This window comes from Gymnogyps californianus, chromosome 7, assembly GCF_018139145.2.
Source record: "Gymnogyps californianus isolate 813 chromosome 7, ASM1813914v2, whole genome shotgun sequence".
Taxonomy (NCBI): domain Eukaryota; kingdom Metazoa; phylum Chordata; class Aves; order Accipitriformes; family Cathartidae; genus Gymnogyps; species Gymnogyps californianus.
Genome location: NC_059477.1, coordinates 7378322 through 7924301, shown reverse-complemented (window position 1 = coordinate 7924301; position 545980 = coordinate 7378322). Strand labels below are relative to the sequence as shown.

At 36.9% G+C, this 545980-nt stretch overlaps 4 protein-coding genes and 4 long non-coding RNA genes across 10 annotated transcripts; 5 read left to right on the top strand and 3 right to left on the bottom strand.

The window, feature by feature from the left end:
* Nucleotides 1-49905: 49905 nt before the first annotated feature.
* Nucleotides 49906-59153, top strand: ZSWIM2 (zinc finger SWIM-type containing 2). The gene is given in 10 exon segments (XM_050899975.1): nucleotides 49906-50189; nucleotides 51060-51100; nucleotides 53335-53551; nucleotides 53826-54077; nucleotides 54408-54464; nucleotides 54466-54490; nucleotides 55560-55681; nucleotides 57149-57248; nucleotides 58846-58951; nucleotides 58954-59153. Coding segments are annotated over 10 exon segments (1404 nt in total).
* A 9044-nt stretch (nucleotides 59154-68197) lies between these two features.
* On the bottom strand, nucleotides 68198-78057 carry FAM171B (family with sequence similarity 171 member B). Its single transcript, XM_050900396.1, has 7 exons — nucleotides 77977-78057; nucleotides 77127-77219; nucleotides 76674-76832; nucleotides 74647-74814; nucleotides 70745-70861; nucleotides 69809-69932; nucleotides 68198-69533 (listed from the first exon to the last, which is right to left on the bottom strand). The coding sequence occupies exons 1-7, from the start codon at nucleotides 78014-78016 to the stop codon at nucleotides 68198-68200; spliced, it is 2037 nt and encodes a 678-aa protein (XP_050756353.1). The 5' UTR covers nucleotides 78017-78057.
* A 22623-nt stretch (nucleotides 78058-100680) lies between these two features.
* LOC127018593 (uncharacterized) lies at nucleotides 100681-102053 on the top strand. The gene is made up of 3 exons (XR_007766772.1): nucleotides 100681-100825; nucleotides 100934-101086; nucleotides 101963-102053. It is a non-coding gene; the product is annotated as an uncharacterized LOC127018593 (long non-coding RNA).
* A 2679-nt stretch (nucleotides 102054-104732) lies between these two features.
* ITGAV (integrin subunit alpha V) lies at nucleotides 104733-156121 on the bottom strand. 2 transcript variants are annotated; one of them, XM_050899571.1, is made up of 30 exons: nucleotides 155881-156121; nucleotides 151087-151214; nucleotides 138894-138985; nucleotides 138273-138387; nucleotides 136896-136957; nucleotides 135225-135270; nucleotides 133544-133669; nucleotides 132780-132824; nucleotides 132547-132590; nucleotides 132403-132459; nucleotides 131876-131928; nucleotides 131256-131458; nucleotides 128972-129163; nucleotides 128814-128859; nucleotides 128119-128220; nucleotides 127307-127365; nucleotides 126108-126262; nucleotides 124414-124551; nucleotides 123612-123679; nucleotides 122269-122416; nucleotides 120978-121070; nucleotides 119862-119941; nucleotides 117580-117660; nucleotides 116436-116541; nucleotides 115355-115513; nucleotides 113808-113921; nucleotides 112077-112190; nucleotides 111875-111982; nucleotides 110732-110854; nucleotides 104733-110356 (listed from the first exon to the last, which is right to left on the bottom strand). In XM_050899571.1, exons 1-30 carry the CDS (start codon nucleotides 156030-156032, stop codon nucleotides 110261-110263), a joined length of 3105 nt encoding a protein of 1034 aa, XP_050755528.1. In that variant the 5' UTR covers nucleotides 156033-156121; the 3' UTR covers nucleotides 104733-110260. The 2 variants fall into 2 exon arrangements, with proteins under 2 accessions (XP_050755528.1, XP_050755529.1); XM_050899572.1 differs by lacking the exons at nucleotides 135225-135270; nucleotides 136896-136957.
* A 12905-nt stretch (nucleotides 156122-169026) lies between these two features.
* Nucleotides 169027-182338, bottom strand: ZC3H15 (zinc finger CCCH-type containing 15). The gene is made up of 10 exons (XM_050900321.1): nucleotides 182144-182338; nucleotides 179672-179773; nucleotides 177164-177275; nucleotides 175274-175426; nucleotides 174087-174178; nucleotides 172820-173002; nucleotides 171976-172122; nucleotides 171703-171807; nucleotides 171339-171465; nucleotides 169027-170607 (listed from the first exon to the last, which is right to left on the bottom strand). Exons 1-10 carry the CDS (start codon nucleotides 182219-182221, stop codon nucleotides 170414-170416), a joined length of 1293 nt encoding a protein of 430 aa, XP_050756278.1. The 5' UTR covers nucleotides 182222-182338; the 3' UTR covers nucleotides 169027-170413.
* Nucleotides 182339-190825: 8487 nt separating this feature from the next.
* On the top strand, nucleotides 190826-461943 carry LOC127018705 (uncharacterized). Of its 2 annotated transcripts, none has more exons than XR_007766811.1 (5): nucleotides 190826-190926; nucleotides 259838-259937; nucleotides 340284-340357; nucleotides 456121-456171; nucleotides 461748-461943. It is a non-coding gene; the product is annotated as an uncharacterized LOC127018705 (long non-coding RNA). The 2 variants fall into 2 exon arrangements; XR_007766810.1 differs by lacking the exon at nucleotides 461748-461943 and adding an exon at nucleotides 456700-456837.
* A 5444-nt stretch (nucleotides 461944-467387) lies between these two features.
* LOC127018707 (uncharacterized) lies at nucleotides 467388-474481 on the top strand. Its single transcript, XR_007766813.1, has 3 exons — nucleotides 467388-467539; nucleotides 473302-473431; nucleotides 474367-474481. It is a non-coding gene; the product is annotated as an uncharacterized LOC127018707 (long non-coding RNA).
* A 29582-nt stretch (nucleotides 474482-504063) lies between these two features.
* On the top strand, nucleotides 504064-524510 carry LOC127018706 (uncharacterized). Its single transcript, XR_007766812.1, has 3 exons — nucleotides 504064-504162; nucleotides 507031-507119; nucleotides 524207-524510. It is a non-coding gene; the product is annotated as an uncharacterized LOC127018706 (long non-coding RNA).
* Nucleotides 524511-545980: the final 21470 nt, after the last annotated feature.

Below are 545980 nucleotides of genomic sequence, written 5' to 3'. Positions count from 1 at the left end.
TACGGAACCACTAGCTATTTTAATATGTTTAATATATTGACACAGAGGTGGAAATTTCAGTGGTTTTTATCACTGACTTCAGTGGGGGCAAAATATCCTGAAGCAGGTATTACGATTGATAATGAATTTCTTGGGGGGAAGAAGTTACTCCATACTCACAAGACCAAAAAGAACGATTACTAGCCAAGTCTAAACTGTACATGCATAAGGCAAGTCAAAATATCATGTAAGAATAATTAGGTTATGCTAAACATAAATTATTGCAAAACAATTCCTTGGGCTTATGATGCCCACTACTTACAGCCTTAGCACGTAAATTACAGTTTGTAAAAGATGCAGTGACCATTTTTAGAAATGGACAGCCAAGCACTGTGATGAGCAATTTTACTTAAAAATTGATTTTATTTTGAAATCATAGGGCAGATCCTAAAAGCATTTGTATGGTTCCTTTTCATGTAAAAGAAATAAAATAATCTGTTTTCATGGTAAGCTTAAAGTTTATCATACGAAGCCAAAAGGATATTAACACTGACAAAAAGGAATCAGTTACAGGCCTTGTCCTACAGTGAACTACAAAATCTTATGATGAAATATATCTTAATAATGCATAGTTGATAGCCATATAATGTTCTTTTACTTTTTTCTGATTCTAATTTCTACATGTAATTCAACAAATGTTAGTCTAGAATCCATCCAGGCTCTACACAAGGTTAATTTTGTGAATGTAATTAGGGGCAGGCAAACTGGCTTGGAAAAAATACGTCTCTAATGTCCCTCAGTTTTTCACCCTGCATTCACCCTCATTCAAATCTTAGATGTTGCCAAATTTTACAAAATATTTTTCCATTTTATCACACAAATGGTAAACATCAGGGGTTTTTTGTTAGTTATTTTTGTTTTGCTTTTGTATTGTTTTAGTTAATTGCATTCAATAAACAAAATTAAATTCCCATGCTTTTCCTGTGAAAGCTGCCTATGTAAATCCCATTATCTATGATTTTTCAACTGTTAGTCTAGAATAGTGCTGCTCTTTATATCTAACAAGATGTTCAGCCAACACAGTAGCATCAGAGTGGCTTTCTGAAATTCATTAAACTTTATCTACACACCATCCCAGCAAGGTCAGAATATACTATCCCTATTTTCAAAGTGGAAAACTGACATCCTGAGTAAACTGAATTATAGGGAGGCCTAGAATCGAGCATAAGATTGCCAAACTGCTCTGCCATTATGCTGCTAGACTAGTGAAGGCAAATCTTTTTCGTGCTATGTGTTATTTTCCACCTTCTGCCCTCTTCAACTCTGTTCCTTACATATTTGGGCCCCATTCACATACTGCTGGCCATGTGCTTATTCTGGCACACGTGCCAGAGATCTTTCACTATGCTAGATCATTCTTCCCATGCTTTATAGTTTGTTATTTTATGCAGCTACAACGGATATTGCTTAGCTCTAGTCATCTGTGCCTTTATTAAGCAAAGAATTACAAAAAACCTTATAAATATTACTTTTGCTTTTCTGTACCCTCTCACTGTCTAGTTCTTTTTTTGAGTCAGAACTGTGATGTATTATGGGAAAGGCTCAAAACTTCCAGTAATTCTAAAAGCAGGAAATACTAATGAAAACCTGTTTCTCAGGGGATGCCCAACCTGAACATGTGGATCTAAAAAATTTAGGGAGAGTCAAACAAGCACCTATTGCTTGGGTGTTCAGCTATACAGGGATTTTGGAGCACAGTTGTGCCATATATTTGATATCTTGTTATGGTCAGGTCCAGAAGTGGCTTAGACGATCCCTTCAGAATGTCTATTAAAATATAAAGTATCTACATTACACATTATGATAAGCAAGATGGTTGCATACTACTGGTTATAGCTCTTCAGAAGGGCTGCCCACCTGCATCCAAAAGGGAGATGGGGTTGACTATGACAGCTCTTGGAAGATGTTTAATCCTTATTGGTGACAGCACAGATTACTTTTAACATGTAAACTGGATAGAAGTGGGCTAATGGATTAATCTACATTCACATTACATATTACTTTTCATGAATTAAAGTCTGGAGTGACACTGAGGCTTTTCTCTCAAGTGGGACATTATTCTATTTACCCTGAACTTCAGGATTACCTTAAGTAGTCTGGGCTTCAGATCTCAGGAGCAACATCTTAACTGTTATTTCTCCAATAACAATACTCCAGTAAAAAAAAAAAAAAAAAAAATTTAGTGCAGAAATGTAAAACAAAACTTACTCTTATGGTGTCCAAGAATGCTTTATATTTCAGAGATGCCTTTTCCTACAAGAGGCATTTTACTTTTCCATCTAACTCATCTAGCGTATCTTAATTTTCATCTGCTCATTTTCTCAATTGTATTTTCTTTACTGGCTGGTGGAGGTGTATAATAGAAAGCTTAATTTGTAGTTGATCATAGAAGCAGACATTCAGACTCTACTGTGTAGTAATGGAATTCCTAGATTACAATGATATTCATAACTTCTACATTCTTGCTAAAGTGATATATTTACTGTTCAGAAGTAGGCAATAAAAGTTGATTTTTCAGTGAAACACTGGAAACATAACCAGAAGAAAGCATAACATAATAGGAGATCAAAACTACAAGATGGTCCTGAACTGATTTCTCTTTTTGATAAAGCCACTTAAGGCTACTCCACCTTTATCAGAAGATACACCTGCAAGTCAGGCATCCTCCAGTTTTTACTGCTAAATTAAATAGTAAAAGATTAACAATAAATATGACATATTTTGAACTGCAATCAGTCTCAACTCTTTCCTCCAGAAATAACTCCTCTGACTACAGTAAATTGTAGAAAATTAATTCCGTGCATCAAAATGAGAAATTCACAACACAACAATTATCAATTACCAGCTGCTTCCATAACTGAGAATATGTTTTTCGTCGGCCATTCAAGCCTGGACATTTGCTGTGTCCATACAGATAACTGTCTTTCAAATAGATAAGTTTGCTAGGAAGGAACTTATTAACAATTTACTCTGATTGAAATGCTTTTCCTTTCCATTGCTCCACCCAAAAAAAGCTACAACACGTAAAAAGCTTTTATTTTTTTTACTGTGCACTGTAGAAACAGAGAACGTTTTCCTCCGCTGATTCAATACAGCATTTAAAGCCACATTATATTTCAGAATTAAAGAGCAAGGATGGAACAATGGCTCTTCTTGAATGTATCCAAATGGATGACTAGTACAATCATGTTAAAGTAAAGAAATATGTTTCAAATAACTATTTAAAATCTACTGAAATCGTGTACATTTTGCTTTATACCATCCAAGTGTGTTTCAAGAACTCATGCTGTAGCTTTGCACATGAACTCTCTCCTAGATAACATCTAACTTGTCTCTCTTTTAAGTATTCAGGCAATATTCTTTTCCATCAGATGCTTCCATAGGATTCATTTTTTGACCAATATTTATCGTTTATGTAATTCCATCAACTCCTCCTTGAAAGTCTTACCTTTTAAAACTCCTACACTTCTTCCAAATCAATTAGTCCCTCAACATCTGTTTCTTATTTATCCATCACTTGGATAAATAATTCATATTTAGTAATTCAATAATTCACTTGGATCCACATTAGCAATGGACAATAAAAACCCGTTGTCTTGAATCTGAGAGGACAATGCCTCACCGCTATGTACTACTTGGCCTATCTGCTCCCAACAGTGGCAGTCAAAAGCTAGATGTGAACTTTATTTTTTAGTTTTTTCAGTTTAAAGTCAACTTCTACCCATTCACATTGGACAGTTATGAAGCCAATAGTCAATGACAAAGCATAAATAAAGCGACAATTTGATAATTTTGAACCTATAATCTTCCTCTTTGGTTTTTTTTTTTTTTTTTTAGAAGGAGCAGCAAAGTGCCAGAGTACACATTATCTATAGATGCTAAATAGCTTAAGACAAACTCCTGACATCTAAAAAAAGCAGTTATACTCAAGATCTTATTAACTACAAATACATCATTTTAATTATTGCATGGACCTTCTGCCATCAGGAATGAGCGGACACTCACATGTCCTTTCCTCTGTATTCTGTTAACGTCTATTCCCCATGGCATTGCAGCCCCTTTCTTGAGTCCAAGAGAAGCTCCCACTGGTTTTTGTAGAGACCAACCCAGTATGTCTGTCACTCTTTCATTAGTGCAGTTTCTTGAGATTACTCCAAATGAGGCACTCTTTCCTTTCATTTCCTTTCTACCTCCCTCGAGAACAACATGTGAAAAATATTTCTATATTCAGGCCAAAGATTAAAAACTAAGTAGTCTTTACTCACCCTTGTTTAGGCATAAAGGGATAAAAAGGGAAAACTTTTCAAAGAGAAAGATCTATGTAAAAGAGCTGAGAATTAAGATGTAACACTCATTCAGTTAGCGTTTGTCTCCAAGGAGGACTGTAGTTATTCTAATAAGAGTATGATACAGCTAGTTTCATGTTTTCTTTGAATTAATCATTTCTAGTTAATATAACTTCTGCCTACACTAATAACAATTCCAGATGTGACCTTTTGCCACTTTTTATCTAGAACTCCTTCTTGCATAGAGGATAAGGAGGGTGATGGACCAGAAACTCTAAAGGCATTATGATTTTTTTTTTTTAAAGGCAGACATAGCTTTTTTATAATGTGTAAAACAAAAAAAAAAAGCATAACTGGAAAAAAAAAAAGGAATAACTTTTCTCTGAGAGTGATGGGAGTCTCTCCACTGCCTTTGACAGAAATGGGATTTGTCTCTAAAAGAAAGACACGTCAATACATAAGGTGCAACCTCATACTGATATACTTAAAATTCTACTAAAAACTACGGAAAATTTTGTGTTTCTATAGAAGATATTGGCCTAAACAATTCTGCAGATGTCATCCAAGTGACAACAAAGCGGACAAGCGGGGTCCAAGTAGCAAGACAAGATCTGGGAGCCCCAAACAAATGAAGCTAAGCAAGATGATACATCAACCTTTCTTAAGAGCAAAATGCAAAGATTAGAGCTGGCTTAAATCACTAAATTGTCATAGTTGGCACTGGCAGGAATGGATTTTACTGTTTATTAGGCAATGGTTTATATTACAGAGGTTTTACCGACTACTATCTATAGGAAGCTATTGCAGATTCCATCAGCAGGCGTTGACACAGAGCCAGCCTCCAATATTACACTGTTTGCCAGAAGAGACATTCAACACCTACTGACAAACAGCAATTTGCTCTCTGGAAGCTATGATACATTTAAACTTGCGCATGTGTCTGAGATGGTTTATCTATTTTGGAAGTATAAGAGACATCTATGGCTCTTCAAAACAGTATTTAAAAAATTCTAGCAACGCTATTTGCATTTCAGTCTAGATTACTATATTTGTGTTAAGAATACAAGCTGGTGATCAACAATAGTTCCTGTATGTACTTATTTCATTCAAATTCACAGAGATACCTTGTTTGTGCATGATTGAGAAAGCAATTAAGTATTGGACCTCATAATAATAGCAGAAAGAATGGAATTCTTTCCTCAAAGAGGACTTCCCGTCACCAGGAAATTAAATGTTTCGTCTGGCAGACAGTAAAGTACACACAGAAATAAAAATTAATCTGTAGGCTTACACTTACATGCTTTCTCAAAGTTAATTAAGAGAGAAGGTTACCCAAGGTTCAATGAATGAGGCAATACCAACTCAGGAAATGATCTTACAGGATATGAAAAATAAATAATTTTATTTGTTGAGCAGATTAATATATATAATAGATTCTTCTACTGTCTTTTGCTAAGTTCTCTGATTTTTTGAAAGTGTGACTCTTTCAAGTCCTATATGAAGACATGCAGGGTTTACACTAGAGGAACATATTCTCAAAAATGAAAAAAAAGTTACAAAAGATTGGATCATTAACACAGAACCTGGATAGGTTCTGCCTGCTTAACAGCTGGACTTGCCTAGATATCAAGAACACACGGGGGAAAACATGGCCCCAGTTCACGTAATGGCAATTCAAGAACTGAACTACATACGTGCAAAAGTTTCCCAAGTTTTCATGTGAGTGAAGATAAAAAATTAGATTCATTTGTTTAAGACTATCAGTGGTGGGAAAAAAAGGTTCTAATATAATTTCCGGGGTGACAGAAGTTTCTCCACCATCCTGTAATTAGCGACTTTGTCAAGGACTTTTGTTTGGATGTGTTTTACCTTTTTTCTTGTCATTTTAGCCCCAAGATGAAACTTAGAAGGACTGACAGTACAAATCTAGTAGCAGATGCTACTTAATTTAAAGGAAGGGCAAGAAAGTAAAGACTTTAGAAATTTTTTTTGCAACAGTCATTCTAACTGTCTGCACTATTATGCTTTGATCTTCAAATTAAATCCAAAACAACACGTTTATCTGCTCTGTGCAATCCCATGTTTGCTGAAGCTACATTGATACTTGGAGAAGTGAAGAACTACCTTCTCAATGATAGCTTGGACTACGCATCTTAGAAGTTGGCAGTACACAAAGAATTTACATCCTGGGAATGAATCTAATTAGGAAATCAGGACTAATGAAATCCTAGAGACTCAAAATACCTGGGATGTAGCACTTAGCTCTTCTGAGAAGAGCGTGACAAAAGGCCATATTGGGGCACTCAGATTCTGTCATACAAATGTAGCCAGAATAAAGATTCTTCAGTATAACATTTACAGTCCTGCTTCAGTTAAGGTGTTTTCCAGATGACAAGAAACACACAAATTCTCATTTTCAAAGATGTCTCTGTCACAATACGAAACATTGGTTTAGGAAAAGCATTTTAAATACATATATTAATTCCACTAAGCAATGACTAGAAAAGAGGAGCATACACATTCTGGGAAATCTACATTAAAATTATCTTTGAATATCATACATTCTCAAAAATCTAGGATAAAATATTCTAATAGATCACCAATTATATTTTAGGGTACTTTTTATGATGTTCACATACTTTGGATACTCTATAATTAAGTACCAACCATGTAGAGAGACAGACAAACAGTTCATCACTTTCAAATCTATAGTTAGGGTCCCAGCTAGGCAGGGAAACCTTTATAGGCCCTTTTGAAGATTGCAGCCCCGGGATCAGGACTGATTTTGCTGTTAAGCAAATATCTTAAAAACTGTACTGGCATCGATTCATGAGAGAGTTGCACAGCTCATTCGTAGATTTATTTTCTCTTATGTTTTTGTGTAATGGTTAGGCTCTAAAATACCACGTAAAACCTGAAAAGCACAAAGCTAGCTAGTCTTTTTGGTAGGACAAATAATTTTTGTGATACACTAACAAAAAGGTTTGTGCATGAGGTAGCAACATGAAATAGATTTGCTTTACTGTAATAGACTTTGTTGTTTTATTCTGACCTTTTAAAATGTTTAGATAAGGTCAAAGTAAAATTAACAGGCAGTAATCACCCTCTCCAACACAGTAAATCTAAGTAAATCCGTACTGCTGCTCCATTCAGAACGGAATAGGTCACTGCATACAAGTTTAGGAATCCCAGTGGGTCACCGAATTGCTTGCTAGCTGCAAAAATCAGTTTGGAGCCACTATTATCAAATGCCAGGGAGAAGGAGAGAAATCCTTCATGTTTACTCCATGCTGCTCTGGCTAGGAGCCAACAATAGCAAAGGAACTTAGAACTGCAGGACTAAATCCCCATTCGTCTCACCCTTATAGTCATAAAGCTGTTTATGCAGATAAAAGGACTGACAGAATTGTATCAAGTGCTGTGCACTGAGTTACTAAAAGCTTCCAAACACCCTTTTTTTAAAGAACCTTAAAGGGTTGATAGATCAGTTTCTTAACATACAGCATGCAAATTTATGCCACTAGTAAAATACGTTGTGTTTGTTGTCGTTCTGCGGCAGGGTATGCTTCTGTCGTATTTCGCACAAGAAATACAATCTCAGAGAGTTACCAGCCTTATTTTACACAAGGAGAAATATAATCCAGAAGACTTACAGTGTTTGTACCAAGAAAAAAGAAATTATGTATGCAATGTGGAGGAAAAAAAATAAGAATGACAGGTGGTAGATTTAAAACTGTTTTAACACTTCAGTTCTATAGTTAAAGCAAATACCAACCGTTGTGGGAAAGGCTAAAACAAGCAGGGAATAGAAATGTGAGTTTAACTATTACACTGTTTACTTTTGTAAGCAATGCAACACCAGTCACGTGTAACACATCAGACTAAGTAAAAGCAAAAAGGTTTAAAAAGCTAAGTTAGAAGCCCTTCTCTTTCACATGCTTTGATAGCTGCTCTCTACACTGTGACCTTGCTGTCTTGAATTAGATTTTCAGAGAGGACTACTATCATTTAAGAGCTTAAGTGGTGACACCAAATTTCCTAAAATTATCAGAATGCAAAAGGTCCCATTTTTCTCCTTTAAGTGTCTACATGAAAGTTATTTCAAAAGTTTAGGTATTCAAGTATTAGTCACATTTTACTTCTTGCCTTCATGTCAGTATACCACGACATAAAGTGAATCACATGCACTAATATCATCACACCCACCTATGATTCTATGATCTTGATACATATTTTGAAATTTTCTTCCAAACTGACCATGCTTCTTTTCAGAAAAAGCTTTAAATTCTCACTAAATATTTATTTCACCTTTCTCTCTACTAAAAGTATTAGCTCCATTTTAAATTGACCATCAAAGAAGATTTACTAAGGCAAACCCACAGAGCTTTGATCAGTTCTTCACATTTCTTCTAAACAGAGGTTTTTCTCACATCAGAAATATTAGTAAGAATCTATAAGTGATATCTAACATGGTCTTCCCATGTGCAGCATACAATAAATGCTTCCATGGTTAATGTGGTGCATTCCAGATACATGGTTTCACAATAGGAAACAGTGGGAAAATCATCACAAGGTATTCCTGCTCTCCACACACACACACACACACTTTAAGCCAGTTCATTTCAATGCAAGCACTGGCACACCATGTAACAGAGGAAGCAGCAAGGGCAGAGCTGGAAGATAGAGAGAATACCCTAAACTGGTACTAGGACTAAATGTTTTAAAATTAAAGACTCATGCACCCAGCAAGTAGGTAGTTGAAATGCTGGCTTCAGTAGCCTTCCCTGATGCTCACAGTCTTCCCACATTCACCCCATTATCTTTCTCCTTCTCATTTATGCCAGAACAACTAGTATAATTAAAAGCCTAAACTGATACAGGGTTACAAAAATGAAAGTCCTCTTTCTTGATGTGTTGCTTTCACCCTGAATTAATTCAGACATTCAGTTTGCAAAGTTCTACAAAAACAATTGCTCTGGCAGACCAGAAGCTAGGGGAACTGTGATCACAAAACTTTTAAGACAGCCTTGCTGTGAGAAAGGCATCTCATGGAACTAAACAGAACATGTGAGAGAAAACAAGTCCTGCATTATGGCGTTGTTACTCTGCACAGCTGGTGACATTTCCCACAGAAGCCGCTACTTAATATCAATAAAATGACACAACACAGAATAAACAAAAGATAATTTACATATGTCATTTGACATGGGTCATACCTCAGGTGACAATGCTTCAAGTATCAGTGTAACAGCAAAATAATAACAATAAACTTGGAAGAGGTAAAATAGAGAAGAAAAGAAGTCTTTAACTCCCAGGAACATTCATAACATCCATAGGATTTTGTCAAGGATCTTCAGCTGCCAGTAGTCTGAAAAAAGTCAAGATTCGAAATACAGATTTAGAAATCTTACTAGAGAATGGAATAAGTAAATACACCAGTGTTGAACAACTCTTAAAAGTTTAAAGACTGCAAAGTGTATACACGGGCCTTAAGAGCATCACCCCTCCTGGAGGCTTGCCTGCCTGGGCTCAGGGCCAAGTTAGAGAGTGCAGCTGCCGGCTGTCCCCCTTCCTTCGCTGACCATGCAGAGGGGCTCCCAGGCAGCACCACAGCCCAGGGTCAAACCACCCCCTTCCCATGGGATCTGCTTTTAAGCTGAGCCTCTACTGTTTGCCCCCTGCCTGAGCTACACCTCCTGGTGTGATGCAGCCGAGCCTGTGCCTCGTCATGGGCCCTGTTGATCCAGCCCACCTGTGGGCTGATATCCTGGCCTGGCCTCAGTTTGTCTTGGTGTCCCTGCCTGGCCATCCCAGGGCTGTGTCCGACCCTGGTTCCCCTCACTGGACCTGCCTTGCTTACCTCACTTGGGTACTGCTGTCTGTGTTGCCATGCTCAGCTCCTGACTCACCTTCTCTGGTGGAGCAGCCAGCCCCCACTACTCCATGACTGTCTAACCTTATGTTTTCTCTCAAATATTCATGAGGGAATATAAATGATAGAACATGATTTATAATGGTCTAATTACAACTGAAATAACTCTTATCCAGCTAGCTTGAGAAAATAAAGCCAAGAGGAAGTATAGATTAAAACATTTTTTAGGTCACACTGACATTTGTTACAGACAAATATTCCTTATGAAAATTAGACGCTGTGGTCACATGATCTCAAAATGAATATGGAAAAGAAGACATCTGTCATCACTGACATGACTGCTAACATAACAGGAAAACTTCAGCTGTGCCTAGAAAGTGACATAACTGGCTGGCAATGCATATATATGGATAAACTTTTGACTCAACTGTGATGGAACAAGAGGATATAAATGAAAACTGTGAAGCTTAAAGGGAGAGGATTCTTTCCAACAGCTATAAACTTTATAAACATCAAAATAACTTGATAATTGTGAAGACTTAAAACGCTGGGATGAGTGTTAGACTAATCTGGACAGCCTTCAGGGGAAATGTATTGTTGCTTTGGCAGTTCTACTCATAGATTGTTCAAACCTATTCAAGTCATATAGCTCTTCCTCAAGATATTCCGTCAAGTGACAGGCCTGCACTCACTGTTTCAATTTTCTTGTTTAAAGCCTTTAGAATGGGACCACTTACAGTACATTGGTAGATGCAGTTCCAACAGTTAGAAATGAAAAACCAAGAGCTTCCATGGGATTATATTCCACAGAATCTTTGTTCTGCTGTCAAGTTATATTTAACATACTACATTTCTTAAAAGTTCCTTGTCGTCAGGGACATAGTTCATTTCACACAGTTCTCCAGAATTGCAATATTATCTTTTCCATCAATACAAGTTACATGTGCTAGAAAGAATCAACCTCTTTAACTAATAGTTACTTAAAAACCAGACAAAAAGCAAAAGAATAAAACAACCTAGTACTTGGCCTGACACAAACCTTCCAAACCCGGCAACTATTGTTGGAGTCAGGGAATAGGAAAGAAGCTCATATTTACAGTACATCAGAAATTAACCTTCCACTGAGTATCATTTCATGCATATCCCTAATCTGAGGAAAGTCTTATCTCCCTTCATCACAGAAGGAATTACATATATCAAGGGCCAGGCTATCTGCTGGAGCTAATAACTACTGGGGTAACCAGAGACATGGGGTTAGCACAGAACTGTTCTAAACTACTGGTATCGGGCTCGTTTTCTGACAAAGCCACATTTCTCATAAACTACGCTGGCAGCCAGCAGTGCTGGATCCATATACCAGCACGAATCATAGGAAAGCAATGCCACAGCTGTAACTTGTTCTTCCATTAAAAGCAACTGGGACTCTGGAAAGCTGATCCTGAGCTTTTGCAGGGAGTCAGCACATGTTATCACATTAGCAGGGTTCTGATGTAGATAACCATCCACACCAAGTTACAGCAGGAGAAACCAGAGCATGAGGTAAAACGACAGTGAAGAAATGCAACTCTTCTAAGGTTGCTCAGTTCTGCAGTAAGACAGAAAAGGTGGTAAGTAACCAAGTACAGGTACAAATAAAGAGAAAAAAGAAGGGTGGGAATATTAAAGTGATTAGGAAACAGAACACAAAAGAAAAATGGTATAAGAGAAAGAAAGAGAGAGAGAGAAAACAAGTTCATGGAGCAAAGACAGAAAGAAATGGAACAACCTAAGTGTACACCAACATTAATTACAGAGAATTCAGATTACTTCAGCTCCGGACTTTTATTAGCAGTAATAACACTGATTGATTCAGTTACAGGTATTAAAAAGGAGTTGAGAACTAATCTGATAAACTCAGACAAAACTAACAAATTCCTGCAGTGTGACTGAACTGGGATGAGGTTATATAGCTGGTGATCAATTTGGCCCTCAAAACTTTCATTGCTAAACACCTGCAAGAACAACTAGCTCGACAACTTAGGGGTGATCCATGACCAGCTTGACTGTTATTCCTTATTTAAATTGACTAACACAAGTGGATATTAAAATATCTGCAGCTTGATAAGTGAAATATGTAGTTTTACATAAAGCTTTCAGGTGATTCAGAAAACATGTGATTGTTGCCAATAAAGTATGCGTTTCATATAGCACCACTATTTGCAATCTTTTGAACCCACAGTAGAATGCATTTAAGGCTACACACAGGACATCAGTTCAGCAGGCACAATTTCTTAAACACGTAAAACACGCAGTGGGTTTAATTTTTGCAGTAACAAACAGGATTTACCTTTGGTTCAGCTAAGGAAAAATAGCAAACAAAGTCTCTTGCTAAAGCTAAGCTGGGAAACTCTTACAAAGACAAAAAAATAAAATAAACAGTTAACTCTTAATCCAATGGCTTTGGCAGTACAAAGGGGAATGATCTGCAGATATGGGCCAGGTTCACAAGCTCTAACTAGCATCTCCTATTTGCCACTCATAGAGAAAAAGTACTGGCCTAGACAGACCACAGGCCTGACACAGATGCATTCTATATGTCCTTATCAACTCACCTTCATAACTACTTTCTAACTCAGAGACCAGAAAAATGACCATCTGCACAACTTCTCACAATTATACCCTCATCTTAGGACCCCACTACTAAAAATGCTGGGTAACCATAAAGTAACAGAATAGTAGAGCTAGAGAGGTCCTGCAGCACTGTGCTTTTATTACCTTATCTTTACTGCTTTTTAGTCCATGCAGATTATTGCTGTTCCACAAAAAGCCTGCCAAAAACATACTGCACACATTCTCCTTCATGCAAGCAAACAAACAAAATATGAAGAAATAGAGGTAATAAGAAAACTTCAAAGCTTAGCCCAGTTTTAATTGGGCTAGAAATGAAAACCATTGTGGCAAATTACACAAGAGAGGTTTGTATATTGTTTTTCTCCAAACAAAAAAAGGCTGAGGAATGGTAAGTTTCTAATCACATCTCTCAGGGTTAGTATGTCCTCACACAAACAGTACTATTTGAATGTGTAAGTTCAATACCCAAAGGTTCATCTGCCTGAAAAGCAAGATTAATTTACTGTTTCTGAGCTCTTCCTCATCTTTTCACCATTATGCAACTACACTCCTCACTGTTGTATCCTCAAGAATTTTATGAGAAATACTAACAATAATAGCACTAGTCTTGCCATTTATGGAAGTATATACACAGTCATCTAGACAGAAAGGCAAAGATGGCTGCATCTGAAAATTTTTGGGCTGAGCTTTAAGTAAGAATTTACCTTTAAATACTTTACATTTCCTTCTTAAAAAGGAAGACTTTCTTTCTAATGGAAGGTAGGCAAAATTACACATTTAAGTTTTTCCAAAGGTTCATTTCACTCATTTTTACTTCTGCAAAATTTGAAGGGGAAGGGAATATAGGGGAAAAAAATTTGTCAAGTTTTGATAACATATGGAGAACTCACTGAAACCTTCCAATCTCTCTTTTGAAAAATATGTAAAATAATTGTATCAGCTTGTCAAATGATGTTATTTTAGAATATTTCTATTTATACCAGTGCACACACATACAACACTGATTTGTGGAAAAATCTTACTCTGTTGAGATATGAACACTTGAACAAAAGCTTTGGTATCCCATCCCAAGCATTTAGCTCAAGTTTTTAATCTCCTTACCAGTGATATCAGTTCACAGATACAGGTACTTTTCTTCTTTTTCTGCCCAGCCCAGCCCAGCTATTCCCCAGCTCGTCCTCCAACAGTGATTAGTGCTCTTCTCACAGCAGGTAATTTGCTGTGAGGGCTAATTTCCAGTGAGATGGAAAACACCTGAGTGGGAAGGACAGCTCTGGGCCTGACAGCAGAACAAAAGGTTCTGGTCTCACCCCACACAGTCAGGGTTCAAATGACAATGTCCCAAGAGTCCTGCACTACCTTGGGAAAAACTGTAAAATTCTTATGTGAGGCAGGGCTTAGTGTGTCATGATGTTCCCTCACCTTGTTGCCAGGCAGCCTCTTCCATCTTCAGCCTCTTATCTGAGGACTACACCTTCTCTCTGTCGAAGGAGGGGAGGGGAAGAGCAAAGAGGGTCTCAGCAGGAGGACATCCCTCTGTCCGGCTCGTTCACGTGCCCTCTTCCATATTCCTCAGCACTTTACTCTTTTCCATCTGTAATAAATCTGTTGGGGGAAAAAGTGGTATTGAGAGACTGAGTCAAATGATTTCGATGTGTTCAGGAGAAAATGCAAAACTTAAAACCTAAATTATAAGAACCATATTGGAAAATAAAGAAAACTGCTCTCTGTTTTGGGAAAATGACCAGCCAACACCTCCTGACCTCAGTAGTGTAACATTACAGTCAATACTTGTGTCTCTAACATACTGATTTTTGAATGTTTATTCAGTTTATTTTGGAAAGTTCATGACAAAAAGCAAATTCAGTTCTCTTGCATGTGGCTCGGACAAAATGTGCTTTACTGCAACACAGGCACTACGGGTAACCTGGAAAACTTCAATAATCCTGATGATGAAGGAAATGGTACTGGATCATAATTCTGACTAAAAAATTCCAAGAATTTATTTCTGTCCCCTCACAAATTAAAACTAGAAAATAATCTAAATATAATGCAAAAAGGTCTATTTAAATTACTTTAAAGTGCTCAGACGTCTATATTTAGTTTTAATGTATGAATTTAATAAATACCACATTGTATGTATTTTTCTTGCATTCTTTTGTCACATCAGTACCATCCTTTGTAAATTTAAATGATCAGCAAAGATGAGGAAAAAACAGTGATAAAATATAACTTACAGCCAAAAGTAACTCCCAATTCAATACTAACTATAACCTTAGGGTTCCAAGAACAATTTTATTTCTTAATACTGAATTTATTCCACCTTGAGTAGTTAGATCTTCATTCCTTGAAGCTAAATATGAATCTAAGAAACCTGCATTACTGCCTAGGTTCTGTAAAAAGAATGGAAGGAATTCCATTGTATATTAAGTCTCAGTCTATGTCAAAGTGCCATAAGTATTTTTATCTTCCTTATGAAAAAAGTGACATCAGAAATTCTAATTGACTATTTAATTTCTTACTACTCTGATTTCTTACTACTCTGATTTTTGTATTTCTTTGCACTAACGATTTACACATAAAATATTCTTGAATTTCTCTATTTTTAAACTATGCAAGGTAAGAAGACTTGGAGAAACAGATTGGATTTAGCACTTCAAAACTATCAGTATAATCTCTTCCTTCTAGAAACTAGCATATAGATGAGAAACCAGCCTACTGGCTATTTTAAAGTGAAACTGGTAATATTTAAAGACTTCCAGAGAAACAGATGGGTAAAAGGTTTAGTGAGGAAATATTTAATCAGCAGAGATTTGGCAAATTAATCTGTAAATGAATCCTTGCATGTGTGCTCCTTTCATTACAGCAAAGGAATATCCCCACTGCCAATCATTTCCCAGCATTTTCAGTGCCGAACTGCACCTTACAACACATTGCCCCAACAAACTTAACTGTTTTAGCCTCCTATACTTACAGGCCAGATAATACAACCTTTTACATAAACCCCCCCCCCCCAGATTTCCTATTTTGACCCCCCTCTGAGGATCCCAGAGGAAGGTTCTACTTCTGGAGATTGTCAGTTGGACAAATCCAGAAATGGAATAATATGGGTACCTAAGCAGGGACTTGGAGTGTGACTTTGATGTTCCAGAGATGAATGATTTGGGGCTACGGGTCTAATCTTGCAATTCAGTGAAGTGAGCAAGGAAAAGAAATAAATGTCAGCTTTTCACTGACCCTATTGTTTTCCAAAAAAACCCACCAAACTGGTTTTCTCAAACCAGTTCTGTAATATCCTAAATTCACATAATAGCAATACCTTACAAGCCCTCACCATAATGTTAGCTTTTGAGTATTTATAGCTCCCACTTTTTATATCACAGGAAAAGTATGCAGGGTCTTATACTCTGGAGAGCAGAGATCACAGTGTCAGGAAACTCAATAGTCACTGTTATAATGCAGTAGCTCCAACAAATAATAAAACATAAGCCTTAAAAAGGCAAAGCATCTAGTGTGTGAAACCTTTTAATCTATTTTAGAAGAATTATACAACTAAGAGGTAATAAGTTCACATTGGCAACTCTTTTTTATCGGTTTCCAGGCACAGTCACAATTTATACATAATTCTTAATAGAAATCTATGCCGAAATGACTGCTTGAAACCCTAGACAGCTTTTCTTTCCAGCCCTTACTGAGCTTATAAAATGCAACAGGTGTTACAATAACTGTACTTGTTCCTTTCCCCTTGAGGTAACCATATGCCACAAAGAAATTGAGAAGCTCTTGCCAGCATTTTTCCAAGCATATTAAAGGAGGCTTTATTGTGTACATATTTGTTAGAAATAATAACAATAATTTACTTCCATTTACCATAGCTGCCTTCCATCTACTTCACATCAAACCATAATTATCCCTATGATCTCCCTTTAGGGAAGCCTCCACTCACCATACCTATAGCATTAAAATAACAAATAGATTTGGGGAAGTTACAACATAACTATACCAAAGACTAGCAGGTGGTTAATATGTCTAAGACAGGATACTGCATTTTACATTATTTGTTACATAGATAACCTAAAAGAACAAGTCCAGGCAACTGAATACCCCGTAGTAACAGATATGTGATCTTACACAGCCTAGAAATGTGGAAAAAAACAACTATCAAAATGAGTAAACATGTTGATCCTTGCTCATGCCTTTGCCAGCTTCAAACAACCTGAATAGAAATGGTGTACTTGTGATTACACTCAGCAACACATCGAAATGCTTGGACTTTACAGTGGTTTCCACCCAGATGACTGCCAAAATAACAAAATGAAATTCATATATATTTGAGGAAAGTAGATTTTTATACTGATGTGTGAGTTCACTGGAGTCCACAGGTCTCTGCTACAAATTACGCTAGAAATTATTTCATGAAATTATAGCAGATGAAGCAGCCAGCTTCAGTTCTGACAGCAAATGCAATGTCTCACCAACTCTGGCTCATGATACAAGGGCAATGCATTGGCTTCTACCTGTACATCAATTTAGGAAAAAAATAATTAATGTTGGTTTATGTTCGCAAAGCTAATAAAGAATTGTGTACGTTATGAGAATGTGTATATTCTAATATTTTTTATGTTACAATGCCTACAGAAATTAGCTCTAAGGTGTTGAATGTTGGCTGTTCTATAGAGCAAGATGCTGTGATTATTCAAGACACAAAAGTCAGGTTTCCATGTAACTTTTGAACACTTCATTGTGGCAGTTGCATTTCATTATTTGTGAGGACTACATGAAGAAGGAGTTTGTCCAGTTTACAGAGCTCTGCAGGGGGTTATGAAAAAAAAAAAAGTATATTCTTTCTCAGACTTCCAGCTCTTTAGGGAGGATGCCTTTTCTGCCTCTAAAGAATATAATGTAATTATTAAAAATCTTATTAGGATCTGTCTACACTACTATAAAATTTGGTATGTTACATACTCCAAGCCTGGTATGACTTTAAATATATTAATTTTATTTTTTAATCCCAACTTTAAAGGAAAACTTCAGTCCTGAAAATGGTAAGCACTGAAATGTGTTGGTGTACACTTCAAAAAAAGAAAAACATTGTTTCTTCATTTGCCAGTATAGTTGCTGTACTTTCCCCCCCAAAATTATACCTTATCTCTGATATAAATGTAAATGCATGTTAGTGGTGAAGGAGAACAACTACCATCTATGCATGTTCCTGGTACATGAAGGCTACCAGAGACATTGCAAACTCGCTGCCAGTTTATCCTCAGACTCTTCAGAGAAAGCGAAATATGTAGATCCTCAGCTGGTACGAATCGTCAAATGTACAGGAGTGAATGATATTAATATCATTCACATCAGCCTTTATTCCTGTCCCTCTAGGATCCTTATCACTAGCTTTTTTATTATTAAATTATGATTGCTCTTTAAAGTTGAAGTATGTTCAATGAAGTATTATTATTATTAAAAAAATCATTATACCTGCAACCCCCAGATATAGTCCCTAAAATAACAAAGCACAGAGCCAAACAGGTGTAAAAATAAACAGTGCTTAATCTGTCTGAATAGAGTTCGAGTGCATACACATTCTGGAATTATCTGTTCTTAGCTCTTCTAGAGTATTCTTATTAGATGAAACTAGGAAACTTTGAAGTATTGGTATATTTACTTTAAAATCCAAGACCCTGAGCAGCTATGAATCACAGTTCTCCATACTATGGCCAGCTATGGGCTAATCATTTATACGTTAACCTCAGTTTGACTTGCTATACTGACAGCAATGTGGAAATACATGATTTATGACGTAAAGAAAGTTTAATCCATTAGAAGAAAAATACTAAGTCAAGCACACCACACTACGGGCTAAAAAATAAAAGGCTCTTTCCCACTAGATTTTCATCTCTCTCTGGATCGAACCTTTCTGGCCACCAGCTGCCCACCCACAAAGATCATAAGGGATTGTGTCAGCCTAAATCTTGATGCAAGTTTAAGACAGAAAATGGGATGTTTTATGCTAGCTTCTGCATAAGGGCAAATTTCACCCAGAATCTAAATCAGATTTTTTGTATGACTCAGTTTGTTTCAGGCTATTACCTAATAATTTCTACTGCTGTCAGAAAGATTGTGGAACAAACAGATTTTGTCAGGGGGATAGCCTAAATGATTTCTTGAGGCCCCTTCCAACCCTATTTTTCTACACTCCTATAATTTTGGAAAGATGCTAAAATTTTCATACTGTAGCTGGAATCTGAACCAGAGTATTGCTTCACTACTCTGAATGGCAAAAGTGGGGCCTGAACACCAGAGCATCAAAGCTGACCATTAAACTCCATGACATACAACAGAGGAAATGTTCCATCCAACTCCCCTGCGTCCAGACTGGAATTCTTGAAAATCTTGGCATTGTTTCCTTTTTCAGATAATCCTGTTAATACTAGGAAACCACAAAAGCCCAAAGAACCACACAGCAATATGATTAGCAGTATACTTTGCACCCTGCACAGTGAGTAAAGAAAACAGGACATAGTAAAAGCAATATTCTAGTATGTATGTCCTTAGGCACAGACAGAGGAGAGGGAACTGAACTCCCTGGATTCCTGGGGTAACTTTGGGCAAATCACTCAAGTTAGGTCTAAAATGCTAATTTTATTATTTTGGAGTGCTTCTGTGCTCTTAGTCAATATGCTTTCCTCCTCCATGTTCCAAATCCATATCAAAGCAAAGTTCACACCCTCTATGCCTTGATCTTTCATGGAACGACAGCCACTAGGAGTATCACTGCTCATACTTTCAGGACAGCACTGTCCAGAGACATTCAAATTCCAAACCTGGAGGTATAATAGATATCTTAATTTGAGAAACAGTGCTAATTAGTCCTATTGTGGTGCTGTAACAACACAACTGTATCATTTCCAGGACCCCAGATAGTGTTTCTAATGGTTTTATGCTGCATATTTCCACAAGACAATTTAGTAGAGCTATCTGGGGATCTCAGGATTGTTCTGCACTGTGTAACGTAAATAGATCCTTTACAGTCTAGTTCTCCATCAAACATGAGACTAGTACTCTCTACTTCACAAAAATGCAACTGCAGTAAATATTCACTAAAAATATTGCAGCATTCAGGTACTAAATTATTGGGAATGTAGAGAGATACCCTAGAATGAGAAAACTGGGATAGAGTCATTAAAAAAATACACTGTTATTGTGAATGGGATAATGGTAGCCATTCTGATATGTTTCTACAGAACAAAACAAAACTAGACCCCAGTAACCACAGGAACTCCATAACACTAGATATGAGAGACAGGAGTTCTCTACAAAAGTATTAGGAATGCCTTCATCAACAGAAGATAAAATGATCACAGAGGGGAGACTGATGTTATAATATCAAAGGAAATATCACTCACCATAGCCTTTGGTTAGCCAGTCATTGTTCTTTTAGTGCAGCAAAGCTGTGTTTAGTCTACCTTCTGCCTCAGACTCTGGAAAAAAGAGGTGATATTTTCATTCCAGGCTCATGTTTTACCTCTAGGCAAAAAAAGAATGCAGAAAAGTTTCTAAAGTTGAGCAAATCTAGAAAACAGCAAATCTAGAAAATGCAACATTTTGATCAAACTAGGCTCCCTCTAACCATTGCCAAAGCCACATGAATTTAAAAAAAATCTAAGAGCAAAAGAGAGAAAATGCTAATGAAAGAAGGGGACAGGACTTCATACTAATCCATATGCGTCTAGGATAAGATGTAATGTTCATCTCTGTCTTCCAATACTTCGTAATGCAATATTAAAACTGTAGGGTTGTGAACAGATCGATACAGCTCTGCTGGGATCGATTATGCTGTGTAAATACACTGAAATATATCAGAACCTCCTTGCACTTCAAGATGCATTTCTCTGCAGTGTAGACAGCTCTACTAAGTAAAGCAGCCCATCCCAATTGACATACTTCAGTGATTCTAAACCACAATTATCCTTTTGTGTTATCATTAAGTGCATAAAGAATCTTTTTATAAAACTGTTGCAAGACACAAAATACTTCTTCCCAGAAGGGAAACTGTATAGTCAGAACATCTCATTGCTTTTAGAAAGAAGATGATTATGAATAATATGATGGGAACTTTTAGAACATACTGCATCAATCAAGTTCTGCATGAGTAATTATAATAATGTTTTATAACATCATTAATTTTGTCTGCAGAACATGTCATGTCTCAGATTTCTGAAATACAAGATTTCTTCCCCAAAGGACATTAGCCCTCAGCATAAGTTCTTGGTAAATTACTATGACTCTGCTGAGAACATCTGAGTAGTAAAGAAACATTTGTTTTCTGGACTAGGATTTGGATGTTGAGGTCACAGAAGGTATTGTCTGCAAGCTGGCTATTTTCCTTCTGTGGCAATTGTTTTGAAAGATTTTACAAATGTGTACAAGCTGTTAGGTGTAGGAAGGCTTATGTCAGTAAGCATTAAAATTCTGCTTCCTTCCAGTGGGAAGCCAGCTCACTTCTTTCTCTTTATAGCTACTCGAATGAGAATCTATCAATTTCTTATGGCTATATCTTCAGATTTCAAGGGGGTTTTTCTATTTTTAATGTAAATATCATAAAGAAAGTAATTAATAATTTCTCCGCAGAAGTCAACCGGTTGAGAATAGCTTTACTGTTATAAAAAACAAGATTAATTATAAGTAAGTCTTACTTTCAAAGGGCAGAAATAGGAAAAATGAGGCAAATAACTAGTTTGTTACAGATCACATAAACTTACAGTAGATTCAGAAATTATTACAGAGGTTCATATAAGCAATGATCCCTTAAGCATTTCATAATAATAGTGAGAAGAAAAAGATAAACTTTAAAGAAAGGCCAGAAGTTGCACACATAAGACATATAGAGGAAAACAGATGCAGAACCGAAATGGGGAAGAGAGGACTAGAAAGGGGATAAGGAACTAATTACTTGAACTGACAACAGGCCATCCATGGGGAGATACCAGAATTGTGAGACTATTGTCAGTAACAATATAACCCTAAGATATGTTTTAAGCAAGACAGTCATACAATGAAGCCCTCCGTTTTCTGAAACAAAGCTGCTTCTGCTTACTTTATGCGGGTCTGCCTTACCACACAAGAAGTATGGTCAGGCTGACTACTAGGCATTCAGGATACTTGTGAAATTAAATTCCTTTTTAATGAGGAGTCAAATTAAGTCTTTTGTAAATTATACCATTTTCAGTTAAACCAGCTCTGAATTAACAATTTCACCAGAGTTAACAAACAACACTTTACGAACCAAGAAACTTTTTTTCTTATTTTTCATAAGGCACTGATCTGATTTGAATGCAAAACAAGACAGATCAGATGGCAAGAATGAGACTTAGCCAGACCTGTTGGCAAGGAATTCAGTTCAAATATAGTATTTTCTCCGTTGCAAGAAAAGAAAGTAATGTACAGGATTATTCTTTTCCTCAAATTTGTATTATTTACTTCCCTTCCCATCCATTCATACTTGTTTCCTTGTTTCTCCCCTACCATTGCAATACATCTCAAAGATATACCATGGTGTACACATTTAATTGGTAGTGCATTAGTATGAGAGTGAAAATTTTGATACATTTTTAACTTTATTCATTTCAGCCATAAATTTTGCTGATGGCCAGCCTGATGATTTATTAGGCATTTCTCTACTAACTGTGATTTCTATTGCTATCTTTCTACTTGCTGCGTTTCACAGTAGTCCACATTTTTCTTGAGAAACTATTAAAATACTCAGGGGACAATGAAGAAAAGCATCCTTCCATTCTGTATTTCTTCAATCCCTCTATGTATCACAGAAAATTAAGAAAATAAGGCTCCTATGCAGATGTATAACAAATAGATTCTTCACAGAACAGCATGTCCTAATAAATGCCAGTGACATGAAACCTGTTTCTGATGACATGTAAGTCTCCTATATTCCGTGTTCATAAGGAGTTCAGCTGTCTGCCTTTCTCATGTACGTTTAAGTTGTATGATACTAGTGCAATGTTTTAAAATATTGTAAAGGTGCTCTCCTGAATGCAGTCAGCCTCCATAATTCATAATGCCCTTCAATTGCTCTCACTTGGAAAAATGGAATCAATAAATGCAGTCAATTTTATAGCATTTAGATGCCTCTAACTATTATTCTTCTCTTGTGCTGTGTATCATTGATCAACTTACACCAAAATAAGCTATTTTACTCAAATATTTAGACATCAATGAAAGATAAAAATCTCGTAAATGTTCAGTTTTCAGGTTTTCCATGTCACAGCTGGCCCCTAAGATTACACACGGAGGAAAATGTATTTTTATTTCTGCAAGTCACAACCTTTTCACATTGTTTATCTGCTATATCTAAGCGTGCATAGATTTGGCATATCTAAAACATGCAGGTGTACTTGTACCACTGTACTGCCCAGCTTTCTGATCACAATCTCTACAAGCATGCAATTTGCGTATAAAATAGTTCCCCTAGAATACAAACTGGAAGGCTATACCAAGAGATTCAAGTGATACTCATTAGATGTAGGCCTAGCGTTTTCCTTAAGATAATATAAGGCTGAAAAATCCTTTCCTAGATAAGGTGAGCCCCAATCTGATGGAACAAGCTGAATACGAGCCTCAGAACATTTACTTCTCACTATTAGCCCCCAATAAAAATTTCCTTAGGATAAAAGAAATCAGAATATTTTTTCAGGATTCTTTTCTATTTTTGGTATGTTACCTAGATTTTGACTGAAAAAGTGCCACATTAAGTTTTTAAGATTAAAAATTTAGAAAAACCCTGTCATTTGCAGCAATTCCAGTGATAATCTACACTTCAGTATGTAAGCACCTCTTGCAGTAGTTTGACGGCAGTTGCCTATGAAACACCTTATGAATGAGAAATATTTGCCCATGTTGTATGACTATTACCAGAATAATTTAAGGAGAAATAACTGAGATTTCCAAAAAGAGTAAAATTTCATATGCTCCTCACCCTTTAGCCTTGAAGATACAGTCTCTGAGACTTGTATGCAAAACACAATAAAATATTTAATCTTATAAAAAAAATGAGAGTGAAATTTTTTTATGCTGATGATTTTTGGGTGCCTCATTTTTATAAAATTAATTGGAGGGCTTTTTTTTATCTCTAAAGCAGCTCATAAATCTAAGCAAAGACATAAGAAATAATAAAGGTAAACAGTCATAGGTTTAGGAGGTTTAAGTTTGTAAAATACAACTCACCAGTGGAGGGGGTATGCTGTCTCTCAAACAAAGCAGTCAGACGTCTAAACATTGCAAGCAACCCTGGTGTTTCTTAGAAAGAAGGTTCCTCTGTTCCCATTTAGTTCATTGGAGTTACAGAAGAAAAAGGCATCATGAGCCCTTTTGGTGAAGTCTGACAAAGTTTCCATAAACCCACATCAGTAGTCCACTAAGGCTGCATGACAATGAAGTGGTAGCCGTAGGGTCAGGCCTGGGATGGGTACTGTGGATAACATCAGTGACCTCAAAATTCATGAGCCTGCAGACGGCAAAGGCAACCCCCAACACACTATTTGAAGGAAAAAGATGTGAAGGATGACCTCAGAGACTTGATCACTTTAGCCCATAGTGGACTTGGCCATCCCATCTGGTTAGGCACTGACTAGGCTACTCTCCTGAGCACAGAACCATAGAAAAGCCTAGAGTGGGAGGGATGTCTGGAAATCATCTGGTTCAACCTTCTGTTGAAAATGGGGCTTTAGATTACGTTATCCAGGGCTCTGGGCAGCTAAGTCTTAAATATTTCCTGTGAGAGACAGTCCACCAGTTCTCTGGGTAACCTGTTCCAATGTCTAGTTGTTCTCATGTTGAAGAGTGACAAGAGAACCTCCGTCTTGTCTATAAATACCTTCCAGTATTGCAAGGCTGCAATTAGATTCCCCTGAGCATTCTTTTCTTTAGGCTGAACAAACCAACTTCCTTTGATCTTTGTTCATTTTTCAAGTTCTAGAACTCTCTAATCATCTTGGCAGTTCCTTCCCAGCTTCTCAATGTCTCTTGAAGTGGGGAGACCAAAACTGGTCACAATGTTCCATGCGTGGCCTAACAAGTGGTTGAGTATAATAATCACATTCCTTGATACGCTTGTTATACTTTTGCTGATACAACCCAGGCCATGGATGTGTGGATGTGTACTCCAAAGACTTAATGTGAAGACATGACGCAAGATCATGCAACAGGACATAAGCAATGCTAGTCATCCCAAATATCATATGTGGTTCCACCACTGAACTTCTCCTCTGGGCCCAGACCATCTGGCTGACCACAGCCTAGAGGGTTGCAGCAGGAAGGATTCCCAGACAGACGTTCTGCCTCTGTTCTGCCTCAGCAAATGGAAGATCCAGGACAACAGGCAGCTGTTCATTCAAGGTGTCTCCTCAGCACAGTAACACAATCTTCAGATCTAATGATCCTAAGCCTAATTTCTGCATTCTGCCTAAGATAATAGGACGGAAAACATTTGCCAAATTGTAAATCATCCCACAGATAAACAAAAGCCAACCACACAGCTTATAATGATATTCATTCTTTTCTAGGTTACTTTAAAAGAATATTAGTCTGACACTTAAAATTACATATAACTATGTTTACATATATAAAATTTCCAGAAATGGTACCTTGACGTTCCCAGTCTGGCTTATTCCTTACTTCGTCTATGGAAAGCACTTCTATTTTTTTGGTCTCCATGGCAATTCAGGTTGTTTTTAATTACAAGGTTGTTACAGTATTTCCAGCCTGAAGCGTGCAATAGAAAAGGAAATCAACTTTGAAAATAGAAAATGGCTTATGGTGAGTAGATTAAACAAATAGTTCTTATTTACAAAAAATAATGTTCTCCCTGTCCTCATTTATAGTTGCTCTCATTCTACTGGTAAGTTACTCTATATGAATTTTAGCTCTCAGTTTTGTAGGCAAACCACAAAGCAAATTACATCAATACATCTATCCACTGCATATCGAAAAACTTACCCAGGGTTTGAATAAAACGTATCCACAAAGTCAGGGGGAAAGGTTTTCATCCTTTTAGAACTACTTAGTTTTGAATCACTTGTAAGCAATAAACCAATGTTAATTTCACAAATTACACTGGGAAGTGAGGGAATAGGCCACAGTGTCCTATTTCCAAAGGAGTATTAGCGCTACCATGGTAGTCCTAAGTCATTGTCATTCACACTCAGTGATTAGTTACTGACGTTGTACAAAATGGAACTGCAGCAGTAAAGAAAGTATAGGAGACTTAGACCAGAATTCCGTCCAGGATGATTGTTAGGATATTAAATCAGAAGGTGATCACAACTGGAATTTCTAGTAATCTCTTAGACTAACCGATCTATAGAAATCTGTTGTCAGCCTAGTAACATTGAGAAAAGAAATCACTTCACACAGTACAGTTAAAAGTATGTACAATTGTGTCCTTGGAACATGCAATCCTTTCAATTTCAGTACATCCTGAAGCAGATGGAAGGTCTCCTGATGAGACTTTTCCTTCCTCTGCGTAGGAGTCCCTCACATTAAAATAGAGTTGCTTCTTTCCTGTCACTCATTGTTCCAATCCTGCGGGGTTAGGACATCATTTTGCCTAGCAGGGCATCTCTTTAATTAAAGATATCCTCTTAGGAGATAGCTCTACAGCATCTTCACAAGGGCTAGACTGGGTGGGGTTTGATCAGATATGGCTGATTTTAAAGAGGCATTTCCCCTTCAGAACAGCACTATGGCATGTAAAAGGAATGTATTTCAAGCTATTGCAGCTTTTGTAGGCATGTGATTATTAAAACTACTGACTTGTGAAAGTTTTATTTTGCTGATATTCATACAAAAGTTTACTGTAAGTCATACACTTTGACAGGAGGAACCCATGGCATGCACTTAAAGATCTGGATTTAAATAAACACAAAAACTGGAACTGTAAATCTAATAAAAACTCTATAGTTAATAGAGATGTCTTTTTAAGTACTTGCTCAATCTTTCCCTTTAATATTTGTGCCTAAACCTGCATTCCACAATTTCCTAACCATGTCTTCTTCCTATAAATAATTAACAGATTTCCTTTTAAATTTTTTAACGTTAAATAGAAGGTAAATTCTATTCATTCACTGGTTTACACTCTTCTGAATTTAAGTCACTGGTTTAAAAAACAGCTGTCTCAGCTGCAGAAACAGGTCAAACAGAACTTTAACATGTACCGCAAGAGACTGATTTTTTTGGTGACTTTACTGGAGCTTCTCTGAATAGTTGGTCAAATTCATAATATCAATATGTTTCCATATTTAAAAGTTTCTTTTTGCTGGAGTTTGATGCAGAATCATGAATTACTCATGTATTACTCAAAAGACTTCTCACATTCCAAGAAATCTGCTTTTGAATTTTGTGCCTATATAAAAAAAACCCAAACCAAAGCAAAAGTCAGCCAACTTTGGTTGTGGTTCCAAGTATTTTGCAAAGCTGCATTATTTAATTAGGAAACTTAATCAGAAAAAGATTGTGTGGCTTAATATCTAGTTGTGCAATAAATAGTACAGCCCATTTTTTGTATTATGTTTTAACATAAAGTGGCTTGAAAGTGCTGAAGTTTTGCTGAACAACCTTATTTCGTGCCTTTAATAGAGTATGCTAGCTTTATAACATAGGTCCTCAGGACAAAACCTGTCTTGAAAAAGAAAAGTATTCTTGTCCTTTATTGAAAATGCTTATCTGCCATGTAAGGAATCTGCACAGGACTTAACGTTTAAAAGAGTGACATCTAATATTTGACACAGTGAAATACACTGACAGCCACATTTGAAAAGCAGGATGCTATTATAGAAATGATAGACATTATCAAGATAAAATGAGGAAAAAAGTTTAAAAAATTCTGATTCCATTAACTGTCAGGCATAATCTTAAATGTAACAAGAGAGAGAAGGCAGTGGAGAACTTACTGGTGAAAAAGCAAAATGCAGATGGCTGTCATTTAGGTCAAAGATAATTCTTCATTGACTGGCTTTCACAAGCAGTATAATCATATATAGCTAAATAATACTACACAGTTCAGTATGAATGACATTTAAAATTGGCTGTTGTGTGTTAAATATATAATCCTGATAACCTTGGTGATGGCTTTGCATGTCTAGCTTTGATTTTAAAACACAACTGTGCCTCAAAAAAGCTGGGGTGGGGGGGAGCGGGGAACTACCTGGCGTTAGTGCTACCAGAACAAATCATTTCAATGACCAACACAAATACACTGAAATAATAATGGCCAAAGAGCAAGCAGAGACCAGTACTTGAGCAAGACTATAACCTTTTCTATCTGCAATTATTTCACATACAGATGCAGTTATTTTCTTTGGATCAGCTGAGAGTCAGTTCTCAGTGTACTCCTGTCTCTCAGTCATTTCAGAAGTGCTCATACTATTTTTCTTTCTCCCAGGAGAGTGCAAAGAAAAAGCCTATATATTCTTGTTTCAGTCACAACAGTAAATCACATACTTGCTGTGAGTCCTTATTAATGCCTTGGTGAAAATGAAAGCAAAATGGCAGCACTACACAATAATGAGAACATACACACAACGTTCTCATAGAAACTAGCATTCTGGATATACGGCCAAAGAGGGGTGTAAGGAGAAGAGACTGACGAAGAGCCCCATTCTGAACCAGTCAGCCATGCAGGACCAAATTCTTGGAACTGTAAAACAGGGTATGTACCCAGAGGCTACCAAGGGATTTTGAAGACTCAAACACTTCAAAGACTGGCATTCACAGCTTGCAGAACTGCACTCCAAATGCACCACTCCTTTCAGAATTCTCTGAAAGAACAGACCCGGAAAATCCCTTTATTATGGTTCTAACTTTGCAAATTGCATTTTACTGAACAATGGTTCCAAACCATGGAGGATCAATGGTGCCATTTTCAATCTCTAATTTAGAAAAAATAAATCTCCAGGACACAGAATCGAAAGGTAAGTATGATGATCCATAACAATGACTTTGCTACATGTTATTGTGCATTTGGTACAAATATTATAAGGTTGCTTAAAAACTGCAGGCCAAAAACCACTACAAAGGTTTCCAGTATTAACATTAGACATAATCTCTTAACTTCAAATTGTAGCAGATTTTTTTAAACACTCCAAATGTGCATCTGTCTGCAGGGAAGAAAAGAGGAGCAAACACAATCTATGCCCTTTTTTTGATCCTAGAATATCACAATAAAAATGAACATTAAGAAAACAGTGCATGTGTCTGGATTATTTCAAAATGTAATTAACCGAGCTTGACTCTCATGGGGGTATATTTTCAAATCTCTTTGAAAAATAAACCAAAGGCTTTAGCGGATGCTGTTAAAAACAACCAACAGCTAATGAGAACAACATTTTTGTTCCATTCATAAAGCTCCTCAAACTCATAAATTAGAATACAGGAATAAATTATTCCTTATGTATTGGTTTAGAGAAACTATAGTTGTTACCTCCTGTAAACTTTACATGATAAGCATTATTTTAACATAAATTGTTATTATCTTCCTGGAAATGCCACAAGGTGTATATTTTCTCTCTAGTTTAAGAGAAGGTACTAAGGAGACCGAAGAGAAAATAGATATAATATTAAGTTAATTAACTGTTACAGATATACTCTCCTTTAAGGTATTACAGAGATGCATTTTTATATGGCACATTAGGGAATTAAAGGGACACTTTGGGGTACTTAGTGATATCAATGTGTAAACTTTACATCGGTAGAGAAAAACTGAAATAAATTAACCAATACAATTATATAATTATTACACATAGTTGATATAATTACTTATAGGCATGGTTCATTAATCAAGGAACTTGAAATATTAGCAGCTATATTGTCAAGAAGGAAAACAAACCACCAGAAGCAATGCCTTTGAGCGACATTCACCAAACTTACATTGCACTGTATTTGATTCAGAGGCAGAAGGTCTCCATTGGTGCCGATAAATATAACATTTGAAACACAGGTGTCCTGGTTTCAGCTGGGATAGAGTTAATTTTCTTCCTAGCAGCTGGTACAGTGCTGTGTTTTGGATTTAGTGTGAGAACAATGTTGATAACACACTGATGTTTTAGTTGTTGCTAAGGAGCGCTTATCTTAAGCCAAGGACTTTTCAGTTTCCCATGCTCTGCCAGCAAGCAGGGAGCTTGCAAGAAGCTGGGAGGGAGCATAGCCAGGGCAGCTGACCCCAACTAGCCAAAGGGGTATTCCATACCATGGAACATCATGCCCAGTATATAAACAAGGGGGAGTTGGCTGGGAGGGGTGGATCACTGCTCGGGCATTGGTCAGTGGGTGGTGAGCAATTGCATTGTGCATCGCTTGTCTTTTCTTGGGTGTTATTTCTTTTTTTTGTTATATTCCTTTTCATTACAATTATTTTTATTCTTAGTTAGTAGTGTATTTTATTGTACTTTAGTTATTAAACTGTTCTTATATCAACCCATGAGTTTTACTTTTTTTTCTTCCTCCCCACCCCACTGGAAGTGGGAAGGGGGAAGCGGCTGCATGGTGCTTACTTGCTGGCTGGGGTTAAACCATGACAACAGGATAGACACTTTCTGCACTTTTCTAAAGCAAAATAATTCTTTTCAGAAGCCAGCACTTTCTCAGACCATTACTGGCTCCTGGCACATCTAGCTGCAGTTAAAAGCAAAAGGTGAGTACTCCGGAGCATTTATGCTCCACAGGGCTCCTGGAGTCCCACACAAGGCATGAACAACGTGCTCAAGACTCTGGAGAGCCTTCAAGGTAAACCCTGACTACAGTCCTAAGCCAGCAACAGCAAACAAGTTTGGGGGGAAGAGGACAGAGAGTCAATTTCGCGTGTGCACAGGTCACTGCATAAGCCCATGTATAGTAAGCACCTTTTATCCCAGAATTCATAATGCAACTCAACACAAGTCAGTCTGCTGACGCTGTTGTTTCCTCTGCCCTACACATCCTTTTCATGCAAAACCATACTTTAATAAGTTAGGTGGGTTTGGGTTTTTTTCAATCATTTTGAATCACCAACGAAGATAAATCACTCATTACTTTCAAAGAGATGTTTGAGACTATGCAGGATGTGTATTGAAAAACCTTATATTACCTATTCAGCCATCTTCAATATTTCTACTCAATATGCTGAGGACCAATAAAGAAAAAGGCGCTGGTCTAGGGAGAACACAAGAGCAGGCAAGTGTGGTATCAACATCTCTGTTCTGCCTGGACAGATGTGCTGATAGGCACAAGTGGCTTTCCAGCAGCAGGAATACTATGCTTGCTTGTATCCACTGGAGATAACATGCTAGCTACAAAACCTAATCGTGTGTGAGATCTAATGGCCATTATATACAATACTCTTAATTTATGGAAGTATATTATTTATCCCATTAAAAAATCTGAAATGATTTGCCTGCCTTGTAGAATTAGCTAGCTTTGAGGAAAATTCATACAAGCCAGTGGAAAAGAATTCCATCATACACACCACAAATCAGCTAGCTGAACCACTGTTTGGCTGATTCTGAGGCAGCTTTTAACCTGCTGTAGTAGCTCTTGAACAAGAATAACGAGTGGATGTTTGCCTTTTCTTTTTTTTTTTTTCTTACTACAGTATATCAGTGTATTCTTATGATACTTGTGTTCCCTTTGTGGACTGCTCTTTCTATTACTTAGTGGTCTAATGAAAAACGATTAGAATGAAGAGCTGCTAGCAATCAGCATATTACAGATTTCTATATCTAGTATTATAATTCAAATGTGGTATTATGAACAAAAGGCTTAATGAAAAAATCTGTTTAGAACTTAATGTTTTGCAGTTGTGCCTCAAGATCAATTAAAAAAAAATGCACATGTAGAATAATGAAAAATGGCAGTTTAGAAATTATGTTCATATGTTGACAATCAATAGCTTGTTCTTAAATCAGCTTTAAAAGTTCCTTGAACCTCTTAAAAAGTATAATGCATAACTTTATGTGAAAGACACACAAATTCATGTGGTCCAACTGGCTTCCATCCAGATTTCTGACTTTTCCCCAGGGAACATCAGGAACAGCTGCTTGAGCAATGAAAGCTCTTCCAAAAGTCAAAAGCCTCCTCTTGTGCCTTCCGTAGCCTAATGCAAACAGTTGCTGCCAGCTGTAGTTGCTGGAGGGAGAAGACAGTCACTGAAAGGAGCAGGTGCTGGTGTGAGAGTGAGATGTTGAGTCCTCCTTCAGAACAATATGTGGAAGGAAGGAAAACATGTCCCAAGGAGATGGGAGCAACATCTAGATTTGCCTTTCACTGTGTGAGATGCAAGCACCTTTGTCTAAATGGTTGCAGGGTTGGTCGTATGAATGTTTAGTCTGAAAAGAACTTCTGAAGTGTCTCTCATGACTGTATCCCAGATTCCAGTTTTGCATCATGTATTATGCCAGGCATCACAGTCTTCTTACAGAAAAGTGAACAATACTAGTGAGGGCACAAACCTAAAAAAATTATTCCATAATACTCTTTATTCCATGTTTCCAGGAGAGAGATTAAACTGAATCTAATAATTATTCATATGGCTCTCATCTGTTATATAATTTCTTGAAAATTTACAGCAAGTTGTCTATCTTAAGAGAAACTGTTATTGATCTTTGCTTAAGTTTGCATTGTAGGCAAAGTAGAGGCCTTATAACACCCACAAATTGTAACTGTACTAATCAGGATATAATTAATATTCGCTTGCCTTGGACCCAAATATCAGTATACTGAAACAGTGTAACTAACAACAGTATCTAAGGATTTTCTAATACTGTGATGGCATAACTGGACACAATGTACAAAAATTTTATACAAATATGTAACCAATATGACCACCAAACAGGCAAAGACAGGTGAGTGAGTACATGTACCAGGCATTCAAGTAACCAAAGTTGTCAGACAAGATAAGCAGAACAACCTCCTTACTACACAAGAAGGATGACCAGCAAAGCCATAAACAAGATGAGCAGCACTGTGACACCCCTTTTGGGAGGGAGTGGGCAATAGCATAAGAGCATCACACACAGTCAAGGAAAATCTGAGAAGTGATCTCCTTGATCTCAGAGACTAAGAACCTCCAAGGATTTTATCATCAGTCCTAACTATATAGCATCAGCTCTATAGTATTGTATGCTCAGTGCTAATATAAATGTTATAAACCAACAATTTTGTATGATTAATAAAGTGTAAGAATTAATCATTATCAAGAAGTGTGTTGTTGATGAATTATTTTAGTAAGGTTAATCTTCTAAATACTCATTACAGCAATCTGTAATTCCCTATTCTCTATCTACATATATTCACCTGCAACAGCATTATAATAAAGATGCATTAGGCGAGATTACAGAATACATTGGCTAGTCTTCAGTAAATCACTTAAGAGCACATCAAGTTGTAAATAACATGACTAGTCCCAGTAAATGCAACAGAATGACTTATTTTAACAGGTGCAGCTTTAGGAAGTTTTGCTTATCATGGGAAGTTTTGATGTCAGATCTTAAATTCTAACTTTTTAATGTTTTGAATAATCAGAAAAGAATTCACTAGGACCACAGAATCATAACAGTGACATAGCAAAATTCCACCACGGACCCACCTTTCCATCAGTAAAAATGAATTAACTCTACCCAGTAGAGAAAGCAGCTATAGGACCTATTAATTATATTATCCTGGATAACTCATGCTACCATGATCTGTGATAGTATACTTTGATGTCTCAGAAGTCTCATAACTGTAGAAGATTTATTCAAAATATCAAGATAAGGATTAAGGAACCCATTCCCAAAATTTATAAGCAAGCTTTCTGCCCAATCCCTTGAGAATACTTTTTCATCTTAGATTATCTCTTGCAACATAATTTTTGGAACAGTGTCTTGTTCTAAGCAGGGCCAGCATCATGAACTGATTTGAAGACGAAGTAGGCCATGAACAGGCAAGAGCAAAAGTTATGGTAGCAACAGAGCGAAAACCACCAAGCCCTATACAATCCACTCTGCACAGGTCACAGTCTTCTTTAGAATTGGGAAGGTAAGTAAGGAGAGTGGAGACTACAGCTGGCTGCATGTATTTCCTTTCTCAGTTGTCAGGCCTGTTCTTTAGGTAAGCTCGACATAGGCACTCAATATTAAAAAGAGTTGGGGGACAGGGGCTGAAAAGGCATGAACAGAGAGAGTCACTAACTACAGCCTTAAATATTTCTCAGTCTACAGTAGCTGCAAAATATCAAAATGATAACAGTGTGATTTTGCGAGAAAGTTGAAACAGTAGTTGTGTTCTAAGAATTTAGGGCAGAGAAAATTAAAGACGTTATTTTGATTTCTATTTCTTGCTGCTTTGCTTTTTTTGGAAATTCTCCCAGGACATTTCGGGTTGGTCTCTTTACACTTCCTCAATTGGTCTATGGGGATTTCTAAAATCCAAGCTACAAATGAAGATGTGTATTTTATGATCACATCTAACACTGGGCACCATTAATAAAGGAAAATTTGATGTGCTTGTATTAGTCAGAATCACATAATTTACAGAGGCAGGCATAGCAGTTCGGGTGGACTGAAAAACTGTAGTCACTGTAGACAGTACATAGATTAAAACACTGAACACTTCTCACATCCTTTCATAGTAGTAGGCAGAGGTCTGACTTCATGATTTGAAGACTAAGCAGCAAACTCAATAAAAACTGCACTCATTCCTTCATATTCCCTCATGCTGTAGTTAAACAGAGAACACGAAACTGGTAAGAAATCACACGAAGTCATCTAGCTTATTGTTGGCTGGCCATGAGAAACTGTTTAAGTGATTGGATTTTAAAATAAGTTATTTGTTTCACCAAAATGCTGAAGCTTAACAGTTTTCTGTTTTCTGTTCCTGGGAAAATGGGATAAAAGACACTCTAGGGTTCGAGAGCAAGTTTCTTTATATGTACTTCTACAGGATTTTTTCATCTGTCATCTTGACCATTTAATTAATTCCTCGTCTGTCCGTATCTGTCTTATCTCTTCTTTTACATGTAGATTACAAACTTTCTAATGCAGGGCCAATCACTTGTAGTGTATGCTCCCCTGCGGGGACCAAGAACCGAGTTCCTAAACACTACAATAATACCATGAAATACCACTGACAGTCATCAGTTAAGCTGTATCTCATTGATGAACATGCTATATCAATTTAGCTTATAACAAACGACAGAACACAGTCAAATTGAAGAATACAGCCCACCTTCAGTGTAGTGCTTTGGGCCTTGATTTAAAAGCTGTGTTGGATTCCAGTATTTTAATGAAGCAGAGCAACTATATACAGGTTTTAGCAGCTTCGCTCTTACTGAAAATCCATTTACAGACTGAGTAACCGTATTTTAATTGTGTGGTTCCCCATCAAGAGAAGCATCTTTCAGAAGCTTCCTTAGCCAGAATCACAAACTAGCATCATATATCCTACAGTTGGAGGAGTAGGCAGGAAGGAGAAAGCCCTTTCCTTTCTCTGTCTGGTAATTAAAATGTAAAGCCTTTAGAGCCAGCTCAGCCTTTTCAATATGCATTCAGACAGTGCCCAGCACTATGAGCCCCTGAGTCCCCAATTAAAGTGTCTATGCTCCATCACAACAGAAACGAATATGTATTGAATATATTAGACATTAATTCATCAAATAGCTTAGGGTGATTTTTCTGTTTCCTAAAGAACGAGGAGGGCTTGCAAGGAAGTCACTCAGGCTGTAAACAGGAGTTTATCATATTCCACTTCCTTCTGAATTGTGTAATGATTTTTCTTTTTATGGTTACCTGATTTATGGCACCATACAAATCTCAGCTGCTAACTAAAAGTGAATCTCAGCAGCACCAGAGGCTCCTCTCCTAGATTTTAACTCCGTTCTCACTATGCCCCACAGTGTCCACATAGCAAATGTTTGCAGAAAGCAAACTGGTCTATAGATCAAATAAAGATAATCACACCACTCAAGTCTGCATTCAGGAGAAAGACATTCGCTTCCCACATTCTGAGGGTGTGCCTTCGCAATGAAACAGGAACAAACTACAGAAGCAGCACCTCTAATCCTTTTCTCACTCAAATTCTATGGTAGGAAGGAAGATATGGCTTATGCCAGTGTATCTAACATCTGAACTTTAAACTCACACCGACGTTAAGGCACCTCTAGCCTGATCATCTGTATTTTTGTCAGATAATAAGAACAGATGGTGATATTTGATACAAAATAATCAGCAACTTAGCAAAGAGTTGGGTATACATTCTCATAACAAGGCATTTGATGAGGCTGATAAATAAAACTTCCCATGGGAACAGAATACTGGAAATAACACCCCTATAATAGAAAAATATAAATAATTCAAAAAAGAGCAAGTGAAGGTACACTTAATTATAGAAACCACAGGGCTTACAACCTTTATGGTACCGGCATTACATTTGCAAAATATAATTGCGAAAAGGTGACTTTCCCACAGCCAATAAATGCCAGCAGACAAACTGCTCTCGAGTGTCCTGTTCTTTACCTAGATAATCGTTTTGCAGTAATACAGGTATTATCAAGTAAAATAATTGGAACTAAAGCTGGTCAGGAATTTTTTATCAAGTGCTCTTCTTCAGAAAATATTAATTTTTATTACCATTAATACTGAAATTTTGGCAGAGAAGTCTTGACTGATTTCCCAAAAAAATTTTCCTGAAGTGTCCATTTTCTATGACATTTTTCACAAAGAAAATTAACTCATTTTTTCATTACTTTTTGATGTCAGAAGAACAGTAATCTAAATAGCTTCAGGCTAACAATAGTGAGCTTTGCTTGCTGACTTTTCTTTATTCATTTTCGAACTAAAATATATTACAGAAATAATTTTCACCCTGCCTGTAGAATGTATTTTTACTTAGGAAAAGTATTATAGCTATTATAATGGCATCTCAGCTGTGCTGAAAATGAGGAAAGTAGTTTATTTAACAGAACAGGATACAACAAAACTTGCTTTGTTTTGTCTGATGTCTTGTGTATGAGAAAATACCCATTATTGACAATGGGTCAACAATGAGTTCAGCTATAAATTGAGTTAGCTGCTAGCTCTGCACACCTCAGAAAACTAAGCCTTTCTCTGTGCAGTCTTTAAACGGGCTTTCTCAAATACATGGTATAGTCTGTGTGATTCATATTATATGTGCTATTCATACTGTATTCCAAAACAGTTTAGACTGTTCTTACCACAGGATAGTCAAGATCATGGGATAACATTGCTTTGGTGTTAATGCAAATTCATTGGATTTTGGTATTCCAGAGCTGAACACTTTATTGTGCCACTATCGCTCTATTTGGTTCATTGCTCAGATTGTACACAAATTTCACCTGAGATTAACAGGATTCTACGATGGAAGAGCTCTGTCTGTATGCAGACCACCAAAAGGCAACATGTAAACAATAACTACGTTATAGGAGCAACAGCTGATGGGCCCATCTGGTCTTTTATCAGGCTTATCTGTCTAGGATAAATGGACATATCATATCATAGAGTAACTGTTGCCAGCATAGAATAATAAAGTCATTCAGGCTGGAAGGAACTTAGGGTTGTTGTGTAGGCCAACCTCTTGCTCAAAGCAGGGTCAATGGAGAAATAATGATATTGGTCAAATATACATTTGTCTTAAAAGATATACAAATATAGTAAGTTTCCCTGTTAACTTTCACCCTTGTAAGTTCTTTAAAACTTGGTATCTTTAATATTAAAGACAATAAGTAAAACTAACAGCATCAGTAGAAAGGTCTTCCAAACAAAATGCTATTCTGCTTGGTAGTGTAGTGTAACACCTGTTTCTTTGGGCTTATGTACTAATTTCTCAGCAGGAAGACAAGAAGCAGAGCTATGTTTATTTGAACAGCTGAAGAACAGTGCAAAGAGTTTATGATGGGAAGACCGTGACCTACAAGAATCTTCTCCATTACTAGCTGTTTTTAAAACCTGTATAAATTTGAAACTCTATCACATATAACAAAGAACTAGGAATTTCTTACTTAGTAAAGTGAAAGATCCAAAGTCTTTACCTGATGTTTCAAACAGAAATTATAAAAACAAAAAAATACATTTTTTTTCTTTTGTCTCTCTGTGTCTTGGTCTTAGAGATAGTAATCTCTGCCAAAATAATAAGGTTTTGTTAGTCTTCTCCACATTTTTCAGCTGGCACCAAGGTCAGAACAAAGAATAAGCTAGGAGGAGGTAAATGGGGTGCAGCCTACAATTCATGGTCGACAGGCAGTGCCTACCCTCACATTTTGAATTCTTGGTCACAAGAAAGTAGTGTTGAAGAAAACGTGCATGCTCAGGCTGCATTCTAAAGAAAAACCACTGTTGGGAAAAGAAAGGAAAAAAAAATTCTGAAAAATTCTTCAGTGTAAAATCAATTGCAAATGTAAGGAAAAGCATTTCTGACTTGAAAACAAGAGGAGGAAAGAGGGAGAGAGTCCTCATTTTACTGACAGAAACAGGACAGAATTAATGACGATATCTCATAGAACTCCAGTTATGAATTTGCATCATATTTGGGTTCAAAAATATGTGTCACATCTTAAATATAAAACACCATGATGGTCATAAGCAAGCACTATATAGATTCATTCAAGTGTGGGAAAAAGAAAAGTGTGGGAAAATGCAAATGGGAGGGGTAATGAAACTTGTGCTGACCTTTGTTCAAAGTTCCCAAGAGTAAATACAAAGCAAATTGTAGCTCATATTGTGGCAAGTTTTTATGATGCCCTACATTTGGTTTGTGAACTCGGCTGTACTCAATAACAAGAGTAGAAGAGCGAGGATATAATCCCTCTTTAATTCTTCAGTAATTCTAAGACAAACCCCACAGTATAATCAGTTTATTGCTGCATGGTGAAATTTTCTAGAGAAAGGCCCAGCCCTCATGATGCTTACAGGCAGTTAATGTAGACTATACAACACAACAGAAACACAGAATGTGGCTAATGTAGATATGAGTGAAAAAGTTTTTCTAACAGTTAAGGGCATATAAACAAATACTTCAAAGAGAAATTACTAAGTTCTTCCCAGAATTAGAAAGAACAAGGAGGTTTAGGTTTCCCCACAGCCAGAAACAGGATTTCTGCATTATCTTTCTTGCATTATAATAATTCATTACCAATCGAAACAAAGTCTTTGCAATCATTTACCATTTGAGACAGCTCTTTTCTTCTCTAAACCTGGAGAATAAACCTTTCCAAACTTTTTCTTCACCAAACGTGAAAGACACTATCTCCTCAGTCACATCATCCTATTCCATTAAGAAAAGTGGAGGCTTTTCCCAAGCATTTCCAAGAATGCACCACTCCTCCTCAATCTGCATGCTTAGAAGTGAATGAATGAGCCAAGGATGTATAGAATCCCCTAACCTGTCAGATTCTTCAGAGATTATCCAGAAAAAAACCTGACCTAGAGTTCTATTATTACTTTTTCCAAAACCTGTTCACAGTGAGGATTTTGAAATAGGGCAATGATATTTGTCACTCTACCACAAAACAGGAGAAGAGCCTTTATACAGGATGCTGGCATCCTACAAATACCAGCATAAGCAGGGATAGTGTCTCAGGTGGACAAAGCATCATTATTTCATTTACTTCAGCCTAGTTAGCTGACGTCTTGGATTCACCTTGTGATGGTTCCCTAAAGGAATGAAGTTTCTCACAGAGATTTCCTCCCAACTCTTATTCTGTGAATTTCACTGCTTAACAGTATGACCATGCCCAAGAATGCTTTTTAGATCACAATTTTTACAATTATATATTTGCCATCGAAGTACAAAATAAAAAACAGTATGGAAAAATTGTTTTCTTACTAATTGCCCATTATTTTGACCTAAGCTTTTCAACAATTTTATAGTCTATTATTTAAAAACAGTACAATCCAACAATAAGCCCATAATGAGAAGAACTTCTTTTATCCTCACAAAAAAGAAAAACCCAACCAAAACACCCTCTCCTAGTTAAAGCGGAACATCAGCTTTTACAAATTGCAAAGAACTCCGACCCCCTCTTGTGACAAACGATCAGAAAACAAGCACAGTTTCACCATGTGATACTGCGCAATTTGAAGCAGCTTCCATTCAAATAAAATTCCTTTAGAAAGATCGTAAGACTGGAATTAAATAACTTAGATTGAATTAATTTTTGCTGATTTCTTCCCAACATCAGAACAGATGTCACATGAAGAAAAGCATCATAGTACAGTGACAGTATTCTGTTCCTGCTTGCTATCTGGGTAACAGTTATTTGGCTTCCTTTAGTCATTATTCTCTCTGTTTTAACTTAGATAGAAAGGTAGCCATTGGCATCAGATAAAATTGCTTAAGATAAGAAGCAGCAGCATTTACCAGTCAGTATGAATTCCTTCTACCTCTGTCACTTAAGGACTGTTTGTACGCCTACTATACCTCAAGCAGAGAATACAAAAAAAAGCTCCACTGGCTTTATGCCATCTAGGAATTTTTCCATGCCATGGAAATACTCAGGTATAATCCAAATGACTCATGGATATAAAAAGCAATTTTGTTATAATTTCTTGTTCCAGTGGTGCATAATAAACATAGCTTTCAGGACTACCATAATATAGCAACTTGTCTTTAATCAGAGCACTTTTAGCATAAATTCTTTATGAATATGATTTGCAGAAGGGCAAGGGACTAAAAATGGAGGAACATATGTGGCAAAATGCCCATTAAAATTCGACCTGGCCTGACATATCTCTGTATCTGCATCCACCTAGACCCATATATGAAACTACTCATAGACTTCGTATCTCAGAAATTACATTTCAATAGTGAACAGAATACCAGCTCATACTACACTGGCTTACTGACTCTACAAAAGGATAAATTCAGTGCCTATGTAATAGTGGTGTATTGGGAAACCACCAGCACTAATTTTCATTGCTGTTAATTGAAATTCTTCAGAGACCTATTTAGCATATGAGAAAGCGAATGACTTTCAGAACTAAGGCAGGATCCCAAGCAGAGGGTAAATTATCATGGTTCAAAAGGATTAGATTGACTGTTCCTTCCTATATAATTTCTAATCCAGAATTTTACCCACAGATAGGTAAAATACATTGTAGATGTTTTGAGTATGCAATCCCTGTACAATGTAATTTCATCCAGCTTATTGTTCACTCCTTCCCTCTTGTTGCTTGGTTTTGAAAACCAGCACAGTAGGACACAATTGCCAGTCCAAATTACTCACAGCCTATTTTTCATCCCTTGACATTTAGCTCTCAGTTGAGGGGAGCTGTTGTCTGGTAGCATCTCCTCTCAGCTCCTTAGCAGTCTGACTTTATCTCTTGGTATGGTGTCCCTCCTTCAGTTGATAATCCTAGCAGCAGACTCACCCTTGTCTCAGCAAGTGCGACCATTTTAGAACAAATCCTGGAAGTGGTTTGTTTCTGCTATGGAGACTGAAGAAGCATTTGGGATCCAGAACATGATCAGAGTTCAGAGCTCTGACGGGCTGACAACTCTGTACAGACATACTGGTTCAAGCTAACAAGCCTTCTACTGAGCATAACTGGGAAAGAGCCTAATGCTTCCAACATGCACAGCAACATTTAAAGTGCCTGTGCAAACCACTTGCTGAAAATTTTCAAGATACAAATGCTCTGAACTACCCCCTCATGCGTTGATGGTACTCCAAAGTTAAAAAGAAAAAGAAAAGCTCTCTTATTCGTTTCCTAAAATGGATAGTTAGGAAAGTGCAGAGTCATCAGATGTGTTTGAAACCTTTTTTTCTTCAGAGCATCTCCAATACCTCCAGTTTGCATGTATATACAGTTCAGAGTTTCACTGGAGGGTATAGACATCTGTATTAAGCAACACAAAGCTTTGAACAGTATTGTTAAGAATCAGCCTTCTAGAATATCAGAACTAGAAGTGTTTAATGCCATTTCTATGAACTGCAGATAGACAAAGACCAAAAGGTTCAGGGTAAGACGATCAATTGTACTTTCAAACAGCTCACCCATTCAGACTTTATCTAAACCAAATTACTGGATCTCAGCAGTTCAACTCAAATTAGTCCATTGACTGTCTTTGCTCAAAAGACTGAGCACTCAAAAAAATTCAAAGATTGCAGAAGAAAAATAATACCAGTCATATTTCCTGTAGAACCACAAGTATAGTCCTCCAAGTATCTCTTCTTTGAGTGGGCCACCTGCTCTGAATAAGCAGTTCAAATGCCAACTGAATAAAAGGTCTCCCTCAGCCTCATCTCCTCCTTCTCTAGTTTCACTATATGTCTCATTCTGTACATTTCCTCACTGACACCTTTTATCTTTGAATCTATCAGTAAGCGTAGGTTTTTTGGCATTTGGATTTTAGCTAACAAGAAGGGATGCCAAGTATGACTTACTGATTGCCATAGTGATGAATATCTCAGTTTGAAATCATGGAAATGTATATTGTTTTTAGCCAAGCTTAAAGCAGATGTATAATGATATGGCCATACTCTTGGCTAAAACCATAACTCTCATTTAATTTTTCATTCAATATCCTATCTTCCATTCTGTTGCCTGCCCTTGTTCCTACCTTTAGCCATGCTCGTCACTACTACAGGTACGTACCCACTCATTCTGTCTACACAGGCATGAGCTCTGTCATGTCATGTGGTCACACATCTCTTTTCCAGCTGGTAGATAATATTTTACTGTTAACAATTCACTTCCTCTCCCTCTTCTATCCCCGCAGCAAAATCCTGACAAACTTTTCTGATATATTGTAAAATCAGACATTTACATGTGCACAAATGAAGTCTGCAGTAATGATAAAGAACATAATATAAAATCATGTGAAATTGTTCAAGCACTTTCACTCATAAGTAAAACAGAAGAGACTGATAGGATCATAGCAGGATGGTGAGTAGAGGCCAGCTGTTTATATTTACAGCAGCAACTCTATAGTGGAACAGCAACAGTTACTTGCCATGATGGTCTATTTCTCATAGGTCATGACTGAAAGCTCGAGTAAGTATTATTGCTACCCTTATTCTCCATCTCAGGGCAGTGACCTAAAGTAGTGCTTAATGCCAGTAGGGACAACATCTGACCCCAGCTGGTGCCATCCCTTGGGTTAGATGAAAAGCTTTACCGTGGTCTCTGAGCTTCAGTTGCTGTGAATGCACCATTTCTTGCTCTTAGTGTCCCCTGCTAGACATACAGGCAGACTAGGAACCCAGAAGTTTGGGTCTGAGTCGTGACATGGTGCTATTTACTCATCTATCACACCTCTTGACAAGACTTTCATATCTGCTTACTGTTTCCATTCACACAGCACTCCAAAGTGGCAGGACACTGGCACTCGATGCTGGATCTATACTTCTGGATGGCTAAAGCTCAAGTGCTGGTTTCACATTTAAAGTAATCTAGTGATCTCAATAGAGGAAGCAAACCATTTTAAGGCCCTTGTGAAAGTATATTAAGCTCTTGGCATAGCCACTGAAGGTGTGAAAACACAGGTATAACAAGTAGAGAGATGGGACAAATTGCAGTAAGACAGTTTACTGATGCAGTGCTGCACTCACTGTCACTAGAATAAAGACCCCATTTCTCACCTTCCTGAATGTATGGGCAAGTAGTGGGCTTAACTCTACTTCTGTAGTCCTCTATTGCCACGGATATCTGTATGTGTTATTTATGGTGTGGCCTAGAACTTCCAGGTAGTAGCAGTACATTGTAGTAGAGCTTCAACTGGTCCTTAGAGACAGGAGCTGGGACTCAGTGTGCCTGACCTGATTTGTTCTGTGCTGAGCGAAAGCCAGAGGATAGGAACTAGTATAATGTATTGGGAAGACTTTCCTGAAGCAGTAAACAATGTACCGGAAGCAGAAGACAAGCTGCAAATAGATCCAAATTTAGCACTAACGAACATGGTTCCAAAATACTGGCTATCAGTGCTGAAAACATAAAGGTCCCATTAAGCTGATTTCACATTCCAAAATTAGAGAAGTGGAAAACCCACTTTTACCAACACTAAGATGTCATGACCCACAGCATTTCATTATATGAGCTTGCTAATATATTGTACATCATTTTAATCTTGATATACAACATACTGTATGTTAAAATGAGGGAATCTAGAACAAATTTAAGGCAACTCACATCCCGTTTGTTAATTGGCAGTATGAAATTGTACCTGTTCAGATGAACTTCATGTTCAATTCATTATCACTTAATCCCACTGCAGCTTTGCTCTTTACTGAATAAGTAATTATTCTTTTAACGTTATGCAGCCCCACCTCAGGAGATGATACCACCTGTAAAAGGTTTTAAACTGATACCTGTACTTAGGCTATAGTAATATTAAACCAATCAACAATAGATAACCACCCTTGCCTCATACTGAAACATACACAGCATATAGAATAGTATTATCGGGTTATAGTATTATTAGCTATATACTATCTTAGCAGAGCTCCATCAGCTTTTAACTAACCTGACGCTCTTCCTGTATTTGTACTTTGTTGAACACAAGCAGGCTCACAGCTTCCTGTGTGATGGTGATAACATATGTCTGACTTTGTTGTTGGCAGCTGGAGTGAAGGGGAAGACAATGCCCTTTGACCTGTGAAAAGCAGTATAAAGCTTATCAGATCCTCTCCAGATATCACTGAAGGAAATGGGCTGGAAGAGTTGGCCCCACATAGGAAATATATATAAAAAACTGTCAGTACTAATCTGTTTGTAATGTCATTAAAAACATGCTTTTGCAAATCTGAGTCCCTGCTAGACAATGTCATTTGTACAAACTGAACTGAAGTAAAAGTGGAGAGGAAGAATTATATACCACACATTAAACTTAGGCTCATATCACTTGAAATGACTCAGTAGTATCAAGACTGCTTCACTTTATGGTGCCAAAATAAATTTTTCTTAGTGATTATTTCTCTGCTCCACTTCTGAAGTAGACCTTTAAAGGTCATGTATTGTATAAAACATTATACACAACTTTTCCCACTAAACAGTTCATTTGGGGGTTTTGTTTATCTGCAAGGCCTCCTAGATGAACTGTGGTAAAGTAAGATCATGGACTGACCCCCACAAAAAACCCATACCTAATGAAAAATATATTTGCAGGTTAGTGTTAGGATAATGTCCTTACTGCCCTGCCAGATATTGTAGGCAGCATTGGTATATTAAGCTTTTTAACAAGAATCACACTCTCTTAAATTGGTAAAACACCTATCTGATCTACCTTGCACTATATAGTTACAAAACCAGTTAAACAGCACCAACACAAAAGTTTAAAAAAAAAAAAAAATTCATTTGGACTTTTTTTTAAATGATTGTTGGAAAAAAAAAAAACCAAACCCAAACAAAACAGTGACAACAAACACAAGGTTGAAAAGATTACGAGCAGAGATTCAGGAAACCAAATTCTTCCTTTTGATGTGCTCACTTTGTAGATATGACAACACCAGTTAAAAAGTAATTTTTCAGCATCCCCACTGGCATAACAGGGAACATTTCTAGTCATTTCAACTGGAGATGGATGCAAGGAAAAAAAAAAGAAAAAATATAATTCATCATCCTCACATTGGGTAACTGAAAGAAAAAAAACCAAATCTGCAGTTGTCAGGTGCAGAAAGAAAAAAAAAACAAATCAGCAACTGCAGCGCTTCAAAATCTTTTCATGGAAAAGATGGGTTGTTGGGTCTTTTTGTTGCCCCTATACCAACACTAATACACAGTAGTATATAATAAAGTTTTGTGTTTCACACTCAGAACCCTAGTCCTCTTAAACAACGGTATATTAACAATAGTTAAATCATTTAGGAGTCAGGAAATCACACTGGAGATCATGCTGATGGTGCCATTATAAGAATGTAAGCAAGAGTAAATATTATTCCCATATTATTTAAAAATATATTTTAAAATAACACCCAGGCAAGATTATTGGCAAGACCAAACACACAATGTTCCACTGCAGATCTGCCCCACTTTATCAATGCTGTGCTTTGTTCCAGGTATCTGTCAGAACCTGGGCTTCATACTTCTGGTAGAGAGGAAGAGGGGAAGTAGGTTTTTCTGATTCGGGGTCTTTGTTGTTTTTTCTTATATTTATAGCTTCTGAAATTATGTGGAAAGAACATAGCTAGCTGATGTCTGCCAGAGATCAGTATCTGTGTGGCTTCACCCAGAAACTACTGTTCAGTTCTGGGAGCTCACAGAAGTCAGTGTTCTATTGAACAAATTCAAACCCCAAACTTATGATCATTGCTTAATGATTATTAGTAAAGCAGAAAGTAGCTGATCAGGACTCTACTGTGTCACTGTCAATATATACTGAGAGAACTCACTCAATATATACCAACAGCCCTGAACTCCCCCTTCTTAAGAGGGGGGGATCAGTCTAAACAGACAAGGCAGGGAAGAGGAGAAAGAAAATATTCCTGATAGAAAACTGAGGCACTGAGTGATTTTGCTCAAGGTCACTTAGGAAGTCTATAAAAGAACCAGGATGATTAGATTCTCCTCAGTCCTGAGGAGAATCTCCATTAAGCCACAAGGTCATCCTACTTTTTAAGTCTTACAATACCTAGGTTTTTTACCACTAAGTTACTATCTCTGACAGGAGATAGATCTTCTATTTTCGTGATTTGCAGGAGATTTCAGAAATCTAATAATTATTTTTGATTCCCAGAATCTTTCATCCTATGTTTCAGTCTTTTTTTTTTTTTTTAAGAGCGTCTTTGGAATAAAATTTCTTATTGTCCTGCTCCACGGTATTTAGAGGTTCTTGGGATAAAGCAGTTGTGAAACACACTTTGGAAATAGATATAATTAATTGTCAAGGAAGGCAGGGAGCATCTGTCAGACTTAACTCCACAAGAAAAGAAATATTTATCCTGTGAATCTTGTGGGCTTAAGCACAACGTTGGTATGTATGTATAGAACAGGACCAAGGCATATAAAAGAGAATACCTAAACTCAAGGTGGGCACAGAAACCCTCTTGTCCCCAGAAATGGGAAGGTCAGTACTTCACAGTGAGTTTCAAGGGGATGAAGGGGGAAAGGGAGTAGTGGTAGAGGCATTCTCCACCCTCTGTATCCAACAGCTACCAGCACATGGAGAAGAAGAAAAATCTGCTTGGAGAACATAATGAATAAAGCATAAAATTTATAATTAGGACGCTTACCTGGAAGAGGAAATATTTAAGATTACATATCTGTCTTCTACTTGCTCGTATTTTGTTCAATGGTGTTTAATACAGAGAGATTATCCAAAAAACTTGTGCACAGACCACTATGTAAACTAGCAAGATAAAAAGTTACCTTTCTGCTCTCTGGCCCAATAAATCTTGACTTACAACAGCACAATTTCAGGGGCAGAGTTCCCTTTCCCGTATGATTTCACATAGCTTAAATTCTGGAAATCAGAGACTTCCCAAGTAGACAGAAAATGGACATTTGACCTTCCACAGAGGTGGGAACTGAAGTTTTCTTCAACTTTGCACTTCAAAATTAAATTCAGAACTGGGCTCCAGCAGTATTCAAAATTGCATCCCATAAGGGCAAAACAATGCACTGTTGTCTGGACAGTTCATGGTAACAGTTTAGAGAGATGAAGACAGATGGATGATGCCACCTATCTGTACCTCTTACAAAGTCAACAAAACTTAGGAGTTCAGGAAGGTTTTATGCACCGACATTAAAGATAGAGCTCTCATTACCTTAAAATACAATAAAACAAATCAAGAGACACATGTCGTCTCAAAGAACATTAGAAAAAATGCACTGTTACACAACAGTTATTTCTAAACACCATTAATACAGTTGGATCCTGCCACATAGCATGAGGGTTCTCATACTAGGAATATGCTATTCAAGCTGCAAGGCATGCTGGTAAAGATCTGTACTGGCTGATCTCCTTTGATGGTGAAGAAAACAGTGTCATTTTGCATTCTTAACATTTCAAAAGGATAAGGATTAAGAACGCTTGTACTCTGAGGCTAGTAAGCCAGACAGAACGAAAGGTGAATAAATACGAGACCAGCTCTAGAACAAGAATAGTTCAAAAAGCAATCAATTTCTAAGAGCAAAATGACATATCTTGTGTCATTTCATGGAACAGTTTGTAACTGCAAATGGCAACGGTCTGTCAAGTGTTATATATAATAACCAAATACAACAATATTGCCCATTTGCTCACTAGAAGGACTCCCTACACCATGACTTGGGAAAACTGTGCCTCTGAAATATGCACAATGTAGCTGATAATCCGTAACATTCACTGAATGGTTTCTTTTCAGAAGCTCTTTCTCTGAAGAAGTTCAACAAAATCTGAAGTTTAGTCCTTTACATATGTTTCTAATCCTATCCTTCAAAAGTTTAGCAAGGTACATACATTGCTAGGTACCTTTCTCAAACCTAGCACTGAGAATTGTATAAATCACGAGACCACGGATTGGTCTTAGCTATTCTTAAAATTCCTCTTCCCTCAGAGCAGATACTATACATTTCTATATGGCTGTTAATGCTATGACATCTTACGTCTAGTGGGAAAGAAAAACAAAAAAAGTGAAATATAATTTTTTATTTCCTAAAACATCATTCAGGAGAGATGACAGTGGTGAAGACAAGGAAAAGGACATAACAAGCTGGTCCAGGAGATTTTACAAAAAGCCTGTGATACCTAGCTAAAAATGACACCCTGAGGACTTTGCTTAAGAACGTTGCACCAAGGAACTTTGTCTATTGATCCTCTTCCAGCTCCTTACCCTTTAGCCTCAGCCTGCTGGCAGGGGCTTTATGAATTGGTTGAAAGAATAAACTCTGAGGATTATTTGACACACCACTTAGTTAAAAACACCCACTTCCATCCTTCCAGTTTGACTTGTCCACTTGAGTTGACTCAAGTCACACTTGTGACCAACTCACCTGAGTCGCTGTATCATGTCACTATATCAAGTCGCTATGTAGTTAGTGCCTTCCACGCTACTTGACAGTTCTTTCCAACCCAGGTGCCAGGGTCCCCAGCTGTTTCTTTCATGAACCTCGCATTCAGAAAACCTTTCTGTTTAACCTTGTTCTCACCTCTGCACTGATCTGGATCAGAGTCCTGCAGCTAGATCAGCTTTTCTTCATCAACACTTTTCGTCCACCATCTGGCATGGGGGGGGGCATCCATTTTGACGTGGCACAGCGCCAGGCCCCAGATTCCTGCTACCTTCCCATAACCTCATCTCAACTCCTCCAGCATCGCCGGGGGCCCCTCTGCTCACTCTTCCTGCCTTTCTAGGAGCTCTGCCCCATCTTTGTCTCTTCCCAGCAGGGCTTAGTCACTTCTGAAATAAAAAGGCACTTCAGAGAAGCCTAGCACAGGACAAAAAGACTTTCTTATGCCTTTAAAAAACATGTATGGGAATTAGACCCCCATTACCACATTGTATCTGTTTATATTCCCGTAAAGACTACACAAATGACTTTTATATTATCAAAAGACTCGTAACTATCAATTGTTTGAAGAATTGATACAAATATTTAACATAAAGTGAAAATAAACACATTTTTACAGACTATAGGGAGTGCAACAGTTCCCCCTAGCGACTACGACACAAAACAGAAACCCGCCCACCTTTCTGGTAAATGTTTTCAGAACTGTTTTGCCTTACAAAAAGCACGTAATAAAATCCGTGTATTTCAAGTGCGTTAAAAAAGAACCGAGGAGTGCCGAGGGAAGAAAACAAAACTAGGTGAGGGGGCGACCCTCCACTTTCTGAAAAGATCCTACCGATAAGGGAAAGTAACAATACCAGCCATACAGCGCGCACGTTCATGGCTTTATAAGGCCAACACTGCGACACGCTGCAGGCAGCCGGCGGGAGCAACGGCGAGGCTCGCCGGAGCCTGGGCTGGGCACAGCGACCGCGGCAGAGACCGCCTCAAGGAGCGGCGGGCACGGGCCGCGGCTGCCCCGGGTCGGCTGTGCCCGGCAACCCGCCGGCTGCGCCCCTGAAGCGGGCGGGAATCCGGGGAGCTCGGCCTGCGGGGCGGGACGCCGCGGCGAGGCGCGTCCGCTGAGGTGCCTCCGGTAATGGCGGCCGTGCCGTTGCCATGGGGACCGGCCGGCGAGGCGGTTGCGGCCGTTGGCCGCGCGCTGCCCGCAGCCGTTGGCCGCGCCCGCCGCTGCGGGTGCGGGGGGACGCCGCGAGGCAGCTTGCCCGGCGGGGCCTTTTCCTCGCCGGGGCCGAGGGGCCGCGGCCAGGCCGCTCTTCCAGAGCCTGGCAGTGCCGCTTCGTCTTCCAGGGGCGCTTCTCGCCGCCTGTGGCAGGTGCTGCGGGGAGCGCCGCACTCGTGCACCCGCGCGCACCTCGGCTGGTGAGGCGCGGCGGGCGGCGGGGCCCGGCTGCCACGCTCCCCTGTCGGCTTGCCGGCGGCGTGGAGGTGGTCAGGGCTGAAGACCTCAGCGCCCGCTTACACGGTCCAACTTCAACATGAGGGGCAGCAGTTAGGTCTGCAAAGGAAAACCGAGACTGACAGCCGGGCAATGTATACCAGTTTCTCCTTCACAGCGTACTGGAGTTACCTACACAGAGCTCTTTGTTTTAGTACCGGGGGGGGGGGGGGGGGGGGAGTAAATATGTTTGTATATCAGAGCAGGTGTATTTATGTCAGAGCAAAGATAAACCTGGTGTCAAAAAGTCACACACGATCCATTTCAGACTTCACAAGAAACCCATACAGCTTCCACCAAAGCCCCTGATGCACTCCCAATGGAGTCACAAACCACTGCCCTAACACGAAGTGTCACACAGAAATCAATGAAATGGTTTCCTGCTGCCACAGTAGTTCTCCCATCCTCTCTTCGCTGTTAGGGATGTATTACTTGTCCTGGGATTCGATAGGCTGAATCAAAACCCACTAAATCAACAGAAAATTACTATTTTTGGCTAGGCTAGGTTTTTTGGCAGTCTAGAGAGTGGAACCAGGTCACTGAAGAAATCAGTGACAGGAATATAAGCAAGGGGTGGGACTACGCCCTTGATTTAAATTCATTTTTAAAAATTGATTTAAATTTATTAAACTGAATTTACTACAGTAAAATTACTCAGCTTCTCTCATCTAATCACACAATTAATACTTTCTCTGTAAGACTGTGTAAGACTCTTACAAGGCTGCTCCATTTAAATCATAAACTAACTTTACATTGATGGTTTTACGTATCAGTATTTTGATTATAAATTGTAGGATACTGCTGAAAAAGTATCAATTACCAAGAGATCATGAATGTAAGTATTAGCCTCTCTTTTATGGTTTGCATGTAGAGCTTATGAACTTGAAATGCATGAAGCAATGTCCTCTGGAGTTTTGATAAAATTTCTTTATAGATCAGTGTCTTGTTCCTCCTCTCCCTCTTTGTCCTGGTTTCAGCTGGGACAGAGTTAATTTTCTTCCTAGCAGCTGGTACAGTGCTGTGTTTTGGATTTAGTGTGAGAACAATGTTGATAGCACACTGATGTTTTAGTTGTTGCTAAGGAGCGCTTATCCTAAATCAAGGACTTTTCAGTTTCCCATGCTCTGCCAGCAAGCAGGTGTGCAAGAAGCTGGGAGGGAGCGCAGCCGGGGCAGCTGACCTGAACTAGCCAAAGGGGTATTCCATACCATGGAACGTCATGCTCAGTATATAAACTGGGGGGGAATTTGGCCGGTAGGGGTGGATCACTGCTCAGGCATCGGTCAGCGGGTGGTGAGCAATTGCATTGTGCATCACTTGTCTTTCTTCGGTTTTATCTCTCTTTTTGTTACCTTCCTTTTCATTACTATTATTATATTTTATTTCCATTATTAAACTGTTCTTATCTCAACCCACAGGTTTCATTTTTTTTTTCGCCGATTCTCCTCCCCATCCCACAGGGCGGGGGAGGAGTGAGCGAGTGGCTGCATGGTGCTTAGTTGCCAGTTGGGGTATAAACCACGACACTCTTCAGGCATTTCCCAATTTGTTTCATTTTTTCTGATACAGAACACTTTGTGTTATATCATTGACTACAACTGCAGTTTCAAGAAAGATGAAAATGCAGAAAAAGCAACAATTTCAAATATATACAGTAAGAGCTATTTGTTTATAAAAACACCTTGTACCAAAGTTAATCTAGTGCTCTCAAGATATTCTTAGTGGGTAGACACTGACAAATTTGCTGCTTCATTTAATAAGAAATCAGCTATAGAACTACAGTTCATCTTTTATCACTTTTGTGTAGCAAGTACAGGTATAAGAAGAAAGTAAGCTGTGCAAAATGTAATCCTTTACTGATTTTGACAATTGTGGCTTTCTGTCACCAAAACAACAAAGGTTTCTAATCCAGAGAGTATAATCTATATAGCCAGGTTAGCTTTCTGACATGAGTCAGCATTTTAGGCTCTTATGAGCCAGATTCTCAACTGGTTTGTTAGATTTCCTTTCCTAGAACTTTAGGAACTCAAATAACACAAATAGTGTAAACATCCCACAAAATAATTAGTCTAAAGATCTTTTCCCAAGTAGTAACAAAGCCGCTAAACACAAACCAACCTTAAAGAATGGCCACCATTCTAGAAGTTACTTTGTAAAAATATTTACATACAAAACCAAACATCTTGTACATAATCAGAACCTAGCTTGTATTTTTCTATCTGAACCAGATTTTAGAACATTTTACTTTCTGAAGTTTCAGAGAACAGATTAATTTGCCAAAGCTGGCTGTTAGCAGAGGAATTTCCTACCTTGCATCATTTTCTCCTTGTGAAAATAAGGAAACTTCAAGGAAGGCCCTTCAGTGTTTTACTGAAGTGTCAGCATTTGGTTACGAGATTAGCCTCTTGAATCTTGAATGAGAAGCAAAATACATTCAATTCACAAGCATCATGAATTATACTAAGGAAATAATGTTTACTACTTTACTGAAAGTAAAGTTTACTACTGTTTACTACTTTACTTTTTTGAAACTGTTTGTTTCAAAAGATGGTGCAAGGCTTAATTCTTTGGTTTGAAAAGCATTTTTAGGGTTTTTTTTGAACAGAGGTCACTAGAGAGAAAAACACTATGCTGTTTATTTTTCCAAGAAATAATATTTCTAGAAAATCCTCCATAGTTGCTCATTTCCAGTACTTAGAAGCAAAAACTTTTTTACTCTGACTTAAACAGATCTATAAAGGCCTTTTGGGATGAAATGCTGCTTTGATCAATACATCTAGTAAATGAAATTTAACTTACTGAAAAATTACTGAAAACTTCACAGTTTAGAAACATTTTTGATTCATTTTCGCCTTGGACACCATTTTAGATAAGAATTTCCATAAGCAATATTGTTAAGGGTTTCTGTGCAAGTTATAAAAAACAATTCACAACATTTTTGGGGGCTGAAACATTCTGCATATATTTGACAGAGTACCTACTGCATTTCATAGATGGAGAACTATTACAAGTGATGTAAGTGCAGAGTTCTGCCAAAATGCTTTTAATTTTTGCGTTTACTTTTGCTAGATGCTTTTACGTTGGGTCTTCTGGAAAGAGAAATTGACCATGTACTTCAGCAATTGCATCAAGCACAAACACAAAATCCGGAGGAAACTCTTTTCTCACAAACATTACACCAGGAGAATGATAGATGCATTGATCAGAAAGAAATTGATGAAGAGGATGTTTGTCCCTTTTGTCAGGAGGAGTTACTGAAGGAAATGCTTCCCATCACTTATCGCAGGTTAAGTATACAATTTGTTCTTTGTCTTGCTACATTTCTAATTGTAGAATAAATGTTACAAGATATGCTAATATAGCTAGCTTCAATACATGAGGAAAAATACCTGACAGTTGTTACAGCCCTTTGCCAATCTGGAAAATTCGGCAATCCTACAAGTTAAAATATGGGTGGAGGGGAATGAGGAAAAGAAAAGGGAAGACTACTTAGTATTGCTATGTGATTTTTCTTATATGCTTCTGGAAAGATTACAGAAATTGGTATTTGTTTTCTGTAGATACAGCTGTGGTAACAATGTTCACATAAAAGGTATGAAAATTTGTGCTGATCACCAAGATGAACTGGAGAATGACTCTGTAGTGAAGTGTTCACTTTGCAGAGAAAAATTTGCACCTCTAAGACTCATTCTAGAATTTAGAAACTCTAAATAACTTGTGACTGCAACAGAGAAAACAAGACTGGATAGGCACCTTGGAATCCCTTGTAATAACTGCAGAGTATTTCCAATTGTAGGAAAGTGCTACAATAAGTATTTTTAAATCAAGATTTTGACCGTGCTATGGCTTTGAGTATATCTCATAGCTTGTCGCTTATTTCTCTGCGTTTATTGTAAGTAACTGATTTCACCTACAGAGTAGACAATATGTGCTTTCTAAACAAATAAACACCCATGGTAAACAAAGCAATGGTTTCTATTTTTAAACTTGCTTTCAGTGCAGTAGATCTCCAAACAATTCTGTAGTATGTATCTGGGATTGTCCTTTTCCAAATAATAAATTTAGCTGCTACTTTATGACAAAGTGTTAACTGCTTGTTAACCTAGCTCCTTCTGTTGATGTGTTTTTGTTTTTCCTTTTAGGTGTACTGAGTGTGTTGAGTATCACCTATGTCATGAATGTTTCACTGGCTTTTGCCATTCTCCATGTTTTTATTTTTAGACAGGTACCAAACAGCTTTTCTTTTTTGTATCCTGCCCTGACCTATATATTATTAATTGATCTCAATTCCCCTTATACAAATCATGCAGACCTTGCACTGAATTAGACTTACTTAGCTACAAGCTAAGTAGCTACAGAGAGATACTGAGATAAGCAAAAATAACACCATAAACTAAGAGAGCTTGATCATCCTCTGCCTGTATACTTTGCACCACGGCACCCTCATAAAGACAGCAGATGCAAACACATCCTAGCTTAACTAACCTATGTTTCTTGTTTCTTTATGTAGATAAGCCCTTGCAGTTGACAATGTGATGCAAAAAAAGGGCCATAGTAACCAACATAAAATGAGAGGATTTTGGAGGTTCTTTGAACTCTACTTGTCCAGGGCATAGGCATAACAGATCAGTGCCAGAATCTTCCCCAATTAAACCTAACTGTACCTTATTAACTTCTCAATTTTATTATCCAGGATACCAATCACCTTCTGTAAGAGGTGTACCTGAGACTATTACAGGCTGGGGGAAGTTCTGTCAGCACATTTTTTTCCAAATAAGTGCCACAAGAAATTTGCAAAGAGTCCAGGCCTAGAACTAGAGCACAGAAACCACAAAATTAAGGAGGCTGAAAATGAATATGCGCAGTTCTACAGATAGCTGGTTCTTTTATACCATTAATTCACTATGTAGACTCAAAGCAGTGAAAAAAAAAAATCAGTGAATTCAGATTACTCTAACAACCATAAATGGATATACTTATGCCTTAGAAGTTAATTTTGCTGCCACTTTGTCTCTAGATTTCCAGAAATATCAGCATTTCAAGTTTGAGAGAGTTGTCTTACCAACTAGTCTCCAAGTCCTAGTTGAAGACTTCAAGTAGACATTCTTTGTTCCAGGCTTTGCAAAAGGGAGTAAGAGATTTCACTTAAGATGGTTAATTGTATTTGCCACACCAAAAATAGTTAGGAAACAGATTTGTTGAGTTGTTCTCAGCCTCTCTTTTCATCATTTACAAGAGTGTTTATCCTCTCTATCTTGAGTTCAATTTTTCTCAATTACTTTTGCACGTTACAGAAGAGAAATAAGAAATGAAGAGCTCTTCAACAGCTTTCAGAATTATCAGCCCAAGGAGGAACATTTAAAAGCTTTAACCCAGGAAATAATTCTAAAGAAGAGCTATTATATCTTCAGGAGAAGTAAGATGCTTGTCTTTTTCCATACTATCTATTATGACAAACATGAAATATTCTTTTAACAGTTTCTTTACTTTAACAGTATCTGAAGAAAGGGCAATAAAAATCTTTTGAATAAGAAGACACAGTAATTAATACTTCTAATAAAGCAACAAGTCATCTTAACATAGTTAAAATTAAATATACCTAGAAAACTAAGTCATTCTCCTCATGTAGTTTAGAAACTCATAGTAAAAATACTGAAACAATATTTTAAATTTTCATAGCGAAAATATGCTGTGGTTAACAGTATTTTAAAAAATGCTATCAGTTTTTCACTCATAAATATCTGACATAACAAATACGATTATCAAAACTTAACTCACAGCTTTATTGTACAGAAATAAAACAAATGATACAGAGAAACAAAAGCTTTTGCTCATCTTTGTATCTGTCACGTCACTGCACAAGGATTCTCATCAGAAAAACAGCACTACCTGATGTAGGTACTACATGCATAAGAGATCAGCATCTAAAAAACTTTCAGAAAGGATTACAGGTTCACATTCCAGGATCATCTCAGAAATGAACTGGTACTATCCAAAGCAAAGACTTAAGATATTTCTGTACCCATTTACTATGAACATCTGTTTATAATACAGATAATGATAAGGTAGTCAATTCTTCTATACCATATAAAAACATCACCACTATTAGCTGATCACGCTTTTATCCTTACCTTATGCTTTTATCAAAAAGAAAAAAAGAAAAATAAAAAAGGAAGGCAGGAAAGAGAAAAAGGAAGGAAAGAAAAAGGAAAAAAGAAAAAAAGGAAAAAAAGAAAAAGAAAAAAGCTACTGGAAAGAATGACTGAGATACTTATTCAAACATCAATCACTTCTAATTAAAAACTAGAAGAATATTAATTACTACCCCAAACAGACTACAGGATTATGTTTAGAGTCTATAATCCAACGTTGAGCAAGATACGATCCCACATAATTTCAAAACTAAGGTAGCTTTGCAAAAGATGACAATATTTGGGTTATGAATTCTGAGCTTGGTTTTCAAAAGGTCATGAAAACTTTTGTAGCTTTTGTTTAGAGAAATTGATGTAGAAATTGTTGCGTAAAATTCAATGGCTTACATTATGCAACTGTTCAGGCTAAATGAACATACTAGGTTTATTTTTCTGGGAGGTGTGTGTGTCTGTTTATGACTGTCACAGTAAGATCAACATCACTGGAATGACTTTCACAGCAGCTCTGGTTTAACAGACTGGTTAGCCCATTGAATAATTTAAGGTACTATCGAAGAGAAACTTCTGTCAAAAGACAACTTATCATTCCGAAGCATTCAGCTTTAATCGCTGTTTCTCTGAATTTACTGGGTTTTGTTTGTTTTCTTTTAGGACTAGTTGTACCCCAAAGAACGCTGTAAAATCTTTACCCATCATTTTAGTTAGTAAACATAGTAATTCATTTTAGTTAGTAAACATAGTAATTTACTTGCCCTGGGTATTCAGTGTAGACTTTGTTTGAAGAGCTTTCAACTTGGTCAGCGTGTAAGACTCCTACCATGCAATTACAAGGTAAGAGAAAAAAAGTGTTCTAAACATTAAAGAGCCAAATCTTCACACAGCCTGTTAACTTGTAGCACATTTGACTTTCTGATGCTGACACCCTCCAGCACATGGTGTATTGGAACCCTTAAGGCACCCAGTGATAAGAGTGTTCACATCACTCGTCTGAAAGTTCACATCCTTGCTTAACTGTATGCCTCAGTCTTAACATCTGCTTTAAGGCACAGGAAGCATAATGGTTAGAAACGGCAGCTAAAATAATTTTTTTACAAACCAATGGCAAGGAGCAGCATAATGAAATGGTCTGATACACAATTCTTTGCTAGTAATGAATCAGATTGTTCCTATAGTCTGCATTCTTATTCTTGGAGCTTAGACAAGGTAAACAACATTAGAAACAAAAGTTGCATCAGGGATAGGTATGTTTGTTTTATGGCCATTAGTGACAATTCAAATACTCTTCTCCATTACCTACTGTTACTGATGTTTACTTCTCTACAGAACAAATTCTGAATAATGTGGTACTTTTCTTTAGGAGCCTGGTTCACTATTCGTATTCTTCCAATTCTGATACATTCTGCAAGAACTCAGTAGCATCTCTTTGATTAGATCACCTTGAACAAACTTAAATTTTTAAAAAATTTAAACCAGATTATTTTGCAAATATTTAGACCCTCTGGGATATTGAAATGCTGAAATATTGCCTGTTCAGGTTTGCTAGTTTATCAGCTGAAGCCACAATAACAAGATGCTTTCTGTGCTTCTTAATCAGTGTCAGTCAGCACCTTCCCAGTATTTGAGAGGGAGTTTTTTACATTTTACATTTACATCCTCTGAGCAGTTTATAATTTTAAACACTTAGCAGTGGAGCTTTGATCTGTCTCAGTATACTTTTTGCAAAAAGGAGCCGAGTTTGCCTGAAAGCTGGGGAGCCTTTTGCAAGCCTGCAGCAAGTTTCATGATTTGGAAATACATATTACTCAGCCAGCCTATGAAGTTCATCTTTGCTAGTTTGTACCAGCACCCTTAACCAGGTTCACAGAAGATAGCCCTTTTCAGATTTATTTAACTCAAGCTAGCTTACCTGATCAGCAGTATTTCTTCACTGATGACACGACAGTAGTAATATAAATTCAAACTCCTTGCTCACTTGTAGGATCTTGGTTACCATCTCAGTAGTTACTGCCCTTTAAGTCCAGAATTGATACAGAACAGAATCAAAATGGGAATTAAGCTGAAAGGGAAGGCTAGCAGAGTCATCACTGATTACTTATAGTAGCAAATATATGTGTAATTATATTATCTGTTACAGTTAAGTAACTTGATATTTGCAGCACCTTTAAAAATGGGATTTAAATATCCAGTTTACAGCAGTCAGTAAAATTTTAACTAACTTTCTTTAGCTTGCCTGTGCCCAAAATTTAGCATCTATTCATTCTATAGATAAGCAACATAGCCCCCTAGCGATCAGTGAAGTTCCTGTGGGTTTGTACACGTAACATCGGAGAAGAGGCTTCTTTGAATTACTGTTATATGCAAGAACAATTGATTAGTCCATCTTTAGCTAAGAAATACTATGCAACAGCTGACCTTTCTATCTTTTAAGTTTCATAGGGAACGTATTGACAGTTGGCTACTGCAGCAAAGAAACACATGTCCTATTGATGAATATGTTGTATACAATCCTCTGACTCGGAAGGATACGCCAGCCAAACATGGAAACTTCCCAACAGGTTGGCAATTCATGCAAATCTTAGCAAACTTGCAAAGCAAGTGGAACCACAAATCTGTGTATCTGGAAATGGATTATTTCTCAAGCAAATATCATCTGAACATGCATCAGAAATGAAGCTTCTCAAAATAGCTTCAGAAAACTTTCTAACAAAGATGTGCCAAAGTCCCAAAAGGATTTAAGATTTTTTAGCAACCTCCATTTAGGAGAATCTGATCAGAACAGCAGTAGAAATCTAAGTGAGTTTTCCAGGCATAGTAAGGATTACTCTCTAAGCTCTTTTGAAACAGCATTTTCTGGGAAGTCCAGTACCATTAGAAAGGATGACATTCATAATGCTTTGAGAAGCCAGCATCAGTTTGACTGTGGCAATACAAACAAAGCAGTCACTTTAAAAAAAAAAATGGCTGTAATAGTTCCACAATTCTAAGACATCCCAGGGAGCTGAATTTTGAAATCAATTTGTGCACTGCAAGCCATTCCTCGAAAAAGGACAATAAGGATGTGGGAAACGCCAGCCATCAACAGAGGCTCCTAACAAGACCACCACCTAAACATAACCATCTGAACTTTAAAACAAGAAAAACAGATTTATTATTGGAAGGAATTCCACTGCATACCAGCTCATGATTGTCTTGTTTTAGATAACATAGCTATATTCTTACTTTTATACTCCACACACGGGATTTCTTAGAGACCAAGAAACAAATTAATAAGTGAATAATCAGATGTCATGAACTGTAAGTACTACAAAAATTAACTCAGTGCTGCTCAACGCTGTGAGAAATGTTCACATTACATCTTCTCAAATAAACAGAGGAACTGATTTGGCTGGTGTAGATGTATTTCAGAAGATAGCCATATACTTGTAAAATTGTCACTATTTCTTATTTGCAAGTTTTTAACCTTCAATCAAGTAAACTACTCAAATGTAAAATGCAGAAAGCTTTTATATTTTTGAAAGACCAGTTAGGTAATGATTCTTATTCAGAGGTGTAATAAATTAAGCCAGACTCATTTTAACATTATTACTGAAAGAAATATCAAACGTGCTATTTTCAAATGCGCAATACTAAAAGCAAGATGGAAAAAAACCCTATTTATAGTATCAGGTACATTCTGTAAGATCTGCTATGGTTTCCTGATAGTTAATGCTCAAAAGGGGAGCTAAGCCTCCAAATAGTACATAGGAACCACCCACTTAGCCGTTTTCAATCATGTACAGATGGCCAAGCCAAAGAATTCCTAAGTCTAATAATTATTTCCTAAATGGTAATAAATAAATTTTAGTAATTTTAGTTTAAGGTCTAGATTCCCAATAAGTGTAATGAAGATTTACTCAATATCTGCAATAAATGTAAATATAAAGCCTGATTGAATGAGAAATATTTTCTTTCAACCCAGTTGCCAGCTGTTGATTAAACAGAACAAAAAGATGTGCAATAAGAACCTGCCATTTTTGAAGTTTTATTCCGAGAATCTAAGAAAAATGGGAACATTTTGTTGAAGCTTAGCCAGATTTGCGACTTGACTTTTTCCAATTATCTCTCCTTATGCTTTAATAGAAATCAAAATGGGATGGCATGTCTAACAACTTATTTAGAACAAACCAACCAGTATCAGCTACTCACACATACTTTAACTCTTATTTAAATGAGTAGTCTGTATAGTGTGGATTTTGTGTTTTCTGTGATTACATAGAACAAGTTGAACTTCAGTCAATTTTGATATAAGTATTTGCATTTACAGATCAGCTGATGAGCCAGATATCTACTTTTTACACAGAAGTGAAATAGGACAGAAAATGCCATTCTCTTTTGTTGAATTGGAGATAAAACTACTGAGATTTCTTTAGCTTCCTGTAGGGAGAAAGTTCACTTCATCTATTTTAAAGTATCTAATGGATTTGCAATGGTTAAAAAAAAAAAATTTGCTTCTCGGGAAGGTTGAGAATAAAAAAGTTATTCTGTGCGAGTAAGAAGAAAACCAGTAGTTTACTAGAAGACCGTAGCTTCTCAGAGCATTAAGGGAGTGATCATACAGCACATGCAAGTGCCCCCCATGGTAGGAAAACCTTTGCAATGTGCTTGCCCGCAGTCTTGTGGGGTTTCTGAACAACGGTGAAAATACTGAAATGTGGCTTTTGTGAAGCTTAGAAAAGAAAAAGGCTTGAGAAATACTAGTGTTAGATACAATTAAGAATAGGATATTACACCCTGAAGTTCAGCTTAAGCTCTTCTATATCACAATATTGTCTTGTTGTTCTACCTGGATTTAAGTACTCTGAGCTTATTCATAGCTGGAATTGATGCCTCTGTCTTATACGCTGTGCAGACTTTTTATTTGTTCTCAGAGACACAGAAAGTCTCTAAATGAAAGAATGGAGAAGAGAGAGATTAGACATAAGAACAAAACCTGAAATAATACTGTGCTCTGGGTACACCTTTCCAATTGCAACAAAATCAATTTACACAAGGAAAAATCTTAGCTGCACTAACCAAGACACAGGAATCAGATTTAACGTGGATCTAGAAGCCTTTCTTCAGTAGAAATGGAAGAGAGAATGTGACTGAATTAGAACTGGTAAACTTAAGGATAACAACATTCTTTTGTCATTGGAATTACGGTGATGACAGAAATACACATTTTCAGTGATATTTTGTAGAAAAGTGTTAAACGAGAGAAGCACGTTCCTAAACAAAGCATGACTTCAAAGACATTCAAATAAAAGTTAAGGCACTGATGACTTTTTAAAACTTTTATTATATTGCATAAGCTATAACATTTTACAAATCTTAGTGACATTTTCAGCAACAGATACACTGACACTGTAGTAAATGCAGAGATGAAAAGACACCTCTGACAAAAATATAAAAAGGTAGAAATACTTAAAACCAGGATGCTGAATATCAAGAATGTTTTACATGAACAATATCCATACTAGGGTGTTTTTGAAAATGATTGCCAAGGTAATGAAGTGTTTGCTGAATATAAGGCTCCAACGTGCAAGGTGGTGAGCACAGTCAGTGCCATCAGTTCACCTACCTTTCAGCATCTCAGAGCCAGGCTTTTTATGAACTCCACGCTCTAACAAGCACTAAAAAGTGCCTTCCTACACAATACGATGTTGTAAAAATATTACTGTTCTAACATGGACTGAAGTGCAACAAGTGCTTCAAAGGAACTGAATCAGTTAACTGGGGAATAAAGTACCAGTACATTTTGGGGAGGGGGAATATAGGAATGTTCAATAAGTCTTAAACTGACTGAAAAAAAACCTCATTTGGTAAAATAATTTTCAAGCTGAGAGTGCTAATACTAAAAATAATGACAGTTTTCCCCTGCCAGTCTTAAAAGAAAAATCTGAAGCCACTTTTTTTTTTGGTAATCACATCACACTGAATACTGCTTTTAAAAGAAAATGAAGCTCAGATTGAAGTAATTTAAACGACCTTTCATATAAATTCTTTAACACAAATGTAGCTGCCTACTGTTAGAAGTGTGGCACAAATTAGTGCAAACTACATTAAAAAAATGCTCATTTTTAACTCCGTAGGCATAGTACTGTGTTTTGCATAATTCCACTGAATTAAAAAAAATTTAAAAAGCAGAAACTTGGGTTTAGAAACAATGCAGGTTAGGCTCCAATTTGAGATAAAAATTGGTTCTAGAAAATAAGAATTAAGTATCTATCTCCATACATTTTCTGCTTCTACTGGCAAGGAAGGTGAGCAGCTGAAAAAAGGATTTTTATCATTATAATAGTTTTTATATATAAACATATATTAATTTCATTTTTGAAGTTAAAATCACAGTTTCATACCTGTAAATCCAATGACTTCAAGACGCTTACTCTTGACTTATGAAGTGGAATCAGATCCCATATGTGCATTTTTAAAAGATACTACTGTTCAGCTTGCTAAAGATATATTTTTTTAATTTCTTTTCAAACATAAAATACAAAATAACAGGGTTTACAACTATTACCATCATCATCAACATGCAGGAGTCAGTATTCCAACATAAAAAACACTAGATCTGCCTTTTAAAATATTATAAAAGCTACATAATTGTAAGTATGAGTTGAGGTCTTTTTGGCTAACAGAAAAAAAACCCCATAATGTGCTTTTCAGATAGTCAGGTGTCCCACTGATAAAATAAGTCTGATGAAAAAGAAAGGCACTTCAGCAGGCTAATTTATCTTCAGATTTTCCTAATACGCAGTACTAGACAACAGATATTGTATACTGCCTTTTAATTTGCACAGTGTTAAATCCGTAATATTGTTAACCTGTTTCACTTTTTAACTAATGAGAAGAGTTTAGACTGGTGCCCATTCATTTCATCCTCTTTGGTACAAATTACTGCATAAAAACAAAGCAGATAGCTAAACATTCCTACAGCCTGGATTATTTGTTGTGCATCAGCTTGTGCTGGTTTTGGCTGGGACAGCAAATCCAAAACATAGCCCATACTAGCAACTGTGAACAACATCAACTCTATCCCAGCCAAAACCAGCACACAGCTCTAGCTCTACATTGGTAAATCGTGTCCCTAACAGTTTTGCTTTCAGGTTTGTAAGATACCAAAGTTTTTATTTTCTGACAGTACTATAAAGATTTTTCCTGTTAATCAAATGGAATTTTTAAGTGATCCCCCACCTTTTTTTAAATTTCTATAATACGTGGCATTTGGTAACAATCTGAAAATTACTGTCAATTAGCTTATTCTAGGTAACATATCCAGATTAATGTGCACACAGCTGCACACTATTTAGCCTGATCACTTCCCTGAATTTATGATACATCAAAGCACTGACCTAAGCCATATGAATTAAGCTGCAGAAACAAGCCTTGGCTAACTCCATTAACCACCTTATCAAAAACAGGTAAGACCTGGAACTGGTATATCCTTCTGCAAGAAGAATCTCAACATCATGTATTGCAACCATGGCAGGGAAACTGTCCTGAAGTTTATTAACTGCCTTTCACCTTAAATATATGACAAAATTTGGTCTTGAGTGTTCTGTATCTACCTAACACCTTTCACTTAAAACTGTATATAGATGTTTGTGGGGTTTTTTGCAAAAGCTGACAGCTCAAGAAGCGTCTTGTGAAGAACTGAGACATAATTCTTGCAAACATTTGTGTTCTTCAAAAAGAATCGATTCTACCGAAGCACAAATACATACCCGTTTGGAAACGGGCATCACAAAGAAGCTATATCCTTTCCAATTTTCCCACTCATTCCCCTCTCCTTAGAGGGGGCTTACTTTAAAGGCGCTTCAGGCATGGCCCACTTTTATTCTCAAGGTAATCAACCTCCAGATTCAAAGAAGTCAAAACCTCTGAATGTTTCCCCGGCCTTTCCAAGAGCAGTGTGCCACGAATCCTTACTACTTTTTGTATAGACCTAATTTTAGCACTAGCATTTTAGCACTCTGTTAGTGCTGCAATACTGAGCCAACAGAAAAAAATCTTAAAAAATAAATTCAGTGATTCCTGTAAATTCATATGTTGAAATCACATCTAGAAATCTAGAAAAGCATTAGTTTGACCACAAAGACAAATTTCATGATCACTTTTTGTCTTTTCCACATACTTTATTCATCATGTACGGTTATCTCTGGAATTAAAATTTTTAGAACTCAGTGTAGTCAAACTCCTTTTTTTAATGATCTAAAACCAAAAAGAATTCTAGTTGCTAATAGGTAATACAGGTTTCCAGTGCATAAATTCCAACATACAGCTGGAACATGAAGACTCAGATAATATATTCTGTAAATATTGAATATAAATATGAAGTATAATTCTAATAATTTTAGAGTTATATAAAGTTTTTAAAATCCAAGTTTTAATGGTCATGATAGGGCCAAGGAAGAATTCCCTGTCATTGTGTGCTTAGGGGCATCAGCTTTTTTTCATGTAGCATTTATCTTTGCAGATACAACTGCAGCAATAATTTCTCTCTACAGAATAGTTTTCTCATATTCTGACACAGAAAACGAGTTATGTATTTATTTTTAATATAAAACTCGACTTTAGAAAAGCCTTTTCAAGTGTAACCAGCAGCATAAGACATTATGTGATAAACGCTAGCAAGTTACACACAGAAAAGTTGGCGTATGGGATCTACAAAGCTAGCAAAGACAGCTGTTGCTTGACTGGCATGGATAGAAGCAACAGCTAAAGACACCCTTGGAAATGGTATTACCAGAACTGCAGCATGCGCACTCCAGAAAAGAATTTAAATACTCCACTAAAAGAAACGTCCACATCCTCATTAAGCAGGGGAAGAGCTACTATCTAGCAGAGATACCAATCCTACATATGATGAGATGCCTGTTTTTCAGAAAACTTTTTTCTATCTTTCTTCATACTACTGAGAAGCCTAGCAGCAAGAAACTCTTGCAAGAAGATCTGTTCCACTCTGACCTGCTTTGTTGGCTAAAAGCTGAAGTGCATCACTGACGCACAGCCTTTAAAGGGGCTATTTTGCACTACCATATTGCAGGGTAAAATTGTGACTAATCCAGACAGCCAAAAGCTCCTTTAGAATGATGGTACAGAACTGAACTCCGCTCTTTGCTCTTGATCAGCTAGCAGAGCAGGTGAGAATCTGCACTACATCAGTACATCTTCTGGCACCGTTACTTTGAAGTCTCAAAGTTACAACTGATCTTTTCAACGTTTCTAATCCTTTTTCTTTGGTGATCAGATACCTACTCTGACGCAGAACAAGAACACTGGAGTGCAAAACTTTGTTCCTTTGAACTCACATAAATAAAGCCATTTACGGTAGTCTGTTGTTTTTTAATGATACAAGTAAGTTTGAGGAATTAGGTCTTTTTGGTATATACAATGAAAAAATCCATTGAAAAAACCTGCAATCTATTTAAGTTACTGTAGGTGAACAAAATTTCAAGTAGAGACTTATCAGTTTAATATTAACACCTCAAAACCATTAGCTCATCAGCGATTCTCTGTTATGTTCAACAGAATAAATAACATTCTCTTTTTCAAAAGGGAGCCATCAGAACTGATGCAACTCTAAGAGCAGGGCAATATTAAACCTCAAAAGTCAAAGCAGCTTTCAGAAGAAACGTGCATCTATACAAAATATATAATTGATTTCTACTAATGTATATAACAAAACAAAGGATGAAAATATCAGTATTTGGGGCTAGAGAGTTAGTCATGCACAAAATCCAGTGGAACTGCATGTAGAAAAAAAAAGTATCGTGAAAATGTATTCGGTACAGGAAAACTGAATTACAGTTAGCTAAAAAGAGTACCAATGGCATGCTAATATGACAAGCCATCTTCACCTCTGAAGTAGATGAATCGTATAATTAAAACAGATTCTTTTGGCCAATTTAATTATAGACTTATTCGCACACCTATCTCAAAATTATTTTGCATTTTCATACTTGTGAACTCAACAGAAACATCATATTTTGTTCATGAAGCAACTGCACACCAGAAGAAGTTGGATGGATATATTGCTAGTACCATTCCAGTTACCTTGCATATTCTTCTAGAAACAGGACCAGACAACTGACAATCCCAACATAACAGACATATTTCACAGTAATGTTTCCTGAGTAAATATTCCCAGAAGCCCAGCTGCACAGGATATTTCCCAACTCTTGAGTGTACTACAGGGCAGATAACCAAGTGCACCTCACCTCACAATTCAGATACAGGCATTGTATGTTTGGGTCTTGGTATAGAACCTTAACCAAGCTCTAAGGGAAATATTTATAAAGCTTTTTTAGGATGATTTATAATCAAACTGCCAAAGCCCAAATGCTGGAACTTATTTCATCAGGGAAACAGCTTCAAAGCCACAGAAAGACGTTCTATATACTACATGAAGCACATTAAGGGATGCATCTACTTTTCTGTTAGCCAAAGTTGAAACGATCACTTTGACAAGATGAACATTAAAAATAAAGAATATTCCAATGGCCTTTTCCTTCCTCTATACATATCTTAGTTACATTTCATGCATTCATGACTTTTGGTAAATTTAACTCTAAGATGAGTCATAAGTAGTATTTATATTGCATTATAGACCAAATTTTGCTATGTGCTCTCTCATGCTCCTAAAAAACCCCAACTTTTAAAGCCTGTTTAACCCCTCTGCGATGCACAACCTAGACAAAAACAGCTCACACTGGCAAAATGTAGGCACATAAACCTCCGATGATCTTCCATTTTTTTAAATATAAAATAAAAAGCAACAGTGCCAAACTTTCCTGCTAAAGGAAACTATTTCAAAGGCATAATTTGTCTAAACTTGCATACTTTTTCATTATGGGCCGAACTCTAACTTAGAAGTATGCAGGGATTCAAGACTATGTTGTGGAGCACAACTGGCCCAACAGCATGCAGAAGAGAAGATTTTAACTGACAACAAAGCCAAAACAAGACACTGGGATCAGTAGTAGCAGCAGCTTCGAATCCTACCAGAACCAGTCCTTTTCTGCTGGACGTGGACGCTTCGTAGCAGATGTCAGTCTTCAACGTCCACAGTTCGTAACAAAGCAGATGGGCAACATCTTAAGACAGCGGGGACCATGAACTGCAGCAGCCACAGAGCTTGTACGCTTCCCCCTTCTGCCACTGCTACATGGAATGGCAACCTTTTGCACATGGATGGGCACACAGGGAGGGCAGTAATGCTATAGAGCTCCGCTGATAAACCCGACAGAGCTCATCTGCTGGTGTCGTGGGACCAACTGATGAAACATTTTACATTATACAAAGAAGTAGTAACAGATCCCTAGAAAAGTTCACATATAAAATACTGTACAGATGGTCACATTGATTAGGAACAAGGCTGAGGAATGGCTTTAACTAGTCTACCAACACATTAGCAACAAGTATGAAAAAATTAAAAAATGTGCCTACATTTCTCACCATGCATTCCCAGAGGTGCATCCAAGAATGACAGGCCAATTAAAATGTGGGCCTTCCCTATACTGCCAGCAAAATTAGGAACTGGAAAATTTTAATAGTAGCATTTCCCTGTTTTCAATTCACATTGAATATCAATTGCCCAGTTGAAGTTTAGTAACTCAATCTGTATATTAAAAAAATGTAATTTTTCTTGATACTAGAAAACAATTATTTCCCTTGTAAACCCAACACTGCAGAATTACAGAAGCAGCCAAGAGGTCAATAACCAGCAGGGAGAGCAACAACACAAAGCACATTGTGTTTTAATTTATAGGAATAAGTGGCCTCTCCTCTCTTTTCTTCCAGATATTGGTTTTGCTGTCTCTTTTTGTGATAGACGGTCTATCCCTTTTTTTAGCAGAAGGGATACCAGATTCATGACTTCCTGATACAGTTTTTCTTCTTAGACCTTCTTCATCATGCTGTTCTACAACTGGCCCGTTCCCTCCATCCAGAATGTGCCTCACAGCCTGGTCCTCTGGAGTGCAAACAGTGGTCCCACTTTCACTGCTACTCAGATCCAGATCTTCCAAGTAAAGGATCTTAGAATGTGGCATATTTTTTATGAAAGTTTTCTCTCTCTCCAGTTTCCTACTAGGATGATGCTCATTCATGTCCACACCAGAGTCCAGACTGGTATCATTACTCTCTGTTTTTCTGCCCTTTTTCAGATCTATGAAAGAATGCCTCACTTGAGCGATTGGCTTTCCATCCAAGGACACAAACCATGCTCGAGGGTGCGGAGATGGTTTTCCTTTAGAGAGTTCCAGTAGTGTTTGTTCTGAAATACCTTGAAGTTCAGATGAAAATGGAGTCATTACAACTGCTTCATTCAATGTCCCAGGAACAGAGACTGATTCCAGTAAGCTATTAGTATACCGGCCCCAGTTTGACGTTTGAGAAGGTAAGCCCTCTTCACTATCTAATGTACTGTTTTCATCTCTGCAGACAGAAGGCTGTGGATGAGAGTGCACTGGCATTTTCGGTAATGTTTGCATGTAACTGTCGCGATTCATGGGTTCCATCATGGGGCTATATACTAACTGCCCTTTTCTTGGCAAAGTTGCTGATTTAGCAGGATGCAATTGTTCTGGGGAGTGGAAAAGGTCAGAGGTTTGAAGAATGGCAATAGGTTGACTGTAAATATGCATTAGATGTTCTGGGATATGGGAAAGCCCATACATCTCCTCTTTCAGTGAAAGGTATCCGTTTTGGTCTTGAATGTCCCTAGGAGCCTGGGAAATAGTAGTGTTACTATGCTTTGGCTGCTGCAAATGCCTAACTCCAGCATTAGGCTCCAATGAATGGGCTGAATTCCTTGACTGACCCATCTGACAGGATGACTGATAAGAAGCATCCTCTGCGTAGATTTTAAAATTATCTCGTGATTTTCCATCTTCCATGTCTACGGACATCCTTCTTTGAGGGCTGTATGAAGAAATCTTCGGTGTATATAACTGTGACTTATCCTCCAACTTTAAAGACCCTTTGATAGCATTGATGTGATTTATGTGAGTTGTTGATGTTGTCTGGTCTTTTTTTATGACCTCCAGCTTAGTTGTATTTTTCTCCTTCTTTTGTGTCCGACCACATTTATCCCTATGCAAAAGAGATGCAAGGTGACTGTAGAGCATACTAGGAAATACTAGACTGCTGACTACCAGAGCTGAAGATTAGATTTTGGTTAAGAAGTTATAGTGTAATGTGATGTCACAAACTTAAAATGAAGTTCTGTAATAACTGTAATTTTTGAAGAAATATTAGACTACATATTATAGTTTAGCTAAGGAAACAAGTCTCAGCTTCAAAAGACTATTTTATCAACCTTAAATGCCATTCATGCTGAGCTTACTAGAGCCTCTCTTTTTGCTTACCTGCAGTAACAAAGAAGAACAGCAAAAAATCCAATGATAATGACAACAGTACCTCCCAGTATGGCCGTAAGGAACACTGTGTGATAGGCTGTTATGTCCTTGGAAACCGCACTAATAATGGATTCTACATTGTCAAACAAAACCAGACAAGAATTAGTTCTCAAAAACAAATAATTCCACTTGATATGCAGAGCTGTAGCTAATAAATTAAACTGTACTTTTCCAGTGATTTTGTGTTCCTATGGCACTACGTTCATCCTTCCCTTTTCACCTTGCTATTTCAGCAAACTAGAAAATAGACAAACAGTGGTTACAATATAATGAAGCTTAAAGGGTCATCTCAAGTACTAAAGCCTTACCGTGACACCTACTCAATTCCCGTCAAATTACACTGGTATTAGTAGTCCAAACTGACTCAGAAGCCTGGTCTACATTTTCTACTTAGTGCTTCTGTCAGAAAGTGCTGTTTTTAAATTTTGATGTCATATTTCTCCAATAAGATTCCCTTCATATGAATTTGCAAAACATGCAACAAGTCTACATAAAACAGAATCCCCTGGGACCATTCTACCCAAGACTAATTTTCTTGTTGTATTTCCTCCTGTCATACATGATCCTCAACAGTAAGGGATACAGTCCTGCTGATTTTTAGATCCCCATAGTTATAGGTCCCCTGCAGGCTTCTTCCAAAAGATGGCAACAGTATAAACATATAAGTTCAAATACAATCTGGACTTTTCCCCCTACAGCATTTGAAGTTCTAGGAAATGGTTATATGCACAAAGGCACACTATCAGGATTCAAACAAAAGTTATCCAGCTGTTGAAATTGCATGTCTTTTTTCCCCTGTTGTTAAATAAAGCAATCAAACTGACAGCCTTATGATACATTGTTACTTGGGTTACTCAGTAATTTCTTTGCCAGTTGTTGCAATACCTCTTGTTCCAGGCAGTGGAGCTGCTATCCAGTAGCCTAAGTGTTGAGCAGTATATGTCCATACTAATTGACCATCTGCTTCCTTTACCATTCCTAACCCACGGCTTACCCAAGCACCTGAAAAAAAACCAGGACAAAAATATTGCACATGCCATGCAGGATTCTGCTATACCTCAAACTATTAGCAATTAAGCTATTACCAAAAATACACAAGGTCACAAGAAAAACTGAAACTTCTGACCTATACGCTATTTATTACACAGCTTTAGCTAAACATACTAACTTTCTCTCTTGACAATTTCATTGCAAATATCCCTGTGTGGACATTTACTTTGAAACAAAGCATCAACATTACTTACCAGAATTAATTTAATATAATTCATTTTCTATTAACAAATATCTTTCATAGATAGGCACACAAATAATTTGAAAAATCCTATTATATGAGTTTAAGCATGTATGAAGGCCAAGACTAAAAATTCAAGGAGCAGGTAATTTAAGCATATGAATACAAGTTTAACATTAGCTAGCAGCACTTAGTGAGAAAGCATTTTAATCTAATAAGCTACTATAGGATAAACAATGTCTTGAATGTGTCTCTCCTCCTCCCTGCCGCAAGGCAGAAACAGTTCAGTTAGCCCAAGGAAGGTCTATTGTTAGGACACAAATTCCACACCATCTGTTTGGCAACGCAGAGGACAGGTATTATGGTATGCCAGCTTCTATGGTTAATAAAGCATGTAGTAGAAGAGACAGAATTATACTTAGCGCGCTTGAACACATTTATTGTGGGCCATCTGTGAAATTCTAAGGACAGAAAACAACCTCATATAAACAACCTTACATTTTCAAACTGCAAATACTGAGAAGGAGAGAGAACCACCAGCTTTTTTAAAACAATAACCAAAGAATGCAAAAAGTATAATTCATATAAGCCCTATAATTTCAATTTTCCTCCAGGACCCTTTTTTTAGCAAAGCAAAAGGAAATATCAACCAGACAGGAGGTAAAGATGAGAACTGACACATGCCACATACGCGTGCATGCACAGACACACACACACAAAGTATCACTCGGCAGTAAAACTTGCAGCCTTCTCCTGGTACTTGTGATGGCTGGCAGAGGGGAATAGCAGCAGCAGCCACCTAGAGCCCTGAAAGAGATGGTTTCTCAGTTACCTGGAAAAATCTCTTGTCCAGACTCGGGAGCAAGACCAGCCAGAAGAGTCTGCCATCCCTAACTCTCATATTGAGGCAACAACAACAACAGATCCTCAAATTCTCTGTCCTCTCAACTCTAAGGCAAGATGTCACTATACTGCAAAACTACTATTTTACAAGTGTAGAGGGTGGGCTGCTTACAGGCAGGTAAAACACAACACAAAACACCACATATAAAAGGCAAAAAAAATTCTAGGTCTCCAGAAGTTCTATCTTGACTGAACAGATCTATAAGAGCCTATATAATCTCTGTTGTCCTCTTCAGCAAATTATATCTCCCTCCCAATATACTCCATAGGAAATAGTACGTATTAAGAAAAACACTGAAATGTGATGAGTAAGCACATATTCTCTATGATTTACTGCCATTCAAACAGAATGATATCGTTCTCAACGTAATGTTGCAATGCAAGCTTTCTTTTTTTTTTTTTGTAAGTCTATTAAAATCCACAAAGTACTTTTAGTACTAATGAGGCAAAATATTTCGTAAGAAAGAAGCCACATTCAATATACATCAACAAATTCTGCGTTTACAGCAGCTGGAATATAATTACAAAAGCTCATTTTCCAGGAACAGTCTCAGTACTATTACACTTCGAGTAACCCCAGGGAATACTGCACGAGCAGACATGTGAAAGCAGTTTCTATCTTTTTTCTGGTGCATATAGATCAGTCTACACAACATCAAACACAGATCTGTTCCCTTACCACTATCAATACTGACATGGAAGCTCTGATTACCATTATGACATATTACGCAAGGACTTCAGAGTTTAAAAGTGTGCATCAACATCTTGCTGGGGACATCCCGCATGCAACATCTTGGATGCCAGAGCCTCATTATTCAGTGCAGTGGTAGCTCTCTATTCAGCTCAGATGGAGGCCTACTGCTACTTATGGACGCTCTTGAATGCTTGCTGGAGAGCTGAGGTGTTCAGCTGTCCTCAGCCACCAGAACCTTGACTAAGGAATGCCTTGCTATTACTCAGTTACCTTAGAAAAAAGTCATTTTGCATGTCAGATCAAACGTAAAAATAAAAGAAACATATTTAAGAATAAACATCCAGAACAGTGAATACAGTTGCAAGTTTTCACTGTAGAGAAGAGATGAGGAAGTGAAAGAAAAATTGTAAGTTAAGAGTTATGCCCAAAAAGTCTCTCTTCTTGTCCACAGTCCTCCTTGTCCTCTCCTCAGCAAGCAGCAGTGAAGGCTCCATGCAAACACTACACCTCAGTGAGCACCCATCACAAACAATCTACCTTTACGGAATCTCTATCAGAGTACACCCCATCTGAGAGGAAAAACACAACTGTTTTAATTGGTTTTACTGGGTCAGCATGCCATGCTCCTGCTCTTGCTCTGCCCCCAAGGTCAACATGCCTAAGTAGGCATGTTGAGTAGGCCCCTCAACACCGACATACACACCTTACGCTTGTTTATACTCTAACCTGACCCTGTGCCAAGCTGCTTTAGCTCTGTCAACTTTTTGTTTTAATAACATTGTTGACCTAGTTTTCTGTTTAGTGAGTTAAAACAGCTCAGCATAGGTACAGATGAGCACAGGAGCTGGTAAAAGTGGCTGTGGCAGGAAGAAATTAAAACCCCTTGTGCTATTTTACAATGTCAGATGAAAACCCTTTCTTTGATGAAGAACGCTATCTCTTACACCAGTTACCCCGCTGAAGTTTTCTAGGTGTATAGACAGACTTAATCTTCTATGCCAAAACCTATTCTATTCACTCTTTTCCCAGGAGACAACCTAGTCAATTTTTTATTAGCATGTTCTTAATTCAAATTAATGTTCTTTGGTTGTTCTTCATTAAGATGATCAGTTTCTTTCCTGAACATGTAAACAATGCTTTGTTAGAGTTGGTGTCCTCTCCTGTACTTCCAACAGCTGAAAAATAGCTTTTTGCCTTAATAAGGAGTAAGACACCTACCTCTTCACTCACTTGCCCATTTCAAGACGAAGTGTGAAGGCAAGTATAAGGTACAACGTAAGACAATCAGTACCCTAATGCACACTCACCTAACACAGGACATCTAAATGGGATAAGTGTATGTAGCTCATTACTCACTCTTGACTAAAATCAGACATGACGGGATGACAAAAGGTTTAGAATGTCTAATCCCCAGCCTCCTCTTCCCATGCACACTGTAAGAACTATGTTGTTCCCTTTGATAACTCTTATTTCCCCTTCATTTCACTTTCTGAATTGCTTTTGTTAACTGAAGTAGTATCTATTCCAGTTTTAGTGCCAAAGGATCTTTAGAGCTATACCCTAGGAAACAAAGCATCCAAATTTCCAATTCTGATTTGTTTTCTCTTAAGAAGGCATTCACAAAATTACCAGGCTTAAAATTTAACATCACCTAAAATGTATGTTCCCTGAATCCTTAGCCTCCCATAAAAATAAAAATCCATTACATTAAAAATTTGTTCAATAGGAATGCTAATGAATTTTACCAAAGCTTTTTGAACTAATGAAAGCAGGGAAATTCCTTTGAACAATTCAAGCTAGTCAATCAAAAAACAATACAGAATCCCTAACAAAATATGTGACTATTTACCACCACCTCATATATTAGTGCCATCACTGTTCCATGACATACAGTGTCATGTGCCCAAAACTATATACATGTGCTAAAAGGTAGAATAACAAATAACTTAGCCCACTTACCAGTTTTCATATCGAATGTCCATGCAGGTATAGCATCTCCTGATTTTACAGTACTTGTGGGAAGAGGAAGTGTAATCTGAATGGGACCATTTACTTTCAGTTCTTTCCCAGTCAAAAGAACATTTACGCATATTGCAGCAAGAGGAGCTAATTCCATGCTTTTGAAACCTGAATGTGAGAAATATCTTGTCTGTAATTCTCCATTCGTAGTGTATTTTTAAAAAAAAAATATTTAGAATTAAGAATCTATCCTCATTATAACTAAAGGCAAGCCCTCATTCACATCCAGCTACACAGTCAGCTGTCACCAACTTGGTCAAATAAAAATCAACATTTCTTCTCTTCTGGACTTTTAAAATAAACCAGTCATTTCTATACCAAATCTGTAAAAGAGAAACAGACTGTTGACGTATAGGTTCAATGCTGACTGTAGAACCAACAATTAGACAAAACTTGGCTTGGGGGAAGAAAGGTTTTTCCCCTCAGATAATTTGATTACAAAATAGCTAAGCTATGTGAAATATAGATAATATAAGAATTTTAGTATAATTGCAATATACATAACATCGAATCAAAGTGAAGACATATGCAAATATATGACTGCTGCATTTCTCCTTAGTTGAACAGTCCTCTTAAACTTTCCTGTAAGGATTAACTTTCTAATTTGGCAGTTACAATTAACTGAATAGTTAATCATGAGGCTTGTCAAAGCACTCAAAGGAAATGTTGCATATACAAAACTTTACAATGCAGGCTGAAAGTTTGTTTCCTTTGTTTTCCTTACACTAATTTGCAAATAATTCAGAATGCACAATATGACAGGACAGTGAAAGAAGCTGAAACAGAATTAGTGAGTACCAGAATAATGTCAAATCTAAGCAAGCTGTTAGAAGCTGGTTGTGAGAAAACTCCTGGTGCATCAGATACCAATTAGCTTCCACCTGCCCTAAAAGGAAGCCTATTCCTTTAGGAGTATATGAATAATTTAAAACACATGCCAGACAGATTGGAAAGAAAACTCGAAGGCGATAAACACTGCTTATTCTCTTATGCTTTACATTTACAGAGATGAAATATAGATAAAAAAGGTTTTAAAATATGTAAGTCAAGATATCGATATATATGATGATTTTAATTCAATGAAAATTAAAGAAGAGAGCACGACAAGTTCAAGCAAGCCATGTAGTGGCCTCCCCATGTGCTGCAATAAATTTAAGAGCCTCATGGCTTCAGGTCCACTGGGAATAGAAAGAAAAGAACAAAAGAAAGATTGAACTGCACACCGTACAATCTACCAGAGATTACTGTATTTATGCAAATAAAAAAATATCTGATAGAATGACAAATACCAAAAAAGATACAACTGCATATCAGCAGAGTTACAATGACTCATGAAACCACTTACTGCTTCTCCAGTGAAAGAGATGCACAGAAAACAGTATTACAATTGTGCTCTGTATACATAATGACTACTTGGTTTCAGACAGGCTTATGCAGATTAACTGTCTGTGAGCCAAACTAGAGCTTCCATACAATTTTTATGCTAGGTGTAAAGCTCCTAGAGCCAACCATTCTAGTGAAAATGCAGAAAACCTCACAGCTGAAGTCAACTGCTGCAGTTTCACTGATTTCTTTAGGTTCACCTAGTTTACACTCTGGCCATAACCATGTTTTTAAGGTGTTTAATAAACCAGTTCCACAGTCTCATAAAATCCTGAACATACAAATATACACACACACACACAGAGATATATATAAAAAGCAGACTCTGAAGGACTATTTCAGTGTAGTAAGATATGTTATGTTCTTATACTACATGGAACAAGATAAAGAGTGACATCAATTACTCACCTGATGTGTTTATAGCTTACTCCTATAGAACAAAGCTTTGTGATGTAATGCAATGGAAACAGGTTCAGGCCCTTTTAATTTGAGCGTATGTTTTTGTGAAACCCTGTGCACTCATACGCATTACAATTTGAAGATTTCTTCTTTTAAAAAAATTCTTAAACAACATATTTACATACCTGATTTATTTAGAAGAATTCCTGTTGCATAGAGAAAGCTGTCCACTTTCAAAAATTGCTCTGGCACTGTCAGATAGGCTGTAACATTTGTAATATGGTGATTTGTTGGAAGCTTGATTAAAAATTTTGGAAACTGAACACTTGGTTGAGATTTGGCATCTGTAAAAGAGTAATATTTTGTCTTAGCAATGCTAAAACATAAAAACTGTTTTTAATACTGTTCAGAAATCCATTTAGCATAACAACCTGTTTTCACCCATTTTCTCCACAGTTTGTGTATTTCTAGTCTAGCACTTACCACAGCCACACACACAGCTACACAATTAACTGAAAATCTGGTTTTGAGTACATAGGTATTATATGAGAATACGAACATGCTTAATTTTTTTCTTGTATGTGTACAGATGGTTATCACAAAGTGTTCAGACTATGGTCTGCATACACTGAACTTACCAGACAGTTTTCCAGTAATTAAGACAGTATCTTCAAACAGCCATACATTAGCTTGACTTTGTGGGAATAATGAAAGCGTCACAGATGAGTATACTGTGGAAAGCAATAATATCTGTTACACTGGGCAACCGAAAAAAATCCTGTAAGATCTCCAATTCTGAAGCAATAGTGAATAGAGCAGTTAAAAAAAGAGAGTATATGAAGACTGGATAAATAAATTACTCCTGTTGTCCAGAGCAGGAATTTTAGTGGTTACGCAGGAAGACCTCTCTTGTAGGTTTGCTACTACTGTCTTATGCCTTCTATGGATAAACAAGTGGCTAGAATTCTTAAGAGTCCATCTCTTAAAAAAAAAAAAACCAAAACAAAAAACCCATATAACTTTAAGAGCATGCAATAGTTAAAACAGGAAAACTTGTGAGGAAACACTGCTGAAAGGAAGTTAACACAACAGGTTATACCTGTTATACAGGACTCAAAGCATTGGCACTCCAGGAATCACTGAAGACAACATGATTTTTGTCAAAACACATTTTGTCAAAACACATTCTTGTCAAAACACAACCCTTTGCTAAGTCTAGGTAAACAATTTCTCAGAATACACTAACAGCATCGCAATATAACCTACTTAAGAGTTAAAAAGGGCTATTTTCTGTTTTACAATAATAAGAATTTTGACAAGTCTAACAGATCATTCACCCTTACACCTGCATTGACATGCACCACCTCCCTTGACTGACTTCATTCGGTCATTTTCAGTTGACAGTAACTACCCAGACTGCTGAAGAAGAGAGAAATTTAATTACCGACAGATACAGTTCAATAATAGGACTGTAAGACGCTTACGTACTTGGCATTCTCCCAGTCTTCCAAGGCAAAGGTGTTAACATGTAGCCATCCTTGTACGATAGGATAGTTAAGCTTAATCCTAATTTGTAGGGAACTTTTATTAATACTGCTCCATTGTTTCCAGTAAGAGTAGAATTTGTCTTCGTGTAGTTAACAAACACTTCTACAACCGCTTGTCGCAGGTACTGATGACTGATGATGTCATTTACTTGAACTTTTAGCGTAAAAACAGATCCTATTAACAGAAAGAAAAAACAGGAGGTCATAATACATCATAACTAAGGACCATAACTTAAATTTGTAAGGAAGTCCTCGAGTTTATGCCTTAGCTATTCATCCACTTTACAGTGGATCTCTATCTCAACAGAGGGTAAACTCTGGCCAAAGGGACGGGTAAATTGTACAAGTATATACCACAGAGAAGAAGGAAGCAAAAAAACTTGAGATGGGGCACAAAGATGCCAAAAAGTGTTTACCAAACTCAGCAAATATAATACCTAACCAATTAAAAAAAAGATACGTTATTATCATAAATTATCATAAATTTAAGAAGTTATTATCATAACTTAAAATATCTATGAACCACTGTTAAAAATATTTCAAATAACATCAATATTCCGGTATTTTGGTTACAGGCATAGTGCTACTCAACACCATTGCACTACTTTATACCCAAATATTTTCAAACACATTAATTATGAACATGCATTTCTATTTAGGTCAAATGTCAGGCTAAGTTTGTTTGAAATTTATCTACATAAAATTGCAGTTCAATTTCATTACGTTATCTCCTCTATAACTGAGATTGACATTGCATCATGAGATTACTACCATTGACCTTGATTTAAATGAAAAGGCCTTGAGAAGCCGAGCGTAATCCATAAACAGTATGTAGTAAAGATATCCAAGTTAGGCCTCTCTGAAATAAGTATTTATTTAGATCTATTGTATGTATGGAGCATACCATATATTCAAACAAAAAATGACCTGCACGCAACAAAAGCTACATTGGACTCAATTTATTACTATTTATCGCATACACAGCAAAAACTTACCAGCCACGCCAGTTTGATTCTCTACAGTGTCATAGAAAAATCTACATCTCCTTGTGCAAATTAATATATACTTTCAAAAAAAGAAAAAAGATCCCAGTGGCACTTGAACATATTTGACTAAAACAGAAAATGCACGATAATCTTAGAACAATGTCATTTGTCTTCTTTTCCTTATGCATGATATTTCAACAACAAAATTGCTTTTAAATTCCTGTTGCTTGAGGGTTTTTAAATCAGATAATGATCAAAAAAAAAAATTATGTAATGTAAGCGAATTATGGCTACTAAACACATCTTCCAAGCATTGATCCCGTTACAGATATACTAGCATGACTCCAGTGGTTTCCAAAACTTGGAAGACAGGTCATTTGACCTTGGCCAACAACTATTTAAAAGGCTACTAAATAGGGAAAGCAGACTGTGTACAATATTCTGATCCTGTAATCACTTGCAAGCCAGGAGTACCTCATGAAATGGTATTTAAAATACAAGAAATTCAGTAGTACAAAATTCAAGCTCATGCCGGTAGGAACCAATACCAGAAATGCCTGGTATAAACTAGTACTTTAACAGCTGGAATCAAGTCAGGAGAAAAAGAGCCTAGTATTAACAGCTGAAATAAGTCACAAAAAAAATGAAAACCTTGAATGTACTCAGAGAGACACTGTCTTTCAATCATTTCACACTTTTAATGTGTATTTTTCCATTTCCTGCTAACAAAAAGCCTAATGAAAACACAGGGGTGGGGGAATCGCTACATTCCTCCTCCACTATTAGTAAATTCAAAGGTTATTTTGTGCATAAATAGTTCTTCCTCTCATTTCCTTCAGTTACAGCCATATTAAAACCCACTTTTTTTAGAAGCTTTTGCTTGAAAAAAAAAATAGACTGCAAAAATGTAGAAAGCTATACTATTTTCACTCTTCCTCATAATGAACTGACAAACATCATTGGCTGCTTTTAGCCATGCTCAACTTTCATTACTTCTTTCTCCTATGGGTTCAGAAATTGCCACAGCATTTTTCAAAACCGATACTCTGCCTGAAATGGTGTTGAGAAGATGCAGAAGCGTGGTTGTAAATGCAGACTGAAATCCTGGGGGGGTTACTGAGACAAAGGTCTCCCATGTGAAAACAGACAGTCTTATACGATGCAAACTCTGGAAGAGTAATTACCTGCATATTACTGTCATATGTAAGTAGCAGTTATTCAAGTGAAAAATGCTCACTTCATACCCGCTAATATTAAGACAAAGATTAAAGGAGACTCGATCCCTAGCTCTCATTGCTTTTGACTTTATCTTTTGTGCTAACACAACAGTCTTCCTGACAAGAGAAAGCATGCCAATGGGCTGGGAGTTGTTCCCTCCCTGCAAGTAATATATACGAAAAAATCATTTAGATTTTCTAATATCAACCAGAATATACTCTGCCAACAAGTCACTTGAAGTTTGTGTGCAATGATTTTGCTTTTTTTTTTTTAAATCTTTCCATTCCTCAATAGTAACAGTGCAGAAGACACAAGCTCACAATATTATGCCAGTGAATCCCAATGCTAGTGAAATGACAATATATAAAAAAATCCCAGTTAAAAAAGCCAGAATCCAACAGTAACAACAATTTTCCTCCTCGACAGCCACGTTTCACTATTGTTTTGTATAAAACAGAGTGTACCACAGCATCCTACAGCAGGCCAGCTGTAACAGCCTAGTTAAAAGCAAAATAATCATAAGGTCCTAAAAGATCAGACTGTGTGTGCAGTAGTGGTCCAACACCTATGACAGATCTGTATCTTTCCAAACTTGATATCCTTTGACCAACTCCCTTACATGCCTTGCATGCATTTAATGTGCAAATTTATCAGATGTATTTAATGGCATTGAGTTATTAACAATGTCATATTAACACTGATGACATCTAATTTGCAAAGAGTATTCTGCCTTTTTGTCTTTTTGTAAAGATCTTAATGCAAAAGTCCTTAAGGAGACTTAAGTCTCACATATGATGCAGACTGCGGTAGGATTTTTTAAGCACAATAAAATGTACTGAAAAACATTTCAGATGCAAAAATGAACTGTTGGTTAACTGTTTAACAAAACCAAAGCTGATAATTAAACAATAGATGAAACTTGTGCTTTTTTCTGGTCACTAACACTTGCCAAACACAAGTGGGTCAGCTGTATCTCAATATTAAACATATGTGACAGAACTCCTACAATTAGAAGAAAGAACTCAGTCTTAGCTAATTTGATTTGCACTGCCTCAGAGGAAGGGAGATTTCTCTCTTGGCAAGTCCACTGGAAATGCCAGCTTCTACGACATTTAAACATTTGCTGATAAATGTTCGTACAAATGCAGCAGTTATTTAGACAAAGGGAAACAAGGCCTACTGCCACATTTAGCTACTTCAGAAACGTCACAGACAGTAAAATGACACCTCATTTCTTCGAGCAACAACATCTAATGCCTGGAATTTGACTTCACATCACTGTCCTAACTCAGAAATCATATCACAGAATTAAGCCAAACTGCTTGGATTTGCAAGCCAGGTACAAAACATATGTCCTGGTTTTGGCTGGGATAGAGTTAATTTTCTTCTTCGTAGCTGGTATAATGCTGTGTTTTGGACTTAGTATGAACATAACATTGCAAAAAAATCTCTCTTTGTAATACCCCTATGTAATTTGTTCTTAACTGTTTACCTGCAGATAAGCGTGTCATCTGATTACTATATTTACCTGAGATTTAATTAACATGGTCAGGGTCAGAGACCTTCCAGGCACCAATATATTCCAAACTACGCGTATCATTAACTGTGAGATACAGCAGTGAACACACACATGCAGGGCGCTGCCCGGGAAGTATTCCTACTCTTTCTGCAACCCAGTCATAAGTCCCTTTTCCTATTTATCACTAAGGCGATATCACTATAGCAAAAGAGGTTCTACACTTTGAAGGAGGCAGTTACTCTTCTGAAGCACACAGACAACTACCCAATTAAGCAATTATCTTATGGAGTGGAGGGAACAGTAACTACAATTAAATTATTCATTAGTTCCTTCCTTCGGAGGAGACTTTTCTCATCCTTGCCTAGAGATGTTTAAACCCATGCCAGAAAAGGCACGTGCTTACATGCATTTTATGGAAACTGCCTACACTGTATTACCATGCTCCCAGCTAACCAGACAGATAAAACGTGTGCTGTGCAATTTGCTTGGTCGTAGCTGACTGAACAATCATTTTTCCATCTTTGACATTCACAGAACACCATATTTTTTGGCTTAATATAATTAGGGATATGAAAGGTGCACTGATCTGGTAAAGAAGAAATCACATGTTCTAAGAATACGTGGGTTTACTACACATGCAGTATTGCAATGGATATCACCATGGGGGGGGAGGGAATAAATGAAATACATAATCTACACAGTCAACACACACCTGGCTTTAGTAACAAGAGGTCATATAAAAGCAATCCTCCTGCCCACAGAAAACAATCATTACTTCTTAAAATTTCCTTAAAACTACAGTAATGCCAGTGACAAACTACAAAAGCATATCTATAAAAAGTAAAAGCCTATTATATCTTTAAAGCTCATTAAAAATCCATGTACACGAAGGTGAGTTGTGGCGGCCACTAACTGACAGAGGGTTGATTTAATGCTGAAGTAAGCCCTCCTCACCACAGCATACCATCAGTCTGCGGTTACCTTTTGTTCTTTATTAAGGTACAATGCATTGACACAGTACAGATTTTTCTGCCTTGCATAATGCATTGAAACGACATAATAGGTGACCCCTAAACTCCAGTAGCTATTTTATGGCCATATTCTGACAGTTATTGTCAGATACTAGGATAAGCTCTCTGACCAGTTTTCAATTATGCTTCTCATAGCTATCAAATAACCTGCAAATCTCATTAATAACCCTTACATCCTAACGTAGTCTTCATTTGCTAGCTATCAGTGTTCTTTTATGCTGTCTTACTGCACACAGTCATTTATACACCCTACATACAGATGGGCATGTACATGTATAAAGACATTTCTAACTCTACAGAAATAATTCTATATATTCCAAATTGGTAACAGAATATCTCATTTAAAAACTAATTATGTGATTCTTTATAAAGATGTTTATATGCTATTTATATGCTGCTCCTCTGATTCAAAATAATAGCATAAAATAAATGCAGAAAATTATTTTTCCACCCTAAAATGACACAGGAATACTACTAAAATACAAAACACACTTCAAATGTTTCACCCTGTGCAATTTTAACTTTGTCTTTACTAATTAGTTACAAGTACAATCGCACATTTTATTTTCAATGTATTGTAACTGACCTGAGAAGCAAAGAACCTCACACAGCTCAAAAAAGGTCTGAGGAAATTCAGCAAACAAATACCTAACCAGCTGTAAAAATCAATTTCTCTGGAAAAGAGAACGTTAGATTTAGATAAGAACAAGACACACATAGGGTAATAAACAATCATTCTACCTGGCTGAAAAGAGAAAACACTTGAAAGTTGACAACTAGCTGACACAGTTTCATTATTGCACTTAGCACAAGGTTAAAAGTTGTACCACCCCTCTCCAGAATCACTCTGGGAGTTAAAACTTTCATCTAGTTAGCAAACAGCCATGTAACTAACTATAACCATGACCAGTAAAGAACACTGTTGCATAAGGACAGACAGGTTACAGCGATAGCTAAAACTTGCCCTTGTTTAGGTTGATCTTCAGGCAAAATGCCAGCATGATTACTCCAATTTTAAAGCAAGTATGGACTGCTCCTTGAAATGCACTTTGGAAAAAGAAGATATTGACATTTTACTGCCATGTCAGGGGTGCTGTTCAATAGTGTTCAACTAGAGAGACTTACAGAGAAATGCTTTTAGGCAATGCAAAGATACTGTAAAAAATTAAATATTAAATAAATTGGAGCCCAGAGCTAATCAACGTTTGCTCCATTTGTTTCTGAACAGCCAATCCTGTGGAGGCAATACCACTACAAAATCTATACAGTATAGTTCTGTAGCTTAGTACTCCCTTAAAATATTTTAATGCAAAATTGAACATTAAGATGTATATTTAAAAGAACAGCTTTGGCAAAAATTTCTGCAGTGGCACAGAATACGTTACTGACTTCCAGGGACAAAGCAGCAAAACGGGGTCTGGGAAAGTAGGACAGCACACTATTCCCATTGCCCTATTTTTGGTCAACCAATTTCCACAGAAGCCATCAACAAAATCCCAATTATGAAGGAGCTAAGGGTAGATCCTGAGGGGGACAAGCAGTGCCTTTTACAGATAGAAAGGCTGTTACAGTCATTTTACAGGAGACAGTTTAACCCAATCTAGTCAAATCTAGATGTCTCCACCAAGCACTTGCTTCATATTCAAGAGAAACTGTAACAAATTAGAAATTAGAAAAAATTTGAACACACTAATACCTAAGTGGTATTAGCTCACCCATCAGGCTACTCTGGTGAGCTTTTGCTGGGGGGCGGGGGGGGGTGGCGGGGGGCTGAATTATATTCTGAGAGCTTTTCAAACATTTTCTTTGACATTTGCTTCAAATAAAACATTATTTCAGATACAGAGAAACACTTCCTTACTTCAATAGCATATACTGTGATAGGCACACACAGACCACAGCGCCAGAGTCCTTAAGTATCTGTACGTTGGTAAGAAAAAAATGGAAATTATTTACTAGAAGCTCATTCATGTTGATACATGCATTATTCCAGCACATACTAGAGTCTTCAGGTGGCCCTTCTTCCCACCTTACTGGGAAAAAACAAAAACAGTACTTCACAAAACATTTCACACACTATCCTGATTCCTTAGTTCCAAATCAAGACTAGGCCGCTTCTCTTGAAACAACTGGATACGTTTGCTTTTAAGAGCTGAACAAAACAGCTATGTAGGAAAGATGTAAACTCAACAATCTACTGTAATCTCAAATAAAAACATCTCATCCTTGCTCCCATCACTTTCTGCTCATTCATTGCTTTCTGAAAACTATCTTTCCCAGTTCCTATTTCTCCATGCCTTTCACACTGTCCTCTTTTCTTGGTGGAGCTCTGCTCAGCATTCATCCTCCTTTCTCCCAGCATTCATCCCACCCTGGAGTAATCTCTGTGATGATGACTCCCTGTAATATTTTAGCCCATGAGATCGCTATCATGAAGAAAGATCAATACTTTTCTGAAGATAAGGTTTTTTGCAAGCTTCATAAACTAAAAAAAAAGAGTGATAAACGCATTACATAAAATTAAATGCATTGAATCAAGCTCATCAGGATGTGCACTTTAAATGGAGACTTCAAATCTAGCAGACTGAAAAACTACAGGGGATTGCCTGTGGCAAATTAGCACATGATCCAGAGCAAACTTCAAGGTTCTAAGTAAATTAGTAGGTCAAAGACTAATTATTCATTTAGTTCAAAACAGATCCAAAATCCAGTTTCGTGTTATAATAAGACCGTATCAGACAGTATGGAGAAGCTGACCATCTACTGAAATACTGGAAAAAGTGTTACATATTTTACAGAGAAGAACAAGGCCTCTTTCCCTTCTAAAAGGGATTTTGGTAGCAAAGAGAAGTAAATTAAAAAATCACACTACTTTAGAAATAGACTGTTTTTCTCAGTTATACATTCTAGGGTTTTTCCCAGCAAAAATGTTTATAGACTCAGCACCATTTCTTTACATATAATTAACACTGAATTTTCATTTATGCTTTTACAAAAAAAGTTGTTCATTGAATTCATTTGCTTACAACAATTTTGTTTCACTTAAACAGAATAACTATTTTCCTTTTATACCAACATATTTCAAGGTTTTCTATTTTGTATGGATGTGTGTGCACATATAAACACAAATCTTAAGCAAACAAGAAGAAAGGAAGGTTTGTTTGTTTTTTAAAGAGGGAGGTAAAGAAAATTACAAAACATTCTTAATAGAAATCTTGCCCTCAAATATTAGTTTAAATTTATGCCTCATTACTACTTAGGTATTAAAATAATTTCCAAAGTAGTGAACAGTCGTTAGGTCAGTGTAAATCAATAAACTGATTTCCCCACAACTTTTGGAATTGGTTCCTCCAAATCCAGGAGCAACTAAAAAGAAAGATTAAATTTATCAGGACTAAGTATGGCCAACATTCAACACTGGCAAACTTTAGCTATCACATTTTGATAGAGGATGTACTTGCCTAGCGTGAGTTAATTCTTCAGAGAAGTGAGAGAGTTTAGAAACTCCTAGTGTTTTTCAAATAGACATTACATAACATTCCAGCTATCTACTTCCATGACACACTTGTACAGATACAGACTGCAGCTCTACCTTGGGTTCATATTTTTAAAAAAATTACCACACTTCACAAACATGCAAACTTTTAGTGCTTGTAATAATTTTATTGGATTTGGATTATTTTATGATCTGGACAGCCTTAGAGTTCGAAATCTGTACTATTGCATAGGTAAATTAACATTTCAGCTTTTTCAATTTTAAGATCTGTTGTATATGAGTGGACTGATTTAATGAGTTATTTAAATAAATAAAAACAACAAAAAACCCAACCCTCTTCTACAACCAACAGCTGAGTAATACCATTGTAAGTGGTTACACTTCCAACCAAGATCTCAGACCAGATGCATAAAGAAACTGAGTAAACATGATATTCATTCCACAAATGTTGACACGACCCAAACATTGATGAAATTAAGGTCCTGCAAAATCAATAAAATAAAACAGATCATTATAGGCTGTATCCTTCATGATTACTACTGCATAATCAATAAACACCTTCCTGGAATGATCATGCTTGTAAGAACTATGCAAGATGTCATCAGGCTAATCCATAAAGCTGCTAACAACTCACTCACCTATCTAGTGGAACATACCCCCAAAACTCTTTCAAGTGCATCTAGTAAGACATAAAATAGAAAAAAACCAAGCATTCCCCTTTAAATATTTTTATGGGCTACCTAAGCAAGAGCTATAAAATTTAGAAATGAAAGCAGCTATGAAATTTAGATGGGATTTTTTTTCCTGTATTCCTTTAACACTGCGTGGTACACATATGTCATTAAAAAAAAATCCACTGGAATATTTTTAAGTGCATATCACTGCTGTAAGTACTGCTGTAAGTACTGCTGTAAGGTACTCATTTGGTAAGTAGTTGCATGATGTTTTTTCACTATTAGATGCCTTCTGCATTCTACTCACATATTAAAATCAGAACGTTTCACCATCCAAGACAGAACACGAGAACTCACAGGATACAATAAACCAGAATTTTCATTACAGAATTACATTTCACATGTCTTGCTGTACTGGTATATTGGCATAAATAATAAGAATTTCAATAAAATTCAAAATTGACACCTGCTAGTGAAGCTATGACAATTGCAATTACCATAGCAACTTTGCATTTTTATTTGCTGCTATTTTGTTGCATCAGCCAGCCTGGTTCTCAGAACTCTGGTTACTATGGAAGATGGAAGCTGAGAAATTCACCTTCCTGGGGCAAGGGAGATACGCAGCAGACAAGACAAAATGCTGCAGTCTACAGAGCTTCACTTATTTAGGATTCATTTATTTTGAATATCATCTTCTGTAGTCTTAGATGAGATAAATGATTAATATTACGAGACCAAAAATCTTAAATAAAACTTTTATATCAAATAAAGATAAATTTGCAAGTAAAAGAGATTTAAATGAGCAAGTAAATACTAGCAATAGAGCTCCTGAAGCCTACAAAATAGAACACCTTTGCCCAGGCATTTCAGAGGCCATTATAAGATTATTTTTTTCATCTCAGTTTACTCACTGGCTAATATTAAATCTGTAATGCTGCTCTTTCATTTTTTTTAAATTACTGCCTGTATCATTCTACCTTGCATCAGAGTTGAGGGAATGAAAAAATGCGTATTAAAAATTCCCCCTTTGTTATAGAATACTGGGAAAAAAGTACACAAGGGAAACATCAAAATCTGCATAATATTCTATTTTAAATATACTATCTTAAATACCCACATTTATTATATACCCTCAAGAAAAATGGGCAAGTGCCTATTGGGTGATAAGCAAACAACATGCATTTCCCACTTATGAACTCTACAATCAAACATTCATTATGTAAACAGAAAGAAAAAAAAAAATCATTCAGCATCATCTCCTTGACAAAATGAGACCGTTTCTTACAGAGAATTTCTAATGATTTGTCAAACCTACCCTTTAACAGTCAATATACTTGGACTGAGGAAGAATATTCCAGTAACCCTGTAGCATGAATCATCTCTTTTTAACCTAATGGGTTAGGTACAGGATTTGTCTCATGTAATTCTTAGTGGTGGCTAGTGAGTGGAACTAGCCGAAAAAAATCTGTGCAAGTTCAAACATTCCCTTAATTTGGCAGAGTGGGGAAAAAAAAAAAACAACAACAAACCACAGGAAAACAAATCAGTACCCTCCTCAAACATGACATTTAATGTCCTGAAGGTTTTAACCTTAAGACAGATATGCCTATATAAACTCACAGTGGCATAATATAACCTACAAACTATTAATTCAAACGTCAGTGCATGTTACTCGCTAATCACAAAGGAAAACTATTGATGCATTCAGTGACATTATTCAGTAACATGCTGGTCACTATTCTTTGCTGAAAATACTTTTCTTCCCCAAAAGCTGCAAAATCTCATACTACTGCTTAAAGAAAGATATTTGCAATGTTCCAGCAATGTTTATCTTTCACTTATAGGAAAAGATCCTCTAACCCCTTGGAAGAAGGCCAGTGTGTAAAGATATACATGGAGAAAGACAATTGAAAGTTCACAGGCCAACATTTCCTAACTGTAGTCCTGTACATGCAGGACAGGAATTTTTTAGTGCACTAGTTAGGAAATCCATATTGCAGCAACACAATAAGAGCACCCAACAAGCTACTATCTTTTTCATATATTGCAGATTCCTACTGATTTTAATTAAGTAAAATTCCACAGATGCCACAAAAAGAGTTTAAAAAAGAGAAGGACCTGTCAAATCAGATTACAGGATAAAGCAAAACAACTGAATCAAGACTGCTCCCACAATAATATAACTCTTCTGCATACATGGATGCCATCAAGGTAAGTGGCAATACTGAATGTAGTAATGATTCAGCCATTGCCACTTTGAATCATTATTGCCTCTCTACAGCTCAGCACAGGACAAAGTGCTCCAGGATCCAGCTAAAGGACAGTTGTTAGAGATGAACATGCTGCCCACCAACTGTGTCTCCAACACAAACACCACCAACACAGACACACAAGTTCTCCCTTCACAGCAACTGGCCAAATTCCTGTAGGGAATAATTGGAAAACAACCTAGCACCATGGAAACCTTTCTAGGATGGTGGAAATATTTTTATTGACACCAAGACTAAAAATGGGACAGTAAACACTGGTTTTTTTCCCCCCAAAATACTCAGATTCATTCAGCACCTCTGATATTGTGCCAACTGGACTGGGGGGAAACAAATGCATTTAAGTATTTCTGAGACAATCTGTTCCATGAAACACTGAAGAATCCAGGAGACAGAATCGTAGAGGGACAGGTTTTCTATACTGTGCTTAGGAAAAAAAACAAAAGGGGGAAAAGAAAAAGGAACCTGACAACTAATTAAGAGGCAAACAGCCGTGACAGATTCTTCTGCCCAACGCTGCACCAAAACTATGCAGTATCTCACAAATGTTTTCTGGGTCTCTATTCCAGTCAACTTAATTAGAGGATTTTCTCAACATCAGTGGTCCATAATCCAAAGAAAATCTCTCCTTCAGCCCAGTGAGAGTAAGGTTTCTCCCTTGCTCTCACAAACAACGAAATAAGCTCCTGTGATATTTATCACAGGGCATAATTCATGTTATTAACAGCTTTTATTGTTCCAAACACACGCTCTACTGATGTCCTGCATTAACCCAACATAAAACTCCTCATTTCTCCTGTTCAGTCACTTAATGAAAGGCTTCAGAACAGAGCAAAAATATTTTCCACTATGACCTGAAAATGCTTTTTATAATTCCATTAGTGTCTATAATAAGGAGGTGCTTGCCCCCTCCAAGTCATTCCAGCAAAACGGCCTATATTTTCAAATATCGTGACATCATTGACCTTTTTTCTAGTTTAGCTCCCATTAGTACAGACAAATTATCAACCAGATTTGCCACCTCATAGAAAATAACTTATACGAGAATGTTCCAATCAGTTTCATTTGGGAGCCTTGCCCATATAAAGTCATTAATAACAAATAATTAATAATAAATAAATTTGGTGTCTTGCCAAAAGTCCATGCTATGCACTAGTATCTATTTCAATAGACTGAGCCAACTGTATACATTGTATTTATAAAACAGCCCCAAATCTGCAGCAGAGGATCTAATTCCACTTGCTTCTAATTTATATGCATTAGAGGAAAATAGTCTACCCAAAATGAAATACAGAAGTTTCAAGAGAAACATTAGCAGCTGACACACCCCATAGTCATGTACCAGTCCAAGTCAGCGATTTGAGGAGGAGACAAAATGCACCCTCAAAGTCTGCAGATGGTAACGAGCTGAGGATGCAGTCAATATGCTCCAAGGGACCTAGACAGAGATATGGGCCAACAAGAACCTCATGAAAGTCAACAGGGACAAATACAAAATGGTGCATCTGACCCCTTCCAGCAGTACCTGCAAGAGATTGACTGGCAGAGCAGTAGCTCTGCTGAAAACATTAGGGAGTCCTGGTGAGCAATAAGCTAAACATGTCAGGAGTGCACCCTGGAAGCAATGAAGGCTAACAGCACACTGCACTGCATCAACAGAAGCACAGCAAACAGAGGAGAAGGAATTAATCCTTCTCACTTAGCACTCGCTAGACTGCATCCGGAAACTGCATTCAGTTTGGGACCCACAGAAAGAAATGAGCCTTGTTTAACCTTGCAAAGGAAAGGCCTTGGAGGATCTAAACAACAGCCTTCCAATACCCATGAGTTTACGAAGAAGACAGAGCCAAGTTCTCTGTCAAGATGTATGGCAGGATAACAAAAGGCAACAGTCACAAATTGCAGGCAAGGATCTGACTGGACATGAGGAAACTTTTTTTCCTCTCTGAGGATAAACAGTCATTGGAATAGGTTGTCCAGAGAGGTCCTCTGTTATTGGAGGCTTTCATGGCCTGACAGGAAAGAGCTCCCAGGTCTGAATTCAGTGTCAATCCTGCTTCAAGCAAGTTGGACTAGAGTGCTCCAGCCTGAATACCTCCACGATCCCAGATCCTCATAGTTACTTTCAAATCACAGAAAACACTTAAAAAAAAAAACCCACAAAGAACAAACATCATCTTCACTTGACTGTGGTTTATTTGAGCTGCTAATTTTAATACACTTAGCAAATCTGGCTGGATGTTTTAGTAGGAGTACAGCATCCTATGGTAATTTGGGGCTCACAACCTGACGCAAATTCTATGCTTTATTAAGGAAATGGGATGAAAAGATATACTTTATCTTGCATGGCCTTACTCGATAACACTTGCAGTCAATGAAAACAGAAACACTGATGATTCTGAAAGTAAAATCAGTTTGACTAATGAAAAGGTTGCTTGGACCTGCAACTAAAATAACCTACAACATGAAACCTGAAAGCTACGTGCACACTCCAGTGGGAAAGCTCGATCGTTGAATACAGGTAAAAGATTGCTGAGAAATAAAGAAGTAAAACTATGTCGACCAGAAGAAAACATTTCAGAAGAGGCAGACGAACTATTAATGACCATCTAGAAACTAAAAAAACCCCTAAATTCAGCTCTTTCCTCCAAAATAAACTGCATGATAATGGGTCAGTGCTCCAATTTATCTGCCTATAACTACACTGTGTTTAGTAAAAGCGCTCAAGCTAACACTCAGTTGTACAGGCTAAAGCACTCATTAATTGAACGACACTCTACAGACCTTAGAGCACTTTTGGGGTGCAGTGGTCGTGTCAATAATGCATTTCAACGACAGTATGCTGGGGACATGTTGAAGCAGTTCTGAGATTCTCTGTATTTTGCTGCTTCGTGACCTCGTAATGCACATGGCTCAATATGTGCCTCGCACTCATACCTATAACCACTGCATCATATTCAACACAACAAACCCACTCCACATCACAGCTATTCAGCCACCATTTGCAGGTTAACCTGCTATAGCTGTCGGTAGTTCAGATAAGACCCATACCAAAATCATCCAATTTTTCAAAATGGGACAAGGAAAACCAGAAGGTAGAAGGCCAAGATTTTTTTTGCTCTCTAACCCACCAAGAGCCACTACTTATTTCTATGTAATCTCAATGAGAGGCTACCTCTTGCCTCTTCCACTGGTAGGACTGCACTGTAGGTACCTGACACCATCAACAGTAAATGCAGAATGCGGAAGCAAGAAGGCTCATGTGGAAAGTCCGGCAGGAGGATCTGCCCCTGTAATCCATCTCCTTCAACTGTCTCATTTCCACATTGTAAGGGTAACAATTGTGCCCTGAAGTCTGACTTACGTCTTTCAGTCAGTGGAGACTCTCTTCAGGCCCACATGATGAAGCATAATCACAGCCTCAGGGAAGAGAAAGGACAAGAAATTGAGGGGGAAAGAATAAGGATAGCATGGGAACCTGACAGGATTCATGCCTGCACTTGGCGAGCCTTAGGGGGCTTATGCATGCACAGACAGGAAAGAACATCACTCCCTAGCCCTGTCAATCCCAGCAGGTCACACAGGATGGCTCCCAGGAGCTACATCAGACAAGAACACACATCACCAGGGTCATGCCATGCATGTACCATAAACTGCAGACCTGTCAGTATTTTGTTTACAAGAATGCATAATATGCTTACAGTCAGAGGGCAAGCAGAATCATTTGGAAAGTTACGGCAGCTGGTCCAACTGAGATGGGAGAAGGAGATTTTCTTCACATCATCTACAGACAGCTGAGAACTGCTTGTGAAATTCATAGCATACGATACAATTTTTCACTTGACAGAACTGCTGGTGCCACACGTTGATTTTGTGTTCTGCCTGAGAAGCTGCGTTTAAGGTAACTGGTGCCTTTGGAGTGTCCTCCACACACACTGGACTATGCCTGTTGATGTTTATCTCCTAGTCATAAGAACCTGCTCACACTACAGTATACGTGTGCTCTCTCATATGGAAGGTCTAAACATCATTCCCGATCTACGTACCTCCCAAAATGACAGGGCAATACATTCACCAAAGGTGACCCTCTGCACAGACTGTCTCTTCTGTAGATATGAAAGGTAGATGTGGTGGAGCTGTACGAGCATATGCTATCTCTGTGCTGCAGCCTCAGACGTAGTTTGGAAGGACTGCCCTTTCCCAGGCACCCAGCTGCTCTGCTGGATGGATCTGGAGTGCCTATTCCAGCTGAAAAGATGAGTTACAGCTTGAGTGAAATCTCCCCTACTAAACACCTGGCTTAGGGACAGAGGGCACTCCTAAAGATTAATTCATTCTCTTGAGCTTTCTAACCTTAAGTTCCCTAGCACACATTGTTTCAGCAAATACACTTTCATATTGCTGATTGTAAAGCTGTGCACACTCACGTCCTCCCCTCAAGCATGTGCTAGCATGAAATCGCTTTCAAGCTTCATGTTTTCTCTACAACAACTAGTGCCAGAAAAGCAAAGCAAGAAATGCAATAGCTGCTTTGCAGCCTGCTGAATAGTTTCTTGTAGACATGTGTGGAAGATGACAGTTCAGGAGCACACATGAGGTGTGCTGGAACACCTCTGGCAAGCTATGCTTAGGTAGGAGAAGCTAGATCTCGTAGTTTCATCCTACTGAACACAGTAGCATTATTCAAGAGTACACTAACCCCTACGGTGCAATGGAAATTCTTGATCATGGGATCTGGGTGCACCTACAGCACACCAGATTGCTAGATCTATGAATTAGGAATTAAACGCAGTATGAGGAGTAATACAGAGGACTCATCTGCTCTACCACATCGTGCCTCAAATCCCCATTCATTACAGAAGGATATAGTGAATATAAAAATATGCAACTTTCAAGACAACAAAGTAACCTGCACTATTTTTCTAAGTTTGACATGCCAAAAATTAAGTTTATTTTGAATAAGCTTTCCTCTCAGATCTTTGCCCCTGTCTTCAAAGACTTCATCTACTGAGCTAGTTCACAGAGAAAGCATGCTAGAGATCCCCAGTGACCCAGATAGCAGTTGCATTCCAAATCCTGAAACTGCCTTTTTCTCAGCCTGACAGCAATTCTGTGAATGTTTTTACATATCAATTGGCCTTTGATGATGTATTGTCTGCCAACAGATTGACAAGAATTAATGAAACTTTAACAAAACAAATAAGAACTGCAAAAACTACCACCTTGCAATAGGTAGCTTCCTGCCACTTCTGACCGTGTAACTGTGGGTCCCATTTCTGTGAATGCTAAAACACATTTCTGCCCTTGTCTGTCTCAGTTCTTTATAATGAAAGCTACTGTCAACGCAAGTTTCTTGAAATCAAGTTTTCTGAAGTATAGAGCACGATGCTGTATAATATATTACAAGCTTCAATAAAAGCAAGCTTTCAGCTCAGGAGAGCTGCCTACCTCTTCAGAACTCCTCAGTACCTTTTTGTTTATATCTATTCTCTTCCCGAAAAATAAAAAAGTACATATTTTTTCATTTGTGCTCTACCATGGAAAACCGCAAACTCCTCTTTTTCTTGTACTGAGTGACCTAAATCATAGAACACATGGACACATAAATGAAATTATCTGTGAATATTTCTTTTTCATTATTCATTTCTGTCTCAAACTGCAGGTGCTTTATCACCTCTCAGTGTCCTAATGCCCTTCCTGATATTTTGTTGCACTACTGAGCCTTAGATCAGCACAGAAAGCTAAGTCACTTAAGAACATCAGCTCCAATAAATCAGGACAAGTCTTAAGTCCTACATTCTTTCTCTACTTTCTCAACAAGCTGAGAAACCATTATTGCAAATCCCAGAGGCTGAGAATGCTGAGAAAACTGAAGAGCAAATCAAAGGACATTTTCTGAGCTTATTTCCATAGGTGGGGTTAGTTGCTTGCATTAAAGCATTTTGCTGGGGTGTGCATGTAATACTTCTGGAGCCTTGTTTCATAATGAAAGAATTATTTTTCACCAGATCAAAAGCCAGCTTTCCAAAGTTTCATTAAGATTCTTCATATAAGAAACACATAGATTCCCAACAAATGTTTACATTTGATGTATCTAAAACAAATCAAGTGTCTTATTTTAAAGACTGCAAACCATCACCTCCATGTCCAACTAGAAAACAATTACTACAATTTAACCTATAAGCTCTGACAACTTAAAAATAAACCTTTCACCTGACACTGATTATATTCCAAAACCTACTGGATGAGAAGGTTGTGTTGCTGATTGCACAAAAAAAATTAACCCCAGTGCTGATCAGAAGTCCCTAGTTAGACAGCCCTGACTTCTTGAGCAGGAACTGTATCCTACATAACCACTCAGTCATTAAAATTACTGAATTTCCTTCTTTATAGGAATGCTACAGAATCTTCTACACAGCTGTTAACTCCTCACTCATTTTCTTGGGATCTGTATCTGACTGTGACAGAAGCTCCAGAACAGAACTGGATTTACTGCTGCTGTACTAATCCCCTATCCAGTGACTATAGAGACGGTAAACCATAAAGGTTGTTCCATCAAGCGACAAACAAGCCAGTCACACAGCACTACATATTTTTTTTTAAAAAGTGCATCATTATGTATTATCGCTCAAATTCAAACCCAGATGAACAGAACAAGCTATCAAACCCAAATGCTCCTCTAAATACCTAAGTACCACCTACACACCAACATACAAGTCATTAGGAAAAATATTTCACTACTAGAAACATTGAAAACAAAGATTAGAAAAGCAGTAAGTCACACAAGGATGCGTCAGAGAAATATTTCTGTTCCAGTATCTCAAATAAAAAGGAAGCACAAGAAAGTTATCTCCTCCTTGAATGATCGGGAAGAATAAGACAACGTACAAAAGAGTTTAGAAAAATCTTAACTAGATATCTCTTGTCTAGAACACTGCTTCGGATTAGATAGCAACTCATCGTCACATGCAAGCAGATAGTATTGAGAAATGGACACAGAATCCAATTCCACAGGCAGCATCCAGACAGTGTAATTGTCTCCAACAGGTACAAAAGTAATTTCTTATTTTCTTCTGGGTTTGCCAACAATCACATATTTACCTCATCAGTCTCAACAAACAGAACTAACTGCATAAATATGCACCGCGATTCCAATTCTCTCCTCTCTTTTGTTCAGGACCACTATTAGCTGCTACTGCTTTTTAATTTCACCCTACAAAAATCAAGCTAATCTTCCCATCGTACGCAAAGCCACCTGCCTAAAAACAAAATAAATTTCTTTTTCCCTGAATTCTGGAATGTGAGGCAGATTGGGAACGGTCTATAATAAACATGATGGCAAATCTTTTGTTGTTTATGCTGGGATTACAAAAGGTATGGAGAGTACCCACAGCATAGAACATGCAGTTATATGACAGAAACTCGAAGAAATAACACCTATTTTAAAACATACTTCAAGTCTAATTTAAGGTCTCAACGTGGAAAAAAATTCCAACATTAAGATGGTGTATGTCATCCTATGTGCTGTCTATACACAATGTGACAGCTTCTATTCACACAACTGCTGTTTTTTCCAGAATAATCTTGTTCATTCCGTATACATCAGATCTGCCATGGAACTCATGCAGTTAAGGATCACTTATTTAATCGGTGGTCTCTGCTCTGTTTATTGCCCAATATCTGCACTATAAAGAGAATAACAATGCACCGCATCCAGAATATCCCAAGCATTGTGAACATTAAAGAACACAACCCTACCTCCTGTAAAGAATGCATCTCAATAAACAAAAGGGAACAAGGAAAACAAAACAGATTTGCCTGGATCAAAGTCAGGACTATAATTTACTGAATTCTGTGCTCAAGCCCGCTGACCTCAATGCTGAGTATTCAAAGCTCCCAGAGACTTCTCTTCAATTGCTTCTGCACACCAGAGTCCAGATTTCTGAACTGCCACACAGAAAATGGAAAAACTCACTAAGAATAATAAGGTACCAAGACAGGTTCTCCACTTCAGCAATCACCACCCTAACCAGAGAGACTTGTCTCTCCCCGAAAATTTTTTTCCTAAAATTTGGAAGAATAGCTACATCCATTAGGTAACACGAGTCAGAGTAACTCCATGAACTGAGTCCCTCTTGTGCACATCTTCTCTGCCTTGTCTTTAGAATTATTTGTTTTGGCAGTGTTAAGTTTTTTGTTGTTTTTAAGAGAGAAGAAAGAAGGGATGAACAAAAAAACCTATTCAGTCATGATACGACTACCTTCTCACTGCTACATTTACATGTCAGCAGTAGAGTCTACACCCCAAACCTTTGTACACAGCTGTGCTGACTTTAGCATCTCTTCTCAGACAGCATAATAATTACACTGGGCAGAAGTCTGTTAATCCAGGAGGGAATTGATCTGTAAAACTGTATAATTAGCTTCGACAGAACAGGGACATCGATACAGGAACGTCAAATGAGAAAAGGTTGCGAACTCCAACCTTAGCTCTACACCTTCCTTATTTTAGGAAGATAAGGCTCCTTTGCTCTAGCAACACTGGGGTCACGAACACACAGCATAAATCCAAATTCAGCCAGACTCCTCCTTACTTCCAGAAGCCACTGCCTGCCTGGCAGTTCCCAGCACAGGACCTGCAGCTGCTGCAGGAGTGGCCTCTTCAGAGCATTCCCCTTAGGGATTACTCTGCTGCCAGTCTTCTGCTGGAAAGGCAACAGCCATTTATCCTGCCTACCTTTCGGCTATAAAACATCAAAAGACAATTTCATGGAAAAATACATGAGTATCAAATATATATTTGGAGTCAGGCTCTTGCTTTTTAAAATTCCAAAAATTTCGATACAGCAAAAATTACTTACATGCTTTACTGAAAGGAAATACCACACAAAACCCCAAAGGTGCTTAGCAGCTTCTTCAGAATAATGAAAGTTCCGTAGCAGCGATTAGCTTGTCTTTTTAAAAGATAAATCACTACTGGCTTTTTTTCAATTTTTTATGAAAGAAAAAATTAATCAAGATCATTTAGAAAGCCAGCCAACAAGTGAAATAAAGCTTTAACTGTATTTAAACATAATATAAAAAAATGCTGAGGATCAGCTCAAATGATAATTTTTAACATTCATAAACTGGGATTGATCATGAAAGCTGCGTACTATAAGACGCTTTCTAGACTTTCATACCTCAAAACCCATGAAGCATAATAAGCAAATAAAAGAAAGCAACAGCAACTAGGCACGTGGGTCTGCAACAACAACAACAGCAAACCAGTAGCATGAGCATCAAATTGTTTGGTACCAACAAAGATTTTGGCCAGGGCTGAAGGCGATATGCTAATAAAAAGAAATCAATACCTGAAACCCAAGAGGATCACTGAATTACAAAATCTGTCCCTTTTTTTTGCCACTCAATTTTTAATGAGCAAAATCTTCACTGCACAAGTTAGAAATGCTGCCAATGCCTTTTAAGTGGGGTTTGCTGGTGATTAATGGTATATTCCTCTAAAAACATGATAAGAAACAAAATAATGAAGAATCATCAGCTCAAAAGGAAAAACAAGAACCAAGCTGTTCATCAAATACCCTTCTTTAAAGTCCTATACTTTAAACGTTTGGGAAAGAAAAAAACCAACCAAACAAAAAAACCCAAACCCACACAAGAAAGAAACCAAAAAGCAAATCAAAGCATTTTAAGAGTGTATCAGGAGAATTTAAGAGTGTGTTCATATTCTACCAAATCTAGTTTCTTGTTCTATATCTTTAAGAAGTTACAAATAAAGACCATAATTCAAGATCTTTGCTTGTGTTTCCTAATTAACATACATACTTTGGCAGCTTTGTAAATTGGCTTCATTCCATCAAAATATTAACCATACGCCTGAAACTAAGAACATTTTATAGCTTCTTGAAGTCAACTGGAAATAGAAACATGCATATATGTTTAAAATGAAACATACGCTCTAGTGATACGCCCAAATGGAACGTTGCTGCTAAAAGGTCTTAAATAATTAATGTTTGAAACCATTTTGAAATTCTTCGGTGAAAGGCAGTATGTCAAGAAAAATACTGGTTTTATCCCAATTTAAGCCACTAAGACTTCAGAATATACACATATTTTTTAAACTAAATGATAGAACAAACACCTTATCACTTGCCCCAGTTCTGCAAAGCGGTAACTTCACACATTTGACTGTAATACCAAGGCCTAATACTGAAATACGCACATTATTTTCATACTCTCAGCTGTTGGATAAACGACGTATTTCCTCATTCTGCAGAGGAGATGCAAAAACTAATGAGCTCATCAGCCCCATCACTCATCTGATAGGTTTAAGACACTTGCACATGTACCAGCTGTTTTTTATTTATTTTTATATTGATATAAATATATATAGAAATAAATATATGTATATTATATATATTTTTATATTCTATATATACACATATCTTGCTCTGGCGACTCCTGCCAGCAAATAGGAATTCATAGAGCCACGCTTCCCCCGAGACCATTTGCCTGGCACTTGAGGGAGCATCTCCAGCTAGGTCAGAAACAGGCTACACGATTACCGGGTTGTATTTTTCACCACGCCAGTGACACGCTACAGCAGCTGCATACAGATCTTGTGATATTAAAGATGGATCCTGCTCGCCCCGTAGCAGCCGCCACGGCTCCGCTACCTGCTTCATTAAAAACGCAGAGGCTTTTTTTTTTTTTTTTCTTCGGGAATGCCGCCCGTCCCTCGCACGGGAGCACAACACCCTGGTTTCACAGACTAGCAGCGACAACGCAGCACCGGGTTCAACCGACGCGCCCCTCTGCAGCCCGGCGGAGAGAAGCCGAGGAGGACGCCGACCCCCCACCCCGGGAGGAGAGGGACGCGGCGGGGCTGAGGGGGGCCCCGACGGTGCGGCCCCAGGGAGGAGAGAGGAGAAATCTCCACAGGGAAGGCGGGAAATAGGAGTCTCTGCCCGGCGGCGGAAGAGGGGGAGATCGGTACCTGAGGCCGCCGCGGCGGCGGGGGCGCCCCCCGGCAGCGCCGCCCGCTGCTGCTGCGGGTGGGTGGCGGCGGCTGCGGCGTCGACGGGAGGCGGCCGCCCCATCAGCAGCAGCAGAAGCAGCATCGCGGCCGCCAGCCCCAGGAGCAGGGAGGAGAGGCGCCCGCAGATCCCCGGCATGGCGAGCAGCCCGAGGGCAGCGGAGACATATTGCGGGCGGGAAGCCAAGACCACCGGCTCCGGTGGCGCCGGGACTGAGGCGGCGAGCGGCCGCCCCCACGCGCGGCAACAGCCTCCCGGCCAGCCGTTCGCCCGCCCCGCCCTCCGCACGTGACGGGGGCGGGCCCTGAGTGCCGGGCGGGGCCACGGTCTCGCTGAGGCGCGGGCCGGGCCGGGGGTAGCGGGAGGGCCCTGGGGCGGCCCGCCGTCCGTGGCGGTGAGCGAACACCCCGGCGGGGGATTCCCGTCACCTGTGGTCCGGCCTCGAGGCCCTGCGGAGGGGGTGTAGGTGCGGGCTAACTGCTTTCCTAAGGACCTTCGCCGCTAACGTCTGACGGTGACGGTTGAGGTGTGCCGCGCGCCCCGCGGCCGGCCGTCTGGCAGAGGTGAGGGAGAGCCAGGCCGGTGAGGGGAGGGCGCGGGGCCTGCCGGTGCTGCGGCCTTAAACTGAGTTACCGAGGAAATTAAACCGCGCCGTGTTCGCTTTCTTTCAGCCCTCCGAACGGGCAGCATTTAAATCAATTCTAACGCTTGTTGCCGAGCCTATTAAAGCGCATTTGACAACCCCTGTGCAGCGTGTCATGTTACGGGGCAGACACTTAAGATTGCCTTGTGTCAACTCGAAAATCGCCTTCACTCAGGCGCTGGTAAGTGGCAGTCATTGTGGCAATCATCGTAACTATATTAGTAGTATCTCCTAAAGCTTTGTTTATACACACAGGCATGTCTTTGCCTTATTTACGTGTTTATTCACATTAACGGTGCTGATAACAAACATTACACATTTTTTAGAATTAAGGATACACATTAACATAGGTAAAATTGGAATGCATGTATAGACACAACCTAGGGTGGGATCACGGAAAAATTACTGCAGTTGTTCACAGCAGGTAAGACTGCTACACCTGAGCAAAGGCAGCACATCTGGACAAATGAAACTCACCCACAGCATGCAGCCATCTGCATGGCTGAGAGCTAAACAAATATTGGGGCCACCTCACAGTGAATTTCACGCTAGTGTTGGTGAGTGTGCCCATGCCACGATTTCAGTGAGGCAAACATTCAGTGTAAGGACATTCAGAACTGGATGATACTACATTTTCAATGTATGTTTGAGCAGTGAATATAAATTTCTTTGAAAAGTATAAAATCACTTTATTTGCCTTTTAATAAAATAAAGATTAGCCAAATAAAAATCTTTATTTTAGATATAATGACATATTAGGCCAAATTCTGTAAGTTTTCAGATCTCAGAAAATTTCTTTAATGCAGGGGAAAAAGGAGGGGAATAGCGTTACGAATTACAGAGGAGTAGAAATTTTCCCATACTGAAAGGAGGAACTGCCAGGTTACAGGGCATATTTTCTTTAGATCTCTTAAAAAATCTAAAGAAAATCTAATATATTTTTCTGTATTATTTAATGTCATTCTATACAGTACAATGTAATTAATTCATTGCCATTAACAATGAATTCAAATAGACTTGGGATTGGCATAGAAAATACAATTTACTTTTATTGCAGTTGCTGATAGGTTGTTGGCACCTTTTGGGACTGCCGAAGAATGGACTGACTTCACCCACTCGTGCATTATGAACGATCACTACCTGCAGAGTAATGCTGCAGTGGGAAATGTACATCCTCCTCAGCAGGTACTCTTCAATACTTTTCTTTAGAATAGTTTGAGTATGTCAGTCTCCCTTTTCTTCATTAGCACCAAAAAAATCCCGTGCCATGAAAACTTTATTTCATTTGACAGGACCTTTCTTTTAAGTAAGCAAAAGAGCACAAAACCCAGACAAATAAAACAATAATTTACTTGATGTGGAACTTTCCTCCAGCAGCTCACAGCTCACAAGGAGGAGAGATTCTCTCTTTTGTTTAGAAAACATTTGTTCAGTGCCTGCTTGCCTACTTAACATCCTCTCACCCAGCTTCGTATTTCAGCCTTTATCTGGGCACTGCAAAGAAAAAGAGGCTGCTTCTGCACAGCCTCTGTTAGAGTTGAATTCATTTTGGAATCCCTGCAACATTGCGTGTTCTCAGGTGGAAGAAAGGGGTCTACAGAAAGGTAGCTAATGCTTTGAGCAATTTGCTTCCTTTGTTAATGAATTTGTCTGATGAATGAGTATGTGGTATTGAGAAAGTGTGGATCACATACATGTTCATTTCCAAATGTTTGAAGACTTGGGCTTTTAAGTTTATTTGGGGAGGAATAGTTGAGCCAGTTTGGCAGCTGCAACGTTTTAAATTGATGTTGATGATGTAAATATGCACAATTATTCATTTATAAAGTTCTGAAACAAATTGTTAAATGTGTGATAAAAGTTTTATTGAAAATGGCTCCAAAAGGGGAATAACGTGTGTGGAAATTTATTGTTTGTACTGCATTTAGATAAAATACTGAGAAGGGATTAGAGTACACAATAACACCCATTTCAGAAAAAAAAAAAAATTATAATCAAGATTGTTTTCTTAGCCAAATTTTCTTTGAAAAGAGATGAAAACTGATCGTAAGTAATTTATTTCAACTCCCTGAATATTTACTTGAGGAATGCATCCAGCAGTAACTCCTGCAATCTTTAAAGGTTGCTCACACACTCTTCAAACTTTAAACAAATTACAAACATCGTCATCAACCACTGAAGGGATGTAGCATGGCATCTGATATTTTGTCAGGGACTGAAAAGCCTGTACACAAATGACACAGAAATGTAAATGTAGATAGATTCTGCAAAACTCTCTGAAAAACAATAACACACAGACGTGGTCTGCATGTGAAATTGTAAAGACTAGTAATGTGGTATTTTACTGTCTGGGGTTTTTTTGCTTCTCGCATTTGGAAGGTCTGTGTCGTGCATTTGTGTCCTGCAAGCTTAGTCTTAGCATGTCCTGTATGTCTGTCAAGAGAGGTAATGATTCAGCACCAAACTTTTAGAAGGTTTATCAGAAAGATGCAGTAAACCAGACTGATTGTGGAATACCTTGTGAGAAAACGGGCTGCTGACAGCACTAACCCTAATTCTTTATGTATATGAGACAATATATTGATGAGATGTTCATACAAATACTTTTTTAAAAAAAAGGCAGTCTTTTCAATTTTTCACCATGTTCTTAAAATTACTTGAACTGGCAATTTAAAAATATATTAATGTACTAATGTAATAAAGTATTAATGTATTAGTAATTAATTTACAAACTCACTAATGATAAAAGCATACAATAAAATATCATACCTGTATGCAAAGAGTCAGAAACCTAGACAATGTAAAGCAGCATAACTCAAGTAGAGGCAGTGGAGTTGTGTTGCTGTAAATGACCTCAAGACATGGACCATCACTTTGTTTAAGGTGGTTATGGCATAAGATGGGAATTTGAAAAACCACTCTGTTGCCTTGTTGCTGTAATGAGACAGCTGTTGTCACTAATTTCTCAATAATGCATTAATTTGGAACTGCTACGCAGATGCATGATCACTGCTGATAACTAACTGAAGGTATCTTAAAAACTAGGCCTGTGTCGGCTGCAGTGTGTATTGAACAAATGGTAAGGGTCATGTTTTGACTACTACTGTGATGTTTCTTATGCACATTAGGTGTAGCTATTGTGAAGTCACTGGAAGCTGTTAATTAAAACAAATACCATTTTTTCATCTTTTCAGTGTCCTTTTTTTATTATTTTCTTTAGGTTAACAAATTCTCTACTAGCAATCCAGGGAACTCACTAGTTTGGAGTTTTTCTAAAGGGTTCACAAGCACCAACATTTATTTCTAAATAAGTGTTCTACCAGTGTAAAATAAACATGTATGCCCTTATTGTGACACAAAATATTTACTGTCACCCCACTCACAAAGATGACTATGATTGTTAATCAGAAAGAATGTAATACTAAGATAAAATTAGTCTAATAATACAACAAGAAAAGAAACGCCACCTCTCTGAGAATTTTCCTAACCAAAGGACAATAATTCACCATTTTCTACAGTGATGTGAAAGCTATAAAATCTGAAATACTTATTTTTGGTATACAAAAATTTTTGTAGGACATCAGTTTTCTGGTGACAGAATGTAATTTGTGACTAGATCCTCTTTCTTGCTTGGAATTACAAAATCTTTTGACTCAAGGTTAATATGTGCCACTTTAGCCGAGAATGTAGAAGTTGTGTAAATGTGACCTTTTTGTATTCAGTAGATAACTGTGGATTACAAACATATACTATGAAATATTTTCAGGTGAATTAAATGCATTTTAAAAAATACGTCTAGGATAAAAAAAACAAACAGAATTCCTGTTAATTAAGAGGTATTTTATTCCAAAATTCTAAATATCAGAATCAACTCAATACTTACATTTTTCAGTTTATCCAATCATAATATTTTGAAATTGTGTATATATATGTATAAAAATACAACCTAATAAAATCAATCAAATTTGAATTAGGATGAAAAGAATGAGTTGAAAAGAAAACCATAGCTTAACAGCTATATATTTGCTATCAGTACAAAATTACTGTGCCACAATACCCACTTTTTTTGCAAGATTTATAATTTAATAAAAATAAGGTGACTTCAAATGTATATTGCTCTCCTTAAATGTACCGAAGACCTTTGCAACAAGTTTCTCATTACTGAAAATATTCCCATTTGTTACAAGTATTTACTACATGACTAAGAAACCCAAAATGTAGCACTCTCGTTAGTATGTTAATTTTCTGCTTGTGCAAACAATGCTCTACTGATTTAATGCCCAAGCAAAAACAAAAAAGGCAAAAAAATTCTGTTACGAAGAAATAAAATGTTACATTTTCAACATATTTGTATCATAGCAAATACAGGTTTCCTTCATGGACTAGAAAGGGCCACCTAAACCTGTAAAAGTTTTTTGAACATTCAAATGCTACATTAAGTCTTCATTTACTTTGCAAAAGCCAAGGGTCAAGTTATTCAACCTTAATGCAGTGTATTTGGAGAAGGTCATTGCATGAAAGGTTAGACTTCCTGTGTTACATTAAAATTCTACACACTGGAAAAAAATAGACCGAAATACTAAATACCATAATCACATGAAACAGTAGTAGCACTACAGACTCAAACCCATTATTGTATAGTCTCTAGTCAAATTTTCCACAGTGGACTTAAAGAATATTGTACCAATTCTCAATAACTCAAGAGTTAGTAATGGATACACTTTAGAATATACATCATGTTTCACCCAATGTGGGTGATGAAAAGCTTTCTATACCATTCATTTATCACCTCAATTTAACACACTGGTTCCATTAATGTCTTTAAAAATATTGACCGCTGCAAGTCAACAAATGCTACATCCCTTCTTAGGCAAACAAAAATAAACAGACGACTTGGCAGTGAACTAGATCTGATCACGTTATATTGCACTTGGGAATTAGAAGCTAGAGATTCAGTACCAAAGAGTTCAGATCCCACTCAAGTCAATGAGAGTTATTAGAGCTCAGCATATAATCACAATCCAAACTGTGGGATTTGTTTGTTATAGGAGGCCACTGCCAACAGAGAACTAATGCGTTCTTCCCATCTCAGAAACAGACAAACAAACAAACAAAATCATCTCTTTGCTGTAAGGCTCATCTGTGGTCTGCCACCACCTTTTTATTTTTTGGATTTCCACTTTCCTTTTATGAAATCCTATTTATTTTTTTTTTTCCCATTAACAGCCAGTAGCATTGAACACAAAGGGTCACGTTCAAAGCCAGTTGCAATGAATGTCAGGTTTCCTGTGACTTCATTAGACTGTGGAATAGGTCTTAGTCTGGACCGAAGACAAAAACTGACTGGATTTTCACCAGGGTACTGCTGCTCTGTGACTATTTGTGAGGGTGTAGGAAAAAATACTACAGGGCCTATGCCAGGGTAACTAACCGCAAATCCGCATGTTGCAAAAATCTAAGTGCAACATGAATCCTTCAAATCACCAAGAACACGCTGATTATAACTGAAATATTTTCAAAATACCCGTGAGTTTACCTTAAAGACTATTTAAGCATGGACACAAGTTTAGAAACAACTAAATATTAAAAATCTTTGCTTGGAATAAATGTTTTATAAAGAAAGAGCATATATAATAAAGTTTCTTAAAGTTTCCACAAGCATTATGTGACTCAAAGATCAACGTGTAAATCAAAAATTAAAACAGAAAATGGGACAAATAAAATTATAAACTTGATACTGATATCTGCAAACATTTCCTCAAAGATTTCAACTTATGTTGATAAATGTATCCCATATTTGACTTTGCAGTCATGCTTAAACAAAAGCTATCTCCACAATTTGGTAGTTTCTTGAAAGAAATGTAAACCTATAAATTAGGTTCCTTGCTTGACGTTTTCTAAATATTGTCAAATATAGTAATAGATAATATGCATTTTGTAATACAAATCACTTTTTAATATTGATCATGAGATGCTGCAATAATTGCAAACTGGAGTACTTACAGAATTTCCTATTTCATTATAAAAGATATAGCTCTTTTAAAATGTTTTCATTGTCTAAATAATTACATAGCTGTTGATTTTATTTTCATAAAAAATATGCTTCTGCAACATAACTCTCAAAAGAGGACTAATGCTCTGTTCCTGTACTTGTATTGTTTTAATGCTTGTAGTATGCATCTTATGCACATCAATTTTGACTCAAGGGCATTAATTTCATTCCAAAATACATTTTTTATGAAGTTTCTTTAAAAGTTGTAACATCATTCTACAATATTTGCTATAAGAATACATCAGTGCCTGTAAGTCAGTATGAAATTTATACTGACACAAGTACATATATAGTCTGTAATCTTATTGCTGAATCTAGAATGTGATATCAAATGTTTCCTGCACCCCCATTCAGGAAAACATCCTGTTCAGAATCCTGAAACACAAATGTAACTTTAAACTGAATCTGGGGTGTTAAATCTATGTTCACTAAGTAACCTGTGTACTCCATTTACATATGCTACTGGGGTTTTTTTAACCAAACTGGAAATCAGTGGACATGAGAGAAGCAACTATTTGCTTTTATTCTCCAGTAGAATGCAAGAAAATAAAAATCACTTAAATAAGTCTTACTTTATGTAATTTCAATAAATGGAAGAAACTTTCCATAACTTCAGTAGTTCTACCAATAAAATGTACCTTTTTATCCTGAAAATCAGCAAAATAAGTGTTTCCAGTTGCCACAGTAAAATTAAGATGCAGTTAGCACTGATATTAATAACGCTACAGTATCCCTTTCATGTGAGCTGAAGAGACCTTGATCGTGCCTTCTTTTTTTTATTTTCATCTCCTTATAATGCCTAGACATGCAAGTAGTCTAATAAATTTCAAGTCAACACGGTGTGTACATGTAATGAAAGCACACATGTAAGAATTAGAGCTATAATCTGTCTGACAGTCTCTTAAACCTCTTAACCTACTGAGATTAAGACTGGGTAAAAACAATCTCCTTGCATATAGATAATCAGTTGACAAACTGTGTGAACTAGAAGCCTATGTAAGTAACTGAAATTGTGTTTTATAAAAGTCACATTTTGAGGCCAGGATCAAAGCCTGACTCCTAATTCTTTACTATATTACTAGTAACAATACTAGAAGTAAAGACAAAAATAAAACATTGGCCACACTGAAGACCTTGAAAATTCAGTGAAAACTGAATTATGCCCTATACCCTCTCATATAAACTGATTATTTCTAAACAAATTGTCTAAAACAAAAACATGTAAATGGATAAATATGCAAGCCTATATCCGATATACATACTGGCCCCCACAGACCTTATGATGTCTCTCTTAATGACTCAAATGCCATCACGGTTCAGTGAGTAAGAATGCACTTAACAAAAGCCATTTGTGGATTTTAAATCTCAGAAAGGACGCAGAAATGAGAGTTGAATCAAACTGTTGATTTCAGATAATTCTGGGTTTACTGGGCATTGCAGTATTTGTGGGGGAGATGCAGCTTTGAACAAAAACCCCAAGATACAAAACCAAACCAAACCAGAGTTTTTGTCCTTTTAAGACCTTGTCTTCTACATAGAAATCTCACTGGTATAATTACAGTAGAAGTCTTCCTTTCTGTATGTGGCTGCATACAGGGAGTTTATAATGTAATTTATTCCCTTTTTGGAATAGAGAATAAACAAATCTCATATAAGGCACCTTTGTAATAGTTTAAGTACATCCACTCTTAAGATTTGTGCAACACAGCTACGCATGGTTGCAAGCCAAACAACCTCCTGATCTGCAGTTACATGTCTACTGAAATGCATATAGACAATGTTTTTGTGTTCTCTCCTAAGTATAAGCAGCTTCGTTTTACCACACCAATGCTGAGGGAAATAAGCTAAGAATGACGTAAACTCATGGCTTTAAACCACTGAACTTCTGGTATGTTTAAAAAACAACAATGAAACAAAATATTTAGTGTCTTTTCTGGTAATGAAATGTATCGAACATAATGAAATGTCTTGTGCAGTGAAATGTCTTTTGTGCAATGAAATGTACAATGAATGAAACAATGAAACGAAACAAGCCAAATCAACCTTCTCTTTTCAAACCCTTTCGCATTGCCAGCTATACTCTGCTTCATTTGACAAGCTCACTGTTCTCTCAGGGCAGGTGGCAAGACAGGCGTGAGTGTGGCTAAAGTACTGATGTAATCTAGATACATTTGGCTGGCAGATCATCTAGTTTAAACAGTCCCTATATTACTCCATCCTGCACTTGGACATGGTCAACCACAGAATCTGAGATTTAACAACAGCTTCCTTACAGTGCATCAGGTAACCTGTCACAAAGTATTCCCTCCATTGTTTTGCCAGAAGCTGAAATTCAACCTGAGTGATGTACAGACTTCAAACCCTGTGGAGGTTTGACTTGTGAACGTAAAGTCTATGGGTTTTCTCATCAGACATGTCTGTTGGCAGCCACAGTCCAACATCTTGTCCCTGGCAGTACCTGAATGGATCCATGCTGCCAAGAATTCTGTGGAACACCTGGATCCTGCTCTGTGGAAACACACAGCAGAGTGTCTGGATCTTGCCCTGAATCTTTTCACTAGGTCCCATAGAAAGTACATCATCCCCAGCTTTCTACCGCTCACTTCTGTTTCTGTATGCTCAGTCCCTACAGTAAGAGACCTAGGACCTGGAGAACAAATATTTGTAAAGTCTAGGGGGAAACCACAAGACAGATGACTGAGCAGGAAGGGGAACAGGCATGCAGAATAGGTATCAGATGTGCATGATTCCACTGAATAATCTCTCTCGTATTTTTTGAGCAGGAGGAAAATCATCAGCAGAGTTAATGGGTCAAAGAATATTCTTCAGTTTTGTAAAACAAGCTATGTTCATTTTTTTGTGCAACTAGCTTTCAAGAGCTAGGAAATGAAATGTAGTGTACTCCAACAAAAATCAATCAAAACTAAACGTGTAATCCAGAAAGTATCTATGGAAGCTGTTGGCTTCAAGAGCAAATGGAGAATCTGTGTAGTAATTCATGTAAAGTTGGTCCGTGAATCAAAAAAGATGTCTCCTACATCCCAATAAGCAAAATCGTAACACTACATATTACTTAATTTTTTTCACACTCAAATCAGTGCAGATGCATTAGTCACCTATATGAACATAATTAATACAAAAAGGAGGATTTAAATATATTGCTCTTATTTTGTACATGCTGATACCTTCCAAGACCAGCAGCTTTGCAGTCATGAGTGTTTTTTCCTTAAGGGGGAAACCAATATTCGTAACCAAGATGTAGGCATTTTAAAATTCCAGAATGTCTTACAGATAAAACTCTGCTTAAGCTTCTGATGTTCCTTCCCCATTCTCATGTGGTTGCAGTTGTTCTCTCTCTTGTTCTTCCTGAGGTGGTCTCACACGTTTGAAAAAGCCCATCTGTGATTCAGAGAACAATAAATTGCATTGTGATTTTCAAACGATACATACATCCTTTCTCCTTCTTTCTTGATCAGATCTTAACTGATTAGTTATTTGATTTTTTTCCCTTCCTACTCTCTTTTTCCTTATTTTTGACGTCCAAAGCCAATAAATATCAGCTGAAAAACTGAGTAATTCAGCACAATCACAGACATCCTCTTTTATTCATCTTCTTCCTGACAAAGCTGAAAAGTTTTTACAGTTATCCAAAAACTTAACTGATTCAGATGATTAGGGGACCAAGATATTTCTCCAAGCTTCTGGTACTATTTTAAGTAATACATCACTAGAAGGGAAAAGAAAACAATACAAAAAACCAAATATAGTACTTACCCTGTACATAACGAACACTAGAACAGCCAAGAGCAATAATCCTGCTAGGACAGCCAAAATTATAACCCACACTGGCACAGGCATAGGCTGTGGTTGAATGCCCCATGTAATATTTGTAGTAACCTAATAGAAAAACACAATAAATCACACTTTGCACAGCAGTGACATGCTGAGTTCATTCATGCAGTTTAAGTCTTATATATCTTTATTCTATAGTGTTGAAAATAATCCAGCATAAATTACTTTTTCTCTCCAATGTGAGTAAACAGCTATAGATTAATAGTGATATAAAGTCTTCACTGACCCATATTTAATAGGATTTTAAAATTAAATAAAAAGAGGGGAGTGGGGGTTTTGTTTGGTTTTTTTGTTTGGTTTTCATTTTTTGCAATCAGTGATACCATGGCAACATGCTTGATGATTTTCAGTAAAACTATAGGAATCTGGAAATACTTGGGAACTAGAGAAAAATAATTCAGGGCTTTTCCTTTTTTCTTAAAAGGCAGTATTCCTTGAAACAAAAATCAACTCCACAAGGCTTAGGAGAGAAAAAACAGTTAATAATAGGCATTAGAAACCATTTTCAAAAATAAATCAATCCCAATCCTTTTCAACCCCTTTCTTAAGATCTTTTATGCTATAGTGCCTACCAAAAACTTCTAATTTGGCAGCCCAAATAAATGGCCTATATCTTACTTTCTGTTTGCACCCTGTGTCCTTTCTCTTTGAAACCCTCTAGGGCACAGATGGTCTTTTTGTTCTACATACACATAGTACTTCATATAATATAATAAAGGTCCATTATTCAAGCTCTAAGTGCTACTACAGTAGAAGACAATTTTCAAGTAAAATATTTCTCTAACAACAATGGCATTAACAAGAACATTAGGACTGTTCACCATAATTTTTTGTCATTTTCAGTTAAGTCTTTAAAGCTACAAATATTGTTAACTCTAGCTTTAGGACAAAAATTTTTGTTTTACCCTCAATTGTATGTGTATAACTGAAATTAATATATGAATCAAATATTTGATAAAATTACAGTTATACCAAGCCACAAAAAAGCTACCCAACAATCATTGGTTTTGTATTAATTTTGAAGTAATTATGTACGGTAACTCAAGCTGGATGTAAATGACTTACTACTGTAGAATTGTGGATATCTTCAAAGGAAAGGTTCTTATAAGGGAACTCTATAACATTGAAAGAAGCAGATGATTTGAGAGAATAGGAGTGATTCTGATTTTCTTTCTGTGTAAGAAAAAACAAAATCAGTATTGCATGTGGATACAAAAATCACTTTTTATCTTTCAGAAGCAGGGACAGAATATTCACAGTCACTCACATTCATGAAAGTTTGGGTCCAAAGGCGTGATTTTAAATACAATATTGCACTCTTTCCTCTTTCCAGGTGGCCAACTTGACAGACTATCTTTAAACAATCAGCAGTTCCACAGCCCTGCATATAAAAATAGGAAGGATATTCCAAATATGAAAATATTTGAAGAGTTGTTAATGGCATTACTTTACCCATACACATGCTTTATTGTCCTCTTTTCCTGGCAAAGCACCATAAACTATTCAAATATATTAAATAACACCCAATATTGAGTAATTACTTATAGTGTCCTATAAGTTTGCATTCAGAAAAATATTATGGGAGCCACTTGGATCCCAAAGGTGAAACAGCTGGCAGTAGCTTTAAGGTATGTACTTTATCTACATACGCAGGAAAAAATGTCAGAGGGTGGGGGGGTGGTTTCTGGTCAATTCACATTGCCATCCTCCACATGTTTTTTGATAGGAAAACTCATGGCAATTAACTGCACTTGGTGCCAACAAAATGCTTTGTTGCATTCAGTGAAAGTCTTCAAACTTGACTGACTGACCTTATCTATAAGCCATACTTAGGACTACAGAAGTTTAACTGGCCTTTCTCAACCACATTTCCATTAAAATCCATCAGATAATATTGATGCTAAACCATCAGTATTTCAAGAAGAAAGCAGAGCAAAACAAGGCTTCATTTTATAATTGTGATTTTAGCTGTACTATAGATAAAAGCATTGTACAGTGTGGGTACATCTGCCAGTGTAAATGCAATTCAGTGAAATTATTATGAATACTGGATATTAGTCTCTGAGGTGAAATCCTGCTAAGTCATTGGGAAGATCTGGCAAAAACCAAGCCCTTTAAAAACAAACCAAACCAAACAAACAAAACCCCACAAAAACCCAAACTTTAGAACTGCATTTATAGATAATGAAGAATATTTGTAGCTTATATCTAAAAAAATAAAGTAACTTTTCTCACCATAAAATAAGAAGTTAATTCCTATTTTCACTTTCTTTGCTCACCCCTTTTTTTGTCCTCTCCAAAGCCTAAACATTTCTGGAATCAGGGTTATACTGCCTTAGTCCCATTGGTCCCCCCCTAAACTCCCAAGCATTTCTCTCAGCTGCCTGCCTGGCTTGCCTTGCCCAAAGCAGGGATAGGTTCATGTCTGCAACCGCAGTTACAAAGACAGTGATACAGTAATATTTTCACTTCATATTACAGATTATTTCCAATTGTGTTAAGAAAGGACAGGTCCTCCGTGTGTCTGATCGCAGAACGTCCACTGATCAGCTAGGAAACGTGTTGTGAAATCAACTGTAATTTGTAGCAAAGATGATGACTGCAGCACTCGCCTGCTTCCTCTCAGTTACCCTATTTTACCAGCCTTCCTCCTATGAAGTACTGATTTTCAAATTCAGAGAACAGGACAATATAGAAGACTGACACTGAATGAAGTGCCCAACTTGACCTTTGTTTTTAAGGACTTGAAACATAACAGCACAAAAACGTAGGCATATGCCTCATTAGCTGACTACCCTGAGGAAAACTGATGCACATTGGGGGGCGGGGGGGGCCCAAACCAAAACAGCTCCAGAGCATATGACTTTTTTGTCTGTTAACCATTTAAATACAGAACATGGATTTTCTGAAATGATTCTTCATCTCATGGAGCTTTCATCTCCATCTTCATTTAAAAAAACCCAAAAATATTATCAACATATCAATGCTGAGAGCTTACCAAAGTATGCACGTCTCCTTCAATGGCAGTTATATCTCTTCGACTGATACGATGATCACGATTATCTTCCCTGCTAAGTGTTTCATTCTTATCATCATCTTTAGAAGCAGAAATCTAGGATACACCAAGGAAACCCAAATAATAAATAATTCTTACATTTAGATATTTGCAGACTTCAAAGTTAAGGTCAAGAAAATACATAACTGATCAGGTTTCTCTCTTTCTATCCTAGCTATTCTTCAGAACCTGGCTTTACCTACAGCTGTAATTAAAATGTTACTCCTGCCTTTTCTAGATCACTGATGCAAATTTCTACTAAGAACTAACACAGAGCCTTGAGTATCTTAATTCTTCTTCAACTCAAAACTTTTCATGTCTAGAAAAAAAAATACTTAGACTGCAATAAATAATTCAATTTTGCAATCTTTTATTAAAGGTTTTTCCTAAACATTTCAGTTTTTAACTCTGAAAAAATAGCACTAGTATGGTACTAATGTACCACATACTACTGTACATGTGTACACATGTCCAGACATACACAAAAACTTTTTTAGGAGGGGCTTGAAAAAGTATACAGTAGGTTTAATAAATTATTTCAGTAATCCCTTGGAAATTCCCAATGTAAAATTGCAAATTTACATATGGGACTAGGCAGAGCCATGCTACTTGTCCTCTACATCACAAATTTATATGAGAAAACTTACAAGACAGTTGTAAAAAATATATTATTACAAATGGTATGCAGAAGGCCAGGAAATTTGTATTTATATAGTCACTAAAGTTGCTTTCTGATTATCAAAGATACATGAGTATTCTTTGTTGTTCTATACATTGAATATCTTCCTGTAGACTTTTTATACATATGTTTGCTTAAATTCTTCTAGAACTAATATAGTGATTTTTACTACTTGTTCTAAATTGTCTTAGAATTCAGCTCTCTACTCTTAATCCAACTTGCTGGTTTTTATCTGGTGTTTCTTTGTCTAGTTCAACCTAGGAAAAAGGAGTTTCTTCTGCTCTGTGCTCTGAAAACTGCATGTTTCGCTGGCAGTGATAGCATACTTTTAAGCCCCACTGAAACACCCCTATTGACCTCTGTGGCATTTGGATGAAGGCCTAGATAAATAAGCTAGTAATAGAAAAAATAGCGCTATTTTCTTCCCAGAAATAAAACCCATAAAATTTACATAAACAGCCCAGAAGCATCTGGAATGTTTTTGTTCACGACCACATTCAATATAATTCCATTGCTTTGGACTTAGAACGCATATAGTACCATCTTGAAGAAAAAAAAAAAAAAACAAAAACCACAACAAAAAGAAACAAGACAAATTTATCTTTGGGTTGACAATCTATTGTCTACCTTTTATTTCAACTGCTATATACATTGACAAGTACTATCACACAGTGCAGTCTTGTCCCTCAGCAACAGATGAAAACTTAACTCAGACAGTGTTAGATATTCTCAGGGATTTGGGTATTTTGAGTGTTTCCAAAACAAACAAACATACTTCATTCCACTCAAACAAAAGGAAAGTCCTGCTTACCTTAATTTTCAATGGATTGATTTCCATATCAGAAGTGCAGTTCATGGGACCATCAATTTCATACTGAACAATATACAACAGTGTGTAGTTTTTGTATTTGTAAGGCCACTGCAGAGTCATCATCACCTTGCTGAATGCACTTGGACCATTGTTTCTCAGCTGATTATGACAATAAAGTTGACAGATGTAAAAAAAACCCCAATGCCGCCTTCTTTGTTAATGTGCATGTAGTTGTTATTTAATATTTGAGCCATAAATGATACTGCTGCTAGCCCTACCCCCAACAACTTATGGCAATAGCATCAACAACTTTACCTAAAAATGGTAGCTAAACTTCAGTCCCCCAACAGGCAAAACTTAAAATTACTTCTGTAATTTGAATAAAAATTACTTCGAAGAAAAGCTATACGGCATTAGGGTTTTTGCCGTGAAGAAATGTAATTTTTGTTCCTTGAAAAAATGGGGGTTTTTTTGTAGTCTGTTGCATGAATCACAGCCACTGTACATGTCTCAGCAAAGATACTCTGAACACAGATACATACACCCATAAGTTTCGTTAGATAAATGGGCTCTTAAGTTCTAGAACAGCCTTTAACTATGCGTATTCACACAGCTCTCAGTAAGTTTTGTTTAATTAAACAATCTAGATTAAAGCTGTGATCATTCTTTTAAGGAAATTTTAAACACTTAAAATTTTTCAAGGCAAAAGACTTTACAATAATGATGCAGAACAGTTGGAATACAAATGAGGATACTGAATAATTTACAGCCATGAGTCATCTTCTGAGTCCAAGTTACTTCAAATGTTTTATCTAGATTTCAAAGAGCTAGAAAATACATGTAATGATGTAAAAAATAAGCCTCTTCTATTTGGCTACTCCTGTTACACTAATTGCAGGCATTCTAACCCTTCTTGCAGATACCAATTATTGACCCAGCATTAAAAAAATAAAATCTTTGTTTCCATGCAAGAACAAAATGGAGAAAAAAAAAAAATTATAATTTAATCCAGAGAAAAGCTACACCAAAAGATTTCATTTATCACAGAACTGTGTAGCTGAAATTAGTAGTAATTGCGTACCTCATAGATATGCTGAACTAGAGGCCCAATATCATCTTCTGTTTCCGGATTCTCCTTCGGCTGCCAATTTGCAATAGGAAGGAATATGTGATCAGGAGACGACACACTAAACGGTGGAGCAAACAAGTCGTTATTATGAAGTATGAAACAATAAATGTAATTCTCTAGAACCTCTCAAAAAAATCAACATGCTTAAAATACAATCTCCAATTCTTCATCCTCTGTATATAAAAACAGAAAGAACAGAGGTTGAGTGGCTTGCACATTAAATGTTGAGTTTTCTTCTCTACATGAAAAGATGAACCTTGTATTTAGAAACATTTTTTTTCCTGTCCTAAAGTTTGGATTCATCCTACAACATCTAGTAAACCATTAATAGAATTAAGATACATACATGTCGTCCAAAAAAACAAAGTGTGAAATACTTCGATAACGAGAAATATTGATGATGTAGAGACTTATCAGTACAGTCATAAGAATAATTCAGCATGCACTGAAAACAGTGAAGCTAGCAATAATGCTTTTGAGTTGTGCCATCCCTCCACCTCTCAGATATTAACAAAATTAGATCACAATAATGAATGTAGTGGAAATTTTTAAAAATTATGACTCAGGAATCTGAGTTAACTGGCTAAGCAAGAGGATTGTATAGCTTTTAGGTGTGAAGTATAGATTTCTGGTAAGCAGAAGTAACCGAGGTAATGGATTATTACAATATTAATACTATGCTTAAGACTGAAGAAGGTGAGGGCATTGCAAATTTATCTTCAATAGGATTTTCAACTTTGGTTTTAGAAAAGGTTTCAGGGGTTTCCAGTCAGTTTGTGGAGGAGGAAAGTGACCTGGAGAAATGTGTGCAACTGCAAAAATGAGGGGCGATTTTTTTTTCTTCTTCTAAAAAAACCCTCTAGTAATAGAGGCACAACATTCCTTTTTGGAATTCATTTTGTAATTATTTAGAATTATTTCAGATCTGAAAGTCCAAAGGGTGGCTAGAGAGAACCATATTGTCTTCATGATTAAAAATTCCCTAAGGCTTCCTGAAAACTTATGCAGACCTGAAAGAAAGTTCATTGAACATAAAGAAGCAAACATGCAAAGCTCATTTGAGAAAGACGTTTATTAAAAGAGTATCAATGCTTACCCTCTAATTTCAACAGCTGCTAAAATAGCAAGGTCAGCCTGATAGAATGCTACTGGACTTAGATTGTCATACAGGTTGGAACTGCAGAGAAAATAAAAGTTAATTTCTTAAATTAAATAAGCTAAGTATTTAAAAAAAACCACCTTAAAATCATTGTATGTAACATCATAACATGACTCCTGAGCCACTGCAGGAAACCACAATTACTAAAAACTAAGGAGCAGATTCCAGCAAGTTCTCACTTAAATGCATGACAGTCCCACCCTCAGTGCAGTTTGGAGGTCCCTCAGCAGGGAAAAGTCGATAAAGGACACAAAGCTAATGCTGACTCTGTTCCCTAGCTGCCACATATAAGAAAATTCAAATGCCAGCGTGTGGGGTAACATCAACTATATAGCTAGCAGAGCCTTAAGTTCCACTTTAGGACATCTGTTTTGCTCAGGGACTTGTTGGCGTCAAACTAGTCCCAGGGCAGAAAAGTATGCTAGGGCTACTTTTGCCTACCCCTCTTCACAGTGTTTAAACCAGTAAATGAATACAGTTAACATCCGATCCTTACACTTCAGATACACCAAGAGATGACAGATATTAAGGCATACAGAGTCATTCATACATAAAATTTCTTCGGACTTTCTTTGTAAACAGAGAAAAAGAAATACAGAGACTACTCCTATTCCCCTCAAAGTGGAGCTAGGAACAGAATCCTCATCTCCTTAGACACATCTGATTATTCTGTCTACCTAACCAACCAATTTCCTTTAGAAAGACCTTCTTAAATCCTCTAATTATTCTTCACTGCTGCTGTAATCAAAAAATACGTGCAACGGTGTTTTCCTCCTGACCTGTAAATACCTCATTCTTTCAGAGACTAGAGTTGTTCTGCTAGGAAGTGTGCCAGCTTCGGAAATCGAGCTTTGTGAATTTACGACAACTAATGTGATCTTTGAAACCTCTTCAAGATAATACCTTGATAATGCCTGTCACTGTGAACTGTGATTACCATGTTCAATTGCACTGTTCTTGCATTCAGAAGTCATGTAAGGAAATTCCTTCCATAAAAGGTGTAAAATGTTACAGGAACTTCCTTACTCTTCCATCAGAAGAGAAGCATGACTTAAGCAACCTCACTGACTGTTTTTTCTCCCAGTGAAACATAGTTAGTGACCGCTGTTAGCCCAAGGAAGACAACAGACGCCCCAGAAAAGATCACTTTCTGCAAAGAAGAACTGGAGTCGCATGCCACTGGCACAGCTTACTAGCTGATGGAGAAGAGGGAAAAAAATTGAACAGACAGAAATGTGAGATCAAAGAGATATTTAATGCTGCCAAAGCCTTCGATCAGTGTGGCAAACCACTGTATCATTAAAATAGAATGGCAGGTTTAAACTTATTTAACTGCTGTAGACGAAAAATGCATATGTGGATGAGAATAATTTATTCACTACATTAAAAAAAAATTGAAGCCCTTAAATGGAAAAAAAAAAAAGCTTTTTGTCCACCATGGGGAAAAAAAAGCAGCTGTATTTGTACTGTCCATTAAGCAACATGAAACTGTATTGGGTAAAGAGATTCCTATTGATGACATCTCCAAATCTTACATATCATCTCCAGTAGGTATAAATTCAGATTTATATACCATATTTATATGAAAGCGCTGTGCTTATCTTATAATTGACAGGAACACTACTGTTTTGTCCCATTTAATTTTTAGACTGTCTTATGCTGGCTATTGTAAAACACTTAAAATGGTTCACTGCATGTTGCTTCTGCTCAGACCATCACATGCATTGATTGCCTTTTCTGAAAGACTTGTACCTCTCATCCTCAAAATACATAAAATTTGAAATTCTGGCTTTACATCAGAAGGAATTCACAGTTCAAACATCAGTTTTAAAACAGGGCTAGAAACCCAAAGACACAAGTCATTCTGTGGCACTACACAAGTGTCAGGAGATCACAACGGTATGCAGGTACAAAAATGCAAAGTTTTTCTTGAAACACTTTAAATGGTTTTGTTCCTCATTATTAGTATTTCACTTGTGCCATGCCCTGTCTAAAAGCTGCAAGCAAAAGAAACTGCATTCAAACAGAAAACTGTGTTTTCTTACTTTTCCTCTATTTTAGAAAACATAATTCATTAAAAAAGATGTGTTTATTTTTTTAAACAATTACGAGGCAAAGACCAGAGAATTAGTCCAGAGTGAAACTAACTGCTTAGTTCACAGTCTATTTACTTAGTATGTTATCTACCAGGTGAGATACATACTCATAGATTTCCGTACCTTCGGATTTGCAAGTCAAACTTCACAGAGGTATCCATTTCAGACTGCTGGTGCACGCTGAAACGCAGGCCAGCTAATAGCTTTAGAAAAAAAATCACCATGGTTCAGTGGAAGCACAATAAAATACACGATAAAAGCTTCTTAATACTATTATACTACAACGAAATTGCTTGAGGCTTGTGGTCATAAGAGAACACACACAGAGAACTGGCAAATAAAACTTGTCCAGTTCATCAAGACTAGAAATGTACCGCGCTCTGTAGATTTCAGCCGATGCATCACTGCCACAAAATAGAAATGTAAGGTTTACATCATGCTCACTCCCCTTGCTTCAGCCATTTTTACACATAATTGAGCCTCCCTATGTGTTGCAAAAAGTACTGTAGTCTAAAGAACAGGGCACACTTTAATGATTCTAAATTCAGTTCCCAAGGTTTGTTCTAAGTCAGTACATGATAGTTGCTTCAACATCTGTACAGTTCAGCTTGATATACTTCGAAAGACTTTGGAAATAGCATTTATTCATCTATATAAAATGTCTCTTGGAAGAAAAGCACCAAAGTGCTTATAATTGTGACTGACTTTCACTTTATTTCCTCAGAAAATAAGGCTTATTATGTCATATCATCTTAGTATCTGCCAGGTCCCACTAATAGTTTTTTAATTCTTCCAGTTTCAGCTCCATTTGGTGGAAGTGCAGAGGTCTCAACTAGACAAAACTCTCTCTCAAACATCACAAAACTAGGCAGAAGAGAGAAGCACTATTAGGTTTCCACTAAGAGAAAGGTGTGTTTATTATATACTAAAAAATATGTATCAGATAGATCTAGAGACAAACTCATGAGGGACCAGAGTTCATTAATTCCATTGTTTAATGTACTACTCCTTTTGAGTGACATCGTACAACTCATCAACACTCCTGTCAGCCTTTAATTTAGCTGAAATGTTGAAACCAATTACCACTGAACTAACCAAACATGTGGGCAGCTAAATGTGAGCTAGATCTAATCTTAAATTCCTGTGAGTAAACATCCTGCCCAAACACTACTGTGATTAAGAAAAATGCCAGCTGCACTCCTGTGTGAGCTACCAGACACCTGTTGGACCAAACCTTACCTTAGTTCCTGCTTTCATGGGATTTCCCAGGTCACAAACTACCATGCGAGTTTGATTCTCTGTTTTAAATGCGCATGACAGCCTTGCTAAAGCCTGCAATAAACCAGAACGAACTATTAAGCAAAGTAATTCTTTACATCTGGACACCTGGTTGAAAGTCTGGAGAAAAGTTCTAGATGTGCTGTGTTAATTCTAATATAATTTGTCAGTCCTAACACAGTCAAGCACTAAAATGAAATAAAATCTGAGTATGAAAGTCTCCACAGAGACAAATATTTTTGATACGAGATAGGTGCTTTTTCCAAGGTTATAAAAAGAGAAATTCAGTACTCCTATATTGGGTAGCACTGATGATTTTTGTGACCTAAAGCATTTCTCCATGTGATTCTTTAAATCTGATGTGAAGAAACTTTGGCAATCGGGCAAACTCTCCACAGGAAAATAAAGACTGGAAGACAAAAATAACATGAATACTTACTAGCTTACTCAAAAAGAGGTCTTAGAGGACCTATCAGATCTTGGATAAAGCCACATCACAAAGCTCTAGAGTAGCAGAGCCAAACTGGAGAACCAAACCAAGGCATGGTCCAACATACATGAAGGATGTTGTATCAAAGTTGGAACCCTTTGATATAGGGGGAAAATAGTTTTCCCCTTAACATTCTGCAACTTTACAGATATACTGATTGATCATAGATTATATCAAATAAAAACAAGGATGAGGAAAATCTGAAAGTATATTACTTATATATAGCTATAATGGGCTAAAACAAAATTTGGACTACACCCACGTGTCTTCAAAGAAACAGAAGTTACACAGACATTTTATAATACTAGGGGAAGTCAGGAAATAAATTTTAATATTCTGTGTAGTCAGGATAACTGACACCCAAGAATTTCTACATACTTATCTGGAAGAGAATAGTATACCCAACATCACTTTTTGCCGCACAGGTGCCCAGCTCTTTATCTAGCACATGACATGCTAAGTCTAAATTTAAATAAATTAACAAGGGCACTGTTCAAATAAAGACTTGTAGCAGATAAACTCTGTGTGTCAAGCTCCATCACACAGATGATTCTCCTTTGTTGCTAGCAGTAGGCTCTTAAACTGGAACCAGCCAGCCAGGTGTTATACAGCTTTGGGGCTTGGAAGAACTTTATCATTTTTTCGGTGTTTTACTTTAAGACTGAAGAATAAAAAACACCACTGATGGACCCTCTCCCACAGACTTCCCTAGCAGCACCTGAAATATGACTACTCAAAAAAGAAAGATAGTTGGAATTTTACCTCGTTGTTACGAACAACACCAATGAAATCTGCTTGGGGCGGAACGATGACGAAGAGTTCTGCTTCATAGGCCCCTTCCCCTTGATTCTGAGCACTGACCATTAGTGTCAAGGGATTGTCATCACCAATATAGATCTGCTTCTGATCACTACAAAAAACAAGTGTAAAAATGAGCTCTGCATTCAGGTTTTAAAGTGTATTGAACTGGCTGAACTTACAGAAACAAGAGACATTCTGAAATTGCACAAAGACATTAGAGAAATCTAGAGGCAGTACCTATGCTTCAGCAATATCAGGAGAGCTCTACACGATGTTTAAAACAAAAACGTGTCTATAATCACAAAAATGGAGCAAACATTACATGCTGTTTTGTAAGAATCTTTTTTATAAAATTTACAATAAACCACAAAATCACCGACACCTTTCTTTAACAAAAAACAAACAACTATGAACAGGTAAATCGCTGTGTACATTTTGATTTAGATGCCTGCTTAGCAGAGGTGCAAGCATACATTTATAACAAAACTTAATGGAAGGCTCAACTAGAGAATACAGCCAAGACCTCTGTAATACATTTGTTCCAGATACAAAAAAAATATCTTTCTAAACAACGTATTTTCATTTCACCAACTACAAGGGAACCTAACTGTACCTGCACTGATGTAAAATGTTTCTGAGCATTTGCATAAATTAGTATGCTTGTGAACTGTACTACCTACATACATGTGCATATGCTATCGCTCTGCACTAAGGGCATAAAAAAACCCAGATAACATTTATGAGTTGAGATAATACACTAAGAATGGCTTTCGGGCATACAAAGCACAAAAAGCCCAGACTCATGAAAGAATCATGAGTTAAAACTTGTTTATTTTTTCCAGGTTTAATAAAAGATATTACCAATACCAACAATGTTTTTCATACGTGTGACAACAGAGTCCTACTCCACCCCTTGCTGGATAAAATCATGCCTGTTCGCATCTTCATGTGTCTATCTAGTATTAAATAACAGAACAGTGGTACAATTGCAGCTAACACTGTTTTATGCTTGCTATGCATGTCCAGCTTAGCAAATATACAAATAAATACTGTGTACTTATAGTGGGGGCTGGGGGGGGTGGGGGGGGGTGTGCTCTCCCTGTATTACATGCTAAAGACATTAGGTTACAAAGCAGAAAATGGGTTTTCCTTAAAACAAATAAGCATGAGTTTAGATTGTATACATTGAGGAGTCCTACTTATTTCAATACATCCTTTTAATAAAAGTATTACAAGCTCTTGAAGTTTAGAATTCTAAAGTAGGGAAGTTACTTTTCCCTGTAGTATTTTTCTCATGCATTTACCTTTCTACTGAAACCTCCAGCTTTGGTTTGCAGATATTATCATCACCACAATCCAGCAGAATATGTGCCTATGCAAAAATGAAACGCATATTGTTGTAATAATTCCTGCATCTGTTCTAACATACATTTCCAATGATACTGTTTCACCACCAAATAAAAAATTTTCTTAACAGCTGGTTATGAGATACCTTCATCTCATTAGTCTCAGAAGAGAACAAATGAGTTTTTATATATGGGGGGCACTGTGCCTCATCTTGCCACACTGCAATTCTAGGACTGATGTCTACATATCTTAATCCTCTTTCCATACTTTGAATAATCTGTTCATCTTGAGTTGTAGCTCCACTATCCTCTTTTACAAACAAGTGTAAAAATTTGTATAAAGGGAAGAAATAGAAAAACTATGTTTATTACCTTAAGAGAACTATAGGGATAAACATAATATACATACAGCAGCATAGTACGAGCAATGGATGAAACACTCCAATCCTTCAAGATTAACACCTTCAATACTACTTTAACTGTTTTTCTCCAGAAAACTTAATTAGTATGTGTGAAAAGGAAGTCCAGCACTAAGGAATAGCGTGTCAAAAAAGAAATTTGACACAGAGAGAAGGAAAAAAAGAGAAGACAAACATACAATAACCATCAATATTTCCATAATTCAAAGACTAAAGTCTAGATGTATATTTTGGTATCTTAGTTTTTCAGAAGTCCTAAGATGAACATAAGTATTGAATAAGTATTGAAAGCTGAAAATATGCTCTGAGTTCTCACATCACAGATCGTGTAAGAAGTATACCTGTCTGCTCATATTAGCAGGAGTGAACTGGTTGAGGATAGGGTGCAATCCTGTTGCATCTGCAGCTGTTCTGTAATCCAGACGATATTCCATAAAAATAGTAATGGGAGTTAGTTTGTCTCTAAATTCAGATTCATCCTGAGGAAACCAAAGATTTGAATTACAATTAACACATGTGAAGAAAGCAACAACAAAAAAATATCCTTCAAAAGTCTCTATAGGCAACAAACAGTCATCCCAAGAGCAATACTGACTAGTATTTTTATTTATTGTTCATGTTGTAGTAGGAATGAGGAAGCCAAAACATTAAAACTTCTCAGCTCTTTTCAAACTAGAAAATCTCATCAGAAAACCCACAGCGTAAACTTTGAAGATGGACAATCTTAGTAGTAACATGCGTGTTTTACAAATGGAAAATTGGAGCATACAGAAGTATTAAGTCATAGAACTATAATAGCAAGGAGCCTAAAGGGCTATACAATTCCACTCTTGCCTGTCAGACAAAATTCAGTATGATTCTAAGATCCCTCATAGATATTAATCTTTAGACTTGTGATTTTTCCTTCCTAAAATTATTACTTTGCACTTGGAGTTGCTGACTTTCATATTGTTCATTTCAAATCATTCTGTTTATCAAATGTTGATCCTGCCTTTCAGAGTACTTACAAACCATCTCTTCGCTTCATGTTAGCCACAGATTTTATTAGTGTAAACTGTGCTTCATTATCCTCATTTCTGAGAATAATAAAAATTACTGAATCTAGAACACCTCATTGCAGGATCTTACTTCAGAAGCTATCTTCTATGGGCAGAAACCTATTGATAACTTAGTTTTCAACTGGTTTTGCATCCAATTTAAGGTAATTTCATATAGGTCATGTGTCATTACTTTCTTTATGAGAATGTCAGGTGGAAAAGTGTTAAAGCTTTACTAACACTGAGATCTGGGATGTCTATTTCCATATATATCCCACTCACAAGGCCAGTCAAAGAAAAGTATTACCTATCCTCCATGAATCCTTAATGATTACTAGTATTTTTACTGGGTTGTTTTTTTTTTTTTTGGAGAGGGGAGTAAGTATTGTTTATGTTTGATTTATAAGTACTCAGAGATAGATGTGAGCTGCATCTAATTTACACAGCTACACTTTCACACGTCTTTCCTTATTTCAGCCAGTGTTTCTTCTACTGGATTACTTTTTAAGTGTGTTAGCATCTGTCCACTAAAACAAAAAGACGGAGAAAAAGCAAACGTAATATTTCAACCTTCTCTGTCTCCTCTGTCATTTGCTGATCTTTGCTTTTTAGTTGCAGATCCGTATTTTTCTTTATTCTTTTACCTCCAAAGTAGAAGCACAACCTCTGCTTATTGACTTTCATGTTCCTTGGAAATTATAACTAATTTTGTGCCTAGATGAATTGTCCAAGAAGTCCATAACAAAGTTCAGAATTGAACTACCAATCCACTTAGTGACCAGGACCTTAGTCACAATAATATCCATCATTCATCCTCTGACAGCAGTTATAACCCGGGATAGACACATGGTTTTAGTAATTTTAGGTCTATCCATTGGGCATGAAGTTTCTCTAGCATTTCTTTTTTCTATGTTTTTTTTTTTAAACACCTAACACAAGGAACTTGTGATAGACAATGCACCAAAAATTATTTGCCTAAAACGTAAATGGCTACTTACCCTCAAAAAGGCATCAAGTTCTTCACAATTCATTTTGCCCCCCTTTGTAATAGTCATGTTCTTCGAGTGGCTAGGCTGTTTGCTGTGGAGAAAGAGAGCTCTCCTTATAGCTCCTTTCTGCTTAAGTTTATCCAACAGCAGCTCCACTTGGAAATCTGTCCAATCCAAAGTGTTTAGGTTAGGGATATTTCATTCAATTAAACACAGTGCAGATTCCCATCAGAAATGGAGGTGAACACTGATTTCAGCTACAATGGAAACCTAGTACTTTGAACTTTTAAAACTTCCAGTTCTTTCAATATAAAATTTACTACATTAGTTCTCAAAATAGTAACTAACAAGCACTGTTGTTGTCCTAAATTGGCCTCTGCTTTTCCCTTAAAAACTGGAAACACATAAACACTGATACATTTATAATTGCTATAGAACTGCAAGAACAGAAGTTAAATTCTTTCCCCCAGAAAATTTTAAAACAATCTTGCACATAACACTTATTTAACTGCATTGCTAATATAATTACTTCAAATATTTGATATGAAATTTAAAATATGTAACAGCTATTCATATGAATCTTCCCAGATCATACCACCTGTATATGCATCTTCCCAGATCATACCACCTCTATACATGCCATACAGAAAATAAGGAAAAGCTTTTATAATGAGTAGACAAAACCTGCTTGTAGCAGGCTGTCTGCCACAGTACAAAAATCTCTTAGAGACAACTTAAAAACCTGTTTGAAACAATCTTTTCCTGATTCTGATCCACAGAATCTGATGAAAAAAATCAGTGATATCAATCAGAAGGTCATGATTTCAACAGAAATGTGAGAAGTCCCTTGTGGCTTGTCTAGATTTTTCAGACCTAACAATGCACATACTTGAATATTCTTGTCTAAAACTCCCCTCAACCAAAGCTGATCTCAATTCTGTAAAATACAAAGGACTTTCCAAGACTAGTTCCACCAAGTGGTTAAACATACGCTTAAAGTCCCAAGTATGCTCAAATCCCGCTGACTTTAACACAACATCAGCAAAAAAACTGCTGAAGACAGTCATATAGATGTATATGATTACTGAACTGGTAGGATTGTGCTGTAAAGGGTAGCCAACTGTTTCAGTAATGAAAAAGAACAATGACCAGTGCTGATGTCTGCAAACAATATAAAAGACTTCAAAGTTTTTAAACGCAGAACTTACTGAGTGAATTAGGGAGCTTTCCTTTGCCATCCGCTTTTAAGCAGAACTTTACTTTGAAGCTGTTTTGGAGGAAAAGAAAATATTAATTTCACACACTTTTTCTCTAATTTTCTTCTAAAATTCTTTACTGTTTTTCTCAGTTCAAAAGTATTCTCTTTTGAGACACTAGCTCACACCACAAAAGCTATTTTCTACTGGTGGGAGAGAAATTATAACCTATTAATAAGTAGACAGCAATGCAAGCAATGCAAAGCTTTGGAGTCTTGATTCATGTAGGAAGAGTCAGCTGTGAAGCAGAGTATTTATTCCTGAAATCAAATGTGGCTCATTTATTTTTAAAGCTAGAAGGAACCGGCATACTGAGTTGAAAAGGAAGTTAGCACTACGAAGGAAAAGTGGGTTTGGATAATCGTCCAGGAACAAGAACCAAAACCAGTTTGCAGAGCAGATCATTTCCCAAGTGTTTTCAATAAGCTCACCTAAAAAGAAGTTAATGGGTAAAAACATTGCAAAAGCTGTGTGATCCGTTACCATCTTGGGAAGATCTTACTCAACACTGGCAACTGGCAATCTCTACAGGTAGGATGTAACTTAGGAATCTATCTAGCATCTATTGAAAACAATGCTGGTCCTCCCACTGTTGTCAAAGAGTTCTTATTTTGTGTTGTCTGTTCTTTCAGAAAAATCTGTGTTTGATTGCCTTTTTTTAATTAGCTGACTAGACTTCCTGAATCCTTTCAAAATTGAAAGCTTTTGAAAATAAAACCAATAAAGTCCCTCCCCTCAAAGGAAAACAAAGATACCCTGCTTACCAAGAAACTTTTACATCTGACAGCGAACAGGCTTTGTTTTCTGGGTTTAGAATGGTTGGATTAACTTCCAGGGCAGCATTTACTCTAATAACTGGTCTAGCCCTGCAAAGAAAACATCCTCTTGAACAACGTTCAACACTGTTAGACAATATCCTCCCCATCAAATTGTGAAATATACACATACACACTTAGACAATATTTAGTGAAACTGCAAGAATAACAAATAATCATTAAGTAGATTAGGGAAAAGCAGGAAGCTTTTCTGTGCCCTTTCATTAGCATCAGTCAGAACATGGACAATTGTGTTAGAGGAAGTCCTATCTATTTCTAGCACAAACAAATAAGGTATTTTCTCAAAATGAGCAAGTTTGGATGAGAATATCGGGATTGCAGTGTAATAGCTAGCAGCACCCTGTATGTGTCAGAATCTAGAAAACTGTCACTCAGAAAGCTGTGAAGACACCTTATTTATATTTTCTCTTACCTATAGATTATTGAGGAAGATAAGTAATAGATAGCAGAATGTAGATTTACTCAGTGAAAACAGCAGTATAACCTCTTTTTACCTCCAGCAGTTTGGAAGGTGAAGTGGCAGAATTTCAGGCTTCCCTGATCCTGCTTTCTTTTGTAACGCAAGAACGTCGCTGAGCTTTCATTCTGCTTGCTCTTATGTAAACGCATAGAGGGATACTTACCTATACAAAACAGCTGTGTCAACACCAAAGGCTCCAACAATCAAGTCTAGGAAGAAAGGAGAAATATGACACATTACAATTTATTTTTTAAAATATGCTGTTAGTTCGAGGTGGGGCTACTATTAAGTTATTCTAAAGTGATATTTAGAGGAAAGGACCTGGATATCCATTTTTGTCCACATCTGTGGCTCCTTTCAGCGAGTACCCAAAACTGGGTGGCATGGTGCGAGCGGCCCACTGCCCTTCAAGAATTTGAGATGGGACTGCATTCAAACCATTTGCTCTTCCATTATAGATATAGACAAGTCCTCTCTTGTCCTCTCCACCATACGGTGCAGCAACTGCAACATCTGTAAACCAAAAGAACAATCGTCAACATCTCCAGGCAGACTAGGAAAACATATTTGTGCTTACAATGATCAGTAATTTCTGATATTAGTTTCCACGTGTGTCAGTAGGGAGGAAATGCAACCGGCCTTTAAAATGCTCATCAACAATCTTTTTTTTTTTTCAATTGGATGCTGGTTTTTCTAGGAAGTATAAATGTTTAACAAGAACATGGATCATACACTTGTATGGGGGGAGGAGGGAAAGTAATAGTTCTGCAAACACTTCTACACTTCAGTAACTGACTTACAGCCAAATCATATGGATTTGAGATGCTTTTGAGAGTATTAAACACCCAGAATTAGTCACTGTTGGCGCCAAATAACAAAACTAAGTGGGACTATCTGCCCACTTCATTAACACACCCATGTTCCTCCAAAGGGTGTGACATTTTAATAATTCTGGCAAATTTAAATCAGCCTAAAACAATGGTATCAAATTCCAGTCTATCCTGATCACGGCTTGACAATATGTTTTATGGAGAACTTCCAGTTCCTGCAATTATGCTATCTCTTAAAGCTTAATAAATTTGAGAGTACTCATTATTAATGACTAATAAACAGTAATAAACAAAATGCTAATTGGACTGTCTCTAAGGACAGCTTTAGAAGCATACATATGATCTAAATTCAACATTTCTGCAGTCGGTTCGAAGACCAAACATGAAACACTATACAGAGTATTTACATTATTCCCTCCTCTTTCCTTAAATTTGAGAAAGTTTCATGAAAAGAACAAGGACTTAAAAGTTTACCATTTTGTATTTTTGACTCATCTTTACAAACTTTATGAAAACAGTAGAAATTCCAATCTTGCACCATACTGTGATGGAAAGCATTTTAATTAACGCTCCCAAAATGAAACAGAGCAGGGAAAAAAAAGACTAAAAAACCAGACTAAATAATGGCAAAGTAATTAAAAAGAGGCAGCTTTTGCTATGATTTTCTCACCTACAGTGTATTTCAGATTGAAATATGATGGAATCAAAACATTTTTTGGATAATCTCATCAAGTGACTGGATTTTTGGCTATCAGCTGTAACCTTTCCCATGTCTTCTGTAAATTGTTGCAGTGATATTGCATCTTCACACTAATTCTGTACACTATTAGCAACTAAAAAGGTCCCTTCCAACCCAAACTATTCTATGATTCTATGATTTCATTAAAAAAATAAATTGGAGCTACCTGGGAATTTGAAATATTAGCCTATTATAATTTTTGATCTTTCAGAAAAGGCTTAGCTTGCAAGCAGAATGGAAAAAACAAAAACAAGCATTTTTTGCAGAACTCAAATTCCTACCACTCTTTAGGAAACACTGGAGTATGACTTGCAAAACAAAGTGTTCTCCCTAGGATTCCTGGAAGTCTCCGTCCCAAAACTGTATGATTCTTGTCTGTTTCATTGCTCTCCATTCCTAAGTGAAAGTAACAAGAAGCACTGGCAACAGGTTTGAGTCCACAGCTTCAGTTGTATCAGACTCAGACTTCTCATCCAAATACCTGCTCAAGACACTCAGCTCTTGGTACAGTTGGCTGTAGTTGTTATGGGATATTTTCACCAGACTCTTCCATTTTGAAATAAAAAAACCTAGACTTTTCTGAGGAAAATCTCTTCTATCAGAACATTTTTAACCAGCTCTCTGAAACAAAACCTTCTTTTCAGTCATCATGTGTTTCTGGAGAGGAAAGTTGGCTTTAAGCAATGGAAACAGGAAAATTATATTGAAGATGTCCTAACAAGTCACAGTGGAGAGTCAGATATTTCATCGACGTTTCTACTGTACTTATCACTTAGAAAGTAATAAACTGATGAGTGTAACAGCTAAAATAATCCATGTTGTAGTTCAAATGGTATAGTCTCTGCTCGATGCATACATGTAACTCCTGTTAGCATTCTTGGGAGTAGCATACAAGCATCGAAAGGAGTCTAGACCTTAGTGTCCAACATTCAGTCATGGTTAGAATGCCTAATGTTTGTGTGTAGAATCCATATTCAGTGTGCTGTCTAGATTTCATCTACGAACAGAAAATACTGATCAATAAATGATGTCCTACCATTGAAGCCATCCTGATCTAGATCCCCCAGAGGTGCAATAGAACTGCTGAATCTTGCAAATATCTCAAAACCATTCAGCTTTGTGATGTGAAACCCTCCAGAGGCTCGTTGAAGGCAAATGGAAACTTGGCCAACCTCTTGAAGTTTCCCATCAGAACCTCGATCCATAAAAAGAGGGGCTCCAATAAACAAATCTGTATAACTGGACCAAAGAAGGATAAGGTTCTTCAGTAACAGCATGAAAATTCAGTTCATTCTCTTAAGCACCCGTTACCAGGACTAGCTCAGCACTGAAGTCAATATTAAGAAGAAAGTTACCTATCTTTAAATTGCAACTGAAGTCAAATATTTATTGACAAAGTAAGCACAAATATACCAGAATTGAAGGCATTTAAAGCATGTGAATACACACATGTGTATTTATGTACAAAAATACAAAAACAAGTCTACAATTGTTAAAACAAATGTTGAGTGCTAGCGAGAAAGTGTGTTGTGCAGATACATGTTAAAACAGTAATAAAGAGAGAAATCTACACTGTAGGAAAGACTTTTTAATAAAAGCTGCTTTTTTTCTTTCCACAAACAAGTTGGGTGGCAGTGGGGAGAAGAGGGCACTTACTTGTCCCCATTGATATCTGTGGCAGCCACCGAATACCCAAAATAGGCAGCCATCTAGAAAACAAAATTCAAACCAAACTTGTGAGTTGTAGTGATATAAACACACAAACAAGTTTATACAAAGCTATATAGAAAAGATGTTAGGGACATGATAATATGTACCACAAAATTTTTTGTCTCCTTTCTCCTTACATTTTCCTTTCTCTTCCTTACTCTGTTAGAAAGTAGACTGTTCAGTTACCTTCCCCATTCTTCCTCTCATGATCCAGTCCTCTTTACCAACTCTCAAAATAGGCAGCATTTCCTTCATTTAAATAAGACTGTTTTTCTAAGTAGTACTACAAAACGGGAACTCACAGAACATATATTTTTAGGATTCCTATAGACTTTTTAAAACTTTTCTTTGGCACACAAGCTAATAACATACAAAATATTATATGTTCTAGTACCCTAAATACTGTCTCAACATGTCATCTTTCTATAGGAATAGCCACCCGGTCACCCACCACACTGAATAAAGCTACATACCTGCTCTCCTGTGAAGTTGTACATGGAAGACATGTTTTTCCCATTGTAAATAGACACCTGCACATGAAGAAATACACATTACAGCATACCAACAGTATTAATCTTTTTTATTTATTGTAAAGTTTAATGTTTCAAATTTCCTACCATGCCCAGAGTTCTTGCTGCTCTTGGGACTCCTGATACAAAGTCTGAAATATAAAGCAAGACACCCAAGTAACATTCAGGTCCCAAAGCACAATGACTTTGCTTGAACAGAGTAGGTCATTCCTAGTGCTTTATGCATTTTCCTGTGCACTGTATCATTTGTTCTATACTATTTATTTGAAAGACCTGCCCAGCCTATTAACACGATTTTTTTACTGAAGCAAGGGTCTTACCTTCTATGCCATCACCATTGAAGTCTCCAACAGCCACCGAATAACCTGATCAACAGACAAAATTAGTAAATCACTTTAAAAACCTTATTAAACCTTTCATCTCTCTTTACACTCTTCATAGGTCTCCATGCACACTCCTCTCGCTTCATCTTAAAACGCAGTGGAATAAATATTGCCTCTAAGTAGCTTAGACTATAAACAGCTACATGAGTAGACTGTAATTCACCAGCATCCATGAATTTGAGATCAGAAGAGGAAACTTTTAAAATTATCATCCTGGGAACTGTCCTGGTCTATCCTTGCTTTTTTCTGAACCTGATTAGACATATATGAAGCTAAATGATCATTTCCCACTCCTCTAAGGGACTCTCTTCATTATTTTTCTTCCCCAACATGATTCTTTCACATTTTTATTTTGTTTTGGTAGATTATTTAGAAACAGCTGCTTTTCTAAAAAAATAGGTATGTGACTAACTTCTCACATAAAAATCATACCTCGGCCGTTCCCATATTTGGCCTGAATCACAGAGCACAAAAATTCATGGAAATATTTCCATTTCTTTTGTCATCAGGTGCTTTTTGAATCAAGCCTATGGCATGATAACTAAGCTGCTGTCATACATAAATTACTGCATTTTCAGGTATGTAGCTCTTCAGTTATCTGTCAAATGTTGAATTAATAGTGTGATTTACACTTAAAACATGAATAGCGCAAGTGAGTTTTTCAAGTACAGCTAGGTTTTCTTCCTTTTCAACCTACGCACCCAAGTAGCTGTCATCAAAAGCAGCACTGGCAGGTCTGGTTGCTAACTGGTCATCATACTTTGTACTGTAGACTTTGGAGTCATATTTAGCCACAATCTCTGTCACTCGATCAGAAATAAGTTGGCCTAAAGAGAAAGAAAACAGCTTAAAACCACAAATAAAATAGGTGTGCACTCATTCAATAAGCAACAGGACTCACTTACAGAATGCTTGCTTCTAAAGCAACAACTCTTCCACAATGCCAGAAAATAGCCAACAGCAGCAGCACTAGAAAGGGTATAAGTGAAAACCTGGATCCTACTTCAGCAAAGATTTATGCACATATTTAATGAAAAGCACTCAAAGAGTTCTCACTGAAAATAGAAGCCGCTCCTACATATAAGCCAGGACTTAAATGGGACTGCTCAGTTAGGTAACAGTAAGCATATGCTTATGGTATTGCAGAACTGAGTCATCGCTCCTGTCTAAATACCATAACGTGAGAGCTTAATATGGCAGACAAGGAGCTAGTAAGATGAGCACAGTGTATTACTGTGTTCTCCGTTTTCACTTCACTAGCCACTAGGTGGTGACTTCATGACACTCTTTTCTTTGAGTTTAAATTAAATCTTGAATCACAATTTTTTTTTTTTTTTTTTTTTTCTTTCAGAAGAGCACTTACTTCACATACATATTCACACATGTATGAAGTATAGGGAAAACTACTCCTCCAGCATCTCAGAATGTGGAATAAAAATTTGGGGTGAAAAATCTAGTTTTTAGAAGTATACTGTTGTCTCCTATTCAGAGCTGAGATTTTTTTTTTTTGGTTGTAGTAGAAGAGAATAAGGTTGTTTCAGCAGATGAGATGTCACTTTTGCCAAAAAGCAATAAAATGAATATACAAACATAATCTATATTATACTGTATCTGCCGTTTAGTTTCAATTATTCCATTTTGTTCAGAATTTAAAACATAGGACTGGAAACAAGCCTCCTGTGCTGCTGCATCTACATGTAGGCTGGCATGATACAGAAAATCTTCCATCAACATCAGTATTTACATTAAAAAACAGGCAGCAGAGTTTGGCAGCTATGTCCTGATTATAGCAGCACCATCTTTTGGACAGAGAGCTACAGCTAAACACTGAATAATCCTGCAAACAAATACTGACTGAAGCCCACATTAGCAAAATATATAGGTAATGTTCTGTGTAAACAGCACAGTTAGAGGCAAAATGTGCACCATGGCACAAACAGATCAATATAAACAAGCGCAATATATCTTTGCTGTCAAAGGAAAATAATGATAGTTCTCTTTGCAGGGTACATTTCTCATTGAAAATACATGCTTCATATGTGTGTCAGAAATGACAAAACATGTAGATTTTGAAACAACAAGCAAAATATCCTAAAGGAAACTTATCCTGCTGGTGGAAACAAATTCCACATTCCTGGGAAAATGCCTTTAAAATGATCATAGAGTTATTTAAAAGACAAAAGACACATCTATACAATTATTACTTCAGCTTTAATCCGTGGTTGCCTTGATTTTGAAGGATAAAGAAAAATTATTTCTGTTAGTTTTCTTACTGACGAAGACTTTGACAGTGGTTGGAGGAATGTGGATACAAATGACTAAGAGGATAAAGAGAAAAATCAAAGAGGTCAGCTTCTCTGTGACTTAAATGATATATCTCACCTTGCCAGTAAAAACTTCCGGGTCCTCCAAGTAGCACTCTGTCTCCCTTTGGGAGTGGGGGGAAGAAAGAAAAATAAAAAAGAAAAAACACATTAAGCATATCTAAAGACAAAAGCACATGTCCTATGTTTATGGGAAGTAATCCCATGCATGTATATCACTGTAGCTTCTCTGACTCCAATACATTTTATTTTTTGAAGGAATGATTAATTAAAAATGCATCCTGTAAAATGCTAAGATAACAAACAATAGGCCTTCAGTGACTTGCTTCTCTATTTCACCCATTTAAAATTCTAGGCAGAATTCTGCTTTTATTATAGGAGACCCTTTTACCCACATAAATCTAAGACAACAGAAATACAATTAGGAGAAGACTTTAAGACTGCTATAAGGCAATCATAACATGTTTTCAGGTCAGTACACAAAACTAGTTTCATCTTCTGCCCCTGCCACTTTCTGTAACTTATCTTTAGAAAAGTTTAATTCAGAAAAGCTGTGATGTAATTCCCCCACTCCATATTCCTTGGTACAACTGCAATCCACAAACCATTTTATGAAACTTTAACCACATTAGCTATCCCAGTGCTAGGAATTTGCTCCGTAAATACTGAATTGGGCCATAGACTGTGCTGCATAATTAAGCCACTTATTCAGGTTTTAATCTTAAAAACTACCATATACACCACTCAGAAAAATCTAGGTCAGAGATTTGGAGATACCTTATACCCAGGCTTGCCCACTAAGCTAGGGTTTTGGATTAGAGCCCAAGGTTGGTTTTAACTGGGGCTAGAGTCTGCACAGTAAGCCCGAGGCGTGCACGCAAAATAACTCAAACACTTACAGTCCTATACTGCACTTCGCACGGTTTCCTCTGGAGGAAAACCAAGAGTGTCCTCGCGCAAAGAGTGAAGGGATATGACCCAACCACAAGATGTGAAGAACCCAAAAAATTGTCACATCACAAATAGGACTTATGTGGTCTTAACATGTCCAGACTATGCTAAACAATTTAACTGTACAATATAAAAAACTGTAGTTAGTTCTCAGGTTTGTGCACAGTTTTATTGTGCTTGGATTTAAAAAGTAATTGTGAATTTAAATAAAAAACAAACTATAAAAGGCAGGGAGAACATAAAAGTAGAAGAAACATAAGACAGATGGCAAAAAAGGAAAAAGTCTACTTCTGCTAGCTGATGAGAAAAACAAAACATAATTCACAAGAACATTGTTAACCAGTTCCCTTTAGCAGTAAGTTATTCTTCCTCAAGAAGTAGCACTAGCTATGCACTGATCCCTTCAAAATAAGTGTCTCAAAAAAACTGACTACCACAGTTTATTTCATTTGAAATAACTAAGCTAAATTGACTAGCTGCAGCAGAGGTTTATGGCAAGAGGCTGGAAAAGCGGATTATTTGTTCAGTACATGATTCCTACAAGTGGTGAAAGTGTGCTGCTGTGAAGATGTAGCAAGAAACAGGTTTATAATATTGGAGTGGTATGAAGTTGTTTTTGTTTATTTACAAGGGTGTGTTAGGTTGTGGTTTTTTCCCCCCAGGAATGGTAGTTTACATTTAGTTTCATAATAGCTGTGCTTGTATGTGGTCTGTATCAGGGTTGTTGTTAACTTGCAACTGTCTGCTGACTCGTAGGAATTGAGAAAGAATCACATACCTTTGTAAAGTCAATACTAAATCCACCTTGACAAAATCCCTGTCCATCTGCATCGATAGTGGCTACAAAAAAGAATGGGTAGAAAAGAGAGAGAGAGAAAAATAAGTAAAATAAATATTATCAGTACTAGATCAGATGATTCTGTGGATACTTTCCAATGCATCTTCCTAAGTAACCTTGCACTCCTGAACTTGAACCTTGGAATTTTTTGTCTCCTAAATCAGTATTTTCTCTTTATCTACAACTCACAACTGAATGCTGTAACAACTCTAGGGCTGGCCTAACATATGTATAACATTAACATATGCTGTAGCCTAACACAGTCAAAGTAAACAGCAACTCCATATTCCTTTGTATTTAATCTTCAAAAGTTTTGGGGAAAAATATTTGCAATTTTTATTCAGGAAATAAGGTATCTAGAAAATAGGGAATAAGGGGGTTTTTTGGTATGGAATAAAAATCTGAAAGGTACATAACCGTAAGTTGTTTCAAGTATTAGCTTTAAACAAAAAAAAAAGAAAAAAAAAGCATACGTGGCTGAAAAAAATCTCTACACACTGAGACTCTCATCCCAGCAAGAACTGTTATGGCTAAGTTAATCTTACAATTATACAGCTCCAGAGTAGAAATGTTGAGACCTCCTTATCTGGAAGCATCACTACTTAACTAGCGTGATTTAGTTTAATATATGCTTATTTAACTTCTTTTTATGTTGGACCACACTGGATTTCATTCCCACTGTTCACCAATGATTTTCAGCAAATAAAAAAAAAAAATCCTAGCTTGAATGTTCAACTTTTCGACTTCTATATTTTAAAAAAGGTTATAAGCATCTGAATAATCTACCAACTCAACTACATGATATGGATGCAAAGCGTTTGGAAAACAAGACTCAAAATGTTCAACAATGAATATAATTAAAACAATGCATCGCTACATATGCATGCATACATGGAAATCAGAACCTACTTGTGCAAAACTTTGTCTTCTAAAATGAGCTTTCTCTTTAAATTATTTGAATAGCAACAATTAAGCTTCAGAAAATTCTTGAGTTAATCTTTGAAAAAGCAGTTGCTACATAATTTTGCTCGAGTGATTACTACAGAAGTGGTCCTTTCAAAAACTGAAGTCCTCAATTCCAATGATACTTGGATCTAAGATTTTCCTCTGGCCTACAGTAGAAAAAGCAAGGTCTGCATCCTGAACATCAACTGGAGGAGAATTCAGATGTCTGGATCTAGCTTCACTTTTTTCTAATTGCTATGAGGCTATACATGGAAGGGGGAAATACCTGTAAAACATCCCGCTTCTAATGTATGCAAAATATAACACAAGAGAAATTCCAAACAGAAAAGCAACAAAGTGCTCTACACTTACTTGACCTGCAGGGTGCATATTCCACAGATTTAGATCCAGCAAGCAGGTAACAAGTTCCTACAGGCTCTCTCTCTTGTTTTGTTTCAGTCCTCCAGTGGTACAACGGGGCACAGGCCTAAGGAAGAAAACACGGCAGTGAGAAAACAAACTCCTGTTCAAAATGCTGGGGGGTATAGAATAATACAATGGAATTCTAATTTTCTACAGAATCGTAACCAAAAAAAATGTTGGCGGATGTACCATGTGTTATTAGAGAAGATTTATACTATCAGCACTGGGGCAGAAGTATCACCAGTTTGTATTTTTAAAAATAGCTGATTTATCGCAAGAATTTTAGAAATAATAATTTCTTAAAGCAACAGCTGTAAAGAGTTCATCAAGAATTTATAACGCATTCTAACTTCAGGGAAACTAATTCTACTACTTTCCTCAAAACCAGACAAAAATGCTACAACCTTTGTTTATAAAGAGTTAAAAAAGACTAGCCAATAAATTCTGAAAAAGACAAGCCATACTAGGTAGTAGGATTTTCTTTAAATTCTGAGTTATCCGGATCTTTTCACATTTTTTTCCACTACAATATCCCAGTACTGAGGCATTTGAAGGGCATCAAAAACCTACCAGAATTTTATCATTTTTGGATCTCACAGAGGCTCCAAACCACTGATGAGACTTAAATTCCAGTGGATCATCAGGAGCAAAATCTCTGTTGCCTACAAAGAAAATGAAAAAGAAGCATAATTTCACAGGAAACTGTACAGTGAGAATAAAAATAGCTAAGTCATTGGTTTTGATGCATACAGAGAAAAGCAGAACACAGTAACATTGGAGGATATCACCCTTTCAAGGAAATGGGCTTTAAAAAGTATTTTGTTATTCATTTTTACATCTAGGGCCAAATACAGCTATTTTTACATACGAAGCATTTGTACAATACTGATCTCTTGTAAGAGCACAAAGTTTACAGCATCTTTGACAGCGACACAGTACATTCCTCATACTTGAGATATTTGACTTCCAAGTCAGATTACAGCACTGCTCAAGAATCAGTGCCAAAGCCAACTTAGAACTAATGCTTCTAGAAGAAATATTGCCCTGATTAAATTATGTGAGTTTTGCCTTTGGCTAGAATCAGGACAGAAATTCTTCTACTATTCTACCAAGTGTTAACATCTCTATTCTGAATGTCACCGCAGTGTACAAAGCATGGCAACCGGCATGCTTACAAGCTTTGAGTAAAGTGAAAGGGTATTCAGTAACAAAAATGTTAGAGAGATTTCCATACAGAAGAGTAAGTTAAATAAGGGATAATTTGCACTGTTATGTTAACTGTTCGGTGATGAAGGTTGGTAGAAGCAACTTAATGAGTGGTATTTCTGCAAGTGTGAATGTTAAAAGTTTTTAAATGATTTAATGTTTCTTATGTACTTTTATTGGAACAACAATGGAAACTTTGCCAGCCTAATGAGAAAATGGATGTAACACTCTGGAAAACGTATCTTTTAAAAAAGTCACCTAAATCGCTGGTTTACAGTGCCTAAAGCTAGAGGAGTCAATGAGGTCAACAGCCATACATCACTTCCACAGACTGCTGAGGGAAATCCCCAAACCCAACCCTGCTATGAATCAGAGGCCTGTGACCACTTGAATCAAAACTTCCTTGCTTGTCTTACACCTTGTAAAGAATGTTTTGTCTCAAGAGACTGTGTTACTTCCATTAAAAAAATCCCATGAAAAGGACAACAAAAGGGATTCTAATCTGCAGAGTCAGCCAAAACAAGCAAGTATCTGGACTACTTTTGCTCTTAGATTAGAACTATGCAGAAATCAATGCCAAGTGCATAGCATCACAGAGAACTATTGTGTTTTTTCTAATTTCATCAAAGGTAATTAACACCCCCCACTTCCTTCTGTCACCCCATCCTCCACTCTCTTATTGAACAGGTGCTAAAGACATGGAGAGCCTCATGATTACCACATCTGCACAGATTTATGTACACTTGAACATTTATACTGTCACCCCTGCACAGACAGAAATGTAGTTTGGAGACCTGCATGTCAGCTTCTCATGGTACAGAAAACCAAAAACAGATCAAGATGTTTTCCAAATAGGGAATTGTCTTTAGCACGCTTCTAAAAATCCCTGTTTTATCATCATCTTTTCCCTTCCGTGCCTTTAATTCATGAAAATCCACCCAAGGACAGTTTTGCTCAAAGGATGCAGTTGCATGACTGAGTTTCAGATGAAGCTGCCACCAAAAGGGGTAGCAGTTCCCATTTGCTCCTGTCCATGTGTTCCTGCTGCCAGTCTCTGTCTTGGCACTACTACCTTCTGGTCACACAGCCACAACATGGACCACCTAAGAATGAACCCTACTAAAAAAATATTCAACTGGATCAGGGACCAACCCAGCTGACTGCATGGGGAGAAGACAGAAACATATGGCTGGGAACTATTATCCTTTTTGGCAGCATCAGGGACTTAAAATTGGTTTATTCTGCTTGTAACCACACCCAAGGTTACACAGCCTAGAAAGACAGATTTGGCTTCTACCCTCTATTTGTCCAGCTACTCTTGGATACAAAGAAATCTCTCAGCTTTACTTGGCAAACAAAGCTTTAAACAATATAAAACTTGAGAATAGTTATGGCATGGCATTTTACATCTTTCTCTACTGTTGGATACCTATACAACACTATATATCTGTGACTAAAATGAAAGGTAGTATAGCAGTTTTATAGCGTCAAGCAGAATCCTATTGTGTTAGGTACTACAAAAGTGTCTAGGATGTAAACTTCCCATTTAAGTTTAAAACAGTAGGCAGCAAGTAGAAGGAATGGTCTTGTTGCAACAGCAGGTAAGCAGCCATTCAGCATTATCAGCAATCTGATTTTATCACAAGTGTTAAGGAAATTACTTCCTTTAAGTTTCAGCTGAATGCATCAGCTGAGACAGCATAAAGCAATTTAAAAAAAAAAAAAGACAGAGGACTGGTTACTGGTGCCATGTACTCATAGTCTATGTTGATTGCACTGGAGAAGAGGGGAACCAGTAGTTTAACGAGCACGCGCTGCCAAAGCAGCCTCTCTCTGCCTTTTCCCTGTGCATTCTTGAGCTGCCTCCCATCAAGGAAGAATCAATGTCCAGGACAGCAGCTACAAAAACTTCTCTCTCCCTCAGTCTTTAGGGGACAAAATTATTTTTTCTACAGTACTGAAAAAGCCCCGATTCAGCTCTAAATTGAGGATAATATTAGAAACCTCTCTTCAATTTTATTTTAATAGGTAAACATCTAGGCTTTGACATATAGTCAGAAGCTGGCACATAAAAAACTAAAATCTCCAAATCAGAAAGCAAATGAACACAACCCCAAGTTTATTATGTTCCAAATGTCGTGACTTCAGAAGCCAGCATCATAATTTCTGAAGGCCTAAACAACAAATTTGGAATTCCTATGGTTAACCCCCCCCCCCCCCAGTAAAATGTGCTCCATTAGGCAATTTGGCTAAATAAATTTTATGTATTTATAGTACGCTACTATTGCAAAAATATTTTACAAACATCTTAGTCAAACTGTCTAATGTCAGTGCAGATGCACATAACATAAAACAACATCTGCTACAAGGTTAAGATGCCTTACATTGAGTTTGTCCTGTATTTAAAGCTTCTTTAGGTTCTCTAAAACTAAGTGGGGGGTCTTGGGGAGAGGGGGTTGCTGTTCAGCTTGAGACTGGCTGTAACACAGGAAAGTGCGTTAAAACACAAAAACTCGCTCAAGTAGAAAGTACGTACACTGGAAACATAGACTTTTCAGATAAAAAATTGCAAACATTAAATACAGGCCAAATCTGATGTTAACTCTCCATTAAAGTAACCTTTATTTACCCACACTCGTTCAAAATTCTCCCCAGGAAAACACTGTGTAAACAGATTATGAGCCTTTCCCTCAGGTCCAGAAGAGAAACTAATTTTATGAGGAGATCTGGAAAACACCCTGTCAAAAATCCCCTTCCTTTAAATAAGAAACCATTTGGGTTTCTGTTCCTGACTGGGGAAAACAAACATAAAGAACACTTAAATGTGAGCCCTCACGGAAGCAAATCAGAGTTAAATAAGGTGTTTTAGCTATACTGTAAAGTAGATTTGTCATGGGAAGATACAGGACCGACTTCAGCATTTCTGTGTTTCAGTATAAATAAAGAGCCTGACTTTATTATTATTTTATCATGGTATAACTTTTCAGTGACAGTTATAAAAAAAAAAAAAAGCCTTCCTCCATACCCTTTAAAAACAGTGCCTACATTAAATGAAGCAAACTGTAATACAGGTAGGATTTACACATACAGGGATTTATAAATCCAGACCAATGTTTTGATGTATTATAGTCAGCCTTACTACTATAACGGTTCTTATAGCCACTGCTGGTTTTCTTGTATTTCTAAATTCCTTTAGAGTATCTCAAGAATACCTTAGAAATGTCTTTAAACCAGTGACGTACATTTTAAACAGGCATTCAAAAAAATGTATCTAGGCAATACAAACTATGTTTTGACTAGATTAATTTGACAAAACGTTCAGAGTTTTTACACAATGCTATTTGTCGACTAAAATGCAGCTGCTAGAGGGACTTCTTGATGGGTCGTTAATTCCAGGATGATGTCATTTGACCATAGGGTATTACATCGTATCTGTAAAGGCAGCTTATGCCATGGTTTTTCCTTTGCTCCTTATTGTAGTAGACATCACATGATGATTTTACGTAACTCTTCCATTAGGGAAAAAGGGCTGACATGCCAAGTCAACAGTGCTCTGTCTCACAAAGTACTTTCCAGGTGGGGTGATGGGGTTGTCAAGGCAGGAACAGAATTGCTTTAAAAATCCATTACATAGGTGCGTTGTTACTGCTGGACCAATGGAACATTGTCATTTTACTGCATTACATAGGATTTAAATTTATAAATGGAAACTAATGTGGAGAGATGCTGAGTAGAAATTGCAGAAAAACAAAAAAATATAGTCTAAGCCATCTTCTAAGTATAATAAAAAGATCAAAAGTTCTTTCAGTGCTGGATTTCTTTTGGCTATCAGCTTTGGATAGTTGGCGCCTTCTTTTTCCAATGTAAATGTTATCACTTACAGAAACAATGGTGTTACTACGAAATTACTGCAGTTGAGTAACTGGATCGAGTTGTAACTTGCAGCCTACCTGTTTGCATGGTAATGAGAATGAACTAGAACATTTGCCCCTGATCTTGAGTGCCAGACTTAACTGAGATAATCAGGAGCCAAGAGGCAGTGAACTGATGAAGCCTGGTTCCCTGTCATCATACTATGAATACTTAAGAAGTTGTAAAATTTAAATAGTCACCCAATTCACAGAACTTCCATTAAAATAAACCTCTTTGTAACTATGCCAATTGAAAGTAAATGATGTTGCCTCTTCTAGGTAAAGGGAAACTTTATGCAGCTAGCCAAAAGAAAGACAAACTTACAAAATATACAAGAGCTCTGCTTTCATAATACGAGAACTTTACGTGGTATAAAGTTAGCTATCTTCCATCCAAAATCTCAGCAATTTCAACCTTAGTTAATGCTGAGCAAGTGAGTACAAGCTTATCTTTACTTGAAACTTCTCATGCTGTGAGGCAGCTGATGGTTTAGCAACCTTGGTTTAGCCAATGTTTTGTTAATGACTCAGGGAGACGGGAATACAGAGCTTCCCACTATTCCCCTTCCCTCTTCTGAGGTATGAATCCTGCTTTTTTCCCCGGGCAGTGCTGGAACAAAAGCGTCTTTTCCCTTTGCCTAATGTAAGTACGACACTTTTTTTTCCAACTAGTAATACAGTTGAGATCCAGCTACACACACACAGAGCCAACAGTATTCATGCAGGAGTCTACCTAATCACAAAAGCATGAGCATTTTTCCACTGTCAGCTATAACAACATGCGGAGCAGGTTTTATACGTTCTGCCGCCCTCTTTTGTATTCAGAGCAGTACCCAGAGCCCAAGGCAGACTTCAGTTATACCAGCACACACGATAAGGACAACAACCAAACTTCAATGGGACTGAGGTAATGATAGATTTAGTGAGATAAAAATCAATCCATTTTACTACAAATGAATGAATGGTCTTCACAAGATTTATGCTTTATTGTTGACTAAAATCAGGAGCCTTTGAGACTGAAATCCCTATACAGATTGCACCCTAATACCAATAAAACAATCAGCTAAAAATAAAACAGTACTTTGTTAAAGCACGCTATTTTCACAAAATACCAACCTATCCCACACTTCCTTATCCGTCTCCTTATTCTATAAGTGGAAAGGATGGATTTATGAACAACTGACTCATTTGCACAAATGATCAAAATCTCCCAAAGGCACATATAAGCTCATGACACCCACTCCAGTCATAACTTCCCAACATCAGCAGATCTTACGCTGTGCAATGCTACAGCACAAAGCTGTGCAAGGCAGTTAAAATACCCACTTCAAACTAAATAGGTCACAGATAGATACAGCCATGCCAAACTGGTGGTTTAGGCTTCCAAACAAAGACTCCTATTGTCTAGAATCACCCACTTGAGGATAGGAAAAAAAAAGAAAAACAAAAGTGGAAACATGAGGAGGAATCAGGAGAATTTTTTGTAAGTATTTTCCTTTTCAAAAGCTTCTTTCTCCTCTTTTAGCACAGATCAAAATAACCAGTCTTAAAAGAATTTCATCCAAAAATATTTAAGAACAAACCATTTCTCTAAAATTACTCTGGTGCACCAAAACACACGGGAAAGGGGGGAGAGGAGGGACAGGACAACTGTCAAAGCGATAAAACTTTATGCAGCCAGAGGCTACATTGAATTCTTTTTCCAAAGAAATAAAAACACACCACACAGAGCTGAAAAGATCGGAGATGCTCTTAGTTTTTAGTATTCAACAGCTTCTGTAAGTTTCCCCAATCTTGAATTTTGAGATCTGATAAGAGAGAATGAAACCAGTACGGAAAGCTTTTACCAAAAGAAGGAATGACAATTTCGCAGTGCATCAATGTGTTACACTACGTGTCTCAGAAAAGCAAAACAATACATTGTCTGAGCAAGCAGATCTTTCTGTGCTAAAAACGAAATCTGCTCAAGAAATCTGCAATTCATTAGCATAGAAGTTCAAAGTTGTTTTATGAGCATATTTTCCTTTGTAACAGTTCGTAGAGCTGTCTGCATTTCATCAGATTATTCTAAATGCAGAAGCTGTTGAAAGTCTCAGTGCCGCACTTTTTGATGCTGACAAAAAGAGCTGTGCTTTCAAGCATCCTGTACTGCAGCAGGTATGCTTCTCAATTAAAGTTTTCTTTAAAAAACTGGCAAGTTTTTGCAAGAGAAACTTTATCATCACAAAACCATTTTGTTACATTTTTATGAAAAGCCATGGGAGCATGAAGAAATGCTATTTCTACGAACCCTCTTCGCACTATTCTTGACTGATGAAGAGCTAGGACCCCAAAGATGAAAAGTAAAATAATATGAATGATTATGAAGATTGTTTCCTTTTGGAAAACAAGCACACAGGAAACTCATTTGGTTTACATTAATTTGATACATATTGCTCACATGTGTACCATCTGATTAACTCCAACTGGTTACATGGGTCTCTGAAGAATTTTTTGTTTGTTTGTCAGAATGAAAATTCAGAGTGATCCTGCTCTCTAAAATTCCATGGCCAAATAATGGAGGTATTTATCTCGATGTCAGACAATTAGCTAAGTGTATCCACCCTGCTATTCCATGTATGCCAAACTGTAAAATACATATATAAAAACACGAAGATGACTTGTTGATTTTCCTAAAAAGGATATTTGACCACCCCTCTGCTCACTGGGCTTGTTGTCTGGCTCAGTGAGTGTTTGATCCTCCTCTTGCACAGAAAAAACATGTTTAATTTTATATACAAAAAATGGACAACTATACAAAATAAATATAACTCACAGAAAAAACCTTTAACTTTTCAAGAATCTTTTCCCTGAGCAAGATTATGGAAATACTTTCAGTCATATTTGGTACTATCTATGCAAGCTTTGCTGTGCTAGTCCATGAAGGCTGCACAAGGAGAAAAGGGGAGGGAGAATAGATGTGTCTTTAAAACAAATGTTTTTGGACCTTTGTCTCAAAACTGATCAGAAACAGAAAATGGACTGCTATATTAAGTGCATTCCTTTTACAGTTTACCCGCAAGAAATATGTTTTTCCTGGAAAAAGCTGCTAAGCAGCTGGCAGATGAAGCCAACTGTTAAGCTTTCTAAGAGAAGAACCACCTTTCCAGTCAGTCCTGTAGAAAGAGTAGTACTAGGGCTCAGCAAGCTCTAAGAGCACTTTTTCCACCATTTGCTTTCCCAGATTCTTTCTTCTTTATAAGATTCAGAACATTCCCCTATTGCTATGGATTAAAACAAAAAATAAACTAAATTTTCAGTCACAAAATCATCTACTGTGGAGAACGGATAAGAATGAAGACAAATATTTACCCACCTTGACCTATAACTTGTGGGTTTTGGTAATTTGAATGTGAAATGTAAAACATCTTGCAAAGGAAAGATTTACTAATATTGTTTATGCTTATGACAATTTTGAAGAATATACTATCTTGAGAATGTAAATTTCCCCCTGGTGCTTGTCCTGAAAAAACACAGCCTCCTACACATTCTGAAACTCTGAAAGTTAACTGAGACAGAGGGGAACAAATCCCAAGTATTTTACATAACAATTCAATTGAAATTGTGGTAATGCTGTGGCAATTGTAGTAAGAAGTCAAGATATACAAGAATAAAAATACCAGAAACTTTAGTTCTGTGACACTGGCACGTTTAGCTACTGAATTAACAAGGTGAACAGGAATAAGGCAAAAAAAAGAGTTCAGCACTTACATAGCACTTTTTAATCAGATCTATTTCTAGCTAGATTTGCAGGATAACCTGTTCAAGTAAGAGGTACAAGCACTGCTTCGTATTTCAGTTTTGCAACAGGATCAACGAAAGCTTGCTCTGGTGTGAGGAAGCTTGCTCTGGTGGTTGGTTCCTTTTTAACTTTAACCTTTACATGCTTCTAAGAGCAAAAGCCAGCCTGAAACGCACGCCTACTTGAAAGCCCTTATAAAAAAATTTACTCTAACTTTCTGGCCATGTACACACAAGCACATGCAGCACAGCTATATGCACCTCTGAATTTGAGGGCATTTTCTACCACACATGCTTGTTATGCAATTTTCACATAGTCATAACTATGTTAAATCAAAGCCAACTGATGTCAATGCTAAAATGCTCAGAAGCCCCACAGCGAAACATCTTCACATTTGAGAAGTGTTAATGTGCGATACAAACATTTTGCCTTCCAAAGCCACCATGTATACCAGAACATCAAAAGCAATTAGTGTAATACGCACAGAAACACACGCACACAGACATACATACAGAGTATTCCCTAGTGTATTTTTACATGAGTGTAACCATTGTGCTGGGAGATCTAGGACAAGGGGAGATCCCCCTTCCCCTATACATTGCTGTTTTAAATGAGAAAATACGCTGTGTAGGAACAGTGAAAGAACTTTTTTTTTTTGGCCAGCAGTTTAAAAATTGTAATATACACTTTAATGAGGGTTTTTTTATGTTACAGGCTGGTGGGGAGGGCATGAAAGGGAGGGAAACACATATATTTTCAGCATGAGAGCTATGCAAGTTCCATGAATGGACTCCTATTGCCCAGCTCCTCTCCTGAAAGAGCTGAGTTGTCACGCTCAGGAAGGAACAAACAAACTAGTAAATTTGGTACTACCACAAACTATCAGCTTAATGACTTATCGCTTTCCTCCAGAGGAGCTGGGGTGAGAATAAATGCAAGTAACAAGCAATGCTGGTATAAGGTGACGGCTTGAACAACTCCTCCTCCAAAGATTAACAGAAAGCAGATAGTACCTACTGTCTTGGGCTACATAATAGCTGTTGCATTTGTCTTGTGTAAATGATCACGCTTCTGTGCCAATACGATATGTAAGCCAAAAGCAAGTGTTAGAAAATAAAACCCAACTCTGTGGAGTCACTGCTGTGCCGCTGAGCTCAGTGTCGCCTTTGTACGTATGGGGAAGAGAAAAGGACCCATAAAGCTGGAGGAAAACTTAACTAAAAACAAGTAATGTTTAGTAAGAAAAAATAATAATTGAGAGACAAAAAACCCTTGCTTGCTGGACCTCTGTAAAACCCTACTCTCATATTTATTTGTGATACAACCACGAGACAAGCAGACAAACGCAGCCTCACACAGTCAGAACAAGACTTGCTCTTTCCTCCATTCCGTTGCTACGTTCACAGCACAGAAACATGGCCTCTTCCTTGCTCTCAGACGCCGTGTGCAAGAAGCAGTGGCTTGGCCTGGTCCGGGATCTGCCAGCTATTCTATCTGGCACAGGGAAGCAGGAGGAGGAGTAGGGGCATGCCTTCTAGTAATTAGAATTTTGCAACTCCACATATGGAGTTTGGCATCGACAGGTAAACAGAGAAAAGCCACAAGTACGAATGTTCTCATTATTTTCACGTCAGATTTCTCACTAGCTGTAAACAATCAGAAAAGAACTCCGAAGAAACCCATCTAATTAATTATGCAGAACCTCTGCTGCTTTTTCCATTAACAAAACAGCTAAATAATCTTGGTGAGGGGGAAAAAAAAAAATCTGCCTTGTATTGCAGGGCTGAGCAATGCCTCTGAAATTACAAATCATATTGCACAGATGTTGAAGTAGTGATGGATGAACCTGAATTCTTGCAGAGGTTCCATTCAGTCATCTACAAAAAAGCACCTTCATGTTAGCACCACAAATCAGTGGTCAAATCTTCTGCTTCCTGTTTCCTGCGAAGTGAATCACAGGTCTTCCGTAACCCCTGTTACCTTATGAGGCAGGGGCAGGCAGGAGTAGGGGTTTACACAGTGTTGGCAGTAAGACATTGTCATCGTAACGCAGGGAATCAACCATTGTATTATGCACAAAGAAAAAGACATTTTATTTTGTCTCAGTGCATTTATTATTTTATTATGCTGAAATACAATGCCCCTTTTCACCCAGAGAATAATTGACAAATGCATTATTTCCCAATTCATTGCCACAAAGCTGGAATGAGTTAAAAATGTGCCTGAAAGAAATCCTCTTAAGCCATTATGACCTGCTATTTTTACTGTTAAATTTCAAGCGATTAAGATGCCTGTTACTCAAAGGCAAATTGTAAGCAAAACACTGTTTGTTTGCCCAGTAGCATATACCTTAAGCACAGACACACAGCAAAGCAGCGTGGCCTCTGTATCTCTTTACTCTGCCTGGCCTATGGAAAAGCCTATTGCAAATGTTCACAGCATAAACAGATAAATGCACCGCAATTCCCATTGGAAGACGCATCTAGAACCTACCCAGGTGGCTCATCTTTCCCTACCAGAAGTTTTTTAGCTATTATAGTAGTGGTGATGATTAATTAGGGACATCTAGATTCTTTCTTTAAAACAAACAAACAACACATTTGTATTCTAGTAAACAATAAGCCCAAAGTAAAAAAAAAAAATAAAAAAAAATTAAAACCCATTTTTGCTGCCTTACACTGATGCAGACAAAATGTCACGCTTTGCAGCTTACTAGAGATCCTAATTAATCTGGCAGAAACATTCCTGTAGAGGGAAGTAAAGAGACTGATAACGATTTGGGGTTTGTGTGTACCATTATGCACTTAATTAATTAATTTATTTATTTATTAAGAGAACTGGTAACATAATAGTTTTCAGAAAAATATATGGAGATTTCAGAAATCTGAACACCAACAACATTTTGTGGTATACCTTGACAACGGAACTGGAAGAAGAGCTTCTCCACCGTGTCGTACATGATTTACGAAGGCTGCATAGATCTAGTAGCCTTTAGACTGCCAAGTCAAAATACTAGCAGAGGCACGAATGAATTATAACCAACTAGACCTTAAAAGCCCAGGTGTTTCCTCTAGCCTACCACATGGGTCTTACTACTCCCATGACATGGAAAGGTTTTTCCACTGGGCTGAAACGTGCTGTGGAAAACAGAATTCAACACTGAATGGCTCAAGCAGAAAAGCACATGCAGCGCATTCTCATATGACCTGCCACAGCTTGTGGAAATCACTATGTGTACCAGAGCATGAACACTGAGTGAAACATTTAATGCCAGCACTGTGGCTGCTCAGCTTTAGTATACTTCAGAAATGAGTAAGTAATGCCTCTGACCTGAGGCACCCTGCGTGCTGCTATCATAAATGTCACAAATACTACGAAGCTACATCCGAGGGGAAAAACAGAAAATTTTTTTCCACAGTTTGAAGTTTATACTCCCAGTTTCAGATTAAACTTCTGAGTATTTCTGACTATACCACCTTTGCTGATATTAAAAAGTATCTTTCCTCACATGCCATGTTCTTAATGGGCAATAAACCCCTTGGGGTTTATTGGGAATTAGGTTGCTAAATATTTTAGGATTGCTGGAAAGTACAGAAGAGAAATATAAATAGGTTAAAACAAAAGAATAATGTATGCTCACTCAGGCTTTCAGCACATACCAAGGACCACAGAATTCTAAAAGAGGAGAGAGAAAAAAGAAAAAAAACAAAACAACACACAAGCCTTGCCTACTTGCCAGTCCAAAACCTGCTGCATTCACATTGACCATCAAGAAACCCCACAGGAATCTGAATCCCTTCTGCTCTCTCACACTAGGAGTAGAGCAGAGACACCCCATCTCCCCTCACAGTGAACTACATGTTACCTGTGGAGTCAAATATAATCGGCTGGCAGTTTCTGTTTGAATTCCAGTTACATTTGAGCACCTGGCCTCCTTCTACGATGTTGTGCTGGGTAGTGTTTGCTTTTGGAGCTCCCACCAGAAGAAACATCCTGCAGTAAAAAGAAGAAATAAAACAAAGGTTTCGACACCTAAGGCACAGACATCTGAAGAGTTAACAAAGCAAAAGCCTTGCCCATTCAAATCTAAATCTGACTAGAACTACTTTTGAGTTTCAGAGAAATTCATATTAGGTTTTAGGTCTTGGGTCCCTCTTTTCTGCAAGCAAAAGCAGGCAAAAAACCCCACATTTACCGAAAAGAAGAGACAAAAGAAGAGAAAATTAAAGTATTCTGTCCTACTTAAAATGATATTTAAAATGAGATAAACACCTTTTATATTCTTTTTTTTCCTTTCAAAAATATGTATGCATGCACCAGAACAGGAAATCACGTACTTCTGTAATTTAAGAAAGTCACTGGCTAGCATAATTTCTGGTTAATTTTGTATGTAAGAGTAATTCAAGGAAGTCAGTAAAAAATGGAAACAATATATAAACAAAATAGTAGTGCTGCTGAGCTCAGAAGGTACTAAGTGGTGAGTCAGCCTAGTATTAGCAAATGCTCTTTTAAAAAGAATCTCCAAGTACCCAAGTGACTGTCAACGACAGGTTTGTACATTAATGAATCCTTACTGAAATTCATTACACAGTAATCATTTTCTTATTAAGATCTGTCGTGCTTTTATAAATCTCTGCTTATATGAACATGTCAAGTGCACTCTGAGCAGGAACTGCTACAAGATTATGCCTGTGCAGGTGGTAAAATTCCGAAGTTGCGAAGTAAGAAACAGATCAAATAAAAAGCCAGACCCAACAAGGTTCTTAGCATCTTCCAACAAAATTATTAGCATCTTCCAGGAATTCCAACACCTCTGAGACACAATTGACTCATCAGCACTTTCCTGAGGGAGTCAATTTGCAGTATAGACAAAGACATATAGAAGATGTAAAACGAAATGCTTCCTTTCATCAGGATCTGCTCTGTTGTTTCCATTTAGACTGTTTAAGAGAGAATATAGCTTGCAAGAGCAAGTCTTATCATCCCATATCAGGCGTTATGGTTATTAGTTTCGAAATTGGGTTAGCTGAACAAGCTGCAAGACTGGTTGGAGAGAATGTCTACAGGTAGGCAGATGCAGACTTACCAAACTTGCTCTGGTTTTCACAGTCATCTTCCAGACTTCAGTTTAGTACAGAGCTAAGTTTATAGTTCTTAACATGTAAATACCAGGTATAAACACGTAGCACCTCATCAAAGCTCAATTCATATCAAGACCAACATAAACTACTAGTTTTCAACCCAAGTGGATTTTCAAAACCTTAAAAATTTCCTGGTGTGGACCCTGATAGAAAAATCCAGGCTAGCTGGCAATCCATTTGTTTTCCTTAGTTGCCATTCGTAGACTTTCTAGATTCCAAGAACAAGAATTGGAATTGCTTTAATCAACTTAAAATGCTCTCTCTCCGGGCATAACAGAAATGCTTAAAAATAAACATCATAATGCCAAGTAAAGAAACACATTAATTATTACAATTACAATCTATTAAACAAGTGGTAGCTTGCCTCCCACTTTACTCTTGTATCACTAGCTTTTGAGAAGCCCCCCAAATTAAATACTTGTTTTAAAAAATAAATCATTCCCATTCTAATCATATATTTTAAATCTTTCTGAAGATAATCTTTGTGATTAAGTTTATTAACAAGATTACCAATAAAGGAATCATTATGGGACTCCACAAAGGTTTAATCACCTCTTCTTCCAAAGCAAAAAAAAAAAAAAAAAAAAAAAGGCATTTTTATCATCATAGACCAAACAAGCAGATTTTGTCACAGGTCTTATAATAATATACAAGTTACCTAAATACAAAGAAGTCTCTAGTCCACATACTTTGGGAAAGGGCAAATAGAGGGAAAATCATTATTTCCACGGGAATACACCAGCTATGCTTTGATACTGCCTATCTCCTACATGATGCAAGCATCTGCCCCAACACAATGCTGCGGGCAAGACTGGGAGTGTATTGACATCCTCAGCAGTTCCACTTCGGGAGGTGTACTTACAGGAACAATCACTTGCCAGTGCTTTGCCATGGGCCAATAAAGAGAAACTGGTATTTCCATGTACTTGTACACTGGAAGACAATCAACTGCAATGCTTTTAAAACATCGCGTGTATGAGAAACCTTTTTCAGTTTTTATAAAGTTATGTTCAGTCACTTAGTAGTATAGTTATGCCCTCTGTCAGGCACCACATAGCACCCTGATACAAGACTACCACTTTGACTCCTGGAATAGGTCTTTCATATTGGACTTCTAAATATGCTTTGCTTTGGTATCCAGCAGGTCAAAATAGACTATGAAACAGCAGCTTGAACATTCAAGGACTAATAGCACTCCTTTCTGGTCAGGCTAGTCAATCCAAATAGCTTTAGCTCGACTACATTTACTTTATCTCTAGTACTGATGTAAAGAACAGGTGATAAACAAAAATTCACCAAAGCAACAACAAAGGTGTAGGGGAACCAAGTCACACACGACACTCAATAGAAACCATATAACAAGGTTCATTTTACTAAACACTTTTTGCTAATCATGCTGCAAAACAGTTCATTCAGTTTTCTACCTAACATTTAACTGCAGACATCACTGAGCTCGTGGTTCATCACTACCTTTCTTTCCCCTCCAACAGCTTGAGGGAATCTGCAGGCATTCCAGTCTGCGTTGTGTGTGTGTGTATTGATCTTTCTTGAATGATGGGGAAGACACGGGCCTATGCCTTGAGGACACTGCATACAAGTATTTCTGGCTATTTCAGGAGGCAAAATACTAGTCTCTATAGGCATAAACTCAAAATTTAACACCATTAGAGCCTGTTCCTGCAAAAGTTGCATAGCTACTTTGTTTTAATTATGAGCTTAAATTTAGGATAAAGTGCAGTACTAGGGTTTAGCTTAGCAGATACAGACTAACTTCCAGTCAGACCAAAAAACTGAGGAGAAAATTCCCCTAAAAATATGAAGGAGTCTTCCATGCTGTCTGAAAACCACTAGTGTTCAAAGTTTAAAAAAAAAAAAAAGCAAAGCCAACACTGTTTTCTTTTACAGCCATACACTTTGATGTCAATAGTTATTATAAAAATAATGGAAAGGTTCCAAATAGTGATTTCAACAAGAGCTGGGTCACGTAATTCCTTATCAGAAAGCAAGGAAGAAAGTTTACTACATGCACTTACCAGTCTCCTGGTAAGTCTGAAGCCACACATGCTGACTTAAAAATAAAGGGAGGGACACAAATAGAACCTTTTTTCTTTTAGTACTAAGACTTACAGGATTAAGATAGCACAGAAAGATGTTGCAACACGTGCAAGTTAAGACCGGATGACTTCTAATATTTGTAGGCAGTAAAGAAATACAAACAAGGCTAGCTGATGTACCACAAAAAGACTTGCTCAATAGCTACAGAACTTGTTCATAAAGTTTTATGAGCTAAAGATTGAAAGAGAGAAAATCCCCTCAGCATCACGAAAGCCAGCAGCTTTTCCAGCTTTCCTAAGATGGGGAAGGAGGAGAAAAAAGTGGCAAAAGCTGGATCTTAATGTAGCCCGCACTTGAGAAATACAGGCTAATTCATTATGGCAACACCACGACTTTGCAGTTAGCGACACGATCATTCAAAAGTCTGAAACACACCAGCTACTGCATTGCCTAATTTTCGTTTAACATGAAATGAGAACATATTCAGGAAGCAGATGTGGAGAGTATTTACATGGAACTTTTTCTTCTCTAGACTCCTCAGCTGCTTTGTGACCCGCACAGATACAGCAAAACTCAAACACAGCACTTCTGCAAAGTGCAGTCAAAAAAGAGAACAGCAGAACTTCTGAAATTTCACGGGAAAAAACCTCAAGTGCGAGGCGTAAGGAAGCAAAATACCATACCTTCATCTTTCTACGCTGTACTTATTATCACCGTTATTTGCATAAACCGCAGACTGATAAGGCTATTCAGAGAATCCAGCAGTGCAAAGCTGATGCCGTGTTAGAGAGCCTACCACCCGCACGGAATCAAGTTTTGCTTCCCGGTGAACGGGTCTGAGCAGCCAGAGCCATCCCAGAAGGGGCGGGAGATGCAGCCAAGTCTGTGTGCCCGCTGTGGCTCTGCGGCCGCGGTACCCGTGCCTGGGCACGCCGGAGAGCGCGGGGGTCCCGCTGCAGAGACCGACCCTTCGTGCGGGCCCAGCTGCGGGCAGGGCAGGGCAGGGCGGCCGCCGGAGCCCCCAGCCCGGCCGGCGGCAGGCGCGGGGCGGCTCCCTCACAGCGCTCCCCATCCAGGCACCCGGGCCTGAGCAAACGGCTCCCATCAATTAATCGCTTCTCTTCCGAGAGCCGCCCTGGCGTCGGCTCTCCCCCCAGCCCGCACTGTGAACTAGCGGTAGCAGCTCGGCTGCTGACAACGGGGGGCTTCTCCCGGCCCCTGCATCGCCCTCCTCATCCGGGCCGGCCGGGTTCTCGCACCTCGCCGGGACAACGCCACCCTCGGCCACAGCGCCGCCGCCAACGCACCACAAGCGGAGCGGAGCGGAGCGGAGCGGAGCGGAGCAAAGCAAGGAGCCGCCGGGACAGGCCCCCCGCCCCGGCGAGCGGCAGCTCCGGCGGACGCCGGCCGCCCGGGACGGGACGGGGGCGGCTCCGCCGGGCAGGACGCGGCAGGGCACTTACGAGAATGGGTCGGGAGCGAAGAAGTCCACGGCGAAGCCGAAGTAGCTGCCTTCGGGGCCCGAGTAGACGGCCGGGTGCTCCACGTCCAGGTTAAAGGCGCTGCCCGGGGCCAGCGCGCCGGCCAGCAGCACCAACAGCCACAGCCGCGCCATGGCCCGGCCCCGCGCTGCCTCCGCGGGGCGCGCACAGCCGCGCAGCTCTGCCCTGGGAAGCGCCCGGCCCCGCGCTGCCCGGCGGCGGCAAGGGGGGGGGGGGGCGGCGGAGGGGCCGCGCGTTTCCCGCGGCCGGCGGCGGGGCGGGGAGCGGAATCACTTCCTCCCGCCCTGCGCCCAGTTCCCTTTTCTCCTCGGGACAGGGGCGGCAGGAAGGAGAAGCGGCATCATGTGGTGCCGGAGGCGGGCCCTGCTCCGCACCGGGCCGGGGCCGCCGCGCCGCTCCCCGCCCGCCTCTCCCTTCCGCCGGGAGCGGGCAGGCCCGGCCCACGCAAGCGCTGCCCGGCCCCGCTGGGGGAGCGCAGCTGCGCGGTCACGGAGAGGTCCTCCCCGCTCCGGCCAGGCTGGAGCTTCAGGGCGACTGAATTTCAGCGGCGGGGGGGAAAGTATTTGCCCTGTGATCTCCCTTCGGTTAAGGCACCTGAGTCGTAAAACAGTTTCTGCTGGACCCGAAGGCTTGAAGCAGTCAAGCGCTACTGAGAAGCGCTAGAAATAAGAAGAGGGGGACACATCCATGCTTTGTCATACAAAGACTTTCTTGGAGACCAGCTGTTTCAGAAAAGCTGTTAATACAAGCAAAGAGTGCAGTAAGTGCCAGTGTGAACCCATCCATGGAGGAAAAAACCAACGATTTTCAAACTAATAGGATATTAAATGAGGTAATTTAAAATCCCCCGGGTCACAGCAGAGCCCTGCAGCACCTCCACCAGCGATAGGGATGCTAAGCAGCAGGTGCAGGGCTGTGAAGATCTGGGTCTGTAAAACGTCCCTGATGGAGATCTCGCCTCCAGTTTTACCACTGCACTATCCCTCTGGGTAAGAAGTGTCCGGGGCCCGGCTTGAACCTCTTCAGTCACAGTTTGTGGCCCTTCTATCATCTGTCATTAGTAAGAAGGTTTTAGCACTATCATCATGGTAGCTCAGGCAGTTGTAGGCTGCTATCAAATCCCTCGTAGCATTACCCATATCAGCTTACAGGGGAGTTCAACATCTGCTCAGTATAGCAGTGTTTCAGGAAAAAGAAAACATGCTAGAACACCTATCAAGTGGAATTAATTAATATTAATTCAGAATATTAATTTTTAAACCCCAATACTGTTACCATGTGATCAGTTTCACACTATGGGCACCAAAAGTCTAAACTTCTGGCTTTGCTTTTTTCATGTGAGCATGAGATGTTTCAATAAAACAATGATGTTTTAAGCCTTAAATGCAGTTAAAAATATCCTATACATATTTACCAAGGGACAGATTCGGAGTTAAGGGAATCCTGAAAGAAAATCATTTATGAAATAAGCATATGAAAACTCACAAAACTGTACAAGAAAAAGCCTCAGAAAACATATCATGTTGTAGAGAGATTATGCTGAGGCCTCTTTAACAGAAGTGATGAATTCTAGCACAATAGGTGCAACAAGAAGTTGCAAACCCTACCTTAAAGGGCTTGTTTAATTTAAAGAATGAAAATTACATCAGTTAGAGTGTCTTTCTAAAATACTGGTATAACTCCCCCTCCCAAACTTTTGAACTGGATTTGGGAACCACTGGTGAAATTTTGGACTTAGATTCTACAAGAGATCATTTTACTTTGAAATCTGTTAAATTGACTGTAAGTGGACTTTTACAGGCTCAGTTCTAAAAAAAAAAAAAAAAAAATAAAAATCAGGTGCATCAGGTAGATCTAACAAGAGCGAGCAAAATGAGAAGCCACTTACTGAGTATATTTTCAATGGAGAGCAATCATCATGGCAGAAACTAATCAGGAACACTGGTAGGCAACTTACTCAATACAGCCAGAAGCATAATGTTTGTAAAAGAACTGCTAGTTAACCTACTGAAGAGAAACATGACTTAATAATCATTAAGTATTCCTGAAGTTTTGATGCAATTGGCTTAATTCAATGTAGACAACGTACTATATTAAAACTTTGAACTAGGTGCGGGTAAACATTATCTGTTTTCTTTTCTTTTTAAAGAATTATTCCTTCAAAGAACCCAAGGACCTTTCGCAAAAAAATAAAAGAGTGGTTGCTTCATCACCAACTAATGAATCACATCTCAGAATTAGTATCAGTTTCCTGTTTTCCCTTGGAGTGCAAATTCACAGTCACTGTTGTGGTTTGTTTTTTTTTTTTTAGTAATGTCCAATCAGCTTACATTCACTGATACCATGGTATTTAGGCTTACAAGGAAAAAAAAAGTGTAATGTATAAAGGATTCCAAGGGGAAGAACTGAACATTGATATTGTGTGATCATTTCAATTTCTCACTAAATGAATAGAGAAAGTTGCTTTAAATTAAAAACTTCAATATTGTTATATCTTAATACAGTCAGATTTTATGTTAACATGCAAGCTAAATTAAGTAGTCTTTAAGCCAACAGAAAATACAATAGACTAAGAGAAAGAGGCTGAGTAATGGCAGCCTTTTAAAAACTGGATGTAAAATACGGAAGCTGTATTGTACACCATGGATTCTTGACAAGCCTACTGCTCCTTACCTACTGTTAAAATTTTTTTTGCAAGTTCATTTGGAAAAATTACCAATACAAAGGGAAAAAGAAAACACGGATAGAAAGTGAGAGGATTTCACAATAAACTGTTGTCATTGAAAAGGGGTTGTGAGTTAAGAGTTTTCCATTTAAAAAATGCTTTACAGCTGAACTGTTTCCTCCCATCTAGAAATACATGCGTTGCCTTGATACTTGCGCAACTCTGTGGCACTTTTGCTCCACTGTAAGCAGTAAATACATATTTTTCATATTTATACTTCAAAAAAAGTATATTTGAAATGTAGGTTTTTCAGCAATCTCATGGCCTACAAAGGAAGAACCCCCCCAAACATTTCCATTTATTCATTCTCACAACTTCGCTGTCTGCAGTAAAGTATATCACAGCTTGACAAACAGCAGCACACAGAAGATAAGTGGTTTGTTCAAGTAAATCCATGGCAGAGCCAGAAAGAACCACCATGTAATCCTGTGTTCCAGTCACTTGTTCTTGCTACCAAGTGATAATAATAATTCCTTAAGGAAGCCAACTCAAAAATTCTTATTCTATCAAGAAAAGGAGGAGAGTTCCTATACCTAGACTTGATCCATGTTGCTAATTTTCGTAACTTTGCTCCCTCCTCATAGGTAAAAAAAATCATTAATAAAGATTAACTTTTATTGTTATTTACTGACTTTTCTCACAGCTCTTGTACTACAGACCTGATCAAAGCAAAACTGCAGATGAGTCAGTAAGTTCCCAAATTCTAGCAAATAGAGCAATAAACAAAAAGAGTGGTTTATGTGTACTTTGATCAGTAAGTCAGTAGCTTAAGGAAAAGGAGGATTTATTTTCTCTACTTGATTTTATAACTTCACAACATCACACAAACAGTGAAGGTTATTTCTAAGATGTTAGAATTGTTCTACCAAATGATAAATTTTGGCTTCCTAAGGATTGGTTGTACAGCATTACTGCTTGTTGTCAGTGAATTGCTAAACAACAGGCCAGAGGAATAACTCGGACTTTACATAGAGTCAGAGGTTACTCATCCCTAGGGAAGTCTTCTTGCAAACCATTTCTTCTCTTGAAGAAGATAATTGCTTTTCAACAGCTGTTTCATGCATATCTGATTTCTCCCATCATTTGGGCCGAGAAAGGTGAAGCAGCCTGTTATTTTCCTGACTCAGCACTGAGTGCCCTGCTCCACTCCCACCGAGTTTAGTCACCAGTTGCAAGCGGAAGCGGTGGCGTTGCTGCTGTCTGGCCTTAATTCAGAACACAGAGTCAATCAGTCTAGACAGCCTGAGAGCACAGCCACATCTCCCTATATGGTATTACACCCCCCCAGCCTCAACATGGGAAAAAACTGAAATGTACAGGCTTGGGATTATACTTCTAATCAAAGCCAAGCTTACTGTAAATGAAGGAAAGTATTTTCTGTTGCAGAAGAGACCAAGTGATTGATTCCATTGCTTGCATTGAGCTACTATGTCTGACAGAATCACGGACAGAGGAATGAAAGCCTAAACCAGACGTTACTGTTAATGTAAAGCAGGAAACACCCTTCCAGTGAAGATGCAATTTTTCTTTACTAGCTTGTTTAGTCCTCAGCATGACTAACAAATAGGTAAACAACAGCTACTGACATCATATTACAGAATGTAAACAAATGAATTACATGTTTCTATATTTACTTTCCTGTTATCTCTAGCTTTCGATTTACAGGCTACTAAGATACTCAGTGGTGAAAATTAACCACTAAGAAGTGGGCAGAAGGACTGGGATTCCTTTTAAAAAGACACTGAAATTTTTGTCTGTATTTATAATCGAATAAAATTATTTTGAATTTCTTTGGAGTCTAAAGAACTGCTTTCCATTATTCAATAGATTAATTTTCTGTTACAAGTTGTTAGTCTTGTTAGTTTTTACTCATACAACTAGTTATTAACACAACTGAATAAAACTTGGCAAGATGCAAAGCACTTTTGGTAGGCAGGTACTCATTTTTTTGCTATTCCCGAGTCTCCAGCCTGTAACATGGATAGAGTATTTCAGAATATTTTTCCTTATGTCTCCTCTTCATGACATTACACTTATCAGCAAGAAACGGACAAAGTCCTATAATTTGGTAGAAATCACAAGTGTGCAAGCCACCATGGTCCTACTTAAAAGGCTCAGCAAGTTGTCCTGTATGTAAGCGATAAGCTTCAGCCTCTTAGCGGATCCAGTGCTTTGTAGTATCAGTAGTATTAATATCTGGAGCAAGGAAAGGATTACCACTGATTTGTTCATCGATACTACTATTAGTCTCCCAGAAAAGCCTTTATCGACATGAGAGTTTTAGTACATATTTTGCTCTTGTGCCATCCAGACACCTGGACTTGTAAAGAGGCTTAGCTGCCCTGAACTGATCTTTTAAGAAATAACTCAGTTTCTAACAAGGCAGTAGAAAGCAAGCCTAACATGACCAAAAGGATGGACTTCACATATTATTTTGGTTTGGTCAGTTGATGCCTTATTTTGTTTAATATTAATCTTTATTGTTCGTTTTCTTGAAAAAAAACCATTAAGTCTGAAAACTGTGGAAGCATTACTGGGTGAGAAACACGAGGAAACCATTACAGCGATGTTGTAAGCTTGATTTGCCTTATTACTCCTACGAGCAATTCACCACATTAACAAAATCTCATTCAGTTGTTACACAAAAGCTGTCCTTAGCCCAAGGCTATAGGGCAATGTTTTCTTTAGGACAATGAGGGTATGACTGTGTTTTTAAAATCAGCTTCTAGCTGGTGAACAACTCTCAGCGTAGAGTTTGAAATCTTCCAGTACAGAAGGAAGTGAGGCTAACCAGGATTTTTTTCTGATTTGTTCAGTACTGATAGCTGTATTACTTCAGTATTAGTCAATGTCTTTCCACCATCCCGTTTTTGTGTTTTATAGAATGCTCGTTACTCACCAGGCCTTTTTTTACATTAGGATTTCATAGCATCAAATTCAGGGACAGCTCTGCTTGATTTACAAAAGGATTCATATTGCTTCAGTCTGACAAAATTAGTCATTATGAAGTCACGTGTGTGTCTCAGTTTTTGCTTCACAGAGCACTTCTGCAGATCTAAAACAAACATATCGTCATGTTGCTCAGTAACACCCCCAAAGACTTAAATATTTTTTAAAGATATTTTTGAACAGTATTTTTACTCTAGAGAAAAGGATTGACAGGAAGTAATGTAATAAAGGAGAAACGGATCAGGAAAAAACCCAACCTCTGTAATATTCTTTACACAGTCTCAATAAAAATGTTTTCACAATATCCATGCATGTATGAGACATAGTGAAGAGACAAAAAGTTAAATACCGCCCTATTCTGTTAAGGGATGGGGTGTGGGAACACACCAGCCCAGAGGGGAAAGCCTGGGAAGTCACCACACCTACCTCCGGAATCAGCACGGCGCCCTTGTCTAACCATGGTGAAGGAGCTTTCAGGAGACAGGCAAGGAGAGACGGGGGTCTCATGTCTTCTGGTGGGAAAGGTCTCAGCAGAGCTTTCTAGAAGGGGATGGGGAGAATTTGCTACTCTAGAGAGTCTAATAGAGCTGGCTTTCTGCTTCTAGAGTGGGAAACGAAAACAGGTGAGAGGAAACATTGAAATCGCAGGCTTTCTTTGCTCTTTCATCTCGCATGGAACATGCGTATTGGGTACAGAAGGTGTTTCTGTATTTCTGCTTCTCCTACCCTACTGAAACGGCTGACCTTGCGTAGCAGCTATGTAGCCCCCTAGATGAAAAAGCTCTAGCTCCCTATGCTAGTTCCTACTGCAGTAGCAGCTCCTTTATAGGCTGAGTCCGTCAGACAGAACTGCACTTTGACCTGCGCTTCTTCCTAATCCACCCTTCTGTTTTTATCCTGCAGAGCTAGTAAATACACAGCAGGCACAGTTAATACAAGAGTGCTAATATTATGCTTGAACAAATAAAGAATAATCTACTATCTCTTCATCACTCTCTTCACCTTTTTTTCCTTCCTTTCCAAAGTAAATTGCTCACTGTATGCCATGGATTTAACTCTGCCTTTTTACATTCATAAAAGATCCTCTAGAACACCCTGCTTTTATGCAGTTCCCCAAGGTGAGGAAGAAATCATTATTTGTCCGTTGTCTTATTCTTTGTTGCATCTAAATTTCTTTCCTAAGAACCTGTCACTGTTTTCATACAATTCTAAGTACTGTCCTTTCTGATGAGACCATCAGCCATAGCAAGTGTGTACAGAACACTTTACTAGAACACATGCACAGTTTTTATTTAGAAAGTGGAAGTGACTATGCCCAGCAGAAATACTTGTGAAACAGTATTCTGCCAGGAGCAGAGAGAAACAGACCACTTCCCTGCAACCAGGATCTATAGGCCCAGAAGACAGGGCTCGCTTTCTAGTAGATTTCCATTTATGGAGAATTTCCAGAAGACGAGGCATTTTCTAGTTTTCTTACATTCTTGTCTGCTTCTGGTTATACAGAAATACCGGAGATCACTGCTTCCTGTTATAGAGACATTGCCATTCCTGTCTTTAGTGCAAACAATCTGCTATTTAGTAAAAGTGTGACAGTTTGTTATGTACAACTTTCTTCCTATTCCCTAGTTTTAGAGAATTTTTCACTGATTTTTTTCTGATGATTTTTTTCATCATGCCTTTTCAAAGTAATCGAATAAAGCTTAAAGAGGAGTCATCTTTGCTTTTTAATTTACTATTCCAGAAATACAATGCCACATCTTGCCTTTAAGCATCTGTCCTCTAGTGCTCCTGTATTACAGTAACACTTCTACGTTCCTGCTAAAAGATTTGGAACAAAACCAAGTTTAAAACGTAAGAAGAATTCCCTGGTTAGCAATAGGAAAAAAATTCTTCAGACTGCTCTATGCTTAGTAATGAGTTCAGACTTTAAGCGTGTTGAAGAATTATACAACAAAATAATGATAGGATGCAGAGCAAGGAGGATTGAAAGGCAATGGAGTGAAGTAGAGCCAAGCTCCTTTCTGTCCAATACTGTGAATATTCTTTTACACTCAAATACAAAAGCACTAAAAGATTGCAGTAAGACAAACTGACACGGAAAAAGATATTTCCCTCCCCCTCTCCCTCAAAAAAGTGTTTCAGGGGTTTGAGCCCAGACATCCTGGGCCTTCATAAAGCAGCTCAGCCATCAGCTCTAGCCTCTTGACTTCAGAAGACAAGTTACCATCTTACAGAATGCCCCAGAGTTCAACCTTGTTCCTCTTCCCCATGCAAAAATCTCCTTTCTCCCAAAACAAAGTAAGAACCCCAACTCACCCTCGCTTTGAAAGCCATTATATTTTGCTCCTCTGTATCCAAGGAATATTGTCCTGTCTGGCATTAATATTAAACCAAAGCATGTCATTATCTACAAAACATTATACTGGTGACTACGTCTTTGCTGGGTTAAAGAATAAACGTTTATGTCAAGGAATGAAGCTAAGGAAAATGATCAATACAGAATCAGGTCTTTAACCATTCCAACAGAGGGTTTGGCCAGGGGGGTGGCGGGGTGGTGTTTGGTGTGGGTTTGTTTTGTTTCAGAAGTTTTTATTGTTTGCTTCTAAGACATTAGCCTGCAATTGCCAGGAGGTTGTTCCAACAGACTCCCAGCTGGGTGCTGCTGGTGAAAGAACTTTTTTTGCATCTATCAAAAAGAAGTCTGCCAGTTAATGCTGACAAGTTATCAGTGATAGAAACTGCAGACACTTCAGTGCTTTGAATAAAGAGCACATTTAAAAGCTTTTTCCCTTTTTGCTATCTTGGGGGAAGATTCCTCGTTCCACTTCTCCCTGCCTCCCCATACGGACAAAGAATGGGCAATTATTTATGTATAGCAAGTACTCTTTAGAACTGTAACTTGGTATTTCTGTGTGGGACATAAAATCTAGAATTGCTATTTCTAGAATACAGACTTTTTGTATTGACAAGACTGAAGAGCTTGTGGTGTAAGGCTGATACTACTGACACAAAGTGTAGTTTTGACACCTACTAGGTTCTTACTCAAGGAAAAGGTTCACAAAGGTGAGACAACAGCACTTAAACTCCTTTTGGTCCCTTATAGTTTATCCCCTTATTTTGATTCTAGTCTGACAGACATTTGAGGAGAGAATATCTTTGCTATGTCCTTTCTGACCAACTTTCCTAATCCTTCTTCTCTCCATTTAATTAACAAAACCCTAGAGTGTTTAGAGCCACATTAGGAGAGCACACTGCCAGGCAATGCTGTGCTTTGCTCCATGCTTGTGGAGGGAGCCCAGAGGGCTAACGCAGCCAGCTGGCTTACACGATGATTACTAAGCTAGTTGATATGGATTAGAGAGGTCAGTCAGAAAAGCCTCCTTTATGTAGTGTTTATACTTGGAAGAGAGAAGACAACAAAAGAAAGTGATGATGAAGAGTGAAAATTAAAGGTTTCTTGACTAGAAACTTTACTGTTACCTGATTTTAAGGAGGCATTAAGTTGCAGCCATAGATTTTTTTTTAAAGTGGAGGTGAATTCATCTTTTCCTTAAGTAGTCTACTGTTCCCAAACCACGACAACTACTTGACATGTCAGACATTACTAAGATTGGTAGAAAACATTGATTGAGAGCTTGCAGTGGATTCGTATTATTATATAGAGACCAAACTACCATGATGTCTTCGATCCAATCTTTACATGCAGCGTTCAGAGCACAAGACTGACAGCCTCAGTATCAGAAGGTAAACCAAGGAATAAAACGGGAATGGAGATGAAACACAAACAGGACAAAAGGTCTCCTAGAATACCAAGCCTGTTAGAATTTAGTAGAGGCCTGAGCAATGTAAGGTTTTAGCTGATTTTCTACAGCTACAAAAGATGCGCTACACCCATATTATATGCTGACAAGACAGTTTCATTCCAACAGAGGTCCAAGGATGCAGCATCCGTAAGAACACATTTCCCTAATGGCTGACTGTACTAAGAATATTGTTTTGCCTTGTGAACCTTCTATAATAATTTGTTCCTCTCTTCCCTTCAGGAATGCTTCTGCTTCTTTCCATGCATTTTTTTTTTTTTTTTAAATGAAAGCTGTGATGCTTTCTTTTCCACTGTATCTTGCTTTAATTTAGGAGTCCATCTCTTTTTTGAAGTCTGATTGGGTATACTTTGGGAACATCTCTTCAGTTTTAAGCCAGACTTGCTCAAATTTATGTCCAAATGTATTACAACACTCTGTAACCATTTTCAATCACAAACGTAAAATAAAGACATCACCTCTGAGGTCTCTTTCACTAAACAAATGCAATGCTGCTATTTTATGATCGAAAGAACTGATTATTTTTGCCATTCATTTCAGTAATGTGCTATGAAGGTCACATATTAGGGCTATAACATCATAAATGAATAAAACATCTGGGCCTTATTGCTAATACCAGCAACAGCCACTCTCTGTAAGAAGACAGAGCATCTATTGAATCGAAAGAACTAAAAGTGACAGACTAAGCCAAGGTCACTTCTAAGCCTCTAATACTAGTGTGAGGGAAAAAGAAAAGGGTGATTGGCAGATATCACTGTAAAAGCACTTACGGTGATCATAGCTACATAAAATACACCCAGTACATGACCTGGAACAAAGACTATTTGCTTCATTAAAGATTTTGCTGATTAAGGCCCATTCATAGCAAAGAATCAAGCACCTTAAGAGAGATAAAGTTTCTAATTTCCTAAAAAAGTTTCTAGCACTAAAATGCATCAAGAGATTTTGTTCTTCACAACTGCAATACATCAACTCCTTTTTTTATACCCACTTTCTAGAGAAAAGGCATCAAGTCAAAGCAAAGGAAGGCGTAGGATATCACTTCCTCGAAGTATTTTTCCCTAGAGATCTAATACGACAAGCTAGTAGGAGTCATGTTCAAAACAAGCTGTAGCAGAGCTGTGGAACTGTTGGGTTTCCAAGAGATGCTAAAAATGTATAGGGATTCAAGGGAGAACCAGGGGACATAGTTGGAAGAGAACGCCATCACAGGCTACATCTAGTAGAGAAAATCTTCTAGATTAAGAATTGTGGGACGTTACGTGTGGCAAGCACTCCTGAGAAGTACCTGGCCTTGTCTTTTTCTTACCTCTTTCTTCCCCACGTGTCTGGGTTTTGGAGTGTGATAAATTGTCTCTTGGTCTGATGCAGTGCGGCTGCTGTTACTTTTTTTTTTGCGGTTCCTCTGGCCTACCCAGATCTCATTTTTCCAATTCTCTTCCTATTCTTATTGATGTTATTCAGGGGGTATTTCTCCTGAGATACTTCAGGTGAATATATATGAGAGATATTTGCATATGAGAGCAATTTCGTTCTCTCAACTTAGGGCTGTAATAGTTCCACTGTGAGGAAAACAAAGATCTAACCTTGTAAGAATTTTAGTCACTTAATCACTCTACAGTTTCAGTAAGTTATTAAAAAGCAGCACATGGAACAAGAATAACAAACACTGCTTATGAAACTTCCAAGTATGTTATTTGCAAGATACATAAGCTTACAAAATATTTAAGCCTGCATTGCTTATTATATTCAGGTAATTTTTAACAAGGGGCATAAACATTGCAAAATAAGTAGAAATCAGCATTCACTATGTCTGAGACATACTTTTTTTGACATTTGTTATTCTAAAGAACTGTGAAAGAAAATATTCATGAAAATATACTGATTTGTATGTGTAAGTTCTTTCTGTACAATCTATTTACCAAATGAACACAATCTATTATAACAGTACTGAATTGCCAAGAAAAGTACCACTGCTTCATCCAAAGTTTATCAATAGTAAAACCTCCCCTTGATAAAAAGCAGTTGGGGAGGGCTGTCCATTAAGAAATGGCAACATTTCTGTTACAAACAACTATGTAATATTCTCACACAGTACTCATTTAAGTTATGAGAAAAACAAGATGATGCAAGCAGTGGTGCAGGCTGCAAGGGACAGGAATGAAGCTTATTGCAGAGGCGTTTCTTCCCTGGCTTATAATCCTTTCCAGCCTGACCTCGACCCAGTAAGTGTCTCGGACCAAGCCTTCCTGCTCCTGTAACAGTGAAATACTGTATTTTTGACCCATACAAACTGGATAGTTACTGAAGTGAAGGTACTGCTATTTTAGGATTCAGATCATATCGCATTTTTCCATCAGTGACTCATTCACTTTACATCAGATGAATTTCAGGAAGCTTGCACCAATAGGAACAACTCAGTGGTAAGTCACATTCAGGTGGACTCCATTCTATCACAGTGCTCGCTTCCAAAATATTAATAATTCATCTACCCTAAGTAAGGCCTTTGCATTCATTTTTAATTGAGCATTTATTGACTGAAACTCCATCAGCTGCAAATTGAGGCTTCTTTAACTCACAAGATTAAGAACTTTTAACAGGTTATATTCAAGCCTATCTTCAAGCAGAAGGAACAAGTAGCAGCATATTGCTACTAATCCTTAAAAGTATGCCTGAATGCTACACGAACAAAGACTTCTTTAGAAGCAGACGCCCTGCTTTCATGGTTAGAAATCTAGACAGACCAACCAAGCCAAGAGCCTAGAACAAGTCCAGTCAGGAGAAGTGCCAGAATAAGTTGAGAGGAAAGGGTGAAAACCAAAAAGGGATAGCGAACTATTGTTTCCTGACCACATGAAGTAATCTGTCAATAACTACTGCCTATGAAAAGAAGTTTTTCTTCAACTAACTTACAGATATTCAACATATTTAAATACTATGCAACGTGACTGTCCTAATGTTTAAATGACGCATGCACAAAGGAGTTACGCACCACAGCTGAGCCCTTTAGACCTGAAAGAGCGCACATGCACTCTCTACCCATCTCAGTATTTTATTAGCTGAAATTAGTATGAGTTACCCTGTCATTCCTCCACTGTAAAATGCAAATAATTAACAACATGTACACAATTGTGGCAAAGATTCAACCTATTTAGATTAGTGAAACAGATCAGTATTATAAAAGTCAGTATTATGTACAGTATACCAGCCTCTAAGACACAAAATATAGATAGCCATTTTCATCCTTGATAATGATTAAATTACTTTTATTCCCACTTAAAATATACAACTTTGAAAAATTATGCATCATACATTCAAATATGAATTGCATTCTTAAGTGTCCTGATATCCAGGTATCCTATTGCTGGCCAGTATAATACAATAATCTGTCAACACTGTTTATTTACAGCCATGGGAGAAAAATCTCCATAAATAAATATTTATATCTGATATTGCAGCTTTTCCTTAAACACTTACATTTAGAAGTCAATTTCAGTAGGCCTTTCTGCCAAAGACTGCTTCTTGTTCCTATAGGAGAAAACAAATTCCACAAAGATCCCAAAAAGGACAAAAAAAAGTCTAAGTCAGCTATTTTAGAAATAGCATTTGAGATACAAGAGTCAATTTAGCAGTGTCAAAAATAACCATTAAGGCTAATATTACCACCCAAAAGCAGTTTGAGAAAGCTCACTAACAATGCCACAAATCTTAATGGTTTTTAAGTAGTAATTTAAAAGCTTTAGAAAAATCGATACAAACAGTATCATTAGTACGACAATACTGTTGCAGATACTATTAGTAGTATGGCTAGGAGGCATAACCTACAGCCCCCTTGAAAAAGCACCACTACGGAGAAATCTTTATGGCAGGGATTCAGTGAATTTTAAAAGGACACATTGACTTCATTTGAGCCTGACAGTAAGTGCCGCCTGCAGGGTATGCAGTGCAGGGTACAACACTGCTCCGCTTTGAGGCAACTTACTACTGCATAACTTTGTGTTATTTCTAGAACACCAAAGATATGACAGGCATTTTTTAGACTGTAACATCCCTGCTCTGCAGAGCTTAAAGTCTTCGCTAATACACAAAACATAGTGGGGAAAGAATGAGACTCAAATAGCAATGAGTGACTGATAGCATGTATTAAATCAGTTAACAGATGGGTAGGAGATAAGAACAGTAGGGGAAGAGAGTCAGCTGCTGAATTTTACACTGCATGAAGCGCAGACAAAAAAAGTTGTAATTGCAGTTAGCCCTAATTTAACTGAAGCCAACATCATCACTTCTGTATCAAGACTGGAGAGAAAAATGTTTATCACTGTATTAGAAAATGAAGTTATTAACAGTTTGGTATGATATCCTAACTTAACAGAGAAAAATCAACACAGGTATTTTAAATTTGATAGTTTTTATTTACAGTTTTGTTGGCAAAAGGCGGTGGGAAAGTTTAAAACATTTTAAACAGAGGGCACCATATTGTACTGTGTGATGTATCAGTTCACAATCTTCAGTATCCAGCTGATCAAATAAAGCTAATCACCACTTCAAGAAGCATAATCTGCATCAGCTCCATTAGAGTATACTGCCTGAAAACACTTCAGGCAGTTTCTAAATCAATCCAATCACTAATAAAAATGCAGTTCTGGTGAAGAATGTATACTTTGATTTTTATACTGTACCTGGTATCAAACTGCCCACTTACACTTGCATACTGGCAAAGCAGTTACACTTCCTACTTTTAGTTGAAAGTTATAATCTCATTTTCCGCAAATTCAGCTGTCATGTAATTCTGAACTACTCTGAATATTTTACTGTGAGCATAGTCAAGATTGGAGTAGATGAGATTGAAGGAAAGTATTCCTGGTATATAACGTGCCCATCAGAATCAGCTGGGTAACCATAACATCCTGTTTAAGAACTCTAGTCATAAAGGAGAAAAAAAACGTAGTCAGTTTTCACTTTGTCACATATATTTAACTCCTCACTTGAGCTTTTTAATTCATTCTTCTAAATCGAGAGTGTTTAGTTCTTCTTCTAGTTCATCCAAGTCCTCTCCAGTGAAAAGATTTTCATCAACTGGAACTGCATCAATTACTCCATTTTCCAGCTCCCCATCTCCATCATTATCTTCCTCTAAATCATTTTGCTCACTGCTGTTTATATCACCACCAGAAGCTTCACTTAATTTATTATCTGAAAATAAAAATAATTCTTACACATTTCAGTGTCACAAGTTTCTTATCACTAATTCACAGTCCTACTAAACAGGCTTTAAAGTTTTGAAACTATAAAGAAGTTACTTTATCCAAAATGTATGTAGACTTATATTGGTTAAATTGCATGTACCTGATTAATACGCAGGTTTGGATCATCAATTATTAAAACAGGTTGAAAAAGAGTAACTCAAACTCCCAACTCCTCCAACTTCTATTTTCATAACTGAGTCAAACTTAATGAGCTGCTCCTATTCAATGTCTGCACTTGAAAGAATCAGGGTCTTAAAGATCAGGGTATGCATTCCACAAGCGCACCAAGATCAAGACTTTGCTCTAAGAAATTACAAGCTAACTTAAGCTAGCTAGAAAATATGAAGAAAAGCTTGGATTTTTGTTGATATTATTCATCCAATTATTTACTAAATCTGAAAAAAGGGGAAACTGCTAAAACAAACATCTTAAGGATTTACTTGAAGTGGCCATAAACACTACCTTCTATTTAAACTTGAATTTAAGGAAATAAGTGCATAACATTTACTACAAGCTTTTTCTTTAGTAACTACATGTATCATTGATAGTAATTTCACTCCCCCGCCCTTTTTAAACAAATACTTCTTTTCAGCAGATCAATAATTCATTTCTATCTACCTTTTGGGAAGCTCTTAACAATTCAATCCTGTATTAGTGATGCCTAAATCATGAACTTACCATCTTTTTCTGTTGAACCGTATGTGCTGAATCGCTCAGGGCTAGCCACAGTAATACCAGTCTCATCGACAGCCTTTGGGACATACAGGTTCAAATCTACATCATTTATGCACACAGGGTCTTCCATCTGAAAAATAAAACAAGACACTCTGCATGAATTACTTTCCTCAAGAATTCTAATTTCTACAGAATTTCTACAAAATTTTTTTTCATCTTCCTTTTGACACCAAAATTTTAACAAAATATACTCTGTAGCGGTGTTAAAGAACCAAGCTTATTAATTGCACTGCAAGAGCTCTCAAATTAAAAGTTTTCAAACTTGAATATAACTTGAAATTTTATTCGAGTTAATACTGTTCTTTACCTCATCATCTTCTCCCGTTCCTTGAATATAATGGGTGTCATCTGCTTCTTCATCATCTGCATCAACCAACTCTGGTCGGAACTCAAATACTTCACGTCCACTAATCTATTCACAAAAAAAGAAATCTTAATTTATCACTTCATAGAATTTATACTGCTGGGAAAAAAAAAAAAGACAAAAAAGAAAAAGCAAAGCAATTCCAAGCCAGCTACCTTATTACAAAAACTTATTTACTCTTTCTTCTTACATTAAGAATTGGACTGTAGAACATACCACCAATGCTTTGCCAGCTTTAAAATCTGCTTTCCTCCTCTCCATATCTTGCTCAGCCTTATCAATTTTTTCTTGTCTTTTTCTTCTCTTCCATGCAATAAAACACTCTAGAGTAATTTTGGTAACGTTTGGTCCTAAGGCAGCACGCTGTCAAGTAAAGAGACTGATTAATGCTAGAAACTGTTTCCAAAGGCTATAACAAATTAGAGATTTAATTACTCTTTTCCAGAAACTAATTGAAAACATTTATTTCCAATTCCTTCTGCACTCTCACCACTGTTACACATGCACCACCAACTTAAAGTTTGACTCAACACATGATTTTCCAGTTAGTGAGATGAGTCGACATTAAAGTTAACATGAAAAGTGGAGGAGGAAAGAAACCAACGATAACAGCTCAGGTTCTCCTCAAATTGACACTGCCAGGCAATGGTGACAGAAATAAGCAAAACAGCAACGTAACGCCTTCAGAAGGCCCCCTTCTCTTGGTCTTGCTTCCTCATTACAGAGTTATGCAAGAACTAAGGAGGCAGGAGCTGGGGATGAGAAAGGCCCATAGAAGCAGTTGTAATAGATAAAGGAAAAATAGCAGTAAGAAACAGAAGCCTCCTAAAAAAGGATTAGCAACACCTGCAGTAAGTATGCACCTATAGCTTAATCTATTCACTAGGTAATAGTTTCTAAACAAAAACATGAATCAAACACTACACATCCTTCACCCTAGCTCATACAGCTATAAAAACATTTCATTCTTTTTAATTATGAAGTAAGAAGTTATTTACAATTGTCTCTTCAGAGTAACAAAACCAAATACCACCAGAAGGTACCTGTCTGACAACTTTACCTCTTTTTCTATTAGATCTTCTAAAGAAATTTCATCTTGCTTTTCCTCCTTCTTTTTGTCTTTTTTTAATACAAAACCTGGAGGGAGAGCATGGCGATACATGCAGTTGTCTCCTCCACCTGGACAGACCCAAAACCATCCATATTTGTTGTTTTCAATAGCATCAAGGAAATATTTGCAGACCTGTATAAAACAAAGGTTGTTAGCACTGCATTCTCTTTTCATCCCCAGCAATTTGCACTATATGTATAGCTACTACATGTCAGAAGTACAGTAATTCAAAGCCAGTTGTGCTCAAAACTGAAAAAACATGTGAAATGCATTCCTACTAAAGAAGTAGACAAAAGAAGTGCAACTAATTATCTACAACTCATGTAGGCAACAGCTTTTTCCCCTTAATAGAATCCCAATTTAAAAAGACAGGATGACTCCGAAGACTGGCAACTATGTACTACTGTAAACCCAGCAGCACATGTAAAAGCATGCTGACAGTCTTTCTCTTCCTGCTTACCAGCATCAGTGTAGTTTTAAGCAAAATAAATTCAATCTGCCTCAGATGTTGAACCTTCCAGCTCATGATCCTGAGGTGAAGATGCCATTCTGGGACTTTTAACAATTCATAGTTCACACTTAGCCACATCAAAGTTTAACTTTTGCATATTTAAGCAGTATCAGTAGAATATTTAATTATTTAGTATTGAAAACAAGGTGAAATAATTCTGAAGAATGAAAAAAGGATTAAGATATTACACCATTTAGTGCACAAACTAAAGAATATTCTTGAAGTTAGAGGTCAGGAACTACAAATGACTCTCAATTAGTAAAATCCAGCTTACAGGAGAAAATTTAAACTTATATGCTTATATGCCACACAGTACATAAATAAGCCAATATATATGGCAGTCGCTGGAATGAGATGACAGACCTCACTAATCACAATACTTGAATCTTCTAAGCAAGTAGGATGCATTAGATATATTACTGATTCCTTTAGCATTTCTATTTTGAAAGCACTTCATCTACTATCCATTTGTATTTTACATGAGAAAATACCTTATGATGACTGAAAGAGCTTTGGGGTGGTTTTTTTTGTTTGTTTTTTTTAAATACATTATTAGAAATACTATCAGCCCAACTGTATACTCAGAATATTGTCATAATATTCCATTCAAAATATTCAGATAACAATAAACATATCTAATACCAGTCTGCAGTTAATTCTCTCTACTACAGCTCAATTAAAAAAAAAAAAAAAAAAAAGACATACTATTTGAGTTTTGGGTTTTTTCTTTTCCGCCTCACCATGCTTCTTGTTCACCACTTCTTCCAGCTTCTTCTCATCCCAGTTATCCATTGTATCTAGAAAAAGACAACAAATGGTGTCACAAAAATTCCAAATACTAAACAATGCTGTCAAGTTGCTTTCCTCCCTAGTAACAGTTTTAATATGCAATATTTACATTTTAGTTAGTTTATAGACTGGAAAATAAATTCAGGCTCTTATAATAACATTTTCAAACTCTCCTATGCTGCTCACAAGACAATTTCCTCAAAAGCCTTCAAAAGTTATATTTTGACATGCATAAAGTATGTTTCAGTTAAAGACTAAGAACATGTGTCATTCCATCTGTACACTACAAGGGAAAAGAAAAGGAAGATGACTGAATAAAAGAGAAGGTTGGAGGCTAATGTCCAGAAATATAGATAATATAACTGGAGGTTCAAAAGAGATAATACCAAATTTTTTGTGTTAAAGTTAAAAGAAGGTTCCATCAAAAGAAGCAAGATCACCTATGGTAACAGTAGTAGTGAATCTATGGGATCCTATCATATTCATTTAGGACAACAGAGGCTAAAATTCAAATAAAGACCGAGACATGATGAATTGTGGAAAAACAAAAGAAATTGTTTTGACTATAGAATCTCTAACCCCTGCTAAGTAAAAGTAAAATCCAGAGTACTTCACTAAGAAATGATTTGGGGAAAGGAGATCAAGTCACAGAAAAAATTCCGAAGTATCCTATTCTAGAACTGTGCACGTTTGGGCAAACACTAGTAATAGTTCTGGAAGGCAACTATGGCTGCTCATTACACTTCCTCGTTTTGCAATTTGGTTTTATAGAACTTAGAAGAAACTAGCAACTGTAAGAAAGACCAAATACTGTACAACTTGCTACTTGTATGACATAATACATTACACAGCAGAATTTAAAAACCACCATCCAATATCACGACGTCATCCTTTTTCTAAATAAGATCTAAAGAATACTTGTGAGCATGTTTTTTAAAGCAAGTTTCACTCTTGTTCATAATTTTGAACATAGTGGTGTGGGTTGCCTTGGTCATTGACCAGGCTCTTCAGGATCATAACCACAACACAAGACGACTCTTAATCTTAAAAATCCAGTGTCAGGATCAGAATAGCTTAGTAGTAATCTTCTAGAAGTATTATACCTTTTTCAAGGTCTTCATCTCTTGCATCAATGTAGACACTTCGTTTTTCACCCTTCCTTTCCAAAGACAAATCATGAGAAAACTTGCACTTGTCTCCTTTAGTGCATTGTCCTTGCTTGAAGAAAGCACAAACTACAGATTTGGGGTCAGCACCTGAGTGAAGAAATAATACTGTTTTTAAGCAAAAGCTGTATATTAAAAGTTCTGAGAACAATGTCTAGGATCATACAATCTTTAGGATCTGTAGAGAATAAAAACACATTTTTAAAAATGAAAGCTATTTAATGTGAACTTCATCACAAGTAAATACTTCATGTCCTGAACGTGTCATATTTACTTTGTATAGCATGATATTTGCATTAAGTATCAAAGCTAGCACTTGACTATTTAAAGAAATATGGATAGCAGTGTGCCTGAGCAAATTATTCATTCATATAATACATATGAGATATCACTCTGTACAACTTCTTCCCTATACAATAAGCTATTATTGCCTCTAATACACAGTAAAGCATCTTCTGGATGTCAGCCTTCCCTTAATAGATCAACAACACACCAGAATAACTTATAATAATCTAACCTGCACTCATTCAGATCGCTTTCTTTAATAATAGAAATAAGATGGCTGCTCATAGCCCCCAAAATAAGCAACCACTGTAATAGTATGAACTATTCAATCAACCTAACTACAGTTTAAGTAAATATCATCCCACGAAAGGAATTATTTGACCATTAGGAGGTGAGAAAAGAAATGAAAACAGGTAGAAGTGTATTTAGAGACACGACTAAATCAGAAATACTTTACTTGTAATATGTACTTGCTCATGTAACATTTTAAGCTCGAGTTTTTCACTTACTGATTTTACACTTGGTGCAAGTCACCAGTGACTAGGGTATGTACAGCAACACCTGCTTAAAGTCTTAACTAAAAAACTAGTTTTTAAATACTGAGCGGATCCCTAAAAGAACTTCAGGTAATATAGCTCTCCTTCCTGGCAATCTCAATAGAAAGCCAAAGCTTTAATTAGGACAATATTAGTCTTCTGAAATAACTTTAACTCAAGAGCGACTTTATTTGGAGAAAGCTGACCACTGCAGATCAAACAGAAAATTGGCCTTTGTTGCCGCTAAATGCCGCAATGAACAAATACCAGGTTTGCTTTAGAGACATACATGGAAATCACACTTGTTCACTCAAAAATTATTGCGCATAATTTCATTAGTTCCAGAAGATTAATAAAGCAAAGAGTTGATAACGTTTAGTTCACTCCTAAAAGTATCATTTTTTTTTTTCTCCCACATGGCAGCCAATTTTAGAGTTTCCTAGAAGTATCAAACACTCTTAAACTTACATTTCATCACAAAACTAGTTTGTTCAATAACTGAGTTCAAGTAAGACTATACTTCCGAAACCAAGTCCTACTGTTATTTGTGAGGTGGGACAGAAGTAATTGGAAAATTTCTACTGTTCTGATTTGAATACAAGTTTTCTGTGAAGACAATAGTTATCATATTATATTCCTTGTAATACCTGGATGTTCACGGTTCCCTGGGGAGATAGGCTGCTTTAAACAAATACCATCACACACACAAAAAAATAATGCCACTCATCCAGAAGCATCTAATTAATGAATCTGAATACAGCAAAGTATCTATAGCTGCCGTGTCAATATCAATGTAGCTTTTGATATTCTAATGATCTACTAACCCCAGATGACTTCCCAAAAAAATGTCAAATCATTACTGACAAACTACTTGGTACACTAGATAGAGAAGGAGACAGACATATCTACTTTATTAACAAATGAACTGGAATTTTAAAGGGTTATTTTACCTGAAGTAGATATATGAATAACAGAACATAAGTGAAGAGAATTTAGTTACTCGTACCTTTGCTAATTTTCTGTGCAGCAACCACAGGCTTGAAGAGTTCATTTAATTCTTGTAATTCTTTTTTCTTATCTTCTTTTTTTAATTTCTTCTCACTTTCTGTTTGAGCAGCCTATGACGACCCCAAATTTGAAGTTATTAATATAAAATTAGAATGGCATTACTCACTTCACATGAACTGTACATTAAAATAGTAAATCATTCTAAATTAGTTTATAAGGGGAGGAGGGAAAGAAGCTGTGATTTCTGAATTTCTCAGAATTCCTGCCCTTGCATGCATGGCCAGTGCCATCTAGCGGTACTGACCTTGCAAACAGAAGAGATTTCAAATGCAATTTGTCACAGATGTGAGATGCTGGTAGGTACCATTAGATGACAGTTACCTCTATTCCACCTTTACAGGCTAGGAAATCAAGTGAAAGATATCGAGACTAGGAGAAGAAAAGTTAGTTGCTCTTTTGTGATACACTAGCAGTGCAACTATTCAATGCAGTTACTTCAAGATCTGTGCAAAAAGCTTCTCTATCTTTAGTCCCTTACATGCTGCTTTGCTCTTTCTCTTCATGTATACAGGTAGCAATTCCAGGAAATCTGTCCGTAGAGTTTGGAACTGCTTTTAGAACACTATTTGTCTGAATTTATATCAATTCAACTTATCAATGAAACATTGATATCCAGTGGTTTATACGACAAGAACACTTATTTTATAGATACTAGGGGCCAAGGACTGAAAAACAACCTCACCTAGGAAAGCAAAAGGTTGTATATAAGAAAAAAAAACCTGACTCTGCCGTACCCTTTTTGGATAAGCCAGAAAAGGCCTGTGTCTATACCAGATTAGTAGAGAGGGATGAAGACAGATGAAAGAGGACACAGGAGAAACATTATTAGATGATTTGACCCTTATCCTTAAGGGAAGCTAGTGAGACTAACATCACTATACAAATACGTGGGGTACTTTATTGGTAAAATACAGTGTAATGTTAAAAAGGAGCTTTGTTCTTATGGTGAATTTGGCAAAAAACGCCAAACTGTTTTAAAAGGGAATTGATTAGTTTGGTCAGTTTTCATACTGGAAGTTCACAAATCCTATTTTATATAACACGCAGACCCACATATGTCAACTCCAAAAAGCAGTACTTTAAGAATGCTTTTGTTTCACCCCAGGGTTCTAAAAGCATGAAGATGAAGCTTGCCCTTTTTTTTTAAAAACAAAACAAAAAAACCCCCTTGACAGCATTTCCATTTGTATCTCAGGACACAAGAAAAATTGCTTTAAAGCGTTCTTTCTTTTTCACAATAACCCTACCTGAAAACTATTTTACAAGGTAAGAAAGGTATAATCAGGTCTAAAAATCAGCTTCCGACATCCATCAGTCAATAGCTACAAGCATTTGAGAAACAAGTTTTTTTTAGGTTGGCTAATTTACATACTGGTATTCCTATACATGCTACAGATTCTGGGATTTCATATAGAAATTTCAGAAGGACTCTTTGAGTAACCCCAATGTTTTTGAAGTGACATCAATTAGTCCTTTCCACTACAAGAAATTATTAGATCTAATAACCCCAATATCAACTTTACTTTTAAAGTTGTATTTGACATTTGTTAGTTCATCCTTATGCTATGTAAGGAATTTAACAAGTTATGACATCATGAATTTAGCTGACGCAAATGTAATTGTTCTACAGGCTTATTCATAGAACAGGAAGCTGCGTAAATACTTAACAACTAGCTTCCCTAGCACTGCAGGAATAAGAGACCTGGCTCACTTCCATTACAATAATATTTTCATGAAATCCGTGCTTTATGATTAAGTATAATCTAAACATTGTGTCTCAGCCACATCACATTTTACTTCATCATACAAAAGAAGAGCAGAGTAGTAGACAGCGGCTCAAAATTTGATTTTCTTTGACCAGTTCACAAAATAGATGCAGACTTGTCAGACTTGTTTCCACTTTAAATTATAATAAATACTTCCATAAGTAGAACAAGCACATATGGTCTTATACTTTTTCTAATCTTCCCCTAATTCCAGTTTTAGTATTAGTAACAGGTATTCTTATTTTTAACTGTTCACTATTTCTTAGATAAGGTGGGAATTAAAGACAAAAAAAGAGAAAGAATGTACAACTGTACTTTGCTGATAGCCAGTTTCTACAATTTTACTTCAGGTATATGTTAAACTTAATTATGTTACTATTAGAATACTATGTAAACAAAACCCCCACTCTTAGTTCAGTTTGGGGGTTTTTGGTTGTGGGTTTGTTTTTTTTTTTAAAAACCAACAAAACCCCATACTCCGTACTACCTTTACACAGGTACATAATTCTCAGCTAGACAAGCTTTGCAAGAAGACTATTAGTTAAATCTGTGCTAGTGACAATACATTAGGCAAGTAACATCTCAATTTTTTTCTGCTTCAGTATTACATGACAATCTATGTGTATAGTGAAAGATGATTTGACTATACAGTGGGAAAACACTACAGAATAAATGCTTACCTGACGTGGATTTTGCTGACCAAATTTAACCTGGTGAGTCACAGCCTTGATAAATTTCTGTTGTTTTGCACCTTTTTTATTCTTCAGGCCAAACGTTTTGTCCTAAATCAAGAGATAAATACAGCCACGTTAATTGAAACAAGTTTAAGTTGTTACGAAAAAAAACCACTTGCCACTTCCCTCAGGTTTTCAGTTAAACACAGACTATTTCCTCTAGCAACACAAGCAATCTAAGAAACAGTATGGACAATATTTAGACCACTCGCATCATCTTTAAGATCTGCTTTTCAAAAGAATCTACTAAATGCTGCTTTTGTGCAAGATATCGCTTTTATGACCAGATCTACCCGTGTCCAAGTATTAGTGTGAACGTATACACACAGTGTTTTCAGGCCCCTCAAGACAAAAGATGTTTTTGGTGACTACCCGAGTAACATCTAAGGAAAATATGAAGACTGAATAGCCATAAATGCTGCTTTTTTCCTATCTACCTGAAATCACTTATTACTTTCATCTTCAAGTATTCATATAGAAATGTTATATATTTGTTATGCAGATGAATATTGCCACATTTAACATATTACTTTTTATTTTCAAGTATTTTAAGCTTTTCATTTTCTAACTGTACTAATTTGAAGATAAGTCATTCCCCTATGTCAAGTCCAGACAGCTGTTTGTACTTCCTAAACTCCACTGCAAGAAGTTTCTGTTTACTGCCTGAACCAATTCTTCCTCTACATCTCCAGTTCTATTGTTAGATGAGTTTCTATACCAAACCTATTAAAAATTTCATAAAAAAGCTCATTTTCACATGAGTATCTGAAGCAGAAATTATTTTTTGTAACTGAAATACTTACATTAAAAACCTATCTATGCCTTTGATTTGATACCAACATTTTTTTCCTTCCAGGAACAAGTAACAGATGTTCATCCAGTGGTAATACCTCAGTTCAAACATGCTTTTGGAAACCCTAACAATCCAAAACTATATTATAAAAGAATTATAGAATAAACAGTTCCAAATTTCCAGAGTCACCCTGTTTTCATTCACAGTGTATCCCCTATCAACAGCAGCTAGTCCTCTGTTACTTTATGCTAATTTGAAGAGTCTGTAATTTGTCAAAATAACTAGTTGGGAAAGACAATAGATCATTCACACACTTGATTTCCGTGACAAATGCCACATGGAATATATAATCCCTGTGTATTTGAATTATGTAATAAGTTATTGTTAATAATCAATGCAAAGTTTACCCCCTTCAGCTGCAATTTTTGTAATAAAAAGCAGAATTTTCCTATGCAGCCGGATTCAGCAAGAACATCAGAAACACTGAAGCCAGAGAGTGAGAACAACCACTCTAACCTAACGTTTCCAAGGAATATAGAAACAATATTATGCAGTGCTAAATTTAAGAGCATTTGCATTACATGGATATTCTGCCTCAACAGCTGAGCACCTACTATCTTTCATGCCAACAGATGCAGGCAAACATTTTATTTTCTATAACTGCTCTCTCCTTGTACTCTCAACATAGCTTTTTTTTATATAGTGGAAGATTTGCATGACTATCCTAATAACTAACACATACCCCTCTAACAGTTTTTTTTAAAACCTGGTTTTACCATGGATTTGAACATTAGAAGTTTAAACAGAATATGAGATATTACGGATTAATCTTCCAATTACTTTGCATTCAACTTCTATTAAAGATTTACTGAACTGTTATTCCAGGAAATGCCTCCTCAGCCACACAGGTCAAATTGTATCAAAAAAAACCCCAAAACAAACCACACACGTGTTTTAAACCGAGTGAGAAACGCAAGCCTACACCTCAGAGAGCCGGACTCAGAAAACACAGGAACACATAGAACATAAAGATGGAGAAGGGAAAGGGCGAGAAAGAAAAAAAGGAAGCGCACTCTTGTCAGATCACCTTCAGTCCAAAGACATCTCTGGCCTGAAAATGTCCAGGCTGAAAACCCAAAACCCAGTCCAAGAAGCGCAGCGGCCACCAGCACAACTCAAGGGGCGACGGTCAGTGATTTGACAGATCTGGGCAGCGCTGGGGCCGCGAAGGGAACCAGCATCCCCCGGAACGCTGCTTCTGGGCTAGGCTGCCGCACCGAGCAGGTGTGCGTGCGCGCGCATACCCCTCCGCGCACACAAAGTTTTTCGCTTTATGACCATTTCCTTGGCCGCTTCAGCTGAAGAGGCGGCCTGCGGGCCTGGCTGCCCGCGGGCCATGACGGCGGGCTTTCGGGGAGGCCGGCTGCCGCCGGCAGCAGCGTCCATGTCCTCGCAGCCGGGGGGGTCGGCAGAGGGGGGCGCAGGGAGAGAGCTGCCCGCCTCCGAAGGGAAACGGCAGGAAGCGGCAGGCCCCAGCAGGGGCAGGGAGAGGGCCGCGGGGGGAGAGCGGCCCGCCCGGTGTCGGCCGCGGCCCCCTGGGCCCGGCGCGGCCCTGCTCGCCTCACCTCGATGATCTTCTCCTTCTTCTTCTGGTCCGCCTTCTTGCTGCCCCCCGCCGGCTGCTGCTGCTTCTTGGGGGGCATGGCGGGGAGGGCGGAGCGGCCTCAGCTCTCGCTCGGGGGCTCTCAGGGCCGCGGGGAGGGCAGGGCGGGGCGGAGCGGGACAGGACGGGACGGGACGGGACGGGACAGCGCCGCCGCCGCCGCCGGGGATCCCGCTCGCAACGCCGGCGGCCGCGGGGTACGCTGGGAAGGCAGCGCCGGGCGCGCCGCGCGCTGGAAGCTGGGCAGCGCGCGAGGGCCTGATTGTCTCCCGGCAGGCAGCGCGCGGCGGGGCGACGGCCGGGCGCTCCGCCTGACGTCACGGAGGGGCGGGGCCCACGCCACCTAGGGTGCCCCGCCCCGCGGCGGGCGGCTCCTCCCCGCGGGCGGCGGGGCCGGGCGGTGCCGTACCCCGGTCGTAGGGGGCCGGGCCGGGCCTGGGGCCGGCGGCGGGCCGTGCTCTGTGGAGGCTCTCCCTGTGGAGACTGGAGGCGCTCCCCCGCCCGGCGTACGGTAGCGCTGGGGAGGCGGCCGTTGGCAGTAACGGGCGCGGACCCCCCCTCGCGCCTTCTGCAGGGGTCGTGCCTCGCCGGCCGAGGAAATGATTGAGCGAGGGGGGATGGCGGTCACCGAGGGCGCTCCCCGGCCGAATCCCTGTCCAGCACCGGGCAAGCCGCCTTTTGGTGGTCAGGGCGTGGTTCCCCAGTGGGAACGGTGGCCGGTTCCCCTCACGAGCGGTGGCTGGGTGGAGGTGCGCTTACCGCCACCGCCTTCAGAGGCAGCGACCTGCCAGCGCGCAGCGTGTTGAACTTGCTGCCATGAAGAGCCTGAACCCAGCTGAACACCGGCATTCCTTCTAGGCAGCCTGCTCTTACCTCTGCCGGCTCCAAGGCTTCAAGGGAGCAATCCGGAAAGCAGCAAGAAGTTTAAGTACTGCTTAAACGGATGCAGAATGGCGGTTGGGCACACATTGGCGTTACCTGCAGAGGTGCAAGGGAAAACTCGGGACAACCTTACGGAGTCAGACACCCTCATCAGTGCCACTGCATAGCCCTCGTAAGGCCGAAGGGGAAGCCCCGCTGGAAAAGCAGCAGGTGGTGAACAGCCTGCCAGCGGGTTTCTGAGCAGCTAGATGTAGGACAACAACCAGCACCCACTGCAGCGCTGTTGGTCTTCGGAGTGCTGAAACACTATGGGCCCATACAGGATATGTGTTTTATGTAGGGAGTGGGGATGAGTAAGGTGACAGTGCATTCATGCATGTATGTAGCTGTATTTTTTTGCTGCAGTCTCTTTGCCAGAGGAGAGAAAGCGACTGCTGTGTGAGGGTGCACAGGGCACTTTGCTGCTTATTAACAGCAGTGATTTCCTTAGGATCAGTTACAAAATAGCATCCTAGAGAACCTACAAACTAGACAATCAAATGTCAGGGAGAAAAACAGACTCTCCCAGGCTACATCAACAGTCAAATAATATATATATCTGAAGTCAGCCACTTGCATGGCCATCTTTTTTCGCTGAGTTCCACTTGACAAATACATCTTTCTAAAGACTGCCTCCAAAAAACAACTACAGTGCTGAACTCCGATTCTATGTTGGGTGCACTGACACACGCTCACTAGGGATTAACAGGAGAGAATTTGGTACTGCAAAGAGCTCGGATGTTTGAACATTAGCTGCCTACTGCCCAGGGGAACTCTGCTAATAAACCATCCCTTGTAAATAAGCAGTCTTTCTGTGTGCAGAAGGTATGCTGTAGTTTATGTACGTTATGAGAAGTAGGTCAGGTTTGAGTGTGTGAAACAACGGTAGTCTGCCTGAGGGAAGATAAGCTTTCCATTTATCCTCTTCATTTTCTTTCAAAGAGCCAAGGTTGGGTCTGGGTTCCACCAAGAACGGCACAAGTCTTTCTGTAGAAATGGTGAAACAATCCCAAATTGATTCCAAATACCTAAGTAGGATCACCCTCTGGTACATAAATCCCATGGAGTTCCTTAGCCTTGACATGTACTGCTGCTTTCTCATGCTATGGGTTGCATGCATGTTCTCTGACCATGCCACAAGTGTAATTTTTACTTTGGTTTCATGAGATGGGCTTTCCTGGCCCTTTCCTTCCCACATGTGGAGGAGTTTCTGCAACAGGAAGAAATGCAAAACTTTGGTGCTATGTTTGCTATTTGAGAGTGGTACCTGTTTCATCTAGAATGACTAGAAAAGCTTTGAAAATAAGTGGAATGTATAGGAGGACATATGTTGTCCAGACTTGCCAACTTTTGATTTCTGAAGAATGTTCCAATATCAAAATATTAGTTGCTGATAACAGATTTTAAGGTCTATCTGTTTCAGGCACTATAGCACAAATTCCCTTTCTCATTTTGAGTAAGGTGCTTAAGTCTTGCTATGATGTAGTTTCATACTTTGTACAGTAAGTAAAGATTCTTCTGTTCCTCACCAAGTTTAGTAGTTTCTGGTACAATCTGCATCCAAAAATATTTTAATAACAAAGCATATTTTTAAAATGATCTCATGGACCAGAGGTAAGAAAACATGCTGTTCTGTAAGCAAACAGCAAGCTGTTTTTACAAGACTTTGTAAAGCAGCCACAGATCCACAACACAAAAGATCCAAATAGTTCAATAAAAGATCTTAATTTTCAGAGTGCTTAGCTAAATGACTGTACCAGCCATTTGTTACACATGTCACTACTTGTATGCTGTAAAAGGATGGAATATTTTGGTTCTACATAGTCTGCATAATACAGGAGAACAATTTCAGATTTTGTTTTTAAGATCAGACTCACAAAGAAGCATGAGGCAATGGAAGGTCTAAGAGGCTAATTGATTAACATGCTGTCATGGTTTAACCCCAGCCAGCAACTAAGCACCACACAGCCACTCGCTCACTCCTCCCCCCTCCCACTGGGATGGGGAGGAGAATCGAAAAAAACAGTAAAACTCGTGGATTGAGATAAGAATAGTTTAGTAACTAAAGTAAAATAAAATAATACTAACAATAATAATAATGAACTAGTAATAATAGTAACAATTGTAATGAGAAGGAATATAACAAAAAAGAGGGGGGAAAAAAAAGAAAAAAAGCAGTGATGCACAATGCAATTGCTCACCACCCACTGACCGACACCTGAGCAGCGATCCACCCCTCCCAGCCAACTCCCCCCAGTTTATATACTGGGCATGATGTTCTATGGTATGGAATAGCCCTTTGGCTAGTTGGGGTCAGCTGCCCTGGCTGTGCTCCCTCCCAGCTTCTTGCACACCTGCTTGCTGGCAGAGCATGGGAAACTGAAAAATCCTTAACTTAAGATAAGCACTACTTAGCAACAACTAAAACATCAGTGTGTTATCAACAGTATTTTCACACTAAATCCAAAACACAGCACTGCACCAGTTACTAAGAAGAAAATTAACTCTATCCCAACCAAAACCAGGGCACATGCATACTTTATTACATTGGGTAAGATTTGTAGTAACTAATGATTTCTTGATCCATCAGAAAATATATAGCAGCACACAATAGTTGGAACTTAACACAGGAGGAATTCAGTCTAGAAATGAACATATTTTGTTTGAGCTGTTGGGACCACTTGCTGCCTTAAGTCAGTCAAGCTCCCACTAACGCCATTGTGATTCCACTGTACGAGGAGCCAGGCCACAATGTTTTCCTCTCCTGTGAAATGTTTTGCATTTGCAGCAAAATTCGTCATATCTTCCAACTTAAAGGAAAAATTATTCCCATTTTGTTGCCTCCTTTCATCGTGATCTGAAAGAATTAGTGGAAATGAAGATTATCTTAAATATTTTATTTGATATACATTATAAAAGCCTGCTTTGTGGTCTGAGTCCATTCAACCATTCATTTAATTAGTTCAAGTCCTTCATTGTTGCAAGTTCACATGATGAATTTTGTATTTTGATCACTTGTTCAGCTAAGAAATAATTAAGCCAGTTCTGAGACTCAGAACCAAAGAAAAAAAACCCCAAAACTTAACACTCACTAAGGCCCAATTCTGTACTAACATATACAGAACTGCCATAAATTTTTGTGCGAGTTCCTTTTTAGCAGAGGCTGCAGGTCCCTATGTGCCTGACTGGTTCTTCAGATAAACACAAAGAGCAGAAAGAACTTCTTGCCAATGATATCTGGTAGATTGAGACCTGAATGTCTGAAAAATGCTGTTAAAAAAATAAACTGCTATGTACTAAATATTGGGGAGAAAAATATGTATAAATTGATCTAAAACATATTGTAGGAATGAATCATATCCAGAACTTTCAGTGTTGAGCAGGCTAATCAATCCTTGTTGAGATTGTACTTCTTTATAAAACACATAATGAGAAGATTTACCCATCTAAGCCTGAAGAACAGTGTTTTATTTCTAGTTTCTAGGAATTTATGCAACTTGGTTCTATTTTACATCCAGCATTAGATTTAGAACTAGCTGAGGCTAGAATTATGAGAAAATATAAGTCAGTACTATCTACAATATTTCATCTAAAAAAGCCTAAGTAATAATAGGAATATCAGGCTTAACATAACTCAGGCTTCTTGATTCTTTTCTACTTTCTTTGTTGTACCTTAAAAATTAAGATTATTAGTTCTTATTAACATTAATCAGCTTTATGAATAATTGAATGAATGACAAGTGAATAATTAAGGTGTTTATGGGTAGTCCAAGAGCCTATTGCACTTTACTAACTATCCTGTTTCACTATGTTATGCATGCATCTTCCACAATTAAGAAATAAGTCAAGTTTAATACATTGTAGTGTTCTTTCCACAAAAATAAAAACCTAGCCATGTATTTCTGCTAAGTGAGAAAGTTAAATGAGTATGAACTTACAAAAGCACAGCCAAAGAACTGCAGTTTGCATCCAAATCAGAACAAGGAGCAGTTTTCAGATCCTTCCTTCTCTGTCTGAAATCACCTGTAGAGCTGTAACTCCTACTCACCTGAGTATTTCTTTTGCATTCAAATAATCCATCCCCTCAGGGAAGAACACTCATTTAGTCCTCTTCATCTCTTCAGCTACCTGTTTTCACAACATTTGTGCTAAAACATTTTAAGCCTCTATTCCTCTGACAAACTTTCTTGAAACTGAGCAATAGGTTTAAAGCTGTCAGAAAGAGCCCAACAAAGACAACAAAAATATTTCTTCTCCTTTCAATAGGCCCCCTCTAACAAAACCTAAACAGAACCAGTGACCTGTTCAAGCCACCCCACCACATCTTTCCTCAAGTCACAGCAGCCTCTAGAGGAGGGTTTTATAAGATAAAACCTAACTTAATTGGTTAAGTCAGCTGGAAACATTCTGGCTAATGGTGAGAGCCACCTGGATAACATTATCTATCAGCTCATATCCCCCGAGGGAAAGGTAGGGTATATATAGTGTTCTTGGGGGACTAGTAAGTGGTTTGTAATTCCTGCTGGAAATGCTGTGAAAAGTAAGTGCTGTTGTGACCTTCTGCATGTTAATTTAGGTATAATTTTTTTTTGCTTATGGGGAAAGTTTGAGGAGAACCTAGGGTGAGGGATGTATGGAGGTGCTAGGCAAATGAGACTGATTACCTGTGTTAGTGTGGTAATAATGAATAAACTGTGGTATTTTTATGTGATCTCACTGATCAGGAGACAGCTTTTCTGGATATATTCAGGGGTGACAGCCTGTTACTGTTTATTTGTGCTAGGAGTTAACCAGAACAGTCTCATTGCTGAGTGCAGCTCTAGTGGCGCAAAGGAAGGCATGAGGCGGTCCTTGAGGCACAAAAACAGCTTAGTGGGAACGTCTGTCCCAGAGGAACCCCTTTTGCAAACAAGGCTTTGGCAGTGAGTGAGTTAATTGCATTCTGTAACCAAACAAGAATTTTAAACTTTTCACTCTCTATTTTCCACATTTTTACCCTTAAAATGTTGACTGCTTCTCCCAGCAAGGTCAGAGATTTCTCCTGAAATGGGTTCCCAAGTCTTAGGTACTATCTTTTCCCTTTCAGGAAAAAGAGGGAAAGGGAAGAAATCAAACAGCTGCCAATAATTTCTTAGTATCTCAAAATGAGAGGGTGGTATGACAAATGGGCAAGCTGCATGCTAGCAAGGTTAGTGGAATAAATGCAGCAAACCCCCATCTTGCTGCATTTCTGGGGTGTTGGACTTGGCTGAATTTAAAATAACATATTATGTGGAGAAAGGCCTGTGCTCAGCAAGAGCTGCTGTCAGCCCTCTCTGTGAGGGAGCACAGAGCCTGAGGAGGCAGTGTGGCTGTGAAGCTGTTACTCAGGGTGAACCTGTAAGTGTACGTGCGCCATTTTGTTGCACCTTTGTCCTTGTTCACTTGCATTTGATTTCCTACACGGCCTGGAAGAGGGGAATTTTGTTTTCTCTGGGACTGGGCTACTGTCACAGGATTGCTGGATATCGAGATGGAAATCCTGGTGAGGGTTAGACATTGCCGAGTGTGAAGAGAAATGCTGTGAAAGCGGTGTGTCAACAATTCTCCTCAGAGAAGGGCCCTCTGCTGGTTGCTCTGAGGGAAACTGGCTTATGGTTACTGTACCACACAATTAGGCATTTAAAAACAAACAACCTAAGACAGAGATGGCAATCATCTGATTTTTCAAGACAAATAATTTTAATCTGTGCTTACATGTGTTTATTATGGTGGAATAACACCTTTTGTGTAGAATTACACAGCTGATTAGAGACATTCATTTACACAAGAGGGTGAGGGAAAAGACAGAATTAGAGGCCTGAGAGGTAGTCGAGGTCAACAGGTGTCTCTCTTATTGCAGGCTTGTTCTTAAATCCTATTACTTGACAAGAACATGACCTTTTTCATTTTCCCCACAGCAAAATTCTTAGAAATTGGAGTCAGGACTTAAAAGAACATCTTGTTTCTTTCTACATTATGCCAAAGTGTTGGATGGTTACAATGAGCCATACATGTTAGAATACCCTCCTTTCTTCATTGTTAGACCAATATTATTTTTACTGTAATAGCAGATAACCAAAGAGTGTATCTATCAAAAATAGTGTTATAGAAATAAATTGCTTTCATGGTATATTGCACTTTATAAATGACATTTCAAGTACTTCAATGACATTTTTTTCTCAAATGATTTTTTTAGCTTTCTTCTGGGTGGAAATAAAGTAGAAGTATTCTTTCAGTTGGAATGAAAACTTGTAAAAAGATGGTGCTGGGTATACACAAGCTTGACTTTGGTCAAGAGTGCATGCCAGGCTAAGATGCACTATAATTAATAGCATTTGTTATTTTTACTTCATTTCTGAAACATGCAATAGGCTCATTTAAAGAGTCTCAAGCAACAAATAGTTAAGACATAGCATTTCTATAAATATAGATGTTTAGTATTATGTCTGTCATTGATGGCAATCATCTGGTTCTGTTCATTAACCCACACTTGAAATGAGAAGTCTATAAATGCACTGGCTTTAAATATGGTTAAATAAGTATTATTATTTTTTTTCCCCAAAAATATTATGTTTAATGTACCTTCTTCGCATCAAATAAGCTCTGGTTTTCTTCACTGAATTTCCCTATTGGAAAGTTTTGTGATGAGTTGTCACATGTGCAGTAAAGTCTGAACCTAGATCACTACAGGAAGATGTTATTCCTTAGTTAATCAGGATCCATTTTAGGAAGGTGTAGTCTCATGGTATCAATACTAATTGCTTTATTAAGCAAAATGCTGTTGGAAAGAACATGTCTTGCTACACAAGTACTAGAATTATTTTTACGTCTACGAACAGCCATTTCTCAACCACACAATTTCTGGAGCTAATTCAAGGGAAGGCATGTGGGAGAAATAACTCCACTGTTGGTAACTTATGGTTGGGCTAATTTATGCTGGTTAGTAACTCACAGCTAAGTGTCTTCCTTAGTACCTAGAGTTACCTACTTCATTTGCAGGGTTTTGTAAATAGAGATTTGCATCTCCTGGGGTTTACTTTATACTGTCCCTTTCTCCATATGGGCTCTTATAAATCCACAAGGCCTTCCAATTAAATATTGTCACAGTATTTCCCCTGCCTTTAAATCTGGGTGACAGTATTTTTTTTTCCTAACTTCTGTCTCTTGAGATGCCCCCTTACCTGTCCTGTCAACTTGTGCCTTTTAGCTAAGTCTTAGAACCCGAAACACCTGCTTAAATTAACTATGCCTTGTGAGATTAAAGAAGTATGTTTTTTCCTTGATTTTAGCTTTTCCTTAGAATGTCTTTTACTTTCTCAGTGCTTACTTTTTTTATGATCCACAGAGCAGGTAGTTGCCTTTACAATCTGCTTTTAGTCCTTTGTCCCCATGAAATGGGAGGAATGAGGATGATGTGGCATTCTGGAAAGGTGTGAGGTTCATATATTGGCCTTTACCATGAAAATAGACTTTATTCATGTATTGTTAGGTGAAATGCATTATTTTGCATTTATTTATATACAAATCTAACTAAGCCTTTTTGAAAGCAAGATTGAGTGTATGCCAGCTTTCCTGGGAGGAGCTGCGCAGCTACCTGACTGTTTTGACAATGGAGCATGTGTCGCACTAACACTTTGTTCATTACTTTCCCTTTCCCCAGGTAATTGTGCAACTAATTGAGGGGGGAAAAAAGGTCTCAGAAGTTTTCAGAGGAGTTTTGGCAATTTTGCTCAAGAGCAGAGTCCTGCACAATGAGCACTGTGAGATCAGGCAAAAGTTGACGTGGAAAAGGATGCTGGAATTGTAAGTATAGGCTGAAGCACTGTTTTAATTGTGTGGTGGGAAAACTGGTAAGTCTCAGCTATCTTATAGCCACTGGTCATGTGCTAGCAATTGACTTCAGAATAAGCAAAGTATGCTCAATGGTTATTTAAAGTACTAGTGAGAGATACTTGTTATGCCTTGTGCAGAGATGTGGTTAGTTCTCATGTACTATAGATGCACTTGCCATACCTGCTGAGTTGATTTGGAGTGACTGTGATGAGACATGCTAATTAACACAAGGCACTGTTTGTCATTACTGCCAGTGAATCTAGTGTGTTAGAAATAGTGAATGAAGACAGTGATAGGTGAATCAAGAAGGGGGACAGAAAGGATAGTAAAACTTCGATATTCAGCAGAAGGACACTGAGATAATTTTGTTTGAGCATCAGGGGACTCTCTGCAAGGTGTGTGAGACTGTAAGTTAATTTACAGGAATCCAAATAGCATTTAAGCTGGTCATTTTGCTTCTGCTAACACTGGGGCCATGCTTATTCAGGACTTACTGTAGGTCATATACAGGAACAGCCATAAGGTGTCAGAATTCCCCCACGTTCAAAGTAAATTGCCCAGAAAACTGTGTAGCTTGTACAGTCAAATTCTGCTGTCATTTACAGAGTAATTACAAGGGTTCACAAGTTGCAAGTCAAATTCCTGAAAAGTCGTATGGGTGCCATATATATATATGTGAATCCTTTAAGTAAATTTTAGCTTTAAAAAAGGTCTTTTCACACCAGGAATGAGGGACAGAAAATAAATGACAATGGATAGCTTCTTGTTATATAACAAAAGTGAGAATTTAACAAAGTAATTTCAAAGACTGCAAGATTCAGAGACAGGTTTAGTGGGGAAGATTCAAAGGGATGTAAACCTGCACATTATTCCCTGGGTTTTTTTCATCTGCCATACTTTTGGAACCACATATATTGTACCTGGAACGTGACCAGCACCAATACGGGGATGTGAAGAAGAGGGGAGGTGCCTCCAGAGGCGGCAGCCCTGTGTTCTCTGGATTTGCACTAGGGTAGCATCAACTCTGTCTGGAATAACCCTGTTGTAGCCTGGATCATATCACAGAGATTATATACTGGATGGTGTTGCCTTTCTGAGGTTTGTGCTCTGGGAAGTATGCTGTAACCTTTATGTCTCATTTTTGTACATATTCCTAACCAAGGCTGTGGTATTCTAAGTGTTGTCTATGTATATTAATTTGGGTTAGGATTCTCAGAGCTTGCACTGTCCCTAGAGAAGAATCCTAGAATACCAGCTCCTGATACCATAGCTGTTTTCAGACATCTGGTTTAAGTGTCATTCGAGACAGCAAAATCAAATGCTTTCAAAATTATGGTGATCCCATGTCAGTGGTATTGGGTTTATAAGCTCTTTGTAGGACTACCCTTTATAAGCTAATGGATATTAGACATAGTAACAACATTTGATGTTGCAAAGAAGGCATTTTAATGAACATCATGGAATTAGGGGAAAAAAATTCTGATATTTAAAGGTTAAAAAACTGTTTCATAAATTTTCATGAAGTCTAAATAACAGATGATTTCCTGATTGACAAAGCTGAAACTACTCTGGTACTTTATCCCTTATTAAATGCATTAAGAACTGACTAAGAAGAGATCACAGAAGTAGGTGTCTGTGGGGAAACATGATCATCTGCCAAGACCAGCAGAGGGACCTCTCTGAATATTTTCATTGTTGAACTGGAAATAATTATAACATTTTTATGATAAATATTATGGATGACAAAAATAAATGGCTTGGTAAATGAGAAAGATGAAGCAGTTACGCAGAATAATTGGACCATTTAGTGAGCTGTGCTAATACAAAATGTTTTCTTACTGCCCAGTGTAATTTTTTTTCTGGAAACAAGAAAACTGGTTATGAAAAGGGGCTTTCTTTGGTTACAAGCTACTTTCTGAACAATACTTTAAAATTCAACCTCCTTTGCCAACTTTGGCAAAGAAGACCCAAGTGATGCTAAATGTATAAGCAGGGGAGAACTTAGTTGTAGCAGGGAGGACATTTAATATCAGTATTGGTAACATCCCAATTAAATAGTCAAATCACTGTAAAAAGATTTTGAAAAAATGGGAAGAGTATCAAGGGGAGAGAGTGAACAGTGAAGAAATGGAGGAAATGTGCCCCTCTGAAGAGCACATCTCCAGTGGTGACAAAGTGGGGAGTCTAATTTTTTTTATTTTAGTGTATAAAAATAAAGGGAACTGAATGCATTATATACTTTTTTTACATTCTATGTATAAAAATAAGATGGAAATCCTGAGTACAAATGGAACTCTACTTTAGAAAGGCTGGAAATTGGAGCTGAATTAGTCTGTATTTGTAACTAATTTGCAGCTGGAAAAAAACCATAACATTTATAGTAGAGATGCAGTAAATTGTTTTCCAGTTAAATCTGGATATCGTTTGGGAAATTATAAATTATATGCAAGTTATTTGGATTCAAAATAGGAATAAACTATAATAGCCTGTCATGTAAAGAAGGTCATGCTAATTGATTTTTTTCTAGCCAAAAGCTCAGAGAATTTCTTGTGAGCCTGGGAGCCAGGCTTTCTCTCCTACAGATTGTCAGGCTCCTGCATTGAGCTCCAATAAGAGAAGTGCAGCCAGTAACTCTAATCCGTAATCAATATAGTTACTCAGTTTCTTTATTACAAGAATCTGTGTTCCTGGCCCTCTTTTTGTGATAGTTCTTACCATAGTAAGAAATTAGTCAAGAGTTGTGCCTCTTTTAGCTCTGCCTAAGCGAGCTGTCACAAATCTGGAGTGCATCAATGTGGAATTGCTCAGGCAATTGTCTTTAGTTACTATTGTTCAACTAAGTTTTCTTGAATTTTTTTATGCTGCATTAACCCACTCGTGTGCTATTGATGCCTATGTTGGTGATGTTCATATTACACACCAAACTTCTAAAAGCATTCAGAAAACAGTAGTAAGAAACCATAAACGTGTTTCAAAATTCTGGAGACTAATTTGTTAATTGGAATGCATAAAATGTGATGTATGATTATATGTATAATTAGTGTATACACACTTAGCTGCCAGCATAAATTAATAATTGCCCATAGCAATTAGAATTCTGCTGTTCTCACATTGAGACCTGGGGGAGCTCCTATGTTTGAGCTTATTAGCAGTTATTAAAAATATAATAGGACATCCTTCCTCTACTTTGATTTATTTTCTTAGTCACTTGCAGATCTTTTTTTATTTCTTTTAAAAGGATGTGACAAAACAAATACTAAAACATTTTATTGATTTTTCTTGCAAGGTACACTGCTTGCAATTAAGTAAGGATTCTTCATTCTCCACTTTTCTGCACCTTCTGCGCTCTGTAACCTTTGTATGGTATAAATGCTAACTGGGAAAAAATGTGGTGCAATCTTGTATAATATTTTACTTCTACCTTGTATGGCATAAGTAGCTCTCTCTAATGATTTTTTTCTTTAGTGCAGCAGAAATATTTCATACTGCATATGTAAAATGAAAGTATTCAAAATATCTTTTTCAGCAAGTTTGTGGACTAAATTTCTGTCAGAAAATTCTGCAGAGCAGGATGCTATTGTGTGTATAAGTTCAAAGTTTTATTGTCTTAAAAAAAAGTGAATCTCACCTGTATTAGAGTTCAGGCTCGCTTAAGAAATGTCATAAGTACTGTACTTGAGTCAATGCGCTTTCTTATGAGGTATCATGGTTTAACCCCAGCCAGCAGCTCAGCACCACACAGCTGCTCCCTCACTTCCCCCCCCTGCTCCCAGTGGGATGGGGAGGAGAATCAGGAAAGAAGGTAAAACTTGTGGGTTGAGATAAGAAAGGTTTAACTAAAGTAAAATACAATACTAACAATAATAATAATGAAATATAATAATAATTGTAATGAAAAGGAATATAACAAAAAAAGAGAAAAAAAAAAGAAAAAAGTGATGCACAACACAATGGCTCACCACCTGCTGACTGATGCCTGAGCAGCAATTCGCCCCTCCCGGTCAACTCCTGCCATTTATATACTGAGTGTGATGCTCTATGGTATGGAATAACCCTTTGGCTAGTTGGGGTCAGCTGTCCTGGCTCTCCTCCCTCCCAGCTTCTTGCACACCTGCTTGCTGGCAGAGCATGGGAGACTGAAAAGTCCTTGGCTTAAGATAAGTGCTACTTAGCAACAACTAAAACATCAGTGTGTTATCAACAGTATTCTCACACTAAATCCAAAACACAGCACTGTACCAGCTACTAAGAGAATTAACTCTGTCCCAGCTGAAACCAGGACATGAGGTTTCTGATGTTCCTGAATTTTGACTGTATTAGAAATAATAGTGTTGGTATAATTGACTTTAAAATGAAAAATGAAACAAATGTTTTGAGTTTTTCAAATCTGTGGTGTAATTCTATGAAGTTTGAGCTTGGTTTTGTATCAGAAATGCTCCACCCAGGTCTAGTTATCAAGGAGAAAAAAGGCATAGTTAGCTTTGTTTTTGTTGTACCTTTGGTAGAGGACACTTGATTCCCTCCATCTTCAGTAATGGCTCTATCCATATGATAAAGAACAATGTGTTGTAGGTTAAGACAAACAGGCACTCCTGAAGATGGCAGTAAACACCTTTTCTGTCAGTGGAAGAAAAGTTCAGAGCTAGTGCAAGATGATACTGCAGTTACTGTCTAGTTTATTCTGTCAGTATAAGGATTCCAGTAATAGAAGAAGGAAAACTGAATTTGTGGGATACTGATACTGTGGCCACTGATACACACGTGGCCACACTTTAAGTATTTCTTGAAGTGCTCTGTGGAATCTTTCTCTGTCACTATATATAGTGACATATATGACACTCTCTCTCTGACTATATAGTATGTCCTCAGGTGTTCTATGTTTATCTTGGTTAAGTTCCAATTAAGTAGCTACAGGAGTAGGAAAGCTAAGGAATTGTAATAACAAAATGTCTGCATCAGAGAAAATCTTAGCATGGAAACACTGTTTCTTAGGTGAGACCTGTTTTTAAGATAGTATCAATTGATCTGCCAGTGCTTTACAACAGAAGGCAGCATAGATATCCCTGTTCTACAAGTACAGAAAGGTGAAGTAACTTGTGCATTGTCGTCCAGCAGGCTGATGGATGAGCATGCAATCAAAAAAAAAAAAAACAAACACAACACCAACTAAAGATGTTTTGTCTCGTAATCTAATGTAATATAGACTATGCCATCCTGCTCTGCCTTTGAAAGAACCTAGTTTTATGTACATTTGGGCATGTGCTAAATTACAGCTTTATCAGGTCCTCTTGGGTATCTTTTGTAAAGGGAACAGCTCCATATTTGCTGAAGAAACACTGCTGTAACTCAGGAATGACTTAGTCATGAGAATTTCAGTGTCATAAATAGCATCTGAAATAGATCTGATCTTCACAGAAATGAAGATGATTCTTAAACTTAAAGTTTAAATGAAGAAAAATATCATTAAACTGAAGTCTATCCATGAACAAAGTTCAAGATTAGCCTGAATTCTTATACATAGAAAGATAAGGGGAATTGTTTGCTTGACCCTAGAAATACTCTAATAATGCTGCAGTCTCATTTAAGAAAATGAGCGGCATGTCCAGTGACACAATATTTCATGTTTCATTCTTCATTTTTGCTACCGAGGGTTTTGTTTAGTTCCAAGATGAATGATGGCCAGTTCAAACTGACTGAGAGGGAGTTCAAAAGACTGTTGCTGCAGGAGAATGACTGGGCATTCTTGGGAAAACTGATCATAAGAGATCCTAAAAGACAGAATTTGCGATAATAGCTAAATCTGCCACATTTTATCTTTTCATTTGAGCGAAGAGTACTTGTAGTCAGAAATCCTACTGTATTCAGCAAAGACTATTTGCATGTGTTATCTGGAAAATCTATCATGCCTTCCTGAATAAGCAAACTGTAGATCAAATGTATCACACTTTTGGTGGCATTTAGGGAGTATGGAAGAACTTCTGAGGAAGGCCAGGGAAAGCTGTGGTTTCTAGAAAATATAAGCCAAAAATGTTTTTCAGGCAAAGTCTGCTCCTGGTACGCTTGTCCTGAAGCATAAAGCTGCAGATGGCATCCAAACTATGCAGAGCCCCAGAAATGTGTATTGGTTTTGGTATTTGGACCTTCTTACAGCAATTTAGGAAATGCTGGTAGATACCTGAAGTTGTTTTCTGTGTGCAGCCTCCCCCTGCCCATGGTGCTTCCAGGTGGCTGGCTTGAGGTCGGGTCTGAACCAGAAGTTGAGGAGCTGTTGTTGGTGCAGTACTAAGTTGAGTTGCTAAGCCTGTGAAAGCCAGACACGTTAGGTTGAGTCCACCTCTGTGTCTCTGGCTTTTTGGTGGACTCAAAACTGTTGGACTTTGTCTGGTTGCAGAAGGTCTTCAGTCGCTGCAATTCCCACAAGTTCTTGGCAGTACAGTTAGATACAAAAGTTCCTATCTATACCCAGAGGTATGTAATTTACAGAAGTATATTACTGCTAAACTAGATCGAGATGAGTTTTATGTCTGCATGCTGGCAAAAAGGATCTGCTGATATCACTTAAACATGAATTTAGAGTATGTGAAGTTCTTCAGAGTTTTTTCTTTAAACCAACATTAAAGCAATATTCATGTTAATTTAGACAGCTTATTTTGATTTCTATGAGTTGCAGTTAATGACTGATATCAGAGACATAATGAAAATTAAATGAACTTTAAAAGAAAATTCTGTAGTTAGTATTGTGCTGCAGAGTTGAGCAGGCGTACTATGAGACATTGCTATACCAAAGTGTTTATTTTTTGCCCTATGAAGCAGGGCAGAGTGATACTGGTTTATTACAAGAATACTTGTAAATATTATATATAAGATAATTTAAACACATTTTCATTTGCTCAGTACTGTCAAATGTCTAATTTTCTACTGTAATTGGAAATTTCTACTGTAATTACAGTATACTCAAATTCTTCATGCAATCATTTCAATGGAATTTTACATATGGAGTATGCCTTGGTCTGTGACATCTCTTAAAGTAATACAGAGCTGGCGGGTAGCTTCTCTGTGAGGCTGTGTTTTGAATTTTCTTTCATTCCTGGTTGTCTTGTTCCTGCTGCTGCCTGCTTGTACAGTTAAGGATACTGTGCTGGTTGTTCTGTTCAAAGAAATGTGTGTTGTTCATAATCTCGGTAGAAGTCAAAGGCATCTTCTGTGGACTCTTAGATGTATGCAAACATTAGCAGTTGTCGTGTTCTATTTAATACCACTGTGGCATGGTCTTTGTAGCAGACAGGATCTGCAGTAGTGCATGTGGCAGGATTGCAATTTTGTCTTTGGGGTGGCAAACTCCTAGAACATGTGTTTCTTACCTCAGTCAGAGTGACTTAGAAAACTTGTCTCTTTGAGATAGAGGATTGAACTTTAAATAATTTATGAATCTGACATTTTGGATCCTCCTTTGTTTACTTACAGATTTAATTTTGAATATGGAATTGCTTGCCTCCTTTCCTTCCATGATACTAGTCCTCTGTTGAATAGGAATTTCAAAGGCTGATGGGAAAAAGCTAATAGTTTATGGGAGTGTTGCTTTCTAAACAATATTTTTCTTCTTCTCCCTGTCATATATAGTTTATTTAGAGAAAGAATGCCTCACTTCATACTGTGTTTCTCAGTTGGGTCATGTAAAAGTCACATTAAATATCCTTATGAAAGAGCGAAAAAATAAGTATTCTTAATCAGTTCTGTCAGCATGTTATTCTATTCCATTAGTGAAAGGAAAATGCATCGGTTTACTAAGCTGCTTAGATGCTGATATGGTAAATTAATTAACCTTGTAAATCAGCAAGCATTCTCTGCAGTCACCTGATTCTAGCTTTTCTTTGTTTTGTTACCAATTGCATGGCATGACATCATGTGTGGAAACATGTATTGGAAACATAAATAACATGTGTGGTCTTGCAGTGACAATGTGCATTTGCCTTAAAAAACTTACACTTTGAGCATGTGTTCTAGGTATGACTTAACAGATGCTGCAGATACCTCCCATGCTTGCTCAGTTCTGCCCGCCATACCATGTCCAAGCAGGTCATGAACGCACTATATGAATCCAAGTCACGAATTCTACTATGCCTTACATAGGACAATGGAATCTGCGTAGATCATGCTGGTTTCTTAGAGGGATGGTCATCAGCTTTTGATGAAAAGAGAAAATAATGCCCATTTTTAGTTATTGCTTTTAGTTTTGTTTGCATTATCGTGCATACTATGAATTAAATTGTCTCCTTCAGAGAGTCAGTTTTTCATTTATTATTGCTGTGTCTGATCTATGTATATATGGATTCTTGATGGATAGTTATTTAGATGAATATTTGAAAACTGAAAAATACTGAGGAAGCTGTTGAAAGATTTTTATTAACTTATACTGATGTGCAAGTGAAAGATTGCATTTCTCAGTACAAATACTTTGTGCCTAGGCGTGAATGTTTTCATGCCTGCTTTGCAAGGTTTGGTATGCATCAAGTAATTTGGAATGGATTAAGTGGTTTTATTTGCATATAGCTCTTAGGAAAATTTGTGCTCTCCTTTTGCTTAACAATTTACAATATAAAGCTTAGTTTGCTAGGTTTTTTGTAAGGATAAATGAAGAATTAACAAGGGCTCTTCATCTTTGAAAACAGATGTGATTGTTCTTGCTGTGTTTGAGTCTTGAGTGCTAAAAAGCATGAGATGAAGCTGCTGGTAAACAGTTCAGTTTTGAGGGTCATCAAGGTCTAAATGGCACAAAATGCTGCTGTCTTAAAAGTTAGCCATGTGAGCAAAAGATTTGATGAGTTTTCTTCTATTGTTTTGTATTGCATCATCTGGTAATAGAGACAACATGGAGCAACAATGTACATACCTTTTTGCATCTGTGCTGAAAAGCACACTTAGGTATGTGTTTTAAAGTTTTTTTCGGAATAATCGTAGACTTGCAAGACCTGCATGCTCGAGTTAGTGAGGCATATATGGTCTACATATGCCTGACTGTAAGCATAGGAATACTACTGTTACTTAAATCAGTAAGCTCATTCAAATATTAAATGTCTTGATCATTTTGAACTGAAATATTTCTTAGAAGGAGGAACAGCAGCTGAGAAGAATAACTCCAATTATTTTCTCGTGTTGGGGGGGAAGTTACACACATTTCTTAATCCATTTCATAATACAATGCACACTGCAAAATAAAGAAACAGTTGTACTGTGCTTACACATCTATAGTTTATAATTTAAAATTTGTAAGGAAACAATTTTATTTCTAAATTAACTAGCAGGCATACTGAGTAATGTAACTTAAAATTGATTTCATTTATCAGTCTAACCAGAAAGTATTAAGACTGTTAGACTGATGTATAGCATCTAATCAAAGGAAGAACACCCAGTTTCAGATTAATATCATTAACACTTCAATGTTTCATACGACAATAAATCCTCAATGCATCCTAAATTCTTTGATATTCCAGTGCAACAGTAATCCTCCAGTGGATTTATTATGATAATTTTAATATGCTTTTCTTCTCAAAGATTATTTGAAAAGTAAATTATAATTATTATGAATGCTGGCATTACAATTAAAAAAAAAGTTCTGAAATATAACACCATTTTTATGTTATAAATTGTTTCACATTAAGATCAAAAGGGAAGAAAGCCAAAGCAGTATCAAGGGCTGAGGACTTCTTATGTTAGTGAATAATTTCCAACCCCTGGATTGTGGATACACTTTATTTTTTTTGTTTTAGCATAGATTAATTCTTCTGTTGTTAGATCTTTGTACTTGAAACCTTTAATTTGGCGCAAAGTGTACTAGCTTTTGATATTTCTTTCTACTCTTAAGGACACACTGCGTCCCTGGTTTTCAGGACTTTACGGTTCTAATTTCAGCCCCAAAGTCAGAAATTTTATGCAATGTAGGGTAACTCAGGCCCAGTAAAAACAGTGTAAAGACTGTGTAAAGATGTAAAAGGGCCACTTTCTTCCTCCTTCAAAAACAGATGGATATCAAGAATCTTCTCTTCTTGTCTCTAGTCCTTACTATATTCTGAATGAGTCTGAAATCCTAGGAGGATGGGGGAAAAATACTGAGACTGGAGAAGCTCCTGGTACCCTGTGGTTTGCTGGAGTGCATAATACAGCCCAAGGTTTAACATTCACTTACAGTAGCTATCTCTCACCACTTGCATTGGTGAAAGCCTCAGTTCAAGTCTGTATAGAAATTGTTTTCCTAGTAAAAATATTTTGCTGTGAATCTAGAACAAAAGGAATTATAGTAGTTTCTGGTTTAGAGCAATTTAAAATTTTAATAAATATTTTTTCATGTTTGTTCTCTTTATTTTCCATTGAAGTTTCTTTAAGTTCTGAGAGGAAAATGTCATACAGTTTTCCTACAAAAAAAAGTTTCCAATCCATCAAGAGGTGAAATTTTGAGTGCAGCATAGACTTCAGCACAGGGTTCAGCTTTTGGGAATAAGCTTGATTTTCCAGCTGTGCCACCAATGACCATAGCAATCTATTTTTTTAGAGGCTCACTTGTGACAAAGGTAGATAAATACAAGTCTTAGCTGGAATGCTGTTTTCCAAATTTCCCTTTACACATGCTGATGCAAAGTATATTTCGTACCTTATTCCACACTTCCAAAGCTGGAGAGCCTGGATGTGAAATGTTATATTAAAAATGGAATTTGAGTTTAGACAAAATCTGGAGTTTTAAATTTTATGTACAAGCATGTTGTTTTCCAGTACATCTTAGACACAACAGTAGTCTTCAAATTATTTTCTTAAGAGTACATATAGCTTATTAAAAGAAAAAACTGGAGAGGTGAAAGAAAAATGCTTAACAAGTTTGCATATTTTGAGCTGAGTGGACATGTAGTAGCATCTTTACTGAGGAAAGATCATTCTAAATTCTCTTCCCCTCAAACTATCCTGATTTCTTATCATGTTTTGTTTTAGGTCAAACAAGTGTTTTATGAAAATACATTTACTCTTTGGTTGGTTAGGTCAGCATGACTCTGAAACAGCTGAAGGGAGAAATATTAAGCTTTGGCTGCTTGTGCCCAGCTAAAGGATGTCCAAGGAGTGTACTCAACATGGTGCTGATGTAGTCAGCTACTACAAATCTATAAGTCCCTTGGCACAACCTATTCCTGTATTTTTACTCGTATATCAATGTACAGATGGTCAAGTCATGTTACATGGTCAAGTTCCAGAGGGAATAAAAGAACGCTTTTATTAGCCCAAATTTAATTTTTTTCCCATTAAAGGTATTAATGTGCTGTATCATACTACCACTCAAACTTTTATAGACTGTTTGTCCCATAGTCTTTTTTTCTCTAACCTCTTAATGAATTTTTACTATAGTGGAATAAAAAGTAGCGGTAGATGTGTCCTTCAGAATGTTTTAGACTTCCATACTCTTAGGTGCACAGATGTTGATGAAGCAGCTGGTAAAACAGGATGTGATCTACAAAGGTCACATTCATTTTTGGAAGTTTTGGGTTGATTTTTATTTTCCTTTTGACCCATCTTGTTTGTCAAAATCAAACTGAAGGTGCAAAATAGATTTACAGGGGAAGCTGGAAGAGAATGTGCCTTTAAAATCAGATAATGGTAAAATATAGCACATTTCTTTAAAAAACCCAAACAAACCACATAATGTTAATGACAGATGCTAGTAAAACCCCCACACTTTTTTAAGGAAGGATGAAACAAAAATGTGTTGAGGCATAATCAGAGAATGAGAATGTCTTAGATGGGGAATGGGGACTCTGTCCTTTTATTGCTCCCCACAGCCCTCTTTCTTATTTCCTATTTTGCATTTATTTTCTAGAAGAGAAGGTCTTAATGTTTGACTGCTTGAACAAATAGGTGCAGAGCAAAATATTGGGTGCTGTGCACTCAGAGGGAGATTAAATATTTTTTTATGCAGCTCAGGTTGCCATTTCGCATCTGAAAGAAAGTACCTGTCCTCATGAAGGATTAGCATAGGATTTTGAGCTATGCTTTTTTAAGGCTCAGGTAGCCATCTTCTGTCACTGCAGTTCTCATTGCAAAGTTGACCTGGATGATGTTCATTTTTTTGTTCTTTTTGGGGAAAATGGCAAGGGAAGAGGAAAAGGAACAACTTGATTTTGATGACAAGACCAGAGGTACTGTAAAGATAGGAGTGAGGAAAGCACATGCACTTTCCTTTCTATGCTGCTGGTTACAGAAGAAAGTATGTCTTGTTCTTTTTTAGCTAGTTTTCAGATAATGACTTAGTTAAATCTCAGTCTTGATGTCTTGCCTTGCTAAAATGCCTGGGATAACTCTGGGATAACTAGCTTTAAAACAAATCTTAGGAGAACAATGGAAGACATTAGGAAATAAATTCATTAATGAGAAACTGAAATAAAGTTGATTCCATGACATAGGGGTAATGACAGCAGACAAATTATAACATTAATTAAAAAAAGCTTCTGTATTATAGACTTTGGTTTCATTGAGGACTTGGAATTCGATCATTCACTGATGAATGCACTGTTTTCTCTTATGGGGACTTTATATGGAGTATAAGACCATGTGCAATGAATGCTGGTCAGAGGTGGAAGGAGGACTGTGGAGAAGGGTAATCGATGATAGGAATAAAAAAGAAAAAAAACCCACCAAGCATAACTAGTTAAGGGTATGATGTTGCAAGCTTTGATCCTAAGGCATTACTTGGCTAAGTTCCATTAACACATCTATTTTGTAAGTGCAAAGTAAAACAATTCCTTCATAGTGACCATTCTTATGATAGTAAATCAAGCTATTTTTCATTCATTAATAAGAGTAGCTGTTTGTTTACTCTCCTTTCCTCTAATGCTGCTCTTTGATTCGTTTATTTTTTGCATTTCAGAATATTGCAGTTAAAAAGGGCAACAAAGGCAGTATTTTTTTAACCTTTTTAAAGAGCATGACGGCGTCCAACAATTAATTTTAGTAACTAATAATGATAACATTTCACATATCCAGTGGGAATGAAAAGGTTGCGTTGTGATTTCTGTAGCATGAGGCAATGTGGAAAACAACAGCTAGAGCACAGTTTTCTTCAGATATTTTCAAAAGAAAGGCTGCGACCTTAGAACTGTCAAACACTAGAATTCTTTAAAGATCTTATCCTGTGTAAAGTTGAGTTAAGGTGCAGTATTTAGTGAAGTTAGTGGAAACTGGAGGCCTTTGCTAGTTTACAAGCTTATGCCCATTGCAATTAGAAGAGTGGTGAGACTTTAGTTAATAAAAATGTATGTTTCATTTCAGTTTGGACTTGTACTGTTGATTCTTCATAAACTAATCATGTAAACAAAAATAATGGATGGAAGATTGTGAATTTTTATAAGCCTAAGCATATTCCCTACCTTTCACTTTAAGAAATATCATACAAAATGTGAATCATTCTGAAGTCTATTTGGAGGCGGTCAGAATAATTCATAGTCTTTAGAGCAAACCTTACAGTCTTCATTGGATCAAAACTAAAAGGTCCTATGACCTATCTTCTCTGTTTCTTAATTACTGTTGTTTAGAACTTTTAAAATTATGGATGACTTGAAAACTAAAGAGTAATAGAATAGGTATGATGACATGATGATGATATAGCAGTATCTTGTTTGATAATGAGTTAACTGTGCTCCATGACTTTAGAAAGGAAAATTTGTAAATAACTCCATCATATTCTTGAACTAAATCTTGAAATAAACACATTAAAATACTCCAGTGACAACAGTCACAGCCGTAGTTTATGAACCATGTGCCAAATACCAAATGCTTTACAGTTAAAAAGTTTTTGGTAGGCTATACATTAGCTGGGCTGTAGTGACTGCTCACCCCATCTCAATTTTCTTTGAAACACTTTTGCAACACCACTGATGCCAAATACAGGGGAGGTTGTAGGGGTTTGCAATCCATCAGCAGTATTTCCTGCCTTCTGTGATGACAGAGAAGAAACAGCTCTGTTGCAAAGATTTTAATGGGCTAGGACTTGTCCAGATGTGGATTTCGTAGCACATCTGATCCAACTTTGTGTTCTTTTTTATATACCTCTTCTTTGTACAGCCCTTACGGTGAAATGATGCTGGTTTCATGACTGAGAAAGAATAGCAGTTCTCCCTTATATGTGGTAGTTCATCATACTCACAGGACAATTGGTGGCAAAATTTGTATTCATTTCCATGGGAACAGAATGAGCTGTAACAAGCTGATCCAGCAAAGAAACTTCCATTGATCCCCCCCAAAGGGTACCTGAGCAGACTCTCAATAAGCACCATCTTGAACTCAAATATCCCTTAAATAAATAAAAAAACTAACTCACTTTTTCTAAGGTATTTTCTCACAAATATGTTCCATACCAAAGCTTGTACTGCAGATGATAAACTTTTGATGTGCAAATAATTCAGGTCTGGTCCTGTTAAAGATGGCCATTGTTAGATGGAAAATAATTATGTATTGCTAATAACATAACCTCAAGCTATTTTTGACAGACCCAGATATCCTCACAATATAGAACTTGGTCACCAAGCACTTACGAATGATACGTGCTTCCAACTGCATTCTTACTTCATTTGTCAAATTAAGTCAGAAAATCTTTGTGCAAAATACGTTGGAAGCCTCTTCTTCTGTCATCAGAAATAGTGTAGTCTTTATAAACAGCAGCAATAAAAAAGCTAAATCTCATGATTTACATAACTAGGCAAAGAGTCATGCTAAAAATGTGCTAGGAACTAAATGGTAAATATAATATGTAACACTTTAAAGATTATGAGAAAAATTGAGGTGTCTTGGCTGTCTACAGCCATTTGAGATGCCCTAGGATACCCGCGTGGGATTGGCAGATACAGTACAAACTTCAGGAGACCTGCATCCCTCTGGAATGGCAAGTGAACACGAGACAGGACTTGGCTGCAACAGAGCTACATGCTGATGACTGCACACCTGAATCGCTTTTTCAGACCCACTCATGTTGTGTTCAGACAGTGGCAATTTTTTTTTTTACATATGACCCTATTGGCTGATAGAAAGATGGAGAGCTAGGTGGTACAAAAGTTCTCCTTTGCCAGTGATGATGTGTTAGCATATTTTATTATTTTTTCTGTGTATGCCTACTCCATTTTATTTTGCTTGAACAGACTCTACTTCTTTTACAAAGTATGATTTAAAAGTTAATCATTATGTCAGTTCATAAAAATAATTTAGACCAGAAAGCAAGAATACTTTTAAGAAACATGAGAAGTATTGAACTACATTTGAAAAAGTAATTTATTTAGATTCTGTTTATCACTCATAATCATCAGTCAAGAAGATACTCCATATTTTATAGTACTCTTCTCTCTATGATTAAGAGACTTGGATTAATTATGTTGCAAATTGATTTCTTCATTTTTATCCACTTAATTGAAATTGTAACATGGTCAGAAAAATATGTAAAAAGATATAATAATGATTCTGTATCAAACTAAATATGAAAATTGGGAAATTTCACAAGTAGATGATAATTGATTGAAAATAGAGACAGGAAAAACTGCTGCGGTCTCCCAAATTATTTAAGAACATATCTAAGTCTTTTGAATACGTAGAAATTGAAATGCATCTCTTCAGATGAGTCTGTAACTAAAAGTGCACATAACATCTTAAGAAATTAAAATGAAAATGACATTTTAATAAGGACTCATATAATCAATTTTTTAAATACAGAAAGTAAGAGCATGGAAACTTCACACAAAATGCAAGACAGTGGAGAGGCATCTGTTTATGAACTAAATATCCAGAGTTTGAGGTGAGAGATCACCAACTGCAAAGCAGACCTAGATCATAACGTCTATTTACAATTTTTAAAGTCTGCTTCCAGGAATTAGTCAACTCTTTCCACGGTCTGCCAGGAAACCTGCACAGCCTTACATGTTGCTTGTGGGGCTTCCTCTTTAGTCCTCTGCTTGCTAGATGTAAAGATGCCAAGGAGATTATGATATGAGTTCTAGTGAATAAAGTCTCCTTCCTGTCCTTGACTTCAATCTTATAAAGTAAACTGAATTTCTATTTCTTCATGTTTGTTTGGTACCAGGCTTGGTTCCATTTCTCACTTAAATTTTGGAGAAAAACAATTCCCAGCATTCAGTCACATGAGCAGGAAGCACTTCTTGTTAAGTTCTCTGAATTTACGTATTTAAGATCAGTAAATTGTATGCTTTGTCTTGGGCTAATTGCTAAGGCCGAAGATTAGCTTCTTAAACCCACTTCAGCGTTCCTCTGGTGCCTAGTATCTAGTGAAAAATTTCCCATGACTTTCACTAGGTAAAAACTGGTTGGTTAAAAAAAAGATGCTGTACTTCAACATGAAATTATGGATTTGAAGGAGAAATATTGATTGAAAATTACAGTTAATATTGTGTAGGTTGTCATAACATCATAAGCAACATGATCATAGTATGATCTTATGGAATTAATAATCAGTAAGTCTATTAATCTCTTTGCATTTTAGTGTAGATTGCTTTTAAGCTTAAGTGGGTTCTTGCCTCAAAGCCACTTGACTTTCTAAATTAATTACTATTTAAAACAGTAACGTATTTCGTTCACTGCTGGAATATGAGACAGTAAGATATTCAAATTTTGCATTTTTAAGGGGTGAATATTTTTTTAGTTTTGAAAAATGACCATCTATTGTACATGAATGATTGTGAGACTTTAATATACTGCTGAGGAAAAAACCTCTTCATCTAATTGACTATGTGAAAAGGGCCAGTAGTTACATATTTGAGATGCATATGCCTGCACAGAGCAAATTGAATAGTTCTATTTCTGTAAAAGATGTGAGTGTGCATATGTGTAAATAAGCTTCAACATTGTAAAAATTGAAGTAGCATTTCTTCCTTAATTATTGAGTTTCTCTCCAAATCTGCTAGAAATAATTTCTAAAAGTAGCAGAAAGTGTATAATATACTTCAGATCTCTATTTTTCTTTCTAATTGTATTTGGAATAAGTTTTGTAGTGTGTGTCTAGATTACTTATGTGCAAAAGTCACCTGTGAAGGGATTCTCAACACAACTATGGCATGTAGATCTGTGTCTAGAGTGTAAGACTCCAAATAGATTGAAAATAGCAAGAATGTCCTTGAATAATACCTCTTATAAAGCTGAGTTATCAGACATTGTCTGCATTCACTACTTAGAATAAAAAATCTGCCTTATACCAAAGCCAAATATAAGCTGTGTTGGCTGGATAACAAAATTCTATACCATCAACCTTTCCTCAAGCTCTTCCAGGAAATTTATAACACTCAAATGTCATGAATGTTTCTCTGTTTTAAGAAGTCATGATGCAGCTCTGGTTTATATTCATAGCTCAAGAATTATCTTAGTAATTTTGTCATTGACTCTGGTGAATGTTGAATCTGGCCTGTATTGTATTACTCAAATAATGTATAACCTTGTGTAGGTAATGATTGTGGGCTAATTCTTTAAATGCTACATAATAACTTAAAAAAATTATACTAGTAATAATGCTTTGGATGACTTTTTACTTGCCTATTACGTGAATACAGCAATTACACATTTTATGTTTGAGAATTGATACTTGAGTGGAATACTACTGTTTTGGTGGAAAAACTGTAATCTTAAAGCAGCTGGGGCAGAGAGGAGCATTTAACAAGAGCTGTTTACAAAGTTGATGGTATCTTCTGTGTATCGATGATTTCTGCTTTGCTTGTAGCTCTAGTGATAAGATGGTGGAAATATTCAGGCAAATAAGGGATTTTTCTCCAATTGTCTCCAAGGTACAGCAAGTAAGTTTTGGAAGAAGCCACTTACTAATATGTAACCTTTTACTTTCAAAAAACTTCGGGACCAAAATATATCATGTATCTTCATACTTAAATAATGATTAAGAAGTACTTTTGACTTCACCATAGGCTCAACAATATACAGTAGATGTTTATATTGATGAATTATAAAAGTAATGGAGGCTTCTGAAATGTAATTTTATCAGATGTATCATAGAATAGGGTTGTCACAGAATAGCAGGCTTCATTCATGGGCAGTAATCCTAGGCGATCAAAATCCTGGAGGGAATTTCACACAGATGAGCGAGTTATTTAACTGACAAGAAGCTTACTAAACGCCACAAGAAAGAAAATACATTTACAAAAAATTGGTCTGTTGGTACATCAAACCAGTAGTTAATCTAAAACTGGCAGTGGAACACATGAATGACTGTAGCTGTGAGAAATAAATTTGCACATAGGTCATACATTTCTTCCACATTTGCACTAATAAGAAATCTGTTCTATTTTCTTAGGGTATGTTTAAGGAGCTTTTCCATATATGCAAGCAAATGATCCAGAAATTCAATGTGTGAAGTGAGATTGTTGATTACTTTCTTTGCATGCTTAATTAAAAGTATTATTTTCTATATATAGGAAGGTATCTTGAAAGTTTCCTGGATAAGCATGATAAAATTCTGTAACAGTTGTTTCACATAAGGTTTTATCAGCCATGTTATGTAGATACTATCACCATAATAGTTGCTAACTCCTGCACTTTTGAATGCAAAGCAGAGTAAAGCTCATTCAAAATTTAGATTGCCTATATTGTAATAATTTTTAGCTTTCATAGCAAAATTCCTGCAGTTTACATTTGATGGTTACCCAGAATAACCACCATTTTAGACTGTTTGAAATAACAAAAGAAGGCCTGCAAATTAGTTGTGTAGGCACTGATCGGCATTCATTGAATAAATAAATGGGTCATGGTTAAACACAATGAAACGTTTATATATATATATGCAAGTATATAGAAACTTTGGCTTTTATGTAATTTTCTTTCTCATTTTCTTGTTTAACTGATGACATACAGTGCAAAGTATTTTTTCAGAAAATTGACATTGTGAGGAGATAAGTGCCTTGTAGAACTCCACTTTTATTTGCTTTTTAAACAGAAATAATTCTGTATTAGACTTTGTATGTAGATAAAAAGTTGTTTGCTGTTTTATTTAGAAGCAGCAGTGACTAATTTCTAGTATTTCTCAAAAGTGAGGGAGAAATGTCTACATAATTTGTGACTAATTTCAAGTGTGCTACCACTAAGAGTTAAAGGGAATAGGAATGTGATTTGCTGTAACTCCTTGCTGATTATATGGACACCATTTGGCATTGCAGCCTTATGCTAGCTTGTAAATTAAGGAGGGTCAAGCTTGCTCTGACTTGCATACAAGGTCAGTAAGGGACACTGAGAATGCTGCTTGCAAAGGTGTCAGTGACTCAGTAGGTGGCACTTGTCCTTATGAGTCAGCAATGAACCGGTGCCTCCGCAGAGAGCTGGAAATCCGAAGTGATTGTACCATATTTTAGGTGGGAAGTAAAGCTTTGGTCTTGGCCTTCTGCAGTTGTTAAAGGCTCTATGGCATGATTTACTACAGGGGGGGTGTTTGCCCAGAGGTCATAGTGGAATCACAACATCAGGTAACAGTAATTACAGCTTATTTACCTCAGCTGTCCCTGGAAGTTTTGGATATATTATAATTCCTCAGTCCTTGCCGGTTTTATTTTCCTGGCCAGCACAGAGTACCTGCTGCAGCTGATGAAATGGCATGCCCAATATTCTCCACCTCCTATCTTGTATTTTATCTTATGATATGGAGATCAAGAGGCTCACATAATTACATAAGGTGAAATTGCAACAGGTATTCCTAAACTCTCAATGAATAAATTGGGTTACAAATGGTAGCCTGTCATCCATCTGAACCTCTCAGATCCCCTAACAGTTGTGTGTGCATTGGGAGGGATTCTCAATAATACTAAGACTCAGTTTGTAATCTTGATGGATGACTTGTTAAAGTCACTATCCAGATTAGGGAGTAGATGTAGGGTCCAGAATGCCTCCTGCATGTAATTTCTTCCTATCTGTCGATGTTTTCCAATTCTCTAGTTCTCCAGAATGGAACAGAAGAATATATGTCCTTACCAGCTGCTTCAAGTATACTGGAAATGCTAAAATACCTTGCACACAAAAATGTTTTCCAGATACTTGTATATGTATGGCATTTGATTTGTAAATATTTATTTTACAACTTATATGCAAAACAAGAGAATATTACTATCCTTTTAATGAGCTGAGAGAAATTATGGTTCAGATCAAAATGGTGTAGACAGAATTAGGTGCGTAGACTCAAATATGTGATGTGGAAATCCTCTACTACTTGGCTGTTCAGCCATGCTATTTGCCAAATTCAATGAATAAGTACACAGCATAATTGAACCAAATTCTCAAGTCTTTTCCTAGGTAGATCTCATTTAAACCCACATTGGTTTCTCCCACCTGTGAAATATGCTAATAGACTGGCTCCAGAAGATAGTCAGACTGCAGTTTATTAAATAACTTGTTTTGCTATTTGAACTGTACACAAAAGGTGTTGTAGCACTGTATGAAGCTGGATTTTAATTGAATCCTAGCTCTTAATTCTCTTCAGATTCTCTCAAACCTTTCCACCGCCCATTTCAGTATAATTTTCAAAACTTCCTGGGCTGATCTTGTACTGGGATCCACAGGTAGTAACCATATCAACTGGAATCATGCTGGGATGCTAAGGGCTGTTACTCTAGCAAGGAGATGGAATCTGTGTGTGCATGATTATACAGAAATTAAACATTCACTGATTTTTCTCTTTACATAAGTAAAATATTTGGAGTGCGAACTGTAGTGAGTTTGTTGAAATGATAGTAGGAAGAATACATGGGATTTTGTATCTTACTTTTCATTTGTTTCATGAAAAAACAGAATGAAGATTTTTCAATGAAGGAAAAAAAATCAGGAAGTTGTCAAGTGCCAATCCAATTCATGTTTCCTTTTTGCAACAATGTATAAAAGATTTTGGGTTTGATATACGTTGGAAATAAGCGTGCTAGGTCTTACCAATATTTCACCCTTCTCTTCCTCTCCTTCCCAGTAAAGTGCATTTTCTGAAACTTGGTGCGGTAAGATACAGATATTGTCATGGTTTTAGGAGCTGATTATTTACTTCTGTTTGCCAGGTATCATTGTACTGTGATTCTGTACCTGAGTGTAATAATCGGTTTTTTTACTTTTTCACTTCTTTCTGCTAAGGTCAAAGTAGCTCGTTGTATTAAAAACATGAGGTTTCTGAAGTCAAATATGCATTAAAAAAATGCAATGCATATATACCATAATGAGAAACTTCTTGTACTGTTGGGGGACAACTGTTTTTTTTCTTTAAGTTGTTTTACTGAGTTTTGGTATCAAAAAAGTATGTTTTTAATCTTTTAGAATATTGACTGTAGAGTGTGCTTTTAATTAATTGACTGCCAGTTTAATTACATTCAGCACAGCTATGGGCTTGTATTCAGTCTTGTTATGTTTTTGAAGTGAATAAATTAAGTCTAGCAAGCAGAGAAAAACTAATGAGGAAGCATTCACAGAATGCAGAAATTTTACCTAATATGAAGTAAACAAGTATAGGCCCTATTCTTTATCCACTTTATATTTTTAAATAATACAAAAAGTTAAATTCAGAAACCCAAGCATGCTAATATCGCACTAAGTTTATCTAATTAAATATTCTGAAGATAATTTTTAAGGTAGGTTCAGTGACATTCAAGCTGGTACGAAGCAAACTAACACTGAAGCCAAAAGCTCTGGAGAGAGTAGTGCAAGTGCTAGGGCTCATTTCACGCAAGCCAGTTCAGGAATGGAAGGAATGGGACAACATTCACATGTTAGTCGCATAAGGATGCTAAGTAGATAAGGGCAACCATATAAATTTGGTTCTGGATCTAAGCTACCAAGATCTTAAGAGGCTTCACCATCCTGGGTCACCTGGACCTCTACCAATTCAGTCTGGCATGTGTGGGAACCTGTCTAATGCTCTGTTGTGAAGTTATGTATTGTAATATGGCTGTTAAATATTATATGGCAAATAATTTTAATAACCACAGGGAGGATTTTCTATAGAAAGTTGCGAAGGAATGTCTGCTACAGTCATTGCCATGGTAGGAATGGAGAAAGATTACCATAATGCTACAGGAAATGCTTTTCAATGTGTGTCCTTTCGATGTGCCTGTGAAATAGTGTTCATTTTTCTCCTAAAATATTCCAAACCTTTTTTTATGGTGCATATTTATTTCTTGGGATTTCTCATTTAAAACAAAGAAGGAAAATATTTTCAACTTAGCTTACAGAGGGAGATCCAGCTTGGAAAATTTTAGGCCTCAAAGTTTTGTGTGGAGAGTTATAATGAAAAGTGTTTTTTCAAACCTAACTCTAATGTTGGCAGCTGCTATAACTTTGTAGATTCCATCCATTTGCCCAGTGCAATGTTTGGAGGATACATGTCTAGCATCTAAACAATTCTGGACCTTCTTTTAGTTGTTCTGACTTTTGCTGAGTGAGAAACAATTCTGGGACAAGCATTATGTTTTAGTGCTGCTCTGGTTTTTAGAGCTTTTCTCTAGTAGCTCTATGTGATGTCCACTATGCCCAGAAGACCAGGGAAAATAAAAAGTCTTTTTTTAGGTAGCGCTTCCTGAAGTAAATGTCTATCATATACTAGTCAAGCAGATCTGGATTTTATTAGACAGAATAACCTGCTTGGTTTACCTAATAGCCTGGAAGATAATAAAAGTGATTAACTTATGTCTTTGTTTGACAAACCTCTAACTCTGAGTTTAGTTACCTGAACATAATGAGAAGAGAAAAAGTTAGAGGGTTAAAGAACTGACTGAAAGAAAAGCCCTTGAATGCTGACCTCTTTGATGTATGTGTGAAATAAGGAGAGATGGAAAGGAGGCAGCTCTTAGGAACAGAACTATTCCCATTATCCTGTATATGCCTGTTTAAGCGCTGACTTCTACTCAGGCAGATAACTCAAGCAAACGGTATATTGCATGACATGGTATTTTCATGGATGATTTAGAGATTGCTGCCCATTTCTAGTGATCTTCTTCAGAAATTACTTAAAACACACTAATGTGCAAAGGAAGCTAAGCTAAAGAGCATGGATGCTGTGACAGAGTAACTGTATTGTTTGTCGGCATCCTCAGAGTGTCATGAGCTAAACAGCTTAAAATTTGTTAATTCAAATGCCTGAGGAATCTGTTAAGGGGCAGGATATGATTGCTAGCGAAAAGTTCTCTCATCTTCTGTGAATACATCCTCTGTTAGATGTAAGAACTGTTTGGTATCCTGAGGTGAATTGCATTGGACCTTTACAAGGCACAGGGATCATCCATCCATCTGCCAGTCCTTTTAAGGAAAAGAATTCTGGGCAGAGGGCACTTTGACCCTGCGGTGGAAACCTATTATTAAGGCAAGTTTATCCAAACAAAGATTTTGACTAAAAGACTTTCCCAGAAGAGGGTTACTTTATGGAAATGTTCAGGTGTTCAGTGCTGTGATTGTTCTTGTATTTGGACACCAAATTATAAAATGGGAAAAAATAAGATTGCAGTAATATACATGAACTGGATTAAAAACTAGATTAAAGGAAAAGTTCAGAAGTCAAAGATGGAGAGAGGTTCAGAGTAACCTGGAATTGCTATCCAAGATTTTTGGGAGGAGAGTCTTAATCTTTTTGGAAGATTACTGTTCATGTATTCCCTAACTGATACATTAGGTCTGTTAGATATAATCGGCTAATTAATTTTTAACACAAAAGGACTTTGAGGAAAACCCTCTGACACCAAGAGGAAAGAAAAGGTTCTGTGGAAATTTTGTGTTTTAGAATCACTGTTAAAATAGAGGTGCTATTTTGTTAGTGAGAAACGTCAACGAAATTTAAAACATCGTGATTTCCTGAGGAGTGCCACTATGATAAATGCCCTTTGTAAAATACCTAAATCACAAATCAAATTTTGCACTGTGCAGTAACCCATTTCTCTAATACTTAAACTCTTTAGGGAACAATCCACATAAGGGGCTACAATTTGGTGGTAGCAAAGAAAGATTACATTTGTATGATCCAGATAGAGAAAAAGGAAAGCAAGAAATGCTGTAAAATAGACATGTTGTGTTTGCACACACCTGAAAAAAGATTTTTATGTGATTATAAGATACACAGGCAAATATCTGCTTTAAATGATGTTCAGTCAATTAACATTGGTACTAACATATGGAACTTTAAAGCTGGATTCAGCCTTTATATAATTTTAATGTCCATTTGCTTCACTGTAGCAGCATGAGATACAAGCCTGAGGCTATGCAGTCTGGTTCCTTGTTTGTACCCTCAGGTGTACAGTGACTACTCTATATAGAAAGCGGGTAGATCTGGGAAATACTGAGCCTTCTAGTGTAGGGACTCCTGGTGCATATGTTGATACATCCATCGCATGGCATGGAGATACTCAGCCCACTTGATTTGATAATTTGCTTCTAAGAATCTAACTTTTCTAAGAAAATGTTATTGTCTCTGTATATATGTTACTCTATGGCTATAGCTGCAAACATTGTTTAGTCTGAATAACATTTATACAATTTATTGTCTACTGCTCCCTCTGACTTTGTGGAGCACAAGTAGACCTAACTGTCTTAATAATGACTTATTGCTAGATAATTAATCAGCATCTCCTGGTTCAGACAATTGCCTCCTGGAACTTACCATAATTCACCTCCATCAGCCAATACATATAGACTTTAATTGCCTCATAATATTGTCAAGAATACATCAGCTAATATTGAAAGGGTCTGATTGCATCTCTTTGAGCTAAGCAACATATATTAGTGTTCTGCCCCTATTCTCATTCTACACATTTATCTTACCAATGTCATGAGCTGGATTGAGGACACATCGTCAGGGTGCAATCAGGAGCAGGTTTGTCAAAGTGAATAGTAATTTCAGACTTGCAGTGTGAAAACAGTAACTCCCCACAAGGCAAGTCACATAAACTACTGGGTACTGACAGCTGGGCAGTAGAAATTCTCCTTTCAGTTGAATTATTTTTAAACACCAAGATGAAAATGTAACTATAATGCTTTGCATGCTTAAAAGGTGCAAATAAATAAATCTCTACTCTCATTTCACTCGGTGAAATTCACTCGACTTCATTTTGGAGCATTGGAAACATTTTTGAATTTCAAAGTATATCTGATTATTTACCCAATATTTGGGGAAATTATTCAGATTTATTTAATGTAGTTGTTGTTTCTATTCTAGACCCGAGACACTTCCATATTATTTGTTATTTTGATTAGTGTATTGAAATTCACTGACACTGAAAAATGCGATCCTATTTCTTCAATTAATAATACCATGGTAATTGCATTTTTATTAATCTTTATTTGGATGCATCCCTGTCCCTATGGAAAAATGTTTTTGAAGATAGTGAGGTGGAACACTTGAAATAAAAGGCCAGGCTAAATCTTCGTTGAAATGAATAGGACTCTTTCCCTTGACTTCAAAGAAAAAAGCAGCATAATAATTAAACACAATTGAGGGAAAGAAGAAAAAATGAGAAGCCTTGATTTGAACGTGCTTTGGAGCAGAGCATAAAAAGAGATAAGAATGAGCTCTGTGAGGTAAGAATAGGGAAGAAGGAATAGCAATATTGTTCAGATGAGATAGCTAGTACTGCAGTATAGGCAGACTTCATAAGTGTAGGATGATAAGAAAATATGCTAGAAAGGACAATGTTTGAAGATTTATGTAGTTTGATCACCTGCTGGTTCAAGAAAATTCTCTGTCAAGGTCTTGTGGGAGCTGTTTCAAGTGAAGGGAGCACATGAACCATTAACACAGTGAAGTTCCCTGATTTATTCTAAATACAGTAGAGAATTACCCCCTTCATCATCATGTCTGGATTTGTACCTAAAGAGAATCTCTATGGAAAGAGATTGTGGAGTGTGGCCATACTGAATGAATCATGTCAAAGGCATCTAAAAGCTGCAGTAGCTGGTGTCTGCATGGCCTCCCTCCTCCCAGTATTTTCAGTTAGTGTTTCAGAAGCCTTTATTGGCAGGCAAGACATTCTTTGAAGTGTCTAACTAGTTCATTGGCACTCCCTGTTTCTTGGCAAAAAAGTAGGAGCTGTTGTAAATGGCCATGATCCACAAATCCGTGATATTTGCCAGGTCATCACTATCCATCCTTTGAGGAGGAAGGGCAAATCACACTTCTATCCCTTTCAAGGTCCGTAACGTATTGTATGTTCCCTTCAGATATTTATTACCTCTACTGAGAAAGAGTGAGCTTGTAGAGAAAATAGTTGTAAGGATTTGTTGAATACTGATCCACAAAAAATGTTTTGTGTACATGTAAGAGTTTCACATGAGTTACATAGATTTAGCATTATAGTGTTCTATAGTATTTGTCCCTATGGTAGGCATTGTCGTGCCATGAAATTGTCACAATTCACATAACACTTTTGAAGCACCATTAGTAAAAAATATGTGCAACACAAGCAATTTTGGATGTCTATATTCTTTTATTTTCACAGTAAGATTTCCTAGAAAACTCCTTGATATTTATCTCAAAGAAAAGGCTGAATATTGCTGCTGGATGTTGTAAGGTTGGAATGAATGTGTTGTCAGGAGAATCTCTTTGCTTATGAAGCAGTGTTAGCTAATTGTGACAACATTATATTAATCATTTAAAACAGCTTTAGCATATGAAGATATGACTTAGACTAAACTAGTTTTAAGGTGATAAAACAGCTGAAGACTGTTGATACTTGTAGAGGAGCCTGTTTTTCCCTAAAGCAACAGGGAATATTTTACTTTTGAAAGAAAAAATAGCTTTTTTTAATGGCAAGTTCTTAGTTTATCAGTTGACAAACTTTCTTTAAAAACATTTTTGGGGGTGGTTATTCAAGCAAGCATTACATATAAAATATGCAAATAAATGTACACTTACTTTTAGCAATCCATTAAGAACTAGGGACTAATCTTCTTCAAGTGGTATCAGCTTCTGTCTGGGACTCTCATCTTCAGATATTCTTCTAAATCAGCAGCCGCTTTCCCACCTGCTGCTTGGGAGGGCCCCCTGGGTCCTGCCTTCCATCAGTACCACCTGTGGTGCTTTCCCCAGGTGTTTTTGGCAGCTGACTCTTACAGAGGTAGTTTAGTAATTGTGCTTCTACCTTCAGGATCCCCAGAAGGTCTCTCTCTGCCACATACCTGAATGTTGTAAGATTATTTTTATTTTCTGTTTCAATATGTTTGTCTTTTCTGTCCACTATTAGTCTTTGTAATGCATAAAAAAGAGGTTTTTTTAATGCCTGTTTGTTATTTATTTTAATGGAGAACAGATGGATGTAATTACACAAATCATTTCTATCAGATTGTCTAGGAACTTCTGTTTCACTTGTGTAATCTTTACTGTTGTGAGGGAAACTTTTTCAGACTTCTGGTGGGCCATGAGGGTTTTTTAGTTCTTATTCAGACCATGCTTGCCCTGCCTTTCTCCTCATTCTCCATTTCACTTTAGCCCCTACAGGGCTAAAATTTGAAGAAATACTAAGTCACTGCTCAAGAAAGCCTCATGTTGAAACAAATGAGGCACAGCCAATAATCAATCAAGCTGTTTCTATTATAAAGAGAAACACCTGCAACAGGAAGAAGTGGATTTGCAACAGGAAGAAGTGGATTCACAACAGCAGAAAGTTTCGGATATGCTTCAGTATACCACCTCTACACTTCATGGTAGGAGAGGCCTGATAAAATGAGTATAAGGTAATATGTGAGCTTTTTGGGTCTGTGGCTGAGTAAAACTTGATATGACTTTTGTTGTTTTATGAAACAAATTATTGTAGCTGTTTTATCAAAGACAGTAGGTTAGAAGCAGGGGCCTGGAAACTATTCTTTAGGAAGAAGTGGTTCATAAAACAGGGCAAAAAATCTGTGAGCTGATTGTAGAAGATTCACAGCAGAGATTTTTTTTTTTGTCTTGGTGTGTTGTAGTAGTAAGTCCATGTGGTATATTTTTAATGCTTTTGAGTGTGGGTTGCTACACAGGTATGAAGTTTGCCTTGCTGTCTCTTTCTTGGGCAGGTTTACAACATGCTGCCTATGCTACTCAGTAAATGTTAAGTTTTTATATTACTACTTACAGTGTTGGTTTTCATTGGTTGTTTTTTTTTTCCTGCTTGGGGTCTAAGCCATTAGTAAATAAGCATGTGCTAAAGACTTCTGCATTGTGCATATTTATCCGAAGCTGGAGAAAGCCTATGATATTGTTTGTATTACTTGTACCAAAACAAATATAAATGATACAATTGTGTATTTGGTTCTTGAATGGCTCTTTGTTTCTGTGGGTTACTATTTGGCAAGTGCTTGGCTGAAGAATGCTTTCTGTGTTTTGTGATAGTGGGGGAAGGAAAACAATAACTGGTGAAAAAAGCTCTGAGGCTCATCTTTCACTGGTAAAGACAACTTTTGTTTGTTTTTTTGCCTTAAAAATAGCTCATATTTATGAATTAATTTTTTCTTCTTATGGTTAAGAGCATTTTTTTCCTTACATGAAGGGATTTTCTTACTCTAAAACCATAAAAAGGAACATTTTCTTGAAACTGGATTTAATCTATATCAAACTAATCCCTATCTATTATTGGAAAAAGCCTCTCTTCCAGGTGTAGAAGGACTTTAATCTGAAATGTCACAAGTCTATTTGTCTCCTAGTAAAAGAGTACAGGGAGTTGCTTAGGATATGTCCATAAGTATATACTTTTGCCTAAAATCCTCTTCAAGAATTTCCCCATGTGGAAAATAAAGGTAACATCTACAACTGATTGTTTATAAATAATAAGCAAATTACTTAATTATCTCAAAGAAGATATTTTAATGTTCATTGGACTAAAAACCACAAAGCTTTAAAGGGGGCTTGGTGGTGGATCCTGGGTTTGGAAGAGTCCAGGTGTGCTCCCTAATGATGTGCAGGTGGATGAGATGGTGAGCAGCTCCTTCCCTTAGCTGTCTTCTATTTCTTTCTGGCCTTTCTTAACTTCTTAAAAATACTGTATGTGCTGGAGAGATGAAATGCGACATCCTGCAAACGCTTGGAATTTGGTGTTTGTTAACTTGCCTTCAGTTTTGTATGGTATCTCTTGGATGAGACAGAAGTAGATTGGCTTTTACTTGATGGTAAGCTGGAATTGTGTTGCATTGTATTGGAGGTGTTAGTTTCAGTCCCTCTTGAGAGTGCACTGGCTTCTATCTGAATTTAAAAAATACTGAAACCTAGTCTATCTGAATAGAAAAATACTGCAAACCTGTATGCAGGTATTTATATGGACATAAACTGATTAGTACAGTTCAATATAATACTAATGAAAATCAGTGTCCTACTGGGTCAGATCCAGGCTCCACCTAAAACAGTATTCTGTCTTTGACAGTGGCCCCCACCAGATACTTAAAGAAAAGTATAAAACCAAAAACGTATGATACATCCCAAGTACTCCAACAGTGTCCGACATCTGTAGCACAGGGACTTCCTGAGACAGTTTGTTTGTGCAGATACAGTACATCTCAGTGTTTTTTTTCTTCTATGAAACAGTCCAACCTCTCCTTGAACTTTCATAGGCTTTTCACATTTGTGTAGTGTATTCAGACAACAGAAACAAGAGGATAATGTATATCTTTCAGAGATGAAGGACTATCAATTAGAAATGACATGATAAACTGAAATTTACTGTGGGACACTGAAATTTGATTACAGTAACCTTGATCCTCTACACTGATCAATAGCTACTCCTTGAGCATCAGGCACTTTGTGCCTATTTAGAACAGAGGATAAATGTCGTTTTGATGAATAATAGTAAACAACAAAGGTAGCTCAAAGTTTTTATATTTTAAAAGTGCTTAGTCATCTAGATTTCTTCTAATTAAAACATTGGTCTTCAGTTTATAAAGGGTTTTAAACAGTTGATCATGCTTAGATTTTCTTTATGCTATCTTTTGGGAAAAGTACCGACCACTCTGTTCAGAATAAAAAGATGCAATAACTATTTATAGACTGAGGATATTTCTCTTCTGATATTTCCCTGTAAAGAATTGATCAAAAGTAGGCTGTCTTGGCTTTCAACCTTAAAAGTTGCTTTTTTCTTATTTTTTAAACTTAGCCCACAGTAAGAAAGATATATATATATAAAACTTTACAAAATATGGTTATACAGAAATTTATCATCTGGAAATACAACTCTATTTAAGGGGACATTGTCAAGATATCAGCCTGACATCAGGGTGGGGAAGGGCAGCAATTAAAGCAGTTTAACTCTAAGAAAGCCCTCCAAAATGCAGCAGAATTTTCACTCCTGTTGGTGTTGATTTTTCTGACCTGCCTTTTAGCAGTAAAATATACCTTGACTTTTTCAGGTCCTGGGCCAAGACATCATCATCTGCTTGTCAGTTATGCATGTTCAAATTGCATAAGCGAAATATGTGGCTTTCAGTGTCTTCTGTTTTATTTTGCATTTCATCCCTTGTCTGTGCTTTTAATTCTGATTTCAACATAGGAAAAAGTGCAGCACTTGGAAGAGAGAGGAAGTCCTAATTTGAAGAGAAAATTCTATGTGCTCAGAGAAATAAGTGGTTGGGGTTTTGGTTTTTTCCCCACTTCCTTCCCCCATCTGGAGTATTTACGTTTTGCATCAAGTATTTCTTTTTAATCATTTAACAGAATGTTAAAAATGTTGAAATAGAGCATAGTGTGATACTTGGGTGTAAACTATTTAGCTGGAATAGTTTAATCCATCTATTATTGCTATATTCCAAGCACAGTACTTACCAGGTGTGATGTGTTTACTTACTTGGCATAGTGGCAACAGTTTCATGTGGCAATCTTTTAAATGAAACAATTTTAAAATGGTTTAAACTGCCAGTTACATTCTTCATTGCATGGCATGTGATAAATCTCGAGTATGTGTCCCTTTTTTATTACTTTTAGTGCTTGGAACTACCTCCTCCTTCAGCCTTGTCCTGGTTTCAGCTGGGATAGAGTTAATATTCTTCCTAGTAACTAGTACAGTGTGTTTTGGATTTAGTGTGAGAATAATGTTGATAACACTCTGATGTTTTAGTTGTTGCTAAGGAGCGCTTATCCTAAGCTAAGGATTGTTAAGTTTCCCATGCTCTGCCAGCAAGCAGGTGTGCAAGAAACTGGGAGGGAGCATAGCTGGGGCAGCTGACCCCAACTAGCCAAAGGTGTATTCCAGACCATAGAACATCATGCCCAGTATATAAACTGGGGGGGAGTTGGCCAGGAGGGGTGGATTGCTGCTCAGGCATCAGTCAGCAGGTGGTGAGCAATTGCATTGTGCATCACTTGTATTTTCTTGGGTTTTATTTCTCTCTTTTTTCCTATATTCCTCTTCATTACTATTATTATTATTATATTTTTATTATTATTATTGTTAGTATTTTATTTTACTTTAGTTATTAAACTGCTCTTATCTCAACCCATGAGTTTTACTTTGTTTTTTGATTCTCCTCCCCATCCCAGTGGGAGGGGGGAGGAGTGAGTGAGCGAGGGGCTGCGTGGTGCTTAGTTGCTGGCTGGGGTTAAACCACGACAAATCTACAGTCTTCTTTTCCAGTAGGAGTGTTACAAACTTTAACGTAGGCTACACTATCTGTTGTAAATACCATCAGGGATGTGAAAATAAGTTATTTATTCTCACTGCCTAATCTGTTAGACTCTTTTCCAATAGGCTGTGGGTTTCCATACAAAGCTGACTGACATTTTGAGTCATTGCTAAAACTCATCATTTGATAATTTCTACTAGAAACATTTGCTTAGCTGTGGAAATTACACCTGGGGAAATAAAACTAGCTTCATGGCTTGGAAAGTGTGTCCTGTTTCAGGGCTGGCTTTGTTTTATATAAAGCTGCCAAGGAAAGATTGTTCCAGAAATAGCTCCTCTATTTGGCACAGATGCTTGTATCAGAGCTCTGATTAAGCAGTAAGTAGCTCTAGGATGGGGAGAGGAAAATAAAAGCTAACCACTGCAGACTTTACATGGGACTGCAGGGTCCTGAATCAGCAAGGCATGAAGGATTGCTTTTCTTTGTTGTTGGAAATAGCTCTTATAACTACTAGTCTCTTCCGTGCAAATATTAACTTGTTTCTCCTGGTCATTTCAGACCCATCTCAATGGGCAATCTTCTGTGTACAACGTGTCTTTCAGAGGATGGGAGCAAGCCAGAGCTGCTTGAGTGCTGGTTTGTTTTGTGTGGGTTTTTGTGTGTGTGTGTGCACCTTGGATGTGGTTTTTATTCGTGTGTAGCAGGTGTTTTGGATGCTTATGTGGCTGAGCAGTTAGCCCATTCCCATTGTGTTTTAAGGTAAAGTGTACTTTGGCTATTCTCTGAAAGTGTAATCTAAACTCTTTAGTGTAAACAGTTAGGAAACCTATGAAGTCACTACCCCAGAATAATACAATTATTTAGTTCTAGGAATGAATTAATGCTCTGTAAGTTTAATGTGTCACAGCAGCTTAAGAAGTTTTCTGTTGTCAGGCTGGAATTTGACACTGATGCAGCAATGTGCTTACTTAAAAATATTGGTGCACCAGCTTTTTCTCTCATTGCTTCCCATATAACTTCTGAAAGATGTCAAAGATAAGCGAGTCATCTTATGCCTTTTCCCATTTCTCCTAATGAGTAAAAACATGCCTATTAACTTGCTATGAGTGGGGTAGCTTCTCCCACCAGTACTAAAGAATCAAAAAGATTACTCTCAAGCTTAAAATGCAGCATATAGCTATGGCCTGCTTTGTGGTTGTGAACCTTGCGTCTCTTCAGAAGGTGTGCTGTTTGGTAGAGTATAGAAAAGAGAATTTATCTTACTACTAAATGCCTGTAAGCTAGAGTTATTTGTTCAGCTGGATGGATGGAAAATGCCAGTGTCTTAACAGTAACTAAGCAAGCAGGGCTTGCATTTAAAATAAACAGGGAAGGGAGAAGGAAATGCAAACAGAATGCAAAACTAGAAATGAATAAATCGCCCCTCCCATAGCATTTATTTTGGGGTGGGTGACTCATTTCTTGAACATTTTATTTTTAAAAGCTTGGTTTGACTTGGTTAACATCTCCTTTCAGAATCTAGATTTTCTATTTTGTCTTGTATTTTCCCTGTTGATTTTAATTATCATAGTGTCAAAAAGTCAATATGCCTTTGTAGAACTAAGCAGAAGCTTCCTAAGGTTTGTTTTTTTTATACGTGCCTGACTCCGGGGGGCAGGAGGGAAGAAAATAAGTAAATACTGTCATAGTTAGTCTACTTAAATGCTCTTCTAATCTCTTTTACTGCATTGATTTCTGAATTTAATCAGAATCCAAACATATTTCAAACCTTCTTCCCAGTCTTAAACCTGGAGATGGTCAATTCAAAATTACCTAGTGTTGTTTACACAGTCTCTTTCCAGGAAGCCCTAGTGGTGCATCAGAATCCACTTTGTTTTTCCAGAAGAATCAGTACTTTATGGTATTGTGGAAAACTTCAAGTCATTACTGTGCCAACCTATTACAGTTAGTATTTTGGCAAAATGAATCCATTATACCAAACAATTTCAATGGATTTCTTATGCAAATTCTGCAGCAGATGGTCAGATGTGTTGATTAGCTTGGCCTGTTGGAAGAGTGGAGACTGCACATGTAATATAGTCATCCTCCCTTGGGACAGTCATGTCTGGGTTATGTCTTTGTGGCTATTAGCTCACAGCAAAACCTGTTTCAGCTCTTACTCTGACTTGTTTCAGCCTGAACTCAGGTATGGCATAATATTTCTGATTTTCTATCCTTAATATATTTGTATACCCATACTGCTGCTACACAAATTCATAAGACACCTTTAAGAAATGCCTAGCAATGTTGTGGAAAATGAAGTTTACAGACATTGATAGATATAATTGCAATTTACATTGCAATATATTTTAGTCTTGTTTGTGAATATCTTTCCCCACTACTCACCTGGCTGTAATACATATGAGTACCTAACTGAACAGTTATTTACCAGTGGTAAGTCTGTTGTACATAAACTTGGGAGACTGTAAATCTCCTGGCTCTGTTTATCTTATTCCATAAAATATTCATGCTGATAATCTTTGCAGCTCAGAGACACTGAAAGATGAGCCAAAAAAAAGAGGGAATAGTTCCTCTAAACTCTGAGGCACTCGGGAGTCATTCTGATTCAGGTCTAGGGATTTCACAAGGATTTGACATGCTTGATCTTCAGCTTGTAATTAATTGTCAGAGCTGCTATCAGCTTTAGAAATCAGTTTCTACTAACTGGCCAAAAATAGCAGTGTTGGTCTTTCAAACCATTGCCTTTTATGTGTGAAATCAATTGCACCGAAAGCATGTTCTTTTCACAAGTAACAAAAAGAACCATGTTCTATAATGTCATCCGATTTGTTTGAAAATGTTAGCACTTCTCATTTCACAATGCTTTGTGTGCATGGTAAGGGTGTGTTAAACCTAGACTCATAAAAAACAAAGAAATCTGGATACTCCTTGTAAAATTACTAGATATGTGTGATTTATCTTTATTTTAAAATTTGTTTTAATGCAATATGTTCTATTAAGCAGTCAGATGAGGAGAGCACTGTTGCTGCTGCAAGTGCTATTTTAAAGATTGTCATCTCATCTCTCTTGCTGTCAGTGCATGCCTGATAGTTAAAAAAAGCTTGGAACTGGTATAGTTTCAAGGTATTTTTCTCCTGTTTCCCTCTTTGCTGCAATAAAAAGAATAGCTTCAATTAGATAAGTCTTTGTCCCTGCAAATAATACTTTCTCTTTAATGAAGAGAAAATGTATGGAAATGGTGGAAACATAGTGAAGTTTCCTGCAACTGCTAATCATTGCAGCACATCTGTAACTCAGATATTGCCCACCAGTGATATTCTGCATTGAATGAGTGTGGGTGTATCATGGTGGAAAGGTACCGCAGCTTCACCCTTATCCGTCTGGAAAGAGCATTGGTGGCAGAAGTGTCTCTCATCAGGATATGTGCATGCTCTGCTCTACTGCATGTGCTTTTGCAGCCTGACTCAGTGCATGTTATCTATTGATCCCACTTCAACCCCTGGGAATGACCCTTAGGAAGTCTGTGAGGCTGCCCAATTCTGGCTTAGCCCAAGGGATTTGAGGAATTAAGAACAAGACTAAAACACAGCAATATGTCTATCACAGAGATATGCTGTAGACCTTATTAGACCTAGCAGATGTGTTCCAGTCCTGTCTTTTCTACTCTACATATGAGAATAAGATAGATACTGGTATTATAATGCATATCCTCAGAGAAGAAAAAGGTAATTTGACAGCTTACTTTCAGTTAACTGTTTTCAATAATGTTGACATTTTCATCATCTGTTTGTTGAGAATGTGGCTCCTCACATTGAAAACTGAGACTTTTTGCAGTAAATGTAAATATTTTTTTTGGCTCAGGTTAGAAGAGAAATATATTTGATCATGTCCAGCTGTGACATTCATTTGTTTAATTTGTTACTTTTGAAAAGGTGAAAACTTATTAAGCATTATTAAAGGTAGAAAAAAGTGTTATTCTTTGAAGTATTAAATTATTTTTTCTTTTTAGGAATCTGTATTTTCAGAGATATCAGGCTGTATTTTTTCTTTAGTAGTAGGAAGTTCTACTGCCTGTCTCGAGAGAAGCCAAAAAAGGAAAGATGAGAGCTGTTCAGATGAGACAATTCACACTTCTGTCAGTTTTTAATGGCTGATGATCCAGATGAGCTCCACAAAACTTAAAAACAAACAAGCAACCTCCCCCCGCCCTGGCCCTGTCCCTCAAGTCCAAGAAATCCTCTAAATGCCCTCAAGCTACTCTTTTCATGAGGGAAACGTACTCTTTTCTGTTGAGTGGAAGTTTAGAAAATGTTTAGTTGTACTGATTATGTTAATTAAAGTGGTTTCTGTTTTGCAAGACTGAAATTCATCCGGCAGTCCTGTTCTGTATAATTACCTGTCACAACAAAGAGAATATATTAACATGGAAAACTGAGACTGATGTAAAATTCTGTCTTATCTGATCTGCAAGGTTTATCAACAGTGTATTTCATGGAACTTGATTGTATCCAACAGTTTTCAGGAGGCTCCTGGTATCATGTGAGAATACTTCTTTAAAGACAGGGTACTTAATCTTTTCCTATTTATGTCGGTGAATCAACAATACTATTTTTGTTGCTTCCTATAGCAAACAAACTGTGAAATGTGCATGGAACAGTACTGCTTGAGCCTCTGGTAGTTTCATACAGGAATGTCCTTTTAATACTCTTTGGTATGACTACAGCATTTTACTGGCAAGCTGTCAGGTATCTGTGTATGATGTTATTTTGAAGGCTATGGATATGCCTTCATCTGGCTTATCTTCTAAACATGGATATCTATTATTACAAGAGTTACAAACAATGCATTCAAGGAATGATGACATCTGGGAAACTCTGTCTTGCTTCTGGAGAAAAATGTTAGCCTTTTTACAGCACATTTCTCTTAAATAGCAGTAAAACCCGGAATGGGCCAAACATCATTTGACCCCATTAAAATACATTGATACAAATCTAGCATAGCTGGGGGTTTTTAGTTGTGTATATAAATATATAGCTGTAAATATGTATTTAAATATTCATAGTGTAAATGTAAATATACATATGCATACTTCTAGGCATACATATGCATGTATATATTTGCATAGAAAATGCATAATGGCCAAGTGACTTTCTAGCTGGTACAATAAAATGAATAGCTTTGTTAAGGTCTTAGTTCTTCATTAAAAAACCCCATTGAAAAGTAGAAGAATTTGTGCTAAAGTTTTAACTTGGGGCTTCAAGTAGATGTGTATGGATAGTCAAATATGAACCAAATTCTTAAACAGAGGAATCTCTACAGAGATCAGTTGAACTGTGTTAATATATAATCACCAGATTGTCTGCCCCAAGTTTTTTTAATCAGGCTTGTCATTGTGCAGTTTTAGAACGGTTAATATTTTGTACAATTTAGAAGTCTTAAAGAAAATAATTGTTTTATTTAAAGAGGTGTTTTCCCTTGTTTTAAGAATAGGAAAAAATAATCTTAAGCCAACTCTATGGACTCTTTTCCTTCCTCTTCAACATTCAATTATTTTCATTCTTCTAAAATTTTCTGAATAATGTGCATATGAACTTTGTCATTTAAAGTAAGTGATACATATTTTAAGTTTTGCTGAATTCTACTCTTAAATTGCTCATTCAGCTTCTGTTGACTTGACTGGGACTGCATACATGAGTGCATGATCCGAACCGTTATTATTAGCCGGTGCTTTTTCAGTTGCTCCCCTTCTACTGTTTGTGGCCTCTAACTCACTCTTGCTCACCTACTGTCTTTGCAAAACAACATCTGTTTTGCAGACTCACTTTAAATCACGCAGCATAACAAACCTAAGCATATATAAATGCATGCACTAAGGAATGTGTGTTGTTATTTACAGCCATCAAAATGAGTTTCACACGTTAGAAATTAGACAGCATGGCTACAGCTCTCAAATCCTCCTTTTGCCCTGTGTACCTGAGTTCAGTTTTTAAAAGTCAGAATGAGTTACTGATCAGTTGGCATTTGATAAATATGACCCTTTATCCTCGCAGGCCACTACAGGCTTTACTTTGATAAATACCTAGCAAAACATCCCCATTACTCATTCTTCAAGAAATAAAATGTGACACTGGGTACTGTGGCTATTATCTCCCACCCACACTTGTTTTTCTTCCTTTGAGAGAAATCTTGACCATTTTATTCATTAAACTGGTATATGCTTTATTAAAGTCTTAAGGTTCCCTAGTGACTGGGGGTTTTTATTTAAAATTATGAAAATGTTCTATATTCTATGAATTATATGGTTTGACACTACTCCAGAAGAAAGCTTAATTGTTGAAATACTTCTTGAATTCCTTTTTTCCTTGGTTTTTTGAATAGCTCATACTAAGCTTTGAACAGAAACCTGTGGTGGAACTGCAGGAATGAAGGAGAGCAGAGCTGACACAACAAAAGAAGCTTCCTTTGGGAAATCCTATTACAGTTAAGCAAATGCAACAGGTTTTGAGCAATGTCATTTGGTCCATTTGTTCATATATGTGGATCACAGGGTACATGAGATTGGATCTGGGAATACCCTGAATACAGTCAGGAGAGCCAGGAACTGGTAGCCAAGACTATTTAGAGAAGCGTCTGTAAGAGAAGCCAACTGCAAGCTGCTGGTTTCTAGTGACTTCTAAAGGTAACTGGATCAGTGTTAGTCCTGCCTTGCATTGGAGCAGAAAACTGTTGATCAGTTGGCCAACAACATGTTGCTGCTTTGATGGAATACTTCCAGGTTCCCCAGCCGTAGCCTCCTTTAGAAAATAGTGGGACTGTCATTAACAGAGAGATGCAGAGTGCTATTGCAAGGTCTTTATTTCTTACTTTTAAGACTCGCTGAGTTCACATTTTTCGTTTCTTTAATGCTAAGAGTAGGAGAGCTTTGCATAACTGTATCTTGAAACTGCTTGTGGTTGGTGCGTTTTTATTATTTTTATTTAATCAGGGCAGTATATGTTAGAGAATTGATAGCAAAGAGATCAGGTCTGTGGATTTTTTACTAGAGATCGACATACTGCTGTACTGTTGGGAGACAGTAAAGATGCCTGAGCATAGGTTCCCAGATGGTGTTGGCAAAGTAAGGTGGCAGACAGACCTTTTGTGAACCAGAGGAGAGTTGCCCTTGGAATAAAGCCTCTCAGTTGTAGTTTTTTTCTTTGCTCCACTGACAGAATTGCTCCACCTTGTCCTCTTAATGCAATTGTGTGTGCCAAATCTGGGTAAAGGGATCTGTATCCAGGAGAGAAGGAAATGGTGATGTCTCATTGGGTTCTTATTTTCTTCTGTGAGATAAAATAAAACTTCCAGTGGCTTTGTGGGGCTGAAGTTGGCACTCTTTAGTTATACATCCTTCTTACATAAATTTAATACACGCTTTGAATTTATCGTTAGAGAGAAGAATGGAAATCTTGACTATAAAATGCAAAGGGAAAACAATGTATGCTGTACATATAATTGTCTGTTTTCTTAAAAATAATGCTTCAGAGCCTGTCCCTCCTAAATGTGTTGGCAGAGATAGCAGAACCCCTCTGCCTTTAAAGGAGCTGGGCTTCGACTGTGGAGGGATAAATGCAGTGTTTTCCTGTGGCCTACAAAAAAAGTGGAGTGAAGAATATACTGAATTGCATAAAACAGCATTTACAAAACTTGCAAAGAACAGTTTAAGTTGTTCAGACTTCCTTCCATGAAGTGTTTGTGATTTGGTCTCTCTTCTCTGAAGAGTGCTTATGTAATTTTTTTCCTGTGTGGGGAAAGGTGTTGAAGAAGGAAGCAGATATGAAGAGGGCAAATTGAACAGCCAGTATTGCCAGTGGTAAATAACATCTTCAAAGTTTGCTTGCAGCTTGTAAATTAAGGATGCCAACTCTTCCTTGCACTGCAGTTAAGAAAACAGCCACAAAACATAAGAAACCTAGTGACTGTAAGGAGAGATGGTAGGCATTTTAATTGGTACCTTTTTCCAGAGGTCTAGAATTAACATACTTCCTTGAATGATCCAAGCAGGAACACTTGTATAGAAATCCCGAAGGCAATCTGTGGCTGATTAAACTATTTCTAGTATTTTTCTTTACTGCAGCTCCAAGTTGGTTGGAACCTATTTTCTGTTTGCCTTTGGGAAAGATGTAGTAGATTCCAGCATAAATTAAACTTCTCTATGGAAATATTAGTGGGAAAATTAAGGATTGAAAACTGTCAGATTCAATTGTGATTGAAATTCAGTCACAGCTTAAACAATTAGTAATGTACTGGATTATTCATATTTAAATAGAATCTATTGAATTAGTGAAACATATCTGATACATTTTAGGGAAGACTTGAGTGGATACAAAGTATTAGATGCATCTGTGTAGTGACTACTTTATTTTGAGGTTTTTTAGCCTCTCCTAGCACCTGTATTGCCTTAGTACAGTTTCTGCAGTCAGTGATCTTATTTCAAATCCATCACAATTTCATCTGCCATACAGAATATAAAGCAATTTAGTCTAAAGAAAAGTATGGGTATAATTTGAAATGTGTCTTCTATTTCTAGAAGATAAGCATTATGCTGGGGGGGATGGGACACCAAAAGAACTGTTAGACAATCTCATTCCTTATTTTCAGGATCTAACTGTTGATTTTTGGTGTTGCTAACTAAGGGTTATCTCACTGTTGATGTAAACAGACTTTTCCAAATAATGTATAACAGGTGAGATTATCTTGATGATGAACTGCACTCTTACTGCAGTAGCCTTCAGGGCACAGTGCTGACCGAGATATCTATATGATCTTTGTAGCCTGTGATTGAGAATCCAGGTCACTCATGTTCAGGTGATTGCTGCAGAAAGTGTACCTGAATTTCTTTAAATTCTCCTGATGACCAGTAGTTAAACCAGAGTCTGCGTGCATCTAAAAAGAAAAGCTGAAGATGGTCAGTGGTATGCAGGTGGTGGGTGGATGTTGTGGATATATAACAGTTCTGGATTACAGTAAATCATTGGCAAGAAGACTAGGTTCTCTGACACGTGAACCCAAACTTAGTTTTCTAATTTTCTAGCTTGGGCCAGCTGTTGTTTACCTGTCCTGTAACCTTCCCTGGAGGGTGTAGGAGCAGGTTATAACTGCAGGGGGGGGGCCTTGCTAAGAGCAAAGGGGGAAGATGGACAAGGTGGAAGATGCTGCAGTTGTGAGTTGTTGCTCTTAAGCATTGAAAATGATATAAACCTCGTGCTATTAGAAGGATGTAATCCTATGATTTTTGTTTTATTTAGAGCAAAGACAGGATAAATGAAGATAAATCTGCAAGCAATTTTAAGAAAGTTGCTGACTAGCAACATTGCTTTAAGCAGGTTCAGGTGGGGCAGGAATAATGTTCAGATTATGTTTTGGAAGAAGGGCAAAGATGACACTGAAAATAGAGGACAAAACAACTATGTTATGTATGGTAAAGTGCAGAGAAGATAAAACTGAAATGTAATGAGCACTTTACAATTTACAGCTCTACAAAATGACATGGGCTGATTGTAGGTCCATCAGTCTTGCGGCTGTTATTACATTAATGATTTTCCAATTGCATTTCTCTACCAGTTAAGTCAATGAGATAAAAACTAAGCTGGGGCAGGTAGTGCACATGCCATAAATGTGCTTCACTGCTTCACAAGCATGTGCTTTAGAGAGCAACTACAGAAAGTTTTTAATCAATTTTTGGCAAGGAGCTATGTGGTCCAAGCATCTCCTATCACTTTCTCAAAAATGGTACAAAGATTGTATGCCTCTTTACTCTGCCCTTCCTTCCTCTTTATTTTTCTTCAGGCTGTTTTTATACATACATGCATAAATATAAATTGCATAATGTGTATATATAGTATACAAGTGATATGAATGTCTTAGGTTCCTGCCAGTAAAAGGAATTATTGGACATCTTGTTGGAAAATGTGTGTATAAATGTACACAATCCCACAGCTTCTACAGCAACTTTGTTATAGTGTATTCGCCTATCTATATTTACAAGAGAGGTCAAGCAAGTTGATGCAGATATAAATTATGTGTGAATATAGAAATGGACTTTAAAGAGTACAGCTATTGCAAGGAAACTGTGGAAAGTAACATGCTCGAGAAGTCTCTTGGGCTGAGTGACACTTTTTCCTTTGCCTCCTAGCAAAGGGTTTGAACTCATTTTAACTGAGAATTTAATTTGGGTGTCTGAAAAGTTTGTGTATTCCAGCCTCTCACCTCCTTCAGGACCGTACTAAGAAGAATGGCAGACTGCAGCATGTATCCACTCCAAAGCAGATGAAGTTGAATGCTGGTCCATTAGACTTGAGTTTACTGCTCCACAAATTCACTCAAACTGTGGTGACTCCAGTGCAAGTATGTCCTCTTCAGACTTGGCTGATTTCAGTTGTACTCTGAACTGGGCCTATCAAGAACAATTAGTAATTTGCTGGAGTATTTTTAGTCTTTTTATGTGGTTTTTTTTATGCTTTTTTCCCAAGGGATAGTAAATATGGGCCATCCTTGTTAAATTATACATATGTAATATGAATGCTTGTAAATCCAAATTAACTGAATGGCAAAAAGGTGTTTAAAAGTCACTGTCTTAATGTTATCTGTATTTTTCATTGACTGTTAGATTTTTTTAAAGAAGTCTAAAGTCTTGTACTAGCAACACGGAAGTTCTGACTCCTCCTTACGTATACATACAAACTTGCATAATAAGCAAATACTTTTAAAAAGGGTTTGATTTGTGTTGATCCTGTACTTACTGAAATGAGTGAGGATCTGAACTATGATTTGTGTTGGTGTAGTCTGCGGGTGTGGAGGAATTTGAGATTAGTTTGCTCTTTTATAGTTCAAGAGAGTCCCAGTCCTACCTTCTGCCATTTTTGTGAAAGAAAATAACCAAACACTGAAACTTTCTGGTTGAGATGTGTGACGCAAAATGTTTTGTGGTTTGGTTTCTTTTTGTTTTAAACTTACTGAATTCCACTGCTCTTAACAATGGTTGCAAAAGTGCATGCAGGGATGTGTCAGTTGGGAAAACTCTCCATACTAAAGAAATTTAAATTAACTTCAAGTACAAATATGGAACCTAGAACTTGAAAGCAAACAGAAGTGCTGCACAAAGCATTAAATGTTGGGAGTATTTGGAACACAAAGGCATCCTGGAGTTAAGAGCAGTGGAAAATGTCCCTGTGATCTGCAAGAGGTAGTGAATTGAAGAGCCTTCTGAATGGACAGAGGGAGGTTGTTTAGGGGACTACTGGATATCATGAGTGATGGGAAAAGGGAAAATATTGCATCTTGTGTGTTGTATTTTAATAGTAATGAGCACACTATCAATACTAAGGAAATTTTAAAGTTGGAATAGCTATTCCCCCTCCCTTTAAAGGAATTAGGCCGAGTTTCAAAGGAAATTACAGCTGAAAGTAAAAACCAAACTCAAAAAATTGAGTAGAATCAGAAATGAATAGTTAGAACATCTGTTCTTTAACCTTTCAAATCCCATTTCATTGTATGATACCTCTTTACACGGGAATGTTTCAGAAGTGCTATTAAAGTACACAGGAGTAACAAAACCTCCCCAAACCAGCCACCTCCATGCACTTTTATGAAAAACAACATCAAAAGAAGCCTCCTGTCAAAGAGGCAAAAAAGTTAGTACAAAGTAACCAATTTTCCCCATGTTGAATAGCATCTCCAGTAACAAACTAATTGCTTAGCACACCAAACAAATAATTAGTTTATAGACAGAATCCAGAAATGCAGGTAATTATGTGATGTATCTTTGAAGTAGAGCGATATTTTCTTCTGATTATTAAAAGCAGACATGCAAGCTATTTATACAGATGGTACTAATGAGTTAACCTAAACTTGCAATCAGTCAGACTTCTTTCTTTGGTGGTGTATCTGGTTTAATGATAAATGAGTATAGGCAGTTGTTGTAGCTCCTAGAGTCAGAACTGAAACAGCAGAGCATTAGTAAGTGTTCAGCTGCTTTCGATTGAGGCACAAAGGTCAAGAACAAAAGACCCCTGTGACTAATTACACAAATATTATTTCATATTGCTTTCATTTATATTCACAAAATAAATTCTAATTCTAAATGAAAGATAGACTATGTTTAATTGTTTACAGTAACTTGGAATTGGCTTTGTAGTCAGTGATTGCTTAGTCTTAAAATATAACCCAGAATCTTTATAAAGCTTAAGTTTTTGTAGATTGTGAGCTCTGTAAACCTTGCATTTGTGGATCAATTTCTGGGAGATGTGCCTCCTTAAATGGCAATAAGTTTGTCCTGATTATACAAAGGATGATATTACACTTAATAAATATTCACATAAATGATATTTGCAGTGCATCCTTAACTCTAATATTTTGGTACTGTGTACAAAACCGTATGAAAGGTGTGTGAGATTTCTTTTTAATTAAGGTGCGTTTGGTCAGAGTGCATTTTATCTGGAGAATGAGGTCTTTTGTTTACTGATGGAGCTAGTGCTGAATAAGCAGTTTTAGAACAAGTTTTCTTGCAGCATCTATCTTGAAATGACAGTATTTCTAGATGACAGGGGAGAGGAGGCTGTTTCACTATCCATCCTGAACTGAGCTCATCAGCAGTATGGTACTCTGAGGAGAGTAGTGTTTAGGAGCTTGAAAGCTAATAAATATTTAGGAAGAATAGTGTTCAGTCACTGAAGTAATGTGTAAACAATTATTATGCACCTTAATAATTGTTGTTTACACTGGGAATGAGATTCACTGTTTACAGAGTCAGTGGTAGTATCCAGGTGGTACTCAATGGACTTTCATCAGAGCTATACAGAGACTTTTGGCACCCTTCCTGCCTCTTTTCAGTCATTTCAACTGCAGACTAGCAGCAAAGTTAAATTCTTCCATAAGGTGTCCTTTCTTTGCTGTTCCTCCATTTCCACATGCTCTGGATCAAGTCCTGTGTGTATTTCTGTTGCACCAGTCCGTAATGTAAGAAGTGTTATGTTCTACAGGGATATTCAATCTTCTGAGCAGCCTATGCTCCCTTTTAATTATTGATTTATATTTTTAAGTCTTCAGAGCCCTGCTTTCTCTCTTCATTGAGAACATTCTATCTCCATCCAAGGTCCAGCAAGAAATCAGAAAATGTTAAATGTCAGAGAACTAAAAATCAAACAAAAAACAACAAATAAAAATTCTCCTGGGCATGTCCATCCTCTGCAACTCTTGAGCAGAAGATGATGCTGTAGTTTCTGTTTTGTTTTGAATGAGAGTAGAAACAAAGTGGAAATTCACCATATTCCAAAATAATGGCTTAGTGTCCTACTGATAAAATGAGTTTTGGGCTACAGAAGGTGCTTGAATACTGGAGTTGTTCTTTCTGATTTTTTTATCTCTATGAATTTTTCTATGGCTGGAAACAGGAGTGGTGGTATATATTTGCCAAATGACTTCCTTCAGTTTTCCTTGGCCTCTTAAAAAAACCCAACCAACTAAAATAAAAAAACCCAAACCAAAAAAACAACCCCACAACACAACTTGTAGAAGAGTCAAGTTAGTGTGTTCATGTGGTGAAGAGACTGTGCCTCTGATTAACTTTAAGAGAAATACTGAAGTATCTGGCCTTGCTGTCTTTGTATCTGAGGATGGTTTGTATATAGTAGCTGTTTTAAGGTAGAAAAACATACCTTTTTAAAGAGTCTAGAAAATGTCTTTGAGTAGACTGAAGCATCACATAATCCATGAACTCCTTGTGGTGATTGACAACAAGAGTGACAATTCTAAATGTCTGTGGTTTTGTGAAGTTGATACCTTCTTGCTAAAGACTAGAATGAGATCATCAGCTTATTTTCTTAGCCTTTCTAATAGTAACAACTAAAGGTTAGTACTGAGCTGGATTATGTTTGAATCATTCATGATCTGATGCTCTGCACCCAATTACCAATCTCCTGAAAAATCTTTTCCATGTAGTTCTGAATTACTCTATTTTTGGAAATGCTGCTATTAAATGCTTATGCTGCTTGCAAAAAATGCTGCTGCAAAAAGATTAATTTTTATTTTCTGTAGCCTGATTCTTGTAGTCCTGTTTAGAGTCCTGCAAGACATGGCTTTTGCCTAATTAATAATCACTTCCAGTTTTTGAAGTGCCTAAAAACTGACTGCATCCACTGAGACATCTCCTACATGAACTCTTTGAGAGGGAAGTTACAAGTTGGTTGGTATGCAATAATAAATGCTTTTAGGGTTCCTTAGTGACTAAAGTGGGGGGGGGGAACCCACCCCAAACCAAAAACAACATCGATATAGTGTTGGTTGTTTTTTTTTAATGGATCAAAAGTTAATCCTCACTTAGTTGTTCTCTGGCTAGAGATCTCTAAAGGATTGGACAGTGATAATTTAGAATGCTAAGAGATGTTAAATCAAAGCAAAATTCAGAAATTAAGGAAAGGAATGCTTTAGACTGACCATAAGGAAATACTCCCTTGTGCTCCTGGTTATAGGAGATTTTTCCAGAGGATATTCAAAATAATGTAAGCTCTTCAGGATAGTGACAATTCAATTTTAACAGCAGTGAGCGACATGGGGAATATCATGATGTTGATGGAAATCCCTTCAGTTTCCAAGTGCTTGTAAATGGGAACAAGTGATCAGTCTGCACTAGCAGGAACCAAACTAGAGGGTGTGATAAGCTCCTTTTCTGGATTTTGGAGACATTTTTCTGTTTTCCAAAGACATCTGCTTGTGCCTGATGCACAGGCTCTGTTATCTTTTACCCTAATATAGCTGGTTTAAATATGCTACTGGCAAGACTACTGGTTAAAAATCAAGGTAAAGTCAAGTGCTTTTACCTTTTAGCTGGCCCTTATGCTGCTAATGTTCTTGAAAGACATGGCTTTGCTTTTATGAACTGTTTAATGTTCTTGTACATCTTGTTCTCGTGTGTCTGTTGCTAACTGTGGATTTTGTTTGCTGTTTGAATTTTGTATCTAAAGGAGAAGTTGTTTATAAGTTTTGGGTTTTTTTATTTTGTACAGACTTGTAATTCTTTGGAATGTTTTGCATACCTGCACTGCTGTTAGTGTTTCAAAATTTCACATTATTTATAAGTGTTGATGGAAATATGTTTCTTTTCTATTTGACTAAATGATAAGCCTTGAGCAGATGAAAGATGTTCATTCTGCCACATTTCTAGCTCTGAAATGGGACAACAATATTTTGAAAGCACATAAGATTCTAGTGCTTGAATGTAAATTGAGTTTTACCATGGAGAAAAGATAGTGGGTTGACAACTACTGTTGATTGAAGCTATAGTTTAAATAGCGTAGTTTTCAGAAAGATTTCTTTTTTATTACTTTACAAAGTTAACCTTGAGAGATTATGCTGCTGTATTCAATTAGACACTAACCTAACAATCTGGGATAGTCTTTCATACTGCTTGACTAACATAAAAGCCACGATGATGCCTCTGTCAGAAAGGTGATTTTTGAGCACAGAAGGGAAAAGCTTTAAATTTTTTTCTCAATTTTCTGAGATACTTTACTGTCTAATTTGATATTGTTGTAAAAAAGAGAATGGAATATCCTATGATAAAAGCAAATATTGAGGGAGTACTTCTGCATTACTTTACGTGGGTGGTTTATACCTTGATCCAGTAGAAATTTTTTCCCATACGTTACCTGGTCTGTAGGCCAGGTTGTTATTAGGAAGGAATTATATGCATTGCAATGACAAAGCTGTGTAAAACTAGATGCTATGTATGACTGTCCTGTGTATTTTTCCACTATTCCAACATGTTTTAAATCATAGTGGCAGCAATCATGTATATGCCTCCACAGAAGACCTGTTGTTGGACATGGAGGTCTTGATTCAGATGGGCTTTTCAAACACGACTGTTTAAGGTGAACAGCCTTTTGGTTAAGATTACTGTTCTGTCACATTTTATTCTGAGACCTTTTTATTGTAAACTCCATTTTTTGTCAAACCATTTCATCGTTCTGTGTGTGTCAAAAACCAGAATCAAACTAATACATCCTTTTGCATTGATGCTGTTGGCAGTTGACCTCAGAAAAGATGAAAGTCTAATGTCGTAATACAATTTAGAAAGATTTCACCAACATTGTTTGCCCTGCTTTTTGCAAGTGTGTTATTTACATCACTGAACTTGCAATATTTTTCTTGGAGAAAATTTTTCCAGATGTAAATGGTATAATTACTCATGTAAACCAGGATTTGCTTTTCTGTCCCATAGTTTACTCAAGACCTGCATTCTGTCATTACAAACAGAAGTGTAAAAAAAAAAAAAAAAAACAACAAAAAAAAACCCAAACTTCAGGAATGTTTTCTCCCCAAATTGTGAACCTTCCCCGTCTTTTAATTTGACAAGTATGCCTTTAAATTGTAGTTACCTAATGTAACTAAATAAAATTCAACTGTTATCACAATCAGAATAATTAGATAAACGTAATGAAACAGTTGTCCTTAGTATTGGAAACCTTGCTCTAAAGAAAATGCTGCTCTATCCAGCTTTGGAAAAATGACATGAAGGCATGTCCTATTACCCTAATCTTTTCCCTCTTGTAGCTGATGTTACCTATTTTCAAGGGCAAATTCTAGATAGCAATAAGAATATTTCAGTGAAACTAGAACTAAAATTGTAGTTTAATTGTGGTCTACAAATACATATGCTCCAGCTTCTTAAATACTTCATTTTGGAGGACCTTTATTATATTTTGCTGGCAAAAAAGGTGTTTTCTGGAAAAAAATCAGTATTTAATGAACTATTTGAATTAAACACTGACAGTAATGTTCTGTAAAGAAGTTTAAAAATGTTTTATTAATACATGTGTAACTTCAGGTAGAAAATTGATCCTTCCAAGGTCTAAGCTGCACAGAAAGATATAATTAATAAGTCTTGGTGGGATTAGGATATTGCATGGATTTATAGGGAAGTGGGCTGCTCTCAAGCATGTAACTATTGTTTGCTTTTTGGTGTTCAAGTCTGAGCAGAGGTTTGCACTAGACGATCTCCAGAGCTTCCTTCCCACCTCAACCTTTCTGTGATTCTGTGGCTGCCAAGTACAGAAATTGTCTACTCATCCTTCTATATGAATCTCTTGTTCATAGTTTAATAAGCAAATGAATGCATTTCTCAGAGATCCCAATCCTGCAATATGAATGTCAGGCAAAACTTCAATATTTGCTAAGACTTTGTGTAGGAATAAAACTGGTTTTTGTGCTGCTCTTCTTGCCAGTAAGCTAGTCACCAGTTCTGCTTTATGAAATAAATTTGTAGACCCTGTATTTCAGGGGTCTTTTAAACCTAAGTGACTATTAGAAGGGGACAACCAGATGTTCAGAAGGGGATTGACTTCACCTAATACTGTTGATCATTTTAAATTTCAACTGTTGTCAATTAATTAGTCATCCTATTCCAGCAGCTGTTGCTTTTGGGTCATTGGTAGGCATCTATAGTAATCAGTGTCTCTGTACTGAAATACTGGTACACTGCTTTCTCAGGAGTAGCTTTCTTTTAGCCCAAAACCTAATCAGCACCATCAAAGAACTCAAACTGCAGCTTGCCAGAAGATGTCAGCCTTGTTTATGTAATGTATGCAAGAAATACAATGGCAATAACCTTCCCACAGGTTTGCTGTCTCTCTCCTAATCCCACTAAATTTCCTCCGGTGCTCTGTAAAAGAAAACACTTTCATGATGCTTTGTCTTTAGGCTGACAGGCACTGGAAAATTACTACAGGTAGCGGCCTAGATGTCGCTCACAGTGCTACCTCTTTGTGCTACTTCAAACAGAAAATGCAAGCTAACTGACAAGCTACCTAGATAAGTGGCCTCATATGGTCCTAACAGTGAGCTAATAATCTGATACAAAATCTGTTTTATGTGTACCAATCTGTTGTGTGTCACTAGTAACCTTTTAATAGTGGTAATTTAAGGGAAGTCAAGCCATTCCTCCCGAGCACCTGCAGTTGGGTAATAATTTCTCATAAAGCAAAGACAGAAACATGCAGCAAATGACTTATTTTTTTCAAGAGTGAAATTGATGCTGCCAGTAAAATTCCTCTTGAAGGGAGGGTAAAATGTTCTTTAGAGTCCTTGTCAGATTGGGTGAGAAAGCAGCTGGCATTCATGTAAAGAAGGTGATTTTTAAAAAGTCACAGATATTTAACCTAGTGGAGGTTCATCACTACAACAGTATTTTTTTATTATACTGTGTCTGAAAATGTTCATTTTTTGGTTATCCAATGAATGTAGGATTGCTTAATATAAACTTGACATAGGGGATAAAACAACCTCTCTTCCCCCTGAAAAACACGTCTGCCTGTGCACACTCATTTTCTCTCTCTGCCTGTAATAGTAAATTGAAGGTCATTTTACAGCAGCATGGTTCATCTCTTTGATCTTCACATTTTCGTGTAATGACAGATTCAGAGGGGTGGCTGTCAATTCATGGCAGGCTGAACAAAATGGATATGTACCATGTGATTTGGCAAAAATGTGGCTACGAAAGCATCTATTGACCTCTGAGTTGAGTAGGTTCTGTATTTTATGACCTATGCAATCATTAACTTTAAAAATGCATTATGGTATGAAGAGGCACTTTAGAATATTAACCACTAGGACTGAGGATATTATATGTTGTCCTATAGTCCTCTTGATATACACAAGTGACTTGGGAGAGCATTATCGGTTGCATGCCTGCATTTGGAGGAGAATGAGAAGATAGCATGTTGAGGAAAATAGAGCATCTTAAAAACTCATGAGGTTTTTTTCCTTAAAAGCTGTCTGGTCAAAATCACCCAAACCTCAAATTTGTTTTCTTTGGTTGCTTGTATAATGAACTGTAGACTGATAAATGTTTCAATGACTTTAGATGACTTTGAGGGGGAAAGGGAGGGAGAGAGAGGGGGAAGAGAGTCAAGATCTTTTGCTGCTGGTTTGTTTTCTCATTGCTAATGTTTTGTGTATGTGTGCATATACTGAGGGAGCATGAAGGGGTCTGTGCAGCTGATTAAAATGAATTAAAACACAGCCTAAGCTTCCTAAAGGGAGATGGGAGACCCTTATTTCAGATTTGTTACTATATTCATTTAAAAGCAGCAAACTGTAATAAGGAGAGAGTGAAGGTAGATTCTGTGGCAACTCTGCTCTGCAGTTCAAATTAGAAGCTCTTGCATGTCGTTTTAAGCACTCCAGAACTATGATTTAGGAGTAACAAAGGCAGAGGAGAAGAGGAAAAGAAATAAATGCTTCTGTTTCCTTTTCTCTCTTGTTTCTAAGACTATTCCTTGTTGGATACAAGTCAGAAGGTCAAACTTGCCAGCTGGGAAATCTAGGCTGAGCTTGCATTACAAAAGTTTTGCTGTTGTGCCTGTACTGTCGGAATCTTCTTAGAGCATGTCTACTGTGTGATTGAGATAACTACATTTGTGCTAGGCATCCTGCTGGCAAAGTTCCTGAAGAAAAAAACCAAAACCAGGTACTAACAAAGTGGATGTGCCTCTCTGGCACTCTGTGGGGATTATGACAGTGTAATTATAGAATTTTCATATAAAGGATGTCATTTGAGGATGATCATCTAAAGTTTCTTAAGAACTTTAATTTCAACAAAAGCTTTAAAACAAGAGCAGAGAAGCTTTGGAGAGGTGGGGAAACTCATCACCCACGATTTTCTTAATGATCTTCTCTGCTAGTAACCTTTCCTTCCCAACATGAGCACACCCAATATGGATTGCTGTTATTTGCTGCTTCCACGTGAGAAGCTTCCACTGTATCCGACTTTCTGAAAATTACTTTTTTTGCTTTTCATGTTTACATTTTACCTCTAGTTTCCAGTATTACTGTTTTACTTCTTATTATTAAAGGATCCAAGGACTACAACATGTGTCTGTGTGACCCAAGGCCAGTACCTTGTTGCAGTACTTGTTTTAAACGATAAGTGAAGCAGTGATTGTGTAGGTTCTGTTAAAATTCTGCCACCAGTTGAAATGTGAAGTTATGCTGCCTCTAGATTTTACCCCTCCTGTGTTTGAATGCTTCCATATAATATTTGTCAGAGATTACGCTGCATTTCTGGAGGCTGTATCACTACTTCTGCAAAATAAATGCTTTTTCTCTGAAATACAGCAATTGTACTTAGGCTCATGGCTCACTGTTGCTCATAAAGAGCCGTAGGGATGCTACATGGCTTGCAGTTCTTATGTTGCTTAATGTTGTATTGTTGTTTTCCGAAGTGAGCTATACAACAGATGAACTGTCCTTTTATTTTAATCAGAATCAATGTGGTACATTCTGGTCCTCTGTATTGGCTGAATTCACTGGTGGCATAAACATGAATGCAGTTTGTATTAGGAAGAAGTATAGACTTGCCATAATGGATTAGACTATTGAGCTTCTCTGCAAGATCACCATGTCTCTAACCATAGCCAATATCTCACAGGATAATGATATCAGACAGGTCCTTTAAACTATTCTGCAACCCAAATGCATCCTTTACTACCATTGAAAAAGAAAATGAGGCTAGAGAAAAGGGAAAAGCCAGTTGTTCAGACTTACCAAGAAAGAAAAAAATCTCTTCTTGAGAAACAGATGATGGTGAGAAATCCTTGTGTCTGAGATTAAAAAAAGAGCTTGTTATTTAATAGTATCAGAGATTTACTTGAACAAAACTTACTTATCAGAGCCTACATAGAGCTATAATAAAACTACTAGCTGTTTCTGGTAACTTTGGAAAAAAACCTCAAATTTTTGAATTCTTGCAGATATTTTTGCTATCTCACTAAAGTAGCTGGAATTTACTGAACTTATTAATTTAGTGAATTATTCTGGGTATTATTCTGCAACTTGGTACTTTCCACAGTAAACTTGTCCAATCTGTCTTAATTACGTTCTTTATTGAAATGTTCTTTTTTGTTACAGGAACAGGACTATGATAACAACTGTAGAATAATTCTGATTGCAAAAGACATTGCTTGGATTTGTATAGTGAATTTTCAGTGCAATTTTCAAAAATGGATTTTTTGAAATCAGTTTATGTAAAGTAATCAATCTGGTTGGAAAGATCTGCTCTGTAATGGCTAGACTTCTTATGAATGTGTTCTTAATTTTGGATTGAATAGAAACGTGTACACAGACATACATCTATAAAAATGTATAGTTAAGTAGAAAGTTACTAGTTTCTATGGGGGATGATGGTTACATGTGAACATAGATGCTGTTTCGATTGTCATGGAAACATAAGCATCATTTTGGAGCAAAATAAATGCAGATTAATGGATTTTACATTTTCTTTCCTTATGTAGTAATTGGATATATTGTGCTTTCATGGGATGAATGCAATTATTCAGTGTAAGCTGGGCTTTATCCAAGTAAAATCATTTGGACAAAGTAACTGTATCTCACGCTTTTAGGTAGTTTGTTACATGGATATAGTTTATATAAACACAGAGTTAGAGAAGTACAATTATTCCAATTGCTCTCTTTTAAATTAGAACTGAAGCATCTTCCATTGCGTATAAATCAATTACTGTTTAGTCCCACCAGTGATATATAGGGATGAGCAGATTTGAGAGAAATCACAGAAGTATTGTGAAACTGATGTAACAGTAGGAAGCACTTCAAAGTAGGAATAAAATTTTTGGCAAATAGACTTGCAGGAAGTTTGCATTTCCAGTAGAGAGACTATTTGAAAAAATGAATATACAGTTGGGTTTTGAGTGGCTAGCGGTAATTTTCCTTTCCATTTGGATACTCTGTAGTCTTGCTTAGCAAATGTGCTTCATAAGTTGGCTGAACAGCAAACCATTGCTTCAGAAATTGCATTGTATTTGAAACATAAAAGGGGGAAAATGCCATTTGAAATGATGGTACTTTAATGGATGGTTCAACTATCCCTGTTTCCAGCAACCTTCCAGCACATTTCACTGAAAGGAGTGAAACTGAAAAGATGTTGGGTTGCTGCCACTGAAATAAAGATGCCAGTTTCCATTCAGTCAATAGTAGCAATCCTATTTCTTTTCTTCTTCATTTTACTTTGTCCTTCATAGTTCCCTTGCTGTCATCAAGAATGAAAGGCCCAGGGACAAATGCTCTTTTTTCTTGGAGATTTAAGTTTGATGTGCAAATAAGTTAAAGCTTGAACTTTTTAACTCGCCTTTAGACTTTTGTGCTTACTGTAGGTTGCTCTTAAACAGCAAACATTAAATTAAAAAATCACCATGTAAAATATGAAACAAATCTTTGAATAATAATAAAAAAGGATCAGACAGTTGGTGTAAAATCATAACTCCTCTGCTGAACTCAGAGAGAATAAGCTGCTTAACATAAGCTGGAAAGCTGGCCCAAGGAATGCACAATAAATTGACTGTATTTTTTCTAGATGTCTATAAGAAAGTAAAAATATGTTGAAGTCATTGCAGAAAGATTGGATAAATAATCACTAACGAATACCTCTTTTTTTTTCCCCATGTTTGACTTGTTCAAGGATACCGTTGTATTTTTTCCTTGAATTCATTTATTACCTTGAAATTGTTGACTAAGCTTCTGTGAATAGCTTGCAACCTAGAGCTTATTGTGAGCAGTTGGCTTGGACTATTCCTTATGCAATACTCAGGCTGTTTTGATTAAAAATGTCATATGGCCCGACTATCCTTGATTATGTAACTCCTACCGGAAACCTGATTCTAAGAATTGCTGTCTGCAGAGCCAGTAGACTTCCAGTAGTAAAAAGATGTTCTAATCAAGTTGACAAAGGTGCAGCATACCAAACATGACTTGTCATGATGCTAAACAGATGCAGCCTGTAGAATACTTAATATGTTGGGTTACCTATTTAAGACAGTTTTTCTACTGGAGATGATTGGAACGAGCCTGCTTCCTACCTCACTGTGGAAAATACATATCTTTAACCAAGAAAACAGTTCTAACACTTTAATTCATAAATGCTGCTTCAGTGCAATATCAAGCATGAGGCAGCAACTTATCACTTTGTACTCACTTGCTCCTCTGTGAGATAGGGTGCATACTTTGTGATCCATCATTGTAGGATTTTTTTCTGCCCATAATGTAAGAGAAAAAACTATCCCTCCTCCCCATGTGCGCACCCCCCTCCCCCCCCCAGTTATTAGAATTTGCAATGTCTTGCATAATCTCAAAGAGGAGAATGGCATAAATTACCTGGCCTAAAATTTAGTATTGAGTGTAATCTCTTGTTTGGGCTGTCTATGCTTGGACAGTTTCTTATTTTATTTTTGTTGACTTTTTGACCAAAGAAAACATCTAATTTTTGTATGAAAGCAAAGACAACCTTGAAACTGGCCAATAAGCCTTAATTCTCTCCTGCTTTCCTGTTGATCATCAGTGTAACCACTAACCACAATCATTTCGGCTACTAAGCAGATTTATGAGAACATCTTCAGAAAGAAAATCCTTGTGAGGTGAAAATCTTCCCAGGATAAATTATGTCACAGCTAATGGAACAGACAGCTAAGAAGTCAGTAAATCTTCAACAAAATGCCACAGATTTACAGCTCTGAAATAGTCTGGAGGGACTCGAACCAAGCAGGTTTTTTGCAGGAGAAAGGGAGAGCTGTGGCAATTATTCTGACCAATCCTTTTTTGCTTTTCTTATTGCTTTTTCTGATTTCTTTAAATCTGAAATGATGCAAGACAAAATGGAAGGGCATAATAGTTCCTTTCAGTTACATTAAAAGGTTGTTACACTTAATGTATGTGCTATTTTTCTGTGTTTAAAATCTTGGCTGAATGGATTTTAGTAAGCACTGTTCTGTATCAGTCCTCGACTACAGTACTTTCAAGTTGATTGGTTATTCTTTGTGCTGTAGAATAAATAATTCAGTGTAAGAATTAGTGATGGGAAAGAATTGTTCAATTATGCTAACCTACCCCCTCTCCTTTTAATCCATTTTTGTCTTTTGTTGCAGTGATCCTCAGTATTGTTTCCAATAATACTCTTCCAAATGGAAGAGTATTATTTTCAGTATCTGTATTTGGTTAGGTATAGGCTTCCCGTTATTTTCCATGACCAACCACACTGCTCACAAGACGTAGTGATGGTGCGTACTTTTTCATGCATGTAGGGAGGAAAAAAAAAAATACTGTTCGTTAAGCCCTGTGCTTTATGGCAACAGGTTACTCAGTTGAACTTAATAGTTGTAATAGAATGACTAAACAAATTGTGGGTAAAATATTTTGGGTTGAGGTGCTTATGCCATTAAATTAATAAAACATGACATTTCCATATGTCTAACATGTTGAAAGCTTGAGAGCTTTTTTTAATATGGATCTAGTGAAATCAGTAAGACACTGCTGGCTACAGCAGTAAGTTTAATGACCAGACCCTGTCAAAATTATTATGACTTGCCACTACTTCTATCCATTTACTTTTTACAATAAATGTAAAAAGAAAGCGGCTGCTATCATTCTGAATGCTATAAATAGAAATGTGACAGCAACTTGGCAGGTCTAAGCATTTATTGTTCTAGAATAGTGCAAATAGGTTCAAATCCTATTACAGATTTAATTACCAGACAAACTGGGCAAAGTGAAACTTAGTTGTCTTTTTAGTTCCTGATTTTCTTTTAAAGAAAGTCTAATCAAGTTGCAGGTAGGTCTGGTTTCTTCTAGCCCAAGAACAGTCAATAAGGAAAAATGAATTCTTTTCTTATTTAGAGCTATACAGGTTAAGGGAAATCCATTGTCACTAGAAATGTGAATTCCTGCCTATTGTTGGCTTGCCCACATGCTCTTGCAATGTTCTGGTTACATAGCATTTAGCTAGTTGAAGGTAATAACTCTGTTCTGCACTATCTACAAGCTCAGAGCTCTCTGCAACAACTTCTAGATACACACCCTTCTAGTCCTTCTTGCTGACTCATTCAAATTTACTCAAACTTCTGTGGGCTGGCAAAACCCACAAATGACTAACACAGTAAGTGAGAACAGTGAGGCTCAAACTAGTGTCTGCTTCTCTCTGCCCCCTAATCTGCCTCTAGAACTAATTATAGTTATTTTTCCTTTTTGAATCCTTTCACTATTCTAAAATCTATTCTCTAAGCAAGCTGACCACTTCATTAATGATTATATTGGCACTAAGGCTGTCTTGTTGCAGTAATGATTTAAAATGTTTTTAGAAAATAAAATAATTTTTTTCTCCACCTTCTCAAGTGTTTCAGAAAATGTTGACCAAAACACTTTAAATTTACTGCTATCAGTGAGACAGAAGAGACAATGACATGCTTACAAAGAAAAATAGTGTTCAAATTCTGTACTTTTCAGTAGGTGCTTTCTGTAATTCCTTTCTTCTTGCAAGTGGCCAAGGGTCAGAAGAGGATTCCTGATCTTCTGCAGTTTTGAAATTCATGCATGTCCAGCATGACTTAGGATTTTAGAATGAAATTGAGTTTACTAAGTTGCAACTGAGCTGTTGTATTTCATTCACTGAACAGAGTATGGCCAAACAACTGACCTGTATTTTGGTTGAGTATTTGATATTCTGAAACATAACCTGCCTTGTGAAATGGAAAATTGCGGTCAAGCCTTTTATGTGCCTCATTCAAAGGAGTTTTTCACTCAATCACTTGAATTGAGCCATGTCTTGATACTCTGGGCAGTCTGTCTAGAGCAAAAGATTATGGTCAATAGTCTTTCAAACTTATTTCAACTACATTTTTTCTGCTAAATTGTCCTTATGAATATCCTAATCTGAAAGTATGTGTAGCAGTGATGTTTATTGTAAAATTTCTACTTCTTGTTGAAAAAGTCTGTCTGAACATTATTTCTCGTTCACAAAGTTTGCCTTCTCTGTCTGAAGAGATCAGATAATGCTTTCTTCATGGCATTTGGTTAGGTATCATGTCTCTGCCCCATTCCCCTTGAGCACTGAATACAAGGTTGCAAAAAGACTGATCTAGTGGATGTTTTCCACACCACCTCTTCGGAGGTCAGAGAGAAAGTTTTTAGGGGTCTGTACTGGTGTTTCTTCTCCCTTCTAGTACTATGTTGAGAGTAGTTTTACATGTTTTCCTTCATTTTAAAAGATGTTTCTTTGGGTAGGTAAGGGGATACTTACATTGTGTAAGAAGTGCCTTCAGTTCCATGTATGACTATAGTAAGGAAAGAAAAGTGAAAACAATCAGTCCTGTTAACTTCATGTTTCGGAATATCAGTTGGCACTGATGGAGCCTCCTCTTCTAGATACTCACTAGGCTGATGGGTTTTGGTACCATTGCACTAGGTCTCTTGTCCTTAAACTGTTCATGGTGTGGCTGAGCCAGTCTCTTCTCTGGCTGTGCAGTTTGCTTCCTCAATAAAGATTCTCTATCCCCTGTTCAGGAAAATGAGTTCTCATGTTCCAGATGCTGATAGCAATATAACTTCAATTGCTTACCTTTTTGATGTAAGATTTTCTTGGGAGCTCTAAGAAAATGGTCCATGTAATTTTTATCTCTTTGAAGACTGGAACGGCTAGTGGAGACAAACATTTCAACTGTATTTGAAGTGAGTCACTAAAGCCAGATGTCTACTGTATTAGTGGCAGTTTGTGCTATAAATTCATGCAGGTTACAGCAAACCATGCACACTGTATTGGTAACATTCATCCCATTGCCTGTTTTTAAAAATTATTTGGACTCTTGCATAAAAAAATAGCTTCCATGAAAATTGATTCAGCTGTTTTAGGAAAGTTGTTTTGCTTCGGTTTAGAGTCACTGGGATGTGCCAGAAGCCATTATGAAGGGCTAAGGTACGAACTGGTCACACATACATAAGCTGTCAATGTACTTCAGGTACAGAATTTGGGGCATCAGTTGTCTCTTTGGAGAGTTCATCTGCTTTTGCATCAGTAGGCAGAAATGTTCTGAGGAGCATGTTCCTTGTATTAAAACAGAGTGTATAGCCCTGTAATGGGAAGATTCCTGTTAAAGTCTGAAGACTGGCTTTCCATATTTCTGGAGAATAAGATAAAGCTATTTTACAATGATTTATGCACCTTGAGGAAAAGCAGAAGTTTATAAGGTAGCATTAACATCATGTTACCTAGCAACTGGCAGTAATGAGGTTCAAAACCAATTTGTGTATCATTTTGCTCAAAATTTTTGCAAATGAGGCTTCTGTAGCAGAACTAGTTAAACCATTTCTGCTGGTATCTTGAACTTAAGATTTTTGTAGTTTTATCCTTGGTGTGTTGAGTTATTTGTTTTCTTACTGCCTCTGGCAACTTTTATTGTGATCCTAGGGAAGCACTTTATTCTAAATGCTGGCACACGTATCCCTATGTTTTCAAATGAACAAAGAGGCTTTTTCTTCACCTTTGAAGAATTACAGTAAAATGAATTTAATCAAACCTTTCAATTTTTATTTGTATGCACACCATTTACTAAAAAAAGGTGTTAGTAATTAAGTGCTTTTTCTAATCCACAGGCTCTTATTCTTGAGCCAGACAGTGGATCGATATATGCCTTAGTTGTTTACAAATCAGTATATTAATGACACTCAATTGTATATTTATTCTCCCTGGTGCAGTGACTATCACTACAGAAATGCCCATGAGAAATATCTAGCATTGAGCAAGCAAGATCAAATGTCACTGGTCAGAAAGGGGGAATGCTTGAGAAACTACTTAAGGCATTGTCTCTCCTGTCCCTTACAGCATTGGAGCTGCCTTCATGTCCTTTCATGAGTTCCTTGACTGTTTCAGGTGTTTATTTAAATCATTGCCTTTAGACTGCATGATGAATGATGGATTTAAACCTTCTGCAAACTAAAGCTAAGTGCTAGTTCCTCAGATAATGCAAAGAACAAAGCTAGAGCTCAAAGCAAGTGAATAGTAGGGACAGTCTCAAATTGCTGATGTCCACCAACAGAACTAGCCAGAGGCAAAACATTCTTAAATACTAAGAAATAAATAGTTCTTGAAGCTTAAAGGGGTAAACATTTTCAGAGAGGGTAAAGCCAGTCTCCGAGATATGACAATCACTAGGATGCTCCGCAGAACCTGCATTTAAAATCATTTTCGGATATAGCAATGGCACTTTCAGAAGAAACTGCTTTCTACCCTTTCTGACAATATACTGAATGTAGGAGGAACAGGGAAATTAAACATAAAAATTACAAGTTAATCACCTTACCAAACACAGAATATTCTGCACCCAAATAGAGGGATTTGCAATTCTGCATGAAATTCATGAGAGACTTTGCTACTGATGCTTCCTATTCTTAAAAAGGATGCAGATATCAAGCAGTACAGGCATCTAAAATACTTATTGGATAAATCGAGTCACATCCTACACAGACAAGTTACTGTACATCAGTTGCCTCATGGGAAGGGTCAATGACATGCCACTACCCCTTGTTACCTGCAGTTTCTGTGCTGTGGAGCTGCTGATGTGCAGATATGCTTGTCTAGTTTTCTCTGAAATGCTTTGGATTTTACGAACCTGGACCTAGAATTTATTTGGATTACAAAACTTATTCCTTAAAGCTGTGGCACAGTTGATTTTAAACTTTACTGCTATCCTACTTTTACAAGAGACAAAACCAACATCTTGATAAGGAAGCTATATAGAGTACACTGAGCATCCAGAAATGACATCCAACTACCAAATTGCCATTCTGTCAAATGTCATACATATTCAGATGCATAAATATAGACAGTACAGCAGTAAATTTTCTATCTTGCTTTTCTATGATATGTAAAATATTACAATTGCCATATGTGACAGTCAGACTTTCCAGCCATACGCGTGATTATTGGAAATGAACAGCAGGTTTAATGATTAAGCTACTTGGATACTTACTGGCTGGCAAAATTGTATAAACCAACCAGATTGAGTCCACTCCTCTTCGTGGAGGGTTCAGAGGGAGAGTAGGGTGGGAATATCAAAACTAAAAATTGATTATACTGGTTTTTTCTCTAAGCTGAGGAAGTAATTCAACAGGAGTTCAGAAATCAGGCGCAATAAATATAACTTGGAGAAGATTTGACAGTTGTGCCATCTAACTCTGAACGGTTGTCAGGAAGTTAGAAAAGTTTGAGACAGCTTGGCAGGGTGTTTGGAAGTTTAATAGGAAATGATATCAAACTCTTGTAAGACTCATGTTAAAAAGAACTAATGCTTCAACTGAGTGATTAAGTGTTCCTACTCATTTCAAAAGGACCAAAATTTTACATATGATCAAAGTAGACATAAACCACAGTGAGGTATATGAAGAGGATGGGTGGTTTTCCCTCATGCTTGTAATCATCATGAGAAACCTTGTTTATTGTTACCTGATATCAGGGCGTTGAAATTGAATTCATGAAACCTCCTGTATACAGAGTGACTTTTTAAAAATGCAGACATTTCATACTTAATGAACTCTCATGGCATATGCTTAGCTTCTTTTGAAGCTCTGTTGGAGTACTTGGAACAAATGTTGATCACACCTGAACTGAGACTTGAATGGAGAAACTTACTGGCTCGACTTTTGTTTTTAAAAATAAGTAATAAGATTTGAAAATCAATTTGAAACTTTGAATTTCATAAAGTTTAATTAGGAGGAATTTACAAACCTTTAAAAGAGATTAAGGTAACTAAAATTCAGTTCTATGTTTTTAAAGAAAAATAATTCTGACTATTAAAACTTCAGTCAGGAACTTGAAAGAAACGTTTTGCTAATAATGTAACTTTCATATGTAGAAGACCTGTGGTAAGTTAGTCCAAAGTAATGTGTAAAGCTTGCACATTCTGTGTCTCCTCGGCAAATACCTTCTACAAGCATCAAAGCAGTTTAAGAACACAATAGTGCTCGTGTATGGGACAGTTTAGTCCACAGATCGTCATATTGCAGTAATATCATCTAATTTTAGAATTCAAAACACAAATCAACTATCCCGTTTAAGAGTAAGGAATGCTTGCTCTTAGAAGAACATTTCAGCTGGAGTATGAAATAGCTAAGTCAAAATTGTGTGCTAGTAAATTAGTGTCTTATCTGCAAAAGAGGGCAATTGGCTTTGTCACTAGTTAAAATTTATCATTAATACTTGAGCACTGTGTCATCCTTAAGTTGCATCTGTGATGCCATTTAGAAAGTGTTTATTAGTGGACATAGAAGAGAGGCAGGACAGACTGCATGAATTAGAGGACATGGCTGTCATTTAACTGAAGGTGAACAGTTTTTACTGTAGCATGCAAGTCTGTTTAACAATACCTGCAGTTCTTAGGTCTGGTAAAAATATACGGTTATAAAAAAGCCCCTTCCAAGTAACTGCAAATTCCACTGCAGAAGTTGTTCTGTATTTCTGAGTCTGTGCTTTACTGCCCTACCACTTGTAACAAGATGTTGTGCTTTGTTCTTTGAAATAACAAATATTTGTGAAATGGGTTTAGAAAAGATCCCTTATCAATAAATCCATAATTTCTCTTAAAGCCTTTGACTTTTGGAACTGCTATTTCGTTACGGGGAACATGCTTTTCCAGTAGACATGATCTCTTTAATGGAAGCACAGTATTTATGCAGCTGTACACCCAAGGGAATAATAGCCTGGTGTGGACACTTGTTTCTGTTTTGCAGGTGTCCTATTAGGTTAGGTATTTCATTATCCTTCAACTGTATGACTGGATCTTCTCATTGACTACTTTCCTCCCCTCAACCCCCTTTCCCCTTCCTTGAAGGTGTTGCTATGCTTCCAACCACTGTGCTTTAATCTCTTTATGTTTAACAGTCTGTAGCTAGCTCAGTCACTTGAAATCTGAGTTTCTGGGGCAGCATGGTTTTGATTATGAAGATGCATAATGCTTCTGCCTCAGCTTATATGCTCTTAGTGCTGTTTGATCCTGAAACTCAGACAAGAATATACCACTTAGCTTTTTCCTGGTCATTTTGCTTGATTAGTGAGTGATCTGATTTCCCCCATGTTGTAATTAATTTTTGCATGCAAGTATAGTTGGGTTTATAGTTTAAAGACATAAGTGGGGTGACTTGTATTACTGTCTACATGTTTTATTCTCTTTGAATGTCTAGATAGACTAATCAAATATATGGTTGTCGCATCTGTCCTGCTGTGATGACTACTCCAGTGAAGACATTTTTTCTTTTTTTGTAAGCTGGTGTTTTATTTTGCAGGAATTTCTTTAATTACTCCTCCATAAGGCTATTAAAGTAACTGATTTATGGCTTTTAGTGTCTTTCTGTTATATTGACAGTTAATGGACAAGCAGGCAAAGAATATTAAAAGATTTGGGTTCTAATGTAAAAAAGGCACCAAAACCAGTCTTTCCTGAATACCATGATAAAGTTTTATAGCATTGTTTAAAAACAAACCAACAAATAAAAAACAACAAAATCCCCAAAATAAGTTACAAGCAGATGTAGAAGATAAATGTGAAGGAAATTAATATTTGGGAAAGCCAGTGAATGCAACACAAGGAGTACGACAAAAACTCTTAGGCAATCAGGTGAACATGAGAAACAAATCTGTGCCATTGATTTTATACTCCTAGTTTCTTGGATGAACTCCAAAAGAAAGCATGCATTGTGGTTGGGAAATGTAAATTGTTCTATTTCGTTCCTCTCCAAGGGAAAACTTGTCTCTTCAGGAGTTCCCCATTCACAATATATATGGCTGATTCTATCACTCCTGAGTAAAGTTACTTTCCAAATTGTTTTCATATGAAATCATCTTTCTAATAAAATTGACTTTTTTCTATAGTAATTCAAAATGTAATACTTTTCTGTCTGTTCACAGGGAGAGTTATGTTTATACTAGAAATCACTTTTCATTTGCAGGGAAAACTTGTTATAGGAGAGTTTGTGAGTGAAATAATTATTTAAAACTACTTGCCACAAGACGACTTAGCTAGAGATTAACCTGGTAGAGCAAGACTTTTTTCACTTCCATTTAGATCTCAATTTTATTCCATTTTTTTGACATGTATTCTGGAGAATGCTTTTCTTGTGTGCCTGCAGAAGATAGTGACTCATCTGAATTCTCTTCAAAACACTTAACCTGCCTTTTCAAAGTGTTAGAAGGAAAGATAAAGTTTTTTTGTTTCATTAAATATTATATGGCTGATGAAGAAAAAAGAGTGGATCCATTGTATTGGGTTTTTGTATTTGTATTTTGTTGTTTTGGTTTGGTTTTGATATTCACTGATAGAAGGTGGACTAGGGAGTTTATATTGAAAGTTCTGGGAAATGCATGCCCCCAAAAAAATTAGGCAAGTAAATGTTGTACTTTGTTTCTGTCTGTAATGGTGGCCTATAAATGCACCAGTATAATGACAGGACGAAAGTAGACTACTAAAATACTTGAAACATGATTTAATTATATAAGTCACTCTTTGTTATTTAGCTTTTATGAGGAATACACTTAAACTGAATTTTGAGGAAGCAATCCGAAACCTTAGTAGTTTTAGAATAGCTTTGCCAGTTAATTTTTTTAAGCCTTGTCAGGTTCAGTATTTTTGATTCAGAAATACTTATTTGCTAAGCTTTATGTATGATATTTCTAAAGCAGAACCTCCTTTATAAGATATATTTCCAAAACTCTTTCTATTTACAGTGAAACAGTTTCTAGCTATATAAACTGCCAGTTGCTTATGTGAGGATGATACTTAAACAGGCCCCTGGACGTTGCTTTGTTCAGCTAACAAATTGGTTTTGCCTTATACTCCCAATTGCCCTGATGACCTCTTATGATGCAGTAACACTTACTAATCAGGTGAATGTGGTATGATACAATGCTCTCTGTTCTCGTTCTGTTGCTAATGGAATACTTGTGCTGTAGTTAAGCTATTGACATGGCTGGCCGTGTTTCTGTGGGCCATCCTTCCTCTGCGTTTTCATGTATGTGTTGCAATGCAGTTGTGAAAGAACTATATATTAATCTTTAAGAAGCAATTACTTTAGCTTTTAATAAGCTGAGGTAAAAGTGAATTCTAACATTGTCATATCTGTTTATCAGTGGTAGTTTGATTGGCATAAGTACCTAATACTGATTACTTGGCTGCTCCATCTAACTTTCAATGGGTTTCTGTACCTTGTCATGTAAATAGGTAAAGCTGTGGGTACCATGGTATGTCTGGAATGCTACTGAAAGTAAACAGGCTTGGCTTATAGTTTTTATGATCTGAAGAGAGTTTTTCTTTTTTTCTTAAGTGCCCAGTCCCATTTTAGAAGTGCCTTAAGCACCTGTGAGCCCAAGTCTAATCAAAAGTCACAGGACCTAAAACTGTAGCAAGACCAAGTTCCTTGGAAAGTTAAGTTCTTATATGTGGTAGTGAAATTAACATTTGTATGCTTAGAAATGTTCCCCTTCTTGATTTATTTTTTTGTGTTTTAGAAACTGCTCTCATTCTGCCACCGTAGCCCACACAACACAGTATTTTGTGGGTTATGTGCTTCCGTTATTAGACTCTCATGTTATTGTTTTAAATGTGTTGTACTTAATGAAATAAAGCATCTGGCTTTCAGCAGTAATTTCAAGAAAAAATAGTATATATAAAGAATACATTTTTAAATGTCTCTCTGAAAGTAGAGAAAAGAAATATTTTGGGGGACCTTACATTCTTTGTAACTAAGTAGTTTTCAAACTATTTTAAAAACTAAATGATTCAAATGCTGCTGTAATGAATGGTTATTGTGTAGGTAAATCCAACTAATTCCCTACCTAAAAGTGATAATACTGCTTGGTTTTCTGTGTTTTCCTTTCCTACTAATGCTTTTTGTGTTAGTGTTGAAACTAGAGGTAAATGGTTTACAGATAAAATAGAGCCTCTTTTATAAAATTGTTGCAGTGGGGAGATTCCAGGATAGATCCAGTTTGGAAACAACAGTTTGACTGTTAACAAGACCAAATAAAGTGTGTGACTCATGCAATACAACTGGTGATAGGTCTCAGTAATTACCTAGCTATTTTCCCAACAGTGATAACCCTGGCAGTAGGGCTGCAGCACATTTTTGGTGTTGATTTCCTACAGGGGCATGTTTATGTTGGAGACAGTACACAAGCTGCTGTGTGGACATCAAATTATTCTATTGGTTTGAGGATTAATGAGATTAAATTAGCTCAGTTGTTTACTGCACATTTTATTGAGGTTCAAGCTGTTCAGACTGTTGCAGTTAATATAAGTAGCCCAGAATGTTGCCAGTTAAACGTAAGTTACTCATCAGGGATCCAGAGTTCATTATTGGAAGGAATAGGACAAGTTTACTTGGTGATAAAGTTGAACTTGAAGGGAATACTCTTCCCTGTGTTATTTGAGAGGCAAAACTGGAGAAAGATTCATTGCACAGCGTGATACCTTGATAATACATTTAGGGGGATGTATTGCTCTCTTTATACCTGTTCTACAAATGGAAGTGTTGGTGATTAAAAGACTCCTTCAGGCCTTTGATTTGCATAAAAATAATCTCCCGTTCATTAATAAAAAAAAGTTAGAATCTAAAGGGGAAAGTGAAGAGCTAGGAGGAGTATCTCTGCTTAAAAACTAAACCCACTTAAGAGGAGAATTGCTGTGAAGGCACCTGCTGTGTCTTTGTTTCCTTTTAAATCAGAAGCTGTTGCACACAGAATGGTCCATAATATAGAGGTTTTCTCTGAGGGTCTCATAAGTCCGTCACTTACAAAAAGATCTTTGATATAGGTACTATATTTAAATGTGCTTCAGAAATTGTAGAAAAGTTTGGAAACACCCACTGAAGCCCCAATTTAGAAGATGTTGGGGAAGAAAATCATGAGCTTCTGATCTGGAATAAACTCTTGGGTTTTATTTTGGGTTACAAAAACTCCATCTAACTTTCAATGGATTTTTGTACCTTGTCATGTAAAAAGGTAATGCTGTAGGTACCATGGTATGTCTGGAATGCCACTGAAAGTAATAGTAAGGTAAATAGGCCTGGCTCATAGCTTTCATGATCTGAAGGGAGCCTGTTTTTACCTGTCTGGTTTTCAGTGCTCTCCAGGTTAAAGGAGTATTGCCCTATCACTGCTGGGAGGTAATGCAATTTTTTTGGGGGTGGGGGGTGGAATCTTCTCACTGAGAAAAACTTCAGTGGGCTGTGGCTCTTTCAGCAGTACTAAAGGCGTACCTGTTGGGAACCATGGGGAAAAAAACAGGTCTAACTTCTAGTTAAGAAAGACAAGTAGTTACTAAATAGTAGTCTAAGACAAATGATTACTTTCTTTTGAAGTCATCAGATGCTTTTAAATCATCTTGAGTAATTGAACAAAATACTTCTGAGAAACTGATGTGCCATCTTACTCCCAGAGGCTGAATATGTATGGTTTGTACGAAATCAAAAGCAATGTGTCAACAGCTTTTTTCTGGGGGAGGGGGTAAGGGGGGGGAGGTGGCACAAAAGCAGAGTAGGGTAGCACTTGAATTGGATTTTGCTGAAACTTGCCCTCATCCTGAATGCAGACATGACCTCATGCTCTCTGTGGGTTACACAAGTAGTGACTTTCATTAGTATCTAGACAGTAGGATAAGGCTGATATTTCTGTGGTCATAGCTGTAAACAGAGTATCTCTAGGTGCCTTGCTAATTGAAATTACCAGAAAACTCTAATCATATTTCCTAATACAAGAAAACATCAAAAGGAATTATTTTGAAGTCAGCTAGTCTGTAAAGGTGTTTAACCAACATTATAATATGTTTTTATCAGGCTATCAAGCTAAACAAACTGCTGATAACTAGAAGTAACAAAATTGTTGGAGCAGTTGGGGCTGTTTTACGCAGCCACATCTAGTTAGTTTTACTGGTGTCTGTAATCCTATACACTTCAGTAGGGCCAGTCATTTCAAGTGAGGAAGATTTGGCTTATTAAACATCAGGTAAAAACCTGACAAATATGAAGCATGACCCCATAGCAATCAAGATTTTACAACAAAATGAATTTGAAAGAGCAGGACCATGTGTTATAAGATATTTTGTTGTACTTAGCTTGATAGTGACTAGTAGTCTAGAATACTTGTTCCTTTGTCTTTTCTGGGTACAGTGTTTCATTTTTACCCTATTCTCATTAGTTAGGATAGCTTGAGGGATTTTTTTTTTTCCCTTGTGTTATGCAAGCTGAAAAATACCTTACCCTCAGGTTTCACAGTTACACTTTCAGTCATTTAACACTTGCTGCCTGACTCCTGAGAGCTTCAGGATCTTTTCCCTTGCATGCTTTTGTGCTCAAGGCAGCCAGCTGCAGTGTCTGTCAGAAGAGTTGGTCCCTCTTTGGGAACACCTGAAAGAGACATTCTTTTTGTCTTCATCTTAGATGAAAATGTTTCGCTTCAAAGTAGAATGGATTCCTCTCTTCTCCCCTCAGATCTTTTCAGAAATATTATTTTTACAACTTTGCTGATAACACTTTTTAAGTAAAGGTGCACTATATAATACATTGCATAAATAAAACACAGACTATGGAATGGGTTCAATATTAAGGAGAGATTCCTGAACATCCCACATTGGGCAATTCTCTCTTTTCTGGAACTTTGGCTGCTGTAAAATGGCACAGTACTATAATTCAGTGGAATAATGTTGGATATGTCAAATTGACTCATTGACCTTTTTAAGTCTGTATTTAGATCTAAAACAGAAAGCCAAAATAATACTGCATTTAAGACTTTGTAAATTTTCCTAAGCACCATTTTTGTTGGCACTTTCTGAGTGCTTGCTATCTTTTTTACATAAATTTCTCTTCTTTTTGAAAGCCCAAAGAAAATCTCCATTATCTGCTTTTTTTATATAGCTTATTTGCTTTTCCACTTACATGCATGTAAAACACAAAGCATTCAGAAATTTTTATTTGTTTTCTTTGGGAGCTTATCACTCCAACAGGATAGTTGATACAGCTAGTGACAACAAAACAAGCACATTTGTGGGTCAGACAGTTCAGATTACACGAGTTCAGGAAGCAAACATCAGCACAAAGCATCATTATGATGAAAATTGTTATGTCAGTGAGATTGATGGGCTAAGAGGCAAAGTCTGCTGAAGACTGTTTTTTCTCATGGGTTAGCCCTTTGTTACTACTTAGGTGATGTTCATGCTGAAGTTGCTGTGAGTTATGTCTAACTCTTCCTTTTCAAATTGGATGGTGTGGGAGGGGTCCTACTCTAGTAAATCTTCAGGATCTCTTACCTGTTGCACCTTATCAACTCAGAGTGCGTCTGTAATAGGAAAAGCATGAGAGTGGATGTCCCACAGAATGGAGATACTAAAAGAGCTGATCAGGAGCTTTCTGATTAAACAGGTTTTTCCTGGGTTGAGGAAATGTGATTTCATCAAAATGGGATCCTGTTTTGTATACTCTGTTTCAGTGAAACTTCGAACAGGGAAACCCTGCACCCCTCCCGATTCCAAAGTCCAATGAGGAATGAAAGGGGAAGAGATAAAAAGCCTTGGATGTCAGACCTCCAGGTAATGTTCTGACTTATTAAACTAGACTCTTGAACTTTATTCCTGCGTATACATGAGGAGCAACTCAACCTACAAGCTCTTGGCTATTTTATAGTGGGACTTTCTGTGCCTTTTGAAACAGCCTTTGAACTTCATTGATTTCATCCCATATAAAACAGGAAAAGATTAAATATGGAAAAAATTATGGAATGATAGAACAGTTCTGTCAAAAGCTCAGGAACACTTTAGAACATTTACCACAAGTTTTCCAAGTTGTTTAACACTGTTACATTTTAATTTATCATGACTTTAAAGGAAACCTTAAATGTTTTCTGAATAAAACTCAGCAACGTTCTTTGTTTTGCAAAATGAGTATGTAGCACAATTTTTTTCCCTAAAATTCTTGTAAATTTTTTTGTTTCTGTTCTAACTTTAGGGAGATGGCTGTTTATTTGAGTGGGGTATGTTGAAAGAACTTTGTGGTACAGTCTTGTGCTAAAGGTCATAAGAATATGCAATTTCCTGAAACAGTTTGACATTGGGAGTAGTAGAGCTATTGTGTCTTCCCAGTGTTTGAAGCCTGACAGAAATTTTCTTCTGCACATGTTCCAAGCCAAGCAGATGTCATTTATATGCAGTTAATTAGGGCAATATCAAGCCTAAGGTAACATCTCAGTAGTGCTTTCTAGCTGAGAAACAACATTGTGCTTTGCGTGTTCATGTGACTCCTGACTGGCTTAAGGTATAGACAATGTTCATGTTTTGCCTGCTAGTATAATGTTGTCCTGTCAGTTTGGCCAAAATTCATGACCTCTGCAAGACTGGTATGGTGGCTGTTACTCTGCTGAAAAAATGCAAGATGTGTAAGGGTTCAAAGGCTTGTAGAAATTTGGAGCACAGGAAAGGTGATCTCTGGGAACACTCACACTGTCCTTCAATGCAGCAGGTCCGGACAACTGCCAAGTCTCGTGTCCTCCTTCTTGTTTACCTGTTGGTGTTAAAATTGAGCTTGCTTTAGAGACTATCTATCCCTAATTATGGAGTTACCATCAATCTGCAATGCCTGGCTGATTACATCAATAGCTTGAAGCAGATTTCAAAACTAATTGTAGCTTGCTGAGAAAGGGCCTAGAGTAAAGAAAAAGATGCACTAATACTTTAGAAGTCCTTACCATATGCTGTTTATACTCTCTCAAAGCTTGTTTGCCTATCTGCAAACAAGGACTCAGAATTGCAGGGGTGCCATACTGTGTTTCTGAATTTTTCGCTTTGGGCAGTGGCTTACAGCAAGCATACAAAATAAGTTTGTAGTTTTGTAGCAAGTTGTCCTACTTTTGACTCTGGAAATAACCATTACCAGTCAGAGTAATCCACTTGTCACTGTTGCACTGAAATTAGACATGTCCACTGCAACAGAATGGCTGTTTTTTTCCATGCATCAAAATTGAGTAACATGCAATAAAATCTGACAAAGAAACTTTTAGTACTTGACTTGGGAAACCTTGTTTGAAGGTAATAATTGACATTTCTAACATCAATTACAGTTCCTTGTTCTTGGAAAGATTCTGCAGTGGATTTGAAGGCAGAGAAAGCCAGGTTCTAAACAAGTTAAAATTTGTAATAGTCTTTTTTCTATAATAGAGAGAAGTAATGAGATGTGGTTTGTTACTGTCATTGTCTTAGCACATAGAAATCATCCAGCTTCTCTCATGTACTGCACAAACTTTTATTCTCGACTACTGGGAAAGGCCATCTGAGAGTTTGGTTCAAATGTCACTGCATTTTTACAGCTGATGACCTGTGTATAGTGTCAGTCACGTGGCAGGATGCAGAATTAGGTTTGTGTGTCATAAGGCTCTTCCTGAAACTGCCTATGAATTTGATGCTGTTGTGCATGCACAATATGTTTTTGCTGCTTGTCTGTAATCATGTGCATTGGTGTTATGGAAAACTTTACACTTTTTTTTTATTAAATACCCCATTGAAATGATTATGACTGAATGTGCCTACAGTAGGCTCGCTCTCTTCTGAACAGAGAAGAACATTCAGTCCTTGATCAGCAGAGATCACCCTTTGGAAAAGGACAAGGTGGAAAAATAATCAAATCCATCGCATATATTTTCAGAAATCATAATGTAACTCTGATATATTCATTCACATTTTTCTGTCAAAATAAGTTAGCTACTCTTCACCTAATGACAAGTGGGTTCTCTGGAGGTGCTGAAATGTGGTGATAGGAAGTTTCTCTGAGTGACATCTTATGCATAAGGGTCCTCATGTGTGCTAGACATGGGGGAGAAAAAGCATCAAAAGTGTATGAGCCTGACAATGTGGTAGTAAAAGGAATGGGTGGAATAAGTAACACAAACCAGATAAAGGTTTACCAGTGAAGGCTAAGAAGGAGCAGGTGGTGAAAAATGGACAGTAATTGTGGAACCAGAAAAGAGATGGTTTCCTACAGAGAGAGGCAAGGTGAGCTGGGAGCAGGTAGTTGTGGCATTAGAGGATGGAGCTGCAAAAGACTTGAAGGAAAGTTGTAGGTGTGTGACTAAGTACAAAGGATTTTGTTGAATGGTGTTTTCTTTCAAAGGAAAATGTTGAACAAATTTATGAAGAGGATAGCAAACAAGCCCTACTCCAATTTTTAACCTAATCAAATAGTTCTGTGACATCAAACATACTTCAAGAGAGAAAAATAATTTTAGCTAGAAGTGGAAGTGAAAAAGTTTCCAGATAGCAATGAAGTGGAATCTCTAAAAATGAGCTAGTCACTGTACATAGGAGGACATGAATATTCTATTTAGTTAGAAGTTCCTTTTTTTCCTCAAAGATCACTAATGTGACTTTCTTGTCAAGTAAGTCTTTGTCTAGTTTGAGGGAACTGTTCTTTTCCATTTGCATTTTATTTTTTCATTAGGTAAAAATGTGATTTGGGGGAAAGGTCACTGTAGTAAAAATTAGCCTTTTGTCAGTATTTGTGTCCTGGAGAACACTTTTTTGAAACACTGTCTCATTTTCATATCTTGACATACTAAATGGGGACAGGCAGGTGTTACTGCATATAGTATTCTTTGTATTATAGCTTAATTTGAAATGTTTACCACTTTGGAAAGCAGGAAGTGAAGAAAACTGGCTGCAGATTTTGGTATGACTCATCTGCTTTATCTTTGCATTAAAAATAGAGAATTGCACGGCTGGTAAATCAGCAGAAAAAATCTTCAACTGATATTTTGTAACACCGAACAAAATTCTGTACCCTGTGCAAGGTGTCAATTCTTCATTGTGTTCACTTAACATATAGCTCTCTAGTGTTGTGCTTTGAGTATTGTTAGTTGACTATTAATTTACTTCAATATGTCTGCTTACGCTTTTCCACTCCAGACTGAGCTGGATTAATGTTATTCCATGTTTACCTGCAGTCGTTTGTGCGTGTAATTTGTAGATATTCATAACATCTTAAAAGAATGAGGCCCTTAAGTAGAGTGGTGGATGGTTATGAAAGGGTTCTCTTCCATGCCACAAACCTGTGTCTTATCATGCAAATGTAAAATTTAAGTAAAATAGTTTCCAGAAAAAGTGGAAAGTTGAAGCTACCTAGAGAGTGTTTTATTTGCAACTTCTGTTGGCTGAGAATTTTCCCTGTTCTCCACCTTTGTATTGATCTCCATTGAAACTCAGATGTAATCCTTCAGATACACTGTAACAGGATATTTTAATACCCTCTGGATTAGACACTTGTGCCGTGATATTGATCTCTGTAGCTTTGAATAATCATTATAAATGTGATCTAATACATTAAGCTAAGGTCGATGCTAGATGATAACCCCCCTGTTTTGAGGTTAGATGAATCACCTTTGATTTCGCTAGGAAATTAGAAAAGGCAAAGAGTGGCAATGAATAATGGAAATGTTTTGCTCAGTTGTGAAAATCATTAAAATACTTTCTACTGGGTTTTCAAAAAACAGAATACTTGTTTTATTTTTCTTAGATTCTTTGGTTTATGCTTTTGGGTTCTCAGGAATGAAGTAACACTGTCATAGAACTGAAGAACTCTACATACTAGAACCAAAGTTAGAACTAAAATCATTTATAAGGAACTCTTATTACTTTCCAGTCCTAACAGTGTTCTCTTAATCTTGTTGAGTTTATCATCCCCCTGTTAGTGTGCAGGGGTGTGTATGTAAAGAGTGGTTTTCATAATGTAGGGGTTTTTACACTTGCTTATTTTTTTGCTTGTGCTTTATTCATATGTGTCTGAAAGTACTTCAAAGCTTCTAGCTTTAGGCTTTTCCTGCAAAAGCACAATTTTTCCCACCTCTGCTAAAGTGCAACTGAAAATGGTTGAAGGCCTGTTTATTGTATTTATGTTGTTTATTTGATGTTCAAAACCTCTTTTTTATTGTTATGACTGCTAAAGAACAGTTGAACAATGTCTACTTTAAGGTAATGCTTTTTTCAGACTACCACTTAAGCAGAAAGGCATGAATCTGAGAGCAAATGTGAACAAACGAAAAGAAAACTACAATTGTAAAGAGAATTCAGTGCACATAGTGATGAAAAAGTATGTAAACACTGCTAGGGATATACAGAGATTGTTCAGGAAAAAAAAGCCAAAATAACAATAGAGGAAGATAATTAAGTTAACTTCCATAAAAAGGAGTTTTGGGTGGCCAAGTTGTTCAAAAGGCCAGTGCTGTGACTTGTATCGGTATTTTCTAGCCCAGTGATAGTCACTGTGGAAACCAATACTGAAATCACCAAAGATCTAGGAAAGGCAAACAGGATAAAAACTCTAATAGCATTTCTAATATTTAAGAAAGGCTTTACAGCTGCTTGTAGGATGGACTGTGGAATGTAAGCTCAAATAAACCTGTGTCCTGTGCCTCCTCTCAGGATGGCAGTGAATAAAACTGGCCTAGAAGAAATTCTGTGAAAATGGCCATCTCCAAGGTCATAAAAGGCTGATAGCATTGGAGTAATTGAGGTTGGAAGAGACCTATAGAGCCCTGGTCCAATCTCCTGCTCAAAGCATGTCCAGTCAGATCAGGTTGCTCGGGCCCTTGTCCAGTTGAGTCTTGAACACCTTCCACAACCTCTCTGGGCAGCCTGTAGTTAACCTTTCTCATGGTGTTTAAAAACAAACAAACAAAAAATCTAATACCTGGTCAGAAATGTCCATGTTCCAGCTTGTCTTGTGCCTTTCCTATGACTATGCAAGTCATGGTCAACTTGCTGTCCAGATGGATCTTTTTCTGCAAGGCTGCTTCCTAGATATATGTGTGTATAGATAGGTAAAGGTATAGCTATATCTATATTTCATTAGATCATATTAACGTGGGACAGCATGGCTGTATGAGCTGGGGATAGGGTAGAAGGGCAGGTTTAAAATGTACATGTAGGTGGATACTATAGAGTTGACTATTTAGTCCAAAAGAAGATGTTCTTTGTGATCCACAGCATCTGCACAGGAAAGTGGAACCACCTGAAATAAGACAAGAAACAGGCATCCCCGGGTCATTTAATTCTTTGTCTTGATCCATCATGTTTTGTCATCTTTTTTGCCTTTGTGTGCATTGACCAGAACAGAAATTGTTCCAAGGTCTGATACCAACCACAAAGGTATGTGGAAAAAGCACCCCCAGCTACCAAGATTTCTGTTCTGATCCTGCACTTCAGGTGTTACGGGGGTTTGCATGTCCTCACTGCTTAAAATAAGTCTGACTAAAGCTTTAGATCATATCCTAATAGCAAGATCTTCATGGCTCCCTTCCATGTTTGCTTTGGAAGCAGAGGACAATGTAGCAATACTTCAGAACTGCTGAGAAAATTAAACTGAATTAGCACCTTCCCACTGTTCATAGTCTCTTGCTTTCACTGTCAGTTCAAAATTTCCTTCTTGACTTTTTATTTCTTGTCTTTGGATTTAGAAGGAAATACAACTTTAGGTATTCTGATATTTCTCTCTTTATTTGCATTTTTAGAATTCAGAGCCCAAGTACAAGTAGTTTTTCTTGTATTAGTGGCAATTTGCAGTTCCACTATTTTCCTTATAGGCAACAATTTAAGGTTGTATGGGATTCTCTTATTTTTTCAGGATTGTCCTAATATTTTTCAAATCATTGTGCTTACCTGTTAATAAAACAGACGACGGACTTGGCATTTAGTGTTTTGTCCAAACCATGTTTGTCAATTTTAGGACTTACCCTTTGATGAAGAAATGTATTTAAAAACATTATAGTTTCCAGGCCTGTAGAGATTTATCTATCAGATAAAACTGCCCTATATGCCTTAAATGTCCAGTAGGAAATCATACTTTTTGTTACAGATTAATTTGAACTTTTTACAAGGTTTACTATCAGTGCTTTCAACAGATTCAAAATAATCTTCCAGATCTGGTAATACATTCTGTTTCACAGGTTTTGCTTCATTGTTGTGCTTAATGATACTGCGAAGAAATGAGAGTTGTCGATAGAAACTGAGAAATTTTATTTCAGAATCTTATTTCAAGAAGGCATCTCCAGGGGTAAAGGAGCAAGCTGAAAGCATTTGAAGTGCAGTACTTTGGGTTTTTTTGCATATCTGGATAAATAATTGGACAAATATTTAGACAACTGGGAACACAGAAATAGTTTTGTCCTTTTTATATTGAAAAAAAATTAATTATTTAAGCAACCAGGTTTTGCTATAAGTTTACTTTTTTCCGACTCCTGTCTATCCTTTCTAATAGGTATTTTTCACTTTTTTTTTTTAGGGCAGCTCCTTCTTAATATTTAATTGTAGTATGTCCCTTATTTTGCAATATTTTCCTCAGGAGTCACTTTGCAGGCTGAAGTAGCTTGCTCATGAAAGTTACATGACTTCTTTAAAAAGAAAAAAGAAATAAAAAGCATCACCCTCTAAAATGCATGTGAGTAAGCAGAGTTGTTTCTGTTAACATGTCATCTGTGATATACTTCTGATGGAAAGCCAGTCTTGTGCAGCAAATTCAACAGGTCGGAGCTGTGATGATTTCTTTCTCATGCAAATATAATAAGAAGATTAAATTTGGTTCAAAAGTTCTTATTAAAAAACCTTGCGAGAAGAATAAATTATATGTATTCAGTCTCTGAAGAAAAAAAAGTCTTTCAAATAACTGGTTTAGGATGGCCTTTGTAAAATTGGATGACACTTCAAATACTGGAATTCAGAATTACAGCGGTTGTCATAATGTATGCCAAAGAAAGAGGTATTGGGATTCCACTCTGCACGCAGAGTTATAGGATGTTTTTCAAGTCATGAAGTAGCCAAGGACCACAGGATGTTTTTCAAGCTTTAAGTTTGGAGAATTATGTTATTTCATTCTACTACTAGAAAAAGCATGCTTCTCCTGTAGCAGTGAGGTTTCTTGGAAATCAGAACACTGACTGTCACAACCACTTTAGTATTCTCATGTATAATAATATTTTTACTTAGAAGGGGCCAAATTAGACTGCAAGGAGCTGTTTTACTTCAGGACATCTTAATTTCTTATCTGGTGTGTGCAGAAGTGTGCTTGTGTGTATGGGAGAAAAAGAGGAAGAGGAAGGGAAGAAGGAAAGGAGTATGTGAGTCTTCATAAATGTGTAGGAGGTCACCTGAAGTAAAGAGAGCTTAAACTAACCAAATAAGTGATCTGCCTGAAAGAGGGAATTAAATATACTTGTGAGAAATGTTTACATCTACCTCTGCTTCTGTTTACTCATGTACCAAACCTTTAGGGACTTGTAAAATCTATTGGCAATCATCATGACTACATTTTAAAAGAGGAGAAAAATGGTATGTAAAAGAAAAAAAAAAGGGGGGGGGAGGGGGAGCAACCGAAATTAGTCTGACCTTAAGAGGATAGATGACTTTTCAGGGCACATTTTGAAGGAAAAAGTATTGACAGATCTGGCAGAAAATAGCAAATGGATGAGAGGTGTTTTTCCAGAGTACTTTGTGTGAGATGTATCTTGTCTTCAGAGGAGGCTCCTCTGAAGAGTGTCAGAAGTTAGGTGTCCACTTGCTCCTTTTCCTTTCTTGTTTACTTGTGTCCAGAGTTTTCATTGGGAGGGCGGGAGAGAACTTTGTGGTGGCAACTGGATCACCTGTTTTCATATCTATTACAGAAGAGACAAGAACTTGAATTTTACTCTGGTCCTGGTGTGTATAAAGTAGGCTAGGAGCCTGTATTTTTCTTTTATAGCTTCATTCTACTTCCTGTAACCCTTCATCTCCAAATCTGAATACTTCAAACCAGATTTTTTCCTGTTTCATCATAGCTACTTTATTGTCATATATTAGGGAAAATACTAATGGAAAGTGATTTTTATTTTTTCCAAAAATATCTTGGAAAAAAGTATGGTCCCTGTAAAATCAAGAAGAAATGAAATGAAGAATTATTCCCTTCCTTTTAATATATCTGTCATTACTTTGGACAGAAGACTGAAAATATGAGAAAGGAAGAGGGTTTTTTACTCCAAGATGTGTCCTGTTTGTCTCCATGACAGTCTGATCTAAATATGGCAGGTTTTCTAGAGAAATCCATTAACCTAATATTGGATCACTGGTTAAAATCCCCAAACCAAGTAATAAAATAGGCAAAAGCTTTAAAATCCTTAGCATGTGTGCACAGAGGAGTATTGGCATCTTATAAACAGAAAGTTTAGGTATCAGTAGAACATGTCGGGCTCAACTATGTTTCATGTAGAAGTAATGATACAATGTGTTGAAAAGTATGGATATTTTAAAGGAATGTGACTATTTTATTTCTTTTATGTGAAATACAGTCCTGAAGGAATTTATTTTCTTCTTTTATGCTTTGATTTAAATTTCACTTATCTGTTTCTCTCAGATAAAACATGGGAGATCTCTGAGGCAATTTGACAACACCGTTGTTGGATTCTGTGACAGTGTTGTTTTCTTTCCTTGAGGGAGAGAAGGGGAAGGGGCAAGGCATAAGGTTATAAAGCAGATTAAGCTCATCCTTACATAGACCTTCTTAAAACATTAAAAAAATCAAACCCAAACCTACTATATTTCCACTTACTGTATTTTTCACTAATTTCTATCATTTTCCATGATTCAGTGCTATTTGATCATATTAGCCTAAATCACTCTGCATGTAGTACATAATGCTACTATAATAATAAAAAATACACAGTGGGGTTATTCCCCAAGGGACCATGTACTAGTAGGTGAGCTTACAATACTTGACACAGATCTGATTATCAAAAAGATGTCTAGCAGAGATGCTGGGGTTTCTCAGGTTCTTGTACCAAACTACATGATAATACCTCTGTTTTAGTTCCCTGCCTTTTCATGCATACTCACTTTGACAGGCATCAGGGGAATCACAAAGGCAGCAGATGGTCTGTGCACAGTTCCCTCAAGCATAAAACAACATTTCTGTACTTGTTGTCAGGACCTTAAATTGCACACTGTTCTGTTTGATTATTTTCAAGCTCTGGGTTGGCCATAGGGGCTCAGATGAGAAATATTTGCATATCACAAAGTGGGAGCAAGGGCTGAATTAAAGTGGCAAGCAACTGGATTGAAACTAAATTCTAAGTAGAAGTCATATGCACTCATTTTTAACTAGGTTTGATTTTATTATTTTCAACAAAAACAATGACCTCTACTAAAATTTAAGATGACACAGGTTGTGTGCAGTATGTGTATGGAGGTTTTTTCCTGTTTCCCCCCTCACCAAATATACTGGAGTTGTTTGTTTATGCATAAAAACTAGAAATTAGGAAAAAAACACAACAACACTGTAGCATGTAAATTTAAAATGTATTCAAATGTAAGCTAAAGAATATAAATTCCAAATAAGTTTATTATCCTTAATGTTATTCTGCTGCAATTCAAGTAAACATAATGTATTAGTTCGTTATTGAATGCAATGCCATTTTTAAAAACTCAATTTGCTGTGCAGGAATTTTCCCAAGATACATTAGATAATGTCAAGTTTAAATCTGTGTGTGAGTCTACAGAGATCTGCATGCAGATGGAGCTGTGGAAAGCCAAAGAAAAGATTTTCATAAGCACACTGGGCTTAAACAAGTTTAATTTATGTTTTCCTCCTAGCTCCAGTTTTCAACAACTTTAACTGTTTACATATTCAAAGTTATTTGAAAGTGTTTAACATTTAGAAAGTCGAAATGCAGTCTGAACAGAAGTATTGTTGTTTCAAGCGAGGAAGAGAGTGATGGAGAAAATGTTTTACAAATGGTGGGAACAAGTATATAATGGGGCTGTGGAAAAACAAAGGTACAAGTTCATTAACATGTGAATTCAGTCTCAGACTGAATGATTTTCCTCTGAGCACGAATCCATACTAGGTCAAAGAGCTTGCTTTTTCCAATTCATCCTCCCCTTGCTGCATGAGGAAATTACAGTAATAAAACACAGGATCTTGTGCATCTTCACTGGTTTTGGTACATCATAGCAATTTAAATGCCTTGGTTTTTTATAATTTTGTCAGCAGAAGAGATGGAGAGGGTAAAAATTTTGATTTCAGATTACTTTTTTTATAGGTCATAGCTGTATTATTGGCCACTGGTGAGTGTCAACTGGTGTTAGAGGAAATTTCTTGTGTTTTAGTAATTCTCTCTATCCTCAGCGTACTGAGGATATTTTAGAAAATGCTTGGGCTGAGATTTGCCAGGGCCCTATGGTTAGTTATTAGCTATTCCTAAGGGCTTTCTGAACTGTTGTTGCTACCTGTGCATCATCCTGTTGCCACAACACAAGGAATTAATGAATAAACAGTCAAGATGATAAACTGCAAAGATTTTTAATGCTTTGGTACATGTATATAGACAACATGCATTTGAGTTTGTCCAAGCACTGATGAAAAGTAGGACCTGAGTTCATACCTTGATAGCAGAAACCAATTCTTGTGTTTTGTAAAGATATTTTCTTAACGTGTTAAAAAAAAATAATCTGGCCTTTTTGAGGAGGATTAAAATGGTACTAAATGCATCAATAGATATTTGTGTTGGTTATTTTTTGAAACAGCTTTTACAAATCATCCTGAATCTTGCTAGTTCATTGGGGCCTTCCTTAATTATTCAGTATTTCAGCATGGCAGGCTGTAGAGTATGTGAACAGTCAAAACCAAGTTACTGCAGTCAATTTTGCAAATATATGAATAAACTTGCTTATGGAAGAGTCACACCCCACTTGTATTTACCACCTGTGAGTGTTACAGTGAATGAGAACAAGCAGGAATATTTGTAGGAACAACAAATTTTAAGCAAATATTGAGAGAGAATAATTTTCATTCTAAATATGGTTTTAAGGTCAATGCGGTGCTTATAGAGCCAGGACATATGGTATGTTAATGGGTTTTTTTGTTGTTGTTTATTCACTTAAAATTAGTGACATGGTTCAGATTTTGAATAGCACATCTCTTAGGTACTGGAGATACTTTAATATCTCATAATATAAACACACTCCTGTAGTTGAAAATGTTGCTTTATGTAAGTATTTATAACTTCTGAGGCTCAACTACATACGCTTTTTGTTCAGTACTGGAAGATTGCAACCACCATTGAAGTGAAATGGGTTATTTCAAGTGAACTGTTACCATTTTGTCTCTTTACTCAGCTGTAACTCACAGCAAGAAGTAAGCATGGACTCTGGACTGAGGTCTGTTCCACTAATAAAGGGACATTTGAAATTATCACAAGAGAACACCAAAACCAGAGATTAAATTCAACATACAAATTACTTGCTATGATTTCTTTTGTGGACTTTTATTAACTGACTTGTAGATATAACTCTTAATTCTTGTAAGATCTTTATCCAGAATGTGAATAGATTAGCATCAGGAATAAGTGGCAAAGTCCATGCTGTCATGAATTTTGATGCTGTGCAGGATAAATGCACCTTTCCTCCTCCTATTCCCCTCTTTTGTTACTGTTTCTCTTTTTCTAGTCATCAAAGACTGAGGAAACTGTAGTAAACCCTAAACAGTGTGTTTTGTGGTTGTGATGCAACTACACTTGCTGTTTTGTGTGTGTACACGTATATAAATATGAATTAAAATGGTAGCAAATGAGCTTGAGAGAACTTGGCTTGTGTAGTTTCCTCTGGGTGGGTAGAAGCATCAGGTGCAGCCTGATGTTAGGATTATGGATTGTGAACAATCAGTGAATGACCTCAGTTACAAAACATCAGTCTGGTTGCATTTAGTCTGCTTTGGTCTCATCTGAAATCCCTGCTGTACAAGCAGATACAAAATTGATTTAAAAATTCACTTAAAATATTTTAAAATATTTAAAACATTTTATCTAGTACTGATGTGAGACTGCTCCTCCAAGGAAAGATTTATTAAACAAACAAAGGCTGCAGAGAAGAGATGCATTTTGTCATACTTGTATGACAGTACCTATGAGAATGTTAGAAACACTGGATCTTGTTTTCTTGTAACCTCTGTGTTGGAGGAATGATAAAGTTTGAATCCTGCAGAGTTTTCTGAAGTAAAGAGTCTTGAGAAGCCCTTGGAATAGAGAGGACTAAGTGCCAGACTGATTCTTCCTTTAGAAGAGGAACCCCAGGTCTTGTGGTGGATGGCTAGAATGGCTTTTAGTAATGTTGCTAAACAAAATAGAATATATATTTTTTAAAACAAATATAATTGTGTTCCACTGGATTTCCTGCGTTAATGGTATGGATTGAATGTGAATGTATGCAAGTGCAGTTGCTTTTATTTAACAATTTTGAGTCCCAGTTCTGCATTACTGGCTTTTATAGCAACAGGGAAGAGCCAGGTGGCAGAGCAGTTTTCTGAGGATGGATGCTGAAAATGTCTGACAACAGTGCGGTTAGTCAGTGGTGTTTGAGTTATTTTTTTATGCTGTAGCAATAATTTCCTTTGAAAAATGCAGCTGGATGTGTGGAGCTGCTCCAGAGTGAGCTGGACTGGGCTTAGGCTGTGGATCATTGCTTACACCTGCTTCCCCCACCCTGAGAATGGAGGATACCTCCAGAAATCTGAGTATGGTACAATAGAAAGTTATACTTTTTTCTCTATGCATAAATCACAAAACAGTATAAAGAAACCTTTCTTGTCTAGGGCTCTCACAGGATAGGTGCAATTGGCAACGTCTTTAGGAAGTCATCAAAACTTTTCTCCTCTCCTTTCTTTTCTGTTTCCTTAGTTAATGAGGACAGTAGCCAGTGAAGTGAGATTATTGAACTTAATGCTTGATTGTGTGGGGAAGCTGTTTTGAAAAAGGTGTGTACAACCCTTAAGTGGAGTAGTTACTTGCAGGTAACTCTCCAGTGGGTTCAGCTGCATTGCTTTTTTTTTTGTAGTGTAGCTTAAGCCATGCAAGCATTCTGGGCATGTCAGTACACTTCATTTTGGCCATGCTTTTTAGCTCTGGAACTATTTCATGCTGACACAGCTGTGTGAATTGTGCATAGGACCTGCCTCATGTCTGTCTGCTTTGAATATATATGGGACCAATACAAAACCATCTTCTCAGAGTGACCTTGGCATGAAATAAGAATGTCCTTGGGAGATTTCTTGTAAGCTAGCCAGTTCTTGCTAGTGTTCTCTCAGTACACAAAAATAAATTAGTCTTCTCTGGATAGGGCTCAGGTTGGCATGTTGGCAGCACACAGATCCTACAGGGAGGACTGGAGCAAGCTACTGGTATTTTGTAATCTTCTGTCTGATAGTTGGAGTGTTGAGTTTTCAGGCCTCTCCTGATCTGAAGATGAACTTTGAGTATAAAATAGTAGAAGTAGGGCACTTTACACCATTGCTAATACACTTGTCTGCTTCTCCACTTTATTGCAGTGAGCACATAAAGCTGCTCATTACAGATATCTTTGCTACTACAGCTCATGTTAGGCCATGATCTGTTCATTCATTGATATTAGTAGAGGAATTTTTTTTGTTTGGAGAACAATTTTTGTCCTTAATTACAGATGAAAAACAAAAAATAAAGCCTCCCACAAACTTCATCTCTTCACTAGCTCCCAGATTTGGAATGCATAAGTTAAAAGCAAGCAAACAAAACACAACAAAAAACCCCAAAACCTTCCAAAACTCGGTTGGAGGACCTAATGTTCTGCCAAATGTTTGGCAATGTTCCTTTAAGACACAAGGGCATTATGAATGTCACTAATTTTTTTGTGTTTTGTTTTAAATTGCAGATCAGCTCTTGGCTCATTCTATGAGTTGAAGGGCTATTTGCAGCTGGAGTGCATTAGGTGCATTCCTGAGGCTCACTTTCTATTTTGGCTTCATACAAAAGAAATCAGATTAAATTAATGTGCATCTTATCTAAAATATTAGTCTAGAGAAAGCCTCAGTAAATCAAAAGCAGGTCAATTTTTGTTTTTAAAAAAGTCTGAGCTGGTCCTGGTCTTATCTACATAATCTTTTGTATCTAAAGTTTCAAAGTATATTCTCTATGTGTGTGTATGTATATATATCGATATCTATACACACTCTCCCTTGGTACATTAACTCATTTTTTTTGGCTGGCAGAATTTTGTAGAACTGTTCTATAAGTTCTCTGTAAGGGAGATGAATTTTCCCCCCCCCTTAAGTTTTCTATATATCTCGATATGGTTCCTATTTTAAGGATTGTCATGTATTACTACTAGAAAATTGTTGGAACTTTATCATCAGGTAATTTTCAAGTCTGTAAGTGTTCATTCTTGCCAGGTGCTTGTATTGAAAGTTAAACTGAAAAAAGCCCAGTAAGTTAACAGACCTACTGACCTCTATTTCACTGTATCATCAGTCACGTTTTCAAGACTTACCGTTTCTACTGCGCTTGAAACTTGAACAAACATATTATTGGATATTCTGAAATATTTGGTACAAATGTACACTTCTAAGGTGAATGCCTGTTAGAAAGTGGTGGGAACATAGAGAATTTGAGTCAGTAGCGAAGGACTAGAAGGAGCTTGGTGTCATGAATGGAGTGGTTTAGATCACTTAAAAAAATCACCATCAAAGGTATTAGCAAAAGTGATTTTTAATGTGAATTTGTAAAAGTGCGACTTAACAAAGTTCGATGGCAAGGTTCACTCTACTACATGGAAGAAACACACAAAGGAAAAGAAACCAGTATAAAAATAAATATTTTTTTAAATAATTTTTTTCTGTGTAATTCAAGTTTTCCTTACTTGCCCCCTTCTTAAAGGGGATATTCATGCCACTTACCCCTTTCATTTTAGTACAGCCCTGTCAAATATTAAACAGTACTGAGCGTTCAGGTCTACTGTAAATGCCCCCATCTTTGTAAAATATGACCAAAACCATAACAAAAGCTTAGTAGTAATGGTTTCATTGGTTCGGTGTTCTCTCTTTTTGCTTCTGCATGCACTTTATTTTTGCCAGATCAAAGGACCATTATTGGCAGTAATTTTATGCAAGTATGACACCTTTGATAGATATTTGTGGGTTGCAATGTCTCTTAATATAGCAACAGATTAGAATTAAAATGAGCTGTGTTCCTTAGATCATGCGCGTGTATGAGTCAGATCTGAATATTTGTTTAATACAGTAAATGGCGGGGGGGTGGAAATGAAGATTTGGTAATGTCAAAGCAAAATGTCTGTGTTCATTCTGTGTGTGGACATCATATAGAGTAGATTCAGGAATTATTTTTCTGCTTCCTTTCAAAGGATCAGTGTATGCCACATACCTGCATTGGCACGTTATACGCTTGCTATGTCTAAAAGTCTAGAAAACTACAAACAAGACTCTGTTTTATAAAAGATAACATAGATATTAGATAAAAGTCTAGGTATATAAAACCTCCAGTACTTAATGATTAAGTCTGCTGAATGTGCTACTGAAGAATTCAATTACATTCCCTAATCTGTTGCATGATGCAAGATGGTGCTTCATAAAGATTGAGCTGTCTCCATTGACCCCTCTCAGATTAGTTTCACAAGTGTTGTAGTCATGTTAACAGTCTCAGCAGGGATAATCAGGGGTAAAGCATCACATTAACATGGCTGTGCTGCTGGTGGAAGTTTTGTGAGATCAGTTGTGCTATATGGTATTGCATTGTGCCGTAAAGACTCAGACTATTTTGGTATACACTAGGATTACATGATAGGTGCTCTGCTTGTTTCACTTGCCATGCTTTTATCTGATCTACCTGAAGATTTCCCTCCCTGGAGGAGAAAATCATAATGCATGCCTTATGAATTCAGAAATGAAGGACAAAGAAATGGAAAGAATTCGGGAGAACTGCCGTTTGGGGTGATACAAGAAATCAAATGTTATATAACATGTGAATATAGAAGATTAGCAGAACACCTTCCCAAATCAATCTTCCAATGGTTGGACCACATAGTTTAAATAAACATACTGGAAATACTGTTTATTCCCACCAAAAACACTTCATGTAACTTTGTATGGTAATTACTCAAATTAGATTATCATAGAAAACCTTATCTTTGTAATATCAACCTGGATACCTTGTGTAATATAAATTTTGTAAGGGTATTTTCATTGTTAATCCAGTATGAGCCCTCTACATTTCTTCCTCTTACCTCTTCATTTTTGAACTTAGCTCCTATGCTACCTTCAGCTTCATGCGTTTTGTAAGTTATCTTTTTGTGGGCAATAAGATCATGTGCAACTCTAACAAAACTATAAAATACAGCGATTACTGCTAGTGCTGCTTATTCAGTGACCTGTGTGAAAGCTGGATGCTGGCTCATAGGGAAGAGCCTTACCCAAAGTGTACTGGGAGTCATGGGAAAGTTCTAGGGGGTTAAATGTTTTTTCCAGTAATGTTGATTTCTTTAGTCTTTGTAGGATCTGGGAGGCTTACATTGTCAGATGCATTTAAGTGTGTTAATCCTTTCTGGTTGGAACAATTAGGCTCTGAGAATCCCAAATGATGAATGATACTGGTTACTGTACTTATAAAGCGCTAACACTACTGTCTACTTCAGGTCCATAGTGAAGAATTACAGGAACTAGAAAGTTAAAGCTTGCTTGCATTCCTATTTCTGTCCATTGCAGATGTTTTTGAAGATTTGACAGTGTTTTGAAGAGGTCAGAAAGCTGAATTTCTACACTCTGCCCCCCAGTGTATGTGGTTTTTGTTTTATTATAAAATTAGATATTGATTTCATTATTTGCATTACTAATTGTTTAGCCAGGAACAGAACCATCCTTAATATATGAATTTCGTTGCTCGTATAAACATTCTTCTAAAGGAATTTGCTTGGTAAATTATCTTTGTGTTTTATTCTAAGATAAAATGATAAAATTGAATTTAGTAATATTAAAGAAGGAGGAGAATTTGCCTAATGCAGTCCCCTTTTCTTCTTAAAATGGTTCTTGGACATATTTGCAATAGCATTTTTCAAGTATTTTCTGGATAAAACATGTGATACTAAGGAGGCAGCATGGCACTGTCTGTAGCAGTGTCACGAACTCACAGAAAAAAATCGAAAGTTGAGGGAAAGAGACTGGAAATAATAGGCAGGCTGAAATATCAAAGCTAGTCACTTATCCCTTTGATCTCCCCAAAATCAGTTAGAGTTCTGCCATGGATGTCATTAGTACCAGGAGTTTGCTTTAGCTGAATAAAATTATCTGTTCCTCTGAAAACAACTCCTGGCAATAGTGAAAACCTGGTAAAGCGAAGTGAAAATGGTAAATTGTTCTGGCTCAAAAAAGGGGGGTGGGTGGGAGGGGGAAATGAAATAACCTTCATCTGTTCCTTTTGAAAAGTGTCTTTTGTTGGTAGTGCAAATGCTTTACCTTGAGATATGACCATGGCTGTGAGCAGTTGGAAACATTTCTCATGATATGCCCAGTGACACTGGCAATGGAAATACAATGTATTTTTAAATACTGTTAAAATAGAAACTGCTAGAATACTTCTTTAAAAGCATCTTACCTTCTGTTCACCATAATTTTCCAATTTTAACAGTCAATTGTACTGTATTTCTGTTCCTTCTTAGTCTTTTTATTTCTTAATGCTGAAAATCCATTTGAAAGCATTCTGTATTGTTCAATAATTGTTAGTATTCCTCAAATGTCATAGTCTCTGTGTAGGAAGCAAGAAAAGAAATGGCTTAACTGTAGATAACTTGTCTAATACATAGCAACAGATTTATCTCCCTAACTCAGTATGTGTCCTTCACATACTTTGCTCATTTTTGTTCCTCTCATGCTGCTGACTTGTGCAGCTACTGCATTAGGTGTTGTCAGGCTACTGTGGTCAAGCTCCTTTTTTGTTTAGAAGTAACCTGGTTGCCTAGCATCAAAGTGCTTTTATTCTAGTATTTTGGCTTTTCTTTTTTTAAATATGTGAAATACCAAGCTGTACATCAGCCACAGAAAAGCAAGCTGCTTTGCAATGGAGCATTGAATCGTGATCATGTAGACATACACATGCGCACACAATTTCAGCTCCTTTCATTCGGAAACATTGATTCTGCGGGGGGGTTCTGGCCAGTATTCTGAATACTTATAATAAAATTGTTTGCTAAAGTTAAAGACTTTTTATATAAAGATATTTTTTTAAAAATAAGTTAAAGTTAACGCCATAATAGAGATAAGTACAATATTATCTTAGAATGGTTTGGGTTGGATGGGATCTTAAAGATCATCTAGTTCCAACTCCCCTGCCATGGGCAGGGACACCTTCCACTAGACCAGGTTGCTCAAAGCCCCATCCAGCCTGGCCTTGAACACTTCTAGGGAGGGGGGCATCCACCACCTCTCTGGGCAACCTGTTCCAGTGTCTCACCACCCTCACAGTGAAGAACTTCTTCCTTACCTCTGATCTAAATCTACCTTCTTTCAGTTTAAAGCCATTACCCCTTGTCCCATCATTATATGCCCTTGTAGAAAGTCCCTCTCCAGCTTTCTTGTAGGCCCCCTTTAGGTACTGGAAGGGTGCTATAAGGTCTCCCCAGAGCCTTCTCTTCTCCAAGCTGAACATCCCCAACTCTCTCAGCCTGTCTTCACAGGGGAGATGCTCCAGCCCCCTGATCATCTTTGTGGCCCTTCTCTGGGCCTGCTCGAGCAGGTCCATGTCTGTCTTATGCTGGGGGTCCCAGAGCTGAACGCAGGACTCCAGGTGGGGTCTCAGAGTGGAGCAGAGGGGGAGAATCACCTCCCTTGACCTGTTGGCTATGCTTCTTTTGATGTACCCAGGATGCAATTGGCTTTCTGGGCTGCGAGCACACATTGCTGGCTCATTTAGTTTTTCATCCACTAATACCCCCAAGTCCTTCTCTGTAGGGCTGCTCTCAATCCACTCATCGCCCAGCCTGTATTTGTGCTTGGGATTGCCCTGACCCATGTGCAGGACCTTGCACTTGGCCTTGTTGAACTTCATGAGGTTTGCACGGGCCCACCTCTCAAGCTTGTCAAGGTCCCTTTGGATGGACCTGTTCTACCATGAAATCATGCTCCTATAAGCAGTAAGACTGTTGTTAATGTTGTTTGCCATCCATTTGCTGGTTATGGTCCCTCCATCCTCCCTTCTGGCTGTGCTCCAAAAGGCATTCTCGGGGGGAGTTTCAGGCTTGAGTTTTTGTTAATTGGGAACTTCTAACTTTTCATTAGGTTTTTATCTCAGCTCTTCTCTTCTTTATTCATTTTGTTCAACTACATTTTTATGTATTTTTACATTTAAGTTTTTATATTTTTTTCCCACACAAATCATATTGCACTTACTTTTGGTTGCATGAAACACGTACGTGTCAAGGTTTCCAGGTGTCTTTGTTTTGGCTCTTCTTGCAGGAAGATAATTCTCAGAAAATTGCTCTCAGTGGGCCACATCAAGGAGAAGGCTTTATATTTATAAAGACAAATAAGGGTCTAATTGCCAATGATACTGCGTGCAATCTATCTATTACACTTTGCAATGAATTTTCACAATGCTTTTGTGACTGTTAAAGTTAATTACTTAATTATGAAAATTTTAAGTGGCTGCTAAAGTGTTTTGTTCTATAATTTCTTAAATGTTGGTTGATAGTGTTGAGTGTGGAATAATGTTGCTGAGTATATGCTAGCTACCATGTTCTATCTGTTGGAGGAAGTAATTCTACAGTATAGAAGACAACAATGATTGTGATGGTCTAATACAGAGTAATTAGCTGTGAAAAGCTACTAAAGGCAGAGCTGCTTTTCTTTTTCTTACAATTACCTATTTAGAATACAACTTTCTGTTCCTACTTAGTGTAATAAAAATGGGCAGTATTATAGACTGTGCATAGCACTGCTTTTAAAACTGAAGAATTATTGAATAGATAACATTCATATCCTCATGGTTGCACAGTTTCCTCCCTTTCTGAGTATTTCTGCCCACTCAATTTTATTTTCCTTCCCTCAGTCTCTTTAAAGGCTCTTTGAATAGGTGCTCATTTTGTCACGCCAATAAAATAACTGTACAAATCTACCTTATATGTACATATTTACACAATTTTTGGTTTTCAAAAAGTAAATCAACAAAACTGTTACTTGTATTGGAAAGTTTCACCCCAGGCTCTGAAAATATGGCAAACTTAGTAGCAAATGAGCTGTGTGTCCCCAGATGGAAAGCACAGTGATAACCTGTGCTGCACAACCCTTATGCAGAGTAGTTTACTGGAATATTTTCTAGTCATAATAACATACACTGATATTTTTTAATACACTAAAAGCAAATCTGTTCACATAAAGGCAGATTTGAGATCCACAAATCAAAGTTAAAAGCCCCACAATTCGTTGGCCTTGATCCTGATTTTGTGTAACTTAACGCATGTGAGACCATCCAGCAGGTATTTCTATCAAATATCTATAGCTCTTGGTAAAATGACCATCTGATAGTAAAAGGGAGATGATCTGAATTCCATTTTGTGAGAGCTGGTGGAGTTCATCTTTTCTGGATGTTAGTGTGGCTTTGAAAAATTTTTAATTAGTGTGAATTTACAGTCTGTGGCTTGTGAACTGTTAACAGGGCAATCAATGTGCCATCACAATTCAATAACTGTATTATATTATCACTGAATGATGTAATGAATTTTATTTTGTTAGTCTGAACATTAATTGTGAAGATGCGCTCGTCTATTATCTAATGAGAACAAAATGAAACCTGAGGAAATTCCTCAGAGGATGTCCAAGGGCTGCAAAATATCTGTTTTGCAAGCAGAAAAGCTCTTTTCTGTCACCAGTAGCAGGGCTGTGAGACCAATAAAATGGGAACTGCAGTGGGACAATCAAATGTGGTGAAAGAGAGGTACATTGCGCAATTTGCTACAAAACTCATGCTTTTTGATATTTGGGTTTTGACAGCTATTTTAAGAATTGAGATATTTTTTTAAATCCAATTGGGGCAAAGTAGAACCCTAAACCTGAGACATCTTTTTCTGGTAGGCACATTATAGGGTCCTACATTCGAGGAAAAGCATTGCAGATAGACCTCTGCTTTTTAGAGTCCTAACCTGAGGAAAATTTCAGCAATCAGTCATTACACCCATCAAGAAAGCTTAAAAGACATGAGAGTCAATGACTGGGTACAATTACTGTCTTTATATGTGTTTTAGAATAAAAAATGCTAGTGTTGGGCTATGTACCTACTTAATTAAAGAGTGGTATATCATTTGTCTTCTGTATAGATTCAAAAAGCTATACATCTTACAATAAACCCTAGTAAAATGTGGCTATTAAAATGGCATTTCCCTGCATCCAAGATATTTATTAGACTATTCTGAAACCTCTGAAAGTGTTTTCAACTCTGTGTGCAGGTGAACTGTGGGACTAGCGTGGCCTGGATTATGGTGGCGTAGTCAGTGTGGTGTAGATCTTGTATTAAGCAGTACTGGAGTGATTGACTTTGTTTTGCCGTTATGGATTCTGTTGTCATAGACATCACCATCTTCAACTCAAATACATCATCTTGATATGAGTGAATGGAGAAGCTTTCCTTCTTCAGAGATATGAGCTGTTAGAATTTAGATAATAAAACTAAATATTTCTTCATCACTCTTGCTGCACCCCTTGAGGAAGCATCATGAATTCTACTGCTTGCAAGTGCTGTTTCATGTGCCAGTTTTAAGAGGTGCATCCTTAGTAGAGGTCTCTGCAGAAGCTCATTAATTTTGTGCACTGCAGCCAGCTGGGTATTGTGGGGACAGTCTGGAAGATCTTGGAAGGACTTTTTGGCAGCAAGCAGAAACAGATTTGGGGGGTGTGTGGGGAGGAAATCCCCTGTTTTGTTTTGTTAGGCAACTTTGTAAGGCATTATTTAAAACAACTTAGTTTGTCTAATGTTAAATCACTAAGCATTGTAGAGAAGTAGCTAAAGATATTTAATAAGCAAGGATTAAAAATGTTTAATTTTTAAGTACACCAATGCACGACTTGCATTAGCTGCAAATCATGTCAGGTAATATAGTGGGGGTTGTGACAGGATTGGGGATTTGTCATAATAAACAAAACTATGTTATCACACCTGCCACACCTTTATTTTCAGTATGTCAATCTTAATTAAATAGTACTTTTCTTTTAATTAGATCATTCAGCCTCATCCACAGCATGCTTTAGTGTAATCAAAACTTAGTTGACTAAAACCACAACTTAGATGGGGGAGGGGGGAACATCTGAGTTTGGAACAAATTAATCTGACCTATGATAAGACAGGTCAAATTCAGTACTTTAATCTGTTAAAGTTAAATAGTGACCATAGGTTCTATTACTCTAATGTGCTGGTAAAGATTTCTAAGAATGATGTTATTTCAAAAGTGATTTATGTTACTTGGGAGACTAAAGACATTGATTTCTAGTGCATCAGTGGAGTAGTGGTATTTGTATGGTTGTGGTCCATGTGAAATAAAGCATTGTACTAACTTAAAAACATAAGGAAGTTTAAACCGTTTTAGCTTATGTAACTCATGTTATAACTTGGCACATCTTTGAGATTTTAATCATGTTGACAGTAAATGAGACACAAATTCCATAGTTAAAGATACCTAGTCATTTCAGGGGTTCTTAAAAATTATCTTGAAAAATGTTTGTACATCACCGTTTTGAATTAATTTGCTGATAGCAGACTGACACCATCAGAATTCTAGGTTTTAATTTAACAAATGTATGTGCAGTCTCTCTGTTAAACTGGAATGGTAAGAGTTGTGTTCCTGTAAATGTAGTAGGTGAGTTGGATGATGGACAACTCACTGCCAACTACAACTACCAATGGACAGTAGGCTGTAGGAGAAGATATAATACATCAGTTAGATTACATAGGTACCTTAGGTATTTAACTTCACCTGTGCTGCTCAAATTTAGTTTATACTTCTTGATTATTATTATTTTTAAAATTTTTCTTTAGTAGGTGTGAAGATAATATTCTGTATGTAGTCAATGAGAAATATTTTGGCTTTATCACTAACATTTACATCAGGAAATTTATTGTAAATGTATTTATGTACTATATCTCAGAACAGGTGCCTAAGAATTTTTGTTCCTTAACATTACAGTTCCAAAATTGCAGGTTCCAAATACTTACTGCTAACTGCTATTAAACAATTCTTATTCATAGAAACAAGAATGTATTTTGGAGAACTTCATCCTGTGTATAGGTCAATCATAAAAAGAAAACCAAAAGCTGAAGATTATCACCCATTTGACTAATTATCAAATATTTTATTAGCTCTAATGCTGCGGATTTTTCAGACATAGTGAATTAACAGAGAAACTTTTGTATGGGTTAAAGCCATAAAAGTAGAAACAAGAGAATTCTTAAGAAAACAGATGATATGCCTCAGAGTAGCACAAGATCTTGCTAGAAACTCTAGAGGAAATAATTCACCATTCCATTTGGGAAAAATCATAAGAAAACAACCAGAAGTTCATCTGAATTGCTCACTATAGGAACATGTTTTGAACATCATCTAATCTAAGTAACCAGATGTATTTTCATTTCTTTGATATTCATCTTGCTCATCTCCCAGGAAAGAGAGAAGAATTGATGTTCTCATTACTTATGTGTTTACTCTTTTTTTTTTTTTGCTTAGACTGCTTCTAAGCTGGCCACCTCCATATACTTTCTGCTACAGCAGATTTAATATTTCATTAAAAGATCATTAATGAGAGCATTCCACTGAATTTCCCTTTTAGACAGGCTGCAGAACTATAGCAGTCCTCATAAGAAATGCACTCTGCGAGATGCTCTGGAAAATAAAGCCAAATGACTTGTGGGCTGTGTGTTAACAATGTTATATATGTTATGGTCACAGGTGCAGTCACATAACCTGCGTGAGCTGATCTTGCTTTTAGGTTGTATATGCAGAAGATGAGATGTGTTTATTTTTTTTAATTGCAGTGACACAAATCTTATAAAAAGCTCTTGATGCAGGTTTTACACCAAATACATCTTTTTTTAATTCCTATTGGGCATATTTATAAAATATAATTACTAGATAAAAATCAAACAGATCTTGCTCTTGAGCCATGACATTCTATTTTCCATTATGTAAAGGAAATTTATATGCAGCAATTTGATACCGTGGATGCATTTCTGGCTTCCCTTTTCTTTTGCTGTATTTGTACTCTCCCTTCTCTCTTACCAGAAATGAAGCTTGTTTTGAGGAGAAATGGGATGTATTTATTTCTTCTCCAAATTAATACAGATTATTTTTCTACATAAACTGAATCTCTTCACTATTGAAGCCTTTTGACAACAGCAGAATCACAAATAATACATCAATAAAAGGTGACATAAGGCTTGTATACGTTTAGATTTGTCCTTTGAAAGTATAATCACAGGATGTGGTAGAAAAGATAGGGAGGTTTCACTTCTCTTTAGCTAAACTGACTGTGAATCTGGAACTATTTTTTTCCCCTTTTTCTCATATATCTCTATTGCAAAGCAAACTATGTATCTAAGGACTGAATGCTCAACTGCATTTTCTTCAGCTTCTGTTACACAGTTCTCCTTGTTAAAGGCAAAGGGAGTGGTGGGTAGTGGAAGAATAGAATGGGTCTTGGCTAAGAAACAGCCGTCTTGTGACTACTTGGGGGCTGTCAAAATAAGAGAAATTCTGAAAGAGAATATATTGTCACTGAATAACACTGCAGTACTGATATTTAAAAGCTGTCAAAGAATGTGCTATAGAAATGCTCTGAGAACCCTTCTAGAAACAAGAGGAGGATGTTCAACATCTTATGGTGAGGGGTCCTGAAAGCTGGATTCTTCAGAGCAGGGGAGATAGTTAGATTGGTGCCATAGGAAGAAATTGGCAGTGTTTGCTTTTATGCCTGGAGGAATTAACAATATTTAAAAATATTTTCCATAATTTAAACCTGCTGAATCATGCTTAAAATGATACGAATGTGTGTTGTGGACTTTATAAATGATGTCAAGGACTTGTTGCAATTTCCTGAATTGTAAGATTCTGATAGGACAATGAATAAAGAAGAAAAAAATAAATACTGTGAGTGTCTACATATGCTAAGCTTTTTCCTCTCTATTTTTGCTGTTCCTGTTAAAACTAGTTTTTTTCTCTCCTTCCCATTTCTGTATTGTTTGATAAAAGCCTGTTCTAGTTAACTTCCTTCTCAACCCACAGCCTTACAGAAGATCCTTGTTTGGATGAATTCAGGAAGGGTCAAAAAATCTTATTAAAACCAATGAATTTAATTTGTGATTGGCTGTAAAACACTATTATTTAAGACTGAAATTGCAACTCATTGTGACTAAATACTAGAAAGCATAGCTATAGATTTAAGTTGTTTTTTTCCTTGTTCTTTTTTGTCTGGCTAACAAGTCTAAACTGTAAACATACTTTTAATATGTCAAGCTTTCTATAGCCAACATGATTAAATATGCCACATTCCCTCTTCCAATTCTCTTCTTATTATTTCCAGTAATATTTGTTGCCCGTTGAACAGAAAAACCAAAAAAACAACCCTCCCCCACCCCAAAACCAACAAAAGAAATGACATGGTTCAGGTTTTGTGGGGTTTGCTTATGTGTTGTTACAAGATTATATATATAAAAGGACAACACTGAGCCCATTTCTGGTATTTGTTTTTCTGTTTGATTCAATAGTGTTTGCATTTATTGGCTTATGTTGTACATGCCTATTCATTGCATCCCTCCCACTATGTCTGGTTCCTGGAAGGCATTTGGGACTGAGAGGGAACCTGCTTTGATTCATCTTTGCATATGCTTACATTAAAAGCATGCTTATGTGCTTTTAGTACCTTTGCTTGACACTGCCAAGTTATCATCCTTTCTTTTCTTTTCACCATGGTTGTCCTGAGGTTTCTTTTGCTTCTACTCCTTCTGAAGCAAAAACCCCAGTGGTGCATCATCAATTTTGTTTCCCTGTTCATTGACTGTTCTCCTCAACTTATCTCTCCCAAGTCTGCTCTGGTAGCTCTTTTCTAGCTTGACTGGTGTCACACTAATTCAGTGTGGTTCTAGGAATCAGTGGAGTTGTAACTATTTTCACCTGTTGATGTTGTTGCTTTTACTTAGTATGGTATAACCAAATTGGGAGGGGGTTTTTTGCATCTGAGTTGAAGAAATGCAAGTCTTCCATACTTCAAAATTAGTCACATCTCCTTACGGAAATAAATTTCATAATCTAGTTTTCTGCTTTTGACCATAAACTTCATAATTCCTGGAATTATAGACTGTAGTGAAACTTGAAACTTTGTGTGGATATATTTGGGCATATCTATATGGACATATTTGATCTAGCTTTAAATTATCCGGTTTAGTTGTCAATAGCTATGTAGCTGTGTACAGCTGTGAAGCTATGCTTCAACCTTTGAATATGTGCTCAGGTTTCTTAGCCAACCTGTGCTGCTTGTTGCTCTAACTGGATTTGATAGCTCAGGTCCTGGTAAAGCTCCCATAAAGCTAATTTGAATGTTTTGCATAAGCTGTAGCCACCCTTTGGCTTGTGCCTGTAAATATTGCTTAGGGAAGTTATCCAAAGTCTGATGATCATTGCAACTTTGCAAATAAGACATTAATATGATTAATCCTTGTCTGTGGTTGCAATATTTAATTTGGACAGGTTTTTTGGTGTTATTGAGGCAGAGGTTCCCAAACTATGGTACCATTCAAAAAAATTTAAAAAACCCAAACAAAACCCCTTCCTTCAACCTAACAAGCAGCATTCCTGGCTCCTTGTGCAGGTGCTTAATTCAGCCTCAAGGTGGATGTTTCCACCCATGTGGTTGCCAGTGTTTTTTTGATAACTTGATGATGTGCAGGCTTTAGCAAGACACGTGTACAGCAAAATCTCAGTGATCATTGATGAGTGTTAATTTGTTATACATGGCTACAATTCCTGTGAGTTTCCCTGCCCTTGACCTAGTTCTGGCTGCAACAGTATAAACACTTCTGAAACTTGTACATGCTGTACAAGTGGAGGCACAGAGTAAAGCAGGTAGCATAAGGTACAGGCTAGGGGAGTAGTAGTGGGTTTTGAGCAAATCCAGAGTAGCAGTGGAAGCTGAGCAAATCCAGAGCTGGGAAGCCAGTAACAACTTCTGGATTTCCAACTGAACAATGAATTTTTCCAACAATTGCTTCATATTTTATGAGAGCTTGTTAAAAATACAATAATTCTCAAAATACCTGGGATATGTATGAAGTTCCTCAGAGCAACAAAGTAAAACTCTTGCTTTTCAAACAAAGCTGAATTTTTTGTGATCAGAGCACACAACAGAAACTGAAATCAAATGTTTTGAAATTGTGAAGGCATCTGTTTATTCAGTTACACAGTTTCCCTAGGAAAGCCCTTCAGAAGTAGTGTATTCTTTCTCTCTTTACTTTTTTTTAAAAAAAGCTATAGTAAAAGAATTACATCTTCACTTTCAAAATTCATCCAACTTGCTCTAGTGGAAGTGCAATTACAAAAAAATGCAATTGATAAGAGAGCATCTTTGGCTATCTCAGCACTGAAGCTAGCTAGTTGATAGAACTGAGAACGATATCCAATGGTTTGGTTTAAGATGCCATGTAATTAAAACCTTTATTCTACATAAAAAGACTAAAAGAATTAGTGTTTATGAGGTGTGGGATGGGACAATGATGATGGGGGACCTTTTCTAGATCCAAACTTCAGTGTTTCCAGTATTGTTAACCCATGTTCAGGTAAATCATTGAAGGACAAGAACAGTGAACTAGATAGATACACAAGAGCTTGTTTTTAGTATATTAGTTGTGCTTCTCCTGAGCCACTTAGTTGCAATGGCAGAGACAGATTCCCGATAATAGTGTTACAAGTAGTGGTGCAGTTGCAGTGGTATCAATTGGAAGAATTTTGTTTCAGATTTCATTATGTAGTCAGGAATAGTAATCTCAAAGTTTTGATGTTGTCTACTTCTGTTTCATTGGTAAAAATCCATTTTAAAAAAGCATAGATTCCAGCTGAATTTGTTGATATCAAATTTTGAGACAGTATTGTATAATAAATACTATACAACCTAGGCAGACAACTCTAAGGAGCCCTAGTCTTTAAATGGTTTATTAAGTTTTGCTTTAGGTATTGCCAAACTGCTACTTGAATAACTGGCAGTTTTAAAAATTACTATCCATAATAGTACAAAAGTGATCCATAACACAGATAATATGGCATCCTTTCATATTATGTGATAAAGGAAAATACTATATTACTACGTTCAAGATCATTTGATTGTAGAATTTAATAGAGCTCTCGCTTCTACAGTGCTAATTTATAGTCATCATCTGTGGTAAAATAGAAAGTCATCACAGACATTAAGTGCAGCATATGGTTCTGTATAATAAAATTCATGTTGCGCTCTACCCTTTAGCCTCTACCATATGGTTTTGATTTAATATGTAGCCATTTGTTATGCCAGATAAATTTAAAAAAAAAAGTTATATAGTGATTTACTATTGGAAGTGCAAGAAAACCACTGTGCTTCCTACACTGTCATTGATCAACTGTTTTTATCAACTTTGATCAATTGTTTTTCACTCAGTCTACAGAACATCTTAAATTGATTTTTGGATTTACCTACTAGCTATTAAAAGGTTCTGTTAAAGGTGATACTGGGGCAAATAGGCATATAGTTTAGCTAGTAAGAGTGAATCTGATGTAGGAAATTTTGGATTTGATGATTGTTATGACAGGATGAAAGGATAACTTAAACTTACAGAGTTTCAGTTTGGTGGTAAAAATACTTAATATTTTGAGATGAACTGCATGGGGTTGAGTGTGGGTGTAAATACATATACATACTCTCAGAATTGACGCATCAGACCTGTCTCTCCAAGTCTTTGAACATAATTCTGTTAATAGTTATACATTTTTACCCAATCTTAATTTGAATGCATGGGTCAAAGTGAATCATTCAGTTCTGCAACACAAGCAGTGATATTTGAATATACTTTTTTTAAGTTTCAGAAATAAAAGCACAATATTGTAGAAGTTGCCTCCTCATGCAGGTTGAAATATGGGAGTTCATTGGTCCAACCAAATTTCTGTATTTATGAAATATAAGAAATCTATTTTTTTTCCTCCTATTAACAAGGGGTGCTGTTAGTGATGCATTCCTGGCTCTTTAGAGAGTGTATATATTCCTGACTGCTCTGTTTTCTTAGAAGTTAATTTGTTTTGCTTTTCTCTTGGTGGAAGATTAAAGTGGAAGATACCCTGGTGTACTGGATTTTACTTGGAGACAACTTGTAGAGGGTGACTTTATTAATTTGGAAAAAATGCTTTCCATGAGTATATAGAAGTTGGGATGCTTATTTGAAGTATATCTGAAGATATCAATAGGCTGACTCAATCAAGACACTTTTCTGAAGATCTCATGAGATCATGGTTTCTGATGAGATTCTTTGTTTTTGTCTAATTCCTACTGCACCAGAAATGCTACACCAGTCAATTTTCTTGTAGCACTAATGCTGAAAAGAGGAAATGAATGAACTCTATGGGAAAACCAAACCTTCAAAGAGTAAGGAAAGAAATGATCCTTGAGTTTGGACAATTGTATCCTAAATCTCCTTGCTCCTTTAAGCTATGAGAATACTCTGAGTTGTGGATTTACTGGTGGCTGGCAAGCTATAAGGTCTTCACCCTTTCCAGGTATTTGTTTTTCACAAGACTTGGAGGATTTCATGTCCCTAAAACCTCTGTCCATTTGAAAAATTTTGGAAATGACCAGCAAATTCAGCATTTAATAGGTGGGACAGATGGACAGATAGCATGAGGAAGTAGGTGGTGTTTCCTTAGGAAATAGGACTTAAAGTGAGCAGCTGATAATGATTGGGAAACAAACCCTGAAAAGGGAGAGGGTACAGCTGCTACAAATAAATTGTTACACATGTCTAGGGAAAATCTTGAGTCTTCCCCTGGTTATGTCATGGGACAATTTAGCTGTGTTATAAAGAGCATCTGTAACACTATTAGTCCCTGAGTACGTACTACTCTTGCAGGGCATGATGAGATTGTACAGTATACAGTGATCTTGCCAATAACTTAATTTCAAGGTGTCTGTACATCAAAATTCATCAGTTTTTCATCAGTTTTTAATAAATACAGTTGGTCCAACTTACTTTTCTATAATCATTCAGTACAACAAATCTAAAATGCAGAACTTCTGGAGAAAGACTTGCTGAATCCCAAGGTCTATCTTTTTATTGGGTGATCAGATTATTGTGCCTTGTAAATGCCTTTAATTTCTAGAAGTAGTGCAAGACAGTGAAATAATAATTCTTTTTCTAACTTTCAAGTAAAATGTTTTTATTATTCTACCAATGGATCAAAACTATGAATATCTTGAAATGGAAGCTGAACTCTTAAATGAATTTTAGCTTTGCTATAACATTAAAGATGTTTAATAACCTGGAAACTAACTTATGAAATAGAAAAAGATATTTACTGTTTATAACTGCAGGTAGATTCTGAAGGAGTGCTTATATCACTTGATGCATTCTGTTGCTTTAGGTAGGGTATTTTATGTTTTGTGTAAGTGTGTATACAGATGCTTTTAGACCAACAAGTTTGCATTTATATAAAGCTAAAAAAAAAATAGAGAAAATTCTTAATCTGGTGTAAATTTGATCTATTTGTGTTGCTAGTGGCTGTTATTCAGTTACACAACTAGATGCAGCTGGACAAGTCTACTTCCACAGATGTCAGTAAAATTCTGCTTATGTTACCCGAACTCCTCCTCACAGGACAGGATTTATTTACTATGACTTTTTTGTTTTTTAGCATTTAATTACACATTGAAGGTCACTTTTCACTTAAAACAATGTTACTTGGCCACTTTTAACTGCATGGCCATCACAAATTTTAAGAGTTTAATCCAGTGCTTTGAACAGATGGCCAGAGCACTGAGCTTCAGAGGTTGCCCTAACTCGGGCAACAATTTCCTGTATGCCTGGGGCCAAATTACATCTTTATATTTTGTATATGGATTTATAATATTTTGCTCTACTTAATGCATTTGAAAGGTGATTTGCCTGCTGAGCACATCCAGATGTATTATTTTGGGGCTTTTGGTAGATCTGCTGGTGGGAATTCAGCAATAAGCATAATGAAAAAGCCTTTCTTCAAATAAATTCATAAGCACGCTGGAAGTTCTTGTGTTTGATAGAAAAGTGACGCTGGTCAACAAAAACATGCTAGTCTCACAGCTCATGGATTTTTAGCTACACTACCATGTGCGTTGTACTTGCTACACAGCAATATTGGGAACATTTAAAAATAAATTTGTGAATAAAAGTGAGAATTAGTTCTGTGCCCATTCTCCACATGCAACAGACGACTCTATGGAAGTATTCTCTATTAAATGCTAGGCAGGTATTTGATCAGGTGAAGACAAAATTCAAGGAACTAAATGATTGGCACTTGCACTTACTACAAGTAAAAATAGTGAAAACTATACTTGTAACCTTTAAAGAGAATATCAAGGTGTTGTGAATTCTTTCCTATGTTTGTAGATTAATATGCTTAAACATTGAAAGAGGTGATTAAAATTAAGGGGTTGAAGGGTGGGATTTCATGGTGTGTGCGCGGGGGGAATAATTTTCAAATACAGTGGTTACTCATCTCTTTGAATAGATGTGGTGTTTAGCCATATTTGCTTTCTTTGCTAACTTGAACAATTAAATACTCCCTATAGTATAATGGAATGCTCCAGTTCTAACTTACCTACTTCTGCTGTTAAATAGTTACAACGATATTTTCATTCTCAACATTTCAACAAAGAAAAAATATGGAGCAGAGAAAGGTCTTCAAAACTAATGATCTGAGCTTTTTTATATACTATATCTATTCATACTGCACAGTTAATTTTATCTATATTTTGTATGCTCCAACTGTACTATAATATTGTACGATAGTGAAGTATTATATGTGAGACTATTTGCAATGACAGTGTAAGAGCTCTGCTGGGACCAAATTAGGGTCTTGGTATGGTTTTTTTTGGTTGTGGTTTTTTGTTTTTCTTTTTTACAAATTCTGTGGAATTTCAGAGAAATCTTCAGTGACGTTTTTGGAGCTATGACTGAAGTGAAAGTGTCTGGTTTTACTTCTAAGACTTAAGCAATAATTTCTAAATATGTGTGTGTACTTTGTTAACAACACCTATTGAAATTTCCCCAAGCAGTTGTGCCTCAGTTGAATATCAGATGTAGCAAATCAATCAGAAATGAAAAAGAGAGATTTTTTTAATTACTTTTATGGCTTTTGAATAAAAAGGGGAAATAGCAAAGGTTATATTTCTTTCGTTAATCATTAAGAATTAAATTGACCTGAGTAAAACCATTTTTAATCCTTGGCTCTGGTCCTTTATTCTGCAATAGCTGCAGTCATTTGAAGCAAATTGTCCGTTAAAGCACTCTTCTAGCTTTTGACAAATTGCATCAAACTGCCTTCTTCAGGGAAACACAGCCTTGAGTAGTTGTGTAAGTTTGTTCTGTCAGACACGCAAGTTCTCTGTCAGACACGCAAGTTCTCTGTCAGACACGCAAGTTCTCTGTCAGACACGCAAGTTCTCTGTCAGACACGCAAGTTCTCTGTCAGACACGCAAGTTCTCTGTCAGACACGCAAGTTCTCTGTCAGACACGCAAGTTCTCTGTCAGACACGCAAGTTCTCTGTCAGACACGCAAGTTCTCTGTCAGACACGCAAGTTCTCTGTCAGACACGCAAGTTCTCTGTCAGACACGCAAGTTCTCTGTCAGACACGCAAGTTCTCTGTCAGACACGCAAGTTCTCTGTCAGACACGCAAGTTCTCTGTCAGACACGCAAGTTCTCTGTCAGACACGCAAGTTCTCTGTCAGACACAGAAACAAGCAAAGGGAAGGTACATGGTCAAGTCAAAGTGAAGACATTAAAAGCTTGTTGTTTTTGTGTGATGGGACAAAATTGCTTTTTACCCATATTGGTTTTAAACACTTTTCAATTTGTAACAATTTGAATAACTGTTACAACTATGCAAATACAATCAGATTATTATCAATCCCATGCTTGTGTGTCTCACGGGATAGTCCCCCTTATTTTGAACATGAAGGACTTAAAAAGGAGCAGTATTGGGAAGGGAAATGAGATGGCTGAGAAATACAGGGGTGGGACAGACAGTCAAGTTTTTTAAGATTACAGTTATGCAAAGTCACTGTTGACTTTAAAGTCTGCATTTTGGAAACATACCATAGAAAACATGAAAAATATTCACATTGTTCAAGCTGTTAATTCACTTTAAAGTTGACATACCATATAAGTTTAGGTTGCAGTCTTAATCTGTACATGGAATTTAGTCAGAATGTGCAATTCTTATGAAAACTTCATTGCCTAATGTCATTAGTCTGTTTTGTCTCATTTGTATGCACATTTAATGCATTAGAAGTCTGTGTGTTTTTCCTAAGTATGTTTTTAAGGGAAGTTATATTAGTTCAGCCATTGCTCTTCCTACAATTTACTCTCAGACGTAATTACACCAGGGCATCCCAGCTTTTCAGAATGGTTAAAATGGTTATAAATTGCATAAGCTTTGGTAGATAGTCAATGTAGAAGAGGTCATCTCTGATTAGAGCTGTGAAGAAAAAATTGAGAGGGGAGAAAAGATAACTTGCAAATATGGCACAGATGCAGTTTGAGCTGAGAAGAGACTGCCAAATCCAACAAGTCAAAATGAGTGAAATTCTAGGTTATGAAGGAGAACAGTCATATCTGTATCTTGGGCAGTTGTCAGTCATTGCCATTAGATGGCTATTGGCAGCCATGTAAAGCAATGGGTGTTCTTTCAAGAAAGGTATCTTTCTTGGGTGTGTTAATTTTTTTTTTTTTATCTGGAGGAGAAGGTTGCTCCTCCTTTTTGCAGATAATGGCTTGTATGCAGGTGACTGGATGGAGCAACAAGAACAAGCTGTGTGACCCTTTCAGGAGGCAGAGATGCAGACAGAACTTGACAGAATGACATGCCTGAGGGTTTCTAAGCAGAGAAGCTCCCTGAGGGCCTGGGGAGCAAGTAACAGAGAAAGAACAGGTGCAATTGTATTCTCACAAAAATGTTGTTACAGAATATACTTAGCCCTGAAAAAATGGTTAGACAGTAGAATGCTTTCATATTTACATTCTCTACAATGCATGCAAAAGAGAATAAGCCTTACTGGCACACAATATACTTCTTTAATAAGTGTTTGATCAGGTTGCTAAACTTTAAGATCTGCTATATCAGGCAAAATGTGACAACCAGTTAGTTTGATTCTCATCAGACTTCAGTGAGAGACATAAAAATTTATGTTTTATATCCAATTGGACTATAATGAAAAAATGTACTCTTGCCCACAGTTTATGTCCAAAAGCATAAAGATGATTGTATAATCAGAGTGGTTGTGGTTAGAAGGCATCTCTGGAGACTGTTCAGTCCAACCATCCTGCTTGGAACAGGTCAGCTGCAGCATGTTGTTCAACACTGTGTCCAGTTGGATTTTTGAATATCTCCAAGGTTTGGGACTTGATATGTGCTGATGCATAGGGTTGTTCTTTTTCAGGTACAAAGTTTTGTATTTCCATATCTGGAAGTTCATGAGCTTCCTGTCTACCCACTTCTCCAGCCTGTAGAGGTGGCTTTGAAAGGCAGCACAACTATCTGATCTATCAACCACTCTTCCTAGTTTGGTAACTCTGAACTGGCTAAGGTGTACTTGATCCCATCATTGAGGTCTTTAGTGAAGATGAACATATTGGCCCCAGTATTGACCCCTTGGGTACACCGCTAACTGGACTTTGTGCTACTGATAGCAACCCTTTGAACCCAGCAGTTCAGCCAGTTTTCAATCTGACTTATCTAGTTTGAACATTAATTTGTTTGTGATCTTTACATGTTTTACCTTCACTATTTTAGCAACAGAGATTGTTTGTTGTATAAATTCACTGCCAGCTTAAAATTGTAGAGGTTGAAATTCATTCTCTGCTTTTAGCAAGTAGGAGTAGGTGCCATTGTATAACAGTGTTTCTTCAGCCCTTCTGGAAAGGAATTTTAATTAATGCTTTAGGTGACATTTGAGGAGTGTGAACTTTGGCAACTTCTTGAACATTTTCAAGTAGTTTAAAAACATCCATAGTGACTTGTGTTTTCAAAAATCACACTTCAAATGTACTAAAAACTAACAGTCTGAGAAGCAAAAGTTGAGGGTTGATAGTGGTGAAATAATTTTACTAGGCAGGAGTATTTAGCAGCAAAGCTAGGGGCTGAGCAGTTACACTAATGTATAGTGAAAAACCTCAGTTCTTAAAATATCAGATAATGTTCAGAAGCTAACTGTCTTGAAATTTTTTCTTGAATGCAGAAGGGGAGGTATCTAATAGATTCTTCTGTTTGTTTATATAGAGGATATAGTCTTTAAAATTTAAATTAATTTAAAGTTATATGCTATGCATTGAAGTTCTTATTTGTTGAAAAGTGTGAACAAAACTATTTTATCTTGTATTGAATGATTTTAAAATGCCACTGAAAAGCAAACCACTTGTAATGGGAAGTTAGGAGACTGGGAAATAGAGGCACAAATTTTGAAGTCTTTAATTCTTTCATTTTTGGTGGTGTTGCTTTTAATCACTTTTTAAGCATTGGTCAGTAGCTCCGTGACCATTCTACACACTGAAATGCACAGTCTTCCCATTTAACGTAACACTGGAATTTTATAGGAAGAAATAGAGAAAGCTGGAGTTTTCTGCTAGAGGACTTGAGTTGGGCAGGTGAAAGCTATTGAAAAGAACTGATTGTTCAGGTCTGAGGTTGGAACTGAAAATGGATTGAGGAAGGCTTGATGATGCAGTGTATTGTAACTATTTTCATGAAGGAGCGAAGGTAGGAAAGACCCTAAACCAAGGAAGATTTATGCACAGGAAGGAAGGGGATAAACCAAGGAAGTTAAACAGCTACTTCAGTATTGGTTGTTTTCTAGATCTTTGCCATGTTACCAGTAATGCAAGTGGATTTCCTAGTTCACTTGCTTAGATTGTTTGCAAGCCAGTCGCACTGTGGCTTAGTGATGTAGTTGATACAAAATGTATCTGTAGTTCTTGGAAGGAGTGTTGCTCTTAAGTGGATGTTGCCACCTACCTGTAACTCAATTTTACATGTTTTTGCTAGTAGTAAAGAGCAAAACTGGTGAACAGAAGGGTGGTGATGTACTTTCAAGACATGAAAATGCTCAGTCTGACACAGACTAGCATTAATTTGGTATCTGTCCTTTCACTTTGGACTGTTGCTTTTGGGTTTTGTTTTGCTTCCCCTTTGATCTAGCTAAGAGATACGATCTTTGCCAGTAAACACTTTTCCATGTCTCTGTTAGACTACTTGTCAAGTCATTTCAAAAGCACAGTGCTGTTTTTCAGTTTCCTCACTTAAAAGTTAAGATTATTCTTACAGAAATATTCTATTCCTGAGGGGCTTTGGAGTCAAGGGGTTTTTTGCAAAACTCTTCTCTTTAGGAAGCACTGATAATGAAAGTATGTAAAACTAACCAGATATTATTTCCCATGTGTCCCACAGTATCTTTGTAACCCTTAATTGTATAGTTGGCTGTCATGGTTTAACCCCAGCCGGCAACTAAGCACCACACAGTCGCTTGCTCACTCCCCCTCCAGTGGGATGGGGGAGAGAATCAGAAGAGTAAAAGTGAGGAAACTCGTGGGTTGAGATAAAGACAGCTTAATAGCTAAAGCAAAAGCTGTGCACGCAAGCAAAGCAAAACAAGGAATGCATTCACCACTTGCCATCGGCAGGCAGGCGTTCAGCCATCTCCAGGAAAGCAGGGCTCTATCATGCATAACAGTTACGTGGGAAGACAAATGCCATCACTCCGAACATCCCCCCCTTCCTCCTCCTTCCCCCAGCTTTATATGCTGAGCATGACATCATACGGTCTGGAATATCCCTTTGGCCAGTTGGGGTCAGCTGTCCCGGCTGTGTCCCCTCCCAACTCCTTGTGCACCCCCAGCCTCCTCGCTGGTGGGGTGGGGTGAGGAGCAGCAAAGGCCTTGGCTCTGTGTAAGCACTGCTCAGCAATAAGGAAAACCTCCCTGCATTATCAACACTGTTTTCAGCACAACTCCAAAGCATAGCCCCATACCAGCTACTATGAAGAAAATTAACTCTATCCAAGCCACAACCAGCACATTGACATAAAAGCTACTTCACTCTTTTCAAGTCAGGTGTCATATCTTTGGATGCATACAGTCCTGCCTTGGGACTTATTGTGCACAGTAAATCTATCCATTATACCTGGGTGAGGAAAAAGACTTTCTTCAAAGTCTACCGTAGCAAAGTTTTATTATTAGAGGGTCTGCAGTGTTTAAGAACACAAGGAAAACTTAAGGTTTTCTAGAAGAAACAGCTTATCAGCAATCTATGTTTTTAAAAAAGTGAGGTAAATATGAAGCTCAGTTTCTGTAATCTTTCAAATGACAACAATGAACCAGATAACAGATTCTCTTTCTCATATTCATGAATACATTCTTACACTGACTTAAATTCAAATCATATTCCTATTTGGGCAAAGAAAGACATGGCATAGACAGTAAGTAGCAGCTGGAATATTGGAGAGAATACACATAGTAGGTTTATTGTTTCTCTAACTAGAGGTTTTTATTAAATCAATTCTTAAATATCTGCTTTTCCATTTAAAAAAATATTATCAGTACAGTGTTTACTTAGATTTGGTATCTAATTGTGCTATAATGATTAATTTATATGAAAACTTTGGAAATGAAGGTTGAAATCTCACCAAACACTTCTAATTCTGCTTATATAACCATCACATAATGATCTTAACTTCCATAGACGGGATCATAAGTCTAATTTGTTGCAGTTTGTTTACTTAAACAGATCTTTGTCTCCTTTTGTACATAATGTTAGGGCAGAGGACCACTCAGATTAAAGACACTGAATTTGAAATGAGTTAATGAAGTTCTGCATTGCTGAACGTAGTGGTATGCTTATTCATAAAGTGTAAGGTCAAGGCAGACATGGATATCTCAAGTGTCTGGGTTATTTGTGCAATAACTAGAAGGGCATTTAGTGAAGTGCTACCGTCACAGTTCTGAGAAATTCTGTACTCTAATAACAAGCCATTTATTTGATAGTCTCTTAATACATGACCTAAACATCAAATTATTTAATAAAAAACTGATTAATTTTTACTTGTAATAAGCTGAAAACAATCTACCATTAATATACCTAGGACAAGACACTTTAACACTGCTTTTTCACAGTATGGTCATAGTTGCAAACCAAGTAGAGAATGTACAGTAACCCCCCTTTTTTTGGCATAAGAATGCTAAGTTTATGTTTATTGACATATTCTGTGACAGCATCAAGAAAATTACTTTTAAAAGAGTAATTACTGCCAAGTTCAAGGTGAATATTCAGGAAGTCCTTTTTTGATACTGCATTTAGTAGGCACCATGCTCAAAATTGATTCACTTTTTTTAATCCTCAATTTGGGGGATCTTTCAATTCCCCAGACTTTCAGGGGACTAAAATATATGTAGTGATTAAAGTTACTTTGTGAAAGTTGCTAAATGTCTAAGAAGCTGGATATTTTGGCCATTGGGTATGAAATTGAAAACTTTGGGCATCTGCCTTCCCCGTTATTTACTTTTCTTAAAGCTTTTGCAGGATGTTAGTCTCAGTATAGGAAGGTTGCAGCTGACCTGAACCATTGTGAACACAGGCAAAGAGCTGCAGTTTCTTAATCAACTGTAGTATCAGAACAGTGTTGCAACTGAACATATCTATTCTGTATCTATATGAATAATAAAATATACACATTTTATTAGAGAATCAGATTACTGTAAAGAGTGTTTAGAAGACTAACAAATCATACTAGTTTTAAACTTTAAAACAAAACTTCTACTAGATTCATTTATTTGTTAATTTATATCCTATATGAGTTATGAGTATACGATACCATGGAGCTGAGGTCATACAGTCAGCACTGATGGCTTTGGTCCTCAATGGTTCTTAGTCTCTGAGGTCAAGGCAATGAGACTTGAGAGCACTTTTACAAGAGAAGTTAGAGATGAAACAGGCTTGTTTTCAACTTTGTGCATAAAGATTTTGTACTATTTGCCCCTCTCCTGAGGGGTGAGTTCAGCTGCCTCTGCTGATGCTTATCATGAGAATAAACACGATGCAGAGCAAGATGGTAACATTTTTTCAGAGTGCTTTATGCAGTCTGAAATACTTCTGAAAGATGTTTCCTAAACTAGGAGTTGAAACAGAGTTTTAGTTAAATGAACGCTCATTAGTGTTCATAGCTATATTGCCACAAAATACAGTGTGATCCTGCCATGCAGGCCAGGGGTTTTCCAACCTGCACTGTGCATCAGTGCTGTAGGCGGCTGGGCTCAGTTTGATGTAAGTAGTATCTAGCAGTAAATGTGTTCTGAATTCCAGATAAGGGATCTCCCTATTTCATGTTACTCGATTCCAGTATTTACAGATACTAGTACTGAATCTTAAAAAAACCCCAAAACTTTCAGTTAAGAGAGAGGTTATTTTAAACCTTCAAGTAAGGTATGAAAACTTTATAATTCATCTTCATTATGTAATATCCCATGACTAGGTGATTTAAAATGAATTATTTAATTGGTGCTCCAACCTCCCTTTTTTTGACTGAGTTTAGAATATTCAAGCATTTAAATTTTTGTTCACTAGAACTAAAACAGAAATTGTGCACATCGCTCCTTGATGAGAAATGGATTTTAAGAGTTGGCACTGGATGATACTAGCTGTGAAAGTGAACGTTATCATTGTGTGTTAATGCTTTTAACTTGGGTAACCACAGATGCAATTCAATGCTTTTTCTAGTTTGTAAAGGCTAGTACCTTGAAAAGGCCTACTGGGCTTTCAATAAAGGAAAAGTTATACTTCCAAAATTCCTAATCAATTAAAGCTTCGAAAGTCTCATGGCTATTTGCATGTAGATATGAACAAATTTTACTTTGATAACAAAAATCATAATGCTAATCAACAATAACCTATAAATACAGGAAATGATCAGCCCCTTTCATACAACTGGAAAAAAGTCAGAATTGGACAGTTCCTGAGTCAGTTGAAAGATGAGTGACTCATATATCATTCTATCAACTCCAATTAAAAAGGCATTTTGTAGCTCACAGGGAAGATAGACTTGAGGATCTCATAAGGAGCCTATAGGAAATTCATGTCTATTGTTTATAGCAACTATAATCTGTATGCATTTGTAGCCTGTTGTACTTATTAATATTGGTGGATGATGCCCTGTGGTTATTCCCTAGTGCGTTCCCCTGCTGAGACTAAAGCTTAAAGAGAATATTCCAGCAGTTTTGTGGTTCCCTGCCAGCTCATTAATTTAAGGAGTGTGCTTCCTGAGCTCAGTGTAGGCAAGAGGAGTTTGTCTTATCACTACCAAAACTAACCAAATAGCCATCTACCGATTGGTCTGTTTGTGTCTTTGACAGTTCAGTTTTTAAATTGCAGGCACTTGTTCAGCTTTTGTTTAAGATGATCTTCAAGACAGTGAGGTAATCATGTTTAGTTAGTCATATTGGTGATGGCAGATAAAGACTTTGAAATACAGTTTGAGAACAGATAAAAACTTCTCAACAATAAAGAGTAATAAAAAGACTCAGTGTGCTGAAGTGCCTCATATCAACAGCAGCTGATAAATTATTAAAAAATTTACCTTCTGTAATGTCTCTGGAGTGCAGCGTTGGAGCTGTGTTGTACCATGACTGACAACTTGGAAGGCCTCTTGGTAAAGTGTACAAAGAACATGCTGGATAATGTATGATTTTTGTCTCCTGTAAAAAGAAGCGTAATAAGAGTAATGATTTATTTATTTTAGTGGAAGTATCATCTTCTCTCTGACCTTAGTGTATTTTGCATTGAACAGAATGCTTTTCTGGGAGAGCTGGAGCTGCCTGTTTTATGTGAGGTTTGAAATAAACCTCTGCCAGTACCATGTGATCATTTGTTATAGCTACATCTGTGCCCATGTAAAGGCTGAGGGAGAAGGGAAAGGAAGAGAAGTGGTTTTGAATATATAAAATGCATTTTTTTTTTAAGTAAGAGACATAAAGTTGTTAGTGAATCATTGTTAAATTAGAGCACTTTTACGTATGTAATGCATGGCTTCCCTGACATGCCATGTTTTCTGTAGCAAAATGATGATAGTCCTAAATACATACAATAATACAATTACATTTCATATGCAAGGAAACAGTATAAAATGTATACTATGACCCTAGAGTAAAAAACAAGCATGCACAAGGGTGTTATTCAAAAGGCCTGTTAAATAGAGATGAGAAAAAATAAATATTTAGATATTAAATATGTAGATATTTAAATACATAGCTGTGTTTAAAGGGAAAAAACACATATGAGGAACTGTAAATTGAGGCAGTGGCAACAGCTAAGACAAAAATCCTTCAAAATTTGGAACTGAATTGAATAAATAGTACAAGTTATGTACACTAAACAGGAAAATTCGAAGGACATCTATATATATGGCTTTCAACTTTGTTCATGGTTAAACTTCTCTGATATTATATATTTCATAAGAGCAGCAGTTGAATGACAGACTACAGAAATAGTCTTTGGGATCAGGGTGGGCAACAATAGACAGCATCACACAATACTGATACTGTGTTTTGAAAGAAACACCTGGATTTTCAGCATTGTCTGTTTAGATCAGTCGGAAACAATTCTGGTTCCTGTCAATGTCGATGCAGGAGGTGAAGAATCTGTTTCTGATCCTCTGGACTGATGCTAAATGAATTATTTGATTTATTTTTCCCAGCTATCAAAGTAAATGTAAAATGTTTTAATATTTATAAGCCGCTTCCGAAATCTGCGTTACGGAAGATGCTCTAGAAACTTTATTATTGTTTTATCAATTCATTAAACTATTTGCAGGTGATGGTAAGGATTAACTGAAGGATTAACGTATCCCTCATACAGACACAGCATCTAATATTTACTTGACTTTTTTTAGAAATCTTGAACTGAAATGGGGGGGGGGGAGAAAAATAATCCCTGCTTAATCCTTTGCAGTCAATAAATACATGCTCATTTTTCAGCTCTAACTTCTTTCTCTGCCCTGTTATGTGGTTCATTGTTTCAGTGTATCATATTTCCTTGTATTTTCTCCTCAATGCAAACTGACATGCTGAACTAATAACTAGGCAAGTAGATTACATAAAAGAAATATCCTCATTACAAGATCTTGGTGAACTCCCAACAACAGTTCACATCACGGAAACATCGCCAATAAAAGGAACTAATTCAGTTCACCTCTAGAAAAGAACATCATATAAAATGCCAGGGACTTACCTCAGCACAGGAAGTAAGGCATAAACAATGGGAAGAGAGAAATTATTTCTCTGGAGTATTTAGAATGATGGAAACAGTTCAGGCAAAAGAGCTATCAGGTGTGATCCTTTTCCAACTTACTATTCACCTTTTTCTCACATTTACAACATGTAATTTTGATTTTTGTCCACTAAAGACAGTGTGTGGTTTGGTCTTTTGATTAATGGGATACATGTATGGGCTAAAACTAATTATTTTGCTGTCTGCCTGCCTTCTGCGCTCTGTCCAGGGTTGAGCTGGGGAATAGCTTATACTGCATTTTCTGCCAAATTGTCTGTCTCTGCAATGTTATAATTTACTGATGGTTTGTTAATAATACTTGACCATAAGTATTTGACCATGTAAGTGGCCCTATCAAAGCTGGCAAAAGTGAATTGCGTCTAGGGCACAAATAACCTGAGTTTCATTTGGATATGGTCAGTGTGAAAATACTTCCCTTGTCCACTAACTTCCCCCTTAAATATTATGTTCAAAACCCTTTATACATACATGGATCTCAAGGGTATGTATCAAAGCACCTTACATCTAAGTGTCATAGAGCTTTTCAACTCCTGTACAAATGTAAATATATATTTACATATGTATTACGTATTAAAATATATATTTGTAAAGGTGGGGAGAGAGGCAAGGGAGGAGACAGTTGTAGGAAAAGACCTGTACTCCTGGTATTTGTCCTTGGCTTGAGGAGGAAGTCAGGGAATAATGTGTTTAAATAGAGCTTGGACACAAAGTATTTTGCAGTTCACATGAGAATGACCTCAGGCATTGCCTAGCCTTTCACATTTCCATGCAGCTGTTTCTAACTTTGGCTTAGCTAAACTGAATTCAGGATTGGAAAAAAACAAACCACCCCCACCTCCCCAGAAAAATCATCTTTTCCCAGCTGTGAACTAGACTATAAAAGTTCCTTGTAACAACAGCAGAATTTCATTTGTTGTCATGCTAAGATATCAGAATTTATAATCATGTCTCTTGCTGTTAGTGTAAAGGGTGCTTCACCTTTACTTCACCTTTAAAGGATGCATTGGTGTATGTGTGGGTGGGGAAATACCCTGGAAATCTCAGAAGAAAACTTCTCTGAAGACTTAAAATTCTCTAAACTTGGAGTTTTAAGACTCATTTAGTTGCTTGTAGATTAAAAAAAAAAAAAAGAAAAAGCTAAGGGTTTTATTTAAATTCAGTGGAAAAATTCTGAGTTTTGTGGGTTTTGGGACTTGGGAGAGGTACTTAATTCACTTTATTTTTTAAGTTACATTTGATATTTGTGTAAGGAACTAAACTCGGGACATTAGGAATAAGACATGGTTTTTCATTATTTATTGGAAACATTCTTTGAAATATAAATATCTAATGAAAATTGTTGCTGAAATCAAGAATGGATAAGCAACTTAATGCATCTGTTTGAAATTAATTTTTGCCATTTGTGATTATGCAGATTAATAGATATATTTGAGAGCATTATGAGAACATAATGAACCTAAGATCCCAGTAGTAATAAAACAGTAGTTCTGTTTAAAGAATAATTTTATAGTTTATAGAGATAGGCTGTTAATTTAAAAGATTGCATTTAGCTATGTTCATTTCCCTGCTGGCTGAATCCAAACTGTGAGCATTAATTAGTTACCAGTGTTTTGAAAGGGGAGAGTAATATTTAGTTTATTACTAAATGCTTTTGAATATAGAATTAAATGTTGAAGCACAGTGCCAAATTTTCAGTCTAATGAGAAATTAGTACTTAAAAAATCATACTAGTAAATAAGTTTGAGAAGCTTTGTTAACTGTCACAAGCTTCACCTGAGTGCCAGGTTTTCCTAAATGTACCTTATTACAGGACTGAGGACTAAATCTAGGACTTGATCAAATTTTCCACACCTATCCTTAAGTGAAATATCTGTGAACTGTCCTCTTATTGCACTGGTTTGGAAAATTGGAGAATATACACTGGTAGGGAATTATTGGAGATGAGCGAAATCCAATTTAAATAACTGTACTAAAAACAAAAACATCCTTTTGCTTTAGTAGCCAGTTTAAGATTCTTTTACTGGCTCTTACACAATGATAAAACATTTTTCATTTTTTTGCTCATAGATAAAAATTTTTTTCATGTCCCTAAGTACCCTGCCCACAAACATATAGACTAATATTCAATTACTGCTGTACTTGTCTGGTGCTAGAACATTCAGTATTCCGTAGCCTACAGGAAAATATCATAGAGAACTGGAAAAACACAGAATTAACTTAAAAATAACATGATGACTCATTAAAAAGATTAGAGCTGTTTATATCTGGAATTATGGAGCTTTAAAATAAAATATGAACAATTGAGATAAAAACTAAACAGTGTAAATAGGCCAAATCAAGATGCAATAACTGTTTTTTATTGAATCGGAAAAATAGAGTTTTGTAATTGAGAAAATTGGAAGCAATTTAGAAAGCTGTAATTTCAGCACACTAAGCAATATTTTACAAATATTTAAAAGTTATTTCCAAAAGATTTGAAGTGTGTTTTAATCCTGCTTAAAGCATTGAAAAAAACTTCTGTAGTCTCAGGACAGATCTTTGTCTCCTGCATCAGAGTCAGATGATGCTTTCATACTTACATAATATGTCATAGTTTCAGTTGTCCTTTAAAATAGGCTTGTAACAACCCTGGTATGTCAGAATGCATTTTATTGCTTTCTGTTATAGTGACAGCTTTTCTTTTACAGCTCAGAAGAAAATGTTGTTGAATGAAGGATATACTGGTTCTTTCTTTACTTATTAGTACTCAGACATGAGTGCAAACGTGTGTGTTCATGAAATTAAAAATGTGGATATTAATATATTGAATATATATAATTTTAATTCAGTTGTTTCTCAATTTCTCTCTTAAAGAATGTCAAATGACTGTCATGTGACAGAACTTTGTTTTCCAGAGTATAATAACATTCCATGCACACAACCCTTACCAGAGCAAAATTCAACAGATTTGGTTTTTTTCCATACAAAAGCAATGGAACAAAATTTTCAGGGTCTCTGTTGATTCTGGTCAGTATAACATTCTGTTTTGATTGCATATGGTCACTAGCTGGAACAGGCGCACTCTCAGCTACTGTGCTGACCACTGGTATCAGCTTCGATTCCTCAGACTAATGTTGACAGAATTAGTTGAGTGTCAGAAATTTATTTTGTGTTTCTGATAACAGGTTTTTTGAAATTTAGTGAAATCACCTGGACTTTTTGAATTGCATCAGTGATTTTTAGATTTTGGGTATAGGTGAATTCTAGCTACTGGGACCAAGTACAGCCTGTTTCCTGTCTGCAGCAGTTTCCCTTTAATTACACTATTTCATGTACTATTTAAGTATTATCTATCTTCCTTCTAATCTTTATTTGGTTTTAAGCTTAAATGATGAAAGGATATTTAAGTAAAAAAAAAATTGGTGTGAAAATCCTAAAGCACAATGAATGCATCCCTTTCTTGTACCAAAAAAGTAGCTTTTCAATATTAAACTCAATAATTTTTTGGAATCTTATTTGATAATTTATTAGTTTGTTTTATTTATGTGTATTTTGTAAATATATGTGCTGAATACGTAGTGTGTGGTCTTCCTCGTGGACCTTTTCTAAATGTTTAGACTTCCCAATGGCTTTTCAATTCTTTACTTTTTCCCTATTGCAATATCTGATGAATTACTTATTATTGATGGTGGCAAATCATAAGGATCTAAAGTAAGAATGTAGAGGGGAAAATATGAAAGCTGCACCTACAAAAAGGTTTTCTGCATCCAGCAGTTAATATGATTACAGTATTATATCCAGACTCGTGCTCCACTTGCCACATACATCTGTCTGCCTTTGAAAAGGAAATGTTCTGTTAGGTTTTCCTTTTATCTTGACTTAAGCTGCTCTGTGATCTTCTGCACAAAACAATTTTCTTATGAACCTTACTGAAAAGTCCAGTAAATCAGAGACACCTATAACTTGATATCTTTATTCTCTTGCTCTGTTAATTCCCCTGTGAGCCGTTATAGGATTCTAAATGCCTATGGAACGATTTCTTATTTAATGGTAGCTATCATCATTTAACTGTCACTGGCACCCTTTTAACTTAAAATCTCTTTGATGTTTTTGATTGTCTAAGCATATTGCTCCAACTCCACAGTGCCTGTTTCTTGGAGCCTGTGATGTTGCTTGCTATCGCGGTACAAAGATGGCTTTTCATAGATGTCAGTGGTAGTGAAAGCCAGATGCTTCTACAAAGAAGAGACAATATTCTGCATCCTTTGGAATAGCTGGGATTTTTCTAATTTGTAATGAACTGTTAATCAATTTTCTGCAATGAAAAGAGAAAAACTAAGTTAATGTCCTTTTTCTTCTTGATAACCCTTGTGTCACAAGCCATGTCAGTCAGGCATTAGATACAAATACAATAGTATGATACGTTTTCTCTATTTTGATTAGTCTATGTCTTCAGCCAGTATTGGCCAGAAATGCGTCATCTACATGATACAACCCAGGTCAAATGTTTAAAATTACAGTAGTGGTACCCGGGCTCTGAATCCAGCTCTGATATTGTGCAAAGCTTGTGGGGAGGAGCTCCTCTGAATGCAGCTGTGTCCCTTGGTGCTGCATATTCCAATCCCATCAGCATTTTTGACAAGTCTTTTTCCCCTCTGTAATAGGAGATATCTGTGGAGAGTATTCATAACAATCTGATTTTAGGTAGCTAACTAGAGTCCTGGGAGTTTCCTACTGGGGATGTCTACTTCTTTCTTTAACTGTATTAGAAACTATATTGGCTCCCAATTTTATGCAGTCTGAATAATGCCTAAATTAATAGAACAGCTTGGGAGCCTGGGGGCAGTGGAATGTAACATGTTAATAAACTTGCCAATCATTTTTCCCCATAAGTCCGTAAAAAACATTGCAGAGACATACTCTATTTCTGTCAAATGCATTGAGTCTCAGTTATCTAGGATAATGGTCCAGAGGATACCCCAGGTAACAGGAGAAAATAGGGGGAAAAAAGGGGTAATTGAGTTGCTAGAAGAGTGGGTGCAGAGATATAGGAATGACTTATGACTGTTCTCTTTGCAAGGGTAAGGTAGTCCAAGGAGCAGTATAGTAATGTTTGCATGATGTCATATTTGCGTATCACCTTGTAGATCTGTCTGTCTGCATGCATGGTAGCCCAGGGGTCTGCTGGGGTAATTCTGAAAGGTTTGTACTTTTATGGGAACTAACCAACTGATAAGACGACCAAAGAGCTGCAAACTTGCAAGAACACATTGCCTATCAGGGAATGCTTTCTTCATGTGTCATTTAGACTTAAATACTTTTTAGAATACATTTCTAAATACTTTTATAATATGTTTTAGTTCTTTGTTTTAGTGACTGAAATACTGGAAAACTATTTTCATAGTAAATTGTTTGAAATAAAAAATATCGATTTGTTTGTACAATCCAAATGAATTCAGTGCTGAAGCTACTTGTAAACAGAAGACTCTTCTGTTGTATGATCTCATCACGGTATGCCTTTCTGACAGGTGAAATGCCTCACAAGGCCTATAATCAGGTAGCAGGATAGCTTTTCAAGATAGCTGTGTGAAACCAATCTTTGTCTACAAAGCTCCTGGATTTTGTAGCTTCAGTTATTACTTTTTCTACAGCAATTAAGTTCTCTAATTGATATGGTTAGTATCTTACCGTTTATGTTCCTCTAGCTGTACAAATTCAGTGCCATAACACTGCTAATATTCTTTCTGATGTGGTGCCATAGTTATATCTCTAAACTGTATGAAAATGATGTATCTAGCTGGCACTGCTGAATGTCAGCTGTAGTCAATAGAAGTGTGGATTCGTTACTCTTGATTAAATTGTAAAGAATGCCTCTACTGGAGTTGGGTGTCAGAGGCAATAACAGTCCTGTACTGCTGACTCAGACTTCTCTGCGTTATTTAGTGGTCTGTCAAAAAATATTAGCATATACTGATTTGAAAAGCAACGCACTGAACAGATCATTCAAGGTAGGAAGCTATTTCACATTTGGGGGAATAAATGTGCTTTCAACGTTTGCAGTTTTGTGGAAACTAAATATAAACACTTTTTCTTCTAGCTCAGAGGACTGTTGCTCTCTATTTTCATACAGTAGATAGTCTTAGGTTGGAAAGTAGTTCAGTCCTCTAATGTTCTAGGAATGTCAGAAATTTGGCAGGATTTTGTGACTTCTGTCATGCTCATTTTGAGTGTAACTTGGATGTATTCTAAAATTACATGTTGATGGTATATCCAGACCAACATTGATATGACTGTGATTGCATATGTGGGTCTGTATATAGGTTTTTCCATGTATTTATATATGTCTTTTTAAAAAAGAGAATGTCTATGGGAGTTGTATTTTCTGTGAATCTATGTAGAAATTCAGAAATGAGATTCTATAGAGCTTAGCTGATCATCTGGTGAGCAAAGCTCTATGAACTTTGTGGTTTAGACTTAGTCTGCTGTTAATCCCAGTGATGTCCACATCTCAGAACCATGCCCTCCACTTGCTAAAAGTTTGTCACAGGTCTTCATGTTCATAATAGCACTCGTAAGTTGAATAATGTTGTATTGCTCATGCTTTGCTCGTTTGCGCTCAGACAGGTTCAGTGTTTACTAGTTCAAGTATTATTTAAAAGTTTATTAAAAATTAGTGTTATCATTCTCTGTCTGGATTAAATTAAGCCATTGTCTAATGGTACACTTATGTTCTTAATGAAAAGGAATATCTATTATTAATATATAAAATGTTAATATTGTTTCTTGGATTTTTGCTGTTATTTTTGTGGGGTTTTTGTTTTGTTGTTCTACTCACTGACTTCCACCTTACAGCATTATCAAGATATATTAAGGTATTTTCATCATTTCCCCCACCCCCTTATTCTTGTCTCTGTATTCCTCATCTATCCATTACTAAAACATTAAATAGTTCCTTAGAAACAGAGCTGTTAATTTCCCACTTACCAATAGCAACTGTGTTAGGAATTTCTTGAATAAATTTTTCAAGTCTCTTTTCTTTTAATATTTCCAATTATTCTGTTTCTTGCTTTATTTCACTTAGATTTGTTTGCTAGGGCGCCTAATTTTCAAGAGCATTCACGCACAATGTTATCCTGATTAAAGACAAAACTGGCATGAAGATTAAGTTGCACAGTTAAACTAAGAAAAAGAAAGAAAAATATTGCATGTGTGCATGGCTATGGACCCTTTCTCCTTTTCTTAAAGTTTTTGTTGTATATTTTTATCAATGTATATGTCATAGTTCTTGCATTTAAAATACTTTGTCTATGGATTTAAATATTTTTTAATGTGAATTTAAAGGGACTAAATTGAGATCACTACACAATGTTGTTACTGAAAATAGTCCTCTTCAGTCTAAATAATATTAGTGTGAGATATAAACTATACTGTCTTATGAAGTTGTAGAAAATAGCAGATAAATAATTCCCTTTAATGAAGGAATTCCTAAAAGCAGCATCTCAAATACTTCTTACTGTGTTCTTTCTTGTAAAGGTCTTTACATGAGATTGCAGAAATAGACATAAAGAATCCAAGCCTCTGGAATGTAATTTTATTGAATGTGTATTGAAATATTTCCTGAAGTGAATTTCTGTTGTCTTCCTGGGATCTAGGGTTTTTAAAAAATAAAGTTGAGGGGGGAGAAAAGAATTCCTATGATACCTCTCCAAGCGTAACTTGGCATTTTTGTTTATCTTCATGTATTTCAGGTATTTATTTGTCCATATCTAGCTAACTAATTTTTTTCTATAAAGAAAAAAAAGAGAGGGGAAATGAATAGTTAAAACCAAGATCCAGGTGTTACATCTACTAACCTGAATGTATCTGGGAACATTAAAAACAACTGCACTTGCTAGTAGGAGGTAAACAGTAAAAAGTATAAGGTAAAGATTTTTAGCAAGCCTTCTCCACTATGTTCTCCTAGCCTGCAGCAATCTGCAGCTTAGGGATATACCAAGGAACAAAAAGATTACATTTGAGTGTATACGGTGATTTAACTGCTATTGTCTCTAAATTATCTCCTGAACTGTTAAGATCATGTTTGAGACACTGTTAGAAGATGCTATTCTCCTTGTAATACCCAAGTAGAAACATTTTATGGAGTATTTCTGTTATCAAAACCGTGTCTATTGGCAGGTATGTATATGTATATTCTTTAGCAAGGAGGAAAAAAGGGATTTCCTTTTCTCCCGCAAATGATGAGCAAAGAAAGCAAGTCAGAAGGACAAAGGAGGGTGGTATTTGTTTGGCGCAAGTTTCATCAGAATGATACTGGAGGGTACTCACCAACCTTGTGAGGTATATCAAATTTGTTGCAGTTAATTTGTTTTGTTAAAGTGAAAGACAAGGGTCGTCTTCAGCTGAAAAGTTTCAGATGTGAATACCAATAACTTTGCAGTTGATCTGATCATAACATTAACTCTTAACTCTGGGGAGAAATGCAATCTTTCAAAAGCATTTCTGTATTTGATTTGGATAGATTGGATATTTGATCTAACAAAATAATAGAGAAAGAACATCAAAAAGTCTGCACTGCAAAAGCTATTCTCTAAATGTCAGTTCAGTGGTGAAATTATCACTGCTCTGTACAGTATCTATCCCAGACTACCTATGTTCTTCAGTACAAAATCGTACTGAAGGAACTGCCTGACAAATATTTTGAGCAATCTGTGAATATTAGTGGCTTTTATCCGTTTTCCAGATCAGCTACTGGAAGGTGTGAAAATTGCAAACTGGCGAATGCACAAAAGGTCTGACAGTTTCTCTTGCAGAAGCCGGTGATACATATATCCTCAAGCAAATATTGCGTAATCAATAAAAATTACTAGTGAACTGAGTCTTGAGCTCCAGGATTTCATGGGAGTTGAGAGCTGTTCATAGGAATAATATGTACATACAATGATTGTGTACAGTGTGTCTCTGCATCATTAGGAACAACATTTGTGCTTTACCAACTTCCCACTTCCCCAAAAGCAAGAAGGATAGCTGTGGACCCTTTGCTATAGGATGTAACTGAAGGAATATGCTGTATGTTTGATTCATGATGGAAGCAAACTCAGGTCTGTCAAAAGAACTACTCACATGCTTAAAACAGGGCGAAAGGGGAATATGGTAAGGAACGTTCCCTGCCCCTGAGCAAAACTACTTGTGTCTAATTCCTGCTAATATTTAATTACAATGTTCAATAGTCTAACTTAAATGAGTCGATGATTGCTTAACATACTTCATGTTGAAAAGCTGTCAATGGCCAATCCAGGAGATGGAAATTACATGGTCAAGGACTAATAGAGTTGGAAAAGAGCAGACTTTTCAATTTTCAAATCCTTCTGGGTAAGAGGTGAAATGATGTACTGTGACTAAATTGTGGAGGTAAATTCTTTCTACTAATAGCTGACACTTTCCAATTCTACTAAGTGTATTCAGAATATCATTTCAAGGGTTTAGATAGGAAGTTTTTTTTAAGGATCATGCTGTTCCAGTGCGATGGATATATATACACAGCATAGACAGTATTATTGACAATCGCTTAAAAAATAAACACAGGATATCATCTGTGATAGAGTAATTCTGTTAACAAGGAGGATAACAGTAACTCTGCCAAAGAACAAACATCAATGTCATTTTCACTTCCATGACAGGAAAAATTGTAAAAGAAATTGGTGTGACCCAGAATGCCCACAGTCAAGAGAATGCCTAAGTACCAGTTTGGCTGAAATGAATGTATTGCCTGGCATTCCCCAGTGAGAATTCTGAGAAGTCATTGTAAGCTTTTTTATATATATGAATATCTGTGTGTATGTGGCAGATGTAGGCATATGTATTTTCACATACATACGTAGATACAATTTAGGATTATTTTTTTCTTAACTTTTCCATATCTTGCAGCTATCTATGTTGTGGTTTAACCCCAGCCAGCAACTAAGCTCCACACAGCCACTTCCCCCCACATAGGGATGGGGAGGAGAATTGTGGGGAAAAAAAAAATTAAAACTCATGGGTTAAGATAAGAGCAGTTTAATAACTAAAATAAAATATAATACTAACTAATAATAATAAAAATATTATAATAATTGTAATGAAAAGGAATATAACCAAAAAAAAGACAGAAATAAAACCCAAGAAAAGACAAGTGATGCACAATGCAATGGCTCACCACCTGCTGACTGCTTGAGCAGCGATCCACCCCTCCTGGCCAACTCCCCCCAATTTATATACTAAGCATGGCATCCTATGGTATGGAATACCCCTTTGGCTAGTTCAGGTCAGCTGCCCCGGCTCTGCTCCCTCCCAGCTTCTTGCACACCTGCTTGCTGGCAGAGCATGGGAAACTGAAATGTCCTTAGCTTAGGATAAGCACACCTTAGCAACAACTAAAACATCAGTGTGTTATCAACATTATTCTCACACTAAATCCAAAACACAGCACTGTACCAGCTACTAAAAAGAAAATTAACTGTATCCCAGCCAAAACCAGGACAATATAGTGTTCCTCATTTTATAGCTTTTGCTGTTCCCATTGTACAGCAGGTTTTCTCAGAGCAGAGACTGCCGTACTGAAGAGATATAAGTATTCACTTCTGATCTTTTTTAAAAGATGTTTCATTGCCAAGTCATATGCTGAGCATCATGAAACTTACTCGAAGCCCTCTCGGTCCTAATGCTTGTAGCTGCCAAGCACTTACAGATCCAGAAGGCCTCACTGGCGTTTACAGAAGTTTTCTCATTGTCTTCAGTGGATTTTAAATCAGGCTGAAAATGCTAGTGGGTCTCAAAAGGGGTTAATACTTTCAGCAAGCTTCAATCTAACAAGCTGACCAGAAATAAATCAAAAAGGAAGGAAGATCTTTGTGGGCAAAATGCAGTAAAGCTTCATTTGCTTTTCAAATTCCAACTTGTTTAAAATTTACATCAAAAGTTTTGGAGGTATAAATGCCTACTATCACCTTAAGACATATTTGCCTCATCATTGGGTAGGACACTGACTGAATACACATAGTTTAATTTAAAATTGATTGCCTTTAACAACATAATTTTTAAAAGCCTTTTGTAATGTCATAATGATAGATAGCATTTAATTTAGTCAAGAATGACCTGATAAGTTATCTATAATTTACATTAGCAGTGTTCAACTGACAATAAATTAAATTAATTCTTCAATTTTATGCTCTTAACATTTAGAAAGCTAACCTCACTTTAAAATCAGTTTGCATTATTTTGAAGACTGGATCTTTAATGTTAATCTCCTATTAAGTCTTCATTTTCTCTCCTGTATGGTTGCTTTAGGTTTTTTGCAATGTTTGTGGAATGTTGATCAATAAGCAGTATTTGCATGTGTGTCTGTGACTTAAGGATCTATATATTGAATATTGATCTATTCTGTTGAATATAACACTGTAAAAATATGATTTATAACAAGCAGTCTCATAGTATAGACCAGGAGGTTAGGTTGGTATTTCCTCGTCCATGTTCGCTACTACCAAGAAACACCCATGGCTGTAGGCACTTTATTTATAACAACAGTATGGCTTTTTCTGGTTTTAATTACTCTGGGGTTTTTTTAGGAATGCAAGGTATAGATTTATCCCATCTTTAAAGAAATATGTAGCGCATCTGATTATTTGATTTCATTAGTATGGCTCTACATCACAGTTGGTGATAGAAAGCTGGAGCAAAAGGCCAAGGATAAAGATTAAAGAGTCTTGGAGTAAAACCAAACAACTGAACGTGGTGACTGAGGTGAAAGTCCCCTCAAGTTTGAGTGCTCCATCACAGGGTTTTTTTTGTGATTCATTCTGTGAAGCTGTGTTATCGTTGCTATATATAGTCAAATACATGTAAGTAAATTTGGACCCTGGAGCATAAAGGAGTGGACATTTCCTATGAGTAATTTCAAGCATGACTACCACAAACAGCCTGTTCAGAAAACTAGCCCTAGCTTTTCTGATGGTTAAATTTGTAAGCTCTTTCAGTCAAGCTGATTCGTGATACAGCTCCATTTATTTAGTGATGCTGCACTAACTGCCATTTGGCAACTCAATTGGAAAACTAAGAAATTGGTGGTATAAACAGTAGGTCCATTCCCAAAGCTGGATGAAGCTCTGATGGAAGAGCTTCTGAGAGTTGAATTTTAAACATGATGTTGCTAAACCTCGCGTGTCATCTATGCGTTAGTGGATTGGATCCACCAACTAAGGTAGTCCATCTAGGCTCTGTTGATACAAGCATATCTTTCATTGGTGCTGTTCCCTATAATTTTGGAGGATATCTGAAAGTAAGCTATAAGCCGGTATTTTAATTTTTACTTGCAGACTTCATTTACCCTACTTGCCTGCTATTTTCCATTTAAAGTAGAATGTTAGATAGAATCTGACTAATCAAAATGGTGTAAAAAGTATGCTTTCAAATCTAAATTGAAGCCTGTTGCAATCTGCAGATCCCCCACCTTTAGGAGAACGGTTGCATCCCTAGTGTATAACACGTTCCTCTTTCACTGTCTCATTATCTGTGATCTTACCAAGGAAATACTAAGATTTGGATTGTATTTACTGTTTTCTCTGATGCAGTTATTAATGCTGTATTTCCATGCTCTTGTTATTCTGTTTATACTCCAGAGGCCAAATGTCAGTTCTATTGAATAAATGCCAGAATGCTTTTCTACTTCAGCAGGATTAGGTTGTTCAGTACAAGGCCACTCCTCTGTAATTACAATGGCCTGCAAGATCCATAGTAAGAATCCCTAAACAGATGTATGATTTTCCAAATTTCTCATCTTTTAAAAGCAGCCAAACAAAAAAATGGAACCTAGGTTGAATGAGTCCTCCTGAAGTAATTGTCAACCCCCCCTCTATTGAGCTGGACCCAGCTTTTTACCCATTGGTTATATTTCAGTGAAATTAACTTTCATTTTTAATGAATTAAAATATTGTATTTTAAAAATCTAATCATCAATAAGGGGGGAAAAAGCTGTAAATACTGGGCAATTAAGATTCTTAGCTGCTGTAACTCAGTGTAGCTTCATGGAACTGAGAGGGGCACCTCACTTAACAGTACTGAAGAATGAAGCCATGGAAATGGCATAAAAAACGAAAAATAATTTTAGAATTATAATCTGAGGAAATAGAGTAAAAAAAAAAAAAGTAGGAGTTGCTTCTGTAAAAGGAGTTAAGTCATACATCCATGTATATAGTGGTTGTGTTAACGAAAAGCATCAGTATTGAAGCTGAATGATGTAATGGAAAACTTAGTTCTATTTCTTAAGCATGCAAAACTTCCATGAATTGAAAGGGGATAAGAACATCAAGTTCACAATATCTCCCTTCTTACCTGTTGCTTTTTAAGATGATGGTTAATAAGATTCCTGGCATTACTCATCTGGAATTCTCATGCTAATGGTAGACCCCGGCTCTGATGACAGAAGGGCTAAGATGCCCTCATTCAGCCAAATAAGCTGACATAGCATTTAGTTGTGAAGCTGCAAGGTGTTTGACAGTTGCCTTATAATGCAATAGTTTGTGTAACTAAGTGTATATTATAATTTACTTAACATAATTACTTTATTAGATGTTTATTAGATGTTTGCATTTACCCTTCCATAGAAAATGGAGATTGAATAATTTTGTCATGTTAATTTATCTTAGGAAACTGGATTGCAAGGTTCTGAATTATAGTCATTTTATAAGCATGTAAAATATTATGGAATACAAGATTCATATAATATAGTGCAGATGGGTTAGTATATATTTCAAAACATTTACATTTTTGCCACTTTTGCTAAGGCTAGTTGGATCCATTTATGAAAGAGATTGACTCTTTTTTACAAAGGTGGGGTTGGTTTACATATTCTAAATATTAAGACTTTGTTTTAAAACAAAAGCAACAAAATTAGTTTTTTTATTTTAACTTTTCATGCAGTTTGTACTAAGACTTTCAATACTACTTTATCATCACAATTTGTTTTCCTTTTCATTTGACATTCTCCGGATGATACCTCTTTGCACATTAGTTTAAAGCATTTTTTCCCAATTTAAAATGTCTTAATAGTTGTAATTTATGCGGCTTATTACTCTATTAAATTAGAAAGATGCGTTTAGATTTTTAAAGTGTCTTCAATGAAGCAGCTATAAAGCCTTTTCCAAAAAAAACAAATAAAAATTTGAGACTGAACACATTTGAGGTTGCTTTGAGTTTTGTTTTCTGTTGCTTTTTTGAGGAAATGAAAATAGGAGAGAGCAAGAGGTTATTGCTAGTAAGTAATTATTAAGTAAGCTATTATCATAAAAAAGAATCATATTTTTTGAGTTTTATTTTTGTTTTGACCAAAACACTTTTAAACAAAGGTTGCAACAAATACTGTCTTTTCTAGGATGCTGTTAAAACAAGCTAAACACTTTGCAGATAATAAACCGATGCACTAAGTTTGAGAATTACTTTGCTTAAAGTTTAGGATTTGTTTGACTGATTTTCTTTTAATCTATGAGTTGGACTGTTTCTGCTTATTTCTGGAAGTTTTGGATTTTGCTTCAAGGTGTTACTTAGGGTAGAACTTCAAAAGAAGATAGAGATTCTGATTCTGTGTTTTCTCCATTAACAAGAGGGGGGTTTTGCTGCATCTCCAGACCGGTTTTTGGTCTGGGCAATTTCTAATTCAGATAATGCCACTAGGTTTCTGCTTGGGAAGTTGCCTCTTGTTAACTATTTTCTGGATTTTTTTTCACCTCTTTCATTACATGTTTTTACAATGTTAGAAGTGTGTGTTTATAAAAAGCAGCACCCAAATTGCATCTTTTATATACACAAGAACTAGTTTATAGTATTTTAAATCGCAAAAGCAGTGATAGTGTTTGTGGAAACAGAATTTAACTCACTTGGTGGACTGCATATATATTCCTAAGTAGTTATTGCAATATCTTATCAAATTCACGAACAAGAAATAAAACTTTTTCCAAATGGAATTTTTATGAAGCAATCTTAAGAACTGTTTGCTGGAAAGTCGCCTAATCACTGCATTACCTGGGTGAACAGCAGGTTGTATATGTTTTGAATCACTAGCAGGAATATGATGAACTACACTGCCAGGAAACAGTTAAAACTATTGCTTTTGCTGATGCAGGTAGATCACTGAGCAAATTTTGAACATTGAGCAAATTTGTAAAAATAGTCCTGTTTAATTGTAGCAGCTTGGAAATGTGATGGGTGTATGGGATGAGGTCAAGCACTCATATATATCAGACAATTCCTGTGCTAGTCATTCAGCAGAGTTACAGTGCAGTGTTTGGCTTTAGGGGCAACTGAACTACATGTGAAGAAAAAGAGTAGTGTCTCAGAGGCTGTTCTCCCTAAGGGTTGTGATTTGCAATTGTTGTAGTCCGTGCAAAGTCTACGCAGCAGACCAACACTTACTAACAGCGAAGCAAGCAGCCTATAGCATGATTTCTGAGTCATTTTAAGATGAAATGTTGAATTGTATAATTGCATAATTTTCTACATAAAATTAGCTATAGATATACCAATAATTATTCACGTTCATGATCAAATCAATTCTGAAAACAGAAATAACTTTCATTCGCTTCTGCTTCATTTGAAGAGTACCTTGCTGCAGTGATTATTAATAAAATGGTTGAAACAATTTTATTTCAATCTGAAGTGGGCCTTAACTGTCATGGGTGGGGGTTTTGGGTTGTGTTGTTTTTTGGGTTGTGGGTTTTTTGTTTTGTTTTGTTGGGTTTTTTTTAAACAATGCTAGAAATAATAATTAAAACCCCCTCTGTTAAAAAGATTCGGGAATACGTTTAATTTAAAGAAAGATTAAGTATATCAGGAAAAAGACCCCCGTACTGGCATACTTTTGTTCAGGGCATTGCAAAGGAGCTAAAATGGGTTAAGGTCAAGCAAGTTAGTTGTTCCATGGTGTGATGTGTGCAGCTTTCTGCTGGTGGATTTTACCTATATGGTGAGTGTGTCTCTGAACACAACGAAGCTGCAAGGGTGTACTAAGTCAAGTTAAAGATATTTCTAGTTTAGTATCTTGTCTCTGGCAGTGTCCATAACTATGCATCTGGGACATAAGATTACCAAAAGGTCTCCCCATTGCACATGGTGAAAAATCTTGGTTCATTTTGAATCTGCTGCCTGCTAGTTTAGTTTGATGTTTCCATGTTCTTGTATAAAAGACAGTGAACAATTGCTTCCTGTTCACCTTCTCTGTGCAGTTCCTGAATTCATAGCTGTCTTTTTTCCTTCAGTCATCTCTTCTCCAAACTGAAGTACCCTCGTCTACTTAACCCTTTCTGTTATGGAAGCTGTTCAATAGCTGTAGTTAAACTGGTTGCCCCACTCTGAATTTTTTCTAGTTCTAATCTCCCATTTGAGGATGAGGCAATCGCAGCTGATTTCTCAGGGTGCACTGAAGGAGAGCACTCTTATGCTTTCTTTCCTTTAGCAAGAGGTGAGGTACTGTTACCAAAATCCAGGATTCCTCAGAAATGCCTTTTTTCCTTTTTTTTTTTTTACTTGTTCCCTCCAGAAAAAGTTCCCTGAAGACAGACTTTAAGGATTTTCTGCATTGGTCCAGCATTTCTTCCTGTGTTTTAACTCTCAATTTGGTTTGCATTTGTTTGGAGATGATGTACAGCTCTCATGAGCATATGTCACATATGGGCGTGAGCACCTTTCTTCCATGGGAAATACTAGAGGCATGTAAAACTCTTAATTACAGATTCTGAAGTTATGGTCAGTGTTAGATGGTGCAGAAATCACCCATGAATGTCTATTTTGATAAATGCAGAAAGTACATACTTTGTCATGATAGTGAAGTACCATTTCTGGACTTCTCAATATGTGAAACATGGAAGACCTGTGAAAGCACAATTCACAGCTTTTTCAAATGAAAAAGTTTAATTAGACTCATGTATTTAGATGACTAGAAAGGGAGACTAATAAAATAGCTATAAGAAAAGACATATGGAATCTCAGATGATCAAACAAATGTATATAGAAATAAACCCCAACACACCCGCGCAAAAAAAAAAATCATACTGTGAAAGTGCTAAATTTGCACAACGCTGTATCAAAAGAAAAAGTTTAAGGTGATAGTGAGGACAGAGTGAATTCACAAACTGTTCTTTTAACAGCAAAGATGAAGAGGTAAACTGCTAATCTTTTGCCAAATGTTACTGCAGTCATGCTGAGCAGTAGGAGGAGATGCTTTACATGACAGTATCTGAACTAGCTCTTTATCAAAAGATGTAGTTAACACAGAAGTGGACAGTGAGTGAAGCTGGAATGATTTAAGATTTCAGTGCCGTTGGCTGTTTCCAGGGCAGTGGAGCTCTTTCATGCAACTGAGTACTGCGATAATCAAAGCTAATAAATAATACTGTAAAAGCAGTTGTAGCTGTTCATGGACCTTATATTATAGACCTCTCTTCTAAACAATGTGACTGTTACTTTTATTAGATTTATATTTAACCTCTTATTGACCTGTTTCAGTTCCTGCTGGTGTCAGTGGCTGGAATCCTATTTGCTTTAGTGGCAGTGGAGTTGGACTGTATTTGCATAAGCCCCAAACCATCCAGAACCTTAGAAGAGAGCATTAAAACTGATGGCAGCTGGTTAAGTTTGACATACTCCTGAACTGAAACAAGCTCAAAGTGAAGATGGCCAAGTGCCATGTACAGCACATTCTAGCACAGATTACATGAGCAGAGGGCAGCTGCCGTGCTTGCGTGTACTGCTCTGCAGGGATTCAGCCCACTGTAGCCGCTATTACTTTGATTAAAATAAAATGAGACTTATACCAGTTAGAGGACGCTTGCTCAGTGAGTGTGAAGGCTAAGGCTGATCCAAAGTAGCTGAGTTTCTAGAATCTGCCAAGAAAAAATCATACATTTCTCAATGTGTGTTGAATCATGCCTGAAGCTCACAAATCTGATGAAGTTGAACAGGAAGTTTTCACATATTTGAATTAAAATTATTTCTAAAGTATTCAAATTCAGACAACCTTTTTGGAAGTTTTGGGGGAGGGTGGAATGGGAGAGGGAGAGGTTAACCTGTGATGAATATTTGGATCAGTTAAAAAAGAAAAATCTTAGTTATATAGCTCATATCAGGTTTGAAAGGGCCAGATAAATGAAGAGGAATAGTTTTTGTTCATAAATTTTTTTGTGTTAATTTCAATCAATGAGTGTAATATAGTAGATAACTGACACTACTTTACAGACTCGTTAGAAAAAACAGTATGAAATAGTGCAAAATAGTCTCCCTAGAATGCTTACTGTGTGAGAAGCTATAGTTCCATTTTAAGACTGACGTGGTGTCAGGAGGTTGCTGAGCATGAGTAAGAATAAGAGAAAAGTGAGAGAATCGAAACTTCTGCCATCTCCAAGTACTTGCTTTCTACATTCAATCTTCCTGAAAAATATTTGTGTGACTTCATTTATGCATTGCAAAAGCACGGCTGCTTTTGTACGATGCTTTTCACCCTTCTCCAATTTTGTGCCCGTGTTTCTTTCAGATATAAATCCAGGTCAGTTGCATAATTTTTATTTCATATCAGAATTTAGCAGTGGTTTTATCAAGAAGTGCTGAAAAGTACTCAACGTGAACTCTTTTCTTGAAAAGTGCTTATAAGAGTGTGAATCAAACATAGAAATCCAGGACGCAGAGAAGGCGACTCCCTCTGTGTCTCTCTGTCTCAGTATTTCAGTACGTGTATGAGTGTATTCCCTGAATCTCTCACAGAACTACAATAAAAAGGCAGTGCTCCCCAAAGCGAGAAACAAAGCCATGGAAACAAAAATGCATCTACCCATCCTATGAGAGCTCGATTGATTTTTTTTTTTTTTTAAAAACTTCTATCCAGCATATAAGAAACTTCTTTAACTTTTAAAATTTATGAATACAGATGTCTTGATCACAGCTGAAAGAGGTTTGTAGTTACGTGTTACAGGCTTATGAATTCCTTAGCAAGCCAATTATTTTTTGATAAAGTATGTCTGTGAAATCTTTTGGAGTTGCTTTTGTTTGGAGTTTTCTACCGGGAAATATTTTTTGGAAAACATTTTAGAGGGAATGAAAAATGCTGGCAGGTATAAGGATGGAATAAAGTCTTTAGGAAGTTATACTGGCATAATCTTGGGTCTAGAGAAACGTCTTGAATGTGGGGAGGGGAGGGGAGGAGAGGTTTTTAAAATCTGAAAGGGTTTTGGCACCCACCAATTGTCTGTTTGTGCTGTTTGCTTTGGATAACATAATTCATACTTCACTCAAACACTTTTAAGTGCCTTCAGTGTGTTTAATAAAAAGCTGTATTTTTATAAAATGGCATTTAGTGTGCTATTGACATGCTGCTTTATCACTTGCCTACAAGGAGTTGCAATTACATAGATTGTATCTCTTGTGAAACGAACTTTAGAGATCTCTACTGGGTTCAATGAGCCCATTTCTAGCAGTGCTTACAAGCAGATTTCTACACAGGAGCAGGATAAGCATATTTGATATTTTGTCACACTTTTCCAGACTCCAGTTATTCTCGGAGCAGGTACTTCATGAGTTTGTGTATTTAGTAACCTTCAACAGATTCCTTTTATATCAACTTGTTCAGGCTGCCTTTGGGCTCATATGAAAAAAAAGGTATAGATTATAAAATGTGAGAATATTTTTCTTGGTGAATGCTTGAGAAATCTCATGCTCTTTTAACACAATTTGGTACTTCAAGCCTGAGGAGCTCTGGTCCCAGTGAAAAATCAATAAAACTATGTCATTACAGCCATGTCTGTCAATTATGGTTAGATTCATATAGTCATCTAAGATTATAAATTTGTGCCATCTTCTTAGTCACAGATGTTCCGGCTGTGAAGACATGTGGTACTATTTATTCTACTCTTTTTTCCTAAAGATCACAGGGGGAAAATATTGTCCATACCCAGAGTAGTCCTGAGACTGTAGCCCTTATTCTGAAAGTACCTTTCAATCTTTCTCTCCATGCTGAGATGATGGCAATAGTTCTTCTTAGGACTCACATGTTTATTTCAAACTCCTGCAGCTCACAAAATTAATTTCTGTTGGAAACAGAATGTCGTGATGAGGCCGGTTATTTTGACTGGGCTTTCACTTTATCCCCTGTACAAAGCAACTGATTTACTTTTTATTAATTATGCATCAGCTACAAGGACTGCCTGGTGTTTTTTCTTCAGAGCATTCAGCCATTAAAGCTTATTCTCAGGTATGCTGTTTTGAAAAGTAGAGATGACAGGAGGGGGAAGGATGTAGTAGAAAGAGGCTGTCTTACCCTGAAGCTTAAAGCACATCCCAGCTGTAGCATGCCAGAGAATTGTTATTGTGTGTGATGTATTATGTTTTACTTACAGCACAATATTACTTGTCACAACCCTTTCTTTTTCTTTTTTAAACCCTATGAGCAAAGGAAATTCCAACAAATTGCTTTTTAACTAATTATAAGAAATCCAATAACACTAGTACCTTATTCCTTTCTGAATAAATATAATGAGATTTGAACATTGCTTCATCAGGAGAATGACCTAATACAATAGTTTATTGAACCATGAAAGATTCATTAAAACTACCTTGCAAGGTTTTTTTTGAAAATATTTTATGCAGTATACTTTTGAGTTGTTTTTAAAAGGAAAGAAAAGCCTAAAGCTGTTACTGCATGTATTTGTTTTTATCTATTTGGTAACACTAGACAACATAATTTGTTTTTAATTAGCTATTATGTTATGAAGATGGTTACAGAAAAATCATCATAGCTGAGCTGCACTTCATTTGTTGGAGGCTGAGGTTTGTAGCCAGATGACTTTGCAAAGTAACTGGATGTTACGCTCTGGGATTTTGCACAGACATTCAGGAGTTGGTGATAATTTTCGGAATTCCAGAAAATTTCCATTCCCCGCTGAGCTAAATGGAAAAGCTATCCTCTTTCCATGATCTGAGTTTTGTTTTTTCACTGAGACACAGAGACCAGGACTTTCAGAATGATTTATAAAAGGTACTAAAAAATAAATGATGAATTTTTTTTTTTCTAAATTGGAATGTTACAATGTTTTGAGGAAACAGGACAGGGTCTGAGTTTATTAATTTTCTTGGTGTGTGGTCTAATGTTTGGAGTGTCTGAGAGAGAGAGGATTCGATTGTATTTTGTCCTCTAATGTGTTTTGCTTAGGATGTTACTGAGCATGGCACTTTCGAGAGGCAAATGTATTTCAAATGACTTACACATCTAATTACTCTGCCTGAGTTCTGTTGTGTTGGTGCTACGTGTATGCTCACTATGCACAGGGATCCCTGTACAGTGTCTGCTGTCAAGCTGGGGGTTTCTAGTCTTATGCCTCTGGGAGTCACAGAAGTTCAATCAGGCACACAAATTCCTGAGGTGAAGTGAAATCTTTCGTCTTTATCCATTATGCAGAAATATTGAATTACTAAACTGGTGTTTTTCTCTTTCCTCAATTTTATTTTCGAATGTCCAAAGAGACAGTATTTCTGTACACCTTTTGCAAGACAATGTCGCTGTCCTGGGTAGAACTTCAGGCCACTAACTTGTGTTAGTTTTACTCCATACACTCCCTTTTGAAGTTCCCAAAGCAAAGTTGTTTTTCTAGCCCTTGTGAACAATAGTATTCTGTGTTCTCCACAAGCCTTACAGACAAGGCAAATACCATTCCTTCCAACAGTTTGTTTTTTCTTCTTAATTGTCCAAGCATCTTTCTTTTCCTAAACCTGACTATCATAACAAAACTGAACAAAGACAGCAGAAGTAAACTAATGAGTTTCATTCTTTCCTGTTGTATAATATCTGTATGATGGAAGGTGATAATTCTGTTGATTTTGGTGAAATTTTGTCCTTTAAACAGCTCTGTGTATTTAAGCTAGAGCTTTTAAGCCAGCAAGTTTCCCCCTCTAAAAACTGTCTTTCCCAATCAGAGCTCACATGCACCTCGTCCTGGCAGCCTGATGTGAAATCACTCCTAGCAAGGAGGAGTCACAGTAGGATGGAGTGGTGCCTACACCAATGCCCATGTAAATTCTGTATGTTTTTAGGACAGGCGAATGTTTTTCAGATGTACCTCAGGAGGGAGGAAGATTTAGCTCTCACCTGTAAGCGCAGCATGGGTTTGTGCACATTCATAGGACAAGTCAAAGGTGCACACAGGCTTTAGCACGTGCTGCTTAAATGTTCCAGAATTTTTTTCTAGCTGGCAGCAGAAAGGATGAAATGGACAGTTATGACTATTTAATTGAATTTTAAAATTTATTATCTGTTTGTTTAGTTGTAAGTTAATTTTTTTAATGCATTTGCAAACCATGATCTTGTTATTCAAGAGTCTCTTTACTTAGTGGTTGGCACCAACCAAAAGATGCACTTGAAAAAGGATTATTACCTAAGTTAAGAACACAAAATGAATATATGATATTCAGTAAGCATAAGACTGCATGTGAAATTACTATCCGTGTGCCTTTTTTTTTTTTTAGTATTATTAGGTTATTGTATCATTGTATGTATTTTTTTAGGGTAGCTCAAATTTTATCAGCTTGAGATTTCCTTATACTCTAAATATAGAGGTTATAAATTAGTCCTATTTTTTTCTGACAAACAGATGACTTATTTTTATACACCAAGCTTAGTGTAATAAAGTATCTACCATTTCAGTAGGCCACAATTATCATGGATATCAAAGGGCAGCTTAAAATGTGTCAATTTAATTGACGTCTAATGGATACAAAGCTGGCGGGTAAATGGAAATTTTGTACCCCTCAAGATCGTCATTGCTTTTGATAAGTAAACCTGTTTATAATTGTTTAAAAACCAAAAAAGCTCTTGTCTAATAATAAACATATATTAATTCTATTTATACTATTAGAAAATGACCTATTTTTATTGAGACAGCTAGTAGTGTCTCCCTGCTGATAATATACATCAGAAATACAGATTTTATTTAATGTAGTACTTGTGCTTCAATCTGTTATGTCAAAGCATTATTTTAGTAGCATAGTGGTAGACAGATGTGATGTGTTGCATGTTTTTATGTTGAGATATTTAATAAACATTTTTGTTGGATAATATCTACAGGTCCCCTAGATAGCTAGATTGATAGCAGTAATGGAAAAGCTGAATGTCTGAGGATGTTAGATTAAAAAAATAAACTGAGCTTATCTAGTCTCATATTTCCATTTATTGCCAGTGAGTAATCTCCAGTGGACACTGGATAATCACATGGGAAAGAATACTGCTCAAAAAGTACTTAGCTAAAATTAAAAGCCATTCCTCTAGCTTTTTTAGTTACAGCAGTGACTTTCTGCATGCTTAATGGCTGAGTCCTGAAAATGGGCTGTTGATTGGGAGGAAGCGGTGCGCTTATCTGTTCTTAGAATACATCCACCCATACAAATGTCAGTTTGCCTGGATTCACTTTTTTTGCCAATTTACTCGCATCCTTTGTACAATGTCTACAAATATTAGGAGGAAAATATCCTGTTTGGATAAGCATTTATTCTGCAACCACAGATAAGATGCTTTTGTACAGTACTCTGTTTTAATAATCACTTCAGCCAGTATTGTGTTTTACAACTTGAAGTAAAGCTAGCTGATTTTTTTGTTTGCAAATACTCTTTAAGCCAGAGCTTTAATTTAAAATGTATCCAGCTGAAATAGTCATAATAAAAAAAAAAAAAAATCTGTTTGACACAGTTTTACTGTTTACATATTCAAAATTCTTAGAAACAGACCTCAAAAGGTAAAGCTTAATTGAATTTAATTTCAAGATTAGATTGAGCACAACTTTATGCATTGTGACCGGCAGTTTGATGTGATCTAACTCTACTGAACTGACTAAATTCAAAAAAAGCTTAGAAAAACTCCAAAAAAACCACCACAAGCCCAAAGAAGAAAACCCCACCCAACGGGAAAACCTCTCCTTAGAATCTGCTGAAATTCTGTTGGGTTTGTTCTTTCTTTTCTCTGAAGCCTGAACATGTTTTAGAATAATTAAGTTTTCAAGATTCAGGAAATACTTTACCTTTATTTTTTTTTTTTAAGTTTTTCTCTGATTTAAACCAAGCAAAGAAAAAAGAATTCTTTTCTTTATTTGAACAAATATTTCTAACTAGTTACTTGTTCATATCGTCAAAGATGGAAATACCTGTTTTAAATTGTAAATTAATTCCATTCTTATACTCTTTATGCATTTCACATTCTACTGCTGATTACTTTTTCTGACAAATATCATTCTAAACCTGCTTCTTTGTTACTTGAAGCACCAAAATATTATTTAATTTTACTTCAATTTTATGGCACTCTGAGTTGTGGTACATAGGAATCCTTTGTTAAATGTCCCAGCCAGCCTAGTGTAAAATTGATTTTTTGTGATATTCTTATTGTTCCAAATTATATTATAGCACTTATTTGTTTTTATATCTTTCTCATAATGATATTATGTCTGTCCAAAGTTTTAACACTTCTGTAAGAAAAGCTTAGTAACTTTGTCAAAATGCCCATGGGATGGTTTTACTCTGGTTAAAACAACTTGGCAAAATTCTTCAGCTTCTGTTGAAGCCCCTCCTATTGAAGATAGTCCGTGGGACCGTATGGATTACCACAAAGCTTAGCCAGGAAGGCTTCATCAACAGAAAAACTACATGATTTTTATTGACTTTTTGGAAAAACAGAGTATTAGTGGAACTTTTATTTTGTTCTAGTACAGAACAAAAGCTTCAAAAGGTGCTGTGACTTTTTTTTTTAACTTCAGAGAGTTCTATCAATAACTTTCAGAATTTCTTTTTCTTAAGCTTGAGATCTCCTTGAGTTGCCAGACTGGGTAGACTTTTGAAGAGAATTAATTTCAAATACTAAACTAGGTCAGATTCATCTAACAACAACTTGAACAATACTCTACTTTGCAAAGAATCCTAGTGAAAGGACACTTTGAACAATGAGTACTCAAAAGACATAAAAACCAGTCTGATTTAGGGAAGTATAAAACTTTCTGAAATAATTGTAGTATGTTTATCAATAGGAATGTGTCCATTTTTCTCCTATGTTTTTGTTTCTCCTCTGAAGATTAGAGGCTATTGTAATGAAGAATTTAAATGAAATGGTTTGAACCTTTGAGATTCTGAGAAAAAAGAATGACTAAGGAGAAGGTGAGGAATCAGGGCTGGATAAGCAGAACTGGATTTGTCAGACTGTATGTTAAAACAGTCACAGTCAGGTGTTAGCACAGCCTATAGCCCATGAAAGGGCTTGAATGACCCAAAGTCAGAGGGAAGTAGCTGGGCTCTCTGTAGACTCAGGGGCCTATGGGCACATAGGGGATCCAGCAAATAAATTCCCTGATAGCAGCCTAGCTGAGTGGTCAAGTGAAGGTTTAGTCCAATGAAATAGTTGCGCAGTAGCTACCTTCCATTGCTTGCAAGTGTATATAAGCAATCTTCTTTATGGAAAAAGCTATGATTTGGAATAATCACCAAACTGCAGTCACACGCACGCAAACTCCTGAGCAGAAACTCTGTGTATGCAGCAGGAACTAGAGCACTGACTCTCAGAAACATTTATATTGAAATTATAGAAACGCAGCAAAACCAAATAGTCTGAACCCACAGCAAAGGTTTTCAGATTACTTTTAGATATAGTGCTTCCTAGGAAGGACTTCAACTTGGGGAAAGAAGAGAACAGAAGGATTACCCCCTTTTGCTTCATCTGTATTCTGAAATATGCCTACTTTGTGAAGGAAACTAACACCAAGATCCAAACACCAGTTTGTGCTTCTACCTGAAGCTATCTACTAGATTCTGAAAAGGACTATTTAGGACTGAGAGAATATAGGGGAAGTTTTCACACCAATGAAGTATAATTTCACAAAAGCCAGGAGAAAGTCCAGAGTCATGGTGTCCCTAAAATACAGAGCTGCTTAATATGGTGACAAGTGATAAAGAAAAATCTTGACAGTTAGAAAGCTTGAAATGCTTTTCATTGATTTGGAAACTACATTGAATCAGGTGCTCTTTCTGACTTCTGACATTGCTGGCAATTTGTTTCCAACTGTGCCAAAAGTAAGATCATGTCCATGACATTGTATTAAAAAGAAATTTCATCATCTTTTTTCAAATCCTTATGAATATAAGTGCACACACATGTATCTTGCAGTGTTTTTCAGGAGCCTGCTGCACAGTGGTCCAGATCCAATATTTTTTGTTTGCTGCCTGGGCAGGCAAAAGCAAAAAGTCATGATTGTGATAATCACAACTTGATTGTTTGCAAATGTACTTCCTACAACTACCCTACTAACCCTTGGTGGATTAAATAAATGAGAAAAATCCATCAAAGAAAATCTAATAGCTTTCTTTAGTGTGAGCTTGGCTTAGGGAAAAAGAAGTGTTTCTCCTGCTTAGGCTAGAAAAATGGTATTTTTTTTCCAACAGTTAAGGAAACAATTCCCAACATAAATGGGGTGGAATTAAATATAAGAGTGTGAGGTCTCATGGTAATTTTAGTCATCGTAAACGTCTACCTTGTAAAAGAATAAAATAATTAAAATCGTTTCTTCCACCTTGGCTTTTCTGGTTGTAGGAGGCTTTAAAACTATTAGCTTCTGACATCACTTTTTAGTCCTCTATATTGAGCTCTCATTAGACAGTCATTCTCTCTGTCAGGCAGTTATTTTCATGAATTTAGTGTTGATTGCATAAATTTATTATAAGCGTATTGCCAGTTAATATGAACAAATCGGAAAACCGGTGTTTTCTTACTCAGAGCTGTAATCTCAATGCATTCTCCAGTGGCCTCTCATAGTGAATTCTTTAGTACTTAAATTAAGTAGTATAGTTATGTCCTTAAGTAATAAAAGAGAATGAAAAGTTAAATTGCTGTTTAATAATAAATTGTTTTAAATCAGTTGGGAGTCTAATACAGTATTATACAAGAACTGTTTGAATTCCCTGAATTTTCACAGTGCACATAGGTGATGCAACAGCTTGATTCAAGCTGTGAAGAAGCTTATGACTATTCCGTGTAGGAATCGTGGCTCTTTGACAAGAACTTGTCTAGCATTTCACCTTCAGGCCATCTGTAGCTCTTTCACATTCTTTCTGCATAACATCTCTATGACATACTGTAACCTACCAATCCACATAATTGATACTTTTAGTCAGAATCCCTTCATTTCATAACTCCATAGTTCTGCCTTTGACAAATTCACTCTTTCCCGCTCACCTCTGTCAAGATTGCTGCTGCAAGGGTGACTTTCCTAACTTGTCAGCTTTGTCTACATCATCTGCTATTCAACTTCCAATTTTTCAATTTTAAAACCTTTCTGTTTTCTACTGTATAAGCCATTAGTTGCTGTACTCTTAGGAGTCTTTGCATACCTGAAAGGTCATTACTGCGTTCAAATTTGCTAGTGATATTAACTTTCTTTCTCAGGAGGAGGAGGAGTTTTGCAAAGCATCTGCAGAGCTCTTTTAACTCTTTTAAAAATTACTTTTAACTTGGGAATACTTGGACATCTACCTGGTGTGCTGATATGATCAAGTGGGCCAAGAGATGATCTTTCTTGGTATTCCTCTCTTGGTCTGGTTATAATGTCTGAAGTCTTCTGTCTTCTACAAAATATTATATGACCATGGGTAATGACTTGCATGCACGACAACTCTCCTTTTATTTTGCTTTTCTGCAGTTCCCGCACACTGGGGTCATAGTCTACAACTTGGAACTCTTCAGCACTACTGTAAAATAAATAATAAAAATTATATATATGAGGGGAAAAGAGAAATGGCAGTGACCAAGATTTAACACCTGTGCATTTGCAAAAGCATCTTGAGATGCTTAAGGGTGAAAGAAAATCCTGGTCTTGAAGGTTTATTTGTGGCTGAACCACTGAATTCCATTCACATGGTTGTGTGAAAATGAAAACTCTTTTTATTATTCTTTTCTAAATGTTCCTCATGCTTCCCCAATAGCAGGTCATCCTCCTTACTATTAAACCTTACTACTAGATCCTTTTGGAGGGCAGGCGGTTTTCCTAGGTTTTGTTGGCCGGCTAGTTAATTGACCCACTAACTCAGGCTTCTAAGGAGAGCTTTTATAGTATGGTTCCTTCTTTTTGTTGTGTACAGTCTTGAACAGCAGTGAATGAACAGAGCTAGAAACTGATCATTTAAAGGAATTTATTCAGAGTACAAGAAACAGCAAACCTTTTTATCCTAGATAAAAATCAAGGAAACTGACCTTGCAGCAATGTAAATCCAAACTTAGGCCCAGTAAATACCAATCTTGTTTTAATCACTTCAGATAAGGACCTGGTAACTGTAGTGCTAATCTCTGTATTTTTGCAAATCTCTTGGCCTAAAATTTACACATAAGGAGTCAGATTGTTCTTAATAAGATTACTCAGATGACTGATGAGAAAGAATTGAGCAAATCCAGTTGTTTTTTTGTAAATTTGCTCTTTCAAACAAAGAAAAACACTAGAGGATTTTACATGTGTTTCTTCTTACTAGCTAAGAAAGACATCAGGCTTTCTGTGATGGTAATATCATGCTATTTTGACAGGAAAAAGACAGAAGATGTGAGAGTTTTGCCTCCTATATCCTATCATTCCTATCATGACACGTAGCTGAGATGGGGAAAAATTCATGCTATGTTATGTGGCTTAGATGTAAATGTAAAGCGTATTACAACTGATGTTACACACTCCATTTAAGTAGGAACAAAATTAAATTGGAGCTTGCCTATGCCTAGTGTTAATTGTGACTAAGTCTTCAGAAAAATTATTCCCTGTGGTTATTTCTGAAAACTTTTTTTTTGAAAGAGTGCTCTGTTCTGGTTTAGTTTAACCTTTTTCTAAAGTAGAAAATTACTAGGAGTAATTAGGAATAAGTCAATGTCATTCATGTATGTCTACTCATTAAATTATTGAAAAAGCAGTTTGCTTGATTTTTCTTTTTCCTCCTTAATTCACCATCCCTCTTTAACTTTTATAGCCGCCCAGTATCTTGATGTTTTTGTAGAAATAGAAAATTCTGTATTTGCTTTCATGAAGTGAAAAGACTGGTATTTTAAGGAAAGTGAGTTGAATTGTACTGATTGATTCTATAATATTAGCAAAACATGTTAACATTCTGTTATTTTACAGTGTTATCAACTTATCAGTATATTTATCATTAGGTCAAGGTTTGCACAGATCTTGAAATAAGCCCCTCAGGACTGAACTGTGAACCTCTTGTGTGACCAGTGCAGCCTCCCTGACTTCAGTGAAACTAGTGGAATGACTGAGCCCTTGCCAAGCAAATAATGGATTTACTCTCTGCTCCTTACTGCATTGTAAGGGCATGTGTAGCTAACAAAACAGAAAAGGTACAGTGATGTTAAAGCTAACTTAATAGCATTCAGTGTTTTTATTGTTTCCACACACACTCATACAGATAACTTAGTATGTATTAATTGTTATATATCCATTTGTCTTTTAAGGACTGTTAAAAGGCAATGTTATTGAAAGTCTCTTTCAAGCCAAATGTCGTAGTCTTTATCAATATTTTTTTTTGCCGGAGCTCATATTCTAAAAATATAACTGTTTTTAAGGAAATAGGGCCAGAGTCTTAGCTGATATAAATTCTATACCATTACTGCACTATTGTTAAGTATTAGTTTGTGACAGGTGAAACATTGTACAGTTTTAAAGACTAGAAACTAAGGTGCTGTGTTTTAAGGGCAAACACAATGAAAAGATGATTTTATAAGTCTATAGGTGGTGCTCTTGTCACTAGAGAAAGACTTCATCCATGGAAAGCTGCAACTATTATGCTGTGTTTTTATTGTTAATATTTTTGAACCAATTCGTCTCGTTGGCAATATTAGATTATGTTACTTCTCATCTATTTTTTCCATATGAGGGAGAATGAGACACTATACACTGTAGTTCTGAAATAGGTTGCTTGGCTGCAGCATATTTTCCAATTACTTTAGCAAGTCTTATTTTGGGGCAGGAATTAGGTATTCAGAGATTTCAAGTAATACACATTGCACATAACAGACAGCCTTCTACCACATAAACATCCAAACTGATGCTTTTGAATGGCTTCAGCATTACCATGGCTATTTTTAGACAGTCAGTGATCAACAAGAAGTAAAGATTGCTCCTCTACGATGTATTTGTAGATCAGTAGCAAGTATTGGGATTCAGATAAGTACAGGTACATCCATTTCACATATTGCTATTTATTTCTGCTATTTTGCAGACTTGATACTTCATTGGAATATAGCGTATGGAGTATATTTTACAGTGATAATGGAAATGAAATGGAAACTTGTGTATATATATACACACACAAAAGCAAAAATGCATGAAAAACACATTAAAAAGGAAATATTTTTGGGTATTATTCCTTCCACCAGCTTATCCTAAGGCTTTTGGAGGAGATGGGATGAGGATGAGAAGGATGCAGTGAATATATACATACAGGCTCTTTTGTTGTATTGTGGATTTTAATCTACTGAAAAGACAGATTCTGTGTTTCTGTGCCCTGAGTGTGTATGGGTTTTTTGTTGAGTGGGTTTTTTTTTTTTGGCTTTTTTGATGACTATAGCAAAGAACATTAGAAACATCTGATTTCTAGAAGAGTATTAGGAAACCAATTTTTGTGACTAAGAAATTAATTTTATGCTTGGATTGTAGTAATCCCTGTTACTTTATTTGGAAGTACTGTACGAATGTCTGCAAATATACAGTTAATGAACAATTACAGAAAACTGGTGGTGACTTAAAGTTGTGCTGGCTGCATGGTCATCTAAAGTATTCTGTCTGTTCTGTGATGAACGTACAGATGTCTGTGTGTTGCCAATGAACAGAACGATGCTGTATGAGATGACTTGCAACTCTGTATTGCAATTTTGTGCACTGATTCTGGATAGTATTTTGGCTGTGAAACATATACAAGAGGAAAATGTTATTCTTTTTTTGTGGGGGGAAAAAAGCAAAATCTCATATTCCCAAGCCTCTTTTAAATCCAATATTTCTTCAATACTAAAGTCTGTGAATAACAAATAGAATCTATTTGTCTATCATCCAGGAATCTGAGTCAACGTAATATTACTTTTACAAGGCTTCTCAAGATCCATGCTAGATTGAAGAATGATGTACTTGATCATTAAATAATATTAAAACTGGTTATTAAGAAAGCCTACAAAGTAATTATACCCATTAGCTATTGTTTTACTGCATAAAAGGAAAACCAATATTTCAAAGTGATATCAATATTCTTTTTGAAAATTGTATTATATAAAGGTTGATTATTAGATATATTAATATATATCATTTAGTTTCTATAAACACATGTATGAGAAATCTAAGCTTTGATTCACTGCTGTTTTTTACCTACTGACACTTTAAATAGAAGATAAGACTTAGGATCATTCCTACTGTTGATTTTACAAGATTTTAGGCAAGACAATACTTTATTAGAATGGAGAGAGAGTAACTGAAGTGTACCATAAACTGTTCACTTCATGTTTTTTAATGAAGCTTCGTACTTGGTAACATATCTGACATCAAAATACGTCTGTCAGAGTACAATCTTTTCTCCTGCCTCGTTAAGGTAATTACAAATTGCAGAATCATTGAGGTTGGAAAGAACTTCTTGGGTTCATCTAGTTCATCCCTTCGGCTCGAGCAGGGTCAGCTAGAGCAGGGTGCCCAGGACTCTGTCTAGCTGGGTTTTGAATATCTCCACAGACACAGACTTTACAACCTCTCTGAGCAAACCTGTTCCAGTGTTTGACTACAACTCATTTTGTGGCTAGTGCAAAAACTAGCTAGTGTGTATATAAAGTGTATAAAACTGATCTTACAATTTTTTAGGAATCTTCTAAAATTGTTTTAGAGAGCATTCTCCCAATGAGAAAAGTAAGGAACAAAAGTGTAGCCAAGGATCACCTTGATCTTAACTCTTGAAACCTGTGAACATATGACCAAAATTTTACAATAGCATTTATGACTCCCTAATTTTCTTAATTGCTTATTAAGTAATTGTAAAAAAAAAAAAAGTTTAAACCCAACTGAGGATTAGTTGGAAAAGGATAATCTAAAATTCTGTTTAAGAATAGTTTAATAATTATAAAAGAATCTTGATAGCACTGGTAACTTCAACTGCTCCTTTAATACTCTTGGACACAGTCCTCAATTTCACACTGGAATCTCTGAGAAATGCTGCTGTGTCTGTGCACTAAGAGGTGATACAGTTTTTAAAGGGTTTTGGAATGAAATCAATACAGATGAAAATTGTAGTAACTGCAAAAAGCCTTCTCCATCACTTGAATGAGTCCTGGTCTTTTTTAAGGAATGTGAAGATTTCTTTTTGTGACTTCATTGTTTCAGAGACAAAACAAAAAAGGAACCCAAAGATGAAAATCCAAAACTGTTCAAGGTTTTGCTATATGAGACTAACTGATACTTAGCAAGAAGATGATGGTGAGAAGGAATTGGTAAAGAGGAACACTATACAAATAGATTTTTGTTGGTGGTGGTTTTTTTTATTCCTCAGAAGCATTCTGGAAGCAATTTGAAGTGTCTCTGTTTTGTGGTTACATTTTTTTCCATTTTGGTAAACCCTCAGGTCTTTTATTTTTGCTTATGTCTAAATTCTTTGTTACTACTCTTTTTGAAAAAGTGTGTCTGAGCAGAACATACTAGGAGTTACATGAGCGCTATTGACTTTTAGAATAGGATTTTTGCAGTATTTTCAGTAATGTCCAAGGTATTTCTTAGGCTTTCTAATACTTCACCTGTTGTTTTCATTATTGTTCAGCAGTGAAAAGATGTCTTCACTGAAATTTCCCAATGATAAATCAATTTTTTTCTCATATTTTCTGATGATTAGATTGGTCTAGCAATGGGCACATATATGTAGCTTAATCAACTTTGACTTTCATGTACCTGTATGCAGTCCAGCTCTGTATTCGGTCCCTCTGGATTTGTGCAAACTTGTCTGTTCTTGATCTATTTAAAAAGTTGTGTTTGCTTGTAACCTACTTCTGAAACACTTTTTCCAAACCATTATTCCTTTGAACGGAAAAACCTTAGTGCAAAATTTTTCGATATTATTGTGCAGTCCTGTTGTGCCGAACATCGATTACTGATTCCTACTTAGTGTTCGGTGCAGCCAGTTTGAGAACACCATAGATGGAGCGTCAGTGCAGTTCAGAGATGTGGTTTTTCAGGCCAGATGAAGTGTTCCTATACAGCAGTCACATCTAATTTGTATAGAATTTTACTGATATATTTTTAAGCTAACTTTCCTATGAGAAGTTTGTGTTGTCCACTGCATAGGTATTGAGAACCATGTGAATCTTCATCTAAAAAAACAAAAAGGGGGGGGGGGGGGAGGGTGAAGGAAAAAAAAAAAAAAAAGGATGTACAGCTATTCTGCCAGTTTCAGAAACTATCTAAACTTCAGAAATTTCCCAGATTAGAGTAGTTGCCTTCAGGACTGCAACAGGCTTCTGCCGAAGCTGAACTTTCAAATTGACGTAAATCTCTAGTGGTGTAGGCTTCATAATTCTTGGGTCTAAAATGTTCAAGCCAATCAGCCTCATCTCAAGTAGTCTCATAGCTTTTAACCAACACAATGCGCTCTCTTCAATAATGCATTACTCTAAGGCAAAAAGTGTATTGTTTCAGATATGGAGAAGGAGCAAGAGAAAAGAAGTAAACACCCCTGCAGAGTAAGCTCCGTTTGCTTTGTTGTTCATTTTTCTCTGGGACTTAGAAGATTTCTATATGAATAACATCCATTACCTATTTAACCCTTTTGCCAGCCAGCCATCTGGGGCTTTGCACAACCTAACAGACCAATCCATCACACTCACCAAAGAACAGAAAATTTATACAAAAGCTAGTAACTTCAGGGATTTCTTTTAATGGTTTCCGAAGTTTGTTTGGCTGCTTGTGTGTCAAGCTACTTGTAATTCCAGGCAGGCCAGTGGTGCAACCTGCAGCAGATTTTCATCACTTCATCATCAACATATCAGGCTAGATGTTTGTAGGGTCAGGAGTTTCTACAAATAAATACAGAAGGGTTTGTTGACCAACTCAAAAAAGCTTCCTTCATCCTACTCGCTTCTAGGATGTAACAGATTGCAGTTCTGTTAGTATTGATTTTCCTTAGTAGATGCTAGTGAAATGAGTGGGGTAGGAGTGAGGGGCATGTCTTAATTTAAAGTTTCAGTTTTGATTGGTGAATTTTAAAATGCACTGATACATGGGCTTGGCTCATTGTGGTACTGGCATTTTAACTAGTACTTAATTGCAATTTACATAACTGAAATACCCAAAATTTTCTAAATGATCTTGGGTAGAATTCTGGTATAACTTTTTTTTTTCAAGCAAAATTCCAGAAGAATGGTCCAGTACATCATTTAAGGACTAACTTATGTTTTATGCTTTAAACTAATCAATGATTAATTCAATGAATTAATTTCAAAGTACCTTGATGAAGCATAAATTGAATTGTATGACCTGCATACTGTCCCAGAGAAGCTGTGTAATGTATTTTTTAACTTTATAGCTTTTTACAGAAGTCTAATTTTGAAGGAAAATGCAGGACTTCATTTCCATTTGTGATATTTATAGTGTGGCAAAGAGTCAACACATACATGCACATATATTTTATTTTCAGATTAGAAAAAGACCTGACCCAGAAAAATACTTGGGCAGGTGTAATGTACCAGAAAAGTATTTTACCAAGTTACTATATGTATATATTCTAGGAAAAATATAAAGGTACTAGGGCAGAGAAGCGATGCAAACTGAAAGAGATTAAGGTGTAAAGACTGAAGGTAGTAAAATGTCCACAGAAGCAAAGCATTGTACTTGGATATTTTTACCCAGGAGCATGGAAAGAGAAGACACAAAACAAACTGTTGCTATTTCAAGAAGGAGAAGCTTTTGTGTGTTGCCTGGAAGAAGCCACCAAGTGATTGGCTCAGTAAGCAAAAGCTTATGGTTGTGGAGGAACTGTAGTCACTTGCAACCGGTTGATGTATTATGTAAATTTTTATTAAGAATTTTAGAAAATGAAGAAGAGCAAAAGGCATCTGATTCAATGATTTAGAACATTTTATTAAGTGACAAACTTGCTAAGGCAAAGAGAGAAGTTGTCTTGCTATTTTTCCCCAGAAGGGGAGGAAAAGAAGAAATGTTTGATGAAGGTTTAAATACTAGAAAGTCTTAAAGGAGAGAACTTTGACTTTTACACTTAGGAAAATGAGTAGTTCAACCTAGTGGATTATTGCACTGACAAATAACACCTTGCAAAGACCTGGAGGAATTTGCACTCTCTGAATTGCTCTGTCTGTTAGACTTACATTACTATGAATAGGGACAACTTTTTGATTTTCTGCAAAAACAACTAGTTCAGAGTGAGAATGTGGAGTGAGAGAGGACTGGTGCCAGTAAGCTACCATGTTGCTTGTGTTGGTAAATATGACATTTTGCTATATCTGTGAAAATGGTCTGAATCAGAGGGTTTTCTATTCATAGAACTTGTAAATATTTTTTTCTAGTTTTCAAAGTTTCTCGATTAAACTGTATCATACATCACATCATATCACTGAAAGTTAAGAGAAAAATTATACCTCCGGAACCTTTTGCCCTTGGTAACCTACTTTCTAATTAACCTTCAAGTTGAACGTAACATAAGTCTTCCTGCAGAAATAGATGTGCCTCTGATGATTGGGAAAAGAAATTGGTTACTCATCGTATTCACTGTTTCAAAATATTCCCTAATGTCTCTTCAGGGACTTCTCATTAGTTTTCTTACTGATAGCACTAAATTATACAAGTAATTGTTCCAATATATTTCAAGCAGAAATTCAGAAGTTTAAAGGTGGAACTTAAGTTTTTAACATTGTTGTGTATTCCTAATATCAACATGGGTAAAAATAGTTCTCATGCAGGTGAGATGCTTATAGTGGTAAAATTGAATAGTCACATACCTAAGTTCTCATTAATTTAGATCACATAACAATAATGAATTCAAGATTTTTGATGAAGTTGCATTTATTTGTTGAAAAAGATAAAATTACTTCAAAGAATGTTAACTTTCTTTATATAAGGCAGGCTGAGGAGTCAAGACTCTACACCAAATTGTGTGTTTCTGTTCTAGTTTCCATTTCCTGGTTTTGTTACTTTATGCAATACAAGTTGCACAAGTCTATGATCCTGATGAATTGCTATCCGTTTTGTCATTGAAGACTTCATAGCATATACTTATGAAAGGTTGGATTATACCTTATTTTAAAAGTGCAGAAGATTCTTGATGAACTATATTTGCGTTTCGTGACACTTTTGAAAGAGAGACTGATTATACTTTACAACTGGAACAGACGTGAGTAATAGGGAATTTATGCAAGCAAGATCCAGAGGCTTGTTAGGCTTAAATAGAATATATGTTTCCTGGCAAAATTATGTTTTTTCTGCTATTTTTTGGCATAGATCCACACAGCTGTTTTCTCGTGATACTGTATTAGCACCCCTGAGCACATTGTGAATGGAGAGTTGAATTCTTGTACTTTGAATTGAACACACTGCTGCATAGAGTACATAGACATAAAAAGCTATCGTCATCCCATGTGTCTAGAACAAACATTTGCTTTAGTAGCTTCTTCAGACTTCAGCATCCTGATCTGTATACATTTATAGTAAATAATTTGTCACCATGGTGCTCATGAAAGGTTCTTGATAGAAAATGTTAAGAAGTTAATTCATGCATCTTTTACTGAACTCTGACATACCTTATTCTAAATTTCAGCATCACAGACTTTCATTTCATAATTGTTAATTGCTCAGAATTAATGAATATTTAGATTCTCATAAGCAAGAGAGAACGTTGCTAGTAATTAAGATGCAGTAGATTATCTGATTTGATTTTACTTCTACATCTACTTGATAACTTGCCTAAAAGTAATTGGCTTATATATTTTAGCTATATTTCCTGATTTCATTTTGAAGAGTCAGATATGATACACAGCTTGGAAACAGCTTACATCCAAGATGCCACTGTTGTTTGGTATGAATGCAGAAGTTTCAAAAACCATGTTTGTCCCTGGAACTAATACACGCACTCTATTGTAGAGAAAGAAAGAATTTTTAAAAAATTAAAAAAAAAAACCAAACGTGAGGGCAAAAAGAAAAAACGAAAGCTGTTGCAAAGTAAAAACAAAATTCTGGGAAAACAGAGAAATCCACTTGTTAAATAATGACAAGTGAATAGGCATCCTCAGATCTATGTATAAGCACTGTCGTGTATTCTCTAGCTGTAGTCTGAATGTCACTGATGGCGGGGTGTCCTGATCTTTATTCTGCTTGCCAATGGAAAATAATGTGATATGTTTGTGCTGATTTCTCTTTAAAGCTGTTTAAAGTACTATTTCAAAAAGGATCTTATATTCATATCATGCCCCTTTTTTTCAGGCTAGATCTGCTTGTACATTTATGCCGTGACGGGTAACCTGGAGCTTTAGTGATGTTTTGGGCTGCAGATAAAGGTAGGAACTTTACGCTTCAGTAGAAGCCTCATATATCAGACTGGAGCCATTGAGCTTTGTGATTAGACCAAGTGTAAAAGAAAACATAATTTGATGGAACTGTTTCTCATACATGGAACCAATCTGTGTGTTCTTTGTTTCTTTTTGAACATGGTGCATATATTTTAGAGACTTCCACATGAATGTTTTTTGAGTCTGTGTATTAGGCATGTACATGTATGTCGTGGTTTAACCCCAGCTGGCAGCTAAGCACCACGCAGCTGCTCGCTCACTCCCCCCCAACCCTGGGATGGGGGAAAGAATCAGGAAAAAAACCTCGTGAGTTGAGATAAAGACAGTTTAATAGGACAGAAAGGAATGAAAAACAATGATAATGATAATAATAATATGACAATAGTAATACTAAAAGAATTAAACTATACAAAGCAAGTGGTGCACAATGCAATTGCTCACCACTCGTTGACCGATGCCCAGTTACTTCCCAAGCCGCGATCCGCCCCTCCCAGCCAGCTCCCCCAGTTTATATACTGGGCATGATGTCATATGGTATGGAATAGCTCTTTTGCCAGTTTGGGTCAGCTGTCCTGGCAGTGTCCCCTCCCAGCTTCTTGTGCCCCCTCCAGCCTTCTTGCTGGCTGGGCACGAGAAGCTGAAAAAATCCTTGACTTAGTATAAACACTACTTAGCTACAACTAAAAACATCAGTGTGTTACCAACATTATTTTCCTACTAAATCCAAAACACAGCACTGTACCAGCTACTAGGAAGAAAATTAACTCTGTCCTAGCTGAGACCAGGACAGTGTATTAAGAAGGTGACCAAAAATGCACTTCAGAATTTGCGAAGCGTTACAGTATTTTTGAAACCTTTTTAAAACTTTCTAACTCATATATTGTTACTAACAGATTTTCATAGCGCCAGCAAGTCCAGAATGATCCCTCTTTGCACTGGGTGCTTTCTGCTCCTGCTGAAAAAAAACCTTAAAAATTAACTTTAACACAAGAAGCAAACAGATGAGTGTGGAGTCTTTCATCATCAATTTACCAAATGTATATTTAGATTAAATAATAGCATAATTGATGAATTTCCAAATTATTCATATGTTTTCCACTGTACTATATAATTATCATAGGGGGATTGATAGTTGCAGTCTTTTTTTGTAGATATTGTACTTGGGCATTGGTACGTTTGAGAATGGAGGGAAATCTGGGGTCAGGGTGGGGCAACAGCAAAATAACCCCCTAACCTTCATCAGCAAAAGGCACTCTAACTTCTGTAAAGAAGTTTTAGTTCTTGGAAAAATTTTTTTCTGCTCTGCAGAGAAAAAATTATTATGTGCTTCAGAGCAAAGATACAGCACTTCTGCCAGTTGTGAGTACATTGAGTTCAGTTTGTTTGAGCATCTGGAAACATCTAGTCTATACTAGACACGTATAGACATTTGATATGGCTCATTTCATCTTCGAAGTATCAGATTAGAAATTACTGAAGAGAATCAATTCAGAGCAAAAATGTGAACAGAGATTTTCTAATTTAATGATTTTCTTGATGTTACAAAATATTAGAACAGACTAGAAAATGTATAATGAAGCATCGGAAGTTCTGCTTATTGAAGCCAAACTTTTGTGTATTTCTAAAGGAATATTAAAATGTTTCATATAATACGGCACAGCAGATTCCAACTTGATAGGGATATAGGAATGGTGGCATTACCACTGTGGACAATCACCCTGCAAATATGTTGTTTACTGCCCTCACATCGGGCTTTACTTTTTTCTCATCCAGAATTGTATTTAGGCCTGACAGATAGCAAAAGGGACCCAGATGCCACACTAAATCTATGGTTGTGTTCTGAGCAATGCCAGAGAAGGGAATACAAATTTAGGGTGGTTATCAGAGAGAACAATCTCTTTACATGGCTATTTCTCCCCATCATTATTACCCCACAATCTCCTCAAACACTTCTCCCTTTACTTTTCTAGCAGTCTGCATTAATTAACTTATTTAATGGTGTGATTCTAACAAAGTTTTCTTAGAAAAGTTACAGGCCCCTTGCATTGGGGGTATAACATGGAATTCATAGATTTGGATTTGCTTCATGTTGGTAGATTGTGAGTAACACATAGAAAAGGAACTTAAACTTGTCATAAGAAAATATCACATGTGATAACAGTCCGTACTGCCCCAACATTTTTTAAATAACAGTTTCCTGAGAATCACTGTTTAAGTGTGAAAACTGTGTTGAATTTTGGGCATGCAAAAGTAATAGATGAGAGTTTTATCATGAAATGTAAATAGATGACGTGTCTGCTTTTCATTCCTACACAGTGATCATCTGTATTATTATGTATTAATACACATAATTAATTATACATGTAATTAAACTCATTAAACTACAGACACTTCCTCAGTCAGTAGAGACCTGTTCCTACCACATTTACTGTTGTATATTTTCAGTAGTTTTAATGTGAATAGAATTTTATTGAAACATGTAGAGAATCTGTTAACATAGAAGACTTATATCAAACAGACTTATCTGAACAGAGCTACCTTTCTTCTCATATTGTCATGTAGCAACCACGCAATTCCTAAAATGGCAAAATATTATTTAGAAATATTTGTGGTTTTTAAATGCAGCTACTTGCTGAACACAAGCGAAATAGTGAAGTTATGTAGCCACTTAGCTTGCTGGCAACTACTATCAGGCATATCATAAGCCACATTTTGGGAGAAGTTACAGATTAAAGTTGTTCATGGAGTAAAATATTTAGTAATATAAAAAAATAATAATCAAATGTTCCACATCAAACAAACCAAAGATACACAAATCTTTGTATACTACATTCTGAAACAGCGTTGCTACCTCCCTTCAGATAGTGTTTTCTGAAATATCACTTCTCCTTTCCACTTTTTTTCCCCTGCCTTGCATGTTTCTCTGTGCCTTTGTCAAGTTTTTGTTCCTTTGTTTCATTTGTCACATATATCTCTTAGTAGTCAGTATTTCTTCCGACTGCTGAAGTTTCTCTTTCAGACTGCTCCCTGGTGTCCACCACATTCTACCACACAACTCCTTCAGTTCTCTCTCTGCTTTGGGCATCTTTGGTTAGAGTCCCTAGAAAAACTGGGGAGTGATAAACATTAAGAACAAGTGAAGATCCATGAGAAATTACCTGTACTTCTCATTTGAGTAAGAAGCCAGTATAAGTACTTAAGAGGGAGCTTTGTTGACAAATTAGAAATTTCCCTTATTGTTTGGAAAACTCAGCAAGTCCTTGCTAATAAGCAGCAATATATCTTCAAGGAGAGCCAGCCAAGACCTAAAAGGCCTGGTAAAGTGCTTACTATTCATTTATTTGAGGAACAAGTAAATATACATTATGTCTCTGTTGTATATTCAGCAAATACTTTTCCAATAAAAGGAAACATACAAATCATAGTAATGTTTCTTAGATACATTGGCTAAATAATTTGCCATGTCTGTGGCTTTTTTTCCTTCCTGGAGGATCAATCAATAATAGTAACGTATTATATCACTGTGTTAATCTAAAAAAATTGCAAGATACATGATAACATTCATATTTTATAGCATTATTATTATTATTTTGATCTTTTAAGGGCTAGATGACAGGTAATAGCAGACAGCTTTGAAGAACGGGTCCAAAGACCCTCCAAAACCTCAATAAGCAATTTATATTTCCTACCAGTTATATTTTTCCCAAACTGTGCAGTGATAATTGTTTTGAGGGATTAATCAAAACTAAGTCACTGTTGGTTGCTGCTCCATGTTCCAAAGGGAACCAAGTGGCTTCAGATGAGGTTTCGTTTTGGGCGTTTTTATTCATGTCTATGCAGGATAGGATGGATTGGATAAATATAGCTATTGATCTTGTAATTTTAAATTGTTACTCATGAAATTGTTGATTGTTTTTTGCTTACAGCAGGTATGTCTATGTGGTAGCTTTTATGGCAACATAATGAAGGAAGGGTGAGACAACATCATAAATTTAGAACATGTAATAAGTATTTGATTAGCTGGAAATTCACACCTTATCTGATGTGTGTTCTTCACCTATCTGTGCATTTGTGTTTGTATTCATCCGATGCAATGCTTACCATCTCAGTCACTTCATTTAAATGTGATGTTTTAGATTCCGTTAATGATCTGAGGACACTTGTGTTATGATGAAACTCCTTCCATAAGGGAGAACAAATTCAAGTAATCTACAGTGATTAAAGTGCCTTTTTAAACTGGCTTAAAACTAGCTTGAACCTAACTTTTAGCTGACTGAAGGTCGATAAGACCTACTGTCTGTGAAAAAAATCTGTATATTTCTGAAAGTGTTATATTGAATGCTGTGGGCTTCTTACTAGAAAGCTGTAAAGCAATCTCAAAAAATCATAGAAAATATTATGGACTGGACCATAATATAAGTTGACCATAAAACATATTAATTAAATGTCTCCTTTTGCCTGGTATTTCACTTTTCCTCCTCTTAATGCATTATTTATTTTTTTAATATAAAACTGTGAAGTCTGGTTTGTTTTCCACAATACCATTTGTTCTCATCTGAATGATTTTGCTGTTGGTGAGGCACTAGCTTATTAAAAAGCACAGGATACTCTCACTAAATTGGTATTGCTGACACCACCTGCTGCTTTCCTCTTAAAATGATTTCTTAAAACATAGTATATTCTTTTATTAAGTCAGCTAAAATTCTGCTACTGCATAACTTTACTAGTCTTGATTACACCTTTTGTTTCCCAAATTGTCAAACCTACTTTATCTCCTCTTACAATATCATATCACATTTCTCCTTTTCATCCATCAAGTTTGATTTTTGGAGAGAGTCTCTGTGTGTTTCTTGGAATGATAGGCAAGATTTAATCTTTGGGAGAAATTAAAACAAAGGCAAAAATAAAACAAACAATAAGAGTAGACTAAGGTTGTATGATACCTACATATATAAGTAATGGAAGGAAAAACGTATGTTAATGAGGGTTGGGGGTTTTTCATACCAATATCATACTCCTACCTGTTACCCTCATTGCTTGCTTGCTTCTCACAGTATCCCCTTCTGTTTGAGTTTTCTAGCCCTGTGCCTGATTTCAAGAGTGGTTTGAGAGTCAGGGTTGTTTGATATACAATTATCTGAGGACTTTTTATAAAAGAACAATACTTCAAAAATCTGGGGTTTGAGATATGGTTTACATATATGAAAGTAGATACATTGTTTAGAAGACATGCAACTTGCAATTGTTTCATGACTTAACACAGAAGATTTTATATTCGATATTTAAATGGTTCAGAGGGAGTCGGAGGAGTTTGTATATATCTCATCTATGCGTTTTGGTACAATACTCTTGGATTTTGTGTGTTTAAAGTGACTAAATAGGAAACTATTAGTAATGTATGATCTTAAACAAAAAAAGAAAAAAAATCCGAGATCTGGAGGTTCTGTTGATCTAAATTGTGTTGGCAGAGTTAGCTTCCACCCAGCACTTCTCATTTACTTTGTGGGGTGCTTTCACGAAAAATCTGGTTTGTTGTGCTTCTTTTTAATTTTTTTTACTGATGTTATTCTCTGGACTTAGCTTGTTTATATTATTCTAAAAGGCTTTAACTTTCTCAGCATTGTGTAGCTGAACTAAGTCCAGAGATGGCTCACTGCCTCGTTGTTTTGATTTCTTCTGGGGTTTCAGTGAGCACATCTATTTCTTGTGTCAAGGATTTTCTGTTGGACTACAAAAAGTCAGAGTGAATTAGAAGAAGAAAAACAATCTACCAGCAATGTTGTAGTTTTCCCACTGACCTGCATTCAGAAGGAAAGAAATTATTTTTTCTTGGCTAAGCTCTGTACTTGTCTGCGGAGATAATGGTAAGAATCTGACACAAACTTTCATTCAAAGTCTATTGGTGTAAATGGAAAGAGCTCCATTGACTTATATGGGATTTGGATCAAGTACTTAAAACTGGTGTTACGAGACAAAAGACAATCACTAGATGTTTCATGAACTTGTAGAAACAGCTATAGTTGAATTTATTTTGTACAGAATTTAGTTACCTGATGCTGTGGAGCCAGAGATAAGATGATGTTCTCCTCTTGGTTGTTCATCTGAATTATTGCAGTGATACTGGTACAGAGGAGTTGAGTAAGGAATTAAATGTTATATGATTTCACAGGTATTGATCTTCAGAATACTATTAAAGATCTGGGTAGGTACCTGGAATTTAAAACAGTCTCTGCTTGCTCTTGGGGATGCCTCTAAGTTGTAAGAGATGGAAACTGAAAATACATCCTTCCTAGTTGCTCTGTGATGCACTTGCCAATTACAGTCAAGATTATATGTGTTCAGTAGTTCATATTTTTTTTAAAAAACCTAAACATTCTCTTGAGTTTAGTATTCTTTCTTTGGCAATGTTGGTATAGCCTTGCTTCTGCTTAGAGGGAGAGAAATTGAATAATCTGTAGGTACTAGCCACAGAATTGAATATGAAGACTTTGCATCCTTGTGAAATGAACAAGTCCCTGAAACTCTGACAAAAAACGAAGATGTAAGTTGAAAACAAAAATTACTAAAACCTAAACAAAACAGTTTTGTGATATACTACCTGTTCTTTTGCCTAAATACTTTCTATTTATATCATGAACTTTTTGTATAGGGACTTTTCTTTTGCTATGCTGTTATGGCACCTTTGTGTACAATTCAAGAAATAACTTCTAAATTTCAGTAAATTACATTGAGCTTCTTGGCTGAAAAACAGTTATAAATTTATTCATTTGTATTATACAATGTAGTTATCTACTAGTATTTTTATAATTGAAGTGAAAGATGCTTCTTTTCAGTGTTGATTTTAATTTTATTTATTAGGTTAATCTAACAGATTTGAGCTTTGTACGCTAAAGGAGCTGCTTTCACTGGTACAGCTTATTACCAGCTCTTGTGCATCAGGCTGTGTAGCAGTAGGAAGAGTCTCAGGTCTCAGTGAGTGCCAGAGCTGCATCTCTGAGATTTGGAAGGACGTTGCTACAACTCACCCTAGGTTATGTGCCAGGCTTCTTTCAATGGCCAGATATAAGCTGTGCCTTGTGTTTCCAAGAAGAAAAAAAGACACCAAAAAACCCACCCTCCAAAAAACAAAACTCACATGCATGTGTTATAAATGAATAAGAGGGGAGACTGAAGTAGGCTATGTCCTTTATTAAGCATTGAATTGGTATACAGAACTGGGTAATTAGCTTTCACTGTGCCCCAGTTGTCTGTTCATGTAAATCCCTATTTACCTTTGCCTTTTTGCTACCAGCATTCAGTTCCTCATAGAATCTATTGCCAAATATATTACTCTGACATGTGCCAATATTTAAAAATTCTAGAGTTTGTCTTGTGCTTCCAGCAGATTTCAACAAATCTCCATAGCTCCTGTGGTTCAGATAGTGCTTCTATCTGCTAGCTCATTCTGCACCCACTGTCATCTATTATTTTCTTGTAAGGTGAGAAATTTGTACCTTGAGTGGTATCACCAGGGTCTCTGACAGTGGTGCATAATTAGGTGCTGATTTGGTACATTTCTGCCTTGGCATTAAGATGATAGAATGGTAGAAATGGTGAAGCTGGCTTTTGAAAATAGCCTATTCATTCAATAACAGGTTAAAGGAAGAGAGTCTTTCCCTCAGAAATTGTTCTGGTTTTTGGCTTTTGGAAAATTTGACCTTAAATCCAAAAATGGAAGAAAAAGTTTACTATTCATAGATAAGCCCTGTCCGTATCTGTGTATTTTGGTGTTTGTACTTCCATTTACCACTTAGATGGGAAGCTGTTGAAAGCTCTATACAAAGGAATAAAGTCCAAATGGCTGCCCAAGATTTCCCTGCGCCCCCCGGTCAGGTTGTTGCTGATAATGTACAGGAAGGCACACGAAGCTAAAATATTTACCATGCAGCCCTAGTGCCAAACAGTATTTCCATTGTGGCTATACTTATTTACACCAGCAGGTGTCCACACTTCTGTGTTGTAAGTGGCAGAAACTTCACTTAACTTTTTTCAGAAGTAATGACTAGTTATAGCAGAAGCATGTTAAAAAAAAAAAGTCAAATTTAACTAAAACAAAGATATTTATTTTAAAAATGAGAATAATATTTTAAACTATTGTGAGAGGTGGTATAAAGTGTTGGTCCTGAATAGGAGAAAGGGAGAAGCTATTTTTCTTTTCACAGCTGGCTAGCTATGTGACAGTGACCCTTAAGCTTTGTTGTCTGTTAGCAAGATATAGTTAATACCAGGAAAGTAGTCATTGCAGCTTTTTGTGACTCTGAGCGTAGCTGGAGGATTACTGCTATGCAGAATGTCTCTCTGTTGAAAAATTTTGTGTTGAGCTCAAGGAGTACACTGGGTTAAGTTTAACACCCACTAGCGTTCATGCAGTCTTTCTCTACACAGCAAAGTTAGTGTTTTGTTTGGGGATTTTTTTGGCTGTATATCATGCATGTACACTTGTTTGGGCTAGCTATGAGACACAAATTGTCTCTCTTTGGTTGAGATTTCCAGAAAAGGGTACATATGCAGGAGGAAGCTGTGGCATAACAGAATGCTGAAGAGGGAAAGAATTACAGTAATAATGAAGACTTTAATTTTGTACTAGATTCATTTGCTCATCAGCCAAGAAAGAGTGAACATGCACAATCAAAATCCATCCTATAAACATATTTGAATTCATTAATAAGCACTCAGTTTTCTAGAAGATAAAATTTTAATTAAGAATATTGATTCACTTGGCAGCGTGCTCTGGTGATTTCTTTCCTCCTTGCCTGATAAAATATTTGTGGAAAGAAGACTAAGTTTAAGGTTTTCAGAATTCAACTGTTTAAAAAAAAATTCAGATTTCAATTTTTCTAACAAAATACTTTTTTTTTTCTAGGATAGGATATGTTTTGGGGATAGAATTTGTATGGATAAGCTGTAGAATTGGGTAGAAAGTGGGGGGTTTTGATAAAATACATGTATGTGCAAGGAAGATTTAATGAGGAGGCTATTTTTATTAAAATGTTTGTTTGCTAGGAGGTTGAATATTTAAATAAAGCTAGGCAAGAATTAAAGAAACAAACTCCAGATGTTTATAAACCCTGTCCTCTCCACTGGATTTTATATTCTCTATATTCAGTCCAAGTAATATTCAAAATCATCTCCCTAGGGAATATGTACAACCGAAGTAGCATAAGTTTCTGCTAGTTTGATTCTGCCTAGTATTTTTCGACCATGTTTCTAGACATTGCTAGGATGGCTGGAGACATGGGTCTATGCCTGTCTGTTGTTTATGTTAAGACTTTCAATAAGCATAGCACTGATTACTAAATGCAGTAATGTCTTACATAATTTTAATGCTTATGGTTGTGAAGAGTGCTTTAGTTTGAGAAGCTCAAGGTGTATCCTTTCTCACCTCAATGACAAATATACTGTTCTGGGATGCCTGAGTGTTGTGTTTAGTTTGTTTTTTGGTTTTGGTGTGGGGTTTTTTGTTTGTTTTGGTTTTTTTTAAATATTCCATTAAGGAGTAGAGTACAAAATAAACCAGGAAAAAACAGCAATTGTGTCTGCAGCAGGAAGAAAAGCAAATAGGCTTATGGGTCTGCTTCGAAAAATAAAGAATAAATTTGGATTTCACTTTCTCTTCCTCACTCTAGCCTTGACAGTCCTCTTTTAATTAGCATAGATTTTGTTCAACACGTTGTAGAGCTGCTTAATTGCCAAAACTTGATTCTGCTCTCAGACAAACCTTTCAGGCACTGCTGAGAAATTTGCCAGGACTCGGACCTCAGTGTTTTAGGTTCTACATCCCAAAATATTTCTGAAAAATTTATTTCTGTATATTTCTATGTGCCTGCAGAGGCATTCCTCTTCAGTCTAGTGAGCGCTTTATCTGAGCATCTGTAGGCAGAATGCCTATGTTCATTTATTTCTGTAAGTTACAACAACAGAATATATGAAATGTTTAGGTTTTCTTCCATTTGTAAGGGTTGTTGCTTATAAGCGTGAGTTTCAATATTGGACAAACTGTGATTTCATCATATTGTCTGTTAGCAACTCAGTAACAGCAATATATCCTTATTTAATGCCAGCACAGTTTTCTTCAGGCACTTTGGCACTCGGACAATGAAGAAATCTCAGTCATGTGAACTATGCACTATCTTCTCAGATTCATTGCACTATTATTTTGAACTTATACAATTAAGATACATGCTGTGTACTTATTTTACAAATGTACTTTTCATTCTATTATGTTCTAGTACTAGGGGGCAGAATGATTATTTTCTAGCAAAAATAAAAAAAAGATATCTGAATACAAAGTTATGTAGGGAACCAAATGCTGTCTGCAAATGCATTTTCCTCTACTTTAGTGGAAGCCAAATCTGTGTATCTGTGCCTACGCTGATTCATGCCCTATTCACCCTATTGGCTAAATTTGTTAGCCAATCCATGCGATAGAAGTTAAGAGTTTTTTTTTCTGTCCTGTCTTCTGAGTACTGATCTCTTTGTAGATTGTAGCATCCTGTTAAACAGTTGACTCGGAGTCTTACATGGCCATAAATCCAATTGTGACGATGAATTTTGTTGCACAAAGGACAATCAATGTTAGGTTGACTTAATGGTTGTTATTCTCAAAGTTTCTTTGTGATCTCTTTTCTTCAGCTGGCTGGATATGAGTTGTTCATTAGAAGTTAGACTGCTATACGTAATTTTCTGCCACTTTTTAATGAGAGAATATATGCATGTCTTCAGAGGGTAATGAGAAAACTAGACCGTGTAGAGTGTGGAGCACAGAGAGTGCCCCTTGATGAATCCATGGTGTCTCACTGCATCTACCTGGAGAGAAAATGCTCTTGTCTTTATAAATTAATTTAAAAACTTCTGATTTACTAGTTGCATCAAAATATATTTACTAGTCTAGCAAAGAATAACTGAATTGGTAATCCATGTTTTGCTTGATCAACACGTTTTTAACCAGTGTATCTCTCTGGAGAATGAAGCTGTTTCCTAAAGAGCAAAACTATTTTGACATTATTTTGAATTGATTATGAGAGATCAGAGATCATATCTAGTTACAGTATTGTGTGATACTAAAAAAATCCCTTAAAATGCCTTTGTTAGTTGCCCATTTAAGTTTCAATGACTATTTTCCCTTTTGCTCTATTTACAATAAATAGATGTTCTGCCTATCAAAGCTTGACACTGTAAGATGAAATTATGACCTTATTGGCTGATGTATCATCCCCAGTAGTGAAGATGTTATAGGCCAAAAAATACAATCAGCTTCACTGTCATATTTGTTTCTAGCCCTCAGGTGAAACTTTGTTCAAGTTAAAACACAGGATGAGTAAGGTGTCAAACTCCTCCTTTCATTACTTTCTTACATGAGTCCATAGATTCAATAAGTGCTGTTTTACCTACTTTTCAGCCAAATTGAAGGGTCAATGTAGAGAGATTCAATTCTAACACAAAGACAGAATTGTTGAGCTAGAGTGTGTGTGATCACTAAAATGGGAGAAAATATGACCTTAAGGTTTTTGAATATTAAAAACTGTCTTCTATGCTTATTGTTCAGACCAGAATTTAACGTCCTGACCAAAGCAGGATGAATTTAGGTTGTTGGCTATTTATGCACGTTCTTCCTCTGTCTGAAAGTTTAATATTCTATTGTTTCATTTATGCTGATTACATGCCTTTTGATAAAATTATTTTTATAGTTCTGTTCAAGATGTATTTTTTAAAACAGATTGCAGAAGACTTTATAGAATATAATTTTGACTGAAGTTTCACCGTGCCACCATTGAATAGACTAGAAAGCCGTCAGTATTCCTGCTCTTCACCTCATTATCCAATTGTGTCCAGTCACTGCTTTAATAAATTCAGCTTCTTGACCTGGAAGTATAATCAGCACAACTGGTGCCTGATTTTGAGATCCATTTTTGCCAAAAACATGCACACCCTTTCTGTAAGAAACCACCAGCGAAATTCTCTGCAGCGCTGTGAATCCAGGGTTTCAAATGCACTAAAATCTCAGCATCAAGAATGTATCTTGTTCCACAGAGGCCATAGATACATAAAGAAGTAGAATGTGCTACTTCTCTTTATCAGAAGCTTCCCTGTTCTTTCAGTGACTGTAAACAAACAGTAATCCCCAACTACGAATCTGAGAAAGCAGATTATTCCTGTAGTTTATCAATTGAGTCTTTCAAAGAAATATGCCCCTCATTTTTGTCAGGAAACATGAGTGTATTGGCAGCTACAGAAAAGTGACTTTTCTAGATAACATAGCTTTAAACTAGGCAAGGTGCCTATTATTTCACTAACATTTCAACCTCGCTCCATTACTGGAAATGTTAACTACTCTTCTGTGTGCACTGTTTCCAAAATGTAACATGTCCTCTGCAGGTAAACTCTTTTCAAAAAGGCTTTGTTTCTCTTGCTTTCCGTATGCCAAAGTTCTCGTGCCCCAAACAACTGAAATTTTATTTCTCTGTTGGCTGGATTAATTACTTTGAAAATGGACCATGCTTCTCTGATTTCCACAACATCAGTGAGTTCTTGCCAAATTAATTTTCTGTTTGTAGATGGTCCATTAACTACAATACAAAGCCCCTGTCCCCCAGGCAAAAATGCAAGCAGCACATATACTCTTGTTTTGCTGTGTTGGAACAAGCAAATAGAGAATAAATACATCTGCCATTAGGTTGAATCCAGGCAGTTTTCCAGTTTGTGTCTAAATGATCAACAAACTGAAAATACTTTATTTGCTTCTGTTGGCCTTTTGAATTCACCTATTTAAAACGGATAATGGCAAATACATTTTACATAACATTGAACAAAACAACATTACTGACAATCCTTGCCCCAAATAAGTCTTCATTCCTAAAAATAAAGGAAGCCCAGGTGAAGGGATGTAATAACTTACTAAGGCACCTTCTGTGAAAGAACTGCAACTCCCTGGAGCTTAACTCTCATTATCATACAGTAGAGACATTGGTGTTTTCTGAAAATCATATAAAGTGGTTTTTAAGGCTTAAATAATTTTCACTTTCAGTGGCAGGTAATTTACATGACTTCCTCAGCTTCTGTCTGCTTGTGGGCCAACACATAGCTTGCAGTCTATATTAATCTATTCAAATACTGGAATAAATTAATGAGTGAAAAAAGTAATATAAGCTCTTCATATTTCTAAACCTGTTTTACCATCTCTTTTAGTTTCTTTTACAGTCTTTAACCTCTGCCAAGATTAGGCATGGCAGCATCTAATGCTGGAGCAGCTCAGCAGCTGCAGCAAGTTTTAAGCTTTGCAAGATATCTTTCTTCAGAGAGGCTGATGCTGCTTTGTTATATAATTTAGTGCAATTTACTTTATTTGATCCTATGAGGTAAGCTGATCGCAAACAGCATGGAACTGCATTTTCTTACAGCCCGAGCAACAATAACAGTTTCCTAGAAATATTTCTCCTTCGTGACCTGGCTCTAGCTGGAGAGATTAAAACAGAGGAAACTTGTGACTGGCAACATCTTGAGGAAAACTTGGATTATAGCTTCCCCCCCGGCCCCCCCCCAAGACTAAAAACATGTTCACCTCTTTGAGGAAAAATTCTTCTAATACTGTGTAATAGAAGCATAGCAATTGTGTAGTACCCAGCAAGAGAGGAGATGACAGAATATAGCCTTAGCTGTTGCACAGATTTGCCAGAAAGTTGTCCCACAGCTTAAAAGCAGAGGTTTGCTGGGCTTTGTTTTCCAGACCATACATACACAAAATCCTGGGAAAGGGACTATGAAAATGCAATTGAAATTTTTTTCATTTTCACACCTGCAAGATGTAAAAGAAATAAAACTGAAATCAACATCCCCTGGCGTGTCCTCAGTAATGTGATTTCCTTCAGGCGTGTTAAGTGGTGAAATTAGTTAGTGGAACATACAACCCAGCTGGTGTCACAAGTACGGGCAGTGTGTACGCAGTGTTTTCCTGTCAAGGTCGTAAACAGAATGAGATGTTCACTCCCCTTGGAGGACATGCCAGACTTCTCCATTTTCATGTTGGCTTCTCACTTGCCCATTCCTGCCTGACTACAGCCATTTGCTTGGCCATCAATATGGTCTATTTCTCCCATTAGATCCTTGCTGAGAAGATCACTTTGATAGAGTCCTGTGGCTCTCCTTCTATTACGGTTCTTATATTTAAATAATAAATAAACCAAAATCACTCTGACCATGGACAGAAGAAATAAAAAATAATTGAGGTCTCAATTAGGTAGAGAGGCAAAGACTTTCAAATACTATGGGTAGTTTTTAAGTGTTTTTTGATGCTGGCTCCAGATGTGTTCAAAATGGGGGATAAATGGAACAGTCAGCGTGAATGCCAGAAGAGAATGGTCTGAAGAAGATAAAATGTGGAAATCTGGCCCAGCATATATCTGATCTTAGCTCAAAGATGCGTGAAGGCATGTAACATGGAAAAAACCTTGCTTGCTTTTCATTCACTGCAAACAAAGTTATCTCATTCACTTCGTATTGCCTTCTGTTGAAGGGCATTCTCAATTCAGCGCTGCATTAGTGCAAAGCATTGCTGAGGTAAAGAGGACCAAGCTTCTAGATTTTATAAGATAGGGTTACCAAATCTTAACTAGCTGCGTATCTGCTTTAAAGTCTGAGCTAGACATGACTGGGTTTGTGTGTGCTGAGTCCAATGGGTCCCTAATGCTTCCGATATATTGCATATGCTTGACAGTTGATGTACACATGTACAACATATCTGGCTAGCTGTTCCAGGTGTACAAATTATACATACTATTCCAACTGGGGTTCTGGATGTGTGGAAACCCTTTACAAGTGTCTAGAGCACTCACGTTTATTCAGGACAAAGTTTTCAAGTGGAAAAGGATAACATAAGGTTAATTCTTGGTATAATTCTTTCCTACCCCCTGTTTATAGCATGGATTTTGGTTGGTTATGTAGTTACTGGGAAGCACATACTTCCAGTGCCCTGTCCTTGTTTATGATTGTGACTGTGATGCAACAGCTTTCTTAATGCTTACTGGTATTAAAAGCACCATCTGAAAAGACTTCAAAGCTGCTGCTGGAAATGAGTATGCCTTGCAAGTCCAATGTGAACAATGTTCTCTTAGCAGAATGAATTTTTATGCTAGAAGTTTGCAAGTGGGACAAGATAATAATTTGTCATTTTGCCTCTTTAAACTCCTACACTTAGAGCAAAATGTTGCTGAAGAAAACAGACTTAGTGATATAATTTGGCTGTAAGATTCCAATTCATTAGTTTTCTGTTAATAGAACAGTGACTAGTCTAATTGAATTTGTATTGTATTGTCCCATGAGGAAATAGTGGTTATTATTATTTTTATGTATAATACAGAAGCTTAAGACGGTGAAATCTCTTAAAAAGTTAAATACGCATATTTATTTCAAAAAGATTTTGAAATAGTTATAATTATCAGTCTAAAGATCCCATTTTGATGGTGTCTGAGTGTGTGTGCATATTTGTGTGTGTATATTTATAAAAACATATGTATACTATTCCCCTTTTCATATGTGATTTTCTCTATATTTAACTTATTGGCAAAGGTTTAAGGCCTAAATGCTCTTTCACCTTCTTCTATGATATTGCTAGGCGTAATGATATTTTTTAGTTTTAATTAAGAATTTTTGCTGTGTGAAAATATCCCTTCAATTCCATTAATCTTTTTTGGTTTTGGTAATATTTGGTATGTTGGGTAATACTTTTGAAAAAGGACTGTAGAGAGGTTTAACCCATGCAGGATCCTAGGAGAGGATTTGTAACCTTACAAGAAATCCACTTGGTTCCAATGGTCTTTTCATCTTCAATTGAAAATACAGTACTCTCATCCAAAAACCAACCAATCACAAACCTTTTTTGCTCAGTTATTTGTTATTTTGTTGTTATATGAAGAGTTCATAGCCTGAGAATGAATGAAAATTTAACCACTTCATAGACCTTGATATTTCTGATTTTTCTAATTTTTTTCCTACTTTGCAAAAGTTCATCACTGTTTAGTGAGGAGTGGAATAACATTTAGCCACAGTAGTTCAAATTAATTATATGGCAGAACTGCAATATTTTTACACTTTTTAAAAAGTATAAATAATTGCTGCCTTCAGTTAAGATCATTTGTATCCACATGGACTAAGATTCGGGAATCAATTACGTTAATTTTTATTGGTAATGCAATTTACTCAAAAATTTTAATAGCAACACTGCAAATACCCATAATGTTACCTCTTTAATGGTGTGTTCCCTCCCACAAAAAAACCCAAACCTATAAATCTTTACTTTCAAAACGATCTGAAAACCTATAGCTATTTAAATATATGGCTAAATTGTTTAAACGAAATCTGTAAATGTTTATAGCTTCCTAGTTGACATGGCACATGTTATATTTTTAAGTGAAAATGTAAGGCATGAGATTCCTAGCTACCAGAGTATCTGATACGAAAAGAGTAATATCTTCTTTCTTAACTGTGGTAAAGAATAAAATGATTCCAAAGGCACAAAAAGAAGGGACACAAGTCTATAACAGCTAAGCTTGTTTGTGAGTCTGCTTTCAATGCTTGATGGTGCTTTTATTGCATACATTTGCAGAGGCTGTAAATAATCTATGTTTTATCTGAAAGGAAATAAAATTTTACAGAAAGCACTAGAATCACATAGCTTTAACATGAAAAATTTCTTATTAAAAAAAAGTTTAGAATACCAAAAATGATAGATATACGTGTGTTGAAAAGGATGAGTTTCTTTGGATTTAAGGAGGACCACGGCCACCTTGAGCTTTCTGTTTTGAAATTGTCGAGTTATACTACGTTCCTGTTACATCATGCTTTTCAGGAAGACTTCTATTGCCTTTCAAATGCTGTTGAGAGTTTGGGATTCTTTTGCTTCTCAGTTGATACTTATGAATGAGAAAAATAAGAGGCTTGAGATCAATGACACCGTATGATTTAGCACTTGACTTAATGATATTTGTGCTGGTATAACCTATGAGAATGTAATCAACAACTGATGAAGTTAGCTGTCTTGATTTTGGAGGTGTAAGTAGAACAAAGAGAAGTAAATAATTTTATCTTGAAAATCAGCACACCTGACTCAGAATAAATACAAAAGAAAAGACCAGAACTGAGCTGATGCCATTGCTTGAGTGGCTTTGCTGATTAGTATTCCTTTTTCCAGAAGAAAGGGATGCTACAAGATAAATTTTTATGGCCCTTGCTGGGAATTATTTAAGGAATTGCTTGGTGATGTCTGTGAGACTAGTCTGCATTTTTGTTTCTAGCCACTAGGCTCTTATTCTAAGTTCTGTATTCATGCTATATATTTCTGTATTATTGCAAAATACTGTGGACTGATAATTTGACATGATAATAAGACAGAGGTACAGGGAAGGCTGGAGTCTCTTAAAGCAAAGTATTCTCAAGAAAGCCATAAAGGAATCCTTTTAAGATCAGCAATTACGTATATCTTGGAAACCAGAATATTTAGAGAATTGGCAGCTGTCTTAAAGTAGTTTAAAACAAAGAGCAAGAAGACATAGGACTTCTTTTTCAATATAAAAATGTTTACTTTGCCCTAAAGTAAACGCTTATTGTACTTCATTACTAATGAAGAGCATTACTAATGGAAACGTGAATGAAAATAGAAAATATCACCTTCATAGTGGAAGAAAGCTCAAAGAACAATGTGCTTGTATTTTGTGGAAACTGGATAAATCCCTTTCAGATTATTGAAAGAAGTAACACGTGCAATCACAGGTCAAGGAACAAGTTGTTTTAAGTCTGACTGGGTATCCAGATGAGCAGAAAATAAAAAATTCACAGTCTACATTTAAAGCTAAGTAATCCAGGCAAGACAGATCTGTTAATCAACGAAGCAAAAATATATATAAGATGATGATAAAGGCATAAATGGCATGAAATGGGACACTAATATATCCTAGAGAGGTTATGCTAAAGTAACCTGTTGACTATTGTGGGGGAATAACAGACCTTTTTTCTGGAGCTGGCTCTGTAGGTTGCCTTCCCAGAGGACACAGTTTGATAGGAGGGAGCTTGTCCAGAGCAGTGGTAGGAAGGTGACAGGTTTGAAGCCCCAGATGTCACCGTGGCTCCAAGATTCTGTCCTGCAGTGGCAATTCTGGACTGAGCTTGCACAGAGCTTTGTTCTCTTAGTGCCTCATGGTTGCAAACCCTCCAGTGCTCACCGAAGCACTCTCTTCAGGATTACTGAGCAGCTGCAAACCCAGAAACTGCACCCTCCCACACCCCCCCAAAAAACCCACCTGTATTTTAGTGTTTCTGACAGACCATATCATCACAATTTTTATTTGTATGTTCTTAGGTTTTTAAAGTAAAAGACAAATAATTATGCTTCTATTGTGATTTAAAAGAGCCCTTGAAAGCACGGATAAATTATCATTTGAACAGAAATTGAGTTTTTTGGTTGGCTGCCCATGGGCTTTCAGGAGAACACTGTGTCATCGTTACTGGAGGAAGGCATGGTGTAGTACAGAAGGCTAGTGTAGTAAAAAATAGCGCAGTGGACGAAGAGCATGCTAGGAGTCCCGAAATTGTGCCAAAAAGGGAATCTAAGAGATGGTAAGAACGTTACTGCTGGATAACCTCAATGAGTTGTTTTAGAGCTCGTCTTAACTTGTTTTCATTGCTGACCTTAGACCATAAAACTAATATATGCTAATCAAAATGTCCTTTTAAAGTCAGGAGGGAATAATCAGTATAGAACAGGATTAGAATATTGTGAAGGAAAAACAGAATGATGTGGAGGGATGGAGCAATGAAGAAGGGGAGAAATTCAGTACTATGAAGTGCAAGATCATAAACCCAGTTATGAGCAACATGGGGCATCTGTAAGTTGCTTATTCATCAGCTGGAGGTGGCTGAGGAGGACTGTGTGAGGATAACTTGTTTAGGAGCTGCGGTGAGGGAAGAAGTCATAGCTGGAATGTGATATACAAGTCTGCATACGTTTTCCAATAAGGGGATCACAAACTGGAATAATTAAAGAAAAACAGATGTAGTTGCCCTGTGACTATGGTGGTCATTAAGAATTAATTTTTAAAACACACAAATATTCTGCATCACTTTGTATTTATCAGTAAGTAACAAAGTTAACGCATCCAATACGTTTACATAGTGCTTAGGTTGTTTGCCTTCATTATTAAAACATTTTAGGTTTTCTGAATACATTTTTCCTGCAGGTGCAATGTAACTATAATAAATTACCATTTGAATGAATATTTATAATACATCAATGCCCTCAGTGCTACAACACATTGTATTAGTCATGCTGGTGGTTAGAGCTTCTATGTGTATTTTACTAATGTACAATGTTGTTATGCTTTGACTTACATTAAACAGTTCAAGATAAATGGAACTGTTTATTCTTTGATTTGAAAACAGTCCTCCTCTTTTGTAATTCAGGAATATTAAGGGTGCACTTTTCTAGACTGAGCAGAAATAACCCTTTTTTTCTAGTATTCTGACCTGATAGTCAATACTTTAGTTAGTTGTCCACTTTACTATTGCATGTTCTGCTTACACCAGGATCCAGGGCGCAGTAAAGTAAATGATGCGTACTGGATCGCCCCCAGCTGCCCTCGAGCCTGTTGCACACATTTCAAATCTTTAGGTAGATTTCTGTTCCCTTTTTTGTAGTCTTAAGGACTTAACTATACAGGAAACTGTAGAGGCACAGCTTTTCTCTGTGTGGCACAAATAATGCTCATATCTGTAAATATATGTACAGAAATTAAGATACAGTGGAGAGAGTCATTGTGACAAAGAAAAAACCCAAGAGGACTTATATGAGGAGCGTTGCTTTTATTTCATCTTAAGTGGCTCTTTTTCAGTGACAATAGCAGACTGTGGCATATGTACTTTGTGAACCAGGCTGGTGGCTGAGCTTTCTAACCTAATCATTGACTATCTCGCTGTGATATAACACCATGTGTCTCTAAGGAGTCAAGCAGAAAGGCTTCTTGTGAAAATGTTTTCATTATACTGAATCTTACTTCCTTTATTTATATTGTTATGTTTTATACCCGTGTTCAAGACTGAGTCATGCAATTCCAAAAGGCTTGACTTTCTGCATTCTCTTCTGTGCGGGGCTGTGCACTGCTGATGCCCTGACTCTTTTAGGAATAAAGTTTATTGTAGAGCTGAGGAAAAAAATTAATGTCTTTGGTACAAAAAATAATATTAACAAGAACTAAAAGCCCAAACAATGGTTTGCTTACTTGTGTCATCTATAATAAGATTCAACATATCTGACACTTTTATGTTCACCACCATAGGTGAATCACAGGTAAACCATTTTGGACACTGGAAGGATAATTTCCTTCTTGTTGCTGTACTGCTTACAAATGACAAATGGTGGAATCGCTATATAGTCTAGGTAATGTGATGTCTACGGAAATGAAAGCCCTGTACTCACAATGTTAAGTGATATGATTATAAAAGTGTTCCTAGGTCTGCTCTAATACCTTTAATCATTGTGCAGTTCATCTAAACATTGAAACAACAAATTTATAAATCATCAAAAATAAACATAGCAATACATAATGTTTCAGGTTTTTCTTTGAAATTTAGAACTAAAACTAAAACCAGAATAAATATATGCCAAGTAACTACCTGTCTGTGCCCAAAGGTAAATTATTAGAAATGAAAAAATACAGCAGTTGAATTTCATAAAAGCATATGACTTATGACTAGGGTACAAATGATAATCATGAGTCAAGGAAGACTTAATATTTTGCAATATTTAGTAAGGTTGTCTTTATGTTTGGCTTCACAGCATTAAGGGTACCATGTACTTTTGAATCAAAACCATATTCAAATCAGTAAGTTGAGTTTAAAATTTTTATTTTATTTTTTGTCCTGTCCTAAGCAAAGAGTATGTGGATGAAAAATGCAAAGTTATCAATGTGGATGCCCAATTGTCTAGCTAGACGTTACCTCATTACTTTGTGATCCCTTGTAGCCACACTGAATGATGCCTGTAAATGTTCACAATTAGCATCACAGGTGGAAGCAAATTTGCCATAAATAATCTCCTAACAATATCAGAGACTGTAATTTTCCTAGCTATAAACAGAACTGCTCCCATTTGGTGTGTGCTGTGATGAAGAGGAGCGGGAGATAGGCATTTACTAGTTCAGACATTCACTCCCACTCACAGAGTACAGTGGGAATGATTGATCACCTCAGATGCCATTAGCTCTGCCTGAAGTAGCAAGCTAATGCAACATCAATTAGAGGGCCTGAGTTTGATCCAGAAATGGACCAAAAGGCATAAGGTAGCACTTAGGAATCCTTACACCGGCTCTGCAAAAGATGGTACGCCACAGAATGTGGAGACAGAGCATCAGATCCCCAAACATACCTATCGGATGTTCAGTTTGCTTTTCTCAATAAACCAGAAATATTCTTATGTAAACAACAAAGCACTTAAATGGAGGTGTAGTTTCCCAGAGAAATGAAATCTCTATTTATTCTCTCATTCATCGTTGCTTCCCAGCGTTTCTGACATTTCAGAAGCCTTGTAGTCAATAATCAGCATGTATTATGTCTAAACGTGATCTTTAAGATAATCAACTGTTAAGAGTTTGCTGCTACTAAAAGGTGGAATTGCAGTTGTGTTTTGGTTTTATTTTAGGGTTAATAATAGTCGTCTATTTTCTGGGCCTTTCTTATGAACTTGGCACTACAGATCCCAAATTCTTCAAAGGCATCGCGTAAAATGCCTAGCTGTGCAATTGTTCCACTGAAGTTGGGGACATTGATCGTTAAGTAAGGTTGAATTCTTTCACGGTGCTCAGAAGCCTTTAAGACTAAATCCACAGCTCTGCTCTTGCATGGCATGTAATGAAATTGTGGACTTGTACCTACCTTCAGATCCATTTCTGGTAGAAGTTCAAGTAGCTAGTTCAAAAGCGTACACTGGTATAGATGCATTTAAAACATGAAAGAAACTTGATTCCTCCCGTGACACATTTTTAACACAGACATATTCATTATGTCTTGTTTTAACTTATTTTGCACATCAGTATTTTATTTTGGACTGATTTCATATTGTTCCTTGTTTTCTTTCTTAACTGCTTTAATTCATTGTTTTGTTTCCATTATGCTTAAACTATAAAACTGTAACATATCATTTTTGACCAAATTACTGTTAAATTTATTCTTTCTTTTATTCTTCTTTCTTTTCTGGTATTTGTTTCCATCTGCTTTTCTCGGGCTCTTTGCCACTGGTCTTTTTATCTTCCCCTCTCCCCCGTCTTTCCCTGACATTGATTTCCTTCTCTTCCTCCTCCTATTGGCCTTTGTGCAATATATCACACACACACACATATACATGCGCTCTTCTTGCTTATTCTATTTTATCTGCTAGATCTTCTGAATGTAATTACCCAGATGCCAAAGAGCCTGCCAATTTCCACAGAACAAAAAACATGAACTGATGTAAGCAAACTATTAAGCAATACCTTTTGCAATAATTTTTCAAGATAAGTAAAAGAACTTGGTTTATTTTGTACCTAAAATTTCTTAAGGTAATGGTATTTGTGAAGCAGTAGTATATGTGATAGAAAAGCGTTTTTTAAATGAAACTTACTTTCCCCCCGTAACTATTTATTTAGATGTCTACCAAGGAAAATGAGCAATTCCTTTGGTTAATCATTGCTATCTAATTAATTTTTGTACTTTTCCTGTGCTCCGTTTTGTCCTCTTCAGAATGGCACTTTATCCTTCATAATGCTGCTCTAAGCATTTCTGAAAGATGGAGAAGAGTTATAAATAATAATTCATAAACCTTTCACCAGGGAGTCTAATCATACATCACAAACAGTATGGTAACTTAGCTTTCAGGAAAGATATTAAATTGTGTAATCACTATTAAAGACTGTGCACTCAATAAGTAAATTCCTTAAAGTTTATGGGAGGCAATATTTCATGACAATGCAGACAGAGCTCACTTTGAGCAGGGAACTCAAGCATATGCACAAAGCACATCCCCCCCCCCCCCATCTTTCATAATCTAATGTCAAATCACAGAGGCACTGCTTACTTTAAGAGATTAGGACTAAAATAGACCATAGTATTTACTTATATGCTCTTATAATAAGCAGATTCAAAATCAGTTGTAAAATTAATTTTGATGCCATAGTATTTGAGCACAGCCGGTGTTCCTGTACTTGATAATTTCAGTGAATGGATTTCACTCTTTTTCAGTAATAAACCTTTTTATGTGCTAGGATTATAGAGTTGGGAAGCATATGGAAAGAAAATTAATTGATATCAATAACCCAGGGTTTTCTGAAGTCTGTTTCAGCACACCAAACAACTTCTTTTGGTCCTGTGCTAACAGCCATCTCATGGCACAGGATTTCCAGAGTCTCCTTCAACTTCCATGAAATGTGGCTGGTGAGGAGATGACTGTATAGGTTTACACACAGTGAGAGCCTGCTGCTTTACATTGCTGCTGCCACTTGTGTAACTGCTGTTGCCTCCTTTGTGTCACTTGGTTTTCTAGCTTTCAGGCATGTTGCTGTTGTTCCTGCTGCTGCTTTCCGGTCTTCATGTTAGCACACATCGGGTGCGTGGGCATCCCTCTGAAGTCCATTTAAACTGGTTTCAAGATTGATATCCAGCTGGAGTTGATACCTGCTTATTACAGAGCTTTCTTTTCATGCCACTTCATTCAGACTAAAACTCCCTTTGTAGAGTGAGAGGAAGGGAAAAATGAAGTCCTGAGGAAAACTGGAAGAGGATTAATTCTGGTAAACAAAAGTGAGTGTGATATTTCTCACTTAGTAAGAGGAAGGAGACAGAAAAATGAAATATGTGATCCAAAATTTTACATCAATGTATTCAAATTGCACATTCTCTCATGGTGCTTATTGTTCATTAGTCTTTCAAGGTGTTTTGTCTGTTTTGTTGGGGTTTTTTTTTAGTATAGTGATTGTAAAAATATATGACTTTCTGCAAAAGGGAACACATAGAAAAGTTAAAAGCTGTAACTCTTATTAGCTGGATGTGAGAGAATAGGTCTCAGAGGCCAAGATGCTTTGGGCCTTTTTCACAACCTTCCTGCTTGTATGAAGGCAGGAGCAGCAGCTTGCATGATACAGCCTTTTTCTGCCTCCACATCACTTCGGTGACCCTCACCTCTGACTGGAAACAGCCTTTCTATTCCAGCCCCTGCTGATAGAGCCAGCCGTCCATAATTGCTATGCCAATAACATACACTGTTTTTTGTTGTGGATAAATGTACCCTACACTTAAGGTGATAGTCAAACTCATTTTCTTGGTAGTGATGGGCAGGTGCATTCTTTAACATGCTTGACCACCTCATGAAACAATACCACACCACATTTCTGAACATTGTCATGGACATTCTCAAATTTTCGAGCTGCCAAACTGAAAAAACTGCCAGAGATAAGTGAAATGAGCAGGAGTATTTTAGGTTGATAAGGACTGAGATACCTTGAAAAAGTTGGGAAGGAGTCAAAAATAGTAACAGAAAAGCCAAGACTAAATGCGACTGTGGAACAGAATAGGAGGAATGAAGATGAGCATCAAAAAAAAGAATGCCAAAAATTAAATATGTAGGACATTACACTAGAACTGGCAGTATGGCCATAGTCAGGCATAAATCAATCTTCTATTGAAGATACTGATGGTGGTGTTTATTAAAAAATACAGATGAAGACGTGGTTACTTTTCTAATAGGATCATTTTAAAAGATTTCATTGTGTTCAGTATACTCGAAAAGCCTTAGACAATTCACTGTCTTGGTTTAACACTGAATATATGAAAATCATTTGCTGTAAACAGTAAACGTTAATTTTTGTTCAGTTCATCTGTCTTCCTTCAGGTAGGAGCTGGGTTACATCATCAACCTGCCATCTTGTTCAGTGCTTTCAGCAGGCTTGAAAGAAATGGCAGGGTCTGGTTGTTAAGTGTTATTGCCAAAGAATATTTGTGCTCCAGAAGATCATACATGTGAGCAGCTATCATTCTCAAACTTACTGTAGGTAATTTTTTTGGTAAGTGTTCTTTGTTCTGCAGTTTGCTGCAGAAGTCATTCAGGAAGGGAAGAGAGCTTCAAAATAAATTAATTGTAAGTGTTGATCAGTAGCAGAATAACAGGGACTAAAGCTGCATATGTAGTGCCAGCCACTTTCTACTGTGCTGTTATTTAACAGCTATGATGTGTTGTCTGTCTCTGCAGTCTTCAAAGTAACAGAACAAATAAAAAAGTTATGTCTGTCATGGTGATCTTAATAGCTAACCTACACTTGGTGTAGAACTTCTGTGCCCATCAATGTGTTGTGTGCAGCTCCATTTTTATGGTAACATTGGTGCTACTTGACAATAGGGAGAGGGAATGCTGATTCGTGCTGTCTCTCCAGTTTGTATTTTCTCACTGCAGTGCAGTATTTCAAGTGATTGACTCATGCATAATACTGCCTATATGCTCCAGCCAGTTCACTTGCTATTACTTCATTTATTTGACTGGCAAGGTAGAGAAGTGATGGCTGCCTAGGGGTTAATAGTCGCTGCTTCATAGGAGGATGATGCAACTCTATATGCATGCTATATATGCAGATGAACAAAATCATATGTCCCTTTTCCGATGTTGTGTTATATTTTCTCTTGCCCTCCCACCTTTGGAATTTATTGAGCTGTTTCACTCTGCGCATTAAAAAAAAAAAATCCCACCTTTGTGTAGAGACGTGTACAAAATAAAATTGAGTACCTGAAAGGCACTAGGTTTCTATGTGTATAAGCGATAGAGTATATTCATGGACGTTTTCCTTAATAATAATTTCTGAAAGCTACACGTGCCTTGGGCTGTGTTTATCTTATCTGCCACCTGTTTACTTGCAGAACTGTTGCAGTGTTCATGCCACAAGATTATTCATTGTGATGGTGTAATTGCTGGGGCAGCAGAGCATGCAAGCTGGTGCAGAATTACTGTTTTAACATGGCATGTTGGGTTAATGTAACCATATTAAGGAGAATATGACTTTTGCTATGAACAACCCAACATTTAATAAAACAACTATGTATCCCTCGCTGGCATTCAGGAGCAAGTAACCACTAGAACTCAACTTTAGACCCCTGCGGAAATAAGGAAATCTACTCATTGAGGGTAGACTTGTTATCTTACATATTTTGGGCAATGCACTCCATGTGCTTAATCTTGCAATATTTAATCATAAACACTATCAGGAAAATGAATTAGTCTCAACAAGGACGGTTGGGGGGGTCCTGAGATATATAGGTATTTTCCATATTGCTGATGCACGGAGATAAGTTTCAGAGTCTATCTTGCTGTACAGATACAGATGTGTATTTTGGGACATCAGTTTGTGACCAGCTTTGATTTTGGGAATTATTTATCACTGTAAGTAGAATACTGATGCAGGAGAGAGAGGCCTGGCTTTTTCTGGCTCTGTTTTGTTTTCAAAACAATAGAACCAGTAACTTGTGAAAAATGTAACAACTATGCCTTTGTTCAAAAGTTTACAGTGCAATATAATTCTGTATTTTCTGAAACTGCAGTCAATACGTTCTTGTTTCTTTACCAAAGTGCTATTAAATCAACATTACCCATCTATGGATTAATGAGCTAAAGGAGTAAAAGTATATGGAATATATTGATTATTTACCTTTGCAATTTATTTCTGTAGTATTTCTTAAAATCTACAATATGATGGCCTGTGGTGAAATGAGTGGTACTCCTGTAAACGTTTTAATCTCACTTCTGACCATTGAGCGCCTGAACCTTTTTATTACTGTGTGACAGGATGTATGTTCATATCAAAGATTTCAAATAATCATGATAGCTATAATTAACCTTTCAGGGGTTTGGGGGTTGGTTTTTTTGTTTGTTTGTTTTGCTTGGTTTTTTTCATCAGTTTAAGGGGGAATTATTTCCACTATGTTGGATATTAAGACCTGCAACTGAATACTGACGAAAAAAAGAAAAACTAATCAAGAAGCACTTACTGACAAACTGCTGTTTGTCATCTTTGTTATGTTTTGGTAACAGGAAGTCTCATGTTCAAAACTTCATTAAGGGCATATAGAAGTAAAAGGTGGTAAGAGTGCTTGTTCCAAAAGCCATAGAAATAATGAGCATTGGATCAAACACAATATAAAAATCTCATCTCGTTTTTCTCATCTAAGTAATAATCTCTGCTTGGCTGGATCATGTTTGACAAGTGTTTGGCCGGGAAGGGTAAAGCCTTGAGTAGTCACAGGGGAGGGTAGGGGGGGAAGCTGGCAGAGACCCAACACCAGCAAATTCATACTGGAGACAGAAGGCAAGGTTACAGTAAAAAAAGGAATTAATAATTATAATCAGCATGAAAGTTGCTGCTTGCATTTTGGACTTGAAAGAACGCTTGTATACCCAACAATTTACTGGGTTTTTTGAACTACTCTGCTGAGTCTAATAGAAGATTTTAATGCTCCTTATAAACCTTGCCTCCTTAAACCTCTCAAGCTAAACAACACTAATACTTCTCCATTAAAGGCAGTTTTAAATAGAATATTTTGTACTTCTGCAAAAAAGGAAGGCCTTACAACCCACAGTGTTTGAAAATATGTGGAAAAGTATTTTGAAATGTAGTAAGTGCCTCTAATTTCTTGCACTTAGTTACAGTTTGAGATGAGTTTACATAGCTGAAGATGGGGGAGAAGCAGAAGGGAAAAGGTCAGTTTTTTCCATCACATAAAGCTGGTGGCCATGACTTGGGGAAAAAAAGTAAAATAATAATAATAGAGCTAGATTCCATGCTTGTAGCCTAATATTCTCTTTAATCATTCAGAATGGTATGATGATTCACATACTCATTAAAAGACATTCCAAAGGTATGTGAAATGGTAGATGGTCTATGTAAATGTGAATTAATATACAGAATAAAGACCGACAGAGAAAAAGAGTTCAACTGTCTCTTATTCCTTTGAAATTTATTGTATAACTTGTGATAAAATCATATTAAATCACTGTTTTTGTTTTATAGTAGTGCTTCTTATTATTTCAATACATTTTTGCTTATTTCATTAGGTATTGATATGTCACTATTTGTCTTTAGATAATAAAAACTTGAATAGCTTTCAGATAGCATCAGCAGGGTCCTGGTAAGAAGCCATAAATAGCTTTATATGTCTTTTCTCTAAGCGTAGACATTTATATTAATAAGAAAATAACCTGCAATTCCATAGTCAAAATCAACTGACTAGGGCATTAATAATTGCTGTGTTGGAGGACATATGCCAGTCTACTACTATCCTGCCTACTAGGATTTCCTCTTCTGTGCATTTACGTAATTAGATACGTGAAATCTACCCAGTAATGTGAAGTGTAATGAGTTAGCAGTCATACAATCTATCACAATTGTTATTGAATGGTACCTTTAGTATTTTGTGGACTGAATAGATGTGGTCTAAGATAGCATATTCAAATAGCTCCTGGAAAAACTGTTGAGATTTAAAAAAAAAAAAAAAATCAGCAAAGATTAATCACTGCTTTATTATTCTTTCTCCAGACACCTCAATTAACTTTAACCTGAGTTTCCCCCATATGTAGTTTGGCTTTGAGTCCCTGAAATTACGTCTTTGCATTATTTTTGTGTATTGCAAATTTTGCATAATTTGCATACTCCCTTCTTCAAAGAAGATCTCTCCAGGTCTTGGTTTTTTGGTGCTCTGGAGAAACCTATCGAACAACTCTGCTCTCTCTCTCTCTCTCTTTTTATTCAAATTATACTGTTTTACTGCACGGAGGTGTTCTGGAAGCTTATTCATATGTGACTGCAACATAACTACAAGCCCTGTGGTAAAATGAAGGAAGGCTAACTGTGTAGGACTGATCACATGAAGTGGGAAAGTATTTGCTGAGATAGGTTATCTGTATGGTAACTTGCTAAGATTAAAGCTGACACTCCACTATTGAGAAATGTGTTGAGAAGAGTGTATGGTGAGCCAAAAGGAACAGAAAGCCTGAAGAGGAAAAAAAGAAAAGTCTTTCATAGGAAGGTTTCCAGCCTAAAGCTGCTGAAACTCAGTCCCCCAAGGAATATATAGAATGGCATTTGGGGAGGTTGGAGAGAAGTGTTTCTTTTGCAATAAGAAAAGGCACATAGCAAAATGTATCCTAAACTTAAGACAGGAGGAATGGAAGGAAAACACTCAAGTGTACCACTTCAAATTGGAAAGCAAGGCTTGTGGGAAGAGTTCAAAGAGTATGACAAACTGCACTAAAAGGGGAAGAGTATGCATACTCTTAAAACACAAAAAAATAATCTAGAGAGCATAGAAATAGGTGCCAATTTTACTTCAGGTGGGAGAATGGCTTGCTTTGAGAACATCAGTGTGTGTTTGATTAGTTGATTCAAAAGAGAGTAACCAAGTGAGCAATTGTCCCAAACCTTGAGGACTTCTTGTTTCTCTTTTGGAATATAGCACAATGTAACTAAAAAAGGTAACTGTTGAACAGATTTCAGTTTCTGTGTTGCTGGAAAATAACAGAAAAAGATATGGTTATTTATACTGATGCAGCTTCTAAGACACAAACAAAAATAGCATTGTAGATTCACATCCAGTCAAAATGCCATACTGAACTGCCTAATTTTTACCACTAAAGAGAAGTTACTTGTGTTATTCATGGGACCTGTGAGATATTACTGAGATGATGTGCTGAACGTTAAAACTGTAGCAATCTCTAGAACTGCAGTATGGAAAATCCAAGTCAGGTCACATGAAATGGACACACGGCTTCTCACACACACCCCACCCTCCCACACACACCCCCAAAATAAAGTCTTCTGCTGTACCCACAGATACCTCAGAATCTGCTCTGGTGTATCAGAGAATGAGAAAGAAATATTATGTCCTGTAGCATATATTTCAGAAGAAGCATCACTTCCTGTATCCGGAAAAGGAGAAGAAATCCTTGGCAACTGTGCAATCTCTTGAGAAACTGCTATCTTGTTTGTAGCAAAGCCTTCTATTGTAGATACACTTCTAAAATGATAAGATACCATGAAGAAAGAGAATTCAAAGTGTATGAGGTTGAATTTGTTCTTGCCAAACATATGGCATGCCAGTAGAAACACTGACAAGCAAAAGTATCGATGTTTCTGACTGTCCAGGAACATCCCCTTAGGGGAAAAATGCTGCACTGTTTTGTATCAGGAGAGAATTCTTCTCAGATTTCTGTAGGAGGAGTGATGTATGACAGATGGTAGAACTAGACAATTTATTTACTTTCAGCCCAGTATGTGCTATGTTAAAAGCTATGTTCCAGAAAGAGGGCCAAGAGGAAGACTACTTGTCTGCAGTGGTCTTGCTGTGGCACTTCTGGGCTTCATGGAGCCTTTGGCAGGGAGAGGAGCAAGATGATAACTCAGAGAGAGCTGGACACACTCAGTGGGAAGAAAGTCAAGGCAGGAGAGCAGGAGACTTCTGAGAGGATGAGGGAATGTTACCAGCAGCTATACTAGCCAAACCTCAGAAGTGAAGAGATTAAGTCTTTCCTGTACATCCACAGAAATGACTTTCTGGTCTTCGTTAAGCTTAGGCAGTCTGAAAGTTGCTGAACTACAAAGGAAAATAAGAGCAAAGGTCTTACCCTTTATAGATGCAGTGGGTATAAGCACCTTTGTTTTCAAACCATTTTATGTTTTACACTAAGAAAAATGAATTTTCTCTACTTCATTACATTGCTGTAGCTGGCTATTTTTGTGTTCTATAAAAACCTTGCTGTAGCAACTGAAAGCAGGGATCGCTTCAAAGAAACAGCTGGGAGGGGGACAAGACTTTCCATGTCAAATGAATGGCTGATTAAGGGTCAGCTACAGGCTTTGCTTGTAATGTTGGACTTTTAGTTTTCAAATAATAGCTTTGAAATCAACAGGTTTTAATATTTTGCTTATTGTTGCAGAGTTGTTCAAGTTTCCCATTATGTTGTTGTCTTTCTTGGGAAGCAACAACTCTACAAAATTGTCGCTATAGGGTTACATGCATGTACTTGCAGAAAATGTAATATTTTAATATAGATATATTTTCCAGTTAGTATCTCAGCAAAGATTCAAAATTTGACGGAATAAATTAAGACCTTGCCTTTACCTATAACCTTTCTAATATTTGATGTCTAATTTACTTTGTGAACTAACATCATAAGAGTCCTCAAAGTTGTCCAAGATGCACTTCTCCTTGAGTATGCTCGGACAAATGATCCTGTTGCTGCTAATCATTAGCAGGCAGATGGTAGATGATCAAGATTTCATTATCAAGCACCAATTTTCTTTTGAGGTGAAAAGATGACCATCTGTTCCTAACATTGTACCTAAGGGAGCCTACAACTGTGGTTTAGTTGATTACAAAATATAATAAGAACCTTCTTTTAATTCATTTACATATTACATTTAATGTATATTATTTAAATTCTGCTAGCATTTCAAAAGAGTGGAAGTGAAACTAATTATCAGGTGGATCTTTTCTTAAAGGTGACCATTTTCTGAAGAAAATATTGTTGCCTCTGAGTTTTTCATCTTAAGCTTTAGAGGATTCCTCTTTTCTACGACAGGGGTAGTATACACAAAATGAAAAGGCTGCTGAATTTTTCAGTTATAAGAATACTGGATATTTGAGTTCTGAATTTTGAAATGTTTCCTTACCTTGGGAGAAACTTGACTTTATTGATGCAAAGTCCTGTCTGACAGTAATGAAATTAGTACACCTGACTTAAATACTTAAATTACAAATTCAGCAGCTACATGTGTGTGGTAGAACTTGGTCTATGCAAGTTTGGGAAAAGGAAATGCATTTTTTTTGCTTGATTTTTTTTTTTAAACAGCTGAAGATTATGTAACTAAGTCCATCTGTGTGTCAATTATGACTTTTAAACCAACTGACCACTGTCAACCAAATCTAACTGGGGAGAAAAAAATCTCTGTGATATTGCTTCCTACAAGTTTTGTGACCTTTGGCAGCTGTGCAGAGGAAATGAGCGTTCCCACTGATGACTAGGCAAGCAAGTCTCAGCCATTAAAAATTCTGTTAAGCAGCAACCACTTAGATAATCAATATGCATACGCAGATGGGCCATAACTTTGGCATCTCTTGAGTGGTAGGAGTGTCACTGGGAGCATGGTGGGGAGTTGGTGTTCTGGCAGTAACAGTGGTGCACTGTAGGAATTAAGACAGGAAACATCTGTAGAAACTTCATTAGCTTGTATTCTCTCAGAACAGCAAAGTGAAGTTACAAGTAAATAATTGCTGACCAGAATAAACGGGATGTAATTTCAATGATGTTTTTGTTTTTAAATTGAAAATATTATTGGATTGATTAAAAGTTGAGTTCAGATTTCCTAGTCTTAATCCTTGCAATTTGTGTAAAACAGATTCTCAGTGTTATATGGGTTTGTGTTTCTCATAATATTTTTATTTCTAGTTCAAATTTTTAGACGTACCTCTTTTTGTATATGTAAATTACTAAAAAAAAAAACCAAAACAAAAAAAAAAGAAAAAAAACCCCAACACACAAAACCAACCAAAAAACCCCAGATATCTTTGAAATAGTGACCGAATGTCTATACGCATAAGCAACGCACTTTCTGCTTTTCAGGCTATATACCCATCTATGGGCTGGTGTAATGAAAAGACAGTAATAGCAAACCTACATAGCCTAGCACAAAATGCATTTGCAGGAGATTCTACAAATTCCTGTAAGAAGGAAACCTTAAGTAATAGATTACTTAGAAACCTGAAAATAAAACCACATACCTGTAGTTAGCTAGTTAACTGAATTTATAATATCCTTACAGATATGTGCAGATGTTTAGGGCTTGACAGTAAATAATAGTTACATGATTGTCTTGGTGATGAAACCAGTGTTTGTGTACCAAAATTCATTACAGTTACGGTATTTTAAAAACTTGAGGATGTGAAAAATGTATTTCCTATAGAATATTTGAAATTCCCATCACCACCTTCTAAAAAGAACTGCAAATTTGTGGATCAAATAAATGTTTGTGGCAAACCAGCAAGTTCTTTTACTTTATTTTGATCGACGTTCCTTTGATGTGAATCCTAAGTACTGGGTCAGAGCAAAATGAGAAGGTAATATAAGTTAGGCTTGCTTTGTCAATTTGCTTAGTCAGTCTATATGATGTTGAGAAAGTGGCTGTGACCATTAATTTTTTGTTTGCAATTTTCTCGTTTTTGATGTTTGCACGGAGCTTTGTTGATGATTGTTGCCTCAGGCAGTGCCCGGGGAGATGGTACTTCAGTGAGATGCAGAAAACATATGCCAGACTGGTTTTGCCTTTCTTCTGCATGCTGTTATTCTCTTGGCATGCGACACGTAAAACAATTAAGTACATCTTACGTACAGCAATTAGAATCTAAACACGATGTGCTTTCGGTAACAAAAAAGTAAGATTTATTAATCTTATGCTACGGTTAGGTGCAGCTTGCAAACAGAGAACATGAATGGCTTCTAATCTACCTCTGAATAGACAATTTACAGTGATTAGTAGTGAATCCTTCCTTACAGTATCAGATGAGTAAGATAAAAGTTGGCCTGACCTGTTACCCCTCCAAACTCATCTTCAACAGAAGATGCGTCCAAGTGTTCTGAAGGTCGATTTCAGGTTACTGATACCTGATATAAAAGATTTTTTGTTTGTTTTAAACCACTATTTGCAACCATATGTAATGTCAATTCATAATACATCCATAGTCACTGAAGGTGACTGGTTTTCCCCGTAATATCTCATTGCACCCTTTTGATTTTATATTGTTATGCAACAGTAAAATCAAGTAACAAAACTTGCTGAGCTCAGCAGAGAGGAAGAAACAAGAAACAATTTTATTTTCAAAAGATTTGTTAATAATTATTTCCCTATATAAGCATCTTGGAGTGTCTTGACAGTAGAACTGACAAACAGCTTACCTGCAAGAGAGAGATTGTAATCGGCTTTGCCAAATGGAGTGAGCTGAAAATGACAGTTCACTGAACTGCCAGCTCCAAATGTTGTTATTCACTAGAAAATTAGTTTAAAAATGCAGATTAAATTCTGCCTTTTCCAGCTCTAAAATAAATCATATACAATATTAACTCACAAGAGAAAGAAATAATTCATTTGGAATATACTTTGCATTTCCATATTGAACTTCATATGTTTTCTTATCAAAGATTGCCTCACTGTCTAATAGGCCAGCTAATTTTGAAAGAAAGGCTGAGCTTCAGGTGAATTATTATGATGAAGAGCTTTAGAGTGCTTTTAAGGCTTTAACATGCAAGAAGATTGTAGTAGAACGTTTGAGTAATACTTTAAAATTTGGGAACTTCAAAATTTCAGTGACATTAGATAGTGTTAGCATAGTATATGAAGTACATGGTATGTATTAGGAACTTTGTCCTCATGCCCGAGAGCATTGCAAACCTGGGCCACTTCTGTTTAGGTTTCAGTCAATCTGATATATGTAGTCATTTTTTGTGGACAATCCTAATTGGCTAATTAATCTAGATTAAATCTAAATTCTTTTCATATCAGTTCTACCCAAGTTGTGATAAAGCTCTAAACATTTTATTTATGTCCTGTTTTTATAAAATCTTCATATTTTCTGATTTTCCTAAGAATTTGAAATAGAAGCATGAAGAAAGTGTATTGAGGTAACCTGGCTTAGTGAATGTAGTAAGTACTCAAAAGACTGATGAAATAGGCAAGCCAAATGCTACCTGTAAATGAAATCATCACTAGGTGTCACTGTGGGAAGTTGTTACAGACTATTGTGACAGGAAGTGCTAAAGAAAATTAAGAACAACATTTTTCTGTTTACTAGAACAGTAACCAAATGATCTGGAAATGACAGAGGAAAAACTCTCTTTTCCCTGGAATTTTTGGAGCATGAGATGTGGATCAGGCTAAGTAATTTGTTCTACGTTCCTTTAAGGAAAAAAAAAAAGAGCCTGATTCTTATCTATTTGCCAAGATTCCTTTGCATCATTTTAGTCACAAGGAGAAATCTTTACATTAAATGTATTTCTTCACTTACTAGGCCAAAATTGTTTGCTCCTAAGGTAAATCCTTCTTCATTTCAATCAAAAAACCCCTTAATTTCAGGCAGACTTCTGTATTTTCAAATACAAAGTTTTCAATTCCTTTAAATCTACCACTATTGATAAACTGCACTTGCACGTACTTCTCCTTCCCAGCTTCTAGTGTCTGACAGATTGTGTAGGAGCTTCACTTGAGAATCTGTTTATTCTTTGTTTATTATTTATTTTTGCATTGCCTGTATGAATATGGAAAATATTTAAATTTAAAACCATTCTTTCTCTTTTATCGTAACTCTGTTGCTATATAATCTTATTTTAGATTATCATATTCTGTGTATTAGGGATGCTTTTAAATTTGACTTTATAAATAAGGAATGGATTCAAGCTGGGATAAAGCTACCTACCAAGCTACCAAAGATGTGAATATTATATACTCGAAGAGTTTACAACTTTACTTAACTAAACATGTGCCCATCATGACTGTATAGGCTAGAATTAAGAGATAATGCTCTCTACAGGAATTACGCAAATGGGAGACTTAGCACAACTTAGAATTATCCTAGAACTGAAGAACTTTGGGACTAATACCCTAGACATAATTAATATTATAAATTAAAATATTCTAGCTCTTCAGATGTAACAAGTCAGGCAACAGTATTAGTGGAAATGCATATTCAAGAGATGAAATAATCCTTATCCTTGTATACAGCTAGGATCTAACAAGACCAAAAGAAATTAATGCTATCACTCCTTAAAGTTTCTTTGTGATATAATAATTTTATGGGGAAGGAGGGTGGGGGAAGAAATGGAAAAAGATTTTCAGTGAACTATTGGAGAATTTTTTAAATTATATTTTAAATTTTTAAGTTACTTCGGCAAGGATATCAAGTACTCTGGGGCATTTCATTCTTATTAAACTCACTGCTTCTGAATAATGAGTTGCTTTGAGAATCAGGGCATTTGTCTACTTAAAAAAATTAACGGCACCTAAGGAATCAGGACCCTGCTGACTATGCAAGACAGTGAAATAATAATAATCATGAAAGAACAAAAGTCTTGTAGTTTGTTTATATCCCTGCCAAAAGGCAGATGTGCAATGGCCATTCTCTTATATGAATTTTCAGAGTTAATGTTAAAAACGTTATTCTGTTCTATGTTATGTACTTGAAATCAAGTAAAGAATTTAACTGATCAACTCAGAAGAAACTTACTGTAAGTTTTCTTTCAGAATTCAGACTTGTGTGGTTTTGGGCAGTGAATCTTCAGTTCTTAGGAACCTGAACAGGTTAAAATGGGCTTGACATATTTTCAGTCATTTCAATATCATTGACAACTGTTGCTTTTAAATCGCCCCTTTTTTCTCTTTTAAAAATACTATTTTTTTCTCTTCTTGCTATAAAAGCGATCAACATAAATCTCAAAGCAAGCAACTGTATTAGTTTAACAGTGGAATTAATAAGGCACTTAGAAGTAAAACGCAAGTACATAAAAATCTGAAGGAAAATACTATTTTTTGGTCTCAGTAAAAAAAACTGCATTGTTGGGTTGGAAGGGGTGCTTGGATGCACACATGACTTTTAAAGTCTTTATCTGCTAAAATTCTTGAAAACTGACCAAATACTTTTGAATTGTTTATAAAGATTGAGCTTCTTGATTCAGTTGGATTTTCTGCTCACTGAAATGTATTTTTTACCTGTGTTTTCCATAGTTTTCATTTGCCATATTTTATGAAAATTATCTTGAAATAAACTGGCTAGCTTCCATGTTGTTAAGGTAAAATAGCTATAGATAGGGGTGGTTTTTTATTGCTGGTGTCCACTAGCACCTCAAAAAATATAATGCAATGGATTTTGCATGAGCATGCAATCAATTTAGAAAATAAAACCCAGTGAAAAGTTTACAGTCTGATTTTTAAAAAGCAATGATGAACTTTTCACTCCATGTAATTCAGTTTCCCCTGTATAATAATGTACTGAAATCTACTTCCTAGGGTTTCCCAGTTGATAATTATGTCACTTTTTTTCCCTTCATTCCTTTTATTCCAGACACACACTGATCAGGTATCCAAATGTTTGTATCTGAAAGAAGACATTTTGCATAACACCTCAATATAAAAAATTTATATGTACCTTAGCAAAGATTCCTGAAGTGTAATAGATCTTTTTAGGTCTTTTTGCAGCCATTCTTTCTTAGTCTCTTTTAAACAGTTTTACGTAGCTCTGTTCTTATTAATTTTTTCTTGAGAAACATTTACAGCTATAAAGGAAATGAAAGCTGCTTGTGCCCATATCTTGCAGAAATTGAGAGATGTCCTTAATTAGATGTACTGGAAGTATGTAATGTAAAATGTTCGGGTCTTAAGATGCAAGGCATTCTAGTGCCATGGCCTCATGACTTAGACGGGAGGACTGTTCACATGGACATCGGGATTCCCTATATAAGAATGTCTTCACCCAAGCTATGGCTCATGTTCACGCTATGGTAGGTGCCTGATGCACCTCTGAGCTGGCAGCAGCAGTGCCTTGGCTGCACTGAGTTCAGTGGTGGTGCCCAGGGCAGAGCTGGGACCCTCTCCAGGGTCAGCTACCCACTGTGGAGCTGCTCCTGCTCCACTGCAGTTTAAAGGCAGAAAGGTTATTATGAAATTAAACCCCAGTGGGAAAAGAAACAGCAGTGCCTCTGTTCTTTTGTTGTTGTTGTTTTTTTCCCTTCCTCCTGTCTTTTGTTGTTTTTCTCCTTCTGTATTGCTTTATTTAGCATATACAACACTGAAGCACATAAAGTACATTATCAGGCCAGGCATGATTGCACCAGGCACTGAGATGTGAATAGCAGTTGCTGTTGCAAACTTCAAACATCTGTTCCTGGTCCTACTAGGGATGGTGTATCCCAGATGTATACTGCTATAGCTTGCTTTTCTTTATTGTTTTTTACCGTCTGAACTCCAGGGTAAGGTTCTATTTTCTTTTATGATTTCAAAGCCAGTTAATATTTTAAAACATTATCTAAAGCTATTTTGATCTGTTTACAAGTAGCAATATTTTTTCCATAAGCATTTCTGCGGTATAGGTTGGTATATTCGTTACTGAATCCATGCGCGTAACACCTGATGTGCACTTCTTTCACAGGCCAAAGGACCTTTAGTGCAATTGATTTAAAATCTCGCTTCCACTGGTAACATTTTGATGAAATGAAGTAGCAGTTATAATCAGTAGTTTCTTCTCACTGGGAACAATTGAGGGTAAATTTTCAAAGTCAAGTGTGAGATTTTGATGGGTATATATATTGCAGTTACAGGTAGTGCTGTGGCAGAAATTGTGCTTGATGCTTTGAGAGTGCTTTCCTTACTGCTTCATATCAAAATTGTGTTAACAGGAACATTACTTTAAATTGATCCTTTGTCATACTGCCTTTTCTCTAACTATAGACTCAAACCCAAGATGATTACATAAGAAAAATATGAAATGAAGCCCTTAGTGCTACACATATCCATTGAAACCAGTCAAGTTACCTAAGTGTAGAATTTGATCTTAAACATTACGAACGCGGGCATGTTTTCCTCATCATATTGTTTTGTCTCTTCTTGCTCCTCATAATATTGCTGTCAGTTACTCACAGCTATGGTAAGAGCAGCAGGTAGCTGCTCAACATCTACCTTGAGTTTGGAAGAACAGGCTTTAAGCAATGACTTTCCCATCACTACGAACCAATGTTTCAGGGCAACCCAACTGGGAATTTGGCCTGTGTAGTTGGATATTTGAAGACCCAGTGCACACACAGTGTCCAGCCTGACTTCGGAGTCTTTTTCTGTATTCCTTCAGAGACCCTGTGTGTCTCTGCCAGTGGCACTGGAATTTGCTGGGAACTTGGGCGCTCTCCAGCTACCTCTGTGATCTTCCAGGGCAACTAGTGTAGTCCAAATCCACTACTTCACGTTAAAAAAGGTGGAATAAATCTAATCTTTCAGGCCTTTCCCATTAAGTAAATAGGAAAAAGAAACTGTTCTATGTACAAGTTCTGTTTCCAACTCCTTATGAGTACCCTTATGAGACCCACTCATCTACCTGAAACAGGCCTTAATATTGAAAGATGTCATACACTTCTGTTCTCAGTCTGAAATATTGAAGATAATTTCCAGTGATAAGCAAAAAATTCTTTCTGTGGGCATGAAGTAAAACCCGAGTATCCAGGTACAGAATTTTATCTTCATACCTTTTTCACTAGTCCTTAAAAATCAAGATCAAGCTCCAGAAAAAAAACTTGCATTCAATTTTCTTTCTTTTTTTGGGGGGTGGGGGTGGTGTGGTGTTTTTTTGGGTTTTGGGTTTTTTTTTTTTTGGAAGGTGTTTTAAAAGTATTATCCATGATAAATAAAATATTAACAATATCCTTTTATCCTCTTCGTTGAAATATTTATAGCTAATCTTACTCTTAGTGAATTGCAATGAAAATTTAATTATCTTTGTGCAACCAAGCCAACCATATTGATTAATATAGCAAGCTGGAATCTTAGTATTTCACTGTAATGTAATCAGCATCTTTATAGTGATGCACTTAGTATCCTATGTATTTTATTAATTATTAAAATGTAAATACGAGGCTTGCTTAAATGACAGTGCAGACTAGTTAAAGTAAGCCACAAACTGATGGTAACAGTGTTGCTCTCCAACTGTTTAAGAAGAAATCTGAAGCAATTTAGCAATTGTAATTCCCTTTCCTTCACAGCCTTGGACCCTGGGTTTTTGTGTGTTACATCTGTAGATTGTAGAGTATTTGACAGTAAAATAATTGTGATGATTGTTAAAACTAATTCTAAATTGGAACCAAGAAATGTGTAAAGAAGCCTGTTTCATGCAAGGCAATGCTGGCTCAGCTTTTGGGTCTGACAGTAGCTAGTAACTGTGGATCCACCAGTCACTGTGAACGTGTAAAACTCTGGAGTCTAAGGATTGAAATAACTGATCTGGATCTTCAGGTGCTGGATTTGCGTATGTAATAGACTTGGGTTTTTGCAGCTAATACTGGAGTCAGTGGGGCTGGCACAGCCCCCACAGTGTAATCTGGAGTTCCTCTTACTAAGCACACCTGAAGTGGTGCTCACTTTGACCTGAATTTGTCTGCCCCTCCATATGGAAAAAGGGCTTATATAGCTTATACAGCTGCGTGGCAGCTGCCTTTTCTCTATACAATTCCTACTTTGTTATTTGAATAGTGACGGGGGACCTAGCGCAAGGGGAGTGCAGGAACAGAAAGGCTGTATTGGGATGTGGGGAGCAGTGAAAAGGAAGAACAAGAGTACAGGAAAGGGGAATAAGGGGGAAATTTGAATATGCAGTGCAAGCATTCTGTTATGAAAACAGGCAGCATGTTAGATGCAGAGACCTGTCAGTCTGGAACGTGGCAGGGGTGATCCAGCTGTGAGAAAGTGGAGGGAGACGAGTAGCTTGGGTGAGTCTGCCTTGCTGCTTTGCTGGCATTGGAGTATGCTAAACTCACGTAATGAATATACCGTCAGAAAGTGCATAGGTGTATAGATGCACTGTGTGCAGAAATGGTTTAATTCATTCACTGCGTTTATTAGCTACAAATTATTTCCCTTCTTCATGACTACAGACATGCATGTATACAGTATTGCTTGCATATTATAAGCTTTCTTCAGATGCACACTGGGATAGTGTGCCACTTTGATAAAGCCGTTAAAAACATGCCTAGGTAACCAGAGGAGTTATCCCCATTAACATCAGTGGCTCTGCTTATAAAAATAAAGTTAGATAGGTGATTATGTACTTGTCAAAGCTGAGTCCTAGCTTTATGTAGTGTTATCTAGTATAAGAAGTCTAAATTTCTGAGAAGTCCTATGGTATACTATAACTTCATAGGAGATAATGTGCTGAAAGAATTGCCGTAGCTACCATAATTGCTAATGGTGCCAGCAACATTACTATACTACTGTAGCAGGTTGCATTGTTTCGTGCCAACAGTAAATAATTTCTCTGTTTTAAATGGAGAAATGTCCCTACTCTATGACTATTTGCATATACATAATTGCTTCTAATTTCTAGTTGGTAAAATGGCAGTTAATGAATAAAGAAATCAAAGATAATCCATTTAAATTTGCAAGTCTTACTGGAATGCTAATTTACCACTTACTGTATGTGAGCAAATAATGGTTTCTCATCTTATGAAAGCTTTATGAGAAAATGAGGGATTCAAATGAAGAGGAAAATGTCTTGAGCCTTACTGAAAAGAGACTTTAGTATTTTGTCTTGAGATCTTATAACTTCAGTTTTATAGCTTTGTGTACAGCTGGTTTGGTACAATGGATTGGTTGCTACAGTATAATGGGTCAGAACCTTGCACGTTAGTAGGAAACAAGTTTTGAAGCCAAATTTTACTAAGTGCTAAGTTTCTTTTCTAAGGTATTTACCTCATACATTGGCTGCTAGTGTATTTGTGAACTGTCAGTATACCATAAACTTTGATCTTTAGTCCATTTTGGGGCATTAATTTCTTGGGGATGAGAGGAAGGAAAGAGATTTCTTAAAGCTTTTCTGTTCTGTGGACTTCATCAACTAGGCTGGGAGGTAGGAGGTGCAAAGAGCTGGATCAAGCGTCGCCAGACTTTGTTAGGTCACACAGTTAGGTCCACAGGATCATTTCCAGGGGTTTGGCACCTGTAGATGTTTGGTTTTTCTGACTGGGGCAATCAGTCAGAAACTGTCATCAATCATCTTTAATTTCTGATACGTATCCATTAACAACTGAAAAGCTAGTTAGTAGAAATAATGCAGAATTCATTAATAAGGTGATAATTGTAAGGAAGTGGAACAATAATGTGTTTGCTGGAGTGCTTTCTTTTCTCTGTATCTCCCAGCATACTACTTATCAATCCATATGCTCAAGTGTTGTATTCTAGACAGCAGGGCAGGCTGAGCTGGGTCCTTTTCAGATCCGATTGTGCAGTCCTACTTTAGATAAGAATCCTGGCAGAGCCGAAGTATGACTTAAAACGACATTTGAAGGACTAGTCCCATTGTGAGGCTTAATTGGCTTAATCATGAATTTTCCTGCCACAACTTTCCAGTCTTTTTGAGTCGTGTAAGAGAGGGCAGAAACACTTGTGTATGTGGGCATGAGTAAGAGGAAAAGGAAAGTGTATAAGTTGATTATGGTTTTGTATTCATTGTAAGTGGAATTTTATGGAATATATTTGTACATAATTTTCTCTAATAGGACCTTTTTATCACCTTTTTAAAATCAGTGCTGGTTGATGCCTTGTTTGTGCTTTTACTTTATAGTTAGCACCCTTTAAATTAGTGAGCTTTGAATAGGAACATCTCCTTCAGTATGCTATTAAAAAAGATTTAAAAAAAAGTATTTTTGAAAATTTAACAGACTCATCAAAAAAAGAGAGTGGGGTAGACTCCAAGAGAAGTTAAGGTATGGACTCTTGTTTTCCTGACTATGGTTGCCCTTACAGGAGGAGAAAAGAGGATTGCAGTAGTCAGGGAATGACCTATCACAGCGGGAAACTAACTTTGAAGGCCATTACACATTTTTTGTTGTTTTCTAACATCTTTGCACTGAATGATTTCCCCTTTCTGCTCTCCCAATTCTACCGATTCTACAGCAAAGCTGCGAAGACAAAAGCAGTAGTTGGGGCCATAAGGTCTGGAACAGATGGAGAGAGAAACAGGATAGAAATGGTAGGAAATCCTATCATATCAGGGCATGTCTATAAGTTTCTGTCATGAATAACTTAGACTAAGGTGACCACACAGGTGAAAGAATTTGAGAGACAAAAAGATGAACAGGTTTCCAAGCTTGTGTACAAACTCTTTGGCTGAAGAAGAGACTGAAATTAGACTTTAAGTCAATCCATGTGTAATGTCTGTAGAGCATAACATGCTGGGATGGGCACTCTGTGTTCAGCACTATTCACAATGAGCTCCAGACACGAATGGGAGCTTTGGATGTTCTGCAGTATAAATTAGTAACAATGGAAGACATTTTTAATACAGAGCAAGTAAACAGCATTTTCCTTTACTTTTGCTGGAAAACTTGGAGCTAAATTACTTTCCATTGCTTGGAAATTCTTAACTAGGACTCAACAAAGACAAAGAACTCAACTCTGTTCAACCTTCCTTCTCAGAACACCAAACCAAACAAAAAAACAAACAAACAAAAAACCCCAAACCACCCCCCCGCAAGTGCATCTCTAATAAATGTTAATTTTTATATAATTGATTGTATTTGTAATTATTTTCCTCTGGAAAAAAAATCACAAGAATTTTACATTTTTTTTAATAATGTATAAGCAAAAAACCCTATTTCATCTTTTAAATAGACCTGATGTACTATATAATTGCATTAAAGCACTTGAGAGCACATGCCATTGAAGGATGTTACCACACCTAGCTTACCTGAAAGCTTGTCCTAGAAACAAAATGGGAGGTAGGCTTGTATAAATTATAGGCCAAATACAGTAATGTTGAAACCTATAGCATTGTCTAGTGTCATGGTTTAACCCCAGCCAGTAACTAAGCACCACACAGCCCCTCGCTCATTCACTCCTCCCCCCTCCCACTGGGATGGGGAGGAGAATCGAAAAAAACAGTAAAACTCGTGGGTTGAGATAAGAACAGTTTAATAACTAAAGTAAATTAAAATATACTACTACTACTACTAAAAATATAATAATAATTGTAATGAAAAGGAATATAACAAAAAAAAGAAAAGAAAAAAATAAAACCCAAAGAAAAAAAACAGTGATGCACAATGCAATTGCTTACCACCTGCTGACTGATCCCTGAGCAGCGATCTGCCCCTCCCAGCCAACTCCCCCCCAGTTTATATACTGGGCATGATGTTCTATGGTATGGAATACCCCTTTGGCTAGTTGGGGTCAGCTGTCCTAGCTATGCCCTCTCCCAGCTTCTTGCACACCTGCTTGCTGGCAGAGCATGGGAAACTGAACAATCCTTGAGTTAGGATAAGCGCTCCTTAGCAACAACTAAACCATCAGTGTGTTATCAACAGTATTCTCGCACTAAATCCAAAACACAGCACTGTACCAGCTATTAGGAAGAAAATTAACTCTATCCCAGCCAAAACCAGGACATCTACTAACATGGATAGGAACCTTTGGAAATAGCTTTTGGAGCAGGAAAACAAAAATAAGAGTTAAAAATGAAACCTTTGACCAAAATATGCATCTCATTCATCAGATTTAGAGTGGCTGGTATGCAGCATAACGGGGCACAGGATTCACTGGAGTAACTAAAAAATAATTTGATTGCAATAAGTGATATAAAATAATGTTAAGCAAGGTGAGAGTCAGACCCAGTAATTTGCATGTATTTCTTGAACTTGACTTCCTTGTTGTTTTATTCCTACATATTTAATACCTCAGAATTAATCTTAATTTAATATTACTTCAGCTCAAATATTAACACAGAAATTAATGTTGAGTCCCTGCCTGCGCAGGACAGTGACCATCGTAAAGATCTTCAAGATAGCTGTTCAAAAGCTACTTTTCTCAGCAGGGGGAGACTTGTATGATTTAAGGGTTGTCAGATATGCTTTGGAGAAGTGTCATCTTTTATCTTAAAATATCACCATTAATAATTCTTGAGTTCTACTCAGAAATGAATGTAGGAAAGGGAAGCAGAGGTTTGCTATTTATCCCACAACAGATCTGAGCCAGGTTTGGATGGAGGTCTGGAATTCCTGCACCAGACCCTGCTGTGCCCCTCCAACCTGGGCTTCCCCGATGCTGGAGACACATCAGCCTATGTCTTTTTTTAGAGAAATTTTTCTCCAGCAACATGAGAGAGAAAAAAGACAACTAATTACTTGCTGAACAAATGCTCTTCAATTCATGTAATACCTCTCTCTTCTTTCTATATTGGTGTGTCTCTTAATGCCTTCCTCCTCCTCTCTCTATTGGGCCATCCTCTTAAAGCATTTTTTAAAGATCCAGTTCAGTGTATAACTCAATGTTTAATTTCTTAGATCAAATGCAGTATGTAATCAAGCAAGAGTTTTGTTACAGTAATATGGCTTGCGTAGTAGGACTCTTCAGAGGAAGGTGACTAACCAAATACTTCATAACCAGGTAATTCTGAATGTGTTTTCGGTAGCTGTCCTACTGTATTATTAAGCTGAAGTAGATGCTTCTGGGGAAGAAAAAAAGCTAAGGAAACTTTTCAGTCATACTAATGGAAAGTCATTGCTTAGCAGGCAAGTATTTCATTCTTCTACAACTGTCATTTTTGCCAGCAGAGAGGCCAGAAATTCAGAGGTGCTAATATTGACAGAAACATAGTACTTGTTCTGTGTGGCTTAGTTAAGCTGTTTGGAGTTTATGACTGCCACAACTTCCATGGGAATAAATAATGATTATAGGATTACGGTTTTAGTATTAAAAATATTTTAGCCTGCATTTTAATGATATGTGTATGTCTTCACATGGAATGTATTGTGCTTCAAGAATGGAAAACAGGAAATATTTTGAATCTTTAGCTTGTTCCTACAGAGGATGGACTCAACAGTCCATCCTTGCCAGAAACATATGCTAAATCATTTCTTTTGGCATTGCAACGGATGACAGGTCTGCACACAATCAGCTGATGAGGGCAGTAACTTCCTAAAGCACTCTGAACTGATTGCAATTACCTGACCATGCTCTACCATTAATTACATTCTCTGGTCACTGTAGCACAGAGAGAAAGGAAAATGAAAAAAAACAGAATGAAATATTAAGCATCCTTCTTTATATACCTTTTTCCTTACGAAACTTATATTTGTTCTACAGAAATAATACTGAAATTAAACACCGGGTTAATGGGAGCTACACTCATTAACTTGCTACAAATAAACATGACTTGTGTTGAAACTAAACAGGCTTAAGCTGTAAATGGTCAACAATAAGTGACTTAAAAAAAAATTAATTTACATACCAAGAAGCTGGTGTTTATTCTTTTACAAATAGATAGGTGGCCTTTTACAAGGTAATTGCTATAGTATGCACTGAGCATAGTTATGTGCCCATATCAGCATGGTTTCTCAGAGCTTTCTTTTATTTCAATCTCCAGCAGTACAGTTGCTTCTCCACTAATTCTCTACATAGAACAATTAAACACTGAAAGTTGCAGTGTTTACAATAGCTTAACAAAACTTTATGGAGTAATTTAATAAAGAAATAAAGAGATAATATGCTGTTATACTGGGAAACAAAAATTTAAAAATTTACTTTAGGTGTTTCATTCCCCTTCCTTAAGCAGAACCTGAAATCACATACAACCTTCACAGTTCCTTCCACGCTGGTGGACCATTTCAGAAAGCCAGTTGAACACTCATATCTACTGAAACTTGAAATGGTGCTCCTGGTAGGAGCAAATTTCCTACAATCTAATTAAGAAGTAATTGAAAACATGCTGAAGTCTGAGAGAGACTTTATGAGAAGATTTCAGTGGGTTTCTGATGAGTCCTATAGGTTTAAAACTGTATTTTCTCATCTAAATATTTCTTTCACTGTCCATATAAAAATTCAATATTACTTTCAACTGAAGATGAAAGAAGTTCTCATTTCTCTAAATAATTAATAAACTACAAGTTAAAAAAAATGAGGTACTTGTACCAGAAACATAATTGTCGCAAATTTTGTTTCTGTATATAAAACTCAAATTATATCTATGAAAATTTGTTACTATCTATAGTTCTTGTCAAGTAGATTAACTCTGTCTATTGTTACTGTTAAACACATCAGCATTATTATTTTCTTTCATACTCTTTCCTGCCATGGAATATTTATTTCTTACTATTTTTTTAGACTTTGCTTATAACTTAGGAAATCGCATTTTGGGGTGCATATGAAGTCCACTGAGACCAGCAGAAATACTCCTGTTGATTTAAATGAGATTTGGATCAGGGTCCAAAGGTTAATTATCCATTAATTCTTTTTCATAGTTTCATTTGCATTTTTATCTTTGCACTGTTGCTTGAAATGCTTTTTAGTATATTGTTGATGATTTTCTCTGACTTCTTGTTTGTGCTATCTTCTGAAATCGTAAGACTGAAGTAGTACTAAATAGCAGATTTCATGGAAGCACCTAGTTATTTGCTTCAGAATTAAAATTATCCTGAGACCACTTTTAAAGTCTTTGAAAGTTACCTGAACGATCACTGTCATGGTTTAACCCTAGCTGGCAACTAAGCTCCACACAGCCGCTCGCTTACTCCTCCCCAGTGGGATGGGGGAGAGAATCAGAAGAGTAAAAGTGAGGAAACTCATGGGTTGAGATAAAGACAGCTTAATCGGTAAAGCAAAAGCCGCGCAAGCAAAGCAAAACAAGGAATTCATTTACCACTTGCCATCGGCAGGCAGGCTTTCAGCCATCTCCAGGAAAGCAGGGCTTCATCATGCGTAACTGTTACTTGGGAAGACAAACGCTATCACTCCGAACGTCCCCCCCTTCCTTCTTCTTCCCCCAGCTTTATATGCTGAGCATGACGCCATATGGTCTGGAATATCCCTTTGGGCAGTTGGGGTCAGCTGTCCCGGCTGTGTCCCCTCCCAGCTTCTCGTGCACCCCCAGCCTCCTCGCTGGTGGGGTGGGGTGAGGAGCAGAAAAGGCCTTGACTCTGTGTAAGCGCTGCTCAGCAATTAGGAAAACCTCCCTGTGTTATCAACACTGTTTCCAGCACCAATCCAAAACATAGCCCCGTACCAGCTACTCTGAAGAAAATTAACTCTATCCCAGCCAAAACCAGGACAATCACAAAGCGTAATTTTTCTATTCTATTCAATTTTTATAATTCTGTTAAAAAGGAAAAGTGAAATGTACATGGAAGGGCTTGTAGTAGAAACAAGAACAAACTGTTGTGGCCTCTTTCACTTCACTCTAAATGTTTGATTCTCTAGATATTTGACCTCCTTATTTGCACATTTTTATTTATTTTTCTGAGGGCGTTAATCTGCCAGTGCCATCTTTTTTGATCCACGTGCAATACCTCTGAAGTCAGTGAGTCTGGCCCTTAGCAACAATTTGTTAGTTTTCCAATTCTGCTTGTCTCTTGACATTTAAAAAAAATAAAATCTTTTTATTCTCTTCAGCTCCTTTGTCTGTCACTAATATTTCTCTTTTTCTTTCCATTATTTTTTCCCTTGAAAATCCAGGATATATATTCTTGTTTCAGTCTTTCTCTTCTGTGCCAAATGCAGATTTTTCTTTTAGATTAGGTTGGTTTGATTTCTTCTGAAATGGCATTGTTTGGTTTTCTTTCTCCCACCTTAATACAAAGGGAATGTGTGATTCTTTTTTGAATATTGTTAGTGATGTGTTTCATAATTTCCACAACTCTCCTTTGATGTATTACTTCATTACATTCACAAACTAGTACTTTGTTCCATTAACTTGTTTTTTTGCACCCCAGTCCTTGCATTTCTCAAATTCTCTAGGGGAAGCATGGATATTGTTCCAATTGTAAGTCACTTCTGCTTAATTTACAATTGCCAACACCACTGCGAAGGAACAATTCTGGTTTTTCAGTTTTTGCTTTTTACTTCAAATGTGTTCTCTGTGCTAGGCTTCTTTGAGGTAATCTATTTCTCATGCGTTTTTCAAAAAAAAAGTTTATATATTCCACCTTTAAACATCTATATAGTAATTTTTTCTTTTTCAAACATACCAGTGTTTTCTCCCATTTCTTAAACTCAGTTTTTCTTTAATCGTGCAGTTTCAACTCTACTTTGATTGCCTTATCAAAATACTTATTAGCAGATCTGTGGTTCCATGTGCCAGTTATTTTTATAATTTTATCCTGGAGATTATGTGGTTCTTTCCTACTTGATCATTTATAGGCATATTTCTGATTTGAACAGGTAATAGAAAAATAAATAGGAAATAACTCCTTCATCCACCAAAATTCACTACCTCTCATTATTCCTCTGAGAGGCTTTAAATTGCTTTGTTCAATTTTCTTTGAAAATAAAATCCCCTTAATAAAATTACTGTGTATAAAAAAGACATGAGAGTACACATTGCTTTCAGGCAAACAGAATATTTAAGCTTTGCAGAGAATATAAAGGTGATTTGGCTTTTCAGGTGATGGAGAATTTAAGAAAACCACTGTGATGTATTTTCTATAGTATCTGTTCTGAGAAAGAACTTGTACTTTACAGTATAAAGGAATCTTGATGCGCTCCTCTTTAGACCAAATGGCAGAGAGAAAATATTTTAACCTTCTGACTATTCTTCTTTAAACTATACCATCTTTCATACAAAAGATTTATATGTAGGACTTTGAGTAATATTTTCTAGTAGAAAAGAGTTTGGGACTGTATTCTGCACTGTATGTTAAAATAAGCTATTCTGATTATTATTAAAGAAATCTTTATATTTATTTTGAGACTAATTGTATATAAAGGCAGTTACTTTGTTTCAGTGATATGAACTTATATAGTGTTAAAGGAAGCTGTATATGATTGAAGCCAGTTACAAATGCGCATGCACATGCACACAAAACCTTTCAGACTGTATCATCTGTAAAGTTTCCAAAGTCTGCAGGGGTTTACTGTCCTTATCTCTAGTTTTGTAGGCCTGTAGGATATCAGACTTGCACTAGTGTTATATCTGTCCGTGTTCTTTTATGTTTTGCCTCCTGTCTCTGACTTCTAAGGGGAAAATTCCACAGAAGAAAATGCTGCAGCAGGTCAATCTGCCACATTTCTTTCTTCCTCCTCTGCCACCTCCATGCCACTTATTCCACTATTCCCAACCTTGAGCAAATAGCTACTGTGTGCCAGTAGTTGCAGATGCAATCAGTAATGTACAACAAATAATTCAAGGGGCCATGAAGGTTGTCATGTGGAAATCACCTGTTCTTACTCTATGTACATTAAATAAAATACTCAAGTCTGTATCTTACTATTTATGGGCTGATCTTGCTCCCATTGTCTTATAGGCAGAGACCAAATCCATCTTTTTTTGTAATGAAAGCCTGGACCAAACTCATCTTTCTCCTACTACTGGTAGTCAAAAGTTAGAGAGAATATCAGTGATCTTAGATTGCAGTCTGGTGTAGGAAGGGACATGGCTCTTCATATGACTTATTAAAAAAAAAAATAGAAAAAGCATAGTCTAACAAGATTCTATGAGCCTAATGATGGGTAAATGAGTGAAGGTACCATGGGAAGCTCCAGTACAGAGTTGCGCCTGTGGTGCATTTCGTTGCAATATGGGCCATATTACTGATTCTGGCTATAAAGATTTTTCTAGCTAACTCACTGTCAAGGGGTTAAAACCACATTTGAACAGAGAGAAATATGCCTGGCTCCAAGCATGAAATGGTATCTTTTAACTCAATGTGTAAGAATACTGTTCCAAGAAGACTTTGAGTTCTACCTACAAGCCTCACATACCTAGAAATACCTCCAGGATTTAAGTGGTCAGGAATATTTGTCTAGAGACTGAAGAAGATATTACCCTACTATGTGAAAAACAGAAAGCTGACCCTAATATGGTGCACTGAGTTACAAGGAGAATAAAGTTTTAGTGCAGGAAGCAGGCTTGAGGGAAACAGATCACTTTTTGCTCTGGAAACAAGACTGAGAATTTTACGAAATTAGGATTTTGTCATGTAATCTCCAGTAATTCCTGATCCAGGAGATTTTTTAAAATATATTCTATTTTTTATTTTAATTTTCAGTATTTCTGAGTGAAACCCAGAAAAACAAAAATAGGGGGAAAGAAGTGGAAGTGAACAGTGGTGGAAGGACTTGCATTAGTTCAGATGGATTTTTATATAGTCCAAATAATTGCAATTTGATAAGATGTTAACCTGAATATAGGATGAATTTAGGGCTCTTCAGTTAGAAAAGTGTATTTGCTGTCCTCCCTGTTAAAGATGCACTTTTTCTTGATTTCTATTAATGTCTTGATGTGCTTTGTAACTCTTCTAACATTCAACTTTTAATTAAAAGAAAACTCTCTAAAACTAAAGGCTTTGCTACTTTTTAAGGTTACTGAGCGAGAGAGAGAGAAAAAAAGCACTTAAAATGTATCCCTGAAATTCTCAGACTGAAGAATAATCATTCTGTTTAGCAAGGACAAAGTTTTATAGCATAATAACTGCTTTTTAGTGAAACTGAGGAAGCAATGACTCATTAGGAGACTCACCTTGGACTTATCTATTTGTAACCCATCATGGTGGTGTAGCATGAGGATTTGGGGACAGAAAACAAAAGGGAAGTCAGGATAGCATCTGGTGGAAAAAGAAGGGACTTTTAATCTAAAAATCCATGAAGGTAAAATTTTAATTCACAGGATTCTGGTAAGAGTGTTTAAGGGAAATACTCAGCCTTTTTTAAAAGTCTGACATCACAGTCAAAAAGTCAGCAGGCAGAAATTTATTAAGCCCATATCTAAATAGAAATATGGATAAGAAAACATGGTTCTTGGGAAAAAGTGAGTTTTTAAGATGGATTTCAGTTTTAGAAATTCATATTGGCTTTGCCATTCAGTGCTATTTCTTCTGAAAATAGTTTTCACTTCCTCTTCTGTCTGGGGTAATTCGTGACCAAGCCACCAAGATGAATAAGCAAGCAAATCCAAATGGCTCTAAAGAAATCTAGGCAGTAAGCTGCAAGTTTGTTTTGGAAGTAATCGTGCGATCTTCCTTGAAATCCTACACTCTTAACACCAGAGTATATCAGTCTATATTTGTCCAAACCCTTATATTTGTGCAGACCTTTCAAAAGGTATATAAACAAAGAAGCACTGACGCATTTTTTTATCTTCTTTTAGCATGAGGTGACAGTCCATCACATCTTCAAGTTATCTAATAATTAATTGGCATATGCAGTTTCTAAAAGTACAGTCATGTTAATAACTCATGTCAGTTAAGCAAGTTTTAAATTAACTTAATTAAGGGACATTTCGGTAACATCCAAAAAAGCAGTTGATTAGTTACTTGCCAAAAGAGAGGAAAAAATTATAGTATCTATTCACATTCAAAGCAGAGTCACTGCATGTCTGGAAACTGCCAGCTCAAAAGAAAGCTGAAGCTATCAGTTGCCTCTTCTGGTCATATTCAGAAAGGAAGCAAGTGGAGCTCTTTCTCTTGTCTTCTGTTAAAAAATAATACTCTGCATCGTTCCTAAATCAAATTGCATTCCGAATTTGAGAAGCCTATACAAGGGCCTGAGAAAAAAACCAGTTTGTTCAGGTTTTTGTTTCCTAATATCCCATGAAATGCAAGATCTTCAGTTTCCCAGTCTTTCCTTTTTTGAAAAATGTAGTTTTGGAATGTAGTTTTCTATCCAGTAAGAGCAGCTTTATTACCCTGAACTTCTTCAGTGTCATTGGCAGTTTAGCAGAGTTTCATATCATGCCATCTGTTTATAACCTAGAATTAGATGACAGGTATAGCATTTCTTTTTGTAATAGCTATTCTTTGTTATATCTGGTCACAGAAATGTGCTGGGCAAAGATCAATATACCATTTCACGTTTAGAATAATTACATAGAAACTTCAAACAGTTTAACAGGAATTCTTGCAATCTGTATAAATAATTTAAAAGGAGCAACAGTCTTGGGAAGTAATCGCCATTTAAACCTGAACTGAGCTACCTCTTTCTGTCTGACAAAAATGAAGATTAATTATTTGAGAAATGTAGCTATATTGAATGCATTATTTGGAAGTAAGAGTCTGTAAATGCACATATTGTATAAAAAAATACATTGGATTATTTCACTAGATATTTGTCAAGATAATTCAGTTCTCAAAAAGGAGTTAAGAAATAAAGAAGAATATATGGTTGCTTCAGTCATAGCAGTGGCCCACAGTTCTCATGCCAAATTATTAAGTTTCTAGTGCCTGTTCCATATTTTTGACAACAGATTATTTATTCAAGCTTGTGAACATTTTAAACATTAGAGGGAGACTGTATAAAAGTGTAAGATTCCCAAATGGATAATATACCGTATGTCACAGTTTTGGAGGATCTCTGTGCATGTTCAGTTATCCCTCAATCACTCCAGCTGGTTACTGACACACACTTTAATAGCTGCAATTTCAGACATTGTCTTTTCCCAAGTGAAGTTAACGATTAACAACTAGCATTAAGGAAAGACATCTATTATAATGCTTAAAACTAGCCTTCTACCTGAATCGGTGAACAGTGCTCACGCAGTCACGGGGGTGCGCCGAGAGCCACCAGAATTGTTGGGCAACATTTGATTTTAGACCTGGAGTGACTTGAATGAGTTCCTTCTCAAATTTATTGTTCAGATTCCCATTGCACATCTGTGCCAGTAGCAGTTTCAGGATGCTGTTTCAGATTGATGGGTTAAGAACATTTTAAATTGAAAACAAAAAAATTACAGGCCCTTTACAGCATGCTGGGGACAGACGTGTTGATGATGCCTTTCTTACGATGACCAACTAAAAATGGTTTTCTGGTAGAAAGTAGTGAAATGCATTTTTAGAAATCGATTAAATCTGCACCCTATGATTTGATCTAGTCCTGTGATAGTTGGTGATGGCTGAAAAGTTCATATAGCAGGAAAGCTAATTTAAGTATGTTGTTGCTTCTCTCTGCACTTTAAATTTGCAAGTTTTGTCCAATTATTTGGCTTCTTCCAGTGACCTTCAGTGAGGTTAGAATTTTCCCCCAAGTGACAGGAAACAAGGAACTGAATGTTCTTGCTCACCATTGTAATGGGATGCATCTGTTTTGACATCTTTTTAGTAAAGTATCATTTTGAAGCGTTCTGAATATTTCGCTGTGAAATTGAAGCAGCTGAAAGGACAGAAAGCCTGGTCTTTTAGTTTACAGTTGGGAAATGGACTGGTGAATTCCATCTTTCCAAAGAGAAGCTGGATACCCCTACACCCTTGACTATGGAAATAAAAGTGGCCAAGTGGTAGTGTCGGCAACTGCAGGTGCTGCTGGGACAATTAAAGAGGCAACATTTGTTACTATCAAGCTAATATCTGTGAAATGTTCTGTGCTTGATTTTTATATCTCTTATCTACAGTCTCAAGGGATAGAAAATTTTGTTGTCAATTCAGGATGAAGAATGACTTGAAAGTATGGGTTTCAGTCCTGTATCACTATAATGGTGCTTAATTATGATGTACAGGTTTGAGTGAGGGAAGGAATTCCTGCTGTAGTAAGCTGCGTCCATTTCCATTTGGTTTTCACGTGTAACTTCTTGTATTTTTAATGCAGCTTTGTGCATTAAAAGTTGGATAGAAGTATATAATTTTTAAAAAAAGTTTTGGTTTCTGTCTTAGTGACAGCGATTATTGGGTGGAAAGTCTTTTAACAAAGCGGGAATACATATTTTTTAGAAAGTGCAGTGCACTTAATCAGCAAGCCTCATAATCCATTTCAGGCTTACAGATTTTCATGCTCCATTGTCTCTTCCATATGGCTTACTGGGAGATGTATGTGCCATGGCTGAGTAATGGCACAGTGAATGCTTCTCGCACTTAAAGGAATCTTGCTAGCAGTGCTAATGATGAGCTGCAGATAATGCTCATCCAACTTTGAAATCATAGATCCTGCCTTCCTTGCTGATGATTTGAAGAATGTTTGTTTCAAGGATTTTTGGAGCATAGAGGTCTAATCTTCGATAGTCCCTCGAGTTCAATTTTTGTCCCTTATTATAAATAGAAGATGCATTAGCTCTATTAGTCACATTAGGTGAGGTAGTGGATTTTTTTTGTGCAAGTTTTATGATTCAGCTTGCTGTTTGCAGCAGTACTAGAAAGGTCCCTGTTGGTTATTTCAGCTTTAGCGGCAATTTTGAGGCAAAGATGAACTCAGAATTGGGTAATGGCCTACAAGTAAATACTACAAGTAGAGAGCTATATTACAGCTCACTTCTGCTGAGCTAGCATTCCTTCATCTCTTCTAGGAGCTGCTTGTTTCAAACTTGCTAATTCTGTTGACTCATAAAAGAGCAATGTGAAATCTAGCGGTTCATTGTCTGGCATTGCAGAAGGATTATGTGCCATATGGGACTACAGCAATAACTTATAACCTGAGACCTGTTCACATTGTCCCTGCAATCTAGGCAGTGCACCATGTCCAGTACCCTGGTTCCAGCTGGAAAAAATGCTGGCAGGCAGTTGATAGGGAAAATAAGTGGGAGTGATGGATAGTTCTTATATTTATAGCCAAGATTATTTATTCTTGCATAAGTTCAGAGTATCATACTCTTCCTCATCCATGCTTGTGAGGGAATGCAAATACATTGATTATCTGTCGCCTTTAGGTAAGGATGGGATTCAGGATTTGTCACTGTAATTTCCATTAGTCAGTGAAGATGACAAGCCATGTGTATTCTCAGGAAGAAACAGCACACAGTGTACGCAGCTGTGGGGCAGCTTGAGGTCACATAAATTTGGCAATGGCTCCCCTCTATAAATGTGTAATAAATACTTTTGTGTTAGATTATGTATTTTTCTAATTACTGTTATCTCTTATTATATGTTTTTAATTGGTGCATTTTATTGATGGTACTGAAAATGTACTCAAGCTATAACAATCATTATCATTGCATATTCAGTACATTTTTTTTATAACCATCTGCTTATATTCACTGTACAATACCGCATGTATCTCATAGATCTCCTTTACCCTTTGATGGGCTGCTTAACTTGTGCTTAACTTGTTATCAAACTGTTACCAATGCACACCCAAACATGTCATTACTATGGTAAAAGTATTGAGTTAAAACTATAGATGGGAAGACTGCAAAATTGTTTTGAAAAATGCTGGAATTTTTTTGTCTAAAGGCATTGAAGTTGTATATTTATTGTATGTGAAGCAGTCTTTTAATAAGAATTTTTATGACACTTTGCATGAATGCTGTACTGATTTCATGTTTCTTTTTCTGACATCTTAACTTTGACATACTGAGAAAGTAGGACAGAAGAGGAGATCACAGCATCTAGCTGTTTGTGTGTGGATAACAGCTGTTACCTCTGTCTTGGTTAAATACAGTATTATGCACAAAATCCGCTCTTTTATGCCGAGAATCTAGGAACAAGTGTGATATTATGTAGATTGTGTTACATTTCCACATACTTGTTGTTTCAGGAAGTGATAGTATATCTGCTTTAGATTGATGCTTCTTATCTTACTCAGGCTGGTGCAAGTATCAGAGTGCATGGACAATTGTAAATATTTGATCTGTTGTCCTGTACTCCTGTATGCATACGCATACATATTTTGGGGCATGGAATTAGTCATGATGACTTTATTTGTTTTACTTATGGATAAAGTGTATGTTTTCAAAATTAGGATTCATTTCACCAGTTGAACAATACACACTGATTGAGAAGTAGTTCATAAAATATTGCTGATAGGAAACTCATATGAAAAGCAGAAAATTCTATTAAAATTCAGTTAAATATACATTGCAGTATTTCCTGGACCTACCTTGAAGTGACTCCTCTCCTTCCAAATACACCTCCAATCAGAATAACTCTTTTCCTTACAAAGTATCTTGGATATTTCATTAATGCTCCAGTTTTCTGGTCCCATAAGTCAATATCTTTCTACAACACGTTGGTTAATATTTTCCTAGATGTTTCAGGTATATAAAGAGTCCCTTGTGTAATGTTGATACATTAAACTAGTCATTCTTTCCCTATTCTGACATGAACTAGTGCCTTGTTTGCCTTTTTTTTTTTTGTTACTCTGCACTAAACTGATAATTTCAATATTTTCACATTTACCTCCAAATCAACTTCCTGAAGACTGTATTTAATTTGAAATGACTATTGTATGCTTGCTTCATCTCAAAGAGTTTTCCTCCCCTTCAGCTTTTACCCCATCTTAGAAGCTCTATTTATCCAATCTCTGCTGTGATTTAACTAGGCAATTTAAAACCATTTACATTAATGCAAACGGGACTTATAAAATGTTTCACATTATTAAATTCAAATAGCATGGATATAGGATGGCAGGATTAATTTAACAGGTGAGCAGTAGTGGTGCAAGGGCGGAGATTTAGCACAGATGGATGGTTACAATAAGGTCAGACACCTAAGGAAAGCAGGAAAGAGAAGTTGATTGGGAACTAAGAATATATCCTTGATTTACATGGTAGGCAATGCTGGCTCAAAAAGGAGGTCTGGAAGAGATGGGAGCCTCGATTAGAAAGTTATAGGTTTGTGTCAGATGAAAAGATGGTGGTGAAAGATGACCTTGGATTAAAATAGTCCAAGAGAAACAAGAGAGGATGCCTGTTAGATACAAACAGAGGAAGAAGGCAAGTGACACACAACTTGCAGTACCAAGGAATTCAGCTCCCTGACTGTGATGACTGCTGACACCAAGCACTTAAGAGTTCAGCCTCACCAGATGACTGTGAAACTCTGACCACATTGAAGTCAATTTGGACTGCATTGAGGTCAACAGAGCAGAGATTTCATATTTCACTGTGGTGGTTATTTTCTTCTTTCGTTTTGCCAGTTTTCTTGTCCAGCTTTTCTTGCTTCCTTATATGAAAAAAAATGTTTGTATAGCTCTTTTGCTGGCAGAAGACAGAAGAGTTCTAGCTGTGTGATTTTTGTTTTGGGATAAACATTTTTCTGCAAATTGTTAAGAAACAACGTTATTTCTTGACAAGCCAAACTGCAGTTCCTTCACAGCACTTTAAATCAACGGAGGCAGTCTTTAAAAGAAATAATAATGTATGTCTTCGGAGGCATCTGAAAGGCATTTACCTGCTTAAAAAAAAAAAAAAAAGACAAAATACAGCTAAAACTTGCTGTATGATACTTTGTATTACTAAAAGAATAGTAATGACATTTTGAGCTTTTGAGCATATCAGGTAAATCATTCACTATTTTAGTGCAGTGTTTCTGTTTGACATTTCCTTTTTTATATCTGTGTATTTATAGAAACGAGTGCTTTGAGAGGAAAACAGGATCTGGCATAAAAACGATGCTAGTATTTAAGCTTCTGGGAAGACCATAACTTCAATAAATATATAAATGAGTACTTAGAAACAAAATAGACAATTGGAGTTATGCTGTTTTTTACTGAATATGCAGATCCATATATCTGGTCCAATAAATACACTGGATTGTCCTTTAGAAGAAAATTCAATTTTCTCCAGCATAGATTTTTTTTTTTTGTTGATAGTAGGACAGGCTCTGTCTGTTAAACTTGAGACAATGGATTTGGTTTGTGAAATTAAACTTCTTATCTCATATTTATACTGGTTCTGTTGCTTCTTCACAGAAACAAAAGGAAAGCAAGGGGTCATCCCTTTCTTACATATCTCAGTTCATCTCTCCTGCCATGCTGACGTATTTCCTCCTTACAGCTCATCTGTTTCTTTAGTATTTTAGTCTTGTTCAACAGCTTATTGAATATGTCAAAATATTTTGGTGTGTGTCTTCTCAAGTAGTGCAGCCACATACTTCCATGTTATTTATACTACATAGCAGAGAGAAAAGCTTGACATACGTTTAAATGTGCTGCTTTCTGTCCATGTTTCTATTTCTCCAGCATTTATCACTTCATTCAAATATTCATTCTTGCTTTGTGCTTTCTCACCCTTGCATTTAATTTTTGTCAATTTGAAACATGGTGTAAAACACCTAAGTGGAAGATGTAACAGGGTATTGAATATGAGTGGTAAACAGGAGCTCCTCTTCCCTGATAATTTGCAAGTATCTCATTTATTATTTGAAGAAAGAGGAGACAAAAATAAGAGACTTTTCTCTATGAATATAAAAAACAAAAAAAAGAAATTAGGGAACAGACTGACAGATCAGACTGCGGTTTTAGATCCACAAGCACTGTGGTGGGAACTGTAAGCATTTTCTCAATATTCTTTATAAGGGCAGGGTTTTACTATACCTGTCAGGCCAGATCCTGAGCTTCTTTAATCTCTCCTTGCTCTACTGCCTTCAAATGAAACATGACAGTTAAACAAGTTAGGATTCAGCAAGTGCTATGCATTAATTTAACATGCATACTGTTTGTTGTTTTCTGTCACAAATAAGATTGCTGTGTACCATTCATATTTACAAAGGTATTTTTTTGTATGAAATACATTTTGAAAATGTGAGCTCTCAGATCTAAACAAATAATCTCAGGTTAATTTATTATGTACATGTTAACGATGAATTTATAAATCAAAGTGTATTTTTCTTGATGTCTAAGTAACAAGTTGAGAGGCTGGTAGAAAAAAAACTGACAACAAAACCTGTATAACTATGTATGTTAGCTATTTGATTTACAAATTTTCTCCCACTGGGTGCATCATTTATTAAATAAATATTAATAAATGTTTAAACATAATATAATGGTGAACACAGACAATATCCATAACAAATATGAAGATTTTTATAGGCAGCATCATTAAATAATTCTATACTTCTCTAAAGATTTTCACATAACTTTCCAGTAGGGAAAAACTGACTGATATGAAAGATAAGTCTGAAGGCAGTAAAATGTCATGTAACTCACAGAATTGACTGCAAAACTGAGTCTATCACCATAGGGTTGATTAAAAAAATTAAAGGAAAGAGAAAATAATACATAACTAAAAACAAGAAAAAATTTAGCCCTTCCTAATGAATAAAACAAGTTAAACCATCCAGTCATCCACTTAATAAACACTGGTTCAGCATTTTTCTTTATCATGAAAAAATGTACTGTATAAGTGCAGATATTACAAATAAATCATCATCATCATGCATTTTCAAAGCTGGAACTCCAGTCACTCAAAACGTTTGTGTCTCAGAAGTGTAATTATATCTGTGAGCAATAGTATGTCTTTAAAAAAGTAAATTGTTTCATACAAGGGCTCTTTAGTGGGGCCATCTGTATACATCTGCAAAACAAAACACATTTGGGGTGTAGCATGAGATTATATTCTCTTCTAGATTACTAGAGTGCTATACCATGCCAAATGCTCAGCAAAGGGACCGGGGCAATATTCTACACATGGCAATTTCATGTTGAATTAACTTAGAAAATTAAATCCTAGAAAGTTTATAAAACCAAGTGAGTGTGTGCCCTTGCTTCTTGTTTTTCCCCTCATTTTAAAATTTTATTTATTCAAACTGAGAATGGTGCATGTTCAAATGTAGCACATACATTTTCACTATTATCTATAATGATTTTAGAAAAAAATCCAAAGAGAAACTACACATTTTACTATTCAGTAAATGTCAATTCAATTTGCCATTTTTATTTCCCTTGAGGTTTATGTAAATTGTATATGTTTACAAAAGATGTATGTTTATATATTAATGGGACAAAGGTCAGAAAGCCTTCACTTCTTAGAAGTCCCCATATTATACCTATATGTGTGTATATGTATATATTTTTAAAAGTTATTTAATAATAGGTTTAAATTATTCTTGAGTTATTTATATATCAGGCTAATAAAATTAATACCTGTATAACTGTAAAAATTTGGCATCCCAGAACTCTCCCAGTGATGTTTTACTGTGTCCTAAACGAAGGTCTTCTAAAAATGCTTTAAAGGTATTCTCCCTCATTACATCCCTGCCTTTTTCTCAAGTAATAGGAAATAAAAATTAGTGCATGTTTCTAAAATATTTTTCTTTCTAGGTTGTTTATTTTATATTACATTATTTGAATGTACTTTTATCACCTTATGAACAACAAATGTTCATGAATTAATTTCTATATGTGAAGTAAATGTTTTTGAAACATATAACAAATGTTTTCCTTGATACACACATTCTTAAAAATCAGCAAAGTCAGTGTGTGATTCCCCATTTATTTGCAGTAAGGTGGTTCTGGTTGTTGCTGCATACTAAAATAATTTAATGTTCCCCATATCTAGCAGGATGTTTTTTGTAGAGAGAGAATTTCCATTCTGTTCCCCGCAAGATTCATTAACTAATCAAGATTTTCATTAATTTATGGATTTGGGTTTTTTTAAATTATTATTATTTAGAAAAGGTAGACTACAAAATTGAGATAAAAGATTATCTTCTTATTGTCATGCAACGTTATGAACTCAATAATTTAGACCATAAGTAAAATTAATTTAGAAGAAATTTTCAGAGCTCTAAAAAAGTAAAAATATAAATATATAATAAATTGATACAGTACTTAAATATATTATCATACATATATCAATACATTTAGGAAACATTTAGAATGTAAATTATTAAAAATATTTTCAAAATTATAAAATACTAGAGTACACTTATGAAAATGCTTTAAAAAGTAACTATTTTGAACTTAATACAAAACCTAAGATTTGTTCCTCAGCTGAAATAAATCTCTAAGGTAACTTGTTCCAGTGAGTTGAACCCTACTTGCACCATTAAATGATACATTTTCTACTTTTTCATAGCATGTCACCCATGCTGCAGATACAAGCTTTAGAATGTATGAAAAATAATAATTCTTTATACCTAACAACTAGAGGTTAACCACTTGCAGAAATTTGGTCAGTTTTTTAATGTAAAAAGAAAGGGAAATCACCTTTAATGCTAACAAGATCATTGCCTTATTAAAAATGAATTCATTACTGAATTCCAATGGAAGCATTTATCACGAGAAAGTCTCTGTTCCTGGTGAGCATTTATAAATTGTGCTATTAAGATGAATAGTACTTATTCAAATTACTTTTAAATATTTAAAACATTGTACCATTCTTATCTTGGTTTCTCTATCTTGTTTTTGTTCAATGCTGAGGACTGGCATTGTAGTAGAGGTGAGAATTCAGTAGTTAAAGTCAAGTAAAATGATGTCAAGTCACATGATGTTCTGAAAGAGTACATAATTCACAAATTCATTACAGTTGTATATAATGTTAGATTAGAAAAGATTATTTGGTTTGTTTTTCTCAATAATTGATGGACCTTACCCTATGGAAATATAGTAAAAATGTATTGCAAGTGGCGGAAGTAATTATAGACTCACTTTCACATTGCTATAGTTGAAGATTTATTAGCATTTTATTTTTTATTCCTGTTCCTTGTGATTTTGTAACTTGGGTGTAAAATGCTACTTGACGGTAACTCTTGCAACAGGTTTCTGCGTCAGAACAGTTTCTGAGAAAGCCATATGTGAAAAGGCATGGAGAGAATTTTCTTTAATTTCCTTATGAAATGCTTGTTGGCTACAGCTTGGTTCAGTGGCTTAAAGACATGAAAATTTGCTGAAAAGTGCCTATATGTTTTCCTGTGGGAGCAACACTTGTCACAGCACTAAGTATTGCACACAGGTGTTTTGGTCTTTGGCATTTCCAATGACAACTCTGGTTTGTGCTATTGAGAAGCTTTCTTTACTCCCTGGTGGGAATCTGCTGTGGAGCAGTGGGTGTGAAAGCACCCGTGCCAGGGCAGGTCTCAAAAATAGCCATGTCCGTCAGTGTGGACTTAAGACTTAGAGTAAAAGAATGTCAGCAAATGGGCTTAGCATAGATGCTACTCAAGGAAAGAAATGCCATACTCTTACAACAGATTTATGAAGCTATATGCATGATTGCTAATGAATGTAATCTGCTTGAGCATATATTGTTGGGAGGCAATTACGAGATCTCATTAACTTGTCTTTGTACATGGTACGATGACTTTTAAAGGATCTTATCAGGAGAGTGAGGCAGGGGCTCAGACTACTCAAGGTCCTCTGCCTGTGGATCTAAACTGAAAGCAGAGAAGCACAACTCAATGCACATGAAGTCATTTTCTCACAGCTATCCCTATGTTCTCTAATGAAGGTTTAAATGTAGGTAGAGATTTGTGTGTGTCAGTTACACGGGGATTCATTCAGTTAGATGGTGTAATTTTTGGTTAGATTAGAATATTTGTTTTGTTCTTTCAGAAAAAAACGGAGGGGATTTAAAAGATAGTTTCCTTATTTTCAAGACTTAAATTTCGTTTTCCTGCTATATAATTTGTTTGCTAAATAATAATAAATGTCATGCATTTCAGTTCCCTCTGAGTCTTATTTAGGATGGCCTCTCTAAGGATATCTTCATAGCTCTTGTCTAACAAAGGATGTGTGCAGCAGAAGTAAAATAATTCTGACAACATTAGCTGAACATTGGAAGACTTTGGAGAAGTAAAAACTATTAAAAATTATGGATTGAGTAAACAGGCTCATCCAAGTCCAGAAGAATTGTTGTCTCTGTAAGAGATGAAATCTTGACCACACTACATTGTTTGTCGAAATGCTTATGGACTTCAAGGTCCAGAATTTCACTCCAAGATTTCAGTAGAAGTACAAACTGTATTATAGCAATGCTGTGAAGAGTTATTATGGAGATGACTGGAAAATATGACTTTGTATAGATTTGTATGAAAAAACCCTGTATACATGGAGGTCATGAGAGGTGAACTGGAGAAAAGGAACAACTTAGAAACTACCAAAATATCTCTTTCTTACTTATAATCCATACTTCCTATTATTGTACGTTATGGTTTAAATACAATTTATTCATGTCTTCATGACACAGTAGCTCTAACTTAACACAGATAATAAGTTATTTAGAACAGTATGCATTTTTTTGGTCAGTAAATAACTCACCCACAGTATTTTTTTAGTTAAGTGAAACCATTCATATATGTGCATCAAATCCTGGGAATGGTTTGGTCTGGGAGAAGTGGGAGAAAAAAAAATTATGTGCAACATTTTTGAAAATTTCAAAATCTTTGAGTAGTCCCAGTTGTCCCAAAGATTTGTGGGTCTTCAATTAGTTCCAGGGTTATGTATTATTATTCCTTTCAGATGTGCTTATGATGGAATTGCATGAAATTGCAGATGTTACTTAATTTGTGGTGGGTTTATGATGTCTGTATGTCTGCAAATATAATTTTCTATACAAATGCAATGCAAAATACTGTTCTTTCATTTTAACAAGAATGATAGTTGATAAGAACAAGTTGAATATCAGGATCATTTCAAACTCATTTTCTGTAGGAATATAAGCTTTACGTTACAGCAGGCTGTTGGTCTACCTACTCTTATAGTTTGTTCAATGTCAGATACCTCAGAGAGAGAAAAAGAGTATAATACTTCGTAATAGATTAAGTCAAATTACTGTCTCCTGGGTGTACTTTCTTCCTAACCGCAGCAATTAGTACAAGTCTTACGCTCATGAATCATGAGAATTTAGATACCTCATAACTTTATATCTAATCTAGAGTATCTTTGGATACTTTAAACACACAATGCTGTATGTACATGTAAATGTATGGTAATTTTTAAAGCTATTTTATTGTATGCTTGGCCTTCTCACGATCCCTTAAACTCCAGGGATTGTATAGCACGCTTAGCATTATACATTATTTTTTTAATTGATAATTGCATTTTATTTTTACTTCCTTTGTATTCTTGTTTTGTGAGAAAAGGTAAAGAACACACAGGTGACCTTCTCTGGATACAATGGTATAATTTGTTGTACTGTCATGTGCTATATCTACCCACCAAACAAATAAATCCTTCACTTTTTCATTTCCCTTTTATAAGTATTTTTGCCTTTTAATCCCTCTGTATCCTTTCTGAGATGGAGAGATAAAACCAAGAAATTATATTCTTACTTTTCCAACTCTGTTTTTGTCTATGTAAAATTTTGTTTCTTGTTCTAAAACCAATCATCTTCTCTATAAAGTGTATTGTAATTGCTATTATGATGTTAATAGTGAGGCTGAGAATTGTTTTCTAAATGTTTAATTGAAGATGTGCAAGTATCTGAATCAATTATGTATTTTAAGTGTGTACAGTACCACAATTATCAATAGTGTCTTTTGTTTCACATTGCCTAGTAACACAGATTTCTGTTGGACCTCACAATCTTATAGTTTGCCTTCTTTTTAGACTTTGTTTCATATTTCTACTGGGGAAAAAAAAAATCCAAGAGTGTACCAATTTCTTATCTTGATATGGAATACATAAACATTTTGTACCACCCATTTTTCTCAAAAGACTTGCTATACTGAGAGATTTACAATTAGTTCATGGTCTGCAATTTGACAGCAGGTCGAAAAAAGGGGAATATTGAGGCTCAAATGCACAAGTGCTTATTTCTGAGACAGCCAAGTCTGTTGCATGCCTGCATGGGAATGTGCAGGCACATAGCAAATGGAGAGGAAAGGATTCCACTGATTCTAACTAGCTATGTAGAAAATATTACTGTGCTTCCAGTTATTTTTTCTTTTAGAAGGAGGGATTTGTGTTTGTGTTTTTGTTTTGGTTTCATTATGGAAGAAGTGTATTCTCTTCCTAATTAATCTCTAGACACCTAATTGCTGAAGAATTTCAGACTAGCTAGACCCTGGAGGACTAATACAAAGACTCACAGAAAAGTTAATTTTCTTGCCAGGCTTGACATATGAATCTGAATGAGAGCATAAAAATTACTTTTTAAAGTGCACACACAGACAAAATTGTATGTATCATCATGACTCAAGACGTGCAAACTTTTTCTACATCTCAACAGTGGGCTAACTAAGCTTTGTCTTGCATGTATTCATATGAAGCCTACAGAATTTGAAGGCTTCAAAATCAGGGTAAAAAGTCTGTCTTTTGACCATGTTTCTTTAATTCAGACTAATCTCAAGGAGTAAGGAGCTCAACATTTCCACTAGAAGTGTCTTTATGATAGTCTTAGCCTTTCCCAAAAACTGCACTCAGTTTTTTTCACAGGTATTTACTTGTATCTTTTTAATTTTTTGTTTTGTTTTGTCACTGGCAATAAAACATATGTAAGATATGGAAATATTATGGACCAATTTGATAAGAATGTGCACATCTCAAATATGTTTCCTTTATCTCTCTCAAACACTGTTGTTGCATTGAGATGAAATGCATTTATTACGTAGTGTTTTCTATAATGTACGGTGCATAAGCAGAGTTGTAGATTGAAGATGAATGTTTGAATACCAAGTTTTAAAATAATTAATTTAAATAAGCAAATGTATATGTAACACACAGAAGGTTGAAAATTTTGTCAGGGAAACCCGTATTTCCCTAAATGGAAACTCTTCACAGAAATGTATTAGTTTTGCTGGCAGTCCTACTGGGTAGTATTTTTGAGGTCTAGTATGGAATTTCAGGAGAGAAGGAGGAAAGAAGGGTGGTCAGTCTCAGTAATTAAGGCAGGTTTTATGGCATCTTGCCAAGAATGCATCCTACAGCCCAACTCCTTATAGCGCTGTCAGACCTTCCGCTAAAAGCTGGCGTTTTATTAAACCACTGGATACTGAACCAATCTCAGAGTCCTTCAGTCTTAGCATCTGTGGAGACACTCCAAGGCCCAAGCTGTTCAGTGAAGTGGTCTTCACAAATACTTCTATGATTTAACAGAGTTTTAATAAAAGTTTCCCAGAATTTTGCATAATAATTCTTCAGAGAGCACAAGGGAAGAGGAGCATGTAGGAAAAGATAAGCTTTGTCCAAAATTATTAAAGCTCTCAGTGCTTTTGCTACAATGATAGAGGACAAGAGATAAGAGATCTTTCTAAAATAATGGTAGAGCATTCTGTATTTCACTTGGGAGTCCTGTCCATGTCCAGGAAAGCAATAATTCCACTCTGACCCTGGCTTCTGTCCCCACTTCTCACTCTGTTTATCACTGATAGCAGACAAAGAAAAAATGTCTCATTCCTTGTCTTTGTATAATGTGTGAGCTCAGGAGGACCTGATCGCAAATCTTTCCCAAATCACTTTGACGGTGTTAGTATTATCCTGAAAAAAGCAGTCTCAGTAAATTCACTACAGTGATTAAGATGTTTACTTTTGAACGTGCCCTGTCCCTCTTCTGTTAGGTCTTTTAGAGTTACAGCACAACCTGGAACTGAAAAGACAGGATTAAAGATAAAGTTGTACATCCAAAATATAGTTAGTAGCTCAGTAAATATGCATCTACAGGATTCAGCCTTTTGATACGTTCATAAAATGTGCACAAAGCCCCCATGGGGATGAGACAGTAAGGAAGGCCATCATGGCAGGGTGGTAAAGTTTCTCGTAAGGTTGCTGGAATTGGAGAGTCACCCACTAACTGCATGGGCCTAGCAGAGAGAACAGAGAAAGCAGAGCAAAGATGTTCCTGCGGGATGGGTGGATGTGCAAGAGGGGGAAATCCTCTTTTCTACTGAAAGCATTTTTAAATCCTCCTGACCCTTCTCAACCCTCACTTTCTACTAGCATCCTACTGATCCAGGTATTCTATTATCCTTTAGGATCAGCTCTGCCATTTCTGCAAAATTTAATTTTTACCCTCTTCAAAGCATGGACAAAATCCTGACAAAAGAAAAATTAAATTCTTCCTACACTGCTGAGAAACCATGAACTAAGTCTACAAAGATCATGCTCCTCAGATATGAGGAACAGAAAAACAGGCCTTTAACTAGATCTCTTTCATATTATGTGAATGCATCAACCACTAGCCTTTCTGTGTTTCCTTCTTTCTGGTTTATTGAGGGGAAAAAAACAACCAACTGAAACAATGCCTGTAAAAGATGGCTTTGGGTTTTGCTTTAATGTGAAACAGGACCCTCCCTGAAATCTCACTAAAGGTTTGTGGGATGAATGTATCGGTACGTACTGAAAAGAGGGATATCTGTTTTCCTACTGATGCATAGGTATCTCTTTCTTAGGTTAAGAAATATACTTGCTGAAGGTTTTATTGGTTTTATTGCTAGCCATCATTAGTGTACTTCGCTCATTCTATTAAATCCCATTTGAACTTCTGCTGACTGGACTTTTCACATGGGTACAAAACAAATTGTGCTTGACATAAAATTTATCTGGATGAAGTGTTTTAAATTATGTCAGCGATTCTAATGAACAAAATTTAACGGGTCACTTGAGGCTCTATTAAGTTGAATACATCCAAACAAATTTGCTTTTCAGGGTTCAGATGCATTTTATAAAACTGTTGACTTGAATTCACTAGGAAGTTGGGCAAATTCTTTTAAAAGAGAGCTCAGCTTTTCAACTGGAATATAAAACCTTGGCAGGTCTATTCAAAAACAAGTCCTTTTTTCAGCAGATGATGCAACACCAACATCTAAGATTTACAGAGTACTCGCACAATAGGCATAGCGGTATCCTTAGTTTTTGGACAGATCCTTTTTGTTTCTTACATTGTTTTCCAGATGATAAAACTGGACATAGAAATTTAATGCTTCTTACATTGTCTTCCAGATGATAAAACAGGACATAGAAATTTAATGCTTCATGATTCGTGTAGGTTCTGAAAAATCATGAAGCATGTCCCCTATTAAATCATTATGTCATAAACTTTTTGTTTTGGTATTACGTGACAATGGGAGGCAACCTGTTAAGTCTTTGTCTGAATACGCATGCTTGTATTACTGAGTTGTCCTGTTACATTTCAAGTTGTATAAGCTATCGTTACTTCTGCTCTGAATTTTGGAAGCCTGTCTTTTTGTACAAATCTTTCTTACGTTTCCATCAAAGATAGTAAAAAAACTATGGGCCAGCTCTAAGGCCATTGCCAATTTAGACCAGTTCATAGTTTCCTGTCGTCCATTTTGTTGTAACAGTATGAAGTCTGCCTTAGTGTAAGAATTGGGAAGATAGATTTTTTTTCACTCAGAAAAATAATAAAAAAGTTGAATTCTATGGCAATATATTGTCAGTATGGAGGCATCAGTTTTACAAAATACTATGTGACTGCAAAACAAAATCAGAAAGATGGGGTCACTGCAGCTTGTCTCTTCTTGACTAGAACATCAGTTGTTACAGAAAGGTTCTGGTTAGGTTTATAGCATTGCATGCAACAACCTAATTAGGCTAATGCTCTCCTTCGGTCGGTGTGAGATTTTCCAGTGCTGTGCACTGAACCTTTGCCAGAGAGCTTCTTATCTGGCTCCAAGAACAGATAAATATCAAACCATAGTGAAATGCAATACCCCTAGCACAAGTGATAGTCAGTACTCAATCTAGTGTTCATGCTTTCTGTACTCTGACCTGCTACAAACTGTGACCCTGGCTGACTTCATAAGTAAGTTCTCCTCACTGAGTAAAATAGTTTATATAGATATTATATAGCTATATATGTTATATAGCTTGTTATAGTGAATAATAACAATATTAGGATATTTAAAAAAAAAAAAAAATCATCGTGAAGCAATCTCTCTACTATGGCACAGCTTTCAGCCAGGGCATGGCAGTTAGCAATTACTTCATAGAAAAGAAACGGGAATGACTGATATCTAGATAATCTTACTAGAGGAATAATTTGTACTGTTTAACTTAAATAAAACATCAAGAAGTATGTAGCAGTCTCAAGCATATTAACAGGCTGTTGCAAAGAAGAAAGGTGCAATGTCTTTCCTGTGGCCATGGAGTAAGAAAATTTTATTTTAGAATTAGGAAAAATATTTTAATAGCATGGATAGTAGACAAACTGTTTGGACATGTGTGAAGCCTTTCTCATTAGAGGCCACTGAACAGTGTCTGGACTGACTAGAATATTTGCCAGGAATGGCAGAAGCAGAGAAGCATTTCCCCTGGGGAAGAGAGAAAGAACTTCTACAGGTTCTTTATAGTCTTGTAATTCATAGTATTGTCTGTCAAATTATTAATAATTAACATTTATGAAATATATTACAGAATGCCATAAGCTCATAGAAACTCATATAAATTACTAACAAATATCAGGCAACAACAACAAAAACAAGACTAAATGTTTTATTCTTAAGGTACTGTGTCATTATGCATAATTGACTAATTAACTTACAACAGGAATAACTATCCAGTGCAAAAGTGATATAAAGGTTGGATGCATACGGTTACTCTGAGGTAACACCAAGCGGTTCATTTCCAAGAACTACTGTTAGTGCTGTGATTAAAAGAAATTACTTTAGAAGATGTCTTCTCAGAGTTGGGATATTGAGAAATTTGTACTGAAGTACAGGCTGCTGTGAAAATAACTGTGTAGGGAAGCTCTTGAATACTGTGTTGGGTGATTCCTATACACATCTGACATTCTTGAAAGTCAGTAGCAATAATAGAACTTCCTACAGGCATGTTACGAAATGCACCAAATTGTAGCTAAGTCTACTGATTCTGAAGGAGTGATAGATCCCGGCTGTTCAAAAAGCAGTATATTTTCATGTCACGTAGAAGATGGAATTCTTTTGAAAACTCAGGTCTGAATCCACTTTCTTTGAGATGAATAAAAACCTGTAAGTGATTACAGTGGTAAAAGATTAAGGGACAGTAAAGTAGTTTGGAAAATGCCTGTGAGATTTTTTTCTCTTAAGCCAGTTGTACATGGCTGTACAAAGAGTATAGGCAAAGTTAAAGCATAGTTTTATAATGAATCGTGATTATATAATATCATATAATCTCAGTAGTGAGTATTTACAATCTGAATGTGTTGCTTTGTACTAAAGCTTTAAATGTATTTGAACCATAAGTTCATGTTTCAAATGTATTCTTATGACAAGTGCTTTTTATCAAGAAAAGATTAAAGGAGAGGGCAGAGCTTAGACTGATGCAGAGTAATGGATTAGAGGAGACTCTCAGGAAGGAATTGTATCAAGAAACTGTATCATTACAAACTCTTTTGTTTCCTTTTGCTTTTAAGAGGTATAGCGTTTCAGGTTTTTCCCTCCTGTAGCAGGTAAAAGTTTAATACCATCAAAAAATTTTATGCTTCCTTGCAGCAGATATATTAAGGACAATATTTGATGGGGTACATTGAGCATGCTATTTTAGTCTCTCTAAATGCTTAGCTTTTGGTAAATGGAAGTGGCCTCTGAAGACTGCTACCAAAAAAAAAAAATCATCACACAAGGAGGTCAGTTACAATTCACCGTGATGCTCTTTGCCCTGAGAAACTGTCCATAACTCTTCAGCCTTTGATGTATATGGTCTTAGGAGACTGACTGACAGTAAATGTTTTGTTTATTTACACAATATTACTTTATTTCCAAAATCTGTTAAAGGACCATTAACCTGATTTGGAAAAGCTGCTTCAAAGGTGAAAAATATTTTAGATTAACATATAAGGGAAAGCACGATTTCTTAGCCCAAAATTGAATTCACTTCTATTGGCAATACAGAATATTATTGTCAAGACACCTGCTCTCCTTCAATATTTTGTGATCTTATTGAGGCTTTAATCCTCTTTAAAAGAAAATACTTAAAAAGAAAGTGGACTTATAAGCATGAAAAGGATGTTGCAATGACATGAGAGGAATTTACGAAGAAGGAATTAACAGTTCTGAATTAGAGATGATGATGGGTGCAGATTGAATTGGAACAGATATGTTTTATTTCTCAAAACTTCCTGAAAGTAACAATTCATACACTGAAATCCATGTGATGAGGCCAAAGTTAGTAACTTCCTGATGTTGCTAACAAATGGGATTGCAAAATGAAGTTTATTTGCCTTAGATTGATGCAGATAAATATGGTAGTCTTGGATGAGCATAAACTGCACACAGAGCAGAAAAAAGGTAGGGAAGTTATTAGTATGTACCTTGCTTTGTGACCCTTTTGTTACTCATGGTTATTACCTGATTCTTTGCTGTGTTTCATCTCACCTTGAGCTCCATGTTGTCATGTGTAAATTACTTCAAACCACCACACCACCCTATTTAAATTTAGCCGACGTATCTTTACAACACATTGCATATCCTAAGAAGCAGAGGAGCTTGTCAAGTCTGGAACTTAGTCTTGGTTCATGTTCTTGGGCTTTGTGTGGATTTTTTTTAGGAAAAAACACTTAGTAAATAAATCCCCCTGAAGATGTGACAGTTTACAGTTTTTTCAGAAGTTAGCAGTTTAAGTTAAATGCTTGAATGACACTTTGGCGTTATGCTTCCATACGTCACACTTTTTTCAGCTTGCTATCAGAGAATGCAGAGCTCCAGTGCCATTTATCTGAGTCCTATAGTTCTCATCTCTCTATGTGTTCTGGTGTGTCATATGGATCTACGTGTACCTTTGTGAACTTGACCCTGCTGTGCTTCTACAAAATGAGGTTCCTGTCTGCTGTAATACATTAAAGCTAAGGTCTGCCTTTTATCCAGTAATAAGTAACTGCCTATATATGACAGAAAAGCAGACCTTTTGCTCTGGTCCTTGGACACTATATATGCTGGAAAATCTTACTTCTATGCAGTGAATAATGAAATCTTTCATTATTTTATTTTTTCCTATGTTTTGCTTGCATCAGGTTTGACCATTGCATGAAATAAATCAGTTTGGATCAACAGCCTCTCGGCATCTAGCTCTTATGCATACAGAATTACTGTATATCACTGGATTCTCATGAAGATAGAGTGAACAAAGACCATCTCATGTAAAACTGTACATGCAGAAGATCTTTAAAGATTTTTTTTTTTTTTTTTTTTTTTTTTAGACTTGGGCAGATAATGAAGTGCTTGCTATCAGCCAATTCTTTCTCCCTCTCTGCCACTCTGAAAATTATCTCTGGAAGAAAATCACATTTCTGATATGCACATACTCTTAAAAATAAGTTTAAAAAAAGTGAATCAGGATTTTTGGCTCTGAGATGTCATTACCGCTCCATGAATGTTGTATTATAGAAAATTTTCCCAGTTATTCTAAAAGTAAGGAGAAATAAAACACAGTCCATGCCTGGTGTTGGACAATTGTGAACTGGTGTCATTTAACCATATCATTCTAGAATATTTTTGTGGTATTTTCTATTCTAGCTACTGTGATCAACAATACAGCTGATTCAATAACTACAGCTAGTTATCAACAACAGAAAAATGTACTACTTTAAAAGGGAGGTAGTAAATAGAAAAAGTAATTTTCATATACTCTGGTGAGGTACTGTAAAAGATCTACATTTTTTATTGAATAAGTAATGATTTAAAATCACCTGATAATTTTTGTATGTATAGGTCTAATAATAATACTACTTTCTAAAGTAGTTAAAATGTACAGTGAGTTTTCTATAGGCTAGTCACCAATAAATAAGATTTTAGATAATAATACTACTGTAGAAAGTAGTTATTGCTTTCTAAAGTAAAGATATTACTTTCTGTAGTAATAATTATAATTTTTTTTACATTTTGATTAAATGTACATCTTTTTAGTACTGTAGTGACTTTTGCTGGTAAAATGTCAGGGAACATAGCTACTTTTTCAGACAGTAGATTTTTCATGCAACATCAGCAACAAATGTATTTTTTTCAATCAGGTATTTTGGATGATATGTGTAAAGCACGATGTTTGTGGTGAACTTTATTTTCTGTTTTATTTTGATCAAGGTAAAATTGAAAGATCACCTATTATGTAATGTAGTGCCAGATGGTAAGGCACTAAAACTGAGCCTAATCTGCCATCTGTAAAGGTGAGTGCTAACAGTTCTGGAAGGCTGGAAAGCTCATGCAATTGGAAATGGGTTTGAAGCATTTTACTTTTAGGTCACCAATTCACAGCTGATACAGCTGGGTAATAACTGAAAGCTATCACCATGTTGTGGAAGGCTGCAATAAAATACTATTATAGTGCTAGACCAGACAACAAGGACAAATAACCATATCACAATCTAGACTTCAAATATCAATAAGTAGCAACATCCCTTCGTGCAAGGGTTTGGACAGGAGTGGGCTGAATGACCTTTACTTCTCCAAGGTTCTTCTAAGAGGAATGGATTAAATGGTAGGAGTAAAGCACTAGGGGGAAAAAAAAACCTGTTTGGGGAAAGCAAGCCGATTAGTCTGTAGACACTACTTCAAGTCAAGAGTTCTTTTTCCTCTCCTGAGAACACTTACACATTTTCCCCTTAGGTCTCAATGATTTCCATTTAACTTGGATCATAGTTAAGCAACTTCATTTACAAAGAGTTGCCAATAAAATATTTGCAAAATACCTAGCAATAAAAAGAGCCAGTTATAAACATGCTGCAAGCATTTATTGAATGTCTCCATTCCAGGTGGCAGACAGGCATGAACTGTTATTCTGAACAGCAGTCCTATAACTTCACAAAACCTATCTCTGTGCACTTGACTGAAAACTATATTTAGGGTGACAAGAAATGGCTATTAACCCAGCTAGTGCATAGCTTTGTATGAAATGTATTATGTTAATATTTAAAAATCCCCACTAAACAAACAAAAAACCCCCTGTTCTACATATGAAGGGTGCTCTGGGTTTTTTTAGTACTTGGAAAAAAAACTCAAATAAAACGAGGATGGCCTAGGCAGCTTCTTATTTTTCTTATGATTTTGGCTCCTGTGCTTTTTCTGTGGTGTAACAGTCCCGGGAAGATTCCTGATCAAAGAAAATGGGTCCCAATGGGGTTTGATTTTAGAGTTTTGTTTGTTTGTTTAACCTTTGTGTACGTATCATGTCCTAATCTATAGAAATCCTAGTACACAACAGTGACTTTATGCCTTTCTAAACCTTTTATCCTAGTCATTTGCATATTCTTGATCACCCTGGACCCCAACTGTCCCTGGGGTATGTGAGCATGATCCAGCGTGTCCTGATTAATGTGTATGTCAGGGTACATGGTTTATGGTGGGGGGGGGGAAAAACAGTTTATTTAGAATGAAAGACATTAGAGAAATTTCTTAGTCTTCAAAAATTTTTTTTTTCTTAGAATGTATATATTTTTAGTTATCTTTTATTTCATTCCTAGGAAATTTTCAGGTTTGCTGTTCTGTCTGGCCAGAACAAATGAAGTTGAATGTCTTGCACATCTACACTAGAATTAGATTATTGGTTTAAGGCTCAGATTTGATTGTATAGCTAAACTATAGAGGTAAACCAAATATACTACTGGAATTGAGACCGAAATGTTTCTAATTGCCAGGAGAAGTGAGGCTCCAAGACTTTGTTTGTGTAATGAAGAAGTTACTTTCCTGTTCCGAATGCAGCCCCAAATACTTTACAAACATATTTGATTTTTTTTTTTTAATTTGAAAATATAAATTTAGAATGATTGCTGTGGTAGAAATTTATCTGTCTCTGGACTAAAACGAAACTATGGGATAACATTGAGCAACAGTAGAGAAATAATTTAGAGTATAAGTCGAAGAGAGGTCTTAGTGAATGGAAGGAGAAAGCACGTGAAAATGAAAGCTTTGCTGGACTTGAAACATGTGCGAGCCAAAAGCATTAAAAACCCTACACAATTAATAGAACACCACTAGCTGGGTATAACCTCTCACATTGCTTATGAGTTCGTAGTTACAGTTAACTTCCCAAACATTAGTTATATTTCTAACAGTGAACAACATTGAAGTCCTAATAATTCTAAAGCTAAAAATTGTTTATTTTATTGAAAACAGTTTTCTTCATCTCGCTAACCAATCTAGTGGTTAAGGTTCATGCTGTGATGCTGCTAAGCCTGAATTACCAAAATTTTTGACCAAGTTAAGATAGAGCACAGAAAACTGGATACTGGTACCACTTTTAATTAGTTTAAACCAAAATTCTTGGGCTGTTGGTTCTTTTGGTTTGTTTTTTAAAGGTGATAGTTGACATCTAGAGCTTCAAAACAAATTCAAAATCAAATTAAAAATAATTAGATCAGAACTTTGATAGGAAACACTCCACTAATCAATACAACTTAATATTTTATATTTTAAAATATTTTTAAATGCTCAGGTATTTGGTCTTATAAAGAATCTGCTACTAAATATTGCTGACAAGTAGGAGCAAGGATTATTTATCATATATGAACTATAAACAAGAATTAACAGACTAAGTGGTACTTGTCAAAGAATTAACAATTAAAAGAATTAATTAACAATTAAACATTAAATTAAAAATTAGAATGAATAATTGTTAATTAAAAGGAAATCCTCTGAGCTGGAAATAGTCGGAGGCTAGGTGTATATGAAAGGGAAGAAGTTATACATGTTTGCCCTGGTTTTACTTTACCCTAAGTACCTTTTGACTGTGCTGAAAACAGAGTAGTGGAGCAGATGGGCTCTTGGTCGGGACTACTGTTCTAGTTCATTTGTTTTAAGGAAGAACATCTTTGCATCTTTTTTGGTTTTTCTGCCCAGGATGCTTACACGCTCCCAACATGCCTCTCTGAATGAATCTGAATTTCTTCCAGGTATATAGTCTAAGACTATATGGGAGATGGGAAGTCCTGTTACTCCACCTTACGAATTCAGAACTGAGGTACAGAGAGGTGAATTATGTTGTCTTTGGGAAAGGAGAGAACTGAACACAGGTCTTTTGTCCTACTTAGTGGCCCAAGCAGTTTTGCCTTCTTAGGTTGTTTACTCTTAATTTTTTTCATGGGTACGCTATATATTCACGTAAAATGCCCACACAGTGCTGTGATGAGGCTTGACTGAGATGAGGACCTATGTTGGCACGGAGGACATTAATTCAGCAAAAGACTAATGCTCTTATACTCTTGTTTTGAGCTTCATGTCTTTGAATGACTATGACACAGGGGAGATTATCCAGTGAAATAAAAACAAATAGGTGGTAGACTTATATAGCATGCACCTCTCATCTCTTATTTTTGGAATCAGTTTATTGGTATTCTGCTGCATCAATGTCCATTGTTAGTAAAGATAGATGACTGTGAGTTATAACTCACATGTCAGAAAGGCATGAAAGCTCATTCAAATGAAAAGGGAACTGTAGTCAAATAGCCAAATGATGTATAGGTACCAGAAAATATCACACTGTATATCAACATTTGATTCTAAAGGTTTATTTTAGTCAAATGGAGTTTGATGTGACAGCTAGAAAATGAAAAAAGATGCTCAAACTGACTGATGGATAATAAGTGACAAAGAAAATTACATTTTTTCAGAATGGATTTGTAAGCATGTAATGAATTTGCCTTTACTTTCTCTTTCCTTTTTCTCTTGTATAGTATTAGAAGAGTAAACGTAACAAAACCAAATTCCTGATTCCTAGTGTCTGGGGGAAATGTCCCATTGAAGAACTGTCATCAGTATGAATTGCTGTGTGAAAAACAAAACATTTCATTTTCTAATATTTAACATCCAGTGAGCTAAATAATCACTAACTGGTATTAAAATGCAAAGACTAGAAAAACTTTCCCATTTCTTGTTACACTTCACAATTTTCTTAAAAACAGATGATAAGTAAATGATTAGCCTTCCTCTAGTGAATGAAACTTATTTCAGCTTTCATTTAACATGAGCAATTTAACTGGAAAGAGAGGAAGATGGACTGCTTCCTCCAGGATCTAGAACTGATCCCAAAATGCATATTTTTAAGCATCCTTTCAGAATGCTGTTAGGGAGAAGGACTTAGGAAGATGGTACTTATGATTTTGCAGCTTGCTATGGTGAAAGCTTCCACCCACTCCTATTACACAGTTTTTCAAAATCACTAGCAGTAAAGATAAAAAGGATGTTTGTTTTGAAATGTTTGATCTATCTCTGCATAGGATGAAACACAGAAACTACAAGAATAGATTTTTCTTGCTTTTACCTTTAGACAGCTATGCTGACTCCTAATTTTCTCCACCAACTACAAAGGCATCCCATAAAATTAGCTGAGTTGCAGATCTTTATGCAATAGAAAAGATGGATCCTATCCAGGGAGACCTAAGTTCCTTTGCTGAAAAAAACCCACTAGCTTTGGCAGTGGTTTATCTATTCTAAGTACTCTCACGTGAACTTCCGTAGAGCTGCAAGTGCTCAAGTCCTCTCAGTAAACCTGGCAAACCATTAGTGCAACTCTTGCAGCCCTTGCTGTTGGGTGGTGTGCGTTACCTGTTATAGCACGATTGTTGCACTTAGTTCTGTGTTCTGCCTTACTGCAGTCGGATCAGTCTGCCTGCGACTCCCTGCTCTGAATTCACACCTTCATTTTTGGTTAATGTTTGTCTGGATCCAAACTGGGAAATGCTCAAATGGAGTATTCATCCTCGCAGTTAACTGGGATGAAAGGTACGTTTCTGATAGATCTGGCTACTTTGGATATTGAAGTATAAATGGCCATTTTCCACTTCAATATTAAAATGTTCTGTTTAGACAGGCTACATTTTTAGACCACTAAAAACTTGGAATTACTTTTAAAAGTTGTTACTTTCTTTGTTGTGGCTTACTTGGAATATTTACAGCTGTTGTAGAGCTATATGTGATAAAATTATTGTTTACAAATGAATGCTCTTAAATACTTTTGTTTACAAACTTATTATGGGCTTTTCATTTTAAAGTAAGAATAGTGTCATTTCTACTTTGAGCAAAGCCATGCTTCTTCCTTCACTCTCTTGCACTGGTTCCCACATGGCATAATATTTTCATGGTTGTTTTCTAAAAGTTTTCTAAAAAAGTTTTAAATCAAACAAATATTCCTTGATCTCCTCATTATGATTGCTCTCATGGAAGTGTAAGAGCCATGTTACCCAGTTGGCTAAGTATCTGGCTTTCTTGATTCAGTGAAATAAGCAGTCTTGCAAAGTGTACTAAATTCAGCAGAGTATGAAATGTCAAAGTTATTGGGAGCCCGAGTTCTGGACTTCTGGTATTTCATTAGCATAACTTTTTCATTCATGAGTTTAACTTTGTATTGTAAGATTGAAATCCTTGAATGTGTCACTATGGACACAAATTTTTCTAGAAACTCCTGACGCTGAGACAAACTTTCCCTAAGTTCAAAAACCAGCTGGAATACTCCATTACATTTGATTTGTCTGTTGATCAGACCAGAGCAGCTGGAGAACAATCAGAACCTCCTTCTGAGTGTCTCTATGCCCACTGTCACTCTGTATGGCTGTAGCTTTCACTGCAGTATGTGAGAGGGAATGAAGAAAGTGAGATCTTGGCGACAGCAGCGGCAACCTGGCACTGGAAAAGTCAAATAAAAATGACATGTACCCAGTCTCAGCCTGTCTCTTCTGAGGGCATTAAAAATATTTCACCTGGGTTTGGTTGGGGTTTGGTATGTTTTCAGTATGTGTGTATTTTTCCATGTGTTTTCATTAATAGGGTGGTGAAACTTTAGGTAATGTTTCAAAAAAATATATCTTCCTGTAGCAGAGAAAGAAGCTGATGTGAACTGAAGTGTAAATGTATCATTGTTTGAAGCAACAGTAGAAAATGTGATAGTAATTGTGGCAACAATGATGGAGAAGGCAGGGTGAGAAGTTACATGATCTGCTTTATTACTCTGGGAAGTAATTAAGTATTCTCTCCTGCTTTCTGCCCCCCAACCTATCATGAATTCTGTTGTAATTTGTGAAATTTCTATTGCCTAGTAGCATGCAATTGCAGCCCGTGCAATCGAGTTACAGTGTGTGCAGATGTTTAGACATTATGCCCCCCCCTGTGCCAAGGTTCTCCCTCTTGTTTTTCTCTTCTGCAAGGTGGAGCAGATTTTAAACACAGGTATTCTTAATAACTCTTCCTGTCCTAAGAACCTGAAGCCAACTAAGCTTTGAAGGCTTCAGAATTTCCCAAAGCTTGATAAGTTTTATTAGATAGAGGTCTGAAACAAAACTATTATCATATTCCTGTCAAGGATATGACAGGAATTTATTTTCTCTATAAGTATTTTAATTTTTCCTCAGATCTTAAGATACCTTCTTCCTTTCAGAGTTACCTGAATAAGATGTTGATAAATGAGGAGTTGGGCTTATCTAATGATTGTGCTATTATCTGCCTAGAAAACACAATCAGTTTAAAATGCTAGTATAATTCACTAGTGCAGTGCTGTAATTCAGTGAAATAAATCCAATGCCTCTTGCTGTCAGAAAATTGGAGTGAAGGCAGATTAGCACATGCACTGAGGCTGACGGTTTTTCAGGGGAAAAAACCTCCTTCCTGCTACAATTAAATGGGCCTGGCTCAGTAACATTTCAGTGAGGAGAGACAGAACAGAATACTTACTGTGCTATTATGTGCTTTAGGTGAAGGGGAGAGTCAAATTGGTGTAAGTATTAAATTTTCTGCTCATTTTATGGAGTTCTGTATTTGCCGATGAATTGTCTTTCCACAGGAAAGATAATATTGCATTCATTTTGTCTTCAGACCTCAAATGCTGAAAAGGTGCCTCAAGTAAAACAAATTTATTTGAATGCATATATCTAGCAGCATTCATCTAACAGAAAGCAAAGCCAAATGTCATATATTTTATGTAGAGATGTTGTAGCTATGATGGTCTAAGGACAATAAGCTGACTAGTGTAGTTTGAAAAGTTAGCGTTTTGAAAATGTAAGTATTTCTTCAGCTTTATAGTAGACTGTCAGCAATGAGAAAATGATAAAATGCCTAACTTGACACAGAGATTTCGGTACTCTGGTGGTGAGGACTCTGTAGGATGACCACTGTAGGATTCCCACCGTCAATTCACAAAACAGGTCACATTCTCTGTCTAATGTTCAAAGTAAATGTCAACCCCAAGCGTATGAGAGTCATCATCCACTAAGACAATGCACAGAGCTCTTTCAACCTCAAGGACCAAAGCAAAGTCTTTGTCCACACATCAGGGAATTAAACATCTAAGCATCATATGCTGATTTTGGCAGTAGGATTGGTAGTATTTGGTAGTATTCACACAATACTACTGACTTTTTTTCCCCCACTATTCAAACTTGTTTGGGTTCCACTACACAGAGAGGCTAGAAATAAGCACCAGTAATGAACCATAAAGCGAGAAACAGTCATAATGGAACAGGAAATTTCCTTAGGCTCTTGCTAAGCTTCTCTTTCCAGACAGTTTTCCTTAAACTGCTCTATCCTGTTGTAAGGTACTATTTTAGGATGGGGAAGAGCTTCGTCAGTCCTGCATGGCACTGTCCAAAAAGATGCAGGCAAACAATGATTATGATTATAATTAAAAACTACAATTTTCTTGTCTGTTGAAATAGAAGATTCTGTGCAATGGCTCAATTGCAATAAGGAATTGCCAGAAGCAGTTAACAGAAGACAGGTATGCATTGAATTTTGTGGTAAATAAAAGATCTCTTTCTTTTTTTCCTGTTTTCTAGGTACAGCAAAATTTTGTTGTCTCTTTTCAGTATGTTAAGTATTTAGAAACTATAATAATGTAGATGATACAAGAATGTGAATGGCAAAAGCAACTGTACTGTGTGCATAAGCTCCATAAATACTGTTTTTTGAGAAAGTCAAAGGACATAAAATGTTTCTATTACAACTAGAACTCTTGTTGAAGGTAACGATGAAAGGTCCCATTTTCACCTAATGTTCTTGTAAGAATTTGGAGGGAAGAAATGTTTTAAATTAAACACTTCTTTTCATAAAAATAGAGAGTTGCAAGAAGAGTTTCTGAGAGTTAGGTGCAAAACCAGTATTTCGAAAAGTTATCTGCCTACTCAGGTCATGGTCTTATGTGCTGTTGTACTAAATGGAAAAATCAATCAAGGAAGGTTTTGAAACCAGTGTGTTGAATGGATGTCAAAACAGTAGAGCAATGTCAAGGACCTAGAAAATACAAATGGAGTCGATGAGGCTTTCTAACTCCTTCTTGTTAACAATCCCTTTTCTTTCTTTATAATTATATTTGGACTGTTTTCTTTGGGGTTTTTTTTTCCTTATAGAGAAGTGCTTAAGTTCATCCTCTTACTGCTTCTTATGGTGATGCTGGTGGAATCTCCAGTTAAGTCAGTCAAGGCTATCTCTGACATCAAAACCCAAGAGTCCCAAAAGAAAAATTCTTAGTGTTATATAAAAATGTGGAAAATACACACAAAAAAAGGATGTGGACTGCATTTTCAAACAGTATTAGGGAAGCTGAGCTCTTGGAAAAAAAATGACTGCTAATGTGACATTGGAGCTGCTGGCTGCATGGAAAACATAGCCTCCTCTGTGCATTTCAGCAGTTGCAGGTAAAGCCCGGAGTACTCAGTTTTGACTAAATCTGAAAGGACTAACATATAGTTTGTCTTAATTTCTGCTTGGACGAATTTAGGATACTTATTCCTTTATAATAAAATCAAAATGTATTACCAATAAATGAAAATAGCTACAAAATAGCTACATTTATCAAGTTGTTATACAGAAAGTCATTTCCAGTAAAAACCGGCTTTATTTTGGCTAAGTCCCTTATGTGTAATATAACTGGGGTTTTACTGCCACGGTGGGTCGCGTTTTCGGCAGCAACTGCTTCAATGGCTTGCAAGATATGGACTAAATGGGGATGAATTCTTACAACTAGTTTGAAACAGAGGTTCCTGAAATATCACACATACTGAGCTGCTGATTTATTGAACAGCTTAGAAAGAGCAATGGTGTAATTGGCTGTATCTTTTATCCTGTTTTCTTTGATTCGGTCTCACTGGAGTGAGCGACTGCTTGCCATTTTCAAACAAGATGCAGCCCCTGAAGCTGCACAACCAAGGCTTTTATTTAAGTTCAGTATGAATTCAAGCTGAGGGAGGAGTGCGTAATGGAACATTGTCCATTTGGGATTGCCAGGAAAACTGGCAGTCTGCCTTGCTTTTGATTATGTTAAAGCCCCCTTTTAAAGAGCAACACCTGATTGCTCTTCAAAGCTGTGTCAGTTAGAAATCCCCTTTGGGAATCTGAGAGGATCACAAGTACTTTTCATGAAGGACAGAAATGATAAAAATGTAAAAAGGTATTTTCTTTGATTACAGTATTTGGCTTGTTACAATGTTTCGTTTAACTGATGTCGAGCTGCAATATGAAGAATGAAATTGCTAACTTGCTGAAAACTGATTCTAGTTATTGTTTCTGCACCTGACCATGTTTGTTATACATTTGCTTTCTGCTGAGATGGTAAGTTTAAAAAAGCAAAACAGAGGAATACATTTTTTAAATAACAAGTACATCATACTTTTATAAATGTCTTATACCCACTCTTACTTTCATGAATGTGAGACTTTGAAAGTTCCAAGAGAAAAGATTTAAAAGCCTAAAAGTGAATTCCAGACCACTCGGGAAAACCAGCAACCTTTTCAGAGGTTGGCAAATTCTCTGTGTTCCCAAGCAAAGGAATTCTAAGTTAATTAAATGTTTATTTATGGCAAATCTGTCACTGATACAAGACTGAATCCTTTCTCCTAACTCTTGACAGCTTTAGATTTCTTTGGTTGTTTGAATTCTTTTTGTGTTTTGGAGGAGAGCAGAGAATGTTAGAGAAAGACTACTGTGAAGGGAAAAAGTAAAATATATCTCTGACTTGCTGATTTTAGAAAATGGGCACTGTTTGAAGTTGCTCAGAGATCTGGCATGTTACAATAAATTCTGGGGCCACTGGAGTAACAGGTGATAAAGTCAAATGTGGATGATGAATTTGTTTCAGACAGGACTGTGCAATTTATCGCTTGGATGTAGGCACCAAAAAAAAAGTGTATTTCTGTATAACATAGAACATGCAGTGGTCAATAGTACAAATTGCATGAATATTGAGCATATAAAATGCTGTACTTGGAATTATCATTTAAAAATACATTTGGATGCTGCTAAGAACTAAAGCAGTGCATTTGGAATTCTTGGATGGATTCTTGCCCTTTTTCTCCCCTAAAATCACTAATAGATAGATAATAGAAGACACACGTTTTGCATATATATTCAGAAGAATATAGAAGAGGTACTTTCAAGAGGTCAGAAAATAGTTTCAGTCAGTTGGAACTGATAAAATCAAAGTCAGTTTTACAGACTAGAATAATGTAGAAAAATTTACTAAACATAGACTGGTAATACACTTACAATTACAGTGTAGTACAGTTTGCCTAACTATATAGTAAAATATATAGAGTTTGCTGTCCTCATCACGGCCTTATACAGTTTCCAAATATGCTTTTTCTTTCATTACATAATCTTCATGGCTTTTTTTTTTTCATGTTATATAATCCCTTGAATTGTATTGTTGATCTGTTCTGATACCTCTGACTTTGGCAGGATAAAGTGAATACATAAACGTTATTTTTTTGCAGGACAGTACAGTTATACAAAAAACACCTACTAGTGAAGAAAAAAATTGAAAGTTCTGTTGATGCAACAGAATAGATTCATACCAAGACACTCATAATAAATTCAAGCTACATATACAATGGCAAATTTTGTGGTAATTTCATAGCAAAGCAAATATCTTCTTAGGACTGATTTTTTTTCAAGGGAGACAACAGGATTAGAATCATATCTCCTACATTGCTAGTTTACTAATTTCTAATTAATTTTGTTGGTTAGATTAATTAATGTCCTGAGACCTTTTATTTTATCCTATGTCATCTTATATTCCACTGTTGCAGATGAGATTAATAAATATGCAGCAACATACATCACTATTATAATAGGCATTTTGTTAATTTTAGTATGGGTTGTAGCATTCTAATTTTCTAGGGTAGAAATACCAGTGAACAATCACAATGGAAGTTTTGTCTCTGAAATACAATGTATTCAATGTCCTTGGCTACCATTGAAATTGCTATCTTGAACATTCAGAAAACTGTGGAATGGAGAGAATAAAACAGTAGTTTCATCACTAATAAAAGAGATGCCACATTTGGGATGTTCACTGGTGCAGGAAACAAGGGCATTTCATTTCAGTTCACCTTAATAATTCAAATCTCAGCTGTCAATAGGTATACAGTTCTCCTTGTAAGTCTCTCTATGAACTGCTAAAGTATAAAGGAATCAAAGTCGATGAGGAAAGAGAGGTTTGAAAGCTCCTTTCATCTGACAGGTTATTTGGACATTGAACTGTGTAAACTAATTATTTTGCCTTTCTATCACCTCCAAACTTTCCATCCCTTAACAACTTACAGAGTCATGACTGTGACTCCTAACCGTTCCTTTTGTCTTTACATGCTCTGAAAGGAATCTCTTGGCACAAAACTTAGAGCATCACATATGTAGGGTCGGAAGGGACCTCAGGAGAGTGTCCATTTGCTCTTCTTCAAAAACAGGATCTTGTACAGTCTTGACCTATTTGAAATTTAGACCCCAGTTCTGTGTTTTTCCTCTTTTTAATTGGGAAAACATGAAACAACTCCTCCTCTAGTTAAATGACCGTTTTATGGTGCAACTTTCAAAAAGTACTTCCATTTACAGTTTGTCTTTCACACCACTGAGGTTGCTTAATTTATGTCTTACATAGGTGCATCTCCCTGTTGAAACAAGAACAACTGACTGAGATTGCTAGGCTGAGCTACAAAAACATTATTCTTAAATGCTTCTACTTGAGTAAACAGATTTATGTGAGTGCAAATGGGGAGTAGCTGTGAACAGAATTTGACTGATTTGGAATTAGGGGTGATGGCTTCAGTAACATGAGTTGAAAGCATTCAAAAGCCTGGCTGATTTTCCAAATGAATTAAGTCCTTATATATTTAAAAAAAAAAAAAAAAAAAGAGAAAAAAATAAAGAGGATGAGGTTTAGTATACTCTGATATTATTACTCAATTTAACAATTGAATGAAATGATGATCTGGCGCTGATAAAAGTCTGTTGTGATGTAATTATGGTTTGTTTGCAAAGTAAACGCTCAAAAGACAGCATAAAGTCTTACAACATACCAGTTGCTTTTACTTTGTTCCTTGTGTACTTATAATGTGTATCAGAGAGGTGAAAGCAGACAAAAAAACGCATATGAAACCTCCTTCAAACAAGTCTGAGATAAAATTGAAGTTGTTTGGTCAACCTATATCCAAAATAATCATCGTTTCATGTAGATTTTACTGCAATTTCCCATTATTTTTATCTGTCTGAAAGCAGTTCTCTTTAGTCAGCTCTCCTACCCGACATCTTTTCACCAAATGCTTCCGAGGTTTGCATACTGGAGACTGCCTTTCTACCAGCAGAACTGCAGGAAGATGTGGGTTAGCTCCTGTCCCGAGGCAGGACCTAAAACGTCTCCTCAGTAAAAGAGCAAGTCTTACCCCAAGTTTGTTTTCTCTCACCCACTGAGGACAGCTGTTGCTGCTGGGAATGTGCTGTATGCAGCAAGGTTTTGGCTGATGGAAACTTGGGCTGCCTCTCTCTTGTTCCCATTGATTTAACCTCTTTAGAAGCCATTAAGTATTTTCAACAATTTGTCCTTCTTCTGTTTTCTTTATGCTTAATAAGAGTAAGGACATTTCTATTTAACAGTGACATGATTATATTTTGTAGTGCAGTAGTGAGATCTTGTAAATTTTACAAGTCACAGTCTTGAATGACAGAGGGCATTATCTTGAACAGACGATGGCCTTCAGTCTCTGCCTGTCCCTACCAGATCTCTCTGCAACACCTTCAGCAGCTTCCCACGCCAGCCTCTTCGGCTAGCTGCAAGCTCTGCTCTGCAGAACATTCCTGTGCCCTGATTGTCTTGGCAGGTCTTTTGTATGAAGAAAGGCAGTGAAGAAGGCAGAAAGTTTGTATCCCCAAAATCAAACAGAACTGCAAGGACTCATGAGACCGTCATTGGTCCCAGCCTCAAGAACGACAGAAACAAAGAAACCTGGTTCTTCAGGCTCCTCTTTCTTGGTCCCACTCCCATATCCCAAGTCTCTCTCCAGTTCTTCTCAGGTTTCCTATCTCCCTCCTCCTTCCACAAGTGATAAACCTGTGATCGGATCTGTAATTTAGGGCAGCATTTAGAAGATCGTATGGCAATGAAAATGTCTATGAAGCTTTGCTTGTCTTTGAGCATTGTATCCATGAGCTAACAGTGAATATTATGTTGCAAAGTGGGTGGACAAAAGCCAAAATATTTCTGGCAGAAAGACAGGAAAAAAATTGGCATTTTTGTTTTGATAAATCAAAAAGTAAGAATAATTTTACAAAAAGATTGAAGAACTAAGAACTGTAAATGGCTAAACAATGTATTAATTTATTCAAGCTGCAGAGATCATATTCATTTTTCTCTAAGACAGCTCTTTGAAGTAGGATCCTATTACTGCCTTGTGTCCTCTTTTTCAGTGTGGGAGGGCTGGAAATAGGAGAGAGGATGACAGTTAGTGCTGCAAAAAAATCTTCCTCCACACCTCAAATCAATAACCTTGTATATTTGTTCTAGATTATAAGTGCAAAATTAAATCTTTACAGAAAATGTCATCAATAAAGTCTTGCCATTTGGCTAATTTCCTTCTAATTCCTGAACTGATACCTAATGCTATTATTTGCAATAAGTTTCTAGAACATATTTGCTTAAAAACGTGATTTCCAGCTTCCTATATTTATCAGGACAGCTGTCTGAATCAATGCATCTTAAATTAATAGACAGCATACTTCTATTTCAGGTAACTCTCATAACCTTTCCCCCCCCCCCCCCTTTGGGACTTTGTTTTTCCCCCAAATGGAACCTGGTTTTGATGTGTCTTGACTGATGATAATAAAGGACAGACGCCACACTTAATACCAGCAAAAAAACTTTCCTAGGTGTTAGACAAAATAGTTCTCTAAGCTAAGGTGTTATTAATGGCTAGATATGATACACCGTATTCCTTCTGGTGTTTAAACTCTTGTTCACTCTGTAATATTGGCATAAGAGTTTCACAGAAGAGAAATTTTTCTTCTTTGAAGAACTGAATCACTGTCTGAGGGTAGGACTATACCAAATTTTTCTACCATTCCTGACTCTCATTGTATTTCAAAGAATGGGGTGAGGGTTGTATACTAAAACCAAGATGCAGTTCCCCTTTGCAAGCTTAATCTTGTCTGTAAAAGGAAGAACACAATTAAACAGCATCATAATTTAGATAATTTTTCAGCTTTGAAAATTCTGCTTAAAATCCAGTATTCCTAATGCTCTATCCTTACAGTTTTGATTTTAAAAAAATTACATTCTCATTAGCAGATGTTTATATAACAAAAAACTTTATGTAATAAAAAATAAATACCATTCTTAGCAAATATTTTTTGAAATTACAAAAAAGTATATTATAAAAGACAGTATAGAGATTTAAATCAGTACTGTTGGAGAAAAAGCAATTTGCAAAGAAATGTAGATATTTAAGCATGTGTTTATAACTGCTTTTGTCAAAGCACACTGTCTTGCTACTAAAATTCATGTTTAATACCGACAAATGTGGGTACTGTGTGCAAAAAAAAAAAAAAAATATAGTTCAAGGTGAGCTCTGCAAATTTTAGTAATGTTGACATACATTCCCTCTTCTATTAAATAATCTTCACAGAAAAATTAATGTCTCATTTAAAGTATAGGATGATCTTTATGCTTAAAAATATGCCATAGTGATAGCTTTTATCAAAGCTTTTTTGCCACAAAGAGGAAATCTTATGGACAACTAAGTATTTCCTTTTGCTGCCTTTGTGTTTGAAAGATAGAAGCTGTCTCCTTTAGTTCACATCTCTTTTTTTTTTTTTTTTTAGCCAATTAGTATTAAGAACATAGAAATGGAGGTACTGGAGAAGATGAGGCTCTTAATCGTAAGTTACATCTTCTTCAACACTAGACCATAACTGATACTTTGGGAGGGAAAATAATGCCAGAGCAAGTATCAGAACGATAGCTTAGCTGATATATCCTCTCATCTGGGATTTCTTGCATTCGTTTGTGTATGTTAATAGCCCCTGATGGATTTTCTTTCATTTACACTTCTGGCATCCAAAACAACTTGTGGCAATGAATGCCATAAATTAATAAACAAAATAAGGAAAACAAATAATTGCTATTTAAATACTAAGTTGTTTTTTCATACAGTGAGAGAAGCATTTTTGTATTTCTTAAACAAAGCTTGTATTTTCATACTCCATATATTTCAGTACACATTTATTATTCAAATATATTCATCATAAAAATAAAGTTAGAATTTCAAGAAATGGAGTTTTCAAGTAATAAAATGCATTATTTGTTGTTTTTACAGCCATATAACAAATTACAAAAGAAGTTCTCCCCAGACACTGAAATCTGATTTAAAAGTTGCCTTACCTGTTCCACTTCATTTGTCAGAGACAATATTAAGTGGTGTTTATATAAATAGTCTCTCTAGGATTTTTAGTTTATTTTATGACAGTGACTATATTTGCAATCAGTGTATAGCCCTGCAAAATACTATATTGCAAAAATACCCATATTTAATTTAAGAAGATCAGATTCTATTTGTTCAATCTATTAAAGTAGCAACCATATCAATTATATGACAGCTGTATTACTCAACATCATTGCAGGCAAGGACATATGGTGAAACATAAGGACAAACATGCAAATATGCATTTTATCAGAACCAGGACATTGTCTGAGTTTGAACAAACCCTTTGTTAGCACATTAAACAGCAGCACATTAACCTCAATATTTGCCTGTCAGAGTTTTTTCTTAAGTGAACAAATAAAAGTTCCCCTCTTAAAGTGAGTAAAATGACTGACAAATTGTAAAATATGATTGCTAAGAATGAATAAAGGCTTCACTGACCTCAGTAAAAATGGTGGTAGTTCAAAAATATATTGAACAGTTGCCCATGATCAAGTTTTGAGGGGGAGAGAAAGAAGGAGGGAAAGGGCGAGAGGTTAAGTACATTGTCTTTGTACAGTTTCTGAGTACATCTTCCATTTTATAAATAAGCCACAGTGAAGTTATGGTACTCTAGAGGAAAGATTAGCCTTCAACTGAGATAGCATCTAGTATTAGTCATACCATACTTTTTACGGGAAGACAGAGAGGGGAAAATATCACAATATTAGAGAATATGATCCTTAATCTGTTTAAAATGGGGAAAAAAGGTTTCAAAGTTGCTTCCATTTTCTATTTGAAAAATAATAGAAATTAAATGTGATTTTTGAAACTTTTTATTTACAAATGAAGAATACATGTAGCTATTTAAATAACTACTGTAATAACAGAAATTAATACATTTCTGAAATGGCTTTTCAGAAAAGGCCATGTTTTAATTCAAACAAATTTGATGTTTGAAAAATTTTGGCAAATGCTGTTGGCTGTTAAAGGGACATACAATAAAATATATTCTCCTTGACAGAATATACTTCATGCCTTCAACTGAAAGTATTAGCTCTTTTTTATTGAGAATGAGAGAAGCGATTCCCGGCTTAAACAGTTTATAACCTTACCAGTGTTGCTTCTTGGGAGCCACCTGCAATAATTCATCTTGGTGTCCTGCGTCAGTGTCTACAGCAAAGCAGAGGACCTGATCCTGTGCTGGCCACAGGGCTTCCCAAGCAGGAGAAGCACTTTGTGTTTATCACCTGGAGGGTGCAGGGCTAAACCTCCCCTGAGTTTCAGCAGGCCCACTCATTCAGATGCATCTCCCCTGTTTCCTACTCTCCCCCATCTTTCCTTCCTAAATAAGGCAGCCTCCATGCACAGGATGCAAGTGCAAAATGTCTCCCACACCTCTGAGGTATCAGTTTTATGTGTAACTTTGCATTTATGTGGGTTTAGTGACACGTAAGAAATTACAAAAGAGCAGGAATAGCCACGCCATGATCTTTTCCCCCAGGCCTTTTTTCTGAAGGAGAAACAATAGTCACTCTGTTGTTGTTCTGAGCATTTCTCTAGCCCTGAAAAAAATGGCTTTCCATCTGCTTTGTGCCATCAGACCAGTGCAAAACAACTGAACAGGGAATGCAGCCTGGTCCCAATACTATGTCAAGTTCACAGTCTGTGTACTAGTCGAGATAACATGGAAGTCTTCATAAATACATCAGTAAAACATATTTAGTGCTGTGTAGCTTCTTGACCAACTAAGCAAGATGATTTGAGCTTGTGCTCCATTCTTTTTCTTCCTCCTTATCAAATAAAGATCATATGGTTTGAAAAGTGGGGATGCCTTCAGAGGGTTCCAGACCAATAACGAAGTAATTCAGTATTAGTATCTAAATCCCCATAGAAGCACAAGTCAAGCTGAAGTATTATGCATGAGTTGGTAGATCCTCCATATGTTGTTTGCACTTACTCCTTGAGGCACTGTGCTATAAATAACAGAAACTGAAATGCAAAGTAGCACTCATCAGGGACAGTAAAGGTAATAATTCAGAGATTCATTCATAAATACGGCTGGATGGGACCCATTATGATTGCAGAGCGTGGTCTTCCGCAAGACACAAACTTTCCTTGTATTAATCCCTACTGAAAATAGGTGCAGCTTTTCATTTATCCAAATAGTATAGAATTGGGGATTTATTTTAAGGAAAAAAAACCCCAACCCTGTCTTTGAAAATCAGTTTTATCACTTAGCAGCTAAGAGAACTGAGGTAAGCTGATTTATCTGAAAAACTAGCCAAGGTAGTATCAATAGAAAAGACTTCCCAGGCTTATTTGAACTCCACTGGAGTTCTTAACTTTCTTCATATTAGTATAAATACTGGATTTTTTAATACTTGAATGGAACATTGAAATAATAAAAAAATTACAAAAATTCTCTCTTAAGCATGTGCTTGGAAGAAATATGCATTAGCTTAAACTAGTCTTAGATTTGCTGTATAAATAATAGAGAAGAAAAATTTAAGAGTTGCCTTTCTTCACTGACTGAGTAGGACATTTACATGACCAACTACATCAAGGTATGCAGATAATCAAGCATCCAGCACTTGGTGGATATTTCTAGCAGTCTCTAGATCTAATGTGCACCCTGATTATGTCTTGACTGCATTTTGGGCCATAGCCTGGGTGAGTCTCCTCCTCGGGCCCCCTGCAAGGAAATCTGGAAGGAGACCCGGCCCAGCAGATCTGCCAGGCTGGCTGATCTCGGGACAAGAGGGAACACTATGAGTGCAAGTATCCTGCACAGCTTTAAATAACTATATTTAGGCAATGCACATACCCAGTTCTGCATCTGTCTCCTGAATGTGAAGCACATTTGCACTGGAGGTATGTACTTTGAGTTGTAAAGATAGCAGGAATTGTAACAGTCGTACAATAACAAGTCTCTGATTTTCTCAGAATAGTCTCTTTTAATGAGCTTTGTTTTGTCTAGTCTAAAACTTTTTTTTTAGAAGTCAGTATTTTTGCATTCTGAAGGAGTGATTAAATCTGCTATAGATTCTGAATTCGTTTTATGGATTCCATTAAAACAGTTATAACTTAGATTCATAGGTTCTGTTATAGATTACACTGTATTCAGGAAAAAAATTACAAAGGTATTTACTGACTTTTTTTTCAACAGCTTACCCTTTAAAAGCCTACCTTATGAACAAAGGGGATCTTACTTTCATTTGGTGGTCTCTATAGGCTCTTTGTATGATCAAACAGAAATTAAAAAACTTACAGGTCTTTAATTTAGACTACTTTATATTAACTTGCAAGGCTTAAAGGGCTAATAAATAGTAAATATTTATAGTGGCATATTAGAAGAGTATAATAAATTACATATATATACACACCAAAGTTATAGATAATTATATGACATTTACTGACTCATTTTATAATAATTGAATAGCCAATTATTAAAATCTCCGTAAGTCTTCCAAATTCTTAGGAATAGTTCTTCCTACTATGTGAGATCATGATTTATAGTCTATATATCAGCATCATTGATATGAGACTGGTTTTGTATTGGTTTCAAGTAATTAGAGTAGCACTGGTTTTAGGTACCTACGAGACATTTTATAGTGCTGCCAGCATGCTGCTGCAGGTTTTGGAAGGATTTTAAAGGGCTTTCATGGACCGTGTAAAGAACGTGTAATGTGAATTCCAGTTATCCTCTGAAAAGCTGCTATATGAATGGGCCTGCAAAACTTCATGATTCTCTGACACTGATATTCTCTTTCTAGATTCTCCTATAATCATCTTTTGTATACAGAAAAAATAAAGTGCTATAGTAATGAAGTTTTCCAAAATTAGAAGAAAATATATTCTGTAATACAGACTACTGCTATTTGCAAAATTTTCATCTGCTACATCTTTATTCTGCATTTAATACTTGAGGAAAATAATTGCATCTAAATAGATGCACTAATAATAGCTGATTAAAATGCATTAATTTTCTATCACCAAATAATCATCATTAATTTAATTCCAGTATGCCATAAAATGGCTAATTCCTCTTCAGCCAGTTCACATTTAAATTGATAAAGGAGATGAAGGTAGTTTAGAAAATCTCATTAAGTGTGCAAAGATATGTTCTGATCTTTTGTGTGTGAAGTTTATTTCTTTAATTAATTAAAATGTAATAAACACTATGGTAAGACAATGCTGAAACTACACAGGCAAACACAAATCATAAAATGCAAAGTAAAGCATCCCCTAGTAACAGTAATTCTCTCAGTTTGCATGCAGCGGGTTTATTCACTAGGGGCTAAACTTTAATCTGTTGTGCCTAAGCACTGGTATTAAATCCTGAGCAGAGCTAGTGATATACCTGTAGCTTTAATTTATGGCTGCTGTATTTTAGGGCCTGTACAAATTAGATAGCGTTTGTTATTTACTACCTTGTCGCTTACACGGTTTATGTAATCAGATTATCTATTTTTTTTTACTAGTTCATGCTAATTTTCTGTCACACCAATTTTTGAAAGTCCTTCCTGAGACTTTCAAGTAACACTTTCTTTCTGGCTTGACAATTGCTCCAAAAAAATCTCTGCTATTCTAATAATCATTATTTATCTACTAGTTCCTACCTTCCATTCTGTTAGAACACCCAACGTTTGCTCATGAAATAGGGAGTTAATCGGCTTAATGAGTCATTCTAAATGGCTGCCGTAGATCTAATTTATTAATAATTCAGAGAACTACTCAATGGATGCCATTAGTTTGTGATCTCTTTTCCTACTCTCTGTATTGGATACAGTAGCTGCTGTGTAGTGAAAACATCACTTGAGGACACAGATAGAAAGCTGCAATTGTTTTTAAAAATATTTTGCTGCTAGCCTTTCAGGAGGTAAGCAGAATATATAGCATTATTCATACAGAGATTTCAAAACTGAAAAAGAGGTGGTGTGAATTCAGTTTTCAAAACATCCATAAGGGTCTTTAGAAGTATTAATTTCTTGTTCCTGTGTATCAGCTATATGCATGTAAGAGTAAGCATTCTCACTTTTCTTTTTGAGTGCAACTCAATACATCTGATGAGTGACATCTGAGCCCCTGAGATAACTCAGACACAGCTATTTTCTTGGCAGACAGGACCTAGAAGTGTGCTGTGTTCTGAAGATATAGATATCACAGTTTGGGTGGGATTTGGCAAATTAAATTCTTGTCCTGGTTTCAGCTGGGACAGAGTTAACTCTCTTAGTAGCTGGTACAGTGCTGGGGTTTGGATTTAGTGTGAGAATACTGTTGATAACACACTGATGTTTTAGTTGTTGCTAAGGAGTGCTTATCCTAAGTTAAGGATTGTTGTTTCCTATGCTCTGCCAGCAAGCAGGTGTGCAAGAAGCTGGGAGGGAGCAGAGCCGGGGCAGCTGACCCGAACCAGCCAAAGAAGTATTCCATACCATAGAACATCATGCCCAGTATATAAACTGGGGGGGAGTTGGCTGGGAGGGGCACATCGCTGCTCGGGCATCGGTCAGCAGGTGGTGAGCAATTGCATTGTGCATCACTGGTTTTTAAACCAGTCCCAGCTGATTAACTCTGTCCCAGCTGAAACCAGGACAATTCTGTAGAAATCAAAGAATATATTGTCATTTAAAACCACATGGAATCTTCAGCATTTGCTTTATGAATTTGCAAATACTTTTGGGAGCATTCAGACAGGCTGCCGATTTCAGTAACTTTTGAAATCTATCACATGAACAGGGTTTCTTAAAATCCTTGTAAACTGGAGTATTTTAATTCTAGTAAAAGAGATGGTAATTCTAGTAAAAGAGATGGAAATGAGCAAGGAGGGGTAAAAAGTAAAGGATAAGGTTTTAAAAGAATTCAATTATAAAAAAGAAATAAAAACCCTTGGTACCTAGATCCTCCATTGTTACATTTCTAAATATAATCAGAATCTAAATGTATTTAATTATTTGATTATTTTATTCAGTCTGTTCAGTATTCATCTTTTAAGAACTTTGTCATCTGTCTTCCTACACCATGTAGGCGTTCCACTTTTTTGAAAAAGGAAATCACACTTCCAAGTCAAAAAAAGAAGTGTTTTTATCTATCCTTGTATCAAAATAGAATGCTTTGTCATTTTATTCAACCACATTTCTATAACCACACATAAAGTAGCAACAGAGTGAGAACAAATTGTACCTTGCAAGATTTGTATCTGATCTTATATTCATCTGCTTCTCTGTGTATTAGGATTATATATTACCACAAGAAGTTAAAGATTTTTACAATGCTTCAAGTAAAAGGTTCTGAATTAGGGCAACTTACAGAGAGAATCTGATGCAATGCAGAAAATTTATCTCAAATAATAAGAAAAGCAGTATCTTGTAAGGAAGGAAACAGTTTTAATACTATCAAATTTGAAAATATTTAAGTATATGAAATTGGGATAATGGCACCCAAAATCTCATTAAGAATTCCAGTTTTGTCTTTGCCACATCTGTCATTATCAAAACGAAATTCAACAGTCATTATTGTAGTCCCTGTTGTTAGAAAAAAAAAAATTACTTTGTACATCTTAGTATGGCAGTTAAAAATCCCTGTGGGGAATTTAATTTGGATCCTTTATAGCACAGCATAAACTAATATATTCCAAGAAAGTTAGATTGTCTGTGACTGTTCCAACAGTATGTTAGATAAATCCCAAAGTGTCACCTCTAAAAAAAGTCAAATGTCATGGGTTGCAAAGCTGGAGTAAGAACTGCATTTTAATTGGTCTGTAATATTTTAAGCAATAAAGAGCATTATGAGTTGGCATCACACTCTCTGTGTTTATATATGCCACTAGATTGTGTACAAGGCATTTAAGTTAATACTGTGATTACACAAATACTGGAGCCAGGTATGTTAAAAGGATTTAAAGCTACTTGTAATGTTTGAATTGGCTCCACAAGTTATTCATTTGCACACAGACATACGAGCAAAGCATTAGATCTGGATCTCCTCAACTCTGGCCATCAGAGCTCTGGTTTGCTTATTGGCGTCAGATTCTCCTGCTGTTGTCGTTCCTATTCAAGGCATTGCCCACAACAGGTACCGATGTACACGCAGGCAATTGTGTACATGCCCATTACTGAGCATGGAGAATATCTGATCTCTTTCTATAAGAAATCCATACACAACAGTCTGTGTGATTATTTTTCTGCCTTGCAATTCTCTCTTGTCAGATTCCCTAGGCTTTTTCCTGTTCCTCGTGTTTATACCGTATGATGCAATTGATGATGGCTGTGTTTCAAATGTCAGCGGCAATCATATAAATGTTTTGACCGAATCAAAGGTTCAGGTTTGGCAGATCTCAGTGTGTCTATTGGAGACCGAAAGACAGTCCAAAGCCATTGCGCTTGATAAAAAGTGGGAAACAACATTTTTTTTGAATGAATAGGCTGATAGATAAGTCATTAAAGGGAAGATGAAGTGTAGGTAGCCACCAGTGATCGTTCCACATACGCACTTTGCTGGTGGATTTTCTTTTTAATATTTAGTGTTCCTGAATGTTTTGATGAAAGGAAAAGATATGTTTGACAATTCCAAACAATTTTTTTAATTATTTAAATGTATCAACTTTAATTTTGATTAGTCTGTATTTTGAAAATTATTTTTAATGATATATTTAACTGTATTAATCTACAATGACACATTTACAGCATTTCACTATGTCCATAAATTCTAGAATTGTTTTAAAAAGTAAATTTAAAGAAAACTTTTCTGACAATAAGCCAGGATATCAGATTTAACTGAAAGCCTTAGGAAAAAAAGATCATCAGGTATCAGAACACTTGAATAACACAGAGTAGAATCCAGTGAACGATCATTTATCCCCAAGTCTTCCAAATATAAGAATTTGTATATTGTATCAGTTTATTCACAGGGAACATTTATTGGCAAATGAGAGGTGTCGTGATGCATTTTTCAATAGTCTTTAATGGTATATATACAATCAGAGATATTGAAGCATGAATGTCCAAAGAGGGAAATGAGAAATGGCCACTTAACACAATCAGAGGCCTTTCTGGAACACAACTATAGCTGTGGTTTTATTGATATAGCTGAGGAAATGTATTTACAAGAACCATTACTTTGCCATATAAATCCTATTTTATAGTAACAGGCAGCACAGCAGGAAGTTCTGTTGACTTGGCTGCTAAAGTTTCCAATATGGTCCCTCTTTCTATATGTAGGAAACAAGATGGCCCATGTTATCTTCTAGGTTTTGAATGTATTTATAGGATTTCTCACAATATGTTTGCTATTATCAGAAGACATATCGTAGTCAATTAAAATAGTGGTTGTTTCTTTCCTCCTCTCCTTCCCCTGTCTTGTCCTTGTAAAAATGTCTGTGCTTTTTTTTTTTTTTTAGCATGATATTTTGTATTTTAATGAACATTGATTTAGTTTGTCTGGGGAAAAAAAAACTACACACAAAGAAAACATTACTTATATTACATCTTGCTATTAAGCGTATTGTTTTAGAAATGCATTGTTTTAGAAACCCCAGGGGAAAAAAAAGATTTTATGAACATAGAGTATGATTGGGCTTTGCTTGCTGATTGTAGTTCCTAAAGTGATGGAGCCTTGCTAGCAAGAACTTTCCTGCAGATGTTGATAGGTTATGACACATCAGTTGCAGAACCACATTTTAGCAAACAAATCAAAGATCAACACACAAGTACCCGACTCCAGCAATCTGAAAATTGTCTCCCTATGTTTTAGAATATGAGTTCAAAGCCTCACTGTCTGCTAAAACACAGAGCTGGCAGTGGCTGTGCCTACTGGTAGCCCTTCAGAAATTTGAAAATTCCCTTCACTGTAAACTAAATAAATAAGTAGGACGCAAAAGCAAGAAGCAATTCATAACAAAATGACCTCTTCAATTATTAACTGGCAAAAGTCCCAAAGTCATTAAAATAAATGAACCATAGCTTGAATCAAAAAGGCAAAAATTATGACTTGGGGCTTATACTTTATAAGTTTAATTAAATATAAATGGATTGCTGAAACAGCATATGACTCCCTACACTATTATTGCGAGAAACATATTTAGTGATTTACAGATAGAACTGAATGAGAGGTTTGACCGTATCTCATCTAATTCCATTATTCACTGCTACTTTCCTGTTTTCCCTGAATAGCATCAGTTGTCACTTTAAAATTTCAGTCCCTGCAGAGTGCGTATGCAATTCTCAATTTAGCCCATTTTCCAGCTGTTTATATATAAAACCCTGTGTGGGTTTTAGAAGCATTTTACTGCTGTTGCTTTGTAGAGCCTTTCATCAGCATGGAATGAATAAGGAAATAAATTTTGAAACAATTAGAAGAAACAGAATAAATGTCTTCAAAATAAGCATTGAGCAACTTGGAGGGTGCATTTAACTGCTGTTGGATTGTGATACATTGTGCTACTTTGTTAACCAAATCTCAAACTTCTAAGTCATACTGTGAAGTTCTGTGTCTGACCTTTCCCCATCTGAACTTCATACTTACATATACTACAAAGTAGTTTCAATGGAATTTTGTAGAAAAAAGAAAATAGAACCTGGCTCTATGAAATTCTTTATAGAAAAATAAAACAAAACAAAAGGAGAAAACAGATCAGTTGTGTAAGTGTTGGTGGAATTTCTGCCTCAAAGCTGAATTCTGCTCGTCAGAATGATGGTACTCATAGCAAACTGAATTTTTAAATCTTCCCCAGTGGTTAGGAAAACAATCTAATTACTTGAAGGCATCATGTGCTTTAGCTGTTTGGATACCCAGAAAGGGCCAGCAGCATTTGCTGAACAGCTGATCTCTGCTGGCATAGCGAATGCCATTCACTATCTGCCTAGATGAAAGTGGAGAGGTAATTCAATCTAACTGGAATACAGCATATACCATCATATAAGCTCTTTTGTAGAAACTTAACTTGCCTTCATTTACCCTTTTCTGTGCTCAGAATGGCATCCTCACACTTTACATGAACAATAATTTAATTAGAATATAAAATAACAAAAGAATGGAGACATAAACTGTCAGTGCTCTCTTTTGGATACAGGGCTTTCAGTATGCACAAAAGTGCTTTTAGTATGCACAAAATTATGAAAATACACATGACTTTAAAGGATAGTACTTTATCTGTATTTGATAGTTAACATAGTTTAAAATTTATTTTTAAAAGTGAGTTCTTATGCCAGACTATTTTAAATCTTTTCCTGTATGACTATCTTTAGAAGCATAAATGTGAGAGTTCTTATATTATCCCCCAAACTGATGTAATCCCTTGGAGGAGAAAATGTCTTGGTAAGTGTGCCCTTACAGAGCAACTTATATCGTTGAGGGAAATTGAGGTGTATTTGAGATGAATTGTTGTCTGACAAAGTCAGAAACCTGATTAAAGCTTGACACTCACCATTCCCTCTCCATTCCCATTCATATATGTATTCATAGTGACAGCCAAAACCTCTGTGAAATGTTGTACTGAAGTCAGGTAACTAATCATTTGGCATGCTGGCTGGATAATATGGATGAAGAGACCTCTATATTCCCACCTCTTTCCCTTGCGTGCATGAACATCCATACCTGCCCACACAAATCTAAAATCTCTAGAGAGTGCAGGTGATGAGGAGAGATTTCTAATCAGAAAAATATCAGAGAAAGCAAATCCAAAGTGTTCCTATGAGATGTTAGTTATTCCATTTATTTTCACATGAGTTTAATGTTTTTAATTATTCTTGCCTTTAATTCTGTTATTGACTGTTGGCTGAATGACTGCATGTAGTCTATCTTGAAAGCAAGCTGAGCTCCGTCAAACTCAAGGCTAAGTGATGAAGGCCGAAGGTCCACCTGGAGCCTACATACAAACCAAAGTCAAATGTATATAAACAAAGCCATTTTTCTCCAAAGAACACAAAAAGAACCAAGAGATGTCATAAATTGAAAAGTACAATGAAATATATCATTATTCTAAACAGTTGTGCAAAAAGGTAGAAGAGAAAAGGTAATGCTTTACACTTCCCAAGAAACAAATAGATTTGTATGATATTCCCCAAAACAGTTAACAAAACTATCCAAGTATGCAAGATTACACTTAACAGAAGCTAAGTGAACAGGTAAAAAAATAATAATTTCCAACTATTTATTCTATCAGAATTGGATGAAAATAAGGTAAGTGCCCAGTAAAAGAGCTGTGATATTTTGCTTCGTGTTTGTTATGAACATGGTCTACTTTTGCATTCCTTGTACATGCAAATTCCCACTGAAGCCAACAGAATTTCTAGGTGAAGAATATATCTGAATCGACCCCATATTTAATCAAAATGTTGGAGTGTGAGCATTTCCCAAAGTAAGCTGTAAATGAATGTGACACAAGAAAAAGAATGTACTAAAAGTGTAGTGGTGTGGTAGAGAATATGGATGGGCAATCAGAGCAGAAAGAGCGTGACCTTAGTTACACAGAGGAAATCTGAAATGTAACTTAAATTGTACAAAATTAAACCTAAATCAACATTATCAACTAAATTGAAAACTGAAATATGTTGTTAGAAGAATTTTACAATTCATGATTTTGTCCTGATTATTGAGAATGACAAATACATTTAAAAATAAAATGGACAGTCACACAGATGTGGTTCCTGTATGTAGATAACATGATAACGGGCTTCAGCTTGAGCAGAACCATTATCAAGTGTACATGACAGAAACCACTGGTAGGAAGAAGAAAAAGATCAAGGGTATTCTGCTCTTGTACTTAGTATTTTACTGGCTGTGATCACTTCAATTCAGCTCTGAAATGAGGCACTGCAAACTGGCATCATATTTGCGGATTTGATGTTTTCTGCACTGAGTTATGATGAATGAAATCTTTGTTATTGCCCTCAGTGGACACAAAGATTTGCCACCAGTGGGCTGTCAGTAAGTATGCAGTTCATACTGACATCTGTATAGCTGAAGTTTAATGAAAAAAAATTTCAATACAGGTTAGCGTGGAGCTTGCGAGTCTAGATTTGAGTTTTGGCAGATGTGCTTTTCAATATCAAATGAGAGACAATGCAAGCATTCAGCATCAAAGTTAATATTGATATGAACAGATTTAAAGTGCTGGATACCGCCCGTAGCAGTTTGCAGGAACAGAGACGTTAACACACTGAACCATAAGTCTCATTCCAGTCTTGAAAGGTGTGTAACTCCTAACAAACAGGTATAGGTGAATCTCCCTATAGTTGGTTCTTACTCTCTAAAACACAATAAGCAGCACAACTGATCTGAATGACGCCAAGAAAGGGCTGTTTGAGTCTGTGGCATCCCTCTATGTTCCCTTTTGAGAGATTTCCTACAGTGAAAGATTAAAATGTACCCCTGACACACACACATCATGCTTTGTTTTAATTTATTCTTTTAGTTTTGGAGGTTTTTTTGTTATTGTCCTCATTTGAAATGTACTTTCAATCTTTTACATCCTTTTTGTCTTCAAATCTTTGTAAGCTTCTTTATTAATATTAAAAAGCCCCAAAGCTTACTTGCCTGCCCATGGAGTTTCCTATGCTACCAATGCTCCAATTTACATATAAAAATCAAGATGATAACTTGCTGCTTTGCTAATCAGTGTAATACAAAAAACTGTAAAGAAGGCTCTAGACATCAAAATGCATTTCTTTTGCTTAGATAGTTTGCAACCTTAGTAAGATCACAGAAATAAGCGTGGGAAGCTGTTGCCTGCGATACAGAACCATTAAACTATTCTCCTTGCAGAAAAGCAGTGATCACAATGTCTCACATCTGTTCTTGTTGAACCTTAGAGCATAAAAGGAAATGAGATATTACAGGGGGAAAAAAACCCCAACAACTCAGTGTGCTGCTGCACCGGATTGCAGATTCTACAGTTTTCTGCCTGCTGTGAAATCACTTTCCATACTGGCTTAGAAATTATAACGAATGTAGCACTGTCCTAAATGTGTATTTAAGTACAAGGCACAAGTAGAGCAAACTGCTGTGAGATTGTCTGACACAATGCTTCCAGAATGCTTCTGCGAAGAAGTCAAAGCTTGTTTATGGCCTGGTTACCCCTGGTTATACCAGTGAGTACTGATGACAAATGTTGCTTGGAAAGGAAAAGACTTTCATATCCCCTTCATTTAAAGATTAATTCCATGTAAAATCAACCTGCTTTCCTTGCTCTGTCAGTGTTTGTCATTTACCTGCTTAGAACATACTCCAGGGGTTACAAAACAAGTTAATTAATCTTACTTGATTTCTAGGGCACAAGTTGGAGCCAGTAGTGTTCTTTGATACATTAATTTAATCTGTGGCCTATATTAAGGTCTCAGGAGAGGGTCAGCATTGCCGTGCTGTTGAACAGTTAAACTCCAGATACCAACATCTTGACTTTTGCTCCTGAAGTTACTTGGCTGTGGAAGTCTAATTTACCCTCCAAAAATTACAAAAATTTGCTGGACATATGGTCAGCTTCTTCGTAGAGGTCAGTATCAGAAGAGCATACAAATAATCACCAACCTCCTTGAAAGAATAGAATGATAAGAACCTAACTGATTTTCAAGATATCTGAGAATAATTTTTGCAAGGTAAAAAATATTTTGCAACCTTTGTAAGACAAAGTTTACTAGACTAAAATAGGTGGCACATGGAGGGTAGTTTTTTGGGTTTGTTCCTGTTAAGTAGATTATTCTCATCTTTAACCCCAAATTAGGGGTATACAGTATTAACACAACATGGAACTGCCAAAGAACAATTTTTTGATCCTCTTGTATGCCAGAAACTTCATGGGCATAATTTCATTTTCTAACTCTTTCATCCACACTATAGTCTGCCGCTTAGTCTTCCACATCGTTCTTATTAACGTGTTTGAAGATCTCCCATTTTCTGCTCAGGTGGTATGTTTTATCAGCTATGTCTTCATTAGCAAGGCGTGGGGTGCAACAGCTGAACTTTGTGGAGTAAAACCGTGGGTGGCGAGGAGGTCCATGATGTATGTTTCAGAGATTTTACTGTGGACTATTCTCCTCTGGTTGTATATAAACTCTGTTCCATGTAGGTGCCAGCTGCCAAACATTGTCAATTAAACCTTGCCCCATAAAACTTTCATGAGCTCTGTAAGCAGAATAATTGTCTAAGAAACAGACAGAAAGACAAAAAAGAAACATCAGTTCAGTACATGGCTTCTTTATGTGCTTAATCGTTCAGGCTGTAGGATACTCTAATTTTCAAAGGTGCCAAACAACATCATCTACTAGCAATATAATTTAACATAGGACACTGAAATTCTTTAGCTCCCCTAGCAAGTTTGAAAAATAGCAGTGAATTTTGACTAAATGACTTTGATTTTTTGAAAAAGTATGCTATTAAATCTAAATGAGCATTGTATTATTACAATGTTTAAAAACTGTTATTTTGAAGCAATGCGTATTGTTAATTCAAGGCATTTTTTTCTTCTTGAATTAGAGGAAGTTAAATGTAAAGAACTGCAACTGGCTTCTTAAGAACAAAAACATTTCACAAAACTACATTTAAAGACTTTTTCTTTTTAGACATTTAGAATTAAAATAACATTTTAAAAAATGACAGCCAAAATAATGCAACATAAGTCTGTTGTACTCCCATTACTCCCAACAGATAGGATAATGTTTTAGAGAAAAATACAATGAAAATATTTTTGTAATGGAAAAAACTAAGTTTAAAGCTTCCCTATGGTGTAGCTTTCTGCTCCCTTGTAGCAGGGTGCTGAGGGAAAGAAACAGGAGCCCGAGATGCTAATGGCAAACATAACTGGAATTCAAGAAAAATGTTGAATATCTTTGGACAAATAATGTCATAAAAAGAGAATGAATTAAGATCAGCAGAGAGATCTATATTTGTGTACTCTAGTGAGCAGATCTGTGAATAAAACAGAGGAACTAGACTGCATCAGTTTAATATTAGGAAACTGAGTTCATATGCAGTGGGAAAGGAGAGGGAATGAAAGAAGGGAGGAACAAGTCATAGCTTATTTTCATGGAAACACAAAACTTAATACCTATTTCCTGTCTGGGTTGCAACAGATAAAAGCTGAAGAGAGCTGCCAGTTGTCTGAATTGATACATGCTAGGTTTGAATAAAGAAGAGTTTTGTAATTTATTTTGTTGAGCTCTTTTCCAGTTGTTTGTAGCTGCCACATCTAATTGTGCTTGTGTAGTCCTTTAATTTGCATGAAAGAAGATAATATAATTGAAAAGCTCAGGAGTAAGACAAGTTCAGATTACTAGCAGAGGCAAGTTAATTTGTTATTCATTAAATGCTAATGAACCTGGCAGCTATGTTTTATTTGTTTCACTCTGTTTGAAATTGGAAAGGTCTTGTAACACAGCTAAGTCTATGATAAACAGAGATGTTAAATTAAACTGTTGTTTTCCCTGATGTTCCACTAGAATAAGCAAGTTTGTAAAACTAGGTACCTATAAATATATGCGTGTGGTGAAGCATCCTCAAAAGGCAAACCTAAACCAGTTAGGAAGTGATTCGCATATTGAGATGCCTTTGAGAACTATGGCTGAACTTTTTGACCCCTCAGGGCCCAGTTTTGATATGGTTTCCATACAGAATAGGTAAAGTGTTAGTGCACTAAAGCTTACACGGTGATTCTGGCTTAAAATCCAGGGGCAGTCTGGCTTCCACATCTGTTCGCAGTTGTGTCGCCAATGCGACTAGATGCAAGTACATGAAGTAGTCTTTCCTTATCACTGATGTGTCTGATAATACTGCATAAATGGCTAAAAATAAACCTACGGTTGTTCATAAAAGTGCTAGAGGCATGCAGAAATCTATGGCTTATTTTCCTTTTGACTCCTAAAATGAGTTTTGAAACAACTATTTGTGTTCATACAAGTTATATATCATTTTGGCCTTTGTGTCTTTGTTGCTTAACTCTTTAAAGTAGGAATAATGATACTTAGCCTTAGGGGTTAAATTGTATGACTTACATGGCTAATTTATATTATTGGGTTATTTATGGTATATAATTATACTGAAGAAGAAAATTAAACTCTCTTTTAAAAAAAATTGCAAGGACAGTTCGATGTCTTCCTCTTCTGAAAAGTTGCTTTCCTTTTTGCCTAATCTTCATTTACTGTACCTTTAAAGTATGTACAGCCTGGAAAGCAAATAGAGCAAAAGTCTAATTTAACATAGTACTTAAAACATATCTCTAACTTTAAAATATTGAAAAGCGTCCACAGATACAGGTCCACAAATCACCTTGCCCATGCACAGCACTGCTTCTACCACTTGTTTGAAGGACAATTCTTGTTTCTGAATGTGGAATAAAAGGAAGAAAATACAGAATGAAGTAGCTTGACTTTGACAACCTACTAGTTTGATTCAAGATTAACAGTACGCATACACTCAAAAATATTCATATGGTTGGCTTTGCTTATATGGAAGTGATTGCATATTGACTAAAAGTTGAACAGAAATTTGGCTTATTCTATTGGTGTTGATCAGGTAAGATAGTATGAAAAACTATTATATGAACTCAATTACATTTGAGGGTCTTCCTGTCTGAAGCAACACATTTTAAAAAAATTAGGAAAAAAATTCACCTGTAATGTATGTACTATAATTCAGGGTTGCTATTTTTATTTGCAGCAATGTCTTGTAAACAACTTGAACCTTTCACTCCTGAAATTTGAGAATACATCTCCAGATAACTCATAACCTCATATACTTGCTTAAAATCTGTGGTGACAGAGGGAAGAGGCTGAGGCTGTGAGTATTCTGGTGGGGAGAGGGCTCAAGTGAGATCTCCTTTCATTTTGCTTGTCAGTGCATATTACTTGCTGCTGAATCACAGGTTTTGAACAAGTAATGTGCAAGTTACATATGTGAAAAATACAGTAGCCAAACTGCTTTCCCAGTTGGTGCTCTAGTCTTGGATCAGGGTATCAACATGATGTGTTGCAGAGGTTAACTGGTACCTTTCAGGTGAGCACCCAAAATTTAGTTATTATCTAAGCTTTAGTCCTATTATATCATTCTGTGGAATATGCACAAATGAATAAGGAAAATGATAGAAACAGATTCCTAACTGTTTCAGCTAAGAATTTTTACAGCATTTTAGCACCTCCTCACTGTGTTTCTTATCCCAGCTATAGCTGCAGATGTAAACATTAAAACGGTTAAAGCTAAGCTGCAAATATGTATTTTTTCCATTTATAAGCTGCCACAAAGATATAATTTGCTTGTTATTCATTCACCCCTGCTATAAAGCAACAGAAATAGATAGCTAATGTGAAAACTAAACCTGATCTCTAAGCTAACCTGACAAGCTGACAATGGAAAAAACTGAATAGATTAATTTGAATTATGATTAATGCTGTGTTAAGAAGAAAAAAACCAACTTTGCTCTAATAAGTTATAGTATTTGGCTCTTTAAGAGACTGAAATTCTCCAGACCTGGTTCTCTAACACACAGATGTTGGTTGTTTTTAAAAGCAAATCTCTTTTGAAGCCTATTCTTCATACTGTGTGTCTCTTAAATTATCTAAGCTCTAAAAGCATCATTTTTATTTTCTTCCACTTTAGTCTGCGACTGCTGTACTGCTACTTTGTGTACACTTACTTGCTATATGTTTTTATTTCTGCTGAAGGGAGATAATGACTCTGCTGGTGACTCCATGGAAAAAGAGAATCCATTTCTAAGATGAAGAAATGGGCATGTTATTGTGCTAAATCAAAGAAATTACTGTTACCTTCGCCCTTTTTTGTAGTGTGGAGCAAAATCTGCACAAGAGCTTTTGTCAAGAGAAGAACTCAGCTCTCCATCATGAGTCTTCCTGGATTTAACACTTAGTCCTCTCTGATAACATGCATATGTTGATCTTATATTCTTTGCTCATTTTCTGACATATTCTGGAGTAATGTCGCTTTGCTCTAAGGCTAAGCAGAGACCCTCAGACAGCCTTATCATACCACCCAGTAATCTCTTATCACTGGACTTGACCTTCCTGTGCTTCTGAACCTCCTTGCTTCTGAAGGTGATACTCATTGTGGTTAAATCCATTATTTAAAAATTAACATATAAGGACAAGTGAAGACATTCAACCTTAAAGGGGTATCAATCTGATACTTTCTGAACAGCGAATTAATGGAAAAACTTCGAGATCATTTTACGCAGCACTTTTGTTGGTATCTCTTTTGGATGATACTTTTGGGCTCCTTGAAGCAGCAGATCATGATTTTGTGTAGTTGTACAACCCATTCCATTGGGATTGGTAGGTCGATGACAGCTGCACTTCTACCCATCAACCACCATCCTTTTGACGCTGGCCTACCTATCATACACAGTCAGTTGATACTACGGCTATCTTCACTGGGGAAAATTTCAAGGAGCCCTAGAGAGGCATCTTGCACTATATCCCATTACGACTTTGTTATTAGGCTTAATCATATTTCTAGTAAGCAATGAAATGTACGATCGTATTAGCATCTTCTAGATCATATCAGTGAACACATCTGCTAATATGGAGAAGTAATACCCGAACAAAGCTTTCATATCAAACTAATGTGTTATTTCTGCTGGTTGGCATACATTTAGTTCTGGTTTAGTGTCAAAATTAGCCTTCAAAATTTGTCCTGGGTGTAATGAAATGGGTGCAATAAAATCTTTTTTACAGTTTTATAATGCATCTCAAGAAAAAATAATTGCATTAAATGCTAAAGGCCCAAATTAATTGTCTTTAGTAGAATATTTGGCTTTTCAATCATTAGCGTAAAGGAGTGGGAAGCGTAAGGAAGTAAGGGAGATCACTTTTTCAGAGGCACAAAAAGGAAAAAGTTTTCAAATATTCTTCTCAAATAGTGAACTATACACTAAGATATTTTCAGCTAAAAAATAAGACGCAGTAGTCTTCAAATTGTATCCTGGTTTAATAGTGCCATTCAAGAAGGTATCCCCCGTTTAAGCTCAGCTGCTAAGGCTAATAAAAATAGCATGACCTTTTAGGTACTCTGCCAAAGAAACTGCAGCTCCAGAATTGCTAAACCATTTGCCATGCCACTATCTGAAAATGTATCTGAACTATATAAAATTTTAATCCCTGATCCTGTAATTCCAGTGATTGTTTCTCCTTTGCAGACAGACGTTTGTGAGTGTTTGAATCAGGTATTGCAAACTGCAAGATCACAATTCACTAACTAAAGCAACTCAATCTGAAATATTTGTCAGATGAAAAGCATTTTGAGGTATATATGAAGTGCAAAGCAAAAAGAATCTCTTAAGGATGACATAGAATTATTTTGTTATTTTTTAAAGAAAATGCTATGAATAAAAGGTATTTTAATTCTATTTTTTTTCAGGTTCTGAGTTTAGGGGAATAAAGAGGGAGAAAAACCCCTTTCCCTTCCAACTCAGTTTCTTCCTCTTCGATTTTTTTGCATCTCTAGACTAAAACCATGATGTCACATTTTCAACAAAGACTTTCTGAAATGTACCTCATGAACTGAATTAATATCAGCAAACAGCAAAGTAAAAATAGGTAAATTAATTGAAGTATACATAGGTAATTTAATATCAGTAAATTAAAACAGAAAAATTAATTGAAGGAAGTATGCATGTTTGATAAATAGAGAAAATATGACATTATTACCAGAATACAATATTAAAGTAAAAAATAAATGCTGCATAATTACATTTATTCACTGAAATTATACAAACTAAAATAACCTGTTTTTCTGTTTTGGAAATTCTTTTAATCAGCCTTGTAGTATGGTAGCTTTCAGTTACCTATCTATGTGAAATTTTGATTAATTCAAATTTACAGAGACTTGTTTATCAGCAGCTGTCATCTCAGTAACTCTGTCAACAATTGAGAAAGAAAAACAAGCAAATGTTTCAGGTAATAGCTGACTAAACTATTGTACACCTGTTTCATTAAGAAGAAATCTAGACAATTAGTACTTGATTATTAGTGGTCATGAAGACTGATTGCCCTGAAAAGGCTACGGTTATGAGTCTCAGTATTAAAAGCTATTAATTTTTAACACATTAGTTTTTCTTGTAGCGTTTGTCTATTTTTCTAACCTTCCCGTCTTCCTCACGACGTTCCTTTTTTTTTTTTTTCTTTCCAAAATTTTATGTACAATATAATTTACTTTGGTCTATGATAACTAGGATATTTGCCAAGCTGTTGCAATTTTTTTACTCCATTTCTTCACAATTTATGTCTAAAGCCTAATTCTTAGATACTCTGTCTTTGTTTTTGAATGATTAAAAAAAAATTGACTTTTTAATTTAAAAAGTAGTATTCAAGCAGACTGTTGTTTTTTTACAGCATTAAAAATAAAGTTTTTGTCCTTAAGAGCTATAATAATTTCAGTAACATTGAAAATTTAACCTAGATGCTTAGTAGTTGTAAATGAGTGACGCTCCACTGGAGTCAGACAAGAACCTGAGCTAAAATGTACTGCTATGCATTACATTTGTCTGTAGTTCCAACTTCGTTTCCTTTGGGTGACAGTGTAGCACCTTTCATAAGAAGATATGGTACCTTTTACTGTTAAGTAATCCTCTTTGAAGTAGGGGCTGAGTAAGGGTACAGTAGTCTTCCCCTTAAGAAGTTATAGTAGCACAACTACTTCAAAATAAAAATAGGGGGAAAGAAAGTAATGTAGTGAGAACATTTGCTGCCTGTCTCAATTTGGTGAAATGTATTTTCTGACTATTAATTTTTAAACCAACTTTTCTTGTTTTCAGTTGATTTTTCATTTTAGCTTGACAGCTGTCCGTTGTCTGACAAGGAATCCCTGCTACACATTGGCCCTGTGCTAAAGAACGAAGCTTCCTGTAGTTGTCTTGCTTTCTCCTTGGTCTGGTCAGATTGTTTGAAATCTCTATACGGAGTTTACCAGGGAGAAGTAGAGCTCAAAAAGCGTAACACACTCCGTACCTGAAATCTGGTGGACAGGAATCTCCTGCATATGAGGAGTTGAAAGTGAGAGCAACCAAGTGCATCAGGATAATGCCATAAATGTGCTATTAACACAGTCATGGGTTGATGGTTTGTAGGCGTAACAGGACCGCTAAACATTGCAGAGAGGTGAAAACCAGAGTCTCTCTCCATTGGTAACAACTCCAGAGTTATCTGAACATTAAAAAGAAAAAAGATAAATTATTTTAAAGAATGAGGAGTTACCATCTGTTCAGAAAAAAAATAGTGTTCATCTCAAAATCAGATGCATCTCTCATTTACCAACTTGAAGTTTAGATGGGCCTTGTATCTTCTCATTTAGTTAATGTGGTCCCACGACCACTGTTCTGTTCAATTAGTCTGTGTCTATGTAGGCAGATAAGGACCTGGAATCTCAACGAATTCCAGGAAAATCATTTAAAAGTAAGGAAGACAATTTAAGATTCTATACCAAAAGGGAGCAATGAACACAACTAACTATTTCCTCAGTGAGATCAATTATATATAGCTTTCATGTCAGCTTTTTTATCCAATAAACCCAAATTTTTAAAAAGTTTATTACAGGTCTGGTCTCAAATGTGTAATCCTATTGGTACAGGTAAGCCACTGAATCCATAGAGAGCCACTGCATCCCTTGGGTTAGCTCAGCCTGACTATTGAATTAAACAGGTAATTTCAAACATCTCTGGAGTCCTTCCTCTCCTAAGACGAAAGTAGCATTCAACACTATGCCTCTGTTTTTGAAAGTGCCAATGGGATTGTGTTTGCCCAACTTCACTGCAACTTTTTACATATCATCTAAAAGTAAAATCAGACATAGTGGACATAAAGCATTAATAGGCTTCACCTTGCTGTAGCTACATAAAGGTAATGCTAAGTCCCAATTTAGGACTCATCTGACCATATGTCACTTAAAAAGCTCTACAGCTTTTTCTCTGCTATACTGGAAAGGTCTGAATTGTGATGCTTTGTCACATGGCTTTTGAGACTGAACTTTTGCAAACAAACCTGGGTAAAATCATGGCTAGGGGATAGTTTTCTCTCTTCCTCATTTTCTCTACAATATCAATAAGCAGCAAGAGGTCTTTGCTGATGCAGTTCCATGTGATTTTAAATCAAGTTCCCCCAGCAAAGCAGGGAATATACAGTTCTTCAGAAAGCACATCTCCTGAATTGCTTCCATTCATCTCTTGTGACTGGGAGAGTTCCCGGCTCTGTTGGTACTGCTGGATTTATGCAATGGAAGAAAAATAACTCATACACGTGCCCTTTACTCTTGTCTACAGTATATGTACAGGACTGCAAAGAAAGAACTTTGTCACAATGTCCCACATTCTTCTATTTCTCTTCGGAGGATCCGTTTGTTTGGCACATATTCTCATGTGCCTCACTCTCAAAGGAGGTGCTGCTTTTATTAACGAGATAAGGATGCCACGAGAAATAACTATTTTATTTTGTTATTGTGGTGGCTAAGATCATGGCCTCCTGACTCTGTGTAACTTAATATAAAATAAAATTCAGCATTTTAACATTAGATGAATGAGCAGCTTCTGTTCCATCTGCGAAGAAGCAAATGCACAAATCTCTTGAACTCCTTCGGTAGCGACTAAACCAAGCTATGATGGAGTGGCAGTCCTGGTGCTTTGTAACGGTGTATACCATGACCTCTGTGTTATTTAAATGTACTTGCTACAATTCCTATATTTTTCTAGCCGCTTTTAGGTCTGTGGTGGCAGCTTCTTGAACGACCTTGCTTGCTCTTTTGGCTGCCCACACTGCTGACTGCTGTGCTGTTTGTAGCAAAGCCTGCAGTCCTAGTGACAGATTTCTAGCACAGATTTCTGATGTACTGGTTTGCCCTTCTGGGTATCTCTCTCTTTCATTCTCTCTGATTCAAAAAGGTTGAGAGGAATACTGAATACAGGATTTTGACTAACTTCAGCTTTGCTAATGCTTCACAAAACACAAACGTGGAGTTATTTTTATCATACAGGAGTATAGAACGTTTTCTCCTTGTAGCTAAGGAGATTTCATATGGTGTTTTGAAATAAAAGGCTTTTCTTAACCTGCCAGAACTTAGTCATTAAACACAACCAAGGTCATATCCCCAGTATGTAAAAAAGAACATTTTAATAAAATATGTACTCACTAAGCGAAGGCAGAAAAAAAACAGCAATAGCTTGTTGCAGTATGAACTTAAGTTCTAATGAAACTGGTATGTATATATGTAATAGAATAATGTATAAAATCCTCAGATACACTTTTTCCATTTTGTTTGTCTTTTCAAGGAAAATTTCCATACATGTCCTTTTTTTGCTTATTCATATTTTACCAAAAGAATGTGCAGACTCTATGTCATTATGTAGAATCCTTTGTTAGCTGTAGAAGTTCCAGAGCCTGGTGCCAAAAAGCTGGAGTTGCCTGTAGAAGAGTTCTTTTTACATAATGACTTCACTACCTAACAAACCTTGAACCATTTAGCACGGGAAGCATTCTCATTTTTCAGATAACAAAAATTCATCTGCAGTATTTTTTCCATAGCCATGTAATGAGGCTTGTAGAAACATGACACAAAGAAATAGAATGAATAAATCAAATTGTACGGAAAAAACCTCAGGGATTTGACAGTAGAAATGACAAACAGGGAGCTCTGCAGCTTTTCTCATTGTCAGTTGAAACCCATTTCTTTCTCTGCTACTTAGGAGAGTATTTTAGAACAATATCTTCTCACCATTGTATTGCCAGTGCAGGCTAGGGACTCTAAGAAGAGATGCTTAGAAATCTTCAAAGTTCATTTTGAGGGGAATACCGGAGAAGTTGTGGATGAAGAAAGAGGTTGGATTCACTGAGGCTTCTATGAGATATTTACTTTATAGGTGATAGTTTTGCACTAGTTTTGCAAAATGCTTTATAAATGCAAAAATGCTTGTAACAGACTTGTGGGATAGAAAATCCATGTCTTCAAGCTTGTGAATGCTGGAGGACTCCTCCCTAGGAAGGGAGGGGAGTTAAAGTAGGTCTGATTAGGTCTGATGGCTGGTACGTATCTGTGGTTTATCTTCAGTGCAGAGAGAGTTTGCCAGGACAAATGCCAATGAGGAAGCATCAGCCTTTGTTTCCAGCAGCTCTCCACAATCACCCTCTGTTTTAATGAGTCTGAGCTGAAATATAAATGGATCTTAATGTCAAGCAATTTCTTCACTACCAGAAAGGTTGTGAAAAGTGGGGGGTAGAATGACACTTCCATATGTTCATGGTGTGCAGCACAGTTGTTCAACTGTGTTTTAAGGGAGGTGGATAGGATGAAAATTAGAAGGAAATGACCCAGAGCTGTAGAAGAATGAGCTCCAAGCACATCCCGAAGCATTCAAACTCTGACGACGGCAGGTCTGGCCAGGCTTCCCGCACCTCGCCCTGTGCTTGGGATGTGTAGGGCTGCCTCTCCTCCAGGGAAGGGAACTGGGAGGTTGCTGGCAGCCGGGACTGCTGTGTCTGGCTGGCTGCTCCACAGGTCACTGGCATCAGGGGCATCTAGGAGCATTTTGATCTATAGGCTATTTTTATAAGAGGTAGCCTAACAGTTATGTAAAGATATTTGTAGAAGTACATGGAAAAATGAGGGTATTCTATTACTGCACCGGTTATTTTGCTGCTTGGGCTATAAGCCATCTTACATAGTTGCACAGTAACAATGATCATTTATGCTTTAATATTAAGTATTGCCACCGAAAGCTTTGTTTTCAGCAGCATTCAATGTTATAAGTGAGGTCAAATTCCATGAGGGGATACAAGAAAATTTGCCTTCTGTTAAAGCCAGTGGGAACAAATCAACCAAAGGCTTGAATTCTGCATGTCAGTAGAGATGTTTTGCTTTGCATGGGGATTTTTGCTAAATTCATGCCACTAGAAAACATATCCACTTTTTTTTCTGGTTTGGATGCTCAGATAAAATTAAGTTGCATATACGATTGTATTTATACTAGAATATGTATCATTTTTCACAAGTTAACCTTTTGGTCATATTTCATTTAGTCCTTTTGCTTTTAAGTGGGCTCTGAAGCCCACTTGACCAAAAAGCAGCAGGGCTTGTGCAGCATTATGTGGTTTTAGGCACGTGCCACTATCTGTATTTTAATGTGTTTGTATTCTGAGTTGTAAACCAAACATTTCATATCCATAGTGCTGCAGTTTAGTCATAAATTTTAAACTTAAAAAAAATTTATTACTTTCTATTAAGCGTTAGTTAATGAAAAGTAAAAATTGAAAGTTGCTGCCACAGTTGTGACAATTACTGGAAACTGCCTTACGCATGCAGCAAGATTTCTTATGGAAAAATTGAAAATGGCAAATGGAGCACTTTTTTTTTTTTCTGAGGGATGAACACTAAAAAAAGAACAAATACTTCAAGTGACTAATCAACTCGCCTACATTAAAGATACATGTAACTTACTCTGAGTTAGTTAAATAGGCTAACTATTTTATAATGTTTATTTAATGTTGAACTTTTTATATCATTCTTTAAGACGTAGAGGTTTGTATCATCTGCGACACAAATCATGAGAAATCATGACTAGAAAATGAGGCCAAAATTTCTGTTAGTAGTTTGATACATCTCTAATAAAGTATTTTTCTTGGAGTCAGAACAGAATTGTATGAGATATTTCATATACTGCCTGGAAGCTAAGCCAATCAATGGAAATACAGAAACCTAGTTAAGGATGGAAGACTATCTCTGTGTGTGTTCAGTTGCTTGTATACTGAGATTAGGTTTTTACATTTTTTGATTGGAAAATGGGTTTGGGTTTTTTTTGTTTGTTTGGTGGTTGGGTTTTTTCTGTTGTTTTGTTTTAGTTCAAGCAATGCAAGTTTGACATGTCAGATTATGTGTGTTTACTACTGGCTTAAAAAACTCTACATCTTTACGCTTTTCAGCCTTCATTTGTTTTGTTCAACAGAAACACATGGATTGTCCCTGCCTGGTGTGTACACAGAAACTTGCTTTTCCTTTCTCCTTCCCTCTTCTAAACCACCTCATCCCACTGTACTCACTCCTTGTTTTCACTTATAGTTTTCATTTCAGTTTAAATCAAAGTGCCCCAAAGTAGTGGAACAGCCTCTCTGGGTAGCATTGCCAGACACACAAGCAAAAGGAAAATCTGTGATCATGACCACTTTGTGACTTGCTAATATTAAAGACTTCAGGATTTTAGATTAAAAAAAACTCCAAACTATTCAGAATAAAAAATTCAGGCTTTAAAGCTCAACGTGAATATGTACATATTCTTATTGTAGCTGAAGCAGAAAATACCACTTTTTACTTTTTTTATTTTTTTGCTAGCAAATGAATTAAAAATAATAATGTCATAGAGGAGCACTTGATGTTCTTTTCTAAATTAGCTTGGACATTGAGAAGTTCCAAAATGTGTCTCTAATGTTCCTCCTATAAAGCAGTTTAATAAGATGTCATAATAAACATGTAAAATTAGATTTATTGTATCAAGAGGCAAAATAACCTCATTACACAGAAAGCTCCAACAAACTGAAGCTTGCCTAATATATAATCCAGTAGTTTAATTTGTAAACCTGATTATTGCTCTTAACAGAATTCATTAGTACCTCAGAGTCCTATAAGACGTTTGAATGATACTTGTTATAATTAATATTTAGTCTTTAATACTGTTCAGGGTTTCCCAAACTTTCAAAATGGTTCTTATAATTACTTTTTAAAAATTTGCCAGCTGTGCAAACTTCATTGCTACAAGGATACAGCGGGGCTTCACAGATGCAACATGGCATTGCATTGATTAATTAACCATTTGTATTCTCCCATAGCACAAGATTTGAATACCCTTTCCGAACAACATTGCTTCCTCTCATTCACAGGTGAGTATTACTCCTGTATCCATATTTATGTCATTTAATGAATCTATGGATATGGACTGATTGTCTCTAGGGAATGACACTGGAGCATAAATTCTGATTCTTCACTGAACTGCAGGGAGTGTAAAAAATCTACAGAAAGCACAGTCCGAAATGTTAAGCAATAGGGAAAGGAACGCAGCAAGTGTGTATTTTGCCTAGATTAGCAGTTCAAGTGTGATTTGCATCAGTGGTAGTCATAACACTTGAGTTTTAAAATTCCAGAATGCATTAACTCTGACTATGAATACTTGTGGTATGCTCAGCATGAAAGTCTGAGCTTAAAAGAGTTGCCAGATATTAACTACCATCTCTGCTTTCTTACTTAGAAACAGGGAACAAACTAACTCCCATTAGTGAGTCTGCTGCTCTGCTCCTGCAGCTTCAAAGTGTTGTGCGGGTTTTTTGTGGCTCCCTGCATTTCTGCTTGCTCTGCTCATTAAGAAATGCACATCAGCAAATCGTTATGCATTTGCCTCCACTCTCTTCCAGGCTGGAGTGATCGTGCCCTCCAACTGCTGAGAGTCTTACTGCTTCTGGATTTGATTGATTAGTAGGGGTCAGCAGTGCTTCCCTGCAGTGCTCGTGTTTCATGACATCATCAGAATAATTGACAAAATGATGTGGCCAAACAGTGTGCAAATACTTTAAGAAGTATCAGTTACTTGATGCTAGTTGCAACTGATGCCCTTATGATACTTATAAAAGCTCATGTGGAAAGTGCTATGTAAGCAATGGAGTTGCCCCCTCCAAGGCAAGACAAAGGGGCAAAATCTGAGGGGATGCCATGGTTCCTGCCAGAACAAAGGATGCAGTAATACATCTGTTGATTGTGTATATTTTAGGTGAGTATTCAAAAAGTCTGGTCTCAGTCATAAACATGGGGTTTCCCCATTGGCACAGTGAAGAAGTGTAGAAAGTCTTTTTCACAACTAGATGACTTAGGGACAGAACTTCTACCTGAGGCGGTGTGAAATTGAGAGGAATAAATAGGTGCCAAATCCTTGCTATTCCAGTGGGGGTTCTCATCCTGTAGTTCCAGGGAATTAAACATGGATGTTTAGGAATTAAACATCATGGCATTGTTATCTTATCTTCTGTTGCTGCACAAAGCACATTAAAAATGGACATAATTTAATTTAAAAGAAAATTACATTTTAAATTATTTTGGTTTTAACAATAAAGGATTAATGAATACAATTTGAAATTTATACAACAGTTGCCAAAGTATATTTTCAGATTTCAGTTAAATGTTTTACTTGTGCATCAACATAAGACCAGAAGACTCGCCTCACAATTCAGGTATTGTGGGGGTTTAATCTGAAACCTCCAAGCCTTCTGAGGTTCAGTCTTCACTGTTTTTTGATAGCAGCAGACCAAAAAAATCTTTCAGCATGACTTGAAATAACCACAACTGATTAGAAAGTGCTCATAAGTTCTAAATGTTGTTAGATCTTTACAGTAGTTTATCCTAAATTAGAGCTAACTCAATGGTTTCATTCAGCACCTGACAGAAACACTTTACTTTCAGGTTCAGCGTAAGACCTTAGCTATCTTTTTGCCTGCTGCTTTTGTTTTCCTTTGCTTGGATAGAGGCATTCTGAAAGGTAAACGTAGCAGTCAACATCAGCTCTGCTTAGCAGGGAACTGAACTTGGAGATCAGCTCTTGTTCAGACTGTCTTATAAGTGATCCTGTAGAATATATAGATGCCTGTTACTCCATTAAGTAAATTCTCATAAAGATATGCATTCTATTTTCGTTATGGTGTACAGGAAGTCTGATAGGAGCAGGAATGTACCCTAGTTATTTTGTATGATTTTATATATAGATTTTCATAAGGTCTGCATCAAACAAGCCACAGGAGGTCAAACACTATGTTGGTGAGAATCAGTGTACTTGAATTGATAAGATGAGTAGTAACATTTTTCCATAGTATACGAAAAAGGATGCTATCAGTGCAGCACTGCCATTGTACCAGCTTGAGTGCTCACTGTTACTGTGTCTTTTTTCCTCTAACTCTCTTATTCCCAAGATGATAGAAGCAGCCACATTCAAAAGCTCTTATCTCCAGTCTGCAGATGGAGAAGAGAAGCATGTGGTATGCTAAGGGTGAAATTTTCAACAGAGATTGGTAAGTTACTTAGGTGCCTAACTCCTGTTTTCAGAAGTGATACAGGGCCTTTTTAAAGCAGCTGTTCTGTTCACAAGAAATTAATCTACTTAGTTACTGCAGGAAACATGCAGCTTTATATTAATCATACAACAAAGAGGATGAAGGGGAAAGTTCCACAGAATAGACAGGAAACAAGACAGGGAAGAATGTAGCTCTATCCCTTATCTCTTCAGGCAACTGGCTGACTCTGTGTCGTCCACTTTCTTATTCCTAGTTTATGAACGAAAAGACATTTTTTAAAGCTACAAGGACGTCTTTTTTTAATCTCAGATGGGAGGAGTTGCTCTCTCTTACCTTTTTACTCTCTCAGTCCCTCAGAACTAGACTGGTTTAGGGGAAGAGAGTGAATCTGTACTGGCACAGTGCTGCCCACTCTTACTATGACTTAATCGTTTGAGTTTCAGACAAAAGCCGAGTACTATGCACAGCCAGCTGCTTTGGCTGACTTCACAGCTGAATCTTACCAGTCATATATGACATGTCAAGCTGGTAAAAGGGATTTCACACAAGCCTAAAAATGATTTTGTTTTGGTTTTAGTTTTGCTGCAGCTGGGAAAAGCACTAGCTAGAGAGATGAAAACATACCCAACTATTTTTTGCTATTTTTCATATTATGCTACAAAACTGTCCCAGCTGTATAGGATGACCAAGACAAGATTCATTCTTTGCCCAGATTTGTATATGCCAAATTGTGTTCTACACGACTGAGATTCATTCAGATGTCATGAGCTTGTCTTTCATAGAAACAATTTTTATCTTTTCTTTGGTCCTGTAGCCTAAGTCTATGCTTTAGTCTCAAAGCAGCATCTGCTTTTTTTGACACTGAGTCTTAGCTGCCTTCAGTTTTTGCAGTACCTTCTCTAATGATGGCAGATACTCAGCATCACTTTTGGTTGAGATGAGAGTATTGTCAGTCTTCACTTCAACAGGCTGGATAGGCATGTTTTCCATGGCTGTATGAAAAATCCCAGATGCTAACAATATTCTATGCGGCAGCCTTGTGATAATACAGTACTTTCCTTACAGCACTACATTTTCTTCAGTTCTTCTCTAACTGAGCTTGCTAGTATGCTTGTAGCCTTAAAATTGCACAGGTAAAACAAAGTTGTCTTTTTCTGGCCCATTTACCTCAATCAATTTCTTTTTCTCTGAGGTAATAAATAATTCTGATTTCAGGTGTTTTAGCTAGACCTCATTCTGCATATAACTCCTGACCTTCATACTATGCCCTCAATTCTTCTTTAGAAGAGCTGAATATACATCCAGGAATTCTTGAATGCTAGTACTTTGTTAGAGCCTAAGATAAAAATTTCCTACTGATTTTGTTTCTCATAATAATTTTGCTTAATAGCACAATATTTTTGCTTTTGGTGTGTCAGTTTTACAAGAATGAAGACAGGACCTATTCAGTGAGTCATTACTGCATTTACAAATGCTTCCTGCTTCATCCACGTATTGCTTCCTGCCTCTAGCCTAGTCACAAAATAGCAGAAGCTCTTGTACCTGTATCCATCATTCCTCTGCTATAGGCAAGAGCCTACCTTATACCGCTTTAACATCTGGTACGTATCAACTCCTCTGTGTGTTTCAGCTTTTAAGGGTAAAATGCTCAGAGCTTTTTTTTCACCTTTAGACCCTTCAGTTCATACCCTTCAGCTAGAAATGTTCTTTGATGTGTATTTTAGCATTTTCTGGCTAAATGCCCTTGCTTAAGGCATGTAGTTATTTTTGATGCTTAGACATTTTAATTTAAATAACTGATTAGATGTTCACTCTCCTGTGACAGAAACACACATTAGGAGCCAGGGCCCGTTCTATTACACTTTTGCATTTTCATTTCTTTGAGCTGTTCTTGCTGTGTGGGTGCAAATCTTAAGTTATTCAGTGCTTACAGTGTTGCTGTTAATCATTCTGCTTTAAGCCCTCTGCAGCACTTCTGATTTTGTTTACAGATGCAAAGAGGTGCCTGAGCGCTTAACTTCTGCTGCATAAGAGCCTAAGGAAGTCTTAAAACTCAAACACGTATCTGTGCCTTTAAAAATCTGACCGTAAGTGCCTGTGGCCCACTGAACAGCATCCCTATGCTTCTGAAAAATGTGACAGTATATACATTTCATGGCAATAAAACATTGGCACTTTACCTAGGAACATTTGGAAATGATAGAAGGAACATACCTTTAATGCTGGTGCTGAAATACATGTGATTGTCTGTCAGAAGGCCATACTCACCCTGGTTAACTTCTGAGTATTTGTAAAGAATAATAGGTACTTCCAGAGATGACTGAACCCTCTCAGCACCTCTCTTACCTTCTGGACATTGCCCCAGTACATTGACTAGGGAGGAACCAATGCTCCTGAATTCTGAAATATCAGCTGTGCTTAGACTTAGCTGGGATGAAGTCAGACCTAATAGATTTACCCAAGGTTGGAAATCCAAGTATGATGTTTGGAGATGAACTTGGAGTGAAATAAATCCCCATTCGGGAATGTGTTCACCACCGTATCTAAATATTAAGCTTTTGCATTATAAACCCCAAATCTAAAGTAGGTTTTTTAATGTGCCTTGTTAAAAAGTTACTGCACAATACTACAGCAGTAAGTACTGCAGTTAATCTTTTTTTTCCCCAAATGTAAATAACCGCCTACCTTAACAGGCAGTTTTGCATACACGGTTCTGATACAATTCACTGAAAAAATCCCTGAGAAAATATTTGACTGACCGGACAGATTACTTTCCAGTGATGTGATGAGAGTCTCCTGAGGAACAAGACTTTTGACTGATAGCTAGGGGACATTCCAATACTATCAAACGATTGACACATTGTCACGTGAAAAAGGATAAGGGCAAAAGTTGCAAAAATTATCTTAAGTAGAATTTAAGAGCAGGCATCAAGTTTGGGAGGAGACAGAAGCAGAGCAAAGTTAATAAATAAATGAAGGTGCTGAACAACATGGTTAGATTTCTTACCTGATAAAGTACTGTAGAAGTAGTTTTGTTGTGCATTAATTTTCTTTCAATCTTTTTTTTAAAAAAAGACAAAAATGTGATAAAAGTGGTAGTTTCAGAAGTTTACTGTGTAGTTTTTCATCCAAGATTATGTTTAAAAAAGATACTTGCATGTATGTAAACTATGCAAAAGACTTTAAAACTCCAAAGGGTGTGTATTCCAAATGTTGCAATACTTCTCTACAGTGATTTGTAGACAGCCTTGCCAATTACTTGTTTCTTCTTTTCCTTTTCAGAAGAAATATCAAAGGGAGAAAACAGCTAAAAACTCTTGTTCTGAATAGACAGGCATTGTCTTGCATACTAACTACCATGTAACTTCTTTTTTCTTTTTTTTCATATGTGATTTTTCATATAGGAGGCACATACAAGGTCCCACCGTAGCCTGAGTGTGGTTCTGTGGGCAAGTGACAGCAACAGAAGCTGAATGTTGGGACTTGTATCCCCAATTCGCTGAGGATGAAACCTGAGGCTTGAAAAAAACCACTGAATATCCTTTGGTTTTGTGCCGTTGCTTTTTATTTGCAGATTCAAATGGTCAGTTCAATGCAATTTGTAACCCCCTAGGATGTGTATTCATAGTTCATATGAAATTCTTCTGACACATCCAAGTTAAGATGAAAAAAATATGACAAACCTACGAAAAGTAATTAGTAATAATAATTTTAGCAAGTATTAGCCATTTAGCAGGTCCTGTTTTTCTATTTATTTTCTCACTGCAGTGTGTCTAGAAGAAAGGAATTAATTAATGAATTAAGTGCTTTAATATTATTTATTTTAAAGACTTGCAACAAAATCCAAGATGTGTGGGTATCAGAAACTGAGCAGCTGTGAGGTATTTTTGTTAGTCTAGCACATCTATATCCCACCAATGGCCGTTCCAGGAATGCTTCACCTGTGAAACCTTTGTATTACGTATGTGCACAAATCCGTTTGACTTCAATGAAATACACATTTTCAACAAGTAATTTCTATAAGAATGCTCAAAACTTCAGAGTTGGAGACCTAAACTGTAAGTTCCTTTGAGGTTCCTACATAATTGAAAAACGCAGGAAATTTCTATTCTGATGGGACGCAAATTAAATAGTGAGCACCCCCCCTCCGGACAAGAGAGAAAATGTGAATTCTGAAATGCCAAGAAGGAGCCTGCCCTCAGTCTTACCTCCTTTCAAATTTCATTTCTTGTTGTTTCAGATAAACTTAGAACAAATACCTAAGTTATTGGATGTTCATAAAAGGTCAGCCTTTTGAAATTTTTTTGCTACTTACAGAATTTTCGTAAGTTGTTTGGTTTTTTCTTTGCTCTTTAGTACTGCTGATATGACTTGTGTAGCGCTCTGAGCACACTAATCCATAGTATTATGGAAATGACATATTTCTGATGTCAGTAATTGTATTGATCAGTATCAAGTGCAATGATCTCTGGAAATATTTCCATTAAATACCAACTACTACTCTAAAATGTCAAAATATTAATTAGTTCCTGTTTAGAGAACTCAAGTGAAGTATACAAAAAGTGGATCTTGTTTCTATAACTCACAGAAGGTCTATTCCAAATCCCATTGAAGTCTGCGGGAGGTTTTTCAAAGCAAGTAAGATCAAGATCATAAAGCCTTTGTAGTTCTATGACATATAGTGCTTTCTTTGCTTTTCTAATTCAGGCAAAATGGAGTCTGAACTGGGCCTATGAGCCATAGGATTGCGTGACGTTTTCATATGGCTGCAATTTTCAAGCCTAATGGATAAAAATTAGAAACAATAACAAGCTTATTTGTGCACTCAGAGTAACTCAATGCTGTGCAATTGTTTGGAAGTTTGGATCGTCTATTCATTGCAAATAGCATCTGGGCTCAATTACATTCTGTCTATTAGGAAGTAGGACTTTCAGAAGTAATAAAAGCATCTTAAGAGATGGTTTGCACTTGAAAGCTAATGATTTCTGAAACAGACAGACAACTGTGTTAATTCCACAGGTACTGCAGAAGGGAAAATATTCCAGATGAAACGGAAATTATTTCATGAATCATCTCAGGATTTCACAGAAAGAAGGGGAGTATTAATACCAATTATTCCCTATAAAATGAGTTTAGCAACACACCATCATCTAAAAAGGAAAAGTGAAAGGTTGCTAAATTGGATATATAAATTTTGCTAATGAGAATGAAGTGACTTGATGAATGTTGAATCACTCCTTGGCAGTTTTTAAACAAAGATTATCATTCATTCTCTTTCTTGCACTGACAGATGACGTTTCTTGTTGAAACGAGGCTTCACAACTTCTGATAAAGCCTGCTGAAAATAGCATTCTCCCGCCTAAACTTTATATTCTGTTATAACATGTTGCACTAACAGTCATGGGATGATAATTTGGGATGCTCCGCAATCCTCTGCCCTTTTGAGGGGTTTGGCTTGTTTTGTTTGAAGTATGATATGCATCACGACATTGCTATATCACGTTACTCAACAATGAATTTAAAAGCTTCCAAAAAAAAAAAAAAAAGCTATGTATTTAATATTCTTTTGTTTGCTTAACACTGTCTTGAGAAAATACATGGTACGTGTCTACACAGAATCTCATGTACCATGTCAAAATCAGGCAACTATCTTGCCAGATGTAACTTAATTCTTACTTGTCAATAATAATCACCTCAAAGGTATTGCAGCGCTTGATTACAGAGATAGGTACCTACTAGGATGTCCAGTGACAGTGCATTGACACTTTGGGATGCTACTGAGGAAAATCAAAGCTCTTGTTTCCCTCTCATTAGTGCCAGACAAACCGATGTCCTTTGTAGAGCTGTGTTGTACATATGGCTACAACAGAAGTCATTAATTCACATTTTGGACAATAACATTGTCCAAATAACAATGGACAGATTCCATTCTTAGCAGTTTAATATTTTCTCTTGGAATTATAATCTTTTGAGTAACTTGTCAAAAAAACAGATGTTCTGTTTCAGCAATCCATACTGAATTTGTGTAGCCTCTTCTGTCTCCTAAAAGTAGGGCGTTGGTAAGTTAAATTAGCCTATCAGGTGTAGCAGACTAGACAAGGATAAAGGTGATGTTCCCTCCTGAGTTGGGAAGCAGGTGAATTTCTCCTGTCTTTAGCTCCATCACTGCTTGTCCCTTCCTGGTGGCTGCTTTTCTTAACACATAATTTGCACTCTCCAGATAATAACAGCAAGTGTGATGGGCTGCTTAAACTCCTTCCCTCATTTCCCCTGTTACTAGGATCTGGGGAGAGCTGGACTTAAGACTGAAAAGAGCATCTGGTTATAACTAAAAAACCACAATGATGCTATATATGCAATTTAAAAAAATTCATATGCTCATTTTTATGTGTGCTGCCTATGTTTGTTCATACATAACTGTGGAAGACTATAAGAAGCTAGAGGTGAGGAGAACTTTTCCTGCAGGGAGAACAGATTTGCAAGGCACAAGCTTGGAAATGGATTACAGGATTTTTGTAGCAGACTCCGTGTGGACGTAGGCAAATGCACCTGGATTATCTGCTGGACTTTGTGTGTCTTACTGTTATTGACCAAAGAGGAAAGAAAATACTGAGGGTACTCGTTCATTTATAGGAAATATAAGAAAAAAAGCCCAAAAAGTGCTTTGGTTACTAGTCAAAAAAACAAATGGGAAGGAAGCGATTAGGTGGGTAATCAGATAGTGATACTTTGTGTTTCTTGCAAGAGCACATTGGAAATGGTGTTAATTTAACATCAAGCATCCAAAGATAGTGTTAATTCTTATTTCATCAGCAGGCACAGAATGATGAAGCTGCCAATGATCTAAACTTAGAAGGGAAAGAAATTAAAATGTCTTAGAAAACCAATTAGCTATTAATTGTGACAGAAAGAACATAATCCATTGACTGAATTTGAATAAGAGCTAATAATTTTGTCCATTTAACCTGAGAGTTGATCTAGTGTTTTCCATTACTAGTCTGAAAACTTTTACGTAACATATAGGAATCCTAAAAGTTTCTCTGCTTTTTTTCTTTTTCTTCTTTTTGGTTGTTCGTCGGTGTTCTAAGAGACTGCATGGATGGTCAGTTAATAGTCTTTCTGCAGGCAGAATTTAATTTGAAATTTTTTGAAATGTCAATGAAATGAAAAACCACTAGTGTATTCGTACTGGTTTGTGTAGGAAATTCCCTTATTTTCCTTCATTTCCTACTTCCTGTCACTCCCCCATTTTGCTCTCAGAAAAAAGAAAAGTGTAAACATTTTGTTCATATATTTTTAAATTGCCTGGAGTGCCTTGCTATCTGCTGGCTGGGTGGTATGGCCATTCAACGTACTTTATATATAACCATTATACATACCCGATTGTGACATTTTTACTACTTTACAGCATCTGAAGTGGCAGAGCTTTGAGTTCATTTGGGAGTTCTGAGCACAGATGTCTTACAAATAATACATAATAAAAAAATCAGAGTGAAATAATTAATTTCCACTTTGGTATACCATGCTGTGTATACCACATTTAACAAATGAACTGTCACCCACTGAAGTTTTCTCATATATCCATTGGTAGATTTAGCAAGGCAAGATAATAATTGCTTTTCTTCCCACCTCTAAAATAAAAGATGTCTATTTTTTACTGAAATATGAAATCAAGGATGCAAAATGGATGGGTTCTGTTTAAAAAAAAAAAAGGCTGGAGCTGGCTCCCTGTCACGTTGTCTGGTCAACAATAATTTTCACAGTGAAATTCCTACATGTTCACAACAGTTCCATCATCCCACCACATCCTACAGCTTCCCTCTCTTGAAATAGAAGATGATACATCAAAAGCCTACCACGGTGAGACTAATTACTGCAAATCAGTCAGCAGCACAGTTTCTGATGCCCACAAATGAACTGAGTATAATGAAAAGCCATTTCCTTAAGGATTTATTAGAATATTATTTTGAGAGTGAAAGAGTTAACAGCACGTAAAGTGTACAACAGGTAAAGTGTTAACAGTGAGACAGCTGTTTTCTTAAAAAGTAACATTGCTGGCCCCTGTGTCATTGTTTGGGAACAGACCTATGTTTTCAGGAAGTCCTGCATTGTGGCTGACAACCTTTTCATTCTGTGCTTTGTTTTCACCATAGTGTGGGGCTTGTCTCGGGTTCTTCAGTTAGTAGGTAGCATGAAATATAACCCCACATTATGAGCTTTCTTGAAGGTATGGAGAATGACTGTTCTGGATGCTTTTTATGGAAACAGGGTTTTTTTAAACAACTATTTAAAGAGTGGTAAATCATAGCTGGACCCACCAAAAGTTCAGATGTTCAAAAGAAATTTAGCAGAGGATGGTATTTTAATAGGAGACCCCATTCTGTGTTCATGATGGCCTGACCGACTTTGTTCATTGTATTTAATTAGAGCTAATTACTCTTTTCTCTTATCTTCAGTTCACAGTTCAGTTCAGCGTTGTGTCTATACTTCACTAACAAAAAAACCTTACTGAGAACAATGTTTTCAATAAAAAGCAATAGGCTAAATCTTCGGTTCTTCACTAAGTCTTTGTCAAGCAAATCACACTGAAATATCACTTCCCCACCCTTCCTTCTATTTGCATGAGTGTAAGAGAGTGTTCATCACATAGTCCCATTTTTATTGCCCCCACGTATTTCTGGCAAAACCTCCCACTCCTCATTTTGTGCTTCCTGACGTTGCAGCTTGCAAAAGGAAGTCCCAGAGAGTGCTACCCAAATGCTTAGGAGTAAATAGCCAGCAGGTAACTTACCTGTTTACTTTTCAAAGCTAGAAAGTTAGAGGTGTGCATTCATTATTGCACAATTTAGAAGCAAACTTACCTGGGCTTCCTCTATTTAACTGAATTTACTTTTGATGTCAGGCTGCTTAATTTCTGTTTTCTGAATATAAGTAGTAATTATTTTTCTTATTGTTTGGGAAAAAGAGATTTTTAAAAAAGGATGCATATTATGAAATGTTGCAAATACCTCTCTCAATTTTGTTTCATTCCTTTACAGTGGTCTTATGCTGAACCCCAAGTGAACTTGGAGAGAGACCTGGTTATGTGGTTTCCAATGTGTTTCTTTTTTTGAGGGAAATAACATCCATTTATCCAGAGAGCCGTATCTGGATTTGGCAATGAGCACATTCTACAATCTGAAAAGGGACCCGACAGGTATTTGTATCCTTCCTAGGAACAACTTCACTGAGAGCTCTCATGTAAACATAGCTCCTGACAGTGTGGAATAGCAAAGACGATGAGAGACCAGCAGGCTGCTGATTAATAAGCTGTTGAGTGGTGGTGGATGCTTGCAAGTCTGCTGCATATCTTCTCTTGAAATGTAACATAACTAGGTCTGCAGTGATCAGCGCACCTCTCACACTTCATTATATGATCTCTAAACTGTCAGTGGTGTAGACAGTAAGCTACAAATTACAAGCATCGCTTGAGATGTGCTTGGGCACATTTTTCAGCATGGCAGGAAAAAAATGTAGCCGATGCATTCCAAATAAATGTATTTCCTTTTTGTTTATGGAGCTTGGAGCAAGGACAATTGCTCTATATACAAACTGAGATCGCATGGCTCGTGGAAAAGCTGAAGCCAGTGGTCTCAATATAAGCTAAAGTTGGCTAGAACAGAAATATGACATTTGATTACAGGAAAAAATATTACACAAATTGATATAGCATGGAAGAGACTTAGGGCTTTCGGCTCAGATGATTCTGGAACAGTTTATCAGCCAGAGATAATTGTATAATCATAAGGCTGAAAGCAGTGAACCCTGTCATTGTCTATGCTGGCTGCCTTTTGCCACATGGGAGATCTTCACAGCAATTTCAGAATAAAGGCATTGTATCACCATCACTCAAGAAGGTGAGAGCAGACATTTATTGCTCCTTTAAGCAGCTGTTGTATTCCACATCCATCATAGGATCTCTATAGCAGTTTAACTTGAAATTTAAATCAGAAAGTGGCCAGCTACTAACTTTGCATACGTACGTCTGTTGTACAGGTTATCCGGACAAAGGATTCAAGGAAGAGATGTGGTAGCAGTTAAATATTTTAAGCCAAGGTGTTTGCATAAGAACAGTCTGTACCAGAGCAGTACACTGTTTGTAAATACCACAGTGTGAACGCTTATTAATATAGCACATTTCTTCGATGAGATTAGAGAGAGAAAACTATTAACTGACTATTTTTAGTAAACTAATATCTGTGTAAGACTTCTAGGCTGAGCTGGTACAGAAGTGGATTGTTAGTACATTTTCTAGGAACTGGACCAAAAAAAGAATTAATAAAGCAGCACGTCATTAAGTAGACTCTAGACTCAGCTCAGAAAACACCATTAGAACAGACTAATCTAATTTTCTTCATAATAGAAAACATAGAACTTGCAAGAAGTAATTTTAACTGAAAGATACCTTTGAGAAATATTGTACATGGTATAAAATCCACCACTGCTGCTGATTATTTGTTTGAATGATTGTCTTCACCATTTAAAAATAATGCAGTCTATTTTTAGCCTAAACCATGTTTCAACTTCCAGTACAGCTTTTTTCAGATTAAGTAGTCATTTTTACAAGATTTTTTTTAGTAAGAAGGTATATTTAATTGCAATAAGCTAGTCTTTTAACATGATTCTTGAGTATTTTGACCCTCACTATAGTGTTGTAAGTATTTATATCCCTTCATTAATTCCATAGCTCTGCTCTGCACTAGCTGCATTTTCCCTCCCTGAAGCATACCCAAGGTTCTTTGCCAATGGCTGTTAAAGAAACTAACCTGTCACAAGACAAAAGAAACTGTATTCTCAGAAACTGATAGCTACTTTAAAGTTAGAAAGCAGAGTCAGAAGAAATGGTCAATTTTTACAATGAAATGAGATGCTGGAATGGTTGCTATTTAATGTATTCCTGTATGATGAAAAAGGGATGAATAGGAAAGTTTGCTGATGATAGAGAGTATCGAAACTGAGGATGGCTCTAGACCATTGCTCTACCATCTCATAGTGCCAAGTAAGCAGCAGACGAAATTCAATGTTGATAAATAAAAAGCCATGCACACAGGGGAAAACAAGCAAACAAACCAAAGCTTCATACGTCATGGTAGGTTCTAAACATGCCATTATTGAAAGAGAATTATAGGTGTATCTTGTAGTTACCTATAAATGTTAGCTTGGTCTTAGGTGGTGGGCAGGAAAGTGAAGGTGTTGGGAAATACTGAAAAGGACGGGATGAACCCTTGTTATACAGCTCCATACAGTTTTGGGGAACTGACATTTAAATATATGCTACAAGTCTGCTCACCTCATTTCAGAAAAGGATATAGTAAACTAGAAAAACACAGAGAATAATCATCAGAGGTACAGAATACCTTCTTTATGCAGAGGAAATGAAATAACTATGACTATACAGCTTAGAAAAGAAATGACTGCAAATGGTTGTTATAGAGATCTATACCATCCTGAATGACATGGGGGAAGTCTTGAGGGAATGATTATTCACTATTCAAAGGACATAAAACAAGGCACATGAAATGATCAGACAGACAGTTTATATCGAATGAAAAGAAGAACTTTTTCGTGTTATGCATAATTAAGTTGAGAAACTCATACCCACTGATTTTTTTGGATGCCACAAGCTTTGATGGGTTCAAAATATGATTAAATAAATGATGGAGACTTGGATAATCATGATACCATTGAGGCAACTGTCAGTTCAGGAACTGCTGGAAGCTCAGAAACAGGGAAGTGTCACTCCGTCCTGGGCTCATATACTTCTGAGCCCCCACGAATGGCTATTGTTAAAGGCCAGATACTAGGCTAAACGAATCTTTCGTCTGACTAGTACAGTCATCCCTATAATCTTTAGATGTCTGACACAAATTCAAAATTCTAGTGTGCCAGTCAACCTGTCAAATATAAAGTAATCTTTCCACTTGTATGGAATATTCCTCTGTTTAAACACATTATCGTAACCTTCTTGGTTGCAACATGACACTAGAGCCCAAATGCCCATGGGCTCCAGGAAGACATGTTTTCTATAAATTCAGTCCTTTATCTTTAATTATTAGTTGTATTCAAATTCCAGGTTAGCTGTTCCCTTATTTTACCCAACATCATATTCAGGCTTATGGATCCATAATTATTCATGACTGAAATCCGGAAAAAATTTACTTTTGATCTGGCTCTGGTCTGGATTTACATGGCATTTAAGCAGCCATGATCTAGGTTGAGTAGTCTGTGGGCAGACCATGCCCACTGTGTATTTGCATTTTGAAAGTCTAGTAACACTGCATGTTTGGTCACTTATCTATTTGTTCCTTGAAGTTTAATCATTAATCATTTAATAGCCTGCTCTGTTAAGTGTTCTTAACACCCACCCTTCCCTTTTACACTGCCCAAACTCAAACTATGGTGTTTGTTCACAGTTTCTTTATGTCAAAGTAACTACAAGGAATACAGATAGCCTGCAACATGGGTTTTTTTCATATTTCAATATTATTTTTGTATTCCTTCATAGTAGAAAAGCAGAGAGCACCTTGTGTACAGCTATGCCTCTTGTTTTTGCTCTGCCTTCGTACTGTTGAGATCTTGCTCTTTTGGATGGTTTTATTGGAATATGAATGGGAAAGATCTTTTGTTGGTGTATACTGTCCCTGTGTATTTAAATTGTACGTATCTCTTGAGTTCCTGCATGCATTTCCCCACTAGTACATTGAACCTTATGGGGAAACCATTTTGCTGTCTATTGAGTTGTAACTGTCACACTTTTCAGGTATACTTAATGGATAGCAGGACATGTCTGTACTTAAGTTCTTTGGCTTCTCCTGTAGTTATATTATTTATTACTGTTATGTACTGCTGTGCTAAATGTTTTTACTCCAAAATCATGGTTCCTGTGGGGTGTTACATCTATTTATCTCAGCTTTAAAATTCTATCTATTGAGTAAATGTAGGAGAGATTATCATATTTATTACAAGAAAGCAAACAGTTTTTACAGCATTGTTAAGTTCTCTATCAGTTCTCAAAGACACTGATAAAGATGCAGAAGGGCCAATAAAATCAGTAATGTTAATGGGACTCCCTGCCACATCTTTGGAAGTTTCATGAAACTTTTTGTACGTGCTTTAGCAAAATGTTGAGTTGAAGAAAAAAAAAAAGTGGGGGATAAAGACTTGATCCCCACCAGTCTGCAGACAGTGAAATCAATGAGTTCTCTCTGACTGACGTGAGTGAAGATCCAACCTAATTTGAGAGCCTGCCTCAAAAATTCTTGTGACAGAAAAGCAATAAACTGCTGCTGACTCATAAAGAGTGTTCTGCTACCAAAAAAAGAAAAAGACCTTTGCATGGAACAAGTGGAATTATTTCCTCTGTATTTAGATTTTTGCTAAAACAAACAGCAGTAGTTGCATTGGAGAATGAATATTTGTATGCAAACATACTAACAAAAGGAGAAAAAAAATACTCTTTAGTACTTACGGTTTCAAAGAATCTCAAAGATTACATCAGATTGTGTTGCTGTTTCTCATTCTAAAATTGCAGTAGCTCCTAAGGACTCTGCTCAAGTTGAAGTTTCTGTTTTATGATGTGTCCAAGAGCTCAGAGGCATGATACCGACTCTGTGAAGAGTTACCAAAAAAAAGTTAAATGTTGCCCTTCATCCACAACATGCTTCACACTGATACCAGCGAGGATTGCTCTTATGTGTGAATATATGACTGCCTGTTTATCACTGACAGATCAGAATTCATAATCTCAGACCTCCCAAACTGGAACTAAGGTTACTGTCTGGAGGACTTTATTTTAATGACTACATGTTGTCATAACTGAATTTGGGACTGTGAGTACTTTATTGTGTTCAAATAGATTAACATTAGAGCTTTTAAAAATAATTTCAGGGATACTGAAAAACAAAAGCAGAGAAAAATTCAGGTTTTGAGAGGCAAATCCTTTTTCCTCCTATTATACCCATCATGGCAGTACGCTGAGGCATGGTAAGCTGGAGACACTGGCTCAGTGTTTGAGGGTCAAAACTGCAGTCAGCTGACAGGCAGCCTCTGACAGAAGCTGTCAGGGATGACAACATGCAGTGGATTTTCGGCTTTGGCTGTAACAGTCAGTGGGGAGCTGGACTGGGCTGGCAGAGGCTCACCGCTGCTAGCTCATCACTGCCAGGGGAAGCAAGATTTTGTCTAATCACTTCAGTGTGATGGACAGCCGTGATACTGCGGGGGTCCTTCCCTCAGCGTGAGCTGAGAAGAGCTAATGTGGTGATACATTAAACTTGTCTGACCTGCAAATAGAGAATGAGGCTGAGGAGGGAAATCTGTGCTGAAGAAAAATGCATAGTCTGCTGTGTTGTGTTGAAAATGTTTGAATATGCATTAAGCGTGGCTAGTATTTTATGTTACTAATTGAGATCTTTGGGATTTTTACCTTTTCCTCTCCTGTAAATTCTCCATGCTTAATTTAGACGGAATATACCATATATTATGGAAAGAAAAGGCTTTCTAAAACCCAGCCTGGCCTTTTATCTATAGTCGGGAAGTCAGTGACTGGAAACACCTGAGCTTCTGACTGATTCTTAACTGTTTGCAGGTGTCAAAGTAGGGGATCATAAAATGTGACCTAATTTTTATGTAGCACAGTGTATGCATTCTGTAAAGCTGGAAAAACAAAACCCCATAAATCCTTATTGAAACAACTACCCAGAGCTTTGAATTCCACAACACAAATATAGTTTAAAAGTTAACTTTTCAATTATCTAGTTTAAGCAATTACAAATTATCCCCAGAAGTAATAGTCATAATACAATAGCAGAAAGGTTGCTTATTCAATCCTAAAATAATCACATCTCAAAAACAATTGTTAAAATCAATTACTGAAAGTGATATGCCATGTAACTTTTCTTATATTTGCCTTGCTTTCAGGCTATTTTTTGGGTGGAGGAAGGAAGATGCCGTCCTAGTGCAAGGAACGCAAGAGAATTATCAGGAATGGCTGTGCATCTCTTGCCATTCTGATCCTGAGGGACTCATCAAGCAGTGAACCCACAGCCTTGTAAGTATATAGTATACGCATACTTATGGTATCACAATCATAAATTCCCATATTCCCCTTGCTTGATCTTAGAAATTGGTTAAATAACACTAGCTGTTCACAGTCTTCTGTCCTGATATCCAAGCAGAGGTCCTACACATGCTGTGTCCATCTTTGAATGTCAGTGCCTTGATTCCCTTGTCCCTCTGCCCAGAAAAGACAGTGATGCTGTTGAAATTCCAAATGAATGAAGCAGCAAGAAACTGAATGTTAGTAGCCACTGTTTTAATACTGCCAGAAGTGATATTTTGTGAGATTCTTCCTGTGGTCACAGAGGAAGAGAAGTTCGTTTCTATTTGGCTGTCTTCTGCTATCCCAGCTGTGCAGATCTCTGCTGCATTATATTCTGTAAGCACTGTACGATTGTCTTGCCATCTGGTTTTACATCCTAAGGATCTGGATGAGTAATCATTCACCAGAAGTTCATATCTTACGAAGCATTGCCTAAAGTAGTCCTTGACTCTAAGCATTAGACAATTCCCTCCAAAAGCAGTACATGCACACAGTCAAAAAGACAGATGTGGAAGACTGTAATAGAAAGGCTAAGGTCAGTGTGAATGGGGAATTGGTGCAGATGTCTTGGTGTGGAAGCACCAAAAGGGCAAACAGCAGGAAAGAGGCTCTCAGAATGGCTCACATTAACCCACCAGGGTTGGCATGCCTTCAAGATCCCAGTGCATCTACCTGCGGTTTCATAAGGCACCCAGCTTTGGAGACAAAGGACAGTGATGACTCCAGAGGTGGGACAGGATGGAGACATTTCTCACTGTCAGCTCCAGAAGGTCTTAGAAACACATATCCAAAACCCGAACGTTGTCGCCAGCCTACAAAGAACTGCAGAGATGTGGCAAGGACTTGACAGATGCCATCCCTTGTCCTTCCTGTCATCACAACAGATCCTGGACCTAACATCTGTGGACAGGAGCACTGGGGTGCCTGACTACTGCCTGGACCATGTGAGCACCTCTGCCCTGACAGCTGGACAGACTTCTTGGACGTCACAGATATCCAGGTGCTGGTGAGTACGAGTCTCTTGAGAGCCTGAGTGAAACCTGTTTTGTTTCAGGTTTTAATTTTAAGATCACTTTCCTCTCCTGTAGGATCTTAGGTGGACATTCGCTATATTGCTGACACAGTGTTGCAACAGTATTTCCTACATAGACATACACAAAAAAAATCAGGAATGTGCCTTAATTGCATCTATTTCAAATGTGAAGAATCCATACCAGATCCCCAAAGATCTTCCATGGGGCCATTCCTTCAAGACTTCCCTCTAAGAACCCTCCTACCAATTTATCAAATACTTTAAAGTTACATGGTCCAAAACACGTATGGCAGTGACTGCACATATACATTTATTAAAATGTATATATTCATTTAATTCTGGCCAACTTCTGCCTTATTAGCGAAATCCAATTCCCCATATGCTGAAACAATGACCTTTAATAAAATCAAGGATTCATAGAACAGATGGTGGATACATAAAAAAAGAGAAAAGAAAAAAAACCAACAAATATAGCCCCAGCTTGTCCGGCTGCAAGGACCAAAGTATGCATATCAAAATAATGTTGGAAAGCTGGCTGTGTTAGCTAAACCATATGGGCTTAGTTATGTTATACGGTACCCTTGAGTTGAAACTTATTAGCATCTCCTCTTCTGCTGTTGATGAATAATATCTAAAAAGCTATCTGATGGTGGCAATGAGATACTTCACATTAGTGAGTATCAGGATTCATAGGATTTGTGCTGTTTGTAGGATTCAGGATTCATACTGTTTTTGAATGGAGATTGTGATATAAAGGAAAAGAAAAGTGGTACTAACGTGGCCGTAACTATGGTGCTTAATAGATGTAAACAAGAGAAATTCTGTAGGGTTTAATGAGCTGAAGAGCCCTGAAGAAAGTTTTATGTGACAGAAAGCTCATCCGTTTTTCCAACTCCATCCGTTGCTCCTGTTAAAAGGTATTGCCTTCTTATTAAACTTTGCAAGAAATTAAAGGGGAAAAAAGCCTTAAACTGTCATTAAGCAGTGATTGTTTTTCCAAGTCTTGTAGGAGGCTTCTGAACTGGCCTCAGAAAGGATTCCTACTTTCTTTTGCCCTTAATCCTGAGTCCAAGGATTTGATTTGTAGGTTCTTTTCATTCTCTTTTATCAAAGATGAGGTTCATATAGGGGCTTTGGGGGTTTGGTGTCTTTTGTTTTGTTTTTTTTTCCCCCTTGGTGTACTCTCTCCCCTGAATGATAAGAGCTCATTCCTCTCATATTTCAGGCCTTCTGAACACAAGCCAGCTCTAGAGTGGTACCTGTCTATTTATGTTCATGTGTGGCTGTGCTAAGCTAGTAATTCCTGTAGAAAAGAGATTGTTTTGCTTTTTGAGTGTGGCAGTTTCTAGTCTGTAATGTCTGGATATTCAGATTGTGGACCCTGTGCACAGATTTCCTGGTCATGCCTGTAGCCAAGATAGTTCCTAAATGCTGAGACAGATTCTGGCAAGGAGGATTTACATGTATGTACCATTGTAATTATTTGAGACATGCTAATATGTGATTATTGTATGATAACAGAATCTAATCCATTGAAAGCCAAAAAAGTTACAATAATACTGACTTTCATGTTGCTTAAGCAATAATTTATAAGACTCCAGACCAGTAGTTTTCTGGGTTTTATTTATCAAGAACTAGGTGATATGTTATATATACTTTATATATAGATATATTATACACTCTAAATCTGTCTATAGATTTCTGCTCCTAGGATTTACAAGTGAGGTGTAGAGGCTGGCACTTTATAAATGATCCCATGCAGATAAATGCGATAACTGACAGAATTAAGATACTATGCAAAAGAATCGAAATCTGGACTGAAATAAAGTTGATGATGGAGAAAAGATAGAATGAATGTTGTAGAAGAAATTCTTTTTTCACCTTTTGTTCCTCCCAGCTGGCCTTGCCTATTTCAGACATATTTTTGTCCCACATCTGTTTCCTGCTTTCTAAATCCTGGCTTGAGCATGACAGAATAAAAGATGGAGATTTAAACTCAAAGCTGTTTGCCAGAAAGGACAATACTTGTGGGCAGTAAGACAACTTACCAACTGATAGCATAACTTTGACTTTCTCCTGCTATAGTTTTCATTTCTGTTACAGCTAAGTGGACTTACTGTGGGTTCTGTACAGTGTAAGTGATAGCAAAATTTATCTGGCCTGTTGTGTTATATTAGTATGCTGCTGACAGTGTCTTCCTTGCACAAATAAAACATAAATGACGTCTTTAATTAGTTTTCTGCCATGCCTTCCGACATTAAAAATAGTCATCCTCAAATGTATTTGTCACCTTGACATTTTTCTGTGGACGCAATGGTCAATAACCCTGCAAGTATCAGTTACATTCCAAAGATCATTTCTTACATTCCTAAAAAAAGCGTAAATCAATTGTTCTTCAGAGCAGTAGAAGGAAAAAGACTTGGTATTTGTCCAAGGGTGAAACTAAGATATAACTTATTTGAGTAAGGACCTACTGGACTCTTGATTGATAGGATCAAAGAAAGAGCAGACCTTCTTTATCAAGTTCAAGGCTTCTCTTTTGACTGCTGTAAAAGTATTTCCAATGAGAGCACAAATTTTTTTCTGTCTTGATAGACAGTAGCGCGCTCCCTGTGCTGCCCCTAGTTGGTACTTGATTTGCACGGTGGTAATTTTATATTACCGGCATATATATATCTGTCTTTGGCATTTAGTTTACGCACCTTAATTAATTTTATACTGTAGTGATAATTCTTGTTTTGCTTTAAATGCTGCAAAACCTAAACCATTCAAGCAAAAATTTGCATTTGACCTGTCAGAGGAAATGACTGACATCTGTCATCCCTGCTCACTGTTTCGAGGCTTGGCAAGTTTTCTATCTGAAAAATTCAAATGTAATGAATGTTGTTCAAGGCTGCCAGATGTAGCATCAACAGATAAGATGCATCTTAGAACAGCAGTTGATATGCACAGCAACTTCCAGGAAGTGAATTGTTTAGTTTTATTCTGGTGTTGCTAAAGTATAAAAAATGTGCAAAATATTTTATATGTTTCACAAATGTGAAATGCAAAGTGCTTTAAACGCAGTGAAAGTACTTTTAAAAGAACTGACTATTAATTTTGGAAAAACACCTCAATTCTGTATACTTATCTCCCAACTTCATTCCATGAGAGAAAAGCATCTTCCATAGAGTTCTGGTGTTTGCTGCTGCTGGTAGAGTAACGGTCTCTCCAGCCCCAGGCATTGATGATACACCTTTTGCTCTCCTCATAGTCTTTTTGCTGATACTTGGCCAAACCATGTTGTAGTGTTTGGATGCTAAGGCATTGGCTTTGAAAGATACAGCGCATTTAGCCTGGAAATGCTTTCTGCTGGCAGCTGGGCATTGGCAAAGGATGGAGCCCTGAGGTGGCAGGCCACTGGTGCATCCCACGAAGTGTGCCACAGCATGAGGGAGTAGAGGACCCCAGGGCTGGGGACGGAGTGGAGAGTGTGATAGCAATGGATGGGCAAGTACATACTGAGGGAAAATCGGAGGTGGCAGAAGAGAAAATGTATCATCAGAAATACAGCAAGAATTACACCCCCCCGCCCCCCAAAAACCCCCAACTGACAACAAACCCAACAACTGATAAAGAGTCAGAAAGGACCAGAAAAAGGCTGCTATAGCAGAAGTAAGTTAAATCTGTGCATCTACTTCCTCATGCATTTTACAGCTCTGAGGCTCAGGTTTCTTCTTCAGTCACATTTGCCTATATGAGACATGAAAAACAAAATGATGGGCCAGTCATTAGTGTTCCTCAGAAGACTGGTTTCATTTTCCAATACTATCATGATCCTGTGTGACCTTGGACAAATTATGTAGGGAAAAAACCTCAGCCGATTTGAATCATCTTAGTTTCACTCGCCTTACTGGGCAGTCAGTGGACACTCTTGGTTTTAATGGAGCTTTGACAATTTATGCCAACTGAGGATCTTCCCTACAGTCTCTGGGTTTTAGTTGCCTATGAGTAAAATGGCGGTAACAATGCTTCCCTGCCTCACAGGGGCGTTTTGAGAATAAACACATTAAAAGAGTGTAAGGCTCTTAGATACTATGCAGATGGGAGCTATAAAAGTCCCTCAGATAGAAAAACCTGAGCCATAGCAGTTCTGTGACCTAGATCAAGCAGCTCTGTTCCTGTCACCAGCCCTGCCTGAGCTCAGCTTCCTCAACTGTGTAATTAGCTGGTCTCAAATAACCCTAAAAACTTCTAGAAGCTTTTGCAGCTCTCCCCTTTCCCTTAAGGTCTGGCTGTGCCACTTCTTCAGTGATCTACAGCTTTTAGGTTATTTCCCGACAAACATACTTCAAGGCTAGTTTCTACCTGTTTTTCTTTCCTTCTTGCAGCTGCTCTGCTGACACTCTAGCATTCAAACATTAAAAAAATTATTTCACATAATAGTTATTTCTCTTCCGTAAGGCAGAATTAGAACTTCTCTAGAGGAATCTCATCTTCATTGCAACGTCTCTTGGGATATGGAGGATTTTAGCTGAGGGAATAAAATATTTCATCCAGCTCTTGACATAGATACTGCAAAATAAGTCATGATCATAGAACTGTTTTCTGCAATAAACACTTGTTTGTTCTATAATTTGTTCTAAATATAGAAATTAATGATGCATATTGCAGAATTCCTTAGATCCTCATTTTCCTGTGCTTGCTTCCAGATCTTAAGGCCAGCAACTATAGAAGGGTTAAGGAATTTCCTGTCCTTTACAGCGTACCAATTCTGACTTGCTACCGGTTGAAGGAAAGTATTATTACAGCTGAGCTACATTTATTTCCTGTAGGTGACTGTTGTAGGCAGATGAGTAATTTGGTAAATCTGATAAAGTAAATATAATCCATTGCTCAGAGTTATGCCAAGTGGAGCCACTTATTAAACGGCTGCAGTTCCCCAGCCATGTGTGTAGAAACAGCTTTATTGTGCAGTTTTCAGCCTGGCAAAGTATGAGCTTTCTTTGCCAGGAGATTGATAAGAAAGCCAATTAATACAATTGCTAATTTGTTTGCTTTTTCTCCTGCACCCCTGGACAATATCAAGCATGTTTTTGTTACACAACTCTTTGAATTAGGTTGTTTACTTCTTCGTGATTCTTGTCTTGTGGAAGACAGTAGTGAGGAAGAGAGAGAAAGGAAGGGGCCAAGAAAAGCGAATGAGAAATCTTTTGGCATAATTTAGGGAGCTTTTATAAAAGCATTCTCTTCATTCCTACCCACCACCATCACCTTTTCTCATATTTCAACCTTGGAAATGGCCCTGTCTCTTTTGTCACAGTGTTTGTATTGTCTTTGCACTTGGGGGTACCCCTGCGATCAGGCAAAGGGCTGCCCCTTGCAGTAGCTGCGCTGTCGGAGGTTCTCAAGAGCAGCGCTCCCAGACCGCTCTGTTTGAGTCTTACACTGGGATAAAGCTACACCAATAAAGTAGTGATTTTTTTTTCATGGATTTTTATGAAGACTGTTACTACCATTTCTCTGGGCAGAAGTCCCAGAGACTACTGACTGATACAGGTCAGGTAGAAGGGAATTTCTCTTTTAGCCAATTGATGCTTGTACTTTTCTTTGAAGAGTTATGGTTTGCCACCATTAGACTCGGCAAACACAGCTCAGGAGTTCTGTGCTGCTAGCAAACAGTATCTCAGAAATTAACTATGAAAGGAGTAGATCTACATTGCACTGCAAGATGGAGGCTTACAGCGGGGTCAGAATGACCAAGACATGAAGGATCTTTCCAGTCCTGGTGAACCTCTCTGGTTCAGGACAGAGAGATAGAAATAGAGAAATATGGTAAAATTTGGCCTAATTTCTTCACTAGATGTAATTTTTGTGGGAAATGTAACCATTTTCAACCCAAAGTATGTCCCATAAAGACTCTTCATTAATATTGTACCTTCACACAAATTTAAAAAAAAAAAAAAATCAATCCAAGATCTGGAATGAAATTGTTTTTCTGCCACTCCATGAAAATGGGAAGCTCAGAATATTCAGACTGAAAGAAAAAAAAATGCACAGTCCTGTACTAAATCAGTTGTGATCATTTATAAATAAGAGTAAAACAAAGGAAGGCAATAGGTTGCAAAATAAAGACTATTTAGTGGCATCCTTTGTTCATAGTGAGAAATAGACTTCTACAAATTTGTTCTGTTTCTCCCTTTTAGAAAGTATTAGTTACCATAGCAACTGATACATAACATGACATCCTTTGCTACTCCTGAGATCTACAGAGCAGTTTTTAAGAGAAAAAATGTTAATTAATATCTAAAAGAATAAAAGAGACAAGGTCTTTCTGACCTATAGGGAAATTGTATTGTTACTTGATTTTCCTTTGTGGGCGTTGTGTAAGAGCCGTATGTGGGACCTGTACTTCCGTTAAGGATATGGGGAAGAACGGGAAGACTGTTTTGGTTCTGTTCAGACGTCAATGAGAAAACCTATGACCTGTCCAGTTGAAATTTTGTCTGAACTACACTGAATTCAAGTTAGCTGCAATGAGAATCTCACCTCTAATGCTAGAAAGCGCCACAGCATCCCACTAAATTCTGTTCTCAACCCTGCTGTACATTAAGTGCATGACCACAAACAAGACACACACATCTTCAAAGCACTTTAAATATCTAAAGTCTGGAAGAGAATGCTGAGACCTAGCCACCAAGGATATAGAATTATAGAATCACTGAGGTTGGAAAAGACCCTTAAGATCATCAAGTCGAACTGGTATGAGGACATGGGTCTTAATTTTTCTGTCAACAGTGTGATATCAGCATAGGAAAAATAATACTTTCATGTAAACTCTCTAGTGCTCCCCTGGTGCTGATTCCCTGGCTGTCCAGCTCAGGGATCTCTTGGGAACAGGGTGAGCAGGCTGGAAAACCTGGCATGAACAAGGACTTTACTCAGGCATGGGACACGGCTGATAGGATCCCACAACCTCAGAAGCACTTCAGCATCCCTCAGTTTAGCATGTAGATACTTGAGAGAAAGATGAATGTTTCTCAGATCCTTTAACCCTTTAAATTCCAAATATTTATATGATATAATGCGTGCAGATAGCTCTTGTTTGCTATTCTCAGTGAAGGGAAAGTGTGTACAAGCGGTGCACACGTTGTTCTTTGCACACAGTGTGGGAATAGCACCAGTTTATATAGCCGAGCTTCCAGCTGTGATGAACTGATTTTTCCAGGGGTTCCCACAGGGTATATAGTACAAGTATGTCTGAACAAAATATAACATTCCGTCCCAGAAACTTGTTTTGAAGGGGATATTGAATGGGGAGTTGTGATTTTCCACATCCTTATTGTCTCAAATGTGTTACCTGATACCATCAAGAAAGCTGTTAGCTCGCAATATGTTACAGGATGACAGTACCTTCCTGAAAGGCATGTGCTGCTCCTGATAGAAAGTCTAGCATGTGAGGTTGACTCACATATGCAGGTGGCAGGAATAATTAAACAGAGGAAGAAAACCGCTCATCTAGAATATCTTATGTTAATAGTCCAGTAAAAAGACAAACTGTAGGAAAAGCCCTGGATGGATAATGTATCTAATTCCTCCCTGGATAAATAACACACAGAAAGAAATGCAATCTTCCTGCTAAAAGCCTGTAAAGCACGGGAAAAAAATCTCTTGCTATGCCTGCTAGGATACTTTTCTGGGTAGTGGAAAACTAGTAATTGGACATTTTACAGCTCTTAGGAATAATTTTCAGATGCTATTTACCTATTTTGTATCTAGACTGTTGGTTTAAAATTAGAGTACACAAAAAAAAATTAGCTGATGGGGGTTATGCATAATAATTTTCTGTTTTTAAACTACCTCTGGTTCACCTTGTAGGAAACTGAAATCAGAATGAATGACAAATCCTTGCTTTGTCCTTGATTTCAAAGAAATTTCCACCGTTTTTCTCCATAAAATCCATTATCAGTTCTCTGAGCCTGTCCAACCCCCTAGTAAATCACATTAAAAAAATTCACAGTATATTTACTTACAACTGGAAATAGGCTGTCCTAGACATTTTGAAAAAAAAGATGCTTTTGGAAGATGTTTGTCTGGATCAAGACCAATAGAAAGGCCTTTGGGCTAAATTTTCAAATGTTGTATATGGTTTTGTTTTGCTACATTGATGATTCCGCTGTTTGTGTGTCACTTACATGACTCCTCCTGAACAGATGTAAACAGCATAAAATCTTTCATATTCACTGTTTCTCCAACTATGAACTAGAATTTCCTTTCGTGCGTAATATCGCAGAGAAAATAAAATAGATTGTTTTACTTTTTACTGTGAAAGCTGGGTTTGAATTAAGAATCATTAAAAGGTTAATGCCTTTTCTAACACTTCAGGAACATAAAATTTGCTGCTCCTATCACCTTCACATTCACATCCTGAGTTCCAGCTGATGAATAAACAGACTGGAGATTATCACACAGGGTACGTTCATGTGTAAAATGAAATGCCTATTAAAGTTCATTGCTTCAAATGAAACATGCTTTGTAGCTCTTCCTGTAGATATTCCTGCTGAGTTCTGTCATGATATGCAGTCCATATATCATGACAGACAGACAGACACCCAGTCTGTCTTCTCTCATCCTTCTGCTTAGCCCTAGAAGAAAGTGATCTTTTTGATGAGGCTTTGTAAAGTTTTTGCCAGAAAATGCCAACAATTATTCAATTCCTTCATTGGAGACCTACAGAAAGTGGTCTTGGGCCATCAGTGACATGCTAATTTACAATTTTTTTTTAAACCTGATGTTCAGTTACTTTCAGCTAAGATTTTTAAGTTATTTTGAGTGTCTGCACAGTAAATCGAAATCTTCAGCCCCACGTATGGACAAGACTGCATGAAGATGGCTTGTGCCATCTTCCATAGTCCTCCAAGGCTATCCCAGAAGGCTTTGCACTCTCAGATAAACCCACATTCCTCTATGCCCCGTGCATTCAACATTTGAAATGGCCAGGAGATTACAGAACACATTTCTCTGAAGTACCCTTTGTCCTGGCTTCTGACCCCACAGCACTGCAAGGCTGAGTGTAGCACATCACTGGTTAGAGCTGTGCTTTCCCCTTAGTGACATGCTTAGCATCATTTTTAAGAAGCAAGGTTATGTTTGTTTTGCTTTCTCTTCATCTACCTGCAAGTAACCAACAACTCTGATATCAGTTTCTTATAATCCAGGTATCCTTCTTTCTAATTTTCTTGTGAAAAAATTTGAGCTTTTTCTGAAGTAATTCTGCAGTTTAAGTACTATATTAATTTGTATATTGCTGTCATCTGGGAACTGAGAATAATGAGGGCTTGCAGTGATGTTACTCATGACATTAAACATTCCTTAAATCTATTCCCATTAAATTGTGGTCTATTGCCAGAGATGTTCATTTCAGATACAGTATGCTTAGTGAAAACAAATGTATACAATTGCTTGCTTAGCCAAGTATCCTCTAGAAAAGAATCTCAGGAAAGTGAGATAGAGAATTAAGATCTGCAGAACTGGCTTTGTTTGTTTGTTCCAAACCTACAGAAACAAATCTCTGCTTACTTTGCATTGGGAGTTAATTTTTCATGTGCTACCATTAGTACTTCCACTTAACCTGTATTTTTTGGCTTATGCAATAAGCCTCCGCTTTCCTGAGTCACTTCAAATTCTTAAAACAGGCTGGAAATGCCCTGTCCCACGTACTCTGTTTTAATAGCTATAATTAAATTCCTTGGAAGTATTCCTGAAAATCATAAGCTATACATCTATATTTTATGTGAGACTGGGCAGTTATGTTGTCTAAATCAGATGGGCATGTACATGATGCAGCTCTGCACCTAATGTCATCTGTTTTAATGTAATGGTCTAGAGGGTGTGCCTGCAAGCTCCAAAGCTCTCCCAGGTATGTATTCTGTTTACAAATCATATCCTTTTCTAGCTAACTATAACTATGCCTATTTCAGGTGTATGTCTCTATTACCGTCAGTCCCCACTGAGTTATTGTGTTAGGTTGTTTACGTTAGTTTCAGCTAATGCCAACTCTGAGGGATGATTTTACTTGCATGTTCCTATTATACCCTAAGTTCTGCTGAGAGGTGGCTGGGGCAGATAAACTGCATGGGGAGGGAAGCACAGTGGAGGGTGTTTTTTCTTCCCTTGGGGATCCACCGAGCACCGTCAGGGAGAGACCATTCTGGAGTCCATGAGGCATTCGAGTGATTTGCAATCGCAAGTTAGGACTCTGCAGCAAGGAGTGGCATCAGAGGAGATAAAATGAGTCTCCCAGGGGTTGGAGAGGACTGGGCAGAATTTGCTTTAAGTCAGAAATTCAGTGGAAATTAAAAACATCGTGAACAGGCAGAGTTGTTTATGGATCCTTATTGCTATTTGGTCTTGCCCAGTTGCTTTTCCAAACTTAAAATGTTAAATATGTTGGCCTATATTCCAGCATATAGGAAAGCCCTTTTTATTCAAACGCAGCTCCTTCTAGTTTAAAAACCTTTTCATCTCTCTGAGAGGACATAAAGGGTATTCACTAAAAGAAGAATGTTTGCATAGACCCACCCCTAATCTCGGGGCAATTTGTGGTCCCATAGCACTGGCCTTTTATAATAGCAACGTGATACTTTTTATCCCCACGTATGAATGTCAAAGCCATCTCTCCTACTCAACTATTGAGCTCAATTTTTGTCCTACCATCAAAATATAGAAAACTTCTGGGCTCCAACTTTGTGTATCCTGGTGTAAAGGACTTCCATAGTGCTCTTACTGCAGCTGCCTAGATTGACTCATTTGTGTTAAAAGTGGGGCTTTCTCAGTTTAGTCTGACAAGTTTCAAAGCTTGTTTCCTATGTAAGTGGACATATTTCAGAAATGTATCTTTAAATTATTCTTTTTAAAATATGGCTTACTCTCAAGTTATAACATTTATAATTATGGCAAGTTTAAGAAAGTAGATTAGCTAAACATTTGCCCACATCCCTCACTATTTTGAAGGATCTTGGTTACTAATTCCTTGTCTATTGGAACAAAAAGATCAATGATATCTTCAAACTTGTGCTCTAACTGAATGCACTGTTGTATTAAACTTTTTTCTAGTTACATTATTTCTCAAGAATAGAATTTTCATCTGTGTTCATCTTTAGCTGCTGCACATATCTATCTAGTTCTGCTGCATCATTTTTTCCTCTGAAAAACACTAAAAGCAAACCTGTATGGCATGCATGTATCGTTTTACATGAAATGCAGCAAACTCCTGTAGCTTTCAGTACTCCAAAAATACTCATCAGTAAGTTACTTTGCCTGATTAACCAATGAATGGATTAACTGTAATCTTTCAAAATAGCAAATGCTTTGCAATTTGTTAGTTTCTGAATTTAAGTCCCTTCCAAGTATCTTATTTTGCAAAGGGAATCCTGTAATTCCAGCCTAACCTTCTTTAGTTGCTTTCCTCAGTTTCTGAGAATTTTGAATTCCACTCTGAGGTTTTGTTTTAAGTTTTACTGCTGATAATATGTAGTGTTCAGGAATCACTCAGAGTCAAAAAGCCTGGCACAGGACAGTTTCATTTGTTGTCTGACTTCCAGCTGATTAGCATTATCAAATACAACCTCTGCACAGCTTATTAGATATATTTAACTGCCTTGGAGGAAGCCTCTTAATGGAGTTTTCCAAGAAAAACTGTATTTCTATAAAGGATGTCAGTGTAACTTAGTATGTTCCTTTCCTATTAAAAAGAAGCCCATGTTTTTTCTTACCCTTTGTCTTACTATCTCTTTCTCTGGGCCTTTAGACCTGTTCTTTAATGACTTTAAGACACCTAAAATCAATTTCCTTCATTATTTCTGTTTGTATGTAAATAAATACAACTACGTTATGAAAATATACCAGTGAGTTCTGGTCGATTTCGATTACCCTAGCACTGTTTGTCAGCATCTCTTTCCCAAATTCTGATTTACCTTCAAAACAAAGTTTATATTCCTTGGAAATTTACATCATTATTTGCAAACAGAGTCATTGGTGACAGTCAATGGTATTGTTTTCAGTGACTAAGATGAAACCTCTTCAGATTTCTTTTTCGTGGCTGCTGACCAGACTGTGTTTGTCCTGTTTATTCTATCTCCAGCGTTAGGACATGGGCTGAGAGGCGGGGGGGGCCTCTCAATAACTGAAGTGTTGAGGGTAAAGACAGTTAAAGCTTACCTCTTAGCTTCGTTAAAATAGAATTATTTCCCGTTAGCTGGCCTGGAACGAGAAATCAGGTTTATTCACGTTTTGTTTTTTAATTGATTTCAGGAGTTTATCCACTATTTTATTAGCATTACACTACTGCATGAAAGGGAAGTCACTTCCCTCCCCTTCTCTAGCGGCAAACAACGTTTTTTAACCTCCATGTGAAAACAAAGGCTCTAAAGATGAGTACTACAGCAAAACCCAACCCTGTGAGGCAGGAGGAGGGTTGTACGATCATTAAGAAAGGAGTAAGGTCAGTTTATAGCTGCGCTGCCCCTTTCGCAGTTCCTAAGGGGAGAATAATGGAAGCGGTTCATTAGCAGGTAGTTGAGAGAGAGTGGGTGTAAAGGCGGGCTTTTGGTGAGGGCAAGCCAAGCGGCCGGCGTTATTTCTGCGTTAGCATTTCTTTGCCTCTCTGTTAGCATGTCTTTGTCGTACATGCAAATCCACATAGCAAGGACCTTGCTAACACCAGTTTTTAACCTCCTGAATCTCTTCATTACTTCATAAAACTCCTGAGGCTGTCACAGCTGGGCAAACGGGTTAACGCTTGTTCCACAGTAACAAAACCAAACCATCCCCTACCCGCTGTGCTAAGCAAGCTGAATTTGTTCGGAGGTGAGTAAAACGGGTTTCGGTGCACACCTGCTGGGGCAGCGCGGTGATTTTACCACAGCTGAGGTTACCTGGGGAAGCTCCGTCCTGCCTGCTACCAGGCGGCCATTTGCAGCACTGCCACCAAGGCACGCGGTGCGGGGGAGAGACTTTCGGCACAAGTCCTTCTTCTCTCGCTGGAAAAAGAGGAGGATCAACGTAAAAATAACGCTAGGGAGGATGCTGGTGGGTCTCTGAAGCAGAAAGATTGAAAAACTTTTGAAGGCAGACAGGTAAGAGCTTAGCAGGTTTCCTTGAAGACCAGAACAAGTTTGCTCCTGGGTGTGAAGAGAAGCTGTGGTGCTGACTACGACGACTGCTTGTTTATTGTTTAGCGGCTTGGTAAATCTAGCTTTAAATGAAAGTGATGTTGTGGAATATGCACTGTAAAGAGAGGGTTGAGCTTTCCTTTCCTGCTTTTCTCACCTTTGATCTGGTATATTCCAGTTCTTGTTGAAACCTGTGCAGTTTCTTGTACCCTTTCCTAGGCGAAGGAGGAGAGCAGCTGACGAACAGGAGGTGGAGAGCATGCTGGAACGTCTGGAACATTCTCGGTCTCTCTCTCTGCTGTTGTCTGCTGGCTGTGGGTTTGGTTTTTTTTTGAGTGACTTTTTTTTAAATGCTTGTGGCTTTTGCATTCTTAAGTTTCAGAATATGCAAGTCCTATTCATCTTTGGAAGAAATTGCATGAAATAGTGGTAGATCTAACAAGTTTGTGTTGCATTGAGCGAGTGGGAGAAGCAGGTGTGGAAGTTAGTAGTAGCAGCATACTCTTGCACAAATGATTGGTGAGTGAAAAGAACTCATTTGAGCAGTAATTAGCTATCTGGATGGTGTGCTGATTGCATTTAGCAAACTGCTAGTGTAAAGTCATGCACAATAATGTTTGAAATACGCATATGCCTGGAAACTCAGTTTTTTTATTTTTATTATTTTATTAAGATAGTGCTAAAGTACATGGAAGCAGGCATTCTTTGAAAGCCTCAGCTCTGTATCAGCGATGCTGTCACCCGCTGCAGCTGTGGTGTGGGTCCCCGTGGTGGGATGGCTGTCCTTGGTAACACAGCTTGGGGCGCGGAGATGGCACAGAGCCTCTGCAGACAGTGCCAGCTGACCAGGGTTAGTGCCTGTAAATCTGGGTGGATCGTAAAGTTCCTACTACTGCTCAGTAATTAATGGAGTTAGCTAGATCTTTCTGCACGTGCCTCATATTTCCTGGTATTTCAGGAGTATGTGCTGGTGTGTGATAGGTTTTCTGGCCTCCGAGGACTGTAACGGTACAGCTGACTCCTGTGGAGGCTGTGCTCCTCCAGGTAGGCAGGTGATGCCTCTTTGTATTAATACAGCTGGTAATGTGCCAGCCCAGTAATGCTTACTCAATGGTTTATGATTTTATTATGGAAAAAATTAGTTAATTGGATTGTGTGGCTTCTTTGAAAACACTTTATCTTGTGGATCTCTGTTTATTTTCTGACTGGAAATTCCCTTTCAAAAACAAACAGAAGGGTGTCTCGGACTTACTCGAAATCTTGCAATGCCTCTTTCCTATAAAGAAGTTAAAAATGGCGCTGTATTTTTCACTTAAATGTGTGACTTTAAAACAAACTTGCATATCCGCCATTTGCTTAGCAGAGCTATGGCTGAAAAATATACCCACACATGCCATTCACGTTATGAAAAATCCTGAGAGGTCCAACTTTTTTTCTTTCTTTTTAATTTCAGTGAGACACGTTTTGTTCCCACAGAAAGGCTTTTAATATTTTTTTTTTTTTTAATTTAGGAAAAAAGCCTGCTAGTTGCAATTTCTCTGCAACTGTTTTGCTCAGAGTGTGTGTTTACATACATGCCCTCTGCTGCTACCCAGCCTGCGGTGCGCTTATGTCCCCCTGCCCTGCAACCAGGTGCTTCACATCTCACGGCCTCTGAAGATGCAGAATGGGCAAGTTTCATGGCCAGGGGCTGGACAATTTGTGATGTGTTTCCTCAATAGTGAGATAATCATGGTACTAACAAGCAATAACTGGTTGTACTCAAGAATTTCTTATGGCAAACCAAAAATGTTTCTGTGTGTATTCATTCAGTTTAGATTTAATGGTGTTCAGGCTGTGCCTCCAGCTTTTCCTTTGGAAAAGCTAATACATTTGGTTTATTTGGATGGCCTACTGCTTCAATATAATGAAAAAATGTAAAAGAAAATTCTGTTAGGGGTTTGAATGTTGATGTTTGATTACAGTGGCATGCCAGCCTTCTTGAAAGGTCAGGTTGAAGCATCATTGCTGCTTGCTGGGTTTTTTTTTCCTAGCACCACAGTTTCATGTAATTATGTTATTTTACTCTAACTTAGTCTTATGCTGTGACTGTCTCCCTCTGGTGAATTTATGATGTGATAATGTCATTTCAGGTTTGGAAGAAGTTGTACGAGACAGAGGTAGATCTAGTAAGTTTGGTGCATTGGGTAAGTGGGGCAAAAAGGTTTGGAAATTAGCAATCAATGTAGCAGTTCCATCAAACAACTCTGCAATTTTCTGTACACAGTCTTTGCCATCAAAAAGCTTGTTACACATACATGTATCAGGGACAGAGTTGCGCAATTAAGTATAGTTTAAAAAAAAAAAAAAAACAAAAACTAGGAAAAATGCAGCAAGTCCAATACATGATTAAATACTTCCTGATTTAAACTTTGGCTTACTGTCAAGTTAATTTAGAAAATCTTCCTTTGAACAATTTATTTTCCTTGTACTATACATTTATGATCTTTAAAGAGGACTAACTTACTGTGTATTCTCTTCATGGCAATAACTTACATATTATACACAGTTAGGGGCTCTGAGCTCAAAGCACGTCTTCCATGCATTTTGTTTTCTTTAAATAGGGTTTACCCAGACCAACCAACTACCAGAATTTGCAAGAGGAATTTTTACAGTGAACCTGATCTCTGTTCCTTGATTTTGTTCATGTTTCTGCACTCCACAAAGTATTTAACGTGGAATTATTTATTGAAAGGCTATTCTGTCTTAAAAAGAGAACAGAAACTAATGCTTTGGGACTATTGATATACATATACCATTTCAGCTTTATATCTGATTTAGATTTATCTTGACTTAACTGACCTAACGGATCCGTTGTTGCTGATAATGACTACTGGTTATGTTAGTTTTTCCTGTGTGCTGTCAAGATTGTGATTTAGGACAGGACACTAAAAGGGAGTTTCCAGCTGTAGGATTGGAAACAAGAGACTTGCCTCAAATTATCCACTTACCTCTCTGAGCTGGGATTCAGAATGTGTTTTTTGCTTCTCACTCAATTCTCCCCCTTCCCCCACCCAATAACATACTCAATTTTCCTTTTTTATCTTCTCCACTTCAGTTTTGTCTTTTTGAAAGCTTTATTGATTGGTCTGAGTTAACTAGGAACTCCAGAAAATGAATGATAATGAGGAAAAACTTCCTAAAATTCAGGAGCATAATACATATAGAGGCAAAAAGTTCTTATCCTTGTCTGTCTGCTTAACCACATTTAGTCTCCCTGCATGAGACACAACCATCTCCCTCTCCTCTTTCCCTGGTTTTAATGAAAATTTCTGTAAACAAACAGAAACCACTTTTACAAGGTATTTCTTTTTTCATAGTGACAGGAAATATGACAGACAAATGTACTGCCGCAAAACTTTTTCATGGCATTGCATACAAAATGCATAAATACAGGATCACTTGCCACAAGCTCTTCTCTTGCCTACCTGATTCAAAAGGCTTTTGATAATGTGTGTTAAACTTTGCATGAAACTAAAGAGCACTTTTTCATAGTTACCTCCAATAATGGAACAGTGCTAATGGCACAGTGATGCTGAACACATATATGAATTTACTTGGTTTAAAAAGTAGGGTTTACGGTAGGCAGAAACCTCATATATATCTGCCTTGTTGAAGGCAAGTTGTTTGGGGAATATATTGAATTATAATTTTTCTCTGAAGTGTCTCAGCACGTTCAGGCAGATAACAGCACTGCACAACTTAAAGTGCAGTTTGACTTTTTGACAGAAAAATCAAACTCACTGCTGAAGCTCATTTCTTTCTTCAAAAATTGCATACATGAATCATTAGCACCTTTAACAAGCTGGAAGATCTCCAAGTCTATTTGGTCAGTAGCTTCAAACAGAGAACTGCAGTAATTTCTTTCAGGGTCTTGGTGATGTGTCTCTCAAAAATGATGAGCATGTTCACAGACACTTTCACTTTACAATGAGACATATGGTGTGTTTTGTATTTGTAAGTTTCTTCGATATTAGCTCTCTGGCACAACTTAACATTCTTTCAATGTAGTATTTTGTTTGGAGAGGTAGAGAATTTCTTAGTTGAAGCACAGCAAGTGTGTTTTAGGAAAGAAGTGGCAACAAATAGGCAACAAATGTAGGTATTTAAACCTATACATCCCTTATATGTACGGTATGCTACAGAATGCTTGTGGGAGACGTTTCAGTTCTTCTCGAGGATTAGGATACCTGTTTTCTCAGCAGAGGCTTGGCCTGGCAATAGCTCCGTTCCTTAATCAGATCTTGAAATGCTTAGATTCATATCAAGGAAGCAGCCCATTACTACATTTATCATAACCCTATTGTCCAGGTCTGAAACTGCAGTCAGCAGGTAACACCTCATATGTGATAGTAGGGTTGTTTTTCTTATTTCCTTGTGTTATGGTATGTTCCATATATATTCATTTTCATCTGCCTCTTTATCCTCCAGTCACTCCATCATGGAAGATGGCTCTGGAATTCTCCACAGTGGTCCCAGAAATTACTTCCTTCTGGGAAGTGTTATATTTGCTGAGGATTTTAATTTTTTGGGGGGGATGGGCAGAATTGTGTGTTTTGAGAAATGGTCAGTGAAGAAACATTCACTTGCGAGGTGGAGGTTAGCCCAGCAGTTCAGGGGATCTAAAGTTTCTGAAAAAATGCTCTTCTGGAAACTATAATCAAGAATCTTGTCAAAGAGGGGAGGACAAAAAGATGTTAAAAAAGAAAAGAAAAAGAAGAAAAACAGATGTAATCAAGTCACTGGGGGAGTAAACAGCTTGTCCTGAGTCCCAACCACTTCTGAGACTGACACAGAAACTGGAATGCCGTTTTCAATAAGCGTCAAATAAACGTGATTTCAATAAGGACATAATTGTGTTACTATGGCTTATGTTAAGATCTCTTTGTGGCTGCTGTGTTTCCAGGGATAGTTTTCCTGAAAGTACATGTAACGACCTACATTTGCTCCCATTGAGGATGATAGGCTGCTACCGTCGATTTGCATCCGTAACGTGTGCTTTATAAAATTCAGGCACAAACATATTTAAAGGATCTTGGGGCCTGAGCTGGAGTATGTATATGAGAATACAGTTCCTCTGATCTCAATTGAGTTGCGTTGATTTACTCTACTTAGGGATTTTTAGTTGGCTTATGCTGTCTGCACCGCTTTAAGTACTGTTGGTATAGCTGCACTACTGAGGGAGAGCTTACCTTATGATTTTGCCCTTGGCTGTGTTCTCTCTTTGCCTAAAGTAAGTCATAAAGGGTGAAGTGTATAGTTATTCTTCATATGAAAAACTTCCTTAAAAAAAAAAAAAGGCGGGGACAATTACCCTGCTTCAGTGTTGTCATTGTAATGATCAGGCAGCAATAAAATTCTTCTTTTGTAATCTTTATTATCATCTGGTGATGAGAACCTTCTGTTGCTACAAGCTGCTAAACTTTCCTTTTAATAACAGTCTACAGCATTTTACCCGACTTACGTGCTGTATACTAAACAAAAGAAAAATTTGGGGAAAGTAATGGAAAACTCACCATTTTGGGGCTTTCCTAACTTTTTGATAAAATTTTCTGACTTCTTTTTGAACATAGAACTATCCTATCTTTTTTTTTTTTTACTTTAATGACTTAGTGAATGTGAAAGACAATTACAATACAAAGAAAGAAGGATCTTTAAGGGCAAACAAAATAGTGTTTTGATACAGATCTTGAGTGAAAGGTAAATACCTTTCACTCTATGAAATCGCATTGCCTGTATTCCCTTTGTACTGTTGTGAATACAAAGTGTGTAGCGGGAGATTAAATATACGAGTGATAACATGACTGATGGATGTATGGTCAGTTCTGTGATTCATAAGGACCTTTCCCTGTTTAGACAATTTTGTGAATGTGTCTTTTGTCCTATAGTTTAAAAACCAAAACACAAAACCCCCTGGAATTGGACTGATTAGACTTAGAGGCTCCAGGTCAAACACAGAAGTTCTGAAATAAATAACACTGGACTAAGGACAAGGAACTGAACAGTCTGGGAAAGGATGGAAGCAGTGTGTTTGTTTTTTCTGTACAATGTAGGAATAAAAAAAGGCTTCTGACAGTCTTTTTGTAGCTCGGATAGCTTGAAGGCTGAGACTCTCACATCCTTCGTTCCTAGTCAAGTCTTGGAAATTATTATTTTGAGTGAAGATGCAGCTTTAGGCATGTGGTAGAAGGTGGTGGTGGTGATACACTTCTCTAATGTTTGCAGTTGACCTGAAGCCATGTATCATGGAAGGATCAATAGTGCATGTTCTGGTGGATCTTAATTGTCAATATCATGTCTAATTCTTTGCATTCCTGAGTGCCCTTTGCTAACGACTGCTGGTTTCAGAGGTTACTGTTGTGTTAAATGGTTCCTCTAGGTTATGGACAGAAATGGCCAAAAACTGATTAAAAACTCAGAAATGAATGGTGAAGACAGCTCTTGCGTGTCTTTACTAGCATAAAAATTGATAGTAAATGAGACTGTCACTTCCATCTAGTTTGAAAAATCTGTACTTACTGGGCCATCAGCCAGGGACTCTTGGAGCTCAGAATAATTTTGCAACTTGATGTACAACAGACACTATGTTAATACATGCTGCTAGACTGCTTCCTTAATGAAAAGAGTGCATTTTTCAACATGTTACCTCAGCTCCTCTAGACCTCGATCTGGTAATGGAAAACTGGCAAGATCAGCATTATTCAATCACAGCTACCCTGAAAAGATTTCAGGTGTACTTTTTGCTGTGAAAATATTCCTATTGCTAGAAATAGACAATTCAGGATTGGGATTTTTTTTTTTTCTTTAAATAGTATCCTTAATTAATGCAGACTCATTTTCATTTACACAAAGGAAACCTATCTGAGAAATTATTCCTCAAAATACAAAGTAAACTTTACATATGGAAATTATTCTTTTGACTTCAGTGGATCGCCTCCCTTAGGTGTTACTAGATTAGGGAATGTATTTTTAAAATATTTTTTTCCTACTGTATGGTGTTTTCTCCCCCACGCCCAATCCTTAAATGTCTTTAATTAGCTTCCTATAAAGATACTGTTTTAAAGTGCAACTAAAGTAATTTGTAATGAATTAACTGAAGTCAGATGTTTTCTATATTAAGACTATAACTGAGCCACTGGTACCTTTTTAAATGCAGTCAGATATGTTACAGGAGGAGTCTTCTTAAGAGTCAGGTTGTCATGAACAAGGAATTAGCTTCACAAACTTGAAATAAAGTCTAGTTCAGTTTTGTTGTAGGTAGATGTAGTAAAGGGGAGATGGTAATGCCTCAAATCCCACTGTTAATAATGCAGCACTATGAGACCTTCTTGGCTTTTTTTTTTTTTTTAAAAAGAAGAAATATTTAAAGTTGTGCCTAAATATGACAAAATGTTTCCTTTTAAGTGGTGAACAGCTGTATCTACCCAAACTGCATTCTATGGTCATTAATCGTGTGTGTTTTAGTTACCTTGTTTCCTTTGTTCTATTTAATACCCATTAAAGGATATTTTCTTTGACTGTTAAATAACATTAGTATTAAACCAGCTTGCCTTATTAAAATAAACAAATATATTTGTGTGACTACAGCTTCATAAAAATCATGCTGTGAACAAAAAAATTTCATGAAACTAGGAGCGTAGCTTGCATTCAGATTTGCTAAACAAAGAACTAGCTGGTTAAAAGGGTGACAGATTGGGTGTTATATGGAAAGATTTTAACTGTATGACTCAGAAGCTGTGCATATTCTTCTTAGCACCTACCTCTGTATATATGAATATGAACATCTGAATTTAAACAAAATTTCTTTACCAGATTTTACAATGGAAAACCGTTAGGTTCACTAGGGAGCTTGGGGCTCTGAGGTTTGAAGTGGTAGGTGAGATCCTGTGTAGATACTTGCAAATGTCTACTTACCACTTTATTTAGAAAGCTATTTTTATGGGTCAGATGCTACTTTGGATACATCTAGCAATTATGGTGGTAGTCTTAGACTCTAGAAATTGCCATAATAAATAAGAAATTGTAACCTACGTCTGGAAGGTGTGTTGTTATCTGTATGCTACACAACTAGATGGCAACATACCTGGAGACTCAGTTGGACAGCAACTGAGTGCAAACAAACAAAAAAAAGGGTTTTTTAGTTTTGTAGAATGTGTTATTTTTCACCTTTTTATTTTTGGAAACTTTATCTGAAAGACATCCATTTTCATACTGATGACTTAGTCTTGAAAACATACTAATGGAGTAAGCATTAAGGAAAGTAGTTTTAATAGAGTAAGGAAATAAATTAGTCTAGGATGTCATTCTTGGCCTCTGGGTTTGATCTAGAGCAGTGTAAATGATTGATTAGTTATGCTGTGGGAGGGAAGGGGAAAGGTCAGTTTTAAACAAGTTCACACTGCTTAGCTGGTACCAAATGATCTCTTACTAGATATTCCCTAGGAAGTGTTAGAAATGTTTTAAAGCCACCACCTAATCTGTCTGTGCTTGTTTTGAACAATGGATTAACTGAAACTACCAATATAGCACGTTTCCAATGTGACTTTTGGAAGCAAGAGTTAAATTATCTAAACACTTGATTTCCAACATACCAACCCAGTTGTGGGTATGTTGCCAGAGATTTTGAGGTTGTTCTTGGCCTGACCACTTAAGACTGTTGCACATTACCTTTTGTGTTGGTGGAATGATTGGAATTGTGCTAAGTATCTATGACATTTTGAAATGATCTTCCGTAGTGCCCAATAGTGTGTGTTTCTGCTGGAACAGCTAGGTATTCCCTGAATTTGATTTCCCATAGTGGTTTCTATTTTTAAAAGTATTTGGATACTTTAATGAAATGTGACTGCTTGGTTTTCCATGGGCTCTAAAAAGAAACAAACAAACAAAAAATCTGAAAAGCACTTAAAATAAACCAAACAAACCACATTAAAAAAAAAAAATCAAACTTTTTAAATTTCCTGCATTTATCAGAGTTGGAAAATACAGCTAGGAAAAGCAGAAACACTTGATCAATTCTGTCTTTAAATCTATGAATTAAACTTGCTGGTTAAGTCCAAGATAAGTCAACAAAGCGTTTCAAATGTGTTCCTAGTTGAGTTCTGTGAGCAAAAACTCTTCAAAAGTTAGATGAGTGATTATTTTACATGACTTCAGTGAGTGATAACACTTTTCATGCGATCCTGCAAAGTAAACTTAAAACTTGCACATAAACTGACCAGACCTATTGATCTGTTTGATCCACGGGAAGTTGCCTTATATGAAATGTGTTATCTAGACACACATGATTACAAAAGCATGTTTTTCTATCAGTCAGAGGAGCAAGCTAAATAATTGCTTAGCTTGGTTGACTGAACTTGTTGGTTGTGATTAGACTGGAAGTGTGCTGAGGGGTATTGGTGAGATGAATGAGGCTTGGTAGATCCATGTCTGCATTGTCACATTTGCAGTACCTTGTATTTATAGAAAGTTGGAGGGTGCTTACGTACAAAGCTGCTCATCTGTGAAAGCAATTTGCTTCCTCTGTTTTTTACAGTATTTTAATGAACCCAAACTTCATCACTTAAAGTTTTGGTAGAGCTGTTTACATACTTTACCTCTGTGTGTGTGTGTGTTTGTGTAGACGATGCGCTCCTTGGCTTTGCTAGATCATCTGCAGAAGCAAAGCTATTCGTGGAGCAAGTGTAGACAAATGTTATATTCCATGAAGATGAGTAGAACTGGGTGAACATGGTATTTCTAATTTACAGAACATGGAATAAATGATGTCATGCTGAGCAAAATGAAGAATTATTTGGGATCCAATAAACACTCAAATTTCTTTTTTTTTTTAGTGTACTACTTAAAAAACTACTAAATTAGGTATTTCATATGAAAATATTTGTTTGGGAAATGTGCCTTCGTAAAGAATGTTTTGAGCAAGACAGGCACATTGTTTACCAGAATAATTAAGTCTGTATAAGTGAAGTTGTCTTTTGGGATAGAAAACATTTGTCCTACTCCGAAATTGGTTTTAGCAAGACCTTTGAACATAGTGTGTGTAGCACTTTCGTATTGGTCACTTTAACAGCACTAGCATGGTCAAGGAAGAAAAAAACCTTTGAAATGGGAGTCTTCCAATTGCTAAGGTTGTGTCTGAAGGGAAGTCTAAAATCTCACTTCTAAATGATCATGTATCTCTTCATGGGGATGCTGGGACAAGATCTGGCTGATACAAATCAGCAGTGCTAAAGCTAATTAATGTTATTGATGATATGTGGCCAGTAGTCACAATCATTAGATTAAGTTTCCCAGGAAGAAATTTATTTGATAGCTTTCAGTAAAACAAAAGTGTAGGAGAAAACTTCACCTGTTTAGAATCAGATAGTGGCTGGGATTTAGAAAAACGGTGTTAGAATATGCAGTTGTAGTACTTGGCAAAAAAAGTTACATTAAGGCTTGTCATGGTTTAACCCCAGCCAGCAACTAAGCACCACGCAGCCGCTCCCTCACTCCTCCCCCCTTCCAGTGGGATGGAGAGGAGAATCGGGAAAGAAGGCAGAACTTGTGGGTTGAGATAAGAACGGTTTAATAATTAAAGTAAAATATAATACTAACAATAATAATATTGAAATATAATAGGATTGTAATGAAAAGGAATATAACAAAAAAAAGATAAAAAAAAAGAAAACTCAAGGGGGAAAAAAAAAGTGATGCACCATGCAATTGCTCACCACCCGCTGACTGATGCTTGAGCAGTGATCCGCCCCTCCTGGCCAACTCCCCCCCAGTTTATATACTGGGCATGTCATTCTATGGTATGGAGTAGCCCTTTGGCTAGTTCAGGTCAGCTGCCCCGGCTATGCTCCCTCCCAGCTTCTTGCACACCTGCTTGCTGGCAGAGCATGGGAAACTGAAAAGTCCTTGGCTTAAGATAAGCGCTACTTAGCAACAACTAAAACATCAGTGTGTTATCAACAGTATTCATACTAAATCCAAAACACAGCACTGTACCAGCTACTAGGAGGAAAATGAACTCTATCCCAGCTGAAACCAGGACAAGGCTTCAGTTAGAGTTGACTAAATTTATAATGTTTTTCCAGGCATTATACTGTACCTGAATTGCAGGTTTTTTTCCTACACCATGCTTTTCCGTGAAAGTAGTTTGACTGTGTTGAACTGAAGAAGTCACCCTGTTGTGCCACTGAATGTGCTGAGCTGGGAGGCTAGAGAGACACTAATGTTCTTTTCCTGTATTTTTTGAAAAATTTCATGGGATGTTACATCTCTGCTAGCCTCCAATAAAATAATTAAGTATTTAACTAGCTTGAACCAGCTAACTTACATTATGAAGTTTATTCAAAGGATTATTTTCTTGACCTCACTGGGATCAGCAGGCGCCAGCATAGTCCGAGTTTGTAGCAGTGCTGTGTGCAAGTAAGCACTTGGACACGTGTTTGTAAAACTTATTGCAATCTTGGGCTTACTTATACATTCTTCCATAAATTATCCTGTATCTTATTTCATTTCTAAAAACTGCACAGCAACTATCAGAATTCATTTAAATCAAAATGCATCTAAATTAAATTTACAAAAAGACCACACCAGCCCAAATGTGCAGTATATTTTTAAAATGCAGGAGGTGTGCACTGTCATGACAAATTATATTTGTTAATTGTGAGCAGTTCACTTTTTGCATATTGCAATATTAGGAGATGACTTGATTAGCTCTTTCTTGCACAGTAAACTTTGTGCTGATCTGCAGCAACCTCAGAGTCCTTGAGTCTATCCACAAATCTGCATCTTTACTGTACTACTGCTATAGATGTTGCCATTAGAAAAGCTTTTAGATGACCTGTGATGGTTAATCAAATTGATGTGGCTTTGGGTAACTGGCTTATTAACTGAGCCAAAGTTGCAGCGCAAAAAACCATACACTAAACCACTTGTGTTTCACCTTAACACTACTGGAATGAAACTGTAGTTAATAGGGGAAGGAAAAGGAAGCAATTGAGATTTTGACCCTTTTTTTTTTTTTTTTAAATATCTCTCCTTCCCCCATGTCTTGTCTTTATTGTGAGGATGAGGGGAAGAAGGAACGTGAAAGCAGAGGTAGTATAACGGCCAGGAGCACATCTCAAAGTCGACAACCCTTAAAAACAAAAAGCTGCTAAGCAACAATACTTGCTGTTCTTGGCTATGAAGAATAAAAACCAAATGTTGCTTAATTTAGTAGATATAACCACGGTGATTCTGTACACTTCTTTTGCTACATATACGGAATTAACTTTGGAACGTTGTTCACAATGGCATGTCTGGATTGTCAAGGCTAAGGGAAATTCTGTCCTAATCAACTTCTCAGAATAAGGTTTTTAATTCAGGTAATGCTGGTATGCTTAGAGTAAAAACTATTGGCAAAATAATAGAGTTCATCTCCACCTAGTTTTGTTGCAACTTTATAATAATAGTATGTGTAACAACATCTCTGTTCCTTGGTGAAGTCTCTTCATGTTCTCTGCAAGTAGTCTGACTATAGTTTGGAAATACCTGATCTACCAACTGACTATGTTTCTTTACAGTTTGGAGCACGTGGTAACTCTATTGTATGATGTCTTGTGTTCTATACCAGTGCCTAATTTAAGCTTTTCAACTAAACAATGAGTGCTTGAATGTGTGCATGTAATGGCAGTGAAAAGGTTAATGCTACCCAATGATTTTTCCTACTTATTGAACTATCGATACATGATGAGTGAGTCAGAATTGCTGAGTAATTGTTGAAACTGGTCCTGCAAAGAATGAGGATCAGCGTAATCTCACTGAATAACAAACCAATATTGTAAAAAAAAAAAAAAAAAAAAAAGTCCATACAGCCTTAATAGAAGGAAGGGTGATTTGTTTGAGGAAAAACAAAACAGGGAAGATGGAGAGGTTTTCAAGAGTGTGAACATCCATAATGGCAGCTTGTATAAATTGTGGTAGAATGGCTGTCTTGCAACTAACTCCTCCTGTGTTGTATGTTTCTGAAGGAAAAATAAATGAGGTGCTCCCACCCATGTATGCTGAGCAGCTATGCCCAAATGGAAGTCAGAGCACTCAAGGCCTTTTTCTGACGAATGTAAATAATGCAAGTTTGGTTTTATGTATTATCTTGAGTTGAAAAAAAAAAAATTCTTATGTGCTTTCCTTTTTAACAAAACAAAACCCAACCCTGTGCCATGCAAATTGTGAGTCTACAGACAGGCTTGATTTTGTCTGACTCTAAATTTTTCTGTTTCACAAATCTTAAGTTCCATGCTTTAAGCACAGAATCAAATTTACATTTGTCAGCAATATTATAGTGTGAACAGGTCCCTAAGCTCATAATGGCAAATTGATCTGGCCTTGTATATTTTTTTTTTTTCCTGTGGATTTATTTTCTTAAACTAGAACTTTTCATTTGTCAGAATGGTCTTAAATATATCCATTAATGAAAATATGAAAACTGAGTACATATAAATTATGGAAGCTACTCTGCATGTTACAAACTGTATTTTACTTAATTAAGCTTAATGAATGTTCCTTAAAACTATTACTTCTTTGGCTTTCCATGTGTCTCATTTGTCTTAAGCTAGCTAAATCAATTATGCATGTCTTAATCTTTGACATAATCTATGAAGATACAGTTTCCCCAGGTATAGCATATTTATCTTCATTTTTTAAAGATTATACCTAATTTTTCTATTACCATGGGTTCTCAAAATTTACATGTTTAACTGTTTTTCTACCTCTCTATATTTTCCCCTGACCTCAGCTTAAATGGAATGTAAGTCTATAATTTTTTTTAATTGCAAACTGAGGGGCATAAGTATAAATGTATTTAAATCTCTATCCAATATGCCTGTTCATCTGTTTACTGTGACCTAGCCTACTTATCTGTAAGGATACCAGTATGAAAGTTTTAGCGAACAAAGTGAAGCCAATGCATTAGACCTGTTTTCCCTCTGTTAAAAATGAGAGACGTTTTGTAGGTCCTTTACCTTGCAGTTACTGAAAAGTTATTTAAAATATGACACACCATTCACCCTTTTATTATTGGAAGACTAATTTCTTGACCCTTGCCCTCTTTTCTCCTGCCTTCCTTCCCCTGCCACTGACAGTCTTGCCATAAGCAGCAAGCTCAGGCACCTATGCATGAATATTGGAGTAAAAATAGTACGAGAGTGGTTATCCCCAAGGACAGGTATATTTGCTATCATTAGTAATATTGAAGATCTGATGATTAAAAACGGTCATGTTAGTGGTACCATCCTCATCAAATTTAACTTAAGAGTCTGGATTCCAGCACTGGAATAAAAGTTGGGTCTGGTGAAAGAAATGGAATTCCTCATCTGAATTCTGAGCATCAGGTGTTTTATCACAGCATATCTGGCTTTGAAGATAGGCTGGACTAGGGAAAGACCTACTCCTGCTCCTATCTTACAGCTTGTTTTACGTAGTTGGCTGATGCACAATGGCTGGTGAACCAAGTCTGGCAGCCTGGTGATCAAAGCCTGCTGAAGCTGTACAAGCAGGATAGATAGAGCGTGCATCTCATCTCCATGCTGAACTTTGTGTTTCTTCTGTGCTGCATGCTCCCCTGACTCTGTTCCCTGTATGGAGGGGAGCAGGCATACCTATTAACTGGCTCCAACTCTGCTGATCAGAGGAAAATGTGTCAGATTTGATGTGAGATAGGATCCCTGTTCTGTGAGACTTGTAGGTGGTGGTGTCCCAAGAGGGAAGTTAGCAGGGAGGACAAGCTTTGTGCTCCTGGGTTAGTGTGGACAGGAGTCAGGGCGTGGAGATCTCCACCTGGATTGCACAGCTGATGTTGGGCCTGTGCAGTTGTGGTTACAACTGGATGAAGTGCTCCAAGAACAAATCCTGAGCCAAATTCGGATCGGTTTGGAGAGGTGAAGATCTTAATCCATAGCCATTCCCTGGGTATTCCCACACTGCTTGACCTCTGTCAGCCATGGCTCTGAGGCCTCCTGAGATGCCACATGGCTGTGTTATGGAGAAGCTGAGCTTCTGTCCAAAACTGAATTTTAATTTGGATGATGATGGGGGCAATATAGGTTACTTCATCCACCTTAGGGGAAAAAAAAAACCCAAACCATTTTTGTCTGATGCTTGAACTCGGTCTGATTTGGGCCAAAAATGCCTCAGGTCGTAGCTTAAATAGACTAGCTGGAATTCTGTGTCCTGCCCCCTGAGCTCTCCAATACCTGAGAGGGAGATAGAATTCCTGTTTAGCTTTTATTGGAAATGGGCACATTTTGAGAAGAGATATTAATTTTACTGTAAAGAAATATTTTATTTTCTATAAATCTGTTAATAGCTTAATAATTCCAAAGTTGCTATGAATATTTTGCTCAATTTTATCCCTGTCGTGATACTAACAATGCTGAATATTTCCGCACATGAAGTGATGCGTTTGGATTTATGGCATTATGTATGGTGAGTTTTGGTAACAGCAGCCTGCCAGTGCCATTGGCTAAAGAATACAGTCTGATCTCTTTAGTATGAGGCTATTGGAAATGTGTGTTTTTCAGTTTGACTGGTTTGGAGTCATTATGTTAGCCTTCCTATTTGTATGCAAAACCATTAGGCCAAAGAGCTCGTTGACATATTTGATTAATGCTGAGTGAACCCTCCTTAGACTGAAGCTGAAATTACTTTAATGGAACCTTAATGGTGTTTGAAAAGTTTTGATTAACTCTTCTTTTGGGGCAGGTTTAGAAGCGCTTGTCAGTATTTTTGAGTAAAACAGAAAAAGAGAAGCTGGAAAATAGCACTTAAAAATCTTACAATGGTTTTTCTTACTTGGCTTACTTTCAACAGAGTAGCTCTTAGAAGACTGACTTTTTTTGTTATGACTACCTAGGACTTTGAGGCATAACAGAAGAACACATCAACTTGCTTCTTGTTGTAACTATGTTTTGTGCAGAATTTGTAGTAAAATATAGAACTTAAAATGAGGAACCATGGGAAATAAAGTTGAAACAGTCTCAGATGACAAATTTAAAGTTTCTTAGCTGTTGCTGAAGTGATCTTGTGTAAATTATTTGGGCCGCATCCTAAGAGATGTTAATGACCTGCTGAGCATCTTCAGTTCCTGTGGCTGCAATCATAGCTGAAGGTGTTGGGGATGGCTTAGACCAGATTGGTCCACCTGAAAAGTAACTGCAGTCATCTTACCTGGAACTCCTTTAGTGTTGCTTTCTTCTGTACTTCTAATTAGTGTAGCCCTTTCCATTTCCATGTAATCCTTTGGAATCCATATCTGACTCTAGGACTACTAGTTCTAAATTATAAACTCTGTAGCCCACAAATTTTTTTTTTTTCATTCTCAGGCTGTAACTTAAATACGGAGTGCATGTCTAAGATGTTGGCAAGGTAAAACTAGTCCCACTGAACTGAACAGAAAAGTTCTCCAGTGTGTCGTTGGGCCCTACTTTCAGGTGAGTTCTGAAATAACCCATGCATGATGCCATTGTGTTAGTGCTCCTGTGTATGAGAAATGTAATCCTTAAAACGGTACCAGAAAGGCAGTGGAAATGAGGTAGGCATGTCAGCTGTATTTTGTTTCCTATAATGCCAGACAGTCAGGACACCATTTACAACTCATCGGGGATCCTCTTGTTGTAGTAATTAATAGGAAATGGAGCCTGGCTGAGTGACCCAACCTGTATGAGAGCGCGAGCTGAAATGCCAAGGATCTCACCTGTGTACCTCAAAGCCTTTATTGCCTAAAACAAATTGTCATCAAACAAAGTCTAGCTGCCCTAAACATGCCTGTCTTATTTTATACAATCTTACTAAAAGCTTTATTAATAGTTCTGAATGGCAGAGTCTGGTTACTTAATTTGGAACTCAGACTGATGGGGCAGAGGTTGCCTGAGTCATCGCACTTACTGGTTTTAAATATAGCCACAGCTTTTGGAGTCCCTCCAGGCTTACAGGAATTATTGAAAATCAATTCTGTATCTTCAGATGACTCTCTTAATTTGTACTCTAAAGATTTTGTTTTAATCAAGAGCTTTCTAAGTCATGATAGGAGAGGGAAAGGATTGTATCAGTCTTGTGGTATCATTAGTCTAGTCTTTTTTGTTTTTTTTCCAAACATAAACTAGGAGCATTTGTGGCTGTTAGATCCTCGTAAGATGACTGTTGACACTCACTAATGTACTATTACTAGTATTCTTCTTACTGTTGTTTGACAGGCTCTTATACCAGAGTTCAGTATGGGATATCTTCTTCTATCTCATATTTCTGACTCTTACCTGTTATTCAGATTTTAATTTCTTCCCTAGTTTCATAAAAATCTGTGTTGAAGTGGAAGCAAAGCAAACTGTAAAAATTAAGTGCTTCCATTTTGCAAGTTCAAATCTCAACTCCTTTTTATATAAGGAATCTTAAGTTATAAAACAAATCATGTTCAAAATTGTGACCTTGAGTTTTTAAACTACTTCCGGAGAGTCCTGGAAGCTGTGGCTGCACTGGTGGTCTCTGCCTGGTAAAGCTTTCCAGGGTGGACCTGAGTCCTGGGCATACTGCACATCCTGGAAGTCAGAAGCTTTTGAACAACTTAGTAGGCAAGCAGTAAATTTGGTCCTCTCAGGCTTGCTTGCTATTAGTTAGTATATCATCAAAACCTACTTTTTACATAGTCTGCTGTCACAGTCTGTTTAGATCTCCCAAAATATACAGGACAATGTACTCTATAAACTTTATTTCATGAGCTCATTGGGTTTGAAAAAACCCACCCGAAAACCATACAAATCAAACGAGGACTCGGTCCCCTTCATACAGGCTGCTCTAACATACGAGTTCTCCAGTTGATTACTTTGTTAATTCACAAATTCACTACATGTTCTCAAGTAACTTATGTGCCTATGAGCAAAACAGTTCCGTAGCTGAGGGGGAGAGTGCTCATCCTTCCTCCTCTGCCACAGTGGGGGCATCCCCTGCACTGTGCTGGGAGCACCAGAGCCTCAGCAGTCTGGCTGCTGCTGGATCTGCTTCAAGAGCTTTTTGGGTAAGCTGGCATGTTTATACCTTCCAGCTGGAAGTTTAGTTGATACATTTCTGTAAGTTAGTGGATTGCAGTTACTATGCAAAGATGCAGGGGACAGCAAGCTGCAGGCGGTAACTGCCACAGAAACACCCTTCCTCTTCCTGTCCCCTGCGTTCTATGCACGTGCTGCTCTGACACAAGGGCACATTTAAGAGTCAAATTCTAAAAATATTTTCCAATCGATATAAATAAATGAGAAGATACTGTACTCTGTTAGAATACTAGGCTTTAATGAAGGTAGTTATTCTGAAAGAGGATTATATTTCATTTCTAGAATAAAAAAATCAGAGCAAAACAATGCTCCATTTTTTAATTTTAATATTAGTGGCATGACTTCGCAGTCTCACAACTGCATTTATTTTTAATAAAATTGCATTAATCTAGCGATATACTGTATAGCAAATAGTGATAGTGGCAAAATGGGAATAGAATAACAAAATTGGAGTCATTGTGATGGACAGTATATATATTAAATTATCTTTTGTCCCCCATGTGTTGGTTTAATTACTCAAGAGCTCTTGCAAGTAGTGCTGTGCAACAGTTAATGAACTATTAAAAAGAAAAAGCCAAAAACAAAGCCAAAACCAAACAACGAAACAGATTTGACCTTGTCTTGCTCTGAGGACTGACTGACTTAAATTAGCTGGTAGTCTCTATGTGTTGTTTGTATGGCACTAAAACCAAACAAATGAAATTTTGATCTGTGCGATTACTTCTTTTAACTAAAAAAGACTTCAAAATAGATACCTCTACAGATACTTTTAAGATTATTCTATTACAAATTTAATTTTCTCACAATGTTAATTTTTACCCCCCGGCCTCCCCCCCAAAAAAATCCACAATGCTTCATTTGCTGTTTCCTGACAGAGTTAAGTGGGCTTTGTGTACCTCAAAATTTGAAGGACTGTTTGTCTTTTTTTTTTTCCTCTAGGTGCATTTTTTAATGAAGCATCACAAATTGTGGGACCAGATTTTAATGGTTCAAATTTGTGTAATTCCTTCAGAGTCAGTGCAAAACTTGGTCCTGCACTGAAACAATACAGAATTTCAAATACTTGAAGTGAAATTATATGACTTGGGTCAGAGCAGTCCAAGAATTGTAGAACCCTCAGCTGAATTACAGCTGAATCTTTCAAACTGGAATAATTGCTTTGGTATTCCTGTACAAAACAGGCATGTAATGGCAAAGCTGCCCAGGAGATTTCTATAGGGAAGCTAAAACAGTCTGTCATTGTGTTTTTTTTTCTTAAAGGCACTAAAATTCTTCTCTCAGTGTGAAGGAACTGATGGAATTAACCTCACCTACAAAACCATCTGAATTGATCTGAGAGTATATTTCAGGTAACATATGATCTATAAAATAGAACATACATTGATTTTAATAGCGTAGGTTTTCTTTTGACAGGCAGTAGAGGACTATCAGTCTCTTCTGCAATGCTTATGTTTACCAAGAACTCGTAACGTATTTTCTAAAACTTCACTAAAATTGAAGCTTCTAGTAGTGTAACTTAAGCCAATAGATACTGATTTTTTTTAAAAAAAGCAAAAAGCAGGGAATTTGAATACGGAGTAGATGGTTAGTATTTTCTTAGAATACAAATGACACATTGAAAAGGACCATATGAATGGGCTGAATGTGTATGAGTGGGATACAGTGGAATGATGTAAAAAAACCCAACCACTTTTAACTGAACACCATAAAGCAAGAAATATTGGAGATCAGACTTTCTTCTTTTATAGTGTACTTGTTTTATGTCCATTACATTTAATTAGAAACAGATGATGAATTGATTTGGTTTAAAGGGGGGCAGATAGGATTTGAAAACAGAATCTTTGCCTTTATCTGTTGTCTCCAAACATAGTTGTTGCACGACTGAGACTGTAATGTGATATTTAATTAATTTTATGTGATATAATTAATTAGTTTAATAATTTAATTATATGTGATGTAATTAACTTTAGATAACTTTGAAAGTTCTGATTCTTTCTGCAGTTTCAAAATAAGTAAATTAAATACCCTAATCACTAAATAACTTAAAAGCTTTATTTTAACTCCAATTTAGATTCCTTTATGTTGGGATTATAGCTTGTCATTTCTTTCAGAGTATCAGCAAAGGAATATTTTTTAGGATTACTAATTTCTTCTTTAGGATAGACATCATCTCAAAAGTACTTTCTTCTGTTCAGTGAAATACTGGAGGGGGGGAAAAAGCATGTATTAGAATAAATTACTGAGAAATGGAGCTTTCGTGGGGTTGCCAGTTACACAGTTGTCATTACCCCTTTCTTAAGGACCTGGTAGATGAATAGGAATTTAATCAACACACTTTTTTTACTTTGAAGAACAAAAAAACCCCCCCAAAACCCAAGCGTAGCCTTTCGAGCAAAGGGTGAGGCGTCAGGAGTCGGGCTAGGCTGATTGCTCATCTTTTAGTGCCACCTTTCTTTCTTCTCCCTGTGTGTGGGCACTCACTGCACAAACAGGAAACTATTTACCTTTTATTTTCTGGCTTATTGCAATGAGCTTGATAAGGTCAGAAAACACTATGGAACAGCAGAGAAAAAAGCAAGACTGGGAATGAAGCTGAGATGGGAGGGACTGGCCTTATTTTTAGTGATCGCAAGTTGCTTAACTCTGCCACTTTCTTTCAAGCGCTCTGTTTCTCCCTGGTACTGTCTATTTGGATGCCATATCCACCTTGTTTATGACTGTACAGCCAATATGCTGCTTATCCTGCAGCCCTTTACTCTGCACAACCTGCACCAAAAGTATGTAGTGGCTGGCCTCCAATTTGGCTTTGGCTGCTGACCTAGAAGAGCTTGTAGGACCTGCGAGTTCATGTCACTCATAACAATAAGAACATTATGCTGGATATTTTGAAACAGTGCTTCCTCAATTGTGGCCTTGATAGAATAACCAGCAGTGTTTCAGTTTAATCTGGTAATTTACTTGCCATTAATCTTGGCTCACTGGTAATTCACCAAGAAACACTATTGAGGAAACTATTGAGAAAAAAGATAAAGGAAGGTGAAGTGTGGTTTGTTGTTTGTTTGTTTTGGGTTTTTTCCCTTAGCTCTTACACTCCTTGCTCCCCAGCAGCTCTTCACTTGCACCCCAGCTCTTCCTATAGCAGTAATGGCTACAGCACACGCAATTTTATGGTTCTCTTGTTACCCCTGAGCTGAAACATTGCCTTTGCCTAAACTCTAAGCTAACCTTAGGTAAGTATGCAAGCAGTACTTTGAAACTCGTGAATTTGGGAGTTCAAAGAAAATGTAATTTTCTGGGGGTGCTGTGCTGTCTTGTATTGCTTAATCAACTGTGATCACCAACTGATGCTTTTTTAGCAAGACAGGAAAATCTATTCTAATGGCTTTTGCTGCACTGATTGTGCTGACTCAGTGATTCAATCTGTAAAGTTAATTGGAGACACACATTAAATTGGGTGGAATTTGAGGGATTTTAGTGTTCTAAGCCTCAGCCCCTCAGGCTTCACACAGAATGGAACACATAATCGGCTTTCAGTAAGCACTAGTTTTCATTAATCATAAACTGTAGGCAAAGTTGGAGCTTGCAAATTTAGGTCTTTTATTGTTGTTTCATGTTAATGACTATTATCTCTTTTTCCTATTGTATATGACTCTCAGCAACTGTGTTAGCACAGATGGCTAAAATCCCTAGCAGAAAAGTGATCAGCATTTGTGAACATGATGCATTCAAAATAAACGACAGAGGAGGAAAAATGCATTGCTTTAGAAATTAGGAAGCAGATTAAACTATAATAGTGCATGTAAACACATCCAGGAAAGTAGTCTGCCGCTTAGTTTTCAACACAACTCTAACTTCAATATATGTAACCTTCTGGTGAATTTATTGATGGGACAGGAAGCAAGTTAAATTAAAAGTGGAGAGCAACTGCTTTAATATCAGTAATTTGGAATGTTCCTTTTTTTAAAGCCTAACAAAATGTGATATAATTGGCGTAGACTAGATAGTACAGTGAAGAAAAAGAAAGGACACACTATTCTACAGATCCTAATTATCACATTTTAACTGAAATGTGACTAAAAGTTACAGCTGTTCACAAGCACTTCCCTTTGATCAACGTGTGTAATGTATTAACTGGAGTTACCAGTAGCCTTAGATTTAAACTCACTATGTACTTTTGACTTCTTAATCTGGAAACAATAGACTAAGAATTGTTCATAAACCCATAGTGGGGATTATGGGTGTACAGCACTTGACTTTATACGGCACATCAGCTGCCACCCTTCTCATGAAGAACTAAGTGACTTGTGCCTAATTTCTGTAAATTATAAGACCTATATTGCAAAGATAATTCCTGAATGAGCAAGTTAAATTATTATAACGTCTCACCTTTTTTTTTTTTTTTTAACTTTGTTAGCAATGGCCTAAGTTAAATGCTAAAACTGAATTCATGCTATAAACTGCGGACTCAATTTAAACGTCATTAAAGCCTAAAGCTAAAACATATTTTTCTTAAAAGTTAGGAGCTTTTTTCCTGTGTACTTTCCATGGTGGTTCCCTTCCCCCTCCACCCCACTTTCTTCAACATGTGCTTATTGCCTGAGTCTTGGTTGGTGTTAGGTGTGGAAATTTGTGTTCATGGTTGTTGGCCTGGAGAAAGCAGGCAGTAAGTAAGCAAGGAGAAACACAGCAAGAAGAGTGGCAGGAAAGCCAGACACTTCCCAAGGGGTGGGAATGAAACCCAGGAGTACAGATTTGTGTTCCTTTAATAAACAGTGATGAAAGTTGTTAGAAGCATTGACTTACCTTTCTTCTAGCATTTATTAGCACTCATCTGTCGTCGTAATAGGTGGAAGGTGGTGCACAGGTATGTTATGGTTGTTAGGTGTGTATATGCCACTCTTTCCACAGACACTTTTGCCTTTTGCTCTGCAGAGAACAAATGGTTGTTTGGTGGTTGAGTCAGCATCCAGTGGTTCATCCTGATGTGAGCCTTCGAGGTTGTGAGATATGATGAGTATAATGCTGTGAATGGTGAGGAGGGGGGATGGTTTCATTTGAAGAGCTGGACTTTGTCATGGACAAATGCTTCAACTCTTACTTGCTTATGTGTGTGTTGATGGGAAAGTTTCTTGCACTTCCCTTTTCACCCTGGCTAATGAGAAACACATCAATAGCTTCACTTTTGTGGGTAAAGAAATTGAGACTTAAGGTTGACTTTAAGAACTAAGAAGTTCTGCCATATTTATCTCAGGCTGTTGAACTACTCTTCTGAATATCCTAAAGGAGATGTGAAGTGCTCTTAAATTTAGGCTTGAGCTTCTCAAAGTTGCATATAAAAATTATTTGATAGCCATGGCTTCTTGTTCTGCCTTTAAATGGGAGATGATACCATGTCTTTATAGGTGAAAGCTGTCTAGAAGGCATTCTTTAGGAACACTATTTTTGCTATTGCTTCCAATGTTTTGTGTATTCCCCCCCCCCCCCAAACTATTGGGGAATCATATTTGAAATGCTCGTACTGTTTTGTACCATTTAGACTATTTTATGTCCAATAAGGTCTAGTCTAGAGGAGATAATTCGACTGATCTTATTCTTGCAGATTTCTGTAAATTGCAGTTCAGGAGCGCTTGATCAGTGACAAGAAAATTACTAACTTTTAAAATGACCTTGAAAACCAAAAGTTTCTAAAGCTTGGCTCCTATTCAGTATTCATCAACATAGTTTCCTGACCCCTTCCCCCTGCCACCCAAAAAAATTATTCTGTAGTAGATGCATTGTTTGTTTTACAGCTACTTCTGAGATTTTTCACAGGACTGTCTTTCTAATCTATTTGGAGGTTTCATACCCCTGAACTACATAAATGCCATGTCACCATGAAAGAGTTAATGGGCATACAAATGATAGAATTAGTATGCCTCTGGGGATTTTGGTAGCATACAGAGTTTTATAGGAAACATTTTTCTAGCAGAGACCACTTTGACCATTTTGCTATTATGTCAGCACTCAAATTCTTCTACTAGTTTAGTAGTGTTTTCCAAGAAACTAAAGAAGAAGAAAATAATTATTAATACAATATTCCTAAATAATGTCTTATAAAATACTGGTTTTAAATAGTCATCCTGTATAACAGAAATTGTTATTTGCCTTTTTTCTCTAACAGGTGTTAAGGTATAGTCCTGCTCTCTTACTTTTAAATAATGACATTGAATTTTATTTTTAATTCAAAGCTGGCACTCTCTTGGCAGCTCGCCACGAGAAATTTTTTTTCCAAAGTGTGTGTGATACAGCTTAATCCTTTCTTCTGGGTACAGAGAGGAAATCTCCAGGATGTGGGACTATTGCAGCAGTATCATACATACATAAGAAGGGCAGTTATGTTTTTTCTTGTTACACTTTTTTTTTTTTTTTTTTTTTTTAATAAAAACCTTTCAAGGCAAGCTTTTCCTTGCTTCATGCCCACAGAGTGCCCTTTCTCTGTGGGGTCACTTTGCTCGAGCAGCTTCTACTGTGTGCAGAGAGGTTCTGCAGACAGGATATGTTTGCGAGTCTAAAGCAATTATTTATTGGCTAAACATGCAGCAGACAGCTAGAAGTAACTTGCTGCTGCGCTAACCATCCCGATGAGACTGTTGGTGAGCTTTTGCCAGACAACCTGTCATCAGTCAGCTGGAAAGTCAGTCTCAGTGTTTCTCGAAACAGGCTGAATCTTGTTGTTGAGATCCCAATTTGATAGTTGTTTTCCCCCCATGTGGTTTTATACCTTCTCATGCTGGTGTTTTTCCTGTTGAATTCAGGAGGTGCTATCGCTGTCTCAGCAGCCTCACCTCTGTCTGTGATTTTTACCTTGTTAACTTGCTTAGTTCTCTCTAGTTTTTCACAAATCTCACAACTTAGCAGTCTTCTCAGGCATCTGAGACGAGGTTGCACTGCAGAGCTGTATCAAGACTAACCCTTGGCTTACAGACACCTTTGCCTCTAGGAGGAGGTTTACAAAAAGTTCTGATAGGGTGAGCTGGAATGCTTGTTTTCAGATATGGAAGAGCTTAACTGCAGCTACTTCCCTTACTGATGTAGGATTTCTCCATAGGTGAGTACTTCTGTAAGTCTGCTCTTCAAAACCTATAGCACTGAACAAATTCTGCTCCCCAAGACACTTGAGCTGTTGTAAGACAACTGTTTTGGTTAAGAAGTTTTAAGTCGGAGCTTTCTCTGAAGTTTTTGTGTGTGGCCTATCATGTAAGAGTTTTTAGAATAGGAATGGCTTATAAACAACTCATTGGGATCAGTCATGCATTTTGATCAATCTTTATTTGCAGTGGTTTGTTCTATGCCAATATTTCTATGACTCTCCCCCACCTCCCACCCCCTAGAAATTCCTCCTTGAAAGTGGAAGGTTAAAAAAAGAGTAGGTATCAAGGTACATGACCTATGATTTGCATAAAACTTTAACCCATACTAAATTGAGGTAAAACATATCCTTATGATCTGAAGACTCATAATTTCAGTTCTTCTAAATTTATCTGGGTATTCTATTTAAGAGAGGTCATGAATTGGAATGTCATATATGATTATTTTATACTTGTGAAAAATGCGTTGCTGCATGTGACACTAATGGTTCACTGTGTAACACTTAATTTTTGTCTTCTGATAATCTTCATTGTCTATTACAATCTCTCTGAATTCAGTTATCAAGCAAATCTGTTTAATTTCTTTGTTAATTGCATACGGCACATACGTAGACGTAGCAAGCTGAATATATAATCTATATATGTGTTCTAAAAACTACGTGGAGCCATTTTTGTGTTCCAGTATCAAGCTGGATTACAAATGAGGGGAAAATAGCTTACTGATTTTTATTTCTTTTTTTTTAATTTTATAGAATGTCTTGACCAGACTTGGAAAACTGTTCTTTTCTAACATTGCAGATTCTTTTTATGGCAATCTTATCAGCCCCCTTAAGTTACTCCTTGGATTTCAAGCCCTTCAGAATAGGATACCTGCTCTTGTTCAGTACTAACACAGAAAAAGATGCTGTTACAACATAGTAAAGCAATGCTTATTCAATGAAAATAAATATGCAGAGTCTGATCTAGAGAGACCATATGTATAATAAATAAAAGTTTATTCAGCAAAATTTAAACGCAGGACTGAAGGATGCAACCTTGACTTGGGCATTCTGGATTGGTCACAGTTATTGTAGCAGTGAAATTCTCCAGATGCTTTTAATGAGGGCTATGAATTCTGTGTTCTCTAATGACATTAATTGTCCAGTACAGAACACAAATAACTTGCCCTCTGAGAGAAGCTTCATGGCTTGTTACAATCTGTGTGAAATATTTTCTGTCACTTACACAACTGTGTTTTTATTTTTTGCCTTGTTTCTTACTGATAATGGTGTATAGCAACATGCAAACACAGCAGATCATGTTAGTGTCTTGATTGCTATGTGCTATGGATATCAAGAAGTTAAGCAAAGATTCATTCACATTAATACTACGTTCTAGTTAAGCAAAGATTCATGCACATTAATACTGCTACGTAGAATTAACATGCATGAATCTTTGCTTAACATTGGTATGGAATTTTTTTCTTGTGTCACTTTACCTGTTCATGGGATACAGTATTTATAGAAATAATTAATGAAATCTATTAGAACGTTCCCTCTCTTATTATGGAATTTGTCACCAAAAATTGTGGTGAAGGACTAGTGGTTCATCAAGACATCTTCTGGCAGCACTGCTTCATTTACTCTTGTGAGAAAGATGCTTTTTTTTTTTTCCCCCTTTTCTTTCATCTTGAAAAAGTTTGGGGTTTGTTTTTTGGTTTTTTTTTTTGTTTTTTTTTTTAATCAAAAGCAAGACAATGGAAGATTAAACTTCATGAACATCCACAAGAGGATGTTTATGCTGCCTTCCACTCTTTTCTCCAATAACTAAGTAATTATGGTACTTAGGTGGGGTATGAGTGAACAATTCAATTCCCACTTTGAAAAAACTGAGACATGGCCTATCTCTGTAGGCACTTAATCGCCTTTTCAGAGTTGATCTACTTCAGGGAGAAAAGCATTTTTTTAATCTCTCCTAATGAAGCTTTGCTAACCCCATGGGTTTCCATAAGAAATGCAAATATCCACTCAGTTGGACAGAATTACATTGATATGATGCACTGATTAGGGAAATGGAGCCCTAGAAGTGGGTCCCTAGCAAGTGGGACCTTAAGATCCAGTCTGTATTCCAGTGGGTGTTTAATACATATCCAGAGGGGAAAAACCTAAACAGATAAAACTTGAGAATACTTCTCACCAGAATATTGTAAGGTATGGAAATCAGAGCATTACTCTTGCAGATGGAAACCCTCAGAGGATGCAAAAGTTTTGGGAATTGCATCTCAAGACCAAGTACTTAACCATAGGGTTATTGATTTTTAAAAAAGGAACACCATTGCTTTATCTGTCTCACTTCATGAATTTTGCATGTTTGTTTTTTTGTGGCTCAAGTCACAAAAAGTTGCAAGTCAACAAAAATGTTTAATAGCAAATATCTTAGCAAAATCTTTTAAAATGGAGATGGTATGAACAAGGCACAGTTAGAAACTACCATTTTGGTGAGCTATATATTTGCAAGTGTATGTGTGAGTAAACTCACTTGCAAATCTTACAGCGAATACTGGTAAAATGAACTCTGTGTAATGCAAGTGACAAACTGTTTCCCATGCCTCTTAATTTATTTAGCTATACATCACTAGGAATTTAGTTTCAAATATCAATGCTGCACATACCCATTGGCTATATAGGTAAAACCAGAAGGCTTTTGTGATTGTGTTGCATCTTATTTTGACTCATTTTGGTTTTTATTTCATCCAGGATCCAGAAGTCTGATTTGCACAGAAATTTTTTTGTTTTGTTTCTGTTTAAACCCTGTATGGATCAGCCCAAGGAAAGTGGGGTTAGTCTTTGTCCCAGAACTTTCGGTTCGATTGCAACTCTGACAAAAATAAAGGAACAAATTATGAGACGCAGTAGTGAAGGAAATTCCTTGTCTACTCATTCTAGATAGTGAGATGGTGAATCTTGCTTGTAGGACTCCCTAATGATTAGGGATGATGGGGAAACTTCAGACTGCTACAGGTGGTAATGCAGCTGCATATTACAACTCTTTAATGGTTGCATTCTCTACAACAGATAATCCTTTTTTCTTTTTGATAGTCAAAAAATACAAGACTTCCTGCATGTTTTTCACATGAGTGGGAGATTTAAGCTTGAGAGTCTACTAGACTGACATACTGCTGACAGAAATAATTTGATGGTGATTTAGTAGAGCAAAATAGCCTAAACCGACAACATGTGAAGAATAAAGTATTTTGAATTGGCAAGCTGCTCAGGAAACTTTAGTTCAGAGGCGGCTGAACAGTCTATTAGAATACAGCTGCCTAATTAAGACTCTCAAGTAGTGAATCTTTGAAATAGGCATCAGTGTGAAGCTGACTGTTCAAGATGCTTTACAGTGCTTTGTAGGTAAAATACTAAGTATACTCAGTCTAGCTGTGTAATCTTAATAAGATGTTTTAAATATTTGGATTTAATAGTGTCATATGGTGGATGTGAAAGGCTGACTTCAAAACTTATGTGACCTCCTCTAAATGATATGACATAGGATATTGTTAAGCCTTTCCTGAAATGGTGTTAAATATGTATTGGTTCCTGTGATAGGCTTAACCCCATGAAGATGAGATGACAAATCAACCGGGTAATTCCAAGTACATATTAACCTTTACTCTTTAAAAAGCTCCCTGAGAAGCTCTTAACAAATTCAGAAGATATGCCTAAACACTATTTAATCGCCGATGTATTAGAGCAGGAAAACACTCTGTATATATTATTTCAGATATTCAGCCAATATATTTTACCCTAGTTTCATGGAATCCAGTCCTTTTTTCACTGCTGACATCTTCTATTTGATCAGTATTATGTAACTACCTGTAGGTGTGCGGGTGTTTTGGTTTTTTGTTTGTCTTTGTTTTTGTGTGTGTGTATCGTGATCCCCCCGCCCCCCAGTAGTGAAGTGTGGTGTGCTTGATGTGGTTCACATAGCTTACTGGATAGATGGCACTTGGCTTAATACATCCTTAGGGATGTGTGTTTCTCTCGGATGCGACATAGCCAGTGGATTTGCTTCTTCAAACACTTCACCAGAAGAGACTATCTTTATGGAGGTTAAGAGAGTTTGTTCTCCATCTCCGCTCATTTGTTGATCTCAGTGTGACAGACCGTGGTTGGAATTCTATGAAGCCATGTGTAGGTCCTGGGCTGTAAGGGTTGGTGTGGTCTGTGTAGGTTACTGAGTGACATTAACTGGATGACACCTCTCTCGGGAAAGATCATTGTTTGTGAAAGTGGCACATCCCTGGAAGAAAAGTTGCATTGCTTATTGTAAGTCCTAGTTAGGAAGGTCTCTTCCATATGTCAGTCTTCATGGTTCCCAAAGTGGCAGATTCCGCTTCATGCAGTGTGTGTGTATCTCTGGTGTTCCCTTCCACATCAGTGCAACAACCTCCACCTCCAGACGAGATGGAATGACAAACAAGCGTTTCTCTCTGGTACGGCCAAAGACGATGGTTTCCTTTCTTTGTAGTTAAGAGCCTGGATAATCATCCATTTTCTTCTAAATAAAGGTGTAAACTCTGCATTGAAAACCAAGTGTATGGTCATTAATGTAATGTGTACCAGCAAGTTGCTAAGAACAAAATGAGAACTGCAGCAGGAGGAAGCATGTGACAATGGCTGCATAGTCTGCACAGGTAAATGGTCAGATTTACTGAGGGGAAAAAATTCAGGATGTATTAATGAGAAAGAAGCTGGCTGGTGGTAGGGACTGCTTGTCCTCTTCCACCAAGATGCAGTCCCTAAGAGAAACAAATAGCATAGCTACACAGAGAAAGCTCTCTGGTGAGGATTTCATCAGCACTTCTGCGAAGTGCTTTAGATTAAGTCAAGACTTCAGCTCTCAAATCTTGTGAGCTAAAGGCAGGTGCAGAATAACGTAGACATCCAGCAGATAAGGTACAATTTTTGCTATTTGTGACAGTTGCAGACAGCTCAATTAGCTACCTTTGCGTTAGACATTAATCATGAAAAAGTCTCTCTCTACTGCAGTAAAGGTATAAGGTGTTCAACAAAACGAACAAAACAAAAGGAATCTGCTTTGCTTGGAAAAGTTTATTTAAATTTTTTGATTAGTCGTTTGGTTTTTTTAATCTAGCATTTTAATGTTTTTAAGTCATACTGACTGGTTAGAAATTCTTTTCTTCTGTGTACACCTGTCTGGCATAAAGCATGCAATCAGAATTTTTCTGATCTTGACTGGACCTAGAGCAGTAGGAGTCAGAAGCATTTTCAGAGGTGTTGAAAGTGCTTGCCCTCTTAGTATTAATTTGCACAAGTATTTCCTGAAAGTTTGAATGGCTGGATAAAGCAGAGGAAAAACATTCTTAACTGAAAGGCAAAATAACTATTTTCAGTAGAAGCAAAAATAGTCTAATCTCATTTTCTCTTTCTTCTCTTCTTGATTGTGATAAACACACAGGGCAAGAGAAATTTAGCTCCATTGTGTATGTACCTATGTAACATCTTAGCAAGTAATGTCACACTTAACAGCAGGATAAAATTCAAAAATCACAGTGACATGAAGAAAAATTTCCAGTCTTCTTCTGGAACTGATGCATATAAAATATGTAAAACAATACAGAAGAATACAACCACATACAATCAAAATGAATTGGATCTACTTCAGAGAATGAATATGGTAAACAGTGTTTGTGGGGTGGGTTGGTTTGTTTTTGTTTGGTTTTTTTGTTGCTGAGCATATGCCAAGTATGGTGGTTTTCTTGAGCTATTGAAGTACTACGTCTGCATAAAAACAATTTTGATTGAGTTAATGACGGAGGAGAATTTTTGCCAGAATTGGGATAGCAGTTTCTTTCTCAAATTACTTATTTTGCAGATTTCTATTGTTGTGTGGCAAATAATCAGTCACACTGAATCTACATGGGCATAAATAATTCTCTGTGCCAAGACATCTTGTTTCCATACAAGGCAGCTGTTTGAAAATTGAAAACCATGAAGATCCCCTTAGCCTATTAGTTAGAGCTTCCAAATACAGTCTGTGGCTACCCTTTAATTAAAGGAGGGAATTGGATCAGGCATATGCATTATGCTAAGTTCCGCCGTAGCTAATAGTTCGCAAATGTCTTCTGTTCCAAGATTACATTTAAAGCCAGAATTCTTATTTAGAGTCTTAAGCACATTACGTACAGAATTAAAAAAGCAAGAAGACGACAGTAAAACCTCATAATGTTAGATTAGCTGTCCTCCGGACGTAACCTTTATATTTGAAATAAATTCATGTTTTGAACAAGTTAGTAGTTTATAGGGAGTTATTTACCTGTCTGTTTCCTAAATACAACAGCTAGGATGGAGTTAAAGGGGACCAAGAGAGCTCTTCGGTGAGATAATTTTCAGCAATCTAAATTAACTTTCACTCCACATTTCCTCAGACTAGGATTTTTGAGTGTATGTCATAGCTTGAAACTGGTGGCAGCACCAAAATTACTACCGTGAAAGCGGGGGAGAATGAAGGACTGTTTGTTTACACCTTAAGGCATGGCTTCACAACCTCCTGTGAGTAATTGTCATTAAGTATGTAAAGTAAATATTCAGATAAAAGAATGATTTAACCATTTCTAGCAGGTACCCATTTTTTTTCCCCAAGTGTGGTTAGCAGCCAGAGGTCACTGTCTGATTGTTTGGGGTTTTTTTTCCTAAAATGGTACGAGTATAAACAGACCTAAAACATTGAGTTAGGGTTTAAAGGCAGCTGAGACTCAAAATATAAATTGTACATATCAGAGAATACATCATTTAGTTCATAAGAATAGGAACAAATAGTTTTCCTACTAGTGTGGTTGCACAGATTCCTTTAAAAGACATGGATGCCCCAAAAAAATTTATGGCTTTTGTGTAGAATGAGAATAAAATCATTTAAATCCCTTTCTCTTCTACCAGATTATTGATTTTTATTTTATAGAGAGCTCTCAAACAATATCCAGTATACCCTGGTGCTTTTGGTTTTTTGTTTGTGATTTATGTAGTCAACTGAAACATAACTTCTAAAAATTGTCAAAATCCGTGTGCAACTCTGTCTTTTGGGAGAGAAAATTAGTAATAGATCTTATGTAATGGCAAAAAAAAAAAAAATTGTAATTGAGCAAGCATCCAACTTGAACTTTCCCCAAGAGGGATACAGCTGCTAGTGCAGTGGTCTGATGTGTCCTCTAATCCTTAAACCAGGATAAATTTTAAATCTGCATCATAATTCTTAAGGTTAGTTGCCATGGTGATTTCTGTCACTGTTTTAGGGGACAAGATTTCTATGGAAACAACTTTTATGTAGTCTTTTGCTCTGTGTATGATTTGTCATCCCCTTCCTAAATAACGTTTCAGTCCATTGGCTGGATTTGACCAAGGTTATCTTGGAGATAATTGGTTTCTGGCAACTTGTTGGGTTGTATCTTACACTTTGTTGTTGTTTGTTTTAAAGGCACAGCTTGTTTTAGGAGGTGGCGAGAGTAAAGACTATAGAGTATACTGGCAAGTTCACACCTTCTTCACCGATTCCTTCATTTAAAGGTGGCAATCTGCCTATACGGTTCTACGGAAGGACAGATGTAAATGGGAAAAGAGCAAAAATACTCTGCTGTGGCTCGCTGTTTGAGCTGCTGTGGTTGTGTGGAGAGTAATTTGGTGCCTAAATGGGCACATTTATAATAGCCTTTGGAATGCAATATTAATGCAGATAATAGGGCAGCTCATGATGCCATTTAAAGCCTTTTTTCCCCCACAAGTGGAATCAGTCTCTTTCCAGAAATGAAGTGTGATTAAAAGAAGAATAAATGATGTGATGGTTGAGAAGGATGGCATGGGGTGGATAACCACAGCAGTGAGAGTAGCATGTTGACTAATCAATTCAGTTCCAATTCACGTCAGTGAAGTCTACTCTGAATGATCAACAGTACTGAACAAGTGTTAGGAGAGCTCTGGAGGCTCTGCAGGAGCAATCATTTAAATTTTTAGCTTGCTTTCTAAATTGACAACAACTAAATCTGCTGATAGGTTAGGATATAATTGGACTATAACAGGGTGTGTGAAAACAGTCTTGACAAAAATCAATTTTTAAGATTTGTATTAGTGATGGCACTATAATGCAATAATTTCTGGCAGTTCTAGTGATTCTATCAGCTGATACTGTCTTCTGATTATGCAGTTCATTAGCCTTGCGATATTTAACTTTGTTTTTAAAGAATTATATTGCCAGGCAAAGCAAGTCTAGAATAGCTTTTCCTTCTTTTATTTTCACTGTGTATTTTTTCAAAATCTTGCAAGTTTGGGACTGAGCAAACAATTTAAGCTTGGTCAAGCAACAACATACAGCCGTACAGTTGTTCGTTTGAAATTGTGAAATGAGAAAATACACATCTGTTCTCTAAGAATGTGTGAAACTGAGAACTGGCACAGTGGTTGAGCTGTATTAGCTCTATGTTGTTGGACTTGACAAAAATGATGTTTCTTTGGCTAAAGCAGCCCGGTTTTTCTGAGTCAGTAATAATACCAGATTTCCTATTGAATTTAATATATGCAATTCAGAAATACTATGTCTCTCTGAATTTTAGATTTGGATGGCCTGACCTGGCGCAGCCTTCCTACATGTAATTTTAACAAAATTGTTTTGTTTATTATATATGTTGGTTTGTGAGGACAAAATTATACGTACTACATATTTCTGACCCTTAATTTTCATCAACTTTCCCTGAAGTCAAAGAGACCGTCACAACTAATGTTGTCTTCCCAGTAATGGTGATGCTCTTCTATGTAGAATTTTGGGAAACACTTTTCCAGGAAAATAGAGGTAAGTCAAGTTGTTATAAGAGAACAAGCCAACCCTTAATTTGTGAACCACAAATTCAAACTGAAATTTTCTATTTGGAATCAGGGAAGATTCACAAAATGGCAAGGAACAATTGAAAATCCTACTAACCAGGAGTCTAGAATAAGGGTATATAGGAAGCTTCATAAGCAGGTCTGTGGCTTTTGTTTTTTTAAAATATATTTTAAGGTCACCAAGGCGAACAGCATACGTGATCTCAATTTGACATGTTGGTTTCACATGGAAGTGGTTGAACTGATTTCAGAGTAGCCACGCTCTTGCTGCTTTTGACAGTTTTATCTAATAGTCGTCCTTAAAGAGCTCTGCCTGGCCAATGCACTAACAGGAGGAGACCTACAAAATATGGGCCTGATAATAATTCCCTCTGGGTTTCATGTTTCATACGATTTGCTTAGGAATTAGCCATTTACTGCAAGTCTCTTTGTCCAGTGATGATTCTAGTCTTCATGCTTACTTTCTCATCAGAAAGTGTGTTAATTATTTGTCATTAAAATGGTGAGTTGAATGTTGAGTTTAAAGACCATTCCTAAAATACTCACATACCATTTTCTCCCACCTTGCCATTTAACTTGTAACACAACATAGTGAAGCTTTACACTCATGGCATGGTTTTTTTGAAGGTCTTGTGAACACATTCTCATCTATGTCAACATTTCTTTCATATCTGTTTCATATGCAAATTTTTGTGTCCAGTGGCTCTTAATTTTTTTTTCAAGTGGCTTTCAGGTTCTTCTCACCAGTGATCAGATTCTGTAAGAGACTTGCAATGTGTTAAGTACAAGGTGATTGCTCTTCAGTTCAACTGGGTTTTTTTCTCACAGATTTTAACAGTAAAAGCCTTGATAGGCTTATTCCAAGTTCTGCCATGTGAGATGTACAGTATAGATTAAATTGTGATAGTGTTGTCTGAAGAACTTCCTTCCTCAACCCTTCTCTTCCACTTAAAAGCCAAGGAAGGGGGAGAGTGGGAGGGGGCTGAGAATTTATACCGCAGGCTTGGTGGTTGCTGGCATATGAAAATGAAGGTCAGAACCCTGAAGTAATTGCCAGCATTAGTGTGATGGCTCATATATAAGCAAAAAAACCAATTTCCTGTGGAAACACCTGTGTCTGGTGTCTGCCTGCCAAACACTTCAAGCCTTTCAACTTTTGAATTTGTTGTCCTATTCAGACAAGATTGACAGAAAATCGAAACCCGAAAAGGAGAATTTGGTAGGCAAATAAAAGAAGGGCTGCATGTGTCCTGTCTCTGACAGACTGCATGAGCTCAGGCTTTCAAACTATAGCTCAATGAAGGGTAGGAAGAGAGACCACAGAGCTGCTACAGTCTCTGGGCAAGCTTGATGTGGAGAGGTTGCATGAGCCTTTAGGCTACAAAAGACGAACTTATAGGAAACCCATGTGCTTACAGAACTACTGCTTTGGTAGGTGACATTGGGGAGATGGAAGTCTAAATAGGAGATTCAGGGTACATGAACTGCTATGTGCCAGTGAAGTGTTCCCCTTCACTCAAGCAAGATGCAATCTTATTGAGCAGTAGACAGCTTTTGAGTGACTGCAAGACTCATTAGCTGTTCTTATTATTCAAGGTGTCTTTTAGGTTGCACATCACCCTGGCAAATGCAGATAATGTTGGAGAGTCAAACTTCTTGCAATCTTTTCTGTTCAGAAGGTTTCACTGTACTCTAGCCATTATAATAGTACTATTGGGTTGACCAAGATACCATGTTTATGTTGCCACTGGCCTTTTAAGCATTTTATTATTGCAAAATGTTTGGGGGACCATTGCAGAGCATAGTTCAAATGGCATGTTCACAAAGTGGATGAAGAGGTAGCATTTTAAGGAACTGTGGAATGAAGTAAATTTAGGCACCAAAGAAACTACTGTTGGAATAAGCTGTTTGCAACTTATATCTATCCTCTTGTAACTTGAAACAGTAGCTGCATATAGATCAGTAGCTCCAAAGAAAGTTGGAAAGCTAGCAGTATCAAAAAATTCATGCATGACTTGCCTTTTTTTTTTTGTGACCATATATCTTTAAAAAAAAAAAAAGTTTCTGATCCGGATTACCTGAGAAGAACTGGAATTCCCACAACACTTGCTGGTACTGTCATGAGTTTTCAGGGAGAAATATGACTGACCTCACGCCCTGGGCAGCTTGGAGTGTCCTAATATCCTTCTGGCTTTTTGTTCACTCCCACTGATATAATCTCATTTAGTTGTTTTTTTCCTTAAGCTTATGTTTATTGTTATGGTTTTGATGACTGTGTTTGTGTTGGCCTTTTCATGAACTGGTGGTATGCTGTTTACTTTTATTTCCTGTTTAATTCCTATCTTTTGAGAGATTATTGCCACAGGTATTCAGCATTGACCAGAGTTAATTGTACATATATTTCATTACTCAATTTTATTTTGAAATAATGTAATTTATTTACAGAAGTAGTGTTGGAGTTCTGTATTGTCATCTTTGGCATATATGGCGGAACTGCGGAGGAGCTTTGGGTGCCTAGACATGAAGATGAAGCCCTGTCTTGGGCATCTTCACCTTCTGATGGTACCTGTGATTGCCCATTGGAGGACAGTTTCATGTATTTGTGTTACATCAGTGTTGCAAGGTACGAGATAAAGAGTTGCTGAGCTTTGTCTCTGTCTAGAAGTGTAAGTGGTCCCGCAACCAGGATTTGTTCTGTTGTACTCTTCTCCTGTTGCTTTCTTTCTGTACATCCAGACATAAAAGGACAGTCTAGATGCTGAATATATTTGGAAAATATAATAAAATACATATGCTTCCTTGTGAAAGTAGCTTTTTGTTCCTTTATGCTAACAGGCAGCATATTACTCATAATGAGTAAATTCAGTGCAAAATGTCATCTTTTCAGAATGTAAAATGAGGAGACTGACTCTGGAGTTAGTGTAGCACCATAACTTGTCAACAAACTCAACAGGGGTGCCAACCACTGTCAGTATAGGTTGTTTTAGATGTAAAGTGTGAGGGAAAAATGCATTCTGAAATTTCATTGTCATCTTTCTCGTAGTAAAGAGAAAGACAGTGAACCCCTACATCTTCCTGTATCCAGTGTGTGGATTTTCTCCTCGAGTCCTTTGTTCTGTCCTTCTCTGGGGTGCTTCTGTTTTATTTTTTTTTAATATCACTCTTCAGGCCCAGCCATCCCATTAAGAAGAAATGATGACAGAGATGCTGGGTGTTGGGGTGACAGAGAGCTCTAAACATCTACTACTTTCAGACTTGCTGAAGAAATTGATTGTTTAACACCCAGAAGCTGTCCAGTGGACAGCCGTCAGGGGCTGTGTAGGCAGGATAGAAATAAAGCTCAGAGGTTGTGGAAAACAATTACTAAATACGGCAAAGAGCTTATCAATCACTTTGATAAAAGGTGTTTGTCAGCCTGTCGTCACCAACATTGTAGGGTTTTGGCTACATTCCTAACTACTATTAGAGGACCAAATAACAGCCAGTGTCCAAAATAACCTCCTACCACCTTCCCTGGAATATGAGGTTCTGACAGTGTGTGTACTTGGCTGCTGTGGTTTGTGCTTTTGTCACCTGAGAATTGAATTTTCACAAATTAAGCCACAGTATCATTTATATACGTTCAGAAACAGAAGCTAGTTCAGAAAGAATAACTGAAATCATAGCAGGCAGATCTTGCTGTAAAAGCAAGACTTTAAAGGTCTGTTTATATTTTCTGTGTATATATGAGGTAAAAGTGGATACTTGTACATTTGTGTGAGCTACTCTGAATAACCTGAGTGAATTCCATATTTAAAATAATGTGATACGATATTCGTACCTATTTGCGTAGTTCCAAATGGAAAGACTCATGCTACATGATCTCTTTAATGCTGCAGTTGTATTGTATGCCAACAATTCAATAAGCATAAGAGAGCAAGTCCTAAAGAGATGAGAACACAATTAAATCTCTTGACTCGCTCATCATCAACAACAGTTATATCACATAACACTAGAAGATTTGTCTTGCCTTTCCAATTCAGAGGCTATTCCAGAACTTCAGTACTCTACTGACTGGCAGTCTTATAATTTACAGCCTAAAGGTATTGATGCCCCTCTAATAGTTGTTTGTTCTTGTCTTGATACTGCCTTTTCCACTCCCTGATGTTTATCTTCCCAAAGCATTTGTAGTAAGTGACCACCTCTTTTCTCTCTTTCATTTTGAGACGCCAAAACTCATTCTGTTTCTGCAATATTTTCTCATTTTTCACTTTTGTTCTTATGTACTGTGGCTACTGGCAGGACATAAATACCATGGGTAGGCTGTTTGTAGTGGGGTTTTTTAAATGATAGTGAAATCTAGCCTGCAGTGGGGGGAGAAATATCATTTAGATTTTATGTATGAGGTTACATTTTTTTCCCTCTCCATCAAGATTGTAAGTCCAGATGAATTGAGAAAGAACGTATGAAATGAGATTAGTAAAAGGCAGTTGTTAGCTCCTTGAACGTACTGGTAGCCAGCACTTTCAGTAATGGGGACACGGGAGTAAAGGAAGTTGAGGTCTTTGATACATATGATAGTTGTTGAAATGTGTTTGAAAAAGCCATAGAAAACACTGAATAGAAGCATGTTTTATTTGTGCACCACTGTGTCCTCTGCACCCTGAATCTCTCCTGTCTGGGGCTCTTATTAGGATGAACAGTGGCCACCAGCTGAGGTGTGCTCTGGGTTTGCTCTGCACAGAAGCTGCAGCCAGGGGAAGAGGGTATGTGCCAAGTCTGGTCCCCATGGGTGGATCAGGAAGATGCTTTGGGCTGGAGATACAACAGCTGATATGTGTGAATCAAATCCAGAATGAATGCTGAAAGTCAAAACTAAAAAAAATGAAGCAAATAAGAAACAGAACTTACTATTAATCATTTTAGAACTAGGGTTTCTTAGGAAGAATGGGCAATCTCTGTTGTGTGGTGAGTGGTGTGACTGTCTCTAGGAATAGTTTTGGTATGGCTGAGGTGTAGTAAAGTATGAGATGCCCTTTGAAGGTCCTTTCAGTCCTAAGATTGTCCTAAGGTTAAGAACTGCCAAAATGATCAAAGGTGAAGTTATAGATTACTTTTTTTGTTTATGCTTTTATGAAAAAAATGTAGTTGTTAATTTCTAAAATGACCTCTAAGTATTATAGCACTGACTGATGGAATAATATCCTTCAGGAATTAAGCTCCTTCCCCCGCATATGATGATTTCTTCTTTAACTGAATTCATACTCTGTTCTTCTGCATAACATCTGGCTGGAAGATATTATGTGGCTGTTGGGAGCATCCTGTTATATTATCTCAGTATTGTCACAACCCACATACCTATTCTGAAAGCTTGGTAGTCATAATAGAGTATTTTTGCTCTCTTAGTGATCCATCCCTCTTAGTTATTCACTACTTGAAACTTTATCCCTCATGAAGGAGAGCAGTATCAGTACATTGGAAAAAAAATCTTAAACTATCTCAGTAAAAAGAAAATAACCATCTCTTCTTGATGTAAATTTTTCCCTAATCTGTTATTGAGGGGTTGGTTTGTAACCTGTATTTTAAGTATTGACAAAATGTGGAAAGTACTTGAGGAGGGGAAGAAAATTCCCTTGGCAATAGAAAAACTGCTTGTAAAAAATGCTCGCTGAAGTGCTTTGCATGACAGATGGGCTAAGCATCATCAAAGTAGGTTCCTGCTGACTCTGTCATGCAGCATGTGGCTACATTGCATAGGCCTTACCTCTTTAAAGCAATTACAGGAACTAACAGGACAGAGATACAAGTGCAGTTTCATATAGCTATCTAGACATGCTGAAGTCGCCTAATTAGCAAGTACCCTTTGATTAATTAACCCTGTGAAAAGCATCTGGCACATGAGCTTAAGATAGAGCAGAAGGACCTTGGTATTTGTGATACAATCAGTGAGAAGACATTCTGGAAAGGTTATGAATAAAGATTCACTGTAAGTGGACAGTTTATACATTGATGGCTTGTAGCAAACTGTAACTTGGTATCCTTAGCCTGTCAGGCAGTGTACTGTTCCTTGTGTTCAGCCATCCATCCCACAGACAACAGTTAGGTTGTCCAAATGAAAACATCATCACCAGATTTTTTTTCCACAACCTGTCACCTTGGTCTAGTTGCTAACAGGAAAATAAGTGAAATTTCTGTTAACTTGAACAGGTTTTGTTTTAGAGCATTTTTGAAAATCCAACAAATAAGGATTTTTTTTATTCCCCTCTCCTTAGGCATCTCCCTTCTCACACATTCCTCCCGAGAGGAGGAAACACATTAGGATGTCAGGATACATATGCCAAAACATCCATGTTAATTTGACCCTGTGGTCATCAGTGTATGAAGACTTGAATATGCTGTACTGTTTTTCTTTTTTTCTCCATCTCTGAAACTGTTTTTGTACGGCATCTCTCATTAACAGTAGTTAGCAATAAATGAGTATTCATTCTGAAGCCCCTACACCAACACCATAGGTTCTTCTGCCATGTCAATGGCATCTTCTGAGAGGCAGTGGGAGAACCAGGAGTAAAGTTCACCACTTTGGTCCACATTGCAGAGCCCTGTTTACAGCTGAGTTGCGTGCTCTCTATGTATGCACAGTAAACATTCATGGATATCTGTAGGAGTGCTCCATGCAAAATAAATGTAGAAATGCGTCTCAGTATCTGTGGTTATTCAGTGAAAAATACTTGTTAATTGAATGGTAAGGGTAATGGTACCAATTACTTTGGATTTAAATGGTCTGCTGTGATAACTCTGTACATAAATTGAGGCAGTAGCTGAAATCCTTCACTTTGTGGAGGCAGAGACAAACAGGTGTAAACAGTATGCTCCCATGCCCTTTCTGGCTGTGTTCTGTTCTGACATCAGAAGTGAACTCTGGCCCAAATGACAGCAGTACCCGCATGATCTGATTAAGAAGCTCATGGTCTAGACCCATAGCTTTGGTGTACTGAGAGTTGGACAGCATTTGGCACCAGAGGGAGTAGGGGGGAATTAGTGTCCTGCAGAAGGGAATTTTGCCTAATGGTGATGGAAGTTTTGGTATCAGAAGGAGATACAGGGCAACGTGGTGAAAGTATAAAGGGTGTACTTTCTCACGTTGAAGTCTTGAGGAATCCGCATGTTATTTCTTCACTGTATTTCCACTTAATTATTTCATAGAATCATAGAATGGTTTGGGTTGGAAGGGACCTTAAAGATCATCTGGTTCCAACCCCTGTGCCATGGGCAGGGACGCCTTCCACTAGACCAGGTTGCTCAAAGCCCCATCCAGCCTGGCCTTGAACACTTCCAGGGAGGGGGCATCCACCACTTCTGTGGGCAACCTGTTCCAGTGCCTCACCACCCTCACAGTGAAGAACTTCTTCCTTACATCTCATCTAAATCTACCTTCTTTCAGTTTAAAGCCATTACCCCTTGTCCTATCACTACATGCGCCTGTAACAAGTCCCTCTCCAGCTTTCTTGTAGGCCCCCTTTAGGTACTGGAAGGGTGCTATAAGGTCTCCCCAGAGCCTTCTCTTCTCCAGGCTGAACATCCCCAACTCTCTCAGCCTGTCTTCATCGGAGAGGTGCTCCAGCCCCCTGATCATCTTCGTGGCCCTCCTCTGGACTTGCTCCAACAGGTCCATGTCCTTCTTATGTTGGGGGCCCCAGAGCTGCATTTCTTTTATTTAAGAAGATAATGTGTAGAGAAATAAAGCATCAAAAGAGTTGGCAGGAAATTGAAGTGTGGAACAAAAAAATGAATATAAAAAGCTAATACGTATTTCAGTTTTTCAAAGATCTGATCTTGAAATCTTCACCCACGTAGGCATCATTACCTTCCCTTAATAAAAGGGTTTAATAAAATCTACTTATATTTTTGTAACAGAACACTGTAAATGTTGTGTTCAGGATGTAGTGGGGTGTGCATGTGGTTTTGGACATGCTTGCATGCAGGTGGTTTTACTTAGTTGTTTGCGCCTAAGACAAAGCAGAAGTTTGACAAATTCGTACTGATAAGTATTGCTCCTTTATTAAAGAGGATCAGGCTTTATTTAAAAAGGAATGAACAATATCTCTTGTTCAGAGTGGCTGAAAATGGCAGTAGGTATAAGCAAGCACAAATATGTGATGTTAACTCGAAGGAAATGGTGCGTGCACAAACCACATTGCCTGTATTTTTTAATTAGCAGCTTTAAGATGTGCCAAGATATTTTGATGTGTGTTGTGTCTGGTCTAGGAACGGATGAAAATCAATAATAATTTGATAATAATTTCAACTAATTAACATGCAATAAATCTAATTTTTAAATAAATACAAAAGTATGCCACCATTTCTAAAAATCTTTTCCCCACACTTAAAAGAAACTAGACAGAGACCATATTTCATATAGCGTTGGGTAAATTTTACTTACTAAAGTGTAACTGTACTAACTGGAATAACTGATGCTAGTCAAGGCAGGAGTTATTTGTTGTGTAAGTTAAAGCTGTGAAGGATGAATAAATAAACTTTTTATGTCATCAAGGCCTCCAGACAGGTTTCTTTTCTCAGATGGTGATACTATATTTTTCTGGCAGACTGTATTGGGAACATACTTCTTTGAGGAACTCTTGAGAAGCACTTCAAAAATGGTTTGCAAAAACTAGTTGATCTTTCTTCAGAACTTTATAAAAAATGGTCAAATTTACTATACCAGGATGCTTTGTAAGAAAGTTTTGCAAGCTTATTCGTAATTAACATTTGTAAAATATTTTGAAATTTGGAAGGCAAATACTGACTGTGATAAATGTCCAACATGAGGTAAATACAGACTTAGTATTTTCTTATACAGTAGTGTCAATTTTTCATCACTTTACCTGTATCTTATTAACTGTAGTAAAAGCAGAAGTGTGTGTGTGTAACCACATGGAATTTTTTTCTTGTCCTGATCCTGGACGCTTGCCTCCCTCCCACGCACACATATCCCAAAAGGTTGGTGAAGGTCTCCCAATTGCTCACTCTGTGTAAACACTTATTAGTTATGGACTTTGCAAGAAAGCCTACTGAGGCCTATTGTCTTTTCAGTGAGAGACAGTTTTGCCTGCTCATCTGTTTTATTGGCCTGCGATTCTAACCTCATGCCAAAACTGTTATTGCTGTATAAATTAATGAGAACATGTTGTTGCTTCAGCTTCTCAAAACTCCATAATTGCAAATGCTAGACACTTAATTGAAACAACACTTAAAAAACATTAGTCGCCTTCCCCAAATCTTTTTCATGACAATGCTATGCAGAACAATTTCTGAAAACACTACGAGCTTGTATCAGGCTTAACTTTGTGCAGCTTTTGCTTAGCTGATAGAATTAACGTAGTTTGGGTTTTTTTTAATAGGAGGAAAATACTTTTTTTTTTTTCCCCAGCTGCGCAGGTTAACAGGTTTATAGAGGCACTACCGAAGTTCTTTGAAAATGCTGGAAGTACCCCTGTCACATAGAAGATGATTATCAAGAAAGTCAGATGCCCTATAGTTTTGTGTGGATTGTGTGCAGCTTTTTGTGCGTGTTTTTTCCTGGAGCATACTGAAAGAATGGAGTTTCATGCTTCATAGCATACTTCTTGCTTTCTCATGAAGTCCTCACAACTGCGTCCAGCCCAGTTGGCTTCTAGTTTTGATGCCACCACCTTCTTTGTGGCAGTAACCAGGACAGTTTAAATTGCTCTCTTGTGCTTTGCAGAAAAAAACCTTCAGTAAAAGCTTTTATTCTCTGCTCTGGCCTTGCGGAGGTTATTCATACACTTGCAGTGTGCCAATAGCCAAGCAGTCATTGAAGTCATAGGACAGGTCAAATATCCCCAAATTTAAGTAATAGTGTGAAAGTCTTTTTATAGTACCAGGCACTTGATGGCCAATGTTGAAGATCAGAATGGAACTACTTCGTGTTTTTCAGTAGCATGCGCTCCGTATCCCATTGGAGAAATCAATACTGATGTCAGTTTGCTCTCAAGAACAGGTCAAAAAAGAAAGTCAGGCAACAGTCAGACCCAATTCAAAATGAGACCATGGGGTATTTAACTATTTTGCTCAACTGTAGATAAGAAATATGTCAGGACAGAAAGCAGATACACAAATCACTGCTTAGCATGACTTCTCGTTTTTTGTTTGGTTTTTTGTGGCTTGATTTATGCTTCAGTATGGCAAAAGAAGTAACAAAGTTACAGGGTAGAGTACTGCTAGCTTTTGTTTGATTATCTTTAACTGGCATATGAACAACAGTAGTGTCCAGCTTCTGTCACTCTTATTTGGACTATAATCATGTAGGAATCAGTAGAAATATACCGGGTTTTTTATTTCTTTTTCAACCAAGGATTTTTTCCATCGGAAAACCAACTCAGAAGGGTGGGAATGCTAAAGCATGCATCTAGAATGCAGCTGTGGTGCCAGAACTGTGTGGGGTTTGTACTCCCAAATGTTACAAAGGCATTGGTATAAAGCATGGTCTATGGATTGTATTGACCTATTCTAACTCAGAAACCAAAGAGAAACTCTGCAAAAATAGCACAGCTCAGGATATTTTCCTCTCTCTGAGGCACTACAAGGAGAAAGTATATGTCAGTATTGCCCCAAGCCTGCAAAATATGTTCTCATTTTTCCCACTTGGAGATTCTTGACCCATGATGACTCTGATCCTCCCCACCAAATATTGTTTGGGGTTTTTTGTACAGTCATCCTGCCCACAGACCTCTATTTTTCTGGCCAGCAAAACAATTCAAGATCAATTTTAATGACTTTAGAACACCTTTGCTTAGAAAACTCTTTCATGACACTTGACAGACATAACAAGCCCACATCAAATATCCAGCACCACTTATGATAGCTGGCAGGGATGGAAAGGATGGAGTAGCAGTAGGGATGGTCACATACTTATTGGAGGGATTCTGATGATGCTTTGCTGTGAACTGAGAGACTGGATAGGGTAGTCGGTTGGTAACACACTGCACAAGGACTGAGAAGCTGCTGAAAATAAATCTCCTTATGCCATAGGTTGGATTTGGGCTTAACTTTAGTCAATACCCTTGTTTTCCCCTTTGCTACTTTTATGTATGCCTAGTGAAAGAAGTTACATTAATAACAAGGTTAAATACTCTTCCTGTGTTGCTTTACCTTACTACTTGTCCTAAGTTCTTCAAATCTGAGGTGGACCTTGACCTGTTGGACCAGTCTTCTGCATGGCTTTCTGCATTTTGATTCTCAAATTTTGTCTGAATAGCTCTTTCTTTCATGACAAAAATGCGTCTTGTCATTGCATTGCTGTCAGTGACAGCGCAGATAAATTCTGCTTGTTGACTTCTATTAAAGAACTGGGTAAAAAGAACATATCAAAAGCTAAAGCCGAAACCATATAAGGTTTTCACTTGTTCACTTCCGTACTTGCCTCAGAATGTCATGCCCAGTTGCTTTTTCTTACATGTTTTTGTTTGTGATGCTCATTGCAAAGAACAGTGTGTGTGATTCCTTTTCTCTTCTTTACCCCAAACAGTGGCAAATAACCTTGAGGGCTATTTATTTCCTCTTTTTTGTTAGGTGTTTTAGGGTGCATTACCTCGAATACTGTGTGGCAAAGCAATCACTATTGTTTCAGTTGTGTCATGGAATGGTGGAGAGGGGGATACATATGAAGTCACAAGTACGTGAACTAATGAATGATTACCTCAGAAGTGGTCTGCATTTCAAAAGTATCAGCTAGAAAAAATTACTTATTTGAAAATAACCTGACAAAGAGGTAACTATGATGTAGGTTTCCTGAAGGTGTAAAGGGCTCCATGCCAAAATGTATTTGTGTAGTAATTGGCTGAAGAGTAAGGGGTTTGGGTCCCCTCACCCCCTAACTGTAAGTTTTCTGAAGGACATGAAATGCTACCTTTTAAGTCAGTAGTTTAGTAAGTTTATTTCCACATGAAAATGATTGTATAATAGCGAGAGGGGAAAATGTTGCTGTTTGGCAACAGTTGTATAATTAATCTTTTTTTTTTTTTCCCCCACCTCTAAAGTGATGCATGACAACTTATGAAATTTGCTGCCAGGAACTATCATGAAAACTGTGAGTAGCATTAGGTTGTATAGAATTACATGTACAAATACTCAAAAACAGTAGAGAGGAGATCTAACTTTAATGCATGAATTAACAGTCTAAATTTAAGAATACATTTTTTTGCAAGGTTCTTTTGTTGCACAGTCTCTGTTTTTTATCTGGAGATTAAAAAAAATTGAGAGCAAAGTGAAATTTAATAAAAACAAGGTGCTTAAAATAGCACGGTGCAATGTTTAAAGACATCTCCACCTAGATTCAGTAATCCTAACGCTCCTTTTCACCGACAATAAAATATTCAAAACTGCACTTTCCTTTTAAACTGTAAACTGTTGCGCTTTTGTGTATAATATTAGATTAAATCATTAATGTGACTGATATGATCTTTTCCATAGCTGTCTCAGGCTTTTTTAATATGTTGAAGTAATCTATAGGATGTGTTTGTTTGCGTATGAATGTCCTTTTAAAATCGAGACTTGAGAACCAAATTCTCAGCCATGATTATGGAATTAATGGTGTGGAACTATGTTAGCCTGAGGAGCAGGATGAAATGGTTCATTTGAAATACTACTGGAAACATAATAATTTGTGGATAGTTAGATAAGAGATTTAAATATAATATTCTGTCTCCAATTATGAAGAAGATCTGAAAGTGTTTATGCAAATACAGGCCATAATACACTTTTCTTGTGGAGGTCTCCACTGCCGGCCATGGAAGGGTTGCTAACCATTGCATTAGAATTCGGTGCATGCAGTTGTTTTTAGCAGTAATGAATGCCAACTTTCTTTAATATTTTATATTCATTTATGAGCTCTATTAATATACTGAAGAGCTGACTGTTAGAACCAGTATTATGCTGTCAGTAAAATTTAGAGGAAGCATTTAAGCAAATTCACCAAGGCAGCAAACTAAATAGAGTATTCTAACTAATTTGATTGAAGGAATTGTATTTACTGCCTATGGTTATTCTTTTTTTTTTTTTTTTTTTTTCCAATTAGTGTAAGTCTGTATGGGTATACTAGTACTCAAGTGTCACCGTTTTATTAGAATTTTTAATAATGCACAATTAATACTGGAAGCAACATCAAATAACAAATCACTGAAAGAGAACAACGTTGTCAACACATTCCTACATAATTTAAACAATGGCATAGGAAAAGTAATTAGCTTGACAATAAACCAAGCTAACTCTTCTCAATATTTGCTCTTAGGCTGATAATGAAATAATCAGTAAATGAATGTTTGGGAATCAGTGCTGAACGTGTGTGTGTTTTAAATCAGAAGTCATCAAAATGAGAAGAATAATTTGTGACTTAATAAATAAACTGCTTTCCTCAAGATAAATAAACTGCTTTCCTCCGTATTTCCTCAATATGATGAGAAATTGGTCATTGGTGAAAAAACGATAAAGTTGGATCCATCTTTAAAGTTTGGAGAAGTATTTGAAGCTATATAGACAGAAAAGGGCAGCATCGCCATGAGGGCTTAGAGGAACAACTTCACCATTATCCTGGAATATACAAGAGTGTTAAGTTTAAGAGGAGCCCTAAAATACTGTGGTAGCGATCTCGGTGGCTGAATACAATCAGATTAGCATTAAAGTATCCCCTTCCTTGCCTTTCAACTCCTAGCTTTTCTCTAAGAAATTACTTCTAGCTATGTCCAGTAAATTTTAAGCATATGCAAGGTGTAAGAATATTCTAGCAGGGCTTTCATAACATGAGGGTAAAGAGACTTGTATGCTGACAGATACCAGAGGTTTTTTGATCTTATTGAATGGCAAGTATTGGTATGTGTGGGCAATGCCGAAATATGGATGTTGCTGTATGTATTTTGGAAGGAATTTAGGGCTAGACTCGTGTTTTTTTCATCTCTTACTACGGGCTTAGTGTATATTTTAATAGATTTATTTTTTGTGCTATTGAGGGTCATAGTCAATTTATAAATTTCTCACTGTGACATGAGCATGATGGACCTCAAATGCCGAGCATCATTGCTTACTCAGTGCTATGGTTTTGCACATTGGGTGCACTTTAGATGTTAAGACACTTGCACAGCAGTTTAAAAAAGATGGTTACACACACAAAGGAGACTCTTATATGAAAATGGGTTATACAAATTATTCTTATGATAAGTCACGATTGTGACATTTGACATAAATCAGTGTGGCTTTTTCTCTCGCATAAGCACATCTGATACTGCTCACAGTTCATAACAACCTACTGAGGAAGTTGTATAATTTTCAATCCACAATTTGCATAATTTCTTGTAGACTTCTACCTGACTTGGTACTGAAAAATCTAATCAGAAATCAGACTTGCTTTGTTGTTCTGGTCTTGCAAAAAGAGTGACTCTGAGGTTTTCCATTATATTTCCAAAAACTTGTCCTTTTCTACGAATCAACCTTGATTTCCCATGGCTAATCGTATTTCATTGAAACTGCAAATGAATACATTTCAGTTGTGAAAAGCAGTCTATTCTATATCCCCTTGGAGCATTAAGTAAACCTAGCTCGGGTCCCTCTGGCGCCTTTTTACTGTTTTTGCTGAACTCTGGCAAATTATCTATTCCTGCTGCTCTGAAAATCTCAAGTTGTATAACTCAAACAATTTTCTGGCAGCTGTTTCTACGTGATTTGGAGCCATCTAATTTCTTTGGAGAAAGCAGCTATATTTCTGCTGTATTCCTAACTAGCTTTTCATTACTGAGACTGTCACATGCAGGCAATGTAAGCATTAAACACAATGGCACCATACCTGATGCTGACAGCTGTGCATATCGGTGCAGCAGTCGGTGACATCTGCACAATTGCTATCTTGCCTAGTTCTCAATTAATCTAATGAGGAAGATGTACCATTCCTAATGTACAGATCGTCTAGAAATGGTCCCATTGTTTCCCAATTGCACCAGAACGTCATGCTTTTTATATATTCAAATATTTGCATACCTGATAGTGAGAGATGTTTTATGCATTGGGTGCCCTAAGAACTTAGCTGCAGCACACCCGCTGCATTTTTTTAATCATTACTGTAACTGCCTCTGTGTAATAGGAAATGTCTCTCTTTTGCTCATTATGTCTCCCCATGCTCCCTTCCCCCAGCTACTGATTTGGATATAGTTATAAGATGCCTTTATAGCAGAGTACAGCCCTGTTATGGAAGGGGAAATAAGAATTCCAGTAAAAAGAATTTTTATACTCATATGATGGCACCCGTTGGAGGATTCTTACTGACATTAAGTATCAAGGGTTAAAAAAAAAAAAGGCAGAACTAGTACATTCAATGTTATGTGAGATGTTTAAAAAGTCATGTCAATTTTTTAGGAGGGTAAAGAAAACAATTGAGCTGTTTTACATTTTTAAAAAGCATTTCTCTGTTGTTAATAATGTCATTTTCTTTAGAAAATTTATTTAAAAATCTTGCAAAACTTACTGGAGTGAGGAAAAATAATTTCATCTGACTTAATAATCAATTACTTGCATGGTTCTACTATTCAAAGTAGTTAGTTTCATATGATACTTCTGTGGGTAATTTTTCTTTTTAAAACCTTCACAAGAACCAGCAATAAATAATCAGTGTTTTTGTTAGTGGCTGAAAGAGAATAAACAAAATATTCCAGCAAGGAAAAAACAACTTGCTGATTTCTTTTGTGATTAAGTAGCTTGACATATTCTATATCAGCGTAGCACCTATACAGCGGATGGGCCACATCCTCATTTTCACTGATGTTTGTGTAGTTTTTGAAGGTTTGAAAAACAAGCCCTTACAGCTCACGTGTTTTGGGAATTCTTAAATTGGGACTGTTATATTGCATGCTTTTTGTACATTCAGAAGTAAAGATTAGATACTTTTAAAGGAAGATTGAGCTCAGAAGTAAAAGTTGGGCCTTGTGACACACAGCATTTCAACTTTTAGATAAATGTCTGTTCACACAACAGGATAGTATTGAGCTGTGTGGTGCCAGGCTTGTGTAAATCTTCAAGTGAACTTCCAGTTATTCCTCCCAGACTTGTTATATATTGTCAAATATTTGGATTCTCTCTGCTTGTCTTTACATTGTGTGACTTAACACTGTTCTTCAGTTGACTGCCAGCACTGTTAGACCAGAACCGGTGATGTACTCTCTTTCTTGGTGTGAAGAGCAGAGGAGTGATGGGAGCCAAGGTGCTTGGAAGGGAGAGGAAGTGTAATGTGCTCCAGAAGCCGCTTGAGGTTTGTGTTAGGAGAACCCAGACTGCAAGGCACACCGTGAAGCATAGCTGCCGTGTTAAATGGTTATAATCATTGCTTCAAAGTTTGGGGTAGATTTTTACTTTCTGAAGCCAGGCGGCTTTCCTTTTGAAGTCTCTCTATAGTCATCTTTAAAAACTTATGTCCACTTTGAATGCTAATCGTTCAGACGTGATGATTCAGTTGGCATGGCACCAGTTGCTGTGTGGAGCATGTCTGGTTTTACTTTGTGATTCTTAATGAGGTATAGTTAGGAGACAGATTAGCAAAAGGGATTTACAGTTCAAAAACATAGCTTAAGTTAGCTTTTTATGATAAGAAAGATCTTCAAGATATTTGCTGAAGTCTTTTAAAAGCATAAAGGAAGCTTCTGTTTTTACTAATGGGATGTCCTGATTTGCCTGCCTGCAGAGATGTTTATAAAACATCCATTGCTTTATTATCGGACTACTGTATTTCTGTGTCCTTAGAAAACGTTTCTGTCCTTTCACAACAACTGTCACATGGCAAAGCTGGACCATGTGGATACTGGTAACTGGTAACTTTCTATTACACTAATGCTTGCCCAGTTAAGATGTACTCTAAGAATTCTGTGCTCTTTATAATATCTCAGATGGTCAGCTTGAAATTGGAAGATGTTTCTGAACTGAAAAATAAGGAGGGAACCTGCGTGTTAAATGATGTTAATTTATATTGATGGATCGAAACTCATTTGGGGGATTCCTTGTCTTTGAGAAGTGACATTCTGTGCATCACCATAATAGAATCATTAATTCAATGACACTGGGTTTAAGTCTTACCCATTTCAAATATCTCTGGGTTAATTTCTTCGTGTGGAGTTGTCGTCCATACTGAGACTTACGTATTATTTGTGCATCATTTGGGAAGAAAGCAAGTTTTTTTGATAGTTGCATTTTTTTTCCTGAATTATTATTATTAGATTTTATTAGACTTTTTTCTCTTCATATTATATAGAAGGCCTGGTTGCAAGATCCAGTCCTACAAACCCTTTCAGGCACTTTCCGTTATTGACCCTGATTTTCAGGAAATTCTTTGAATATCCCAGAGACTTACCTGACATGTCTTCAGAGTTTGGGACATTCAGGTACAGCTTTTGGATGTGTCAGGAAATGCACATGCAACTTGCAGTTAGTCTCAATTAGAAACACTGGGGATGTTATAGCTCTCCCTTGTTCTGTTTTGTTCCTCAAATTACTTTCAGAATGGTACTCATTTAAAATGAAGCTTTGTAGCCCTGTACTGTCACAGAGGCTGTGAGCCAGTCTGTTTAATAACGTTATTTAAAGAAACGCAGACGTTCCACGTCTTGCTGCATTATCACAATGTGTAAAAGCTTATCTTCACACAGCAACAAGGGAAAACCACTTTCCCTCCCCCCTTCAGTTGTAATGCATCAGTCTGTGTAGTATCAACAACTGTCTGAACATCACCTGCAGCCACTGGGAAGATTGACACCAGCTCCGCGGAGGTCTCTGCGGGTCTCAGGGAATCCTGTCTGGGATCATGTACCTTTGCCATGTCAGCAGCCCCTGAACCGGCTGCCCCCCTCCATCACCCTGGCCCAGATGCTCCGACGCATCCTTTAGGATGCCTTGAGGTGGAAGGCTTTTCTCTGTTTAACCACTTGGCTAACAGCCCTAAATAGGATAATTTTTTATTTTGGCCTATTTGCTATCTGGATTAAAAAGGGCAAATGCTTTTTCTAGGAACCAATGGGAGAAGAAATGAGGGAGAAGTTAAAGGCTGTAAACACCTAGCTGTGATAATGACTGGCTTAATTAGTGCTGAGCCAGCCTGTTGCTACTCAGCAGCAAACCAGACTACTAATGGTTGAATTGAGGAAGGATAAATGTGCCTGTCTAATATTAAGTGTTGCTTTTTTCATTAATTTTGTCTAATTTAGCCAACTGCTCCCTTTTCAGTAGACTTCAGAGTAAAAAAATCTTTAACTGCATTAATTAGTGCACTTCTCTACTGGCACGTCTAATCATGAAGTTCAGTGGTCTGCCCACTGATACCCAGTTACTTGTCAGCACCTCAAATGAAAATGTTGAGTTTTAAATAAAAAGCTTGGTGATTTAGAATTTGCCAGTATCGTCTCCTCCTGCGTTTTAGCAAGCTGCAGCAGTATCTGAAAAGAAAAACTGGAAGACAGCTTTCCTGGGGGAACCCCAACCCAGGTACCCAAACCAGAGGACGTTATGTGCCACTGTGCTAAATGAAATAGAGCCAAAGTTGAGAAATTGGGGTTTGTTGGCAGGACGCTACGCAACTGGTGATTCTGCACCTCCTGAAAAACTCTTTCACTGCTGTCTTCATAATTTGCTGCTAGTGAGGAGCACAGATATAACAATTAATAACTTATTTCAGATATATTTCATATAAAAAGTAATAGCTTTAGCACAATGAAGTGTCATATGTTGGGAAATAAGTAGATGTCTTATGTTTACATACGTGATTATATTTCAAAGGTGTAAAAAAACCTAGATATTTTTAAGAGTTTAGATATGATTCATAAGCACATCGAGTGGCTGCTTTAAGGCACTTTTGAAAGCAAAGGATGTTGTTCTGTGAGCCTTATAACATCAACTTACCAAAAAAGACAAATGTTAAGGGAATTTACTAACCTTAGTTAATATCGTGACTAGCTATACAGCTGTAAAATGTGCAGAAACCATTTCTCCAGTTCCCTCTTGCTCAGTTTTGCGAATGTTAAATAAGCTGAGTACACAAAATATTGTTATTCTCTAAATGGAGATAAACTGTAGCTCTCTTCTTTCTATCAGTCTTGCTTTATAGTAATTTCACAAATTGTCTGTTCTCTGTAGGGGCTATGAAAATTTGGCAGTGGCTAGTCTGAGACCACAAGGCTTTTTTTATGTTGCATCAACTGTTTTATGCCAAGTTTCTATGGACTACAGACACTGACGTTTGTTGACTGAGTGAATGACTGGGATGTAGCTGAGGCAGACTCCCTGTGTGTTTTGAGCTGCCTTTTAAAGACATTAGTCTCTTTGTTTCAGTCTGCAGATCCATAGGAAATCCTCTGTTTGTGAAGCTCTGGGGTATTTCAGGTGGAAAAACTTCTACTTTGTATAAGTGAGTATTCCCTGGAGGCAGGGCTTGAATTTTACTCAGCAGAGTAAATGCCAGAAACTACCATGAAAGCAAGGAGAAAACCTGGGATGGGAGAGCATAACATGGCTGGAGATGTGGAAGGGGAGGAAGGGGCAAGAAATGGGAGGAGTGATGAGGAAAATAAGGCAGGCTGCTATCAGCTCTCAACTCAGCGAGTGCAGGCTGTATTTTTCAATGTCTTGAGCAGCAGCAAACACAGGTTCCCACAGGGAAGGGCTACGATGCCTCCCTTCAGCGTACCAGGGTATCAGACAATACTGAATGTGTGTTACTTGTATGCATGCAGATAGAAGGAAAAATGTGTCTGCTTCTCCTGGAGTGTTTTTAGTCATGATAGTGCTCATCAGGTCAATGATGTCACTGCTCTTTGGGATGAACAAAAATATGATGTATTGTTAGGCTGAATGTTTGGGTGGGAAGCCCTGGGCTACATGTGGTTTCATAATATTTTCGAGTAGTCTTGTGTAACACAGATCACATAGAATACTTTGATGTAAACTTCAAACTCAGCTGTCTTTTCTGAACTTTCATTAAGACATCCAGCTGCCTTTCTGAAACTCTAAAATGAGGGGGAAAAACTACTGCTTCAATCATTATTTTTCCTCTCACAGTGCAACAATGATTTTATTTAAAATTTTATTTGGCAGCATACAAAAGATGTGCAAAACAAATTCTGTGGCATTTTTGTTACTTTGTATACCTAATTTACAAGGCAGGAGACTGATTTGAATAAACAGTAGTATGTAATTTAAATAAAGTTTGGCAAAAAACCTAGGCATCAAGTTTCAGTAAGATATAAATTTAACTGAACAAGTCTGTTAGCCTCCTCAAATGGACCTGTAACAGAAATCTGCAGACAGATTAGTAAATATAGAAGCAACATTAGTCACCTCTGTAATGGAAAATGCCTAATATCGTGCATACTTTTATCAGGATAATTACATTGCAAAAAGTTAGCAGATGGCACAGAGGTTTATATAGTTTTCAAATGAATTAAGGTTGTGGGAGCCCAGAGAGAGGCTGTTAAAAGGCAACTCTGTACATAAACTGTGGAATCTAAAGAAGTAAGCAAAAATACTCTTTGTTGAGGGAATAGTTAAAATAATTACAAAATAAGTAATGAAACTCTGAGGATCTGATTTTTTCCAAACATGAACATTAGCATAGTCTTGTTAACGTACTGTTTTCAGGTTTATAGTAAAATAACAGTTGGAAAAATACTGTCCCTTGCCTTAAAACATGCACAAATACAGAATGTAAATAATCTGTCTAGTGATCAACTATGTCTGTGAAAACAGCTTTGCTCTATTGACGTCTGAAATTCTCTGTACGATTTTCATTGCTGGGAATAGTGATCAAATGCTAGTATCGTTTAACCTGTTTTACTGGTGACTGAGAGTCCTGTGCCACATCTTTTTGAATGTTAAATAAATCTTGCATTAGTGAAATAGCAGAGGCAGTGATAAGTTTTGACAGCTGATTAAGCAATGAGGGAACATCAGAGTTTTGGTAACAGATGTGTGTCTTGTGTACGTACTACTGCCAAAACAGGATATTATTTCATTTAGTTTGTTTAAGAGTTGGTTTGGACCTGAAGGCACAGACAATGGAAATGGCACGTGAGAATGAGTGTAACAATGCCTATGAGTCTTTGAGGAAGGCTGAAATGAAAAAGTTGTCCATCCTGGCCATTTTTTCAGACGATACTGATGATAGTTCTGTGTTGTATGACAAGTACTGGGAATCACTGCAGTTGACTGGCAGTCTTTTCATTCATGCATCTGTAATAAGTCAAGTAAGTCTGCATGTTTTTTTTGATGTTGGGCAAGAATTCAGTAAAAGCAGAGGAAATTCTTGGAAATGTATTTTGTCAAAAATGTCTTGCAAATATCTGATTTATTGTCCCTGGGGAAACTATTTTGGGCTAGAAAAATAGATATCTAGGTTATTTTGACACATTCAGGTTCTAATTCCGTAGAAAAAGTAATCACTGATTGCATCTGTTTACTATGTTGGATTAGATTTACTGCAGATTTGTATTACAGAATATGTGAAGATCTGGTAGTCATTACCCTCTTATTTTCAGAGCACCATCTGATGGTTTACAATAACTATATTGACATAGTGCTGGTTTTTTCTGTTAAATATAACAATTGGGGGAGTTGTATTAGATGGCTGGAGAGACTGTAAGTCTGAACTGAGAATCAGATAATACAAGCTTTTTCCCTAGATTTTTTTTTATTGGCCATTTGTACATCTGGAGACAAATCACTCACTTCTGTGTCTCAGCTCTTTCATCTGTTAAAATGAAGCTAATGGTAGTGATTTCCTACATTAAACACCTTCAGATCACTAATCCAAGCTGCTGCTTAAGAGTTCAGTATTACTTATTACTAAATGCCCTACTTCTACAATGATCCCTGTGCAGAATGTAAGCCTTGAGCACATGCTTCACTGACTTCCTAAATTGAAATAGACTGAAGCATATGTTTAACATCTGTCTTTAATTGGGGACCTATAGATGGAGAAGAAGCCATGAAGCATTTCAAGGTCTCTGAATTCTAAATTTGCTTCTTTCCAGTGCACCCCAAAACTCATGTTTGGTCATCCTTAGGGGAGTAGTACAAAGCTCATCTTTGTAAGCAGTCTTTTCCAAGACGAGCAGTGTGCACTGTCTGAAAGTTTTATTAGCAAAACCGGTTTGTGAATATATTTAACTGCTTACAGTTAACTTGCTAGTTTCCTTACTCTGAACTAGAAAAATAGTCTTATACCGTTTATTATATACTGTTTTTTTCAGATTGCATCCATGTTATTCCCCTCACTAATTCTATTTGTTAATTCTTTGTTGGTTTTCACCTACTGATTGAGTTGATACTGGTTTGTCATGGAGGTCTCACTTTTGGATATATGGTCATGACAATTGGCTCCATTTCATCTGGTCAGTCTCCTCTTATACTGTAACATTTTATACCAGAGAATCATCTCTAGCATTAAGTAAGTTGCAGTTTATAAAGTCCTGAATTACTCTGTTTATTATTACTGCAGTTTCAGATCGTATACGAGATTGTTTCTGCACTGCTTAAATGAGAATGGAGAATTTTAGCAGTTCACATTACCAAAACATAGAAACAGCAGAAAAGTCAGTGTAGCTTTGCACTCTTCTACATAAAGCGGAAGTGCACTGCTTTGGCTTAATGATACTATCATGGTAGCTACTGTTGTGCTTCTAATACAGAAAGTATTCTGTAGCAATTACTCAATGTTGTGTAGGCTGTTGTAGTTTGTGAATTAAATATTTGTTAAAATTGTGCTATTTTTGTAAAGGATAAAAGAAGGCAAGTTAAATAAAATGCGAGAGTACTGATATTCCCTAGGCTCTAATGTATATTAAGGGATCGTTGTTTGGACTGTTAAAAAGAGTATTTTGTACTTTTAACAGTGAAATGTTTAGTGATACAAATCTGAATGCTTGTACTGGATAAATGGAGGCTGAATCCTTACACGTGCTGTATGGGATTGGCACTTTAATCTTGTTACAGCAGTATGCTCGTAAGACACTTTGCTGTTCATTATGAGCGTGTAGTAAATGGAGGCCGAGTTTGCAGTAGCCACTTAAATATGAGAGGGGAAAGTGGTGTTCAGAGAGTTGTTTTTTGATTTACATGTTACAGCTAATTTATACGTATTAAATTTATGAATTAAATTATACATATTAAATTTATACATATTATTATTACAGATACATTGATTTCTGAGCTCCAGATGCAAATTTTTAAAGAATTATTTGAGAATTGGAACACATTTTATACATAGTCAGCATTTTTAAGGATTTCATGTTGGTAATAGAATATGTTTCGGTATGGGCATTAAAATAAATTAAGATGAAATACCTGCATAATGGGTCTTGAGTAGAGCAATGTTTACAATAGGAGACTAGAAATCTTATGTAATTTGAATCAAATTCAGCTAAATCAGTGAAGATTAGAAAGTAACTGTCATCTTTGCTTTGAGGAATGACTGACGTGCTTGCTGTGTTTGCCAGCTTTTATGAAAGGAGTTTACTGCTGCTTTTGACTATTTTGAAAGCACTAATCTAATTGTTAAGTGGGTAGAAATGTGCAGACCATTGTGCTGCTTACTTAGTAAATGAGGTTTTTTTGCAGGGTTGCTATACAGAAATGCAGTACAATAAAGCTTATTAAAGTTGCTGTAATGTAACAAAGAGATTAAATGCATTATCTTCAATGTGACAGCTACATTTTGTTCTCTAGGGAGTGTTTTGAAGCATTTATTCCCTGCCAGAAAAAAAAAAAAATCTTCTGGTCTGACACAGTGAAGTTTCACATAAGAACTAATAGTGTAAAATTAGTAGGCCTCATCATGAATAATTCAGGATTTCTAATTTCATCTGAGGCTTGTCTTTACAAATTAAGTTAATGGTAAACTTAATGGTAAATACTGATTTGAATGAGATAATAGACTTTTTTCTTCATGAAAAATTTAAATACTGGGACCAATTATAAAAATTGGATGAGAGAGAGCTAAAGTTCTTAAACTATTCATTTTATTTATAGTTCTATCTAAACCATCCAGTAATTGACCAATATGACCAAGAAAAATAGTATTGATTGTAGAGAATGGTTTAAAAGAAGAGTATCTAGTGACAGTAAGTAGTCCCTGTGCAATGTGATTATTGGAACCACTCAATAGCCTCGTCTGGACTAAAGCAAGTGTTTGTGCACTTAAACACATTA

Excerpts from the sequence above, each read along its gene's own strand:
- FAM171B (XM_050900396.1), bottom strand. The coding sequence starts at position 78,016 with ATGTTAACACCTTTGCCTTGGAAGACTGGGAGAATGCCAA. Across the intron at positions 74,815-76,673 it reads AATTCTTCTAAATAAATCAG|GTTTCAAAAGCATGGAATTA; the intron begins GTATGTAAATAT and ends TCTCACATTCAG. Across the intron at positions 69,933-70,744 it reads TCCACTGCCTGGAACAAGAG|AATCCATTATTAGTGCGGTT; the intron begins GTATTGCAACAA and ends TTGACAATGTAG.
- ITGAV (XM_050899571.1), bottom strand. The coding sequence starts at position 156,032 with ATGGCGCGGCTGTGGCTGTTGGTGCTGCTGGCCGGCGCGCTGGCCCCG. Across the intron at positions 131,459-131,875 it reads ACAGATATCAATGGGGACAA|TTATACAGATTTGTTTATTG; the intron begins GTAAGTGCCCTC and ends TCTTTGGTCCAG. Across the intron at positions 111,983-112,076 it reads GGACCCAAACTTTCATGAAT|AAAGAAAATCAGAATCACTC; the intron begins GTGAGTGACTGT and ends TTTCTTACACAG.
- ZC3H15 (XM_050900321.1), bottom strand. The coding sequence starts at position 182,221 with ATGCCCCCCAAGAAGCAGCAGCAGCCGGCGGGGGGCAGCAAGAAGGCG. Across the intron at positions 174,179-175,273 it reads AGATGAAGACCTTGAAAAAG|ATACAATGGATAACTGGGAT; the intron begins GTATAATACTTC and ends GTCTTTTTCTAG. Across the intron at positions 171,466-171,702 it reads GAACGGGAGAAGATGATGAG|ATGGAAGACCCTGTGTGCAT; the intron begins GTAAAGAACAGT and ends TTTATTTTTCAG.